The 576,716-nt window shown below is 44.8% G+C and overlaps 1 protein-coding gene across 3 annotated transcripts; it reads left to right on the top strand.

Annotated features, from left to right (window-relative positions):
- Positions 1–130,472: 130,472 nt before the first annotated feature.
- On the top strand, positions 130,473–560,665 carry RPGR (retinitis pigmentosa GTPase regulator). Of its 3 annotated transcripts, XM_078658264.1 has the most exons (19): positions 130,473–130,711; positions 198,881–199,006; positions 204,341–204,433; positions 228,176–228,238; positions 230,657–230,815; positions 254,186–254,335; positions 259,470–259,628; positions 271,998–272,153; positions 296,201–296,325; positions 320,062–320,247; positions 334,342–334,525; positions 362,475–362,584; positions 372,262–372,327; positions 403,242–403,409; positions 434,201–434,362; positions 482,175–482,441; positions 501,095–501,131; positions 512,159–512,268; positions 559,994–560,486. In XM_078658264.1, the coding sequence occupies exons 1-19, from the start codon at positions 130,678–130,680 to the stop codon at positions 560,234–560,236; spliced, it is 2,598 nt and encodes an 865-aa protein (XP_078514390.1). In that variant the 5' UTR covers positions 130,473–130,677; the 3' UTR covers positions 560,237–560,486. The 3 variants fall into 3 exon arrangements, with proteins under 3 accessions (XP_078514390.1, XP_078514391.1, XP_078514393.1); XM_078658265.1 differs by lacking the exon at positions 403,242–403,409 and having other exon boundaries at positions 559,994–560,665; XM_078658267.1 differs by lacking the exons at positions 403,242–403,409; positions 434,201–434,362 and having other exon boundaries at positions 559,994–560,665.
- Positions 560,666–576,716: the final 16,051 nt, after the last annotated feature.

Below are 576,716 nucleotides of genomic sequence, written 5' to 3'. Positions count from 1 at the left end.
CTGATCAGTCTGCAAATGTAAAGGGTGCTTGGAAGTCGGTTTTGACTTTAATTGATGGAATCATTTTAAGCTTCTTGATGAGAAGGATTTATTGATTTTGAGTGGTATAGCAAGGGAGTTGCCTGCTGAGCTGTGAAGTATGTGCTTTTAAAGGACAGTTGTAAAAAAGAATTGCTTTTGGATGACACATTGGGGGATATTCTCAAGAACGTGCGATAAGCATCGTCAACCTAGGCTAATGCAGGCAGACGCTTGAGAGTAAGCTGCTGCTGCGTGCAGCAATTCAATTTAGGAGCCTCAGAGCATTTTTTATCCTTGATTGCACTGACTGTTTTAAAATGCTTGGTCTAATTTTAATGCAATTGTGCTTCAGAACCTATACTTTCCGCCGCATTTCTTCTCTTACCTACTGTGTTGCCCTCCCCGGTCCATCCGTTTTGGTATTGGCCGCCATCTTGGAGTGGTGTGGTGGTGGTGTGTTCAGGGGCTACTACCGGCGAGCGCTCTAGTGCGCAGGTGCTACTGAGGGACAGTTATTTAAGGCGAGTCGCCCTGGAGCTCGCCCTGACAAGGTAGCGCTACGCTACGCTGCTTGTGCGCTTGGCACTTCTTATTGCTGAAAGCTGTTTTAAAATTCCTGTTTGCTATTTGTGTTTACTTTTGGGTTATTATCCCCTGCTTTTATCTTGCCCCCTTACCTGCACTATAATAGTAATTTCACCGCCGCTTGTGCGGGTCCGGTTCTGGGGTGGGGATCGTTTTGGTATTGGACGCCATCTTGGAGTGGTGTGGTGGTGGTGTGTTCAGGGGCTACTACCGGCGAGCGCTCTAGTGCGCAGGTGCTACTGAGGGACAGTTATTTAAGGCGAGTCGCCCTGGAGCTCGCCCTGACAAGGTAGCGCTACGCTACGCTGCTTGTGCGCTTGGCGCTTCTTATTGCTGAAAGCTGTTTTAAAATCCCTGTTTGCTATTTGTGTTTACTTTTGGGTTATTATCCCCTGCTTTTATCTTGCCCCCTTACCTGCACTATAATAGTAATTTCACCGCCGCTTGTGCGGGTCCGGTCCTGGGGTGGGGATCGTTTTGGTATTGGCCGCCATCTTGGAGTGGTGTGGTGGTGGTGTGTTCAGGGGCTACTACCGGCGAGCGCTCTAGTGCGCAGGTGCTACTGAGGGACAGTTATTTAAGGCGAGTCGCCCTGGAGCTCGCCCTGACAAGGTAGCGCTACGCTACGCTGCTTGTGCGCTTGGCGCTTCTTATTGCTGAAAGCTGTTTTAAAATCCCTGTTTGCTATTTGTGTTTACTTTTGGGTTATTATCCCCTGCTTTTATCTTGCCCACTTACCTTCACTATAATAGTAATTTCACCGCCGCTAGTGCGGGTCCGGTTCTGGGGTGGGGATCGTTTTGGTATTGGCCACCATCTTGGAGTGGTGTGGTGGTGGTGTGCTCAAGGGCTACTACCGGCGAGCGCTCTAGTGCGCAGGTGCTACTGAGGGACAGTTATTTAAAGCTCACCGCCTAGCGTAGCGGGATCGCGTAGCGGGCGAGCCTTCGCGTGGCCGGAGTCGTGCCAGAGTCCTGCCCGTCTGCGCCCGTCCGCGCTAAGGCCGTGCGGGGCGCTGCGGGTAAGTGGACTGCGGCAGGCGATACATCTGACGTGCGCCGCGATGCTCACATACTCCAGAGAGAGTTTGTGCGCTATCGGACAGGCCATTCATCGGTGCAGGTTCTCTCCTGTTCATCCTCTTTGTGGCCCGTTTCAGTGCCCTTGTAACGGATGGGTGCTTGACCGTCCGGGGTTCATCCCCCGGAGGAGTATACCAGCTGCCCCCCTTGTCAAGGGTTTGCCACCTTTTTTGCGGGTCCTGAATTTGAATGTCAGATCGTTATCGAAGCACTATCAAGACATCTATGATCTCATTGAGGATGAAGCTCCTGATGTTTTTGCCATTACAGAGACCTGGCTGCAGGATGCGGATGCAGCTATTATTAATCTAGCTTGCCCCCCTGGTTATTCAATGTACACCTTAAATCGGTCATCGAGAGGTGGAGGTATAGCCCTAATAGTCAGGTCCTGTTTTGCCTGCGTATGGAGTAGCCTTAACATCGCCGGTTGCGAAAGCGCCTCGTTTAAAATCTCGGTCAGCCCCCAGTTTACGTTCTCTGGGATGATTGTATATCGACCACCGGGTAGTGATGTGGTGTTCAGAAACTCATTCCCCGATGCTGTCAGCACATTAGCTATGGGCTGTGCTAATTATTCCATCCTGGGTGATCTGAACCTACATTTTGATACTCCAACTAACCCGATGATACGCAGCATCCTGGCTGACCTAGAGGCTCTCCAGCTCACCCAGCAGGTATCTCAGCCCACTCATGTAGGGGGTCATATTCTGGACCCCTGTTTTACCAATCTGGCTGAGACAAAGGTTATTTCCATCTCTCCGCTTGGGTGGACAGATCACTTTTTGGTGACCATCCACTGCCTTTTACCTGTGATCCCCTCCATTCCCTCGGTCAAAAGGGTATCCAGGAGACACTGGAATCAACTTAGTTTGGATGATCTCCATCGTCTCCTAGCGGTAGAGCCCCTGGGCCCACTGAATGATGTGGAAGCAGGCTATGACCAATTTTGCTCTTGGATCTCTAGGGCCTTGGACTCTCTGATTCCCATCGTTTCGAGTAAAATCAGTACCAGAGAGTCGAGCCCTTGGTACGACGGTGCCTTGCGTGCCTTGAAAGGGAATCTGTAGACGGATGGAGAGAGCATGGCGGAGGACTTATGAGGCTGATTTGAAAGCCGCATATGTTGCCTCCATCAGGATCTATCACCGGGCTATTTGTAAGGCCCGTGCGGCATTTTATGCTGCGGAATTTCGTAACAGCTTAAATCCGTCAAAGACTATATTCAAGGCCGTGAAAGATCTTTTGGCGAAGCGGATTCCCTCTGTAGATTCGGGGTCTATCTCCCACTGTGAGTCTCTGGCCTCTTACTTTTTGGGAAAGTTCCAGCTTATCTATCGGACATTCCCCAGCACAGGGACTGACCTGGGAGTCTCAGATGGGGCTTTATGACACCTTACCCTGCATTCTTTCCCTCCCCTACTCCCGGAGGGTTTGACAAACTTGCGTCGAAGGTCAAATCTGGCTCTCCGTTGGATCCAGTAAGATCTGCTCTTTTTAGAGATCAGGCCTTCTTGGGACGCTCGGTTGTGTGCTCTTTAGTCAACCTCTCACTGGAGTCAGGTGTGGTTCCAACGAAATGGAAGCAGGCGGTGGTTTCCCCAATTCTTAAGAAGCCCACCCTGGACCCCTCGAAGCCCGAAAGTTACCGCCCGATCTCTTTGTTACCCTGGCCGGCGAAGATAATGGAGGCTCATGTTAATCTGGCCCTGTCGGAACATCTTGTCCGGTCTAATGCCCTTGACCCCACACAGAATGGCTTCCGTGCTGGGCACAGCACGGAAACCGCCCTTCTCGTGATGGTAGAGCATCTGCGAGCGGTGCTGGATGCTGGTAAGACGGCGGCGCTGATATTATTAGACCTCAGCGCCGCCTTTGACACGGTGTCCCACAGCATCCTGTTGCACCGGCTCGCGGAGATTGGTGTCGGGGGCCAGGCTCTGCAGTGGTTCCGCTCCTTTCTTGATGGTCGTTCCTTCTGTGTGGCCACCCCTCCCTTCAAGTCCAATTTTCAGCCGCTGGCCATGGGGGTTCCGCAGGGATCCTCGCTGAGTCCCACGTTATTCAACCTATACGTGAGACCGCTGGCTGAAGTCGTTAGGCAGTGGGGCCTAACCCTGGTCTCATATGCCGACGACACTCAGCTGGCGGTTACTCTCAGCGGGGACGCGGAATATGATGCCCCCAAGTTTCAGAACGGACTGAAGGCGGTGGCTACCTGGTTGACAGGGAACTGTCTCCAGCTTAATGCCACCAAGACTGAGGTGATGATCATCGGAAAGCGAGTGGAATTATGGGGCGATCAATGGTGGCCGGCTGAGTTGGGACCTACTCCAACCCCTGTATTGGAATTGAAAAACCTGGGAGTTTGGCTGGATGCCGGTCTTACTTTTGTCGGCCACACTAAGAAAACAGCAGCATGTTGTTTCGGACTTCTTAGGGGTTTAAGACCTGCCCTTAAATTTTTTGATGCCCCAACCAGGCAGCTGGTTATACAGGCTACTGTCATCTCGCGCCTGGATTATGCCAGCTCTCTCCTGGTAGGGGCTAACCTGGCAGAAATTACCCGTTTACAACGGGTACAAAATGCTGCGGCCAGAGCAATTGTAGGCCTGCCCAGATTTTGCCCTGTGTCAAGCGTCCTCCACTCCTTGCACTGGCTTCCAGTGAGGAAGCGAATTTATTTTAAAATCCTGTGTCTGGCCTTTAAAATTTTGAAAGGCATAGGCCCTCAAATCATGTTTAGCTTCCTGTCTTTTTATGTACCTACACGTACTCTTCGTTCTCAAGGTCAGGGTCTTGCTGTAGTCCCCAGATTCAGGCTCTGTCGGGCGGGCGGACGCTCTTTTAGTGTTAAAGCTGCAACCCTCTGGAATTCCCTCCCGGTTGAAATCCGCCTGTTGGAGTGATGAAGCAAAGCTTCGCATATTTTGCGGCTTGCCGAAGTCAAGAACCTCGTTTATGTGTAATAAGGTAACAAAAGCGTATGTTTTACTAACATTTGTTTTGTTTAGGCAAAGTTCCCGAAGCTTGCCTATGTGTATTTCTAATGAATTTAATCCGTGTCCTTTAATATGGCCGCCGCTTGTATTTTAGTTACTGCGCATGCTTCAGCCACACTCACGTGTCCTGACGCGTCTGCAGAAGTGGAGGGAAAGTTATGCGCATGCGTAATTCATAGCTGTGCTTATCATGTGGTACTGCTCGTGCCACTGCTCTTGTGATTGTGTCAATGTAGCTAACATTTAATGCAATAATTTTATTTCTTGATGATGAGTTAAAAAGTACAAACCCTATGATGTATTTTCATTATGACATTATTATGTATTAACTTGTTTTCGCTTACTTTTCATGTACCGCGGGGAATGGGGGTCCAAACTGATTGGGAGCCATATTGACGGTCTCTTCTGCGCATGACCAGGGAGCATTGAAAGGTGGCCACTTTGGACAGTGGAACTCAGCCAGCTGGCAGCCACAGTCAAGATGCGCCTGGGAAAGCCACCTCTGCGCTCCGAGAACGGCGAATGTTGCTCCTCATGTGTTACAATGTTAATTTCCTGCACAGTTCTCATGAGAACCCCAAACCTGCTAGGCGGTACCCAAATATGCTAATGAAGGCTTAAAATCTTGTATTGTGATTGGTGTGTTACCCAAATCCTACCTTAGGACCAATCGAAATTGAGGGATTCTGACACTTTGCAACATTGGGGGGTGGTACACTGTCCCCAAACTGTATATCTACCCTGGGTTCACCTAGTGAACCGTCCGACTTGTCTGGTTTAGCTGACCTGTCACTGACCCAACGCACTCAATAGGTGACTGAAGATACAGAGCGCTGCGAAGCACTCTGTCCGAATTTGACCATAGACTAAGGTTCTACTGAGCCTTAAAGTGCTGGCAAGCACTTAGCTGGGAGTTCGCTGACCCAATCGGGGTCTTGATCGATAGCTGCAGAGCGGGTGGAGCGCAGGCGTTGCTTCCGAACTGTGGGTTCCGGTCCTGTCCTGAAGAGGGTCCTGTCCTGAGGGTTTGCTGTCCTGTCCTGAGGGTCCTGTCCTGATTCCTATTCCGAGGGTATCCTGTCCTATCCTGGGTGTCCATTCTGCACCTGCTGTCCTTTGAGGGGTATCCTTCCTTGAGGGTTTCCTGTCCTTAACTGACCCGTGGCCAGGGTTTGGTTTCCACACCTTTCTAGGTAAATATTGCTCTGAAAACTCTTAAATTCTTGCACCTTCTGAATTTCTAACTTTTGCTTTAATAAAGTTCAACATTGCACATGTGATATTTTCCATGCCTTTCTGCAACTATTGAAAGTCATTTATATTTTTCCATAAGTTTATTCCTATGTCTTCTCATTTGTTAGAAATTATATTTTGCATAGCCGTGTGTCATTTCCTGATATGGTCTAGAACTTCATTGCCTAGATTGTTCAAAGGCCCATTCACCTTAAGTGAAGCGTGTTATTCATTATAAACTCTCCTATAGTCACCCACACTTAGGCTATCCCTGTTTAGATAATACTGACTTGCATAGTATCTTTTCTCGTTACATTTTATTAGTACTTTGATGATTACTCTGTCATTATTTCTTTATGCCTATGTGATTTACGTTATCTTGATTATTGATTGCCTTGTTTTATTGTACCTCATGCAAGAAAATAATGAACTTTAGATAAACATTTTAAAACTTCCAGTTGTCCGTGGTCATTTAAACAGTATTTGAATGTTATTGGTTGGGTTTGTATTTTGCTGCCTTTCTTTTACAGCTAGCTCCCTGATTCATTGTGGTCATTAGGCACCCGCATCGGTGGATGGTAAGTCGGGTGCACCGAAAATTGGTAGCAGGGAACACACACACACCAACTTGGTAGAGCTCGTGAAGTCACCTGATCGATGTATATGGTGATTTGAAAAGTATATGGGCCCTGAAGCCGGAAACGGCGAAACTATTGGTCAGGTGGCCTCGCGCGCTCTATCAGTTTTCTGGTAGCAGAGGATGGTTAGGGACTAGTTGAGAGTAAGGCAGGGATTAGTTGGACTAGTTAAGTCGGAAGCTGCTATTATATTAATGCTGCTATAAGAGCGGCTGTTCTGAGGGAACTGATCACTCTCTTGTGAATACGCTGCTGAAATTCATGAATTACTGTATTGCCATTATTCTTGTTCTTATATTGTTATATGTACTAATCCATGCAATTGTCAATCGTTTAGTTGTATGTTGTCCGAACTCCCCGGGGAATTGAAAGGGCAAGTGGTGAATAGAATCCATTGTCCTGAGGTCACAGGTTCGAGGAAAGTTAGGTGCAGGTTAGGATAACCGGGAAGCACTAACTAGGGTTTTCTGAATACATGTGTGAATAAATGACAGTAACGGGGTTCATTGGCAAAATTCCCATAGTGGCGTAACCTAGTAAGGGTCACATCGGAAGAGTAGCAGGTTCCTCGGAGCTAGCGTGAAAGCAGAGGGGTCCGCTGAGAAACCTTAAACTCGGAATATATCCCGGAAAGAAGTGGATGAGTTTAGGGGAATAACAGGTTCACCGATGCTAGAGTGAAGGGTAGGCGGAAGAGATCTGCCCGCAGCGAGTGAAAAGTAAATGGAAGTAGTTTACTTGCAGTAAAACAATTCTTTCTCTGTCTAGACACTTGAGCACTGTGGCGAATGTGTATTTGTTGTAAAATAACCAAGCACTGAGCACTTTAAAAGAAAGAAAGTTTCCGTTACCTAGTGGAGGGAGGGAGTCAGTCGCGAAGCGCCTCTGACGTCATTCTGTGCCGCGCTGGGATTGGTAAAAGCAGCGGGCGGGTAGCGGAGCTGGAATTGTAAAGGAGGGGTGAGCGCCGGAGCGTGGGAACTGTCTCACGAAGGGGCCGCGCACCCATTGGCGGAGCTTATTTAGTGTCGCGCACCCATTGGTTGCACGAATTTCTGAAGCGCGTTCTGATTGGAGGTAGTTTGTAAACAAAATTTAGCGCAGAAGTCGTATGTGGCACTCGCAGACTACAGGAACTCGACCTGATCCAAGGCACCTAGGGTTTGAAAGGGATCAGTGGAAAACTAATAGATACGATATTATGTACGGAACCAAGAGAAAATTGTCCCTTGTAAGTAAGGTGAAAAATTATTTTAAAACGGACAAACCGATTAAATCTAGGGAAGGTGTTCTTGTCCCACCACCTAATACTCCTGCCTCATTCATGATGTTTGACCAAGGGTACAATACCTGTGTGTGGTTGGAGAATTGGGTAAAGTACACAAAAGATGACGGAGTATTGGCTTTTCCGTTAGATGGTACTTTCAATGGTAGGATCTTATTTAATTTAAGAACCCGAATGAATGAACTGCATCCCAGACCGAGACTAACGCAGTATGAGGCATTAGAGGAATGGGAGATTGAGGCTTTTGAAAGAGAAAGACCCCGAATGGACAAGGGTTTGACCAAGTGGTACCCCAGGCAGAAACAGGAATCCAGGGATAAAAGGATGAAACAGTGGAGGCAGAGCATGATTGTTGAGGGTCTGTTTCCCATGATGCCGGCATGTCATAACATTGGAGCGGGTGAGAAAAGTACTGAAAAATGTAAGCATTGGGGGGCCCTGGGGGATTCAGATGATGAACTAATAGATGACATCTGTACCAGAAGTCCGCCACCCTACAATGAGGGAACCCGACCTTCCAGTGTAGGAGATGTTCCCCGACGCCACTTCCTAAAGGAAGAAGACAGGTCCCTGGGACTGGGAGGGGGTGGTCAAGTATTGCCCTATCCTGAAAAACCCGAACCGACGGAAACAAGGGATATATATCCCAAAGTGCCCGCGAGCCAGGAAGAAAAATATTCACGTACGAAAATCTTTTTTCCCAGACCCTTGTATGAAAGCGAAGAGAAACCATCGAATTCAGGACTGCCTTTTGTTCAACCTCCATATGGGGAAGAGCGCAGGTCCTTTAATACTGGAACTTTATTCCCGAAACCTAATTATGGGGGAGGACCAAGTGAAACGCATCCTACTGCCCCGAATTTTACTCCTCCGTTGACCCCACAGATATTACATGACACAACTTTAAGAAGGGTACTAGTGGAAAAGGAGCAAGAGGCTCTAGCTAGACAAAGGACAGAAATAATTCAGAAAATTTCCCAGTTAAATACCAGTCCTGAGGCATTGACTATTCCAGTAACTATTGGACCGGTGGTCCCGTTATACGGAAATGGTCAGGGAAATCCGATTACTCCAGTTATGACCCCAGTCATGGCAACCCCGAGACAGGAACCGATCATCATAGATGATCAGTCCAGTGAGTGCGAGTCTGAAGTTGCGTTCTTGGAATTACCAAACAAACAGACTGGAAAGGGAATACAGCAGAGGCATAACCCTTTTAATACAAAAGAAATTAAATTAGAGACAGCAACAGGTACTAGGAATGTCTCTCTGGTAACTCCGGATGAAATTGAGAGTTGGAGTCGTGAATTAGAGAAACAGACTCCGCAAACAAAACCTTTAGACCTCTACAAGCTGAGGGTCGAAATAGAAGAATTAATGGCAGGAAATGTGGGGTTGGATCGATTGAATACCTACTCTGAAGAAGAATTGTCATTCATATGTAAAAGCTTTACAAGGAACACCAGAGTGCTCCACGAAAAACTGACCGAAACAGCAGTTAGTATGGGGGTAGATATCTCAAAATCCAAGCCCTTACAGAAACCGTACAGAGCAGACTTCTCAGACAAAGATATAGAACACCTGAATGTGGCAGGGAAGAAGTTGCAGATTAAAGAATTAATGGGGGTACTGCAGAAATGGGGAGATGTGGAAAGATGGAGAAGCAGGTGGGCGAAAAAGAGGGAAGAGGTTCGCTCCCGACAAGTGACTCCTGAGTTTGCTTTAAGAGAGGTAGAAAAACCTGAGCAGTTATGCCCCATGCGCGAAGTTCCAGGAGGGAAATATGTGCATGTGCCCTGGTCTAGGCAGGATATTGTGTCCTTCACGAACGATTTTCCAAAATTACGAGAGAAACCAGTTGACTGGTACAGGCAGGTGGAAAGGTTCGTGAAGGTACAGAAATGTCTGTGGAAAGACCTGGATGGGTTTTTCGACATTGTGGTTCCAGTAGATTTATGGACCCAGTGTAAAATAAACATAGACTGGCCGAGTGAGGAGTACCCAAGAAATAAAGAAACAGGGGAGCCATCAAAGGATGTCATGCGAAAATATGAGCAGGTAATTCAGCACTTGAAAGAAAAGGTGCCCGCAAAGGAAACTGATTGGACAAAAATAGATAGAACAACACAGGAAAGGGACGAGACAGTGCACTCCTTCTATGAGAGGTTATTGCAGGTATTTAAAACATACAGTGGTATTGATAACATCGACCTGAAGGATATGACGCACTTTATTTACAGGTTTGTAAATGGTTTAAGACCTGAAATTTGTCAGTGGATAAAAGATAATAAAATCTGTTGGCATACTAAGAAAATGGATGAGGTCCTGCGGTACGCTAAGTACTGCGAGGATGAGATGGCAGAAAAGAAAAAGGCCCTCAAGGAAAAGGTGATGTGGGCTCAGGTGAAGCTCGCAGAACAGCAGGAAAAACAATTGAGTAACATGGTTAAAAATGCTGAGAACAAAGGTCCTGGGGGAGGGGGTGGAGGAAAGCCCCGGCCCAAATTTAGCAGGGAAGAGGCTATGAAAAAATTTCCCTGCCATCAGTGCGGCGAAATTGGACACTGGCGAAACGAGTGTCCCCAATTAGTAGATATTAATGAAAAAACTCCTGATTTAACTCCACAGACGCAGAAAGAAAGACCAAGAAAGACTCAACCCCAGGTAAAAACAGTTCAGGTGCCTCGAGCACCCAAGCAGGTATACAGGGGAAGACAGGCAGAAGATGAAGAGATAGAGGTTTGGGAAAGCGGGGAGAACAGAAATACAGCAACTTCGCAGTATCTGCTGAATGATACCTTCCTTTGTAATGATCAGGACTGACGGGGCCTGAGAGGGGAGGACGAGGAGTGCGTACTTGGCGCTTCCTTGCCGGTAGACCAGTCTGGACCATATATTGAAGGAAAGGTTGACGGAAATGATGTCACCTTTCTGTTGGACACTGGCGCTACCCGTTCTACTGTAAGAACAGTGGACGTTCCAAACCTACCCCTCTCGGGAGAAAATATCCAAGTAGTGGGTGTATGTAATCAATTGATTAGTACTCCTGTTACCGAACCAATGGAGATTTCAATTGGAAATTTTAAACAGATGCATAGATTTGTCGTCTGTGACACCAGTCCAGTGAATCTACTGGGTCGTGATTTGCTGTGCAAAATGAACTGTACCATCTTTTGCACACCAAAAGGTGTTGAAATACAGACCCCAGATGAAGATGGCATTTATAAATTATTGTTGCTTAGACCTGACTCAGAAATTAAAAGATTGACCCTGCAGGACTTGCCCCAAGAACTCCAGGAAGCCGTAAAGCCAGAGGTGTGGGATTTCACTGGAAAAGATGTGGGGTTGATGAAGGATGTGGACCCCATACAGATAGCCATCAAGGACAATGCAGTATATCCTAACACTAGGCCCTACCGAATGAATGCTGAAGTGAAAGCAGGTGTCACTCTGGAAATACAAAAATTATTAGAAGGAGACATCATACAGGAAGTGATGAGCAGCCCATGTAACTCACCGATTATGGGCATCAAAAAGCCTAGTGGCAAGTATAGGGTAGTGCAGGACCTGAGAAAGGTTAACAAAATTGTAGTTCCTTGCTGCCCTATTGTCCCGAACCCTGCAGTGATATTGTACCAGATTCCTTGGGATGCTGAATGGTTCACTGTGATTGATTTATGTCATGCATTTTTTTCGATACCCCTGCACCCCGACAGCAAATTTCTTTTCTCATTTGCCTTCGAAGGTCACGTGTATTGTTGGAACCGGGTCCCTCAAGGGTATACAGAGAGCCCCTCTATCTTTAATCAGATCTTGAAAAAATGTCTAGAGACTTTGATCTTACCTGGGAACTCTGTGTTAGTGCAGTACATAGACGACCTTCTACTGGCGTCTAAAAGTCACAGGGACTGTGTAGTTGACACCATTGCCCTCCTAAATCATCTGTGTGAGAAAGGGCATAAAGTGGCCCCTGACAAACTACAGTTCTGTGCGAAATCAGTAAAATATCTAGGACACCAGATAGAAAAGGGTGTCAGAAAAGTCACATCAGAAAGAGTGAGAATAATTCAAAAGATGCAGTTGCCCCGTACTCAAAAAGATGTCAGAATGTTCCTGGGGGTATTAGGGTACTGCAGACAGTGGATTCTGGGATTTGCAGCCTTAGCCAGGCCCTTGATAAAAATGACCACAAGAGGAATGCCAGATGTTGTAGAGTGGGACGATGAAAGTCTAATGGCTTTCACAAGACTGAAAAACTGTCTGTGTACGGCCCCTGCGTTGGGAATGCCAGATTATTCCAAAGAGTTTGCCCTATTCTGTGACACTCGCGATAATTGCGCATTGTCAGTCCTGACTCAAGAACATGGCACGACCAGAAGGCCTGTGGCCTATTTCTCTGCCACTTTGGACCCAGTAGCTGCTGGGTTACCAGGCTGTCTGAAAGCAGTAGCTGCTACCTGTGCAAGTTTGGAACAGAGTGAGTCCATTGTCATGGGACATCCTGTGACCGTGTATGTTTCACATGGAGTGGTAATTCTATTGACCAGAACTAAAACACAGTATCTCACCCCTAGTCGGCTGACTAAATACGAGAGGATTCTTGTGGGTGCAGCAAATGTAAGCATTGTTAGGTGCGGTATTCTGAACCCTGCCACCTTACTCCCCGACCCCTTGGAAATAGAAGGTGGGGATGATGATGAACATGATTGTATTGACCTGACAGAGTTCAGTACTAAACCACGCCCAGACATAAAAGAAACGCCATTGCCTGAACATGATAAAGAACTATTTGTGGATGGTTCCTGTCTAAGACATGAACTAGGAGGCTTGAGTGCTGCTTATGCAGTAGTGTCTTTCACAAAAATTGAAGAAGCAGGTTACCTATATAACATCAAGTCTGCACAAGTAGCCGAATTGATAGCCATGATAAAGGCTTGCAAAATTGGGAAGGACTTACGCATAACAGTGTATACTGACAGTCAGTACTGTTATGGAGTTGTGCATGACTTTGGCCAATTATGGCTACAGAGGGAATTCATGACTTCCTCAGGTACTCCCATTCGGAATGCGAAGGTTGTTCATGACCTTTTAGAGGCCATCCAGTTGCCCAAAGAACTGGCAGTGGTAAAATGTGCTGCTCATCAAAGGAGCATGGACAAAGTATCACTGGGAAACGATTATGCTGATCGAGTGGCCCAATGGTGTGCCAAAGATCGGTATATTGTAAATCCAAAACGAGGGGGGCCAGGAACCAGCTGCCAGCTTCAGGTGTTTGAAGAAGTGCCTACGTGGGATGAAGTGAGAGAGTGGCAGGAATCGGCTCCCTGGCAAGAAAGAGAGAAATGGAAGGAGGATGGGTGTAGACCGAGACGTGTGGATGGTGTGATTTTGGGCCCAACTGGTATGCCTGTGTTACCCCGACACTTGCTTGGCACAATGGCAAGATTAATACATGAAGGATCACACATTGGTAGGGATGCCATGATTCTGGTATTTCAACAGACTTGGTACAGTAAAAAGTTCAGGAAGGTAGCAGAGTCCCTCTGCCAGAGGTGCCTGTCATGTCAACAGATGAACCCAGGCAAGAGGACAATGGTTGAACTGAGCAGGATTGGGAGATCAGGGGGTCCCTTTGTAAGGATACAGATTGATTTCATCACCATGCCCCGTTGTGAAGGGAAACGATATGTCCTTGTCATTGTTTGCGTATTTTCAAAATGGGTAGAAGCTTACCCTACTCCTCAAAGTGACGCACTGACAGTAGCGAAGTGTTTACTAAAAGAACTGATACCTAGATTCGGAATACCATACATTATTGAATCAGATAAGGGTGGACATTTCCAGAATGACATACTGGCTGAACTCTGTAAGGCCTTTGGAATAAGGCAGAAACTGCACTGTGCATACCACCCAGAGGCTTCTGGAATAGTGGAACAAGTAAATGGAACTATCAAAAACAGACTAGCAAAGCTGACAGATGCTACTGGCATGACCTGGGTGAAGGCCCTGCCCCTGGTCCTGATGGGACTGAGAAGTGTTCCTGACCGCAAGACAGGCCTAAGTCCCCATGAAATCATTATGGGAAGAGTGATGAGACAAGCATGGGTGCCAGGAAGCAAACTGTTGAGTATTACTGATGATTTGGTGCTTGAATACTGCAGAAGATTGGGTGACCAAGTGCGTTCTATCTCTCGCCAGATTGGAGACGACGGCATCCTCAATCCAACGACTCCTCTCCACAGCTTGGTTCCAGGAGATTGGGTCAAAATAAAGAAGCACACTCGATCGAGCTGTCTGGCACCAAGGTGGGGAAAGAAACGCCAAGTAATCCTGGTGACAACCACTGCAGTGAAGGTCGCAGGTGTTCCCCAGTGGATCCACGCTGGACACACCCAGAAGGTATTGCCAGACAAAGGATTTGAAGAAGAAGGGCAACCAGCAGAGGACCCTGAAGGAGCCAGACCAGAAGCAACTGACAACGAGCAGCCCAGCACCAGTCAGGTTACAGGAACAGCAGACGTTGGCCCAGGAGTAGTTGACTACGAACTGCCAAGAAACCAGCCTGTGGAAGAGGTCCCGGAAACTGAGCCAGGAGTAGCTGAAGACGAGCTGCCAAGCATATGGCCAGAAGAATGGATACCGATGATTGATCTGACCGAAGATCCTATCAGAACAAGAGAACGACTTAGTGAAGGGAGAGAGTGGACTAGTCAGGAAAAGCAAGGCACAGGCGAAGAACCTCAGCCGCTTGAGATTCACATTAAAACTGAGGAAGGAGAAGGTCAGACAGGGACAGAGCAGGTATTCGATACACCACCGCTAACACCTGATGCAGATAAGGGAGAGACTAGAAATAGAGTGATAGTTCGAGCAGAAGAAAATCAAGAGATCGAAGTGCTTGAACAGGATCAGAGAGGGTTAAAAGAACGGGTTCAGGAAACAGAAACAGAAACAGAGACAATCGAAAGCCAAAAACAAAATATTCCTGAACAAGGCCAGATTAGCAACCAGGCAGAAGAATTTGATGCTAGCCCTGGAACTAGTCAGATAAGGGAAGTAGGAGAAGAAAGTGGAGAAGAATTACCACAAGATAAAGAGAACAAGAGAATAAGAAAAGAAAGTGAAGTCCAAGTACCGACTAAGAGACTAAAGAAAAGAAACAACCTTGAGCCTAGGTTTGTAAAAAGATTGAGACTAAGGATAAAGACAGTGGAAGAAAAACGTGCAGAAGCAAGAAGAAGTGCTCGGATAGCAGAGCAAGAAGAAGACTCTTCCAAAAGAAGGAGTGAGCGAATAAAAAGACAAAACAAAAAGTACAAGTCTCCTGAATGGACACTGGTTTTGGAGGAGCTTGAAGATCTTGATATAACTGACGTGAGCGACGGAGAGCCCGTCCCTGAGTACTCAGCTGAAGAAGAAGACGAACCACCGTGAATTTGCACAAAGTAAGCTAGTTGTGTAAAAAAAAAAAAGCCAAAAAGAGGGGTGAGAACACTCCTTCTGAGCCAAAATGTCTGATTCAACGGTGAATGGTAGACCTAGTTGCAGCCGTTTTAAGACGTGTTGCAAGGTGTGTATATGTAGTGTAGTAGTACTGATAGTTATCTGGATAGGATTAACAATTTTCATTCCCTTTGCTGTAAGTAAAGATACTAACATTGTCCCTACTGAAGTTGTAAATACTGACAATGAGGAGCTAACAACACAGAGTGTAGCACGACATGAAAGAGCTTTGAGACAAACAAAACAGAACTTAGAAGCATCAGATGAGGGAGGACTACATTATCATGGAGTTAAGAACAAGACACACTTAAACGTTTTCGCAAACTTATTAATACACTATGTAGAGACTATGGAAATTGAAGATTGCTATGTCTGCATGAAGCTACCTACTTCTGTGGCTGAAGGCGTGACATACCATCACCTGCCATTGACATATGGAATCTCCTGTAGCATTTTAGCCAGTTTATTTTACAAAAGGGGACCGTTACAGTATTATTATTCTAACAATGACGTGATCTTTTCTGAACTTCCTATACGTGGGAATTTGAATCCTGTACATACCAAAACTGACACCATAAGATATATGGGAGACTACTTTCTGACTATAGGTAACATTGACATAGCAGACGCACACAGAGATAACTTGACTTGTTCTTTGCGTGAGCAGGAAAAAATGTTCCTGAACATGGCAGAGAAAAGGAGAATTAAAATTCAAAAGAAGGCTAATGACGAAAGTCAGAAAAGGCCAAAGTGGGCAGAGAACATGGAAGGCACCTCATCTGGTGGAGCGGGTCCTGCTCTGTTGCTGGATTTTGAAAAGAAAGGCAAGCTATGTCTTCACCGCGAGAAGACTAGCTATTATAATAATGTTTTCATTGGTTCCAGTGAATGCGAACATAATTACAAGGTAATTGGAGGTTGGGGTTTCAAAAATGGGTCAGAGCCTGTGTTTCCTGGAATTTATTATATTTGTGGGGACAAGGCTTATTTCAAATTGCCGGATCACTGGTATGGAAGCTGCTACTTTGGCATTGTCTTCCCGAAAATATACCATGTGAATGGAAAAGCTGGAAGCAATGAAGATACTAATGGCTTAGTGCGTAGTAAAAGAGAAAGTATAGGTGAAATTATGGGTAGTATTTTCAGTGCACTGATACCTGGAGTGGGAGTGGTTCTGAACACTCACAGAATTTGCAAATTGTCTACTATAGTAGATGTGCTGTCTACTGAAACAGCTCATGGATTTCTGCTGGTCAATACCGAAATGGTTGCGATCAGATCAATGGTTTTACAGAATCGACTTGCTCTTGACACCTTATTAGCGAAAGAGGGCGGAGTCTGCCGGATGTTGAAGGCGCAACATTGTTGCACTTATATTCCGGATAAAAGTGTACAGATCAAAAGATATGTGAAAAACATTACTAATTTGGCAAAGGAACTCAAACCACTCGAGGTTGATAGTGCCTGGAAGAGACTGGTAGATGGTCTCTCAAATGTAGGTCATTGGCTTGCTAGCATAGGTAAAAGCTTATTATTCAAAATTCTGATGCCAATTGGTATTATAGGTCTTATTATACTTTCCATTTTCATATGCTGTAAATGCCGCAAGCGCACCAAAAAGCACGAGGTAAATGCAAGAGGAGTGAAAAGAAGTGTGGATGAGATTGAATTAGAAGAAGTGAATGATCAGATATACAAAAAGGTGAAGACTTCTCACCCTGCTAAAACTGAGAGAGAAAAGTTAGAACGGTTGCTGGAAGAAATAGAACTTTATAAGGTATGAAAGAAAGTTGGCATCTGGTTCCATTATAATTTGTGATGATAGTAAATATCATCAAAGAGGGGATTGATGAAGCAAAGCTTCGCATATTTTGCGGCTTGCCGAAGTCAAGAACCTCGTTTATGTGTAATAAGGTAACAAAAGCGTATGTTTTACTAACATTTGTTTTGTTTAGGCAAAGTTCCCGAAGCTTGCCTATGTGTATTTCTAATGAATTTAATCCGTGTCCTTTAATATGGCCGCCGCTTGTATTTTAGTTACTGCGCATGCGTCAGCCACACTCACGTGTCCTGACGCGTCTGCAGAAGTGGAGGGAAAGTTATGCGCATGCGTAATTCATAGCTGTGCTTATCATGTGGTACTGCTCGTGCCACTGCTCTTGTGATTGTGTCAATGTAGCTAACATTTAATGCAATAATTTTATTTCTTGATGATGAGTTAAAAAGTACAAACCCTATGATGTATTTTCATTATGACATTATTATGTATTAACTTGTTTTCGCTTACTTTTCATGTACCGCGGGGAATGGGGGTCCAAACTGATTGGGAGCCATATTGACGGTCTCTTCTGCGCATGACCAGGGAGCATTGAAAGGTGGCCACTTTGGACAGTGGAACTCAGCCAGCTGGCAGCCACAGTCAAGATGCGCCTGGGAAAGCCACCTCTGCGCTCCGAGAACGGCGAATGTTGCTCCTCATGTGTTACAATGTTAATTTCCTGCACAGTTCTCATGAGAACCCCAAACCTGCTAGGCGGTACCCAAATATGCTAATGAAGGCTTAAAATCTTGTATTGTGATTGGTGTGTTACCCAAATCCTACCTTAGGACCAATCGAAATTGAGGGATTCTGACACTTTGCAACATTGGGGGGTGGTACACTGTCCCCAAACTGTATATCTACCCTGGGTTCACCTAGTGAACCGTCCGACTTGTCTGGTTTAGCTGACCTGTCACTGACCCAACGCACTCAATAGGTGACTGAAGATACAGAGCGCTGCGAAGCACTCTGTCCGAATTTGACCATAGACTAAGGTTCTACTGAGCCTTAAAGTGCTGGCAAGCACTTAGCTGGGAGTTCGCTGACCCAATCGGGGTCTTGATCGATAGCTGCAGAGCGGGTGGAGCGCAGGCGTTGCTTCCGAACTGTGGGTTCCGGTCCTGTCCTGAAGAGGGTCCTGTCCTGAGGGTTTGCTGTCCTGTCCTGAGGGTCCTGTCCTGATTCCTATTCCGAGGGTATCCTGTCCTATCCTGGGTGTCCATTCTGCACCTGCTGTCCTTTGAGGGGTATCCTTCCTTGAGGGTTTCCTGTCCTTAACTGACCCGTGGCCAGGGTTTGGTTTCCACACCTTTCTAGGTAAATATTGCTCTGAAAACTCTTAAATTCTTGCACCTTCTGAATTTCTAACTTTTGCTTTAATAAAGTTCAACATTGCACATGTGATATTTTCCATGCCTTTCTGCAACTATTGAAAGTCATTTATATTTTTCCATAAGTTTATTCCTATGTCTTCTCATTTGTTAGAAATTATATTTTGCATAGCCGTGTGTCATTTCCTGATATGGTCTAGAACTTCATTGCCTAGATTGTTCAAAGGCCCATTCACCTTAAGTGAAGCGTGTTATTCATTATAAACTCTCCTATAGTCACCCACACTTAGGCTATCCCTGTTTAGATAATACTGACTTGCATAGTATCTTTTCTCGTTACATTTTATTAGTACTTTGATGATTACTCTGTCATTATTTCTTTATGCCTATGTGATTTACGTTATCTTGATTATTGATTGCCTTGTTTTATTGTACCTCATGCAAGAAAATAATGAACTTTAGATAAACATTTTAAAACTTCCAGTTGTCCGTGGTCATTTAAACAGTATTTGAATGTTATTGGTTGGGTTTGTATTTTGCTGCCTTTCTTTTACAGCTAGCTCCCTGATTCATTGTGGTCATTAGGCACCCGCATCGGTGGATGGTAAGTCGGGTGCACCGAAAATTGGTAGCAGGGAACACACACACACCAACTTGGTAGAGCTCGTGAAGTCACCTGATCGATGTATATGGTGATTTGAAAAGTATATGGGCCCTGAAGCCGGAAACGGCGAAACTATTGGTCAGGTGGCCTCGCGCGCTCTATCAGGAGGACCTTATGCTTTTCCGGAAATCTATTAAGACTTTCTTGTTTTAAAATGTTCTCCAGTGGTCTTAATGTTTAGTTTCTGTTATGTTGTGTCCTACCTTGTCACTGCGCCAGGACGCTCCTTCGCTGGAGCAGCTGTGCGCATAATAAAAATCAATAACATAACATAACATAACATAACATGGGATTCTCCTGATTGTGTGGAGGGAGTTAGGCAACTTCCGGTATGTTGGAGGTTGGCGGTCTAGGCACCAGCCACCCCCATAAAACCGGATGCAGAGCAGAATGTGCAGTAGGCGCTCCGATGGTGCGCCAAAGGCAAGCCCGTCTGCGCCTGTTCGCGCCCTTCCGTCGCCAGGCGCCAGGCCTCCTGCCAGTTTCATGCCGAACCGAGTTCCATGCTCTAAGTTAACCTACTCTGGCAGGGAACTATTGAATTTAAGGGGGAACTTACACCCTTGGTGCGATTCTCACCCCCCATGACTGGGTGTAGAGACTCAGATCTCTGGAAGGCCCTTTTCATCTAAATTGTGTAGGTACCAGAGAATAGGGTCTGACCAAGAGCTGATGAATGCTGGTGGCTCTCCTTTATTCGGTCAACCCCACAATGCAATGGAAGCCACGCCCTCTCATAAATATATAGGACAGCATACAGGGCCAGCACAAACCGATTTCATCCAGGATTGGAAAGGTTTCCTTGGCAATGTTAGATCCCTACCAAAACACGCGACAGAGATATGGGACTTGCTTACCTCGGAGAAACCAGACTTGGGCTTTTTGAAAGAAACATAGCTGAAGCCTAGCTCCACCCCTTCAATTACGATAGCACTCCCAGAGGGCTATAGGATTCAAAGAGTAGATAGACAGTCTAAAGTGGGTGGCGGGATAGCCATAGTCTACAATGATAATGCTAAAGTCACCATATTGGAGCAAAGATGTAATGAAAAGATGGAAATTCTAGTCTTCTGGATAGATCTGCTCCTTCATTATAGCTGGAAGGGTGCTTTAGTTTATCGACCCCGGGTCCCCTGACCAATTTTGCCCTTCAACTTGTAGAATTGATTGCACCTTATGTCATCTCTACCAAGAATTTTTTACTATTAGGAGATTTTAATGTACACAGTGAGTGCCTGGACAATGCAGAGACGGTGTCTCTTCTAGCTGACCTCGCCTCAATAGACTTAACTAAAATCTATGATGATCCTATGCATGAAGCTGGGCATACACTGAACATTATTTTCTCTAAATCGTTCCACATTATATGTAAAGCCCCACGGCCACTTAGTTGGTCAGACCATGCACTCATTGAATTACAAGTCCAGGGTCCTAGGAGACTGATGACACCTAGCTTAGGCCCCAAGCACAGCTATAGACAATGGCATAAAGTTACCCCCGACGCTTTCTCAGACGTCTTTCCATCGCCATGGGACATTGAACATGAGAATGTCAAGGAGGGTCTAGCCTGCTTTAATGATTTGGCTAGATCTACTATTGATCAGATTGCCCCTTTAAAAAGTCTACCTAGTAAGCTTAAACAAGTTCAGGCCGCTTGGTTCACACCCAAGCTCCGAAGTGAAAAACGCATCTGCAATAACCTGGAGTGGCGATGGCAACGCACCCATCATAGAGATGATAAGGAGAAATATAGGATATCTCTATCTCTGTTCCATAAAAATATAAAAATGGCACGGAAATCTTTCATCGCTCAACAGCTTGACCAGGCAGGGAATGTCCCCAAAACTTTATTCTAGATACTGAAATCTTTTACTAACCCCAAGGCTTGTGATCTGGAAGAAACTCCATCTCAGGCCCTCTGTGATACTATTGCAGAACATTTTATACAGAAAATTAATCTTATCTACAACAAAATCACCATGGCAGACAGTTCACAGTCGGTCAACATGACTTACAACTTCTCTCCCTGCCCGAAGGGGCAATTGCTGGAGAACCCCACCGACTCGTGAGGAAGTTGAAGCCTTATTATGCACTGTGAAGTCAGGATCTCCTCTCGATGTCATACCAGCTAAAATCTCCTCCTCCTAGGATAAACAACTTTCAATTCCCATCTGCTCCCTGCTTAACCTTTCATTGAAGGAGGGTCATCTTCCACTTGAGTGGAAGGCGGCACAAGTCATTTCAATTCATAAAAATACAAAGGCCTCTATGGAAGACCTTTCGAACTTACGCCCAGTTTCCCTTCTACCTCTTCTGAGCAAACGTCCAGAAAAGCTTATTAACAAACACCTGTCAGACCATGTCGAATCTTCAGGCAGCCTTGACTCATCGCAGTCAGGTTTAGACTCATGCATAGCACGGAGACAGCCCTGGTGGCTGTCACGGATAACATCAGGCTAGCATTAGATAGGGGTCAATCCACTCTCCTGGTGCTTTTAGATCTCTCAGCCGCATTTGACACGGTCGACCACCAGATCCTGTTCAGGAGACTGGAGGAATCTGGAATTGGGGGAATGGTTTTTCGATGGATGACACAAGCTTCCCATCCAACCGCTCTCAGACAGTCATCCTGGGACCTTTTTGATCTAAACTAGGGAACTGGCCAAGGGAGTGCCCCAGGGCTCATATTTGAGCCCGACGCTGTTTAATATCTATGTTGCTCCCTTGGCCGATCTCCTGAGGACTTATGGGTTTACACCAATATCATACGCGGATGACACCCAGCTTACCTTCTCATTGAACAAAACCACCCTCTCTGCTCAGTCTACTTTCTCCTCCGGCATGTTAGCAATTTCCCAATGGATGAGTAATCATTTTTTACAACTAAGCGCTGTAAAGACCGAAATTATGCTCTTCAAAGAGGCTGTAATGCTGCGGTCACCAGAATTGTGCCCGGAGAGCTGGGTAGCTCCCCCGCGCCCAAGACAGTAGTAAAAAATGTAGGGCTTTGCATCGAGCAGGCCTTGAGCATGAAAGAACACGTAACCCAAAGTGTCGCATCTTGCCATCATGTGCTTAGTCTACTGAGATGAATATTACCTTTCCTTCCAGACTCCACACGTAAAACTCTTATTCAGGCTCTGGTATTGTGCAGACTGGACTACTGTAATGCCTTGCTGGTTTAAGCTAACGATTCATCACTAGACCATCTACAGGTAGTCCAGAATACTGCGGCACGACTGGTGCTAAATGCCTCTTACAGAACGGCCTCCCTTCCGCTTCTTCAACAGCTCCATTGGCAACCAGTGCGGAAAAGTATAAGGTTTAAGGTTTGCTGCATCGTTCATAAGCCGGTATATGGTAACGGTCCAGTTTACCTCACGGAGAAATGTACTAACTACACTCCTTCTAGGAATCTCCGCTCTGGCTCCAAACACTGCTGGTGGTTCCTCTGGTCAAGAAGACAAGGACTCACTGGAAAGTTTTTTGCATCTTGCTCCCCGCTATTGGAATCAGCTGCCCACCTCGCTGAGGCAATGCCCGGACCACGGTCAGTTCAGAAAGTCTCTGAAAACTGCTCTGTCACAGCCACGCCAGCTTTCTCTTGTATGTCTGCAAGCGCAGAGATACCCCTTCGGGGGTGATTCAGGCGCTATACAAACCCAATAAATAAAATAAAAAAATGCAACTTTACATAATGCCGTCTATCGAGGGAAACTAAAGCTGTGTTAACGGCGTATCCTCAACACGCCGGCAACAGGCGATAGTTTCCTGATAACGTGTCAAATGTCCGCATTAAAATTACCGGGACGCCGATAAAAAAGGAAACCCGAATGTGAAAAAAGTTGCGATGGGCCCAACAGCGATTAAAATATCAGCGATAAGCAGCGCCAGGCTTGCTATTCCCACGTCAGGCGGGAAAGTTCACCATAAATGCTGCAAAAAAAAAGAAATAAAAACAAAACCCAAACAACTGAGAAGTAGCATGGAGGAAGCTGGAGCAACTACACAGGCCAACCAGACCCCACAAACCCCCCAGAAGACCATACAGGGACCTCAGGGAAGGACAAGAGCAAGGAGAAGAAGAAGAGGAACCTGCGATTCAGTCCGCACGAAAACGAGAACCTGATGACGGAGGTAATAGAACACCAACAACAACTGTTCATCAGCTCCACTCTGTCACTGACAACTAAAAATGCAATATGGCAGTCTATTTTGGCCAAGGTGAATGCAGTTGGAGTGAAGTGCCAAGAAGCGCTGGAATGATGTGAAGCGCAAAACCAAGCTGAAACTCACAAACAACCGGAAAGCAGCAATGCAGACTGGAGGTGGGAGTCCAGCTCCACAGCAGGAGCTGGATGAGACGGAGGAAATGGTGTACACAGTTATCAGGTGGGAGACGGTGGCAGGAGTTGGGGGACCGGACACTGCTCAACATGACCTGACCCAACAGCAACAGGGTAAGTAACGACCAGGGTCTGGGGGGACGGGGGAGATGGGCACAATGGCACACATGCACAATTAAGTATAGCATAGTGCACACACACAATGACTCTGGACCATTTCTCTGATCTCCTTGGCATACTGCAGCACACATAGAAACTGCAAGTAGGCCCAGAGGGGGGCCTTCCCACACATCACTAATCTCACAACAAACCCATGTACATATGCTGAACCCAGCAAAGCTGCGGGTCCATGAGCCACACTGACAATGCAAGTGACACTGCATGATGATTAGCATGGCTGCAGTCCAATTATCATGACATGGTGCACGCCACGAAACTGAGGTGGCTGAGTGTGGACCACATCCGTAAAGGAACAGGTCACACTCTGACACATCCACGTGCACAAACAACCCCTGATGTAATCCCCCTTACGTCCATGTTGCTCATGTTGTAGGACTTGAGTCACAGGGGGCATCTCTGTATCAGGGTGGTTCATATTTGACCCCAGATGACACCCGAAATTTCATATCTGATCCCAAATGGCACCTTGTTGTCTTTTTTTGAACACCAATGACAGCCTTCATGTCATGTTTTTGTACACATGTGATACACTGATGAGTGGGATTAGGTACTACATTTAACACCCTGAAATGGCATTTCGAATACGTGACACCCTAAACAGCCTCTCTGCACAGAGGCGACATCCCCACCATCTATTTGCTATTTGTGAGATTGTTAGAACTTAATATTGCACTTACACTTGTCAGAGTGATGTGCTAATGCAGAGGACTGACAGGCACACAAGGAATGTGTGTTGCAATGAATTTACTAGCACATGCTGTTCATGTGGTCATTTTGTACTGTTCCATGATTGCTAAGGACAGTCACAATGTGACGTGCTCATGTGAAGAAATTGTTAATGATTGTGTTCCTTCGGGCTATTCCTGCTGCAGCTGCAGTGGGGATGGTCCACCTGCCTCATCTTCCTCGTCATCATCTGGTGCATCTGGCACTTGGATCCATGGGGCATTGGTGCGTACACATATGTTGTGCAATACACAACATGCAATGATCATATTGCACACTATTTCTGGGCTGTACAGGAGTCTTCCACCTGTGTTGTCCAGACACCTGAAACGTGATTTTAACACGCCAAATGTGCGCTCAACAAAGCCCCTGGTGCGTTTGTGAGCCCCATTGTACTGCCTTTGGCCGGGGTGTTCAGGGCTCGGAGGCATGTCATCATCCACGGGCAGAGTGCATATCCTTGATCACCTGTGAAATTAGTGTAAATTGGTGGTTCTGCATGCTGTGTTGGCAGACTCACAAGTTGTGTGGCGTATGATTTGTGCGACTTTGGGATTCATGTTTGCCATTTATTGCTGCTGGCAAATGTGCGGTATCAATGTGTATTACGAAGCCTCACAGCTGCTCCTCCCTCCCCGAGCCTATTTACTTGTGTGCGCTGCGCAGTTGCATCACTTGCACTACTATGGTGCACCATTGTCATGCCTGTCTGCGCATGTCCGCAAGTCTGACAACAACACTGTAATGTGGGCCATTGATGGTGTGCGGCCACATTTGTGTATGCCTATGGTAAGGATAGGGCGGACACAGATGTAGAGTTCAGGCCCCGAGCAGTCTTGCGCTCTTTAATTTATCCATTCGGGCGAGCCCGCCCTCCAGGTGCATGCTACATTGCAGCATTGTCGATTAAGGGCCGGGTGGCACTGACACTACAGCAGAGACACACGCCATAGTCACTTTTGTGGCCAGCCCGGAACTGAACCACGCCCTGAGCCCAGAACTGAACCACGCCCAGAGCCGAACCACGCCCAGAGCCCAGAACTGAACCACCCCCAGAGCCCCAGGCTATTTATTCACACTCCTACACTGGACTGGAGTATGCCGGCCCAGCCCACTACGCTTACGCTTACAGGAGGGCGACATAGCTACATGTTCAAGGTCTTCCTCACTGCCTGAGGTAACATGGTTGCGTCCACAACACTACAAACACTAGCAGTATATGGCCACATGGACATGTCTGTGCTCTGCATACTCAAGACTGTCCAGCACATCACCACCGCACTTGGCATTGTGTACATTCTTATTCATGGGTCACTTGCCTCCTTCGCACATTCTTGGTTCCCATCTCTCCCCACATTCTGCTATTGTGTGTCAGGAGGGGCTATGCCTTTGTGGATGATTTGTCAACATGTCTGTTCCCTGTTACCACAGTTACTTGTGTTGTCATGACTGGTAGGTGGGCATGTTGTTTGGCATGTTGTATGTGATTTTGTTACGTGTGCATTCCCACAGTTGTGAGTTGTACGATTGTGGAGTTGAGGTGTGTGGTGTGTTCCATTGATACTTACCAATGAGCAGTCCATTTCCATAGGTGCCATCCAGGCAGCGCTGGTTAATGATGGACTGTTGGAAGATGTAGGAATCATGTACACTGCCTGGGAAGTTGGCTACGACATTGGTGAACAGTTGCCGGTGGTCCACTATTGCCTGCACATTGATGGAATGCGTGTGCTATCTGTTGCGGAAATTATTTGCAGTGTTGGCAGAGGGCACAAGTAAAACACATGCAGTCAATTGCCCCCAACACGTGCGGGAAGCCAGCTATGGTGTAGAAGCCTTGCTTGGTCTTCAGCTGTTCCTGCGCTGCGTGGGGAAGTGAAGGTGCTGGGGTATCAAGCTGATGATGGCATCCAAGACAGATGTGAGGAACTTTGATAGGGCTGGCTGTAAGACTCCTCCGACTCTAGCAGTTGTTGGTTGGAAGGTACCAGAGGCCAACAAGTGCAGCACAGCCAGCAGCTTTGTCTGCGGAGGGATGTTGGTTGTCCGCTGTGTTGGTACTGTCAGCCTGTGAGCAATGTGGGTCAGGATGTGGAGATTGGTTTTCCGTTTGAGCCTGTAGTGGGCAATGACATCCTCTGGCGTTAAGTCTCTGAGGCTGGGGCATTTTCAGAAGGGCCACGGTCTTGTTCTGCGCTGCTTCAGTGGTAGTCCAGGGGGGTGGTGCTGGGGGTAAGGGTAGTCCTGGGTGTGGTGGCGGTGGATGTTGTGGCCCTCTTGGGTCTCCGAGCTTCATGATCAATAGCTCCATGGCATCTGTTGGTCTTCAGATGTGGCTCTGGGCTGGGCTCCCTTTCTACTGCAGGTTTTCGTCCTACTTAAGACCAGAAAAAAGCAGGTCTTAAGTTCCTGCTGCTAACGTGCCTTATCACCTGTTTTTGACCCACATCGCCAATCTGGCTGGTCGTTGACAATATATATGCGGTGTTATCGTGAGTTTTTGGACGGGAATGCCTACTCTGCATATGATTATCGTTAGTTGTCACTGTCAGTCCTGGCGATGTTTTTAGCGGCAGCCATCACAGGTAAACTAGCGATGTCGGCTGTTAGCACATGTTTGTGAATAGGGTGATAAATCTATTGCCACTTTTGTGGCAGAAAAGTGCCGCTAAATTGGCGATGTGTCCTTGAGAATATGCCCCATTGTATTCTTTTTGAGAGGTATTGTAAGGGAGCAACGAGTTAAGCTGTGAAGTGTGTGCTTTTCAAAAACAGCACCACATACATTCTGGGTATTACTAAAGTCTACAAATTGGAAGCACTTTTTTTTTAATCTTAAACCTTTTTGCAAATTATGCAGTAGCCTATTTTGTACTTTGTGTAATGCAATTTTAAAATAATGACTTACATTTTCACAGTGCTTTATGTCACAAATTGGGACCTCGTAGCATTAAATATACACAAGTCACAATTGTCCACTGCACCAACCAGGATTCAATTCTGTGGTTCTCTGGGGGCAGTGTATTAACTGATAGAGGTTCCAAAATGTACAATAGTGCATTTTCCACTGAATAACATAATCTGCATTTCATTTTCACTTGAGCTCTAGGTTATTTTATGTGTAGTTATCTGAAGGTAAAAGATTGAAAAAAGTTACTGAATATTAGCTTTTTAGCCATGCCTTTGACACCTCCACATGCTCACTCACCGGACTCCATTGCATGCAGCATCACAATTCCTATAGATTTTGCTTTTTAATGCACTTCAACCACTCATAAAAACTCATATAACAATAATTATAAAATAAGATTTACTCTGAGGTTCTTATTCTTTTGAGTTCCCTAATTTCCATACCACAGAAACGATGTGGAGACAAAGAAAACCCTGACACTGAAGACAGTGCTTGAATAATGCTCAGCAACAAATGAAGATACAGTGCAATCAGAGGCAAGGGGATGTCTTGGCATCTGGTGAATGGTACTTTTAATGTAAAGGATAACAGCAGTGCATGTGGTGAAATGATTCAGGGTGCAAGCTCAAGCATAAGGCACTGAACACAATGATTTCAAACGGTATCCCGCCAAAGGAACCAAGGATTTCTATCGAAAATTTGTAAAGGGGAGCACCCCTATGTGAAGAGTCCCAGTAGAACAAGTTATGAGGTGGATATCAAAGCAACGTAATAGTAATGATCCATATGTAGTATAGACTTTCTGGCATTTTTGATAAATCTTGCTGTCTTCCCACCTCTCATTGCAAATTCTCTTTGTCTGACAAATCGAATAACCACATTGAGTGAAGTTTCTAAAAATGCCTTTTGACATTCCTCTTATACCCAGGAGTGGCTGGCATGCCTGGGCATAAAGGGTGGTTCCCTACGAAGCATGGGAGCACATTTTACGCCTGGCAGGGAGAGTTTTATTTGTGCCGACAATTATGAAGAGTGGTGGTTCGTTTCTGTCTCAGCTATCTTCATAATCTGCAGTCTTCTTATTTGGAGCAGCCCTCTTGATACAATTTCAGACTTCGTGCTTCTTGACCCAGCCAAAAATGATTGCTGATCATTGGCGTTGCATGGCATTTAGGGTGACTAGCTGTGAGGGATCTAATTCATCTGGAGACCATGGTCTGGCTGAAAATGCCAACCGCAAGGGCTGCGCAGACCCTTTGCGGCAGTAAAAAGTACCCAAAGCTGCCTGACATTCAGGGTGGGAAGTCAACAGTTTCACTGCAAACTGGCCTCCCTAGACACCCTCGCCAAGCCTCACTCTCACAGCGACAGAAGCTTTGCACTAGCTGCCCTGAAGAGATTTAATGGAAATCAGTGAGAGACTGTATCATGGGTTAGAGCTGGACTCGAGTATTGTTGACCACAGGCCACGGAGCTGGAGGGCTAGCTCCAGGCCTCAACAGAGTGGAGCCCACCAAAACACGGTCATCTGGTACTGACTCTCCTGCTCAGACTTACACTGCTTTCTTGGCTGCTTTCATGCTGCTGGCTCCCTCCTCTGTCCAAGTCTGAGTGAGCCCCACCCAAGGAGAGAGACCCCTGGGTCATATTCACCTAAAAGCGTCTCAGAGTCTTCTGTCCCAGTAAATTACTGTGATACTTGACTTCAGCGTGTCGGTGCCTGTTTCTTTGTGGGAGTACAGAATGTGTGTGTGTGTGTGTGTGAGTGTGTGTCAACAGCGAGGACTGCAGTTATATTTCAAAGATGCCCCTCCCCAACGAGCCACCGAGCATTATGGTGTTTGTAGTACTACAAAATAAAATAAAACCCCATTGGCATTCATGTCACCAACCTGCTCCCTGCCAATACCTGTAGCCTTCATCATGAAAACCACAAGTCCCGGTACCACACACTCATGGTCCACGGTCGTGAATCTGCCGCCGCGGAAGTGCCGATCTGTGTACCACGCACGTGGTACCTAGGAGTTGTGGTTTTTCTGATGAAGGCTACAGGTATTGACAGGGAGCAGGTTGGAGACATGAATGCCAACCCACTGTGGTAATAATTTGTGTATGAGACTGTGAGCAACATCGAGATACACTGGGGTTTTATTTTATTTTGCAGCACTACAAACACCACAAAGTTTGGAGGCTCGTTGGGGAGGGGCATCTTTGAAATATAAACATGTGACTACAGTCCTCGCTGTTTACTCTTTGCATAGCCTGTGAACAAGCGCTTGGAAGCCCGAAAGGCGTCCGGCTGTCATTCATAAGGTATCCTGTTGCTGCTATGCTCGCTGCACCTTCATTAAAGGAATTTGAATCCACCTGACCTGAGTGGCTTTTCCGTATGGGGCACCCCTTTGTACTGTTGAATGGAGATATATATATATATATATATATATATATATATATATATATATATATATATATATTCACTGAAAAAACCATAGGTTATAGACCATATATAGTTAGGAATTAGCATTTACAAAACCTTATTTTACTCACACAAAACCATTGAAATTCGCATATATAGTTAGTTGCACTAACTATATATCGCGCACCCGCAATCCACTGCTGATCATGTCACATATTACATCATTCATGACATGGTCAGTGACATCACTGATGACATCACTGATGACATCTCAAATGACATCACTGATGACATCCCTGATGACATCTCAAATGACACCACTGATGACATCACTGATGACATCTCAAATGACATCACTGATGACATCACTGATGACATCTCAAATGACATCACTGATGACATCACTGATGACATCTCAAATGACATCACTGATGACATCACTGATGACATCTCAAATGAGAATATCGAGACAGAATAGAAGGTGCACTCTAAGAAAAGTCAGTATCAGGAATTGTTTTTTTGTGTAAATTCTTCTTTATTTAGAAATTCTTTCAAACATCATAGGCACAGCCAACGCGTTTCGTTCCACTCTTTGCCTTTTGGAACTTCGTCAGGGCTGTAATAATTGCAAACATATATACACATGAATATTCAATCGACATAACCAACAAAACATAAAAAGTTTTACCAAAAATACATTATACAAATACATTGCACATTCAAAAAACCCAAAAAGATACGGACTAAAATAATACACCATATTTAAAAACCACCGAGGGTGGTAATAATGTCTCTAGTACAAACAGGGCAAGTGGCTGCCATAGTTGCATTGATATTGTTATTAAAAACATCATGTATGTTAGAGGACTGCAATGACTTACAGCAATTGAATTATTGTTAAGAGGAATCATATAAACTAGAGGACAACTCAGAAAAATGTCATATTGACCAAAGATAAATAACATTTTACTGGATATACTTTAGGCAGGTCTATTGTTTTAAGGCCGCAAATTTACTAGTGCATTTTAAATACCTAATTACAAACATTTACAACACTTGAAATATCATTTGAAACATCCTATACCCAAGAGAGCAGCTCTGAGTAGTGTCCTATTTACATTAGGTAGTGCGAACAACATGAATACGCAGAAGAGATAAGTTAGTATGAGAATTCAATCCTAATCATGGGTTACCCCCTATTCTGCATAAACAGGCTTGCGCACCAAAAAAGTGATAGAACATTCGGTCCTTGGCCCTAAAATATGGCCTTAAACAAAGAAAGTGACGTGTTATCCTAATAAGACCCTCTTACCTAAACGTGAATTTAAAATACAAAGTTGGGGAAACCCTAAACCAAAAGACAGTTAAAAGGAGATATGCATAGGTATATATAATCCTAAACAACACCCGCCAAACTGTAAAGGCTCAGAAAGTAAGTTGTGCTTACCGATAAATAATAAACTTGAGACTCCGAAGAGAGAAAGATTCAAAGTATGATACAATTCAGCATAGTAATCTGTACAGGCCGGACGTGCGTTCTAAATCAAGAAGAGCAAAAGTGTATAATAGTATTTACATACAAATATAAATCAATTGATGGCCCATAAGGGTAAGGACCATGACCTAAAATATCTGGCTTCAATATAGCAATACATGTTGATGACCATCTTTTACAATCATATTGTCAGAGCAACCATCCATAATAAGAACCTGGGAAAGAAAAGAGCTATATGAAGACTCTTATGCTATTTTTATAATAATTAATTAATGATCCGAGGCAGAGAGCCGTATTATATCTATGCAGTCCAGTATTAATGTACCTCAATATTAGGGGTAGCGTATATCAGCCTGCAGATCCTGGAGTAGTCTTGTGTCTCACGTGGAGAGATTAAAAACCTACAGGAGTCACAAACGAGTCAAATCAGTATATACATGATGAAAGCGCATAACTTGAGAAACGTGATAAAAGTGGAAATTTGAATCACCAGAAAAGACGTATTACCACTCTTAGTTTTAAAGAAACTACTAAAACAGGCTTATACTATAAAAAGTACAAATCTCATAACGAGAAGCTACTGAGTTGGGACGTGGCGGATTATTATTGTGGTCCGTAATAGAAGGTCTCATAACCTAGACAAACATGAAGTAACTTAAGGAGTTCAATAATGCGAATAAATATAAATTGCAACCGTACCAGTTTCAAAATTGGACCAGCCTCTATTCGTATTTCAAACGTCGAGGTTCCCCGGAATATAATCCCAGCCCAAGTGCCTGAGATCAGTGTAGGAAACGTAAAGTACAAAGTGCCGAACCTAAGATAACAAATTAAAAAGCCCAGTTATAATGCATAATTCTAATATCAATACGTTCCAACGAATTCCCTCCTATGCCCCTGTCTGTAGGACATACCTGTGATAGGGTATCGACTGTCAGACCCTCGGCGTGCGCGGCGTTCAGCAAGAAAACCGTGTATGCCGTTCTGATTATAAAGGGCTGTAATGATTAAACACACCTGTGCGCTTGGTGACAAGCGCCCTCAGCACGTGACAAGGTCCTGTTCGGACTCTGCCGGTGAGAAGCGCCATCTTAGAGTGGTAGTTTCGACATAGGATTACTGCCAGAGCGAAAAAGTTATTGAACACACCTGTGTGCCTGGTGAGAAGCGCCCTCAGCACGTGACAAGGTCCTGTTCGGACTCAGCCGGCGGGAAGCGCCATCTTAGAGTGGTAGTTTCGACATAGGATAACTGCCAGAGCGAAAAAGTTATTTTGGGAATAAGGGTATGGTACACTAAAGGATTTACAGAACGCACTAATGCTAGAATTTTATAAGACCTCCAACAAGACAAAAACCGTCCGAAAAATCTCATCAGTTGTGATTTTGGTATAGTAAATTTTAAAAGCGTATTTAGAAGAAAAAAAAATATATATCTATATATTTTTTTTTAATTGAGAATGGATAAGAGAGGCATCATCGTATTTTTTAGAAAAATCTATGAACATAATACAATCCATTTTGACTGCAAGAATTCGAAGGGAAGGTATACCTGAACCCGCCGGATAGTATGCCATAGGACTAAAAGATCTTTTTATTGTTATTTTATTATTGAGGCCATTTCACATCTGTAGAAAGGAGACCCTGTTGACTCCTCCATAGTAAAAGCAATGATATCATAAGACAACACATGAATAAAAACAATCTCAAATGACATCACTGATGACATCACTGATGACATAACTGATGACATCTCAAATGACATCACTGATGACATCACTGATGACATCTCATTTGACATTACTGATCACATCACTGATGACATCATTCATGTGATAATACGATGAACCTCTTCAGACTCTAATATAACCTTAGATACACTCAGTGTAAACAGACACTCACAGACTGTCACTCATCCATGGAGTTACTCACACACCTAGTCAGTCATGCAAAGAATCAATCACACCTCCATTTCCTCAACTATACAGTTATACACACCTTACTTATTCAAACATATACTAACACATATTTACTCTCTTATACAATCCCTGATACAAGTTCACAATGATCCATACAGCCACTCACACATTCACTGGCTCTTATGCACAGTTATTTATATATGTCAACTCTCACATGTACTGTGTTTTACATATGTACTTCCTTTGACATGTAGCACTGAGATATCCATTCACTCACCAATACACTCATGCACACAGTCAACCGCCCATACAGCTGTTTCCACTTGCACTTTTGAACCCATATATCTAGTGAATCAACTGCTCACACATCTATGCACAGAGTCATACACCTCCCAGCCACCCACACACACACTCAGTCTCCCATACAAATACTTGGGCAACCAATCAATAACCCATATAGTTACTCATATAGCTACTGATCAACACATGCAGCAGTTTACAGAACAACAGACATAATGATGCACAAATTAAGACAGTTTAGTCACTAACCCATGCACTCAGTGAGACACATTTAATCACTCACTCATACAGTCAGTCATGCACCTACTAAATACTTCATCCAGACACTTATACATCCACTCATTCTTCAATATGTAAGACATATTTTAACTTTACAGAAACATACAGTCACTGGATGTTGTCATCAGTGATGTCATCAGTGATGTCATTTGAGATGTCATCAGTGATGTCATCAGTGATGTCACTGACCATGTCATGAATGATGTAATATGTGGCATGATCAGCAGTGGATTGCGGGTGCGCGATATATAGTTAGTGCAACTGACTATATATGCGAATTTCAATGGTTTTGTGTGAGTAAAATAAGGTTTTGTAAATGCTAATTCCTAACTATATATGGTCTATAACCTATGGTTTTTTCAGTGAATTTTCAAGGTTTTGTAAATGCTAATTCCTAACTATATATGGTCTATAACCTATAGTTTGTTCAGTGAATTTCAATGGTTTTTTAATAGCAAATATCAAAAGCTGTAAAATGTATTCTTCTTTTAAAGGAAAAATATATTTTATATGTATTTAATATAATTTTTTTATGTTTATAAATTTTTTGAGGGAACGAATTTATCAACTATCATGCTGAAGAAGAGTGTGGGGAAAAAAAAAACAAAGAGGAGGACTAAGAGGAAAGAACAATCAGTTCAAAAATACAATTGCTTTAAAGCATGAAGTGCTTTTCCACACATTTACATTTAAATAACCCATATTAGAACATACAAAATATCTACAGAGGAGACGGTGTACATTGAATTTTAGACTCTTCATTGGTACCTACATGTTGGTACTTACATCACCCACACAACACAACAGCTCTATTCAGAGCTACCCTACCTCAAAGCACTCTAAAATATTATTTTAATATTTCCCTTGGTTTTCCCCTTGTTACGCTTTCCGGAACGCTACCCGGTGCGCGGACCGGGCGCTAACTGTGCGAAAATTTGAAAAAAAAAGGTTGTTTTTTTTACATATATGGGCCTCCTCAGCCACCCTCAGAAAACCTAGGGGGTCAGGATATGTCTCTCGTACCCCCTTATACCCATTCCCAACATTGTTTATCCTCCATCTTGTGACTAAATTCGTCCAAAACACAAGATGGCGGACTCCCGTTACGCTACCGGTGAGCTACCCGGTTCGCGTACCGGGTAGCGCTTCCACCGCGAAAAATCAAAAAAAAATATATTTTATTTTTTTGCCCCGCGGGGCCCTTTAATAGCCCCCACATCAATCCTAGGGGGTCAGGTGGGGTCTACCATGCCCCCTTTCATTCATTTCCCCCTTAGTTTATTTCCACCTCTTGTCTCTCGATCCTACCGAGAGACAAGATGGCGGCCGCTCCGGACTGTTTAGAATGTTGACAGTCACCGGAGAGCCAATCCGCTTCTCCTCGCGAAGTTCCGTTACGCGTCTGGTACGCGAACCGGGGCGCTAACCGGGACGCTGTCACAGATATATATATTTTTTGAACGTTAATTTCTCAAAATCCACTGGAGCACATATCTTGAGACCTAGCAAAGTCACATCGGGCAAACAGTCTCTACAATTTTGCCAAGTTTCATAGAAATCCATTCAGCCGTTCGAGCTAAAAGTGAGTCCAACCGGCCTATGGAAAACTCAATGTTAAAAACACGTTTTGGGACCCCCCTTTTTTCTCGGCCCCCGCTTGACGAAACCCCCCAAACTTTCAGGGGACGCTCAGAAACAAAATGTGCCATTTTCCTGAAAATTTCAGCCAATTCCGTCCATCAACGCAAAAGTTATTCAACATAGAATTTTCAGAAATCCCTATTCAAAAAAATCCTAACTATATATACCTACTGGCGACTGCCAGTAGGTAATATATATATATATATATATATATCCAACCATTCTCCCATCAGGAAAACACGTAAACGACACGCCAGGAGCTGCTGTGCTCGAAAATTTATTTGGCAGCAAAACAAACAACGCGTTTCACCTCACGGCTTGTTCACATTTGTTGTGAACTCCAAACCATAGTCCTTTTACATTCTCAAATAATAATCATGAAAATAGGACTTTTTTGTGCATACCTATAAGTGAAAGTACAGCGGACATCTTGGAACAGGAAATACCATCATGTTATGCCAGTTATGATCGTGACTTAAGATTTAAAAAAATGCATAATTGCCATAATTCGTAGTATTTTGCATGTTATTGCTTGACAATCCGCTATGATAGGTTCAACTAAAATAGTTTATAATTAACCAAAATATTCTCACAGCCAACGACATTATTAAATTCATATCTGTCCATGTTGTTATAAGGTGGTTATCTCAGTTCATCATGTGGTTAAATAAGAATATATGAGCCCGCAGTTTCGCCCCAGTGGGCGTGAAAACTTGTGTTAGATGGGCAACATAATATCCCTTACTCCATATGCATGACATGATAAATAATGACATTGAATTTATATTAAGCCCAAGTGGGCATGTACACATATATATCACATTATAGTTAAATTTGATGACTATATATTTATCGTGTCATTTTGAATTTCAAACGTAGTAACCTATAACTTGTTCTCGGCTGCTTGCATCATGCGGTTGGTTTATTGTCATATTAGGTTTAAATTAAATCATAAAAGTCTCTTCTGTGCCACACATAAATTTCTTGAACTGGCATTTCAATGTATAATTGTTCCAAATGTCCAAAGTTGTCGAAATAAGTTCTGTGAAATTAAAAAAACATATACAAAGGTTTAAAAAGATGACTCTAAGCTAAACAGCTACTTCTTTTTCAGTTTTTCAACAGTGTCCAATATACAAGCTGATTACATTTTCTCCATTTTTATTTCTCCAAATGAACAGAAAGCTCCTCATGGTTATTCAAACCCTGAGGGAATGTAGTTTCAAAATCAATAATATACTTAGATTCCATTTTGCGAAGGCATGTTGTTCTATCACCCCCACGTATTCCCAGGTCCACTTTGTCCAGTACCACCATTCTTAACAAGTTTTCATCTTGAAAATGATAATTGAAAAAGTGTCTGGCCACTGGATATTGTATATTGTGGTTCTTAATAGCTCTAAGGTGTTGTAACACTCTTTCTTTGGCTTTTAGGGTGGTACTTCCTATGTACCATTTGTCGCATGGGCAAATGAGTAAATATACACAGTACATGGTATTGCATGTTACAGTTTTCTGTATAGAGAACACTCTCCCCGTACCTGGTATCGTCACCTCTTTACAGTTAATACTGTTTCGGCAGGCTTTACACGATCTACAGCACCTAAAGCCCGGTATGTCATTGGGTGTGTTAGTGCTGGTCACGGAGTTGGGGCTGAGTTCGTCTCTTAAAGATTTGCTCCTTCTAAACGTAACTTGTGGGTTATGGTTTAGATGTGGTTTTAGATGTTGGTAAGTTAGCAACACGTGCCAATGTCTATTAAGAATCTTCTTCAGTGCCATGGTTTGACCTGAGAATGTGGTAATGAATCTAATGTTGGATTCAGTGTTGTTGACTCTGTTGGTATCTAAAAGTTCTTTCCTCTCTTTTGTATCTACTCTCTTCACGGCTCCCTGTATGGTTTTGTTGTTATACCCTCGTTCTTTGAAGCGTTTGATCATTGTTACTTGTTCATTCTCAAACGCTTCCTTGGTACTGCAATTACGTTTGGCACGTAACAGTTCCCCATAGGGGATACTGTCAATGAGGTTTCTGGGATGTGCACTCCTTGCATTCAATAAACTGTTGCCGGCTGTGATTTTCCTATAGAGACTAGTCGTCATCACCGTCCCTATAATTTCAACATTTATGTCTAAAAATTCAATTTTCGATCTGTGTATATGTTCAGTAAATTTAAGATTCATTTCATTTGTGTTCAGCTGGCACACGAATCTTCTTACTGATTCCTCTGAGCCGTTCCAGATCAAAAAGATATCGTCGATATACCTCAGCCACAGGACAACTTGGTTGTTAAATTCGGCGATCTCACTGGACACCTGCTCCTCCCACCAACCCATGAAGAGGTTGGCATAACTGGGGGCAAAGCAGGTGCCCATTGCCGTGCCCTGTGACTGCCGGTATACCAACTCATCAAAAATGAAGAAGTTGTGATGTAAACAAAATTCAATTAGCTCTAGCAACATATTTGAATGCTCCAAAAACGCAATGGATCTGGATTTCAAAAAAATGTCCAACCGCTTGTAGGCCTAGATTGTGTTTGATGCACGTATACAAGCTATTTACATCTAGGGTAACCAAGATGTAAGTTGGTTCCCAAACAATACCTTCTATACTTTTCAGAAAGTGTGTAGTATCTTTCAGATACGTGGGTAAAGCCACTACAAAAGGTCGTAAGTAATAGTCAATGTATTGGGAGGTTTTTTCAAGAAGTGAACCTATCGACGACACAATAGGTCTCCCTGGTGGATCAGTGGCATTTTTATGCACTTTCGGGAGTAGATATAGAATAGGAGTTCTGGGAAATGCCAGTTCAAGAAAATTATGTGTGGCACAGAAGAGACTTTTATGATTTAATTTAAACCTAATATGACAATAAACCAACCGCATGATGCAAGCAGCCGAGAACAAGTTATAGGTTACTACGTTTGAAATTCAAAATGACACGTCCGAACTGAATTACATGGACATTTTTTGTTCCAGCACTTAAAAACAGGAACAATACCTTGGGGACTCCAAGTGAAAAACGTACCGGTGGTCTTCACAGACGACCCAGTTTACAAAAAAGGTTTCAGTTTCATAGCCACAAAATGCAGTCGGGACCTTATGGTCCACACTGTTGAAACAGCTCAAAGAATTTGTGCAAAAGAAAAGGAGGAAATAGACGCTTTGACCAAGGCCATCAATGACAATCATAATAGCCAGGAAGCAAAAGACCTATTAGAAAAAATAGAAAAAGACCTTCAAACTTTCAAAGATAATACAATCAACTACAGAATTAACAAATTTGAGAAAGACCTGAAATCTTTTAATATAGAGGCAGTATACCCCTATCTAAGGGAAGATTATTACACCCAACAAGAATCCCGCCGTGCCCTGTCTCAGTATCAGGGAAGATCCAAAAATCGCTTTTTGACATTTTCAGAAAGCTCATCCTCTGAGACCTCGGGGGAATCAGATCCAAGAGAAGGAACATCCAAACGCCAAAATTCTTTTTTAGAGAAAGGCGAAGGGAGAGGCACAGTCAGGTTCAAACCCCCACCACAAACATGGGATATGAAAACCCGCAACAAAAACTATTACAAACAATAGAAGAATCATCTATTATTAACCTCTCACCAAGAGTATTAACCACTCATGAACGATCAGTCTTGGAACTCGGGATTAAATTTGTACCCAGTGTAAATACAGATATAGTCAACTTGAAAATAGAGGCACAAGACCTTTTCAGAAAGGTAAGATTAAAGGCTTTCTTTCATGATAGAGAAAACAATCGAACTCCAGAACCTTCCAATCTATCGAATAAGTCGTCTTTTACCCCCACATCCCAAATGGTACCCAAACAAGTTTTGGCATTCGAACAGGTCGTTCTGTCATCACTCACTCAGTTGGGCAAACAGAAGAATTACCTCAGACGAAATATCACAAGAGAACAGCAGTCAGCCATTAAACAACTCAGCACTGACACAACTATAGTGGTCAAGCCAGCCGACAAGGGGGGAGCCTTAGTGTTGTGGCAAAAAGAAAAATACATTGATGAGGCAAACAGTCAGATTGGTAACACAGAATGGTACAGGAAGCTAACAGAGGATCCCACCTTTACAATCCAAAATGAAATTCAAACCAAATTGAAACAGGGATTAGATGATGGAATTTTGGGTCCTAAAGAATTCGACTTTTTGAATAAGCGAAATCCTCGAACTCCGGTAATTTACTTTTTACCTAAAGTTCACAAAAACCTACTACATCCACCCGGAAGACCGATAGTCTCTGGGTGTGATTCGATTCTGGAACCGCTGGCCAAATATGTCGACGTATTCCTAAAACCATTCATGTGTGAAGTGAAATCGTATATAAAAGACACGACTGATTTCATCACAAAAATAGAAACCACACCGTTTGATGATACGAAAGAGTTGATGGTCACATTTGACGTCAACTCCTTATACACACAAATCCCCCAAGAGGAGGGATTAGAAGCCATAGAATTTTATCTAGAAACACGGCCCAGACCCCATAGAGTCCCAACTAAATTCATCATAGAACTGGCAAGCTTGGCACTCAAACGCAACTACTTCAGATTTATGGACACTTTTTACATGCAAGTGAAGGGCACCGCCATGGGGTGTCCTTATGCCCCAGAAATGGCGGTGCTCTTCATGTCATTGTATGAAGAACGTTTTATCTACCAACAAAACCCATATAGCATACACATCGACAGATGGTATCGCTATATTGACGACATCTGGTGTCAGTGGAGAGGAACTGAGGGACAACTAAAAGAATTTTATGAATGGCTGAACAACAGACACCCTGACATAAAATTCAGCATGACCAGCAGCAATACTCGCTTAACCTTTTTGGATGTAGAAGTGTTTCAAGAAGATGGTAAGCTAGTCACCACCCTACATCGTAAACAAACTGACAAAAACACAATTCTACACTACCAAAGCTTCCACCCGAAAAGTTTGAAATCTAACCTACCCTACAGCCAACTGTTACGAATTAGACGTAATTGTTAGAGGAAAGATGACTACGCAACACACGCAGAAATACTGTGTGACCAATTGTCCAAACGAGGATATCCGAGAAAAATGTTGAAACATGCCACTAAACGTGCATGGTTCACGCCCAGAGAAGTGTTGCTAACAAAAAACGAAAAAAAAACACTGGAACAATTAGTTTGTGTCACCACGTATGGCCCACTCACTAATAAATTCAAAGCTATTGTATTAAAAAACTGGCATCTGTTGTCTAACTTAGACATACCTTTTCCAAAGCCTTTGTTTGCCCTAAAAAAGAATAAAAACATCGGACAACAAATAATCCGAGCGGACTTGGGCATCCTGCAACCGAAAAGAGATTTACCCACATTGTGGAAATTAGACCCGGTTAAAGGACACCATAAATGTGGTAATTGTATTTCATGTACAAACACCATTGAAGGCTCCACCTTTGAACATCACAGCAACAGATGGACCCATGTGGAATTCACGAACTGCAAGAGTAAAAATGTAGTTTATGTAATTATTTGTCCATGCGACAAACTCTACATTGGAAAAACTATGCAACAAGTCTCACAAAGATTGGCTCAACATAGATCTAGGATAAAACAAAAAGTTCTCAATGCGCCAATGGTACAACATTGCATTGACCTCGGTCACACAGAAAAAGAATTGAAGTGGTCAGTGTTATCTAAAATCAAAGTCCCTACAAGAGGGGGTAATGTAGAAGAACTGCTATCAAAAAGGGAAGCATATTTAATTTTGAAATATGACTGCGTGAGTGCTGGACTGAATGAACATACTGAATGCCAGAATCAGTAACTGGGTCGTAGGCAGTACAGACCACCGCAAAATAATCATGACGTACGTTCCGGACTACAAGTCCCACAATCATCAAGTCACATGTTTAAGCTCTAAATTCCCGCGAGACTTGAGCATTCACTCACTCGAGGAACTTGGAAGAGGATAGCGGCGTCTCGCAATGACTCTACAGGTAAATGATCTCATGCGCTTCAATTAGATATCGTTTTTAAAACATCGGGGTACCCCAAATCCTAAAACTTTTGTTCCGTTGATTATTTGCAGCATTAACGGCTCCCTCGGAACAAACAAGAAAACGAGTAACGCCCCGTCTAGCAGAGGCTTGGCGTCTGGCATATCCAGAAACAGAGTGCAAGTAGGTGTTTACTTTAATAAAAACCTCAAAACACAAAGGACGTTTAGATACATGTCCCACTAAAACGCAACGCCATTTACACTTTTCAGCGCCGAGAATAATCAAAAGTCAAGAGGTGGCGTCCCAGGCGCTGACAAGCCAGGCGCTCCGCGCCTAACTGAACATCAAGAAGTAAGTGCTGATAAAATCAGTTGCCTGTAGAGTACTGTGAAGCTTTCGCTTTTCGCTTTCCGTTCAAAATTAAAAATACACGTTTGTCGACATTTCAGCCTTGGCGACAGTCAACTACATATACTGAAATCCACAACTTAGTTGAAAACGCCTTGCCTGGAAATCACGTGAGTGAAGCTCCTATGATTGTTAATAAACAGCGTCACAAAATATCAGTAGGAGACAGTCATTATATTACTGCTTTTATTGCAGAATACAAGGAGTCCTCCAAGAGATTGAACACACGAATTGTCAAATTGAGCAACAAGGTAATAACAATGGATGCTCAATCAAGCTAGTGACAACATAAGTAAGGGTCCCAAGTCTAATATGCCCTCTACTTATATTTACATAGGTACCCAGCCCCGAAGCCCTGAGGAAGAGCCTGAACAAATAGAGAGACAGGCTCAGAAACGCGTCGGCTTACAGGCTTCTCATTCGTCCTAAATTCGAATGTCTTTTGGTTGCGCATATGGCTTTGTTGTTTATATAACCAAACATAATTGAATGCGTATTGTAATACTTGCCTTTGCGCCATCAGGCCAAAATATAGAAAAATAATTGCATCCTAGTGGCCTGATATAGAAATAGTGGACAGGGTACTTCCACACAAAAAAGTAATTTATTTGTTGAATATTTTCTGTTTGAAATTGTTACAAATGTTTCATTTTTTCTGTTACTTATAGTAATGTATGTTTGTAGTCACTTGTAAATATATGTGTCTGTGTGTAGGACAGTGAGTAAATCTTCGGACTGTCAGAATTACAAAAATTGATGCAATTTTCCTTCTTCATCTATTTAAAATAAAAACGCATATCTAAGGATTAAATACCTTAGTGTATGCCTCTGCTCTAAATAAAAAAGATAGCAGAATAAAAATCTGTGACCGGGTCCTCTTCTTTTTCCTTATTGAATATTGTCCTACCCGGCCACATTATCGGACATAACCCCCCGTATAAAAGAGAGAAAAACGATAAATATATAGTCATCAAATTTAACTATAATGTGATATATATGTGTACATGCCCACTTGGGCTTAATATAAATTCAATGTCATTATTTATCATGTCATGCATATGGAGTAAGGGATATTATGTTGCCCATCTAACACAAGTTTTCACGCCCACTGGGGCGAAACTGCGGGCTCATATATTCTTATTTAACCACATGATGAACTGAGATAACCACCTTATAACAACATGGACAGATATGAATTTAATAATGTCGTTGGCTGTGAGAATATTTTGATTAATTATAAACTATTTTAGTTGAACCTATCATAGCGGATTGTCAAGCAATAACATGCAAAATACTACGAATTATGGCAATTATGCAATTTTATAAATCTTAAGTCACGATCATAACTGGCATAACATGATGGTATTTCCTGTTCCAAGATGTCCGCTGTACTTTCACTTATAGGTGATAGAGCAAGCATCGCATCGCGACTTGCTCGAGTCAAGAACCTCGCCCGTGTGTAATCAATTAATAAATTGTACGTCTTACTAATCTTTTATTTTCATATTCGAACAAGGTAGAGGAAGCTTGCATACGTGTATTTCTAATACAACTAATAAATGTCTTTAAAATGGCCGCCGCTTAGTAGATGGCTTCTGCGCATGCGTCAGTCACACTCACGTGTCCTGACGTAGTTATAAATTTGGAGGGAAAGGGTGCGCATGCGTAATACACAGCTTTCGTGAATAACGTGGTAATGCTCTTGTGAGTGTGTATATGTTGCTAACATTTAAACTGCATAGTATATTTTTATAATGATAAGTTTGATGTACAAGACCAATGATGTGTTTACATACATTTATTTCTATGTATTAATTTGTTCTCGCTTACTTTTCATGTACCGCGGGAAATGGGGGTCTGACTGAGCCGGGAACCATCCTGAAGGTCCCTTCTGCGCAGGTCATAAAGCCTGGGGAAGTTCAGCCTCGAACAGTGGAACTCAGCCAGCTGGCAGAGATGGGCAAGATGCTCCTGAGAAAATGACCTGTGACCCAGCAGGACGGAGTCATGTGTGCCCATATTGAAACAAATGTTAACAATTCATTGTATTCCACTGGACTTTCTCATGAGAACCCCAATCTCGCTAGGCGGTACCTAGAAATGCAAAGTAGGCCTCCAAATAGTCTACTCTGATTGGTGTGTTACCCAAAGCCTACCTTAGGACCAATCCAAATTGAGGGATTCTGACACTTTGCAACATTGGGGGGTGGTACACCGTCCCAGAACAGTATAACTACCCTGGGTTTACCTAGGGAAATTGTCCGACTTGTCTGGTTTAGCTGACCTGTCACTGACCCAACGCACTCAATAGGTGACTAAAGATACAGAGTACTGCGGAGCACTCTGTCCGAAATTGACCATAGACTAAGGTTTTACTAAACCTTAAAGTGCTGGCGGAGCACTTTGCTGGGAGTTCGCTGACCCAATCGGGGTCTTGATCGATAGCTGCAGAGAGGGTGGAGCGCAGGCGTTGCTTCCGAACTGCGGGTGCTGGTCCTGTCCTGAGGGTCCTGTCCAAGAGGTCCTGTCCTGATTCCTAAATCTGAGGGTTTCCTGTCCTGTCCTGGGTGTCCATTCTGCACCTGCTGTCCTTTGAGGGGTATCCTTCCTTGAGGGTTTCCTGTCCTTAACTGACCCGTGGCCAGGGTTTGGTTTTCACACCAGTCTAGGTAAATATCACTCTGAATCTTGCACCTTCCTGAATTTCTGTCTTTTGCTTTAATAAAGACATACCTTTGCATATGTTAATTTTCCATGCTTTTCCGCAACCATTGAATCATAAAGTCATTTGCATTTTATTTCAACGTGTTCCTATGTTGCCTTACCTGTTAGAAATTATATTTTGCATTGCAGTTTGTCATTTCCTGATATGGTCTAGAACCTCCCTACTTAAATTGTCTAAAGCACTTTTGCCTTAAAGCATAGCGTGTCACTCTCTACAGACTCTCCTATAGTTGTATAAATGTCCCGAACTCCTGTCTCATTCCCTTGAAATAATTCTAGAATACTAGTTCTAATCAAAGCCTATCCCCTCTTTTAGTGATTCATCTTAAACGTTCTAATTCCTGAATCCTTCAATTTTAAGTGTGTCCGGATTCCATTAGTCTATAAATGGTTGCACTGACTTATTTCCTATTCAGCTATGTACTTTCTGTTATTCTGATTATTGATTGCTTAATTACTGTGAATTTGATTATTTCTGAAATTTACTAAATTAGATAAAGACTTTAAAACTTCCAGTTGTCCGTGGTCATTTTACATAGGTATTGAATAGTATTTTGGTTGGGTTTGTATTTTGCTGCCTTTCCTTTTACAGCTAGCTCCCTGATCCATGGTGGTCATAGGTACCCGTGTCGGTGGATGGTAAGTCGGGTACGCTGAAGAATAACGAAGGGAACTCACAAATATCTGATAGCAGAGCGTGAGGTCATCTGATCAATGTATATGGTGATTTGAAATATATGGGCCCGAAGCCAGAAGTGGCGAAATTATTGGTCGGGTGACCCGCGCGCTCTATCATAGGTATGCACAAAAAAGTCCTATTTTCATGATTATTATTTGAGAATGTAAAAGGACTATGGTTTGGAGTTCACAACAAACGTGAACAAGCCGTGAGGTGAAACGCGTTGTTTGTTTTGCTGCCAAATAAATTTTTGAGCACAGCAACTCCTGGCGTGTCGTTTACGTGTCCCTGATGGGAGAATGGTTGGATGGTTATATTGGGCTTCCGGGACCCTGAAAACGACCCACTCGCGAGCAGGTACTGGCTTTCACCGGGAATCCGTGTTGTGATATATATATATATATATATATATATATATATATATATGTATATATATATCTATAAACTGACAACCATTCCCGGCTGCTCCTAGTCTCTCGTCACGGCGAGCCTGTGCGGGTGCCGGCCACCCTTGATATGTAGAAAACCTTCTTCCTCCCGTTACGAAGAAATTCACAGGCTACTAGGGAGCTGCTGATTTCGTGTCAATAAAATCACTTAAGCATCATGAGTAGCCTGTGAATTTCTTCGTAACGGGAGGAAGAAGGTTTTCTTCATATATATATATATATATATGTATGTATATATATATATATATATATATATATATATATATATATATATATATATATATATATATATATAAAACATTTCTATGGCAAAATGAAACCCCTCATTTTATTCCTTTTCAAATTAAATGTATTAAGTGTTACCACTTTATTCCAATCAAGATGACTTCAGGTGTGCCATACTTTTGTCATAAGTAAGACTGTTAGCGTTCTAGTTGTTCTTTAGAACACTCTGGGACATTCTGTCATTGGGCTATAGTTGGGCTACATCTGGCTGATATTTGGGCTACATTTGGGCTCTTTTGTCTCTGGTGGCCATCGTGGGAGACTGCATATCAGAATTGTTTTAATGAAATATAAGAGGATTTGAGAAGTCACTCAAAATGTGCCCTAATTTTTCTTTCTTCAGCACTAATCATAATTTCCATGGCAAAATGAACCCCCTCATTTTGTTCCTTTGCAAATTAAATGTTTTAAGTGTTAACACTTTATTCCAATCAAGATGACTTCAGGTGTGCCATACTTTTGTCATAAGTAAGACTGTTAGCGCTCTAGTTGTTCTTTAGAACACTCTGGGACATTCTGTCACTGGGCTATAGTTGGGCTACATCTGGCTGATATTTGGGCTACATTTGTTTTTTTTGTCTCTGGTGGCCATCTTTGGGCTACATTGGGCTACATTGGGCTACATTGGGCTACATTTGGGGTCTAACATATATATAGCCCAATATATATTTTTCAAAGTTAATTTTCGTAAAAACCACTGGAGCATATATCTTGAGACATAGCAAAGGCACATCGGGCTACCAGTCCCTACAATTTTGCCAAGTTTTGTGGAAATCCATTCAGCCGTTCGAGCTAAAAGTGAGTCCAACCGCCCTATGGAAAACTCAATGTTAAAAACACGTTTTGGGACCCCCCTTTTTTCTCGGCCCCCGCTTGACGAAACCCCCCCAAACTTTCAGGCGACGCTCAGAAACAAAATGTGCCATTTTCCTGAAAATTCCAGCCAATTCCGTCCATCAACGCCAAAGTTATTCAACATAGAATGTTCAGAAATCCCTATTCAAAAAAATCCTAACTATATATACCTACTGGCGACCGCCAGTAGGTAATATATATATATACACACAATCCTCCCTTGGCAGAGAGAAAAATTGGGACGAACTCTCGTACTTCCAAATCTTTTGCTATTTTTATTTACTTTTAAAGCCTTCAGATAGCATTATGCAGATAAGACAAACACTGATCGGCATTTCCCGGACACAGAGAACCGAAGGAAGGAAGGAATATATATATATATATATATATATATGCTCCAAGTTTTCTCCTCTTTTCCGAAGAATATATAAATGGTGGTGAAACATCGTGAACAAGGGAGCTTGACTCCCGTAACGCGTTGATGTTAAACTTGTCATCTAAATAAACTGAGTACGCTTTCCTACCTTGGAGTGCCGGATGATTTCCTGTTGTTTTGCCATGGGTAATCTCATATTCAATATATATATATATATATATATATATATTCACTGAAAAAACCATAGGTTATAGACCATATATAGTTAGGAATTAGCATTTACAAAACCTTATTTTACTCACACAAAACCATTGAAATTCGCATATATAGTTAGTTGCACTAACTATATATCGCGCACCCGTAATCCACTGCTGATCATGTCACATATTACATCATTCATGACATGGTCAGTGACATCACTGATGACATCACTGATGACATCTCAAATGACATCACTGATGACATCACTGATGACATCTCAAATGACATCACGGATGACATCACTGATGACATCTCAAATGACATCACTGATGACATCACTGATGACATCACTGGTGACATCACTGATGACATCTCAAATGACATCACTGATGACATCACTGATGGCATCTCAAATGACATCACTGATGACATCACTGATGACATCTCATTTGACATTACTGATCACATCACTGATGACATCATTCATGTGATAATATGATGAACCTCTTCAGACTCTAATATAACCTTAGATACACTCAGTGTAAACAGACACTCACAGACTGTCAGTCATCCATGGAGTTACTCACACACCTAGTCAGTCATGCAAAGAATCAATCACACCTCCATTTCCTCAACTATACAGTTATACACACCTTACTTATTCAAACATATACTAACACATATTTACTCTCTTATACAATCCCTGATTCAAGTTCACAATGATCCATACAGCCACTCACACATTCACTGGCTCTTATGCACAGTTATTTATATATGTCAACTCTCACATGTACTGTGTTTTACATATGTACTTACTTTGACATGTAGCACTGAGATATCCATTCACTCACCAATACACTAATGCACACAGTCAACCGCCCATACAGCTGTTTCCACATGCACTTTTGAACCCATACATCTAGTGAATCAACTGCTCACACATCTATGCACAGAGTCATACAACTTCCAGCCACCCACACACACACTCAGTCTCCCATACAAATACTTGGGCAACCAATCAATAACCCATATATTTACTCATATAGCTACTGATCAACACATGCAGCAGTTTACAGAACAACAGACATAATGATGCACAAATTAAGACAGTTTAGTCACTAACCCATGCACTCAGTGAGACACATTTAATCACTCACTCATACAGTCAGTCATGCACCTACTATATCCTTCATCCAGACACTTATACATCCACTCATTCTTCAATATGTAAGACATATTTTAACTTTACAGAAACATACAGTCACTGGATGTTGTCATCAGTGATGTCATCAGTGATGTCATTTGAGATGTCATCAGTGATGTCATCAGTGATGTCACTGACCATGTCATGAATGATGTAATATGTGACATGATCAGCAGTGGATTACGGGTGCGCGATATATAGTTAGTGCAACTAACTATATATGCGAATTTCAATGGTTTTGTGTGAGTAAAATAAGGTTTTGTAAATGCTAATTCCTAACTACATATGGTCTTTAACCTATGGTTTTTTCAGTGAATTTTCAAGGTTTTGTAAATGCTAATTCCTAACTATATATGGTCTATAACCTATGGTTTTTTCAGTGAATTTCAATGGTTTTTTAATAGCAAATATCAAAAGCTGTAAAATGTATTCTTCTTTTAAAGGAAAAATATATTGTATATGTATTTAATATAATTTTTTTATGTATATACATTTTTTGAGGGAACAAATTTATCAACTATCATGCTGAAGAAGAGTGTGGGGAGAAAAAACCAAAGATGAGGACTAAGAGGAAAGAACAATCAGTTCAAAAATACAATTGCTTTAAAGCATGAAGTGCTTTTCCACACATTTACATTTAAATAACCCATATTAGAACATACAAAATATCTACAGAGGAGACGGTGTACATTGAATTTTAGACTCTTCATTGGTACCTACATGTGGTACTTACATCACCCACACAACACAACAGCTCTATACAGAGATACCCTACCTCAAAGCACTCTAAAATATTATTTTAATATTTTCCTTGGTTTTCCCCTTGTTACGCTTTCCGGAACGCTACCCGGTGCGCGGACCGGGCGCTAACCGTGCGAAAATTTGAAACAAAAAGTTTTTTTTTTTTACATATATGGGCCTCCTCAGCCACCCTCAGAAAACCTAGGGGGTCAGGATATGTCTCCCGTGCCCCCTTATACCCATTCCCAACATTGTTTATCCTCCATCTTGTGACTAAATTCGTCCAAAACACAAGATGGCGGACTCCCGTTACGCTACCGGTGAGCTACCCGGTTCGCGTACCGGGTAGTGCTTCCACCGCGAAAAATCGAAAAAAAATGTATTTTCTTTTTTTGCCCCGCGGGGCCCTTTAATAGCCCCCACATCAATCCTAGGGGGTCAGGAGGGGTCTACCTTGCCCCCTTTAATTCATTTCCCCCTTCGTTTATTTCCACCTCTTGTCTCTCGATCCTACAGAGAGACAAGATGGCGGCCGCTCCGGACTGTTTAGAATGTTGACAGTCACCGGAGAGCCAATCCGCTTCTCCTCGCGAAGTTCCGTTACGCGTCTGGTACGCGAACCGGGGCGCTAACCGGGACGCTGTCACAGATATATATATTTTTTTGAACGCTAATTTCTCAAAATCCACTGGAGCACATATCTTGAGACCTAGCAAAGGCACATCGGGCAAACAGTCTCTACAATTTTGCCAAGTTTCATAGAAATCCATTCAGCCGTTCTAGCTAAAAGTGAGTCCAACCGCCCTATGGAAAACTCAATGTTAAAAACACGTTTTGGGACCCCCCTTTTTTCTCGGCCCCCGCTTGACGAAACCCCCCCAAACTTTCAGGGGACGCTCAGAAACGAAATGTGCCATTTTCCTAAAAATTTCAGCCAATTCAGTCCATCAACGCCAAAGTTATTCAACATAGAATTTTCAGAAATCCCTATTCAAAAAAATCCTAACTATATATACCTACTGGCGACTGCCAGTAGGTAATATATATATATATGTATTTTTTTTTGATTAAGAAATTGAGTAAGTATGTCTTTTATGTCCTTACCTTAGACTCACAGGTGATGTCAATCATGTTATTACACGTGCACTTTAAAAGGGCTGTCCTCTCAAAGTAACGTTGTCATGTGAACAAGGCTCCGTTGAGCCGAAACGTCTTTGACTTTTCTCTGCAAATAAAATGAACAGCACCTAACTGGTCCGTGTCTGGATGGAGCTGGGTAGAGCATGGTTAATGCATTGTGATGTAGTGTTCTTTAAAGAAGTGAGTCTTCAACTCTTCCTAAATTGATGGATACGGGGATGATGTTCCAAATCCTGGGTGCACGGATGCAAAAGGCCTACTTTCTTATTTCTTTCATTTTTACACTTACACTTGCAATCTGCTGTCTGGTGGTGCCTTGGCTGTGCCAAGATTGGCCCAAGATGGTGAACTTGTCTGCAAGATAAACTGGTGTGCTGGTTGTGATACCTTTGTAAATGATGCAGCTGGTTTTGACGATGGTTCAGGCTAGCAAGGGGAGCCAATGGGGTTCCGTCAGGAAGCATGTAGGGTGATGCTAAGGGGGTGCCACTAGGGAGCACCAGTATCACATCTATGAGGCCATGCATTGGGGCATTGCCATCATTCAGATGCAAGGGTTGGAGGGCTTGAACTGCAGCTCTAAAGTGGATTTCTGGAAGAAATGGTTTTGCATTCTTTAGAAGAGTGAGCTTCTTCCCATTAGAGCATTAGGCCCAGCTGTCTGTAGCCAGGGCATAGCATGGGCACCTTGTGTCGCTCCAAGATCTACCCTGGCAAACAAAGTCTGAAAATTGCCTGGCATTGCTAGTTCACTTCTGGGGACAATATTTGATCTATCTGTTTGATAGGCCACAACCTCCTGTACTATGAGTTGCCACACTTTCAGTCTTGTTTGTCGAGATTCTTTGCTTGAGCACCCAGTTGTGATCTTGGGACCCAACTGCTTGTAACCACATCATGCCTGCGGATTCCCCCATTTGTCTTCTCTGCATACTCTAACAAGCATTAACTATATCTACATGTATCTTATGCATTCATTGAGGTCACTTTTCTTCATTGTTTAACTGACTCATTAGATCATTTATTAAGACTCTTCTCAATTGCACCTGGAAATGACTGACAGCTCTTGCCATAAACTGCTCACTAGCAAAGGAAAGAGATCAAGATGGGGTGAAAGTGGGAAGACTCTAGATGAAGGGGTATGATAGCTGAATATCATCTCTAAAATATTGTTTTACAAGAGCATTGTGGTGAAAAGGTCATGTCTGCAAGCAGTTTGTTGGACATAATATCAAAGATAAGTATTTTTGTTGTAAATAATATTGCTCTTATAAACTAAAATATTGAAATATTTTATATAGTTTACATTTATATTACAATTTGATGTTTTATTATAATATTTGATTTAATATTTTTACATAGTTTACAGTCACTCGTACTTTTTATATTTTGATAATCAAATTTTTGTGTTGTTTGTTGTTTGGGATTTTTTAGTAGGTGGTGTCTTTATCTAAATGTTTATAGTGTATATTGTTTTGTTGATACCATTTTTGAATTTTTTTAATAATTATTAAACAAAATTTAGTTAAGTTTGAAAATTTATTTTAGTTTATTTAAGATATTTAGAATGTAGTCTTTCAATTTATTTGTCAGGCTGTGGATTTTATTGAGAAACTTGGTGGGTGGTGTTTTAAAATTAAATAACTGATTTGCTTATTCATTTTTAATATGTGTAGATCATAAATTGGTTAAAAACTTAATTTATTATAAAATAATTTAGAAATTAGGCAATAAATGCTATTCACCAAAAGGGGCTGGTTTATAGGTTAGTGGATGGGTTTCTCGGTCACAAATGTGACGTATATATCCTGGCTGCCTTATTACAAGTGTATAATATCCTGTGTCACTTTTCATAGGGCAGACGTCATATCCATAAAGTTTCTGACGAAGAACCCATCTAGCACTATATATCAGTCCCAAAGTTGGATTGCAATTAAAATGCTAATTGGTCTGCATATTTCAAAAATAGATTTAGAATGGTATGTACTTGTAGGATTGGAGTTAGAATGTTAAATATGTCACCTTGAAGTATATGTCCTTTCACCAATTTGTATGGGATTGGAGTTAGATTATAAAAAATAAGCCCCCTCAATAGATGCACTGGTTCCAAAAATGTGTGGTATTTGAGTTAGAATAGAAATCTTGAACCTCCCACCCCTCAATATACTTAAATTCTTCTATGTTTGTGGGATGTGAGTTTGAATTGTAAATCTTACACATCCCATTATGTGTACTTTCCCAGTATTGTGGAATTATATTTAGAATGGTAAATGCCTCCATTGTGTATACTCTTTTACCAAAGTTATTGGTATTGAAGTTGGAATGGTAAATATAACACAACACAGTATTTGCTATTTCTCCAGTGTTTCTGGTATAGAAGTTAAAATATTAAACCTGATATCTATCTGTAGATGCACTTTTCCTAATGTCTGTGGGACTAAAGTTACATGAATAAATCTAATCCTTCCTAACATAGGTGATTTTTCAAATTTTGGAGGAATTGGGAATAATAATTCTGCCCTCCTGACGTTCATGCATTTTCAATTACACTTGGGGTTTGAAGGTAGAATAGTAAATTTGACCTTCACCAGTATATGTACTTTACCAATGTTTATTGGATTAGAGTCAGAAGACGAGGTTAAGAAAAGCATACATAAAGGAGGTTTTCATCTGGATATTTCATCTATGTCTCCTTTTTTGGATTTTTTGAAAGAAAATGTGCTTGATATGTAAGTCTAATTTTTTTTTTTTTACTTTTTTCATTTTGTATTTCTTTTTGTATTCTGATTTGTCAGGTTTTTAAGGGAATCAATGGAACATTTCAATGTGACTATATGGTGTATGCATGCATATTTGCTTACAGAGCCCAATACAATATTTGGCAAATATTTCAAGATTCCAAAACACAATAAAGTAAGGCGGCTTGTCAATACCTTACAAATCACCTTTTCCCAATTTGGGTTTGCAGAGAACCTGATTCAGATGGGGATGTAAAAGAAAGATCAATCTGTCAGAAGAGGAGGCCTAACCCACGTAATGCGGCATGCTTTATCATAGGCAACCTCTTCCCACTCTGGAAGGATATTACCACCAGGGCAGACTCCACTTCCTGGTGGACCCAATGGAGGGAGTTCTTAGATAAGGTGTTCAGATCATACTAAAAGTACCTAGAGGTAATCAGGTTATCACCTTAAATAGTGGTAGCCTCTGGTGCATCTAAAAATAACTATGTGATGGAGTAAGAGTGCAAAAGCTGAAACTATTGTCCTTGTACCAACATGTTTCTACCCAAATATAATCACCTAAAATGGTCAAGCGCATTCTTCAGGGCTGTGGCTCCCTATGAAACATTACCTAACAAATATTAAAAACCATGCGCAGATATGACCAGAGTGATTCCTCCCTGATTTCGCTGCTAATTCACCAACAATAAGGGGATACCCATCATTCGGTCTGGGGAGGTACGATGTCTTCTGTAGTCACACAGTCATCAAGAGGCCCATCATATGGCAATATCTAAAAGACATCTTCGCCCCACCCGCAAGTACCTAGGGAGTACGTCTGGTGGTGAGAAACTCCCCCTCTCCATTTTGTGATTAGAAATATTTCATGATTCCCTACGAAATACATATATCATCAGAATAAACAACATACCCCAAACCACTCTGCAATGGACTATGAAGCATGGAGAACCAAATTATGATGAAAGGTTATCTAAATGATGCACAAAATATACAAATTGTGCCACACATTCTCTGTCAGTATCATTTGTATCCATTTGAAACAGAAACAAGATTTGGGGGAAATCTCCAAATTGTGTGGCAAAATATGTGGCAAATACAGTATAGCCACAATGATTTGTTAAATGCTGCTGCCAAAGAACCTTTTAAAACCTCTAGCCATCACAATTGCCTATTATTTTATTAACAAGTTAATGAAGAAAGTTAAACAAGGCCTAAACATTCTAATTCCAGTCAATGTCCATTCATATCTGCACTTTGAAGTAAATGTATTTGTCAAGCTAACTGTCCCAACATAAATGATATATAAAAACTAGATGATGATAAAAGCTGTAAAAGCTATAAAGTTACCTTGTGGTTCTGGAGACATTTACAAACCAAATAGCCTTCAGACTTGTGGTTTATTATGACACTAGAACCCCTTGATGTAAACATTGGGGCATGTGTAGTCTCTCTCTATCTATCCAGCTGTATATGTATTTAGGGTCTTGCCTTATGGATCGCAGTGTAGATGCATATATCTGTTTGGATATGCTTCAGCTTCGGAAGTATGACGATTTCTTTATGTTATTTCTATGTACACCAAAAATACATAAAGGGGTGTTTCAATATTTATTGAACCATTGCGATTCTTGTTCAGAATGTATGTGCTGCAATGATTAAGAGACAGAAGCAAATACAAATGATCAGCAATATGAGAACAGTGTAAAGGATGAAATATTCCACCATTCTGCTAACAGTGTGTATATATACTGGCATATAAGTAATGTGTATTGTATACTCCTACTATGTGCTCCCTAACCTAGTAACCTAGAGCGGGTATTCTGCCAAGAACCCCTTACTGGATGATCTAAATCCCCATTACCTGAAGGTAAGTGTATGCAGGTCCCCGTTTTGGTCACAAGTTGGATATAAGAAAAACTACGACTTCAGTAGGGTCTAAGGGAATATTTAAAGACCTGGCGTAGATATACTCCCCAGTAACAAGCTAGATACACTACAACAGTATCCACAGGTCTATACAGACAGACAGACAGACCTAAGAATCGCAACCATTAACCTATATAACTCTAGCAGGCTACAGAAGAAAAAATCCTTTAAAAGGACAGATTCCCGTCACTCACCAATGGTGACATGCTTCATCATCTGGGTCTCCTCCTAGTGTCACACTAGTGGCACTAAGGGCTACAACCCTTTCAAAAGGAAAGAGGAGCTCGCAGATAATTTTTTTAAAGCTATACAGATTGTAGCGATAAAACACGCTGTATTTGGACCTACAGATGTGAGTAATCGACTTGTGCGGGAGTGCAAAGTTCAGTGCAAAGATGCTGTGAAAATGTGAGTTCAAATTGACCGCTGAGAGAAAAATATCTCTCAGTGATCAAACCTAAAAACAGTGCAAGTGATAGTTTTCAACAAACGACTGTCTGTGTGTAACTTTATAGGTTTTACAGCTTTTATAGCTACAATCTGTATAGCTTAAAAAAAACATCCGCAAGCCAAGGTGTACAAGGATATTGTAACACAGAGGCAAACAGATTCCCTCATTAGCATGGGGCCATGCCTTCATGCAAATGAGGGAATGCACTCTTGAGATAGAGCTGGTGCAACATGTGTGCGAGCGCTATCTGTATTACAGAAGGTGCCGCACAAGTGTCCACAGCCCTTCAGTAATATCAAACTGCCCCGGGGCGCATTTGCACCCACAGGAACTTCTGTAATAAAGGCCCTTGTGGTTCTACTATTTCTTCTCCAGTTTTCTGCATCTCACCCAAATAGAGACCTTGAACTCCCCTTCAATCCTTGTCACATGACAGTATCCATATACACATTTTCTTGCATTTTTACATTGAGCCTCATCACGTTACAAACAATCCATCAATGGTATGATTACACCAGGTTGTACCTCAAGGAGTCTTCCGCGCATGATGTCTGCTGCCTCACAACTGGCTTCTGTTCATCTGTTCTTTGATGTATTCAATACACCTCAAATTCAACCAGACTGAATGGGATCTATTCTCATCCACAGAGAAATCATTAAACACAAATTCAGTCTGGGCCTTTGGACATGAACCTTGAAACCTAACATGTCATTAACAAAGTCCCAACATCAGAAACACATCTTGTGGTTTCAGGTGGTCTAAGAAAATCATGCTATCTCTTTAAAGCCTATCTGAAAATCCAGAGAAGGAAAAAAGAAATGATTCCACCTAAACATACACACATATCTCCTCTACTTCAGGAAGAAACTAAAACATGCCCATTCTATCAATACTGGAAACTCTCATTAGCTGCCATGGTTGCGGTCAATTGATTCCCCATATGACATGTAATGAGTACAGCAAACACATTAACAGAGATCCACCCATAATTACTGATCCCCAAATAAATTAAATATAAGTGCTGTCACTATGAAATAACCATGTAAATAATGAGTCCCATAACAAATGTATTAGGCTGAATAATAGATTTGTAGATACAATGACTAGAGACTAACCTAGGGAATTATCTGTTTGTCTCTAATTGTATCTCGCTTATCCCATATCTCTGTAAGCCCCTTGTTCTGTACAGCACTCTGATGCTCACTAGCCATGTTTACTCTAAAACAGTACTTTAAAATAAATACAATACAATAAATAGATGATTATTATGCGAGCTAAGAAAAAATGGTTCAGAATTCTTAAAGTTTCATAGCTTTATAGCATGAAGATAAATTAAATATGACCCAAGTGAATTTGTAACTAGTTAGCAAACCTAACTTTGCCCTAGCTTTATATCCTGTTTACAGCCTACATGGTAAGAGACATTTTGGAAGATCTTGAATATCTTGCTTATGTGAAAACTCATAATCAGGCCCATTGATGACAGATTTGCGTTCTACCCACTCTAAATGAGGCAGACGGACCTTCAGTTTGAGGTAGAGGGTACTCTTTCGCTGTTGCAATGGAGTACCCTCTCCATCAAATTCAAAATCAGGCCTAGATCTTCAGCTACATGTGATTAATTTTAGTTGGCAACAGATTTACATGATATATCTATCTCCAATGCTATTGCTATATTTTGCAATCCTATGCTATAGTTTCGTATTATTTGTTTTTCTTATCCAGCACAACGGTATCCCTTTTCTTTCTTGGTATTAATCTTATATTTAAGTGTAATGTAATTTATTCCCATGGTCTTCTTCAAGAGTAACACGTTGTAGTTTCTTTTTACATTTCGAGCTCTACATATGACTTATATTTTTTGTTACCATCAGTTTCAGCAAAAAGATTAATTCATTATACTTCATTCTGTGCTGATTTTTCTTGTATGATTGCTATAAAACAGTAATAAAACATTTTAACGCCCAGAAACAGCAACTGAAGGCAAAACTTTCTTCACTAAAATCCCACCAGTTGGCTAGCTCAAATGAACGACTTATTTCGGATCGCTTTGCTGTAAAATAAGCACATGCAGACGATATAATACAATATTCACCATGTCTGGTTTACACATATTTGGCCATTTATTTAATTTCAATACATGTTTTCCTTTATGCCAATCTTAAAAAAGTGTTATAAGAAGTAAATGTCAGGATTGTTAGAATTAAAACCCAGCAACACTATCCAATGTATTATACAAAGAAAATATTGGGAGCAGAGAATTTGAAGTCAATAATGTAATCTCTTGAGACCTTCTGCCGACCTTAATTAATCAACTGAACTCCAACATTATATTCCTTTGAGATCTTAGCTTCTACTTTTCGAAAGTCTATAATTGTCTTTAGATGAATCATGAAATGGGCTACAGGTTCCCAATGATACAATATTGGGCTTCTGTGGGCATTTACATAAAAAGTCCCCATCGTTTATCATGTCACCAGGCTTAAATATTCAGTCACATATTATGTAATGTCACCTCATACTCAGACCCATATATGAAACATAATATTACATTAATGAATTAAGTAAAAATAGCAAAGTAACGAAGTTGTAACTAAGAACAAATGTTGCAAATATTGCAGCCCTATACATCTAGGATCGAGATTGATAAATTACAAGGATTCACTTACGCTAACAGATTCCTCCTATAGGTCAGACACTTCAACAGGCATACCACGTCTAAAAACTTAGCAGCAAAATGCTGTAAAACCATGCACACCAACTAATTTTATAACGGCTGTGCACGCCTAACCAAAAACTATTTAGAAGTATAGCACCCAGTTACAAAATGTAAAACCGAGGGAAAATCCATTTTGTGATAGGGAGTGAGAAAAGAACAAAAATGAATTGTTGGTGCAAGCACATGATCAATGGTGAACTCCAACAGAAAGTTGGACAGAGTATTACTTTCTGAACAGGGGAAAGATAAGATGGAAAAAATAGGTTTTAGCCTATAGGAAAGGCAGTCTAGTAGGTAAAAAGACAAAAATAGGTTTTAGCATGCAAGAAAGGCAGTCTAGTAGGCAAGAATACAATCATATCCACAATTTGGGAGGAGTATCACTCCCTCACCCCATGCAATAGGCAGCTTGGTGTATCATTCCACCTCCTACACTCACATATCTAATTATTTATCTCTTACGTGGACTTCATATCAAAGCATTCCTTATCTATGTTTTGTTACTGCAATTGACATTATTCAATGTTTTGTCAGGACTCATGTGTGAGTCATTCCTGCCACCATGTGTACTATCACCACCATTACCATGACAATTACCACCCTGTGTAACACCACAATGAGTATCACAACCACCGTTACTACCATTACAAAGATCATTAAAACCACTTCCATAATGACCACCCCCATTACCTCCATAAAAGCAATAGTTTTTGCCAGCGTTTGCTTTACTGCATGAAAGCCAGGCCGATTGCCTTTGGCAGTGCTTGCTTTTTTTGCTTTTTCTCTGCTATTGATTCTGTGCGTTGAAAATGTTCCTGCCTGTCCATCAATCTTGTGAAATTTAATGTAAAAAAGCGCCAAGAGGAATATTCTATATGTTAATCTATTTACGTGGTGATGCTCTGGGTGGAGGGGGTTATTTGATGTTCTGTTGTGTCTCAAAACTTGACACATAGATGATTCTTAGAATGTATTGTGAGCGTTTTGGCTACTGAATTGGATGTTGCTTGTGTACAACTGCAAACTGAGAAAACAAAATATAAACCGAAGACCTACCGAAAATGCCGAGCAATAGTCCTGTTGCTGCTTAAAGATGCTACAGCCACAAGGGTCTTCAAAGAAAACATCTTCACGTTCAAAAGTAATGGTGTATAAGAGTGGTAGTTTGATGAACAGCATTAAATGATGAATTCTGGCAAACGAGAGATGGTTATATACTGCAGTGTGCCCCAGGGCAAGTTATTGCATGAATAAACAGTACTTGATAAAAGTTAGCCATCTGATGACATTGGCGGCTGGGACTTTACCTTTGGCATCAAACAAACCAAACAAGCTAATCCAAAAATTGAACTGGAACACTTTTCAGTCTGTGCTTTGCACAATACTCATCATGTGTTTCACTACAAGGACCCTGAGCTCTGTCGTTTTGTGCTTGTGCAATCATGACCTCTTAACTGGCAGTTCGCTTGGGGTTATGTGATGCAAGGCCTGCTGTACCTGATGCTGCAGTGAATGAGACACATATAATACGTTAATGCACTGTTTGCTACCTCATGAATTTTGTTTGCTCACAATTGTCACTTTTACCTCATGTAACTTATCGTCTGCTTTTGTAATTTGTTCACTTGTAATTTCCTGTTCCTATTGTGAAGCGCTCTGACGCCTTCGGGTAAAGTCCGCGCTATATAAAAACACATAAATAAATAAATAAATAAATAAATAAATACTAAAAAGTAATAAAGATGAGATAAAAGCCCTTTTCAGCACGGAAGTTGTGTTCTTGTTGTGCTTTACGGGGCTGTTCCTAGAGATGACTATGTTTAAAGCATGAGAGGGTCAGTTATGTTAGAAAACAAATATTCATTTGTTTATGCGCAAAGAAAAATATTCGTCCTTTCATTGATGTGTAATAGTACTTATCCCCAAAAAAAAAAATGGCGCGATTCACCTTTTCGGTGACATGGTCTTCCATGAAGTTCATTATTAGTCCTTTTCCCCTATTTTTCTCGATAACTTACTTTGCTAAATAATCTCTCCTCAAAAATTCAATCAATAATTGAATGATGGGCAACATTCAGACTTCTGGTTGCCCACGTTTCATGGGTGCGTATAAAGGAAACTCAGCAACCTGAAATATCTCTGCCAATGGCAATAAAGAGATCATACCAACATAAATCTCATGGTCCCGATTCACAAAGGTAAAGTTAGACCAAAAGTCTAGCTTTACTACTTTTCGGTTTTCACAAAGCGAAGTTACTACTAGTAAAGTTGGACTTTTGGTCTAAGTTTACCCTTGTGAATACCAAAAAGTAGTAAAGTTAGACTTTTGATCTAAGTTTACCTTTGTGAAAACATAAAAGTAGTAAACCTACACAAAAGCTTAAGTTTACATATGTGAATCAGGTCCAAGTTATTCCCCCCACACAGCTTCTATCACGTGTACTCAGTCAGAAGCTTATGAGTCAATTTTGACAGTCTCATGCATCTGTTTTCTTTCATGCTCGCCAATTCGATGGTTGCCTGCCTCAACTTTCTCATCATCCACAAGATACAACCCCGCCGCAAATGTAAACTCTTCCAAAACAGTGATCGATGACATTATGATAAACAGCCTTGATCAATGCAACAGAAGGAACCTTGACAGTCTCATGAAACAATTACTTCTCCCAAATCAGAAAGTCCTTTACTATATTGTATGCACTCTCCTCTGCCTCCTCTGAGCCCCGAGAACTACTAAGAACAGCCAGGCTAGATTATAGAACACAACCAAACCCTCTTTAAATTTCAATGTGTCATTTTTAAATTCAAAGAAAAGCAAAACATGAAGCGGAATACTTGATGTGATCCCAACCACTGGTAATTTGGCACTTTTTGCCCACCATACCACTATAGATAGATACCAGCCATATGCAAATCAACCCTAGTCATCCTCCAGTAGGAACAGTCTAGCATGACCTACCAGGCTAGGTCCCCTCCAAATGTCTACATAAGCATAGTCCAATGTTTTTCATCTGGTTTGATATTGGATCATAGGACTATAATAGTCTACATTACCCGTAAGGTTTTGTTTTTACTCTTCCCTTCATCTCCACGAATAAAGGGATACCTAGGAGAAGGTGAGGGATTTTTTTTCTCTAGTTAAGCCCCCAGGTCACCCTTCTAATAAGTGCTCCCTGAAATACGGTCAAGCCCACCCTGACTTTTAGGAGTCAGGGTGAACCTGATGATGAAGCATAACACTACTAGAGTGTGTGAGGGTTATATATAACAAGCATTTGCAATGCAATAGGTCTCGCATTAGGAAAGTTTGAGCTATTGGTCTTGTAAATTACAATTTTTTTTATTTAAGTGTTGTTTTTGAAAATAGCTAAATTAATAGCTTTGTAATTTACAATGCCAATAGTTATAACTTTCGCAAATGTGACACCTATAGCATTTGTAATGCAACATGTTTTGTATTTACGTGACTTAGATGTATTGATATTACAAATAACAATGCATTTTAATTTTTTTAAATAATTAATACTTAAATAAAAGTGATTGTTATTTATAATGGCAATAGCTTAAACTTTTGTAAATAACTTTTGTGAAGATTATGTTCAGTGTATTTTATTGTGACGAAAATCCAAGAACAGAAGTGAAATATTAACATCTTTTTGTGACATTTGTAATAAAACTTGAAACATTGAGAGAACATATTTGAACCAGTGATGCTGTGGTGGTGCTGAGTGATGCTGTGGTTGCGCTGAGTGATGCTGTGGTTGCACTGAGTGATGTTGTGGTTACACTGAGTGATGCTGTGGTTACGCTGAGTGATGCTGTGGTTGCGCTGAGTGATGCTGTGGTTGTGCAGAGTGATGCTGTGGTTGCGCTGAGTGATGCTGTGGTGGTGCTAAGTGGTGCTGTGGTGGTGCTGAGTGGTGCTGTGGTGGTGCTGAGTGGTGCTGTGGTGGTGCTGAGTGGTGCTGTGGTGGTGCTGAGTGATGCTGTGGTGGTGCTGAGTGGTGCTGTGGTGGTGCTGAGTGGTGCTGTGGTGCTGCTGTGGTGGTGCTGAGTGGTGCTGTGGTGGTGCTGAGCGGTGCTGTGGTGGTGCTGAGTGGTGCTGTGGTGGTGCTGAGTGATAATGTGGTGGTGCTGAGTGATAATGTGGTGGTGCTGAGTGATAATGTGGTGGTGCTGTGGTGGTGCTGAATGATGCTGTGGTGGTGCAGAGTGGTGCTGTCGTGGTGCTGAGTGATAATGTGGTGGTGCTGAGTGATAATGTGGTGGTGTTGAGTGGTGCTGCTGAGTGATGTTGTGGTGGTGCTGTGGTGGTGCTGGGTGGTGCTGTGGTGGTGCTGAGTGATAATGTGGTGGTGCTGAGTGATGCTGAGGTAGCGCTGAGTGATGATGTGGTGATGCAGAGGGCAGAAAGGTACAAAAAACGAGTGTAACAGAGGGCAGAAGGGCAGAAAAACAAGGGAAAAACGAGTCTAACAGAGGACAGAAGGGCACAACAAGAAGAGGCGTCAGGGAAGCAAAGATGAAGCAAAGATGAAGCATGCGGAAAGCAGACAAGAAGGAGAGTGAGGACGCTGAAGCAGTCCTGGTGAGAAGGGATGTGGGGCGGGGAGGGCAGTGGGGAAAGTGAGATGGGGAGGTTGTGTTGTGTTTAATTCCCATGCGCCGGATGAATAAACACCATCAGCAGATGCTCGGTGATGCGCACAGAGCCCCATCCCCACAGGGGAGGAGGCGGGAAACCTGCTGCACTCGCCCATCAGCAGTGGCGGAGTGAGGGACAGGTGAGAAAAGGCAGAACAAAGACGAGAACTGTAAAGACACTGGTCTAGAACCACCCAAATAGTGCCCTAGTCTGAACCCTCACAACGCGAGCAAGCCCAGCTTCGGCAATGCACTGTGGTACTCGTGGCTACCTCTGAACCCGTTTCACCCAAGGCTCCTTCTCTGTTCAGACTCAGTGAGGACTGGCCAGGTAAGGAGCCCCGTCTGAAATGGCCGCCTTTAATAGCAAGGCTATAGGACAGCACGTTGTTGCACGCTATCTCCAGTACTCATGGCAGTACTCCCTTACTAAAAGAATGGAAACGCGCAGTGCGACACCTCCCCGAAAAGAGGATTACACGATAACCACTCCCTCTCCGAAGATGTGTGAGGTTGTTCTCTTTCCTCCCGACTCCGCAAGTCTTGCTCTTTTCCCCGAGTAAAAGCGCAAGCGCCTGTCTCTTTAAGAGGATGCAGGAGCTTGTGCCGCGCGCTTCCTCTCCTGTGCCTGTGGGAGAAGCACGGGAGAGAGGGGATGAGAGAAGAGCATCGGGCTGAGGGGGGAACGGAATGAGGGAAGGGTTGGGGGAGGCGGCGAAGGACACTGAGCTAGAGAAAATGAATGAGGAGAGGAGTTGAGTGAGGGAATAGAGTGAAAGGGGGAGAGGCGTGCGAGAAGAAAACAAGGCATCTGGAGAAAAGAATTACAGGGGGAAAGGAGGAAACGGAGGGTTGCAGGAAGAAAAGTAAAAATTGAGAGAAAAGGGGAATGTGTAAGACAAAGGGCAGATAGTGGTGAGAAGATATGGGTCTGGAAGAGAGTGGATGTAGCGAGAGAGAGGGATTGCGTTGGGGGGCTGGAACAGAAATGGATTTAGAAAGAGTAGAAGACGGGGGAGATTGGGAAAGCTGGAAATGGTGAACTTGGAAAAGTGGAGGGGAGAGAGGGTAAATGGGCACTAATGTGAGGACATGCACAGAAGGAACGAGAGAGAATAAAGCAAGGAGTGTAAACATAGAAATAAGTAAGGGGAGTGAAAGACAGAGGCAGAATGATATCCAATATATATCTAGATATGCCTGATATGAGAAGGATGGATATGTGCACAGAATGAACCAGAAGTGAAGGCAGGCGAGGGCTAACGGAAGGCAGATAAAACGCATGTGTTAAATATGGAAAGATGAGAAATCTCGAAAGTGTGGGTGAGGGAGAAGAGCGCCGAAAAGACAAACGAGAGGGTCGACGGAAGGGGGAAGAATGAACACGAAAATTAGTCAGAAAGGGAGCGATTGAAAGACTTAAAGAGGAGAGGGGAAGTAAAGAAGAGATAACGAGGGAGAGAGGAGGTAGACGGAGAGAGTGGCAGGATGAAAGGCAAAACCGGGGAGTAAAACTTGGAACGAAATAGCTAAAGAAGAAGGGTGGGATGAAACACAGCCAGAAGCAAAAAGAAAAAGGGTAAAACAGGGGCGCCGGGAAACAAGGTGGAGGAAGAGAAACAAGGGATTGAGACAGAAGGGAAGCAGCGGACAAGTGGCATACATGATCCGTCAGGGGCGATGCAGATGGTAAAGAAATGGAGGGCAGAGGAGATTAAAAAGAGGAAAGATATAGGAGAAAGCGAGGAGAAAAATGAAATAAAATTAGAGCGTGATTGTGGGCCTGATAAATGAAGGAGGAAGAAACAGTAAAGGAGAGCATACGTTACGTTGCAGGTACTGCTTAATAAATGTGCGTGTGAGGCGCTGAACCGCCGGTCATTAAAATGTGTGCGTAAGAGGCACTATGAAGAACAGCACAGGACAGTTAGCAAGTTCATTTACAAAATACTGAAAGAGGGAAACGGGCACATACTAAAAAGCAGAGACGAACAGACAGGTATGACTAATAGACGGACAAAGGTGCGGAAATGTTAACAATGGGATAAGACGGGTTGGAGATGAAAGGCAAGAACAAACAAGCTCTTGATTGCTGTGGGGAGGGGGGGGAGAAATGCGAGACACAGCCTGGCGGCTGTGAAAAGTGTGAAGCAGGGGGCGGGGGAGCGGATCCCTTTGAAGTGAAGCTCTCGGAGGCAGGCGGCTCGGGGAGCAAATGGTAAGCGTGTGCACGAGCACATGCACTCGACGTAATCCGCCTGGTGGTTTCAGAGCTTGTTTTGCCCTCAATACTCTCGTCCTATTATCGCTTGCGCGATCATTAAGACGAGACCTAAAAAGTATTGTTTTTCTTCCCGCACTAGTTTTGCGTAGCTAGCATACTTACATGGGGTAACCTACCCATCTATCCGGTGTCTTCTGTTTTGGAAAAAATCACCCCCATGACCCCTGGTGGGATTCCTGTTGGTTAAACGGATTCTTTTGGGAGGACGTATTCCTCTATATCTCCTTCACATACAAAGGGCTCTCTCAACCCTCTTGATCCATCAAGGTCTCCTTTGTTTGGATCTTATGTTGAAAACCTTCATCTGACTAACCCATCTGAAGTGTCATTTCTAGGGAAGCATACCATTTCCAAATTTTATCCATCACCTGTTCATGGTACTAAATAAGTTAATGGGGTTGGGACATCCCCACGCATTGCATTTCATTCAGCGCTTCACTGCTGTTGCTGATCCAACTGCTGGTCCCAAATGCTCACTGAAGTTCCAAGGATAAATGTCTGAGCTCAGTCTTATGTGTAAAGAGTGTTTTATTTTCTTCCAGGGCAATAGTGGCCTTTGACTGTTTCAGCTCCAAAGCTGCTTTCTTCCCTTTAATGGCTATCTGAGCTAACTGTAACTTTTAGGCCTGTTCAACCAGTCTTTCCTCCTTGCTCAAACAGCACACATCCAGTTCTGGAGTCGGCAACTGTCCAGCTGACACACTGCTACCTATGTGGGATAGAGTTGACGATGGGGCTTTATCTTGCCTAAATACTGGATCTGTTCCCTCAATTCTTTTACTGTTGCAGGTGCTGCATATTCTCTCTGTTTCAAATGGGGCGATCTGTGGTTGATAGGCTTCCTTCCAGGCTCTCAGTGCCATTTCAAAGTCCTTTTTATCGCACTTGCTGCTAGCCCTAATTAATCAGTCAATCAGGATTTATACAGTTCAGCTAATCATCTGATATGGCATCTAGGCGATTGCAGGTCCCGGAGACGTATTCGAACAGCCATGTCTTGAGGGCCATTTGGAATTTTGGAAGTGAGGTGATGGTCTGGAGTTGTGGGTAGAGGCTGTTCCAGGTCTTTGCTGCGATTTTGTGGAAGAAGGTGCATCCTACGCTTCTGCTTAGGCAGATGTGGGGAGTATGGGCAGGTGAGAGTGAGACAGAGTGTAGTCTTCTCGACGGTTGGTGGATGTTCAGGCGGTGGTTAATGTAGGTGGTTCCCTGGTTTTGGAGAGCCTTGTTTGCGTGGGTCAGCAGCTTGAATTGGCATCTCTTCTATACTGGAAGCCAGTGATGTGATGTGGGTTCATTGTGGCAGGCCGAGGATGATTCTGGCTGTGGTGTTCTGTATGGTCTGAAGTCTCTGTGAGATGTCTGGGGCGATTCCTATGTAGAGGGCATTGCTGCAGTTCAGTTGACTGGTGATGAGGGACTATGTCACAATGTGTCTCGTGTGTAGGGGTAGCCACTTGAAGATTTTACATAGCATGCACAGAGAAAAAAAAAGCAGGTAGAGGAGATGGCATTGATATGTGATTTCATGGTGAGCTTTTTGTCAAGGATGATTTTGAGGTTTTTGGCATTGTCAGAGGGAGTGGGTGCAGGTCCTAGGTCTAATGGCCTTTAGGAGTCGTTCCACGTGTTACTGCTTTTGCAGAAGATCAGTTCTTCCATCTTGTCTGTGTTCAGCTGCAGGCAGTTGTTCTCAATCCAGTCGGTGATGCTTGTCATGCATCTGTTGACGTTGGTTCTGGTGGTCGGGGTCGTCAGTGAGTGAGAGGTTGAGTTGGGTGTTGTCTGCGTAGGAAAATATTTTGAGATTGTGGCATCTGACAATGTTAGCCAGAGGGGTCATATATGCGTTGAAAAGCCTGGAGCTGAGGGATAAGCCCTCGGGGACACCGCAGGTAATCTCCTTGGGTTCAGAGGTGAAAAGTGGGAGGTGGATCCTCTGGGCTCCACAGGTCAGTATTTTTTTATTGATAATTAATTAATATATTGTTTATTATGTAAAAAAAAAATCTGATATATGTAATTTCGTGCAAATTAATATTTTTTATATTGAGAGTTTAAAAAAAATAGGATTATTAAAATATGTAATGTATTTGAAGTAAAGAACTTTCCCTACTGTTGCACAGACTAGAGTGGTAATAGTAAATGTAACCCTTTTGAAGACCAACACTTTCACTACTGTAGCAGAGACTTTAGTGGGAATAGTATATATTACCCCTCTGAACTCCAACACTTTCCCTAATGCAGCACAGGCTGTGGTGGGAATAGTAAATTTAAAGCCTTTGAAGTCCAGCACTTGCCTACTATTACATAGACTGTAATGGCAATAGTAAATATTTCCTCCTCTGAATTCCAATGCTTTACCTATTGTTGCACACACAGGAGTGGGAATGGTCAAATTCACCTCTTTGCAGTCCAACACTTTTCCTACTGGGGCATAGACTGGAGTGAGAATAGTAAATGTAACCTCTCCAAATTCCAATATTTTACCTACTGTTGTACAGACAGCAGTGGGAATACAAAATATAGCCCTTTCAAAGTTCAACACTTTCCCTACTGTAGAAGAGACTGGGTTGAGAATAGAAAATCTTACTGCTAACACAAAAAGGGGGGAGAGGGTCCAAGGGAGATGATTTATAGACCTGAGAGGAGAGTATTCCCTAATACAATACAATTATACCACAAAGCCTCCTCAGGTCTCCAAAAGCACGCAATATTGTATAACAAAAATGAAGGATTAGAGGATTATAGTCTCACTAAATCTCCAAACAGGGGGGGATCCCTTTAGGACGAAAACCCTCACCCACCATAGGTGGCATACTTCATCATATGGGTTTCTCCTCCCAGTGGGAAACCTAGTCCCACTGAGGGCTACAACCCACCTCACTGTGAGGTAGGAGCTTTGGGATGTTTTGTTTGAGTAATAGAAACCTATTCCGGATGCTAAAGTCCCATATGTGAATCTCAGGTGTGGTGAAGGCACAGCGCAACAGAAGTTAATGCGTGAATGTGCAGTGGTGAGATTAAAACTACCTAGTGGGAGCAAAAAACTTTTTATTCGCTTGCTCACACTGGTAGGGTTAAAAAGCAGTGCAATTAGCCGTATTGATTTAAAGCTGCTATATATCATAAACGGTCAACATGTTTCAGCTTGAGTGATCTTAACTAAGGGGGTCATTAGGATGGCGGGCGGACTTTGTCCGCCCGCCATCCTGACGTGAAGAGGGACCGCCCGCCATAAGGGCGGGGGTCCCTTGGGGGCAATTAGGATGCACCCGCCACAGTGGCGGTCGCACCTCGCCACAATGCTAAAAATGCATGTTGCGTATTCCAATGCACAATGTGACAGGCACCGCACGGTGCCTGCCATGTTGTCTATTGAAATACAGGGGGGTACCATAGGTACCCCCTATGGGCACCCCCCCAGAGTCCCTGGGGGCCTACAACGGGCTCCCGCAAGAAAATCAAAGGGCTGCGACGTGTGTGTAGAAGACTTTAGGGTTGCTCCACCGGTGATATTTCCGCCCCGGCGGGGCTCTTGACCAGAAAAGATTGAATCATGGGTAGTGAAGAGTCAGTATCTAAAGTAAGATGGTAGAAATGAGGTAAGTGTGTGGTTCTCCAAAAAGCTCAAGGCGACTCAGGTAAATGTCGCACTCGTGTGGCGAAGAACAGTATAATAAAGCCCGGGAGTAGTTACAGAAAACCATACACCGGAGGGGGTCACTCGCAGTCAGGTATTGATAGAGCGGAGCCGTAAGCCGCAATCATGTCTCCCGGGTCGACGTATTCCAAAGTTCTGGACCGCATGCCTTTCCGTGGCGGAAAGCCACGTTTCTGCCCCATAGTAATATGGCTGGCGGTGTCTAACAGACACCGCCACCATATTAAACTCTTTTCCGCCCATCCGACTTGTTGACTGGGCGTAAAAGCGGCAGACGGTCTTTCCGTTCGCCGCGGTCCCCCCTTCCACAATAATATGATGGGAGAAATGGGTGGCGGGCAGGGACGGATCTCGGGCAGATCGCCCCAGATCCTTATAGGTCTCTAAGTATCCAGGCTTTCTTCAATACCAGACTAAGAAGAAAGCTGCTGCTCCTGATCAAAGTGACAAAAATAAAGAGAAAATACACAACCAGTAATCCTTTGTATTGTTGATTGGTATTACTGGAGCTATCTGTATGGGTGAGACAAAAACAGAGAACCGCAACAGTTTAAACTATAATCCAACATTATCAATGTAATACATATTGCCCTAGGCGGAATAGCAACATGTCCATCCGCGGCAGACGTTCATACATTTATGGAGAAATTCACATACCCAAGGTTATTGGATAAGTGGCCACATGTCTACTTGGCAACAGGTTAGGGAAAAGGGGCCCAGCACTATCTGAAAGAAAGAAGATCTTGTGTCACTCACTAGAAACTTCAAATGTGGGCACCGATCTATAAGCACGTGTGTTGATGTACATCAGACAATTACAAACAACAGTGTGAAGGAACCTGGCGTGGGAACAGTAAATCTACCCGTCCGAAGTCCATCACTTTCCTACTGTTGTATAGTAATCATAATAATAATCTTTATTCAGCATAAAAATATGACTATAAAAGAGGCAATTTAAAATACACAAACATCAAGTCTCAGCAATGTCTGTAAAGCCCCCAAATGTACAGGATGAGACAACACGAAATCCGTACGGTATTATAGGCCCCGTAGGAGTCTTAGATTCATAACACTTCCAGCAACCCTTTCTTTAATTAGGTCAAAATAGTAATCAATAAAGTCCTGATTTAACATTTAAATAACATAAAAGAACTACACATAGTCCTAAAAGGTAACCCACAGTTCCAGACATTTATAGCAACATACCACAGTGCAAAATTTGCAATAATACTTGTGACCCTTAATCACCTATTATATAGCCCTGGGTGAAGTATCTACGCTACGCTCGCATAGTTTGCGAAGTTTGCGCTTCTTCGCACTATGTGAATTGCATGTGGCACAGTGCAAACACGCGCAGTGGTCATTTTTTGCTTGCTCGCGGTCCTCAACATCAAGTTGGCGACCGTGAGTGAGCAAAATTACATCCCGGCAAGACTTTTTACTCGTTCGCGATCAGCAACATCAAGTTGGCGATTGCGAGTGTGGAAAATAAACCTCCCGGCGAGATTCTCAACGAGAGGAGATCAGGTTTCTCATTGCGAGTGGTCACGTATGCTCGCTATCGCTGACAATGAGAAACTACCAGTCCGTGTTGAGAAAGCTGCTGCTCGAGTAGATATCTACTCAAGCTGGGAAACGACCGCTTGCACTGTGCAAGATGCGGTTTGCACTGATTGCACAGTGCGGACAAGGAACTGGCACTGTGCAATCAGTGCGAACAGCATTTTGCACAGTGCACTACGCAGTTCATGTAGCTACGAGTAGCTACGAGTAGCTCGCGTAGTGTGAAGTGCACTTCGCGTAGCTACGCGTAGCGCTACTACGTGAACTATGCCCAGGGTTACTCTTAAAGTTCTTATCCTTAAAGCCAATCTTGAAAAATTAGAACCACAAAAAGTGTAAAAATATCAGATGAGAGTTGTAAAAACAGTAAGGCGACACGTGCCTGCCTGAATCTAAGCTTATTTAAAAGCCCCTTGAGGAACACTTGTCGAGGATACGAATAATGTGAGCAAAAAAGGACAAAATGTATAGCATCCTGTGGAGACCTATTGTTGCAGTCACAATATACAATTATATATATATATATATATATATATATATATATATATATATATATATATATATATATATATATATATATATATATATATATATATATGAACAACAAAATCCAGCTCCCACAGAAACTATGGCAGAAGGCACAGACTCGAGGTGTTAAAATACAGCATTCATTTATTCAGTCAGGTTGCCCTCAATCCCAGAGGCAAAGAGATACGCGTTTCGGCTTTCAAGAAGCCTTCATCAATCAATATATATATATATATTCACTGAAAAAACCATAGGTTTGACACACGTTATAGTTAGGAATTAGCATTTAAAAAACCTTAGAAATTCACTGAAAAAACCATAGGTTTTACACCAGTTACTAAGATTAAGGGTAAGGGAGAGAGAGGGAAAGAGTGGCAGAGAGGGAGAGCAAGGGACTGAGAGGGAGTGAGGCAGTTAGAGTGAATGAGACAGAGGGAGAATGGGAGACAAACATAGAGGAAAAAAAGAGAGGGAGGGAGTGAATGAAGAGGAGTAACTGAGATAGAGTGAGGGAGTGACGAAAGAGGAGTGAAGGTAAGGGAGTGAGGGAAGAGAAGTGAGGGAAAAATACTGAGGAAGAGTGAAAGGGAGTAACAGTGAGAGAAAGGGTTTGAAGGTGACGAAAGGGAAATGACAGAAAAGGAAGGAGATTGAAAGAGTGGAAAAAGGACTGAGAGATAAAGTAGGAGTGAAGGAAACAGAAGGGGAAAGAGAGGAAGGGTGAGTGAGAGAGAGAGAGAGAGGGAGAGAGTCAGAGAGAAAGAGAGGGAGAATGAGTGACTGACAGGGAGTGAAGCGGTTAGAGTGAGTGAGACAGAGGGAGAGAGGGAGAGAGAAATGGAGTGAAGGCGAATGAGGGACTAAAGGAATAGGAGTTAGCAAAGGGAATGAGGAAAGGGGAATAAGGGAAAGGTATTGACGGATGGAGTGAGTGAAAGAGACTGAGGGGGAGTGAGGGAATGGGAGCAGGAGAAAGGGAATGGGACTGATGCTTTGTTACTAAAATGAGTGTAACACATATGTTTTTCTAGATCGCGTTGAGCACCTACTGACAAGGAGGATGAGTAAATAATCAATCAATCAATCAATCAATCAAGGCATTTGTATAGCGCGCTACTCACCCGGAGGGTCTCAAGGCGCTTGGGGGGGGCGGGTTCCGCTACTGCTCGAACAGCCAGGTCTTGAGTTGCTTCCTGAAGGAGAGGTGGTCTTGGGTCAGGCGGAGGTGGATGGGGAGGGAGTTCCACGTCTTGGCCGCCAGGTAGGAGAAGGATCTTCCTCCCGTTTTGGCTCTTCGGATGCGGGGAACGGAGGCGAGGACGTGGCTGGTCGATCGTAGCTGGCGGGTTGGAGTGTAGAAGGTCAGGCGGTCGTTGAGGTATCTGGGGCCTTGGTTGTGGAGAGATTTGTGTGCGTGGGTGAGGAGTCGGAACGTGATTCTCTTGCTGATGGGGAGCCAGTGCAGGTCTCTCAGGTGTCCGGAGATGTGGCCGTGTCGGGGGATGTCCAGGATGAGTCGTGCTGAGGCGTTCTGAATGCGCTGGAGTCTTTTCTGAAGTTTGGCTGTGGTTCCGGCGTAGAGGGAGTTCCCGCAGTCCAGTCGGCTGGTGACGAGCGCATGGGTGACCATCTTCCTGGTTTCGGTGGGGATCCACCAAAAGATCTTCCGTAGCATGCGTAGGATGTTGAAGCAAGACGAGGAGACGGCGTTGACTTGTCTGGTCATCGAGAGGGAGGAGTCCAGGATGAAGCCCAGGTTGCGTACGTGGTCCTTTGGTTTGGGTGCGCTGCCCAGGGCAGGGGGCCACCAGGAGTCGTCCCAGGCGGAGGGTGATGATCCCAGGATGAGGACTTCCGTCTTATCTGAGTTCAGTTTCAGGCGGCTGTTCATCATCCACTCGGCTACGTCTTTCATCCCTTCGTGTAGGTTTGTTCTGGCGGTTGCTGGGTCGTTGGTGAGGGAGAGGATCAGCTGGGTGTTGTCGGCGTAGGAGATGATGTTGAGGTTGTGTTGGCGTGCGATGGCCGCGAGGGGGCTCATGTAGATGTTGAACAGCGTGGGGCTGAGCGATGATCCTTGTGGTACGCCGCAGATGACTTCGGTGGCCTCTGATCTGAACAGGGGGAGGCGGACTCTCTGGGTTTTTCTGGCGAAGAAGGAGATGATCCACTCCAGTGCCTTCTCCTGGATTCTGATGTTGCTGAGGCGCTGCACTAGAGTGCGATGGCAGACCGTGTCGAACGCCGCGGAGAGGTCCAGGAGGATGAGTGCCGCTGTTTCCCCGTTGTCGAGTAGGGCCCGGATGTCGTCTGTGGCTGCGATGAGGGCGGTCTCGGTGCTGTGGTTGGCTCTGAAACCAGACTGTGAGTGGTCGAGGGATCCATTCATCTCGAGGAAGGCGGCCAGCTGTCTGTTGACGGTCTTCTCGATGACTTTGGCAGGAAACGGAAGGAGCGAGATGGGGCGGTAGTTTTTTAGGTCGGTGGGGTCCGCTGATGGTTTCTTCAGTAGAGCACTGAGTTCGGCGTGCTTCCAGCTCTCTGGGAAGGTGGCGGTGTCGAAGGAGGTGTTGATGTCTCGGAGATGGGGTGCGATGATGGAGTCGGCCTTGTTGAAGACGTGGTGAGGGCAGGGGTCGGTTGGTGATCCGGCGTGGATGGAGTTCATTGTGCGGATGGTGTCTTCGGTGTTGATCGGGGTCCAGGCGCGGAGGGTGGTGGTGGGGGGCGTTGGTGTGGTCGTGGGGTGCGTCGGCTGTGTGCTGAAACTGTTGTGTATATCTGCGATCTTGCTGTGGAAGAACGAGGCGAGCGAGTTGCAGAGGTCTTGCGATGGGGTGATGTCGTTGTTTCCGGCTCTAGGGTTCGAGAGCTCTTTGACGATGTTGAAGAGTTCCTTGCTGCTGTGGGCGTTGTTGTCTAGTCGTTCCTTGAATGCTGTTTTCTTGGTGGTGTGGATCAGCTGGTGGTGTTTTCGAGTGGCGAGCTTGAGGGTGGTCATGTTGTCTGGTGTCGGGTCTCTGCGCCAGGCTTTCTCGAGGGCTCGGCAGTTCTTCTTAGAGCTCTTGAGTTCGTCGGTGAACCAGGATGCTTTCTTGTTGCCGGATCTGATGGGGGGGTCTTCAGTGGAGCGAGGTCGTCTGCGCAGTTGCTGATCCACCTTGTGAGGTTGATGGCGGCTTGGTTGGGGTTCGCTGAGCTGGCGGGAGGGTTCTGGCTTAGGGATGTGGCGAGCTGGTCGGCTGTGATCTTGTTCCAGCTTCTGCGGGGAACCTGTTGCGGGTGGTGGTGGAGCGTGGTCCTTCTGAAGCTGAAGTGGACGCAACTGTGGTCTGTCCAGTGGAGTTCGGTGGCGTGGCTGAAGGAGATGTGCTTGCTGGAGGAGAAGACGGGGTCAAGCGTGTGGCTGGCGGAGTGGGTGGTCACCAGTTGCTTGAGTCCGAGGTTGGCCAGGTTGTCCAGCAGGGTGGTGGTGTTGCGGTCGTTGTTATTCTCCAGGTGGAAGTTGAGGTCCCCTAGGAGGATGTAGTCAGCGGAGGGGAGGGCGTGCGGGCTGATGAAGCGGCAATGTCTTCTCTGAATAGTGTGCGTGGTCCCGGGGTCTGTAGATGAGGGTACCTCTGAGGGTGGTCTTGGGGTCGGTGTGTATCTGGAAGTGCAGGTGTTCGGCGGCAGCGAAGGTGTCGTCGGAGCTGGTCGTGATACGGATGGTGTTCTTGTGGACGATGGCGATGCCTCCTCCGGTCTGGTTGACGCGGTCTCTCCGGATGATTTTGTATCCCTCTGGGATGGCGATGGCGATGTCGGGCGCTGAGGAGGTGTTCATCCAGGTTTCCGTGAGGAAGGCGACGTCTGGGGATGTGGAGTCGAGGAGGTTCCAGAGTTCGACGGCGTGTCTGTGGACGGAGCGGGTGTTGAGCAGGATGCACTTCAGGTGGTTGCTGCTGGTGTTTGGCTTGGCGGGTGCGGTGCATGTCCGGATGCAGGAGAACTTGCAGGATTGGCAGGTGAAGGGTTCGTGGGTGCATCCTGGGGTGGCTTGGTGGCAGCCGGGGGTCCGTCCGGTGTTGAGTGAGTTGAGGGTGGCTGCGTCATAGGTCCGGCGGGTGGGCTGGCATCTGCGGGTGCCAGGGGTTCTGGCGCTGGGCGTGGTCCAGGCGCAGATGGGCGCAGACGGGCTTACCTTTGGCGCGCCTTCGGCGCACAATCGGCACGCCCGCTGCGCGTACGCATGCCCTCTGCCATAAATGGAGAGTGGGGGGGGGGCGGGGCGAGGGAGGAGCAGCTGGGAGGCGGGAGCGGGGTGGCGAGTGGGGGGGAGCGTGCGGAGATGCTGGAGGGAGCGGGGGTGGGGCCACGGGGGAGCAGCGGCAGGGAGCGGGGTGGGGCAGGGAACAGCGATGGACAATGGTACAAACTTACAGGGCAAACACGAGCAAACGAAAAAACGGCAGCAAAATCAAACAGCTGACAACGGTAAATACAAGCAGGCACAGGGACAGTCAGGGACAGGGGCCAAACCAAGATAGGGGCAGTCTTGACTCGGCAGCGGCAGCGGGAGGAGATCGGGCACACTCGGGGTGGCCACGCGGCAGGAGGAGCGACCGGGCTGACCAGGTCCAATAACTGTAGGTACAGGTTGTATCGTCCCTACTCTTGTATTCTTTTTCACTGATTTGTCACACATATTATTGTTTTCAAACACATACAACAGTAGCAACTTTTTTAGAGCAGTGGCCCTGATGAAAGCCAAGGGACGTGTTGCCCGGTAGGCAGAAACATGTTGGCCCTAATTGCGACAGTCATTTGTTCCATGCTGTCGTTTGCGCTGTTCCTATCTTTTAATTAGGGGATGTGCCTGGTTTCTATTAAAGTATTTGTTCAGACATATCACCCTATCTTAGACTCACCACTTTCTTGTATGTTGCACTGTATTTTCACCATTCTCTACTGATCATCAGACTAACAATTGAAAGTACATTGTGGACCGCATCCAGTACTTACTACGACTGTGTGGCATATGGTCTAGATGATCTAAGGACCTGCCAGGTCACAGTGTGGACGACCAAATGATAGGACTGATCATTTGGTTTGTTTGATGGTTATCCACAAAATATACATGTACTGGATTTGGTTTGACCAGTTTTCCAATTGATTACTAGATATCACTACTCCCTTTTTCTCCTCTTTCTCTTTATTGTTACAGGGTGACTGCAGCACCAACTGACATAGAGATAGACCTGTCAGTTTCGCCAGCGATTTGCTTGGCCTAAAGACCTCCTAGGTTCTTGTGTGTTATTCAATTCGGATGGAGTGAGTGAAAGAGACTGAGGGGGAGTGAGGGAATGGGAGCAGGAGAAAGGGAATGGGACTGATGCACAGAGAGGAGAACATGAAGTGGGGGAAGAGGACTCAGATTGAGTGAAGGGCAGTGACAGTGAGAGAAGGTATATAAGGGTAAGGGAAGGGGAGTGATGGAAAAAGAAGCATATTAAGAGAAAGGAAAAAGAAGTAAGTGAAAGAGAAGGATTTATGAAAAGAGAGAGGAAAGAAAATGAAGAGTGGTGGAGAGAGAGGGAGACAGTGAAAGAGACAAACAGAGGGAGAGTGAGGAAGTGTGAAGGAGTAAATCAGTTATAGTGACTGAGACAGAGGAAGTGACTTAGAGACAGATGGAGAAAAGGGGAGTGAGGGAGAGAATAAAGGAAGGGGAGTGAGCAAAAGGGAGTGAGGGAGTGAGAGAAGTGGAGTGAGTGAAGGTGAGTGAGGGATGATGTGAAGGAAAGAGAGTAAGGGGGAGTGAGAAGAGACTGAGGGATAGAGCAAGACAAAGGTAGTGATGGAGGAAGATAGGAAAGAGAAGTTAGGGACAGAGAGGGGAAAGAGGTAGTTGGATAACGTGAGTGAGGGTGAAGAAATAGTACAGATAGTGAGAGAAGGACTGTAAAGGTGAATGAAGTGGAATAATGAGAATGAGGAAAGGTGAGTAAGATGAGTAAAGGAAGGGTAGTAAGAGAGAGATTAAAGAATGGGAAAGAGGAGTAAGAGAGTGATGAAAAAGTATTTTTTGTTTGTTATACTTACCTTATAAATAATGACAAGTTAATAGTACATTTTTTTAATAAATATAGTATCTGTGGAAGACAAGAAAAAAGTTGAGTTATAATATATATTTCATAATACAAAAGGAAGTAGGAGTGAAGGAAACCGAAAGGGAAAGAAAGGAAGGGTGAGAGAGTGAGAGAGAAAAAGAGGGAGAGCGAGCAACTGACAGGGAGTGAAATGAAATGAAATGAAATGAAAATGCGTTTTATAAAGCGCGAAATAGTTGCCCGGAGGCGTCCAAGCGCTGACATTGCATAAATTGTAAGCAGTAAGACCAGTTAGCACAGAGAGAAAAGAAATTATTTATTGAACAAAAAAGTTTTCAAATGTTTTCTGAATGAAGTCAGGTCTGGATTAGACCTTAATTGTAGGGGTAGGCCGTTCCACAGCTTTGCTGCGTTCAGAGTAAAAGAACGGCCACCCGACCTAGCCCTGTTGACTTTGGGCACCGTGGCTAGGTACGCAGTAGCCGAGCGTAACTGTCTACTTGGGAGGTATGGGGTGATTAGGGGGCGATTGATCAACGGGCCTGTTGCCCAGAATGACTGGTGGGCAATACAGAGGGATTTGAAGGCAATCCTATCTCTAACGGGAAGCCAGTATAATCTTGCTAATCCAGGTTTAGCGGAGGACCTGCGGGGGATTTGAAGTAGGGTCCGGGCTGCACAGTTTTGGATCACCTGTAACTTCCGTAATGTGAAGTCAGGGGCTCCCAAATACAGTGCATTTCCAAAGTCTAGCCTAGAGTGGATCAATCCCTGTATAACAATTTGCCTAGCTTGAAAAGGTAGCAGGGGGAGAATTTTCCTCAGCATTCTGATAATACCAAAACAGGTGGCAGACAGCTTAACATCCTGATGGTCTAATGTTAAGGCCCTATCAAGCCAAATGCCCAAGCTCTTGATGGCATCCTTTGGTGCTGGAGGGGGACCCAGACAGGCCGGCCAGATGGAACTCAGCGAGGATGGGGCCGAACGTCCCAACATCATAACCTCTGTCTTGTCCCCATTAAGTTTGAGGCAAGACAGGGTCATTCAGCTGTTCACTTTGCTCAGACATCCGGCCAGATCGACTATGGCCGTAGGGTCCTCAGCCTGCGTCAATGAGACCACCAACTGAGTATCGTCCGCGTAGGTGACGATCTTAATACCATATGGGCGGACGATACCTGCCAGTGGCCTCATGTAGACGTTAAACAACGTCGGACTGAGCGAGGAGCCCTGCGGGACTCCACAGCCCAGTGGTCTGCTGGTAGAGATGGTGTTACCCTCAAAAACCTGGAATGTTCTATTGGATAGAAATGACCTAATCCATTTCAGCGCTCCTCCTTGGATCCCGATATCATGAAGACGCTGCAGTAAGATCTCATGGTTTACAGTGTCAAAAGCGGCACTTAGATCGAGGAGGATGACTGCCACCGATCCTCCCCGATCTAAGATGCCTCTTGCTTCTTCCAGAACTGATAACAAAGCCGATTCTGTCCCATGTTTGGGGCGAAAACCGGTTTGTGAAGGATCAAGCAATTGATGGTTTTCCAGGAAATTGGTTAAAAGGTTGTTAATATGTTTTTCCAATATCTTGCTGATCCAGGGGAGCAAGGAGATAGGACGGTAGTTGTTAAAATTATTCACGTCCATGTTGGGTTTCTTCGCGAGTGCCCTCACCCTTGCCTGTTTCCATGCTGGTGGAACCGTGTTGGTGGAGATAGAAGCATTTAGAACCATCAACATGACCGGGCTGATGATGTGGTTGACTGCCTTTAGGGCACTCGGAGGAGCAGGGTCCCCGGGGGAACCCGATTTGAACTGCGCCATTAATATGGTCAGGCGGTCCAGATGTAACATTGAAAACTCATCCAACACAGGTGGCAAATTATCTATTGTATCCTGCTTAGAATGCTCCCGGATTTCACCTGAAGCATTTGAGAGATTGATTGGGAAAGATGAGTAAATGAGATCCACTTTGTTGTAGAAGAAATCAGCTAACCCGTTACATCGGACTTGTAAGTCGTCGCTATTTATAGGGGACTGGGGAAATTGAGTGAGGCATTTTACTATCTGGTAAATCTCCTTAGAACTGGAGCTGGCTTCAGAGATCTTTTGTGAATAATAGTGAGTCTGTGCTTTCTTTATTTCTGTTTTGTAATCCCTAATAGATTTTCTATACAAAATTTAGTCTGGGTTAGTGTAGCTCAGTGTAGCTCAGGCGCCATTTCCTTTCAAGCCTTTTACATGTGGAAAACTCTACGTCGGTAAAACGGAACGAAAAATTAAGACAAGGTTGATAGAACACAAGTCGAACATTCGATTAAAAAGTAGCAAATCTTCTGTAGCTATGCATTTCCAAGAACTGAAACACAACATTTCCCAACTGAGATTCATCGTATTAGAAATGATTATGAAAGTTGAAGGCAGAGACAATACCAAATATCTCTTACAGCGCGAAAATACCTGGATTCAAAGACTGTCGACCCAGAAGCCATCTGGGCTCAATGAAAGAATCGAACTCTCTTGCTATTTATGAATATGAAGAATGTTATGAATTCACAATTGGAGCATTAACGTGATACCTGTGTACCCCCACGTTAATATAGTTGATATATGTTGTTTACTTTTATTATGATTTTTCGTTGTACTCTTTTTTTGCAATTTATCATTTACCTTTGCACCAAATCACATGTACCTGTATTGAGACATTGCGTCTCACCGGCAACCCTACTAACACACCACCTAACACTGCCCCACATAGGCTTTCGTCACTGTTTATGATCACGTGATCGCCACAATCGCACATGACCCAATGATTAAACCGAGCAACAAACACTCCCGTTTGGACCGGTGAGGAAGCGCGGAACCCGTACGGCCAACCGACACTTACTAAGAGGTTAGTTTCCTGACATACCGGCAGCCTCAATGCGCGACAAGCCTCCTGAATGTTACTTTCCAAGCTATGCGCATTTTTCGTTCATACAAACATCTTTTGGGTCCACAGATTTCACGACCAGTCAGAAACGCGGCACACGTAAGCACGATTACAAACACCCTTTCACTTCTTGCACAGGTTGTGGATTCTTCTAAGGTGTACCCATAACGCCACACATTTCCAATTACCAACCCCCCCCTCCACGTTTAGACCCCCCATCACGAAGACCCTATCGACCCACCCCAGCACTCACCGTAATTTTCTTTCATTTTTTTGTAGTATCCTTTCCCTGATGAAGAGGCGGATATGCCTCGAAATGCATTGGATGTCAATAAAGGACAGTGCCAAAATGTTAAATATGCAATGAATATTTGAAAACTGTCGTGAAAATGAACAATTAACCATGAAAAGAATAACTAATTAAAAAACTGCTGAATAAAAGCATACTTGAACGTGAAGAAATTGTTTTGGAACCTCTTTCATAGGAGAGGAACATGTGTGTGCGCCATAGGATGGGATCAGTGACCCGCTGAACTCACGCTTCTATACTGGCCAGGGCGTGAGGGCGGGAGGGGCTTAGCACTAGTCTGCTATCCCTCACCTTGCTCCTCACCCAAGATGGCGGGACCCTAAACAGCGCTGACTCGGCTGCAAGGGGGCGGTCCTGGCAGGCCTCACAAATGTAAATGTAGTATACTTGTAAAGCGCACAGCTGCCCCAGCAACGGGGCGTCCCGGCGCTGTATAACTCTGGGGAACCCGTCCTGGCTTTCCCTGTGGGATGGTCCCTTGCTGGGAGTCCCCAAGGTGGAGCCAGGCATCCCCGGAATTGGTGGGGCCGTTGTGGAGATTAGGCAAGCTAATGCCCAGAGTTGCCGAGTGGAACCCCTGATTAGAGTAAGCACCGAAGCGAGAATTATCGAGTCCGCTGACCAAGGTCCACAACCCTGCCGCGTCGGGAATTGAACCCTGGTCCCAGGCTGACTTCTGCTCTCAGGCCTGCCGCCTCTAACCAGTGAGCCACACTACTCCACAAGTAAAGTGGGCGATTCTAAAACTGCAACCAAGGGGAAAACGCGCTATCCCTAACGATAGCGGTTGTGGAAGTGGTTAGACTGAGTGAGACAGAGGGAGAGAGGGAGAGAGAAATGGAGTGAAGGGGAGTGAGAGACTAAAGGAATGAGAGTTACCAAAAGGGAATGAGAAAAGGGGAATAAGGGAAGGGTATTGACGGATGGAGTGAGCGAAAGAGAGTGAGGGGGAGTGAGGGAATGGGAGCAGGAGAAAGGGAATGGGAGTGATGCAGAGAGAGGAGAACATGAAGTGGGTGAAGAGGACTGAGATTGAGTGAAGGGCAGTGACAGTGAGGGAAGGGATATAAGGATGAGGGAAGGGGAGTGTTGGAAAAAGAAGCATATTAATAGAAAGGAAAAAGAAGTAAGTGAGAGAGAAGGATTTATAGAAAGAGAGAGGAAACAAAAGGAAGACTGGTGGAGAGAGAGGGAGACAGTGAGAGAGACAAACAGAGGGAGAGTGAGGGACTGTGAGGGAGTAAGTCAGTTATAGTGACTGAGACAGAGGAAGAGACTTAGAGACGGATGGAGGAAAGGAGAGTGAGGGAGGGAATAAAGGAAGGGGAGTGAGTGAAAAGGAGTAAGGGAGTGAGAGAAGTGGAGTGACTGAAAGTGAGTGAGGGATGGTGTGAAGGAAAGAGAGTGAGGGGGGAGAGAGAAAAGAGTGAGGGATAAAGCAAAAGAAGGGTAGTGATGGAGGAAGAAAGAAAAGAGAAGTGAGGGTCACAGAGAGGAAGGAGGGAGCAGGAGAAGGTAAGTGAGGGTAAGGGAAAGGGTACTGCTGGTGAGAGAAGGAGTGTAAAGGTGAATTAAGGGGAGTAAAGAGAGTGAGGGAAGGAGAGTAACATGAGCAAAGGAAGTGGAGTAAGAAACAAAGTGAAGAAAGTGAAAAAGGTTAAGAGATGTAAGAGAGTGATGAGAAAAAAAAATGTTGTTTCTCATACTCACCTTATAAGTAATGAAAACTTAATAATCTATTTTTAATAAATATAGTATCTGTGGAAGAGAAGAAAAAATTTAGTTATAATATATATTTCACAATACAAAATAATATGTACAATATGTTTTGTATTTTATTTTGCTGTTCATTTTGCTGTTGCTGAATATTCTGTGAAAATTGATTTAAACCAGAACATATGTCTAAAACATTTCGAATATCAGGAATACTTTCTATTTTAGTTTTATCACTACTACATTTCTCAAACACAGAATTCAACAAACAACAAAATCTTTTGTCCCGATTTTCAACAATTTGTTGTAGTAAAGTTTCAAGAAAAAAACAACATTAACCACTACATTAGCATAGCAGTTGACACCAGAACTGTTTTCAAACTGAAAACCAACAACCTCTTCAATAGAATCCTTTTTCTTTTTGCTTACTATCAATGGTTCATCTAGTTTTTTCCTTTTCTCTGCAACCTCGCTACAATTTTTCTCATATCTTCCTTTTCGACTTACCACAGGCTTTTCAAATACTGGATATTGAGGTAAATTGGGAGCATGTTCTCTTCTTAACCTATTATACTCTCTTACACAATTTACATCTGCACTAATCTTTGTGTCATCAAAATCAATCAGGTATAATCCAGATAAAGTTCTGACTGGAGATAAAGCAACATATGCCATACCCTCTTTAAACACAGTACTTCCAATATTCACCAAAGCACTATCTACACTTAAACCTTGAGATTTATGAATAGTTACTGCATATGCCAAACAAACAGGAAACTGTTTTCGGTGGACATATAAATCTTTTACAAGCAAAAATCGAGCTGAACAACGACTCAATTGTTGTACTTCTTCAATTTCATCAAATTTGATTTTCAAAAATTCAATGTCATCTTTATTTGGGTAATTCACAAAATCAACAACATTACCCATTGCTCCATTTACTAAACCTCTTTCCACATGTAAATTACGTCGTAAAATTATCCGACAATTTATACATGCATATAGACCAGCAGTTTTAGATATTGATTTTTCTAAAGAATCCAATTTTGACTTCAACTTTTCTGACAAATTAATAGTAGCTCCATAATGCTCTATTCTATCAATAGCTTCAAGTTTTATAATTTCTTGATTTTCTAACTTTTGCATTTTTTCATTGAATATTGAACATTCTTGCAGAGTTGGCATCAAGCATATTATTGATTTTTTTCTGCAATTTTTCTATATATATTCTCTGGGAGAATATTTTCGTATGGAAACAAATTTGTAAGTAATCGTGCCTGTAAAGCTTCTTTGCCGTGTTCACTCACTTTTCCAATTCTTATATCTTCAAGAATACTTTTATAATCAGCGTCCTTTGCATGTCGCATATTTGTAATGAGTTCTGAATATTCGAAATATGACCAAATATTAACATTTCCAATGCTTCCCATGCACTTTCTGGTGTCTTCATGTGTAACTGTTTTACATACTGGCTGTCCTTTCACAGGAGTTAGTTGTAGTAGATCTCCAAAAACTATGAAGTTTTTGCCTCCAAATAACACATCATACTCTGTTTTAAGGATTTGTTGCATTCTTAAATGCACAAAGGCAAGCATTAAATTTGATACCATGCTTACCTCATCAATAATGAGAAATTTCAATTTTTTTCAAGACTCTAGAAACTTCACAACAAGCTTCTCCAGATAGCTTGTGGTATTCTAATTTATATTCATGCTCTACTGGCAGCATCAATAAACGCTATAAAGTAATCCCTTTAATGTTATGTGCTGCCAAACTAGTTGGAGCAGTAACAACACAAGAGAGTGACGACTCAGTTCTTTTCTGTAGATAGGTTGCAATTGCTTTAATTAGAAAACTTTTTCCAGTTCCTGCTTCTCCACTCACGTATAGTCGGACAGGTTTAATGACGTACATGAGCACTTTTTTTCTCGTGATATAAACCATGCTCAATCTGTTCTGTCACTTGATCGTATATTTGTTTTTGCTCAAAATTTAGTTGTTTTTACAATTCTTCTAAGTTTATTATATCCTCTTGAGCTTGTTGTATTGCTATTTCCACCTCATCCATGGCAGTTGCTGCTTCATTTTGAATAATTGGTTTGCCTAGTGGATCCTGACTCAACGAAGGAGAACTTTGACTGTCTTGAGAACTGTCTCTAGCAATCTCTGCTGCAATTGTAGCTTCTTGCTGTATTTCGTCGTTCAACATTTTCAGATAATTAGTAAAAGCAGGACATTCTATAGTATTTTTAGTTGCGTTGAATGAATCTTCATAACTGTCAACATCTCCAAGTAGTTCCAGTTCTGTTCGCTATGGCTTAAAGAGTTGCAAAAGACCTAAATAGTAAAATTCCCTTTTGTCAGCAGTTTCGCAACTCAGTTTTCGGTGATTAATCAAGTGTCCTTTTCTTTGTTTCACTAAACTTCCTTCAGATCCAATCACAGCATATACTCCTTTATTGATATCTTCTGTAATATTCTTCTTAAAAGTATAGCTTTGCAGTACTTCATAGAGACAAACATTCTCAAGATGATTACTTCTATTTGGATAGTATGTATCCAACATATTTGTCTTCAAAATATCTGTACTGTCTGGTTCTCTCTCTGCTAAATACTCAATTTCTTGTACAGATTTCAAAACTCGGTTTTGTGTGCTTGCAAGACCTAAACTCACCCAAATGACTGTTCTAGATTTGGAGTATAGACTTGCAGATGATAAATGATCTGAACATTCATATGCTCCGATTTCTCGATGAGACAGCATCTTCAAAGTGTAGCTGTACAATTTCTTACTTAGGCTCTTTTCATGAGAAATTTCTTCCCACATTTCCTTTAGTTCCGTCTTTTCAGATTTAGTAATGTAAGACGTTACATATCGAGCCACAGCAATCAAGTTGTCTGTAACATATTGAATATCCATGGTAGCATTCCACATGGACAAAATGACTGGGTTATAGTCATTTATGTATTTTGACTCTTCATTTCTTTTTAAGTTGTAGGTATTTTTCGGTGATTTTCTTGTGACAGTATGTCGCAAAGATGACATAAAATTGTTCACTCTTCCTTTTGATAATGCTGGACGTGGAAATGCAAATCGACATTTTGTGTAGAACTTATCCTTAGATTTGTACTTTCGACGACAGTATTTTCCACAACGATGGGTTTGAAACCATAAAACTTGATGTCCTAAATTCTTTTCTACTGCACTTCTGGGTACAGCACATGTAGAATATTGTTCAATAAAACTCATCACTGTGTCATCTGAATTTGTTCCAAATTTGGGGGCATCTTTGATCCATAGAAGCATATGTATGTGAGGAGCACCTCTTGCTTGATACTTTCTCCAAAAGAAATCCAGAACCTCTCCAAGAGGAGGATTCTTTTTGTTTGTGATAAAAGACATCATAGCTTCAAATCTATCATTGAAATACCTGCATACATTAACTGGATCCAACGAGCACAGTTCTCCAGGTGTCTTGTATTCTATATTTTCTATGTTAGCATTTGCCTCTCGAAGAAATTGAAGTGAATCTTCCCAAGCATACTCTGCACAGCTTAGAGTAAGGAACCTTGTAGGAGTTCCTAAGTTTCTTAGCATACATTTCAATTCCCCATGACGACGGTACCATTACTCATTAGTACCACGCTGACATGCCATGAGATTAATTAGCTGAGATTCCAAAACAGTATTTTCTGTTGGACTTTATCCATAAAGTACTTTGCCGAAATATTTTGCAAATGTACTCCACTTTTTAGTATATGGTTCACTGCATAAGAAAGTTCAGACAATTCACTCTCAAACAGAAGATTAAACAAATATGGAATACATTGGCGAAACCCTGGATCTTCTGCATATAATCTTGATGTCCGGTATTCAGATGCAGGAATCTGCACAGGTCGTTCATCATATCGTCCACCTTTGGCTGTTGGAAATAACTGAGGGAAGCAACGAGCTTCCAAGCTTTCTTCCCATACACTAATGGGACTTCCTTTCACTGCTTTCATTTGAAATAGCTCATATCTTTTATGGTGATAAATTGCCGAATAAAGATATTACAACAATAGCTCAATAGTATTTCCCATCACTTCTTTAGAGTGAAGTGGATGCACACTATAATGTTCATAAATTTCTTCAGTTCTGGGCACATCCACTTTTTCAATTTGTGCAGTTGGCAAATCACTCTCCTCTTCTACAGTTGTTTCCTCTTCTCCTACATACACATTTTTATAGTATTGATTATTTTTTATCAAATACAATGTCGCCTTTTGCACTTTCCTAACATCCACTAATTCTTGCCAGATTTTCTTACTCTTCGTAGGAACGCCATTAACTAGAATAACTAGAGGTTCCTCTTCCACATTTTCTACACCAATTGTTTCAATATTTTTCTTCAATTTTAGAGGCAAATATACAACTCTTCCCTTTAATCCTCTCTGTAAATTTGAAGGAGGCAATTTCCCTGTCTTAGGCTCCATGCGAACATTAGCCTGAAATGGATGCACACATTGAACGAGAATAGACTCATAAGTATTTAAATCCATCAGTTCAGAAGGAATATTTACCAACTCAAGATTATTATGAACAGCTCTAGCAGGCATCTTATTCTCATTTAATTTATTATAACAATATTTACAAATACGTTGATCAGAACCCAAATCAAAACAATTCTCTACCAACAAATAAGTTGAAAATTCTTTCCACTCATTATTATTCTCCTTTTCACTTTTTAAATATAGAACAACTAACCTGGTCTGATTTTTATAATGAATTTGTCTACAACAAATACAAGAAAAGTTTGGCTTTTCATCTGAAATTACCTTAAACCTTGTAATTTTGTGCTCAAAATTTTCTGTACTAAAATTCTGTACATTTTCTTCCACATTTCCTTCTATTAATGTATCTGTTTCTGCACTTTCTTCTTCAGGACCAAAGTAACTAACCTCAATTTCTTCACAAATGTTGATCACATCTAACACAGATCCATGCAAAAGAGCACTGTTCAACTTTTTTAACATTAGTGCTGGACTTTTTGCATAATACAACCTTCTCACTAATTTCGTCACTTCAGTATGATGCACTGCTAACATCCTAAAATGGTGAAAAACACTCTGACATACTTTTTTAGAAAATATAAACAACAAAGAAACCTAGGGGTCTACTTATGAGGATATCAAGGAGCCTCAATCTGTAGTCGATGGTGTCTATTATGATGCATCAATGATCGAAAGCTGATCCAATTTCCAAAAATAGGAAATCAATTCAATACACATAGCCACAAGTGGTTGTATGAAACCCACAAAGTGTTCCTAGGATTCCCATCAAAGTCTTGTGATGATCAATTTTATCATTTGGTCATTCAAAAAGGGTAATATGTCTCTTGATCATTGAGACCATTGTTTTACCCTAAACCGGAGCTGGGTGTGTATCCACAATCACACTCTGACCATATGGAATTGATATGATAGGTTCATGTGCAGTGCAAAAATTATAATAGTGGTGAGTTAAAATGGGATAGAGGGCAAACAGACATATTTTATTGAAGACTTGACCCTTTCCTAGGTAAAAACAAGAACAGTGCAAAGAAGCAGTGTTAAACAAATAACTGCGAGAGGGCCAACATGTTTCAGCCTTAGTGGGGAAAAGACCCAAGGCTTTCTTCAGGGCCTCTGTTCTAAATCGTTGCTACTGCAAAGTGATCAAACCAATAAGTGTAGTGAATAAAAATAAAGTGAGTAACTTGTACTCCTACAAAGGAAGTATTCAAAAGGATACAGTAAATCAATTACAAATCCTCCATGTCAGGTGGTATATCTGTACATCTGAAATAACAAACACCACAACATGGACATAGTGTTAGAGTTGCGTCCCACTACCTCTCCCTACATAGTGGAGTAAGTAAAGATTGTAACACTCACCCAGCATGACCGGGGAATAGACCTCACCTCACCTGGACCGTGCTCAGGAAAAATGAGGCCCCGCTTTGTAAAGGTAAGGAAACACATGCTTAACACAAGGGGGTGAAAAAACGTATTCCACTCTCCCTCGCATCCTCGAGTGCACTCTACCAGTTTTCCAAACACTTTGCAATTCCTCTCTACACATACCTCTCAAAACTCCAGAAGTTCGCCCCTCCTGGGTAGCCTCTCTATCGCTACTCTCATACTTACAAGGCCATTCCTAGAAATGTGAGCCCTACTTAGCTCCCAAATGGCACTATACTGCTGAAGATTTTCAGAAACTTAAAATACCAAATTACTTGTGGCACCCCATATCATACCTGTCCGTCGTTGCCTCTGACAAGTCCCAAGTCAGGGGGAGGCAACGACCGGTTCAGGCTAGGGTGTACTCATAGGTCACATAGTAATGTCTGCGTTCAATCAAACGGAAGCAATACGATTCAAATTGAAAAACGTGCCACCAGTCAAACGTTTGTGTTCAGCCTCCCCTCACATGCCAGCCTATAGAGAAGCGCATTGTGGTATAACTACAAAGTTGGTAAAACAAAACGGAGGCTTACCCTCGCTCATTTCTCACTGCATCGAAAGAACAATGCAGTCAAACACGAGCGTGCAGTCTCCCGATGTCTTAGAGAACTACATGATGACATCACTATCAGAGTTATTGTAGTCCGGAAATATGCTCTTCTCACGCTATGTCCGTGAACATCAGGCTTGAGCGCGTAGTCTCGCGATCTTTCTAAAAGAACTACATGATGACATCACAAATCCACGAACTGTAGTTAAAAGTACACATGGTTTCTATCCACTAGGCAAAGAACACCCCTCTGTGACTGTGTCGGCAAAAACTGCAGCAAAGCTTGACTTTAACTGATCGATGGTCAGCATACAAATATGCAAATCATGAGCCAGTGATCATGCATGGTAATCAAAGTGCAAGAGCTTAGAAACACAAGGAAAACAAACCATAATGAAAGTGAAGCTACTGGTACCACATGCTCTGTAAAAACGAATAATAAGATGATGTAATCAATGTGCTTGACCTGTGTTTAGAAAAGGGTTTACATCCCATATTGTTCAAAACAACTTGGTCCAGTGGACCTTGGGCACTTTTGTAGGGAGCTGTTCCTCTCCATACCTCTCTTAATCCTATGCTTAGTGTACTGTTCACAAGGTGGTATAGCAAGGAATTATAAATCTATATGGTGCCGACGAAAAGACTTGTCGGTCTTACTTATTACCATAGTAAACCTCCACTCACAGCATATGGGAAGAAAGTACTTGCTCCTGAATATGCACCCTTTAACTGGATCTTTAAGTATATGGGTCTAAAGGGTGGTCCAGGGTATTTCGTCATTTAAACCTTGGCTTTCTGTACGTAATTTGTATATCCACCTCTGTTCTTTCATGAACAAATATTTTGACGCATCGCCAATATGAGAGGGGATATATGGCTTCTCAAGAACCGTCCAACTAAAGTCTGATTCCCTGTGATTATGTTCCAGAAAGTGTTTAGTCAATTTTGAAAAGCTTTTTTTGCACCTGAAGGCACTCTTGTGCTCTAGCATACGTGTGCGAACCTTGCGAGTCGTCATCCCTATGTATCTCTCATTACAGGGACAGGTTAGCTGGTAGATAACATGGGTGCAATTGCAGTTAGAGAATTGTTTGAGTACCCAAGGACGATTTGTCCCGATGTCAATTTGGGTGGTTCTTCGAATCTGAGAACAGACTGAACATCCACCACACGGGTGGTGACCCTGTACTGCTGGTAAGTCCCAGAGGGTGCCGCTGCCAACTTTCAGTGTCTCTTTAGGACGAGTATGCACTAAACAGTCCCGTAGGTTTTTTGAACGTTTAAAAGCGAACAGTGGTAACTCAATCTTATCATTACCACAGTTCAGTACCCGCCAATGTCGTTTGACAATTTTTTGGATACAGTAAGATTTGCTGTTGAAAGTGCTGACAAAGGTCAAACGGGTTAAGGGTGGCTTCTCTTGCGGGAGCTCTAAGAGTGCCTCACGGTTGATGTTGCTTGCTCGTTTGAGTGAGCGTTTAATCAACTTCTTGGGGTAATGTCTCGTTTGGAGTTGACTTGAAAGATTAGTCGCATGTTTGATGAAGGTCTCTGGTGTGGAACAGTTCCTCCGGACCCGGAGGAACTGTCCATACGGCAGATTGTCGCGAAGCGACTTGGGATGCTGGCTCTCATATAGCAGGAGTGAATTCCTAGCCATAGGCTTACGGAATAATTCACTCTGTAGTCCATTAGAAGAGGCATATATGGAGAGATCCAAGAAAGCAATTCTCTCTTTACTGATCTCTACTGTGAACCACAGGAACCTATTGCGAGTGTTGAGCCAATCATAAAATTGTGTAATCGACTCCTTCTCACCCCGCCACACCACAAGGATATCATCAATATAGCGTTTCCACCATATTATTGATGAACAGTAAGGGTTGCTGGCTGTCAGTATTTGCTCTTGTTCAAAAACATGAACATAGAGATTCGCCAGGCTCGGCGCAAAAATGCTGCCCATACTCGTGCCCGAGATTTGGAGGTTCATTGTCTCTTCATGCCTGAAATAGTTCTCCTTCATGGCAATTTTAGCTAGGGCCATGATGAATGGTACAGGAGTAATTGAGTCAAGATCAGTCTCCCCCAGGATGGATCGGATGGTATCTAAAGTCTCATCCTGGGGGATAGAGGTGTATAAAGACTCGACATCCAATGACACCAGGTAATCTGTTTCCTGATTGAATTCTATCTCAGGAATCACTCGTAGGACATCTTTAGTATCCTTCAAGTAGGTGGGCATGGTTTGCACTATGGGTCTTATAAAATGATCAACAAACTCAAAGAGGGGCTCCAAAACTGAACCCTGGCCCGAAATTATAGGCCTCCCTGGTGGTGGTCTCTGAGCTTTGTGCACCTTCGGCAAGGTGTAGAAGTAGGGTACAATCGGATGTTGTGCCTGCAAGAATTCTGATTCCAGAGGTGTAATCCACCCTTCCATAAGTGCTTCTTCTACTAGTACCTTGATCTCATTCATCAGCCATCGAGTGGGATCTACTGATAAGGGTAAATAAGCAGTCCTTACGTCCAGCTGGCGTAGACACTCATTCCTGTAGGTCTCCATATCCTGTAATGCAATGGACCCTCCCTTATCAGCAGGCTTAATAATTATTGTGGGATCCTGTGATAAAGTCTGGAGTGCTTGACTTTCCTGCTTAGAAAGGTTGCTGTAGCTTTTCTTTCGTGAGCCCCAGATTTGTTCAATCTCATCTTTAACTGCCCTCTCGAAAGTGGCTACCTGTGAAGGTACTGTGTGAATGGGTGGTAAGAAATTGGATTTTGTCCTAAGGCTTGTATTCTTATCCACCAGGTCATCAGTCAAGATTTCTTTGTCTTTGAAGAAATAGTGCAACCTTAGTTTCCGAAAAAACTGAGCCAGTTCAAGTTGCATCTGAAATGGGTCCCCATTATCAGTGGTGACAAAGCCTAGGCCTTTGTTTAACACTATTTATTCCATTGGTGATAGTACTCTCTTGCTTAAATTAACAACCAGACTAGGTTCCGGGGGTGCTATGTCCTTAAATATCCCTCAGACCCTCTCTCTACTGTTTTGTATATTATACTTTTTTAGAAAGACAAGCCAAAGAATGATCTTGGAAACCGTTTTTTCTCTCACTCTGCAGTGGTCTAATTCTTGCAACATCTTAATCTTCTGTTTAACAATTTTCTTAGTATACTTACGTAAAAAATTGCGAAAAAAATCAATTCAATCCTGTCGTACACTACAAATACTACTACAATTCCAAGTGTACACTGGAGCCTCAGGACGTCAAATGTCAAATGTCAAATTCTCTTATATAGCGCACTTATCACCAAGGAGGTCTCAAGGCGCTCTGCGGAGAAAAGGCAATGATCTACCAGAGTGAGGAATAAACGGTGGCCCTTATTTAGGAAAAAGCCACGCTTTCAATCCTCTCCTAAATTCTAGGTGATTGGATAAAGACAGAAGACGGGTGGGTAGCTTATTCCATAGCCGTGGAGCCACGTATGAAAAAGACCTGCAACCATGCCTTGACGTCCGTGCTCTGGGCTGGGACAGCAGGAACTTAGAGCTGGAGCGGAGATCTCTAGCCGGGATATACCAGGCCAGTTTTTCTTTTAGATATGAAGGACCAACACCGTGGAGAAGTTTATGAGTTAAACTCAGGATTTTAAATTGACATCTTTGGCGCACAGGAAGCCAGTGCAATTTCCTCAGAGTTGGTTTAGAGGCAGATCTTGGAGGCAGGCCCAACACTAGTCTTGCTGCCGCGTTCTGAATAGTTTGTAATTTTGTCAGCAGATTCTCGTTAATGGAGGCAAACATGGCATTTCCATAATCAAGCCTGCTGACAATCAGACCCTGAACCAGCGGCTTTCTGGCTTCAGTTTGGAGCCATTTAAAGATGTTACGCAGTTGTCGCAAGATCCCAAAGCACGTCCCGGCGACCTGATGTACATGGGCCTTCATAGAGAGATCCCCATCAAGCGTGATCCCCAGATCTCTTACAGTCTCTTTAGGCTGGGGGCAAGGCCCTAGTTCTTGAGGCCACCAGTCTTGGGACCAAAAGGTCTTAGCCTTACCGAAAAGAAGGATCTCAGTCTTACTGCAGTTAAGTTGGAGCATGTTCTCACTCATCCAACTTTGGATGTGAATCATGCATCGTTTGAAATTTAAACAGGTATCCTGAGGATTAGATTTACAGGTAATAAGTACCTGAGAATCATCTGCATAAGACACAGTAGAGAATCCGTAAGATTTTATGATATGGGCCAGAGGACGGAGATAAAGATTAAACAACAAGGGACTTAGGATGGATCCCTGCGGGACCCCTATGGATAGCGGAATAGTGGGAGATGCATGCGAGTTCATCCTGACATAGGCACTGCGATCCCTGAGGTAGTCTGCGAACCAAGCCAAGGCATTACCTCTGACACCAACCTCCCACAGACGATGTTTCAAAATACTGTGGGAGATGGTGTCAAAGGCGGCAGAGAGATCTAATAAAACCAAAATGGCTGATTCGCTCCTATCCAAGGAGAGTCGGATGTTGTCCACTACTTCTATTACTGCGGTTTCCGTGCCGTGAGCGGCACGGAATCCAGACTGTGACGGGTCAAGAAGGGCATGGGTTTCAACATAAGAGGACACACGTTTGTTTACCAGATATTCGATAACTTTCCCAAAGAAAGGTAATAACGAGATCGGTCTATAGTTGGAGAAAACAGAGGGGTCACTCTTTGGTTTTTTAAGGATTGGTCTGACTTGCGCCACCTTCCAATTACTAGGAAAGGAAGCACTCTCAAAGGAAGCATTAAAAATGCTAGTCAGATCATCAGCCAGCAAAGGGAATAAATCGCTGCACTTACGAGGAAGCAAAGGATCATTTGGAGAGCCTGATTTAATTTTTTTTAGTGCTAGTAACACTTCTTCGGGATTGGTAGGCTCCAATTGTATCATGGAAGGGCAATCCAAATTGTCATGGGCGAGCTCAAAATTAAGGATGGTCTCCTCATTTGCGGGCATAATTTGTGGGGCAGAAGGAAATGAGGAGTATATTGACTGGATCTTACTATGAAAGTAGGAAGCCAGTGAGCTGACCCATTCTGGCTGGCGGTCAAATTTAGATTGTTCAACCTGCGGGGTTGTGAACTCCCTGACAATATTATACATTTCTTTACTGGATTGAGAGGCCTTATGTATTCTTTGCGTGATGTAGAGAGATTTTGCCACCTTTATATGTTTCATATATCCAGAATGGATTAGTTTATACTTCAGGCGGTCTTGGGACGTTCTGGACTTTCGCCACAGCCTCTCCGCCAGTCTACAGTCAGTTTTCTCACGTCTCAAACTCTCCGTGAACCAGGGAGAGGCCATTCTTTTCAAGTTTACCTTCCTTTCCGTGATGATATCGTCAAGCGTGTTTCTGATAGATAGCTCGAATTGCGTGGCCATTGTTCCGACATCATTAAGATCGTTAATCAGAGGCTTAAAGAAAGTCTTAAACGCCTCCGGAGTTAATTTGTGCCAAGGTCGAATGAGCGTCGATTCTTTATGGTCGGAGATCTGTGGCCTAGAAGGAGTGGGAAAGGTAAAATTTACTAGGAAATGATCCGTCCAGATCATCTGTAAAGGGGGAACACAATGTAGGTCAGGCATGTTAGTAAAAACTAAATCCAAACAATGGCCGGCACGATGAGTGGGACCTTGAACCCGCTGAGTTAGTCCCAGGGTTTCTAATGTTGAAATTAAGTGACAGGAATCTCCATTAAGTGGAAGCTCGGCATGATAATTAAAATCACCTAATAAAATGAAATTATCTGTGGCCAGCACGTGAGAAGCTAAAATATCCATCAGGTTATTGGCAAATTCAGACTTGCCTCCCGGAGGTCTGTACACCAGAGCTGCTCTACCTAACGCCTTCATGTTATATTTTATGTTAATTATTAGTATTTCCAGCGAGTCGCTGGAAAGCGAGTCGAGGCATGTGATCTCTACTGGGGCCTTTGCGGCTAGTGCAAGGCCACCCCCTTGTTTGCCCACTCTATCAAGCCTGATCAGATGATATTCACTGGGAAAGGCCGTGGCAAAATCAGGAGAAGCCTGATTATGGAGCCACGTTTCAGTGAAGAAACAAATGTCTGGCTTATGGTTGTCTAATAAACACCAAAGTTCTAAGGCGTGTTTAGGGATAGATCTTGTATTAAGGCAAAGGGCAGTGAGCAAACTAGAATTCATTTTCACACTGTTCTTGCCTAAGTCCTGTGCACTCTTGTCCTTAATTCCTTCCAGATCCTTACGCAACGAAGTAGACACAATCGGTGCAAGAGAATCATATCCGAGGAGGGAGTCAATGGCACGGGCTTCCTGTGGATCTAAACAAAAATTTTGATTTAAAGAGAGCAGTTCTAGGCGATTGTAGCGGATCATGGTGGTACACACGACCCCTCAAGTGCCAGACAAAGACCCAGTATAAATCGGCCAGGGGTTAGGGCGTAGGGCGACGTCCTGGCGCGGACGGGCGCAGACGGGCTTGCCTTTAGCGCTCGTCCGCGCTGTGAGGAGGTTAAAATAGGGAGTGGGCGGGCAGCTTTGATGACCCTGCTAATGCGCCAGGTGCTTCCTGTCCCTCCGCTCAATCGGCACAAGCCGTGGCGGAATGGGGACTAGCACCAGGAGGTCCGCAGGTAAGAAATTTAGTGCTCAATACACCACAAAATGTTTAAAAACACGAGCATGCACAGATTTAATAACGTGGTAGTAATCACCGCATACAATGTTAAAAAATGCGTGTTAAGCAGTTAGATGGCCTTGCAATTGTTCCAGCCCTGATCCCTCGGTACACACGCTGCTTCCACACACAGCAAAATTGCCAGTTTCGCTGCGCGCGTCCGCGCTGTGAGGAGGTTAAAATAGGGAGTGGGCGGGCAGCTCTGATGACGCTGCTAATGCGCCAGGTGCTTCCTGTCCCTCTGCTCAATCGGCACAAGCCGTGGCGGAACGGGGACTAGCACCAGGAGGTCCTCAGGTAAGAAATTTAGTGCTCAATACACCACAAAATGTTTAAAAACACGAGCGTGCACAGATTTAATAACGTGGTAGTAATCACCGCATACAATGTTAAAAAATGCGTGTTAAGCAGTTAGATGGCCTTGCAATTGTTCCAGCCCTGATCCCTCAGTACACACGCTGCTTCCACACACAGCAAAATTGCCAGTTTCGCTGCGCCCGTCCGCGCTGTGAGGAGGTTAAAATAGGGAGTGGGCGGGCAGCTCTGATGACGCTGCTAATGCGCCAGGTGCTTCCTGTCCCTCCGCTCAATCAGCACAAGCCGTGGCGGAACGGGGACTAGCGCCAGGAGGTCCGCAGGTAAGAAATTTAGTGCTCAATACACCACAAAATGTTTAAAAACACGAGCGTGCACAGATTTAATAACGCGGTAGTAATCACCGCCTACAATGTTAAAAAATACGCGTTAAGCAGTTAGATGGCCTTGCAATTGTTCCATCCCTGATCCCTCGGTACACACGCTGCTTCCACACACAGCAAAATTGCCAGTTTCACTGCGCGCGTCCGCGCTGTGAGGAGGTTAAAATAGGGAGTGGGCGGGCAGCTCTGATGACGCTGCTAATGCGCCAGGTGCTTCCTGTCCCTCCGCTCAATCGGCACAAGCCGTGGCGGAACGGGGACTAGCACCAGGAGGTCCTCAGGTAAGAAATTTAGTGCTCAATACACCACAAAATGTTTAAAAACACGAGCGTGCACAGATTTAATAACGTGGTAGTAATCACCGCATACAATGTTAAAAAATGCGTGTTAAGCAGTTAGATGGCCTTGCAATTGTTCCAGCCCTGATCCCTCAGTACACACGCTGCTTCCACACACAGCAAAATTGCCAGTTTCGCTGCGCCCGTCCGCGCTGTGAGGAGGTTAAAATAGGGAGTGGGCGGGCAGCTCTGATGACGCTGCTAATGCGCCAGGTGCTTCCTGTCCCTCCGCTCAATCAGCACAAGCCGTGGCGGAACGGGGACTAGCGCCAGGAGGTCCGCAGGTAAGAAATTTAGTGCTCAATACACCACAAAATGTTTAAAAACACGAGCGTGCACAGATTTAATAACGCGGTAGTAATCACCGCCTACAATGTTAAAAAATACGCGTTAAGCAGTTAGATGGCCTTGGAATTGTTCCATCCCTGATCCCTCGGTACACACGCTGCTTCCACACACAGCAAAATTGCCAGTTTCACTGCGCGCGTCCGCGCTGTGAGGAGGTTAAAATAGGGAGTGGGCGGGCAGCTCTGATGACACTGCTAATGCGCCAGGTGCTTCCTGTCCCTCCGCTCAATCGGCACAAGCCGTGGCGGAACGGGGACTAGCACCAGGAGGTCCGCAGGTAAGAAATTTAGTGCTCAATACACCACAAAATGTTTAAAAACACGAGCGTGCACAGATTTAATAACGCGGTAGTAATCACCGCATACAATGTTAAAAAATGCGCGTTAAGCAGTTAGATGGCCTTGCAATTGTTCCAGCCCTGATCCCTCGGTACACACGCTGCTTCCACACACAGCAAAATTGCCAGTTTCGACGTCACCGTTTTCTTTTTCAATCGGTCTACCATTCTTAACCTCATAAGCTCGACCACTGGTGTCAACTGCATGCAACAAATCATTACTCTGAAAGTAACTCTCTTCATGGCTCACAACTTGAACTATGTTTCCATTCTCCAGAAAAAACATTACAAAAATTAGCTCTATTAATTAGTCTTTTCCACTTACTTTCGACCTTCATAACATTGATTGGCTTATCTAGTGTTCGAATCCTACTGATTACTAAAACAAACAGTTTTTTTTTATTCAAAAGCTTTGTCCACAATTGTCTGTATATGTTGTCTTTTTCTTATAAAAAGCTGTTTTTCTTTTACAATTCTTTAAATTTTAAAATAAATTTACAACAACTCTGTTATGAAACATTCGCTTCCGAATCTCAACAAACTGATTTTTTCATCTATTACTATAAAGACTATGTTTCCCACATATTTTTCCATCATTTTTCGTTTTGTTCTGGTTTTTCTTTGTAGTTACAGATATATTTTTGTTTCCTGATTTTTTTCTGATTGTCCACAGTTTTTTAAATTGTGTTATTTTCCTTATAAAATCCTTTGTTGACCACCAGGAGCTTTCTTTGTTTTTTCCAGACATTGCTCTTTAGATAAATCTTGTACTTCTTTTTTATTGGAAATGTAAGCCTGTTTATATCTTTTTCTTCTCTCACTTTTAGACGGCATATTGTTTTTTCTTTCTGTAGATAATTAAAATCTGTTGTGAAGAAAAAAAACATATTTAATTATTTTTTTACAATTGTAGACCACTACTAGCATACTACATAGCAATTAGAAGTACTATATTTTGTTAAGTCTGGTTCACTCCATAAGTAATTTTAAGGCACAGCAGTAGAGTTCGGGCAGTGTAGGAGATCATGTAAGGAGTGCTGTTTCAGGGTTTAGGACAGTGCAGTGGTGTTTGAACATTATAGGGGCATTTACTGAAAATTATGTTTCAGGGTTTACAGCAGTGCAGTAGTGTTGAACGAGTTTAGCAGATTTTGCTAGGGATGGTATTTCAGGGTTTAGGACAGTGCAGTGGTGTTCAGGCACTGTAGAGGTTCAAGGTGGGACTGATAATTCTGAGTTTAGAACAATGCCTGAACACCACTGCACGGCCCTAAACCCTGAAACAGCACTACCTGCAAGAATCCCTTTCACTGTAGTAACAATTTTACTGAATTTTAAGGGATACTGTCATGTGTCTAAGATCACACTGTGAGTTAGTATTCATTTCAGATAATTGTGGCAGAATAATTTTCTTACTTGATGTGTTTAAAAATATGGGAACACATGTACTTATGCAGTGAGTCAGACTTTAGGACATGTGGTGCTATAAAAATCTATGCAGCATGTGTGTCAGGCCTCTTAATTCCCAAATAGTCTCCATGTTGTGTAATAGAGATCCTGTGTGTGCTGTAGAAAGGCCATAGCAACTCTCTCTGTAGCATGTAGTAATCATTTCAGTGTATTTTCATTTATATATTCTCAGTCCGACCTTGACCCCTTATACTGCCTGAACAGCACTGCACTGTCCTAAACCCTAATACACCATCCTTATCAAAAGCTGCTAAACTCTTTCGACACTACTGCACTGTCCTAAAATCTGAAACAGCACTCCCAGCAAGACTCTCTTTCACTGTAGTAATCATTTTACTGAATTGCAAGGCATACTGTCATGTGTCTAAGATCAAAGTGTGAGTTAGAATTCATTTCAGAAAAATGTGGCAGAATAATTTACTTAGTTGATGTGTTTAAATATATGGGAATACATGTACTCATGGAATGAGTCAGGCCTTAGGACAATTAGTGCTACAAAGTCCAAAGCAGCATGTGTGCCAGGCCTCTGAATACCGAAATAGTCTCCATGCTGTGTAATAAAAATCCGGGTGTGCTGCTGAAATTGCATAGCAACTGTCTCTGTTGCATGTAGTAATCATTTCAGTGAATTCTCATTTCTATATTCTCAGTCTCACCTTGACCCTCTACACTGCCTGAACACCACTGCACTGTCCTAAACCCTGAAACAGCACTCCCAGCAAGACTCTCTTTCACTGTAGTAATCATTTTACTAAATTGCAAAGCATACTGTCATGTGTCTAAGATCACAGTCTCATTTTTTACCACAGTGCATACAAACAGACATTCTCCTGAATATCTCTGTACAATAGGAAATCAACAATCACAGAGACTTTGCTAAAAGTCAAACAATATACACCTGGAAATAAAAACTATGCTGTAAGACTCAGTTTATACCACAATAACTTGGCTACTAGCTCAAAGATTACAATTGTACAAGAAGGCTCTCTCAAATAATTTTTAATTTTTAATCATACATTTATTCTTGTGACATTTCATATTGTAATAGAACATCTAGCATGATGTTATCAGGAATTTCAGTAACATCTTCATCAACTTCTGAACTTGACACATTAAACTCAATATCATCCAATGTTTCAATTAATTCATTATCTAAACTTTCATCCCAAAAATCACAGGTTATATCTCCTGCACCAATAGGTTGTTCTTCATTGCTGCTGTCCACAAAAGGTACATTTAAGTCCTCTATCTGAGTGTTAGAAATTTCAAAAGTGACTTCAATGTTCTTCTGATTTTGATCCATAATAAATTTTATTATGTTGCTGTACCTAGCAGAAAAATATAAACACTTCATTTTATTATTTTTACTAATAGATAATGCAAAACCAGTTTTATCAATGTGAGTACATGTATTCCCATATTTTTAAAAACATCAACTAAGCAAATTATTCTGCCACATTTTTCAGAAATGAATTCTGACTCACACTGTGATCTTAGACACATGACCCCCATTCACCCCTCAGTGAAAACATCTCACCCAAAAAGTTTGAACCCTCCCCCTACAAGTATTTCAATGGTTCATTACGCAAATTTCCTAATACAATTTAGTACTCCCTATACTCCCTATACACCATCTATGACTGCAGGAACTCCTTGGCCTTAATCTCTGAGGAGAAATAGAATACTTTGCCATCCTGGATTACTTTCAACTGGGCAGGATTAATCAGATATGCCTGCATACCCTTGTCTTGAAAAGGTTTTATCATTTGTCGCAACCTCCAACGCCTCTCAACAGTAATGTGACAAAAATCCGGGCGGACAAAGAAGGTATAATCATCTACTGTTTTTTTTTTATCAGGCCTTGCCCTCTCAAAGATTGCTTGTCTGAGGTTGAAATTACCCAGAAAAATTAATATCGCCCTAGGTTTATCTCCTTCTTTGGCCTTTTTGTAGATATTAGATGGAGTGCGATGCGCTCTCTGAATTTCCCTATCAAAATCCCAATCTTTTAGTTCTACGAAGGCGGATGAAAACAATTTTACAATGAAACCTTTCATGTCTGTCCCCTCGACCCCCTCGGGAATTCCCAGGACACGTAGATTATTTTGCCTCGATCTGTTCTCCAACGACTCCAGTTTCCATTGAATGTCCGTAATATTTTTTGCCTGACTGTCAACTTTATCAACTGCTTCTGCGGCATCCGCTTCTGTGGATACCACTCTCTCTTCCAAGTTGGTCACTCGTTCCCCCAAGTTCACACAGGCCTTAGTAAGTTTCCTCACCACCCCTTGCATCTTTCTAACCGCCGCCTGTGATCTCCGACTTTCTTGCCGTGTCTCCTCCCTATGGGCCAATATTTCCTGATGAATGATCTCCAAGAGTGACATTTGTGCTGAGTCTCCTTCTGGGCTATCTGCTGAGGCATTTAGTTGTATTACATCTTTTCTTTGATTAGAACCTTTAGCTTTCCCCACCATTTTTACTGCTGTGTTGGGAGGACTGTTTTCCTCGAGTTCCAAATCGCTTCCAGTCTCTATGTCACTGGTTTCCTGTCCCGAACTTTCTTCACCGACCTCCGACCATTCCCCACCTTCAGATACTGAGAAAAATGCCTCACTCAATGCCTCTTTTTTGCTGCAGCTACTCCCCCCAGTATTATCCTCCAAAATTTTTTCTAAGCCAGGTTGACTTGAATCACCTTCCCCCAGCTGAGCTGAGGCTAAGGAAAAAAATATAAGAAGGCGAGGGGTCTAGAAAAAGCATAAAATGTTTGAAGCGGAATTCTTCTCCTCACACAGCTGCAACCATCACGTGCACAGACCCAAGGTCTGAGCGCCTCTAGTCAAGCGGGGGGGGAGAGGGGAGGCCCTGAATTGGAGCCTCGGAGGGGGAGGGTGAGAGTGCAGAGGGAGGAGTGGGTGGGGGTGGGGAGGGAAGGGGGGGTGAAAATAAAGAAAAAATTTGAGATGGAAAGGAATAATTTTCAGGTTGATAACAGGTATTTGGACATGAATTTTTGGGAGAAAGGTAAACTTGTAAAAAATGTCAGACATTAGAATATGTAGTATAAATGCTGGAGGGCTAAATGACTGGAAGAAACGGCAGAGAATGAGTCATCTGGTGAGATCAAACAATATTGACATAGTTTGTGTTCAGGAAACTCATATACCCTGGAATAATAGGAAGGTCTTAGAACTGTATGGGTTCACCTTGATCGGGTGCTCCACCCAAACAGCAATGACAAGAGGAGTGGCTATATTAGCTAAAAATTATCTGGGCGGTGCTAAACGTATAAAAACGGATGGATCGGGTAGATGGATTTTAGCAGAAATGAGTATGGGGTTTACATTATGTGTAATATATGGACCGAATGAGGATGATCCTACAGTGTTTGATAAATTAGAGGAGGAATTGGCTAATTGGTCAACCCCAATGATAGTGTGTGGAGACATGGATATCTCTGGGGATTGGCAATTGGGGATTACCTTTACAGGCCGCAAACGTAAGGTCAATACAGCAATTAGCTCCATGTTACAATCCCATGGCTTGTTGGATGTTTGGGGAGAAAAGATGCCAGGTGATCGGGGTTATACGTATTTCTCTCATCCAGCGCAAAAGTATTCTAAGCTAGATTATTTTTTTATCACACAAGAGGAGATAGGCAAGGTAAATATTCAGAAATTACCGAGAGTAATTTCTGACCACAACCCGTTGATACTGGATTATAAAAGTCCCAGGGTGGTTAGGAAAATATCTAGATGGACTTTTGAGAGAAAGTTACTAAATGATGAAAGATTCTTAAAACATATGAAAAGATGGACAAAGGAATTCTTTGATTGCAACAGATACAGTGCCTCCAGGAATGGGGTTTGGGAGTCGTTCAAAGCCGCATTAAGGGGGGAGACGATTAGTTGTTCATCGAGAATCAGGAAAGAGGATAAAAGTAAGATAGATAAACTTACAGCAGATTTGGCAGTGAAAGAGAGATACCACGTTGATGAGATAATAACTGGCAAGGATAGCAGTGAGACCTTAAGAAATATGGTTAGGATTAAGGGGGACCTTTTAAAACTAATTACCCAAAAGGAGATGTGTGAATATCAGACTCAAAGAGCTAGGCGTTATGAGACAGGGGAGCAAGCTGGGAGAGCACTGGCATTGCGCATAAGACAGGATATGAATAGAAAGAAAATTGGTAAGATGAAATTTAACGGGAGAGAGTATAATGACCCAAAATCCATAGTACAAGTGTTTCAAGACTTTTACCAAAAGCTATATGACCAGGAGCCAGGGAGGGTGTCCCATAGACAAGACCAATTTCCCATAACACCTAGGGTTGGGGAGGCGGATAGAGATCGATTGGAAGCGAGCATAACAAGCGAGGAGATAATGAATGCTTTAAGTGAACTGGCATCGGGCAAAGCAGCTGGCCCAGATGGAATTCCAATCGAGGTCTATAGGGCTCTGGGTGAAGAAATTCTGCCAGTTTTTGTGGATCTTTTTAACGGAGTTATATGCTCAGGAACTATCCCTGATACGTGGAAGCAGACTAACATTGTGGTATTTCACAAAAAAGGGAAGCCAGAGGATAATCCCGGGTCATATAGACCAATTTCATTGATAAACACAGACGCAAAATTATATTCAAAAGTGTGGGCTAAGAGACTAGGAGGGATTATAGGTCATCTAGTGTCACCCTGGCAGCATGGGTTCGTCCCAGGGCGAGGTACCACCGAACACACAGCCAGGGCTATTACATTATTCGATGCTGTTACGGCTGCCGGGGGTGATATGGCTATGATTTTATTGGATGCCGAGAAGGCGTTCGATCGGGTTGTATGGAATTGTATGGAATTATATGTGGGAGGTGTTGGAGAAAAGGGGTTTTGGGGAAAACTGTAGGAGAGGTATTAGGGCTATGTATGCGAATCCGGTGGCTAGAGTCACCACCATGGGGCTCCAATCAGAGGAGATATCGATTAAAAGGGGCACACGTCAGGGCTGTCCGTGCTCACCTATTTTGTTTGCCTTATACATAGACCCTCTGATTAGGAAAATTGTGGCGACGGAGAGAATTTCCCCTGTGATATCTCATGGTTATGCTACTAAGATCTTAGCATATGCAGATGATCTAGCAATAGTTACAAATAAACCAGATATTGCAATACAAGAATTAAATAATTTGGCTCAGCACTTTGGTATATATTCAGGATACAAACTTAATACCGATAAAACAATAATAATTTGTACAAAGAACATTCTGAAAAAAGATCAAAGATATGTTGATGCGGCAATTTATTTAGGAATTAAAATCAATGCTGATGTGGGTAAAATAACCCAGGAAAACTATCTGCCAGTACTAGTGGAGATTGAGAAAGAACTTTAAAGGATCGATGTTTTACATCTCTCCCTGATCGGACGAGTTAATGTGATCAAGATGACAATGTTTCCAAAATTGCTGTATTTATTCCGTGCTATTCCACTGTTAATAGATGAATCCCTGATGAAAAAAATGGAGGCAGTGTTTTCAAAATTTCTCTGGCAGTATGGGAAAGTTAGAAGGTCATTGGCTAAATTGTCATTACCATTAGAGAGAGGAGGGCTAGCAGCTCCTAATCTAAGGTTATATCATTGGGTATGTCTATTGCTACATATGAAACATCTACTATGTGTTAAATTATCTGATGACTCCCCTAGGGTTCCTACAATATACGAATTGGTAGTCGGTGAAAAAGCCAATGGAATTCTAACCCGGGAAGTGAGGGCTCAATTTTTTAAGAGAAGCAAAAGTAATGTCATGTTAAGTGTATGGGGGGTCTGGAACTTAATTTTGAAATTTCTTAAAATTCCTAAAATTAATGGAATTATTGACCTGTGGGAGTCAACTCCATTCATACATTTGGGTCAGAACAGAAATAGTGCTCTCTGGAAAAGGTTGGGTATTCTGCATTTGGGGGATGTTATGAATAAGGAAGGGATGTTGGGATTTGAGACTCTACAACAAAGATTTGGCATCTCAGCGAATCACTGGATGCTGTACAACCAGGTAGAACAATCGGTGAAATCTATAAGACCCAGGATCTCTATTCAGGAGGTCAATCCGATTGTTCAATACGTAAAGAATGGGGGTAGGAAGATTAAAATAGGTTATGGTTTTCTGCTACAGGCCATGGAAGATGATGTTGTACAGGTGGAAAATGCTTGGGCTATTAAAATCGGGGACCCAAATGTAGATGTGGATTATGCATTGGCAATGAATAAGAAAATTTTAAGAGCAACTAATTTAAAAGCTCAACATTATAAGATGATTTTTAACCTATACTACACACCGGCGAAACTATATCAATGGGGAAAAAGGGAGACGGACAGATGTCCAAGGTGTGATCAAGGCCCAGCAGATTTAATACATATGTTTTACTCTTGTCCAAATTTAAAACCGATCATAACTGAAATGGAGAAGTTTTTATCGGGGCTGCTAGAAGGTCAAATTCTTCTATCCCCAACGACGGTTTTAATTGGCAGGGATGAAAATCTTAATATTACTCAGGATGCCGAAGCCTTTGTATTCGTGTGTGTTGCGGTTTTAAGAATTTTAATAGCGGCTGCCTGGAAAGACCCAATAGCACCTTCATTCCAGATATGGCTAACCAGATTGTTAGGGATTCATAATATCGAGGATTGTCTATATAACTTTAAGGGGTTAAAGAAGAAAGACTTTGGGAAAAAAATTTGGGCACCCCTTAGTAATTGGAGGGAAGCAAGAGGATGAAATGGACTATATGTGAATTTAATAATAAGAAGCTTGTGTGCGGCTAAATGTTGATCTTTTTAATCCTCTTTGTATTGTGACATTTCTTCTAAGTGTTTTACCCAATTTTTTAATCTACACCTGTTTTTGATTTTCTTGTTGTATTCTAATCCATCTCATTAATAAATAAAATAAAAAAATAAAAAGTGATCTTAGACACATGACAGTATGCCTTGCAATTCCGTAAAATGATTACTACAGTTAAAGAGAGTCTTGCTGGGAGTGCTGTTTCAGATTTTAGGACAGTGCAGTGGGGTTGTATGACGTTACAACACATACTTTTACAACGCACACCTTTACAACGCATTTTTTTACAACGCAACTTCCATTACAACTCATTTCATTACAACGCATACCATTACAACGAATTTAAAAAAAATACCTTTACAACGCATTCCATTACAATGCATACTACCTTTACAACGCATACCATTACAACGCATAACATTACATTGCATGTATGGTAAGTATTGGATAGTGTAGGAGTAAAAATTACTATTCTAACTCCAGGGGGTGCAACAGTAGGGTAAGTGTTGGATAATGTTGGGGTAAAAATTAATATTCTAACTCCAGGGGGTGCAACAGTAGGGTAAGTGTTGGATGGTAATGGTATGCGTTCTAATGGTATGCGTTGTAATGACTGCGTTGTAATGACATGCATTGTAATGGTATGCATTGTAGTGTCATGCTTTGTTAATGTTTCAGTTGTAATGGCATGCTATGTAATAGATGTTGCATTGTAAAAGTTTCATTGTAATGGTAGTGCGTTGTAAAAATTGTGTTGTAAAGGTTGTTTCCCGTGCAGTGGTGTTCAGGCAGTATAGGGACTCAAGATGGGACTGAGAATGTACAAATGAGAATTCACTGAAATGATTTCTACATGCTACAGAGAGATTTGGTATGCAATTTCTACAGCACACCCAGGATCTTTATTACACAGCACGAAGACTATTTAGGAATTCAGAGGCCTGGCACAAATGCTGCTTTGGACTTTATAGCACTAACTGTCCTAAGGACTGAGTCACTCCATGACTACATGTATTCCCATAATTTAAAAACACATCAACTAAGCAAATTATTCTGCCACATTTTTCTGAAATGAATTCTGACTCACACTGTGATCTTAGACACATGAGAGTATGCCTTGCAATACCGTAAAATGATTACTATAGTGAAAGAGAGTCTTGCTGGGAGTGCTATTTCAGAGTTGTAATGGATGTTGCGTTGTAAAAAACTGCATTGTAAAGGTGTGCGTTTTAAAAGTATGCGCTGTAACGTCATACAACCCCACTGCACTGTCCTAAAATGTGAAACAGCACTCTCAGCAAGACTCTCTTTCACTGTAGTAATCATTTTACGGAATTGCAAGGTATACGGTCATGTGTCTAATATCACAGTGTGAATTAGAGTTCATTTCAGAAAAATGTGGCAAAAAAATTTGCTTAGATGATGTGTTTTAAAATATGGCAAAACATGTAGTCATGGAGTGTGTCAGGCCTTAGGACATTTAGTGCTAGAAAGTTCAAAGCAGCCTGTATGCCAGGCCTCTGAATTCCAAAATAGTCTCCATGCTGTGTAATAATGATCCTGGGTGTGCTGTAGAAATTGCATACCAACTTTTTCAGTAGCATGTAGAAATTATTTCAGTGAATTCTCATTTCTACATTCTCAGTCCCACCTTGAGCCCCTATACTGCCTGAACACCACTGCAGGGGAAATAACCTTTACAATGCAACTTTTACAATGCACTACCATTACAACGAAACTTTTACAACGCAACATCCATTACATAGCATGTCATTGCAACGCAACCATTACAACGCATGACAGTACAACACATATCATTACAATGCATGTCATTATAACGCAGTCATTACAACGCATACCATTATAATGCATACCATTACGATCCAACACTTACCCTACTGTTGTACCCCCTGGAGTTAGAATATTAATTTTTACCCCTACACTATCCAACACTTACCCTACTGTTGCACCCCCTGGAGTTAGAATAGTAATTTTTACCCCTACACTATGCAATACTTACCATACATGCAATGTAATGTTATGCGTTGTAATGGTATGCATTGTAATGGTAGTATGCGTTTTAATAGAATGCGTTCTAAAGGTAATTTTTAAAAATTCATTGTAATGGTATGCGTTGCAATGAAATGAGTTGTAATGGATGTTGCGGTGTAAAAAATGCGTTGTAAAGGTGTGTGTTGTAAAAGTATGCGTTGTAACGTCACACAACCCCACTGCACTGTCGTAAAATCTGAAACAGCACTCCCAGCAAGACTCTGTTTCACTGTAGTAATCATTATACGGTATTGCAAGGCATACTGTCATGTGTCTAAGATCACAGTGTGAGTCAGAATTCATTTCTGAAAAATGTGACAGAATAATTTGCTTAGTTGATGTGTTTAAAAATATGGGAATACATGTAGTCATGGAGTGAGTCAGTCCTTAGGACAGTTAGTGCTAGAAAGTCCAAAGCAGCATGTGTGCATTACAACTCATTTTATTACAACGCATACCATTACAACGAATTTAAAAAAAAATACCATTACAACGCATTCCATTACAACGCATACTACCTTTACAACGCATACCATTACAACGCATAACATTACATTGCATGTATGGTAAGTATTACATAGTGTAGGGGTAAAAATTACTATTCTAACTCCAGGGGGTACAACAGTAGGGTAAGTGTTGGATCGTAATGGTATGCATTATAATGGTATGTGTTGTAATGACTGCGTTGTAATGACATGCATTGTAATGGTATGCATTGTAGTGTCATGCGTTGTAATGGTTGCATTGTAATGGCATGCTATATAATGGATGTTGCGTGGTAAAAGTTTCTTTGCAATGGTAGTGTGTTGTAAAAGTTGCGTTGTAAAGGTTATTTCCCGCGCAGTGAGTGGTGTTCAGGCAGTATAGGGGCTCAAGGTGGGACTAAGAATGTAGAAATGAGAATTCACTGAAATAATTTCTACATGCTACTGAAAAAGTTGGTGTGCAATTTCTACAGCACACCGAGGATCTTTATTACACAGCATGGAGACTATTTGGGAATTCAGAGGCCTGGCACACATGTTGCTTTGGACTTTAGAGCACTAACTGTCATAAGGAATGACTCACTCCAAGACTACATCTTTTGCCATATTTTAAAACACATCAACAAAGCAAATTATTCTGCCACATTTTTCTGAAATGAATTCTCACTCACACTGTGATCTTAGACACATGACAGTATGCCTTGCAATTCAGCAAAATGATTACTACAGTGAAAGAAAGTCTAGCTATGAGTGCTGTTTAACATTTTTGGACCGTGCAGTGGTGTACAGGCAATGCAAGGGCTCAAGGTGGGACTAAGAATGTAGAAATGAGAATTCACTGAAATAATTTCTACATGCTACTGAAAAAGTTGGTATGCAATTTCTGCAGCACACCCAGGATCTTTATTACACAGCATGGAGACTATTTGGGAATTCAGAGGCCTGACACACATGCTGCTTTGGACTTTATAGCACTAACTGTCATAAGGAATGACTCACTCCAAGACTACATATTTTGCCATATTCTAAAACACATCAACTAAGCAAATTATTATATCATTTTTAACAACAGCACTGTACTGCAAAAAAATATCTCCTCAAACACATCAACATACCAAATGCTCCTTTCACAATATTTTTCCCAAAGCAGACAAATCCAAAATTAGACTCTGTTGAAATAAACTCCTGCTTCCACATTAAAATACATTTTTCAATTTAACTTAAACTGCACAACATAGATCCCCTTACAAATTAACAACTCTCCTTTAAAAATGCTTTTGTAGTTTTAGAACAGTGTCAATCACAAAGCAGATTTTCTTAAGCGGAATCTCTGAATAGTGCACCAGTCACAGCAAGCACAAAATGGCATAGCTTCCCTCTTATTTTACACTCTAATCTTGAAGATAACCAATCAAATATCTTCCCACACAAATTCAAAACCAAACTAACATTTGAATTGGTTCTACATTGAAACACTTTCAATCTCACATACAATTCAACCTTCCCCCACTGCTCTCTCTGCCTGTTACCATGGTAATACTCCATAGACACCTAACTGAACACACAGGTGAAAAGTTAATCTGCAAAACAAACCTGCAAGGGTGTTTGACTTTTCAAAACAGCAGCGAATCCTGTGCAATGTTCCTTTCAATCACTTTCTCTCAACCATTAGCATTTCTCCTTAAAAAAACAGTAGCATGCCACCCTAGTTTTTAATGTTGAATTTACAGAAACCACCAATCATTTATTCTTTTTCAAGTGCACTGAATCTCATCCACATTTTTTTCTAAACTACTACTTTTCAAACAGCCATTTCATTTCCAGAGCCCATCTGAGTACAACCAGATCTCCCTTCAAGATGCTTAGAGTGTGGATTGTAGAACACAGCTATATTTTCTGGAGTGAAAGGTATGCAGCAAATAGATGCTTTTTCAACCTTGACTTACCAAATGTGGATATTATGTGGATTGGCCAGAGAGGATTGAGATGTCACCAATTGATGTCATTGGCAAAATCCTTTTTGCATCTCCCACACACTGACCTCATAATTGTGCACTGTGGTGGCAATGACCTAGGCACTTTGACTGGGGTAGGTCTGGAAATGCTTTTAAAGGACACCTTTGGGCAATTGATGTCACGTTTTCCACAAACTGCCTTTGTATACTCTAATATATGCCAAAGGCAAAAATGGAACTGGTCCAACCAATATTGTCCACAGATTGAGAAAGCAAGGAAACATGTGAATAAGTCTGTTTCTGCTTTCGTCAGAGACTATGGTATGGGTTCTATATACCACAACAACTTGCGTTACAACATGTAAGGCATTTATAGAGGAGACTGTGTACATTTCACAGATGAGGGAAACAGAGTCTTCCTCTTGAATTTTAGACTCTGCATCGGTACTTACTTGTAGGTACAAAAAACACTCAATGAACACAACGGCTCTTTTTAGAGCCAACCAACTTCTAAACACTCAAACTTGTTATTTAACTGTATTTTGGGGGGGGGGTTTCTGACGTGCACGCAACGTGCGCGCACCTCGCAAATTTTTGCCTCGAGGGTGCGTGCAACGTGCGTGCACCTTGTTTTTTTTTTTTTTTAAACAAACTTTTTTTTACCTTCGGGGTCCTTCAGGGACCCCCTGAGAAGGCCTAGGGGGTCAGGGAGTCTCTACCCTGCCCCCTTTTCAGGTTCTCCACTTTTGATTTTGACTCTCTTCTGCCTCAAGGGTGCGTGCAACGTGCGCGCACCTTGCGATTTATTATTTTTATTTTTTAATGTTTTTTTAGGCCTTCGGGGTCCTTCAGGGACCCCCTGAGAAGACCTAGGGGGCCAGGGAGTCTCTACACTGCCCCCTTTTCACGTTCTCCACTTTTGTTTTTCACTCACTTTTGCCTCTGGGTGTGTGCAACGTGCGCGCACACCGCGATTTTTTAAAAAAAACATTTTTTTAAATGTTTGGGCCTTCGGGGTCCTTCAGGGACCCCTGAGAAGACCTAGGGGGTCAGGGAGTCTCTACTCTACCCCCTTTTCACGTTCTCCACTTTTGTTTTTCACACACTTTTGCCTCGGGGTGCGTGCAATGTGCGCGTACCCCGCAATTTTTCCACTTTTGTTTTCCGCTCTCTTTTGTCTCTGACACAAAATGGCGGCCAACACTTCCAGATTTTGACTGATTGCAATGTTGACAAACGTCTAAAAGCAAATCAGAATTCCGCTCGCGCACACCTGATTTGCGCACCGTGCTTATAGATATATATATTTTTTCTTTTGATTTTCGCAGGAACTACTGGATCGATTTACACCATTTGAGCAAAAGCATGATCTGCGATTCAGACTCTACCATTTTGCCAAATTTCTTGTAATTCCGTTCAGCCGTTCGGGCTGTAGCCGTGTCTAATCGTCCTATGGAAAATAACATGGGGAAAACACGTTTTGGGGCCCCCGTTTTTTCTCAGCCCTCACTTGACAAATCCCCCCAAAAATTTCAGGGAAGGAGCGGGCCATCTTCTTTGAGAAATTCGCGAAGATTCATCAACCGGCGCCAAAGTTATACCCAATAGAATGTTGCGGATTTCCTATGGAAACTAGGTCCTAACTATAACTACCTACTGGCGATCGCCAGTAGGTAATATATATATATATATATATATATAGCCCACCGTACTTCCCCACTCAGGAAGAATTCTCACGGACACCTCGCATGGGTTTGCAGGTAATTTATTCACACAACAGACTGCACAGCAACGCGTGTCGACTTTCGTCTTCGTCACGTGTACAGGGCTGCCGGTGCCCTGATCACGGACCGCCCTGTGGGACGGCCTCTTTCAAGACCGGAGTCGTTGTTGCATATATATATATATATATATATATATATATTACGTACACAGTTCTCCGGTTGCTCCCGGCGTCTACCTCAGCTGCGATCCTGCGCGGGTGCCGGTCACCCAGCGTAATTGCTTACAAAGTTTCCCCTCTTCGGAAGAAAACAACGCAGGATACTTCTGGATGCTTGAAAGGGGTTTATTAAGGCAAAAGTGGCAACTGCCTACCGACGCGTTTCGCCAGTTACGGCTTGGTCACCGTGACCAAGCCGTAACTGGCGAAACGCGTCGGTAGGCACTTGCCACTTTTGCCTTAATAAACACCTTTCAAGCATCCAGAAGTATCCTGCGTTGTTTTCTTCCGAAGAGGGGAAACTTTGTAAGCAAATATATGTATATATATGTATTATAAATATTATATATAGATTATAAATATTATATATATGTTTATATATATATATATACACAAAACATATATATGTGTGTGTTTGTCTGTTCTAATAATTATATATTTACATATATATAGCATATATTAGTGTAATTTATTTAATTTACATTACATTCATTTTATATGCTAAAATATTTAACATTTACTACTTTAAACTATTTATATTAAACCATTTATATATTTGTATATTTTTTGACAATAGTAGTGTCAACATTATTTATTTTACATTATTTTTGAACTTACCATAAGTATAGGGAGAAGCGTGGCTCAGTGGTTAGAGGCGGCAGACCCGGAAGCTGAGATCGACCGTGGACCAGGATTCGATTCCCCGCCTCGGCGGGTCTCGGGCTCAAAATTCCACGGACTCGACAATTCTCGCTCCGGTGCCTACTCGAATCACGGGGTCACACTCTGCAACTCTGGGCAATATCTTGCTTAATCTCCACTACGGCCCCTCGCGGCGGGATGCCTGGCTTTCACCTTGTGGACACCCTGCCGGGGTTTCTCACAGGGGAATACCAGGACGGGTTCCCTAAGCAAGCGCCAGGATGCCCTTTGGGTGACAGGTTTGCGCTATATAAGTACACCTACATAGGGCCACGATATCTTGGTAAATGATATTTTTGACATAGTAATTGTGTCAAACGATATTGACTACATCAATATGGCTTCAGTGATGCAAAAGTGGAGACAGGGGAAGCCCCTAACATGTACCTCGTTCAATTGGGAATGGAGAAGAAATGGAGTCCTAACTTTACTGCTCCTAAACTGAGAAAAATCCTAACTTTAAGACTTTCGGTATTCACAGAAGGCGTTTAGGAGTCCTAATTTTAGGAGTCCTAACTTTACTACTCCTAAACTGAGAAAAATCCAAATTTTAAGACTTTCGGTATTCACAGAAGGCATTTAGGAATCCTAAAGTTAGGACTCCTAACTTCTGTGAATATCAAAATGCAGCCTGTGTAGGGCGTGCCACCGGGCGGTGATGTGGAGCGGGGGAGGGGCAGGGTGGGGGATTGTAATATGTGGGAAACTGACAATTTCAGGTAAGTAACGAAAAGAAACGAATTTCGTTGCGCACGCTGCATCGCCAAATGCGATGCAGAGCGCACAAAAAAATCATTTTTTCCCCATTACTTACCTGAAATCGTCCGTTTCCTGCATTTTACACCCCCCCACCCTGCCCCTCCCCCGCCCCACGTCACCACCCGGTGGCACGGCCTACACGGGCCGTGGCTGCCGAAATGAGTAAGTGCCTTCTGTGAATACCAAAATGAGTAAGTGCCTTCTGTGAATACCAAAATGGTAGTAAGTTTAGGATTTTGTCTTAAGTTGGTTCTGTGAATCGGGCCCTGGGAATGTACTTGATGGATCATCGTCTAGGGAGATTTGGGATCTGTAACTTCTGGAAACTCTTATCACCAATAATTCCTATAGTGAACTTGACTTCTAGTGGGTTATAATTCACTACTCAGTCTAGGTTTTTGATATACATGTGATGGAGCAAGGTTTCATATGTAAAGAAACTTGCTTGAACTCAACCCTCTCGAAATAATATATAACAAATTAATCAACATGTTTTGTAAGTACTAATAATTGAACCACACTACATTTCTTGTATCTAGGGGAAGCTTATCTATGTGCTTTATTAACAAGTAATCCGATTGTCTTAATATGGCTGCCAAAAATGCTGGAACTCTTCTGCGCATGCGTCTACTGCATCTACGTAGTATGACGTTCTTTGCTTTTTGTGGGAATTCTTTGCAGCTGCGCAATAGGGCCCAAAATTGCCGCTTTGAAACTCACATGCCAATGCATATGCTTTTGCTTGAACTAAACTTTGCGTGTTTTGCTAATCTGCTGATGCAATAGTTAAAATAAAATAATGGGGCTAGAGTAGAAATACATGGTATACAGTGCATTCATTTATTTTTGTATTCTAATGTGTTTTTCTTAGACTTTATTAATAGCTCGTATTTGGGCCTGAAGAGTGTCTGCATTCTCCATCTTGAATTTGCTGTGCGTGCGCACATGAACTTTGAGATCCTTGAATTCATGGCATTGAAAGCCTGCCAAGTCCTATCTTACTAGCGATGCGCCTGGGAACCTCACCTCATGACCCGGGGAAAGGAAGGGAAGTGAATGAAATGTTATACATTGTATATGAAACTAAATGAAATAATGCTGGGTGGAATAAAAGCTTGGGAAAGTAAATTATGGGCGGGAACATAGATTAATTAAAATTAAGGAAAATGACTTCATACTAGTGTGGGATGATGACCTCTCCCCATCTTACTGACCAATCAAATGAAGGGAATACACACATTTGCATCATTGGGGGTGGTACATGTCCTGGAAATGGTATAACTAAGGTAGGCTTAGTCAGTTAGATTGTCTGACTTGTCACAGACCTGTCACTGACCCAACGTATGCTGAATAAGAATCGTGAATGGTATCGAGAGCAGAGGGCTGGTCGAGCACTCTGACAGAAGAATCGGGAGTTTGCTGAAGGAAAAGAATCAATCTATCCAGAAGGGGTCAGAGAGTAGCATCAGAAAGGGGTGTGACGCTGGTGTTGCACTTAGAAGAGGTCACCTGTCCTGTACTGCAGCTGTCCTGACCTGTTGGCTCCTGTCTAGTCGGGAGCCCTTTCTTTCCAGCTCTTGGCCACAGGTTGGTCATCGCACCATTCTAGGTAAATAGAACTCTGTGTGGTATGTCTTTGTACCGTTTTCCATGCACCAATGTCTAGAAAAATTACTAATTCTCTAACGGTTCTTATTTTGATCATTATTTTTCTCAATGAGAAGTTGGTGACAAATGTATGTTGGTTTTTTGACTCACAAAACTTTGCATAGATAAAGAGTTTAAAATGTCCCAGAGTCTGTGGTTATTCCATGATAATTTAAAATTGTTACCCTATACCTATTATTCTAACTACTAGATCCTTGGACCTGAGAGATTAGAAATAAAGTGACAAGGAATTGGTAAATTATGGTGTACAGGTATCCATTATAAAATCCTGATCGGCAAGAAATAGGTTACCAGTTTAAAGTGTGTATGTTTATGGGCCCAGGTGAGTATGGTGTTAGAAATTATCCTAAACTGGTAATCACGCACCATCACATGACATGTATCAGCTGCATGTAGTGACAGAATTTGTATCTATATAGATGGAATTCCTGCTGTAGATCTAAAAAGGTCCTAAAAAGCATGTGGGACATCACAGTTGTCAACACTAATGTCCTAATATTGTCAGAATCAACAAAATCTTTGAGTGATGAAACCTCTGAAAATGTCTAAACACCAACAAGGTAGCCAGGGGTGCACACACAGAAGGGTTGCTCACATAAAAAGGAAATAGTGAAGACTTAAGTAGCCCAGAGTCCACAGCTGTGTTCTATAGGCAGGATCAAAATGGGAGCCATAGGGCCACACATTTGTGACATACATTTGTGGCTGCAGTTAGGGCTGTAAATGGAAATATAGACGTACCGGCACTCACTCTTCAGAGTACCTGTTTCCTCCTGAGAAGTGCTGGTTACTCTCCCATTAAATGTTTTGCAGTAGTGCTGAGAAGTTCAGGTACTCTCCATCTCCAAATAAAGAAGTGCAGATACTGAGTACCGGATAGTACCTGCCCATTGGTCGGCATCCTGCATCAGATATAGTTTTACAGCATTTGGCCATGGAGTCCCTTGAGGTCTGCCTCGGTAACAAACTCCAAAGCATTGCTGTTCACAAATAGAAACAAGAATGATGACTGTTCTATGTATTGTTTTAGAGACGTTTTTATAAGGGACACTATTATGGGTAGCGCCCTTCTCTCCATATGGAAGGCCGTCCCAAGGTCCAATGGACAAGGTCACGCCAATGGTAATCAAGCTAGGGGTACAGATTGCTAGTCCAGCAGCTTGAATGCTTATACAAAAACGCCAGTCTTACTCTTATCATGAACCAGAAAGATCACTTTGGACCACTTAACACATATACATGAATTTTCCCTGAAGTGGTTCAACAAGCCCACTGCACCTGGACTTGAGACCAGACCCAAGGCTGATGCAGATGCAGAAAGAGATCATCTGCGCACAGTAAGGTTTGTTCTTCCACACCGGGTGGCCCGCCAAATCCCTCAATCAGCGCTTCGGGCCTAAGCCACTCGGTGAGTGATTCAATGGCCAGCACAGTAGCAGGGGTGATAGACAGCAGCCTTGTCTAGTCCCCTGTCTAATTGGGAACGGGTCAAACAGCACACTTTTTACCTAAATTCTGGCCACAGGTATCACCTATACCAAGCTGTTGTATTTCAGATATAGAGGAGCAACACAAAACTTGGGTAAGAGGACAGATAAGAAGTCCCAGGTAACTGAGTCAAATCTTTCTCAAAATCAAAAAGCAGGACCTCTAAGGCTCTAAAGGACCTGGACAACAGTACCCAAGTGCAAGGCACAGTAGCGTTGCAAGAACGCCATGGGTCTTGGTGCACGCAAGGGAAATGGTTCCGTTGGCAGTGGGTGCAATAGTAAAATACAGCAGTTTGCAGGGTTCAATGGGCCCTGGTGCCACTGCACTTACTGAACAAATGATAGGATCAGTGGTCGAAGTGGGAAAACAAAAGTAGGGGAACTGTGGGTGGAGAATCAGGGGGTGGGAATAACCGAAGATTGAATCAGTGGGCGGAGTCAGGGGTGTGGCTAGAAATAGCAAAACATACCAATTTTTAGTACGTTTAGCATTTCACTGACCAGTTACAGCTTATAACATTATTTAATTAAAAGAATGGATATGTTTATTTGAGGTTTAATTCAGGAAAAAGCAAACACGCATAGGGAATACAGGTTTATGTAAAGCATGTGAAATATAAGCAGGAACAACATGTTACCTTAATGCTTTTACTCTCATTGTTCAGAAATCCATGATTATTTTTTGTCTCAAACATTGAGGTCTTGAATACAGGGCTCCTTATGTACACATGTGTTAAGCAAGGCTCAGAAGAGAAAGGGACTCTTCATGAGAATCTAGACTCAAGGAAACCCACAAAGGCTCCTTCATATTCATGTCAGTCAGCTAGCTGCTCAATCATAATATAGCAAAAAGAACAACTGGTGGACAGAATCCAGAACAATGTCATACATTCACCCCAGTACAGAGATCTGGGCCTAAATCCATTGTTTCTTTGCTCACCATGCCATTCCAGTTTGGACCCAGCCATATGCAAATCAGTCTTGATCCTGCACCCAATGAGAACAGTCCAGCCCGAACTGCCAGGCCAGGTCCTCCCTGGACCGGAATCAAGCATCCTAGGACCGGTTTCGGGCTTTCAGCCCTCATCAACCAGGATAGCTTGATTCCAGTGGCATGGAGAGCACGGGACTATTGTCTGAGCATACCTGTCCCACTCGGGGTGACAAATGCAAAAAGAACAATTGATGGACAGAAGGCAGAACAATGTCATACATTCACCCCAGTTCAGAGATCTGGGCTTAAATCCATCGTTTTTTGCTCACCATGCCATTCCAGTTTGGACCGAGCCCAATGCAAATCAGTCTTGATCCTGCACCCAATGTGAACAGTCCAGCCCGAACTGCCGGGCCATATGTATTTAAGTGTCCTTTCATTCGGGAAGTGAACGCAAAGCAGTCCCCACTGAACTATGCACATAACATATTGCTCTTTGATATGCATGGTACATGTTCTTTACAGCAGGCATATTACCACTCTGCACTACCTTAGATGAGTAAAACAGCCACTAGACAAAACATGCTCCCATCTCTCTCCAGCAGGTACATTGATCACCAAAGTTATCTTGGCACTTGTATTGTTGACCGCAACCTGCTGAATATACAAAGAACTTTGCAGTGTTTTTAAAACTCCTGCACTTGTACAAAACCGGTCCTCCCAAACTAAACTGGCCTCCTACCCTTCCAGTCGCCCTGGGAAACGCCTGCTCCTGCCCTTTCACTGCTCCAGTCAAGTCAGTACTCCTGCTCATGCTCGATCAACACTCCTGTTTCGTCAATTCCCCTGCCCCCTCCCTTCTCCTGGCCCCTCCCTTCTCCTGGCACGTCACTTCTCCTGGCCCGTCACTTCTCCTGGCCCGTCACTTCTCCTGCCCTGTTCCCTTCTCCTGCCCTGTTCACCGCTCCTGCCCTGTTTAACGCTCCTGCCCTGTTCACCGCTCCTGCCCTGTTCACCGCTCCTGCCCTGTTCACTGCTCCTGCCCTGTTCACCGCTCCTGCCCTGTTCACCGCTCCTGCCCTGTTCACCGCTCCTGCCCTGTTCACCGCTCCTGCCCTGTTCACCGCTCCTGCCCTGTTCACCGCTCCTGTCATGTTCCCTGCTCCTGCCCCTTCACCGCTCCTGTCATGTTCCCTGCTCCTGCCCCTTCACCGCTCCGGTCCTTTCACCGCTCCTGTCCTTTCACCGCTCCTGTCCTTTCACCGCTCCTGTCGTTTCACCGCTCACGCCCGGTTACTGCTCTAGCTCATGCCCCGTCACTTCTCCTGCCCTGTCACTTCTCCTGCCCCGTCACCTCTCCTGCCCCGTCACCTCTCCTGCCCCGTCACCTCTCCTCCCCGTCACCTCTCCTTCCCGTCACCTCTCCTGCCCGTCACCTCTCCTGCCCGTCACCTCTCCTGCCCGTCATGTCTCCTGCCTGTCATGTCACCTGCCCGTCACTTCTTGTGCCCGGTCACCTCTCCTGCCCTGTTGACTCTCCTTCCACGTCTCCTCTCCTGCCCTGTCTCCTCTCCTGCCCTGTCGCCTCTCCTGCCCCATCACTGCTCCTGCCCCGTCACTGCTCCTGCCCTGTCACTTCTCCTGCCCCGTGACCTCTCCTGCCCCGTCACCTCTCCTGCCCAGTCACCTCTCCTCCCCGTCACCTCTCCTTCCCGTCACCTCTCCTGCCCGTCACCTCTCCTGCCCGTCACCTCTCCTGCCCGTCATGTCTCCTGCCTGTCATGTCACCTGCCCGTCACTTCTTGTGCCCGGTCACCTCTCCTGCCCTGTTGACTCTCCTTCCACGTCTCCTCTCCTGCCCTGTCGCCTCTCCTGCCCCATCACTGCTCCTGCCCTGTCACTGCTCCTGCCCGTTCACTGCTCCTGCCCCGTTCACTGCTCCTGCCCCTTTCACTGCTCCTGCCCCGTTCACTGCTCCTGCCCCGTTCACCGCTTCTGTCCTTTCACCGCTCCTGCCCCGTTCACCGCTTCTGTCCTTTCACCGCTCCTGTCCTTTCACCTCTCACGCCCCGTTACTGCTCTAGCTCATGCCCCGTCACCTCTCCTGCCCCGTCACCTCCTCTGCCCCGTCACCTCCCCTGCCCCGTCACCTCCCCTGCCCCGTCACCTCCCCTGCCCCGTCACCTCTCCTGCCCCGTTCACTGCTCCTGCCCCGTTCACTGCTCCTGCCCCGTTCCCTGCTCCTGCCCCGTTCCCTGTTCCTGCCCTGTATCCTGCTCCTGCCCCGTTCCGTATCCTGCTCCTGCCCCGTTCCCTGCTCCTGCCCCGTTCCCTGCTCCTGCCCCGTTCACTGCTCCTGTCCTGTTCCCTGCTCCTGTCCTGTTCCCTGCTCCTGTCCTGTTCCCTGAAATGAAATGAAATGAAATGAAAAGGGGTTTTATAAAGCGCAAATCTACCCGAAGGCCTCGTAGCGCTAAAGTTGCTTACTTCTGGGGAGACTTACTGAATTATGTGGAAAAAAGAAAAGTTTTAAGGGATTTACGGAATTTTAACAGATTGGGCTCATTACGGAGGTCAGGAGGTAAGGAGTTCCAGGTAGTGGCAGCATTGAGGGAGAAGGAGCGTCCGCCCCACCTGGCTCGTTTAATTTTCCGCGCTGTTGCCAGAAAAGCTGTGCTTGACCGCAAAGATCTATGGGGGTGGTAGGGAGTGGCTAAGGCGCAGATCATGGCGGGAGCATTTTTCCTCATGGCCTTATGCATGATGCACATTGCTTTGAACTTAACTCTGGCTTGAATGGGCAGCCAGTGTAAGTTTCTCAGAGCCATGGTGCCTGAGTGGCTACGGGAAAGGCCCAGCAGCAGACGCGCGGCAGCGTTCTGGGTGACCTGTAGTGTTTTAAGTGTGCTACTCGGAGCACCCAGATAGAGGGCGTTCCCGTAGTCCAGGCGAGACAGGATAATGGCCTGGACCAGTATCCTGCGAGCCTGGAAGGGGAGGAGAGGCAGGACTTTCCGCAGCATGCGCATCAGTCCGAAGCAGGTGGCGGAAAGTGTGGTGGCTTGATGAGAAAAAGTAAGGGTGTTATCTAGCCACATGCCCAAGCTTTTAATTTGCTTTTTTGGTTCAGGGGGAGAACCCATGCAAGGTGGCCAAGGTAGGATGGGGCTGGGGTGGGCTCAGTTTCCCAGAAACATAAGTTCTGTTTTATCCCCATTTAATTTAAGATGGGAGGAAGCCATCCAGTTTGTGACCGCTATCAGACAGCTACTTAAGTTCGAAAGAGTGTGGTCTGGCTGATTCAAAGCTAGCACCAGCTGAGTGTCGTCAGCGTAAGTCACAATGTCAAAGCCAAATGGACGGACGATTTCTGCCAGAGGTTGCATGTAAACATTAAAAAGCGTTGGGCTCAGGGAGGAGCCCTGAGGCACGCCTTGGTTGAGAGGCCAGGTTTTTGAGTGGACTTCACCCTCTACCACCTGGAATGTGCGATTTTCCAGGAAGGATTGAAGCCATAGAATGGCGTTGCCCGTTACTCCAAGGAGTTTTAGGCGGGAGAGGAGGATGTTGCTATTCACGGTATCAAAGGCGGCACTTAAGTCTAGCAGCATTATTGCTGTGGTGCCGCCTTGATCCATGTGCCTGCGTGCTAATTCAGTCACCGTCAGAAGTGCCGCTTCTGTCCCCAGTTTAGGACGGAACCCTGCCTGTGAGTCGTGAAGCAGATGGTTAGTTTCCAAGTAAGACATCAGGCTGGTGTTAATATGTCTCTCAAGCAGTTTAGCCACCCAAGGGAGAAGTGAAATAGGGCGGTAATTAGTCATATTGCTAGGGTCAAGATTAGTTTTTTTTAACAAGGCTTTGACTTGCGCGCATTTCCAAGTACCTGGGACTCTTCCTGAGCTGATTGACTTATTTACAATGTTTAAAATTGCTGGTCTGATGGTGTCAGCAATTTTCATAAGCTGTCGTGGGGGGGCAGGGTCTAGTGGAGAGCCTGATGTGACTTTCAGCATGAGGGAGTCAAGCAATTCTTCATTTAATAATGGAAATTCAGCCAGTGAACTATCAGTAGAAGAAGAAGAAGCTGTGTCATTGACCACTGACTGGTGGCTGGCCTGAACAAAAGAAGAAGAGATATTTAGTATTTTTTGATAAAAATACTCAGCTTGGGCGTCACAGCGAGTTTGGGCTTCGAGAGGATTTTGCAGGGAAGAGGGGGTATTGATTAGGGTTTTTACTATCTGAAATAGTTCTTTTGAGGAGTTGGCGGAGTTAGTAATTTTTTCCTCGTAGAACCGAGCTTGTACCAGTGTGGTCTTAGTTTTGTATTTCTTAATGGCCTCTCGGTAGCTGGTTTTGTCTTCTTCCTTGAGAGTATATCTCCACGTTCTTTCGAATTTCCTGCATGCGCGCTTTAACTCTTTTAGCTCAGGGGTATACCAAGGAGACTTTTTAAACTTGGTTTTCTCCTTGATAGTTTTTTGAGGGGCGGCTATATCTAAGGTGGCCTGTAACCAGTTGATATAGTGAGTGTAGAGAGTGTCTACATCACCCTCGGTCAGGCGGGGGGTAGAGGATAATAAACTCACCCATAGGTCAGAGGGCAACTTCGACCAGTCCCTACCTTTAAGTGTGGCTCGGACGGGCGCCAAGCAAAGGCTGGGTATCAGCCAGAGGAGAGGGACCAAAAAATGGTCGGTCCAAGGCAGGGGGATAGGGTGGCCAGTAATAAGTCTCTGGTCGTTGCTAAGAACTGCGTCCAGTAGATGGCCTTTGATGTGAGTAGGTTCAAAGCCCTTCTGAACGATTTGGAGGGCTGCCAGACCGCTCAGAAAGGTGCTGGCTAGGGGGTCCGAGGGATTGTCCAGGTGAATATTCATATCACCCAGAACAGTAAAATGAGGTGCAGAAACAGCTAAGTCAGCGATCATGGAAGGAAGCTGGTTCACAAAATTGCCCATTTGGCCTGGAGGGCGATAGATAAGTAGGCCAGAGAAGGTTAGTGTGGGGGAGAGGTCAAGAGCAAAGGACATACTTTCACAAGATGGAATAGTCGCAGGACTGGTTCTGCATTGATAGCAGTTTTTGAAAAGTATGCCTAGTCCTCCTCCTCTGCCCTCTGCCCTGTCAACCCTTTGTAGTCCATATCCCTTAAGTAATATGGCGGAAATATCTGGGTTAACCTCATCTTTAAGCCAAGTTTCGGTAAGAAAAATAGCATCCGGGTTAGTTTCCTCAAGAAGAATTGACATTCTGCTCCTGTCCTGTTCTCTGCTCCTGTCCTGTTCACTGCTCCTGCCCCGTTCACCGCTTCTGTCCTTTCACCGCTCCTGGTCCTTTCACCGCTCCTGGTCCTTTCACCGCTCCTGTCCTTTCACCGCTCCTGTCCTTTCACCGCTCACGCCCAGTTACTCCTCTAGCTCATGCCCCGTCACCTCCCCTGCCCCGTCACCTCCCCTGCCCCGTCACCTCCCCTGCCCCGTCACCTCTCCTGCCCCGTCACCTCTCGTGCCCGTCACCTCGCCTGCCCCGTCACCTCTCCTCCCCGTCACCTCTCCTCCCCGTCACCTCTCCTGCCCGTCACCTCTCCTGCCCGTCACCTCTCCTGCCCGTCATGTCTCCTGCCTGTCATGTCACCTGCCCGTCACTTCTTGTGCCCGGTCACCTCTCCTGCCCTGTTGCCTCTCCTTCCACGTCTCCTCTCCTGCCCTGTCTCCTCTCCTGCCCTGTCGCCTCTCCTGCCCCATCACTGCTCCTGCCCCGTCACTGCTCCTGCCCGTTCACTGCTCCTGCCCCGTTCACTGCTCCTGCCCCGTTCACTGCTCCTGCCCCGTTCACCGCTTCTGTCCTTTCACCGCTCCTGCCCCGTTCACCGCTTCTGTCCTTTCACCGCTCCTGTCCTTTCACCGCTCACGCCCCGTTACTGCTCTAGCTCATGCCCCGTCACCTCTCCTGCCCCGTCACCTCCCCTGCCCCGTCACCTCCTCTGCCCCGTCACCTCCCCTGCCCCGTCACCTCCCCTGCCCCGTCACCTCCCCTGCCCCGTCACCTCTCCTGCCCCGTCACTGCTCCTGCCCCGTTCACTGCTCCTGCCCCGTTCCCTGCTCCTGCCCCGTTCCCTGCTCCTGCCCCGTTCCGTGTTCCTGCCCTGTTTCCTGCTCCTGCCCCATTCCCTGCTCTTGTCCTGTTCCCTGCTCCTGTCCTGTTCCCTGCTCCTGTCCTGTTCCCTGCTCCTGTCCTGTTCTCTGCTCCTGTCCTGTTCACTGCTCCTGCCCCGTTCACCGCTTCTGTCCTTTCACCGCTCCTGGTCCTTTCACCGCTCCTGGTCCTTTCACAGCTCCTGTCCTTCACCGCTCCTGTCGTTTCACCGCTCACGCCCGGTTACTCCTCTAGCTCATGCCCCGTCACCTCCCCTGCCCCGTCACCTCCCCTGCCCCGTCACCTCCCCTGCCCCGTTACCTCTCCTGCCCCGTCACCTCTCGTGCCCGTCACCTCCCCTGCCCCGTCACCTCCCATGCCCCGTCACCTCGTCACCTCTCCTGCCCTGTCAATTCTCCTGCCCCGACACCTCTCCAGCCCTAGTACCTCTCCTTTCCTGTCACCTCTTCTGTCTGGTCACTGTGGTCACTGCTCCTGCCCAGGTCACTTCACTCCGTGTACAACATTGACAAAGGTGTCACGTTCCCCACAGTACTCTGCTTGGGGAAAGCTCCTCTCTAATCACCAACTCCGATCTCAGGGGCACTTGATAGAGGGCGGGCGCATTGTCATTCTAAAGGGGCTAATCTGCCTCAATCTGCCTCAATCGGAATGACAATGGCCTGCCCTCGGTCTGTGAGAGCTCAGGGGGGGCGGGGGCTGCTGCAGCCTATGGAGTACAACAGAGAAGTGCGAGCAGCCCCTGGAAGCGGAAAGAACAAAGTTATCCTTTTAAAGTTGGACTATTCTTGCCGTCCCGGTGTGATGACCAGGGCAGAGATGCCGGACATTAGGACCCTGTGGGTCACAGGGCGGTGACCAGGTTACCGGACACCACTTCCTGTGGGTGGACAGGAAAGGGGCATTAGGCTGCAGGACGAGGACGAGGACAGATGTGTGATGGCAGACTGAGAAGCAACTGTAATAAAGAAGTATCTGTTCCCCTACCACATTGTGTCCAGAGTGATTACTGATCGTCGGGGATCTGACAACTGGCGACGAGGCGGATCGAGTCCCTGCGTGCAGAAACACAGAAGTCGCGATTTTAAAGCCAGGAGCCAACCCTGGATCGCGTTGCAGCCAGGAAGAAGAGGGAAGAGTGAAGCGCCGTCCAGCATTCAGAGGCGACGTGGGAGCCCACCCCAACCGCCGCAAAAGGAACGAGCAAGACAACTGGTAAGCGCCAAGCGCTAGCGCGAAGAGCGCGCGAAGTTTAAAGGAGCCCAGAGCCAGCGCGAGAGTCTCGGCGGCCATATTGGGGCCAGGCGCAGGAGCCAATAAAAACGAAGACTGAGGGCGGCGGCCATTTTGAAGTCAGGCGGTGCCCGGATTGGCCCAGAAGTCTCGCGAGAGTCTCGGCGGCCATCTTAAAGTCAGGCGCGAGAGCCAATAAGAAAGCAGGAAAGTTTGGGCGGCCATTTTAAAGGCAGGAAAAATCGAAAATCAGAAGAGGAGGCGCAGAACACAAAGGAATGAAGGAATAAACACAGACAAGCGCCGAATACAAAGAAAAGAAGGAATAAACACAGACAAAGGCAAGAACAAAGGGAACAAACAGGAGTAAAGTGAAAAAAAAAAAAAAAAAAAAAAAGAAAGAAAGACTGTCTGGAGTAGAAAGTAATAAGAAAAGGAAACAATAACAAGGGGGACAAAGTATCACCCCACAAAGAAGAATAATAAGGAAGGAACGTACGAGATATCCAGAAATAAATAAGTGTCCAAAAGAGTAAAAATGCCAGACACGAAATCGCAGAGTCAGAGTGCACTATTCCGCAGACCAGTGCCTTTCGTTGTATCGGAACCACAGGTGGGCATCCGGTGGGAAAAGTGGATCACAAAATTCGAACGATACCTGAAGGCGACTGATGTCGTAAATGAGAAGAAGCTGGATCTACTGCTAAACTTCGTGGGGGATGAGGTGGAAGACCTCCTAATAACACTCCCTCAAAGTGAATTAGAAACCTATGACCAGTTGAAAACGTGTCTAACGGCTAAGTTTGACCCGCAAAGAAATGTTGATTTCGAGAGATATTCGTTCCACATGGCATACCAGCAGCAAGAAGAGTCAATGGATGATTTCGCAACGAGGCTACGAAAGCTGGTAGCATATTGTGAATTTGAAAAGTATGACAATGAACAGGCACTTCGTCTCAAAATGATAGAAGGCTGCCGAGACACGGAGTTTCGCACCAGATTACTGAAAGAACCGATCACCTTGGAGAAAATACTTGACCTAGCGAGAGCAGAAGCAAGAGCGACTGTACAAGCGAAACAGATGGATCGAAAGGGCGAACAGATACATCGAATTACAGATACAGGCAAAAAAGGGAACTGGAAAGGAGGACACAAGGAACAGGCGCCGAAGAAACGAAGTTCCCAATGCTATAGATGCGGCCTGGAATTTCCCCACCGAGGACCATGCCCAGCATTTGGTCAAACATGCAGAAAATGTAACAGAAGCAACCACTTTGCCACCATGTGCCAAGGTGGCCAATTCAAAAGCGACCGTGGCAGACCAGGAAAACCAAGACAATCAACAACAAAACATGTAAGACACATGGACGCGACGGAGAGGAGCTCGTCGGGAGGATCAGGAGGATCAGAAGAAGAGGAGGAAGAGATAACAAGCAAAGCAGAACGCCTATATCTCATGACCACGGATGAAGGGCATGGAGAAGAACATATCAGGCTAATAGACAGGAAGTCAATAAAGAAGACAGATTGGGTAACCATTGATGTAGGGCCACACCAAACAAAGTTTGTACTAGACAGCGGAGCTACGTGCAACATCATGTGTGCCTCTGAATATGACAAGATGAAGAAGAAGCCGCCGCTACAACCATCAAGTGTAAGAGTGTTCACATGGGGCGCACAACATCCTGTAACAAACATGGGAAAGTTCATGGACACCATGACACACGACGGCAAAACCGTCGTAGAAGAAATACACGTGTTACGAGGAGACATTCCAGCACCATGCCTACTAAGCAACGTAACAGCAAAAATAATGGGACTACTGAAAATGATGTATCACATGTCGGACAAAGAGAGCATACTACAAGAGTTCCCGAAGCTGACAGACGGCCTAGGAAAACTTGAAGGAAAGCAAATAACACTACACATAAACGAGGCTGTCAGGCCAGTTGCACAGCATCACCGAAGGGTGCCAATACATTTACAACCCCAAGTAGAGGAGGAAATAAAGGTGCTACTGGCCCAAGACATCATCGAGCCGGCGGAAGGACCAACGCCATGGGTGTCCCCAATAGTGGCTGTACCAAAGAAAGACACTACACAGATAAGAATCTGTGTGGACATGAGAATACCGAATACAGCCATCGAGAGAGAAAGGCACCCAGGGCCACATCTGGATGACATGATAAGCTGCCTGACAGGGATGAGAAAATTTTCAAAACTAGACCTGTGCAAGGGATATCACCAACTGGAACTAGATGAGCAATCACGATACATAACGACCTTCTCAACGCACCTTGGACTGTTTCGGTACAAAAGACTGAGTTTTGGAATATCCTCAGCAGCAGAGATATTCCAAGAAACAATCAGGCAGATAATAAGACCGATAACGAACAGTCTAAACTACAGCGACGACATCCTGATTTTTGGAAAGTCGGAGGGGGAGCATGACACGGCACTGAGGGCAGTATGTTCACGGCTGGTAGAGGTGGGCCTGACAGTAAACGAGAAGAAATGCGAGCTGGGGAGAGATGAACTGGTGTTTTTTGGACACATATTTTCACGAAAAGGAATGAGGCCTGACAAGAGTAAAATCGACACGCTCGAAAAAGCGAGTGAACCTAAAGATGTTGCTGATGTGCGCTCGTTCCTTGGCCTTGCCAGCTACTGCGCGAGGTACATAAAGGACTTTGCAACGGTGAGCGCACCATTGAGAGAACTGACAAAACAAGGGCAGCCATTTGAATGGACCACAAAGTGCACAAAAGCGTTTGAAGAGATAAGAGCGTCAGTGACAGCAGTTGACCACTTAGCATATTTTGACCCGAACCTATGCACGGAACTAACAGTTGACGCCAGCCCAGTTGGTTTGGGTGCAATACTAGCACAACACAAACCAGGAAAAGAGTCACCTCGACAAGTAGTAGCATACGGAAGCAAAAGCTTGTCAGATGTTGAGAGAGCCTACTCTCAACCAGAGAAAGAGAGCCTGGCAGTGGTATGGGCATGTGAGCACTACCACATGTTCATATATGGAAAACCGTTCACAATAGTGACAGACCACCAAGCGCTAGTGACCATCTATGGCAACCCAAAAGCGAAAATACCGCCGAGAATAGAAAGGTGGGGAATAAGGTTGATGGACTACAACTTTAAGATAATACACAAGCCAGGAAAAGATCAAAATCCAGCAGACTATATGTCGCGACACCCGCTCCCGCACAGGAGCAATAGCACCACAATGGCAGAAGAATACCTCAACTTCATAGTGAAACAAAGCACCCCAGCGTCAATAACAAGTGAAGAACTGGAACTGGAGACAAAAAGAGATCCGACAATGAAGACAATAGGAACAATAGTGAGGCTACAAAGATGGAGACATATTAATAACAACACCATCACAGAAGAAGGAGTTGATAAAGAAGAACTATTGGCGTTCAAAAAGATAGGCGAAGAATTGTCGGAGACAGAGAACGGAGTGCTGATGAGAGGTTCAAGAGTTGTAATACCACTTCGTCTAAGAAAAAGAACAGTCAAAATAGCGCACGAGTCACACAGAGGAATAGTAGCGACAAAGAAGATGCTGAGAGAAAGAGTGTGGTTCCCAGGACTAGACAGCATGGTAGAAGAAGAAGTGGCGCAGTGCTACACCTGTCAAATAACGGGACCATCCAACAAGCCGGTACCGCTGAGGATGTCGGAATTACCATTGGCAGTATGGACTGAATTAGCGGCAGACTTCTATGGGCCACTAGAGACTGCAAGATACCTGCTAGTAGTCATTGACGAGTTTTCAAGATTCCCGGTAGTAAGGGAAGTGGCATCGACATCAGCAAATGCCACCTTACCAGTGCTGGATGACATATTTGCTGCCTGGGGCTCACCACAAACACTGAAAACAGACAATGGCCCTCCATTTTCAGGAGAAGAATTCCGCAGGTTCATGGAATACCTGGGGATCAAACACAGGAAAATAACACCGCTGTGGCCCCAAGCCAACGGAATGGCAGAAAGATTCATGGGGACCATCAAAAGGGCCATCCAAAGAGCAAAAGTGACACAGATCTCCATTGGACAAGCGCTATGTCAGGTGCTACGAGACTATAGAAACACCCCCCACAGCACCACGGGCAAATGCCCAGCAGAACTGGTGCTAGGAAGAACAAGCAAGACGAGGCTACCACAGAGAGAAGTAACAGCAGACTCCAACAGACAAGAAATCGCAAAGAGAGACAGCAAAGAAAAAAAGAAAATGAAGGAATACGCTGACAAAAAGAGACATGCAGCGGAGCACCAACTAAAAGAAGGGGACATAGTAATAGTGAAGCAAACCCAGCACAGAAAATCAGACAGCCCTTTTTCAAAAGAGCCACTGGTAATAACTGGAGTAAAAGGGTCAATGGTGACCGCAGCGTCAGACAATCGGACTGTAACAAGAAACAGTTCGCATTTCAAGGAGCTAAAAATGGAAAAAGAAGAAAGAGTAATAACAACGGCGGAAGTGGAAGAAAGAGAACAAGGAACGAACGGTGAAGTGACAACACACAAAGAAGAAGGTGGAGGACCAGAGCAGAGCGGAGAACAAAGACCAAGAAGAGAGTGCAAAAAGACAAAGAGACTATTAGAAGAAATGTAGAGAGTCTCTCTATATATCTCTCTCTCTCTCTCTCTCTCTATCTCTCTCTATCTCTATATGTATATCTCTCTCTCTCTCTCTCTCTCTCTCTCTCTCTCTCTCTCTTTCTATATCTATATCTCTCTCCCGAACTGCAGCACAGTCAGTTGCAGTGTGGATAAGGATTTGTACATGGGGAAAAGCATTTGTTGTAACAAAGGGGGAGATGTGATGACCAGGGCAGAGATGCCGGACATTAGGACCCTGTGGGTCACAGGGCGGTGACCAGGTTACCGGACACCACTTCCTGTGGGTGGACAGGAAAGGGGCATTAGGCTGCAGGACGAGGACGAGGACAGATGTGTGATGGCAGACTGAGAAGCAACTGTAATAAAGAAGTATCTGTTCCCCTACCACATTGTGTCCAGAGTGATTACTGATCGTCGGGGATCTGACACCCGGGACGCTTTTTTTAAAGCAAGAAGTAGGGGAACGGACTGAACAATATTTTAGAAGTAGGGGCACGCCGTGCCCTTCCGTCCCCGCCCACTTCTATCACTGGATAGGATCGACTCTGAAAGGCTAATGGAGGTACCTGGTTATGTGATAAGTACATGGCGTCGGCATGCTCTGATGGGCATGGGCTAAAGTTCCTATGACGCAAGTGAGGCAATTTGCAGGTTTTCCATGTATTGGCTTTAAATAAACAACCTAAGGCGTTCTAGCATTTGAAATTTCAGCTCACAACAGTTGCGCCCTAGACCAAGCTACCAAAATAAGGTTTGTAAAAGGTTGGCATGGGAATGAAACCGTGATGTCTTCATTGGCATGCAGTCACAGGTAATTTGGATTGCTGCCTTCCAGCTGGTCTTCACAGGACACAATGTTTCAGCTCCTTTTCTTTATGTTGCACATCATTGTTGCAATGTTCATTAGTCAAATTGTCATTTTATGGGAAACCACGTTTTTGATGCACGCCTTCTAAGACGGAGTGAATGCTCGCTCATGAATGTTTGAATCCTGAGTGCCGAGGGGGGCCGGGCCGCTCCTGCTGCTTCGCGAACGGATTGTGGGATGACGGAGCAGTTCACGGCTCCCGCCACTAGATGTCACCGCCGCACCTCTACGTACTCCTTAGCAACCGGACGCTCGGTACGCTGTCTCCGGCGCGGTTACGGTGTCTCTATGGCTCAGACCCACCTCCGTTGCTATAGGCAGGACCATTTGTTTACTTCCGGGGCTCTGTGATTTCATACATTCCCCGCGTTAAGAAAATACATAATATGTCGATTAATGTGGACGCCGTGATGACGATCGTAGAGAGAAACGGCAAGTCGCGTTAATACGGGTCGACCCCGTTATCACCCCCCCAATTGTCACGCTTGTCATACAGTCGCGACACCATGTCCGCAGAAGAGAGCGAGGATGAGATTCCCGGTGAGTATCTACCGCTTCCGGGCCTGTCACCGCTGCTGGGTTTTCTCTCCCCCTCCTACAGTCCTATGTATCCCTCCGCACCTGCCCCCAACCGTCAGTCTTCTTCTGTCCACCCAGGGAGGGTGCTAGAGGCATCAGTACAGCCCACCTAATTTGCCGAAGCACCATATCCCTGCCTTTTTTGGTGTCAGAGCCTCTCTTCATAGTTGTGCTTTTGCTCGGCATTGACAGACATGTTTTCATCTATTGACATGTTTGGGACTATGTTCTCTGTATGTCCTCTGTGTTTGTCAGGATCGTTTCATAAACACAATGGGCAGAGTGAAACTGAATGTTCTAGATTCGTGAATGTGGTTTAAAATGGTCCTGGGCGAGATAGTGTTGACTTAATTGCCAAGCTCTCCCAATTGCTCATTCCCAACCGTGATGTGTCTGAGTGTCTCTGCAGGTGGAAAACCCAATATATCTTCTTCAATTACGTATTTCTTGGAGTTTTGGAACCAAAGTGGGGAAACACGAGCTTACTGTATGTTAGTGGCACTTTGAATCTCCCCTCAAAGGCTTCTGTTTTAATCTAAATGTGTTTCTATGAGTAGGTTCTTAAGGACAGTGCCCTGAAGGATATACCCCCTTCTTTGACTCCCATGAGACCAGTGGCGTAGCTAGAGCTTCTGGCGCGCGGGGCTATCCCTCAGATTGCTGCCCATGGCCGATAGCGAGGAAGGACCGTGGGGCTGCGGAAAAAAGGACGTATTTGCTCTGGAGCCCCCAATGAAGTCAACCGTGTAGCTTGGCTTTTTCGCGCCAAAAACCTCTAGCTTGTTATTGATATATAGAAGTTCATTTCACACAAGGCCTAGTGACTTCGAGAAATCGCACACTGCTTTTGTGTTCTGACATTCTTGGCATGCGTTACGTCATAACGTTTGACATACTCCATTAATCCATCCCATTATCATGTATTTTTAACTTTATTCCTCATCACCACATTCAGTACCTTCCAGCCTGGGTTGTGACCCCAAGCTATATGCGTGCCCATCCATTGCTGGTGCTTTCCAGCCATTTTAAGATCTTCTTATAGTTTCTCGTTGTTCAAATGGGTGTAATTTATAATATTTATATGTTTCCCTCATCTTCATTGCTTGATTTTGTTCGCGTGGAAGTGTCACTCATAATTGTTGAAATGTCACTCATAATTACACTGAAATTTTAAAAATGTCACAAAAAGCAATCTGAAACCTTGGCAGCTGTGCATAATAATGCTATTTATTTCAAAAAGACATATTGAGCAGTTTAATAAAAAACAATTAGTTGATTACAGCACTGCGCCACCAGCTGTTATTAACCTGAGGCTGAAAGTAAATTGCATGTCTAGTCTAACTAATTACATTACAATACAATGAGGCATGAGGGGGGGGGGACAAGCCTCAGGAGAAGAGGCTGACTGAGGTACACATTGCCTGGATATATATGCTGTATTATTTAAAAAAGACACTTCGAGACACTGAGCAGTAATAATTCTAAAGTTAAAGGTAGGATCCATCCCCAGCCAGACTCCCTCTTTGCATCTGGCTGTATCCCTAGCGAGGAATACCCCCACAATCATGTTCTATGCTACCTCCAACTCCTGACTGTGCACCAGTGAATGCAGCCTGTACCTGTGCGGGGAGCCCGACCACTGCTGTCCTCAATGTTCGGCCTCAGGGGAGCCTTAATGAATGTACCGCTTGCTGCAGCAGTACTAGAATAGAAACTTTGTGCGCTCTCCTAAAATTAAATTAATTTGACTGTGATATTGTGACTGGCAACTATGTAATCACTGGTCCCTCGTTTATGGAATTATTGCTGTTGTATGACATGTTTGAGATGATGGCTACACTGTTTGAATCGGTTTATGGTTCAGTGTTTTTATTGTACTAAATGATCTAATCAAATAAATACATTCTTAAAGCGTTGAGACCCTCACAAGTGAGTAGACTCGCTATACAAACCCCTGATGGATTGATTGATTAAAACCAAATGTTAATCCACGGACATAAAAATCTAATTTATATTTCAATACTACTGGCAGAGCACTTTCATTACAAAGGTGCAAATCAGAATCAGTTCCCTCCACAGAGGGTGGAGGGAAAATGAAGAAAGTAAGACAAAAGGAATGTGTTTATGCTGCGCATAATGGAAATACTATCAAGTTTAATAAAATATGAGTCCAATGTATGGTTGGTTAGCTGCACAGGAAGGAAGGGTGGTGAGGACGGAGCCCCATCTACAGAGGAGAGTTTGTGCAGGACGAGGTCCAGATTAACACAAAGGGGAATGGACTTTAGAGAAGGTTTGGTTGCAACGAAAATGTATTTCTATCTTTATGAGGGATATAGGAATTTTAGTTTTTCAGCAGTATTGTGTTGTTTAGGCTAGTAAAATAATGGTCAAACATGGATTCTTATGAATTATCGAAATGAGAGGACTGTGCTGTGCATAGTGAAATATCTTACTGGCACTTTCTAATGGTTTTAATTATATTGATCCAAAACTGTGAATTTGTGTGAAGAATAATGTGATATATCAATCAAGAATGTGTGACTTATTCTGTTTGTAGTTTTGTATTTCTATGACCTGCTGCGAAAATGTGCCCGATATAAAAATATAACTGAAGACAAATAAGTTGACATGCTGCTCAGGCCAGCCCCACTCTTTGGATGCTGTGTGTGCCCTTGGGACGTCTCGGCTGACCGATGCTTTGTCCCGCGGGCGCTCATTATTGTAGGCTTTGAGGTCCTGTTTGGGACTCATTCATCTGTGGCTGTCATCGGGAACTCCATCCTACAGCCGAACAATAGACTCATTCTTCCTTATCTAGTTCCTGCAATGCATTGCACCCACTACTCCACCCACAGGTAACCTTGGTGGAAGCTGTCGGAGACTAAAACAGGGTGGCTTGAGGAACTTTACTAAAACCAAAAATAAAATAAAACAGAAGTGCTCAAAATCCCCAGGGGCTTTTAACCCCTTCCCTGCTGCCGTTGGTCGTTGGACGTCGCACGCTCTACCTCCTTGGTGCTGCGCACGTCCAATGGCCAACTCGGCCCCGCCCAGCCTTTAGAACGCCCGCACCAGGCGTTAAACATCGCATTAACATATATTGCTATAATACACCATTATTTTGTTTAATAATATATTTGTATTGGGACTCAAAAGAAACTAATTCAGCTGGTTCCTATGTGAAGGGACATTGGGGGGTGAACACATCTGAATGACGCTCCATGCTTGGGGCCCCTGGAGGGTGGCACGGGGGTGAGACCTCTCTTGCCTCCCCTGCTGGACACTGCCTGGACTGGGGGCCAGTGGTAAGGCGGGTCTCCCACTGAACTAACTGGACCCCCCAACTATGGCTGGACATTATTCCTGAGCTCTCAGCTCCTCACAGAGCTGTACCGCCACTCTCACTCATGGGGGGGAGGGGAGACAGGGCAGAGAGAGGCCCCCTCCCGACGTAGGGGGCCCCAACTGATGCCTGGCTACCTCGGGACCTTATCGGGGACTCCCTCGCAATGGGAGAGGTCATGGCAGCACCATCATCCGAGACACTGGACTTGGGACTTAGTGTGATGGAGGACACCAGAGTGGTAAATAAAGTGGGCGCAGTTGTGATTGAACTGGGGCTTCTCTGGAGGGATCAGTGCAAACTCTCTGAGTGAAGATCACAGAGAGAGACATTCACGGGCTCCAGCCCAAGGCTCCTCAGACAGATCACTGACGTCAGCTGAGACTTTCAACCGGGGACTATTCCTTCCGAAATCTAGGCCACAAAAACCCCCAGACAAGCAGTTGCAGACAGCTCACACAGCTGTTATTGCAGAGCACGGCCAGTGTTCTCTCTTGAGGCGATGCCTCACACCCCTGAGGTTCCTCTCCAGTCCTTTCCTATAGTGTCAGAGGCAACTGGCGGGATGCCCCAGATGCATGGGAGGAAGGTGGCAGAGCCATGTGGGGACCCATTTCAGGATAAAGCCATGTATTCTCTTTTATTTTATTTATTTTTATTTAAAGAGTTTTATATAGCGCTGGCTAGACCCGGAGGTATCAGAGCGCTTTACATGAGAATCAACAATGTAACATAAACAGTTCAACAATTACACAATAAATCCCCAAAAATAGGCAATACAATTAGGAGAGGAGAGAAAGGAGAGAGAAAAGTAGTGGAGGGGGCAGGAGAGGTGAGAAAGGGAGGAAAAGGGAAGAGACAATACAGAGAGATGGATAGAAGTCTGTCTAAAGACCGACTGGGTAGGTGAAGACCAAGGAGGGAATCCACGGCCCATCTCACCTATAGCTAAACCAGGTAGCTCCATCGGGCATCAGACAAAAAAGTTCAGTCTCAGTACATTGAGAGAGGGGAGAAGGAGAGACATAAATAGAGGGAGGATGTGGGAGGAGACAACAGAAAGGACGAAAGGAAGTGAAACAATGTGGTTTAACAGTATAACAGAAAAAGATCAACAATTAAACAATACATCAAACAATCAGCAATACAGTAGGAGAGGAGAGAAAGGAGAGAGAAAAGAAGTGGGGGGTAGGTGAGGTGAGACCGTGAGGGTAAGGGAAGAGACAACCGTAGAGACGAGAGGAAGTCTGTCTAAAGACCGACTGGGTAGGTGACGACCAAGGAGGGAATCCACGGTCCATCTCCCCTGTAGATAAACCATGTAGCTCCATCGGGCATCAGACAAAGAAGTTCGGTCTCGGGTGTCTGAGGAAGAGGTTCGCAGAAAAACAGGATGGGAAGGAGATATGGCAGAAAGACTAAGGAAAGTCTGCCCAAAGACCGGCTGGGTAGGTGACGGTCGATGGGGAAGTCCCAAAACCCATCTCCTCTATAGCCATCAGGTAGCTTCACCGGGCTTTGGCCAAATAGCTAGGTCTCAATGGGACACATTTAAATAACATGGGGGGCAAAATAAATGGAGCATAGAGTGGAGGGAACAGGGCGGGTGAGAAAGGGAGGATAGGGGAGGAGACAACAAGGAGAGACGAAAAAAAATCTGTCTAAAGGCCGACTGGGTAGGTGACGACCAAGGAGGCAATCCACGGCCCATCTCCCCTATAGCTCAACCAGGTAGCTCCATCGGGCATCAGACAAAATAGTTCAGTCTCAATAAATTGAGAGAGGAGAGAAGTAGAGATATAAATAGAGGGAGGAAGCGGGAAGAGACGACAAGAGAGACGAAAGGAAGTCTGGCTAAAGACCGACTGGGTAGGTGACGTCCAAGGAGGGAATCCCCGACCTGACTCCCCTATAGCTAAACCAGGTAGCTCCATCGGGCATCAGACAAAAAAGCTAGCTCTCAAATGACGCGGGAAATTCACAGGTAAACAGGGAGGGGCCTAGGGCAAGGACAGGTCCGGGTAAAGGTTAGTAGCAGGAAAGAGGAGAGGAGTAGAGCAGGGAGGGGTAGGGGGTAGGTAGTTCGGTAAAGGTTCGGATGGATCTGCTACGAGACATTAAAAAAGCAGGTCCGTTTCTTCACATGCGCCACAATGGAGTTCTCCGTGCAGTGCCGCTGAGCGGGGTCCGGTGCAGATACTTCCAGGCTCCTCTTCTCCTCGGGCCGGTTCGGAATTTGAGGCAGGGGAGAGAGCTGGGGGGAGTACCTGCAGATCGTTAGCTGTGTCCCTGCTTCAGTGAACATCCGGCGGGTGGCCCAGCCATCTCCTAGAGTTGGAGATCCCCGGCGGCCATCCCTTGCAGTTAGTGAGCTCCAGTATGTTCCTCGTTTTCGCCGGTGATCATCTGCCTGTTCTCCGGTTACTCATTGGATTTATTCGCCTGCTTGCCCGATGTGCCCTCTCGAGGTTTGTCCCCTGACCCGGGTCCAGGGTCTGCGCGTTGGAGGCTGTTTGGCGGCGGGCATAGGGAAGACTTCCCAGCTGTACGTTCAGGGATCGACATCGAGTCTAGTCCCCGCGCTGCTGCCCGAGGCTGGCAGCTTGGCAGGCAGCCGCAGCAGTGGTCACACGGGGGCCATCGTGCGAGACGACGATGGTCGGGTACCAGAGATCGAGAGGTTATTATGGTCACCTGTCCTTTTAATTCTGCGCAGTCTTCAACCTTCTGCCTTGAGCCACTCTAAGAAGATGCATAAATGTCGTCCCGAAGCATACATAGCAGTTGGGTCCACATCATTACAGCCTCAGCTGCCCCCTCGCTGGGTTAACAAACTGTATTGCAGTGGCGCTCCCTGTAAAAGAGGCTCAGTGCTTATTCTGTTAATGTTTCAGCAACTTATCAGGAGAGATTGTATTTTCATCAGAGTTCTGTTCTCCGGGATCGCGCTGGTATTATGTCCCGACCGTCGCCATTTTAGAGTCAGGCAGGCATTGTAACTATCGGGGCAGAGCAGCAACTTGCAAAACAGCAGGCAAGGCGCTCACCTCCCGGTCTTGCTTGAGGGCGATTCGCTTCTTGTATCTCTGATCAGAGCAGCCTCAGGGGGTCCGTACACGATCGGCGCATCTCATCCTTGCACAGCGCCAGGCAGACTCATGATCGGCATGCGGCGCCATTTTAGGATGACCGCATCAGCTCACGCGCGGTGGAAAGGCTCCAAGATTTCTCGATGGAGAGCGGTTTTAACCCCTCGGGATGGCAAACGTTAGGTGCAGCGCAGCATGCGGAATCAGGATCTGCGTTCCCCTCGGCGATTGAGACGGTAAATCGCCTGGATGTTTAAAATTCGCCTCTTTGCTCTGCGGAGCGACTGATGGACGTGCTCTCCCCCGCACAGCGCCTCTAGTCATGACCTCTTGCCTGGCCTACCACAGGGACCGTTTTAGCACACGGCCCTTAGCTGCAGAGCTGCAGCCCCCACAGTGAATTGCACACACGGTGAACTACACGCACACACAGTGAATTACACGCACACACGGTGCCACCCACCCACTACTGCAGGTCTGTTTGGCATTGGAACAGGTCGGATCTTCTAGTGGCAGTGGCTGGTTAACTTACAGTGTTCGTTCGTTCTTCTTCCCCCAGGCTGAGGCAGCGTGACTCTACCATTGACGATGAGCCCTCAACCTCTCACCACGGTCTCTTGAGTGCATGACGCAGCACTCTCCTTCCTTCACCCAGTGGCATTGTGTCGGCCGGACTGGCCCGGGCTCTCTGGATGTTCGGAAATAGTAGGGCAAGTTGGCTGTACCGCAAATCTCCCTGCACTCTCCAGACTCGAGAGCGTGTGGTTGTGCCGCACGTCACTGCTGCACTTTCAGCGCAGGGGCTGGCCAACAATGATTTCCAGAGCCATCATTGGTAGCGCTTTCACGCACTGCAAGATTAATGGCTCTGGGACCCACGTATGCGCCGGCCACGCAGCACTGACGGCCCATGACGGCGGCCTTTATAATTTATTTGGGGACACTGTGTCAGTGTCCGCAAATAAATTATGAAGGCTGCTGCCATGGGCCATCAGTGCTGCGTGGCCACTGCCCCGAAAATGGTGCCGCCTGGACCGGCTGTCTTACGATGGCAAGCCTGACAAGCACAGTTTACAGTTCTTCAACCTGGGCTGTCTTAGACAGCCAGGTGGGTGGACAGCACAGGCTCCAAGTGCCAGTATGAGCGCTAAGCAAGCCGCTCCAGTCATTCCTGGCTCTGCTTTAATAATGGTTAACAGCATGAAAGCAGTGTCGGATTGGATACGGGAGTTGGCTCTGGGGATGTCACCTGGGCAATGCTAGTGCCACTGATACAAAACCAAGGGTTGACCCATGAGGACAGTGCATCATAGCGCTGCACGGAGGGAATGCACCCAAGTGAAGACAGGCATCACCTCCTCAAGCCAGAGAATGACTTGGTGATCCACAGTTAAGGCTTTTTCTGTTGTTGTCAGCCTTGGGACGTGTAACACCAGAGATTTTTGGGTTTTAAAACATTTTGTAGCGTTCAGAAGCATTGTGCGTGCTGAAAGGGAGGCTGCCTCAGTAGCAGCCTGGGTGTTTCTGTACAGCCTGTTGCTTACCCTACCTCTTTGAAATGTCTCCAGCCACCACTGGAGGGTATCTCTTTAATTAAAAAACATTTTCTATGTTGACTTTGATTTGCAGATTGCTTTTTGTATAGGCAATGGGAAATAGGATATTTGAGGTATCGTTACATGCATTCTGAAGCCTTATCTTATAATGGAGCTCTCTTTGATTTGGGTTAGAAGGCTATACTCATGCAAAATAAGTGTGGCTAATTATCTTTAGAGCAGATTCAGTACGGGATAGTCACAGTATGGAGCCATGGATATCCCTCAGTCCATAGTGAAAATCCAGTATAAAGGTGTTGAATTTGGTTCCAAATGGATGCATCAGTGTATCTTCACATTTTGTTGACAGAAAATTACGTTGCAATGTCACCTCTAGTGGAAAGTAAGTAGCCTTCCTGATATCACATTTCTTTAAGCACATGCATTTTAGGCGCACAATCATCCCTTGCACAATATCAGCAGGAATATGAAAATAATTTTAATAACACCAAACCACTTTAAGGTGCAAAATCCCCATAACGGCAGCAGTAACGGGTGTGTGGAAACAATTTCACGAGCACGAATGTGCCTCTTTTGCAGTAGCTAGATCCTTTCCTTCATTGTTCATGTACTGGAATATGAAGACACCTAGACTTTTACACCCATTAGGCAATAGGTTGATTAAAACTGAAATAGTCCTTTAGCCTTTTCCAAAACTTGGCTGACATTTTCTGGAGCCAAGGATAGTTCCTTGCTGGCATATATATTTTATGTTGATCACTTCAGCTCTGGCAGACAACTCAAGTTGTCTGCAGCTAGACCTAAAAAGAAAGTACACTTTAGGTTGTATTTGAAGGATATATATTAGGACAACATTGGTGTGTTCTGTTATATTCATTATATACCACTTGATGAGCACCTACAGAAGCTGCAAGTTTACACATTTTAGAAATTGTGCTCTGCATTTTTGACATGACTCCTTACATCTGCAAAAACACAGTAGGGTAGAAAGAGCCTCCTGAATACCTGCTCCTGAAGAAGGTCACTGAACCGTCTGGGAAGTTAGCAGAACATGTTGACCGATATATGGAGGAATATTAGCAGTGATCATAATGTAAATCACTTGACTAAATATAATTTTTGATTAAATAATAACAATATGTTTATAAACCACTTGCTACTATCCTTTGACTCAAAAGTTACCAAAGATCAGAGCATTATTTTGTGGGTTACGTTAGTCGGCGAAGAGACAAATACATCTGAGCACCGTGGAGGAATCCAGTCGGGTTTCGTGCAACGCTGATCACCTCACATCTAAATATAGACAACGGGAAGGTCCACGTGCACGCGGCTTGGTTCACTTCGGGAGCACAGTCGCTAAGTGCTAACCCTGACAGTCCGGAACGGCGAGTGTCGTCATTAAGGAGACGCATCTGTACTCATAGATTTACAGGATGTTGAGTCATAAGGGATAGCATGAGGGAAAATTTGTATCCTGAAACCTTTTTCAAATCAAATGAGTTCGGAAAATAGAGCAATTGTCTATCACATAGGCTTGTGTCAAAATACATTAGAACTGTAAATAATGGATGTGAAATTGGTTTACATGATAAGTCCCCAACGAACAACAATTAACAATTATTTAAAATGTTGTTAAAAATGTGGTCATCCCATTGGTCGGAGTCGTCCTTTTCATGCAGTCACATCTTGTATTAGTTGAATAGCAAATTAATAGTGAGAAATAATGTTATACTAACATAGCAATGATAAACATGATGAGATTCAATCATTGTGAAGGCAGGACATCTGCCTGGCTGTCTCATCTAGTTCATTCAACCCATTGTGGACAGTGTCCAAGGAGTGCATCCACTTACATTCATGCACATTAAGGATTGCATTTATATCTCCCCCCCCCCCCCTGGAGCCCAGTGAGACCTTCTCAAGATCTAACCATTTAAGACTCACTGGTAGATGGTTGAGTGTTTGGAAATGTTCTCCTAGTGGGGCACCTGGGACATTGCATCTCACCCTACTGCAGAATTGCAAATACGCGCCTTAACTTTCTAGCGTGTCTGTCTAAAGTACATTAGATTGCACGCACAGATAATGGCGTAAATCACATCCGTGGTATTGGAGTTTGTGTGGGTTTTTAATTCAGTGGTACGTTTGTAATGAAATTGTCTGATCTCAATGGTGATGTTACAAGCCTTTAGGCAGCTGCATTTGTAGTGACCTACAATCTCTGGTAAATGCCATAATGCATAGATAGAAGTTGGTGTGGTGGTCTCCAGAAGGGAAAGGACTACATGATATCTAATACTCTTGTCTTTTTAAAAGAGTGCATGGGGGGTCCCTAAGTTCAAGATCATCTGAGATCAACTTCCAATGTTTTTTCACAACCTGTCTCATGTCATTACTACTAGTACAGTAAGTGGTAACACATATCATTTTATTCATGTGGTCAGCCGTATGTGGTTTGGGTGTCAATAATTTTTGCCTTGGATTAAACCAAGCCCTCTTCCGTGCTCGTTGAAAAAAGTTTTTTAGGGTAGCCCCTCTCGAATAGCCAAAGAAGCAATCCTTCAGATTCTTCAAAATAGTTATACTTATGCGAGCAATCCCTCCATAGTCTAAGAAATTGCCCAAATGCAAATTATCTCTCAGGCCTCTTGGATTATGACTGCTATATCTTAACAAAGTGTTTTTTTCTGTACTTTTTCTGAACGGTGGTACGGAGGAGATTGTTTTCCACCTTGATGGAGATGTGCCAAAAATCTACTGTTTTGGGATTAGAATGTATGGTAAACTGGTTATCTGTGGACTTATCATTTAGCCATGTGTGGAAGGTCCTAAGTTCCGTGTCATTGCCCATCCAGATGAGCAGGACATCATCTATATAGCGTTTCCTGAGCGTTATATGATGGATATACGGGTTAGCCTTGTTGTAAATGACGGAATTCTAAAAATCATTCATATACAGGAAGGCTAAATCTGATGCGAAGCTTGTGCCCATATCGACACCCTTAGTTTGCAGAAAATAGTCTCCCTGGAAGAATTTTTTTTTCCATCATGCCAATCTCCAGTAGTCTAATGATAAAATCCGTAGGGACTTGGACCGGTTAAGATCTTTTGTTTAGTGCAGTCCTGAGGACTTCCAATGCGGGAAGCTGTTGGATACTCGTATACAAGGATACAGTGTCAAGTCAAGTCAAGTCAAGTTGTAGTGTAGTTCCTATTATCCCAATAGGCTCTGCGCATTGGAATAATACCTTCAATAGTATAGGCCTAGACCAGATGTTAACTAGGTCTACTACTGTCGATATTAGACTTAAAGTTTTGGGTTTGCCAGCTAGCTCAGAGTTCACTAGAAACTTTCTCGAATGTTCAGGAAGGAATTAACTTCCCTGATTAGACAAGAAGGGATTTAGTTTCTGACAACCATAGAACATGACAACTTTGCTCTCCCCTAATCAAGAGTGTATCTCGAGAGTCGTGTGAACAAAAGGCAATTTATTTTACTCAGTCAGTACGTGCATTCTTAGTCTCATCAGATTGTAGAGAAAAGGAAGAGACGGGCGTGTTCAATAAAAGATGTTATTTATTGATCAGTCTCTTTTCTCGTACAAGAGGAATGGATCGATATTATTGCAATACTTATCGTTAAGTAAAGTGCATACATTAAAAGCAGAAGTATAAAATAATACTGTAAAAACATTGATATGGTTTCTAAGCCATATGAAGGTTTAAAATGAATAAAATATATTACATACACATATACATTTGACTAAACGTACTCAACTGGTGTTTCTAGATACGCCTACCCCGTGTACCTGACCTGAGCCTAATACGTGGGCGGGAATAGAAAGTTACAGTTTAAGTTAAGTTTGTTTTTGCCAAGTGACTGACTAAAGAATTCTCTGTGAGGGGTTATTCAGTTCTGTACCTGGAAGTTAGGATGAATGAGGGATGGTATCTCTCTCTCTCTGCTCTCGATATTCCAGGCTGCCTGCGAGGGCTACCCGGAAACGCCAGTGCTGGATTTCTCGGCAGGAGAAAGCAGTGCGCCTCGTTCTCAGCGCGTCAGGAAGGCGGGGCTGTGCCAGCGGGGTCTGCTCTGCTCTGGGCTTCGGCAAGTATGGCTGCTCCGTCTCGTCACCACCGCGTGTGTTTGCATAGGGCAATATCGGTAATATTTATACCTTTAAGGTGCCGAGATTGACGTAAGGATGGACATAGATACGTCAATAAGGATGTCATACGACCAGGTCGTTAGCACATTCTTTTGCTGAAGTTCTTGGTGAAATCAAAACAATGGTCCCAGGTTGTCATAGGTTTGATTTGTTATGAGAACTCCGTATGCCTTATCAGGGGCTGGAGGAATATCGCTTGTCTAATTAGATCGCAAGCGTTATGACCTAATCAGATAACACGTTCCTGTGCCGTAGTGTGGCTTCGTCAGATAACGGTATCTGCATCATGGGGGTTTGCTGCCTCATGGGCTGACTGCTAGTTAACTTGTTGGTTTGTTAACCAGAATAGGGTCAGGAATAGGGGGATCGATTCAGAACCTATAGGAATACATCACACCCACTCCACGCTAACTATGGTCATATTTACTAATCTATGCATAGTAAAACATAGTACAATATATTTATAGAGTATTGTGTATACCTTACCACCCCAAAATACATATATGCATTTTGAAATTTTCAAATATCCGGAAGAAAGGCAGTCATATGTATAGTATGCACTCAAGCTGTAGAATAATGCTAAAGTAATAACGCATTTGTATACATTAATGCTATTTGGTATATGAGATTTACACATGAAATGGCTCTTAATACAGAAAAAAAGTTCGAGACCACTTCATCACAGAATATAATACAATGAACATACCAGCGGGCAGCTAATGTCTATAAGCTGTCTAAAAATAGAAATCTTAGTTCTCTAGGAATAGTCTCTTACTTTAAGCAGAAGATAAGTGACCCGAAAAATTGTAAAAAATAATTTGGGGCTGCTGAAAAAATTGCTGTCCGTGAACTGGAGGGAAAGCTGTTCATGTGACTTTGTTATTAAAGTTGAAGGCCAAATTCAGGGAACGCCGTGTACGAGTTTGTTCAAAAGTCCCTATTTCTGTTCTGGTGAGAACATGATATCATTTAGGCTTTCGAAAAAGTTGTCAACAGCTTCCTGGGAGAGTTCCATTAACTCGGAAATAGGTGTAACCATGCATTCATGTGCATGATTGTCTCCATTGACATTCTGATTTGGATTGCTGACAGAAGGTTGTACCTGATCGATGCTGCTTTCATCTTGTACTTCACTACCCCTTAATCGTAGTGGTGAAGCTTCCACGAATGCCGTCATCAGGATTGGTAGCCTTTGAGGGCAGCACAAAGCATGAGCCTTGATCGGACTCAACAATGTTTCTGCATCCATTGGCGCATCCGATTGTAGCGTCAGACAGGTGTCTAACACGCATTCTTCTCCGCATAGCAGGTAAAACACATCGTTGCCACATAGGTCGAAAGGATAGAAACCAAGTCATGTTCAGGTCTCTAAGCCGGGATAGTCCCAGGATTCTTGATATCCGGTCCCGGTATCCAATGGCTAGGATTGTTTCTTCCCTTGTCGCAGGTGTTTTGTCTGTGACATGGTTTGCCATAACGAAAAATAAGGACTAGGAATAGGATCCCTGCAATCAGTCCTAAAATGAGGGGGAGTCCGCCAAAAATCGAATGGACGAAATCTGGAAAAATACCCAGTATGGCTTTGAATGGTGTTAATGCCATCGAAAATACTGTCTTAAATACTTTTGAGACTCCACTGGTATCAGAAATATTTAAGATTTCATTCAGGATTTCTGCGAAATGTATGGGGGAATTAGTTGATAACAATGAATGTATCTCTGCAGTCGTCCTTGCGACTTGTAGATCATATGTTTCTTTTGATGACGTGAGCCTGGTCGGCGTCTGAAGAAGCAGTGTTTTCATTCTGCTTAAAGTATCTATTCGAATAGAAGTAATTTTCAAGTTGGGCCATGCCCTTGCCTCCCTGTCTGGAAAGGAGCTGGGGAACAATGAGTGTCCACAGCACTTGACCTTCGCAGTCGTAGTTACGAGATAAGGAGTCCCGGGCATAAGACTACAACATCTTTGATCTACAATTAGAATGTAACTCCCATTATAGAGTCTTTGAAAGAATGGTTCTATCTCTGTTGCAGGTGCGCCTTGCTGGTGACATGAAAGGTTATTTGAGTTCCCTTCACAGGCTCCGTGCAAACTAATTCCGTTACACAGAAGTGTACCGCTTAGTGACATTGCACAATTATTGCCACTAAGAAACGCTTTCTGTCCTTTATTACTGACACATGCATGTGAATAGGGCAGGTCCCATGTTGTTTTAATGTACCCCTTTCCCAATTTTTCGTACATGCCAGCCTGTATATATTTTTGGCAGTATTGAAACCTGAAGGTTGAAATTGGAATATTTATTATCCCATGTATTATCCATTCACTGACAGGTCGTTCTGACATTGTCATTGGTAATCTCTCAAGTTTCTCAATGCTCAGGATTGTATAATCAGCTCCCTTTTGGGCCATACTGATTTGTCTATCAGTAAGGTTAAAGATATAGAATAGTGACGTTGTGTTGATTAAACGCCAAGGCACATAGCCTGAACGCAGATTTTGTAACGTCCAGCCAAGCTGTACAATAGAACGCAATTGGGACTGACCGTGTTGTAATAACAGTAAGTCTTGCGATAATATGTCGATTGCTGAAGACACAATGCTGTCCAAAGAAAAAATTCTGGAGGACAGAGTCATTAACCCATTGTCCACTACAGAAAGTGATTTTTCCAAATTAATACGGCCAATTTCCCGTATTCTCTCTGCTGTTTCAATTTGAGTAACCTTCCAGGCCTCATTGTATGCTGCATATACAGAGGCTGCTATGAAACGCTTTTGACGCTGTTTGCGTGGTCCCATAGTGAAATCACGCAAGTCAGCACCATCAGTAAGTAAAGTTAGGTGTTGCTTAATTTCTGCCAGTGTGGAAGTTTGTAGCCATTGAAGGCATAATTTGCCCACACTGTAGGTGGTTATTATCCCTGGGTGATGTCTTTGAGGATATCTAGGGTCTGGCCTGGTCATTTTGAACCCCTGTGTTTTGTTCAGGAATCTGTCTTGACAGTTATTAGTATCTGTGGGCCAGATCAACCACTGTTTCCAATCTGGATGTGTTCTGTTTTGGTTTAATACATAATTTACGTCTATCTCTTCTTCTGTAGAACTATTGCTGTTCATTGTTGGTTTTGGAATAGACGGTTTATTTAAGTGTTTGATTTTGGCTAGGCCAAGACAGGTGGTTTGTTGAACAGTGTCATTTAAAAATATAATTTGTTCTGGGATCATGCAGGCTCTAAACAAAGATTCTATACCCTGTACTTGCCATTCTTTTGTACCCCAAACACTTTTCAATTCAACATTTTTGTCCCAATAATCAAAACCAAAAGTATTCATTTGTTCAAAGAATGAGTCTGAATATATCAATTTCGTGTTGGTTATCATGGTCTTCATCCCTGTCTTATTTGACAATTTGAAATAAAATGTTTCAGCATTACTTAAGTTAAAACCTGAAAAATATGAATATTTGTCGTAAACGGTTCTTGAGCTTCCTTTTGGAGGGGTTGCACAATGTTCCCATTGATTATAATTTAAAACATTTCTAGGTTGTGCAGATCTATGTAGAAAATGATTACCATAGTGGTTATAACAGTATATACTATCATAATTTGTAGAACCCTGCAAATAATCATGTTTGGTAAATTTAGCAGACATTACTAAGTCAGACATCATATTATTAATGCTTTCGAAATCCCAATCATCAGCAAATGAGCTTGGTTTTACAAAGTCACTCAATGAGATCTTAATTTGGTGTGGATATTTCAGGATTTCGACCGGACCATAAATTTCATAGTCAGTGTTATCCCATGCTACCCCACCCGGTATAGGATTGGCTGCGAAGTTGGCTGAAGAAAGTTCTCTTTTCTCGACGTGTGAAGATGTGTGTGGTTTGAGGATCAAGTTGATTTTCTGACTTGCTGTGTCCATTTTAGCATATTTTCCCTCAATGAAGCGTCCCAAAGTTAGTACCATGATGAGCCAAAGTATGAGGATAAATGCACCAAAACCCACCCAAAATTCAAGCCATGGAGAAACCAGATATGTTTCTTTCAGTTGTTTCAAAAGTTCTTTAGCTTTATCTTTAAAGGTATTTGATGATGGCTGTGTCTTTGATTCACTGAAGCCTTCAGAGGAATCATCGAAGTTTATGAAGTAGCCGGATGCAGTTCTGTCAATTGTTCCAATTGGTTCAGGATCACTGTTTCTTGCATTTGCACTTGGTACTTCATTATAGATTGGTGTGTCTCTGCTAAATGTTTTTATTTGGGTTTTCAGAGGTCTAAGTTCCATTGCATTGTTGCATAGTCCTTGTTGTTCTTTTGTAGGCGTTTCGAATGTAATAAGCCTCTTAGTTAGGACCTCTGTACTGGTAGCAAACCTTGGTGTTCTGCTACTTATTGGGAGTCCACTTGGCCTACTATTTGTTATCGGCCACATGATTGTGGTTTTACCAGGTCGATAGATACAACTCGGTTCTCCTTTTTACCAGCAAGCGGCGGTAGTACAACTGATCTTGTCCCGTTGACAGACAAGACAGGAACTGTTTTTCTATAAGAAGGCCCAAATTCCTTCTTTACCGCGATCTTTTCTCTGACCAGATCCCCGACTTTTGGAATCCAGACAGGTCTTGCTGGGACAGGTGGTGGTTCTTCAGTGGTTGTTGGCTGTTGTTTCAACTTTATGTTGCTCAGGTCTTTTCTTGTTTTGTTTAAGTCCTGCAAAATAGCCAAACGGTTGTTGATATCAAAGCTTTTTTCTTTCACCACTGAAGTCTGACTATCAAGGTCAGAGATCAACATCCTAGTTCCAAATAATAATTCGTACGGACTGAAGCCCTTCAGAGAATTTCTTGGCAAATTATTTAGACTACGTTGGACACTTATTAGATGTTTGACCCACCCAGCTCCCGAACCTAATACCTTTGCCGTTATAGATTGCTTTATGTCACGGTTTTTTCTTTCAACAATTCCGTTCCCCTCAGGGTGAAATGGACAAGAGTACCGCAATGTCACGCCCATGCTGACCATGGCCTCCTTATAAGCTCTAGAGCTAAAAGCAGGACCGTGGTCCGAATGCAGCATGCCAATCGCGTATGTGCCGATAAAGACTCTCAAATCTTTTATAACAGTTCTGGCGTCAGCCGTTCGCTGGGGCCACATCCATATGAATCTCGTACATGAGTCCACTGCTACCAAGATATATTTATAGTTACCATCCCTTTGTAAGGGACCACAGTGATCTAGGGAAACACAAGCTAATGGTTTATCCGAGATTAGAAGGGGCGTCTGTGCTGGACGTCTCACCGTTGATACTTTCATTTTTTGACATATTTCACATTCTAAAACATAGTTCCTTGTTTGTCTTCTCATTTGTGGCCACCAGTATCTCTGTTTTAATAATGATACTGTGGCTGAGACGCCAGCATGTATAGAAGCAAGCCCTTCGTGTGCCGCTATTATTAGTCCTAACCTATGTTCCATGTTTGGAATTGCCCTATCCCCCACTCCAGGGATTCGAGCAAAAGGAACATTGTTTGCATCAGTTATGTATGAGTATTTTACTGGAAAGCCTTTCGGGAGTGTTTCTATCGAATCCTTTTCTGAAGCGCTGACAGCTTGTAATATTTCGCTGTCTATTTTTGTTTTTGACCGGGTGATGGCAGCTACGGAAGCCGTTTGCACAGCTGCCTTCGCGGCCTCATCAGCCAATGAATTCCCTGCAACGTGAACGCCATCACGTTGATGACTCAGCGTATGTATCACGTGAGTCTTTGGTAGTTCTTTTTGTAAAAGAACTACTTGTTCCCAGAGCATTTTATGCTTGATTGTGCCACCTTTCGCATCCTTGAAACCATTCTGAAGCCAGATCTGCAGGTATTCATTGTAAGACTGAACGCAATAATACGAATCGCACACTATGAGTGTGGGGAATTCTCGATCGGTATTTTCAAGCGCCATCTTGAACGCCAGTAGTTCAGCTCGCTGAGCTGTACAATCTCCTAGAGATTGTGTTTTAGTGATTGCTGGTTTAAATTTTCCTTCGTGCCAGCGACCTTTAACGATCGCACACGCAGCACTGTAAGCTTGCTTACCCCTCACTGCGGGTTGTGCCGATCCGTCTGTATATATTATACAGCCGTAGTGTTCTAGAGGCACAATTTCGGTCGGCTGAGGACATTCAAATTCATATTGGAGAAATTCTTGTGTTTTTAAGTAAGGATCAAATTCGTACGCCACGTCTGTTGCAGCAAGAGAATTAGCCCATTGTATCCATCTCGGATGGAGAGCTTTAGCATTTGGAATGCTTGCTTTTGTTACAGCCTCTAGGGCTGGTATCGGTGTCACGATTATTATTCGTTTACCTTGTGCCAGGGCTCGTTCTTTTGCTATAGCTGTCTGTGTTGCGGTAAGAATTTTTTCCGTTGGGCTAAATTTCATTTCAGCCTTAGTGTACAAGTGTGATTTGAATGCAATTGGTACCTTTTCTCCCTCATTAGAGGTCAGGTATGTGAATCCGCATCTCCCTGGGATGACTCGGATCACAAGATTGCGTGTGTTATCACGTGTTTCTAATTTTGTTTTAATTAGCATGTCTGTTTGTAAGGATCTCAATATTTCTGTGTGTATTTGAGTCCAATTAGATCTTTTAAAATCTGGTTTTATTAGATCATAACGGGGTTTGACCCTTTCTGCGTAATTTGCAATATATGTTCTTCCGAAATTTAGGAAGCCTAGAATTGACTGTAGGTTTTTTAGTGTTCTAGGTGCTTGGAGTACGGCACATTTTTCTAGAAAATTGTCAGCCAGGCTTTTGCCTTCACTTGATAATTCATATCCTAAGAACAGGACTGTCAGATGGGCAATTCTGGATTTTTTAAAGTTGAATTTGTAACCCTCTGCTGCGAACCCAAGTATTATGGTGTTCACTCTCTTCAAGTGAGTCTCCAAGTCATCATCTGTTAAGTATATGTCGTCGACATATGATAATGCTTCGTCGTCATATATTTGTAGTAATTCTGTTACTCTCGCTGAGAATACTCCCGGGCTGTTCTTGTACCCCTGGGCTAACCGACAGAATTGTTTTTGAGTGCCATTTATTGAGAACGCAGACAAATATCTGCTCTCTGGTGCTATGTTTTGACAAAAGAATCCATTAGAGGTGTCTAAGGTTGTTTTGTATTTTTTGCGCACTATGTTATTCATTAGTGCAGCACTATGTGAGTTTTGCACTGCAAAAGTTTTGCAACATGAGTTAAGGTGTCGGTAATCCAAAACTAGACGGTATGAATTGTCTGGTTTGGAGACCGGAAACAAAGGGTTGTTCATTTGTGAGGTGCAAGTTTCAATCACCCCCTGGTATTCTAGCTGATCTAAAATTTCTTTTACCTGTTTTTTTGCTTCTTGCTTAAATGGGTACTGCCTTTGTGCAGTAGGTTGTGATTTTAACTGGATTTTGTGAGGAGGAGAGTCCTCATCCCATCCCACGTGATTTTTATATAAAGCAGGAGCTAGAGCTACTGCCCACTTTCTAGCAAGTGTGTATTTTTTATGAATTGGGATGTGGTTTGAGAAGGCAGGCATAATTACTTCTTCGCCATGAGGGCACTCCCTGACAAATTCCGGTGGCCAGTCTTTTTCAGCTAGAAGGATGTCATAGCCCTTGGAGAGATTATCCCAAAATAGTCCCCTTATTTTTCTAGTCTTATCTCCCTCTATACGTAATGTTATTTCGTATATTTTGTGAGGTTTGCTAACTCTGGTGTCTGCAGTTTCCACTTGAAGATATTCATTCGTGTCCACTGTCTCCAGATGATTCATAAGGACTTTGCGAGCTATGCTCACTTCTGCTGCGCTGTCTAGCATTGTCTGAGCCCATTCTCCGTTTTTCAGTTGTGTCCTCAGTATTCTCGGCATTGTTAACTACCTTGATACTGGCTACCTTCTTTTTTGGAAATTGTAATTTCTTTTTTAGCTGAGCAGGTTCCTTGTCTTTGGACTTGGCGTGCTCTTCTCTTTGTTCTGATCGTCCTCTTCTTTCCGATTTCTGCGAGGAAGTCTGAAAAGATTGAGAGGGACGTGTATCAATGTCTTTATCTATCAGGCTTTTTTATATTATCCCTATTTCTAAGGTTATATCTTTTCCCAGAGGGGTCACTCTGGGGTGACCTGTGTCTTTGGTTCGGAGATTTTTCTCTTCGCCTTGGAGACCTGCCTCTGGACTGGAATTTCTTTTCTTTAGGATTGGATTGTTTGTTTCCATCCCAGCTCTTTTTCTGTGATGTTGAATTATTATAAAAAAATATTTTTTCAGGACTTTCAATCAGTTGTGGTTTTACTGGTATTCCACCTAAACTATCTCTACCTAGTTCCTCATAGGATTTTTCTATGATTCTGGCAATTTCAGCTGGTTGGTCTGCTATATCTGTCTCCTTTAACCTCTGGCGGATCGCCACGTTTGCTGCTTCTCCATTTATGTTGGCTAATAATATAGCTGAGACCTGCTTGAAGTCTTTTAGTAATTTCATACCAAGAGTTAAAGCGGGTTCTGGACCATATTCGTCTTGAATTTGTTTTAGCACATCTGGTATTACCGAAATGGATGGAACACCGTGCGTTTTTGTGTAAATGGAAGCAAAGACTGTACCCCAAGTGTCACAGTCCTCAATGTGTGGTGCGATTCCCATTGGAAGACAGATAGTCAGAATCCTGTGTTTTTCTAACGGGGTGGTGTCAGGAAACACCGCCTCTATTTAGGTTATTTTCTGTGCCAACCAGAATGGTATTTGTTCCCGTTTAGCTGGTACTTTACCTAGGCAGGATTGTATGTTCTGTGGTGTAATTTTATTTGTGTTCCCCTGGTGAGGGGTCAGCTGTGGAATTTTAATTGCTGGCTGAATTGTAGAAGTCCGCATCACATACTGGACTAATTGTCTATGTATTTTTATTAATTGTTTTAGCTGTGTTAAAAGGTTTGCTGCAGACATCCTGTCGATGTCTGGATGTGGTGTGTATCCGGCTAGGACCGGCCACGTTGCTCCTGGTCTACCTAAGGGACCGAGCCTGGTGATGTGATTATTATGTTTTAGGGCGCCATCAAATAAGAGCAGGTGCTCTTGAAATTTGAGTGGTACTTCCACCTCCTCGAAAGGAGTGTACGTTTCAGGAGGTTCCTCTATTTTGTAATAGTGGAAGTACTTTGTTACAGCATTTGCTGCAGGAAAATTTATCCATGAATAGTATACCTCTGTCTGCCGATATTCGTGTGCCTCAATTACGAATATGACTGTACCACCTCTAGGTGTCAGTCCATTTTCTATAAGTTTTAAAGTTATAGATTTCCTTTTAATGACCGGGATGAGTATTATATCCGGGTCTGCGTCTTGCAGTGCAGTATCAGCTGCTGCGAGTTCAGTTGCTAATCTAACTGCCTCTCTTTCATCATCACTGTCTACCATTTTACCGACAGGATGGTTACTTTGTTTGTTTGCAGATCAGGTTTCTTATGGAAACAAAGATTAGATGTACAATATTTTGGAACGGTTTATCCTTCAACGTTGACTAAACCAAGTACCATACATAGGAGTTTCCTCCTGCGATGTTTGGCGGATATTACCTTTCACCCACTCCAGACGTCTTTGGAGTATTATAGGAAAAAGGGGTCTGAGTGAGAAAGCACGACTGAGTTACTTTAAATGTCTTACGTTAGGAGATGGCCGCGCTTTAGCTCGGCTCCGTTCGCCCGCCTGTGTTTTTCACATTTATCCTGCATTTATCCTGCCCCGGGAAGCCCTCCTTGCTGTGTGGTACTACTACGACGCACTGCAGGCACTTACCACTTGTTCCGGTTGTCCTGGCTGCTGTGGGTCCGGTGCAGTGTCCCCGATCGTTCCCGGGACTCGAGAGCGGACTGGCCTGGTTCTTCGTCCCGGCTCCTGGGCCGGATGCAGCCTGCGGGCTTGCCCTTCGGGGTGCGCTGGAGGTGATTGGAGGGCCGCTGTTCGTGTGAGCCGGAGGTTCCTGGCTGAGAGACTCCTGTGTGGCAGCAGCCTTGGATGGTGACGCTGCCCTTCATTATTGGGGTTCCTCGTGTGTTCGGCTTCCTCCCCCTTTGTTCTCCGGTCCGGCCATTTTGCTCTTTGCCGCCCGGACTCTGAGAACGGGACTGGCGACATTGGAGGGCCGGCGAATCCCCTTCTTCTGGTGGCCCCCCTTCCTGTCCGGGGTGTTCTTCTGCCTGTCGGCGGGACTTCGTCTGCTTTAATGCCGCCCCGGCGGAGGTTGTTGGCCGCGCGGCCTGTTCGGGCTCTCAAAATGGCGACCAGCCCCATTTGTTTGGGCCGGGCCCAGACGAGCACTGGGGGCCCGCCACAAGGCCCGGGTGTCGGATACTGTGAATGTTTTCCTGCACTTAAGGGGATCCTGACCATCCTGCTATCCTGGCGGCTATCGGTAGCCGCGCCACTCCTGGCTCTCGAGACGGCTCCTCACTACGGGCCTCCCGGGCCCCCGCGACCGGATGAGGCATTGATATCGCGGGGTGTGGCTGGTACTCTCCTGGCGGACTCGGCCCCGGCTCCCACCCCGGAGGCGCGCAACCTGATGGCGCCTTCTCCTCCTGTGCTGCCCCCTCTGCCCTTGGCCCGGGAGCCGGATTTTGTTTTGCCGGACTTTCATGATTCTCCTGGTCCCTCTCAATCACCACTGCCCGATGACGTCTCCTGTACCGGCCCGGATGGGTCGGCTTTTATGGATATATCCTTTGAACTGTGCCTGCATCGTTTGCTACATTCTGTGACTTTCCTGGATCTTCCATGCTCTTCTTCCTGTGACTTTTTTGGACTGCCGTTGGACTTTCCTGCTGCCTGCCTTCTGTTCTTTCTGGCAGGGTCCTCGTTGGATCGGACCCTTACTGCTTTGGATAAAAAGGGTCAGGGCTGATGAAAACTGGCTCCTATATGCGGTGGTTCATGAACGGTTTGGATGATCTCTGTGTCCTGATATGGTTCTGTGTAACTGGTTAGTGCTCCTGGCCTTTGGCCTGATACTCTTTGGCTTCCCGAGGACTTGGACCCTTAACCCGGGCGGGTGGATGGGTGCATTTACTCCTGTCTATGGCCCTCCCCCGTGTGTATGTTTGTATGTCTTTATTCCCTTCTTTCCTTCCCTCCCTTTCCCCCCCCCCCCTTTTTTTGTCTTTTAATTCCAACTTTTCTTGCTCCACTACATTTCGGGTTCAATTTAGGGCGACAGGCACGCTGCGGGGGGGTAGGCCGTAGTCTTCTGCAGGGGTGCAGGGTGGGCTTAGGGGTGGGTGGGGGGGGTCTGTTTGTGTCGGGGGGTCTTTTTCCCCCCTTATTTTCCCTTTTTGTTCTATGGCTCTTGTGTATTCACTTTTTCGGGACTCTGTCACCTTGTATCTCCCCCGGGGGTATTCTGTCCTTCTTCCGGTGTGTGGCTGATTGTGGTTTGCTGCCTATTCTGGTATTATGTTGCTATTACATCGCATGCCGGTTTTATTGTCCTGTTTTTCCCCCTGAGGGTGCATGGTCTGGCGGGTGTTCCTTCTGTTGTCTTTTTTCCCTCTTTCCCTTCCTCCTTTATGGAGGTGCCCTTTTTCCGTTGGGGTGCGTATTGCATAGTCTTTGTGATGGGGCTTTTTGATCACGTCTTCTTTGTTCGGGTGGGGGCGGAGGTGAGTGTGCGCGATTGATTGTTGCCACTGTCGCTATTTGATGGTCTGATTCTGTTTTTGTCCTTTGCTCGATTTGATTTTATGGCTTCATTTTCTTACGTTGTGTTTATAAAATGGCGGCTTGCCGCGGTCCCTCCCTTGTATTCTCGTATACGGCCCGTTATTCTTTTGGTCCCCTCCCCGTGCTAGAAAACTTAACCTTTATTATCCTGCTCTTGCTGAACGCTCGATGGTTTTTCTTGTTTCACCAGTGCTCCTGATATTATATCCTGTGCAGATCTTCTTTTTGTATGCTGGTTATTTGACCATTCTGTTTCTGGCCAGCCCGTGGGGTTGTAGGCCAGTATTTGTGAGCTTTCATTGTCAATAAAGGTTTTCAAAAAAAAAAAAAAAAAAAAAAAAAAAATGTCTTACGTTAGTTTTATCACCCTTTCCAAACGCGTTGGGCGCCATGTAGTGTAGTTCCTATTATCCCAATAGGCTCTGCGCATTGGAATAATACCTTCAATAGTATAGGCCTAGACCAGACGTTAACTAGGTCTACTACTGTCGATATTAGACTTAAAGTTTTGGGTTTGCCAGCTAGCTCAGAGTTCACTAGAAATTTTCTCGAATGTTCAGGAAGGAATTAACTTCCCTGATTAGACAAGAAGGGATTTAGTTTCTGACAACCATAGAACATGACAACTTTGCTCTCCCCTAATCAAGAGTGTATCTCGAGAGTCGTGTGAACAAAAGGCAATTTATTTTACTCAGTCAGTACGTGCATTCTTAGTCTCATCAGATTGTAGAGAAAAGGAAGAGACGGGCGTGTTCAATAAAAGATGTTATTTATTGATCAGTCTCTTTTCTCGTACAAGAGAAATGGATCGATATTATTGCAATACTTATCGTTAAGTAAAGTGCATACATTAAAAGCAGAAGTATAAAATAATACTGTAAAAACATTAATATGGTTTCTAAGCCATATGAAGGTTTAAAATGAATAAAATATATTACATACACATATACATTTGACTAAACGTACTCAACTGGTGTTTCTAGATACGCCTACCCCGTGTACCTGACCTGAGCCTAATACGTGGGCGGGAATAGAAAGTTACAGTTTAAGTTAAGTTTGTTTTTGCCAAGTGACTGACTAAAGAATTCTCTGTGAGGGGTTATTCAGTTCTCTACCTGGAAGTTAGGATGAATGAGGGATGGTATCTCTCTCTCTGCTCTCGATATTCCAGGCTGCCTGCGAGGGCTACCCGGAAACGCCGGTGCTGGATTTCTCGGCAGGAGAAAGCAGCGCGTCTCGTTCTCAGCGCGTCAGGAAGGCGGGGCTGTGCCAGCGGGGTCTGCTCTGCTCTGGGCTTCGGCAAGTATGGCTGCTCCGTCTCGTCACCACCGCGTGTGTTTGCATAGGGCAATATCGGTAATATTTATACCTTTAAGGTGCCGAGATTGACGTAAGGATGGACATAGATACGTCAATAAGGATGTCATACGACCAGGTCGTTAGCACATTCTTTTGCTGAAGTTCTTGGTGAAATCAAAACAATGGCCGCAGGGGTTTTTCCCAGGTTGTCATAGGTTTGATTTGTTATGAGAACTCCGTATGCCTTATCAGGGGCTGGAGGAATATCGCTTGTCTAATTAGATCGCAAGCGTTATGACCTAATCAGATAACACGTTCCTGTGCCGTAGTGTGGCTTCGTCAGATAACGGTATCTGCATCATGGGGGTTTGCTGCCTCATGGGCTGACTGCTAGTTAACTTGTTGGTTTGTTAACCAGAATAGGGTCAGGAATAGGGGGATCGATTCAGAACCTATAGGAATACATCACAAAGTCAGGATTTATATAGCGCACTACATACCCATAGGGTCTCAAGGCGCTTAAGGAAGGGGGGGAGGTTTACTTATCGAATATCCAGGTTTTAAGTTGTTTTCTGAAGGCTAGGTGGTTTTGAGTAAGGCGGAGGTGGATGGGAAGGGAATTCCAGGTTTTGGCCGCTAAGTAGGAGAAGGATCTTCCTCCCATGGTGGCCTTGTGGATGCGCGGAACAGCGGCGAGGGCTTGGTTGGACGAACGCAGCTGGCGGGTGGGGGTGTAAAAGGAAAGGCGCGTGTTGAGACAATCAGGTCCAAGTTCGTATAGGGCTTTGTGTGCGTGGGTGAGGAGACGGAACGTTATTCTCTTGTTGACGGGAAGCCAGTGAAGGTCTTTCAGGTGAACGGAAATGTGGTCTGTGCGGGGGATGTCTAGTATGAGTCTGGCTGAAGCATTTTGGATGCGTTGGAGTTTTTTCTGCAGTTTTGCGGTGGAACCGGCGTAAAGGGTGTTTCCGTAGTCCAGACTGCTTGTAACCAGTGCGTGGGTGACCGTTTTTCTTGTTTCGTTGGGGATCCAGCGAAATGTTTTTTTGAGCATGCGTAGGATGTTGAAGCATGAAGATGAGACGGCGTTGACTTGTCTGGTCATCGAGAGTGAGGAGTCCAGGATGATGCCCAGGTTTCGTGCGTGGTCCGTCGGTATGGGGGCTTTTCCTAGGGCCGTTGGCCACCAAGAGTCGTCCCAGGCGGAGGGGGATGAACCTAAGATGAGGACTTCCGTTTTGTCCGAGTTCAGTTTCAGACGGCTTTGCTTCATCCACTTGGCTACTTCTTTCATCCCTTCATGTAGGTTGCTTTTGGCGGTGGTTGGGTCTTTGGTGAGTGAGAGGATCAGCTGGGTGTCATCAGCATAGGAGATGATGTTGAGGTTGTGTTGACGTGCGATGGTTGCGAGGGGGCTCATGTAGACGTTGAAGAGGGTGGGGCTGAGTGATGATCCTTGCGGGACGCCGCAGATGACTTCGGTGGCCTCTGACTTAAAAGGGGGGAGGCTGACTCTCTGAGTTCTTCCAGCGAGGAACAAAATGATCCAGTCCAATGCTTTTCCTTGAATTCCGATGTTTCTGAGGCGTTGTATCAGGGTGCTATGGCAGACTGTGTCGAAGGCTGCGGAGAGGTCAAGGAGGATGAGGGCGACTGTGTCTCCGTTGTCCAGTAGTGTTCGAATGTCGTCTGTTGCTGCGATGAGGGCGGTCTCGGTGCTGTGTTTGGCTCGGAAGCCAGACTGTGAGGAGTGGAGTGAATTGTTGGTTTCGAGGAAGGCGGCGAGCTGATTGTTGATGGCTTTCTCAATGACTTTGGCAGGGAATGGGAGGAGCGAGATGGGGCGGTAGTTTTTGAGTTCGGTGGGGTCAGCTGTGGGTTTCTTCAGAAGGGCGCTGAGTTCGGCGTGTTTCCATCTTTCTGGGAATGTGCCGGAGTTGAGGGAGCAGTTGATGACGTCTCGGAGATGGGGTGCGATAATGGGGTCTGCTTTGTTGAAGATGTGATGGGGGCATGGGTCTGTAGGGGATCCTGAATGGATGGAGTTCATTAGGCGAATGGTGTCTTCTGTGGTGATTGGGTTCCAGTCGAGAAGGATATTCGGAGGAGGTACAGGTTCGGAGGTGAGAGGGGTGGTCTGGTTTACGGGTTGGTAGTCAAAGCTGTTATGAATGTCGGCGATTTTGTCATGGAAGAATGAGGCGAGGGAGTCGCAGAGGACTTGAGAGGGGGTGATGTCGTTGTAGCTGGCGGTAGGGTTGGTGAATTCTTTGATGATGTTGAAAAGTTCCTTGCTGTTGTGGGCGTTGTTATCTAGTCGGTCTTTGAGAGCTGATTTTTTGGTTGTCCGGATTAGTTGGTGGTGGGTGGCGTTTTTGAAGGCAGCTTGGGTGATAGTGTTTGGGTCTTTTTTCCAAGTTTTCTCAAGGGAGCAACAGAGCTTCTTGGATTTCTTAAGGTCATCGTTGAACCAGGGGGCGTTCTTGCTTCCTTGCTTGATTTGATGTTTTTTCAAGGGTGCAAGTTTGTCGGCGGTTTGGGTTAACCATTGTGTGAGGTTGATGGCGGCTTGGTTAGGGTTCGACGAATAGGCAGGGAGTTTCTGAAGAAGTGATGTGGAGATCTGGTCGATGGTGATTTTGTTCCAATTTCTTCGCAGAGTTGGTTGAGGGTGGTTGTGGGTCGTGGTCTTATTGTACATGAAGTGGATGCAACTGTGGTCCGTCCAGTGGAGGGTAGTGGTGTGAGTGAAGGAGATATGCTTGCTGGAGGTGAATATAGGGTCGAGTGTGTGTCCTGCGTAGTGGGTGGGGGTGTTAACAAGTTGTTTGAGTCCGAGATTGTTGAGATTGTCCAGGAGGGTGGTGGTGTTCCTGTCGTTGCTTTTTTCCAGATGGAAATTGAGGTCTCCCAGTAGAATGTATTCTTCCGAGGGGAGGGTGTGTGGCGTGATGAAGTCAGTGATGTCTTCTCTGAATTGTGTACGGGGTCCTGGGGGTCTGTAGAGAAGGGTGCCTCTGAGTGTGGTCTTGGGGTCGGTGTGGATCTGGAAGTGGAGGTGTTCGGCGATAGCGAGGTTGTCTTCTGAGCTGGTTGAGACGCGGATGGTGTTTTATGTACGATGGCAATGCCTCCTCCTGTCTGATTGGTGCGATCCTTACGGATGATCTTGTAGCCGTCCGGGATGGCTATGGCGATGTCTGGAGCTGAAGAGGCATTCATCCAGGTTTCTGTTAGGAAGGCGATGTCCGGGGAAATGGTGTCGAGTAGGTTCCAAAGGTCGATGGCGTGTTTGTGAACCGAGCGGGTGTTGAGAAGGATGCAGGTAAGGTGGTTGGTGTTGGGTCTCTGTTTGGTGTTTGTGCATTTGGTGTGGGTCTTGATGCAGGTGAATTTACAGGAGTGGCAGGTGAAGGGTCCATGGGTGTGTCCCGGTGCGGCTTGGGCACAGTTAGGGAGTCGGCCGGGGTTAAGTGCTAGGAGGGTGGAGGCGTCGTATGTAATGCGGGGGGAGTGGGTGATGCGGGGACCAGGGGGTCTGGCACTGGGCGCGGTCCAGGCGCGGACGGGCGTAGACGGGCTTACCTTTGGCGCACCTTCGGCGCGGCCGCAGCGCGTGGACGCTGCGCGTTGGGACATCTGTCTTAAATGGAGAGTGGAGGGGGGCGGAGCGTGGGAGGGTCGGCTGGGAGGCAGGAGCGGGGAGGAGACACGGGCCACAAGTAAACACCACAACCAAATGGCCGAAATCGAAACCGGGCCACAGCCGGAGTGCGAACAGAGGTACAGTAGCACATAAAACACAAAAACACTTTTAGGCTGTTTTAAAAATCGCCGCAATGCAAGGCCAATGATCAATAATAAAAATGAAATCCTAACGATACCAGGCGCTATGTGCAATTCAGGCGCTGTATCAGGGCAGGCAGCGCTGTATCGGGGCAGGCAGCGCTGTATCAGGGCAGGCAGCGCTGTATCAGGGCAGGCAGGTGATGAGGTCAGCAAGGATCAAGGCGTTGGTAGGTTAGGCAGAGAGCGAGGGGAGCGACCGCAATGGAGCAAGTCCAGACGGTCACAAAGAGAAAGAGGACGGGTGAGATTACTCTACCAGTGGGTGGGAGGGTCGGCTGGGAGGCGGGAGCGGGGAGGAGACACGGGCCACAAGTAAACACCACAACCAAATGGCCGAAATCGAAACCGGGGCACATCCGGAGTGCGAGCAGAGGTACAGTAGCACATAAAACACAAAAACACTTTTAGGCTGTTTTAAAAATCTCCGCAATGCAAGGCCAATGATCAATAATAAAAATGAAATCCTAACGATACCAGGCGCTATGTGCAATTCAGGCGCTGTATCAGGGCAGGCAGGGCTGTATCGGGGCAGGCAGCGCTGTATCAGGGCAGGCAGGTGATGAGGTCAGCAAGGATCAAGGCGTTGGTAGGTTAGGCAGAGAGCGAGGGGAGCGACCGCAATGGAGCAAGTCCAGACGGTCACCAATGTGTCCAATGTTACTAGGATATGGCGTGTGGGGTTGAAGGGCAGAATTTCCACCAGCTTGATAGTCTCCACTGGGAAAGAGTGCTCTTTTAAAGGGAGCAGAAGTAGAGGGGAGTCACATCGAAATTCTCTCTCCACAAGAAATGACAGAGCCAAGGAGAAGGGTGAATGTTCTCTCAGTAGCAATCCCAGGAGATGAGCAGAGTTTAGATGCACCACTTTCGTCTTTTCATCCTGTATGAACCACAAAAAAGCTGTAGGCAGGGGCAGTGTTCTGAAAGAAAAAGAAGTGTCCTGGACTGTTTCTTCTCTATTCCTCAGACAAGAGGTGTTGAATGTAAGAGGGGGACATGGGGTAAGCAAAAGGGTAATGGTTTGAGAAAAGAATACAGAAGTGAGTCTTGGACGTTTCAAAAGACCGTTCTGACCTATGCCTTTTCTATTTCTCTGAAGGAAGACAATTCTCTCAAGCCTAATTGGAAGTAAGGAAGTGAGGTCCTAGAGAACTGATGATGAACTATAGAGTCCCTTAAGGTTATATGCACAGACTATACTAGGAGGACTGTGATGTAATAATTCTTGATTTTCCATTAGAACATGTATCTATATAATAAAATACCATTAACCTTCAAGTTGGTTATCCAGTTCCCACAATGTCAATATGAATCGCTGGTCCACGTTGAATGTCTACTATGAAAAGCATGAAACATTCCTGTTCCTGGGCTAATTCAGAAAGGTGAACAAGCTATACGATGATATGGTAGACAGGGTTACCCATGTGGAGGAGAGAACCAGAAGATTAGAGGATGAGGTCCATACGTGGCAGGCATTTAAAGAAACGCAAGAGACGCTGGCAGAGGATTTTCAGTGGAAGCTTGAAGATTTCGAGAATCGGCAGAGAAGGAAAACATCAGATTACTGGGATTGGCAGAAGGGGTCGAGGGAGAGGAGGTTATGGCTTTTGTAATAGCCCTGTTGAAGGGGGCTTTCCCTGATATGGCCTCATGGAACTGGGAGACTGAGGTGCAGCGAGCACATCGATTCCCTCTGACTCAAAGGAAAGGATGTGCAGTGACTCAAGGCGACAGGCCCAGGGCGATCCTAGTGTACGTCGGCAATTATCTCCTCAGGTAGGCAATTATGGATAAACCAAGGCCAGATGCCAGATGATCATTTGAGGGTAGAACATTCTTCACCAGCCCAGATTTAGGCCATGCCACATTCAAAAGAAGGTGGAAGTTAACACAGTTGATTGCTCCTTTTCAGGGACTGGGATGTGAAGGCTTTCTACTGTACCAAAATACAAAAATATAGGGGGGTCAATATGGGTTGGTTTAATGACCATAGAGCCTCACAACCCTAGACAATCCGTAAATACAAAAAGGAGGCACATAGTCAAAAAGCAGTGTGTGTTGTTGTGAATTCAAATTATGTGGAAATGAAATTGAAATTACACCAGGCTGAAAAATTCCCATCAGCCCACCAACATGGCGGAAGCGTCGTCATGTGGGATACGGACGGTATATTCCAAGTCTCACCCAACCCATCAATCGATGGTGCAGAGACCGGAAAACCGTAATGACCTTCTAGCCACAGTGTATTTCAGAGTGGTGCTGATGAATGTGCAGTGCTCAATGAAAAAAAGGGTGTAAAAGAAAATGTTAAAAACAACTACTAGAAAAGAAAATATATTTATTAGGCACTGCTCTAGTGTTGTGATTAAGAACATGCGCTTTGTAGTCTGAAAGTATAACTACAGTGTGGCGCAATGCAGTGTGGTCAACATGTTTCAGCTGTTAAAGACATTCTCCAGCTTTCGTCAGGACCAGTGATGACAAAGATGCAACTGCAAGAATATGGAACGGCAATTCAAGTGAAAAAAGTAATCCTACCAGAAATCTGGAGCCGCAATATTAACCGGAAGAAACTCTTCCGGTTAATATTGGGGCTCCAAATTTCTGGTAGGATTACTTTTTTCACTTGAATTGCCTAATAAATATATTTTCTGTTCTAGTAGTTGTTTTTAACATTTACACCCTTTTTTTCATTGAGCACTGCACATTCATCAGCACCACTCTGAAATACACTGTGGCTAGAAGGTGCACCATCGATTGATGGGTTGGGTGAGACTTGGAATATACCGTTCGTATCCCACATGACAACGCTTCCGCCATGTTGGTGGGCTGATGGGAATTTTTCAGCCTGGTGTAATTTCAATTTCATTTCCACATAATTTGAATTCACAACTACACACACTGCTTTTTGACTATGTGCCTCCTTTTTGTATTTACGGCTTTCTACTGTATCCAGCCCGGCTCAAAGTAATAGCCAACTCGGCTACAGGCTCAAGCTGCCGCACATAGGTCATCGCTGACTTTTTTTCGCATAAGGGGGAGGTGGGTGGTTTGGAGGGAGTGTCCTGTGCGCTGGGGGGGCACTTGGGAGGTGGGGGGGGGCAGGGTATAGCACAGCACGATATCTGAGATTTTTGGGGAGACACGAGGTGTAATGAGGCAATAAAAAACTAAGAAAGAGGAAATTTAGAAATGAAGGCAGGAAAACCAAGAATACAATTTAAGGACAAACTATGTGAAGAGAGGATTGATGTGCACTAATGAGAAAACGAATCGCCTCAGTTAATGTGTGTGTTATGAATGATCAGGTTAAAAGACAACGGGTTTGGGGGGCGTGGCTAGCAGCTGAACATGGCGGTAGCATAGCCGTGAGGCTCAGAGAGTGAGGCGGCTTCCCCACAGAAATCCGCATACTAATCCGTCTACTGGCAACCTCTGAACGGAGGAACCTGGGTCCAGGACCGGGCGAGTAACACCCGACGGAACTCCGGTCAAAATCGGGTGCCGGGGCGTGAAGCTGCGCACTCCATCAGCGGTGGGCCTACATCGAGACTGAAACACCGGGCTCTGGTGTCTGTAGGGGCCAAACGGAAGTGAGGGCAAGTCGGCAGAGAGTGACCGGAAGTTCGCGCTACCTGAACCCCCCCCCCCCCCAGGCAAGTCGGCCGATTCACAACCGGAGCCCTCCCCTGCCTCCCCCGAATGCCTTCTGACTCCTTACGGGACTTGAGTGGGGCGAGGATAGTGGAGGAGTGACGTCGGCGCAGAAAGATAAGTGTCCCCGGCAGTGCACCACAGTAACGGGGGGAGAAAAACAAAATTCCTGACCCGGGGGACACCGTGCACGGTACTTCACTGACCGGGTCCCCGGGAGAGGCGGAAATGATAGAAGGCGGTCAACGCTGCTCCCGCCCCCTCAGACACCCATTTCGCGCCGCCGCGGAAGCGCAACGCGGCAGCCTTGGGCGGCGGAGCTCTGACCTTGTGCGCACCGAGGAAGGAAGAGGCGCGGCAGGAGGCAGCAACAGTGAGGGCTCATGGCAAAGGGGCACACCCGAATATAACAGAGCTGGGGTCGCCCAGACACGGTAGGAGGGCCCGCAGACACACCCGACGGTAGGGGAGGTTCAGTACTGAAACATCACGCAGACAAGAAATGTGTTGATAACACTGTCTAAAGAAGTGGCCCTGGTCAACTCGGGAAGGGCGAAAGGCAGCAGCCAGAGGAACTGGAAGGCAGAGGGGACAAGCTTGGCTGCTCCGGACGCCGGAAGTGGACAAGTTTCCCAGCGTGGAGGGGGCAGGTTGGAAACGCCACTGCGACACGGCCTGAACTCAACGAGTGCTGAGGCTCCCCTGAGAAACGTACCGTAGGTGCAGCAAACGACAGGCACACCTGGAAGAACCATGGCAGGCAGAGGCACGTGAGGCAGCACATCGCAGTCCAAGTTGGAAAAATACGCCTTTGACAAACAGGCCCATTCACAATCGGAGCCTCACACATCCACGGGGAAGACACCAGAGAGCGACGGAAAAAGGAAAGCAACGATTGAAGACGTGATGAAGGCGTTGGCACAGGTACAGGCAACGGTGGGGTCCACAGCCACAGAAGTCTCTCTACTGAGGGCAGACTTTCAAAAAATGGGCGAAAGAGTGAAACAGGTCGAGGTGGTCACCAAATCCCTAGTGGAGGACGTGTCGGACTTACAAATAGCGATGGAGCGTGTGGCAGCGGAGAATAAGACACTAAAAGAAAAGCTGGATGATCAGGAAGGCGCTCCAGGTGAAACAATGTAAGAATTATTGCGGTTCCGGAATCGGCGGGCACCAGAGCCATGGACTTGTATGTGGAAGACCTGATCAGGACACAACTCAAACCAAAGGGACTATCGCAATTTTTCTCCGTAGAAAGAGCGCACAGAGTTCCAGGGGGAAATCCTAAGCCTGGAGCTCCCCCTAGACCAATACTGGCGAGACTCTTTAACTTTCGCGACCGCGATGCAATCCTGCAGGCGGCAAGGGTGGCCACACCAATACAGGTTCAAAACTCCAAACTTGCCTTCTTCCCAGACTATACTGCCGAGGTGTCGCGCTGGAGGAGAACCTTCCTTGAAATCAAGAAGGAGCTGAGAGCCAAAGAACTACCGTACTCAATACTGTTTCCAGCACGGCTGAGGGTGGTAGCGGACAGTAAGGTTTGGTTTTTTGACACACCAGAGTCGGCCCGTGACTGGCTGGAAGGATGGCGACAAGTAGGATTGCCCCGCCGTTCTCACAGGGCAAACCAGAACCAACGTGGAGACAGCCAACCGCGATCACAGGCCTCGGGCAGGGATGGATCGACACACTCACGTACACCGGACAACCCTAATGCACTGGACGAAGTGGAATAACAGACTCCCGGCACCATGCTAGATGAACACCAAAGAGACTTTCTAGGTGGGACCTGGCTTGGACACTGACCCGGGTGAGACCGGAGAGGGCAGGGGAACCGTCTGCTCCGGGGGACACTTCACCCCAGCAAGCAAGTAACTGTTCATGGGTTGGGTAAAGCACTCTGCTGAGTTGGGGGGGCGGGCAGTTCTAGGTCCGTCAAGCACGGAGGCAGGGAGGAGGGAGGCGTGGGGGGTTTGTTTAAATTTCAAACACAAATCACAAGTTGAAACAGGACACACATTTACTCACGTTAAGACAGGTGAGGTGGGGGAGATATTAGTTTTGGTTGTTAGAAATCCACAAGTGGGGTCACGATGTATCATTAGGCATTTGCACTGCTTAAGTGACAGAGAGAGACGGCACGCCTGGGCCGCAAGGCGCAGTGGGCACACAAACAAGTACACGACTAGCTATGGCCGATTGCCCAGTACGTAGTCCGGAGGGTGGCGAGCCTAGGTCACAGGGGGCACCCCTCCGCCTGCTGACATGGAATGTGAGAGGGCTGGGAGATAAGGTCAAGCATGGGCTGGTCCTTACTGCGCTGAAGAGGCAGGGGCCGGTCCTAGCACTCCTCCAGGAGACACACTTACTGGAAGGAGCATCCAAGGCTCTTGACAGGAGAGGATACAAAATGATAGTGCATTCAGAATTTACTTCTGGCTCCCGAGGGACTGGCATTTTAATCAAGAAGTCCTCACAATTCATACCGTTGAGCACAAAGATTGATGGACAGGGATGCTTTGCGGCCTTACAGGGACAATGGGAGGGGCGACTCCTCAACGTGGTATCGGTGTACATCCCCCCGGCACTTCAATCAGTCATGCTACCGGCACTGGGTGACTTCCTCCTGACCCTTCCAGAGGGGGATGTTATACTAGGGGGGGGACTTCAATGCCACAGTAGACACCCTAACTGACTGACTGACTGACTGAAGTATTTATAAAGCGCTCGAATGCCGTGGCGTCTTGGCGCTGCAGTGACGAAGGGAGCAGTGAGAGCAGATCTTTAATGTGATGAAAAAGCCAGGTCTTCAGCGCCTTTCTGAAGCAGAGCATGGATTTTTGTGAGCGCATCGCAGGGGGCAGAGAGTTCCATAGTCTGGAGGCTTGGTGCGAAAAGGACCTGCCACCCCATCGCATTCTTTTTATTCTTGGCTGACATATCAGATCAAGACTGGCTGACCTTAACGTACGTGAAGGCAGATACCGGGGGAGGAGTGTGGACAAGTCTTGTGGTCCCGCGCCATACAAGGATTTATGGACTAAACAGAGGGCCTTGAACCGTATTCTTGATCTGATTGGAAGCCAGTGAAGTTCCTTGATGGCTTTGGACGTTGGATGACGGTAGGGTAGATTTACCAGGACCCTAGCTGCGGCATTCTGGATTGCCTGCAGTTTGTTCAGTTGTTTTTCTCCTGTGCCCAGATAGAGTGAGTTGCAATAGTCCACTCGGGACATTACTAATGCACTCAGTACCGTTCTTTTTAGTGTAGGAGGGATGTAGGGTAAAACTTTCCTAAGAACCTTGAGGGTGTAGAAGCAGGTGGAGGTAACCTGGTTAATCTGAGCTTTACAGGAAAGATCTTTATCTACCAGGAAGCCAAGATTTCTTACCTTGTCTGCAGGACTAGGGCAGATGCCTGCCTCCGAAGGCCACCAAAGGTCGCTCCAGACAGATGATTTCTGACCGAATTCGATGATCTCGTTTTTGTCCGTGTTCAATTTTAAGAAGTTACAGCTCATCCAGTTTTTTACACCGAGAAGGCATTTCTTAAAACACTCTGCCGTAGCTTCAATGGACTGGGATACTGACACTATTATTTGAGTGTCATCTGCGTAAGACACTAAATGCAGGCCATGAGATTGGATTAGGGCAGCTAAGGGGGTCACATATAAATTAAACAGGGTGGGTGACAGCGCCGAACCCTGAGGGACCCCACCAGGGAGGGAGAACTCATCTGATTGTAAGCCTTCCCAGTGTACTTGTTGGATTCGAGAATCCAGGAAGGATGTTAGAAGAGTTAGGGCAGTATCAGTAAAGCCTAGAGTTTTTAGTCTGTTTAATAGAATCGAGTGGTTCACGGTGTCGAACGCCGCTGTGAGATCTAGTAGAATCAGGGCCGTTCTACCACCCTCGTCCATTTTCCTTCGAATGTTTTCGGTTGCCATAATAAGGGCAGATTCTGTTGAATGAAGGGGGCGAAAGCCATGCTGAGAGGAGTCTAGGAGCTTGTTGTGGTCAACATATCGCATCATTTCTTGATTTAGGGCTTTTTCCAAAATCTTAGCTGGCAAGGGCAAGCAGGATATTGGCCGGTAATGTTTGAGTACCGTAGGGTCTAAAGACTCCTTCTTAAGGATTGGTCGAATGCAGGCTTTTTTCCAGCTGCTGGGGAAAACCCCTGACGTGATAATATTATTTATCAGGGGGGTCAGGACGGCTGCCACCGTCTGTGGGATCATGTGTAATATGCGTGGCGGACATGGATCTAATGGGGACCCTGATTTCATCTGTAGAATAAGGTCTGTGACCTGTATCTCCTCTAATAAGGGAAAGCAGGAGTAGCTGGGCCCGGTTCGGGAAATAGTATCGTTGTTATCGTTGGGCGTAGTTGATGCAGAGGAGCTAAGGTCATTATAGACTGTCTGGACTTTTTGCTGGAAAAAGGTTGCAATGTTGGTAACGAGGTTCTGGTCCGGGCTGAAAATACTATCGCGGGGGCTCTTGGTCAACTGGGCGACAGTTTTGAATAGTTCTTTTGTAGTGCTAGTGGCTGCCTTGATTTTATTAGTAAAATATGTTGATTTGGCCTGAACTATTGCTGTCTTATATTCCTGCTGGGCTGTGTTATATGCTATTTTGTTTGGAGCACTGTAATCCGAACGCCACAACCGCTCAAGTCGTCGACATTTCATTTTTACGTGCTTCACGAACTGACAGGTTCCCAGCGAAGACCCCGACTGGAGGTCCCTCCCGCTTCCAGCGTTTCCTGACCGCTATGGGTCTAGTTGATATATGGCGCCATGCGCACCCTCAAGAGAGACAATACACCTTCCACGCCACTGTCCACGACAGCTTATCGAGGATCGACTATTTCCTGGCACTGGGAGATGGCATACAATATGTAGACACCATAGACATTCAACCTAGAGGCATATCGGACCACTCCCCGGTCATTTTGACAATCTCCACCCAGGAGAAATCACGTAGACAAATTTATCCCATACAGGCTGCATACCTTAAAGTCCCCAAGGTCAGGAAAGCACTCAAGCTGGCGACGACACATTACTTTGCGGAAAATGTCGTGTCGGTGCAATCCTCAGCGACTCTGTGGGAGGCATACAAGGCGGTGTTAAGGGGACAGGCCATAACTTTGATCACAGGCTATAAAAGGGAAAAAGCACTTGCACTGGCCGAGCTAGAGTTAGCACTGCGAGATGCGACAGTAACACATGAGGCACACCCCACACCAGACACATCTCATGCCCTACACCTCCGACAACACCTGTACACAGAACATTTACGACACCAGGTTAGGGGGCAATTAACTGAAACAAAGCACAGGATTTATGACATAGGAGACAAGGCGGGTAGGATGTTGGCCTGGCTGGATAAAAAAGGGGGGAGCTCCAGAGGTAGCCAACGAGTGAGAGACAGGAGAGGGGTAGTTCACACGAGCCCTGAACAGATAGTGGAGGCGCTTGCAGAACACTTCGAGGGTGTCTACACATCAGATAGGGAAGTGTCCGTTGACATGACCAGGGCTGCACTAGAACCTATCCAAACTCCGAAGCTGCAGCAGAAGGCTTCAGCAGAATTGGAAGCTGACTTAACTACGGAGGAAATACAAATAGCCATATGAGCAATAAAGCCTGGTAAGGCACCTGAACCAAACGGCATCCCGATAGAGTGGTACCAGGCCACATCGCAGAGGCTCAGTGAGCACCTACTTGCCATGTACAAAGACTGCCTGGCGAAGGGCGAACTCCCACTAGACCAAAGAGTAGCAACTATCGTCGCGATCCCCAAACCTGGGAAAACGCCGGAAGATTGTACCTCCTACCGCCCCATATCACTGCTTAATGCAGAAGTAAAAATTCTGGCCAAGCTCCTGGCTACCCGACTGGTGGCGCACCTACCTGACCTTATCCATCCCGATCAGTCCGGGTTTATGCCACACAGAAACACGGCACTGAATTTACGCAGGGTGCACGGAGTGTTGGCAAGGGCGGATTCGATCCCTGAACCGGCGGTTATATTGGCACTTGATGCAAAGATGGCTTTCGATCTGGTGGAGTGGAATTACCTGTTCGAGGTCCTGGCACATTTGGGTTTTGGACCCAAGTTCATTGCGTGGGTCAGACTACTTTACGCGAAACCGGTAGCGCAAGTGGTAGCGAATGGTCACATTTCGCAAATATTCCCTTTGGGGAGAGGCACCCGTCAAGGTTGCCCCCTGTCGCCATTGCTTTTTGCAATCGCCTTAGAGCCATTAGCGAACCTGATACGGTCGACCCCACTGCTGAAGGGGATTTCCTGGGCAGAGGGGTGGGAAGACCGCCTCTCTCTGTACGCTGACGATATGCTGGTGTACCTAACAGACCCGGAACATAGTGTTCCAGCACTCCTGTCCCTTTGTGATGAGCACGGGAAAGTCTCGGGATACACGCTGAATTGGACTAAATCGGAACTGTATGTTCTGAAGGGCCCACTCCCGGCATTGAACGTAGACTGCCCCTTAAGGGCGCCCGGCTCATCCTTTAAATATTTGGGCAACAATGTCACCATGGATCCAATGGAATTTACGCAGAAAAATTTGACGCCACCCATGGAACGGCTTAAGCAGGACGTTAAATTTTGGGCAGGGCTGCCCCTAACGATGCTGGGTAAAGCAGCACTTTATAAAATGATGTAACTGCCCCGTTTTTTATACATTCTGGAAAATACGCCGTACCCGGTGGCACCAGGATACTTTAGGAAAGTATCGGCGTTGGTGGCGTGTCTTTTATGGAGTAACCGCCCGGCACGCATTGCACAGGCTAAAATGCACAGGGGATGGTATGACGGGGGGATTGCGTTGCCTGATCTGAAATTGTATTACTGGGCAGCGCAGTTAAAACCCATAAACCAATGGATTCATGCTCCCCAGGATGGAAAAAAAAAAAGACAACGGGTTTCAGCAATTCTGAGAACAATGCGGTTGGATTTCTTATGTCAGCAAGAGATGCACATAGAGGGCACAATGGGGAGTTTAAGGAGCAGCTGGGGTTTCATTTGATCGCGAAAACTAAACAGGGGGCTACAACCAGAGGAGTTGCCATACTCTCTAGATGGAGCGATATCACAGTCAAGAGAAAGATGGAAGACCAGTGGGGCAGATGGGTTTTGGTGGAGTGTATGATAAATGGTGAGACGTTTACTCTGTGTTCGGTGTATTGATCTACCGAGGACGACCCTGACATCTTTGAATTTTTAGACTCAGAGTTAGCCTCCTGGCCTACACCAGTTATCATCAGTGGAGATTTTAATATAAATGGGATGGGGGGGTTATGGGCGGAGACTGGGGACCGATATATGGGTCAAAAGAAAATGACTTTACGAGCAATCTCTAACCTGGCCCAGAATAACTCCCTTACAGATGTGTGGCACAATTAAAGCCCAACGACCTTGGTAGCACCTACTACTCGGCTCCCCATAAGGTGCTTGCTAGGTTTGATTACTTTTTTGCATCTATCTTTCACTGCACAAGAGATGTTTGCTGCCCTGAGTAGCCTGGCAAAGCCACTGGGCCCGATCAGATTCCCCTAGAATTTTATAAAGCTTTTAGGGAGGCAATCGGATCTGACTTAGTTGAAACACTGCAGCAGGCCCAGATGGGTACCTCTGTTCCAGGCTCGTGGACAGGGGCAGACATAGTAATTTTTCTGAAAAAAGGGAAACCACCTAGAGAACCAGGGTCTTATGGGCCAATTACCCTAATGAATTGCAATGCAATTTTTTTTCTAAAACCATGGCAACCAGGCTTAACAAGGTTATTGGTAAGATGGTTAACTCCAGTCAGCACGGCTTCATCCCAGGGAGAGGAACAATGCAGCATGTCAGCAGGGTTGTCACTCTCTTCGATGCCGCTGAAGTCTCAGGAGAACCCATGGCGGTCATGTTGATCGACACAGAAAAGACATTTGACCGGGTCTACTGGGACTATCTCTGGGCAGCTATGAAGTGGACAGGCATTGGGGGGGGATTTGTTAAAGCAGTTCAGGCTTTGTATAAAGATCCTACAGCCCGACTCGTAGTTAATGGAGGATATACGTCACCTCTGAAAATCAAGCGCGGTACACATCAGGGGTTTCCATGCTCACCATTGCTCTTCGTGATTTATATCGATCCCTTAATTCGGAGGTTGGAGGCAAATGGTGGAATTCCACCTATAAAGTTTATGGTTTAGAATATAAAACGTTGCGTACGTAGACAACATCGCTCTTGTGACTCCATCTCCTGAAAATGCCCTAACTGCGGTAGAGTCGGAAGCTCAAGCCTTTGGCCACGTTTTCGGATACGCGCTAAATGGGTCCAAGACTCAGATAGTCAAGAATACGGGGGCTGTGTGCAATGATATACGTGTTGTGGACTCTCTATTTAGGGATCAACATTTCAGCAGACTTGGGTAAAACTGTAGATAGAAACATTGAGCCAATAATATCTAAAGCTAAAAAAAAAGATCTCCACAGAACCCACAATCTACACCTATCGCTAGTAGGGCGCTTCAAAGTGGTGAAAATGATCCTCTTTCCCAAAATGTTGTACCTCTTTAGGGCGATCCCACTCGAATTTGAGAGAAAATGGTTTACAGCACTGGAGCATATAGTTAACAGGTTCATTTGGGCACATGGGAAAACTAGGATGGCATTATGTTGTATGTCTTTACCAAGGGCAGGGGGAGTATGGGCTGTTCCTGATTTCAGAATGTATTACTGGGCGGCAGCCTTTCAATATATGAGTGGATTGATTGGTGGAGACGTGACAGATCAGCAGGTTAAGATTGGATCAGTCTATATGTATTCTATTTTGATTGGCGAATTGCTTTCTAAAGTATACATACCCAGCTACTTAAAGAACCACGTTTAAAAGCCTGATGGCTGCATATAAGGTTTGGACAGCATTTCGCCATGGTCTTGAGAATCTGAATGGTTACACTCAGTTATTTAGGAATCCAACTCTTCCTGTGGAAATTTTTGCAGACACAATAATGGCAGAATGGGGAAGGTGTGGAATCCTGAAAGTGGGCGATCTAATGGGGCTGCAAGGAATTTGGCAGTTTTTAGACATACAGAATAGATACGGTAGTAACAAAAGGAAGTTTTTGAAATATCTAAAAATTCAGAGCTTTCTCGGCGGAAAAAAAGGGGGGGGCCCTGTGGATTCGATAAAAATAGAACTATGGACGTTATCATGAGAGGGGAAGATTGTACTATACGGAGGATCAATGCTGAGCTTTCTGTATTGAAAAACGCTATCTTGAAAAATACGAAACGAAATGGGTAGATAAACTTGGTGCAGATCAAGATTGTTTTCGAGATCCACTAGAACTAGGTCAAACCGTTTTTTGCTCTGCAGGGCTTCAAGCTCAACAGTATAAAATGATCTACTCCTTGTATTACACACCTGCAAGGATAGCGCAATGGGGGGGAGGGACGGGCACTAGATGCCCTCGATGCGATAGTACCAACGCTGAAATAATACATATGTTTCCGTCATACCCCCAGCTGCAGGCCCTGCGGAATGCGATAGCATAATTTTTTGACAGACCTCTAGAAATTAAAATTTGCCTCACTCCATCTATAATAATGTTAGGGATAAATAGTGAAGACAAGCAAGATCCACCACAATACTTCCTTTTTATGGCTATGGCGGTATTGCGTATCTGCATTGCCTCAGCGTGGTTGGACAAAGCAGCTCCAACCTTCCGACAATGGCTAGCTAGACTGTTGTCCACTTATAATCTCGAGAAGGGGATTTATGAGAGGTAGGGGAAAAGGGGGAGATTGCTTGGCAAACGTATATGGGGACCCAAAAGTTTCCTCTGCTTTCAGCATCTGACGAGTTTTGTTCCAAGAAATACAAGAAATGAACAGATTCTTTTTTCAGAGAAATTGTGAATTTGTATTACAATTTTCTTCCACTACTTTTGTACTCTCCCATGGATTGCCCATGAGATTTTGCCTTTTATTGGCCGTCCTCTTATGTCTTTCAGGCCTTCTCCACATCTACTTAATCACTGCTGCAAACCACTCTTGCAATTCCTGCAGATTTTATTCCTCCATGACCACAAATGTCAGGAGTATTCCTGCCTAAAAGACACTCACCTTAAAGACTGGGAAGAGGATTACTTCATACTTTAGGAATGCTAATGATCTTACTGTGCCGTTTATCAGAGAACACTTCTCCTTATAAATCGACAAATATCGTCTTATTGTGATCATAAGCTACCATGCTAAGACTCTCTTCTGTATGTTTGTTTTGTCATACATGTTGTATGTCCAGTTATGCTTGGTGAGGGAATCCCCCTCGCACCCATGTAGCACCTTAGAGAGTGCTTCACACTTTTCAATCAATACACTCACTTAAGTATAAGATTGCACCATCACTTATTTAATGGTCCTGAGGAAAGCCAGTTTTAAATTCAAAGGCCTGACTAAAACATATAGACCACACCTGGATGCAGGAGGCCCTAATATATACTCCTACCACATCCACCAGCCCTTTTAAACGCTAACAGATGCCCAGTTATTGAAGTTGAATTAACCCTCAGGGTACTGGGACCACTGTATAGCTTTTTAACTATCACTATTCACATCACCACACTGCACACTCAGTTACATACCTGCTCCGCTGTATTCAGGCGTAGAAGCACACCCGGGACACATTCGGTGTCACTGGGTGGGCCCGATGATGAAGCCTGCCACCAACTAGGTTGGTGGGTGAGGGCTTCATGAAAAAACCTAATGGTTTGCACGTCGTCATACAACTCTGAGTCCTGTTAAAATTTCACAATAGGCTAGTCTTTTTTGATTACATATAATTATCTTATTGTAACATTGATTTTCGGTGCGATTGATCTATCACCCATTATCTTGTAGAAAATCCATACGCTTAGTTCAGTGGCTTACCTATCGGCAACGTAATCTTCCTAGCATTTACAATGTAGAACTTATTTCAATTGGTTCAGTGATCCTTTCAAAGAACACAGGCTGTATACAAGATTCAACTTTTTTCATGTATGTCAGCACATTGGCTTGAGGTGACTAGTATCATGTCTTCCATCATTGTCCCTTCCTTAAAGTGTATCAGTTGTATTGGTTTATTGTCAATTTTTAGTTGTGAAGTAGTTATGGGTGCACTCACTTTGTTACTTCGGTTTGCTTCTGCGGTGCGAGTTGGTATTGGGCTGTGGGTGATCAGAAAGTTCCCCTCTTTATTTTCTTTGAATTTTCGGTCTGGCATTAGCCAAGACCTTTTCATTTTTCTAAAATTGTATGTATAAAATACTTACTATTAGGGGGTTTTAACCAATTCTCTCATTCTTTGGTTTATTATTGTGTCATTCACATTTTTCTTCTACCCACTGCAACGTACATCATGGGGAAAAGGCTACCATAGCCATGTGTGCTTTTTTGAGACCAAAATCAATATTTTTCCTTTTAGTCACTTTGTTTTTTTACTTTAGATTGACAAGTGCCCAGCAGCTTCCCCCAACAATAACATTTTGCAGAAACCATTACAAAACAAAAATAAACATTAGCAAAGTCAAAAGACCGGTAGCCAATGCCAAAGCTTTTTCGATTTCAATATGATCAATCCAGGTTCCCAACCTACAGTGGGGTGTCCTTTGTGCCAGACTTGACCATAATACATATCTGATTCAAATAATTCTGCTAGATAAGTGGGTTCTGTAAAACGTGTTTTTTGACACTGCAAGCTGTCTTCTCTGCCCTTAGGGCTAAAGTCGTGATGTTGAATTCTGAAAATAGCTTAACCCTTTTCTACATAAGGAAACTAGGTGTAATTCTTAACATGCACCTCTTTTGGCTGCATGTGTAGTTTTGGGAAATGGGCGTGTCTTCCTTCTAGTTGCCCACAGTGCTGGGGCTCTAAATTCGCGATTAGAGAGTCCTCACATGAATGGAACCTGAGAATGGCTGAATATATATGCCTTGATGTATATGGTGTGAAATAATATACCTTTTTTCAACTGATCTTCGCCAGACATGCTACAATGTCGCCAAAGGATGAGCTTCAGCCCAGTGTCATTTGGAGACTGGCTAGTGTTGAGATTTCTTGAAGCAGTAAACAATAGTCCATGGTCCAAAGTGATTTTTGTGGCCCCAGACTGGCCTTCTGGTGTGGTTCTGGGCCATCGTGCATCTCCTTCATAAGCAGGGCCGGACTGGGAACCATAACCGGCCCTGGCAAAGTGCTCGGCCGGCCCACCCCTCCCCACTTGTTTGTGACCAAGATCCTATAAACTAATCTAATCTGTACATATTTGAATGTATACTAGAGCGCCTAGCAAAGTTGGGCAACCTGCAAAACCTGTGGGGCAAACCGAAATTGGGTGAATAATCTATTTCCCCTACTATCGATCTCAAATATAGAGTAGTTGAGAAGTTTGAAAGAAAAAGTAAAAAATAACAATGTCAGAATACTTAGAAAAAAACATATTGTTAAGTTTGCCATTTTAAGCAATCACAAAATGAATAAATAAGAATACGATAATTGGGCTAAATTGTAGACCATGTTATGCATACTGCAAAGAATTCTGGTGGTGTGTTGAAAATTGGTTCTGGAGCAAAGAAATATTCTTCATGTTGGGATACGATTGTTGCCTGCATCATTTATAGTTGTGCCCCCGCCCCTGCGTTCCCAACTATAAATATATGATATCCTGATTTTTGGATTTTTTGCCACAGCCTCATGCTAACCTAATGTGTCCGTGAAGGCCTAGACCTAATTTTCAAATGAGTCTAGTCCTAAACTTGTCCTGTACCTAGATTATTGCACGAAGGGAGCTCTCGGCAGTGACAGAGGACTACTGCCCCTGTCACAGAATCGCATGTATAACTCTGTGTCCTTTGTAGCATGCCTGGGCCTCTTTTTTAGGTCGCGCCTGCGATGCAGGGGCGAAAGCCCCTGCTGTCGCAAAGCGATCTATTGCAATCATTTCAGTCCTTTTCCCGTTCAAGGACTAGGCAGAGACAACAGACTGTCACGCGCACGCAGCCGGCCGGAATCGGATCAGGTCACGCGCTCCGATCCCGGCCGGCTGTTCACAACACATGCACACGCAGGCACAGGCAGGCACAGGCAGGCACACACGCAGGCACAGGCAGGCACACACGCAGGCACAGGCAGGCACACACGCAGGCACAGGCAGGCACACACGCAGGAACAGGCAGGCACACACGCAGGCACAGGCAGGCACACACAACACACACACACACACACACACACACACAGACAGACGCACGCACACACATCCCCCTCCCCCCAACTCACCGGGCTCTTTTAGTGTGTTCCGTGTCTCTGTCTCTCGTCAGCCAGGGGGTCAGTCTCGATCCTCGATCTCCCTCCGCAGCGCTGGTCTTCACCCGGGCCCCCTCCTGGGACCCGGGACTTCAGATGCCGCAGTCCGCTTTGGCGCCGGGGCTCGGAGCGCGCATGCGCCGGCAGCCCCCGCCCTCTCACGCTCAGCCCGGGCTGCTTGCGTTTCGTAGGTGAGTGATGTCATCGCTTTGGCCATTATGTCTGAGTGTATTTTTCAAACTTATTCTAACATATATAATGTAACTCTTACGCACATTATATTTATTTGAGGATGAATCAGACTCAGATAAAGGGAACTAATATTATTTTAGCGTCTCCTGTAAGCCGACGGTAGGACGTACATTACTAATAGAAAGTGATGATGTACTTTATTACGGACTGAAAATTGCTCGTTGATCGACGAAATTAATAATTCATTATAATTTATACTATTGCATTAGATAATGCATAAGTAGGTACAAATACTATTGGGAGAACTGATTGCCTAGGTAATACGTTTCTTTCCTGTATTAGTGGGTTCTTTTTACCGTTTCAAGATGGCGCCTATTTTGTTTTCGACTTTATAAACAGCTTCTGTAATGGCGCACGGGGAGCACGCCATGTAATACAGTTAGAGACTGATACGGTGCAAACAGTTGATATTTTGCGATTAGCTCTTTATGGGATTTATTTATGCTCTACAACTAGTATCTATGACCGGTAGTTTATATTGATTTATTATTTTTTCAGGCTACGTAAACGGTACTATTGATTACGGACAATTTCCTGTGAGATTTTGAACACGGAATGGGGCTTATGGGGTTTGAATGTTAATGGATGTATTTAGGATATACACGTTATTCCTATTTTTGCATACAGGACTGACGGATAGGAGTTATTGGATCGATATTGAGTTTTCTTGTTGCTGACCTCGAATTATAGGTGAGCAATATAGGGTTGCTGTTGATAGTGGAGTATATTCGTTCTGGGGTGTATATTTACCCCCTGTTTCTATTTTCAGGTTACCTTTTGGAAATTAAATATTTATGATTTAGTCAATATTATGGAGTGAGGAATAACTGAAGGATTCGGGTGAGCATTATAGTAAGGGATATTGAGTCACCTATACTTTTTGAAGCCGAATTACTGGTGTCTTTTTAAGGGGTAGTGATACTTGATTATGAACTCAGGTGGGGTGTCACGTTGAGCCATATATTACTGATCAATGTCTAGTATCTTGTATTGACTTTGCTAGAAGGCTGATACGCTTTGATTTAATTTTTGATATACCTGCTTTGGTTATCATAAATATTTTTCAGTGTACAAGCCTAACGTCATATTGGCAAGTAGAATTTTGGGACTTCAAAATTAATAGTTTCAGAAGGTGAAATATAACTATATTTATTATATTTTATTCTTTGGTGAATTTGTGCACTGCGGTGGATCTCAGACCCTGGTGACTTGCTGTATTTTTCACTACTACCGTTATAACACTTTAGTGGTGTTGTTCTGCATTCCTTTACTTATTTCATACTCGAAACTATTGGACTAATGGAAGCTTGACTTTTTTAAGATGTTTTCACCGTTTTGTTAAAATTCTTTTGGAAGATGTATTATAATTAAATGTATGTTCTTTTGGAACTGCTGCCCTGATGAAGTCATTTGCACAGACTGGTGCATGACGAAACACGTGTTGGCTGCTTTGCTACGGATTGGATGTAGTGCACCTTTGACTTTGTTGACACTTGATTTGAAATAAATGACCATCTTGGACAAGATTTATTGGAAGATTCTTACTTTTGGACAACACCAAGCATGGACTAATTAAGCGAGATTCTTACTTTAAAAACTTTTTTACTTGTACTGACCTTGTTTATTCACCAGCTGTACCTGAGTCTTAAAATATGTCTATTATTGAATGAATACTTATATCATTTACCTTATTTGTTGCTCAGGGAGGAAAGTCCTTTTGCATGGGATTCATTACCTGTGAGTAACTGTGGAAGTGCCGGCTGTGATTTTAGCATCTATATTGCGAGGGGATTGAGTTACACAGGTACAAAAGCCACCCCGTATGCCACCGGAGAGGGGTTACTCTCCCTCCATTCAGAAGGTGCTCCGGCCTTTCTGCGACTCATTTAACATGCAGAGCCCCCACCCCCAGCATCCCTAGAAAGTGGACGCTGAGATGCTCAGGTTATGGCTAGCACCAGGGCTAGCTTCATTCTTCACAGGCCTCTCTATCTATTCAGAGTGCCCAGCTGCTTCTCTGATGTTCAACATGTCACTTAGTCAACATACAGTGCCCAGCATCCCCTGCAGCTGCCCTCTGCTGCCCAGCTCTCCCCGCAACCACTGCCCTGTGTAGAACTTTACTGCTGCAAGCATTGGGGGGAGCTATTCATCAGCCAAAAGGAGCACCCGCCCTTGAGCTTCCACCATCTCTGCTAGCACTCCTCCACCTCCCACACCCTGCTCAGCCAGCATCAAATGATTAATAAGATCTTTATATTAGAATGTGGATCACTGATTTGAGGCCACCAAAGGGTAAATATAAACAGAGTAATAGATCCATGGAGCTGCAGTAGTGTAGCTTCAACTCCTGTCTCACTGCCCAGCTTCCTGCACAGAGTGAGTGCCACTGTACAGCCTCTAAGCTCTCCAGTATCCCTGCTCGTTACAGTGCTGCAGACAGCGGAACTTCCTTGCATATAGTGAGGAATAATGGGTGAAGGTGCAAATCTTAACATGCACTAACACACACAGAGGAATTAAGTAGCATGAAAGCTCATCCTTGGGTGTGTGTGGCTGTTCACCAGTGACATGTGAAGTAACAGTAGATGTTGTAGCAAGCAGGATTGTATGCTGCATGGATAAACACTTATAAGGTCCCAAAGGCGAGACCTATTGGCTATGCCAATGCTTGTTTACCCATGTCATGGTATTGGAAGCATGCTTGTCCACACAAGTAAAAAATGTTTCACAACAATAAAATTGCAATCCTAGCGCCTAGACTGAGCAGTGAAGAAGTGAGTTTTTTTATGCAAGAAGTGTGTTATACTCTGCATGAGTGTACAAGTGAACCAAAACTGAAAAAAACCTGTATATTCCATTTTGGAAACCCCTCTACAATTCATGAGCACAAGCTTGCTTTCCAGACACTGGAAGTGTATTGTTGACATTCCTGAGACTGGAAGGAGGGAACCCCAACACTGAAGTGGAGAAGTTGGAGACCGGCGTTCCTGTAGATATTCAATGAACTGCCATTTGGTGGATGGTAGCGGTGAAGGGTGGACTACTGTTCTGTTAGGTAGAGAAGGGCCTTTTAGATGGGAGCGAGCCTTTTTGTCTCTCTTCCAGTTCACTGTCCAATGTGTTCATAGTGGGATGCAGACTGCTCAGACCTCTTTGTGCCTCTGTTGTGGGTGCATCAGCCTGGATACAGCCCTGCTGTAAAGATATCACTCAAGATAAAGGCTGAATCAGGAAGACAGCCTCAGAAGAACACGTGAATAGAGGACGGACCTAAACCATTCTGACAGAAAATCACAGAGTGCCCAGAGGACTACCAGGCAACCAGGGCTGGTTTCTGCTTAACCCCTTTTCCGCTGCCGTGATTTCGCGGCAGTGCGGCACTTCTGCAAAATGGGCGGGGCCGCGTCGACCGTTGGCCGACGGCAGCACTAGCGAGGTAGTGCTCCCGTCAGCCAATGGCCGACGGGAGCACGCAAGGGGTTAAATGCCAGCTTCCTAGAGCTAAGAGTACATTACATGAAGTCTGATCTGGATGAAGAACTGTCTGTCTTGTCCTGGAAACCTGAGGAGCCCTGCCTGAGTCACAGAGAAGGATTGAGTCGACCCTACAGGAATTGCTGACTGCTGGAGTGGACAGAAGTGGTTAACTCTGGCACTATTGTCCAACTGCCAGAGACTTCCAACTAGCATGACTGGTGCTCTAGCCTGGGATTCGGACACGCAGTAAATTGAAGGAACTGCAACACTTCTGACGCGTGCCTTGGCGAGTCCCACCACCATCCCTACCATCATAGTTGTCGCACTTGCCTGAGTTTTGCATGACTGGAGAAGGGATGGATGTGTCCTACAGCACTTGCTGTGTGGCACTGACACTACTGACGCGTTCCCAAGTGGTCTCTGCTGCCAAAAGAAAAACATTTCAATGAATCCATGGTGCCCATCCCAGGATACCATGTGCCTGCCTGCGTGGCTGTTCTGACAGTAACCCTGAGTTTGCCAAGTAGTTCATACTGCTTTGAAGACAAAGCTGCAGCCTTAAGTCTCTGTGCTGAAGCATTGATTGGCTGCCATAGGGCTGAAGTCCTGAGCACCTAATCAGCCTTAACCGCCCTTGACCCAAAGTGCCTCAAAGCCAAAAAAGTCAGTGGCCACTATATTTTGGAATTTTCAGAGTGGCCTGTGCCAACCCAGACCGAGTGGCTCTACTGTGCGACTCTAGTGCAGCCCAGCACAACTCCAGTGAATACATACTGAGAGCATAAGCCCTGCAGTTGCCACCCCTGCCTGGAGAAGGGGTAAGAGACGATTTGACTGCTGAAACTGTAGAGACAGTATGGTACCAGAGCGAAAGTGCTGCTGCTGCATTAGCTACCATGCCACAGGACTCTAGATTACCTAAAGAGGGGTGGGTAGATTGCGAGGGGTCTAATCTGCTAGCATATTGGACTTGCACCCATGCATCAGGCATCTGATAACGTTTGTGTTGTATTTAGTGTTGTACCTTATAGTGGAATAAAGATAAGCACTGGACTGAACAATCCTATTATTGTGCTGTTTGATCTTCGCTTGAGTGTTGATCCTAGAGTCAAGCGCTGAAATGCTACTATTTGACTCAGTTTCTTAGCACTATAGTAGAATAGACCCTGGGACAGTAGAGGCAAATGACACCAGCACCCACAATTATGCCCCTTTGCCCCATGGCCCCTAAAGTGGGATTGCACACCAGATCTGTGTGTGTTACATGGGCATTATCAATAGGAGGTTGCAGAAGTGAAGTGCTTAGCGCTATGATTTGGGGGCCTTAGTAATAACTGGTGATTTGGATTGTTTAAGGGGAGTGGTGGAAGGTTGTCCTATCTCCGCTAGATAAAAATATTATTTGAGGGCTCAGAGACTTTAGGGTGCTGTTAGTCACATGGAGTACTTGTTATCCCACTAATATTATTCTGCATTTTTTTTAGAGCCGTAGCTTTCGAATATCCGATCTGTCTGCGGTTAGGGGGCCACTGTAAGTGGCCTTGGGATCTTGTTTAAAAAGGAAAGATGTTTTTATTTCAACAAATTAGTAAACTATACAAAATTATTTTTTTCTCCATTTTAGCTATTTAGAATTTGTTTCTCAATTTTAAAATCCTGATGGCCAGCATGTAATTTGAAAGTTTATTCATTCACATATATACATTCAAATATATTGCCTTTCTCACTTTTGCATTCTTAATTTTTCCCCTAGCTCCAATCAAATGCCATCTGACTAGCTTCTTGCATTTGTGTCCTCGTGATGCTGGATTTCATCATGGTCTTATCACGTGGCTTCATGAAACCTAAAGTTGACTCCATTTTATGCAGCCTCATTGAGTGGCATAACATTTTCAGAATACCTAAGTGAACAGCAAGTCCTGTGAGCTTGTGATTTGTGCGATGTTTCTACAGGAGGCTCCTTCATCCCATAAACCTTCATTTAAAGTAGACTTTTGATAATATTTTCCCTTTTCACCCATATGCCACCTCAGCTGAGGGGGGTGTTGCTGGACATTGACATGAAGCACATTCACACAGATTATTCGGGGCAAAAACGGATTTACTACCTCTTCTTAAATATGACTGTACAGATGCAAACTTACCCACACTTAAAATCATCTTTACCTCCTGCATCTCCCATTATTCTGTCCTGCAAGGTTAATCTGTTCCATTGATTTCCAAGCAAGCTCCAGGAGGGTTGTGTGAAATCCTTGGCTTTCTCAGGCATGTGTACCAGTCACACACATACTGACAGTACTAAGCTCCGTATGGTCTCTCTGACTGATGCACAGTTAGCCAAGATGCGTTAAGGAGTCTTTCATTTAATTCTCTGACTGCTCAGTCCTGCTTTTGCTCCTCCCTTTATTTCTCTAAAAGGAACACCCTGTGTTCATAGATCGGGAATAGGAGCCACCAAGGATGTTATTGTATCGTTGTGTAACAGGTGATTTCACAACTTCTTTTATAGTCTATTTTTCCAATCACCTATCTGCACTTCCCATCAGGAAAAAACTGCCTCATGTACTATACTGTTTTGTGGTAGCAAAACCTGGATGCACAAAATCACGGGCATTGCTACAACAAAACAGAGAGTTGCAGTGTATTTTATGAGCCTTTTGACTTGTTCTGAGACACAGAGCACAGGAGGTGTGAAAGATGCACCCTCTCCGCTTTGCGCTGCACAATGAAATGTATCAGTGGCGTGTGACCACAGTTGCAGTCGCAAACCATTTAAATAGTTAACAGCGTCCTAGATAGGGAGGTAACTGATTGGCAAAAGCGAAGGTGTCCACCTCAGGCAGCTTCTTTCCCTTTATGAATCGTGTTGGTGGCCTTGGCAAGCAGTAGCCCTCAGGATAGGCAAAAAACATCTTGCTAAGTCTTTCTGCTAGACCATTATTCACACTTTTGAAGTGGATTGTCCTCTAGGAGCAAAGGAACCTGACAATTTCTGTAGGCTTTTGATTCCTGGGGCATCTCCAAAAATCAAAAGACCTGTCAGTTGCAGGCTTTGACTACACGAGCTACTCGTGTGCACCATGCAGTTGTGAAGCTATAGGTGAATCAAAACGCCTGTCATAGGGAACCATTGCCGACAGAGACAGAGTATTTATAAACATTTTAGGAGCTAACTTAGCCCAAAACCAGGACTAAAAACTGAAGTTGATGATCTTATATGAGAAGTAGGAGGAAATTATGCATTTCCTGCCTCACAATGTGTAGATTAATTCTAGCAGTCTACTGAATGATTTCTCCTTTGAGACGGGTGGTCTGTCCCTCCTTGAGAAGTGGTTGGAAAGTTGTAGAAATAATAGCTGATCTGATCTAAAATATAACTCTTTCTGCTGTAACAAAGGCTGAAATTTGCCTCTTTAGTCCGCTGCTTTCATGCAGCGTCTGTTGTCAGCAGTTGTCATTCGCTAAGTATGCCAGAAACCTGAGTTTATTCCTGGATTATGACCTACATCTGAAATCTCTCAACTATCTCAAGATAAAACGAGGTTGTTCAGCTACCAAAGCTCTGGTGCATACTCCCTCTTGGTATTTTTGCTACCGTTCAGGACATGAAGAATCAGATTCAGGGATGAATTCTGATCACTCTTCAAATGGGTGAGTGCACAATTAATCAATAAGGCAGTACGTATAGCGCTGCTAATCACCCGAGAGGGTATCCAGGCGCTGTGCTGCGGTCTTAGTCGAAGAGCCAGGTCTTGAGTCCATTCGTGAAGTGGGTCAGCGAAGGTGAAGTACGGAGGTAGAGGGAAAGGGTGTTCCAGAACTTGGCGAAGAGGTGAGAGAAGGAGCGTCCTCTGGTGCAGGAGTGGGGGATGCATGATATCTGAGCAAGGGCGAGTTGTTCGGAGTGTTGCAGGGTTTCTGTACTCACACAGAACTGTGCACAGAGGAGTGGAACCTCGGCAAATTAGGGTGTCCCAAAACTTACCTTAGCAACCAACTCACCCCTTACCGAGCTAGCTACAGTGTCTCATTGGACATATCAAACACCCAATGTTTAGACAAACCAGAACATGAACTTACAGTACCTCAGGGTACGTGGGACTCATGAACACTCTTTCGTTATATTATCATTACAAACCAGAACATGGAGTAAAGAAGACACATGTGCATTTGAAATGTTTATTTACTAATGCCGTCTTCTCAGGCGCAGTATCTTTGATAATACAAGTATACTTATTATCAGTAGCAAAATTATCAGCATAGTTACTAAGACATAAAAAGCGAATGGTGACAGCATGTTAACATGCTGTAATGAATAAGAGTTAACAACACTTATATCTCACCCTCCCTAACACATATATTATATTATTATCTAAGAAGGTCTCTTTGGGTTGTTTTAGGGCGGGCCCATACCTTAGTGTCCTAGCATGAAGGAATCACATCAGCATACACCAGCTCTCTCTGCATGTGCACCGCATCAAGTGTGTTAACAATTCTCGTGCAAAGCAATATCAATCCCGCCTCAAGCCCAAGTTGGCAAAGGCTGCACTTGTGTTATGACTATGAAGGCGTGGAGATCAGACCTCATAACAATTCCATATCGTGTTGCTCCTGAAACTTCAGCACTCTCCGTGCAGACATGTTTTATTAAACAAAGCAGATATCAGAGCAATAACATATTATTCTCACATTCACCACGCCAAACTACTAGGTTGAAAGCTAAGTCAACAAATGAGGGTCGTGTGCAGAAGTTGCAAGAAAGGAAAAATGGCGTTTAAATCTCAAACGTACCTATGCTAACTTAACACGATATAGGGATATATAGGAGTTATACAACACCCCCCCATGATCCGAGAACGGACTAAATAAGGTAACAGAAGTGCCATCACATGAGAGCAGAATCCATTTATAAACGAGCATGAATAAAGATTCAAATATAAAAATTAATGCTAAAAAAAATAGCCCACAAATATACTGTGGCTCAAGCCAATAGGCAAGCAAAAAATAAAATGTCTTGACCAAAAGTCAATAAAATCAAGGAAATGCTATCAATCAGCATGTCAATTTGAGGCAGTGTCTATGATAAGACCGTATATGAAAAGTAAGCTGCAACAGCCTCCAGGAGGAAGTCACTGTCCTCATCAGAAAACAGTTCAGCCATCCAATTTAAAAGATGAAAGGAACATACGTGATCTTCCAGCACCGGATCCTCTATAACCATCAGAGGACAGCTCGGTGGGTTCTCAAGAAAACTTAGTTCCAAGAAATTCTGCGCTGCCGACAACACATCCCAGGGACCCATTAGTCCATGTGCCACCGCCAAGGCCATAACCCTTTCGTCAGAACAAACCAACTCGTGAGCAATGATAGGACTCATCAGTTGATCAAAATCGACGTCAGAAGATGCTGGTCCGCAGAGACACAAATCAATGGCCCAAAGGAAATCACAGGTCAGACAGCGAAATACAGGCTGGACACAGGTGAAATAGGAGAACCGAAAAGATAATCCAAACGCCGTGCTTAGAGTCGCTAACGGCAGTGTGCCATAGTAATCAAGCATGCGGTTGCGAAACCGCGTCAGTAGTAGCCGTGCGTGGTCTTGCACAGGAAGGGCATCCATATTTAAAAAGGCAGAAAACCACCAATGCGCCAGCCGCTAATGCAAGCAAAAACGGGAACCCTCCAAATAAGGATGAACAAATAGAATGGAAGAATGCAGGGATGACTCCAAATATCTTCTCAAAGGAAGTCACGAGACCACCGCTAACAACTTTAAAAAAATGTGCTAGGCCCGTTGTGGAGGATGCGTTAAAGATAGAACGGACCATGGCTCCGAAATGCAAGGGCAAATCAGTGTTTAAAAGAGCCTGAACCTCCGTGCGGGTGTTAGCAATGTGAAGCACGAAAGTTTCACGGGCCGAGCTCAAGGCCACCTCTTTCTGGGACAATAGAGCTCTTATTCTAGCCATGCCGCTGAATTCTGCTCCCAAGGTCGGTATCTGTGGCCAAATGGAAGACTCCCTATGTTCACGTGTGGGAGGATAAAGAACATTTCTGCAGCAAATAACTCGCTCACTAACCGTTACTATGAAAGCTATACCTTTAATCAAACCACAGCAGTTTTCATTATTGAGCATTAAATAACTACCATTCTCTAACAATTTAAACGTGGGGATGATAGCAGGAACTGGCGTGCCCTGTAAAACGCAAGCCATATTCGGTCTGTCCCTGTTACATGAACCGTGTAACTGTATGTGTCTACACATTAAAGAATGATCTGGCGTCTCAGTACACTCATCCCCTGTTAGATAAACCTCTTGTTCATCCTTGAAACATCTGTATGTGTATGGGAGTGACCAGACCTCATGAAGAAAACCGCTACCTAAGGGTTCAAAACGACCTATTGGCACATATTTCATACAATTTGAAAACTTATATAAAGCAAACGGCAGCGTTATTAAACCGTGGATAAGCCACGTAGCAGCAGTGGTCTCTGCCACAGAAAAAGGTAAAGATTCCAATCTTTCAATATGGAGCATAGAAAAGGAAGCATCACGCATTGAAAGCAAGCGTTGTTTGTCTGTCAAATTAAACGGTGCAAATAAAGAGGAAACGTTCATGTATCCCCAGGGAACTTTACCCATTTTTAGAGTCTGTAGTGTCCATGCAAACTGCATGATTGAACGTAATTGATTTTGACCATGGTATAATACAGACACTTCATCATGCACAATATCAACAACAGACGACACAATATTATCTAATGTGTAAATTCTAGAGGAAAGCACGTTAATGCTATTGTCAACCACTGCAAGCACTTTCTCAAGATTTGCCTGATCAATAGCCCTAAGGCGTGAAGCAGCCTCAATCTGTGAGAGTTTCCAAATTTCATTGTAAACACCATATAACCACCTTTTAGACCTGCCACTAGCTGGGCCCTTAATGAAATCATTCAAATCCACGTCTGCATTCAGTTTGGAAAGGTGATACTTAACCGCAGGTAAAGTTGAATGTTTCAGCCAAGCTTGACACAACTTGCCAACTGAGTAAGAGGTGACAGTATGACTCAAATCAAAACGGGGATCAGATCTAACAGTCTTAAAACCGTCAGTTATATTTAAAAATCTCTTTTGGCAAGAATCAGCACCACGGTGCCAAAGCAGCCAACCCTTGGGATTCATACTGGAAATGTTAAAGGAGGAATTCAGAAGCAGAGCCTGTATATCTCTAATGGACAAGTTAGTAAAATTACTCCAATTCTCATATTCCTCCAACTCCGGGAAAGACGGAGTGTTTAACCTTTTAGATGTAGCCAATCCAAAGCACGTGGTCTGGGAAATGGTTTCATTTAAAAACCACATATGATTTGGGATGAGACATGCACGGTGCAAAGCCTCAGTGCCTTGTACCTGCCAGGCCCTTGAGCCCCAAACTGATTTAAGGTCTATGGTATCCTTCCATAACTCATACCCTCCAGTAACTAATTGATCCAGGAAGGCCTTTGAATATAACAATTTTGTACTTGTAAGTCGAACCTTGGACAGTGGCTGTTTTTGAAATTTAAAATAAAAGGACTCGGGATTGGACTGATTAAAGTCAGTGAAATAAGTATACTTTTTAAGAAACGTTTCTGAACCCCCTTGTGTTGGTGCTGGGCAATGTTCCCACTGAGTAAAATTAACCGCATCCCTTCGGGAAGATGTCTTGTGTAAGAAGTGATTGCCATAATGTTGGTAACAGAACAATTCACCATAATTAGCAGATTCTAAATACAAATCCTCAGCATCAAAAGCAGCATAATATTTCAAATCAGAAAACAAACTTTCCACAGCATTAACATCCCAATCATCAGAACGAATGTTTTGTTTCACCACATCCCCCATATTAACTCTTAGTACATTAGGGACATTAACGACTTCCGTTGGACCATGTATCTGAAAACGAACTGCATCCAACGCGATTCCATCCAGAACAGGCCACGCTGTGATGTTAACCAAAGTCAAGTCTCTTTTTAATCTGTGTGTAGAATGTGAAGAGGAAAGTGGGGCCAAAGTTCCATTCAAATGAGTAATGCAAGTTCTCTCCTCGACATAGTGTCCATTCATAATGCGAAAAAAATAAAACACAAAACCAATTGACATAAAAAGGTAAACTGAAAAAAGGACCAGCCAAATGTATATCCAAGGAGGTATCAAAAAATGTTTTTTAAACAGGCTAGCATATACTGCAATTTTAGAGGGTTTTTTCGAGGCAAGGGAAGCAGAGTCAAACGAAAATCTGGATTCCGTGGCTAAACGAGCTTGCATGTCAGGCATGGACAAATCAGTGGGGTATGTATAGTCTGTCTCATCAAGGTTAGTTCCTGGTAAATTATTCAATAATGGACTGGAAACAGCAGGTAATTCGATGGCCACCTCAGGTTCATTATTAGAAGCAGTGGGCATAATTGAATTTCTCACAATGGAAGGACAGGAAACAGCCGGTGTCATGCTAAGAAGAATCGGCCACTCTGTGTATCTTGACATTGTCAATAGAAATAAACCTGTTTTCCTTACGACCTGGAAGCGGTGGTAAAATGACTGTTCTTGTGCCCTTCACTCCAAGCACTGGGACCGGAGCTCGATAGGAGGGACCAAACTCTTTCTTGTTGTCGATCTTCTCTCGAACCAGTTCTCCAACTTGGGGTAGCCAGCCAACTACCGGGATCTGCAACGCATCATCCGATGTGGAGGGCAAATGTTCCTTTGCAAGAGTGTCTCTCGTCTTTTGTAGATTCTGTAAAACATTGCAATGTTCATCTGCGTCAAAGGAAGTGGCGCGAACCACCGAGTCTAGACCGTCAAGGTCAGGGACGAACATCTTGATGCCAAAGAGCATTTCGTATGGGGTCCGCCCACCCAGAGACCTTCTAGGGAGATTATTAAGAGCACGCTGCACGCCATAGAGGTGAGCCAGCCAGTTTCTGCCAGTGCCTATAACTCGGGCTGTCAAAGATTGCTTTAAATCACGGTTCATTCGTTCAACTACACTATTACCCTCGGGTCTGTAGGGTGACGAAAACTTGACTTGGACCCCCATCGAAGTCATGGCATCCTTATACGCCTTAGAGGCGAAAGCCGGACCCTGATCCGAATGGAAGGTACCACAGGCAAAAATCCCTATAAAGATACGCAAATCTCTGATGACAGTCCGGGAATCAGCGCTGCGATGTGGCCATACCCACACAAAGCGTGTGCATGAGTCAACTGCTACTAAGATGTATTTATACGCAGTATCAGATGAAAATGGACCGCAGTGATCTAAATAAACACAGCCTAGTGGTTTATTAGAAATGTACAACTGAGTCTGAGGCGGACGCGTAGCAGTTGAAGGTTTAATCTGCTGGCATATGTCACACAGAAGGACATAATCACGCGTCTGTTTGTACAGTCCCCGCCACCAGAAACGTAATTGTAATTGAGTTACAGTGGCCGAGACGCCCGCATGCGCAGACGCCACACCTTCATGAGCCGCTGTAATCAAGCCTGCTCTGCGATCCGAGTTGGGAATCAGCCGTTCCCCAACATCAGGAATTGTCACAAAAGGAACCTTATCGGGACTTAAGTGGTATTTATACTTCGAAGGGAATCCCGGAGGATGTTTACCTCCCTTCTCAGAGGCAGCAATCGCTGCCAAGATGTCGCTATCAATCTTGGTTTTAGACCTAGTAACTGCTGCAACTAAGTATGTAGATACTGCTGATTTCGCCGCTTCATCAGCAAGCGAGTTGCCAACAGCGTGTACTCCCACGCGCTGATGACCGAGAGTATGAATCACATAAACGAGTGGCAACATAGCCTTAAGCTCTGCCACTCGAACCCAGATCATTTTATGTTTTATTGTGCTACCCTTGGAATCATGAAAATCATTTTGAATCCAAAAGAACAAGTTTTCATTGTAAGACTGGACACAGTAGTAAGAATCAATTACAATTAGAGTAGTAACACTTGGATCTGCGTACTCCAAAGCTAGTAAGAGAGCACGAAGCTCTGCCAATTGTGCGGTGCAATCGCCCAAGGGCAACGTGTGTACCTCCCTGGAAATGAACTCATCATTCAACATAGCACCGACCACAATGGCGCATGCGGAAACGTAGGCATGTTTAGAGCCATGCGCAACCTGCGCCGACCCATCAGTGTAAATGATGCAATGGAAGTCCTCCAAAGGTCGCATCGCCAGAGGAGCAGGATGAACGAATTCATACTGCAAGTACTCCTGCGACCGTAAGGAAGCGTCAAAAATAAACATGACATCTGCGGATGACAATGACGCAGTCCACTGTATCCACCGAGGGTGCAAAGCCTTTGAATTTGGTACACTGGCTTTCGTGACTGCCTCTAAATGAGGACAGGGTGTTACCACTAGCATGCGCTTCCCCTGCGACAGAGCTCGTTCCTTTAGAATAGCCATCTGTACAGCAGTTAAAACCTTTTCTATGGTGGGAAACCGCATCTCAGCCGAGGTGTACAAGTGTGACTTGTAAGCAATAGGTACCGTGTCACCTTCATTAAAAGTGAGGTACGTGAAACCCACCGTCCCAGGAATTATTCTTATGACCAGGTTGGTGTGGTTATCACGAGTCAGTAAATATTTAGAAGCGAGCAGATCAGCCTGCAAGGATTGCAAAATGGCTGAATGCTCAGGCAGCCAGCATGATTTTGAGAAAGTTGGTTGTATCAAAGCATACAAAGGCTTGATACGCTGGGCATATTCCGGAATGTAAGTTCTGCCGAAATTCAAAAAGCCCAGTAAGGATTGTAATTTTTTCAGAGTTGTTGGTGCGCGCAATTGTGCGCACTTCTCTAAGAAGTGAGGAGCCAAACCTCTACCTTCATTGTTGAGCTCGTAGCCCAAAAACAACACTGTGTGTTCAGCAATGTGCGATTTTGCAAAGTTGAATTTGTAACCCATGTCTGCGAAGTTGCAAACAAGAGAATTCACACGACACAGATGCTCCCAAATATCGTCGTCTGTGAGATATATGTCATCCACATACGAAAAAGCATCAGGGTCGAGTGCCTCCAGAATAGAGACAATTCGAGCGGTAAATACACCAGGACTATTCTTGTAGCCCATTGGAAGACGCCGGAATTGCTTTTGGACTCCAGCGCTTGTAAAACTGGTCCATTGGGAGCTAAAGCTGTCCAATCTGTGGGCATAAAAACCATTGGATATGTCAAGCGTTGTCTTGAAACGCTTACGCACGAGACTATCCACTAGGGCAGAGCCGTGGGTATTCTGTACTGCACAGTTACGGCAATGCGAGTTCAAATGCCGGTAATCCAAAACCAAACGATATGATCCGTCAGGTTTATTCACAGTAAAAAGGGGATTATTCATCGGTGACACACACGTTCCAATAACTCCCTGATATTCCAATTGTTCAAGGATTTCCGCGACGGAAGATTTTGCTTCACGCCGAATGGGATATTGAGGTTGAGGCTGCGGCTGAGACCGCAACGGAATTTCGTGGCAAGGCGACAATTTATCCCAACCACATTGGTTACGGTACAGAGCCGGCGCGAGAGCCCGAGCCCACTCTTCTGCAAAATGCTGCGCATGCTCTTTCGAGACAGTGTTCGCGAAACTGGGTAGGATTACCTCCTATCCTCGCGGCGCCGCGAGCACAAAAGGTGGGGGCCAGTCAGCCTCCGAAAGTAAAATATCATATGTAGAAGACAGATTCTCCCAAAATACACCTTTAACGGTACGCTGTATGTCACCTTCAATTAACAGGACAATTTCATATAGTCTTTCAGGGGGAGCAAGTCTCGTATCCGCTGTTTCTATCACAACGTAGACTTCAGTCGCTGTCACCCTCAGTAGTGGACGCAGCGCCTCTCTGACTATGGTTATCTCCGCCGCGCTGTCCAGCAAGGTCAGAGCCCACGTCAGATTCCGAAGCCGCGTTCTCACTATCTGTGGCATATCGATGCGCTGTTAAGGCTGCGACTTTCTTTTTCGCAAACTGCGGACGCCTAGGCGTAGAATCCTCCTGCTTCACTGCGCCGTCCGTCTGGCGGGACTGACCACGTCCTTGTTGGCCACCACGTCCACGTCCACCCCCTCCTCCTCCACCGGTTTTCGGGGCCGATGTGTCCTGAAAGGAACGAGGAGAGCGTTGATCAGAACCCTGAAAACGATCAGGTGATTTAATCATCGCGCGGTCGCGCAAATCATAAACTTTTTCGGGTGGCGCAGGAGCTTGTATTGCAGGAAAAGTACCCTGAGTCTGCGTTGTCTGCTTCCCCTGTGTCTGTTTTTTAGGCCAATTTTGTTTCTTGGACTTGGGCTGGGCATCTGTCACTGCAGATTGTCCCTGTGGTTGTTTGTTTTTTCTCCTTCACTGGAAAATATTTCAGACCTCTACTTGTGCGGCCAATCGTTTTATAAGCGGCCACCACAATCTTTGCTAACTGGCGAGGTTTGTCGGCATCGGGCAGAGCAGCCAAAGCATTCGACACCTGAAAGTTAACTGCATCTCCTTTAACATTGGAGAGAATGAGATCACTTACAATCTCAAAAGAACCACACAGGCGCATACCCAATTCAACCGCTGCCTCTGGACCGTGATCATTCTGAACACGTCTAACGATTTCAGGCAGGGCAGTCATAGACGGGGTGCCGAAGCACCTTGTATAAACTGCCGCAAATGTTTTTCCCCAGCTGTCACAGTCAGCAAGTTCAGGAGTAATATCCTTCGGTAGAGTAATCGTCAACATTCTATGTTTATCAGCAGGAGTAGAATTCGGAAAAACCGCCTCCAGTTGATCAAACTTCTCTGCTAGCCAGAATGGGAAGTCATCGTTGTCAACAGGACGCGCACCAAAAACCGAATTTACCATCACTGGATTGAGACGCATTCCGCCTCGTTCCATGGGAGCGGCCGCACCCCCCTGGGGACCACCAGGAAGATGTCGACCGATGTATTGCACTAAAGCACGAATCACGGAAATGGAAACTACATGTAGCCTGCGAATTTCTGCCAGGGTACAAGCCCCGTGATTCGGGTGCGGGGTAAAGCCACCCAACGCAGGCCAATTAGTACCTGGAATTGAGAGTGGACCTAACCTCGCAGGGGACAAAGAGTGGGGGAGGGCGCCATCAAACCAAACTCGATGCTGCCAATGATCAATAGGTATTTCCAAAGCCCTGTATGGCGTATATTCAGCCGGGACATCCGAGGCGGTGTAGGAGTGGAACAAACCAGAATTAGCGTCCACAGCCGGAAACGTAACCCAAGAGTAAAACAACTCGTAAGGAAACGCCGGATCTGCACTTACCACGAAAATCACAGCCATCCCATCTACTGGGACCTGGTATGTCTGAAGATGGTTGCGTACCGCTACGCGACTATGCTGCGCAATAGCCACCGCTGCCGCCATTACAGAATTGGAAACAAGAAAACACAAAGAATACTTTGTAGCACAACTGGGTAGTAATTCAAAGAAACCGTTTGAGTAAGAATCAAGCTTGAATAAAGACCTATTTCAAAAAATAGGTAGGTTTCACCAACACCCCGTTTTCCGGAAACGGATGTGAAGGGGTTAAGGCATGAATGATAAACTACTCGAGTGTCATGATATAAGACCACCGAAACCGTTGGGCGCCATGTTGCAGGGTTTCTGTACTCACACAGAACTGTGCACAGAGGAGTGGAACCTCGGCAAATTAGGGTGTCCCAAAACTTACCTTAGCAACCAACTCACCCCTTACCGAGCTAGCTACAGTGTCTCATTGGACATATCAAACACCCAATGTTTAGACAAACCAGAACATGAACTTACAGTACCTCAGGGTACGTGGGACTCATGAACACTCTTTCGTTATATTATCATTACAAACCAGAGTAAAGAAGACACATGTGCATTTGAAATGTTTATTTACTAATGCCGTCTTCTCAGGCGCAGTATCTTTGATAATACAAGTATACTTATTATCAGTAGCAAAATTATCAGCATAGTTACTAAGACATAAAAAGCGAATGGTGACAGCATGTTAACATGCTGTAATGAATAAGAGTTAACAACACTTATATCTCACCCTCCCTAACACATATATTATATTATTATCTAAGAAGGTCTCTTTGGGTTGTTTTAGGGCGGGCCCATACCTTAGTGTCCTAGCATGAAGGAATCACATCAGCATACACCAGCTCTCTCTGCATGTGCACCGCATCAAGTGTGTTAACAATTCTCGTGCAAAGCAATATCAATCCCGCCTCAAGCCCAAGTTGGCAAAGGCTGCACTTGTGTTATGACTATGAAGGCGTGGAGATCAGACCTCATAACAATTCCATATCGTGTTGCTCCTGAAACTTCAGCACTCTCCGTGCAGACATGTTTTATTAAACAAAGCAGATATCAGAGCAATAACATATTATTCTCACATTCACCACGCCAAACTACTAGGTTGAAAGCTAAGTCAACAAATGAGGGTCGTGTGCAGAAGTTGCAAGAAAGGAAAAATGGCGTTTAAATCTCAAACGTACCTATGCTAACTTAACACGATATAGGGATATATAGGAGTTATACAACAGGAGCAGCCATTCCTGGGAGGTAGGTAGGAATTCAGGCAGAGGGTCATGTAGGCAGGCCCTCGGTCGTGGAGAGCTTTGTAGGCACGGGTCAGGAGCTTGAATTGGCATCTTTTCAGGATAGGCAGCCAGTGGATGTTTTTCAGGTGCTGGGTGATGTGGGTCCTCTTAGGCAGATTGAGAATCAGTCTGGCTGTTGCGTTCTGGATCATCTAGAGTCTTCTCATGAGTTCACTGGGTTGCCGTAGTCCCGCCAGCTGGTGATAAGGGCTTGTGTCAACATTTTCCTGGTGCCGATGGAGAGCCACTTGTAGGCTTTGCAGAGCATGTGGAGAGTGGTGTGGAAGCAAGCCGAGGAAATAGCGCTGACCTGACGTTTCATGGAGAGTTCGCTGTCCAGGATGTTACCCGGGTTGCAGGTGTGGTTTTACGAAGTGGGGGGTGGGTCCGAGTTCAGATTGCCACCAGGAGTCGTTCCAGAGGGAGGTGTGTCTGCCAAAGTTCAGTACTTCCGTTTTGTCCGTGTTGAGTTTCAGGAGTTGTTCTTCATCCAGACTGAGACGTTCTTCATACAGTTGTGGAAGTAGGTTTTAGTCATGGTAGGGTCCGCTGAGAGCAAGAGGACGAGCTGGGTGTCATCTGTGTAGGAGACAATGTTGATGTCGTTGGTTATGACGATGTCAGTGAATGGTGTCAAGTAGATGTTGAAGAGGGTTGGATTGAGGGATGAGCCTTGAGAGACGCCACAGATTGTGCTCTTGAGTTGAGAGGTGAAGGGAGGTACACTGATTCTCTGGGTGCGCCCTGTGAGATAGAAATGCATCCATTTGAGCGCGTCGGTTATGATTCTGATTTGGCACTGTTGGGCGATGAGTATGTGGTGGGAGACTGGCTCGAAGGCTGCAGAGAGGTCATGCAGGATCAGGGAGGCTGATTATCCTCTGTCTAGTAGGGTGAGGATTTCCTCTGTTGCAGCGATCAGGGCTCTCTCGGTGCTGTGATTTACTCTGAATCCTGATTGGGAAGGGTCCTGCAAGTTGTTTCTCTCCAGGTGTTAGGTGAGTTGGAGGTTGATGGCCTTCTCCAGGAATTTGGCGGAATATGGGAGCAGTTAGATGGGATAGTAGTTCTATAGCTCGATTGGGCCTGCAGAGGGTTTCTTCAGAAGGTGTCTGACCTCTGCATGTTTCCAGGCATCGGGAAAGGTGGCTGTGGTGGTGGTGAGCTGGAGGCTGATATTGTTTCTTCCAAGGTTGAAAAGACAGTGGGTGGATAGTATACATTAGAGTATTTGTGTTGGGTGTGCTGAGCTGTTCCCATGTGGTGATTGGGTGGTCGGCAGCAGTTGTTGATGGGATGCTGAGGAGGTCGGTGGGTTGGAGATTGAAGTTTCTGTAGATGGTAGCTATCTTGTTGTGGAAGTTGCCGGCGAGGGTGTCGCAGAGCTCCTGTAAGGATGGGATTGAGTTTTTGGTGGCTGACGGGCAGGTAAACTCCCTGACGATTAGAAGAGTTTCTTGGTTTGGTTGGCGCTGGTCTCGATCTGGTGTGACAGACCTTTGTTTTTGCAGCTTTGAGCTGTCGGTGGTAGTTGTTGAGAGCCGACTTGAAGATGAAGTTCCAGAATTTACCAGCTGACTCATTGGGTAGATCAGTGCATTCTGGCCTGTTAGTTGGGAGCAACTCGATTGGTGCTGCGTGACCTTGTTCCATCTACAGGAGGGGGTGATGTGGTGGTTGGGTGTGGTGAGGGGAGATCCTGCGACAGTGAAGTGTACGAAGGAGTGGTCCGACCAGGTGAGTCCTGGGAGTGGCTGTACCTGATTCTGTTACTGGATGTGAAGATGGGGTCCAGCATGTGCTCTGCTTTGTGCTTGGGTCTGTGACCAGCTCCTTGAGGCCGATGTTATCCAATCATTCCAGGAGTTCAGTGGAGTTAGTGTCTGTGTGGTCGTCCAGGTGGAAGTTGAGGTCTCCCAGAAATACAAAGTGTTCAAATTCGATGACGAGTGGGATGATGAATTCAGCGATGGCCTTGCGGAGACAGGTAAGTGATCCTGAGGTCTATAGGCAAGGATACCTTTGATGGTGGTGTCATCGGTTCGGAGCAGGAAGTTCATATGTTCCATGATCGGTGTGATGGTGTCGTCGTCGTCGTCGGTGGTGGTGCAAACGATTGATCCTTTGTGTACGATGATGACGCGGCCTCTGTGTCTGTTGATGCGGTCGCTGTGTTTCATCTAGTATACGCTGGATGTTGCAGTGGCGATGTCTTGGGTGGATGCAGGGGTGAGCCAGCTTACTGTGATTACAACAATTGTAATTCTAATTGCTAGACAATTACGTTTGAATTATGCAACGAAATTTAATGTGAGAAAGACATGATAAAAAAAGGCAAAACATTCAGATTTCTGTCGAATTAATACAAAATATGCCTCCTTCTGGGTAAGTAACTCTGAATAGAAGGTATTAACCACATCTTTTAAACACCTCACCATCAAATATCAGTATTTACTGAGATGCTTCACCTAACTCCACTCTAGTCAGAATCGGACCCTCCAACTGAAAACTGGACTATGCCAAGGCCCAGTACACTGGCCTTCTAGGCTACCGACAGAACCTCATTCAGAAAGTTTAGATTTCTGCTGGGAGACCAACAGAACCTCATTCAGAAAGTTCAGAGTTCTGCTGGGAGACCAACAGAACCTCATTCAGAAAGTTCAGAGTTCTGCTGGGAGACCAACAGAACCTCATTCAGAAAGTTCAAAGTTCTACTGGGAGACTAAGTGCTGCCTTCAGAAAGATTGAACTTCTTTCCTCTGTATTGAGAAGCCTCTACTGGTCTCTGATTGGCTCACCCTGCCTCACTCTGATGCCGCTGACTGTACTATCCCTATATAAAGCACAATTCAACTAGAGTCAACTCTTGTATCGCTGCTTCCCACTGTGTAGAGCTTGAGGGGTGCTTTGATGTTTGAATTTACAAGCTCTGGTCTCTGCTTCTGCTCCTCTACAGAGCTCGTACCTCCAGAAACTTCATCAGGACACTTTTATTCCTGTTCTCCAAAAAAGCCTGTGCTTTCATCTAAGCTGCTGATCTTCAGCTAGAAGAGCAGTCCTATGTGATCTATGCGTGGTAGGCTACATACATGAATAAAGATAACTTTCCAGGTTTCGTATATCCCTTCCTTTATCACTCCGTACTTTCAAGTGTGAAGTGTAAAGATTTTGTTGTACCATTTGCAGGATAGAAAGAAAATTGTCTAGAAAAACGCTTTTTGGCATAATTTCACGTTTGAAAAAAAAGTTTAAGCAACAAAGGTGGAAATCTTTAGGATTGTATGATGTAGAAAACAAAGCACGTGTCTCTCTTTGATGGAAAATGCGTGCATAAAGGTGGAATCCTAAACATGAACTTATGCAAGGGGTAAGCCACTTGAATTAGTGTGCGAGCAGATTTACACTTTGGTGATCTCCATACTCCAATGAAACCTTTTACTCAAACATTTGCTTGTTATTTACTTACTAAAAGCCGATCTGTTACTTGTTGCTAGCGTTTGTATGTTCATGTTGTTGCATTATAGTGCTATCTTGCCAACAGATATACCATAAATAGCCAAGTTAAACGTTTTAGCAATACTTTATGAAAAACATGTTTGAAAGCCACCACACCAGTATAAACGAATTGTAACTACATGTTTATGTTTCTATAGCTAACGGGGTTCTTTACTTTTATTTTTTTTAAAGATTCAGGTGCTGTTTTCACGTTCGGCAAAAGCAAGTTTGCAGAAAATATTCCGAGCAAGTTTTGGTTGAAGAATGACAAACCTGTTCATATTGTTTGCGGCGACGAGCACACAGCTGTTGTAACAGGTTAGTTTTCCGTTGTCCTATCAAGATTTTGATATTGTCAGTACGGTTACAAAAAGAAAGTCCCTTTCCTTTAACAATATCACGTATTCCTGAGTCGACTGTAACATCCCAATGATTTACTAGGGTTTGCAAATCAGCATTAGAATAGGCAAGTGTCCTGAAGACACGGATTGAACCAAGGGTGCTGAAGGAGGGGCAATGTACAAATTAACCATACTCAGCCTCCACTAGAAAAGCTTTTGTCCCCTAATGCCCCTTGCTGAGAACACCATGAGTAATACCCATATACATAATAGTGGTTGCAAAAAGAAAAGCAAGACCCATACCTTAAAGTAAACAAGCATCTGCATACCCATATTATAACTTTGTATGAACATCACCCTTCTCTCGTCTTCATTATCTTAGATTTGACATCTGCAGCAGTTCTATAAATATACTTATTCTTTCACACATTACTGCCTATAAGAACGTCACATACATCTTATGCCCTTGCATAGACGATGGTCTGGTTGAAGAGTGGTTTCCAGATCAGTTTCTGCTGAACCTTTTGTCTAGGGTGCAGCACATAGGGTACATCAAGCTGCAGAAATCCCATTTGATTGCCTTCCAAATATTGCCGATCATATTGGCAGTATTTGACTCTTTTTTTTTTCTTTTCCAATGAGCATTCTGGAACTTAATCATATGAACCAAGAGTTTTTGCACATGTTTAGTAACATCAACATGGTGGTCTCAGAGCCTGTTTGTTCTCATGGCCAAAGTGTTCATGGCTCCCTCCGGCAGAAGTGCAAACGAAAATTGTTCAGCTTCATCTGGCTCTAAGCTTGAGTCTTGTCAAAAAGATTGTACTTTCCAGTCATTTGTTGGAGAGTCCCCAGTGGGGGCGATAGAGGGAAAATCTTCATCTTATTTTCTCTCCGTTCAAGGCTATGGTGGTAATAACTACTACAGCTGGAAAGCACATGGCCCCGGCCATCACACTCCTGTTATCCAGAAGTTCATGACTGTGCGCTTCATGTCACCAAGGGATCAAGGATGTTTTCTTAGGCCCTCTGTTCATTGTTCCACTGCTCTGCAGAAATTTATTTTAAGTTCTGACACATACTTTTGCCACATAATCTGTATTTAGATTTGTAAAAAGCACATAAAGGAAAGGATTATTCTCTACAAATCAAAATGTGTCCCCTTGGCAACTTATGGAACTGCCATTTTTGTTACAGGGGGCCGATATTGCAGCACTTCTGCAAAACCGGCCCCTGAAACAAAAACGGGCCCACTGGTCCAAAACCGGCCCTCGCATCCTTCTGGTCCTTCAGGAAAACGCCTGGTGCCTGCTAAGACCAGTCCGGCCCTGATTCTACCTGTCAGTAGTTACCGATTCTGTACACAGACATCTGTTGCCACGTTTTCCACTTAATACAATCCATTTTAAGGCAACGTTTCCGATAGTGGATGAATGGTCACGTGCTCTTTCACTTGCCAATGTGATAAAACTTCCATGCAAACTACCTTGTACTATGTATTGTTGTGTACATTTTATAAAGCGGCACGAGATCGCATACAAAAAGTGGGGAGGCGGGGGCGGAGCATGGGAGAGGGAGCAGGAGAGGGACTATAATATTAATAAACAAGCCTTTGGGACCTTATAAGTGTTTAGCCATGCAACAGTTGATGTTGTTGCACCAAGGATATTGTGCTGGATAACTAAACACTTATAAGCTCCCAAAAACGAGTTCTATTGGCTATTTTTATTTCTTGCTATTTTGCAGTAAATGCATGTTATACTTTATAGGCTATCCCGAGTGGTGTTACCACAAGTAACTGGATAAGTGCAGAGATGCAGAGCATCACCAAAGTAGGGCAGTAGGCCTCCCCACCTGTGGCTCATTTAAAATTGGTCTCATCGCACTATAGATTAGAATTGCCACCGCTGCTCTATATTTTAAATCCTAGAAAGGGACAGTATTATATTGGCAGTATATGAGGACGTAATTGGTCGAGCCCTCCAGGTCACAGGAAAAGTTTAGGACATCCTCATGACCAGGCCTAAACCCCTGCTCACATGCTAGATTAGTATGATGCAGGGCCAAAAATCAAAAGTCAGGACACTAGATACATGTAGTCAAGCATTCAGGGCTGTGCAAGTCACCTATACACCGTGCATGGGTTTCTGGCATTCCAACCTTATTTTCCAACGCTGTCCTTCCATTGCAAATGTTCTAAAATAAATTCATTACATTGTTACCCTTGAAGCCGCTAACGTTTACAACTACCTGGACTGCGGATCGAATTGCATCATTTAAAAGAAAACCCCCAAATATTACACAGAAAACCCCCAAATGTTGCACAAAAAGTAGACCAAAGCAGGGCATTAAACACACCTGTATTGAGATACAAGAAAATCCAATCCAATCCACAACCAAGCGCAAGAAAAAGATCCAATATTGATCCGATTAAATATCTGCTAAGATCAGAAGTCCTTAAACTGCTGGAAAGTCATGCAGAACAAAGAATATTAGTATACAAATTATATATGCATTTCTTGGAGACTGAGCAAGTGTACAGTCAACAAGGATCAGGATCATTTAAAAGCTTACCAAAACGGTACTCAAACTCGAGCCACTGCCAGGTAGGTGGACCTAAGTCACTTGACAATTGGCAAAAAATCTCCGATCGGTATGGCAATGATAATGGCAGATCAATTTGGCCAGTATCTTATATAAGAAATAAATCATGAGCGAATAAATTATATAAGGCACACAAGGGCCTAAAAGCCGATCAGAATGTTACTAATGAGTAAAAATTAGAATCTGCAAACAGTTTGACCCTCCCCAGTAGAAGCACTTCCGTACAAACACACCTGTAGTAATAACCCAATCCCTCCAGAGTGAAAACGCGAAGCAATCTTTAATCGCAGTAATAAATAGGGAGAACAGAAAAAGACAAGTGTTGTAATTGCAAAAGAAAAACATATTAATGCCAAGTAAGATAATCTATTCAAGCAAGCACAGGAAAAACAGCCATTGGCTTTATATTCACAAATTATACAGCTGCCCCCCCCCCCCGCCCCCCCAAATCCGAAATTAATAAACCACAACAGTCCAGTTAAGACCCACACAAAATTGGCAGTTGTTTCATTGAAGTACCAGAACCGGGTGAGCAGCCCCAAATGATAATTCGTAACATTGCACTGAAAAAAAGCAAGTTGCAACAACTCATACTTTGGCAGTTGGTTTATTGACGTGCCAGAACCGGGTGAACAGCTCCATATGATAATTCGTAACATTACACTGGAAAAAAGCAAGTTGCAACAACTCATACCTGTAGCCGATTCATCAGAGCGTAACTCCCACACGACGACTGAAAATCACTCAACATTTTAAATATGTAATGTTTGTTTAAAATGAATCATTTTATCGACATATGCACTGAATAAAAGATTTTTTTTTATTTGATTTGATTTACTTTTGCTATGGTTTACATGGAAAACACATTAGAGAGGAAGAGACATTTTTTTTCTGACAAACTCGGTCTTTCACCTGATTAACCTTCGCCAACTCTTTTCCCCCAGGGAGTGCTAATGGGAATTACTTTTTCATAATGTTGTTTTGAAATATAAATATCTACCTAGCTCTGTCTCTTTCTCCTTGCCTATATCGAATGAAGAAATTAGATCGATTTGATGTCATGATTGTCAGGTGGCAGTTTAGCAGATGTGTGCAGTCCGATCTGATGACACTTTACATTGTGGAGTAGTGTGGCTCACTGGTTAGAGGCGGCAGACCCGGGAGCGGAAGTCGGCCCGGGACCAGGGTTCAATTCCCGACGCGGCAGGGTCGTGGACTTGGGTCAGCGGACTCGATAATTCTCGCTTCGGTGCTTACTCTAATCAGGGGTTCCACTCGGCAACTCTGGGCATTAGCTTGCCTAATCTCCACAATGGCCTCATCAACTCCGGGGATGCCCGGCTCCACCTTGGGGACTCCCAGCAGGGACCATCCCACAGGGAAAGCCAGGACGGGTTCCCCAGAGTTATACAGCGCCAGGAAACCAACGGACGGGTAGCAGTGCGCTTTACAAGCTCAAATACATACAAATACATACTGCTTTAGAACCATTCACTCAGGGTCCTCCATGTATCTGTTAAACTCTCAGACACACATCCAGGGGCCGTATTACAGATGGTGCCCGGGGGCATAATGGGCGTTTGTGGCCCGCTTTGCGCTCCCGGGGCAATTTGGTATTATAGAGGGGGGACGCAGACGCTTGTGCATCCCCTTCTATAATACCGATAGCGCTGGTGCACTTATAGCGCTGGTGCACTTATAGCAGAGCGGTTTCCCTCATTTGCATAGGGGCTTGCCCTATGCAAATGGGGGTTTCCTTTGAATCTGCGCCCAGGCCATATTACAGACGCAGGCACAGAGTCAAGGTAGCCCTCAGGAGGCGCACTGGCAGTGTGCCATTTAAAAGGTGTGCCACCAGACATCCCCATGCAGGCAGGTGCATTCACTGACTGCACTCACCTGCAAGGGTATCTCTAAACCCCTTTGAAAGTGAAGGCGGGTGCTGCCTGCACTGTGAAAACACGGAGCACCTGTGCTGTGTTTTTTTTCACATGAATGCGCTGCCCTTGGGGCAACGCAAGTTTGCGGCTGCCGAGGGGGCAGTGCATAAAACGTAATGAGGTGTATTATCACTGTTTGCGCCCAGAGCACCTTTTGAAAGGTGCTCCGTGCGCAAACAGGGATAATGTGTAATACGGCCCCAGATCCACTCTGAAGTGTGAGGATATTTTAGTAGAGGGTCAATCATGAAAACATTACAGAAGTTAAGTAACTGATTCTTTAAGTTAGTACTCCAAAAATTAACTAGAGCGTGGAACTTCCACTGATAAGGGTTTCCAAATGTTATTGAATTCAAATCTCCATGATGAGTCCGCTTGGTGTTTACTCCTATTCTTTTTGCATACTAACATTTGTCTTCCAAACATAGTGACCCAATATAATATTAGGTATATAACCGTGCAATTAACTTTATTTTACAAATCTTTGCCTGTAATTGTTATTTTTCTAGACCTCACCCCCAACGTGGAACTTAAGAAAATTATTGCTTGTTTAATATCAAGTTCTAGTTCGCTCCTCTAAAGAACGTCGAGGTGCATTATTACATTGTGTAAGATTTATATTATCTGCGTTTTTGACAAGTAATAAGGTGTCTGATTGCCTATGTCAGTCGGTATGAGCTCAAAAAAGTGAAAATTGCCATAAATAATACAGCCATGTCTTTCATCAACAATTACGTTTCCAAATGACTTATTGACATCTTTTCCAGGCAATGGGAAACTATACACGTTTGGCAGCAACAACTGGGGCCAATTGGGATTAAAATCTGGGAATACGATAACAAAACCAACCTGTGTAAAAGGTTTGTATCTTCTTCTTAGTTGTATTTCTCATCAACATCTGTGACTTCTGTGACATTTTGGTAGTGCATTAACTTTTTTTTAAATTATGTTGATGCAATATATGTATATTGTACATGTCAGGAATATTTTGTTGAGAAAACTTGCAAGTTTGCATGAAGAAAATTAATGGTATTATCAGTGAGGACTCTTCCGCTAAGGTGGGGGAGCGTCGCCCCACTGCCTTTAGTAGGGCAAAGAAAGAAAAATAAAATGTTAACATCACGATGTTGTTATCATTTTATTTTTCCTGCTGAAGTAGATTTTGGGGCGGGCGGGGCAGTGCTTGGCTGTCAACGCAGCCAGCAGGGGAGGAGAAAGTATGTGCACTTAATTGGGCATCATGGTTTGGCCGTCTTCCTTGGGCTGGCCAAACCATCATGCGCACTTAGCATTCTCTCCACTAGGCTGTAATGCACAGCATGGTGGGGAACATGCACAGGCTCTCATTGTCTGTCTGAGCACCGAACCACGGCGCGCAGACCAATCACAACTCTGCATTGCAGCGTTGTGATTGACAAAGAAGCCTGTTTGTGCTTCCTTCTTTGCCAGACCAAGCGGACGAGAGACGATGACGTAGTCGGCAGCATTAGAAGGTAAGTGCTATTTTTTTTTAAACCCCCTCACCCCCTTGACACCCTCGTTCAGAACAGCCACGACTGTAAAATCTAAAGAAACTAAACATAACTAGTAAAGTAACAGCAAAGTTACAAACACATTATTCAATACTTATGTGACTATTGTGCTAAGAATGGGAGGTTACTTAGATTTTAGTGAAATATATAGTATGGGGCATATTGAAATGATCATTAAACTCAAGTCTATATTGCATCGGGTCGATTTTTTCCAGTAAGCAAATCCGTGTCTGTTATTTGAATTTTGTGAGCTACAGCACATACTGCTTTCACAAAAGGACACACAGAAATCCAGGAACAGGCCCAATTCACCAAGCTTTGTTCTGCACTTAAGCAACCGCGGTGAGCAAAATACAATTTCAGAATGTAAAACAAGATGGAATGTTCTGTTTGCAAACTATACTCTAAAATGTGGAACTTTTGGCATTGTGAAAGGTACCACATTCACAAGTTTAGCATTAGGGGTTGACCTGGGGGAACTTTTGGAGGAGCCATCCTGCAAAAGTAAATGAAAAACTACAAACATGTACGCTTGTGTGTATTGAGTGCACCCCTGATGTGCAGGTAAATGCAGGCTGATCTGGGGACTTGAGATTAAGTGGAAACAAACTATTTTTAGTTTTTTTGGAGGCTAGGGTATACCACTCTGAATATCATTTTCTAGATGGAAACCCAAGTACGTTTGTGGGTGTCCCAAAGTCTCAAGAAACATTTTGGAAAAAAATCTATTGGCAGTAATTGGAAGAATTGCCAGTGGTGGCTCCTTCGCTATGGCAGAAGAGCATCGTCCCACTCCCCTGCCAGCCTCAAAACTTGAAAAATAAAACAATAATAAATGAAGTTTATTATCATTTTATTTTCAAGATTCTGAGGGAATGGTCAAGTCTTAAGGGCTGGGCCATCGCGAGGGCAGTGGCAGAGGGAGTGGTTGCACTGTTGTCAATGCGCATGTCAGTTTGTCCGGCTGTCTCATGCTGGCTAAATCGATATGCGCACTGAGCTGCCTCCAGACAGCAAAGCACAAGCTCCCAGGCTCCTTGAAAGCGCAAATGCCCAGGGCTCAGGCCAATCCTGACACTGCTTTCAAACATGAGACACGGAAAAGAGTGTTGGGCAGCATGCGGAAGGTAAGTTCTTTTTATTTAAATATTTTATGTACCCCCACCTCTCTGTCATCCCACCCAAACTCCCCACTCCACCCGCACACCAGTCGCTACCGAGAATTTTAGTAGTAAAAATAGTTATTGTCTCTTTTCTTTATTATTTGACAAATCTTTCATTGCCCTGTGAACTGTACATGCTGTTGCGACACTTATGGGCACATTATGATGTCGGTGGGACCGCCACCGACAGGTCCTCGGTGGTGGTTCCCACCATCAAATAGCCCTTCGGGCCAAGTGCTACATTATAATGCAGGTGGTCGGACCCTAGACTGTCGGGGGACAGACCACTGTCTCTAACAGGATCTACTGATCCAGACAGGGTGGCAGTGGGAATCGTGATCCTGATTTGAGGTGGTGCCTGATCAGGCACTGCTGTCGTGATCACAATGTCTCTTTCCGACTGCCTGTTCATGGCGGTCTCAACGCCATGGAAAGGCAGCCGGAAACGGACTTAGTGGGCGCCAACAGGGCCCCAGTTCCCCTTGGGCCACTGCTAAGTGGCCAGGAGGTACTTGTCTTGCCCCCCCAAGCATCCATGCACATTGTGCCTGGCACACGGATGTTTGAAAACTTGCCTTTTTCTACTGCAGCTTGTGCTGCAGCTCTATTACGGCCGCAACACAAGCCGCAATAAAAAAAGGCAGTTTCTTACCGCCTACACGGTGGTAAGATCAAAATGTGGCGGGTGGGACCACCAATTCCTTGTCGGGCAGCCTCCTTCCCTTATTGTAATGAGCCCCCTAGTTAGGAAATCTTAGCTGTTTAAGGTGCTATCCGCTAAAATAAAACTCCCAGCAGAGGGTGATAGTCTAGGCACACCTGATTTCAAAGTTTGTTACCTACAAATGCACGGACATTAGGGCCCTTGGAAGCCCTGAGGGCATTCACTGTTGCAGAAGCAGTCTTGAAACTAACCCAAACACAAGAGGCACAGCTGAATAAGCTGCACTTCCCTCATACTCTTCAAGGATTGCCCCCTCTGGTGCAAGGGCAGTGGGTTGGTTCAAGGGGAGTTTATAGATCGCACAGCAAGTTATATTGCACATTCCAGCAATACAAATACTAGGTATTGCCACATAGAAAACAATTTTAAAAAAAAGAATTGGTACAATGGTAAGATGCAGGTTTTAGGATGCTGGGGCATATATTCCAATTCAATTCAAAAAGTACAATCACAAAACAAAGCGATAGATTTAAAATTTGCAACAATAACAATAAAAGAAAATGCACGTCAAGTTAATTTATCAGAGGAAAGTGCAAAAAGCAAGGGTTTGTTCGTGGCAGTCCTAGAGTGCTCCATACTCGGGAAGTGCAAATATGCTTAATAAATAAATAAATTACCTAAAAACATTTACTTTACAAACATAGTAAAAAATGATGACCTATACTCTATCGTTCTTCAGACGTAGTACCTGGGAATCAAGGTTCTCTACACTGGGGTCTAGGGCCAACGACAATCTTGAGTTATTCTATTATGAGACAAGGCTTAATTTAAAACTAAAATACTTAAGTATTATAAATGTTATCCAACTCCTGATGGAATGATTCACATCCGGCATGGAAAGAGGCCCAATAACTCCTCACTCACGCTTTCAGGTGTGTCCGGCACGTGCACCACATAGAAAGTAGGAACCCTGCGACGGAGTACCCTATTGGGATACTAGTATCATACTTCAGTATCCTGAGAGCCTCAGAACAACATCTAGTACCTAGGTTCCTACAAATCTGGACCAACCATTGTTTCCTTGCCTTTTGGTAGGCGGGACAAATAACTAAAACATGCAGAATAGTCTCTTCGGAACAGTCACACACAGGGCAATTTGCACTTTGCATATCCCCCCATTTATAAGTAAAACATCAAAGAAGAGAGTCTCGTATCTAAACTGGAGGTATTGCTTCTTGGCCACTGCCGGTTTAATTTCATCTAAAATCGGTTCAAAGCTGAGCCTATCTTTAATTTCTAGAAAAGCTGTAGTTAATCTGCCAGTTCGGGGGCAACTATGAAGTTGAGATAGTTTGTACTTGTCGTAGTATGCCTTCAATAATTTCCTGGGGTGGCTGGGACAGGCGGTATTCGGATGATCCCAAAGCTCATCCAATCCAAGACGAACCAGCCACTGTTTGATATGGGCAAACCACGGGAGTCTAACAGCCCCTCGCAGGTTCAATATTTCCCTTAATTACTCTCTATATGATAAATGTTCGGGGGTATCCCAGAGGCGACGCCAGTAGAGTAAAGGTTTCAAAGCTATTATATCCGCAATTGCCAAAACACCCAGATCTAGACGTAAAGGAATGAGCGGAGTGCTCCTTGGGAGATTTGCTAGCTGTCTAAGGAAACTGTTCTCTACCTGGGTGAGATTCTCTTGATTTACATGTCCCCAAAGTTCTGCGCCATATAGTGCCCCACCCCGTGCTTGTACTTTATAAATTTCAATGGCCGGACTCAATAATTTCTGACTAGATTTGCAAAGGACCTTCATGATGCCTCCTGAGGATTGTGTTAATTTAAGAGTTGATTTTTTAACTTGAGCCCCCCCCACTCCATTTTTTTCTGATATTGTTACCCCTAGGTAGTCGAATGAGATAATTCTTTCTAGGGGTTTACCAGATAATATAAGGTTAGATCTTGTACTTTTAGGGCAGTTGAATTTGGTTTTCTGCAGATTGATTTCCAGACCTCTTTGCCTACAGAAAAATTTAAATTTATCGAGAACTCTCTGGATCCCCAGAGGGGATTTTGACACCAACAAGGTATCGTCCGCGAACATCATTGTGGATATCGGGCGGGAGGCTAGTTTAGGGGCATCTAAATCTTTTACTGTTGCTAAATAATCTATTAAACTATTGATATAAATACTAAACAAGGTGAGGGCTAGCACACAGCCTTGGCGTACTCCGTGCTTGATTGGGATTGGTGCGGTGAGATTCCCATTCTTGCCGTACCTAATTTGCGCAAAGTTTTCCTCATGTAGCAGCTTAATAAGGTGAATTATATGTGGGGGGGGGCCCCATATCATAGAGGACTGACCAAAGTTTATCCCTAGGGACCAAATCGAAGGCTGATCGGAGGTCAACGAATATTAAATAGAGGCTGCCACCCTCCAAAGACACGGTCTTCCAGTATAGCATCTGGAGCCTAAGAATTTGGTCGATAGTGGACAATTTTCCCCTAAACCCAGCCTGAAGGGAGGTGAGTATATTCTGTTCCTCCATCCAGGATTGGAGTCTAAGGAGCACTACACATGCAAAAACCTTTTGTGAGATCTCAATCAAGCTGACTGGTCTGTAGTTATATGGCAGGAGTGGGGACCCTTTTTTATAAATCGGGAATATTTCGGCTCCAGCCCAACTCCGGGCAATCTTCATACCCTGTAATATCGCATTAAAAAGAACCCAAAAATATGGCGCCCATACAGAGGGTTCATTGCGAAAGAGGGCCCCTGGAATTTTATCTAGGCCCGGGGCTTTCCCGGGTGCGATTTTTGCAAAAGCTCCCTTGATTTCATTTAGGCTTATGGTTGCATTGCATGGGACATCAGTGTCTACTTTGGAATCTCTTAGGTCAAGGGAATAATCAACCCCTGTTGGTCAGCCATCATCTTGGCCACTACATCTTCTATAGAGTAGAGGGATTGGAAGTGTTCGCTCCAAACTTCCTCTCCCAGATCAGGGTCTGCCGGCGATCTAGGACCAGAGATATCCACATTGACTACTCTCCAGAATGACTTCATATCCCTTGCTCCCAATGCACATTTCAGATCCTCCCACCTTTCAGTTTCCCATCTTTTCTTTGCTTCTACAGTTGCCTTTTTATATATCGTCCTTGCTAGTTTAATTAACGGACGATCATTTGCCTTGATGGATAATACCAGAGCTCTTTTCATTTTACGGCAATGATCATTATACCACGGATGGGGGGGCTTCTTTCTTGTTCTATTTGTTTTTTTTGGATAGAAGAAATCTAATGTTGCCTCTTCTAATTTGGCGTGGTTCTTCTTCACCATCTCCAGATCTATGCCATCCCCCATTTGATTTAGTGAGAGGAAAGCTGTTTGGAGCACTGGAACCAAAACTTCATAAAGGGAGCTCATTTTGGCTTGGGATTGACTAAGGTCCGACCATCTTGCTCGTCGCCTGCAATTAGAGAAAGTCAACCTATGATCTATGGGGTTTTCCGTAGCATTGTCACTCCCTTGATTAAAGCCTTTTAATTCCAACGCCAGCGCATGGTGATCACTATCATGACGTTGAATAACCCTACGATCTAAGACCCTCTCCCAGATTTAGAGTCAATTAAATATAATCAAGTAGTGATCCCCGTGCGTTTCAATAGAAAGTGTAGCTATTGGAGGTTTCAGAAGTGGTTCTGCCGTTACAGGCTCTGAAGGAATATTTTAATGTAAGGCAATTCATTTGCATCACCAAAGGTGACCATATTTTTACTGGTGGGCAACTAGTCTCTGGAATTATCCAGAAATTGTCCTCCTCAAATAGTCCCTCCTTGAGTAAACCCTCAAGTGGCTCAAATTGACAATTAAAATCCCCACCCAAGATCAGCATATGTTTAACAGTAATGGTGCCTAGAAAGTTAGATAATTCCTCCAGCTATTGTGACTCTTTGGCTAAAACTGTGGGTCTTGAATATACATTAATGAGGGCTATAGACATCCCTAGCGGGAAATGTAATAAAACACATAGTATGTCTTTTGACCCTGTGTTTATCTGTTCGGCCCGGCATCCTAAATGAACACCCACCCACGTAGTAAGGCCACCAGATGGTCTCCCCCTACCTTTAAAGGTTGCAGGGATACTAAAGGTGGCAAAGCCCAACCTAGAGATCACCCCTCTAGCCCAAGTTTCTTGGAACATGCAGATGTCAAATTGATTGGTGAAGGACCCCAAGTGGGGTCCTCCACCTTGTTGTTCAAACCTGCCACATTCCAAGATATAGTTCTTATTATTGAGGGATTAGTAGATTTCAGTGGTAGGGACTCTACAACGGGTGAAAGTGTTATTGCTTTTATTGACCCACAGTCAGCCTTGGGACTAGGCCCTGGTGATAATATAGTTGTAATATTAGCATTCGTTGCTGGGTCGCCCTCATTATGGGTACAAGCAGGGGAGCCGCTCATGCTCCTTCTGCTTTGGTCCCCTCTGGGTATGAGACAGGACCCTACTGTTCCCACCTCAACATCAGTTTCTAGTTGTGCTGGGTCAGTTCTTGTTATGGTGGTAGATGACTTTTCCCTCAATCCACTCCATCTAGGCAACTATATCTGTTTGCGATGGGTATGGTATAGATAGACTTTCCCTGCCAATGCTGATCTAGGTATGGTGAAGCAAAAGTCTTGTAATCGTTTCTCCTTCGCTGTTCCCCTTGGCAAAAGTCATAAAAACGGGTATTGGGGGGAGGTGGGGGGGTAGAAATACTCTAGTGGAAGGGCCTGGATACTACTTGGTGATTTTCCTTCTTCACTAGATAAAATACTCTTGGTCATCTTAGGATTTCTAAAATTAATTATTATGCAATCCCCGAATATGTCCTTCTGACATCTGCCAAGCCAACCTACCCTGCGTGTGGTTAAAATGTCCTCCACGTTCTTATATCTGAAATGTCTATTATTTACCAACCAGTGGACACATTTATTCTTTAGGTCCTGATTGGCTCAAATTGCTCCTTCCTGAGTTCGGGAACACCTGCAAGAATGAGGACATATGGGGTCAATGCAGGGGGGAGGTTAATAACTTTTGGGGGGGGTGAGCAATTGGTAATATCTATTGTTTTAGGAGCACAGCCTCCCACCTGTCTAGAGTATACTTCTGAGTGCACTACGGGCAAGATCAGTGGAGGTAAACTTATGGGTTGATTTAAGGTGACCGGGGAGGGGGGGGTGGCTTAGCCATGCAGTCGGTATTAGCCTCCTTTGCAAGTGATACCCCCCTTGCATTTGAGGGTACTGTTTGGACACTAGATTTAGAGTAAACACTATCTGGTGCATGGTTTAAGGTGATTCTGGATTGTGTCCCATTCTCAACATTGGCGAGGCATGAGTTATACCTCTCTGTATCCAATCATTGAATAGCGCAGTCAACCCCTCGACCTTCTCTTGAAGGAACTGGAGTTTGTCCTTTACAATATCCCTCATTTGGCACTGTAGGTCCACTATCAGTTTTGTGACCCAAACTGGCTGTTCACTTACAGTTTCCACGTTCGCCCCTTGCTGGTTCCCCACCCCTATTTTCCCCTTGTCTACCAAGTGACCCTGGACCTTCTTCCTCCTTACAACTGGATTCGCCTTTGTTTTAGGTTTACTATTTCTGAACTTGTGGAGTGACCCTGGATTCTCTTTGGATGATAACTTCGTTTGTTAGTAATTGGTCGCTGGATGGCTCAGACAATGAGGCCCCTAAAATGTGTGATGTTACAGGATCCGGTGAGAGAATTTCTAAATTGGGGGTCATGGACAAACGTCTCTCAGTCCGTTCAATTTCAGATGTCACGGCACCCAGTGCCTTTTCTAGCATCCTATCACTGGGGGTAAGTTTTAATGTTGGTTTAAGCGGAGCCTGTTTCTTCTCTACACAAGCTCTTCTCCCCATTCTGGCTTGTTCTTCTAAAATTTAAGAAGTATACAAAAACACACCACTCAACTAGCAGGGGGTGCACAACTCTATCAGTGCTTTAGGGCCGAGCCATGATAAAAACTTTGGTTATGAAAATCCACATAGGCAAACAGTTCTTGGTGCACTTAAGTCCTTCTGTTGTGACCGTAGAGTTCTGGCTATGCACTGGGCTAACAATAATCCGATGAGAGTCCGGTTATAACCACACTAACTAAACCTACCAATATTTATGTTAACAGTACCGTGGTTTCAGCACCACGTAGTTGGAAGTAAGAGAGATGGCCCAGCCCGGCCTCTTCCGGCCTCTGACGGGCGCGGACAGTACCGCCCTTGGCCCGGGCTTTGCCGCGGGAGGGCCTGGCCGGCTTTAAAGATCTCCGGCGCCCTCCTCTGATGCGTGCAGAATGCGCCTCACGCAACCCCCTGGGAGTTCTAGGCACGAGGCTGCGGGTGCGGCTGAGCACTGGCCGTTCCCCTCACGGCGGTGGCACCACGAGCGAAGGACAGGGACTCCTGAATAAGAGCAGGTAGCTGACAGCATTGGCCGTTTCCCTCACGGCTGTGAATCCTCGCGTCCACTATATTTCTTGTTTTTTCCTGAAGCCTGAAGTTTATTCCACTAGGGCCACCTAGCCACATTTCAGATATTAGTTGAACAATAGTAACTCCTATGGGGGAATTCCTCCTCGATAAGAGATTGACTAAAATACATCAAATACAAAGGGGCCGTCAAAGACAAAAAGAATCATATTCATGGAGATGACAGGAAGTCGACCAGCTGTCTCAGGGAATCCAGGCCCATACAGGAAAACCCATGACAGAACAAGAGAAAAATAGGACACTGAGTAGGGGAGAGCATTTCATGACAATGAATGGGAGAGATCCTTAGCTTACTTTCATGAAGTTTCCAGCAGTATAAGCTCAAATTGTATTGAATTTATTTTCGTACATACATACTATCTAACTTCAAGCGATATCAATGGGATATTTACTGGGCCAACTTTTAAATGCGTCAGGTGGCATGAGTTTCAAGCTGGGTTCTAACACATGCTCTGTGATTGTCCTGTGATAACTGTATATTGGGTTGGAGTATCTAATTTAAAACTATAACTCATGACCTATGAAGTTCAGAGAGATGTACACTTTCACTTTACAATCTTTTGAGAAAATCACTGAGCAGAACTTAAATGTATAGATTTATGCATGCTCCTGGCTACAAGAGCTGTTCCAGAGGCATGGACTGCCTCGAAAACTGCCTTGTTCATTGCTTCATTTGTAAAAGAAAGAGTACCGGTGCCTGAAGCTCTGTTCGGAAGCCTGTGGCCGCTGCTATTAAATGTTATGAAATGTTGGTGCCTCAAATACAAAGGCTGCATAGGCTTGAATCCACCTCCTGTCTCTTGAATCCACTTGCAGGTACTCCCTGTGCCTTATTCCTACTCTTGCAGTCTCCTGCTTTCTCCCTTTGTAGCAATGTTACCGTTTTTTTTCTTCCTCTATCTTCCCACTTTATTTGCCCCTCTCTTGCTCGCTGTATATGTCTGTTGCGGAAAAATACGTGCAGGTCCCCACAAATAAGTGCTGGTGGTCCCCAACATCAGCCACTCACTCAAATTAAGCATTGCCCTAGTTGATAACGTGGCAGAAAACAGTCAAGTACTGTGCTTTGCGGATAGAAAGTTAGAGGGCTAAAAAAAAAAAAAAAAAAAAGTTTCCATTGCTCGAAAGTGTGATGCATTGGTTCTAGCTAATGTGAATAACTATAACTATGTCACTGCAAATCACTAAGTTTAAAAAAAAGTTTAAGTAATACTGCATATCAATTCAATTTAATAAATCTTTAATCAATCTTACAAAAAGATCATAAGAGCTCATAATAATATTATACAATAATATAAATACAAAAGTTCAATATCACGATATACTTTTCTCAGTGCAACAATATACTGGTGTCGGCGCAATACAATAAGTAAGAGTGCTACATATCATTAAGTGGGTTCAAATGTTAGGTTACACTGGGTTATTCCTTCTTTTACATAAGTTCCAAATGTCCCATACAGGATTGTACCTCCTCACTGCCCGAACTTCCTGTATGACAATGACTGACTGACCTCCCACCAAGATTTCATATGGATTTTACTGCTCATGTTTTCTCGATCCAGTTGGTCTTCTAAACTTATAGCAGATCTCTTCAGCTACCATAATTGTTTGTAATGAATAGAAATGTTTTTTGCACTTATCAATTGTTATCAGGGTTATCGGTGGAGCCTTCCTATGAAAATTGGTAATGACAATGCTAATTTAAAGCTTTTACATAATTGATACTGTGATTGTAGGTGTAAAGGATGGGAGAGAGGAAAAAAGAAACAAAAAAAAGTGTGTCTCTATGTTCCATGTAACTTAAAAAGCAATCATGGGGCCTAGAGCAAGGGTAGGACAGCCGCTAGGTGCACTGCCTCCCTGCCATCAGAGCAATGAGGTGCTCTGCCTTCCCCGCCAGTACAAGCCCTGATCTTCAGGGGTCTTTCACCTCGGGATCACTCAAACCTGAGGCATCTAACTGCTTCTGGTAAGTAGTTTGAAAAACACTGAACCAGACGTCCAGTAGTGCTAAAATTACCCAATTTTCATTCCTTTGATCCTGATGAAGTGCCTCCAGATTCGTTAGGGGCTAATTTGGCATGAAACACGTCGACCCTATGCACCACACTAGCCCTTTAGGAACATTATATCCAGTTGGGGCAGTTTACTTTTAACTAGGTTAGTGCCCCCCTGGGAATAAATACATTTAGTTAGGACGGCCCTAGCCCTTTTTTTAACTCACTCACTCACCGCACTACCAAGCCCACCCACTGCACTCACCCTACAGCTTCATCCAAAAAGATCTCCGCAAAAGAACCCCTTCGCGGGAGCCCGTCAGGCATTGCAGCGCCAGCCCGACGAGGAGCAAGACCCAATGATGAAGCATGACATCCTTCAGGGTGTGTGTGGGCACTTTTTTGAAAATACTTTTCTTCCTAACCCTTAGGAACTGCACAGCCCTTGTATTAAAGCAATAACATGATTTTAGAACAGTAATTTTGCTAGCTGTGCCATATGTTTAGGCCGCATTTCACACCGGTGTACTGTTATAACGATATGCTATATAACAACAAATTACTGTGCCTGGGAAATCATAAATTAAGGAAGTTTGTGCTATTAAATGTTTCCCATCTGAAAACAGTACGATCAGTGAGTTATTTATCAGAATACTCTACAAGAAGCAATGTCGCCCTTTGGAGTATTTACCAAGGACCACCCCATCATTCCTCTGTTTTTTTAAGTTCTGCAGTTTGCAGTGTTCTGAAAAAACTAGTGCCTTACTATAAAATTCCTCTCATACTCTCCTTGATATTATGTGTCATTTGGAAGTGACGGTCTGAACGCAGTGCCAAGAGCATGTGAATCCTGCAGTGTGGCAGCACACTATTGTGCTCTAAGGGATATTGCAGTAGAGCAGTGTGCAAAGAATTCTCCCTGGGTGATTAAAAAAAAGTCCTGTTGTTCTTGTGGGCTTGTGTAAGGTAGATAGAGCCATATTTGGTGAAGTCACTCCCTCTTGTCCACCAATCACATTGTCGTTAATCATATGAAACCCTAAGGCGACATGCTTTCCTTCACTGATTGTATGGTTCCAGATTAATCAGAAACACAGTTGAACACATCTGAAAGTAGAGGTTCTTTCGGGCCCACCTTCCAGGTCACCCCACTTCGACCTTTTGAGAATTGCGAGGAGTACTATAGGCAGTAGTAGGCATAAAATAAAGGTACTTGGCAGGTGTGCCTTGCATCCAAGATGCACCAATTTTATATTTTCAATCTGCTCTTAGGCTAGTTGATGAAGTTGATGAGCATTGACCAAGTAGTTGTTTCCATCAACTGCTCCTGTTTTAGGAACTACTTTTTCTTTCATCTCTCCACACGAGTGCTCGTGTAGTCACTTGCTCGGTCTACTCCTACCCACCCATCCCTGTTGCTTCTTTCCCTCTGCAGATCGTTCTGTAATGTGTGTCTTTCTGTATCCCGTTCCTCAACCACCGCCCTTGCTCGTGTTTCTTTATCCCCACCCGCCTCGCGCCAATTCTGGACAGGAAACCAAAGACTAATTTAGTTTCTTGTTTTAAATGCTGCAGATACTCGTAATTTAAAGGACATCACTGCAGATAAACTGCTGCTGCCAGGGTCTAGCAGGAGGAATTGAATAACTTTATTTCTGCCCCTCGTGCCGATGCACTTTTAAATGAAATGATACTGCCAGAGAGAAGAGCTGCCTTTAATCACAATGCTCCCCTCCTCCCAGCACAGCCTGCATTGAAACTTCAAAGCAGTTATAAATACAACTGCCCAAAGCAGGAGTCATCTCAAGACTCCAGCGCAGCAAGGGAGGCATCAATAGCTGCTCAATGCCATTTGTACAGTTTTAGCCAATGTCGGGGGGTGAGAGGACAGAAAAGAGAAACAACATTGTCTCACCTCCCATTAAGGCTGCTACATCAGCACTGCCTGCAGCAATCTAAGCCCCACAGAGATCACTGAATAATATAGCCAACTGGTGCAGACTGTGCCCTACACTGAGCTGGCCTGTGAAGATTACAAGCATTCAACTCCACATAATTCAACAAAACGCCCCACAATTAAGTGCCACAGAATTCCACAACGCATTCATCCACACTGCATAATTCCACTACACACAATACATTTCAACATCTCATAATTCCATGCCACACAATTCATCTGCACATTATTCCACTCCATGCCACATAATTGCAATCCAACAAAGTCTACTCCACATCTTTGCACTCCGGTCCAGGCCACATAATTCCACTTCACATAATACTATCCATGCAACCTGATTCCACTCCACTCCAAACCCCATAATTTTGCTCCATGAAACACAATTCCATACCACACAACATAATTACACTCCACATACCTCTCAACACCACATAATTTAACTTCACTTAATTACACTCCACACTACATAATGACATTTCACATAAATCCCCTCCACGCCACATAGCAGCTCTCCACATAAGTACACTCAACACCATTCCACGTAATTTCACTCAACATAATATCACTCAACGCCACACAATTCCATACTACAGAATTTAACTCCACACAATTAACCTCACATCAGAGAAGTGCATGACCAACACATACCCAATTGGCCTGCCTCTTTTCCTCCCTACCCTATAACTGAGTAAGAACTTCCCGCTCTTCTCAGCAAGGTAAAATCAGAGTCCCTGTTTGACCCTGCACCCTGCATACACTGTCAAAAGGAACTTCAGCCTCCTTCTCCATTATATTGGAACTCCCTAATGTGTCCCTATTCACTGTAATAGTGCCATCTAAGTGGAAACATGTGGTCAAACCCTTTCTAAAAAAAATAATAATCTCGACCCAACATATCCAGAGATCTATAGGCCAATCTTCCTGCTCCCAATCATAGGCAAGGTGCTAGAGAAACAGGTCAACCAAACACCATCTGCATTCCTTGAAGAAAATCATCTGCTGCACACTTCCAAGATGGTATGCCATACACAGCACAGTGCTGCTGATCCAGGGAGGAGCTCTCATCCTCCTGGACCTAAGTGCAGTGTTTAACATGGTTGACCATGAGACACTTGCATACAGAAGCTGTAATGAAAAAGATCCACTTCTTTATTGGCTCACCTCTTTTTTGAAGGGCAGATCTTCCCAAATTTGTGAGAATTCATACTACTCTGATGTCCTTCCCTTGAAGTGTGGGGTCCTGCAGGCTTCGGCCCTCAGCCCCACACATTTGAACCTGTACGTGCTCCAATTGGCAGACATTGTTCAGGAGTTTGGACTGTCAATAGTATCATGTGCTGACGACACACTATTGGATGTCTCCCTCACCCTTGGAAAAGGCTCACAGTCCAATTAGCTGACTCCCTGCTTGGGAACGGTATCCAAGTGGATGGCAAACTGCTGCTTTATACTGAACAGGGAAAAAACTGAGCTGATGATTCTGGGGAACAGACCTAACCCCGACAACCTATAGACTGGCTAGAATGTTTGGACAATCCACCCATCCCCTTCATACCAAACCATTGGGATGTGGCTGGACAAGCCCTTTCCATGGATACACTGGCCAAAAAATGCACGTTACTGTCTTGTTTTGGCACCCTCCCAACGCTCCTTAAAATTCTAAACATTATCCCGAGTGTGTCCATAAGAATTGTGGTCCAAACCCTTGTTTTCTCTTGGTTGGACTACGGGAACTTGCTGTACATAGGCTCCCCCAATAACGTCACTAAAAGGCTCCAAGTAGTCCAAAATGCGACTGCAAGGATCCTATACAAGGTCCAAATTTTGCCTCAGCAAATAGTGCTCTTGCTTCTCTGCACTTGCTCCCCATTGAGGCAAGGATAACATTTAAAACGCTCTGCCTGGCACAAAGAGGGCTTAATGCCAAGGAAACCACTATGATAATAGCACTCTGGACCCCCTACTTCCCGTAGGGATTTAAGATCCTCTACGGATTGCTTCTTGAAGATAGCTAGAATTCACAAGGCCAGATGGGGTGGTAGGTCTTTTTAAAATCTCATCCCCAAACTTTGGTACATGCTCCCCATAGATTTAAGATGCCTAAACAATGAATCACCATTCTGAAAAAAGTCTAAAAGCATGCCTATATACAAATTAATAGCCCCCTTGCGTTAGTTCACTTGTCCTGAAGCAACAGTATGTCTTAGCCAGCGCTGGGAATCCTACGGTTAGCTTTGCGCTTTAGAAATCCACTATAGCTTAGAAATACACTTAGCAATTCCATTCCACACCACATAATTGCACATCAGGCCACAGAATTTCACTCCACAACGCATAATTCCACTACATACATACAATCCACTCCACAGAATTCCACATCATGCCACATATTTCAACACCACGCCACATGATTCTACTCCACTACATGCCACTCCATGACACACAATACTACTCCAGATAATTACACTAATCGACACACAATCCCACTCCACATACTTCCACTACATTCAGTACCACATAACTATTATCCACATACTTCCACTGCACACCGTGCTACATAATTCCACTACACATAACTCCACTCAACGCCACACAATTCCACAAACATTTCCACAAAACCCACATAATTTCACTCCAAATTGTTAATCCATAAAATATAATTCAACATCATGCCACATAATTCAACTCCACTACATGCCGCTCCATGCCACACAATGCCTCTCTACGTAAATCCAAACCATGCAACATAATTACATTCCACATAAATCCACTCCGCACCATGCCGCATAATAACATACACATATTTCAACTCTACACCACATACATCCACTCCACTCCAGAACACACGACTAAGAGACATTGACATTGACTATACCAATAGTCTAGAATTGCCAAGACCTATTGGCTTTGCCAATATTTGTTTTACGTTTTGTTCTTCTCTGCTTTTTGTGTGATGCCCTCATTGGAATCCACAGGGCCAGAACAACCACTCTGATACCAGGGGAAATACAATCCAATGTAAAGGTATGGTGTTGTATCAGTGGGCGACACAAGGTTTTTGACTACTAAAGATGTATTGGTTGGTAAGGTAGTCATTCCCTTGAATAGGAAAAGAAAGAACAAAATGGTTTTTCAAAATTTAATTTAGGGAACGTAAACACTGCAGTTACTTGCCCTGATACTTGACTTCAGATGACAATAATTAAAGAATATATTTTTGACCAGTGGAATTCGGTCTCTTCACTTGTTTGCATCAACCACAGGCTAGCTTGGAATAAAAGCATTGAAAATATTAAGTTGTAGGTCAGCGTTTGTTGATTAAATCAATTTGAGATTCTGTTTTCTAGATAATTATTGGCAACATACATAAGTGTTATTGCAGCAACACATATATGATATATAGTATGTGCAATGATGTGTATATCTGTGTGCATTTACAGAAATGGAATGTCGCTGGTATTTAATATATTTAATTTTTACTTTATGTATTCTATGCCCCCTGATTGGTTGTAGGTGCTTTTATCATGCATGCACAGCAATTTTATAATTCTATGATAGTAGTGTTACAATCAATATATTCTTTATCTTATTGATAGTTAATTACTTGAGTAGTGTGTGTACAAGAGTAATCACAAATTATAATGACACCCCCATACCACGAGCAGATATTGTCTTTGATAAGTCAGGCCATTAAAATAAACAATCCAATGCACAGTAGTCATACAATCTGTCACTGAAATGCAACACTGCCCCAGTCATGAACCCTCAAATTGTCCCATACGTGAGCAGTTAGACCTCTGTCATTTTGTATTGCATGTTTAATCAAAGAACATCTATCCATAATCCTTAACCATTCCTGGAGGAATGGGCAGAAGTTGCTCTCCAACATTTAGTAATATCCCAATAAGGGTATGCTCCCCTCAAGCATAAACCTGTTTTTCCATAGTTTTCCAAGTGTGCTATTTTCGGAGGAAGAATAATATGGCAGCCCAGAAATGTCGACAATTCGTGTGAGATAGCTAAGTAGTATTGTTGGATACTTGCACACCCCATGCAATATCTAGGGAATCACAAGTTTACATCTGTATTCTAAGGCAGTTTGGAGAGGCATGCCTGCCCATCGTTCAAAGGTATTCAGGCCAGTTATAAAATAAATGCAAATATGTAACTTGAATCAAGTATAAAATAGCTGATATGGCTAGCTTAAAGGATGCCCTTTGAGGTTCCCGCCAGTAATCACTAGCTAAAAGACTGAGGTCCTTCTGTTGAGATCTGAAACTCAATATTGATTTGGAGCATTCATGACCAGGGTAATGTTAAAGCTATGAAATGCCCTTAGTTTCTAACCTGTGTGTGGTCAGTTTAGCTTCAAAAGCGTTACATTTGGGAAGAGAATTCAGATCTGATGTGCGTGTCTGAAAAGCATGGAATAGCTTAAAATATTTGTAGAGCTAGGATGTATTCAGTGGGTACTCCTCATTTAATGAGTGGAAGAATTTAACACGATCCCATGTAACATACCCCAATTTGATGATACCAATGCAATCCCACTTTTGAAAGCCAGAGTCAGACATGCTGGGTCCCCCATGCAACTGTTGATAGAGGTGTCTTCTGGATCAGTTTACAGCTCATCCTATTTATCACAAACCCACGTTCCAACAATCCAGCACTTCGTTTCTGTCAAGAGGGAAAAAAGTAGGCATATGACTGCCATCTAACATGGCAATACAGTCCGTATACTGAGGGTTCGTACCCTTTAGCCAGCAAGGTTTACCTATATTCTTTTCCTACTTCTCACCTGGGCGAGAGACAGCTAGCTAGGAGGGTGTTCTCTTCTGCCTTTGAATGCTTGTGGTCTTAGAATGCTGTTTGCTTGTTCACGAGATTCACTCATGCCTTCAGGGATATAGTGAGAAAGGACTTACCCGTCCTCCCTGAAGGGTTCCCACATACTTCTGCAAAGACAGTTCATGGCAGACAAGATATGGAAAAGTACCTTTTTCAGACTCACTTGAACTCTACAATCTGTGTGGGCCTTACAAAGAGCATTAGTGTAGTGTTTGCTCCAGAGGGTTCATTCTAGAAACGTGCAGACATACCTTATGGATATGCCTTTTAATAACTCCTGACTGTGTAGACAAAGCAGGTTGAGCTATGCAGCAGTTCATGGATAGCCATGCTATGGCCTGATCCTTGGGCTTACTATTCCCAGCCCACAAGTTCAAGCATCTATACAAGAAGCTCAGAAGTTACTCCCGGGAATTATCTTGTTGTCAGAGGCAGCCACCGTGGCTTGTTCTGCAGCTTGTGGCTTTAGGGGGTGTGGTGAAGGTCGCTGAGAGCAGGGCCACCACCAAAGCCAGCCCTCATATCTTTCTCTTCTCCTGCCACTTACGTTACCAAGCCACTCCGATTCCTTGTAGGAGTCACCTGTGGCCATAGGAAGCAGAATGTATATTTTACCTGCCCAACTTGCATGATGTTACCTCGAACCAGTGGGTCTTGCAGGTTATTTGTCATAGTTTGCCTTTCAGTCACTCCAACCCCCCAGCTATAATTGTCCTTGTGACATTGTCAGAACATTCCTCCATACTTGCCAAACGGGTTCAATCATTTCTGGCCAAAGAAGCAATATAGAGATGGAGCCCCCAAGAGCAAGAGATGAACTAGAAAGATGGGGGACTCGTGCCGATTTCAGCCTTCAGTTTTGATCTCCTGCTGTGGAGGAAAAATTCAGGATGTTCACTATACTCCAGGTTCTCTCCCCCTTACATGTTGGAGACTGGATTGAGTATTTGGACTTACAAGATGCATGCATGGAGAGAACGGAAAGCAAGGCACTTACTCTTGCTTTCCGTTCTCTCCACGGAAATTGCCCAAATTATCTGAAACTACGTTTATGCAGCTACAAACAAAATAGGCCCCTTAGATCTAACGCCTTGACCCTTCTGAGCGTCCCTAGGTTCAAGAAAGCACGCATTGGAGATAGATCCTTTGGGACTGTGGCCTCAAAGCTCTGGAATGAGCTGCCCAACTTTCAGCGGAAGTTTAAATCTGAGCCAATTTTTAGGAAACCCTTGAAAACGTGGCTTTTTAGCCTAGATTCTTAGTGACGGGACCACACCTGCAGGTCTAGCGGTTGCACCCATGTTTCTTTCTTAGCGCCGGGACACCTCTGCCTGGGGTAACTGTTCGCGCTCTTATACATTTTGTTCTTCTTCTTCTTATTATTATTATTATTACTATTACCCATCCTGCAGACCCACTAGCATTTTCTCTTCTTTGTAGTGTGGAAGGTACTTTTCCACTTTGCTGTCCAGCCCTTGGGCCTAATCTCGATACCGGTGGTATTTGTGAGGGTGGTGGCTGTGGTTGTGGTCAATCTTCTCAATTTCCAGTGCATGTCTATCCAGCGACTGACAGTTGAAGGCAGGCTCACCACAGTGAGTTGTCTTCCACCTGCAGATATCCATCCCACTATTTTCTTCGCTAGGTTTCTCCATCAACAAGCTGAAACCCCAAATTCAGACAGTGCAAAAGATTCTTCTTATAAGGGCTGTTCTTGACGTGTTTTTTAAAGCTTGTTCAACCATTCCATGAGTCGGGGATTTTCTGAGTATCATTCCAGAGATTCTGGGCTCAGTCCTGTTCCCACCAGGATGGTTCTGAGCCTTCTAGGTTTCCTAGCCTTGTGTACTCTGCTGGTGCCTCAGACCCCTTGGCACAAATGGGCTCTACAGTGGAACCACCACCTTCAAATATGCAACGGAGCTGTCTTTCGTTCAACATCTGTGAGTCGGGTGAAGATGGCCTGGAACTTTCTGTAAGGGATAAAGGATATCAACTTGACTTACTTCAAACCATTTTCTCTATCCCATCCATAGCTCACGGTGTTGATGGATGCGTTTACTGTGGGCTGGGGAGACCACCTGCATGGCCTCCAATGGAGCAGTGGCGAGGTGCCATCCAGCTGGCATTCAAGTTATTTCTGACTTCCCTAGTGGGCACATTTGTGCAAGTTCTAATAGATAACACTTACGTCAAGTGGAACTGCAACAAGCAGAGTGGTGTGGGATCACGTGCTGTGCCAGGAGGCGCAGAGCCTGTTTTTCTCGCTGGATCTTTAGGGGATTTCCATGATTTGTAACCGTACAGTGCAATGCCTAAACTTCAGGGGGACAAGCTCAGCAGATATCATCTAGCTGACTACTAGTGACATCTACCCTCAGCAGTAGTGCAAAGTGTATTTGCCTAGTGGGGCATGCCGTAGGTAGATCTTTTTACTACTATTGAGAACGCTCATTGTAAAGTCTTTTACGCTACATTTTTGATCTCGGGGTTCCCAGGCATATGTGTTCCAACTTCCATAGGACTCTACTCTGATTTTCGCCTTTCTGCCTGGGTCACTGCTTCCCAGAGTTCTGAAAAAGGTCAGGAGGCACTGATCTTGCTCATACTGATTGCACAAGAAGTGCCTGGGATGCATCTCGTGGTCCAAGGTTCTGAGTGTGTGCTCCTAACATCAGGGTGGGGTCCTATACCTAAACTTCAACAACCTCTCCATGTATTAAGAATGAGTAGAAGCGGCTGAGTGCATTCAGTCTGCCTGCAACAGCGATGTGTATGATTTTGGCCCATCACTGCTCAACCGCAAAGCCAATCTACTCTGGCTGCTGGGCAATCCTGGTGCAAGGACTGTCAGGTTGATTTGCTTTAGATTACACTTTCTCATGCTCTCTTGCTTCCTCTGTCTTTGGCCAAGCAAGGCTTTGCTGTGGGCCCTGTTAAATGTTATTTGTGTGCCATTTCATCCTTTCTGTGCTTGCCTGATTAGCCCTCTCTGTTTAAATCACCAGTTGTGATGTGTGTTTCAACTGGACGTATGCACTAGTTTAATCTTGGCTGCAGTGGGGCCATAACTTTGTCATAGCTACACCTGTGAAATTCTACCCCCCCATTATTATTTTCCTTGAGACTTTGTCAGAACATGCCTCCGTCCTTGCCAAACCGGTTCCGTCATTTCTGGCCAAAGAAGCAGTAGAGAGAGAGAGTGCCCAAGTGGAAAACTAGAAAGATGGGGGTCTCATGAAGATTATAGGCCTATAGTTTTTATGCGGAAGGAAAAATCCAGGATGCTCCTGCTACCCCAGGTTCTCTCCACCTTAGATCTTGGGGACTGGATTGTGTGTTCTTATATTCTTGATGTGCTTGACTTTTGAGCCAATACACAGCTGTCCTTCAAGGACAACATATTGCTGGTTTCTCTCTGAGATGGCATGGTGGGCAAAACAATGATGAATTGGATTGGGGCTTAGAGTATTTGCCAGTGGCTGAGGTTAATTCAAGCGATCCATCAATCACTTTTATTTTTAATTTTTATAAGTGTGATGCCCTAAGTGTGATGGGTAAGTTTGTTCACAATGCCATATGAATCAAGCTGCTTCCTGCTGACTATGCACAAATAGGCCCAAACCGTTCTCAACTAATGTCAGCGTGCAGGGGAGGGGCCTATGTTTAGCTCTGCAACATCCCTTCCGGATGCTGCACAAGGTTGCATCAGGGTTCCACAGAGTCCAGCTATCGGCTCGTGCTAGCAATTGCAAAAGTGTTTCTGGATCCAGTCTGGCACCTCTGGCGGAATGCAGAAGATGAGGAATTTTCAGTGAGATGGAGTATTGAGCAGAGAGACCATCGTCGAAGGTAAGTAACTTGTTTGAAAATCCCTCACTTCTTCCCTACAGGAACCAGACATCTTCATTTGGTCAACTGTTTCTTATTGTATCTATGAAGCACGTTGTTGCAGTTGTGGCCGGACCTGCACTATAGATTCTCTTTAGCAAATAAATAAAAATAATAAAACCATGAATAGTTAGAAAGTCATCTGTTTTTTAAAACAGGTTAATGGCTTTGGTGTTATTTTCCCTCTAGGTATCATAATATAGGCCCCAGTAATCTCAATACCCTTCACTAATATTCTCTCCCTACATTACACTTGTCATGGTTTACAGAGACTGACCTTTTACCTAGATATTACACTGCATTCAGAAAGCAGGTTTTCCCTAGTTTGAAATCTCATACATTATGCATGAGGATTTTTGGAAGCACAGCAAGACTACCATCTCCTGTATAAAATCTATGTACAAAGTTCATGCCCAACGTCATCCTTAGGCCGACACAGTAATACAGCAAGGTAGGACCCCTGGGGAGACCTAAGGGTATATATGCATCACAGGGAGGAAGATGTGGTCTGACAGCTAGATTGCCGACTTTGGTGCTGGAAATCAAGGTTCGAGCCTCGGGGTTGCGTCCACATCCTGTGATTCTGGGCAAATCACTTAATCGCCCCATGCCTGAATGTGTCCTTGTGTAACGTAACCGTGCTTATGTAAAGCACTCCAATACCTTCGGGTCGAGCTCAGGCTATATAAATCTGCATTAAGATAAGATGGAGGAGACCAATACTTCTCGGCCAACACATTGACCAGAGACCCTGAGGCTCCTGCATGCAGACACTCCAGCTCGCAGTGGTCTAACATCCCTCGTGGGTTGTCCAACTCGAGACCAGGACAGGGTCCCACAGTATCTCTCTTCAGGTATTGGGGTTGACTAAATCCTAGATGGATTCTTGGCTTAACACCTACATACATGCTAGGTACACTCAGGTACATCTAGTTAGGGGGGCATCATAGGAGTACCCATCTTTTATCATGTATTTTATATATTCATATGTATGCATGACTGTATTAAGTTGGTAGAGCTATACCATCCATTTACCTTTATTGTACTGCTAATCATTTATATATTATACTGTCTAACCGGTGTTGCAGCTCATCTATTCTACACTAGAATGCCACTGTTCAATATATTCTAATTGAAAATGCCCAGCCTGTTTATTCTGTGTATTTCTCTGAGACAGACTAAGTAAGCACGAGTGACTGAGCGAAAGGTAGTATATTATTTCCACAGTCCTAAGGGATCAGGGTTGTCATGTTCGTTGGTTGCCAAGAACTATTCTCTCCTTGGTAAGAGGAGATTCTAGTGGCACTGTGAGCTGGTTGGTACAAGAAGGCCAACATACCCTGTTGGGGGTGATCAGAGTTCGTCTGAAACCAATCCTACAGTGTATGTTGTCTAAACGCTCAGATCCTGTATACTTTTCATAGGAACTACATGACAGTGGAAGATGGAAGTAATTCATTAGCCTCACCTTGTATCTGAGAGAAAAATAATAAAATCGGGCAATGGTAGAGCAAGGCCCTCGCCAAGATGAGTTTCTGTAACGGATCCGTACTGCGCCCCCAGCTCTTTTTTGGATAATCAAGTTTAGCGCCCCCTACTCTTACTCCGGTTTTAGGCATAATGCTATTGATTCTTCCACTATATCAAAACTAATTTCTGCAGTTTGAACTCTAAACACATGGGAAGTGTGTGGCATAGCAGACACAGAGGAAGCATTGTGTTCTCTAATTGGTTTATAGGCTGTTCAAATGCTTAATTGGAAAAACTGGCTGCATGTGTGAAAGAGTAATGTATTTTTCCTTAAGGCTGCTTCATAAAACTGGTCTTATAAATGTTAATTTGGCTTTGGACGAGAAGAGGGGTTACATAAATTAAATATTTGTAACTAATTCTTGTTTGTAAAAAATTGCTCAGGCCATTGTTAATATTTATTGCGAATTCAGAAAGACAAGTGTTTTCAAATATTTTTTTTTTCTTTAATTCACAGCACTAAAATCTGAGAAGGTGAAACTTGCTGCTTGTGGGAGGAACCACACTTTAGTTTACACAGGTAGGTAATTCATTTCCCTGCTACATAGGGTTACAAAAGGATTCCATATTATTAAGAGTTCAAACCTTCTGCACTGTACTTTTTTTTTTAACATCCTAAGACTTTCTAAGAGTTGTAAGTTTGGTTTATATCAATTGAACCAGTGGTTTGTATAAAGGAAAGCCTAGGACCTGCACAAATTGTTTATATAGCACTGGAAATCCAATCTGCAACATTGTGAATACATCTGAGTGGTGGGTGGCAAACTACATGGAGACAGCTAATCATAGAGGGTTAATGCCTGGTGCTACCTCTTCACACATTTCTACCAGTCTCCATTTTCTCCTGTTCTCTTTGTCAGCTCAATTTTCTTTGATTGTAGGTAAGTGCATCCACTCTGTGGTTCCAACTTATATTCATGATGTAAACTTCCAGCTGCTTCCCTGTGTCTTTTATTTGTTTCAGGCCCTCTGAGCATGCTATCTTCTACATATTGCTCATCCACACTCCTGGCACACAAAATGTGACTTGCCTTCATTGTGGAGATTCACTTTTCATCCATCTTTGCAATATTTAGATGGTTTCATAGTGATCACATAATAATTTTAGCTATTCCCTACTTCTCTCTTTGTCTGTGAATAGTCTTTTACTTAAATTGTAATCCTGGTTTAATTCAAATTTAGTGATGACTAAATAAGCTTCTCTATAAATGTAATAAAATAAATAAATTGTCCCTCCTACTGTATGGTTGTTGATCCTTTCCCCACCTTGTGTGCAGTTTGATTTGTAGCACGCTACCTATTATCTGGCTGTGTACTCACTTGAAACAGCATTTTTATAAGCGGGTGAAAAATTAACCATTATCTAATTATCTGGAAAGCAGTGTTGTTCGTTACAGGGCTGTGTTGAGTTTTACTTGTATTTTCATGTGCTATACAAAATGTTTCCTTGCCAACTCAAATTTGTACCATAAATCCAGTTCACGCTGGCATTTGTCCTTAAAATATTGAGGAGTTAACATTAGAATCTGAGGAATAACATTACTCCCCTCTGACTATTACCTGGAGTCAGAAGTCAGTAGGTGGTATGACTTTTTGTTCAGATATTGGTCGAGGTCTTAAGAGGGGTTTATTAAGAGCACTTATTATACGGATGCACCACTAGTGGGATTGCCGCCCTTCAATAAACTTCATTAAGAAGCCATAGTAGAAATGGAAAGAGCGTGGATGCCTTGAGATGGGAACACGCATGTTGATAATGATTACTTGGTATTCAAGAATCCCCAAATCTGAATTGGTGTGCAAAGGGGACAGTTCCTGGTGCACACGAGTTTGATAAGTGCGGCTTGACTGTCATAGTAATCGGTCCCTGATTGGCCACCTGAAATTACAGTCCATGGTGTCCTTCCAATCCTGACTCGAAGAACTAGATCAGTGTGTACCCTTAATAGGGCTTTATGGGAATACAAGCCTAAGCCACCACTTCTAATTATGTACCAGTGGGATTCATACTTTGAAACATCTTTGCCTCAGACACATTGGTCTGAAGTTGAGTGGTTGGCGAATTAACTATTTACAGGAACACAGGTCCTCTTGAGAGGTGATGCCAAACGTTTCTTCTCTTTGTTTGCTTGCATCCTAGTCTCTTCTGTCACTTCCTAATATATGGCTGTAGTATGTGCCTGCGCTGCTGTGTTTGTTTTCATAAAAAGATGTACGTTTAAAAAGAAAGGGCGTTCTAAACATTGATACTTATGAATCACATGGTTAACAATCTGAAGCTTTTAATTAGACACTGTCCAGAAAATGGAGAATGTTCACATCCAAGGGAATGTACACGTTAGTAGTACCCTGTACATAAGGTAATGGATATTTTACATTTAGGGATATTTTTAGTTCTTTTGTAACAGTGGGAAACTTCCATTTGTTATTGGAGTGAAAACAGATAAAGCCTTTTGTTTTTGGCTACACAAAAGTAAGTGTAAAGCTCATTCACTACAATGCATTAAACAGCTAATGGATCAACCTGTTAGTAGATAATCTCAGTTTACCACAAAAGTGTTTAGCTATACCTTGAACCCCAAATGACTGAAAAGAAACTGCTACTTTCGCTCCAAGCACACTGTGCTATGGGTACCTTTCGACCCAAGCATTGCTTAAAAATCATATACTTTTCTTTGGGTTCAGGAATTTTACTATGTTCATGATCAGATTCCTGACCCCAGTTAACCCATGAATAGTTGAGATTTGGCCACATTTTCACAGGTAAGCCCTGATGCATTTGTACACTTAGATGAATTCTGGACAAATTCGCTCATGCCTAATGTTTGGTCTTTGCTTTACGTGCTTAATGACTATAAAACATTGAGCATATCTTGAAAGGGGTGTGCTAAACTTTAGTGCTGTTCCAATTTACATGTTAAATGTTTTCTGGTTGCAGATGGTGGAAGTGTGTATGCTGCTGGAGGAAACAGTGAGGGCCAGTTGGGTCTTGGACATACAGAGGAAACCACCGGTTTTCAGGAGGTTACATTTTTTACCAATCAGTATAAGATAAAACAACTGTCCGCTGGATCAAACACATCTGCAGCACTTACAGGTAAAAGAGACGTTGTTAAGAATTTAAATGTAAATATATGATAAACCGGCATCTAAAAAGGTGTGGTGTGGCTGTCATCCAAATGTACACTCTGAAGTATATAGCAATTCTGTTCAAATCTCCACTTTCGAGTGTCTTAAAAAATTGGCAATCTATTTTGCCCCCCCAACACCACTTGCCTACATTTTCTGTATCATCGACTGAACCTAAAATTCAATGTCATGGAACACCTAGCAGAATGTATCACACTAAATCAAACACTAGCCCTTATAAACATATATTAGGTGACATAAATATATACATGAGAAATATCAAGTCCTACCCTACTGTAACTTAGGCAAACTCCTTTGATTTGACTGAAGCATTTTACTAATCTATTCTGCAGGCCGACACATTACAAAGGGCTTTTCTTTGACCTAACTGAAGTGCCTCCTTTGTTAATCTAGTGTCTTCTTCCCACCGAATTAGACTGGTCTGCCCACAACCCTATACCAGTAATCATCCCAATCACCTACCGTAGTTATAATTCTCATAACTGATAGAGACATTCTTAAATTAGAGCCTGTATCAAAAGCTGTTGAACTGGGCTTTGCATGGTGTGTCACAGTGACAAATACAGTATGAACGGGATTTACAACGTGCACTCTTTGATTATTGCAATAGAGGTTATCCATTGTGAAATCTAACAAACGCAGTATATAGGGGTTTTACATAATGCTTTTTGACAAATAAAATGGAAAGGGGTTTTCCATGGTAAACTACTTCAAACATCATAGGAAGGGCCTTTACATTGTTTAACTTTGAGAGATCTTTTTACACAGATTTCTTGTTCGGGAGGTGCTAGAGAGCTCTGGTTTTCATTCTGTACGTTTATAATTTTATATTCAATATTCAGATGTGTGTGGAGTTATACACTTTTTTCTTTTAAAAGTGAAAGGGCTGGCTGAAAATTGATTTGGTATTGTGTCTTGCGTTTTTAACCTACAAAACTTCTCTAAGTAAGCCTTGAACTACTCTGCTTCACTGACCTGATCCTCAAGTCTTGTTGCTAGACACTATTAGACAGTTAGTTACATTAACTAGACTTGAATCTCAAAGCCATTTCCACCGCTAAATTGAATTTCTTTAAATGTGTGAGTTGTGAAGAGCTAAATATTCTAAATGCATTTTGGAATTGTTCATTAAGAGTGCTGAAGAGGAACCAATATTATTGAAACTCAATTTCTTTAAAAAAATTGAGACATTTAAAGAGTAAATAATGTTTCAAAAAACATTGGAAAAAATCTGCTAGTTTCTTCCCTCAACAAGAAGCCTACCATTAGTGGAGATGGTAGGATGGTATCGCCAGGCCCTCAAAACTCAAGGAGTGGTAGCGTATATATCAGGCTCTCATTCCAAATATGCTTCTTGGATGGATGTTCAAAGTACTACGGAGAAATAGACACGGTAGTAAATGCCTGCATAAGTCACACAATTCCTTCTCCCTGCATCATGGGAGGGTTTGAAGGAAAAATGTGTGGAATTTTAATTCGTGAACTGAACATCATCTGCGCCATCTTGGCCATTCCTCAGACTCACGTATGGACATACACGACAGCCATTTTAGGTACCATGGTCTCCCTGTTCACGATTGATCATCAGCGCACTTCCCTGACCCTGCAAGCATCCCCCATGCACCCTGGCTGCCCCCGCTCTCACATGCACAAGTCATGAACCCCCCTTCCGCATGACTCTGTCTCTGGGAATCACACCCCGCGCCTGACCAACACCTCCTTTCCTTCCATGAATACCCCTCTTTTGATAAACCCTTCCTCTACGCTCGATTGTCCACACCGATCCTTCCTTTCATGAATATCTCTCCTTTGATGACCCCTTCCTCTGAGCCCGATTGTCTGCACGGACCGCTGGTCATCCCTTAGCCTGAGGATACAGTTTATTGCCCACTACTGTATGCACTCGCCCCTCTTCAAAGGAGCTACTATTGATCATGACCTCCCCACCCCCTGAGATTCGATCAGGCGCGCACATTCCAAAGGAATCGGCGGAACACTCAGCTGCGTGATAGCCCCCTCCTATTGTATGGGGGGTGAGGACCTCTACTGTAGCCACGTGTTGGAATGAGCCGGAACTGGGGGGTACCGGGGATGTCTTTTTCCATTACTTCACAATGTCTTTATTGTAATAAAGAGCGGTCACATGTCGTAAACCAGTGTATAAAAGGCCAGGCCTCAGAGAGGCTGTTAGAGAGCACCTCGAGACGATACCTTGTTGTCCGATCTGATGTGTTCTGCTCCGTCGGAATAAACTTGTTTCCTGTCTTCCTGTCTCCAGCGCCTGCCTCTTTATTTGATAAACTTCGTATGGTATTAGAGGCGTTTAACGCCGGGCAAAATTACTTAAGAAACATCGACTAAAATCGCCTGACCATTTTTCTGATTTTCCTCAATTGGCGTCCCAAGCGTGGGGCCCATCAGCGACACGTGGATCCAGTGGGAGAGGTCCCGACGACAGAGTGAACGACTGCAACGATCGGGAGAGCTCCTGTCCGATAGACCCTCGTCTGACAGCCGATCATCCGAACTTCGCTGGTTCCGAACAGACCTCTCCCGAGTGATCTACGGTCCTGACTGGGAACCATCAGGAGTGCCGCGGTAGCAACAGAGAGTAGAGGACGATCGGGCGCTGGAGGCGGAAGACGAGAAACTGTCCATGCGGTCCGGGTAAGGTCGTGACACACGACGAATTCCGAATTGATTAATTGTTTGATTGTTTGAAATACTAGTATTTGCTTTGTCGCTCTTTGAGATATTCGCTGCCTGCAAACGGGGAGGAATAGGAATATTCTATCTCCCTTTGCGGATAGTGAAGGGTAGGTAACGCGGACTTTTGTCCCCCATTGTAATCTGCCGTACCTATTTTTCTCCCCACTGATTGATTGTCCGAACATAGATTGTTTGGAGTATAGTTCTTTTGAGGTTCTCTGCTTGCAAATAACGTAGAATAGCAATATTCTGTCTAGTCTTTGCAAATAGTGAAAGATAGGTAGTGCGGACCTTTGTCCCCCGTTGTAATCTGTCATGCCTGTCTTCTCCCCACTGATTGGTAGTTGGTACAACCCGGACCGCTTATTAGAGATGAACCATCCAGCTCCATTGGAAGGCACCCCTAATAAGGACATGTTCACTAAGCAAGGACTAGTCGCTATAGCTTATAGTAAGTTATGGCATAAATATACAAAAAAGAACCCCGAAAGTCAGTGGCCACTGATAGGTTCCTTTGATGATCATAAAATAAAAACGTTAGAAGCAGCTGTTAGAACAAATAAGGCAACGCCCACCATGCTCGATAGTATCGGCATGTGGCGCAAAGAAGCAGAGCAACGAAGGAAAAGAGAAGAAGCAAAAATAGGGAAAGAGTTACGAAAGGCAGCCCACCTGGCCGCTAAGGAACTAGATGAAGAAATAAGAAGGAGAGAGGAAGTTAGACAAACGCAAGAATCAGGGTTGGCAGGCCAATGCCCTGTTAGGACCCCCTCTACGCTCTACCCGGAGATGCCCTCCAAACAACGGGCAGACGACGAGTTACTGCTAGGTCCTCCGATTATCTACCTGCCCCCTCCTTATGCCCCCTGCCAGCCTCTAGCACAGCACCTACCAGTTCTGAGTGCGGGCGAGGGTGACCCTAGCGCTAGTGCCCCGGCCCTTACGGCCTTCGCACCGGCCACATTGGTAACAACATCAGATGAACTCGAGACTAGCAAGCAGCCAACAGCCAGACCAAATAGGTTGAGCAAAGACGAGCGGGATGGGATTGACAAGATAGCAAAGACACTGGTAGAACGGAAGGAGAGCGAAGAATATACGATGGATATGCACAATTCACATGCCGGTAGCCACAGACGGCATTTCATTTTACGGTTCAGCTACCACACCCTGAACGCATATGAGGATAGGTATCAAAATAAGGGTCCTGCTAAGCTGACGGCTCTATATAGAAAGGTCGATGTTGGAGATGGGACTGAGCGCGATGTGACGGACCTCTTCATGCAAACGCTTGAAGTCTTCCGCCACCTCACGGAACAGAAACCAGAGGTTAAGATCACAGTCCCTGAAACGGCTGAGTCCCCATTAGAAGTAGCCAACACTATGATGCCTATCAGAGAAGCCGCCCCCTACTGGGTTCCCCCAAGAGGTCAGGGAACAAACGACGATATCAACCACGCAGATGCAAAAGGGAGGGTTGTGTACAATTGGGTTTACCAACCATGGGATCGACAAGATATTTTAACCTTTAGGCAAACCCTGCCTGATTTAAGGAAGAACCCGACAGCATTTTACACCGAATTAGGCACAGCCTTGGGTTCAACGATAATGACTCTAGCAGACATTGATTTGTTTTTCGGGTTATGTCTGCCGGCTGACGTGTGGAAGCAAATCCGGAAAGCCGATCACACAGATCTGTTCGGACATACCTGGAATCAACTCAGTGAGCTAGATAGACGACGAGAGCCCGGAAGGAAACCGATAAAAGACATACTGGAACTTCCGGACAAAATAGTTCAGAAGCTAAAAACCTTGATCCCAGAGAAAAAGGTAGATTGGTCAATAGTCACGGCTTGCCGTCAGAAACCCCAGGAAGACGTATCAGAATACTTCTCCCGATTTGAAACGGTTTTCTCCGACTACAGTGGCCAAGACATGACCACCGCAACCGGACAACACCTATTTGTGCAAAACTACGTAAAGGGTCTGTCACGAGAGGTTTCCCAAAAGTTACAAACGAGCGAGAGTAGTTGGGGGGCCTCCAAACCCGCCGCTATCCTCCAAATGGCCCAGTACTACGAACACCAAAAGGATGAGAATGATAGGGCAATCGAGAGAAAGAAGAAAGATTTGAAAGAAAGGGTAATGATAGCCCAGATACAAGGGGTGGCAGTCGGGAAAGAACTACACAGGGGGAGCTACCAATCAATCGCCCCTAGAAATCCACCCCCAAAGGACCGCACACCCACTCCCTACTCTGGACGTAGGGACATAGAAGATAATCAGTGTGCATTTTGCAAAGGATTCGGGCATTGGAAGTCTCAATGTCCGGTTCTTCTGGAACTAATTAAAAATAAAGAAACAAGGGACATGATGAATGGCCCCAGGACTAGAGGGCAGGGGCGGGGGTACACAAACGACACCAACAGCGACAGACCAGGAAGATCGAACACATTTGACCGTCCCCGACAGAACCAGTACCAACTATCTGACAGTGAGAACACTCCCGACTTCGCATAGGACTGCCAGGGGCAAGGGAGGGATCCAGTCGAGCTCTGTGTTGACCAGCAAGGTCCTTACTTCACCGCTAAGGTCCTGGGTACAAAGTCTCCATTCTTGGTAGACTCTGGAGCGACACATAGTGTATTATCAAAGCGACTGATTCCAAGGGCACCCTTGTCTGGCTCACACATTACATCGATAGGTTTCGATGGAACGCCCTCCACTAATCCCCTGTCTGTACCTATCTCCTTTGACCTAGGAAATAACCCCACTGACACAACATTTCTGCTCTCCTCCAACTCCCCTGACGCCATTATGGGTATTGATTTACTAAAACATTTCCGAGCTACTATTAGGTGTTCCCCAGATGGAGTCCGAGTCATCCTGTACGACAACCCGAGCATGTCCAGATCCCGCCCGCACGACATATGTACTCTATAACTGATGCTGACCCATCCTTGCTCGACACCCTACCCCTGTACCTATGGGCCAGAAACGACTCGGATGTAGGATGAATGATGATCGACCCTGTGCACATAACTGTTCGACCAGACGCAATACTCCCGAAACTCCCACAGTACCGGATATCGCCCGAAGGCGAGAAGGCATTGGTAGCGATTATTCAGTCCCTGGTAGATGCAGGAGTGGTAGAGGAAGTGGTTAGTAATGTCTGCAACAGCCCTATCCTACCCATTGTTAAGAAGCAAGGTGAGGGAGATGAGAAAGCGTACCGCTTCATCATCGACCTGCGAGAAGTCAACAAAGTGGTGGTGCCACAGTACCCCGTAGTCTCAGACATCACCACCATTCTGACCCTCATCCCGTCCACTGCCACCACCTTCACCGTTATTGATCTCAAGAATGCATTTTTCTCTATCCCCGTCCATCCAGACAGCCGTTATCTCTTCGGCTTCACCTTAAAAAACCGTTCGTACCGATTTTGTAGACCTCCCCAGGGCTACACTGAAAGTCCCAGCATTTACAGCCAGGCCCTCAAAAGACAGCTGGACGCCGTCCAGCTACCAGATGGAGTGGTGTTGATCCAATATGTCGATGATATCCTTTTGGCGGCCGACACCACTCCACTTGCAATCACGGCCACTATCCAACTCTTGCACTTTCTTGCGGAGAATGGCCACAAGGTCTCCAAAAAGAAACTGCAGTTCTGCCAGCCTCAAGTGACATACCTAGGCCATCTCCTGTCCAAAGAAGGGAGGAAACTTACGCCCGACCGAATCCAAACCATCCTAGACACCCCCATCCCAAAAACACAGAAGCAAGTCCGTTCATTGGTGGGCCTTACCTCTTTTTTGCCGACAATGGTTACCAAATTTCAGTCTCATTATAAAGCCCCTACTTTCCCTGTTGGCCAAAGATGTTCCCTTCCCACTTCCTTGGACCCCCGAATGCCAAGCGTCCTTTAAGGAGTTGCGGGATGCCCTTTGCTCGGCACCCGTCCTAGGAACACCAGATTACTCCAAGCCCTTCTCCCTCTTCACTCACGAAAGGGAGGGATGCGCATTGTCTGTTCTAACTCAGCTCATCGGCTCCAAACAACGCCCTTGTGCCTACTTCTCTGCCACTCTTGACCCAGTCGCCAGAGCTTTACCTGCCTGCCTTCGAGCAGTAGCCGCCGCTGCTGTCTCTATCCGTCAGAGTGAGGGAATTGTACTTTCGAACTCTCTCACGGTGTTAGTACCCCACGCAGTTGACACCCTTTTGAACCAGACCAAGACTCAACACCTGACTAGTGCACGACTGACGGGGTACGAATTGACTCTACTTGCACCCCACATCACTCTGAAGAGATGCACAACTTTGAATCCTGCTACACTGTTGCCCTTGCCTGAAAATGACCCCGATGTGCCCCCTATACACGACTGTGTGACCCTCACGGACGAACAGACCAGGAGTAGAATTGACCTCCGAGACTTTGCTTTTACAGACCCTGATGGAGAACTATGGGTAGACGGCTCTTGTATCAAACTCCCAGACGGCACCACTTCGGCTGCCTATGCGGTGACGACAGCCCAAACAGTAGTTGAAACAGCCCGCATCACGCAACGATCCGCACAGGCGGCAGAGCTAATTGCCCTCACACGAGCATGTATCATAGCAGCAGGAACCACGGCGAACATTTACACGGACAGCCAGTATGCCTTCGGGGTGGTTCATCATTTTGGGCTCTTGTGGAGGGAAAGGGGATTCCTGACGTCCCACGGCACGCCCATCCTTCACGGAGATCTAGTCTCGGCCCTGATTGAAGCAGTTCTCCTCCCCAAACGATTAGCAGTGATCAAATGCCAGGCACACAAGAAGGTGACGGACTTAGTTGGACAGGGAAACGCACTGGCCGACATCACTGCCCGAACCACAGCTGAGAATAGGACGACGACACGCATATATGTGACCAGGTCGCAAGCAGAAAAATGGACTGACGCTAGGGAAACGATTAGGGACATCCAGTCGGCCAGCACACACTCACGAACTGACTGAGTGGGCACGGGTGGGTCTAAAGGACGATGAAGGCTGCTGGCGGACAAAAGACACAAACAAATGGTTGCTGCCTGACTCATACTTGATTCCCATACTGACTATGGCACACTCCCCTGCACACATAGGTTCTGCCCCCATGATTGAACTCATTTCCAAAGTCTGGCACAACAACAAAATCCCCGACTCAGCCAAACGCCTGGTCCAGCAGTGCCTTATCTGCCTACAACACAACCCCGGGAAAGGAACTGTGGTACCCCGGGGAGGGTTTGGGATCCCGACCACCCCTTTGAGGTCCTCCAGATGGATTACATCCAGCTGGAGAGATGCCAAGGCTTGAAGTACGTATTAGTCATTGTATGCGCCTTCAGCAAATGGGTGGAAGCCTATCCAACCCGTGATAACACTGCCATGACTACTGCCAAAGTACTACTGAAAGAGTTTTTCCCTCGCTACGGCCTTTGTCGAATTTTATGGAGCGACAATGGCCCCCACTTCATAGCTGAAGTTATCCAACTAATCTTGAAGGGGCTGGGGGTAAGGCAGAGGTTTCATGCGGTCTTCCACCCCCAATCCGCTGGCCTAGTTGAGCGACACAATGCTACATTGAAACTGAAACTGTCAAAAATAGTGGCCACCACAGGACTTAAGTGGCCAGATGCCCTCCCACTGGCATTGCTATCGATGCGCTCCACTCCCACTAAGCACCACTTGACCCCCTACGAAGTTGTGTTTGGGCGGCCTATGAACCTCTGGACTGCCCCCAAACCGACCTCCATTCACGACGTCCCCGACGTCCTGCTGTCAGATTATTTATACAAATTAACTAAAACGTTGTCTGTCATTCATCAACCGGTGCAGCAGGCCATCCCCGATGCTTCCAGGGGTCCCGGTCACGATATCCAACCGGGAGATTATGTTTTAGTCCGGAATTTTCAACGGGCAAAGAGTCTGGAACCCCGGTGGACGGGCCCCTGGCAAGTACTGATCACCACTCGGACGGCTCTTCGAGTAGAGGGGAAAAGGCACTGGCTGTACGCACACCACTGCAAGAAGGTCTCCTCGACCCTGGCCACGACAGAAAACGTCGACACCCAAGAAGAGCTCCTGAACAAAGACCGGCCATCACTGAACTGCTATCCTGATACCGAGGCACTTGAACTTGCAAAATTCTCTGATCCCACTGTGCCATCCCGGGAAGGGTATTTCCTGCGTCAAAAAGGAGGGAGCTTCGGCTAAGTAGACCACGGACTAAGTTAAAATCTCAGAACGGTGGCCTAAAACAACCAAGGGTTACCCGGAGAGAAGCTAAACAAAGTCTGTGGTTCTGCCCACTACCGAGCACCTTGAAGATGATGGAAGCGCCAGATAAGAAGATGATGGAAGCGCCAGATAAGAAGATGATAGAAGCAACCGGAAATACCCACTACAGGAACCCAAAGACTGACAATTTGCACAAACCAAAGACAATCGCCTTCTTCATTCTCTTCCTCCTTTGCCTACTCCTCATGACTTCCTTCTGGATCTTGGAGGAAAGCACACCCGCTCATCAGATATTGCCGACCACTGCACAGCCAACCACCATGAAAGAGCATCACCTGATCTCCCTTTCGCCTCAGCTCCGAGAAAGGCGTAAGGAGTTCTGGAACAATTGCTTCGTGCAATTATTGCACCAGCACAACCTTGCTGCAAATGCCACGAACTGCTGGGTCTGCGGGTTGCTCCCGCATGCCACTGGACACTCCATCCCCTTCATCCCTTCTCCTTTCTCAGTCCACGGCTCCTGCCTCGCCGGTTGATCCTCTTGCAGGAAAGCCACAAGGACAACGCCGCTTCTGGTCAAACAGTGTCACACTTCTACTATGGGTTCTGGCTGAACAAAACAGGAAGGACGTCTGCCCCCTTTTGTCCTGTGACCTCAGGTTCCGCCTTCCATATGAACATCCCTGCCAAAGAACGAGTTGAAATGCAAGTGCTCCACAATCCAGCTAGACCCACCTTCTCCTACCTACGGAAGCGAACGGCTGCCACTCTGACTGTGGCCCTGTCTGTTATCAATGTCACAGGTCTCGTGTGCCTCGAAGGCCAGGGAACACAGCTGGTGGGCCACAGTTCCTGCCACATCACCAGAACATTGGTCTCAGTTGATCCCCCCTCCTTTGTTGCTTCTCCGAATATGTACTTTGTTTGTGGCATCAAAGCTTACACTTGGCTCCCGAAAGGTTGGAGGGGTACGTGCTACATCACCTTCATTCTTCCCCCACGTATGTGGCCCCAGCCTACCATCACCGGCAAAAGCGCGCCGGAGACATTGGACAAGCCGACTCCACCGGAGCACAGTTCCTGGATGCGGTGAAGGGACTTGTTCCTCTGTGGGGCCCAATGGCAAATAGCCGCGCTATCCGACACCTGACTCAGGCAGTAGAAACAACCATTAACATCACGGCTGGCATCCTCGCTAACAACACGGCTGAGCTTCAGGCAGTCCGCCTGGTGGCTCTTCAAAACCGCCTTGTTCTGGATGTGGTTCTGGCCGACCGTGGAGGAGCATGCCGCATCATCGGCTCCAGCTGTTGCACCTACGTGCCAGATAACTCGCCTTCAGTCTACAAAGCAATCGAACACCTCCACAGACTATCCTCAGAGGTTCACCAGGAGCAAGAAGGATGGTCGCTTGGAAGCTGGTTTTGGGACACTTTGAAGGACTGGGGATGGAGGTTGTTTACATTTATACTGATACCAGTCGTGGTACTGTGTGGGTGTTGCTTAGGTATTCAATGTTTGCCACCTTTGTGTTCACTCATTTCTAACTGTATGTGCCCTAAGACTTTGGACTTTAGAACTGAGCACATGAGTCCCCTATATGAGATAGAAATACGTGGTCTTATGGGGATAGATCCGAATTGACAAGCTGGCGAGACATGTTAAAAGGGAGGACTGTGGAATTTTAATTCGTGAACTGAACATCATCTGCGCCATCTTGCCCATTCCTCAGACTCACGTATGGACATACACGACAGCCATTTTAGGTACCATGGTCTCCCTGTTCACGATTGATCATCAGCGCACTTCCCTGACCCTGCAAGCATCCCCCATGCACCCTGGCTGCCCCCGCTCTCACATGCACAAGTCATGAACCCCCCTTCCGCATGACTCTGTCTCTGGGAATCACACCCCGCGCCTGACCAACACCTCCTTTCCTTCCATGAATACCCCTCTTTTGATAAACCCTTCCTCTACGCTCGATTGTCCACACCGATCCTTCCTTTCATGAATATCTCTCCTTTGATGACCCCTTCCTCTGAGCCCGATTGTCTGCACGGACCGCTGGTCATCCCTTAGCCTGAGGATACAGTTTATTGCCCACTACTGTATGCACTCGCCCCTCTTCAAAGGAGCTACTATTGATCATGACCTCCCCACCCCCTGAGATTCGATCAGGCGCACACATTCCAAAGGAATCGGCGGAACACTCAGCTGCGTGATAGCCCCCTCCTATTGTATGGGGGGTGAGGACCTCTACTGTAGCCACGTGTTGGAATGAGCCGGAACTGGGGGGTACCGGGGATGTCTTTTTCCATTACTTCACAATGTCTTTATTGTAATAAAGAGCGGTCACATGTCGTAAACCAGTGTATAAAAGGCCAGGCCTCAGAGAGGCTGTTAGAGAGCACCTCGAGACGATACCTTGTTGTCCGATCTGATGTGTTCTGCTCCGTCGGAATAAACTTGTTTCCTGTCTTCCTGTCTCCAGCGCCTGCCTCTTTATTTGATAAACTTCGTATGGTATTAGAGGCGTTTAACGCCGGGCAAAATTACTTAAGAAACATCGACTAAAATCGCCTGACCATTTTTCTGATTTTCCTCAAATGTGGCAGCCTTTTCCCTTGATGATGTGAGTAGATATCAATCAAAAGGCTTATTTTAAGCTTATGCTTTTCAGAGGGGTAACCAATCTGATTTATTTGACCATGTTTCTTCACCTGTTTAATATGGGATGTAGAATGCACTTTTATCTGGCCTTAATCATATGAGCTACTCAAAAGGGCTGAATGGGTTTTCTGCTTTTGCTCAGGCTAATAATGCACCTGAATTATAAGGGAAATTCATGTGACTGCTATCAGTGGCAAAATAAATATGAGATATAGTAAGTATTTTATTCTGTAACAGGTATATGAGTAGATACCACTTGAAATGTTCATTTAGTATTCCCGCATTTAGTGGTGGTAACGCATCTGAACTATTCCGCCTTAACTATTGAATGGGGGAATATGGGATTTACTGAATATATTTATCCTGCAGTGTCTGACTATAGGGAGATGTTCCCCTTCAATCCCTGGGTTAATAAACTACCTAAAATACGCAGGGTCAACTTTCTTGAACGGGCTGCATGTTTTCTCCTCCACATGTTTTTTCCACATTTGTGTGCAGTGCCTCATTCTTTGAGGTTATTCAAATAAATGTGCTTATACAAATAACTATGTATTTCTTTGTTTTATCTACATAAAATCCCATAGGAAAGTTTCAAGAGTTTAATTTTGTTTGTCTTTGTCCACAAACATGACTGACTTATAGGGACATGACCTAATGTAGGGATGAAAAGTCCTGATGAAGGCCGCTGACCAATGTTGGGCACTAGAAACAAGCTGACAACATATCGACTAAATAATAAATGAGGATAGTGGGTTACAAAACTAACCCCTTACCATCCCATAGAGTTTTTTTATTTTAACCTTGTCAGGGCAGCCAAGAATAAATGTACTGTGTGTCTTTTGGCTTGGGCAGTTTTAGCTATTAGCATTCTTTAAACATTCTAATTTCAAGTTATAATATCCAGAGCGCCATCTGGGTAACTGAGCCCATGCAAACTGAAGAATGTGTCTAGGATGTGGGAAAAGCTTGATAATGTAGCATGTACAAGATGTGGGTGAGGGCTTCTTTTCCTAAAAAGAGAGATCTCCTTTCTATCATTGTAGTAGAGAATCCAATGCTACATGGTGCTCACTATACCAGTTGTGGGATGTATGTTTTATAAAGGAGGAAGGAACTGTGAACGTTGTGACCCCCCTCTCCCAGCTGTTGGGTTGTAGTACATATCAGACTTCATGTTACTTTTTATTGGTAAACAAACAATATTTAGTAAGTGTGGATATTTTAGTTCCCCCTCTGCTTAAGATTGCTATCGCAAACTACTTGGAGAAGGAAAACATCTATAATTACGTAGCAGGCCAGATTACATTGTATTGTATTGTATTGTATTTTTTTGGTATAGCGCTTACTACCCATGACAAGGCGTCAAATCGCTTCTTCATCGAATAGCACACTACTCTGTAACCCATAAAGGATTATTGCTGAATTTGTATAGTGAAATATGAAAGTAATTTGAGTTGTGGATACGTTAGTGAGTTATTTGGATTGAGAAGGATAGTGGAGGAATAGAAGAGAAAAAACGTTTTTCATTTATATAGCATTTGCTACCCCTGATGCAGTGTTAAAGCGCTTTTTTGGTGAGTAGCACACTACTCTGGAACCCATAAAGGATTAGTGTTGAATTAGTATAGTGAAATATGAAAGTAACTTAGAGTGGTGGATATGTTTTTTATTTGGATTTTAGAAGGATAGTAAAGGGATAGGAGAGGGGAAAAGGTTTGCATTTAGATAGCGCTTGCTACCCCTGATGCGGTGCTAATGCTCTTTTTCGGTGAGTTGCACACTACTCTGGTACCTATAAAGGATTAGTGGTGAATTAATATAGTGAAAAATGAAAGTAATTTGTGTTGTGCATATTTTAGTCAGTTATTGGATTGAGAAGGATAGTGGAGGGATAGAAGAGGGAAAAAAGGTTTGTATTTATATAGCGTTTGGTACCCCTGATAAGGTCTTAAAGCGCTTTTTCGGCTTGTAACAAACTTTTAATTACCCTATGGGGTCTTCTTTTAGACTTCTTTGCTCAAGAAGCTAGAGATCTAACATGCCTCAGGATACGTTGAGTTTACCAAATCCTCTCAATTGAAGGATTCAACTCCTATACGGGCGATAATATAAAATTGATGCGGTTTTGATGGTTTCGGTATGATTGGTAGAAGGTCATGGTATTGGATGGAATATCTTGATGTTGAAGCACATTAAATGTTGCGGTAATGTTGAGAGATTATGGGTTGATGGTTATTTGCCTTTGAAATATGCACAAAAAAATTTATCGAACCACAAATATATGCTTTTTTTCTGTTTACTGACATCAGCCCAATACTATTGGCCCGTATTTAACTTTTATGGGCAAAAAACAATTTTTTTCTGTTTGGAAAAAAAACCGGTTTCATTAGTAAAGGTTAAAAAATGAATAGTAAAATAAAACAAGCATGAACAGATGAAACACGTGTGACTTGTATGCTGAATATATGCCTCAAATATACCCGTTTGGCCACAGTTTCACCGTGAGAAAGGTATAATATGACGTTCATGGCACAGTGTGTAACCATCCACGATATGTGAGCGCCCTGTATAGGTGATGGATCACCTATGTAATACACTACTAAATCCGCCTGTAGCAAGACACTAAAAATGAATAAATGGTAATGTGTACTTTAACACAAAAATACTTGGACCTGGGTGACATTAACAACTTCTCAGCTTTCTCTCTTGTAGTTTATTTTGACTTCAGATCTACATGATGAAATTATTGCACCTAGGTATCAAATCCCTCTCTATCTCTTTCAGCTTACCTGATCTATTAACTTATTTATCGGTTGTAAGACGTATAGTAGATAAACAGCAGTTTTGCACACAGGTCCAGTCTTTATAATCACTTCACACTGATTGCATGGTACCCACGAAAGAGGATTGTTTGTTTGTCGCTTTCAATAGGAGAGCCACATATACCGGTGTATCTGAGAATATTAACCAGCAAATGAAGCTGAAATCCTTTTCTCTTACTGTAGTCAACAGTCATTTCCACTAGATGTCACTGTAGTTGCATTTGTAGCATTCTTATTATGAGCCACTTTTTTCCTAATCTGCCGCAACAGATGTCTTGCTTGCTTCTTTATTTGAGTTACGGTTTATAGAATGGGCGTTGATTAGCACATACTGTCACGTGCTCAGTTTTACTCAGTTTTTCACAACATGAGAATTGTCACGGATATAGAAGCAGCTCACTCTATTATGCCGCCTTTATTCTCGGCAGTATGCTCTCACTCCTTAGCTGGTTGGTGCACCAGGGCCTGGCAGGCCTTTCATGCCATGGGCAATTTCCCCGTTGGGCTGGGGCACTCAGAGGCTGTTTTGGGGGAAGGGGAGTAGCAGGCACAGGGAGGCTTAGAGAGAGAGGCAGTGAGGGAAAAGGTAGCGAGGAAGGGACGATGGATGGATGGATGGATAGATGGATGGGTGGATGGAACGAACGAACTGACTAACAAATGGGGAGAAACAGAGATAGAGAAATTGATAAAGAAGTAATTAGGGGAAAAGTACTATTTAGAGTGCAATGGGGCAGAATAGAGACTTGGGGAGAGTGGAGAGATACAGAGGAGAGTGATAAAGGTTGAAGGGATACAGGGAACAATGGAGAGAATAGAGTGACTGATGTGGGAACAGGGAGGTGCAGAATATAGAACATGGAAGAATCGAGAGAGGCAAGTAAGGGGAAAAGGGGAGAGTGGGGAGATACAGGGAGAAATTAAAAGCTACGGGAGAGAGATGAAGTATGTAGAGAAATTAGGTGTGAAGTGAAGAGATGGAAAAAAGCTGAGAAAACCCAACTAAAAAGAGGATGGATTGGTAAGAGGGGACAAAGTGCAGAGATGCACAAGGAAAAGCGAAGTGGGTGTGAAAGGAAAGTAACATGACGCAGAAGAAGAGAGAGCTGTGAAGACAAGAGATCCACAATGAATGATGTAGTGATACGAGGAGACTGAAATAATGTAAATAAGTGCCCAGTGATCCAGGAGAAAGAGGAGAGAGGGTAAGGTGCAAAGTAACACATTACAGGGGAGAGTGAGGGAAAGTAAGGCAAAGTGAAGAAAAGGGATGGGCAACGAAAGGGACTAGAGTGATGCAGGGCAAAAAAAATGCAGATGGGGACTACATACGGTACAGAATGAAAACGCCTGTTGGAAGGAGAGAGGGGGGAAGGGAAAATATAGATGAATAGAGAGGAAGAGTGAAATAGGACGAGAGTGCATGTGTATAAGAATACGTGTAGGGATAAGGGAAGAATATGGAAGAGTAGGGGGAAGTGAAGAGGTACATGGGGCAGGAGGATAGTGAAAGGGACAAGAGACATGCAAGAGCATGGGGAGAGAAGGAAAGTAGGAGGTACAGTAGAAAATGCAATGATCTAAGGAGAATGGATATACTAATGGAAAGGTGGGCAGATATAAGCGGAAAGTGGAAGGTAGCCTGACACAGAGGAAAAAAGATGGAGGGGTTGGGGATATTCTGGTAATGACACAGGGATAGATGGGAGTGAGTATAGCTGTCATTAGTGCAGCTGAATCAGTGCTACCAGGGTCCAGGGCTTTGAAGCGGGCTCACTGCTCCTTGGTTGTGGCTAGTTGTTACTACCTAATCAGTTGGAGTGGGAGTCCGTTGTTCATACTTGCATTGGAGCCCAAGCACCCTTGAATAAATGAATGAAAATATGTGTATATAGCGCACCTCCACTCCTAGGAGTAGCCCGGTCCTAAAATGCTAACAGAAGTTGCAGACAGTTATACAGCAGGCCACCATCCCCGTTATTTTAGCTATTCCCAATGGGTTGAAAATTGTGACCTACCTCTTGAATATTAACAAGGCAGATCTAGTTGCGACCCCCTGTGGATCGCAAACAGTATAAAACACACTGTAGTACAGTGATACTCAAAGTACGGCCCGGGGGGCGCATGTGGCCCTCCTGACCTTTACATGCTGCCTCCTGAGCAGCAGCAGCACTGGGCTGCTATTTACTTAACTCAGCACTAACATAAAACATTTTTTAGAAATATACAGCAAGCACTTATTACAAGTTTAATTAAAGTTAAACAAAAGGAAGTAACTAGACCCTTAACTTTAGGAACAACTTAATTTTTAAAGACAGCAAACATGTAAAAATACTGTATTCTTTTCAAAATCCAAAAAGTGTATTTCATTGACTTGTAGAACAATTTCACCTTAGTAAATCAAATTATAGAAGTGCCTGCAGAAGTATTTTTTTAAAGTGTTGTTTTTCGAACATGAGTTTAGAAACGTTTAATGTTTTCCATCCACCCACCCACACCACCCCCCACCCCCAACCTGACAACAATGCCATTAGTGATTACATCGAAGCACAGCAGATGGTTTTGTACTGCGTGCATCCTGAAGTCATGTATTTCAGGGTCCTCTTATATGGGACAATGAAGAAAAAGGAGGGAAATTGAACAATTGCCCAGGGTCACACAATTTGGTCAAGCGGAGAAGCCGGGATTCATCCCAAGTTTTCTGGTTTCACATTGCGCAATTGAGTTCAGTCAGTAGATATACATGCTTTGCTTCCCCTATACCCACTTTACACCCCCTCCCCCTCTGGCATCATTGCGGTCCTCGGTTCACCAGAGACCAAACTTTGCGGTACCTGTGAAAATGTTTGTGAGTACCCATGCTGTAGTACATAGCTGTTTGTGATTACCTAATAGCAGATCGAAAAAGGTAGCTATTAGGTCATTGCAAACGCAAACTTATGTACATCTGGCCCTAGATGTAGTACCCTGAATTTATTCCCCACTCCCACAGCTGCTGCATTCCTTAGTTCCCAGAAGCTTGCCTAAGGAACAATCTTTCGTGTGAACAGGGACAAAGCGAGGCACTGCGTTTACCATGGCTAGTACTCCCTGTCAGTGGGGGATCCTCCGCTAAAGCGGAGGAGCGTCGCCATACTTCCAGGAGTAGCAAAGAAAGAAAAAAAGAAAATGATAATAATGGAATTTTATTAGCATTTCATTTTTTCCTCCCGCTGCGGCAGTGCGTGAGGGGGCGGGGCAGAGCTGCAGCAGAGGAGTGGTAGAACACTCCTGTGTGCAGTGACTGTTTGGTCAGCCCTCTCGGGCCGCCCAAAACAGTCATGCGCACTCCCCTGTTCTCCATGCATTACAGCCTGCATGGAGAACATGCCCACCACTACAACCCCTGGCTGAGCGCCATATCATGGCGCTCCGACCAATCACAATGCTCCATTGGAGCGTTGTGATTGGCTTAAGGGTGGGAGCCTGGCTGCCTGCTTCCTGTTCCAACCTGGAGTCAGACACAGGCGAGCAGGAGAGAAGACTCAGGACCCGAAGGCGGCAAGCTATGTTTTATTTTATAATTGTTTTTTTAAAGCAGCCCGTGACCCTCCTCCCATTACCCCACGCCCGCGAGCCGTGCCAGCCACCCCAGCCACCCCTGCTTCCTGTGCTCACTATTGGCATTAAAAATTGGTCCTTGAAACAGGTTTTTACCTCTGTTCCTCACTTGACAGAAAGAAAAAAAATAACTAACGTGTACCAGCAGTGCACTGGTTAATGAGTTAGGAAACGCATCTGGCAAATGTGTATCTTATTATAGAACAACTCCGGGCAAATTTACGACATCTGCGAAAAATGCATCTTTTTATCTATAGCCAGGCTTCTGTTGTGTTTATTTTCACAGCTCCTGCGCTTCCTCTCATTTGCTCCTTGAAGAAGGAGCAGCTGCTGGGCTGTGTTGTGTTGTGGCATGTCTGCACAGTGTAGCGTGCCGACATTTCTGCCACGTACCTTACTCTGCTCATGAGCTTTTATTCAATGGTCTACCACGAACGTCATAGTCCCTAATGCAAGAAAGTAAAGTGATCTCCCCTCACCTAGGGGCTTATTTACAAACCCCTTGCACTGCTGGTGCGTCACTTTTTTTGATGCACTGACGGCGCAATGGGCTTGCCCATATTTACAAGGCCACATAAAGTCACACACAGCTTTGTAAATATGGGTCCTTTTCAAGCATTACTCTGCATGAAAGAAGCGTTCCATGGGGGTTCCCACGCAACATCCATGGAACTTGACGCATTCCCAGATTTACAAGTTTTTGTAAAAGTGGGGATGGGTCAGAATCCTACGCCTCCAAAGGGGAGGCGTAGGATGACACAAGGAGGAGAAATACTTTTATTTCTTCCTAGTTTTTTTCCCTCTTTCTATACGTGCTGCATTTTGCAGCACGTATAGAAAGAGGAAAATGCCATTCATTCTTGTTTTTGTGCAGGAAGGTGTCCCTTGCTGCAGAAAAACAATCATCTCTGCAGCGCCGACACCCTTGCAAAATGACACCGGGCACCCTTGCAAGATGACGCAAGTGTGCCTGCACTGGTGCATGGACGCCAACTGTGCGCAAGCGCAGGGGAAAACACAGGGATGTGTCATATTGTTGTTAATACGACGCATCCCTGAGCTTCTAAAATGACGCAGCATGGCGCAGCTAAATGGCTTACTGCACAGTGCTGCATCATTTTCTCGTAGGTGAAGTCCCTAGGTTGGTATTGAAAAACATCCATAGTTTGAGTGACACCACTGTGCGGTGGTACCACTGCACCTATGCACCATTGAACATTTCTCGTCTTCTCCAGCTCTCCCCTTTCGACTAGCCTGCTTCCTAGAGCTCTCTAAACATTGCATACCCCATACAAGTGAGTCTTTTTGTCCCGTCTCTGCCTCCGTTCCAATTTAAAGAGGACTCTTTCACTGAGCACAGAGGGATTCAGACTCAGAGTGGGCTTACTGGGGCACAGTATAACTGTAGTGCAAGTTCTGTGGGTTGCGGTGTTGTTATGGCTTGCAGCTCGAGTGCAGTGGGAATCCAGTTGCATTAGCATGTAGTGCAGTAGAGCCGGCTTGGTGCTGTGCGTACAGTGGAGTGCCCTGTGAGTGCAAATGCTTGAGTACTGTGGAGTCCCTAAATGCAGCAGGGACTGGTGATCAGTAAGTGCCAAATGTGTAGATTAGAGTTCCTAGGGGTTCAGTTGGCATGGTAAGCGCACTGTGGTCAGTGGGGGTGCAGTAAGGTGCACCGCTGTGAATACTGTGGGATCCCATACGAGTTCGGTGGAGTTCGGTGGAGTGCACAGAGTGCAATATAAATCATTTAGGAGTTTGCTCCATGTTCTGACGTAGCAGTGAAATGTCCCCTGTATCTACTGTGTAAGTATCCCAGATGTAGCACCGACTTCCATAGAAGTTAGCTTCCAACTGATTTACCTCTGAAACTTTTAAAATGATTTGCAAGCATTCTTGATTTCCTTAAGTTTTCATTTCATTTACCAAGTGAACAGGAGAGACGTATGCGAGTAAAGACTCCAAGGAGTTCTTAGACTTCTTAAACCTAAAATGTACCACGTAAAGTGTTTATTACTAATGCCCAAAAAAAACTTTTGCTTGCTGATATCAGCTTTTCTTTGCTAAGTCAGAATCAACCTCTGTGAATTTGTCCAACCCAGAATTGTACTTCAGATATGAAGCCTTTCCCTTAGTTACTTAGTTAACTTCGTGCGAAAAAGTCCTACATAAGGTTGTTAGTTCACCTCCCTCATAGAGACGACCCCCGCCCACATTTTCTCAACCACTGAAACTGTAGATGAAGCTAACCATGGCATTTACGTGTGTTATGACGCCATGAAAGGATCATTCTTCCCACTTGTTTAGCCGTGCAGGGTTTACTTATGTTTCTTCTCCTCACTGGTGAGTGTGATGAGAATCCAGCATAGGCAAACTACTTCTTCCAGCTTTGTTACTTATAATTTGAATGATGAACAAAGAGGGTTTTCCAGGAAAACCTGGTGGTAACATTGTTTATTTCGCTGTGTGGGCATATTGTCTATAGTCTTGGTAAAGATGTCCAAGACTCAACCTGGAAAATGTAGTTTTAGGTCTCACCTACAGAAAGCTTTACCTTTCCGTTGGCAAACAGAGCTGTTATATCCACTATAGAGTAAGGGCCTGATTTAGAGTTTGGCGGATGGGATATGTCACGGATAGCCCTTCCACTGTATCAAAATAGCATTATATCCTGCAAAACTTGTAATATAGCAGACTAGGTGGCTGTCACATTTGTGATGGAGTGTCCATCCACCAAACTCTAAATCAGGCACTTAGAGTACGCTTTGTGTACACTCCTTGCTCATGATGTGATGGATTTCGTCTCCATCTCAGTTCTCTTCTACAGATTCTTTGCCATTCCTCCCTGTTTTTGTGTATGTGTCCCTCCAAGGGGCATTTTGGTTTCAACGTGTTTGGACAGGATGAAATGTATTCGTCTAATTTTGATGTCCAAGCCTTGCATTGTAATGCACAAGGGACTGTTTTCTCTGCTTCTGTGTTTCTTTATACTCCCCCTCCTCTCCTTTGAGACGACTCCTCCCTTCATAAATGATTAAGTCCCTAAGGCTTGTTTTCCCCCCACATCCCCTTCACCTTGTCACCGTCAACTGCAGTAGTGTTGTAGGGCAACCATCTTTAAATGGTTTAAAATTGATTTCAAGATTGCCGTCCTTTGGTGTCTTTGTACAGAATCTATATTAGATTACTTTTTCTTCTGTTTTTAGAAAAAATACTTGTCGAAAAACAATTACAAGATTGCCACGCACAGCATACATCTTGAAATGGTTTTACCTTTGTTTTAAGAAAAAATATTCAGTTTTCTAAGCAAATCACTGCTCTAGCCATCTTTGACTCTTGTTTCTTAAAACAAATGAAAAACCATTCCAAGAGAGTTGTCACCCACATTTACACATGCAGAGCAGCCATCTGAGGGGCATGGGGAGACATAAGCAATTTCAAAGCCAGTTGGTGTCATGGGTGGGACCTATTGAGTTTGCCAATAGGAACATAATTTAATCCATAACTTTGTGCTTTTTTATGTATTTTCTATCACACTGTAATCACAAAGTCACCCTATCTGCCCTTTCGTCCATTGTTTTCATTTACATTTTCTTTCAACTTGCAAACTCTTACTGACACTTAGGGGCCTATAACGAGCCCGGTGGTTCCTGGACCGCCAGATGTGTGGTGGCACGGCGGTAGCGGTTTTGCGACTGCCCCATTACGATCCTAGTGGTCGTGCCGACCTGAGACTGCCGACTCCACCAGGGAACCGATGTTCCCTGGCCGTGGTACGGTGGTTCAGAAGCACCTTTATGCTTGGCGGGTCCTCAACGGTCCCGCCAATCATATTACGACTGTCATCACTGCCACTGTTTTTATGGAGGTCTTTCCAAAGAAAGGGGGCACTACAGGGCCCCCTTGTGCATCAGGACTTGTGGATTCACACATAGGTATACAACATGTGCCCTCCTGTGTTCATGCACAGAGGTTCCACCATGGCATGGACTTTTCAGTCCATGCAGTGCTGGAACTTCCTTTGAAGTTCCCATTGTGACGCTTATTTTATAGGCACCGCTGTGGGATCGCCAAAGGAAAAGCCCTCCAATTACTTAAAAAGTCATAATAGGGCGGTCGGTCTCCACACGGGTTTAGCGGTGCAGCGGTCCCGCCGCCGCAGCATCCAACTCGTAATAGGGCCCTAAGTGTGCCATATGGATCGTACAAGTTCACAGATATAAGGAATGGACAGTTTAAACACATTATTGTATAAAGATGGACAGCAGTGGACGCTGCTGCCTTGTTTAACTAATTCTCCTGCATTCGTCTCTGATGCACATATATATATATTCACTGAAGAAAACAAATGTTAAAGTAGAGCTACGTATGTAAGGTAGTAAGATTTTGAATAATGTTTAAAATAACATAGAAATTCACTGAAAAAGCACTAACATTGAAAAAACATAAAAGCAGGGAAATTTCCCAGCTATACGCAACTGACATTTGTATAACTTGTTGCATTTAAGACCTGTTGATGAACCGTATACTGAAGTTTTTGGGTAATTTGTGTTTGCTGCCGTTTCAAAAACTAAGAAGTAATAAAATATTTTTGCAAGAGTATAATTTAATTCTCCAGAAAATGTGCAATACAACGAAATAAGTTTCTTAAAAACGAGTGCATTTGGTTTTTATGTCTTTGTGGGAAATGTGGTCAGAGGAAATGTGTCTCATTGATGAGTGCCAGAGACTGTGCATCAATAAGTAGTTGCAGCTTCTCAAGTCGAAATGATGTGAGCTATTGTTATGTGTTCTGGAGTGTTCATTAAGGGAACAGGAGCACTACATTTATGTCAAACAATTACTGGTTTCCTGGGATTTGAATTAAGATCTGTCTTGTGATCAGGAATGTAAAATGTTTCTTTGACACTTGCAAGTATGCCGTTTTTGGAATAAGATGCATATGGATATCGCCAAATCGACCGCAGGCTACCATTATTTTCCTCCCTATTTATTAATTTCTTCCCCGTTTAGTCTTTAATCAATTTAATTTTCTGAGATGTTTGCTGAATTTCTATGATTTATAACTGTGAGAGATCACAACTATACAGCGCTCCGAAGGCATGGAATCTGCAGCAGGCTGGTTCTGTTGGGAGGATATAAAAGGGAAGCTTAGCAAATGCTGAAGTCCTTGCATGATACCATTATTATAAAGAGCCTCAAATTTTAGGCTGAACAGCACAGGATCTTACCTACAAACCTCTTGTATTTTTTTTCAGTGGATGGTAAACTTTTTATGTGGGGCGACAATTCGGAAGGCCAGATTGGTCAAGCGAATGAAGCTAATGCCAGTGCACCTCGTCAAGTAGATGTGAAAAAGCCAATTTCTTGGGTCTCTTGCGGCTATTACCACTCCGCCTTGGTGACAAGTAAGAAAATAAATGCTAGCATATGATTTGTTATTTTGTTGTCATTGTTTCTTCGTAAACAATACACTAAATATGTCCTTCCAAGAAAGTTTTCCACTTGCTAAGTTTAGTTGTATGTGTGTGTGTTGCTGACACACTCTTGCTTCTAGACAAGTATATATGAACTTCTGTATGTTAGATACAAAACGTTTGATTGCAAACTTCCAAGGTACTCCAGCAATGGCACTTCTTTGTGGCTGTTTTGTTACATTGGCGAAAAATAATTAGGAAGCGTTGGAGTGTTGAGTATATATTTAGAGCACATACTTTTTATTGGCATTTTCATGATACTTGCAGCAAATGTAAATCAGCAGCCTGCACCTGACGACTCAATATCTATGATTCAAATTCAATAAGTTGCAAACTTGAAAGGCAGGACTCGGATTAGAAGTGATATCCCAAGGTTTTGGGGAGTGCAGCAAAACAGTCTTTTTTGCTGCACTCCCCAAAACCTTGGGATATCACTTCTAATTTCACCTTTCAACCAATAATCTCATTGTGGCCTGTTTGGCCATAATTACGTCTAGAAAAACCTAAATTCTCTCAAAGAAGCTCAAGAGGGCAAGTTAATGTTTTGGAGCGTATGTAAAACATCCCCTTCTGCTGTTAATTTCAGACATTTTTTCAGATTTTTGTCATAATGAAATGTGATAAAACGCTCTCACTTGACAGGTCTCAACCATTGGCATTTTTCCGAGTCTATCTGGCATAATTTTTTTTCCGAGTCTCTCCATCAATTCTCTTTGCGCTTATTGGGACCCGGCCTGGAACACCCGTTTGCTTGTTCTGGCCTCCATTATTTGTCTAACCCCCTCCAAACAAAAATGTGTACAGCCCCCATGACCTATAAACTGTACTATTCATTCCCACTTAATCCTGAATTTTAAGCATTAACATATTTTGACTTGCCCATAAAAATCTGATAACTGCCTATTTAAGCCATAACATTTTAGGGATTAATGGCAGTTGAAGTGCTCCTTTCAAACCGTAGTGCATCTACTGTACAACCTCCCTTCACCCATATAAGGTTATAACCCGACGCACGCAGTTTCTTAATATGTGGAGCCGCCCTTACCGTGGAATTAACATTGAATATGTACCTCAGCTCAGTCAGAAACCTACATTGTGCAGGAGGCTAAAGTCTTTGAAAGATGTGAAACGTTAACACTGGTACTAAGAGCACTCGTCGGGTTAGTTAATTGCTTTATTCATGGCCTCGCAGTCTGCTATCTCTGGACCCCCTCCTTATCTGGCTTGGGGCACCTGGGTTCAGAGTTGTAAAGGACTTGCAGTTCACTTATGTACCTTGACAATGTGCCTTGACAATATCACAGCCACCAAGAAATCAGTCTCCCATAAAAGAAATGTTAATCACGAATGCTCAATGGCTCAAAGGTTTATACATTAGCTGAGCCAGATCTAGCACCTACAAACAACTCGTTATGAGGGAGTGACTGAGCTTGAAACTTTTGTCTCCACTCCTGTTTCTGAAGAATTTTTTTTTTTTTTAATGCAGAAGGGTTTTCAATAGCATCTGCAAATGGAAGCGTTCCGCATGTGGTTCATGGTATTTCCCCAAAGGAGAGTGTTTTTCATCAGGGTACAGTAAAATCTCTAATACCACAGGCTCAATCTCACAGCATCACAAATATTTTAATGAGGTGTCATGCCATGCTAGTGTTGTGTACCTGTACTGGTTGAATGAGTTTTATGGATGCATGCAAAGAGATTTTCTTGGATCGTTGTGTTATTCAATTTTTCATACAATATTTATGCATCTATTTTTGCAAGTAAACAAATGTGTAAGCCTTTGTGAAGACATATTTCATAGACTCAGAAGATTGTTGGGTGATGGGTTTGACTAATGTCTTCTTTATGAGAATACCAGTTATTTCTCCGTCCCCTCCCAACCCTCTTGTAAATACTGTTTGACAGGGTCCCAGAAGTTCTGGAAACTCATTTACCAGCCCCGTCACTATTAATGTGCCATTTGTAATGAGGACCTAAGTCTCTAATTTTGGGGGAGTGTCCATCTGCATATCGGCGAGAGGTAGTCGTCCCAACTGGATTGGAGTGGGGTATGGGGTTCTTGCATGGCAGCACAGTGGTCAGTGTTAAGGTCCCATCCCCAACCTTCTTGAACGCTACACCCTCTTATTATCAGCCTCAATGCACCTTCCCTCTTTTTTTAAATTTCTACAGGAAATCTCTTACTCCCCACTACTATCCCAGTATTAACTGTCCTCATGCCTTCCATGTCACAGATGGAAGCTGTCCCCTTTATCATCCTACGTGTATCCAGCAAAAAGTTTCAATGACCAACCTTCATGCAAACTCCAACTTTTCAGTAATGGCTATGTGAATGCTCAGTCCTTAGTTGTATCTAATATCTACAGCTGACGCTCATGGGATTTCTCCACTTCTTTACTGTAACCATCCAATCAAGTGTCAATGACTGTGTTCCCTACTCACCTGGTATCAATCATTTTCTTACTAGCTTTAAATAAATATATTTATTGCGTTAAAATAATTAGCATGACCTGCATATAAGAATAGTTCTTAGATTATTGTCAACCTAATAGTGTATACTCGGCCCAGTGGTGATGCTAAGTTATACTTGTTGCAAGAATAAGACCCAAATTTGCTGAGTATGGCAAGATGAAGATTGGAAGAGAAAGTGACTATGGTCACACAGAGAAAGTTGGGTGCTGTAGCACATTGTGGACATTAAGGAATCATTTTTATGTTTCTTTTAGTTTTTCATCAGATATTTCAAATGATTATGTACAGCAGAATGGCTGGCTCTGAAGAAGCAACACAAAAAGATGATGGACGGAATGCTGAACATTGTCAAACATTCACCCCCAGCCACAGATCTGAGTTAAATCCATTGTTTTTTATTCACCATGCCACCACAGTTTGGGCCCTGCCATATGCAAATCAGTCTTGCCCCTGCTCCCCATGGGAACAGTCCCGCCTGAACTGCCAGGCCTGGTCCTCCCTGGTCGGAAAGCAAGTATCCTGGGCGGTTTCTGGGGTATCACACCTCATCACCCAGGCTAGCTTGAATCTAGTAACATAGCGAGCACCGGACCCACGTCTTGGCATACTCTTTCCACTTAGGGCGACTATAGCAACACAAAAAGATGATGGTCGTAATGCTGAATATTGTCAAACATTCACCTCCAATCACAGATTAGGGTTAAATCCATAGTTTATTTGCTCACCATGCCACACACTAGCTTGAATCTAGTGGCATAGCGAGCACCGGACCCACGTCTTGGCATACTCTTTCCACTTAGTGCGACTATAGCAACACAAAAAGATGATGGTCGGAATGCTGAATATTGTCAAACATTCACCTCCAATCACAGATTAGGGTTAAATCCATAGTTTTTTTGCTCACCATGCCACCCCAGTTGGGACCCAGAAATCAAGGGAATAGTCAGTGGTGGCTCCTCCGCTAAGGCGGAGGAGCGTCGCGGAAAATAAAAATAAAATGATAATAACAAGAAGTTATTATCATATTATTTTCCTTCACGCGTCTAGGCGGGGCTGGCTCGCCACAGAGGCAGCAGAAGTGGTTTACACTCCCTCCCTACATGCGCATGACGCTTTGACCGGCCCTGTAGGCACGGCCAAACAATCATGCGTAGTTGGCATGCTCTCCATTAGGCTGTGTTGCATGTGTTGCACAGCCCTGTGGAGAACATGCCCAGCCTTCTCAGGCAGTGCCTGAGTGGCCAAACAGGCTGTTGCGACCAATCACAACTCTGCTTCTGCATGGGCCTGATTGTCTGGCAGAGTCGGAAGCCTGGGTGCTTCCGGCAGATGCTGCAGGCAGCAGCCAGGAAGTAGACAGAAAAACAGAGGAGAGGTGTGCGGCGGCAAAGCAGGTACGTTTATTTTAATTTTTTTTCATCCCCCCCACCTGCCTCACCACCCCCGTTCAGAGGCAGCTGCCACTGGAAACAGTTCAACCCGAACTGCCAGGCCAGATCATCGCTCGTCTGGAAAACAAGCATCCTGGGACTGGTTTTGGGGTATCACCCCTCATTTGCCAGGCTAGCTTGAATCCAGCCGCATAGCAAGCACCAGAACCCCGTCTGGTCATACCCTTTACACTTAGAGCGCATATAGCAACACAATAAGATGATGGGCGAAATGCCAAACAGTGTCAACCATTCACCCCCAATCTGAGATCTGGGTTAAATCCATTGTTTTTTTCGCTCACCATGCCACCCCAGTTTGGACCAAGCCATATGCAAATCAGCCTTGACCCTGCTCCCCATGGGAACAGTCCAGCCCAAACTGCCAGGCCAGGTCCTCCCTGGACAACAAGCATCCTGGGTGGTTTCGGGGTATCACCACTCACAGCCAGGCTGTCTTTAATCTAGTGGCATAGCAAGTAAATGAGCCACGTTTGAGAATACCTTTCCCACTTGGGGCAACTATAGCAACACGTAAAGATGATGGAGAAAGAACAGTGATTTTCAAAAGGTGTGTGGCCTAATCAACAGTTTTTAGTGTACCCAATCATAACTTTGATGCAAAAAAATGGCCATGGCACAAAAAAGCTGCATGCATAAATACAAAATCCTGATTAAAAATCAGGGGTAGTAGAATACTGTTGTGCAACTCCTGTGACACTTACCGTTGTGTTTCCACTGCTTGAATGGGGAATGAGAGCTCTCATATGGTGGCTTACTGGAAGGGATTTCTACACGGGGATAGACATTTTCCTGGTATGTGCAAAGGTCATTTGTGTCACATTAATGCATGCAGAATTTTAATCTTGGAGGAAAAGCTACACTTGCAATTGGGTATGCACTGTAATACCACAGGAAATCTTTGAATAGTATAGATGATTGGTTATACACTTCGGATTCTTTGTAAGGGCCTGAATAATTTCAAAATCTGCTCCAGATTTAGGAGTGACTCGATGAGCATTAGGTAGGACCTTTCAAGCAGGCCATTTCACATAGTGACCAACTGTTATTCTTCTACATACGTAGAAAATAGGAGCTATATTCAAGTTAATGTTTAGAGAAATGTTTAACAATGAAGATTCATTTCTTGTGTTTATATTTTACAGAGGATGGGGAACTCTACACATTTGGGGAGCCTGAAAATGGGAAGTTGGGCCTGTCCTCAAAGCAACTTACAAACAATAAGGTGCCACAAGTAGTCCCTGGAATTTCAGGAAAGGTCATTATGGTTGCCTGTGGTGGTGGGCACACAGTGGCATTGACAGGTATGCAGATTTTATTTAGTGCCATTTTAATGCTGGACTTCATTCTAGCACACTTGGAGTGTGTAATTTCTTTGCACAATTGGCCCCAATACTATATAACGACTTGGTTGGAAATATGTGCTATAACTCTTCATCACCTTTTAGAGCACTCTGTATCCAGTCTATCAATTAACTCAGCCCCCTGAACAGTAGGCTATCAATAGCTTTTCATGGATTATTGGATTTTCTTTTATGTGACCCTTTCTAAAGGCCAATTATTGTTAATAGTGTTATACATATGCATATCCTTTTTACCATCTCTCTGGCTGGCTTTTATCATTCCACTGCTTACTTTTAGGGAACTACTGTGGCCTAACAGATGATCCCTTGGGTAATTATGATATTAATTACCCCAGGGAAACCCGACATAGAACACTACCTAGTAAGAGCCTTACCCCCTGATGACACCTCAGTATATCACAAGTTAATTGAAAGGGTAACAATGTACTACAAGGCAGATATGCGTATGACGCAGTAGAAGAACAATTTCCTTCTACAGATGCTCTCTAAAACTGAGTGTTGGGTGCAGTTCCTTCCTTTGTTAAAGGGCATGTTAACGTGTGAACCTGAGAATTTTAAAGAACCTGTCAGAGTGAGAGTTGTTAACTCAGGGTAGAGAAGAAAGTCAAACCTTCTCCTAATAACCCAGTCTATATTAAGGGAGAGATCACACCTGATTTTTATAGTCCGCCACACAGCCCGCAAGCACGCTTCTGTACAAGGCAGTGGTGATCCTCCTACTTCAGGCAAGGAGAGTAAAAAGAATGATGCAGCTGGTAAAAGGGTGGCTGTTGGTGCAGTAACTCCTTGGAGAAGAGCTAACTCTATGGTGATCCTTTCACTCTATGACAGGGCACAATGGAATGAGATGCAAGGGCTGCTTAAGATTCTTCCAGAGGAGTGTAGCAAGACTGGGAATTAGTTAGTAGAGGATCACAAGGTGATATCTAAAGCCAACATCTGTTGTTCTACAGACACTGCACCTAGGGGCATCAACACAAGTGTGTTGTTTAGAAGGCAGGCCAGACTCTGTATGTCGGGCTAGAGCCTTAGGTTCAACAGGATCTCCTAAAACTTTCATTTCATGGGAAGAACCTTTTCAGGCCGCAGGTTAATGAGATGCTTGAAAAGACTATAAGAGATATAGAGACAGCTAAATCAATGAGAGCCCTTCAAGTAACAACATTCAGTGGCTCTTTTTGAAAACACCAGTCCAAACGGGACCAAAGACAAACCCCCCAAGCCAAGCATACACTTACCATAGGCATCAGCAGTCCATTCACCAGCAAGCTGGAAGCGGTTGCAGGTGGGGTTCCTACCGAGGTAACCATAGTGGCAGGGGTAAAGGTAGCTCCAGTAAAAGGATTGATCCCCATTAAGCACTGACTTGTCATCCCCCCGATCACATATGTCAAGGGAAAGTTATGCGATTTCGTAATTCGTTGAAAGGGGATAATGTCGAAGTGGGTCTTAGCCATCATCCAACATGTCTACTACGAAGAACTGCACGCACCTTCTCCCACTATCCCACCTCATTCTCACACTCTCAGCACATAACATCTGTTGCTTTTGAAGTGGAGGTGTGTGGTATGCTCTACTAAGTATTATGTGGTAAGTTGTTATGTACTGCAAAACAATTAGAGAGAAAGGGCTACAGCAGAAACGCTCTTATACCCCGAGCTATCCAATATTCCAGAACAACAAAAGAGCGTCAAGAATTTCATTTAAAACACTACTCCACCAAAAGGTCCACCAAAAACACAGTCTTGTCAGGAGGAAAAAGGGGGGTAAAGAAAAGGCACAGTAGGGAGAAATGAGATCTGAGGTGAGAAAAATAACCCTCAAATACCAAACATGTAGGTTTTTATTCTCGTCATTGGGTTCTTAAGTATGAAAATGAAAAAGGGCCAGCCATTAGGCCCTCGAGAGAAAGTGCGAATTTAAAAGGAAGTATAGCAGTTCCTAATATCAATTTTAATAAGTGGAGAAGTGTGGCTCACTGGTTAGAGGAGGCAGACCCTGATGCAGAGGTCAGACCCGGGACCAGGGTTCAATTCCCGACGCGGCAGGGTCTTGAGCTCAAAATGTCCACGGACTCGATAATTCTCGCCTCGGTGCCTACTCGAATCATGGGTTCACACTCTGCAACTCTGAGCAATAGCTTGCTTAATCTCCACTATGGCCCCACTGCGATGGGATGCCTGGTCTTCACCTGGGGATGCCCAGTAGGGGTTATCTCGCAGGGAAAGCCAGGATGGGTTCCCAAAGCAAGCGCTAAGAGACCTGTCGGTGATTTGGCGCTATATAAACCGAAATTAACATAACATAACATAAGGGGATAGCCTACTTCCATTAACCGATTCAGCGCTGCGCAAATTTTCGCGCTGTGCTGAACGTTCTAATGAGCCAATGGGCTCATGACGGAACAGTTCCATCATGAGCACAGGCCAACCGACGCTCATGACGGAACCGTTCCGTCATGAGCATGGAAGGGGTTAAAAACAAGTGAAAATTCGAACATGATAAGGAAATAGCAATGAAAAACCAAATGTCCTTTACAAAAGAAATATAAGTGTGGTCAACATGTTTCTGCTTAAATCAAGAATCATTCACTTAAGCATTCGTCAGGACCAGTGAAAATTAAGAAAAAAGTGTGGACAGACAAGCACAGGCACACACTCTAACGTTTGTCCATTCCTTGCTGTCCTGCAAACCAAGGCCTATTACAAGCCGACCACCAAGAATAACGTACTTCATTTTGCGAGTTTTCACCCTCGCCCCCTTCGTGAAAATCTACCTTTTGGGCAATATCTCCGTATACGGAGAAATTGCAGTAACCTCCGTGATTTTAAGAAACAATCAGGGGACTTGACAGCAAAATTGCAGAAACGTGGCTATCCTAAGAAGACGCTAAACAAGAGTTTTAAGAGGGCAAAAAACCAAAACCGAGAGGCCCTCCTCAAGACCTATCCCAAGAATCAAGCGGAGAATCCCCCATTGACCTGCGTAACTACTTATAGTAGCATTTCAAATGCAGTCAGCCACTGTATCACAAAACATTGGAAAATTCTGACAAGTAACCAACATGATTGGTAAAAGCCCCTTTTCTCATATAAAAGAGAACGTAGCTAACGCGACGCCCTAGTACATACTAGGCCAAGAGAGCAAGCGTCTAGCATCGAGAACAATGTACTGTCAGCTTGGGGCCTCCCACCAGTCACGGGACATTTTCCGTGTGGCGATTGCGCTGTATGTCATTTGACTACTAGTTCAAAAACTTTGGCTTTGGAAGCAGGGAAACTTTGGGAGCAAAGAGGCCCTATAAACTGCAACTCCAATAACGTAGTTTATCTGATAGTCTGCCCATGTGGACTTAAATACGTGGGCATGACATCAAGAAAAATTAAACTGCGGATTGGAGAACGCCGGAGTAATATCCGGTGTCGGAAGCACACGACAAAACTGACTAGACATTTCCTGGAAGCCAACCATACCCCGAACGACATAAAATGTACGATCATTGAACAGCTGAAAAATGGTTCCGAATCACAACTGTATGAAAAGGAACAAAGGTGGATATACCGTTTGTCCACGCATAATTCGGGTCTTAACGATGCGATACCCTGGAGTTCTATTCTTAAAAAAAGGTGAACCACTCATGACTACGGGCTTTTTATACAAATCAGATATCGAGAATTATAAAGGGAATAGGACATAGATAGCACCAGGTTTAATGACGCTGGATATAAGATTTATGTCTATAATCAATGTTTTGAGTATCTGCCCTTCCCTTTGACATATTAATCTCATAGATAAAGAACACTTTGTAACTACGCAAAAAAGGTGATTCATTTTTAGATGCACCATGGTCAGAGTCAAAATAACAGGTTTCCACCTAAATAAGGTGCAAATATGCTGCTTAGGTGGACACTTACCGAGGACTATTATGTGTGTACAGCCACTTTGTTCATTGCTTGTGAGTTTTAATAAAGTTACTTGATATCTCTAGGTCAGACTGCCGTGTAGAGCAATGCTCCTTTAAGCCCCGTGAAAGTCCCGATCATGTGACCACAGCATCTGAAGTTACAAAACGTCAGTTAGTCAGGCATCCAGTCACCGTTCGGGGCATGGATGTGTACTTCGTAGGTCACGAGAGGGGAGCCGCCCGATAAACAGTGAGTACGGCCATGGATGTATGCTTACAGCGTCACGGCTACGCCTTGCTGTTTTTTTCCTAATTGACATGGCGTCTGGGCGTAAATACCAGGGAACTGACGCCAGTTAGGCTCTCTTTTTTTCTCGCTCCTCTATTTGTAAACACACGCTTTGAAGGGGTAACGTTAGCAAGAGCTGTTACTCAGAATTCCCCTTACTCCTTTGTAGTTGTGATCGGGCGTGAAGATTACCCCCGCCATGCACCCAGGATGCTTTATTACGAAGCCTGAGAAGTAAGTGGTGCATAATAAAACGTTTTTCATGTACTAATCACATTAGGATTCATAGCTAAATTATCAACAATACATATTAGAAACGGTCTTTCTCTTGCTCTTTTTTCTGAATGATGGCGATTATGGCAGCCGGCACATTTACAGTGTTGTTTTTTAACTGATTCATTTACACTGCCACGGAACGCGTGTGTTCAGTGTAATTCCTTCGGCCAAATAGGTGGGAGTGACTGTAACATGTCTAAAGGTGGAGGGCACTGTTTTGGGTTTTATACATTCATATATTGGTGTGGAATTGCTAAACTTGGAAGTAATTCCTGGTTCACCATAGAGAATTAGTTGGTGGGCCTACAAACACGGTATCAGCAAATGAGTTTTTGTGAATGGGGGATGTTTGGATTTGTGTTTGGGAATACGTAAGTATGGTCCTTAATGAAGGAGGAAAATGTTGAATTGTAAATGAGTACTTAGCCAATCATTTACTAATAACATGAGTAGATTCCTAATGTACCCGTGTTACACTTTACTCGGGCCAAATTGTTATTGAAAACCTGTTCTTCTCTTCACAGATACAGGTGCACTAATAGCAACTAAGGAAACTCATGGAAGAAGAACCGTGAGTGGGTGAACCACCCTTTTAGGACAGCAAGGAATGGACACACGTTAGAGTGTGTGCCTGTGCTTGTCTGTCTACACTTTTTTCTTAATTTTCACTGGTCCTGACGAATGCTTGAGTGAATGATTCTCGATTTAAGTAGAAACATGTTGACCACACTTATATTTCTTTTGTAAAGGACATTTGGTTTTTCATTGCTATTTCCTTATGTCCGAATTTTCACTTGTTTTTAACCCCTTCCATGCTCATGACGGAACGGTTCCGTCATGAGCGTCGGTTGGCCTGTGCTCATGACAGAACCGTTCCGTCATGAGCCCGTTGGCTCATTAGAACGTTCAGCACAGCGCGAAAATTCACGCCGCGCTGAAGCGGTTAATGGAAGTAGGCTATCCCCTTATTAAAATTGATATTAGGAACTGCTATACTTCCTTTTAAATTCGCACTTTCTCTCGAGGACCTAATGGCTGGCCGTTTCTCATTTTCATACTTAAGAACCCAATGATGAGAATAAACACCTACTTGTTTGGTGTTTGAGGGTTCTTTTTCTCACCTCAGATCTCATTTCTCCCTACTGTGCCTTTTCTTTACCCCCCTTTTTCCTCCTGACAAGACTGTGTTTTTGGGGGACCTTTTGGTGGAGTAGTGTTTTAAATGAAATTCTTGACGCTCTTTTGTTGTTCTGGAAAAATAAGTTATGTGACATGGTATAGAATGTTAAGTAATGCACCAGATAAGAACGTTATGCTTTGATTCAAGGGAGTTGCAACTGAGAAGCATTGTAGCTCTGACCACTGATTGATGGGGTCTGATGTACCGGACATTTCGATCTTAATTAGAGAGACAATGAATATTCAACTGGTGTGGCGATATATCCTTTTCACAAGGGGCTCACCCTCCTGCAGAAGGCGCCATAGAGAAAGTGTCTCTGCAAAACAAGGAAGTGCAATGCCTCCCTCTACTTTCTAATTCACAAAACAGGTGGATCCATCAGAGCTATCCTGCACCTGAGGCCACTCAATCGTTACACCTTATCAGATCATTTTTGCATGATAACTCTATAGGATATTATCCCCTCCTCCAACAAGGAGATTTCATGACAGTACTGGATCTCAAGGATGCCCACATGTACATACACCCATCCTGCACATTGACTTAATTTTCTTTTTGTGATTAGTAGTTATTAATACCAATTCAAAGATCTTCCTTTTGGAGTCACCACAGTTCCAAGGGTGATCACAAAGTGCCTAGGAGTGGTGGCTGTGCATTTGTGAAGGTTGGGCATTCATGTCTTTCCCTACCTCAGCGATTGGCTGATTAAGTGTCACACCAAGCTGCAATGTCTTGCTCACACTCAAACAGCGGTGTCCTTGCTCCACAGCCTACGGTTCACCATAAAAGTTGCTTAGTCCCATCTACAGTCTCTCTAGATACAACCCTTCATGGATGTCACTATGGGGAGGCCTAGCCCATTCAGTAGAGAGTCACAGCTTTCCATCATTTGACACCTCTTTTTTAGTCCAACATCGTCTTCTAGGGTTGATGGTGCCTTGCATCGCCATTGTCCTGTATGTAAGACTCCATATCAACCCCTGCTACATTGTCTTGCGTATTGGTGAGCTCAAGCATGAGGATCACTGCTAAGGTTCAGCTTTGGTTCAGACCAAGGCCTGCCACTCTCTGCAGTGGTGGAACAGCAACAGTTTGTTGCAGAGCAGGCCTTTTACATACCCAGTACTGCAGGTGTCCATCACCGTAGATGTCTCTCCATGAAAGTGAGGTGCACACCTTAACAAACCAACTGACCGGGAGATGTGACCATTTCAACAGTAGTGTCAGCCTATAGCGATTAGTCATCCACTTGGCACTGAAAGCCTTCTTGAAACTCATCTCTCACAGTGTGGTCCCGATCAGGACAGACAACATGACCTCCTTGTACTATTTACAGAAACGTGTAGAAATATACTTTGGTCGGCTATGTCAGTTCCCTATTGAGATGTGGCTTTGGGCAGCCCATCACAATGTTCACTCCGTGTCTGGGCATCTCATTGGAATCAACAGTAACTTTACGTATCTGCTCGAAAGGATGCTTCAATAGATACACAAGTGGGAAATAAATACCTAAATCCTATAGTGATACTTCCAACTCTGGGCCACTGAACATATAGATCTGTTTGCTACCCTAGAAAATGCAAAATGCCAACCCTTCACCTCCAGGTTTTCACACCCACAAGCCGTGAGCAATGCACTATGAATGTGTTGGTCAAGTATATTTTCCTACACTTTTCCACCTCTGCCAATGCTTCCATATGTGGTGGAAAAGCTCAGGCAAACATCACTAACATTCATTCTGGTAGCACCATCTTGGGACAGGCAGCCATGGTAGTCTACTCTCCTAGAGATGTCCCTGCATCCTCACAAGAACCTCCTGGCCATATCAGACCTCCTCATGCAGTGGCAGAGGCGAGTGAGACATTCAGATCCCAGACCAATCAATTTTGTGATTTTGCTCCAGATTCTAGGATTCTCATACTTCCTCATAAATGTATGTCCATTTTAAAGGAGGTCAAACGACCAACAATGCGGGCATGTTATGCAGCAAAATGGAAAAGGTGTGTCCCCCCCAATGTGTTTCAGTGAACCTAGATTCTTTAGAACTGTCAGTGCAGTACATTATGGCCTTCCCTTTGCCTACCCTTTGTATTTGCAGAATGTAGGCCTCACCTACACCTCATTTGTTTGCATTTAGCTTCTATTGCAGCCTACATGCAGAATAGGGAGCACCAGTCCCTTTTTTCGAATTCCAGGTATTAAGGCTTTCTTGGAGTTTCTCAAAAGGGTAATTCCCCCAAGATTCTCTCCAGCTCCTGTGTGAAACCTAACTGTAGTCGATACTAGACTCATGAGACTGCCTTTTGAACCTATACATTCATGTCCCCATCAATTCCTTCTTAGAGGGTGGAATTTCTTGTGGTTATTACCTCTCATAGAAGAGTTTGTGACCTGCAAGTGCTAACTTTCCAAGTCCCTTTCAGTCGGGTACACAAGGATAGGGTAGGTTTTGAGAACCAACTGTATGTTTCTTCCTAAGGTGGAGTCACCTTTTTACCTTTCTCAAACCATAGAGCTCCCAGATTTCTTTCTGCACCCAGAATCCGTTGCGAATAGAACACTTCACATATTGGATATTAAAAGTGCGTTTTGATTTACATAGATCGAACCATAGTTTATCATAATTCAAATCACCTATATGTCGCTTTTCAAGGCCCTAAAAGACAGTCTAAATGTAAAGCATTATTATCTAGGTAAATACATTCAACTTTATTGAAGCAAAACAGGTTCTACCTGCTGCACCTAGGGCACACTCCACCCTTAAGAAGGGAGCAGCAATGCCTTTTTTGTGAAACATTCCTTTATTTGATATTTGTAAAGCAGCCACTTGGTCATCTCCACATACTTTCGTTAAGCACTACTGTGTGGATATTTTAGCTAGTCAACAAGCCATAGTGGGTATGATGGGATTGAGAACCTTATTTCAAGCAACTGAATCATCCACACGCTAGCTACCGCTTTAGGAGGGTACTGCTTTACAGTCTATGCTAAGCTTGTGTATCTACAGCAAGATATGCTATGAACGCAAAATGTTACTTACCCAGCTAGCATCTGTTCGTAGCATGTAGTGCTGTAGATTCACATGTGCCTGCACTCGTGTTTGTTGCAGATCTCTTCTTTTTCTATTTCTTAATACACATGGTAGCTCACACACTTTAGCATGACATTCCATACATAATATAACCCGATGTGTGAAAATAGTCTAATATGGAGTCGATGCCCATGCGCAATGCACAACAAGAGGAGTCGCATCACATACTATGACTCGACAGACTTCTTCGATCAGAAACAGCTTGCAAACATCCGAGTCTACTACTAGATAGCAAGAGTATGCTACGCATGTAAATCTACTTGTTACTTATTTCCAGTGAACACCAGGACAGAAAAGCATTTTAAAATAATACTTGTGGCTCCTTTCTAATGCAGCTGCTTTACATTCCAACTGTAATATTGGTTCCAAGACATTTTTCAAGGCAGAACATTAGTTGTTTCTCCCCAACCCATATATTTGCTTAGTTACATATTCGATTTGAGATATTTTAAGATGAAACATCACTTCATCTAATATTCATTACATTGCAACAACAAAAAAAGACCACATCCTTACAGGACATATTGCAAGTATAAATAATTGTATGAGCCCATTTTCTATACCTTCGTGGAAAACACCCCGATTCCGCAAATGCTTGCTGAAGACCCTGCCCCAGCACCACTTTGTCCAAGCTGTCTTGTAATGTTGATCGTACCAGGCACACAAGACTGATTGAAGATTGCATACTCTAACAGAGAGGCTTGGGTTATCTACTAAGACCAGTGTTAGCTTGTTTCACCATCTGACCTGAACGGTTACCTTGGGGATCATAATAAAGGGCAGGAGCTATCATCTAGGTGTCTGTACCCATAAAATGGAAGATGGTATCTGTACAAGTATCACTTTCAGATGCTGAGTCGGAGAAGTCATTGTGGCATTGTTTGTTATTCCTCGTCAGACCCTTGGCAATTGAGTACCACCTGTTCTTTAGGGAATTTTCCCAGAGTTTATCATAGGACTCTATCATCACTACTGGGTGAAGTTCCACATCATTTCTCCAGAAAATATACTTTGTCCCTGTACATATGTCACCTCTACTTGGAAAACCTGGAGCTTCTGTACCCTTCTGACTTACTAACTGAATATGTTGTGGACCATGGCCTCATTCCTTCTTTTTCTAAACAAATAGCAGTCAAGTAGATATTTATGTGATGAAGTCACCATTTAAACTTCCAAGTACCTTTGATCTGCATTAACCCCAAATACATGTGTTACGGTCTTTAGTAATACATATTGGGCCAGATGTACGAAAGGAAATTGCATTTCTTAACAGACCGAATCGCACTTTCTGACTGTTAAGAAATGCAATACTGCCTTTCAATACGTACAAAGGCATACACGCGGTCGTAAAATGCTATTTCTAATCAGTAGAAGTCTCATTTTGTGATTCCTTAAATGGGAACTCGCAAATAAGGATTTCCTATTCGCTATTTCCTGAGCACATGCACAAAGCCTTTCCTAAATGCGAAATGGTCAATTAGGAAATGCTATTACCATCAACTCCAAGTCGATGGTAACCATGTGAAATTTAGAAAATGCACCCAGAATGCATTTTTTAAAGTACCGTGTAGCACATACATGCCCCTAGGGCATATGTGGGCTTTACATGTGCACCACCTTTTTGGGTGGTGTACCAAGGGGAGCATTAAGCCCATAGGCACCCTTGGTTTTGCATTTCCTAATTTGCGATTTCTTATTAGGTGATCGCTATTTAGCAAATACAAAATCATTCATACCTATGGGCCTTTAGGCACAAAGGAACAAATGGTTTAAGCATTTCCTAAATGGCGATCTACTAATAGCGATTCCTACTCTGTAGGAATCGCTATTATGAAATCTTTATTTTTGTACATTCCAGTTTGCATTTCCTAAATAGCGATTTCGAAGGATTCGTTATTTAGGAAATACAAACTAGAAGTTTCGTACATCTGGCCCATTATGCACCAATATTTTCTCAATACAACACTAATGTCAGGGCAGAGTATGGATTGGGCGTATCTTTAAAATTGGTTTAATATTATTTCTGAACAGAATATTATACTTTGAAGAGGCAAATAAAAGCTGCAAGAGGATCTCAATCCCATCCAATAAACAATCACAGTTACATTCTTCCTTAGTCACCTGTTCTTCGCTTTAACATTTGAAAACTCCTAATCTTAAAATCTCTTCATGACAGCTGAAGCATATCTGATCTGAAGGTGCACCAGATCAACTACATCTTGAACTATATAGGGTTAGGTGATGTTGAAAGTATGCCTCTGCCCTAGTTGTAGTGTGCTATTTTAGTCTTTGAGGTGCTTCCGATGTCTTTGATTTGCTCATAGATCTTTGACAATCATCATTTCCTTTCTCTGTTGAGCTCAAAAGGAGTCTAGAGCTTCAAATCTTCCACCTAGTGTGGAAGGAGCAGTAAATTGTGGTGATTCTTAAAACGTATTTTGGAGCAAATACCTATTAATTTCAAATTCTTACTTAAACATGTTTGAAATCAATGCCCTTGCCTCAAATAAAGAGTTGATTTCCACCTCTTTGACCAATCAGCTATGTATCAAGTCACATCTCTGGAAGTGCGGGTGGAATGAATTGTGTATTCTAATGAGAATGTATCAACATGTTTAGTGCCAGTGTTGGTACTGGATTTCTGACAGACAAATGTAGTATCTCATTATGAAGACTGATCTCCTGAATAGTTTAACATGTTCCACGATTAAAAATACATTTCTAATTAATACTATTAGGGTATTATCTCTTCATCTAAAATGTGAAACTGTCACACATGCTTCTGCACCCCCAGCATTATCAAAGGCATCCCATATTCTACCCTCATTCCTGAACAGACCAGTGGACTATTCTAGCCAACCACATTCAGTAAAGCAGATTTCACTAGCTGTCATGAATGAAAGTATGTGTTTATATTAAGGACATGGGAAATGATGGTGGTTATTGACTAAACGCTAGTACTGAGAGCAGGAAACTGTTAAGTAGAACTTTTGCTTGTAAAACTTCACACTGCTGCGTCTCATAAGCCTAAGGCAAAGTTTGTAACATAACTATAAATCCCATGTCAAACATAGTACCAATAGGGTCACAACATTCAACTTATCATCGTCGGTCCTTTGCAGACCCACCTCTTCCTTTGCTCCTGATGGCAGAATATAAGTGTCTTGCTTGGTGTACAAAGTTTCTTCTATATGGAATTGCCCAGGTTAAGAGAGCACAGCTTATCCTCAAGGCACCAACTTGAATAAATGTTTTAGATAGAGGTCTCTAACCACATATAAAACATATTGCTTTTTTGCCAAAAGGTTGTGACCTTGGATACAAAACATCTCTAGGAATGATAATTTTTACACATTATTTTCTACTTCCAGCTAATTTTGATGTTATGGACAAAAGCATACAGCCTTACTTCTATCCACGGCCTTTGGCTATTGTAATGTTGCTTATTTTTCAAGTCAATTAAAAACTTACATTGGTTATAGTTTAGGTGATGTTCTACGTCACAATTTCATCGGTGCTGTTTTATACTCCATCTCATATGTACTTTCTTTTTACCTTTCTGTTTCTAGAGAATGATGTATGCACTTTTGGCCTTGGTCAGTATGGGCAGCTAGGACATGGCACATTTATATTTGAAACTTCTGAACCAAAGACTGTTGATGCCCTGAAGAAGCTTAAAGTGTGTTCCATTGCCTGTGGTGAAAACCATACAGCTGTAGTAACAGGTAGGTGCACAGATGTATTTGAAACCTATATAATACTTTTTATTTATCCTCCATCTTTGTTTTACAAGTTATTAATGTATTTGCTTTTGTGTTTTTGAGGGGAAGGTGAACAAATCATTTCTTTTGTCTAATAAGACAGCAGACTTCATGTTGCAAAGTTTACTGCAGGTGCCTTTTCCTAAAGTTAGCATAGTGTGAAACATAACCTACTATTGTTGCCAGAGACTGGTTGTAGAACTACTAAATGACCTTGTGTTCCACAACCGTTCTATAGCTTGAAGAGTCAGGGATGGTATTCATACACAGTAGAAGAAACAAAGTATAATCTCCCTCTTTTAGGATAAGAAAGTCATCGACCTTCAGACAATGGAGGATAATGAGAAATCCTCATATTGAGAAATCCTCAGGATTTCCCCTGGCGCGCTATTTCTCATTATATCTGCTTAGTAAAAAAATGTTTTTACCACAACATCATTTGTTTTGTGGCCAATTCACAAAAATGAGGTAAGCCGGTGCAAGCAAAATGTTAAATTTATATGAAGCAATGCATTACTTTAAAGTGCTGTGAGTTAGAAATAGAAGTTTGGATGTTACCAATGTTTTTACTGGAAGCCAATACATTTCCTTGAGACATGTTTTCAAGTGCATAAGCTTAGGAATATTCTTACCAATACAATCTGTACAAAATATTTTAAGGCACAACACAAAGTAACAAAACGCCTACATACACGGCCGTACAATAGTCCAAATTGGCTTCAGTTGCCCTAGCTCTTGTGGGTCAGGTGAGCATAGCCAGGTGGGCTTCTGTCAGAAACATTTTAATCCATTTAAACATCCTAATATTATATGAAGTGGAATCCCTACGATGCTGATCTTTGAAAGCACTGATAAATTTGTATCTAGGCAGTCTCCAGGTTCTTTAAATGTGGTCCTTCGGAAATTAAGGGAATAATTCAGAAACTGTTAAATTACTACAGCAGTATTGAGCATACACTTTGCTAGCTTTGTCATTGTTCAGACTTAGCCAAGTTAACTTGCATTCATTCATCTTTGATGTTGGCAGTGTCCTTAGTTTCCCTTCCACAGGACGTCATAGTCGGTCGCCAAGTTAGAGAGCAGAGCCCGGAACTCCCCATCCTGTGGTTCCCTGTTGGGGTGAGAGTTGAGGTCCGCTGGCAATGCTGTCGCACCCATTCCCTGGTGTTTGAATGAGCTCACTGCACCCCTCCTATATCGCACTAAGGTTTACATAGGAAAGCAACGTGTTGGTTGCGGATATCTCCCCTTTATTTCTGCTACACTTGTGCTGCCTGCTGACTGCATCCCTCTTCAGGGCTTGTAGGTAACAAACACCCGCTATGTGGCTGCTCGCCCTCCCCTGCTCTATTGTGTTTCTGTGTCAGAGCTGCCCTTTTGCCGCGGTTTGCATTATGTTTATTTTACAGCAGGGGATGTGAAATGTAATCGGCTGCGGGTAGTGTCCTCGGGTTTACGGCAATTTCATGGGCACTGTGTTAGCCATCCGTGTTTGAGCATCTCGTTTAATTTTAATTCTGTGCTAGGCCAATGAGAATTTCGCTTAAATTCACTTCCATATACTAGGGAATATAAAAAAATATGACCAGCACTAAAATGCAAGATAATGTTTTGCTTTAGGTCTTGTGAAAATGTCACTTTTGTGCCGGTGGCCTGTTTGTTCTATCGTCGTTATAGCACTATTGGGTCGTTTGGTGCTAAGGTCATTTTGCGTTGGTAAGTTGGGGTAAATATATGTGGTTGTTTTTGGTTTTATTTTTGTTTTTCCACCTACAAATGTGTGAAAAACTGCTCTACACCAGTGGCGACTGCTCCCGATGCAAATAGGTAGGACGGCAAGGGGTGAGGACATAAATACATTTAAAACAATATATATAAATAATGATATATATGACTTGCCTGACGCTGTGCCCGCTCCATCTTTCTCCTCTCCCGGTCCTTGACTGGCACACACTGGAATGGTATTCCCAGCATAAGAGCAGCGTTGGGGTTGGTCTGAGTGGCCTGGTTTGCCACTCAGACAGTGCCTGGAAGCCTGTGGCTTTTCTCCACCCGGATGTACAACATGAGAAATGGTGGAGAAATGCTAAGTGCGCATGTCGGTTTGGCCGGCCTAAAATAGCCGGCCAAACCGCCAAGTGCACTTAGTAGTGCCCACAACTCATCCTCTTGAAGCTCAGGAGGATGGCCCAACCCCGCCCTGCAACTCGGCTACCCTTCAGAGGCACCTGTGAAAAAGAAAATTATATTAGAATTATTTTATTATGATTTTCTTTTTCACTATTGCCTCTGATGGGTAGCAGCAGTGGTGCGACAATCCTCTGCCTTAGCAGAGGAGATGCCCTTGCCCTACACAGTTGTAAATGTATGTAAAAACTAAAATATACATGCAGAAAAACTTTATCTGCTGTAGCGGGAATTCTGTTCTCCTACAGAACTGTGCATAGAGATTTGGATCCTCGGCGAATTAGGGTGGCCCAAAACTCACCTCAGTTCCCAAAATCCCCTTACCAGGCTAGCTACAGTGTCTCATTGGTCATAACAAACTCCCAATGTTTAGACAAACCAGAACATGAACTTACGATACCTCAGGTCACGTGGAACACATGAGCACTCTTTCGTTATACAATCATTTCAAACCAGAACGTGGAGTAAATGAGGACACGTGCACATTTGAAATATTTATTTACTAATGCCGTTTTCTCAAACGCAGTATCTTAGATAATACAAGGAAACATATTATCAGAAGCAAAGTTATCAGCATAGTTACTAGTCCATAAAAAGCAAATGGTGACAGCATACTAAAATGCTGTAATGAATAAGGGTTAACAACACCTAATTCTCACCCTCCCTAACTAGCATATTATATTAATATCTAAGAAGGTCTCTTTGGGTTTTAGCAGGGCGGCCCCATACCTCAAGATCCTAGTATGAAGAGATCACATCAGCTTCCACCAGCTCTCTCTGCATGCGAACCGCATCCAGTGTGTATGTGTACTCTAAGCAAAGCAATATAAAACGCGCCTAAAGCCAGAATTTGGCAGGAGCTGCACTTATGTTATGTCTATGAAGGTGCGGAGATCAGACCTCACAACAATTCTGTGTCGAGTTATCCTTGAAGCTTCAGCACTCTCTGTACAGAAATAGTTTACTAAGCAAAGCTGATATCGGAGCAATAACATATTATTCTCATGTAAATCACAACACACTTGTAGGTTGAAAGCTAAATCAACAATTAAGTGTCGTGTGCAGAAGCAGCAAAAGGAAAAATGGCGTTTAAACATTTAATAAGCTCATGCTAACTTAACGCAGTATATAGATAAGCAGTAACTATATGACACTGCAGCTGTTCTAACACAATTCTGATGTAGAAATGTTAAACATTAACAGTGCTTCACATTGGAGTACATTAATAGTAATTCAAATAACTCACAAACTATTATGAAATTAAATGAAAATAGGATTTCTAGAGCGCGACTATTACCCAGGTATATCTAGCCGCTAAGCCGACTCAATGAAATGTAGATGACGGCAGCATAAAAATAGGAACTACTTGTTAAATAATAAAATTACGCTTTTTATTTATTTGTGACACGTATTCATTGGGTGCCTGTTTATTGTTTGCATAGCAACATGAGTCATTGAGCATGCATTTCTGTGGAGTCTGGCAATATTAGCTTGAGTTTTTCGGTGGCACAGCAGACTTAGAATCCATCTCTGTACATAGCGCTGCCCCTTAAAGCTACAATATAAACTATTATAAATTTGGGGGTTAAGACTGAATGCACATTAAAAGAGAGCAAATAGACTAATGATATTGCAGGGCTAGCCTAAAATGCAGTTGTTGATAGCTGTTATGTAATCGTAAGCAGTTTTGCCACTCAAGACAGCATTGGGCTGAAGAGCAAAGGCAAGGAGCAATAGCTGTTCAATGCCGTCTACGTACAGAGTGAGAACATGCAGAGCTTACCATGTTTGTGGTGCCAATAATGGATGATTTTAACCTATGTCCCTGATTTTATCTTCTAATGATTCTGGGTCTGGTGGCTCAGTGGGATTAGCCCAGAAGATAAAATCATCCACTACAGAGATCTGGGTTTGATCTCCTGGTTACAAGCCTCCGCATCAGCGCACCACCACCTCAGCATCCGCACCAGCACAGCACCACCTCATCATCAGCAATGCTTCATCTCAGCATTAGCACAACACCATGTCCTCATCAGTGCCCCACCACCAGTGCAGCACCTACTCTGCATCAGCGCAGCCCCACCTCAGCACCAGAGCAACCCCACCACAGCATCAATTCAGCACCAACTCAGCACCATCTGAGCACCAGCTGCACACCACCTGCACACCACCTCAGCATCACCTCAGCACCAATCTGCACCACTTCAGTATCACTCAGCATCACCTGAGCATCAGAGCAGCACCACCTCAACACCAGTGCAGCACAAGATCAGCACAGCACCACATCAGCACAGCACCACCTCTGCATTAGTGCACAAGCACCAGCGCAGTCCCACCTCAGCACCAGCACCTCAGCAAAAATTCAGCACCAACACAGCACCACTTCAGCATCAGCACACCATCACTTCAGCACAGCACCAACTCAGCATCACTCAGCACCCCCTGACTGTCAGCTCAGCACCGCCTTAGCACCAGTGCTGCACCACCATCTCAGCATGGCGGACCACCAAAGCGTCACTCAGCACCACCTCAGCACCACCTCCGCACCAGCACCACCACCTCCGCATAATTCAGCACCACCTTAGCATCATTTAGCATCACCTGAGCATCACCTCTGCACCAGCACACCCCCACCTCAGCATCGCTCGCACCACTTCAATCTACCCTCGGAATCTGACATCTGTTGATTCTCCACGTGTCCGTCCGCTGCTTGTGTTGTAATTCAGGTACTATTTCCCAACCTCCACCCTCCCTTTGTTTATGTCCTCGCCCCCTAACAAAAAAAACTGTAACAAAGAAGCTTTAGAACAGGTAGGGAGAAATTGCCAGAATTGAAAGGGCAAAAAAACGAGAAGACATTTTTTGAGTACATTCCTTTTTTCCAATCGGGCCCTTCAGTTCTACGTAATGTATTCTTGGTTATATATAAGGTAAAAAAAAAATGCTTAAAACTTTTTAATTCTACCTTTTCAACATGCTGCACGGCAGGCACAATGCTCTACAACATAGCTTAAAGACATTGGCAAAGTCAATAGCTCTGGCTAAACACTCATAAGGGCCCAAAAGGCAAGACCTATTGCCTATGCCTATTCTTGTTCTCTTTACAGTGGGCGGGGAAACTAAGGGTCCGTCGGGCACGGCTGGTGCACAACTGCTATAGTTATAAGAGCATGCATATTATCGGCCAGCAGAGCTGCCAAGCAACTGCTCAGGGGCGTAACACAGGCCCCCGCATGCTCCGCGGTGCGAGGGAGCCTCTAGCTACAAGGGGCCCCCTTGGCACTGCAGTCTGGCAAGAGAGCTCTTGATTGAGCCCGGAGGGGGCCCCTCTAAGAACCGTGCAGGGAGGCCCCCTCACTTTTCGTTACGCCAGTGCAACTGCTATTTGAAGCGTTAACGTGAAGTTTAGGCAAGATAATACTAGCTGTTAGTACAGAATCCACTTTACTTCCAGCTGGCCCTTTTGCGTGCGCATCGAGCTCCAACACCACTTCTACTGCGCTAATTTCCTCTTTGATAGCCCCAAGAGCTTAAGTGAAAACTGTAATGATGCTTGAACCATTTTGGGGTCGTTTGACATCACCATGGGTAGAAGTGGACTTGCACCATATTGACAAAATCCAGAACACACAGCTAAGAGAGAAGGCCTGGTCGGTTCCTACTCTGCGGCGGATGGGCCCAGTCTTTGCCTGGAAAAACCAGTGCGTTAAATAGCGCTCACAGTGCTAAATAGCCCCGCTTCCAGCAAGGCTAACGAAAGAGATGAATCTTAATGGTGGGTTAGGTAGTGCCCAAGTCCTTAGTTGTGTCCCGCACAGCGGGAAAACCACAGTAACAGCTGCTGCTAGACCCGGGTGGTGGGGCAGGGTAAGGAGACCAAAAAAAGTATAATAAAAACACTTAACTGTGACAGCTGGCCAGCGGCCTGGCCGGTGCCGTCCTCTTCTTCCTGACTCCGGTCCGCAGCAGGATGCTAGAAGCAGCAAGCAGCAAGAAAGCACCCGGCTCACAGCCTCCCGATAGCCAATCACAACGCTGTGATTGGTCTGAGCGCCGTGCATCTTGCATTGAGAAGATGCAAAGTGCGCATGAATATTTGGCCAACCCAAGAGCACTGGCTAAACAGTCATGTTCACTTAGGAATGAGCAAACCACTCCTTCCCTGCTTTTCTGTCGTCTAAGCAGCCCTGCCCCAAATGCTAAGCTGCAGCAGAAAGAAATATTAAATGATAATAACGCAAGTTATTATAATTTTATGTTTCCTTACTTCACTGCTGTGAAGCAGTGGGGTGACGCTTCTCCGCTTTAGCGGAGGAGCCGCCACTGGAAAACCAGCGTGTTAAATATCGCTGACAGTGCTGCTCAAAGCCCCTACTCCAGCAGGGCAGATGACAGAGATGAGTCCTGATGGATTGTGGGCTTGGCAGTGCCCAACTCTTCACTCGCATCAATTGCTTTTTTATTGGCACAGATCTTTTCTTCGCAGAGTTCAATGTTACCTTGATTGCATCAGTAGAAATGTCCTTAATCCACCTATGGAATTGCTCCGCCTGTAGGATAGCAGAAGGGAACATTTGAAGATTCCTTCAGCTTCTCCTGATGCATTTATTCCATGGTTATTCACAAATTGTTGTAGACTGTCTCTTTTTTCATAGTTCTCGCCATTTCCATATCTCTAAAATAGCTAAAGCTGTTCAGTTTTTCCAGATTCGTAATATTGTTGGGTTTTTATTTAACACTTGGTTTCCCCATACCATAGTCTTGGACTTGGCGTACCTTACATGGATGCAGTTGGATTTAGACTAACAAGTCTTGTTTGTGAACTTGCCCTTATTACAGAATCATCGTCATACAATAGGTCTGGAATGTCCCCTCGATGTATAGAAGAAACAGTACTGGAGCTAGTTTACATCACTATTTCACACCCCTGCATCATACACTCGTGTAGGTCGAATTTTAGCAGCACCTGACCCAGGAGGCCGAATTTTATTTGAGCCAGAGTGCCCATGTCTAATTATTTTTATATGGAGGCCATCTTATGTTTATTCCCTAGGTGTTTTGTCAGCTTTTTCCACAATCTGGATGTTGACATTAAACCCAAAGTGGAAGGTAAAATAAGGAATGCTATTAATAGGTGCCCATCCTTTTTTCGGTGTAATTTGTGATTAAAATACTTGGTAAAAGGGGCTGATAGGCCTGAGTGAGGTATTGGCTTGGGATCTGTCACTTGATCCTAAGATACTGTTATTACACAGCACAGATAGTATCGGGGGGAATAGATACAAGCAGCACTTATTGTTCTTGGCGGTTACCATTGCTAAGAGGGATATTGCTCAGCAGTGGAAGAGTGAGTCTCCTCCGAAGATTAGTCGATGGAAAAAGGTCATAGATGAATGTATGAATGCAGAGATATCGGTGTTTCAGGCCAGGGGATGCCTCCAGAAACGTGAAAATATGGTTGCGATGGGCAGATTACCGAGCCATAGAATTACCTCCCCTTATCACCTCGGATCCATGATACGCTATGACCCTGTACTGGGATTGGCCCTACTACGAATGCGAGGGTTATGTGAGACCTTCGGACTACATATTCAATTGTCTATTTATAACTGGGTGGGACTTGTGATGATCTGCGCAAGTTTATTATTGTTATTCATAGTTGATTTACAGATACAACGATCCGTACTATGCAGTGTTGCAAATATGTATCAATATGTACCCTCCGGGTCTCATCCCGGAATGTATCATGTAAAATCAATAAAATCTGTTGTTAAAAAAAAAAGGGGGGGGCTGATAGGGCCTGGCCCAAATTATTCTTCACATTATTTAAATATCACCTCAGGTCTTAACCAGTTGCACAGATTGTTGTGTAGCATTTTAGAAATACAAATTAAAATGTAACAATTCGGCTAGTAGGAAAATAGGATTTTACCTCCTGAACTGTCCCTTAATATATAGGGGAATCCTAACTGTGTTCATTCCCAAATGAATGAATTGTAACGTTGGTACTGCATAACCTGAAACTTTCCAGTGACATTGGTCCCCTCCAGGGCATGTAGATGTTGAGGATATTTTGGGAATAAGCCTTGAGCCAGGAGCCTTGTTATTTTCAAGCCCTTCTGTTATTTGAGCGAATCTTGCTATTGTGTGCATGTTCAGGATGCCTTCCATCTCGTCTTTCATCCCATGTTAATTTACATCAAAGGACATCAAAGGCCTGATGAACATGCAATTGCTCTGTAATCTGTGTTCCAGTCTTGTGATGATATTTCGCATTCCGTTTCCTCTACAGCCTGATTGAAGCTCGCTGACACTGCCAGTTAGAGCCTTTTTTTCCTGCCACGGTTCCCTGTTCTCTCTATTTGTGCTTCTACTACTCAGCCTTCTTAGTATTTAAGAAGTGGTCACAGACATTTTTTTTTTACTTTAACTTCTCTTTCGGGGCATGGTTTTTCATCTGGTAATTTAGTTAATTCCTGATCGGTACACAACCCCCATTGAATAGGGACACATTTCTGGGGGTGTGGGGGGTTTATACGATCACAGTTGGGGATCCTTTTGCCAGCCTTAGATTTCCATTGATTACACTCTTCGGCTAGTGTTTCAAAGTATGCAAGACATTTCTTTCAGGTCAGGTGATTCCTACCTCTCTTTCAGAGTACAAGATTTTATTTCTTGATATGGTTTCCTCCTAATTTTGAAACTATGTATTGACATTTCCTGTGTCTACACATTTTTCCTTTTCACGTTACTCCTGTTTTGAATTTTTAGACCCACTTCATTAAATTTGGGGAACTCAAATTGATTATTTCTTCCAGTGCTGAGTGCAACACAGATGGATGGTGATTTCCCCAAAATTGGGCATTATCTATTTATTTACTGGTTCAAAGATGTAATCCAGAAGAGGCTGGTTTTCTCTTCCTAAACGTCTGATGATTTCTCAGTTTGGTATATCCACTGTTTAAATTGATGGAAACAGAACCTGTGTTTGCATACAAAGCTCACCGGAATACTTATTTATTGTCCCATCATGTGAAATATACTTAAGAACGAATGCTCCGAGGGCTCTTTAGGTTACAAAAAAATGAGTCATTAAGCTTTCTTCTCTGGACCGTTAGCCTGTGAAACATATAAATCTCACTCCTCACAGTAGTTAATAGATCTTTCCTGGCAAACTCCTACGTTGTACCGAGTTTCTCAATGCCTGCCAGTAAGTCAACAGAGGTATTATTGTGAGATTGCCTGCTGATTTTAAAGATACCACTTTACGGAAGAGTTGCATCAGTCATTGGATATTGAGTATGTCTCTGTCTATGGATGCTGCAGCTGACTTGGAAGCGCCCAGACGTCTGTGATATGTGATTCTTTATGAATGGAACATCCATCATATGAAAGTGGCTTATTCCCTTGATCACAGAGGAACATATTTTTTTTTATCTTGATTGATGAACTGTTTTTGAACTGTATAAAATATTTTCCTTGCAGGAATTTAAGGAAATCTATTTCACATGTTAATGCTTCGAAGCCTGTGATGTTCCATGAGTCAATTTACCTATCTCCAGTAACTCCAGTATTTCAGCCCAAATCAACATGCCTGCTCAGGTCATGGACTTACTGTACTGCTTTCTGCCATGCCGGACCTAGCTGTTGCAATCAACTTTAATTTCCACATTGTGCTGAATGTGCATCTGTCTATTAGATAGTTTACCTGTTTATACTAATTCCAACCCAAATTTATCAATGCTTCTGTGATAATTTTGTCCCTCAGAAAGTTGCCTCTTACTTTGGAGACCATGGCTGGCACTTTAACAGACATTTGGTTTGCACTCCAACCTGGTTGTCTCCAGTGAACACTTCACTCATGTGGGCAAATTCCTTTGTTGGTCTTCCTAGCTGGTCATTTGCTGCCTCATTGCAACAAAGGGTTTGCCCCGGAGTGTGTCATGGAACGTGCCAGTACTTGGCCTTCTTGATTCCACAGTTCTTTGTAGTTTCTCAGGTGACTCGGTCTGTTTCCTCTGTTTATCCTCTTTGTTCTTTAATTCTTAATTTCTGGGTATGTACGTAGGCTGTGGTCCCAACCTATTCTGAGTATCTTCATCTGTGTTTGTGATTTAGATCCTTTGTATTTCTCATTGATGGCTGATCTGTTTAGTGCCATGTTCTGGGGTGTCTCAAAAGATTTGCGGGGGGTCACTAGTCTACACAGCAGAACAATGTTTACCCAGACTACCTAAGGGGGTTGGGTCATATATGCATTAGTAATACAAAATTAACCAAGAGAATAGCTATGAGCTATAAAGGGTTTCCTTTTAACACAATTAACACATTATTTTATGATTTACAGTGTGTTAAAAGCAAAACCTTTATGGATCATAGCTGTTCCCTTGGGGGTTATTTGTGTTGCTAATGTGTATCATAAGTCAACCATTTTCCCTTTAATTTATTTGAGCCCCTCTCAGGCACTCACGTGCGCCTGCCTTTGGTGGCCTTTTTATTTTCCACCCATATTCAGTCACAATAACATTTCTGGAGGACATAGGCATTTATGGTGATACTTTGGCAATATATTTTAAAAGAGACCTTCCCATACCTACCAAAAGCACTCCGTGTCTGTGCCCCATTGATTCACTTTCATTCTTTCAACCAGCATGGACCTAACTATCAGGTCTGGTCACTCCCTCTACTTAGCCAATCATAAATATTCTTCATAGACCCACTAGAGTTACTTAAAGTTGGGCCACTTATAATGATAAATGAGGCTGGAGTCGTGAATTTTCTTCTAAGACCCTCATTAGAAGTGGCCCCTTAATTGGACCGAAAATCCCATCCCCTTTAATTTACTTCAATCAGCCTGTAACCGCTAAGAAATCGAGAATTACCTGAGGAATTGGATTTACTGCATCTGATTCACTCAATTTTTCTTCTTTCAAGCAAACTTTTTTTTGCCAGCCCATGCAATCTAGCCTTGTGTGTCTGTCGTGGCTAGATAAACCAAAGGGGATGATGGACGGAGTGTTGAACATTGCAAGCACTCACCCCTAGTCAACTGATCTGGGTTTAATCCATCATCATCCTTTAACTCACTCCGCCACCCCAGTTCAGACATGGCCATATGAAAATCAGTCTGACCGTGTGCCCAATGGGAACAGTCTAGCCTGAACTGCCAGACCATGTCTTCCCAGGACTGTAAACAAGCATCCTGGGACCGGTTTCTGGCTAATCAGCCATCATCAGCCAAGCTACCTTGAATCCAGTGGCAAAGTGAGCAAGGGACCCACGTCTGGGCATACCCTGCCAACTTAGGGCAACAAAGCAAAACCAAAGGGGTCTCAGATCAGTTGACTGGGGGTGAGTGCTTGCAATGTTCAACACTCCGTCCATCATCCCCTTTGGTTTCGATAAGTTCGCTTTAAGTTGGCAGGGTATGCCAAGACGTGGGTCCCTTGCTCACCACACTTTGCCACTGGATTCAAGATAGCCTGGCTGATAAGGGTTATGAACCCGAAACCGGTCCCAGGATGCTTGTTTCTGGTCCAGGGAAGACGTGGCTTGGCAGTTCGGGCTGGACTGTTCCCATGTCAGACTGATTTGCACATGGCCATGTCTGAAATGGGGTGGCGGAGTGAGCTAAAGAATGATGATGGATAAACCCAGATCAGCTGACTGGGGGTAAGTGCTTGCAATGTTCAAGACTCCGTCCATAATCCCCTTTGGTTATGCTCTGTCGTGGCTAGATTATATGACTATTTGCATTCAGTTCAATTTTTTAAAGACCTCAGTGTCCTCCTTGATGCGATTGTCTACCGTCTGGATTCAATCAACTGACTGTAAACAGACTATAGGAGCGTCAAGACCATATGCTCAGTTCCTTGATTGATTTTTCATTGTTATGAGTGTGGTAATGCTTGGCACATTCCTGACGTATTCTTCCTGATATCAGTGACAGTGTGCTTTGCAAATGCCCATAAATGAAATAAATACTCTATACCTTATGGTATCCTTTCAGAGCCAGATCTATTGAAATTTCTTAAACTACTAAATAATTGGCTTTTCACCATGAAGCTCATCTCTTTTAAATGATTCAGCTCTTCAGTCCCGCAATTACAGCGCCAACAGACTCTACTTGCCATGGATAGTGCACTTTACAAGTACCCATTGTAAAAAAAAACACACTCATGTGGTTTTTCAAATTTGTCCATAGCACTATTGCCCACTGACTGTATTTTACGTTTCTAGTGATGTCTTCAGTTGCGCCTATTTCTCTTATCTATGTCTCTTCTGTTGTTTCTCTCATCTTTTGTTACATTTTTTCTTTCCTTTTTTTAAACGCTGAAACTGTTTTTATTCTTTTAAAACTCTCAGTATCTTGCCTAGTTTACCTTTCTTTTTCCCATTAGGTCCTTGCAGTGGGATACAGAGAATTTGCCCTTTCCCCTCCTTCCTAAAGGCATTGTTGGTTATCCTTATTTTATGTGTATGTTTTCCCTGTGACCACTTATTGGGCTGTGTTTGTTCTTTTTGTAATATTTGTGCCAATTTTATTACCGTAATATCCATTTTGGTCGTACCCTTTTTACTAGCTCCGTTCGACCTAGCATCTCTACTACATCTGTTTTATTTTCATTTGGTTTTTCATCCTCTTTCCTTTCATTATCCCCATCCTGTTCTGTTATTTGACATATATGAGTTTGTATGGTCTTCTATACTGTTCTGATATTTCGAAAATGTTCTAAAAGTCAGCCAGCAGAATTAATTACTGCTGGTGCCCGATTGTCGTCTGAGTGTGTGTGGTCCAAGCCTGCACTGCAGGATTACTGTGCTTCTTGTGTGGTACTTTCTTCCTGCTTCTCACTGTTTTCCTTATGGGATGCCAGCCGAGCTTTTATCCGTTTCCATTTAAATGTACCTTATATTCTGGATCTTTGTTACCGTTGGCCCTGGGAGTTTGACTGGAACTTCTATTTACAGCAAAAGCTATGTCAGCGTGTTTTCGTTCCTGTACAGATCACATTATTTGTATCATTAGATGGATCTATAATCTCTTTTCTAACTGATGATCAGATCATTCAAGTTTCTTTAAACATGGTAGGAGAAAATGCATATGTGTGTATAATGAAGAAACATTGCGGTCATATTTATAAAAACCTCACTTTTTTAGAACAAAATATGAAGTTCGTTTCTTGGTCCATGTTGCTCCATTGAACAGAAATAATGACCTTTCTTCAATATATATGTTTCAGTTTTGGCCTCTGAGTGCCCAGCTAGCTTAATCAAACAATAGTGAATCCAATATTTGATATGGAATATGTTCCAGTTGTATGGCTTTCACCCAAATGTATTCACCTTAACAGAATCTGGACGCAGAAGTGGCCTGCACCCTTAATGTAAGATTTTTGGATCCCCAAGCAAAGCGTTGTTTACCCCATCCCATCCCCCTGCTTGTAGGTTTAATCTGGGTTCAACCTGATGACGGTGTCCTAAGTGGGCATCTAATTTTGCCTCGGCCTAGAAATCGCCCTCCAGTCTGCCCCCAGACGGTCATTATGATGGGGATCTTTCAGCAGTTAATCCAGTGTAGACATTACTATATTGTACTAGTTGCAACAGAGAGAATGCCATTTCTCTTTTATTTCTCTTAGTTTTCTTTTGTTTTAAGAGGAATTTTACCTGGAAAGATTAAAAAATACTTGCAAACGGTCTAGGAATTCTGAGTTTGAACATTATGGGAACCCCTTGACCAAATAAAGTGCAAACTGTAGAGACAGTGCAGCACTCTTGGTAAATAATCCTCTATGAGTGTGCCCTCACCCAGTTAGCTCATCATAGTCAACTTCCCATGAAGCTACCAACGTTCTTGCGGTCCACAAACCTGCTTCTTTATAACGTTTTGTAATGCTAGCATTCACTTGGAGATATACCCTAAAACAGCTTTCAGAAGAGTGCTTTCATTTGCCACCATTCCCTGTGCCATTGAAGCAGTTGGGTTACACCTTATGCTATAAGTAAAATAATGTTTACTGTGTCGAAGTTCACTTATGTAGTGCTAAACCTAATGATAGGAAAGGACAACTAATCGCTTCTAGAAGATCAGATTCATGTAGTTGATCAATATATATATATATATATATATATCCATACTAATATAATAAAGAGAGAGCCCAAACCTTTGAGGTGGGTAATCTCAGGAACCACAGCACCAATCACAACACCCAATACAGCGTTGGAAAGGGCAGTTGCAGCAGAAGGACATAGGCTATGCAGACACCCACTATATACATTTAAAAGGTAAAAGAACCGTGCCAGCAAAGTAGTCCCTTGTGGGCGTGTCTGCGTTGTGCTGTGGGCGTGTTCTGGGGGCGTGACAAACGTTGGGGGCGTGTGGTACTTTCCGCCCTTCATGCCATGTCTCATATCGTGTGCTAATCCCACCCTGCTCCCTTTAAATACCCCTGCACCCCATAATCCTAACTCATCCTTACTCCTTAAAATACCCCAACACCCTTCAACACTAACCCATCTTAACCCTATAAATATACCCTGTACCCCAAAACCCAAACCTATCCCTAAACCCTTAATCATAACCCACCCTTACTCCTTAAAATACCCCAACACCCTTAAACACTAACCCATCTTAACCCTATAAATATACCCTGTATCCCAAAACCCAAACCTATCCCTAAACCCTAAAAATACCCTATACCCCAAAACCCAAACCTAGCTCTGAACCCTAAAAATACCCCTGTACCCCAAAACCCAAACCTAGCCCTGCCCCATTCTAACCAACCCCCCCAGCAACGAAAAATAAAAATGATCATAACGTTGTTATGATCATTTTATTTTTCCCTTCTTCACTGCTAGGTCTGATTGGTTTACAGGGGAAACCCTTGGCAGATGCTATTGGTCTGATCTGTTTATTGTGAAAAGTTGTAACAAAAGCAATATGCCTGTATTATTTATTGTGATAAGCATATGATAAAAAAAAACTAGGCCAGTCTGTACACACATATTTTGTTACATGTAATCTTACAGATTACCATTCAACGCCAATGTTGGATATTGTTTTGCCTATGGTATCTTATTACATATTTATAAGTGCATGCCTATTTACTCAGTGGTTACCTTGTGATAAAACTTATGCTCCCACAGTAGACCACTGTTGATCATGATGAAAAGTCAATGATAAATGCTACATGCCTGGTTGAGTAACTGGAAAAGGTTATGTCAGAGGCCTTCTATATGTTCTATTTATAACATAAAATATATGACAAAGGCAGTAAGGTTGATTTATTTATAGCGCAAAAAACAATGTTATAGGCAAGAGGCCCGTCAGGTGGCTTTTTATTACAATTTGTTAATTCCTGTATACAAGAATTTTGTTACATGGCTTCTGACAGATTACTGTAGTAGGCAAGGGTTTTCTTGTTTGTCACTCCACTCATGAGCCCTGCTGATAGAAGATTTGAATTTGAGAACCCTTGCTAGGCCTCTTAGGAGGGGCAGTATATTGTTTTGCCAGCTGTTATTATATACATGTTTTAATTCTATGAGTAGCATGTACAATTGTATGAACTTTTTATATACAGTCTGACAACTTTAGCTGTCTGAAAGGCTACTGTAATAAAAAAAAATCATAAATATTAATGCGTGCATATATAGAAACAGGGACTTCGAGTCAACCATTGGTCTGTTTGACTGTGAATCACGCAGTATTTCTGCCCATAACAACATATAGCATGGTGCGTTGTGTCAGCCCACTTTAGCCATTAGAGTTGTTTCCCTCTAAGTGACAGCATTTTGCCTGATCACATGGGCACACCCACCTGAAATTAAGTTTGCTTCAGTACCCAAGCTTGTGTGGCAGTCACTTTAGTTTTGTATTGTCTCCTTCTAAAGGTTGATTTATTTTCTGTTTTTAAAATGAGTTTATTTATTTTTTTTACATTTTGGAGCACCAACCTCCCTTGTCAATGCTACTGGGTCGCTGGTTAACTGCTCATTGCGTCTTCAATCCACTGTGTCCCAGTGTGGCTACTGCTTCCGACCACATAGCCATTTTCAAGGCTGTTGTTCATGGTGTATCATTGTTTTACCATTCTAAGTTTGAGCAAACATTTAGAACAATTGCAGTACTTATTCCCTATACACAATACAATACCAAGGTGGACGCTCCACTATGTTTAATTTTTTACTTTTTCTTAATTGCAAGCACTTGCCTGCCATCTTTATACAGAGGCTTTTTTCTCTATCTTCTTTTATTCCTTTATGTACCTTGCCTATGCTTGTTGAGTTCATTTATTTATTGTTGAGTATGAGGGAGTGGATAATGTGTGAATTAGTCAACAGGTGGATGAATAAATGTATGAGTGTAAAGATGAGTGGCAGAGTGCATGTATGGTGAGGTATTAATTACTTAAATTAGTAATTGAAGAGACGCTTTCGTTATAAGCCTGGCCCATTGCCATTTCCAATGCTTGTTCTCTCTGGGTTTGGTACAAAACGAAAATAACAGATGACCATTCGAGGTACTAAAGTAAGAAAAGAGACGAACAGCATTTGGTCGCAGTATAGTGTTCACTGAACCTCGATCACAGCGGTGCTTTGAGTAAACTGAAATGCATTTTCCACTCTCGAATAACAGAAATGTTGGTATTATAAAAACGTGGAATTGATTAATTCGGATTGAGGACTCTTAATTATATTTTCAGACGCTGGCAGTTCTTTTCTACTCGCTGAACTGTGTACACATTGTACTCCAGAGTTTGCCTTAATTGAACTTTAGAACATTCATTTGCGGAGGCGATGGTGTTGAAATGAAACATGGTGCTAGCTGGATGAAAAAATATTAGTATTTTACTTTCTTTTAGTTCTGCTCTAGTATATCGCTCTCATATCCTGTTAGAGGAATTTGCTATCTTGCATTTGTGGGCTGGCAATGCATAAAAAGCTATACGTAATATTACGTCAACATCTTTTCCAAATAGTGAAGTAGTCAATATAAAGCACTAATAGACTATTTTGGCTTGAAAATATAAAGATTCTTTGTTTTGTGCAATTACATGGCGCTTTTACCTAACTGGGGCAACTAACAAAGAGCTAGCTGTTTTGTAGCGAGAACTCCCAGTGATGATAAGTGTTTGACGCCACCTTAATTGAAGCGGTCTGTTATGATGTATTGTCAGAAAACAAATCACACTTTCTCGGGCAATATGATTAGTCAGTCGGAGGATAGATTTTTCCCTTGCTAGCTATACATTGCAAACTCCAAGTGTTCTTGCTCCGATTGCCAAAAAGAGTTGTCGGTCACAGTTTGGGACTCTGCCACATTTTCTTAATGCACACATTATTGCAGACTATGCCACCAGTCCTTAATAAACAGACAGTTTGAGGCACGCGAAACTGTCTGGAACTTAAGTACAACAGATGTCTACTCTGTGTCGAAAGGCAGGTTTATAATGCTCTACTAGCCTATAACATTAAAGGACTGGTTCCTTTAAAGTAGTCTGGACCACCTTAAATTGTTAATAATTAAGCAGGTGATACCTCACCTACATCTCATTAAATTTATTTTAGCAAAACGAACACGCTATTTTGTCTTTCAAGCACTATTTTAAACACAAAGGAACATTATGACACAGTACAGTGTGAACATTTCCGGGAACAGAACAATTTGCATTTAAGTGAACATTGACTGTATAGTTGCTTCAATAATAGGAGCGCCAGGTGCCAAGTTTTGCGATATCAGAGAATGATATCTGAGCATCAGGTAACAAAGATCAGGCTATGTATGGGTCAAAGTAATCCTCAATCCACAGGACTGCCAATGTATGAAAGGCCGTCTGTCATGGGTGGTCCCTCCCACCTCTCCTGACAGATGTTCACTGACTTGTGTATCTAGATCAGGGGGTCTCCAACCTTTTCTATAGTGAGACCTACTTCTGATCAGTGCAAATCATTGTGAGCTACTGAAGGCCAAGCCACTCGCACAATGTTACCAGACACCCCAATGTCCATTTTCATTAAGCCTAATGTCATTAGATCCAAAGACTATGGTGTGAACACAAATCTTTGTTATTAGATCCAAAGACTATGGTGTGAACAAAATACTTTGACTAGGGATACAATGACAGGTCTGCTATGTGTGTCAGAGAGAGCTTGGTCGGAGGGGATGTGTGCTTATGAATGGGATCTATGTGTATGAGCGAATGAGAGCCTCTGTTGTGTGTACTTGTGGCACATGACACACTATTCACCGTATGTGGAACAGTTAAATATATAACACAAACATACAACCATTTTTCAATGGGAGAAATTTAAAGTGCAGAAACATTTTCTGCAAAAAAGTTCATAATATGGAACATTCTGCACTTTGAATTTCTGCCACTTAAAAATATGGCTGTATTTTGCAGTTCTATATATGACTCTGTGTCTACCAGCCACTAGGAGCAAGATGCCTACTCTGTGTAAGTGCAAAACTTTGAAATGGGAAAACATTAAACTGAAAACTTAACTTCATGTTTATATTGATTCCATACAAGTCATAATTTCATTTTTCACCCATTTCAAAGTGTCATATTTACAAACGGCAGGCGTTTTTCACCCAGTGGCCTGTAGACACATTTTAATATTTAAAACATAAAAATACAGTCATTTGTTTACATTTAAAGTGAAGAAATAGGCTTAATAAAATATTAAGACCTAATTTACTTAATTGAAAGTGGAGGAATATGTTGACTCAATGTTTCATAGAAACATTTCTATCCACATTAAATTTCTCTCATTTGAAAAAAATGACAGTGTCTTTCAGTTGTAAATATGGCACAGTGTCTACTGGCTACTGGGAGCAAGAGCCCTGCTGTTTATAAATGCTAAATTTTGAAATGGGATAAAATTCAAATGAAGAGTTAAATTAGTCATTACATTAACTTTTAAATGACATTTTTTCGAAACTAAAAGCATTTAGAAACCTCATGTTGTTCACATGCTCCAATACTGAGTTGATAAGGACTGTCATTTAAAATTTAAATACCTCAGTGCTTCAGTTCTTCACCTTTGTGCCTGGGACCTAAATCTGACCCCAGCACTGCTTATTATCAGGCCCTGCTATCTGCAGCCTGAAAATAAAAATTTAAAATAAGCACAACCATCCCTTACCTTTAAAAGGACAATATAACCCTTAAAACTGAACTCAAGGCTGTGAGCTACTCAGAAGGTGTCTGTGAGTTACTGGTAGCTCGCAATTGATTAGTTGGAGACATCTGACCTAGAGGTTTATACTTCTCTCATAAAGGAAGTTAACTTCCTAGGTGGTACTACTAAAAGTAAGTCTTGCTTCATTTTAAGCCGGCCTTTTGTGAACCATACTTTATTCTGTTTGAAAACTGTTTGCATCTTTATTTAGTCCTTAAGAAAGTCATTCAACAACTCAAATAACCAGCCGTGAATCTTCATTTTTCAGAAATTTGAAGTCAAGATGACAGAGACGCATGAGACAAGGCTAAATATAAATATTAAAAGTACGTGCATTAGACATGAGCCCTGCGGAACACTGTACCTCAGCGGACAGATAACCAAAACAAAAGTATCCTTCTTCACTAGACAGATTCTGTTGTACAGAAATGATTAAAACCATTTCAAATTACAAAAACAGAAATAAAAGTATTCATCTTAACTAGACCACTTCTGTTGTACAGAGATTAATCAAACCATTTCAAATTACAAAAGCAGTGTTCGGTATAGAAAATAATTGATTTTCTGCTGTCACAATACAACATTCAGTTAATAACAACAAAAATGACAGGAAGGCCTGTATAACGGCAATTTCAATTCAATTTATTTATTTATTTTGTTTTGGAACTCCTACGGAGGTCCACAAAAACACACCAACAATTAAAAGGACAAACATTACATATGATAGATACAAAATTCCTACCTTATACATTGCTATAAAATTATATCAGACATACTGAGAAATGTGCAAATAATGCTATAATACATAAAACAATCACATAACCGACCGATAAAAATTCTTATATCAAACATACTAAGAAATGTGCAAATAGTGCTATGAATACATGAAACAATCAGATAGCCAACCAATTGGTATTAAATCGTAACCAGAGTACTACTGTTGGACAATGTTCTAATAAATAGGCAAACAAAATAAAAAAAAATTTGGAATATCTTAAAACAGACCATTTCATTGGGAGCGACAAGACCAAAGAACGTGCGTCCTGAGCAGAGTGAATATTAAATCTGATAAATACTTGTTTTAAAAACACTCGCCTGGCACTTTGCAGCTTCGAACATACAAATAGGACATGATTTAGGTCTTGGATTTGCAACTGGCACAATTCACAAATTCTCTTCTCTCTAGATGTTTTATCCCAGATGCCAGTAACGTCTCCTAAGGGCAACAGATAGTTTATTTCTGACGAATTATAGCAAGGGCTGTTGTGGTCACCTCAATAAAAGATGTTTGGTTGTCCACAGAAACTTCAACTCAAAAGATGAAGTTGTAGGACAATTTATTTGCACAGTAAAGAGTACATCACTACACTGTCATCGGCTTGCAGGTGCGGACGCAGGAACACACTATGGCTGAACCTGGAACCTGAACCATTATCACCGGACACAGAGATGTGACTTACTCAAAACACAAGCTGCAATTTGCATACAATTCATTACAAGGCAACACTGAGAAAATATAAATGAAGAATATAGAGAATAAAACATGGCTAAATATAATGAAAAACCACAATATGGCAGTTAAAATAAGCACATATTATTTGAATAGCTTTACACCACATTCTGGAAAGAGTAGCAGAAGCAGTGGTAGCAAATAGTAAAGTGAGGTGGTGCAGTGAAAAGTTCAACAAATAATGTATACAATATGAAAAAGTGATATATATTCACTGCAAAAAACAAAGGTTAAAGTAACCTTATAATTAGGTTCCAAATGAGATCGGAATTACTGCTAAAAAACCCAAACCACTGAAAGGCGCCAGTTATAGTTTAATCAGTTAACTATAAGTTGCTTCCCCTTCATGCACTGCGTGTAACCTCACATATTACCTTGGAGACAATGGTTCTCATTAGTAATTTGAACATTATTGTTCTTTAATTATAATTTGTGTTGTCATCAATGATGCCATTTAACATGTCATGAGGGATGTAATATTTGAGTTCATACGCAGTGCAGGATAGGGACGCCAGCTATAGTTAACTCTCTAAACTTAGTGCTTCTGCCATTGGTTGTCATTTTGTGCCAAGTGGTTGTCAAGTACTTTAATTTCAACTGGAGGACGACCGAAGTTATAATTGTGGGTAGGATTAATTTCAATTTTTATCTCTAATTTTTAGCCTGCCTCTTGGTTCCAATACAATCTTATGCTTGTTGTGTGCAACCTAGGTTGTACACATCATCAACATCTCATTTGATACCCTAGAAGACACTTCTTCCCACTCATGATGATTCCTATGTAAAGTCCTTCCTTAGTTGCCTATTGAACCTCTTAAAACGGTTGTCAAAGAAGTGGTCTACTTACGAATACATCTTGATAATGCTATGTACCTTGGTTATCGCACAATCTTGCCCACCACCTCCAATTTTCTCATAATGCTGCAACACAGCTCTTTGGAGGGTGAAATGCATTGCACCTACTTTTTGTAGTTTATTGGGTTGCCCCACCTTCCCACATGACAGCTCTAGTGTACTAAGCTTTAGATGGTTTTGTTGTCTTGAATTAGGAAGCGTAGAATTGGTAGCAATGTTTTTCTGGTTCCAAACTTTTGGCACTCCCTTTATTTCGTTTTTTATTCCCGCAAATGCATCCTGTTTTTTTTTCTTAATGTTAAAAACCTTGCTCTTCATGAACTCTGTTAGACCGGGCATCCTTGGCGTAGTTACCACTGACTTTTTTTCTCTACCTCCTGTATTTTTACAATTTGTTGGATTTCATTTCTGCTGGTTTAGATGCTTTGGACACTTTGCCGTTGCTGATCAGTGCCAAAGTGCAAGTGCTCCATATGTAAATTGTTATTGTGATTGGTTATCCGTGATTGGCATATTTGCTTTACCAGTAGGTCCCTAGTAAAGTTCACTAAGTGTGCCAGGGCTGGTAATTCAAATGCTACCAGTGGGCTTTCAGCACTGAGTGTGCAACACACATGAGTAGCCCTGAAAAGAGGTATCAGGCCTGCCACTGCAGTGCCTGGCGCAGTTTGCTAACTGACACTCTGACTTGGCCAGTGACCCACTTGCCAGGTCTTACCCTTCCCTTCTCTTACACATAGGACGCCCCTGCGGTAGGCCCAAGGTCCCCCCCTTGGCAAGGTGCAGTGTATATAAAAGGTAGGACATGTACTGGTGTGTGTACCATGTCCTGATCGTGAAATACTGTCAATTTTGTTTTTCACTATTGAAAGGCTATCTTGCCCTTAGGACAGAATGGGGAATGCTTTGTAATATGTTTAAATGCATATCTTCCCATAGGAGTGAGATAGAAAATTGGAGTTTGGTATCCCAGAGCTCAGAATCTGATAACACATCTTTTAGTAAAGATGGTTTTTAAATTCTGTGTTTGAAAATAGCACTTTTAGAAAGTGGCTGTTTTCTTCTTCAACCTTTCTGTGTGCCTCTGCCTGTTTGTGGATAGACTGTCTGGCTTGATAGTGAAAGGGGCTGGGGTGGCACCAGGAGTATGGGTGAGTCAGCACTAGGCTGAATAGACCTATCTGCATTTGGAGTGGTGGGAGGAGTAGCAACTGGGCCTGAATAAGGCTGTGCCTACCATCCACAATGCTGGCTCCACTTCCTGTGGTACGTCTGAAGACCCTGGCCCACATTCACAAAGGAAGAAGTTGTGCACAGGCAGAGTGCCCCCAGAACTGCTTTGAACTGGGTCCAGGACCCCTAACACATAGAGAACAAATACTTTTGGGGTATAAAAGTAAGAGCTGAAACCCCTGTAAGTTTAGACTACTTCGTGATCAAGAGGAATCTCTGCCAAAGAAGATCAGCTGGTCTTGCCTAATTTAGATAAACATATCTACATTTTTATAACAACCTGTGTGGTGTCCATTTGTGGTGTTTCACTGTGTTACTGTGGGTGTTGGTGCAAATACTTTACACATTGCCTTGGGGATAAGTCTGTCTGCTCGTGCCAAGCTATCATGGGGGTGAGCATGGGTTATCCACAGTGTGTTTCCCCCTTACCCTGACCAGAAGCATAAGTCCCTATTGGGTCAAAGGTACCTACCTCTGCCAACTGGAGCCCCATTTCTAACAAACTCTTTCAAATTTTACTGTCCACGTGTTATCTCCGTTTCAGTGAAACACCAGTTGTGTCACCAAAATGATGGACTCCCTGCAAAATTTGATGAGGGGCCCTTGAGTCTCCTATATCTCACAGAAATTCATGGGCCTTGGGCTGAAAGCCCCCCACCCCCCTGTGCAATATCAAATCCTTGGTGTCAGGAGGCATTGTGTAGGCATCACGTCACTTTACAAAAAAAGAACCTCCTTTTTTACTTCTAGTTGTTCCAGTCATTCAGCTACTGTCTTACAAACTTCACTCTAAATGGGTGCTGCCTAGTCTGTTTCTCTCTGTAGGAGGTTTTGGAACATTTTTGGCCTTTCTCCATTTCAAACTGGTGTTTGGTGAACCACCTTACCAACTATTGCGGCTTGGATAATATACATGTGCTCTTTGTTTTGAAAAATATGTCTTCAAAGTGCTTGTTTCTTCAAATTTGTTTAGGCTGTTTTCAAATTGACTTGTTCTATTTCGTATACTAAAACTTAACGGTTGCTTTTGTTCCAGATCGTGGTCTATTGTACACATTTGGAGATGGGCGACATGGCAAGCTGGGTTTGGGAGAGGAAAATTTCACTAATCAATTCACTCCTACCGTGTGTACCAATTTTGTGAAGTTCACAGTCATTTCGGTAAATAGTTTTTTTCTACATAGTTTTAAATATGGTTGCATGCAGTATTTGAAATAAGATAGCAGCTACACTTCACTTTTAACAACTTGACTATGCTCAGTATCCCTTGTCTCTGTAGCAAAGATAAAAATGTATAATTAGTGTGACATGATACTGGCCATACCCTATCAATGTCGCTTTGTTTCTTCCATTGGAAATATATTTACACCAGCTGTTTAAATACTGGATAAAGAGTGAAAAGACATTAATGATCGTTTCCACATCCACACCTGTTGAGAAAGCTTTTTCTAGACACATGCACAAAACAATTATAATGATTTGTTTGTGTGGATTACACATAATATACAAGAATAACCATGCGATGTCTATGTGCAAGTGAGTCTTACCTTTGTATAAATATACAAAACTCAAGCATGCTAATATTGGCTGACATTTGCCAAGTGGGCACACACAAGGCAGGGCCGGTTTGTTAAGCCAGAATAGCAACACCAATCAGTGTTACGCGAGTGTGACCTCCTATGCTTTAAACAATACAGTTCCCACACTTGTTAACCTTCCACATAATGGACCTTACTCAGGTAGTGCAGAAAATTTGACAAAAAAACGAATCTGTCCAGTTTTGAACTTATGGGTGTAGGAAAGGGCCCTCTGTGCAAAGAAATAATTTCGGCATAAGTAAAAGTAGTATTCGGTTAGAAACAAAATGCATGGTGCATACATTGCCCAGTCATAAGGTTAGGAAAGTACATTGATCAATGTTACCAATGCATATGAGTGGCATATCGATATGCATGAATAATACAGCATGCTTATCTTATATATAAACAGAATAATTTGCACACATACATTTACGCCTTAAATGGTTTTTTTCTTTTTCAAACTCATGTTGACTTTGTTAGCCTACGTTGCTGGACTCAGAATTCTATATCATTTCTGTATGACAGGAGACTGCTTGGTCCTTTTTGTGAGCTCATCTTTGAAACTGGCAATTTCATTTGGTGTTTTCCACTAAGACCACCAGCTCCTTGTCAGATTAGCTTTTGCACCTTCAGATTTGCCCTTGATGTGCAGGTTTTCAAATGTGAAGTAAGGGGACAAGATCTCATGTTGTGCCATACTAACTCTGTAGGGAATCACTTCTTTCTAGCAGTCCCCACCCCTAGCCTATGGGCCCATTGTATGTTTGTACTGGATAGTGGTAACTTTCCCATCCATGTTCCCTCTGATGTGGCTAGGTAGGACATTCATGTTTTCAGTCCTCGTTTTCTGGAGACTCATTTCTCCTCAATTTCTTTCCTGCTCTGATTTGAAATTGATTGCACTCTGTTCACTTCTCTCAAAAATAGATGTAAATTACCTTAAGACATCTTCATCCTCATCATTCGTGGGAGATTTAAGTTCTGCAACTAGCCTTTCCCAAGCTCTTGCCGCCTGTAGCGCCCTCTCATTTCCTATTCTTGTAGGCATCTGCAGACGAACTACGCGCTCACACTCGGCCCATTCCTGCATTATGCGCTTATACTGGCACGTTCCCACTTTGAATGTGTTTGCTGCCAGAACTGTGTATTGGCAGCCCATTGACGTTTTAGTTCAGTGAGGCCCTCTCCCCAGTGTTTTCGCACGGCAGTAGTAAGGGCTATGTACAGCAAAAAGTCTCCCCCAGGCAGGTGAGTTGCCCCTACTATGATGCCCTTGTGCAACTCTGAGTTCTAGAGTCTCCAAAGAAACCCCTCCCCTTTGAGGCAAGCTATTCTTCAATGTATATTCTTCTAGTGTCCTTTCTTGGTGGGCAACAGAGCAGAAGTTAACGTTAATAAAATAGTTGGCATTAAGGATCTCCTCAATTATAGATACTTTTAGGTAACCGAGCTTCATTAGGCATTGTGGGAGTTTAGATCTACTGTTGCCTTCTCAATCACCATTAACTTTCGAATCTTACTGTGGCCCCTTGTTCTGGGTACTAATGGCGCATGCTAGAGCACTGCAGTTGTAGGACTACTTACTAACTGAAAGGTTGGTATGTTTAATCCTATAGTGCACTGGCATTTTCCCTTTTCTTGTGAACGGAAAAGTGGTATTGGGATAATGTAATTCCACTAAGGGGAATATTCTCACAAATGATGGTGATGGGGGATGTGGTATATATACAGCCATGGAGAGGGGGGGTATGAAGGGTAGTTAGATGTAAAACTTTATAATGCAACCCGCGTCCCTCGAGCAGACGCTGGTAAATGGGCAAAGCTGCCAAAGTGTCCATCTCCCTCATTTTTTTTATCCCTTTTCCTTTACTCTACTGCTGCCTTCTAGTTGCTTGCTTCAATTTTCCTTGGTTTTCAGAAAAAAAGGGTGAAAAGTAATGAAAAGGGGAGAAGTTTAAAGGATAATTTTAGGCTACGTTTAGGAGTTAGGGTTGGGGTTAGAGAAAGGTAGGGTGTGAAGGATAATGTATGGCGTACAGGGTATGGTACTGGTTTAGATTGGGTAAGGATAGCGCTAGAGTAACGGATTAGATTTGGGTTAGGGTAATTTTAAGAGTTGGGATCTAGGTTAGGATTAGAGTCAGGCAATGTCTAAGGTATTATTTATTTATTTTTTATTTATTTTTTTGGGGTTCAAACTGCTTTATTGGAGGAAACAGAGTATGGTACACAGCTCGATCCGCCTACAACCCGGAGGCTGGCAGCAAAAATTATGAACAGTACACAGCCCAGAAGCCGGCATCCCGGGGGCCCGGCGGCGTATAGGAAAACATACAGGACGCTGGTTCTGCAGCCCGGGGCGTAGGACAAGCAAGGATGAGCAGCAGTTGAACAGGGTGTTGTAGTCGAGAGATGAAATCCCTCTCCTTTTTTTTGTTTTTTGTTGTCAAACAGGAAACAAAACTTCCCAACTTAGGTAACAACTATGATGCTGTATAAGACTGTGTGAAAGTTCCAATGAAGGGTGGTGTAGCAAGGCGGGTCAGGCAGGCCGCAGCCCATGGGGGAGCTAATGTCCAGGATTGCAACCCAGTGAGGCAGAGGTCTGCAAAGGTGCATCCCATAGAAGCATGGATTATGACGGGGTGTCACTCAGCAGTAGTGTGAGGCGTGCTGTGGATGCAGAAAAAATAGGATATGCATGCCCAATCACGAGGGGGGTGTGGGTCAGGCCAAGAGAGGGCGGCCCAGGTCACTCAGGACGCTGCAGGGGCATGAGAGCGCATGGGGATAAGGAAAGTCAGACGGTGCAGGAGGTATTAACGGGTTGCGATCCGGGAGGGACGACAGCGCGTTGAGGAGGGGGAGGCAGATCATCCGATCGTGCATCGTCATCCGAGCGCGTGAGCAGGTAGTGCGTCAGAGGTTCCCAAATATCCCTGGGCCTACAAGAAAGGGGTATCAATTCAGCAAAAGTGGTATGCTGGTCTTGGCAATAAGTCAAATCCGTAAGCCAGTCCTTAAATTTGGGCGCCCTTCCTCTGCCCCAGCGACAAGCAACACGTCTCTTGGCTAAGAGCAAGGCGGTGTCAACAAATTTCCTGCATCCTCTAGGCAAGTGCACTGTGTATCCGAGGATGGCGATCAAGGGGTCTGCGGGCACCGTCTCACCCACCATCTCCGCGATAGCCTCCACAACCAGCTGCCAGTAATGAGCAACCTGGGGACAGTCCCATGCCAGGTGTAGGAAATCAGCATGGTCGGCATGGCAGCGTTCACATCGGTCGCTGTCAGCTAACCCGAACCTATATTTCCGAGCCGGAGTATAGTACATCCGCTGAAGGAATTTGTAGTGAATAATTTTCAATCTGCTGCTAGCAGAGACGCGAGAGGTGAGCGTGCAACAGTATTTCCACTGCTCATCGGTAACATCGAAGGCAAGTTCAGCAGCCTATCGTAGCCGAGCATTGGAGACCGGTTCCGGAGCAGCGTTTCGGATTTGGCGGTAAAGACCAGAGACCAAGTGGGTCCCGTCTTGTGATCCCAACAGGAAATGCAGTGGCGCTAGGGTCTCAGGTTCATTGGGATAATCAGGTAAGATGTCCCGCATCCCCGCACGTAGCCGAATGTAGTAAAAGAGTTCAAGGGAGGTGTGGTCCTGTGCCTTAAAGAACAGTTCCTTAGTCTTGAAACTACTCTCATGGAACAGGTCGCCCCAGCAGGCGATGAGTAACCTATCACATAATTGACGGAAACCTCGTTCCGACAAGAGAGATAATTGCGGGTGATAAGTAAGCGGTAATTTGGGAGAGTAGGGCATCGGACACGACAGGTGTCTAGCGATGCGGCGCCACGCATCTAATGTGCAGGAAACTGAGGTATGCGCAGTGGTGATGGATGTCTCAGGACAGTGTAGCAGTCCGTTGAGTGGTATAGGGTGCACGATCCAGTCTTCCACCGCTATGTGCGGCATGAAAGGAGTTGGAGCCATCCAATGGTAGGCAAAGTGTGCCTGTGCACATTGGTAGTAAGTTTCAAAATTAGGGATGTCAAAACCTCCTCTATCGTAGGGAAGGGTCAGCGTCGACCATTTTAAGCGGGGGGATTTGCCGCCCCAGAAAAGCCTGCGCAGCTCCGCACGGAGCGTCCTGAAGAAAAAGGCGCCAGGGTAGTAGGGGATATTGAGGAAAAGATATAGGAAGCGGGGCAATATCACCATTTTTATGAGTGAGGCTCTTCCCGCCATGGAGAGTGGTAACGTGACCCACCTGTCCACTGAAGCCGTTAATTTGGTCATGGCCACTCCATAATTGGCACGCAGCGTCTCATCTTTATCGCGAGATATGCGGATCCCCAAATATCTAAGATCATCGCTACACCACTCCAGTGGGTAATCGAGAGGGAAGGCATGCACTGCATCCGTGAGGGGGAAAAACTGCGATTTTGCCCAATTGATGTGGACACCCGACACTCCTCCGAACAATATGAATTCTCGAAGCAGGGGATTGAGATGCGTCTCGGGATGTTTAACGTAGAGCGTGATATCATCAGCATAGAGGGATACATCTATTTGCCGCTGCAGGCAGTGCACTGCCCCCGCTCGGTGTAACTGCCGTAAACGACAGGCGAGTGGTTCGACCGCGATGGCAAATAGCAGGGGAGAGAGCGGGCATCCCTGACGGGTGCCTCTAGTGAGTGCAATTGGTTGTGACAGGCGGCCATTGATTAGCACCCTCGCCGTCGGGTCCGTATACAAAAGTCGAACCCAAGAGAGAAATAATTTGGGGAAACCCATGCTGGCTAAAACCGAAAACAGGTATGGCCACTCGATCGAGTCGAATGCCTTAGTGGCATCTAGGAACACGGCCGCGACAGGGGTGTCGGGGTGGACCGTGCGAAGCAGGGTAAAAAGGGTGCGAAGATTATGGGACGTAGACCTTCCTGCCACGAAGCCAGACTGATCAGGCAGGACAAGCCGGGTCATGAGCAGCGACAGCCGGGTAGCTAAGACTTTGGCTAGTATCTTAACATCGCAGTTTAGGAGGGATAGTGGACGGTACGAATCGCAGGTGGCAGGGTTTTTATCCGGTTTTAGAAGGGAGGTGATCGCCACTTCACGCATAGAGCAGGGAAGTATCCCGTCGGCTAGTGATTCCGTGAAGACCTCACTGAGCACCGGTGCCATTATGTCAACGTAGGTTTTGTAAAATTCGGCCGGTAAGCCATCGAGCCCCGGCGCCTTGCCATTCTGAAGGGACATGATGGCCTCACGGATCTCATCCAGCTCGAAGGGAGCCGCAAGAAACTCCCTGTCCCCATCGCTGAGCCAGCACAGCGCCACATCGTTAAGGTAGGCAGCATATGAAGTGTTTTCCTCTGCTGTAGAAGTATAAAGTGAAGAGTAGTGTGCTGTGAAGGTGGATAGTATCTCTGCCGGGTCCCTGACAGCCGTGCCGGTGTCATCAATAAGCTCCAGTATAGTGTTGTGCACCCGTGGTGGTCGTGTGATTGCAGCAAGCACTTTTCCGGGCCTATCTCCCTCACAATATCTCCGGGCCACCCAGTGTTTACCCCGGTATTTCGCCTCCCTGGCTGCCTCTTCTTCAAATTTTGACAGTGTCTCTCTAAAGGTGGCGTGTAAGTGTGGGTCAGAATCCGTGATCATGCGGTGTTCCAGAGTCCGCAGTTCGCGTTCCAGTGTAGAAATGGACTGCAGGATATCACGCAGCACCCCATGACTTTTAGAGATGCAGAAGCCCCTTATGGTGACCTTAAAAGCCTCCCAGATGTGCTCAACTGACTCTACCGAGCCCTTATTTCTAGGGAAGAAATCTGCTATCTCCTCCCCCAGCTCAGTGCAGAAGACATTGTCCAAGAGTATATCAGGACGCAGTCTCCACTGAGGTCGTGGATTGTCCCACCCGGGAATGCTGAATTGCATAGACACAGGGCTGTGATCGGAAAAGGTTCTAGGAAGGTGCTCTACTCTTAACAACTCTGCAGCAGCTTCTCTGTTAACTAGGAAGTAGTCAAGACGCGCCCATGTCCCAGTGTGAGAGGTAAAGTGTGTCCCTTCCCGCCCCTGGGAATGAAGATGTCTCCAGGCATCCAAGAGACCACCCTCCTCCATGATTCCCTCCAGCGTCTCCCTGGACCGGGGCTTGTAGGAGCTGACACCATCCGCCCTATCCATGGGGGGCACCAGTGCGAGGTTGAAATCACCACCCCATACAACATGTCTTGCCCCAACAGCTACAATCTTCCCCCACAATGTGGAAAAAAAGGCAGGAGTATCAACATTCGGTGCATACATAGATACAAATACATAGACATCGCGGCCAACCCTTCCCCACAGTAATGCATACCGCCCCTCCCTGTCCATTGCCTCTCCGAGATGAAGAAAAGGCACTCCGCGGGCAATGAGCACTGCAACCCCCCTGGCATAGGTCGAGTAAGAGGAAAAAACACGAGTACTAGCCCATTTCGTCGCAAAAGCGGCAGCGCCCTGAGCAGGCAGATGCGTCTCCTGCAACATAACAACTTGCACATGATGTCTGTTCAGATAGGCAATGATATTTCTGCATTTCTTAGCATTGTTCAGCCCCCTGACATTCCACGATAAGCACGTCAATCTAGCATTTGCATTCAATACCGCCATGGATACAGAAAGCCTATATGTGAAAGTGACCTAGCAGGCCTAATGACAGTGCCACAGCCGCCCCGCCCCCACCCAAAGAAACACCAGTTCAGCATATAAAAATACAGTCTGAGCAACAGAAGCCTCTTAAAATCCAACCTCCCCCCACCCACCCCAGCATCCCAAACATGCCAGTAGCCATGGATCCCACCCTCGCAATCCCGCCCCCACCCCCCTTTCAACCGCAACAGCAACTCCAAAAAACACAACCAAGTAATGGGGAGCACCCAGTAGGGGTAGAGCATAGAGTGCGCACTGCCACTACCTGGTCCTTAGCTGCAGTACTGTACCACCCTCGGTGGAGACTAAGGCCAAGGGAGTGGTCCTTGGCATACATTACCACTGGGGTGCAGTGTCCATGCAGGTCCATCGTTCTCACAGCACTCCAGCCACCAAAGTTCTATACGCTGTTGGAGGGCCATCCGTTGTGGCCGGCACCGTGCATTTACCATGCAAATATAGTTAATTATCTTGTTGTCCAGGGGGTAAATCAGCATTCTCCAGGTCCTCTGCAGGCACATTTCCGCCTCTGCGCGCTGTTCGAACCGATTTCAAAAAATCCTCGGCCTTCTGCGGGTTAGTAAAGAAACGCTGTTTACCCTGATGGGTAACTCGTAGTTTCGCCGGATAGAGGAGGGCGTAGTCAATTTGGGCTTCCCGCAGCTTTTTCTTTACGGGCAGAAACTTGCGCCGTTCGTCCTGGACCATCGGTGTGAAATCAGGATAGATTGAGAACGTAACCCCATTATACTGCAGTGATTTCTGAGTCCGGGCTGCCCTGAGGGCCGTGTCGCGATCACGATAGTTCAAAAGCCGTGCTATTATAGGCCTAGGAGGTAAGCCAGGCTGGGGCACTGGTGCCAGTGATCGGTGGGCCCTCTCCACTATAAACTGAGGAGAAAAAGCGTCCTCTCCTATGGACCCTTTAAGCAACTTTTCCACGTAGAGCTCCATTCTGCCCGTGGCCGTGGATTCCGGCACGTTCGTTATGCGCACGTTGTTGCGGCGGCTTCGTGCCTCCAAATCTTCGTTCTTTGCCGCTATGACACGTAGCAGGTTGTCCATCCTGGCCAATTGTGACGTATGGGTCGCGGTGGTGTCTGTATTGTCGGAGATCCGTTGCTCCGCAGCCGTAATGCGTTCCTCATGGCGGTCAACCTTGTGCACAAGGGCATCCAACCGGGCCGTGACCCCATCCACCTTCACCACGCCAGTGGCGAAACCCTGTCGCATCTCTTGGATCAGACTTGTAAGATCCGCCGCCGGGGCCGGGGGCGGGGGGGTGGATTGTGGAGAAGATGTGCTCGGCCCTGGGTTCATCTGCGTCGATTTAGCGCTCTTGCGCGCGTTGTCGAAGCTCAGTTTAGGCTGGCGATTCTCAGGTCGCCCCATGGCAACTCCCAGCGACGGACCACAAACCCGGACGGGCAGTAGCAGGGCAGTTCGATAGGAGTATAGGCCTTGTAAGGAGTGGGCAGTTGGGGGTGGGCAGGTGGACCCAAACGCAGCACGATCTGATAGAGCAGAGCAGGAGAGACGTCGCTGAGCCCCGCCGGTGTGCACCCCCCCAGGCCCCAGTGGAGCGCCCGTGAATGTCCGAGCAGAGATATGCAAGCCTCGTTGAGGTCACTAGCGGTGTTGGGCTAATGGAGAACAAGTCCCAGGCATTAGGGTCCACAGCAGCCCTAGGTCAACAGGATCCAGGTCAGCAGGATAGGCAGCGTCGGTCAGCAGCGAGATAGCGTGCCTCACGGGAAGCGCCACACAGGGGGGCAACACAGGGCCTCCACGCAGGGTAGAGATACAGCAAATCCTCAACCAGACAGGGCCATCTGGCGTGGAGACGGCGCAGGGGTCCGCAGGCAAGGAGCACGCTCCAGCGGTAAGTGCCAGCGCGGCGGGGCAGGCCCCAGTCCCTGCAGGTCCGCCAAGCCGCGCCGCACAAGCCAGCACCGTCAGTGAGGCGGGGAGCAGTCCGGGCAGGATGGAGCCTCGTCCGGCATGCGAAGAGCAGCCCCCCTCCTAGCACCAGCAGTGAGGGTCTAGCGGCGATCGGAGGAGGGGGGGGGGGGGGCGATCCAGCCCGAGGCAGGGCCCACAGTCGTCTCCTACCTGCGCGGCGACCGCCGCACTCCTTCACAGTAGGGTCGCAGGCTGTGGCGATGAAGAGCGGCCTGAAGCCTCGTGGCAATCCCCAGGGTCGCGTGGATATGGCAGCCGGACCGGCGCTTGCCTCAGTTCCAGTGGCAGAGTCGGCTAAGCTGCAGCTGCACGTATCTTCGGTTCTGGTGCACGCAGAGCCTCCAAATTTGGATCGGGTGTGGAGAACGATGCCAGGATACAGGATAAGAACTTTTGGGGTGAATCAGCACCCCGTGGCGCAGGATCAGTGGAGGATCTTGTACCAAGGGACGGGAGCTGCGTGTCTAGGCAGCCATTCCGTAAGCGCGCCCTCTAGCGCCCCCCATGTCTAAGGTATTATAGTTGGGTCTGAAGTAGGAGTTAGTATTAGGACTGAGATAAATGTTAAGATTTGGTTGTAGGCTTGAGTTACGTTAGGTTAGGGTGAAGTGAAGTGGAGTGGGTTATCGTTAGGATTAGAACGGAAGGTGTAAACAATAGTGTAAGATGAAGGTAAAAGATAAATGGCAGAGATAACATGAGGTATGGGAAAAGGTTAAGGAGAGAGTAGCAGAAATTAGAGTAAAAGTTAATGTCTATGTACAATTTGCAAATACAGTACTAAAAAGTCATCTTTTTTGAATTTTTCATAGATGTATATGGTAACAACAGCTTAGTACACCGGCTTTTTTGCACTCTACCCTTTGCACTCTGCTTTATTATACACATCCTTCTTCCTCAAGTACCACTCTTCTGTGTCCTCAGGCTACATGCAGAACATGATAAGTGCCCACTACTACCGCACAAGTCAGCATGCACACTTCATGTCACCAGCAATAAGTATCTTGGGTGTAAAAGAATAGGAATGGTTTCAAACAGCTATGGTGGCTATCAGCCTTCAATGGCTCTTTAGAGCAGACAGGAGAAGTGTAGCATATCCTAGTGGGGCCATGAAGCCAAATGGAAGGATATGCCACAGGTTGCAAATAGCAACATGCACTACGTTGAGCCCTTTCTACTTTTTTCCAACTAATCTGATGCGAATGATACCACTGTTTGATTCTTGTTCGTTGCAGTTTCCACATCCTGTTTACACAAATGTTGTATAGAAACACTTACAGGTTTCAAACTATTGCCTCGAGTGTCAAGTGATTTAACCCCTAAGCTGCTAATTATTTCCCCTTTAGAATATTAAGCCCTTTTTTGGCTATTTGGGGTTGTTTGCTCTTAGACTTCCACAACTTTATTTTCATGTAAGATATCCACAACAAATTTGCATCCTTTTTTTCCAGCATCCGGGAGACTCCAAAGGTACCTAGGGTACCTTTTTTTTGGAGGGCACTGTTAAAATAGCCAAAATATTGCAACATTTTGGGGTTTTGGAGGGAAATAGAAACAAAGTGCTCTGCAAAAAACGTGTCTGTTTTTTTCCTAAAAATGGCATCAACATAAAGTTTGCTGCGCTAAAATCACAATTTTTTCTGGCTTTAAGGAACATACAGAGCTGAGTGTAAAATTTCCTAGCCGTTAAGACGAAATGTTCAATTCTATTAAGGACACGAAGGCAAGAATTATGCTTTACTTTCTTCCTTTAGTATCACTCCAACAGCTTCAACATCAATAAACTACCTTTCCCATGAACTACCTGGAACGGAAATAGAAAAACAGCTTAAAGAATCATAAGGCAGCCCAATACCAGTCCTTGTCTCTCTCTTTGCTCTGTCTTTCTTCATGCTACAGTGGCCCCAGAATCCAGCCTCTGTATTCGATTTTCGAATTCTCCTGAACTAGAGCATGAAACGAGACAGTGCATTACCATCTGTGTTGAACAAAGACCTCACCAGAAATACTAAAGAAAACATTCAACATCAATTTCACAGTTTTTAATCATCCAGCATATTTTAATACACGGTGAAGGAGACAATCCCAATATTTATACCTTACGTAGATATTTAACCGCATGCGCGCTGCGGCTATGTTTGCGCTACGCGGCTTTTTTCCAAAAGCTGCATTACATGACGAGCTCAAATCGTCATCAGCGTGCGAGCGGCGCAACTGATGACGAGCTGAGCTCGTCATCAGCGCCGAAGGGGTTAAGAACCCCATAAAGAAATGTAAAGAACTCCCCACCTACATCCAGGGTAGGGACGGTTTCTCAAACCTTGGGTGGGAATAATCCTTGCCTCCGTGTCCTTAATTGAATGTAATATTTCTGTCTTGAAAGCTAGGACATTTTACATTCTATGTCAGTACCAGAGGCGAGGACTATGCCCTTCCAAAGCTTATCCACCTCTAAGGATGCCATTTTTCGGACTGGTTTCAAATAGATCCTCTTCAACATAATGTCTGAAGACCAGTCAGCCTCATTAATTATGTTTTCTAGCCTTGCCCCTAAAGAGAAGACTTTAGACGTCATGGCCTCTCTTACTTAGTGGGCCCCAAATTGTGACACATTAATGCCTGCTTCTTACATTGTCCACCGTACTCACCTAGGAATAGTAGGGGAGGATACAGCCTTGAAAAGTTTCTTAAGGGAACTCAGGAGTTCTCGTTCCCTGGGAGGCTGTAATATTTTTATATCCCGTAAGGTACGTACCACTTACAGTTTGGGGTATTTATCAAATGCTGGATATGAGACCAGTTTGGAATTGCATTTCTTCCATCTAGAGTTGTAGAAAGTAACTCCCTCTGGGTAAACTCTCCACCGGAGAAGTCCAGTGCATAGACATTGGAGACTCTGCAGCAGGAAACTAGACATAACTGCATTGCCATCTTAACAGAGAGTTCTGCGAGAGACAAGTACTGATTATTCTGCCATGAGAAGAATAGATTTCGAACTTTGTTAACATCCCATAATGTGGAGTGTCTAGGGTCTGGGGGAGGGGACAACCCAATATCCTGCATTAACTTACTCACCATTGTGTGTTCCCCTACTGGATAGCCGTGCAGGGGAATGTGTCCTGCGGAAATAGCGGACCTAAAGATGTTACATACTGGGTGCTAATTATACACTGATCTTTACATAACACATGCCTAGTTCTTCATGCAGGAGAAAATTCAGGCTTTTGGGTGAAAGCCCCGAGAGCCACCTACAAAAACAATTTTCTTCGACCTGCAGATTCTGGGTGGGTCCAGTCTCCGTTAGTTCTAGCACCTGTCTCTCTAGTGTGTCATCATAGGGTTACAGTTCAGTGAACAACTCTTTTGTTCATTTGACACAATCCTCCGGCCTTTTCTGGTTATCTCAGGGCAATCATATGTTGATTACTACTGTCAGTTTTGTCTTCAAGCACCTCTTTAGGGGTGAAAACGCCTTCAAGGATCTTCTCTACCTTTTCGAGGAACATAAGTTACAGTTCTCCATCAACATCTCTACGAGTCACCCCATGTTCATCTAATGGTGACTCACCAAGTGTGGCTGCAACTCTGGGGTGCCTGCTTGCTCTTTGGTTGGTCACTATCTGCCCACAACAACTTGAAATATCCTATACCCACTTGCTTGTCCAGCAATGTCAATGCACAGACTTTCCAATGGCAGTTGTCACAGTTGTACCCCTCTTCTTTTGGTGTTCAGCAGGTTCACCAGTTGCAGCACCCCCTCATCTCCCTTTTCTTGATGTAGGCGTCACAATTGAATTATTACCCTACATTAGTAGTCTTCTATGGTACAACTGGATTCTAATCACCATTCCAGACCCCAAGAGGCCTTGTTCCCTGCTGTACAGGGCCGAGCAAGTGTTACCTAGTTCTGCATCGAGTTTCTTCATCCTATTAGCGACTATGCAGCAGCAGCTTCCCAGGGTCAGAGTGCCCCATGTTCCTTAGTGGGGGTTCAGCCAGCATTATACTTTGCCACACCTTCCCATGTGCCTACTTGCGTGCATCATCCCATACTCGCCATGGTTGCCATTTCACAAAGACATACAGTTTTGAGGATCCAGCTACCAAGGCAGTTGTCTCTCTCCTGTGCTGACACAGTGGTATGCAACTCTCATTTGCAACCTGGCAATGGACGGTCGCTTCGACCTTCAGTGATCTGGCTCACTGTACATATCCTCCTTCTGCGTTGCCCCTCTGCTGTCACTGAGCTGGTGTGCTTAGCTGCATATCTTGTGCATAAGTCTGCTCCTCTGCGTGCCATGGCTGCCCACAAGGCGCTCCACTACATGGTCTGATCCAGCCCAAAGGTCGTCATCAGACATTGCGGATACACCGCGATATCACTTTTTGTCGACCCTGCTTGTGGTTTTAGCTCCATGTGCACTGCACTGAAATCAGTAATTCACCTCATGGCCTGCCACTTATTTCACCTTGTAGTGTGCTGCTTGGTAGTGTGGGTATCGATTGTGATCGATACCCAGAATCAGCAATTTGCAGTGCTGTTGCTCATTGGTATGGAGTCAGTTTGCATGCCGGTGTTTTTTCAAAGGTGAGTATTTGAGGAAGGATGCACCAGGGCAAGGCCTCTTGGTTCTTTGAGTCATGGAGCTTTTTCAATGTTAGATTTTAAAGGTATTAAGATGGTCTCAGACAGCTCAGAAGAAAGTGTCCTGCTCCATGAGCTGCTAGCCACCTCTCCTCCCATCTTCGTTAAACTCTACAACTTGGAGTCCTCAAGATTTAATCATTGTTACCCTCCTTTTCAGTGTTTACTTTGGCCCTTTCACTTGAGCTGATTTTCTCCTTACATTTTAACCGTAACAACTACGGATGATAGTAGGCAAACCATTTGAAAGTTGAAGATTCATCACATCTTCACTGCTGTGACACTTGACAATGCCTTTGAATGAATAGTGGAGCTCTCAGAAAATTCAATTTAAACAGATAATTGCATGCAACAAATGGATCAACTATCATCATTAAACATCTGGCCACAAGAACTCTGGCAAACATCATGCTGATCAGCAAAAATGAGAAATTAATGGAATCCATTCTCACTCTTATAATCAAGTAAACCGAATTTCTATACAAAGTTTCTACCTGAAGACACCTGCGCCGAGTTTACTCATACCTTAGCTTCCCTCAAAACGTTCAAACAACCATTGCTTTAGTGCTATCAAATTACAGTTTATTTACAATTCATCTGCATTTCAGCTTCATTCATGATGAAACACACAATGCTAGAGAAAATGTATATTTGAGAGGTCTACATAGGAGTACAACAGTTAGGCAGAATTGACACATTGGCAAGTATATTTTTGAGGCCAGGATCTGGGCGTTCCTGGATATGGCAAACCTCAAGAATAGGTGGGGAAAAAAACCTTTCGGAGCTTTGTGGATAGTCACATATGTTCCAACTATGGAAAGGCATGCTGATTTGCTGCCATTGGTCGGTGTCTTTCTAGGATGGCAATGGTTGGAGAACACTCAGTGTTTGGTGGGTGGGTAGGTAATTGGGTTTCTCTAAAACATTTTCCCATTTGCCAAAAATACGTCACATGTATCCAAGCACTTTCTGTCATAATAAAGCATGTACAATTTTCTACATAGTGGCAATAATGTAAATGTTATTCAATGGGGTATTTCAATAAATCTATGATTGTCATAGATTTAGTGGATCCTCTGTAATCCACTGAAATTTCAGAAAACTGCTCTGAACTTATAAGCAATGTACCAGACCAAATGTCCAAATTTTCAAGTTCAGGTTTTTAGACGTTGTAGGTCTGCTGTGGCTTTCTGATAGATACATCTGCCGTGTGGATTCCTCACCTTGTGAATATCCCCCTTGCGTCAGCAACGTTCGGAATTTTTCTTCGTAGCACGCCGGCGTGGACGTCGTCATAGGAGCACGGCATCGCACGCGACTCCGTCTGACGTCACCGACTCCTTATTAGACCCACGTCGGCGTGATGACGTCAGTTCCCTTTTTTCCGCGTCGTCGACGCTAACGGTTTCTGGGATCTTCTGCGATACTTAGTATATTCTCCTGTTTAATATTACTGTTTCATCTGTTGAGTGTTCCTTCTTCGTCGAAAATGTTGTCGAGGAAGACAGGGTTCAAACAGTGTGGGTCATGCGCTCGCATGATGTCAATCACCGATCCTCATGGTGATTGTTTATGGTGTCTTGGATCAGACCACGACGTTAAGAACGGTCGATCATGCTTCAAAATGAACCCTAAGGCTCTACGTGAACGTGAAGCTAAACTTCTTCTAGCGAAGGTGAAAGGAAGGGAAGCTGATAGATCTTCGAGATCGATGTCCAGACGCTCGAAGTCGAGACAGAAATCGCGATCGAAGTCGAGATCGAGGTCGGCTTCGAGGTCGAGATCCAGAGCGAAGTCGAGGTCCAGTCAAAGGTCAAGATCTGGATCCAAATCGGCTTCTGGCTCTTCGAAAAAGAAACATAAGAGAAGAAAACATAGCTCGAGACATCACTCTGGTAAAGATTCTTCGGATTCAAAGAAAAAGTCTCGAAGACATCATAAGGACTTTGTATCTCCTTCTCCTTTGCAATCTCTTCGAGGTTCCCCGACGCCGGAACAAGAGCCTGATCCGGAATCACACCATTCTTCGGATCATGAGGTAGAAGAAGAAGTTCCTCAGTCTCTGACTCCGGAAGTCCCTGTGAACCAGGATGAACCGATGTCGAAACAACCTCCTTCAGAACAACCAGCTGGTTCGTATCCTCCCTTTCCGGGACCAGGACAAGACCCCTCGCATTTTCTTAATGCGATGTTTGGAGTCTATAATAGAGCAATGTATCCTACTGGTGCACTAGTTGGTCCCGTGGGTCCATTGTCTTTCAATTTGGGCATTCCTCATTCTTACGCCCCGACTCCCTATATGCCGTTTATGCCGTTTATGCCGACGCCTTTTACACCTTGGCTCGGTACGGCTCCACCGAGATCATCGACTCCGCATACGGCTTCGCCGACTCCGGATCGACCTCGTGAGTCTAATCGAGGTACCACGCCGATTCTTTAGTCTCGTCCTCCTACTGCTCCGGCTCCTCGCTCGACGTCGGATCCGACTCCGTCGGAGTCGTTACCGGATCCATCGACTTCGATTCGTGTAGAATGGTCGAGGCGCAGAGCTCAACGCCTCTTGGAGGAAAAGGAGTTCGAAGATCCTGAAGTGGAGGAAGGTGAACTTCTGGATCGAGGAGACTGTTTTGAAGACCTTCATAGTGCCAGTGGACTAGAACTTTCTCCAGAATGGGGTTTGACATCAGTTTCTGATGCACCATCAAGGGATGTAACACCTTACTACACTGTGATCAGAAAGGCTGCGGATTTACTTAATCTGACATTACCTACTGTTGAATACAAACCTAATATTCTTACAGAGGTTTTACATTCACCCTCATCCATTATAGAGCCTACACTTCCATTTACTGAGGCTTTAAGTGAGCCAATAATGGAAATTTGGAAGAAACCTTTGACTGCTCCTGCGGTTTCAAGATCTGTGGCAAGACGTTAGAGTGGCGCCTGGTGACCCCGAGTTCCTCTCTTCTCATCCTTCTCCTGAGAGCTTGGTGGTACAAGCCGCTTGTTCTAACAGATCAGCAGGTTCATTTCCTCAGGTACCAGCAGACAAGGACTCTAAGAAATTGGACCACTCTGCTAAAAAGATTTTCTCATCAAGTAGCATGGCTCTAAAATCTACTAATGCTACTTGTCTATTAGGGAGATATGTACATGCTTTGATGGACTCTGTGAAGCAACTGTCATCTAAGCTTCCTGAGGATGATAGAAAAAACTTTAATGAAGTGGTCTCCGACACTCAAGCTGCAGCCCGCTTAGTCATTCAGAGTGGCATGGATACAGCAGACTCTGTTGCCAGAATTATGGGTTCTACTGTTGCCACTAGAAGGGCTGCATGGCTCAAATCTTCAGATTTTTCGGCGGACGTTCAATCCACTTTAATAGACTTACCTTTTGATGGGACAGGCCTATGTGGGAAGAAGGCGGATGTGGCTTTGGAGAGATTCAAAGATAGCCGAGCTACAGCAAGATCTTTGAGTCTTCAAGCTAGAGGTTCTACCACTAAGAAATTTAGAGGGTTTGGTAGATCCACTTTTCGTTCCTTTAAGCAAGGCCAACAATAACAAGAGCAACAGCAGAAACCTTTGTATAAATCTTACAGAGGCAAACAAAGGGGACATGCTCGTGGACGCCAAGCTTCCTCCTCCTCAACTTCCTCCTCTAATTCCCACCCCCCACCTACAACAGCAAAGCAGCCCTAGATCCACCATTCTGGATCATGCGGGTCCAGTAGGGGGTGGGCTTACTCATTTTCTACGGGATTGGGAATTGGTTACATCAGATCTTTAGGTTCTCAATCTCGTAGAAAATGGGTATGCACTTCCTTTCCAGGAGTTCCTTCCCAATTACCCTCCTTGCCAAGGTTATTGTTCGGAGGACCACCTGCTTCTCCTGCAGGAAGAAGTCCTGGCACTGTTCAGAAAGGGTGCGATAGAGGTGGTTCCGGAGCAGGAGAGGGGTCAGGGGTGCTACTCCCGGTATTTTCTGATCCCCTAGAAGGATGGCAGGCTTTGACCTATCCTGGACCTCAGGATTTTGAACCTCTATCTCAAACAAGAGAAGTTGAAAATGCTCACACTTGCACATGTTCTTCAAGCGCGGATGGAAGCAGACTAGATGGTGTCGATCGACTTGCAGGATGCGTATTTTCACATCCCCATTCTGAAGTCGCACAGAAAGTATCTCCGTTTCACGGTGGGATCGCAACACTACCAGTTTGCGGTCCTTCCTTTTGGACTTACTACTGCGCCTCGAGTTTTCACCAAGGTGATGGCAGTGGTGGCTGCTCATCTCAGGAGGTCGGGGATACCTGTATTCCCGTATCTGGACGACTGGCTGCTCAAAGCGGAGTCGCCGGAGAAGGTGCTCCATCATCTGCAAGAGACAGCTCATTTGTTGCACAGGTTGGGTTTTTCGATAAATGTACCCAAGTCTCACCTGGTACCCTCCCAGCGCAACCTGTTCATAGGTGCGGTACTGGACACTACTGTATGTCGTGCATTCCCTCCACCCCAAAGGATTCGCGACATACAGGAAATGATTCCTTTATTCTACAATGGAGCGGTTGTTCCGGTCCTGAAGGTCCTTCGTCTACTCGGTTTGATGGCTTCTTGCATTCTGTTGGTCAACCATGCACGCTAGCACATGAGGGCACTCCAGTGGTTCCTCCGCAGGCAGTGGTATCAGCACAACGGAGATCTCAGGGAGTCAGTGAGGATCTCCAGAGAAACTGCAGCGGATCTGTCTTGGTGGAGCGTGGAAGGCAATCTGTCTCAAGGAAAGCCTTTCCAACTACCTCCGTCGGTGGCCACGGTGATAACGGATGCATCCACTCTAGGGTGGGGTGCTCATCTGGGGGACCTGGAGGTCAAGGGTCTTTGGTCTCCAGAGGAAAGGTTGCTTCACATCAACCTTCTGGAATTGCGGGCCATACATTTAGCACTCAAGGCCTTCCTCCCTTCCCTTCGCGGTCAGTGGGTTCAGGTCCTGACGGACAACACGACCGCGATGTGGTATGTCAACAAGCAGGGAGGAGTAGGGTCCCAGTGTCTCTGCAGAGAGGCTCTGCGTCTCTGGTCCTGGGTTCAGGACCATCAGATTTGTCTGATGGCAAATCATCTGGCCGGAGTCCTGAACGTTCGTGCAGACAGTCTGTCGACAGTTCTCTGCCGACCACGAGTGGAGGCTTCACCCGGAGGTAGTTCGCGACATCTTTCAGATGTGGGGGACTCCTCGGGTGGACCTGTTTGCCACTCGCGAGAATGCTCACTGTCCGTCATTCTGCAGTCTCCAGTATCCGATGCAAGGAGCTTTGGGGGACGCGTTTCAGTTGAGTTGGAGAGGTCAACTCCTTTACGCGTTTCCTCCCATACCTTTGATTCCTCGGGTTCTGAGGAAGATTCGCCAGGACCGGGCCCAAGTCATATTGGTCGCCCCCGGATTGACCAAGAAGGGTGTGGTACACAGACCTTCTCCACCTCTCCTCTCACCCGCCGCTCTGTCTCCCTCACAGGGCAGACCTCCTCTCTCAGATGGAGGGGCAGGTTTTACACCCCCACCTCCAGACATTACACCTTCATGCCTGGAGATTGAACGGGGCAACTTGAATTCTTTTTCTCTCCCTCATGATGTGGTGGACGTCATTCTTTCTGCCAGGCGTGACTCCACTAAGTCCATCTATTCGTATAGGTGGTCTAAATTTGTTTCTTGGTGTAGGGAGAGAGATGTTGACCCTTTGAAGGCTCATTTGTCTGACATTTTGCAGTTTGCTCTTTCTCTGGCGCAGCAAGGATTTGCTGTTGCCACGGTCAAGGGGTACCTTTCAGCCTTATCGGCATTTCTCTGTTTGCCGGATCAGCCCTCTCTTTTTATGTCTCCAGTGGTTTTAAGATTTTTGAAGGGTCTCACTAATAAGTTCCCTCCTTCTCCGTTTGTTGTTCCTCATTGGGATTTGAATCTTGTGATAACCTATTTGATGGGTTCTTATTTCGAACCCTTGCACAAGTGTCCCATGAGGCTTCTTTCTTTTAAAACGGTCTTCTTGGTTGCAATTACCTCGGCAAGGAGGGTAAGTGAGCTTCAGGCTCTTAGTTCCAAGCCCCCATTATTGTCCATTCATGCTGAAAGAATGGTTCTCAGGACCAGGGCTGCTTTTCTGCCTAAGGTGGTAACTCCCTTCCATCTTGGACAATCCATTACCCTTCCTACTTTTTATCCTCCCCCTCACCCTTCCAAGGAGGAGGAGAGGCTTCATCGCTTGGACCCAAAGAGAGCATTCAGTTTCTATCTCGATAGAACTAAAGACTATCGTGTTGATGATCAACTCTTCGTGGGTTTTGCTGGCTGTAAGAAGGGCAGAGCGGTGCACAAGCGCACACTTTCCAGGTGGATAATCCTGTGCATCAAGATTTGCTACTCCCTGGCGGGTAAGGACCCTTCTGAGGGTATTAGAGCACATTCAACTAGAGCAAAGTCTGCACCATCTGTTTTGTCTAGAGTTGTACCTGTTGAGGACATTTGCAGAGCCGCGACTTGGGCCTCCCTCCACACTTTCGCGAAGCACTACTGCTTGGATACTGAGGTGAGGAGGGACGGCCACTTCGCGCGCTCTGTTCTCCAAGATTTCCTGGTATAGCAGGGTGGACACCCTCCTCCGGGAGTGGGAACTGCTGTGGGACTCTATTCACAAGGTGAGGAATCCACACGGCAGATGTATCTATCAGAAGAACAAGTTACTTACCTTCGGTAACGCTTTTTCTGGTAGATACAGTATCTGCCTGTGGATTCCTCACATGCCCATCCGCCTCCCCGTTGTCCACTCTGCTATACCTGGTTTTATGTATTTATATTTTCTGATTTTGATTATTTTGCTATGCACTTTGTGTGCGGTTTTGATTTGTATGTACTGTGTACACTGTATATATGTATATTTACTATCGCTGGTCCGTCCGGGTGCCTCGAAGGCACGGAAAAAAGGGCGGAACTGACGTCATCACGCCAACGTGGGTCTAATAAGGAGTCGGTGACGTCAGACGGAGTCGCGCGTGATGCCGTGCTCCTATGACGTTGTCCACGCCGGCGTGCTACGAAGAAAAATTCCGAACGTTGCTGACGCAAGGGGGATATTCACAAGGTGAGGAATCCACAGGCAGATACTGTATCTACCAGAAAAAGCGTTACCGAAGGTAAGTACCTTGTTCGTCTTGTCGGCTTTATGTAATAAAAGCAAACCATGAATAAAAATGTATATGTATAGATATAGAGAGAGAGGCATTGGCTAAACGTACGTCAATTGGACTGTTGACTGTCTTTCTCATTTTGCCTGTGCATGCCACAGCATTCAACATGAGGCAGTAGATCAGAGTGATGCCATAGTTGATGCCCATGTGTACATGCACATTCACCTAAAAAATGCCCTTTATTGTCAGGGCTGGTGGGACAATAGTTTACATTACCGATGCTCTTTTCTTTCTATTATTAGCCTTTTTTTATTTTGGTCCTTATTGTGAGTTTTCAACTATGTCTTCAGGTTAGAGTAATTGCAAGCCAATAGGCACCTTTTCTATGCACAAATATAAATCATATTTTCCTGTGACGTGCACTAAAACTAATAAAAAGGGTTTTTATACATTTTCTAATTATACTTTTCTAGTAGCATTGTCCTAAGTACACTTACCTGTTGGGTACTGTTCTATAAAATGAAAACTGGTTTTGCAAGCATATGGCTTGCACTTTTAGTAGGCATTATGTTTTTGGTGGGGGGGGTATGCTTGCAACAAAATAAGTATCATATCAAAAGAAGAGGGAGTGGGAAGTTTTTTGAGAGGGTCATCTTGCCTTCCTGAGACTAATCATAAATTCAGACAAATAAGAGACATACCTCGAAAGTACGTCAAGATTCCCATTTTTAGTTTTTTTTACTCCAAATGGGGAAGCATCCCTTTTTTTAACTTCAAACTCTCATCTACAAATCACTGGGTGGCATGCTTCATTCTCAAGTTCACATCTGGTCATCTATTATCCTCAGATATGCTCAATCCTTATCCTTTGACAGATGGGTGGGGGGAGGGGAGCTTTCGTTTATTTTAAGTGGGATCCAGTTTTGTATAATATTAACATAGTCTTCTGGTCCCCTAATACTACTTTTATTTACTTGGGCCCCTTGACTGGGTTAGAAACATACCGCAATGTGAGTGGAGAAAGATGTATCTCCCACATATAAATGGGTCAACATGTTTCGGCTGGATTCACAAGTGCTCCTAAGGGTCAACTGGCTTTTTTCAGGACCATGAAGGAACTGGGCTCTTTTGGAGACATACACCCTTTCGAGCCTATTTGCGGAAATCTGTAACAAAATGTATCCATTTAACCAACTTGCACTTGCCACCAGGCAGGACTTATTTACTTTGCCATAATTTATTTTCTTGTGACACTACAATAGCTACATCGTCGTTTCTGTGGAAATGGAAGCGCTGGGACTGGTGGATTTTTAAGGTTGGTGAGGTTACATGCCGAAGTTAATTGCCAGTGAGAAGGAGAAATTATTGTAACAGCTAAAATATTGCAGTTTAACAAGATTTGGTTTCAAATGGGTTGTGTGTTAATTCATTTACGGATTACTTTTATGACAAGCATTTTGCTTCATGTCAAATGAATGCACAATAATTAACTTTTTTATTGCGGATCAAAAAAAGATATGAAACGCAAAGAATACACTGCATTACTACCACATTAGAGATATCAAACTTCTTTAAAATGTGTTATTAAAGTGTCTATTTCTCAGACATGCATTTTTTTTTAACTCTTTTGCCAGCAGTATTGGAGGTTTGTCTGTTGGAACAATCTACCAAGAAACATATGGCCCTTTGTTAAGCTCACCATATGTCACCATCATTGTAAACCCACATGGTTGACATTTCCTTCTAAATCCAATTCCTCATTCTTCCTCACACTTTAAACCTTTTTTGATTTTCCACATTCCTCTAACCCATTAACGTGTCTCTGTAGCACATTCTCCTTCACAGCCTCTTATTTGAATGTTGATGGAGACGTTTAGTGATTATTAATTGGGATTATGGTTTTCATGGCTTAGGGTGATTGCCTCATTTTCCCTTACATGTGAGGGATGAGGATGTAGTAAGCATTTGCCCAAAAATACCTATGCTGTACCGTTCGAGGACGGCATATGTCGTGGGGGGGGGGGACATGTCACGCCGGGAGAGGGTTGCGCGGGGAGGTTCAATTTAATTAAAAAAAATGTAATCACCTTCGCCTCCAGTCCCTCTTCGTGTCTCCTCTCCTCTCCACACAGGAAGCAGACAGCTTTCCTCTCCTAAGCCAATCACAACGCTGCAATGGCAGATTTGTGATTGGCTGGGACGCCAACCCCCCAGGCGTTTATGGGGAGGCCATTTTCTCTTTGTAGGCTGCATGCAGCCTACATAGAGAAAATGCAGAGTGTGCATGGCTGGTTTGGTCGGCCCTGGGGCCGACCAAACAATCGGCGCCAACAACAGTGGGCTAAACACTCCTCCCCTGCCTGGAGTAGTACCACTCACCCCCAACCGAACCATGCCTTCTGCTTTCTTGCAGTGCGAAAAGCAGAAATATAAAATGGTATTCATAATACCATTTTTGGTTTCTGCTTCTCACACTGCGAGAAAGCAGTGGGGCGACACTCCTCTGCCCACTTGGAGGAGCCGCCCCTGTGCTGTACCTCTTCTATTTGGAATAAGATAATATACTCATTTATTGAGAATGGCTTCAACATGCTTATATGAAATTGTATCTGATAATTTGTGAGTTCCTGTACGTAACTGGAAGACCTCAGGCTAGATTCTTTGTCTGTTGTTCAGGATTACTACTTCTATTTGTTAATCCAGCATTATTAAACACATTTACTTTGCCAACCTTACCATTACGGAACAGTATTTCTCTTATGATTTATTTCTATGTTTGTATCTTCTCTTAAGTGAATGTAAATTGATAAACCGATCATTCTATTGTTCACATAGGTTTCCTGTGGTGGCTGTCACATGCTAGTCTTTGCCATTCCAAGGCTAAAGGGTTCTGAAGAAATTGTACTTGATGACTTGAAAGAAAATTGCTTGCCAGTTCCACACTCTGACTTGGGTGGTGATGCCTCACCAACACCCCAATTACAAAGAACTTTATCGGCCAGGCACAGACGTAGAGAAAGGGTATGTGTATTTGATTTATTTCAAGATGGTTTAAGAATTTTTATAAATGATAGTAACATGTACAACACGATGCAGAACTTTTTACTATGTCGGATATACTGTATTGGTTCTTACCTACGTTAACAATAAAAAGATTTAAAAAAAAAATATGATAGTAACATGTAAACTAAAATGTTAGTACCTCATCTATTCATTAATGACCAAGTAATATTTCAACATGTTTAAGCAGATATAAAAACACCTCCCGAGTCATTGACATTCCTGAACAAAATTATGACTTCACTAACCCTTTATCTAAGCCTCTCAAATAACCCTCCTGTTTCCCCTGGTCCTCCACATTTGTTATGCTGTATAATATATATTCCCAGGAGGTAGATTCTATTCTCTTGTAACCTCTATCCTCCCTCTTTTGTTATTTTTGATAATATATATTCCCTTCTACAACTTGTGCTTAAGACTTCATGTGTTTTATGTTTACCATGTAAACCTCGGCTGCAATCCCTTGTATTATAATTGTGGCTTCATTTACCATATGATATATATTTGTTTCATTGCTTGTTTTGCCTAGAAGTTGGACCCCTGGCATTTGTTAGTGTATCTGAAAGAAACAGGTTAGTATTAGATTCCTTACCTTAGAATATCCCCAGGCGTCAGACTGGATCCGGAAACTTTTGCATAGCAGTACCCTTGCGCGTCGGTAGGCATCGTCTGCGGCTCCGCGTCCGTCGTCGGCGTAGTTGGCGCCGGGATGACGTCGCCGGAGTACTTAGACGCCGCCCTCGCGCGCTGACGTCAGTTCCTATTTTTTTCCACACCAGCAAGCGCCGATCCAGGTACAGTGGTACCTTTAGTCACTTTTTGACTAAACTTTTCGATCTGTTTGATAATTTTTCGAAGTCGAACGACTCCGATGGTGCCGGTAGGGATGCCCGTGTTTAAGCCCTGCGTCGACTGCAACGGACTGATGTCGGTTACCGACCCCCATCGCCGGTGTCTTCATTGCCTGGGGCCCGACCACGATGACAAGTCGTGCCCCGACTGCCGGGCCTTGACGTCGAAGGCTAGGCGGGAGCGGTCCAACAAGCGCCTCGAGTTCCGGCAGTCGGCGTCGCACCGTTCGAGGTCCTGGTCCGGAAGGAGGTCGAGGGAACGGTCACGGGGCCGGAGTCATCATGGCTCGGAGGATCGACACCACTCCTCGAGCTCCAAGTCCTCAGGTAAGAGGCACAAGAAGTCGAAGAGGCGACATCGCTCTTCGGACTCCCCCCGACGCTCGCGCAACGCGGCCGGTGGTTCCGGTGACACCGCCCACACAGCGCAGGCATCGCTGCCTGCTCCATACCCGCCGGTCCCTGGGCAGAACGCGACGCCGGAGGAGATTGAAGCCTTCCTCATGGCCATGAGGTCGCTCACTCCTCCGTCTGGTTCCGCGGCGCCTTCGGGCCCAGCGCCTCGACTGGGAGCCCAAGCGGCCCGGGTGCTTCGGCCCCGGCGCCGTCGGGTGCTTCGGCCCCGGTGCCGTCGGCGACTTCGGTCCCGGCGCCGCAGGGCCCCACTGGATCCGGGTCCGGATCCAGGTCGTCGCCGGTCGACCTTACGACCTCGCTGGTGCTGGCTTCTAGGGTGTCACCCCGGCGCGGACCAGGGCCGACACAGTCCCCAGTCCCCCCCTCGGTCCGGTTCCGACGACGGGACATTTTTTGTTCTATGATCCAGCCCCATCATTTGACCCTGAGTACCAGGAGATGGGTGGCGAGGCGGATTGGGAGGGGTCTGAGGACCCTCTGGCACATGAGTGCCAGTCTTATCAGGACAGGGCAGGTGAGCTAGGGGAGGCCAGTGGCCTGGACACTGTGCCAGACACTGGTTTTGTCTCCCCTCCTACCGTGGCTACGGAGGAGGGGGCAGCCTATAATGTGGTGTTGACGCGGGCGGCCAAGGCCTTATCCCTTGAACTCCCCGTCGTGGCCGTGAGGACTAACCTCATCACTGAGGTCCTTAAACCACAAGCAAGCTCTTCGGAGCCTCTGTTGCCGTTTAATGATTCCTTGCCTGACTTTCTTCTGGGCACCTGGTCCAGGTCCACTACAGGTCCCCCTGTAGATAGGAATGTGGCCAGACACCACCGCCCGGCTCCGGGCGACCCTTGCTTCCTGTCCACCCACCCCACCCCGAGAGTCTGGTCATCCAGGCCTCCAACTCCCAGACCGCATTCCCGACGGCACCCCCCGATCGGGAATCTAAGAGGTACGAACAGTATGGCAAAAAGATGTTCTCCTCCCTGAGTTTGGGGTTGCGGTCAGTTAACACCGCGTGCCTCTTGGGCCGTTATACCCACTCTCTGTGGGACACGGTCACGGACGTGCTGCCACAATGTCCGGAGGAGGCCCGGACTAAACTCGCCCAAGCCCTTGCAAAGGGTCGAGGTGCGGCACGGTACTCCATCAGATGTGGGCTGGATACAACAGACTCGCTGGGTAGAGCGATGGCAACGACAGTGGCAATTCGCCGCCACGCCTGGCTGAGGTCCACCAACTTTTCAGCTGATATCCTAAACATCCTTATGGACATGCCGTTCGATGGCCGTCGCCTCTTTGGCAACAAGCCAGACAGTGCGCTTGAGAGCTTTAAGGACTCCAGAGCTACGGGCAAGTCCTTGGGCCTGTCGGCCCCTCACCAGCAATCTGCTGCCTTTCGCCCCTTTCGTGGCCAAGGAAGGGGGGGCCACACACGTCCTGCCCGCCACGGGCCGCAGACTAACATCCAGCGCAGTGGTGGACATTGTAACCGCTGTGGCGGTGCCCGGGGACAACGGCGCGGCCAGTCCACATCCACCCCCGCAGCATCTGCCTCAAAGCCCTCCTAGTCTGAGGTTTCAGGCCCATGAGATGCCAGTGGGGGGCAGGGTTTGCCATCACCTCCTCCACTGGCGGAACATCACATCGGACAGGTGGGTGCTGCAAATTGTCGGAAGGGGCTACTCCCTCCCCTTCGAGGCAACCCCTTCAGCCATGCCACCGCAGTACCACCGAGTGTCGGAGGATCACTTGAATCTTCTGCGAGAGGAAGTTACGGCCCTCTTGGCCAAGGGGGCCATCAAGCGCACTCCTGGGCCAGAAGTAGGGTGTGGTTGTTACTCCCACTACTTTATAGTTCCCAAGAAGGGCAAAGGGGGCCTATGCCCTATCTTAGACCTGCCGAATGTCAACGGCTTCCTTCGGAAGGAGAGGTTCAAGATGCTGACACTGGCTCAGGTCTTAGCTGCCCTGGACCCAGGATGGTAGCGTTGGACTTGCAGGACGCTTATTTCCACATCCCCGTCCTGCCGGCCCACCGGCGCTACCTGCGGTTCACGGTAGGCCACGAGCACTTTCAGTTTACCGTGCCCCCCTTCGGCCTTACCAGCGCCCCACGGGTGTTCACGAAAGTGATGGCGGTGGTCGCAGCTCATCTGCGCAGGTTAGGGGTTTTAGTCTTCCCCTACCTCTATGACTGGTTTTTGAAGGCGGGCTCGCACCAGACAGTCGTCAGCCACCTCCAGACTACGGCCAACCTTCTGCACCTGCTGGGGTTCTCCATCAATGTGCCGAAGTCGCACCTGTATCCCTCTCAGAAGCTCCTCTTCATCGGAGCGGTTCTAGACTCGGCGCAGTTTCGGGATTATCCTCCCGAACAGCGGGTTCGGGATATTCAGGCGGCTCTGATTCTGATCTTTCAGCCTTTATCCCTGGTCGCAGTCAGGTTGATGCTGCGGCTTCTGGGGCTGATGGCCTCCTGCATCCTTCTGGTGCATCACGCCTGGTGGCGGATGCGGGCTCTGTAGTGAGACCTGAAGTTTCCGTGGGCCCAGCATCAGGGCAACTTGTCCGACCATGTCTTGATCTCGGAGGGCACTGCAAGACAGTTGCAGTGGTGGCTCACGGACCGCGATTGGGTCAGCGGCAGATCCCTCTCCCTACCCCAACCAGAGCACGTAGTTGTGACGGACGCGTCCCTCCACGACTTGGGAGGCCACTTGGGAGAGGTGGAAATCTGAGGCCTCTGGTCTTCTGCGGAGTCCCAGCTCCATATCAACCTTCTGGAGCTGCGGGCGATCCGACTTGCACTGAAGGCATTCCTCCCCTCTGTCCAGGGGAGTTTAGTGCAGGTGTTCACGGACAACACCACTGCCATGTGGTACTGCAACAAACAGGGCGGGGTGGGGTCGTGGACCCTATGCCAGGAGGCTCTGCGCCTCTGGCAGTGGCTGGAACATCAGGGCGTGACCCTGGTGGTTCAACACCTGCCAGGTTCCCTGAACGCCAGGGCGGACAAACTCCGCCGTCGGTGCATGATGGATCACGAATGGCGTCTGAACTCGGACGTGGCGCAAGGCCTCTTTCAGCAGTGGGGAGAGCCTTGGTTAGATCTATTCGCCACAGAAGAGAACGCGCAATGTCATCAGTTCAGCGCATTGGAATTTCCATGGTGGCACTCGCTCAGAGACGCTTTCGTAGCGAGTGGAGCTGCGGTCTGTTGTACGCCTTTCGGCCTGTACCACTTCTGCCCAGAGTGCTGAAGAAGATCAGGCGCGACCGGGCCCAAGTCATCCTTGTGGCTCCGGACTGGGCACGGAGGTTCTGTTATCTTGAGCTACTCCGCATGTCTGTCGATCCCCCGATTCGTCTGCCCCTTCAGGAGGACCTTCTGTCGCAGCAGCAGGGGACAGTCCTCCACCTGAACCTGTCCAGTCTCCACTTACATGCGTGGAGATTGAGCGGCGGCAGTTGAGGCCATTTGACTTGCCTCCTGAAGTCTGTAATGTCATTCTGGGAGCCAGGCGTCCCTCCACGAAATTGGTATACGCCTGCAGGTGGAACAAATTTGGTGCACAGCAAAGGCTGTGGATCTCCTTTCTGCCCCTCTTTCAGAGGTTCTCCCCTTTCTTCTTTCTCTTGCCCAGCAGGGCTCTGCTCTGGGCACTCTGAAGGGCTACCTCTCGGCCATTTCCGCCTTCTTAAGGCTACCTGATCAGCCCTCTTTGTTCAAGTCCCCGGTTGTAAATAGGTTTTTGAAGGGCATCACTCATATGTTTCCTCCAGTTCCTTTCGTGATGCCTCAGTGGGACTTGAACCTCGTTCTAACTTTTCTGATGTGCGCTCTCTTTGAGCCGCTTCATAACTGTCCTCTTCATCTCCTTACTCTGAAGACCGCTTTCCTGGTTGCCATCACCTTTGCCAGGAGAGTGAGTGAGCTCCAGGCCCGTTCTTCTAAGCCTCCTTTCCTTTCAGTCCATCCGGACAAAGTTGTGTTGCGGATGCGACCCTCTTTCCTGCCCAAGGTAGTCACAGCCTTCCACATCGGGCAGTCCATCACCTTGCCCACCTTCTTTCTGCCTCCGCATCCCTCGAAAGAGGAAGAGAGGCTCCACCGTCTGGACCCAAAACGTGCGCTCTCATTTTACTTGTATCCTACACGCCAGTTCCGGATGGATGACCAACTCTTTGTTGGTTACGTGGGCACTTAGAAGGGACGGGCGGTGCACAAACGAACCATTTCTCGATGGGTCGTCTTGTGCATCAAGGCTTGTTACTCTTTGGCTCGAAAGGAGCCTCCTGTGGGGCTTCGTGCCCATTCCACACTGGCCACGGCGGCTACTACTGCCCTGGGCCAGGGAGTACCCTTGCAGGACATCTGTCAGGCAGCTACGTGGGCCTCGCTGCACACGTTCGCAAGACACTACTGCCTGGACAGCCAAGTCCGGAGAGATGGCTTTTTCGGCCGTTCCGTTCTCCAGGACTTTCTGGTGTGATCATTGGTTCGCACACCCACCACCGGGGTTGGTATTGCTGGGGTATCTATTCTAAGGTAAGGAATCTAATACTAACCTGTTTCTTTCAGATGCACAAGTTTCCTACCTTCGGTAACGATATATCTTTAAGAAACAGTAGTTAGTATTAGATTCCTTACCGCCCCACCCATCCTCCCCGTTCTGCGAACCGATATCTAGGGTTAAGAACATCCCTTTCAGGGCCCTAGTTTTTATGGCACCAAGGTTGGTTTTTATCATGGCTTTGCGTTTTCTGGCGCGGAAAAGCTGTGTATAAGAACTGACGTCAGCGCGCGAGGGCGGCGTCTAAGTACTCCGGCGACGTCATCCCGGCGCCAACGAAGCCGACGGCGGACGCGGAGCTGCAGACGACGCCTACCGACACGCAAGGGTACTGCTACGTAAAAGTTTCCGGATCCAGTCTGACGCCTGGGGATATTCTAAGGTAAGGAATCTAATACTAACTACTGTTTCTTACAGATATATCGTTACCGAAGCTAAGTAACTTGTGCTTTGCAAATAAAGCAATACAATACAAAAAAGGAATATTGGATTTACAACATTTGGCTTTAGGCGGGAACACCTACACTTTCACTGGTAGACACTTCTTACCTTGAACAATCACCCCCAAATTCAGTGCAACCGATGTCTTTGAGTATTTGTCAAACAATGTGTATTTTGTTCACTTTCCAGCTGAAAAATATTTAGGCAAGCAGACTTTTTTTCCAGCTAGGACTTTTTCTGGCATAAGTGAACAACAGTTACCCTCCTTACCTTAGGGTCTCTATAAATCACCTTACCATTCAGAAAGTGAATGTGTCCTTTTTCCTGGCTTTTCAGGTATGTTATGTTATGTTATCATTATTTATAAAGCGTGGCAATTACCCAAAGGTGTCCTGGCGCTAAACCACTAATTCTCTGAGATCAGGTCAGGCTATCTGGGATTAGTGAGTAAAAAACAGGTTTTAAGGCCTCTCCGGAAGGTGAGTAGGTCTGTGGCATTTCTCAAAAAGGGGGCAGCTCATTCCAGGCTTGTGTGTGTGTACCATTGCATTTTCTGTTTTAGAAAATCAGGTCCTATCCTGTGTAGTGCCTTAAACACCGTACTCCGAGTTTTAAAAAGTACTTGATTCTTGACTGGCAGCCAGTGAAGTTTTTTAAAATCCTTAGAAATAGATGCGTATTTGGGCGTTCCTGTAAACAGCCTCGCGGCTGCTTTCTGTAGCATCTGCAATTTATTTGCTAAGCGTTCCTGAATATTTAAATACAGGCTATTCCAGTAGTCGAGTCTGGACAGAACGAGGGCTGTGACTACTGTTCGCTGACAAGATATAGGCAGAAAGGGTAGTATTTTCTTAATTATTTTAATAAAAAAATGGATGGAAGAAGCCACAGCATTGATTTGGTCCCCAAAATTGAGTTTCTCGTCGATAATGACTCCTAAGTTCTTCACTTTCCTTACAGGAACAGGAGGTGACCCCATGTCTTTAGGCCACCATCTAGGGGTCAACAAGAACAAGATGATCTCAGTCTTCTACGGATTCATTGTTAGGCAATTCTGTGACATCCATTTTCCAATTGCTGCCATGCAGTCATGGAACCTGTCTTCAATTCCTAATGTCTGGCCAGGCCGCAAAGCTACCACAATTTGCGTATCGTCAGCGTTTGAAGTCAAGCTGAAGCCAAATGATCTGATCAGGGTAGCTAGTGAAATAACATAAACATTAAAAAGAGTGGGACTAAGGGAGGACCCCTGGGGTACCCACACTGCAGTGAGAAGGGTTTATAATTAAAATTACCCAATGCCACCGTCTGAGATCTGTCTGACAGAAAAGATCTAAGAAGGTCATGGGCTTTACCCTGGATACCCCACTCAGCCAAACGGTCCATCAGAACCTCATGATGGACCAACTGAGTTGGGCCCAGAGCATTTGTCCCAATTAGAAACAAACTGAGCTGTAAATTCATATTTTTCTCGACTAATTTTGCTGGTAACGGAAGGCGAGATATGGGTTGGAAGTTGTTTGGCTCCTTTGGGTCCAGGTTGGGCTTTTTCAGTAGTAGCAATATCAAGGCCGATTTCCAGGGGCTAGGGAAGAGTGCGACTTCAAACATTGTATTAAACAATGGAGTGAGGACTAAAGCCGCAGGCACATGAGCCTGTTTAATTATTGAGACTGGGCAGGGATCATAGGGGGAAGCTGATCGGGCGGAGAGAAGAAGCTTTTCAGTGTCTGTTGTGGACAAATCCTTGAATTTATTAAAAATCATCAGGGAATCAGTAATTGGTTGCCTTCCCTCTGACCGCATCCTGCTTTCCTCAGAATTAGGATGACTGAAGTTTAAGAAGATAGCTTCTACTTTGTTCAGAAGGAACTTAGCAATGTTGTCGCAAAGTTTCTGACTTGCTTCGACTTTTGTCATGGTGGGGGAAGCCATACTTGAGACAGTTTCAAAAATCTCTTTCGTAGAGTTGTTTGCCAGCTTAATTTGTTTTGTGTAGAAGTTTTTCTTTGCTTCATATAAGAGTTGTTTGTAGATAGATAGACTTTGTCTATATTTCTGTTTCTCCTCTTCCAAATAATTTTTTCTCCAGATTCGCTCAAGAAGCTTACAGGAAAGGTTTTGTCTCCTCAGTTCTTCCAAATACCAGGGGGCTGTGGGATTAGTTCTTCTCGGGCGTATCATTCTAATTGGAGCTAGTATATTACAGGCCTACTCTACCCAAGCTGTGTAATAAGTGGCTGCTTCTTCTGGGTCTGAAGGTAACTGACCGATAGAGGCCATAAGTACTGCCTGCAAGTCTATGCTTTTAATAGTGTTCCAGGATCTTAGGGCCTTTCTCTACCATGAGACGGGCATCAAGGAAAATGTCAAATTGAACTCCCAAATGATCCGTCCAAGTCAAAGGCAATATGTCCGTAAACTGTAGGTTGGGATTATTTGAAAAATAAACATCTAGAGTGTGTCCTGCCAAGTGCGTGGGGCTCGTCACCTGTTGGATCAGGTCAGCACTCCTCATCAGGTCTGTGAGGGCTACTTTGTCACAGTCCTCCAATAATTCTAAATGGTAGCTGAAATCCCCTAGGATAGTGATGGAGCCTGAACCCATCCCATCTACCAGCAGATTCCCAATGGAAGATGCGTCTGGGTCCTGGAGGTCTATATACCAGGATGCCCTTAAACGTGTGGTGATTTGATAATTGGAAGGCGAAGGCGAGTGCCTCACAGGCCAAGTTAGAGGCTATATGAAAGGTAGCTTTAATCGAAGCATTGTATATTATAGGCAGCCCCCCCCCCCCTTTTTAGAGGCCTACTGAGAAGGTGACAAAGGTAGCCTGGCTTTTACAATGTCAGGACCAGAGCTATCATCTGTCCATGTGTCTGATATAAAGGCGATTTGAATATTCTTCCCTTCTATGAGCGAGGCACATTCTACACTGTGCTTTACCAATGACCTGGCATTCAATAGAAGACATTTAAACACTGTATTATTATCAGTAGCCTTTGATTTCACAACTCCAGCCTTAATATGTTTATTTGGCAGGTAGGTGAGCCTAGGTAGTGTGATGTTACAATTGGGGCATGTGACCAAGCAAAGCCCTAAGACTTGAGTCAAACGCGAGACACAATGGATGGGGATCAGTTTGGATTCCGCCCAGGCCATGGGACAGAAACTGCATTAGCAACCATGCTGGACACTCTGCGAATGCGAGCCGACAATGGCAACTCCTCCTTACTCGTGCTGTTGGATATGTCGGCCGCATTTGACATGGTTAGCCACGCAGTTCTGCTAAATAGACTGGAGAAATTGGGCGTGAAAGGTAAGGCTCTGAAATGGCTACAATCTTATCTGTCCGGTAGACAACAGATAGTGACCATGACTCCGTTTGCCTCCCCCAAGTCCCCGGTCCACTATGGAGTACCACAAGGCTCGTCGATCAGCCCTATCCTTTTTAATATATACTTGCAGCCTTTGATCCCTATTATAAAATCTTATGGGATTGAATTGATTAATTACGCTGATGACACCCAATTGGTGTTCTCTTTGGAAGGGAAACATGCGGTGCCCATGGACAGATTTCAGGATTGCATGGGTCGGGCCTCCGGTTGGCTTAAAGCAAATTCCCTTCAATTTAATGAGGGGGAAACGACGGAGGTAGTCTACTGCTCGACGGTCAAACTGAATCGAGAGATAGCGTGCGACCTTAGGCTTTCGCCGGGGGCCGACCCCTGCGTCCCAGTAAAGACCGTGCGGAATCTGGGAGTACTGTTTGAGGAAAACCTTCAAATGGTGTCGCAAACTAACAAAACAATTTGTGTCTGTTTTGGTCTGCTAAAAGCACTCCGGCAGATTCTCCCTCTCCTGCCCGATGACACTAGACCCTTGGTGGTAAGGAGCATAATCTTGGCTAGACTGGATTACTGTAACTCCCTTTACTTGGGCGCCCCTTTATACATCTTGCAGGGGCTGCAGAGAGTCCAGTCGATAGCGGCCAAGTTGGCGCTTAACAGACCACGTAGCTCCTCTACCACAATGGCCTTGAGAGACCTTAATTGGTTGCCTGTACGGGACAGAGTCACTTTTAAATCTCTGTGCATAGTTTACAGAGCGTTACATAGTACGGGTCCTCTACCAATGCAGGAAAGATTCACATGGTACAAGCCCACTAGGTCTCTTCGCTCTTCTAGTCTAAGTCTGGCAACTACCACCAGATTTAAGAGATCCAGGATGGGAGGCAGAGCTTTCAGCATAGTAGCGTCTCGCCTATGGAACGAGTTGCCCCAGAACATCAGGCAAGCCAACTCCTTGATAGGCTTCAGAAAGAGCCTAAAGACATGGCTATTCGCCAAAGTCTGAGACCCCGGCGGCCATCATCTAGTCTTTTAATCTGCGGTTTCCATCTGATAATGTTTTTTCTCAAGAGCGCCAGGATTACCCGTAGGGTGGCAGTCGCGCTATACAAGAGTAAAATACAATACAATACAATACAATACAAACATCCTGGTCTCTTACCAACTGGTCTCAATTTCATGAGTTGGGACCTTGTATATCCCCGGAAGTCCGAGCCTTCTGTATTACAACGGGCAGGGGTGCTGGCGCTGAGCGCGGATGGTGCGCGGACGGGTGCAGACGGGCTTGCCTTTGGCGTGCCAGCAGCGCGGTCGCACCATCATCCCAATTTATAGTTTGTATAAGCTGGTCTGCTGACCTAGATTTCCCCCAAGATGGTGTCCCGGCTCCACACGAGTCTCGGGAGAGGCCAGAATCGTCCGTCCCCCAACAATCACCCCCTCAGCGTTCCCCTGGCAAATATCAGCGCGAGTGGAGGCAAGTCAGTAACATACAAAATGGATGTATGACTAAACAACTACTGGCTGAACCACGACTTCCTAAGCCACGAAAGTTAAACAACGAACAATGTTTAACCACTACTTATTCAACCACAACTTCCTAAACTACGAATATATTTTAAATTGCCCATTACTAGTTGACGCCAGTATGTTCTCTTAAATAAACATGTTTAAACCCATCAGTGTGTACAATCAAGTTGAGTGAGATGAAAGTCTTATCTTCTTAATCACCTAACAAGTAACGAACACAAACACTTTAAGCTGTGCCCCTATGCACAAGCACAATCAATGACATTAGACTCGTAATGCGTTATTAAATTAAGCATGCGCTTGTTTTAAAAACAAAAAAAAGTAATATTAGTTTAATATTTTGTAATTCGGTTTGATTACTTTAAAAAACGTATTTTCCTATTTAAAGTAATACTTTTAAATACATGATGAACAAGAATTAAATTACTTCCAAAACCATTACCCATTTCATACCAACAACCTGTGTCTTGAAGTAAAAATGTTTTAATCAAATTAAATAGAAATGTAATACCACGAATATTAGAAAACAAAACACCAGAATTGTTTTTTAACGTTTGCAAATTCATTGATACAAATGAATGACCTTAACTGTAAAATTCCATAGAATTCCCACATCGTACAATCAAGCAGGATAAAAGCAGACTACTTCCCAACACTCTTTGTAGTCCGCCAGCCAGGGTGCAAACTAGACGTAATGGCTGACCTTTGCAGTTCACGTCGCCCCCCAGCATGATTTAAGAAATGCTGTTCAAAATGTATGGAGGCCGAAAATTATTGATGTGCCACATATTAATGTGACGCCTTAGCACTTTCACTACAGTGCAGTTCGGAAGGGTGAGGGGGCGGAGATGAGTGACGTAACACTCCAACACTGCCTAATCAAAGTGAAGATGAGGGATATGGAGGCGGAGAGAAGTGACGTGCCACACATACTTCCTGGAAACAAACAAGACGTAATTCTGTCATGGACTCCGTAATATGTGATTCCACGTTGTTCCCAAAAGTCGTGGTTCAGGCCCTCGAGGTTCTGGACTTCGTGTAATGAGATTCTTCGTTGTTAACACACCGTTGTTCAGGTAAGTCGTAGTTCGCACTTCGTTGTTTAGGATGTTTCCCATACAAAATAACCATAGTGATTTAAAACTAGTGAATTGTTTTTAAAAAACAGCGCAGCGCCAGACAAGCTCAGTGCACAATAAAATTAGCAGCAGGAATATCAGCTAAATGAATTCAGCAACAAAGTAGAGAGAGCTCAACAGCAAAGTAAAAAGACTCCCGGCTCAAGCCTCAGGAGTAGTGGGTCTGCGCGGTCGCGCCATCATCCCAATTTATAGTTTGTATAAGCTGGTGTGCTGACCTAGATTTCCCCCAAGATGGCGTCCTGGCTCCACACAAGTCTTGGGAGAGGCCAGATTCGTCCGCCCGCCAACAATCAGCCCCTTGGTGTTTCCCGTTCCCCTGGCAAATATCAGCACGAGTGGAGGCAGGTCAGTAACATACAAAATAAAAATAGTGATTTAAAACTAGTGCATTGTTTTTAAAAAACGCTGCAGCGCTAGACAAGCTCCGTGCACAATAAAGTTAGCAGCAGGTATAACAGCTAAAAGAATTCAGCAACAAAGTAAAGAGAATTCAGCAGCAAAGTAAAAAGACTCCCGGCTCAAGCCTCAGGAGTAGTGGGTCTGGAAACCATACAGGATCAAATTTTGCCTTTTACATAGAAAGGAGCCAGATGCCTTGTGAGACGTTGAATGGCATGCACACCGCCTTCAGGTGAAAGAAAACACTTTCATCTTTTCCATATAGCTAGCAGAAAGAAGCAAGGACATGTGATATTCGAAATTATGAATAGAATCAATGTTCATTAGTTTTACTATTTAAAAAAACAAAAAAACTACCGCTTTGGGCGTTGATTTTTGAAAAATGTACAACCTTGTAAAAGTTTGATAGCCAGTTGTCATGTTTGGCAGAACCATCAGTCAACTTCTACAATAGTGACAGGAACCTGTCAGTATTAAGAGATGTCTGCAGAACCTACAGAAGTCTCTAAATTTGGGGACGGGATTTCCGTCAGGGTGTCTGAATTATTTACCCCACCGCATTGATGGACATTGCTATGTACTTCAAATTCCAAATCAGGCCACTAATCAAGTTGAAATTGATTTCAACACTAAACGTGTAGTGAAATCAGTGATGAACCAATGTGAATTCTGGTGATTCCAGTAGTGACTGACACAAGAAAAAGGAAAAAGAGCTGCCTTGTTAGAGGGTCCCGGACAGGCAAACTCTGTGAAAACGTCTTGGAGGATTCTAGCCTAGTACGAATTAGAAATTTACTTTGTGTACTGAAGTTTAGTAGCCAATACATCTGCTTTGGTTGCCTTCTAGTTCTAGGTCTGTTTCCAAAAAGACAAGCTATCATCAACAATTCACGTTTTATAAGCTGGTCTAACATAACTTTAAAAAATAGCTTTAAACTGTTGTCCTCATAATGAAAAAACTTTACCTCAAAACAACCAGATGCATTGGATAGCTTTGTCTTGGAATGTTGGCCAGTCATAAGCCTGCTATTGTCTCAGGATGCATTCATTGGCCCCATTTGCTCTGCCAAGTCAGTGTGCATTATAATTGCCCAGCCACAAGTGATGGCAACATTGTGAGGCCCATACATGGGCATAGCTTCAATCATACTAATAATGAGACAGAATAGGCAAGCTTGTTCTATCGAAGATAAAAGTAGCCAATGAAATAGATATATATTATAGTATTTTGCGACAACAGTGGATTAGGTTTTTCCAAGAACTCCCAGCCTGGTGTAGTGAATGAGTACCCTTGTTTCTTAGGATGAAAGGAATGTCTGAATAGATCTGTAGTCGTTTTCTCTTTGTACTCCCTTTTAGGAAATGCCAACTGAACAGGACTCTCTATTGACAAGAACACTACCTGCAATGGGAGCAAATATCCTAAACTCTTCTATGCCAATCGCAAGCAAGACCATCCCACCCAGGTTACCCAGCATGAATCTCGATTCAGCAAAAGCTAATGCAAGCCATATCCTGGAACCAAAGAGTGCCCCTAAAACAGGTAACAATTTGATTCAGGTTGGATGATATACAGACATAATATTTCTACTCTATTTTACTCGCCTGTTTCTCAACTTCCCTGTAGGTACAACCTTCTATTTCATTGTACAGGAAAGTCCCCTCACTTAGCTGATAACATAAAACTTCACTTTAACACACATCTAGATGTCCTATTGATCAATGAAGAATGGCAAAGCAAAGCTGAAGTTACTCATCTCTTTCTTCACTCGCATGATCTTTTTTTTAAACCACTTCAGTGCGAAAAACGTTGTCTTTTGGGGGTTCAGGAGTCACTAAGCTTGCTTCAGGACTCACCTAAGCGTTCATACATTTATGCCACAATAGGTATGGTAACCACATTTGTGTCCTTTTTTTCATTTGTTGGGGATTTTAAAGCTATCCAGAATTCGTCTCTTCCCTTGGAGGGTACTGAGAACATAGCAAAAACGTTATTTTTTAAATATGAAAGTGTTGTGAAAGTAGGTGTGTGTTTTTCCTAAAAATGGCATCAATAAAAGGTTTGGTGCTTTCCGTGATAGTTTAAAAAATAATGTTTTTTCACACTGTTTTTGCAATTTTATAATTTGTTCATGTTTTCTGTTTTTGTGGTCGCTACCTGTTTTCAGTTTATAGGGGAAAAAGTTGTGAAACTAATGGTAAACTTGGAGAGCTATACATTTCTGAAACTTAGGCAAAATTCGGAATTCAGCAAGGGTCCATTTGTGTAGATAATGATTTTCTCAAAGAGATAATAATAGAGAAGTAGGTTACAATATTTTTAACATGAGTTTCTTTTGCACTGAGACTGATTTGTAAAATTAATAAACCATTACATTCATTAGGCTCTTTCGGCTGCAGAGATATCTTTTGTTTGTTCATTTCCATTAACATGCGATATTCTGAGCCATCGACTGGACTGTGGCATATAACTGTTTTTCATTGGGATTCAACCATGTTTACAATCCTGGGCTAAAATCTAATCAATAAAAACGGCTAGGAAGAACATATGTGCATTTTTTCAATGTGCCCAAATATTTGAGTTTACGAATCCGTAATATTCGTACCATTCTGAATTTGGTTTTATCCATTTTATCAGGTGAATTTGACAGAGTTTTACAAAGTGTGTTCTTTTGCGCACACAAGATTGCCTTTGGAACCAAACGTGTAGAAATAATCGATAGATAGTAAAGAATGTCCTACTATTCTTCAATCCTACGCTTCCCATGATAAAAACAATATCCTACTTCAATAGGTGGATTACCACCTATTATAGGTAAGGCACCAAACGCAACATGAAAGCATCAAGAATTTACCTTTGAATTTCATCATTCTGGTAATGTGGGTTGCTTCAGTATTTGGTTCCTGTGGTTGATCTGTATCTACAGAAACCTACCAACCCCAAACATTTCTTTTTTTCATTTCAAAATTATTTTATTCGTTTTAAAAGAAAGAAGTTACAGCAGGTAAGTGGTAATTAATACGTGAATAAATAAATATTAAATAAATAATAAAAGGGAACAAAGAATACAAAATAATTTTGCCTCTTATTGTCACATGAGTCACTAAGTAATGTTACATATAGTACAGTTTACATGGTAGTTTATTGTGAGTTTGTCATTGTAGAATACAGTTGCTATCTTGCCATATTGTCATGATAGAACACCCCTTATAGTGAAGTTAATAATGTAGACTATAGTAAATTTGATATATGGTTAACAATAATCGAACCGTCAAAACAATATGCAGTATAATGCACCATACCATATAGTTTGCAATGTAGGCTATGGTGTAGTCGGCTGTGTATTTAACAGCCTTTAAGATTGAAGAGGGTCGATTGGGTTTCTCACAGACTAGTTGGGAGAGAGTGTAGATTGAGGAGGGCAGTTGCAGAATGTGCATATTTATGGTGGTTTGCTGGTGGCGAAGTAATTATCCAAGGTTTCGCATATGGGTTTAGATTGTGTCTTTCAGGGTGAAGGTTGGAACGAGATATTGTCTGCCCCTCTGATGTGTGATATCAATTTAATCCAGGCTTCAAACAATGCCTAGTGTGCTTTTCCAGTTAGAGATAATTATTTTAGTCGCTGATGTTAGTAAGAGGTCTAATAGGGCGTGGTCAATAGGGCACTTGAGGCAGAGATTGAAAGAAATGAGAAAATGTTATCCCAGAAGAGGGTGCCTGGTTTGCAGTGAAGGATGAGGTGAGCAAGGTTACCTTTGTCCTCATTGGAGTTCCAGCAGGTGGGGTTTTCTAAATGTTTTAGGGAGTGCAGGTGAGATGGAGTCCAGTAGGCTTTGTGTACTCGCCAGTATTTCGTTTGGGATAGTACTGCAGAGATTTTTTGTGAGGTGACTGATTTCCATATGTTGTTCCAGTTGGCAAAGGATAGCGGTGACATTCCAGATCCAATTTGGTGAGGGAAAAAGATGCGTTTATCCATTCATGATTGTCAATGTAAGGTTTTGACTTTGTATTTTTTTTTATATTCTCTTTATTAGCATTTTGATCAATTACAAAGCTTATTAACAAAACAACAAGCCAGTTATTTGTCACAACTGTCATGAGTCATGGTGCAAACACGTGTCACATAATAGTACAAGAATTCAACATGTGGTCATGTCATCCCAGCAATAAAGGTACACGCAGTTAGACAGCTGTTCAGGCTCGAGGGGTTCGCAGTGGCAGTATAGTTGTACACAATTTCAGTAGCGAAAACACCTTTGGGGGGGTTGTTACAACAGCATGCAATCATATATATATATCCATCCCACTTTCTCTGTCTTACATCAGGGTTGTAACAATAACAAATTATTCCGCCACTTTTAATTATCCCATACCAATTTTCGCATTTCTGGCCTCATCTTCATTTTGTTGCCTCTGCACCCATTGTATGAACGGCTCCCAGATGTCACGAGGTCGGGAAGTTGGTGGCATGAGCTCCCAAAATGTTGCCAACTGTGTGTGCCCATAAGTGACATCTGCAAGCCAGCCCTTTATTGATGGCCCTCGCCGTCTGCCCCAGAGTATTGCTACCTGTCTTTTAGCGAAAAGGGAGAGTAGCGCATGCAGTTTTCTTGACCTGGGCGGAGTATCCTTATCATAACCAAAAATACCCAGTTCAGGGGATGGGGTGTCCGACCGCCCTACAATCTGGTTCACTGAGGTAAAGATCTTAGACCAATAGTCCTCGAGCACAGGGCAGGACCATGCTATGTGTAAAAACGATGCGGGGGAGTACCCGCATCTCCAACATCTGTCCTCCTCCCTCAGTCCCATTCTGAATAGGCTGATCGGTGTCCTATAAAATCTGTGTAAGTATTTGAAATGTATTAAACGTAATCTATAATTAGGTGAGAGTTCCGTGAGTTGCCTGCACCAAAAGTCCCATTGCTCTTCGGTTTGTGAAGAAGGAAGATCATCATTCCAATGTTGAAGGGATTTAGGATTGACTACCGTAGCTGTGTTTTGCATTTGCCAATTTAATCTAGTGACCAATCTCCGAGGGGACGGGGAGCTTACCAAATTTTCTAGAGCTGGGAATGTCGGGGGGGCGACGGGAAATCTCTGCTGAGCGCTCGGCAAACCGTCTTCAGTCTGTGGTATAAAAACAGCGCAGAGAATGGCACAGACTGTCCCTCATCGGTCCCCGGTGGGGGCATAAACTCGTTATTGGGGAACAGATCAGCAAATGTTGTATGTAGGTGTAGCTTCTGCTCCAGGGGTTTGCCAATCCCACCTTCAATACATGGTAGCAATGGGTTTTGTGCCAGTGATATCGAAGGGGCATAAAACAGCGGGACTCCCGCCCTTTTGCGCAACTCCTCCCACACCCAACGCAATGTCTCACATTCTACGTCCCCCCTAGGGCGTCGGACCTTCACTCAAATGGCCACCTTCAGCGGGACCGGCGCAACTGCATCTTGTGCAACCGCAACATGGGATTGAAAAGGGGTCGGGTGAACCCAGAAATGCAAAAATTGGGCTTGAGCGCAGAGCGCATAGAGGTGCATGTCTGGGGCCCCTATTTCAGAGTTAATGTCAGTATGTCCCAGGATGCCCTTGCCTGTCCGCCAGCCCATGCCAACGTGACAAGGAGCGATTTTAGAATGGCGAAAAAGTGTGATGTAAGCGGGATCGGAATGTTGGCAAATAAATACAGGAACTTGGCTAATATGACCATTTTTGCCAAAGCAATCATCCCAGTAAGCGACAGAGGTAGCCGTATCCACAGCTTTACCTTCTCCTCCAACCACGTGACAGCTCTCCCATAGTTCAAATTCCAAATTTCTTGAAGATCCCTACTGATCCATATACCCAGGTACTTAACCTCCTCTGCCTCCCATTTTAGGGGATATTCAGAAGATACCTGCGGGGTGCTGTCTGTCAGGGGAAAAATTACCGTCTTTGACCAATTGATGGAAACCCCGGCCAGGCCTCCAAATCGAATAAATTCGCGCAACACTGGGTCTAGAATTTCCTCCGCGTCAATGAGGTAAAGGGTCACGTCGTCTGCGTATAACGATATCAAAAGGCCCCTGGAACTGAACCCTATGCCCCGCGCCATGTGGTGTTGTCGGATTCTAGCCGCAAGTGGCTCCATTGCTATTGCAAAAAGCAGCGGGGAAAGGGGGCATCCCTGCCTCGTACCTCGCGAGATAGGGAAGGGGTTTGAGACCAAGCCGTTTACACGTATCTGGGCGCTGGGTGCAGTATACAACAGGCAAATCCTGCTAATGAGAAGCGGACTAAAGCTCATTCATCCCATTATGGCAAACAAGTACGGCCATTCGAGGGTGTCGAAGGCCTTCGTGGCGTCCAGAAACACCACTGCGGCATGTACATCTGGGGGTAGGTAATGTAAGGTGGAGAGTAGTGTGCGCAGGTTATGAGATGTCGATCGTCCGGGAATAAACCCCGATTGGTCAGGGAGCACTATCAGGTGTAACATTGGCTGTACCCGGTTAGCTATTAATTTGGCCAGTATCTTAACGTCTACATTTATCAACGAGAGGGGTCTATCACATCTGCTGGTTTACCAGGCTGTAACAATGTAACAATCATTGATCCCCTCATAGTTGCAGGCAGTTTTCCCTCCACTAGTGCCTCTTCATAAACCGCCAGAAGTCTAGGTGCCAGTTCCTCAACATACGCCTTATAGAAGGCTGTGGTTAAGCCATCTGGGCCAGGGGCTTTATCGAGGGGCAGACTTTTAATGACTTGGGCGACATCTTCAGTGGTTATCGGGCGATCCATATACTCCCTGTGGTTGTTGTTAAACCAAACTAGCTCTATGGAGTCCATAAAGGCCTCCATTTCCTCTGGACAGGCTCCCTGGCTGGCAGTGTAGAGATTGGAATAGAAACCCGCGAAGGCATTCAATATTTCCCCTTGGCCTCTAATCACAGTTCCCAACGTGGCATTTATCTCATGTATGTAGGTGGTGGATCTGGGCGGTCTAATCATGCCTGTCAGTGTGCGACCTGGTCTCTCCCCTTCCCCGTATCTCCTGGCCTCCGCATATTTACCCAGGAATTTCACCTCACGTCGTGCCTCTTCAGCATAGTTTAACAGCTTTGCCTTTAGCAGACCGACTGTTTCTTGATCTTCTGTTTTGTAATATTGAGTCTCTAGTTTTTTTATATCCTTTTCTAGGGATTCTAATGTACCTCTTATAGCCTTCAGCACCCCGCCTGACAAGCTATGCATTGGCATGTAATAACTACTTTAAAGGCCTCCCAGAGGGAGCTCTCGGTGTCTACCGACCCCACATTTAGCTCGAAATATTCGGTGATATCTTTCCTGATCTCTTGCTTAAAGGCCTCATCAAGTAGGGCATGTGGTGGGAGGCGCCACGAGAACGTGCGTCTGGGCAGGCTCGGTATCAACAATTTCAACAGGCATGGGGCATGATCTGATAGAGAACATGGCATGTGTTCAACGCCAACAGTCCAGGTAGCCACATCTCGGGATACTAACCAATAATCTAAATGGGACCATGCACTATGATGATCAGAAATACAAGTACCCTCCCGCAATGCACTATGCCTACTTCGCCATATGTCAATCAGCCCTCCGTCGTCTATTATCGCCTTCAGAGCCATGCCAGCCGGGTGCAGAGTCCGAGCAGTTCCCAGTCTGTCTAGTTCATCATCTAGGATGCCGTTAAAGTCTCCCCCCATAGATTCGTGCTACAGCCAGTTGCCCTAATTTTCGACCAGATGGTATAAAAGAAGTCAGGGGAATCAGTATTCGGGCCGTATACAACCACAATTATTATGGACATACCACATAAGAGCCCCTGTACCAAGACATATCTCTCCTCCGGATCTCCTTGTATCAGCCCCTCTTTCCAGTCCAGCCCTCGTTTAAACAAAACAGCTACCCCGCGTGCATAATTGGAGTATATGGCCGAGTAGCTATGACCCCACCTACCATGCCTAAGTCTTTGGGACGGCGTGGTATTCAAGTGTGTTTCCTGCAGTAAGCAGATATCAATATTGTGACAAGATAGATAAGTGTGGACCAACCTTGTTTTTCTGCCATCATTGAGTCCCCGAACATTCTAAGTAAGACAATTTAGAGTGTTATCGGAATTGTGTGCGTCAATTCAACACGATCAAACGAAAATCAAAACGACATGACGCATTACCTCTAAAATTGACATATGCTATGCACCAAGGTTCAGTTGTACTCGCATTAAACATCAAAACATCCCCTCCCCGCTGCCCACCACACACTCCAACCCCCCAATTAGGTTGTAGATTACCCTCCCCGAAATCTGAGAACAAACAAATACTCATCAAAAAAGGGAAACTTCCCATGGGGGCCTAACGGTGCCAGAAAACTACCTTGCATTGTACAAGGTGGCCGGGAAATCTGCGGATGCCCCAATTCGCCCATGGTCACATCAGTTCAAAATAATAAGAGTCAGCGTGGCATGGGGCACCTGGCCCTGTGTGTTCAGGTAGATTAGGGGCCAGTGACCTTTTTTTTTAATCTAATAGCAGAGCAAGGACAATGTACAATATATACGATACCCATATCAGTCATTTTCGCTTAGGTGACCTCCTGCCGCCTCCGTCTCTGCTCGGTGTCCCTTGTTTTTCTTCCCTCCTACATGTTTGGCGAATTTCAGTGCTGATTTCGCATCCGTAAAGAAATGGGCCGTGCCTTCAAACGAGAACTTCAATTTGGCTGGATAAAGCAGAGAATATGGGATCTGCGCCTGCAAAAGGATACGTTTAGCAGGGAGGAATTGTCATCTCGCCGCCTGCACCGCCGGAGTAATGTCTGGGTAGAACGAGATGTTGTTTCCTTTATGAGTGATTTGTCCCTTCTCCCTAGCCATCCTCGGAACCAAGTCTCTATCTTGGTAATTTAATAGCTTTGCAATTATAGGCCCGGGCGGCGCTCCAACGGGGGGCTTCTGCCCCAGCGATCTATGCGCTCTTTCCACCACAAAGAACACAGAGAGGTGTGGGTCAAATAGCTCATGCAACAGGTCGGCGATATAGGTCTCCATTTTAGATATAGCGGTTGTCTCCGGAATTCCGGTGATGCGTAGATTATTGTGTCGCGATCAGGCCTCCAAGTCATCGTTCTTGGCTCTGATGACCCCTAGTAGTTTGTCCATGTGCAGAAGCTGTTCCTTGGTCTCTACCTGAAATTCATGGAACTCAATGTGGCGGTTTTCAAGAGCGTCAAGCCGAGTCTCGTGAGTAGACACCTGCGATTTGACGGAGTCCAGCTGCGAAGTCAAACTGTCCAGTTTAGTATCAGTGTTTCGGAGACTGGAGCGCATCTCCAGCATGAGTGTTCTTAGATCTTCACCCTTGTCTTCCGCAGCGGAGTCTTGTCGACCCTCCGCCTGTGTCTCTGACTCTGAGTCCACGTGCCTGGCGGAGCGTTTATGCTCAAAGGTCAGTTTCGGCTGCTTGGCATCTTGTTTACCCATAGCCTCTAGTGTGGTGGAGAAGCAGCAGTGGGAGGCAGTCTATGCACCTCCGACGAAGGCTCGCAAGGGCACCACAGCGAGTCAACTTCCACTTCCTTAAGTCACAAATACACCTCTGCGTACAATTTTACGTTCTGTGATGTATATAGTTTAGAGCCTACCGGAGCTAGAGTGGGCCTCACGCGTGCATGTTTGCTGTCTGGTGTCGCACACGCAGATAGACAGGACCCTACCAGGTTTGCAACAGCAGTAATAGAATGCAGGCCACCTCGCAGGCAACAGCAACTTCTGGCGAAGCAGGTTCTTGATTCTGGCACAGCCAAGCCCAGTTTCCCACAAGTGCCGCGCCGTACCAGGTTTTAAATAGGCGGGCAATCACTTGAGAGTTATACGTCTGTATGGGGCAGCCTCGGCTAGAGTGTTGGCTTGCATGCCCCCTGGTCCCAGCCCGCCACCACGTGCCCAGCGGACAAATAAAGAGTACCCCAGCACAGCTAAGGCCGTCCACTTCACGCCCCCAATTTACCATTTGGGCACTCAGGAGAGTTCTGGCCAGGCAATCCCTCCGATGCAGCAGCACTCCGGGGCTAAAGCGGAGGATGTCACAAAATGGTGTCAATGAGCTCACCTTGCAGTTTAACCGTGGGCGCCTTTAGATTTACACTGCCATCAGGGGTATGTGCGCGCCCCTCACATCCATCGCAGCTTCGTGAGCCAATCTCGCTCTGCAGGTACTCACTTCGCAGTGTCCTGGTGTGATGTCACTGCCCACAATGAACCCGCGGCAGGCGCTGCCGGCAGTGTGCCACAAAATGGCGCCGTCGGGGCTATCTCGCCGGAGTGCCTGTATGTCTCCGTGTGCGCCGATATACCATTCAGGGTGGACATGCTATTGCTGGCCGCCTCAGCCCGTTTTCGCAATCGCGCCACAACGGACCCGCATCGGCTTCTCTAGCTTGGCGATTCTCACTCCCGGTCTGCGATGATCCAGCCGGCAGCGTCTCCTCGGTGCCCAAACAGTTTGGGTCCGCCAGCGCGTGGTCACCACCCTCTGCACACTCCTTTCTGATGCCTGGTAGGGTCCTCGCAGTTGTCCACGTCCCCTCCGCGGTACGTCTAACTGCGACCAAAGGGCCTCAGGATCCTGGGCGGCTGCGAGCTCGATTACTGCTCACCCTGCCCGCCGGCCATTGCAATGCCCTGCGGCTATCCAGTGCACACTTTGTCGCACCTATATCTCAGCTCCACAGTGCACAGGGGGCCCCGAACTTTCACACGCATCTGCCCCTCACCATCCGCCGTCCCTGTAATTAGTCTGGGCAATACGAGGTCAATACGGAGTGCAGGATTTTAACACCTTCACTGCTAAGGCAATTCCCCCCCTGTGCTGAAATGTACATGATCCCATTGTTCATGACAAGGTCAGCTCGTCATTAGCACAGCTCCAGTGTGCCTCATGACGAGCTGAGCTCGTCATGAGCATGGAAGGGGTTAAACAGGATTATATCCTGGCCGGCGGAGCACACTCAAGGAGCGGTCATTCCGCTGTGCAGCAGGCCACGCCCCCTCAAGGTTTTGCCTTTGTATTTGATTTTCAGGTTAGTTCATTGAGAGGCTAGGGTAGAGAGTTTTAACCATGATGGTAGTTTTTCATTGATGCTCAATGGGCATTTTTTGTGTTTTGAAATATATATTTAGAGTTGGAGAGGTATTTGTGATTGGCTGTAAGTAGAGTTAGTGGGTCTATGTTATTTATTATCGCCTTTTCTACCTCCAGCCAGACAGGGTTGTAATTATCTGGTGGCTGAATCCAGTATGAGCCTTGTTTGGCTAAAAAGGCAGTTTGGTAGTGTCGAAAATTGGCCAATGTGATGCCTCCTAATGTATTGTGTATTCTAAGTTTTTTCAGTGCTATTCTTGTTTTTTTGTCTTACCATTTGAATGTTGAGATCAGTTTGTGTATGTTTTTGGAGTAAGTCGTTTGATAGGAGTAAAGAAACATGCTTATTAGGTAATAAACTAATGGTGTGATCATCATTTTTATAGTCTGTATTCTGCCCCACCAAGGTATGAATTTAGGTAACCAGTTGTCCAGGAGGGTTTTTGTTTTTTGAAGGATGACTTTTTTGTTATGTTTGATAGTATCTATCAGGTCCGATCCAAATTCTATCCCGAGATATTTTATGTAGTGGTTCTACCAAGTAATGCCCAAATTACCTAAAAGGTCTTTTGTGCTACGGAGGTTAAGGGGTTTAACTTCGGATTTGTCAGTGTTTAATTTGTAATTCGAAAGTTCTGAGTATTGTTCCATGAAGCTCATAAGTGTTTGGATAGATGAGCCTGGGTTTTCTGTGACTATTAAAATATTGTCTACATAAGCGGCACGTTTGACACATTTGCCCTTACAATCAATTCCAGGAATGTTAGGGTTGTTCTTTTTGTCAAGGAGTAGGGGTTCCCGTGCTAGTAGGAAGAAGGATATGGAGAGTGGGCAACCTGTTCTTGTACCCTTTTGCAATTTGAGTGGAAGCGATAGGGAGCCATTGATAAAGATACGAATGGTTGGATTTTTGTAGCGGGCCATGATCATCCTTATACATTCTTCTTCTAGGTTGAAGGCTTCTAGGCATTGTTTAAAAACAGTCCATAATACTCTATCAAATGCTTTCTTGGTGTCTAGGCTTATTGCGACTGAGACCAAGGTGGAAGTTTTCGCGTTATCAAGGACGTGGCATAAGAGGCGAGTTTTATCATATTACATGTGTTTTTTTAGAAGGCGACTTGGCAGTTACTTATCAACTGCAGGAGAAAGGTGTTGAGGCAATTGGCTAAAATCTTTGCGTAGATTTTGCAGTCTAAATTTATCAAAGATATCGGTCTGTGGTTTTTGGGAAGTGTCAAGTCTTTTCCATCTCTTGGAATTACGACAATATGGGCATTGTACCTGAAACAGTACCTGACTCGGCGATATAGTTAAATATTGATAGCATGGTTGGTTGGAGTAAGTTGGTGAAAGTGTTATGAAATTTGACTGTGTAGCTGTTAGCCCGTAAGCTTTGTTTTCTTTAAGTGTGCAAATTGCTTTGGAGATTTCAGCAATAATGATGGATTTGTAGGGGACACCTTATCTTCTTCAGATAAGTGAGGTACTGGAATTCATTTAAGTAGTTCTTGCATTGGGTAGGGTCGATAGTTTGGTCATTTTGGTATAGCATTTCTTAAAACTGTTTGAAGGTGTCTAGGATTTTGTGTGGGTTATGTTTTTAGTATCCTTGACTGCTGTGATCTCTTTTTGGTTTTGCTTATGTTTGAGGTAGGAGTCCAGCATTTGTCCTGCTTTGTTAGCTTCACATAGTTTGAGGCTTTTAAATGTATTTATCCAAACACCGACTCTTTAACTCAGGGTTTTGGTATAGTCCTATTTTTTCTGTGTAAGAAGATAGAGGGTGTCTTTATTGAGGGTTGTAGTACGCTCCCTTTCAAGTTGCATTATTTCTAGTTCTAAGTTTGCCATTATTTGCTTTGTTGATTTTTGTTTTGATATCTATGAGAATACCTCTGAGGGTTGTTTAAGGAAATCCCACAGTGTTTGTATGTCTGTTCCTGGGAGGTCATTGAGTTAGTTCGTTATTGCCTCTTAAATTCTTCTCGCGTCCTCTGGGATGGATAAGACGTCGTTGTTCAAGTGCTATATTTTGGTAGGGGATTTTGTGTTGGTTCCTGCTAGGAGTGTGTCAATGTAAGAATGATCAGAGATTCGTTTCGGGGAGATGTTTGTTTGGTCAATCAGGTGTGTGTAGGAGCCAGAGATATGTATATAGTCTATTTTTGTGTAAGAGTTTTGTGGTGCCAACTAGAATGTGTATTCTCTGGAATCAGGGTGCTGCAAGTGCCAGGTGTCTTTAAGGTAATATTTGGAGCATACTACAACAAACAGAGGGGGGAGGGTCATAGTGAAAATTTATAGACCTGCCCTAGTTCATATCCCCAAATACAACATATGAACAACAAAGAGAACCGGGGGTCTAAAAGCCACAAATATGGCGAGCTAACCTTAACTTCACATTAGTAAGTTAGTACCAAAGTTACCTGGGAAAGCCTAATTGAAAGAACCCTTACATGAAAACAAACCGCTACAGTGAAAAATAACACGATCCAGACCACTAGCTCTGGATTGCCATCAAATGGACATTGTGATCAGTCAAGATATGGTAAGTCCCTTGATCATCGAAACCTAATACCATTCATTCACTTATGGACTGGATCATGTCCAGAAACACTCTTGAACTACCATCGAATAACTAGATCATTAATGGCTAGAGTAATGGTGAAAAGCAGTGCAAAAAAAATATGTAAGTGTAGTGAGTTAAAATAGAGTAATGTGTCCAGAAAGACATAGAAGTTTAATTGAGATATGGGCACATCCCCTGATTAAAAACAGAACAGTGCAATCGACAGTGAAAACAAATAACTGCCAGTAAAAAGGGCCAACATGTTTCCGCCTAATGGGTCAATGATCCCACGGCTTTCGTCAGGGCCTCTGCTATCAATATATTGCTACTGCTTCAAAGCGTGAAGTTGAAAAAAAACCTGACCATGAAAACAATTCATTAGAGGTTGGAATAAATACAACTTGAGAAAGTACTACTCCTCCATGTCAGTGGATGCAGAAGACATCTGCAACAGATATAAGTGGAAATGGAATTAACACAATACACTATAAACATGTTCCTATCATTCACAGTTCCTTCAAAGCAAAACATTTTTGAATAAAATTCATCCTTGTAAATTCTCACCCAGCTGTACAGGGGACTGGACCTCACCTCACCTGGACCGTGCTCCGGTTATCGAGGCCCCGCTCTGTGAAAAAAGAAGGTAGACACATAGGGAAATGTAGAGCTACTGTTAAGCAGTCTCTAGTATTTCTATAAACCCACTGGTCATATGCTCATCTTAATGCACTAAGGGTTAAAATAGGGAGCCACTGTCTGGTACCTTGTTCCACAACACAGACAACAAAGCACCACTTATTTAATAAAATGACTAGATAAGAGAGGTACCTCAATGCGAAATATACTCCTCTAGTTATTGTTGGAAATCAAAAAATAACCATACATTCTGTACACAGATTCCCAAATAGCCAATACCCTCATAGATTTAACTGTAAGGGCTCAGTTTTCTTGTTAATCAATATTAGTTCAGATTGCCACACAGCCTAGTATGACATCTCTGGCTGCTGCTTGTATATCAAAACGTTATCAAAAGCATGTATTAATAGTGGTAGTCTGATACAAAACTGTTAACCCACAGTCTACAGCTCAAATCAAAGTTCTCTTATGGGAAACAAGAGCCGTCTTACCTACCTGTCGTTGCCTCAAGACTTTCCTGAGTCTTGGGGGAGGCAAATGACGGCGTTTCAGGCACGTTTAAAAAGGAAACTTAGTCCGAGGGACTATTTTCTCTGTCACTCTCGTGAAATATCATAAACCGAATTTATCAAGTATTTGATAATACAGTTAACAGTTTCGCTATTGAAAGGCTATCTGTCCCATTGGATAGAATGTGAATTTATTTATAACATCTTATAAGTATAACTTCCCATTGGGGCAAGATAGAAAGTTGGAGTTTAGTATGCCTGAATTCAGACTATAAAAATGCATCTTTTAGTAAAGATGATTTTTATATTGTGTATTTCACAATACCATGTTTAGAAAGTAGGTAATTTCTTGCTTAGCCATCCTGAGTGCCTCTGCTGGTTTGTGGATTGGCTGTCTGGTTTTGGAGTGACAGGGGCAGCAGAAAGCCACTTCCCGCCTGGCTAGAGGAGCTGACTCCGGAATATACATACCAAGTCTGAGATTAGATGAAAGCCTAAAAGCTTAATTATCTTGGCAGGACAAATATCAATAGGAGAGCCTGAGGCATTTGCTATTTGAATCAGGTTGATCCCTTCGTTATCAGATACCGGATTAAAAGAAAAGAATTATAATGCTTGTGAAAATATTTGCTACAAAGACCTGGAAGTTTAAACTACACTGAGATTGCCCTCAGTATCCGCTTCAATGTCAGATCTTATTTTGGCAATTTTGTCTATAAAGTGGGTAGCAAGTTTATTACTCTAAGTCTGGGGAGCATCAATTAGTTAAGTAAGTAGAGGCACAGGGTCATGATCACAAACAATTGCTTGGCTTAATTGGGTGTATGGGGAATAATATTCACATTTTGCTGTGCAAATACTTTACTATATTTGGGTAGCACCTGCAGGTATAAGGATTTAGGAGCTGGATCATATTTAGATCTCTCATGTCTTAATGTGCGCCAAGATTTCGGTATTAGTTAAGCTGTAAAACACGGTTTCCTTCTATGTTTAGAACTGTTAGAGTGCTTACATTTTCTTTACAGGAAGAACTAAATCTAAACAATCTGTCAATTTATTACTCAAAGTATTTAGAAGATCATTAATGTCCTTGGTAGGGTTAGAATGAGATTCTAATGGGGCCAGCGAGGATATCATTGGTACTAATATTTACCCAGAACTGTTTCCGATCTCTGTAGGAAGTCAATTTTTGGGTAAATTTAATACGAGATTGTCTAGTAATGTTGATAGAAAAAACATTCTTTCGAAGCTAAATGAAAATATTCTTTCGTGGAACAGAGCAAATCTGGGAAACAAAAGCTAGTATTTAGCAAGTGATTATATCCATACTAATATTATAAAGAGAGAGCCCAAACCTTTGAGGCGGGTAATCTCAGTAACCACAGCACCAATCACAACACCCAATACAGCGTTGGAAAGGGCAGTTGCAGCAGAAGGACATAGGCTATGCAGACGGCCACCATATACATTTTTTTTTAAAATTGTTTTTATTAACTTTTCAAGAAACCGTGGTGTTCATCACAATCATACAGTGCAAGACATACAATTGCACCGTAGGACACCATATACATTTAAAAGGTAAAAGAACCGTGCCAGCAAAGTAGTCCCTTGTGGGCGTGTCTGCGTTGTGCTGTGGGCGTGGGCTGGGGGCGTGACTAACGCTGGGGGCGTGTGGTACGGCCATCACATCGTGGGTTGTGGGCGAGTGCAGGGGGCGTGACAAATGCTGGGGGCGTGACAAACGCTGGGGGCGTTTGTCCGCCCTTCATGCCATGTGAGTCGTACATACAAGCGCCAATTACGTTGCTGCACAGCATCAAGGGGCAAGCTGGGGGCGGGAGAAACGCTGGGGGCATGTGTCCGGCCTTCATGCCATGTGAACGCAATTGCGCCGCATCAAGGGGCACGCTGGGGGCGTGTGCTACGTTCCGCCCTTCATGCCATGTGGGTCATACATTAATCAGAAGATCGTCTGCTGTGGCCGTGTGCTGGGGGCATGACAAACGCGTTCAGCTGGAGGCCTGGTAAGTAACATTACTGCAGCCTCTCCTGCGCGCTGTTACTGAACTCTCTCATTCAACGAAATTAGACGCGCCTGCTACCATCAACCAGGGCTCTAGCCGGGCTCAGGCGGCGGATCAGTACACTAATTACACGCGCCTGATAACATCAACCAGGGCTGCAGCTGGGCCTCAAGCGGGGAAACACGCGCCTGCTAACATCAAACAGGCCTGCATCTGGGCCTCAAGCGGGGGAACACGCAAATTAGCGTGTCTGGGGGGACAATTACTGCAGCCTCTCCTACTCGCTGTCACTGAACTCTCTCAGTAAACGGATTTACCCGCGGCTGATAACTCTCATTCAACGACATTACATGTGCCTGCTAACATCAACCAGGGCTGTAGCCGGGCTCAGGCGGCGGATCACTACACCAATTACACGCGCCTGCTAACATCAACCAGGGCTGCAGCTGGCCCTTCTCCGTCCCTATTCTAAAGAAACAAAAAATGTTGTCTACCATGAGATTTTAAAATAAATTGCCCTTGCCAAATACACACATTACACACATTCTATTTCATACCCGGACAACGTCGGGACGGGCTGCTAGTATATATATATACGAGTGCGGAGTGAGGTATTGAACCTCCAATAGGACGCTGTGTGGCTACGTGGCTGTCCCTGCACATCACCTCTCCTACCTGTTCGGTTTCGACAGTCCGAGGGGACCAAGGGTGGCTCCTTGTGTTGACGGTGTACTGCCAGGCTTTCCGACCACCCCGACCTGCAAAGAGGCATTAGAACCGGCATTACCGGTTCCCACACCACCAGCCTGGCGTCGCAAACACAATGGATGCTGGGAGTTGGAGTTTGCATACTTCAGCGCAACACTCCGACAGGTGAACTGTATTGACTGTGCGAGGAGCCTAATGTCGAAAGCATACATACCATGCAAGCAGGACTGTGGGATTCATTTGATCAGGAACTCCAGGTGAAAGGCGCTGAAGAAGGCTTATCCTGCCGAAAGGCATCCGCTGAATCCATTACTGTACGCCTGATAAATAAAGAGCAACCCCCTCTGGCCTCCGCTACATTTCTTTTGGGAGAAGTAGGTCTTTTGTGTGTATGTGTGTATATATATATATATATATATATATATATATATATATATATATCAATCACTCACTCTAAGGCAAAAAAGCCTTTCACCAAAGTATCCAGTAACAAAGAGTCGACCCATAAGTGCTGGTGCAAGGTGATTTAATTACGTGAAGCCAGCGCTGCCGCCATGATGCGTTTCGCCTCCAGGGAGGCTTGATCACATGACAAGCTACACAAAAGTGAGCAGGGCATTTAAAGTGACAGTGCGATATTGTGTGCCATAGACATGGAAAAAATACTATACAATATACCGCTGCATTCGTGCAATTCATCGAGAGTGCCAATAAGAACACATAATTATTACTCGATGAAATTTACACAATCAATAAAATCATATATACAGATTTCATAGAAAAAAGAGCATATCTACAGGGCACCAAATGGTAGAGAACAACACAAGAAAATATATATACATGATAATTAATTCTATCTATGTACATTATGAACACCAGCTCATTGTTGTGTGTTGTGCCCAAATTTTCTGAAACTAAAAAATGCTCACACGTTAATCAGCAGCATTGATCCAAAGCGTCATGACACAAAGATCTGAATAGAGCCCAAGTGGGCGAGTCACAATATTTTGCCAACAAACAGGAAAAGTGCTTAAAGTGATGGTGCAAATTTTAGCAATAAAGTGCAAATAGTTTAGCAAAAAATTCAAAATGTTCGATTCAATACCATCAATACAAAAAACGAATAGCATAATCATTTTCGTTTAAAAAAGAATGAATTCATCAATATATACAAATCGGAAACAGCATAAGGGGAACAATAATTGACTACTATATCCGGACAGGTCTTATGGGCATACCAATTAATCCTATAGACAGGTATAGAGATCTTCCCTGTCATTAAGGCCATTGGGATTTTTGGTATTAAGCTCCAAAATGTATCTAGTCTCTAGGAGACGGAGTTTGGCCTCACGGTCACCTCCCCTCCTTGACGGCTCGACACAATCGATTAGAAAAAATTGGAGTTTGTCAGGAATGCCCAGATGTTTATCCTGAAAGTGCCTGGCAACCGGATAGTTGTGATCATGCCCAGTTATTGCACGTATTTGCTGGAGTATCCGTTTGTGGGCGGGCAGTTTAGTACTACCCACATATTGAAGCCCACACGGACACTCCAGCACATAAATGGCATAATCAGTTTTGCAATTGAGCCACTTAGAGATAGCAATAGGATGTTCATGAAAAGGACTTTTAAAATGGGTCCTATTAATGCCATAGCGGCAGGCTTTGCATTGGGGCATACCTTGAAGCCTTTCTTTAGAGCTGCCCAAGTTGTAGAAGTCTTGGGCTCCAAAGTATTGCTGACCAGAGCCTTGGACATAGAGGGGGATCTTCTGAAGGTTAATACTGGCTTGGTGTCAATTTTGTGACCAATTATAGGGTCACTAAGAACCAGATTCCAGTTGTTATTCATGATTTTACGGAGAGCCCCATGTTGACGATTAAATGTCAAGATAAGTCGTGGGGAACTAATTTGCCCATCCCCTTCCAAGGAAATCTCCAAATTGGTGTTATTGGTTTTGGGAATCAGTGCCTCCTGTCTGCTTACTAAATTTGAATGTCTGATCGCTTTCATGATATTTTCAGTGGAGTAACCCCTCGCCAGGAAACTTATTTTACATGCCTCTTGTGCAGCCGCACATTCGGCATCCGTGCTACAAATTCTCCTGATTCGGAGCATCTCCCCGAAAGGAATGCTCCGAATTAGGTGAGCCGGATGTTGACTATTGGAGTGCAGAATAGTGTTTTCCGCACTCGGCTTCCTGTAGAGTCTCGTGTTGAGGGTAGAATCCTTCACAAATACCTCAACATCCAAAAAGCAAATGGAATCAGAACTCAAATTTGTAGTAAAATTAAGATTGACAGTATTCAAATTAATTAAATCAACAAAAGCCCTGGCACTATCATGGCTGCCCCTCCAAATTACAAAAACATCGTCAATGTAGCGCAAATATAAAACAATGTTATTAGAAATAAAGTCATGATGTTGGCTGACTAGGACCTGCTCCTCCCATAGCCCAACGTGCAAGCACGCGTAGCTAGGTGAGAAGCAGGCCCCCATCGCCACACCTCTGACCTGATGATAAATTGCACCATTGAAAATAAAGAAGTTCTGTTCGAGGCACATTTTAGTCATCTCTACTAGCATCTTGTTATGTACCGTTGGTTGGGGTAAGTCTTTGTTGAGATAATAATCCAAGGCCTTGAGTCCATTACCATGTCGGATCGAAGTATATAGGGATGCAACATCCAAAGTCATAAGTACCATGTTATCTTCCCAAGCGAATTGTTCAATCTTGCTTAAAAAGTCAAAAGAATCCCTAACATAGGATTTGAGATTCTTGACATGGCTCTGTAAAAAGAAGTCTATGTATTTTGAAACATGTTCCAAAGAACTGTCTATAGCCGAAATGATGGGACGGCCAGGTGGTATGTCACTGTCTTTATGGATCTTGAGGAGCAAGATGAAAGAGGGGATAACTGGATAATCCTTTTTGAGGTATTTAAACTCTTCATGTGTTAATAGCCCTGCACTTCTCCATATTTGGAGCTTTTGATGTTGTTCAACCCAGGTGTTCTTGACAATCTGGATATTGCTTCTGCGGTAACATGATACATCATTGAGTTGTAATTCCGCTTGTTGGAGATACATGTCTTTAGGCCAAAGGACCACATTTCCGCCCTTATCGGCCTGTTTCACAATGATGTTGTGGTCTTGTTTAAGTTTCATGACTAGTTGTTTATAGCATCGATTTTGTTTAGAAATTTGAAACTTCTTTTTGTTGGTTGTGGTATATAGATGTTTTATATCCCGAATAACACTCTCCTGGAATGTATCCAAATTGTCGTGGACCATGATTGGTTGAAAGGTTGATTTGGGCTTAAAAGGTGTAGTCCGTTGTCCAGTTTGGTCTAATGGAACCTCCCTCAAAATCCCTGAAGAAGGATGGTTTTGTAGGTCCCAAAGAGTATTGAAGGTAACCTGACTTTGACTGCTGGCAAAAGTGGGACTGGATGATATATCAGATGGATTGATTCTCTTGGGGTGCTGTTCAAAAAACTTTTTAAGTTTAAGTTTTCGAGTGAATCTATATACATCCATGCGCGTATCAGCATAATTCATGTTGCAAGGAGGGCAATATGATAGTCCTAAATTAAGTGCATCAACCAGGGCTGCAGCTGGCCCATCTCCGTCCCTATTCTAAAGAAACAAAAAATGTTGTCTACCGCGAGATTTTAAAATAAATTGCCCTTGCCAAATACACACATTACACACATTCTATTTCATACCCGGACAACGTTGGGACGGGCTGCTAGTATATATATATATGAGTGCGGAGCGAGGTATTGAACCTCCACCAGGACGCTGTGTGGCTACGTGGCTGTCCCTGCACATCACCTCTCCTACCTGTTCGGTTTCGACAGTCCGAGGGGACCAAGGGTGGCTCCTTGTGTTGACGGTGTACTGCCAGGCTTTCCGACCACCCCGACCTGCAAAGAGGCATTAGAACCGGCATTACCGGTTCCCACACCACCAGCCTGGCGGCGCAAACACAATGGATGCTGGGAGCTGGAGTTTGCATACTTCAGCGCAACACTCCGACAGGTGAACTGTATTGACTGTGGGAGGAGCCTAATGTCGAAAGCATATATACCATGCAAGCAGGACTGTGGGATTCATTTGATCAGGAACTCCAGGTGAAAGGCGCTGAAGAAGGCTTATCCTGCCGAAAGGCATCCGCCGAATCCATTCCTGTACGCCTGATAAATAAAGAGCATCCCCTGCAACCCCCTCTGGCCTCCGCTACATTTCTTTTGGGAGAAGTAGGTCTTTTGGATATATATATACACTGAGGAAGCCGTTTCTCGGCGAAACGCGTCTGTCTTTCCATGGGGTAGTGGGTCTGCTATTAAATCCATTTGAAACATCAACAGTTTGGAGTGCCGTCTGCTTTCTTCGACTAACAGTGAGCGTGTGTTGATATATATATATATATTATTCACAAAAAGCTCCACGCTTAAGGCAGCACTCCACAAAGGTAAGTTTCACAAAACCTTTTATTTCAAAAAGCGGCATGATTGCACAGCTGTCTCTTTCCTTCCCAATGCGTTTCAGTGCTAACAAGCATCTTAATCATGGGGCGGTATGTGGCAAGACCTGGATCGGACCTCTGCATTCAGTCCCTTTAATGGCGTTTGTTCTCCAGTAAACAATACGCCAGGAGTAGAAGTCCCAATAATCCCATTTCAGTATGGCCAGTGTTTCGCCAGAACTTGAGCCGATTTTCTGCATTCTTTTACATCCCTTCAGTGGGTCTCTGTGCTGCTCACCCGCTTCGTTTCTCTGACACCCTCGTGCTGTAAGGGCTGACGTGCATTCCCCAGCCCTTCAGAACACAGTCCAGTTCAGTGGCGGTGCTAGCCTCCTACGTCTTGCCACATGCCGCCCCATGATTAAGATGCTTGTTAGCACTGAAACGCGTTGGGAAGGAAAGAGACAGCTGTGCAATCATGCCGCTTTTTGAAATAAAAGGTTTTGTGAAACTTACCTTCGTGGAGTGCTGCCTTAAGCGTGGAGCTTTTTGTGAATATATATATATATATATATTGGCCCAAGAGCTTTCAAGGAAGCACACGACAGCAAGTGAAAACCGAAGGTTTATTTCAACAAAAAACCAGCATCTGCTTTCCAAAAAATTCATAGCGCCTGATGCATTTCAAGGCTCCTGCCTTTTCTTCACATATGGTAATTAACAAATGAGCATGCGTCAAAGAAGCGCGTTTCAACTAAATGCAGGAGAACGCCTCTGATGAAGTGGTAATTGGACCACAGAAACGCGTCAGGCGAACGTAACTACCCGGATGATGGCGAAAGATGTTAAATGACCTTCGAGGTAACGCACTGTTGAGTGCACCCTGGAAAGCTGAGGCCATTGAAATGAAAAATTTAGACACGGGGGCCTTCCCGTGCAGGATGCACCGGCTCAAAGATCGAGCGGCCAAGGCAGAGGAACTTCTCCATTCTGTCAGCACAGCGCGTTGTATATCAAATGACTCGCCTTCACGAATCGGATCCTACAAAGGATAAAAACATTATCTCCAAGATCTGCTTTAGTTGAACAAACAATGTAGCGCAAAGGACTACAAAGACCAGCATGCTATGTGGATCAATCAAAAATCATGTCAGTCCCACATATGGTAATTAACAAATGAGCATGCGTCAAAGAAGCGCGTTTCAACTAAATGCAGGAGAACGCCTCTGATGAAGTGGTAATTGGACCACAGAAACGCGTCAGGCGAACGTAACTACCCGGATGATGGCGAAAGATGTTAAATGACCTTCGAGGTAACGCACTGTTGAGTGCACCCTGGAAAGCTGAGGCCATTGAAATGAAAAATTTAGACACGGGGGCCTTCCCGTGCAGGATGCACCGGCTCAAAGATCGAGCGGCCAAGGCAGAGGAACTTCTCCATTCTGTCAGCACAGCGCGTTGTATATCAAATGACTCGCCTTCACGAATCGGATCCTACAAAGGATAAAAACATTATCTCCAAGATCTGCTTTAGTTGAACAAACAATGTAGCGCAAAGGACTACAAAGACCAGCATGCTATGTGGATCAATCAAAAATCATGTCAGTCCCACATATGGTAATTAACAAATGAGCATGCGTCAAAGAAGCGCGTTTCAACTAAATGCAGGAGAACGCCTCTGATGAAGTGGTAATTGGACCACAGAAACGCGTCAGGCGAACGTAACTACCCGGATGATGGCGAAAGATGTTAAATGACCTTCGAGGTAACGCACTGTTGAGTGCACCCTGGAAAGCTGAGGCCATTGAAATGAAAAATTTAGACACGGGGGCCTTCCCGTGCAGGATGCACCGGCTCAAAGATCGAGCGGCCAAGGCAGAGGAACTTCTCCATTCTGTCAGCACAGCGCGTTGTATATCAAATGACTCGCCTTCACGAATCGGATCCTACAAAGGATAAAAACATTATCTCCAAGATCTGCTTTAGTTGAACAAACAATGTAGCGCAAAGGACTACAAAGACCAGCATGCTATGTGGATCAATCAAAAATCATGTCAGTCCCACATATGGTAATTAACAAATGAGCATGCGTCAAAGAAGCGCGTTTCAACTAAATGCAGGAGAACGCCTCTGATGAAGTGGTAATTGGACCACAGAAACGCGTCAGGCGAACGTAACTACCCGGATGATGGCGAAAGATGTTAAATGACCTTCGAGGTAACGCACTGTTGAGTGCACCCTGGAAAGCTGAGGCCATTGAAATGAAAAATTTAGACACGGGGGCCTTCCCGTGCAGGATGCACCGGCTCAAAGATCGAGCGGCCAAGGCAGAGGAACTTCTCCATTCTGTCAGCACAGCGCGTTGTATATCAAATGACTCGCCTTCACGAATCGGATCCTACAAAGGATAAAAACATTATCTCCAAGATCTGCTTTAGTTGAACAAACAATGTAGCGCAAAGGACTACAAAGACCAGCATGCTATGTGGATCAATCAAAAATCATGTCAGTCCCACATATGGTAATTAACAAATGAGCATGCGTCAAAGAAGCGCGTTTCAACTAAATGCAGGAGAACGCCTCTGATGAAGTGGTAATTGGACCACAGAAACGCGTCAGGCGAACGTAACTACCCGGATGATGGCGAAAGATGTTAAATGACCTTCGCGGTAACGCACTGTTGAGTGCACCCTGGAAAGCTGAGGCCATTGAAATGAAAAATTTAGACACGGGGGCCTTCCCGTGCAGGATGCACCGGCTCAAAGATCGAGCGGCCAAGGCAGAGGAACTTCTCCATTCTGTCAGCACAGCGCGTTGTATATCAAATGACTCGCCTTCACGAATCGGATCCTACAAAGGATAAAAACATTATCTCCAAGATCTGCTTTAGTTGAACAAACAATGTAGCGCAAAGGACTACAAAGACCAGCATGCTATGTGGATCAATCAAAAATCATGTCAGTCCCACATATGGTAATTAACAAATGAGCATGCGTCAAAGAAGCGCGTTTCAACTAAATGCAGGAGAACGCCTCTGATGAAGTGGTAATTGGACCACAGAAACGCGTCAGGCGAACGTAACTACCCGGATGATGGCGAAAGATGTTAAATGACCTTCGAGGTAACGCACTGTTGAGTGCACCCTGGAAAGCTGAGGCCATTGAAATGAAAAATTTAGACACGGGGGCCTTCCCGTGCAGGATGCACCGGCTCAAAGATCGAGCGGCCAAGGCAGAGGAACTTCTCCATTCTGTCAGCACAGCGCGTTGTATATCAAATGACTCGCCTTCACGAATCGGATCCTACAAAGGATAAAAACATTATCTCCAAGATCTGCTTTAGTTGAACAAACAATGTAGCGCAAAGGACTACAAAGACCAGCATGCTATGTGGATCAATCAAAAATCATGTCAGTCCCACATATGGTAATTAACAAATGAGCATGCGTCAAAGAAGCGCGTTTCAACTAAATGCAGGAGAACGCCTCTGATGAAGTGGTAATTGGACCACAGAAACGCGTCAGGCGAACGTAACTACCCGGATGATGGCGAAAGATGTTAAATGACCTTCGAGGTAACGCACTGTTGAGTGCACCCTGGAAAGCTGAGGCCATTGAAATGAAAAAAAAAAATATATATATATATATATATATATATATATATATATATAATCCAATAAATCCCTCACCAACTCTTGATGATGTTCAAGCCAAAGATTAAAATCACCTAACGCTAAACAAAATTTCAGATATTGTTACATAACATTTCTGTATTACCAGCATTCGTTTCATACTGCGTCATCTGGCAAAAATGCTACATAGGCAGAGTTTTTCGAGGGCTTCTAGTTTAAAACTTATTAGCAGATTCAAATTCAATTTGAACTCCCAAATGGTACACATTTTGAGTGTATTTGGTTTAGAAACTTCTTTTTCCATAAACCACTGCTTGTTATGGGTAGCCTATGTCCTTGGAGCCCAATGTTATTTATTTTAATACAGTCACCTGAGTCAGTCTTACAGTGATCAAAATTCAAAGGGCCCAGTCGGCAGACAAAGTGCTTGAAAGCTCCAATAACAGGCAGACATGTCCGGCCTTGCTTAATTTCTATACAATATAGAGGCCTTTGATACTGGATCTTTTTGATTTCTATATGACTCCACCTTAATTAGCTAAATGGAACAGGAGCAGAGTTCCAAGGGTTTCAGGTGTAGAAATCCATATGTGGAACTTGCAGAATTGCTAAACCACCCCAAATATTCAGACATACAACTCACCTAGCGTGGTCCATGCTTCATTATATACATTTCTTTCATAACAATTAAAAAACTGTTTTCATCTTTTGACAACAATATAACGATTTCTCAAGATGTCTCAACATTTCAAGATCCGTTTCTTGCCTATCATAAGATATCGAATCAACCTACCTTGGTTTCCTAGAAAGAGGTTTAAAAGAAGATGGAATAAAGTGAATACAACCAACAACTAGTTCAGTAATATGCGCAACTACAGTCCAGACTTTTTTAATCTCTTCTCTGGACCATATCATTTGACCCAAGGAGTCATGTTCAATGTTGAAAATCCAACAAAGATCAGAGGTAGTTAAAATTCTATTTCCATATTCTTGGAGGGTAAACCGCAGACTAATTTCTGTTGAATAAATGTAAGATTCACATCAACTTTGGTTCTGATTATTATCTTTACAAATTGTTAACAGGCATGAAAATAGGAAATCACTCAAGGCGTGAAATCTTTTCAAGATCTGCTTTAACTGATGGTGACCTGTGTTCATCTTGTGAAAGCAAAAACATTCTGGGCCTGATGTACAAACCCCATTATTTTCCAACTCAGAGTTTACCGCTGCAGAAGACCTTTTTTTATGCACTAACCCCATTTGGCGAGTCGGAAAAGTCTTTCCAACATACAGAATGAGTTTTGCGATCCATTCAGAATCGAAATTCAAGGACAGTTGCATCCCCTCTGAATTGCGAATCGCAGTATTATGTGTCAGTGGTTTGCACACACAATAGCCATTTCAATCAGTTGATCAGTTACTGACACCTGGAAGGAAGTGGTAACTGATTCCGTTTTGTGAATTTTGCCGACAGTGTCGGCACCGGCAGGGGAGTGGGCAGAGGTCCATGGGACCTGCTCCCTCTGATATTTTACCTTACTGCGAACGTAAAGTGTTTTGAAGTAGAATCCTGTTCCTTTCAGGAACACGCGCTGCATTAAGGAAACAAAATGTTTCCCATTTGTGAATGCAAACACAGGTATGGTGTTCTGCTCTTTCTTTGTTGTCATCTCACTGTTAGAAGCCAATCACAAATAGCGACCTGCCTAATTAATATTCATTAGGCTGGTAGTTCTGCGAGCCATTGCGACTGGGGATTTTGTGATGCAACCTATCAGTACATAGGTTGCATCGCAAAACTAGAGGCGGGTCTCAAAAAGTTGGTGTGCAATTTGTTACGTTTTTTTGCAACCAGGCCCTTACTTGCAAAGGTAAACCAGTTGTTCTTAACGAAGTGGCAGGAAGGAGGTTCAGGGACCGAGTTTTCAGAGAGCATTGCTGTTGGCTGAGATAACATCTTTGCAGTGATTCATAACATATTTAAATTTCACAAATTATATCGAGAAGATGTAGCCCTAATGCCACACATCTTTAATCTCTCCATTTTATCATATCTTCTCTCCATTTTATCATATCTCAGAGCCGGACTGTGGGATCCAAAAGCAGCTCTGTCAAAAATGCTTCTCCCTTCCTCGTCTCTCTCTTTTTATCCATTCCTTCTCTCTCTCTCGCTCTCTCTCTCCTTCTCTTTGATCTTTTTCTTTCCACCTTCCTCTATTCCAGGCTCTCTTTTTTTCTCTCTTTGAAGACCCCCGAGCCTGCTGAGGTTAACCCCCCAGGGTGCTTTTGAAAGTGACAGAGGCACCAGCATCAGCCCTATGCTTGCAAAACCAGCCTCAAAAGGCTCCATCCCACCAGGGGAACGTCCAATGGCATAAAAGACTAGTCCGGCCCTGTACATCGCGGACCTATTTAATGTAAAGTTGAGTTAGACACAGGTGGCTACTGTCGTTATTGTATTTTGAATTTCTACAATTGATTCTTGCAGGTTCTGCTTTATTTGTTCTGGCACTTTTTTGATATTTGTTTAACAGTGAAGCACTTAAATATATTTCTTGGGTTATCTAGTTGGCCTTCTATTAGAAAAGTGTTCTGGGGTAGTTTGTGTGTTCCGAACCCTGTCGCCCTCTATCCGGCGGTTTGGAATACCGTCAAATGTCGGTAATGTCATTCTCAAACCATGAATTAGAGATAACATTATGTCGCCTGTTAGAATAACACATCTGTTGAGAAGGTCACTGTTGACCTGTGCTTTTTCAAAATGTGTTTGTTTGGTCAGAAATCAAAACCTTACAATAATCCAATAGGTGGGGGCACTCGGGACATTTGTCATATATGTTCCCAAAGTTTTCCATTTCTACATTGCCATATGCTCTAACTGGAGCCCTTTCTCCCTTATTTTATTGATTCTAACGAGTTTAGCCCTTCCTCACTCTGCAGCGGGCCAGTACCTTTCAAAGTCTTCCCCCTCCTACTTCCCATGTATCTACAATTCCTTAACTTATTTTCACAGCGTTATGAAATGTTAGGCTTTCATATGTGTCTGAATGCGCTCCATAAACTATGGGGTGTGGAGGGCATTGTTTGGGGTTGCACATAGCAATGCTTACTTACATGTAGGTACTGGCAGTATCCTGCACAGTTGCAGATTGTTCATAAATGCTGTGTCATTATTGAAAACTTCAATTAAAACTAAACAAATTACAAACAAAAATGTTCTTCATAAACACCTGTTCTTATATGCGACTGGATATTTGCTCATTACCATGGTAAGAATGTGGATAATATGCCTTTTTTATTTTCCATTGTATAGTATAGCTGTGCTTGTTAGGTGAGTATGCCTCTTGTTTTAAGGCATTTGCAATTGGAATGAACTACTCGAAAGTTGCAATCTTAGTCCCTGCTACGAGGTACAGATTAGGACTAAATACACGGGCAGGTTACATCTAGGAACGATTTCATATTTCACCTTTTGTTAGATTTGTAGGCTCTTCTTTCCTCCAACCACTAGTAAGCTGGAAGCTTGTCTTCTGCACATGCCTTTATTTTATCATGCACAATTCATGCAAATGCTTTTTATTGTAGGTTTCTGCCTTCGATGGTTTCACTACCAAATGTGGACTTGCAATATAAATACCATAATACCATAGGCATAGGACTGCACCACCCTCAAAATGTGCTACAATATCTTCAGCAGTTATAAGGCTATGTTTCTCAGTTTGTTACTGGTTCAGTTTTTTATCTATGGTGGTTGGTGTCACTTAACAAGTGATTCTTTATTTAGATGTGAAAAAGAAGATGATTGATCAAGTGAAAGAGATCTCTATGGAGGATGATTCGGACAATGAAAGCCAACATGGAGGCCTGGGAGACACCATCGACCCTTTAAACATGGTAATGCATTGAGGTTATTTATTTTTTTGCAATTGAGAGAACAATTAAAGTACTAGCAGAAAATAGAATGGGCGAAAGAAAAGATAGCAGGAAGTGTACCCAGTTATTTTAGTCTACCTGTAAATTAAGCTCAAAATGTTATGATGTGTTATTTACTACTTCGAAGTGCAGGTGCCAGAAGGCATAGGACCTTCAGTAGGGTTTGGGGAAACCTGAAAAGTAATAGAAAAGAACAGTCTGAGAGAAGGGGTACTCACTCGCATAAAAACATCAAGTAATCAAATCACAGTATCATCTCTGCAAAGGTCACTAAAAATCACCAACTAACATAATTGCTGTTAGTGAAGGGTATGAGTTTACCTTAGCGGAAACATAATATCATGGACAAGATAATAGGGTATGAATGACTTACTTATAGTAATTAATTACTAGCCTTTCAGACCGAAAGGATCTCTAATAAAGTGTGACATGGCTATTCTATGGAGTAAATTAAACTGTACAGCTTTTCGCACAATAAGGCCCTGATTAAAAGTTGAGCAGAGCAGAATTACCACATATAATTCCACTCCGCCTGGTTACAAGTTAGCCATCATTGCCATCGCTTCCAGGATCCTACTAGATCCCTTAATTTCTTAGGCTGTCCCAATGCCACCTAGTCCTGATGAGACCGTGTTATTAGCAGAAAGGGTTGAAATGTCATTGACACAGTAACAATAATCAAACTATAAGAGGCCTGATTTGGATAACAGGCATAGGCATACTAGGCCTATGGACTAAATATTATTTAGGGTTGTTTATTATAAACACACAGTCTGAGCTTTTCATGATTTTTTTGTATATGTTGTGTTTTTTGGCTGTGCTAACTTGGGACACATTGCACTTTAACACTTGTATATTTTAAAAATTGATGAACTATAACCTTTTGGTGGTAAGGAGTAATGGTCACATGATTTACTTCGTACATTAATTGTGAACTGTAATATATGCCAACAAAATATATATATATATATTTTTCTGTTTAATACATTTTTTATTGAACATTTTTGAAGATAGAACAGAGTACATGCCATAAAATAGAAATATATGAACAAGAATAGGGAGATACAATCAGGCATAATATTATATGATTAAATACAGCAAAAAGGGAGATGCAGAGGAAGGGGAGGATAAGATAAAAGGAGAGAAAGGAAGAAGGAAAGAAAAGAAAGAAAGAAGAGAAAGGAGAAGAGAGGAAGAAGAGAGAAGAGGAAAAGGTAGATAAGACTTAGTGAGATAGAGTAGTGGAGGAAAGATAGGAAGCAAAGGGGAGCCATAGAAGATCAGATTTTATTTTTTGAGAAATGGAGGAAGAGGATACAGTAGCAATTCTATGTTCATCACAAATAAAGTTCCACCACATGGATAAAGATATTTTAGAATTATCTTTCCATGACGATAGAATAACCTTAATGGCTAGAGCAATAAAAAGGTCAAACAATTTAGATTCAGATGAAGTTATATCAATATCAGGCGAAAGGGAACCTAGAAAAACATGCATAAAAGATAAAGCATTGTTAAACTTAAAAATTGACATGCAAACCGCCCAAACTGAATTCCAAAAGGAAGAAACCGTAGCACATTCATATAGCAAATGGAGTAACGTTCCTGGAGCATTAGAACAAGACCAACATAGGGGAGAGGAATTAGGAGAAAATTTACAAATGCTAACAGGAGTAATAACCGCTCTACAATATACAAAATAGAGAGATTGAGTCACACGGGCAGCTGCAGAAACTTTAAATAACTTTGCCCAAATTTTCTCCCACAAATTAATAGAAAAAGAGACAGATAAATCATTTTCCCACGTAAGTTCAACATTAGATTTAGAACTCGTTTGAGCATTAGATAGCAAAATGTTATAAATAAGAGCAGCCTTAGTGTGAGTAGAGAACAAAGGATATAAAGGAGATGGAGGGGTTACAACGGGAAACTCAGTTGGAAGTGTGAAAGTAGCAAAATAGGATTGAATAGCAGTCACAATAATATTGTATTCGCCAAAAAGAGCATCAGGAAGTTGGTAACTTAGTTGCAAATCTTGGAAGGGAACAATATTGAAATTGTGGAGGAATTGATATACAAATGATATATTCTTCTCCTTCCAATATTTGTAGTAAAAAGATTTACTCTTATATTTGAGAAATGTATTGTACCAAATAATAGAAGATAAAAAACATTGCAAGGGGTTTACATCCTGAGAAAAGGTATTAGAAATAAGAGTTTGTGAATATTTCAAAATGGGGTATTGAGATATAAAGGAACAGTTGGACATAAAAGCAACCTGTTTAAAAGGAAAATCCTTCAAAAGGAAACGTTCAAAAAGAACCCATTTGGGGACTGGTGTGGTTTGAAAATCATATGCTAATGAAAACGATTGTTTAAGTAAAAAAGCTGAATGGTAGGCTTTAAAAAGAGGAAATCGAACACCTCCTTCAGTTTTAGGACGAGTAAGTTTAAGCAAGGCAATACGAGGGTGTTTATTATTCCAGAGGAATTTTGTACATATAGAATTTATGCGGGAGAAATATACATTAGGGATTTTGATGGGAAGCATGGAGACTGTATACAACACATGGGGAGTAATCATCATTTTAATAGCGTCTAGTCTGCCCCACCAGGAAAGAAAAAGCAGGGACCACAGGAGGAGAAGAGCTTGCAGTTTCTGGATCAAATTATTAAAGGTATATTTGAGAGTATCCGTAAGGGAAGATGAAAACCAAATACCCAGATATTTAATTTTGGAGGGACACCAAGTAAATTCAATATCACTAAACATGTATTGGGAGCAATCAGAATTCAAGGGCAGAACTTCAGTTTTGGATAAGTTGAGCTTATAGCCAGAGATAGAGGAGTAAAGTTGGACTTTATTCATGAAATGAGGCAATGAATCAACAGGGTTGGACATGTAAACTAAAATATCACCAGAATATGCAGAAAGTTTTGTGTGAACAGAGGAGAATTTAAAGCCAGTAATCATGTCATTATTGCGGATGTGCTCTAGAAAAGGTTCAAGGCATAGAATAAATAATAAGGGAGAAAAGGGGCAACCTTGCCTTGTACCACGGGATAATGAAAAGTATTTGGAAAACTGATTATTGACAAAAATACTGGCACCGGGGCAGGAGTATAGTAATTTTATATAAGAAATAAAAGAGGGCCCAAAACCAAACCATTGGAGGGTCTGAAACATAAATTGCCAATTGATTCGATCAAATGCCTTTTCCGCATCTAAAGAGAGAGCGGCAAGGGGGTCTTTATATTTCTTAGTAAGGGAGATAATGTTAGCAAACATACGTGCATTGTCCGAAGCAAGCCTACCCTTTACAAAGCCAACTTGATCTGTTTTAATCAAAAGGGGGATGATATTATCAAGGCGGGAGGCGAGGATCTTGGCAAAAATTTTACAATCATAGTTGATCAGGGAAATAGGACGGAAGTTTTTACAGTGAAAGTGGTCCTTATCAGGCTTGGGGATAATAACAATTAACGCGTTCATAAAGGACCCTGAGGCCTTGACTTGAGCAATAAAGGAATTGAAGAGTTGTAAATGTTTAGGGGCAAAAATCGAGGAGAAAGTAGAATAAAATTCGATAGGGAGGCCATCAGGACCAGGGGCTTTAGATCTTTTCAAAGCATGAATGGCAGAGATTACTTCCGGAAGAGTAATATCTTTTTCTAAGGAAGCAAATTCATCAGGAAGATTTGGAGGGGGAGGAAGGCCTGAAAAAAAAGAGTCACGGTTTTGGGCAGAGGAGAAAGTGTCATCTGTGTAAAGGGATCGATAATAGTCATGAAAAACATCAGCAATGTCTTCATCAGATGACGCCAATTTGTTAGTGGATTCATTAAGAAAAGGACCAATGGTTTTACGTCCGGATTTAATTTTCAGATAATTAGCCAACATCTTGCCTGCTTTGTTTTGACCCCCGTGGTACTTAGATTTGATTTTAAGTAGAATGTTACAAGCTTCAACAGTGGCCAATTTATTAAGTTCTGTTTTCGCAGCAATGAGGGCGGTGAGGGCAGCGGGGTCTTTAGAGGTAAAATAAGTGTGTTCTAGTTGTTTGATATTGAGTAATTGAGCCTCATATTTAGCTTTAGCAACTCTTTTCTTCTTAGAAACAAAAGATAAAACAAAGGCACGCAAAGCAGCTTTGAAAGCATCCCATGTGTTGGGAATGGAAGTATCCAAGGGAACATTAAAAGTGAAGAATTCAGTAATTAAGGTAGTAACATTTTTGACAAAAAGTGGGTCAGATAAAAGGAATGTATTAAGTTTCCAACGGCTAAATTTCAAGGAGGTAAGAGAAAAATCAAGTGTGGCAAAAACAGGGGCGTGATCCGATATAAAAATGGAGCTGATTTCTGAATAGAAGGGAGCAAGGATTTACTGACCAAAATATAATCTATTCTAGATCCGGTGTGATGCATGTTGGAAAAAAAAGTGTATTCAAAGGAATCAGGGTTACACGTTTTCCATACATCAAAAAATGGACGACAGGCAACGGCCGATTGGAAAGCTTTGTGAGTTTTGTCAGGTTGGAATTTACACTTGGATAGTCTGTCAGAGTAAGGATCTAACCACTGGTTGAAATCCCCGGCCACAACAATGTTAGGACAGTCAGTAGAAGATAGGAGAATTTTGATATCCGACCAAAATTTGGGATCAGGGCGAACAGGACCATAAATATTCAATAGGACTAACGTCTTGTTCTGGATTACAATCTTTGCCATTACCCATCGTCCATCATCATCATGTTCAGTAGAAATAATTTGAACAGACAAAGCTTTATGGAATAATATAGCGACACCACCTTTCTTATTAGAGGCAGGTGAATAAACAACTTGCCCCACCCAATGTCGTTTTAATTTTAACGATTCCACCTCAGTACAATGAGGCTCTTGTAGAAATGCAATCTGAGATTGAAGTTTAGACAAATGGGACAATACCTTTTGACGTTTAACAGGGTTTCCAAGACCACGGACGTTCCACGAGACGCGGTTACACATGATGAAGGAATGGAGGCATGGAAAACAAATGAAGGGTAGACACTGCAGACAGGGGACTACAAAATAAAACATAGCAATCAGAAATATTAAAAAAGGGCAAATCCACATAAGGAATTACAGAGTTATGACACATGAACTTCAACAAAAGCATCAATATCAATAAAGAAGAAAAAAAAGACGAGAATGACCAAGAAGAGCAAATAAAGAAAGAAAGAAAGAAAGAGAGAAAGAGAGGAAAAGAGCATGGAGAAAGTAGGAAAGTATAGAGGAAGAAACAGATCAGGGCAACAAAGCCAGATCTGTAAAAGGACGAAAAAACAATGAAGATGGAGCATGGTGACAAACGGCAAGGCAGAGCACAGGCATTGTAAAACGAGAAAAAGCAATATAACATATACACAAAATAGGAAAGAGCAACTCATGAAAGAATGAGCCAGAATAATAAGTTATAAAACGACAGAAGACAGCAAAGAACATAATTAAAAGGAATGAAAGGTTAACGATATATTAGGAAGAGATCTAAGAATAGACTAGGAAGAAGAAACATAAGAAAGAGATAGAAGGAAAACACTTAAACGGTCGTATCCATTCCTGTGGAGGGAAAATTTTGTAAGAAGAACTTCAGCTTTACAGGATCATCAAAAGTACGAGATCAGCCATCGTGAGTGATCTTGCAGAGGCAAGGATGAAGGATGCCATATTGAAGATGAAGGTGTCTCATTTGAGGTCGTAAGTCCAGGAACTCTTTGCGTCGGGCATTCGTTGCATTAGAGACATCTTGAGAGATGAAGATGTTATAACCCGACCATGTAAGGCGACGTTTAAGCTTTGCAGCTTTAAGGACAGACATAAGTTTGGTGGATTCCAGAAAGAGCATGATGATGCCTCTGGGTCTAGCAGAGTTAGTAGCAGATCGACCCAATCGGTGTGCTCTTTGAATGTTTAGAGGAGTAGAAGAGGGTGGCAGACTTAGGAGCTCTGGTAGAAATTTTTGTAGGAAGACAACCATGTTAGGCCCCTCAACGTTCTCTGGCAGACCATAAAGGCGTAGGTTATTTCTACGATTTCTATTTTCAAGGTCCTCTCTGTGTAATTTTAGTTTGTGAATTTCCTGCTAAAGCAATGGTATTTTAGTAGCGACATCCTGAAGAGAACTGACGCGCTGTTCTAGGTCCAGAACCTTACTCTCCATAGTGATCCATCTCTCCTCCATCTGCTTCAATTTCTCATTAGTTGAAGACATAAATGGTTGAAGACCCCGAACTTCATCCAGAATGCAGTCTAAAACTGGGTTTAGTGAAGCATGGATTGGTGAAGGAGGATAATTTTTCAGTCTCTTGGGCTTGGTGCCAGTAACAGACGCACGAGCTGAATGAGAGTCATTAGCCATGATAAATGGTTATATACCTACACCCAAACCAGAGAGTAAGGTGAAGCAAGACAGAGGAATCCAAAAAGTAGTAATAGTCAATAGAGAGGTCCTCTCTGTGTAATTTTAGTTTGTGAATTTCCTGCTAAAGCAATGGTATTTTAGTAGAGACATCCTGAAGAGAACTGACGCGCTGTTCTAGGTCCAGAACCTTACTCTCCATAGTGATCCATCTCTCCTCCATCTGCTTCAATTTCTCATTAGTTGAAGACATAAACGGTTGAAGACCCCGAACTTCATCCAGAATGCAGTCTAAAACTGGGTTTGGTGAAGCATGGATTGGTGAAGGAGGATCATTTTTCCGTCTCTTGGGCTTGGTGCCAGTAACAGACGCACAAGCTGAATGAGAGTCATTAGCCATGATAAATGGTTATATAAATACACTCAAACCAGAGAGTAAGGTAAAGCAAGACAGAGGAATCCAAAAAGTAGTAATAGTCAATAGAGAGGGAAATATGCGCTCAGCGGTTGAAAAAAGAGGCAGCCGCACACATTCCCAGTCCGAGAGAAGCAGGCACCAGAAGTGAGGAGGACAGAAATAATCCGGTACAGACCTTCAGTTGTGGAGGAGAGGCAACAGGAGAAACAGCATATTATGAGGCAGTAACAACGAGCACGGCCAACTGGCAGTAACGTAAGAGTAAGCAGGGGGCATCAAAATAGAGGTAGAGGAGTCCATGTAGAGTGTGGCTGTAAGCCGGGGGTGTAGCAAGAAAAAGGCGCAAAAACCATAGACCTCAATGGGAATAGCAATACAGGCGCACCTTCCAGGAAAAGAACAGCATGAAAGGCGAGTTGAGTCTCAATAACATAGCGCGGTTAGAAGGGCACAGAACATCGTGAGGAGCAACACATTCTGGCAGCAGGAATTGAGCAGCGAGTAACGGGCTTACCGTCAGGTGCAGCAGCCTAAAATGGCGCCGCTCGCACCCGAGCTGAGGAAAGCGCGTCACGGGCACGAACTAGCTCTCCAGCAGGAAAATGGACGATGAAAAAGCTGTCCCTCGGCTCACCGCATGTTCCGGTTGCGGATGCTGTCGGTTTAGGAGCAAAATGCGGTGGAGAAACGGCAGTAAATTGAAGTATAGCTCCGCCGGTTCGCGGAGCTCACGCCGGGTCCGCCATCTTGCCGCGGCGTCCCAAAATATAATTTTTAACATAATTATACCACTGAGATCTACTCTTTTTCATAATAGTTGCATACCCAGGTTCCCATGGGTCTAAGGTTTGCTCTTGTTAATAAGCTATCCCAAATCAATATGGTCTACTGATCTGACCTCACACTGTCAGTGAGAGTATATTTTCTCAGTGGATCTAAACGTTTGCAGTCTTTATGTTACACTCATTAAGGTGCCTCATTTTTGTGCATTTATAGTCATTAGCAGAGGTGAGTGGCAAGATATTCCTTTTGGCAAATACTCACTCTTAGAACCCCTGAGGTCTCTAGCATATGGAGGAAGAACTAGTAAATTAATGAGAAAGGCTTCCGTGTGTCCGAAAAAAACGAAAAGTGTCTTTGTATACATTTGCATTTCCATTGCAGTGATGGAGCACCGGAAGTCTTTGCAGTGGCAGAGAGTCGTGGAGAACCCTAATTTGACTGCAATAACTCTATTATAAATTATTTTTTCTCCGAATTTGTGACCTGATCAGACACTTCTTAATACTACAGGCTAGAGGGACTGTAGATACTGAGGAGTGGAATAAGGAGTTGTTGTTTTTGACATCTAAAATGTGCATTGGTACAGCGATGTTTTGCTTTTGAACCTGTTCTTCTATTCTTCTGCCAACTCCCTCAGAGCTGAGATTTTTGAAATACCTGTCATATTGTATGATGGGTACTTCACACTCGTGATCTTAATGCTTTCTGGTGAGTTTACAGTGACTGCTGAATGTCCTTTACGTTTGTGATTCTTTAATAGAATATTTAAACCACAAAACAAATAAAAGCATTAAAATCTATTGGATAGTGCTAACATATAAAGTTTTGAAAGTTCTTTTCAGTCAAAAGCAGCCAACAGTGTTTCAGGATACGTTAATGAATGATGGGTTACTGCGAGAATATGTTTCCATAAAAGAGCAGTGTCCGTTTTTCAGCGTTTAAAGGCTGCCACATATCTACCTGTGTTGTCCTTGGATTTCATAATGTTTCCTTTAAGATAGGTTTACAAAATGTGTTTATGGTCACGTCTTCAGTAGAGGTGAATTTTTCGCTTATGGATAGTTGTGTGAAAAATTCAATACATTGGACCATTATAGTCTACAGATGGGATTCCAAACGTTTTCCTCCTTTTTTACAAATTACCTTTTCTAAAAAATGTCATTTACATTTTCCTATATATATATTAAAAGTGATGTGGGCTCTCATGCATGGGTGGATCTAGTCAATCCTTAGGACTAATGAAGATTCCTTTGTAAAAGAATTAGTTACTTTTCCCTATTGCCTATATATCTCACCTAGGCCCTGGTATATCTCCATTAACACAATATCCATATCCTGAGTACATGTGTTTTGGGGGTTCTCATGAAGCTGCATCTAGTTCTTTGTGTGCTGTGAAAGGGAGGCTAAATTTATGGCAGCCTCTATATAGAAGTTAAAATCGCAGTCTGAAGGAAGGATGCCTTTTTCCATCTCCAATAATAGAAAAAGCTCAAGAAGCAGCACCAAAAGTCATCTTCACAACATGGTAAGAAGAGGATGAAAACCAAGGAAGAGGTTTCTAGTACTTCTCAATTGATACCTGTTTTGGGACCTCTTTCAAAAGCGTCCTCTCCTTAATGCTAGCTCACCTTTTGAGCATGTTCAATATGTTTCACTATTTTTGTATTTGGAAGGAGGTAAAATCAATGTCCTCAATTTCTTAAATTTTAAACATTGAACTGTGTTTGATGATTACTTTTTTAAAATGTCTTAAAATTGATATTAGGCAATGTTATATATGGTTTCACAATCCGCTTTTTCCTTTTTTCCTCCTGCGAAATGTTCAGTGATCTAGACAGACAAAAATCTGTTTGCGTAACTCTGTGTTATGCAAGCAGAAAAAATGGACAAATGGATTTGTCCTGTCTTTCTGTTTTGGACCTGTACACTATTTTTTTTTGTGACACAGCACTCCTCCTTATTAATATCGGATGTATTTCGTTTGGGAACGATGAGTGGGCGTATTTTAATTCGTTCAATTTCTATGCTTATCTGTTTCAGACTCATATGATGAGCTTAAATGCTGCCAAACAGTCCTTAGAATTGTCACCAGTTGCAAAGCGAAAGGTAAGAGGCTTGTTTGGGTTTGTCCGAAGGTCCATGTAAAGTCAGTTCCAACTGCTTTTCTGTTGTCAGGATAACTGTTATTTTTGTCCTACAAGTTTGTTATTGGGATTAATTGCTTGACTTTTTTCAGAAGTTTACAAAGCCTCTGGTTTTAAAATAAATATATTTTCTTGTACTTCATCTTTGTAACGGTAATGCTGGGTCCAGTAGGTTTTTATGCAGCTGCAGGTTTCAGCCACTGAGACTATTGTGTTGCTTTAGCTCATGCGGCTGTACACGGTACTTGGATGCGGCCACTACAAAGACCACATAGGAGTTTCCACATTTACATTCACCTAGAGGGTTGTACTGTGAGTTGTATGGAATGCACAGCTATGAAAGCAAGACCAGAGTACAAACTGGAGGAAGGATGTCATACTTGGCTTCTTCTTGACATGCCTTAACTACACCATGCATTTCAGGAAAGAAGCGTGGAGAGTCTTATAATCTGCTCTTTTGAAGATGATAGTGTATCTAAGGAAATGTATTGGAGATTCCTTATCTAAGATGGAATATGAAGTTTTTCTTATGCTATCAGTTCCATTTTAAATCATATGTAAGGCGGTATCTACAAATGATAGATGCAACTCAAGACATTTATTCCCTCTATTATTATCCCATTAATCGCCAATTTGCTCTGATTTTTGTCCCTGATTTGTTTATACTTTGAAGCACAGGGAAGGTTGGTGCCTTGTTAGTCAGTTCTACGTACGTTTTCATCTGCAATCAAAAGCTGCACAATTGCTAAAGAGGTTTTTAGCTTTTTTGGTTGTTTTTCTCCTATTTGGGGCAGTCTAGAAGAAAATGCTTGACACCCTTCACTTATATTATTAAGTGAAGTGTGGCACTATGGCTAATGGGAGAAGTCTCCCTTTCCCAGGCACTCATGAAAGCAATTCAGCAGACCTTCTCAGAGTGTAGGCGCCAATAACTCCTTATGTTTGGCCATAATTTGAATTCTTTCCAAGACCTAGTTCTAGTGTTACAACAATTATGCTTGGAAAATTCAGTGTTAGAGCCGACCTTGATATTGTGGTCTGACTTTTTTTTTCCCAGCTAACACACTAATCTGGCATTTGTGTGAGGACTTTGGGTTGTCCATGGTGTAATGCAGTGGTAATACCAAGGCCCAAAAACACTTGGAGGAGTGCACGATGCATACCCTCTTTTCTCAACATGGGACTGTTGGCAATCTACTGGGTTGTTGACATGAAACATTGGTGACAGCGTACATATTTTTATGAATTACCAGTCCTGACCAGGCTTTTCTTCACCCACAGCCTTGTGCTGACATTTAACATGCATGTTCAGTGCATGTGTGTATATTGTGTATGTGCGGCACATTCATGACAATGAGACTGTGTGAAATGTGAGTATGTGTGCTGGGACTAGTGCCATGCGTTTTTTATGGCGCCTGATTTTGCATGGCACAAAATGGAGGAGGGATAAAACATTCTTTGAGAGCTCGAGTTGGTTTGCTTTTATTGCTGTGGTTGGAGGGTAGAACATCAGGCACCAAAGTGAGGAGGATAGAGACAGGGCCTCCCTTAGAAATTACGTGGTGACCTTTTAGCAAGGGCTTGCTGATTAGATTTTCCTGAACATTTCTATTTACAGCATGGTAAGGGAAAAAGGGTGAGTCAGCCGATTCTGTTTTTAAAGGTGGGGGAATTTCTACGCAATGCCGCCCTTTTGTTTATCCCTTGTTGCTACTTCAGGAAAGCTGATATCAGTTAGGTGTGAGTCTTCAGTCTAACCGGTGTCCATGTTTTGGATACTTCTGCTTTGAACCAGAATCGTCACTACCTGTTGTGATAGCCATCACCTTGCACAAACCTGTGTCTGCATATCAGCCAGAAAATGACATTTACATTTAAAAGGGATACACCCAAACCGGGTCCAGGATGAATGAGTATTAAAGTGGGACCCAAAACATCCCACTTTGTTCCATTTTAAAGTTCTTCTTGGCACAGGAAGGGAATTGGGCTGGAAGAGCTGCTGTTAGACCAGGCATGATGTTTGTATGACTGCCACTCCTTCAGAGGTGAGGCAACATCAACTGAAGTCTGCACAACTTGCTGGGGTAGCTGTTAGTCTGCCTAACTCCTAGAGGTCTGTCTGCCTGCTCAGAGTGCTAAAGAGAGTACCTGGCCCTGCAGTAAGAGAGACTGTCTGTGTTTCCAGTGCGTAGAGCACCCAGAAAAAACCGGGATCAATCTGTGTCATGTGGGTCATAAGGTCTCCCAGATGGTGGTTCTTGTAATGAACTGGATATGGAAACTTTGAGCAAGGCAGTACCCTACTGTATGGCTCCTCTGCATCCTGAATGACTGGTGCTACTGCTGTTCGGTGCAATCTTTAAGGGTCTGCAAACTGATAGATCTGCTCCATCCTTGAGGCCACTACTGCCAATGATGGGCATCTGCCAATGTGGCCCAGAGGCCACAGCTGCCAACGTTGAGTGCCCATCAGACTGACCCAGGCCACAATTGCTGAAGACAAGCATTCAAAAGTCTGTCTTGCCACATAGATGCCTACAGTGGTCCAAGAGAGAAGAGCAGCATTGCAATGCACGAGAAGACTCCAAATGTGGAAGCTGACACACACCCTCCAGAGCCAGTCAAGCTGTCTCTCCATTGAGCAGGTAACTTAAGGTTCAGCCTTCAAAGACTGAAAGACTGTAACAAGGACGTACAAGGATTAGCCTGCAGTAGGAATTTGTCCTTTTTGGTGATACTCCTTAGGCTAAGAACCGTTTGAACTGGCCTACAAGTCTCTGATATGTCAACAACTCAGCACCAGTGCTTAATATTCCAACTGAGCTTAATACTGCCTAAACTTGACTTGAGGTCACTACAGACAGTGGGGGATACCCAAAATTAGGGAGGAAAGGGTGTAGTGCTTTGTTTAGAACAGATCAGTAAGATCATTTATCCTTGAAATCCTACTACTATCTAAATGTTTGGTATTCCCTTATGCTGTGATTTTTAACCCCTCCCATGCGCCCGCAATTTTGCGGAAGTGCGGCACTTCCGCAAAACGGGCGGGGCCGCGTCGGCCATTGGCCGACAGCAGCACCAGCGAGGTAGCGTTGCCGTCGGCCAATAGCCGACGGCAGCATGGAAGGGGTTAAAGTACTTTCTTTTACTAAAAAGATTAGCACTGGCCAATGATTTATTGTGGCTTTTGTTTGACTGTCTGAGTTCTGAGTATCTGCCTCGATACTCCCCACTCCCCCATAACAGAATTTCCCTGGGAAACCTATGACTCCTCTCCCTGGTTAGCCTTACAATCAAGTGAGTAAAGGCTGTACCTGGCCCAGTTTGCAGATCTACAGTATGAGGGACACCAGGACACCAGTGACAAACGACTCCAACCATCATGGATGTGACCAAGTAGCTCCTTTCTGCCTTGTGTAATTTGCTATTTATAAAAAAGTATATATATTAAATATGAAGCATACATTTGTGAAATTATATATTAATATATATTTTGTCAAAGACCACTTGGCGGTTAAAACTGGTAACCTGGTTGCAATGTGGTCGCAATAAACAACTCAAAATAGCTAACCTGGGCGTGCTGGAGTCTGTTTTAATGCCAAGCAGGCCGTTGAAGATATATATATATATATATATATATAACACAAAGTTTGCCTGCAAAAGGAAGGAGCCCACAAGCAAGGTGAAATCACAGCTTTTTAATCCTGTTGGGAGCAGCAGTGAAATGGATGCAAATTTCCAGCAACAAGCATCAAAGTCCAGCCTGACGCGTTTCGTAGCCTTACTTCATCAGAGGCATGGGCTTGTACTCGGAGGCAAGCATTTTTATCAGGCAGCAACATACTTCCCGCCTTAGTGGGCGTTGCCAATCAGATGGCCTTGTGGTCTTGGTAGTCACCGGTCTTACTCGAGTGAGTAGCCTGCCCCCAAGCACCTAAATAATGTCACAATAAAACCCGAGTGGGGTGTGCTGTTATGCTTCTCAATTCAAAGCTGTCCATAGTCTGCCAACAAGTGCCCCATTGCTTCCATACCGTGACATTTTTAGGCGTCTCCATGGGGGCCAGCAAGCCCCAGGGCCTCCCTCCGCGGCTCAGGCTCACCGCTCAAACATAAACACGAAGTTTGCCTGCAAAAGGAAGGAGCCCACAAGCAAGGTGAAATCACGGCTTTTTAATCCTGTTGGGAGCAGCAGTGAAATGGATGCAAATTTCCAGCAACAAGCATCAAAGTCCAGCCTGACGCATTTCGTAGCCTTACTTCATCAGAGGCATGGGCTTGTACTCGGAGGCAAGCATTTTTATCAGGCAGCAACATACTTCCCGCCTTAGTGGGCGTTGCCAATCAGATTGCCTTGTGGTCTTGGTAGTCACCTGTCTTACTCGAGTGAGTAGCCTGCCCTCAAGCACCTAAATAATGTCACAATAAAACCCGAGTGGGGTGTGCTGTTATGCTTCTCAATTCAAAGCTGTCCATAGTCTGCCAACAAGTGCCCCATTGCTTCCATACCGGTGGCGTTTTTAGGCATCTCCATGGGGGGCCAGCAAGCCCCAGGGCCTCACTCCGCGGCTCAGGCTCACCGCTCAAACATAAACACGAAGTTTGCCTGCAAAAGGAAGGAGCCCACAAGCAAGGTGAAATCACGGCTTTTTAATCCTGTTGGGAGCAGCAGTGAAATGGATGCAAATTTCCAGCAACAAGCATCAAAGTCCAGCCTGACGCGTTTCGTAGCCTTACTTCATCAGAGGCATGGGCTTGTACTCGGAGGCAAGCATTTTTATCAGGCAGCAACATACTTCCCGCCTTAGTGGGCGTTGCCAATCAGATGGCCTTGTGGTCTTGGTAGTCACCGGTCTTACTCGAGTGAGTAGCCTGCCCCCAAGCACCTAAATAATGTCACAATAAAACCCGAGTGGGGTGTGCTGCTATGCTTCTCAATTCAAAGCTGTCCATAGTCTGCCAACAAGTGCCCCATTGCTTCCATACCGGTGACATTTTTAGGCATCTCCATGGGGGCCAGCAAGCCCCAGGGCCTCCCTCGGCGGCTCAGGCTCACCGCCCAAACATAAACACGAAGTTTGCCTGCAAAAGGAAGGAGCCCACAAGCAAGGTGAAATCACGGCTTTTTAATCCTGTTGGGAGCAGCAGTGAAATGGATGCAAATTTCCAGCAACAAGCATCAAAGTCCAGCCTGACGCGTTTCGTAGCCTTACTTCATCAGAGGCATGGGCTTGTACTCGGAGGCAAGCATTTTTATCAGGCAGCAACATACTTCCCGCCTTAGTGGGCGTTGCCAATCAGATGGCCTTGTGGTCTTGATAGTCACCTGTCTTACTCGAGTGAGTAGCCTGCCCCCAAGCACCTAAATAATGTCACAATAAAACCCGAGTGGGGTGTGCTGTTATGCTTCTCAATTCAAAGCTGTCCATAGTCTGTCAACAAGTGCCCCATTGCTTCCATACCGGTGGCGTTTTTAGGCGTCTCCATGGGGGGCCAGCAAGCCCCAGGGCCTCCCTCCGCGGCTCAGGCTCACCGCTCAAACATAAACACGAAGTTTGCCTGCAAAAGGAAGGAGCCCACAAGCAAGGTGAAATCACGGCTTTTTAATCCTGTTGGGAGCAGCAGTGAAATGGATGCAAATTTCCAGCAACAAGCATCAAAGTCCAGCCTGACGCGTTTCGTAGCCTTACTTCATCAGAGGCATGGGCTTGTACTCGGAGGCAAGCATTTTATCAGGCTCCTTCCTTTTGCAGGCAAACTTCGTGTTTATGTTTGAGCGGTGAGCCTGAGCCGCGGAGGGAGGCCCTGGGGCTTGCTGGCCCCCATGGAGACGCCTAAAAATGTCACCGGTATGGAAGCAATGGGGCACTTGTTGGCAGACTATGGACAGCTTTGAATTGAGAAGCATAACAGCACACCCCACTCGGGTTTTATTGTGACATTATTTAGGTGCTTGGGGGCAGGCTACTCACTCGAGTAAGACAGGTGACTACCAAGACCAACAGGATTAAAAAGCCGTGATTTCACCTTGCTTGTGGGCTCCTTCCTTTTGCAGGCAAACTTCGTGTTTATGTTTGAGCGGTGAGCCTGAGCCGCGGAGGGAGGCCCTGGGGCTTGCTGGCCCCCCATGGAGACGCCTAAAAACGCCACCAGTATGGAAGCAATGGGGCACTTGTTGGCAGACTATGGACAGCTTTGAATTGAGAAGCATAACAGCACACCCCACTCGGGTTTTATTGTGACATTATTTAGGTGCTTGGGGGCAGGCTATTCACTCGAGTAAGACAGGTGACTACCAAGACCACAAGGCCATCTGATTGGCAACGCCCACTAAGGCGGGAAGTATGTTGCTGCCTGATAAAAATGCTTGCCTCTGAGTACAAGCCCATGCCTCTGATGAAGTAAGGCTACGAAACGCGTCAGGCTGGACTTTGATGCTTGTTGCTGGAAATTTGCATCCATTTCACTGCTGCTCCCAACAGGATTAAAAAGCAGTGATTTCACCTTGCTTGTGGGCTCCTTCCTTTTGCAGGCAAACTTCGTGTTTATGTTTGAGCGGTGAGCCTGAGCCACGGAGGGAGGCCCTGGGGCTTGCTGGCCCCCCATGGAGACGCCTAAAAACGCCACCGGTATGGAAGCAATGGGGCACTTGTTGGAAGACTATGGACAGCTTTGAATTGAGAAGCATAACAGCACACCCCACTCGGGTTTTATTGTGACATTATTTAGGTGCTTGGGGGCAGGCTACTCACTCGAGTAAGACCGGTGACTACCAAGACCACAAGGCCATCTGATTGGCAACGCCCACTAAGGCGGGAAGTATGTTGCTGCCTGATAAAAATGCTTGCCTCCGAGTACAAGCCCATGCCTCTGATGAAGTAAAGCTACGAAACGCGTCAGGCTGGACTTTGATGCTTGTTGCTGGAAATTTGCATCCATTTCACTGCTGCTCCCAACAGGATTAAAAAGCCGTGATTTCACCTTGCTTGTGGGCTCCTACCTTTTGCAGGCAAACTTCGTGTTTATGTTTGAGCGGTGAGCCTGAGCCGCGGAGGGAGGCCCTGGGGCTTGCTGGCCCCCCATGGAGACGCCTAAAAACGCCACCGGTATGGAAGCAATGGGGCACTTGTTGGCAGACTATGGACAGCTTTGAATTGAGAAGCATAACAGCACACCCCACTCGGGTTTTATTGTGACATTATTTAGGTGCTTGGGGGCAGGCTACTCACTCGAGTAAGACAGGTGACTACCAAGACCACAAGGCCATCTGATTGGCAACGCCCACTAAGGCGGGAAGTATGTTGCTGCCTGATAAAAATGCTTGCCTCCGAGTACAAGCCCATGCCTCTGATGAAGTAAGGCTACGAAACGCGTCAGGCTGGACTTTGATGCTTGTTGCTGGAAATTTGCATCCATTTCACTGCTGCTGCCAACAGGATTAAAAAGCCGTGATTTCACCTTGCTTGTGGGCTCCTTCCTTTTGCAGGCAAACTTCGTGTTTATGTTTGAGCGGTGAGCCTGAGCCGCGGAGGGAGGCCCTGGGGCTTGCTGGCCCCCCATGGAGACGCCTAAAAACGCCACCGGTATGGAAGCAATGGGGCACTTGTTGGCAGACTATGGACAGCTTTGAATTGAGAAGCATAACAGCACACCCCACTCGGGTTTTATTGTGACATTATTTAGGTGCTTGGGGGCAGGCTACTCACTCGAGTAAGACAGGTGACTACCAAGACCACAAGGCCATCTGATTGGCTACGCCCACTAAGGCGGGAAGTATGTTGCTGCCTGATAAAAATGCTTGCCTCCGAGTACAAGCCCATGCCTCTGATGAAGTAAGGCTACGAAACGCGTCAGGCTGGACTTTGATGCTTGTTGCTGGAAATTTGCATCCATTTCACTGCTGCTCCCAACAGGATTAAAAAGCAGTGATTTCACCTTGCTTGTGGGCTCCTTCCTTTTGCAGGAAAACTTCGTGTTATATATATATATATATATATATATATATATATATATATATATATATATATATATATATAATCACAATTGTATGCTTCATATTTAAAACACATTTCACCAGTATCTGAAGTAACTTTTTTTCTGTATTGGTATACCTCCACAAAAACAATATGTTATTTAGTTGCATTACAAAGTAGCTTCCAAAAGATGTACAGAACTGTAATACAATGAGAAACTCAATTGACACAGTCATTGACCTTGTCTTCCAGACACTGAAAACCAGTGGCGTCATGAAACGTAGCGTAAGTGTGGGTGGTGTTGCAGGCCTTTATTTATGAGCCTTTTCTGTCTGCATCTCTGCAGACAAAAGCTCTTAAAAATATGGGACACTAATAACAGAGGTCAAGCAAGGAAAGTTAATTACAACAAAGAAATGAAGAGGAAAAGAGAAGGAAAGAAAGAGAGAGCTGGAAGGAAGAGTGAAATGAAGGGCATATGAAAATAAGGAAGAAACTGACGAGAAGGAAGGGTGAAAAGGATGAAAGAATGGAAGCAAGGGTGAATGGACTGATGGACCTAAGGATAAAACAATATTTGCATGAGAGACAAAGAAAGTGACTGGAATAATAAAAGTCTGGATGAATGGTCGCCTGGATGGAGATGTGGAGGGAGGGCTTGCTAGATTGATAAAAGGAAGGTAAATTGGTGGATGAATGAAGAAGAATGAATGGATGGGTAAAAAGAGTTATGAATGTTTGGAAGTGTGAGCGTAAGGTATATGGATGGAAAAATTATAATGAAAGGGTGGACGGATGGAATGGTATGGTGACAGATGGATGAAAGTATGAAAAGATGGGTGGATGGATGTATACTTGAAAGGCCTAAAGATGAACGGAAGCGGTTAGTATAGGACCTCTTCTAGAGTCGGTAAGTCTTACCCGCTTCGCTCACCCAATGGCATTCAAGGTATAGATCAAAGTGGAGGGTATTTTAGTTTTCTGGCTACTCCCTTGCTGAAAACTGTACTGTCCTACTGGAATACCTGCTTCCGGTTGCTTGATCTGCTTCACTGTCGTGTTTTGTGTTTACATCCTTTGTCATTTTACATTCTCATTGTTTATTTTGCTTATTTCTTCTCTAAGTTCGACACCTGTGTTTTTTTTCTCTTCTGCTTTGAAATTTTGTATTATGTGCCTTCATTTCACTTATTTTTAATTCTTTCCTTTCTTTTTCATTCTGTGCTTCTCATGCGGAATAGAAGAACCATATAAATTTGAAAATGAAATCTGATGGTAAGGGTGGGCATACCAAAACGTCCCAGAACAACAAGCAAGCATGTGTGAAGTCAGGAAGAGGTGCTTTCGAAAGGCAGACTGGAATGTCTGATCGGCCAGAGCATAGTTCTGGCTCAGGCCATAAACAATCCAGTAGCACCAGTTCGGATTCCTCTATGGATAAATCCGAGGCAGTAAAACACTATATGAAAAGCAGATTAGAAAAGGCAGCTGCTGCCGGCAGATTACAATTCGCTGCTAGCCAAGCAAGCATAGACCACGAAAGATATCAAAAGAAAGAGGAGCAAGGTACTTTTCATTCTAGAACCGTTCATCATGATAAAAGTAGCCGTGTTCAAGGCTCTGGGCAAACATTGTATTCAGGGAAGGAGAAATCGGGTAGAAATGAACAATTAGAACCTAAACGTGTGGTCCCTAGCCCTGAAATTTTACCAAAGGTTAAAAAAGCGGTAAAGGAGAACCTTAAGTCTGTACCAGACCAAAATAATAAAGATATGAGCATATCTGAGAAATCGAACACAAATGGAACTTTATGTGTCAAAAGCAGTCAAGACCAGAAAGGTAGTCACCTAAGTAAAAGGGACAGGTTCATGAAGCAACCTGCAATAATTACTTTGTCCTCTTCTTCAAGTGAGGAATTAAAGAGTGGTTCCTCAGAATATGTTCCGAGAACCAAATATCGCAAAGAAGCCACAGCAGTGAGAAAAGGACATCAAAGCAAACATGAAAACAAGTCCTCAAATAAAAGAATAAAAAGGAGAGAACTTGGAGACAATTGCGATGAAAGTGAAATTGAATCTGTAGAAATGAAGAATACTGGTCATGGTGGCAGAAAGAGTAAAGGAGAAGCATGTATAGGTGAAAGTGAAGACAAATCAGAGAGCGACGAAGGCAGTGAGGATGAGCATGTAACTGGAAATAAAGAGAAAAATGCTGATGTTGAGGGGCACGACACAAAGGATGAAGAAGAGGTTGAGACAGAGGATGAAGAGAGGGAGCATGAGGAAGACGATGCAGTAGAGAGTGAAGCAAAAGAAGAACAAGATGAGGATGAAGGGGAGAATAACACAGATGAAGGAAAAGAGAATCAAGACAAAGTACTTGAGTATGGAAAAGGAGCTGAAAAGGGTACAGATGAGAACAGTGAAGAAGATGAAGGAGGCAAGGATAAAGACATGGAAGATGATGCAACAGATGATATGGCTGGTGAAGAGGGCGAGGATGCTGAAGATGGGGAGGAGGAAGAAGAAGATGAGGGTGAAGACAACAAAGGTGATGAAGAGGAAGAAGAGGATGACGAGGAGGGTGCAGAAGAAGATGAAGAGGAAGATGTAGAAGAGGACGGTGCAGAAGAGGACGAACAGGAGGGTGCAGAAGAGGACGAAGAGGAGGGTGCAGAAGAGAACGAAGAGGAGGGTGCAGAAGAGGACGAAGAGGAGGGTGCAGAAGAGGACGAAGAAGAGGATGAAGAGGAGGGTGAGGGTGAAGAAGAGGATGAGGGTGAAGAAGAGCATGAAGATGAGGGCGAAGAAGAGGGCGAAGATGAGGGCGAAGATGAGGACGAAGATGAGGGCGAAGATGAGGGAGAAGATGAGGGAGAAGATGAGGGAGAAGATGAGGGCGAAGATGAGGGCGAAGAAGAGGACGAAGATGAGGGTGAAGAAGAGGATGAAGAAGAGGGCGAAGAAGAGGGCGAAGAGGAGGGTGAAGAGGAGGATGAAGAAGAGGATGAAGAGGAGGATGAAGAAGAGGGCGAAGAGGAGGATGACGATGAAGAGGCTGAAAATGGAGAGGATGAGGAAGAAGAGGACGGTACTGAAACTGAAGCAAGTGCAGATGATAAAAGTGAAAGAGGGAAAAAATCATCAAAAAATGAAAACAAGGGGACGCAACAGAAAAAGCCCAGTGAAGCCGAAAGGAACAAAGAAAATATGCAAAGATCTAAGCAGAAAATGCATTCCAAACAGCATGTGATACACGAAGTGCAGAAGTCAGAGCAGTTTTGGAATAACGTGCTACCACACTACCTTACCTTAAAGTGATAGAGTTATTTCTCCATGTCGATCTCCTTCCACGACACTATTACCTAGTGGTTGATTTCCAAGATCTCCGACGTTATCAATGCAGCCAGATCTACTACACTTTAAAAACTGCAGCCACTGTTCATCCAGAGTGACCACTGCCATGTTCAGCCAAAGCAAACTGCTTGTTTGTTTAACATTTTCCTAACCTAAGTACCTACAGGCGATTTCATTGTCTATCGCTGACGAAAAGAGTTAATGTCCTTCAAGGTGTGTTCTTACGTGACTGCAGTGAGCATAAAAAATACATATTTCATGTACTAACTAAACAACAGAGCGAGTGATAGTGTATGTTGCCCCAAAGCAATGGTGGTTTAAGTTGTCTAACTTTTAACCAGATGAAAATGTACTAGACAGAAATGTAAACGTTTTCCTCAGAATGTAGTACTACCTCAATGAATGCAACTGGATATTTTGTCAGAAATCGGCAAGATTGTACTAATGCAACGTATTATATATGATGTACAATCTATGTGAAGGCTCCTGTACAGCTTCTTATCATGCTTGTGGTGCTGTTGCCTTGGAGACCCACAACTTGTTCAAAATAAGTGCCTTTGTCTTCTGGGATAGGAGATGGGCTACATTTCAAAGCCAACTTTCAGAAGCTTTCCTGAGCCTTGGTGGTTTTGCCAGGATTGTCCTCCCATTGATATAAATCCTGATAAAATCAAATTATGTTTAGGAAGGTTGAAAATAGAGCTGTGAAAGGAAATCAGCAATATCAGAGATTAGTTTTATATCACCATATAGATACCAGTAATATTGCTCTGCATATATATCTACTACCAGCATATCAATGCATACGTATATAGGTAAAGACTTGCTATTTTTTTCTTTATTACATTTTAAAATGATAATGCAATGTATGTTCTGGATACATTATTTAATAACACTCTATAACGGGTGTTAAAGGGCCTTCTGTTAAAAAGGGAATGAGTGGTCCGTTTGATTCTGGACCTCGAATTAGCCCATATTTAAAAAAATCACCCCCTCAAACTTGCTGAATAACGCATTCAATGCCAGAAACATTATTCCCTGTGGCATAGAGATAAGAACCAGAAACGCTATCTTAACCGCTGCCACCACACCGATCAGAGATAACAACATTGTGGCCCAAATAATCAAACGACTTATGAATACCTTCTACTTATGTTCATTGAAATATAGTCTTTGACATTGTCTGCTCTTTGGACCTCTAACTATTTTGGCGCCTTTTCCTGCAATCGCATTTATTAGCACTGGAGGTGCACCTTTGTCAGCCCAAGGTAAACACTTGGACCAGTTCATTATAAGGCCAGACATTTGTCAGAACTCCTCCGGCAAAAGCAAGAGCCTTGGGGGTGACCTTACAGGTTCCACTAGGTAAACCAACGATTTGTTGGCTTAGAGTTACTAGTTCAGATACACCCTCTACGCGTACAGCGCACTCATGCATTTCCTGTCTCAATGTTCCTGTGCCAGTTCACATAAAAGTAGGATTAAGAGACAGCCCTGTCTTGTGCCGCTGTCAAGCTCCAGTTCTCTGCTGCCTTACCGTTGGTCTTTACCCTTGCCATCAGTTGCAAGTATATTAGTTTAATGCAGCCACTGAATTGCAGACCGAAATGTACTACTCAAACACCTCAAACAAACAAAGGGTCCCATACAACAGATTCAAAGCGTTATCTATGTTAAGTAACTCCACTACATACTACAACTTGTCTGTCTCAGGAAAGTGCTGCACTTATGTTAGTTTATGTACTTGACTGTTGTAGTCTTAACTGGGATGAACCCTTTTTGAAAATCAAAAAAAATAAAAAATACTGGGATGAACCCTGACGGATCTCCTTGCACCCACGCTCACCAGTCTCCTCGCAGATGGTTAGCTGATAATTTTAATACCCATGTTAATCAGATAGGAACCCATAAGGCTTGTGTTCTTCTGGGTCCTGACTTTGTGTCAACACCAGTGCTATAATTGATTAGTGCATGGTGAATAGAGTTCCCCTCTCCAGTACTTTCACCCAAACTTCTAGTAATATATCCAGTAATAAATCCGAGGCAGCCGTCTAACACTTAGCCAGAAGGGATTTGATCCTTGAGTGTTAACTCTTTGGATTGTCTCTAATGCAAATTGCCAGTTCATCCCTCAAAAGTTCTGCCTCCTTTTCCTCCTTCATCTTATCTGATAATATAGGAAACCCGGCTTAATGTATATAGTGGGGTCTGGTGTAGCAGGACCAGTGGCTGCCCATGGCCATATATAAGAGCTTGGAGGGGGGGTGCTGGCAATGACGCAGGTAAGAGTGGGGGGGAAGAACATCACCCCCCACCAGCTTGCTTCACCACTGGACTTAGGGCCTGTGTCACTCCCTGATGCGTGCCATAAAGTGTATGCAAGTAACTGCGGACTACCCCTTTGATAGTTTTTTGTGTGAACTGCAACAGGCTCATGCCTGCACTATCAGAACTGGAACCCTTCGTTTTTCCCTGGGCAGATGCCACGCAGCATCCTACCAAATCTAATGCTTCCCCCATGCACATGTTGCCTGTAGTTCACAAAGGTGAATGTGCCCAATATATGAGGGTATTGTGACCTCATGGTCTCTAGACCCTCTCACCCATTCTGTTTCGCCTATCTCTGCTTCTTTGCCTTCTCTGTCTTTTTTTCTTTTTAGCTGAATAGGTTCTGCTCAAACACACCTCCCTTATCACCACTTTCATTTCATCCCATTCATTTGCCCTCATGACTGTGCAACTACAGTTATTCTCAAGGTATGCTGCAGATTGTTCATGGATCTCTTTCTGAAATTCTGTTCCTTGTAGTGACTCTGCCTTCTGTATCCACAACGGAGTGTACAACCTACTCTCACTCTGTACATATTTCACCTGTAGTGGTGAATGGTCTGACTATATCCTCCCAAAAAACCCTACCTCTTTGCAGTTCTAATGCATATCCTTGTTCGGAAAGAGGCGGTCTAGCCTAATATAGGACCTGTCTGGTGGAGGAAGTCGGGGAGGTAGAAGAAGTGTCTCTGTTACTTGGATGTTGCTTCCTCTACACATCTATAATTTCCAGCTGGTCAATCACTCACAGGAGCAGGACCCTCAGTCTGTACTTTGCTCCCACCCTTAGAGAATGTCTGTTTATGTCCCACACAAAACACAGTTAAAATCACCACCTCTGATCATGGGTTCCCACAGCCACAGGACCTCTGTACTGGTCAGTCTGAGGAAGTAAGGCATATACACCACATTTGGACTGTGCATATTCAGGAGGCATATTTTCCTTCTATGTAGTGTGCATACAGCCCCGCCTATCAGCCTTGGGGGTCTTGTACTGGAGACTGCACACTAAGTGGCGCATCTGGACTCGATCATATCTCCATCCCTCTCGAAATGGAGGTATATGACCTTGAAAGTCGTGACCCTTCCTGCTTTTATAGTAGACAACCATTCTCCACTGTATCAAGGTGCATCTCCTGCAAGAAATCTATACTAATTCACCCCCGGAATGAGTGAACCCTATAACGTTTAGTGCATTTATCAGGCTCTGTACTTATCAATATTTTGAAGGGTCAAGGAGCCAAAAGGTCTGTCTTTATGGACAGCCACCATGTGATCGTCGATAGCCCCTGCTGTGTCGATTAGGGAGCTCAGTAGAGGCACTGCGAGTAACTCTGCTGACCGCAGCCTCCCTTCGAGACGGCGAGTGTTCTACCAGATCTCCAATGAATAACGTGTTGTTTTTGGTGATGTGAAGAAGTCCGTCCTCCAGTTCGCGGTGACCCTCAACTTGGCAGCATACATTATTATAAATTTGAGGTCTAGTTCCACTGCCTGAAGGCTTCCTCAATTGCTGCGCTAAGTGCGTGTGTAATCCATGTAATAGCTCGTCCTTGGTACTGGGCTTTGTTTTCGCTGCCTGAGAACTGCAATATCACATCTCTATTATTAACATTAAAGACGCAGACCTCAGCATCGGGGCGAGCGTTCTGTGTGCCCTCTCGATAGTGAACAATTTTAAAAGTCCTTTCAGCTGAAGGGTGGCCATAAAGCCCACGATGTGCAAGTTGTTGCGTTTTGACCTCTCATTGGCACCTTTTAGTCTTTCGGATAAGGTTTGGGCTTCCTCCTGAAATGTAATGACGGGCGTCTGCTCTGGGGTATCCATTGAGCTTGGGACCTTTCGTTCCTGAGGTCAGTACATATCGGATTCATTTCAAGGGACACTGTGTCAATTTTTTGTTCAAGTGCAGCTCGTGGTCCTTAGGGATAGGCTCTCTACTTCTACTTGCATTGGCCTCCTCCATGGCCTGTCCTGTGGAGATTTTCTGCTGTAATCGATAATGCAGGATATTGTTAGTGTCAGGGTGCTTGTGCTGCCTGTCTTTTACTGTTGTGCAGCACTGGAGTGCCCAGGGTTGTCCCCCAAGAGGCCACAATTACCTCCACCGTAGCTTCTGTGCATCACACCAGGCCGAGTGGACCCCTCCTTATTGGAAGATGATAGTATGCAGTTGATGTAAGAAAAAGTCGATATTAAAAAAAAAAAAATTGTATGTGTGCAATCACAATTTGGAATCTGGTCATCTACAACAAAAAATTGCCAGCGCCCAATCACAAAGATCTAGCCATTGATTCCTCTTAAAATTCAGAATTAAGCCAGGAATCGGCCTGGTTTACTCCTTTAATTCAAGGGTAAGCCTGGAGTACTACAAGACTAAGTCACACCTGCTCAAATGAAAATCTTTATGAATAGGACCCGCCATGTTTTGGAATTGAGTGGATTGCATGCTCTAGAATAATTTTATTGTTAATCAGTATTGTTTTGCATCAGTGTTACATGCGATCTGACATAATGGCAAAACCTGTATTTTTAAAACAATGTTGGGCTTTAGTTTGTATGTTTTGCAGATGCATTCAGCAACTCGAAGGTCACTAATCTAATTTCCAGTGAAACTATTAAGTGTGTTGGACAATAGGCAAAGTTGTGAATGTCTCCAGTATTTTTGTACAGCATCCATGCCATTACCGTACACATCTCCAGTGTTATTTTGTTCATTATTCATGATCTACCTGCTTCTTTATCTTATTTCATACTTGTGTTGTGGTTTATTTTTCCGAAGATCCGATGTTCTAGTCACACCATGAATATTTATTTACAACAAAAGTGTTTTATTTTATTTTGTGTGTGCATTTTATTTATTTTCTGTGATCAGTCAATGTGATTAATAAATGTATGTTTCAGTATACAAATTAAGATCAGTCTGACATTTGATGTCTCAATGATTTATTAGCTATTCTTTTTGTATGATTTCTTTGACTTTTGTATTAAATCACCATGGTTACCAAGTGTGTTTCTTCAACCAGGATTAGGCGAGGTATTATCTTTTGATTTTACTATGTATTATATAGAGGCAATATAGGCACAAGTCATTTTGAGCCAGTTAAATCATCACTGGTGCTGCATGGGCAATCACCGACATTCATTTGCACGTTTATATGTCTTATTTTGCCGGTAAGTTTTGATGACATGAGGGTTCTAGCCATAGAGATGGTAGCAATGCAAGATTCTTCCATGAAAACAGTGTAATCAAATCAGGGTATAACTTTGGTACCAAACAGTTGAACCAGCCAACCACACAATTGCTTATAAACATACAATAAATGCGAGATTATAATTATTTTTCCTATAAACTAGGTACTAATAAAGGTCGTACACCAGCAACAGTACGTGAAACTGCAACTTCCAGTACTTTGGGGGAAGGCGATGGTGGGTTTTAGGGGCAAATGAATGCTATGTAGTGAGGCCTTATGGCAATGATGTTGCTGGTTATTGGGATGGGGTGGAGAGTGGACCACTTTATTTTATTTTCCTCCCCACTAAACACATATGGATTGTTAGGATTTTTCTGTGATCCTTGTCGCAGGGACAACCTAGCTTATCATAGATGTGATTGCTTGTTTTCCCCACTAAGCAGGTCAGCGATCGAACTTGGGCCTTACAAGTCTTCTTGTGTGTCAGCTTCATGGAGTCAGTTCCTAAGTCAAAGGACTTAATATGGCACTTACGTGAAGGTACAGTAAAACACCATTATGACAGCTGCAATAAAGATTGGGCTTTTCAGCCACAAAGTTATTTATTTAAAAATTCACACACACACACAATTCGACATCTCTACACACTGTCCTCAGATATAAGTGATACCCATGTGCACATGAGCCGTATTGTTCATCAGCGCAAACTGATTGCAATCCCACACCGTTTGTAAACAAAGAGAAAATAATATTTACTTTATAAGCACTGTACACTGTTGTTAATCGTTGACAAACATTAGAAATCTTGCAAAAATACACAATTGGTATGACCTCTAAAATAAGAAACACATGCCCTTTAACTGCAAAATCAAGTGTGTCAGTGTTAACAATTTAGGGGCAGAGAATATAGTCCTATCTCACTGCTTAGGGTCAGTGACCGCTGGTACTTTTATAAAGGGGACCTTTTGTGACCATAGCTGTTCGAGCAACTACAGGGTACTTGCTCCACAATCAAGAAGGGCAGATTACGATACGAATGGGGCCAGCTGTCTGTCTGGCCCAGAGGACAATTATTGTGGGAGCAGACATGCCCAAGGACACAATCTTGAACCACGTCGAGATAGCGCATGAACTAGCTAGGTGTTTGACTTCTGCACTGCAAGACAAGTGCAGATAAACCCCGAGTGTGTCTCAGGACACTGTTCTCAAACCTACCAATATAGGCTCAAAATGGACCCATGCTCACACCATGGTGGCTTGTGGGTTAAGGGAAAGCACAAGTGGGGGCCCTCCCATCCAGATGAACAAAGGCTCAAAGCAAAGGGTAGTATTGACTGTGAGGGTGCTCACCACTCCACCTATGTTCACATACATATGTAATTTTCTCGAGCAGCCCTCCTCTGATCCTCTTGTTACTCCACTGTCTTTATCCCTGGAGACCTTGGGATGGTTGGTGGCTTCCAAACAAAGTCAGCAAAAAGAAAGGACACCTTGAATCTCAGAAGGGCATTTGGCTTACACAATGCCTTAAGACAATGTGCATCATGCCGTTCTATGTTAAAGAAGCACCACACAACATCAAAGTAGGTGAGCAGGTCAGAGTTTGTGTAGAGCCTTGACAAGCCGATAGGTAGCTGAAGCTAATATTTCCAGTCTTTGGCAGTTGGAAAGCAGCCTGTTACGAATCAGTGTCAACCTAATGTTGGAAGTTTGAAATCCCAATCAACAGAATGGTTGCCAAGCTTTCCTCCACACTGAGGCTTCGGGGACAGACAGTTTTTGCCTCGCACCAAGAATTCAATCATGGATTGCTTTCAATGTCTCACTAGTGAAGTTCAATCTCCAGGCGCCTGCTCTGGTAAAATCGTGTAGTTTCATCAGGTGTAGTACCTTGCGACAAAGCAAGCAGTGAGGAAGAAGTGGTGAATAATGTTGACCTTATTTAAAAAACGGATGTTTACCATCCTCTTATGGTCGCTGCTCTTAAACCAGATGAAGGGAAAATGTTTACGATACATCTTCCCTCCACGTGTGTTCCGATGATAACCGTCATGATTGTAAAACCAATACTCTCCATTCAATTAAAAAAACAAAATATGAAGAGGCCCTTTTTCCCTGATCACTGGACTCAATTTCCACGGGGAGACCAATAGGCAACATCTATGTTTACAGCTACATCAACCCAAAAATAAATAAATTGCCAGCAGCTGCAACCTGGGCAAAAGCTTTGTGATGGACCACGCTCTTGAGACCATCTTGGTCTCCTCCCAATGTTTGGATACATCAAAGGAGCGCCGTGGAGCACCGGATTGTCGGTTTGAAGTGTTGCTTGGAATTGGTGAGCAGTCGAGCTGTTCCAAAATAGGGAACCTAGGTGGCCACCTCAAGGACAGAGGGGAAAGTGTTAGAAATGGTTGTGACTTTGTTCTTACATGTGCAAATAATGGTTACCTGTAAATATTATTCTTTCTCTAATTCCCAACACGAAAGAAAGAAGAGCAGTATCTCACTTCAGGCAAAATAACAAAGTTAGTATTTTGCCTAAGTCTAGTGTTCGAAGACCTTTCTTCAAAAAGTAGTCTCATTTTTTTCTGAGCTGTGGAGACTTGCTCTTAGTATGTGTATGGGTAACATAGGCAAATATGTTAATTGCTAATTAATCAGGAGTAGCTACTTTGAGGAGAATTATACTTTTTATGTGGTCTGCTTTTAGAACGTGGCACTTGAGAAGTTTGTGTCAAATTATTTTAAAACTATGGTGCAATAAATTGTACCTAAAAAAATAAAGTTTAAAGTGCACAGTACGTTTTATACAGAAATGGCAAATTTTTACCTCTAGTCTATTATCTAGCTAAACAGGTAAGGCAACTTCGTGGGGTTGAGCAGTCTGTACAGATACATAGAGGGGCCAGGGCTCATTAACAGCGATAGAGTCAAAAATATAAGGAGATTGGAAAGATAGAAGAGAGCCGCAGTTTAAAAAAATATATCCGCACCACAGTGGAATCAGGTCGTATGTAAAATATCACAGTGAATTGTCAAAAGTAGATAGCACGCACATTAATTAATTTACGAAATTCTATCAGAAGGTATAATTTGGATACAGTTAAAACCACCTAAGGCCCTCATTATGAGTGGCCTTTTAATTCCGTTAGGGCCAGTAGCAATGTGTTTTCCCGAATCTATTGGTTTTCAGACAGATTCTTATTTAGCAGCCGAATTCTCTGTGTGAAGGGATCCCACATGTAATGGGCTGGATTTTCTCCACCCCTGGAGTTTCGATACCCTCAATATTGGTATCTCGAGACAATTAGTAATACGGCCTTCAGTGTATTATGTTATATTGCCAGGCCCAGCTGGCACAGGTAAGAGTGGTGAGGCGTGGGAGAGTCAACGGACGACAGGATAAGTAAAATTAAATAAAAAAATTACTAAAACCACTTACCTTGCCCTCACCACATTGCCGAGTCGGCGATGCGGTGAGCGCAAAATAAGTGTTTTTTTTCTTCATTTTACCTATCCCGTCGTCTGTAGACAGCCCCCACCCCTTTGTTTCCCCCACCCTGCCCCACAGCTCTTACCTGTGCCGGCCAGGCCTGTATATTACTATGATATGAGGTTTTTGCATAGTGCAATATTCCCCAGTTACTTGGACTTTTTGTGATTTTAATGTACATGAATTGCCAGTAGAATGACAAGGCAGTCATTGTACCAGTGGTGGGCATCATCGTGTCATGAATGCCCACAAACTGGCAATAAGGTACAAAATTATGCCTGAACCAGCATCATACGAAGGGTAAGTAGTGGGACCATGTATGACCAGACTGTGCCATGAATTACAACTATTATGCTACTTCAGGCACTTCGGTTGGCGAACACATCATGCCTTGATTAGACAGTTTATGCCAGGTATTACCACCATTATTCAAGCACCAGCATAATACCGTGGATAGATACAACACATATTCATATGGTCGTGTACACAGCGGCAGCAGTAAGGATTGGTTGCCCCAAATGCAGACTACGCTGTTGTGATTTCGGATTGTGGTCACCTCTTCCCTCATGTTTGCCTGAAAGTTTGGGAGGTGGTGGAATGTCAGTTGCACACTGGTGCTTCCGCTCAGATGCCAAAACATCTTCAACACTCCTGCGTTTTGTAGTTTTTAATAATTTACTGTGCTCAAGTCTTCCATAGACTTGCCATTGAGACAGGTCTTGGTGGTCTTTTGCAAGATGTAACAGGATTTGATGGCATGACACGGAGGCTAACATTATGCAAATCTTAATTGCGCAGCTCACAGCAGCAACAACTGAAGGGATCTAGAACTTCAAAAATTCCAGCATAGTATATAAGCCTCACGTTGTCTTCTCCCTTCTTTGTTGCTGCTGCTCACAAGATAAGTACTCTATTTTCTCCCCCCCACCCACACACTAATATTGGTATACTGTGTATTTTTCCATTGTTACTTATCGCTTTTTCTTACTGTGGGGGCTCCTTTTTCATCATCCAGGGCTCTCTCTCTAACATCTGTTTCCTGAGGTGTTTATATTTAGAGGCTTTTCGCCCCGTCAGCACTATTAACATGTGATTAACTGAAGAGGAGACTTCCCGTCTCCGCTTCGTAACATTTGCACTATTTGTGCCCTTTTCCGCTGCATAATTTAACAGCAGAGTTGGACGGAAGCTTCTTTGCCTCCATCCAACTCACTTTTCGACGCTTTCTTCGGCTCCTTAAGGCCAAAGAAAGCACTCCTCACACGGGATCAGCATCTTTTGAAAGACGCTGATCCCGTGCTGAGAGGCGCATTGCTCCAACGTTGTTAAGCTTCCATGGCAATGCTACGGCGTGAGCTGAAGCTCAGGAGACGCCGCGCTGGGTTGCCATAGCAACTGGGGGATGAACAAGTCCACCCTGAGCCTAGCAAGAGATCGACTCGTGTTCCTTCTTTCAATAAATTAGAAAATAAATGGTGACTCACCGTTCACAAATGGCAACGCACTGTGTCACCTTCTGTTTCCAATGCTGGTTAACCCTCCAAGTCACTGGTTACCGGCTTGACTGCCTACTCTTCACCGAATCAAAAATAATGTAAAAAATGGAGAAAGGTCAACAGGTCACACGGACCACGGAAATAAAGCAACGGCTCTCACAATAACCTCTGAACAGCCTCAATTCAAGGAAAGTCCCTTAGTAACTCCTGCAACCATTTTGTGTAACCAGATTAAGTTACTATAACTGTAAAAGCAGCCATTTTATGTATCTAAGCAATCTTACCTGTGTTGACAGTTGGAACCTCACTAACTCTTAGGACATCTGCCCTTACTTCAGCAGTTTACTGTCTCTGACCTTATTATTAATTATGTCATCTGAACCCTCAACTGACACCATGGAAGATAAATTGGAGGGACTATTAGTTAAGCCCTAAGTTGGGTAATGGGGTCACTTGATGACACCATTAGCAAAAAACTGGAAGCCCTATCAAAAATGGGGTGTTCAACCTCAGGACCTCGCGAGGAGGTCACAGAGTCTGATAAAGGCTAAAATATAGAGACCAACAACCGATAACCCTCCCAAAGGTGCCAAAGAAGCAAAGAGCTCCAACTCTAGGACTATGGGTTCACGCTTTGGGCACAATAGATGGGCAAGAGAAAGGCCCGCTACCAGCCATCCCTATCGACAGCAACGATGGCCAGGAGGATGATATCCACCTCTCCTACTCCTCTGACTTTGATTCTGAGAGAGAACACGAGATAAGAAATGTGGACACATCTGGTGAGGCATCAAGGGCCTCAGGGTCAAAAATGGGAATTGTAGACCCCTTTGGAGAATACATGTTTGATCCCCTGCTCATCAAACACCCCCCCTCCCCGAGTGGGTCCCTTTCCAACATATAGGCGAACACCTTTCCTTTTGGCTCCGTAAGGAAATTCCAAAGGATGTAAATTCTCGTCTCAGATCTGAATGCCCTCGACCTTTCCTCCCTGACAAGGTGGCCTCAACCCCAGACCTAGACAACAAAGTAGTGGCTTTCATCGCCAAGAGCGGAAGACACCCAGGAAAAGGTCTTGACAAGGGTCTAAAGTCTTACCAAGACAGGATCTTGGATATTACGGGCCCATTAACAAAGATGTTTGAATTAGCTGAAAGAGTCTACCTTGAGAACACCTCCATAGGTCCAAGAGAGCTGCGCCATTGGGCACAGCAGGCTATTTGCCTACTCTGCAACGCTAACACTGCACTATCAAATGAGAGGAGAAAGAATGTCCTTTTAAAAATTGATCCTAAGCTAGTGGAATTAGCTAACAAAGAAGGGGAGCATCCTCTCAAGGCCTTCTCTTTGGAGAGAAATTTATCAAAGAAATGGCAAAGTATGTGGGAGTGTTTAGCTCCATTCAGAAATCTCAGAAAGATATAAAGAGAGTTTTCCACTATAGGGTTTTTGGAAGGGCCGGTAGAACACGGGGTCGGTTTCCCGGCCGTAGCCAGATCTCGACAAGTCCCTACATGGGACGAGGAGGATTTACAGGTCACTCAACCTTCTACCCTCAGAAGTAAAGATTCTGTGCCAGAGGCTTCAGGGGTAAACGGAGACAAAGAGGCTTTTAAGCAGGTAAGACTTATGAAAGATCCTTCAGATAGCCCTATAAAGGTGGGAGGTGGGAGGAAGGCTAGCCCAATTTTGTGGGAACTGGAACCTGGTGAGCCAAGATCTTTGGTTTCTAGATACAGTCAAAGGATACAAGATAGAGTTCATAGACTTACCAATACAAAAGAGATTACACAGAGAGATATTGTTCCCACAACAGGATTCAACCCTAGACAAAAGACAAAAGAGGTAGAAGACCTATACGCAAAAGGGGCAATTCGAGAGGGAAAGGCCATAGGTTTGGTCAGCAATGTGTTTCTAGTAGAAAAGAAAGACAAAGGGATGAGACCTGTTATAAATCTAACAGATCTGAACAACTGGGTGGGTTACCGTCATTTGAAAACGGAGGGAATTCACCTTCTTAGGGATGTACTGAGGAAAGGAGATTGGGTAACTTGTCTAGATCTGAAAGAGGCATATCTGACTGTCCCTATCTTGTCTCCACATCAGAAACTCCTCCAGTTCATGTGGGAGGGCAAACTCTTTCAGTTTTGCAACCTCCCCTTCGGCCTTTCCTCAGCCATCTAGTGTTTCACCAAGGTACTATGCCCAGTAGCCAGCTGGTTAAGAACCAAAGGAATAAGATTGATTCTATATCTGGACGACATTCTAATAATGGCTCAATCCAAAGAAGTAGCATCACAGCACACGGACCTCAAAATAAAATTCTTAGAACATCTAGTATTTGTTATAAACACCCAAAAATCATCCACCACTCCAAGCCAGGTCACTCAGTTCCTGGGTCTTACGATACATACAGTTCAAGCAGAATTGAAATTACCTGGGGAAAAGCTAAGGAAACTTCGCAAGGAATTAAGGACAATACTAAGGAAACAGGGATTCCCGTTAAGAACATTAGCAAGGGTGCTAGGCCTCTTGTCCTCAACGATCCAAGCCATATATCCGGGCCCCTCTGTACTGCCGGGCCCTTCAGAGACTCAAAGCCAAAGCTTTGAGATTGAATCAGTCCTATTCACTGATAGTTTTTCTGGACTCGGACTCGAGGAAATAGATACTCTGGTGTCTGAGGAATGCAGAGGCGTGGAACAGCAGAGCCATTTTTGGGAAAGAACCAGAGAAAATAATAGAATCAAACATGAACTTAGAGGGATGGGGTGCCACATGTGGCGACTCATCGAAAGGGGGACAATGGACAGAACAGGAGAAGGAGTTAAATATCAATTGCCTAGAACTACTGGCAGGCTGCTTTGCAATCTGCAGCTTTAACAAGGGCTTAATAAAGTGTTCAGTCATGCTTCGCTTGGACTATGTATCTACGGTCAGATACATGAACAAGATGGGGGGGGGGTTCCTCACTCCAAGGGACTATCAGTCCTAGCCAGGAACTTTTGGGCTTATTGCCACAACAAAGGCATCTCCGTGATTGCCGAACATATCCAGGGTTTGAAAAACGGGGTCGCAGACTGGTTCTCCAGGAATTTCAGAGATTCTAGCTATTGGAAACTAGACAGGAAAATCTTTTTGACCATTCAGTCGATTTGGGGACCCTTTCGAATAGATCTCTTTGCAGACACGGTGAACAGTCAACGACCCACATTTTTCAGCTGGAGGCCGGAACCTCAGGACTTGGGGGTGGATTAGTTACTTCAGAATTGGCGAGGACTAACAGCCTATGCCTTCCCTCCTTTTGCCATACTCCCACGACTTCTATTTCAAGTTCGCAGACACAGGGTGGTAACAGTAATAACGCCCCTGTGAATGTCCAAGGCATGGTTTTCAATCCTGATGGAAATGAGTATAGACCTACCTATCCTTTAACCTACTTTCGAGGAAGTAATCACATGTCCTCAGCGAGAATGTCACCCCCTCGTACATCAGTACCCTCCTGTCATTAATGGCCTGGAGGATTTCAGGAGAGAGTGGCAGCTGCCAGGACCTTCGGAGAACGCTTTCAGACTCCTATCAGAGTCATGGGCACCTGGCACAAAGAAAGCATATAGATTGACTTGGCAAAAATGAGTTTGTTGGTGCCTTCGACGGAACTACAATCCTGTTTCGTCTGATCTAGTACAAGTAATCAACTACCTATCTGACATTTGTGCATCGGATCTAGCCTATTGGACAGTGAATGTCTACAGATCGGCCATTGCAGCAGGCCACTGCTTGGTAGCCGGACCTCTGTAGGTCAAAACTTATTAACTAAAAAATGAATGAGAAGTATGCATGTTTTAAAGCCACCATCAGCCAAATTTACTGCCCTATGGGATATGAGGGATGTCCTCAGGGTAATTACAGACTGGGGTGCGAACTCTACACTTTCATCACTGTTTTACTGTGCCTAGTTTCCTTCGGACGAATGTCAGATGTAAAAGACTTAGATATCACCAGTAGTGCATACCAACCAGAAGGGGGCTATTTTTTCTTAAAGAGATAAACTAAGGTGATGTCAACCTCAGTTTTCTATCCTTTTTTCCACAGAATGAAAGATTGTGTGTAGTGAAGTGCCTGTTGGAGTATGAAAGAAGAACCATAAGATTAAGAGGGAATGCTGAACAACTGCTAATATCCCATAGGACTCCCCATAGAGCAGCTTCCTTCCCCACCTTAGCAAGATGGTTAAAGGACGTTCTGAAAGAAGCAGGAATCAATATTTCCATTTTTGGTGCACACTCTCTTAGACCGGTCTCAGATTCAAAAGCTTTTATTCTAGATGGTGACCTTCAAGACATCCTTAGAGCTGCGGACTGGTCCAATGAATGCATCTTCAAAAGTTGTTATTTTAAACTGGTTACAAAAGCCATTGATGATGTGTTGAACACACTTTAAACTTGCATAATGTTAGCCTCCGTGTCATGCAAAAATGTAGAGTTTCCACAGCCTGGTGTGCAGAAAATCTGGATTTTCTTAAAGACACGGAAGTCTAAGATTATCCCTCCACTAAGTACCCACCCTGGGCAAACAACTAAAGTGGATTTATTTTGTCTTACAGATGAGATATTTCAACGAAGTAATGGATGACTACATTAAAGTTTCAAAAAAGGAATGTTAAAGTTATCTTGTTTGCTGCACAAAGAAGGGAGAAGACTACGAGTGCACGGCTTATATACTATGCTGGAATGATTTGAAGTTCTAGATCTCTTCAACTGTTGCTGCTGTGAGTGGCACAATAAAGGAGATTTGCATAATCTTAGCCTCTGTGTCTTTAATAAAATCCCGATTTTCTGCCCACCAGGCTGTGAAAAATCTAAATTATCCAAGTTAATCTCAGGTAGTCAAGTATGAAGGAGTAGGTTTGTAGCATCGAGACAATTCTTTCTCCATTCATTTCAGGGCTCTTTCTATTATCGCTATCCTCACTGGAAATGCAGCATTACCTAAACCCTTTTTAGAATCTCTTAATTTGTATTCCCTTTAAGCCTCTCCTCGTTGCAAGCACATCATATTGAGTTAATCATTTCTCAATATCTTGATTGGTCTTCCAAAGGTGGAAGTTTGTTTACCAACACAATTTTAACACTGGTGTAGATACTCTTCACGACATAAAACTTTAGAGATGCTCTTGGTCGTTTCTAGCCCATTATACATTTTATTCCTTCAAGCTCAGAAAGAAAAAGGCTCTGTCACACGTCACTAGTCGTCAGAGAGATCTTTACTGGTGCAATGTCATGCTTAAGACTTTTTGACATTTTAGCTTTAAGGAGTCAAGAAACCTTTTCAGCATTAATGTAATTAATTCAGTAATGTGGACGCATCCTTTTGCCTTGCCGGAGTCAGTTTATATGTTTTAAGTGGTTCATTTTCACTAGTTTTGTTCTGCTCCTTAGTGACAGAAGATCTACGTTGTGTAACAGTAAAGAGTACGGAGGGATCAATCAATTTTTTATTTTGATTCAAGGCACCATCAATTACCCTGACATTTACAATATTTTGTACATCTAAATATGTATGATTCTATTGGAACCACGTGTCGTGTAACGAGACTGAGTACAAAAAATCAAATACTCATACATTGAACGTAATATATACAAGGCATGAACAAATACATAATAATCACATATATAATACAAGACATATACACAGTATATACAACATTTACAAAGACCCTGGTTATAACTTAAACTAATGTACACTCCTTATTCTGAGTAATACACTCTGAGGTAGTCCTCCATGCGCCTGAGGTATCACACCTGTTGTCTCATTTGCTTATAGGCGCCACTACTATAAAACCAAATTTAAAATAATAGGACTCCTCCTATATTTGTCGATGCAGTCGCGTTTCAGCCACCAATTTCTTTCGGCCTCCTCAGGACAAGGGTATTGACATATCTGAGCAATATCCTCTCTTTTAATCTCACAACCAGTCTTATACTTCAAGGGTACACGATATCCATTTCACATGGATCCATAGATAAATTAGAATACTGCAATTCCAACTTTAAAGGCCGCTCAAGGTAGACACCCAAAGCCTCCCTGTCTGTCGGTGAGCGATCCTTCACCTCGCAGCCTGTATCATGGGTCCCCGCCAACACTTAAACCATACAATCCTCACTCTTCCCGCCATGCTATCGATTGTCAGAAGGACAAAATGTACCGTCATTATAGCAATGGTTTATTAGAATTTTTCCAAATTTACCCACGTTCCGACACATTACTAAACATGTGATCCAGACATGAAATTGTTGCGTTCTGCGAGCATGAAAAATAAAAATACCCCTATTTAAGAAACATTATATGCATGTCTAAACAGAATTTATTTTCAGTACCATTGGTAGCTGAACTCTTAGCTCCTGACTTGAAAGATTGCTGCCAGTTAGCTCAGCATGTTTTATGGTTACACGTTTACAGGTATTCATGCCATTTCAGGTCTAAATTCTGCATCCATTCCTTATGGGTTTTGGGAACGGATGAGCTATTCTCTTTAATGTTTATGAATATACAGAGGATGTTATACTGGTGACGGAAATATTACTTACTAAGACTTGTTCTCTAGCATGTTTCTCTTTGTTAAATTCAGCATTCATTCATGTTCTCTGGTAAAAAAAGTCAGTGGACTAGAAGCAGAGTTATTTGTTTCTCAGTCCTATATTCTTCAGTAGACATACAAAATGGACCCAGGTAATGACTGCTGCAGTCTGGGACTACCGTACTCTTTAACAGCCGTAATGTGACAGTGCAGTTTTTCTGCACATGAGGGAGTGTGCCTCTGTAGGGAGTTTCCTTCATTTTCATGTTTTAAAAGCTTGATTAATACAAATGTTTTTGCAGCAAAACCATGTCATTTTCTAATCCAGTTGTAGATTCTCTAGAGAATTGTTAACCTTGGTATGTTTTTCTTAATGTACAGATAAAAGAATGACAATTTGCTTTATAGAGGCGTTCTATGACTGAAGAGATCTAAAGTGCTATACATATTGACTGGTTATTTTTTCTTAACACATGATAGAGTGAAATGTGCGTTTTGTGTCACGTTAGGGTAGATTTATCCACTTCAAGACATTATGAAAATTAGAGGGATTTAAGATGTGTATAATAAAATGTAAAACTATAGAATGTTAGGCATTTGATTTCTGACTTCATTTGACCGTATTTCACTTTGTTAAACAGTATCCCGGGGTCTACAAGGTGGTAGAAATGGCAGACCCTGAGCAGGTCTAAGGAGCATGTTCAAAAAGAGATTTCAAATGAGCCATTGGAAGCCAACTGGAAAATGCCTTCAAAGTGTCTGAAGCACCGAACACAAGGAAAATGGCTATGTGAATTTTTATTGGAGGTAGTTCATCCAATGCCAATGTAGATGAATTTACACTGGTACTTCAGGCGAGTGCTGAACGATATCCACTCCTTGTGGTTGACCTATTGTGCATTTAGTGGACATTTGAAAAATTCTGGCTTTGTGGAAGGAGCTACTTTTATAGAAAATATTGCTAAAGCCGTTAGCGACTGTTATAGAGAACTTAGAAACCTTTGTTGAATTAAAAAAGTAACAGTGATGATAAGGCCATGGGCAGTGTTCAGAGTGTATGAAAGGAACCTGGTTGACAGCTAGACAGTTTAAGCAGAATGGCATGCAAAGCTTGGCTAATGTTGATACTTGGCCTAATCCACATTTGCATCTGCACATGTAGGATAGGCCTGTAATGGAATATTTTGGGATCTGATGTGGAAGCAGGTTCGATAAATGAGACAAGTGGTTTTCTTGTTATGGAACCAAAGTGTGAATAATGGGCCTTTGTTTATGTTTTGATATCTGTGTTCATAATTGATATCACTAGCTTAAAAGTAGCACATTTCAAAGAAACGAGGGTTTCATTAGTAAGAAAAAATGTCAGGTATATTTCATTTTGGGGAAACCAAAGGTGGTTACAAGAAACATTGGGCAAACCCTGGTTTAAAGGTACACCAAGGATATACACATCTTAGTTTACCAAGCCTCTACGACAATAATGGAAGGAAACAGGAAAAGGGCTCCCAAAATATTGTAGGAGCTGGAAAGTGCCAAATGAATGCATTAGTGTCCACAAGAATGTCTGATGGTAGCACATTTGGAAAAGCCCTAGCTATATTTGTGGTATGAGCCGTCACTAAATAAGTAAGGGTCCAGATGTACAAAGGAGGATGTGTTGTTCTGTGACCATTCTCCTTATTTGTGCCGGAGTAATTGATCCAAAACTACTTAAAGTGACATTACACAGTGAGTCACATGTGTGCCATCACAGTTATTTTCAAGAGGTGAAGCTTGTTAATGCACCATGCATGACACACTTGCGAATGCATGGATGTAGTCATCCTTGAGACAATGGACATAGGTTCCTCTACTTACATTTGCATTGCACCTGTTCTCACATCCCTGGGATTTAATGGGAATGGTTATACGGAGCACATGGTAAGGTAGGTGACCATGGAGTTGGACTTCGCGTCAAAGACTATCACTTGCTGCCTTAACACACTAAGAGCAGCTTCAGATAACGTTGAAACTGATTGCATGAGCTTGCACTAACCATTGTTGCTTTTGTAGTACATCTATGTTTCCATCATCATATGTGGCACATGGTCAATCTTTATTAGAACGAAATAGCTCACTAGATAACAAAGCATGTTTTGATCTATACGAAATAAAGCCTTATTCTTGCTTTGCATAAGTATAATTCCATAGTACATCTGGCCCGTAGTTTCTAGCCACATCCAGTCTATATTGAAATACGTAACTCAGATTCTTCATATTTGCAGTAATTATTTGTTTCTTTGATTAGAAACCGACCAATATGAAAAAGTAATTAAGTGATATTTCTTAAATGTTTGTTAACAAATGTTATAATTATATTTTAATGATATTGATTGATGCAGTTCATATTTTTGTATAAGGGTAAGTTCCTCAGAACCAAACCTACTTAAATAATTTTGAATTGATTTGACAGAGTTCACAGTTGATTATGGCAGATAGCATGCCCCAGCCGCAGCCCCAGGAGCACCAGCTAGAGATAGAGTTGCAGGATCCTGACATCCAGGTAGAGGGGAATAGCAGTAGTCTTGCATCAGAGTACCAGAAGGCAAACACAATGGAGGAGACTGAAAAAAATGTTCAGGTATGCCTTGCCTGGAGTCATGTTAGGAGCCCAGTTCCTAATGCTTGTTCGGCAGTTCAGCTTTTATTAAATATATGATTTTGTTATAAGATAACAAGGATTGCTTCAAAATGTCTCCTCGCCCTCCTGGCCTAGAAAAATTATGGGTTTTACGATTTGTTGATCCCTAGATGACCCAACGTCCCAAAAGATTTTGAGATGCTTTTCACTCATTTGAATAGTTTAACTTTATAATTTGTTTGAGCGTATAGTATTCTCCCAAAATATTCTTCAGGGGAATTGATGAAGACAAACTTGGGAATGTATTCACAACGTTAGCAGGACAAGCAGATTTGTCGAGAAGCTTCTGTGAGTTAAATACATCTTTCTGTCTTATTTGAAACCTTTTTTAATTCTGCCACAGGAAGAGCAGTTATCTATAAGCAAACACGCTGGGAAAATATCAGGTATTGCTTTACATTGCTTGCACTGACATTAATGGATGTTAGTGCAATTTCGCAATGACCGTTGGGCACAACATTATTTGAAAATTATTTTCCAATGGTCCCTTGGTGTAATGTTATTGCACGTCTGACATGCAAGAAACCTTCAGTTAGTTGTCTGACTTTTAAAGCAATCTAAGAGAACTGTAGCATTTGGAGAATGGTATTTCATTCTCTGTAGTCTTGTTGTATACAGAGCCTGGCCTTAGCGAGGAGGTCAGAAATGGATTAAAATGACAAGGAGGAGGAGTTAGAGATTAAAAGAGATAAACATTAACACAGCTATACTGGATTCTAGAAAGACACCAGAAGCAATACATCAAGAAGACAAGATAAGTGTTGCAAGAAATTATTTGAATGTCATTTGGATGTCATTAAAGCTCAATTTCTGGTCGCTGACGCCAATTTCCAAAAGACAGTGTAGGAGCATGATTCTGTACTATGTTAAATGCACTGGATACATAGTAAGCAGGATGAGAGTTCTGATTTCAGCTAATCATAGGTAGTGATGAGGGATGATTTATTCCTGTGAAGGTGGTCGAAGCCTGCCTGGCAGTGAGCAGGAGGTTTTAATGTGAAACACAAACTTGTCACTTATCTGTAATTTTACGCACAATAGATATTGATTATAGGTTTCATCAGCAGAGGATTAGCAGCAGAAACCTTGATGTCGAAACGCACCAGTTGGGAAGGGTTTATTGAGAATTTTTCTAGTGCAGATAGTAGCTAATATATGGCAGAGTGGAGAGCAGTGAGCGCCGTGAGGCTAAGCCTGCCGGCTATTTTATTGCGTTTTCTAGTAAAGTGTAAATAATTATTGTGCTTTTAAAATTTGTACTAAATTGCTGCTAGTTACTTACCGGGCAGTTTGGTTTTCGTTGTCCCCCGGTCCGTCATGGCTTGCTGTGCCGCTTGAACAGAGGGGACGCGACTCCTTCCCCTGCATTTCCCTCACTTCCTGCCGCTGTTTCTGACGTGTATATAGTCAGATGGGGTCCCATTCGCGCAGTGGAGAGCAGTGAGCGCCGTAAGGCTAAGCCTGCCAGCTATTTTATCGCGTTTTCTAGTAAAGTGTAAATGATTATTGTGCTTTTGAAATTTGTACTAAATTGCTGCTAATTACTTACCGGGCAGTTTGGTGTTCGTTGTCCCCCAGTCCGTCACGGGTTGCTGTGACGCTTGAATGGAGGGGACGAGACTCCATCCTCCCCCCCCCCCCCCACATTTCCCTCACTTCCTGCCACCCTTTCTGACGTGTATATAGTCAGATGGGGACCAGGCTGCTCAGCATACGCGCGCAGCGGGCGCGCTAAAGACAAGCCCGTCTGCGCCCGTCCACCGCCATACAGGTCCAGGGGCCAGAAATTGTGTCCTTTTGTTTAGATATTCAGCTATGGAGTTGAAGGTGCTGCATGGAAATCATGATGTTGCTGACCATATTTTAAATCAGTTTAAATGAGTCAGTATTTTTAAACATAGAGCTACCTTCCCTGAAATGTTACCCAACTCTATCCACACCCCACCCACCACACTGCATGCCCTTAATACTCACAACAGTCAGGAAAAAATTGGATTTTCAGTCTTTTACCTGAATACACGGTCCATGGTGAAGCATCAACTTGAGATTTTCTAACTCTTACAGTCGGAAAAGCCTGATCTACTTCTTACGGAAACATGGCTCACTGAAGAGTCCACTCCTGATATCTTGGCCGCTGTGCCAGATAACTATAACATCCTGCAAGCCAACCACCCCCCAGGGAAGGTAGGCGGTGGAGTTGCAGCTATTATCCTTAAGGACCATCAGTTTAAGACATTAGAGATTAAGGGTTTGCCCTCTGTCGACAGTTTAGTTTTTAAACTGGAATCTCCCCAGTCATCTTTCACGTGTGCTCTTTTATACAGACCCCCTTGCTACATGCCTACCTTACCCCTGGCCTTGGGTGAAAAGATTTCTCATTTGGCCATTATTAAAGCTCGACTTCTCATCAGTGGTGATTTAAATATTGGCCTCAAGATGATCTGGAGGGTGCCAGCTCTATTGAGCCGACAGATCTTCTGTCCGGAATGAATTGCACCCAACACGTGCATGAATCCACTCATATCAAGGGACACACTTTAGACCTGGTCTGGACTGCTAATTTGATGATTCCGACCCCTTTGATTTTGCGTGTACCTGGTTGGATCACCACCTCATTTTTCTTACTCTCCATGATGTTTACCCCACTAAAATCCCACTGACAAAAAACTGTAAGTCTAGAAATTGGAGAAGTACTAATATTGACCATCTCTGCTCTCTCTTAACCACTATGACCCCGTCAGTCTCCAAGTTGACTCGCACACAGGCTGTAAACCTTAAGTTATGGCTTGAGTCCGCATGTGATCACTTTGCCCCTTTTAAGCTCACAAAAACTATTAGACCTCATGACACACAGCGATGGTTTTCTGCTGATCTCAAGACAAAAAATCTGGCACTCAGACAAGCAGAACGCAGATGGAGACTTAACTATCAGATAGCTGATAGGAAATTTTTTACCAATCTGCTGAAAGAATATAAAAACTATATTCTTCAAACTAAAATTGATTATTTCTCTAATAAAGTCTTAAATTCAGCTAGTAAAACTAAAGAAATCTTCTCAATAGTCAATGACCTTTCTAAACCTGACGGAATTGTACCGAAACCAATCCCTTCACAACTTCTCTGTTATTCTCTCAATTCGTATTTCATGAAAAAAATCACTGCCATTAAGGCTAGTATTCCGACCTCTGCTACTCCTGTTAACGCTCTTAATATCTGTGGTTTCTCGCCTCAGCTGACTCTGATTCCCACTATTCCTCTGGAGACCTTTCTGGGTTTACTTAAGAGAGTTGGCTCTGGCTCTCCAATGGATTGTTGTCCTCCTCATGTCCTCCAGGAAGTCTTTTCCAAATGCCCAGACCCTCCACTCTCTCTTCTCAATAAATCACTTGAGTCGGGCATAGTTCCTGACCTCTTTAAAAGTGCGGAAATCATTCCCATTTTGAAAAAGCATGGTGCGGACCCTTCTATTCTTGGTAATTACCGCCCTATCTCATTACTACCTTACCTTGATAAGGTTTTAGAGGCATATGTCTCAACTCAACTAAGTACCTTTATTGAACAGTCTCATGTCTTGGACCCCCATCAGGCCGGATTCCGACCCTTTCACTCCACAGAATCTCTCATTCTGACAGTTATGGACGACCTCAGAGGGGGCGCAGTTAGTGGACTCACCCAGGCCCTGGTTCTCCTGGATCTGTCGGCAGCTTTTGACACGGTTGATCATAACATCCTGATTGACCGTGTCAGCAATGCCGGGATCCAGGGCCTGGCCCTAAAGTGGCTCTCCTCTTTCCTTAGTAACTGTTTTCAATCGATACGTCTTGCTAACTTCTCCTCAAAGAAAATGGAACTATCTTGTGGAGTACACCAGGGCTCCTCCCTTTCCACACTTCTTTTTAATTTGTACCTACTTCCTCTAATTTCCTTTCTTGGGGAAAGGAAAGTCGTGACATATACCTATGCGGATGACCTCCATTTAGTTTTTTACATTAATCTCCATCCTTCTTCTGTGTCTCATTTTCAAGGCACCATGACTTTTATAAGCGAGTGGATGAATGAAAATCAACTGAAGCTCAACCCTGATAAAACTGAGCTGATCCTCACAGGTGGACCTGCTAACCCATGGAACTCGAACTTTTGGCCATCTACCTTAGGCAACCCTCCCCTCCCGGCTAGCTCAGCCCAGAGTTTGGGCATAGTGGTAAGCAATGATCTATCAATGAAAGCTCAGATCAGCTCGGTGGTTTCTGCTGGGTATTTTCACCTACGCAGAATTTAGAAGATTAACAGATTTCTGTCTCAGGAAGCTCTGACCTTAGTGATCCTGGCCTTGAGCATCTCCCAACTGGACTATTCTAACTCTCTCTATTTAGACATCCCAACTTAACAACTTATACGCCTTCAGCTAGTCCAGAATCAGGCTGCCAGATTGATCTTCCATCAACCTAAATGGCACCGTATACGGCCCCTGATGAAAAGCCTTCACTGGCTCCCTGTGGCCATGTGTGGCCTTTTCAAGATGGGATGTACGATTTTTAAAGCTCTCTATGGTACGAGTCCAGCTTTTATCTCATCCAAGATCTTACGCTATGTCCCCACTCATAATTTACGATCTTCCCACTTGAATCTGCTAGTTACCGCCATCTCTAAACGCAAGAAACATGGAGGTTCTCAATTTGCAGTTCTAGGCCCTCAGTTTTGGAACTCGCTCCCGATTGAGCTAAGGACGATCTCCTCCTATGCACCTCCATCAGGCATATGATAACTAGGTCTCATCCCTGTATTGCTGCTTCACGTCTCCCTCAGCGCCAAGAAGCTGTTGATGAACGAGCGCTTGATAAGTTCTTTTTAACATAACAAAGATAACCTTAAAAATGACTGTAAGGCAGGGATCACCTGGAGATTAGTATTTTTGCAACCAGGTAGACAATCAATCAGTTTATAAGATTTAATTTCCAAATGGTCAGCAAATGTGCCACACATCAGCTTAGAAGGGGCAACCTTTTTGAAGTAAGATGACAGAATAGGGCATGCAAAAACCATATTGAGGATATTCCCTCATGAGTAGGGTGTAGAATGAAGATAGTTTAGTAGTTGAGTCTTTAGCTTTCCAAATGGCATTGCAGACATTGCTGTTAGTTTATGGGATCACATGCTTTCCAGAGTCTAACTTCTGGTCTAAAGTAAAATAAGCGTTTTCGTTAACCATTTGCAAGTTCTATCTTGCCAAGATGTGACAACATCAAAACCAAGAATTATATTGTTGAGAACCTTTGAGAGTCCTTAGTCAAGTATGTAGATAGTAGTTAACTGGAGAACACACTTGTTTTTAGGTGGAATCGAGTCTTCTACTTTGTCTGTACAGGTATGAAAAACCAAATGTCAAAAAGCAGTGAGAAAAAGTGTTCTCAGTGCAGTTTGGTAAGCTATGGGCAAACGGTTGCACTTGTCCTACTCGATCTGAGTGCGGCCTTCGACAACATCTCACATGACAGACTGCTCACCAGACTGAGTGAGGATGGTGTCGGAGGGGCAGCGCTGGACTGGATTGAATCCTATTTGTGCAACCGGACGTTTCAGATCTCGTCTTCACAGGCCCAGTCAGACACCTTTTGTTCGCCCCATGGCGTGCCTCAGGGCTCAATTTTGAGTCCGTTATTTTTTAATCTGTATCTCCGCCCTCTCGCCGATCTAGCGGAGCGAGTTGGTCTAGAACTAATGACCTATGCGGACGATTCGCAGATTATTTTTTCTCTTACTAATTCGGATCCTTCATCCCCTTCTGCGCTGAAACTAGGTCTTCATGAAGTCTTCAGCTGGATGTCAACGAACCAGCTGAAGCTCAATGGGGAGAAGACTGAGATCCTTCTCTTAGGTAAAAACAGAGACCTTTGGCAGGATACTCACTGGCCGCCATCCCTGGGCGCTTTCCCTATTCCAGCTACCCAGGTCAGAAACTTAGGGGTGCACATCGATGACACACTATCGATGAAACAACAGGTCAACAAAGTGGCTGGTACTTGCTTCACTATCCTCAAATGGCTGCGGAAGATTATCTGGATGTTGCCTGCTGATACCCAGAAGACCGTGGTCAATGCCCTCATTACATCTCGGCTTGACTACGGTAACATCCTTTACCTGGGTTCCAACTTAGCCGTGATCAGACGGCTTCAGCTTGTCCAGAACTCCGCAGCCAGGTTGCTGTGTAAAATCCCCAGGACAGCGAGGATTTCTAAGTACCTTAAGGACCTGCATTGGCTCAGGGTGGAGAACCGGGTTCGGTTCAAAGCCCTGAACTATATGTTCAAAATAAAGGCAGGAACCGCACCAAAGTATTTGGAAAAATTAGTCAGGCCCTACTTTCCTGCACGTAATCTCCGCTCTCTAAATGCAGCAAACTTTGCGGTACCCAGATTTAAACTGGCCAGAGTGGGAGGGAGATCCTTTTCCTATCTGGGACCAGTCCTCTGGAACTCCCTTCCCCCAGCTATACGAAAGGAGGAAAACTTTGCCAGCTTTAAGAAAAGCATTAAAACCTGGCTTTTCAATAAATAATTTGGTCTCTGGCCGTCTTGTTTTCTGTGCTGTTTGGTTCTTAGTCCTGGCGCCGGGAAACCCTTTGTGGGTATCTGCGCACATTACAAATGCAAAAAATAAATAAATCAATAAATATTCAGAAATCAGTCATTCAATCAATCAATCAATCAAGACATTTATAGAGCGCACTACTCACCCGTAGGGTCTCAAGGCGCTAGGAGGGGGGGGGGGGGTGCCGTTACTGCTCGAACAGCCAGGTCTTGAGCTTCTTCCTGAAGGAGAGGTGGTCTTGGGTCAGGCGCAGGTCGGTCGGGAGGGAGTTCCAGGTCTTGGCGGCCAGGTAGGAGAAGGACCTTCCTCCTGTTGTCGCTCTTCAGATGCGGGGGACGGCGGCGAGGGCGTGGCTGGTTGATCTGAGGTTGCGCTTGGGAGCGTAGAAGTTGATTCGGTTGTTGAGGTAGATCGGGCCTTGGTCGTGTAGTGCTTTGTGTGCGTGGGTGAGGAGACGGAAGGTGATTCTTTTGTTGACGGGGAGCCAGTGCAGGTCTCTCAGATGTCCGGAGATGTGGCTGTTTCGTGGGATGTCGAGGATGAGTCTGGCTGAGGCGTACTGGATCCGCTGGAGTCTCTTCTGGAGCTTGGCGGTGGTTCCGGCGTAGAGGGCGTTGCCGTAGTCCAGTCGGCTGGTGACGAGGGCCTGGGTGACAGTCTTCCTGGTCTCGGTGGGGATCCACCAGAAGATCTTCCGTAGCATGCGCAGGATGTTGAAGCATGACGAGGAGATGGCGTTGACTTGTCTGGTCATGGAGAGGGAGGAGTCCAGGATGAAGCCCAGGTTGCGAGCGTGGTCCGTCGGTTTGGGTGCGGTGCCCAGGGCGGGGGGCCACCAGGAGTCGTCCCAGGCGGAGGGCGAGGAGCCCAGGATGAGGACCTCCGTCTTGTCTGAGTTCAGTTTCAGGCGGCTGGTCGTCATCCACTCTGCTACATCTCTCATCCCTTCGTGCAGGTTGGCTCTGGCGGCGGCGGGGTCGTTGGTCAGGGAGAGGATCAGCTGGGTGTCGTCGGCGTAGGAGATTATGTTGAGGTTGTGTTGGCGTGCGATGGCCGCGAGGGGGCTCATGTAGACGTTGAAGAGGGTAGGACTCAACGAGGATCCTTGAGGGACGCCGCAGATGACTTCGGTGGCCTCTGACTTGTGCGGTGGTAGGCGGACTCTCTGTGTTCTTCCGTTGAGGAAGGAGGTGATCCATTCCAGTGCCTTCTCCTGGATTCCGATGTTGCCGAGGCGTTGCACTAGGGTGCGGTGGCAGACCGTGTCGAATGCCGCAGAGAGGTCGAGGAGGATGAGGGCCGCTGTTTCTCCGTTGTCCATCAGGGTTCGGATGTCATCGGTGGCGGCGATGAGGGCGGTCTCGGTGCTGTGGTTGGCTCGGAAGCCAGACTGTGAGGGGTCGAGGGATCCATTCGTCTCGAGGAAGGCGGCCAGCTGTTTGTTGACGGTCTTTTCGATGACTTTGGCCGGGAACGGGAGGAGTGAGATGGGACGGTAATTCTTGAGTTCGGTGGGGTCCGCTGTAGGTTTCTTGAGTAGAGCGCTGAGTTCGGCGTGCTTCCAGCTCTCAGGGAAGGTGGCGGTGTCGAAGGAGGTGTTGATAATGTCCCGCAGGTGGGGTGCGATGACAACGTCGGCCTTGTTGAAGACGTGGTGAGGGCAGGGGTCGGTCGGCGATCCGGAGTGGACGGAGTTCATTGTGCGGACGGTGTCTTCGGTGCTGATAGGAGTCCAGGCGCGGAGGGTGGCGGTGGGTGGCGTTGCTGTGGCGTGCGTCGGTTGGATGCTGAAGCTGTTGTGTATGTCCGCGATCTTGTTGTGGAAGTAGGAGGCGAGGGAGTTGCAGAGGTCTTGTGATGGGGTGATGTCGTTGTTTCCGGCGTTGGGGTTGGAGAGCTCTTTCACGATGTTGAAGAGTTCCTTGCAGTTGTGTGCGTTGTTGTCCAGCCGGTCCTTGTATGCCTTTTTCTTGGTGGCGCGGATCAGTTGGTGGTGTTCCCGGGTGGCGAGCTTGAGGGTGGTCATGTTGTCCAAAGTTGGTTCCCTTCTCCATACTTTCTCGAGGGCTCGGCAGTTCTTCTTGGAGCTCTTGAGTTCGTCGGTGAACCATGGGGCTTTTCTGCTGCCGGGTCTGCTGGGCGGGGTCCTCAGAGGGGCGAGTTCGTCCGCGCAGTTGCTGATCCACTTTGTGAGGTTGTCGGCGGCCTGGCTTGGGTTCGCTGAGCCGGCCGGAGGGTGCTGGCTCAGGGAGGCGGTGAGCTGGTCAGCTGTGATCTTGTTCCAGCTTCTTCGGGCAACCTGTTGCTGGTGGTGGTGGGTCGTCGTTCTTTTGAAGGTGAAGTGGACGCAGCTGTGGTCCGTCCAGTGGAGTCCTGTTGCGTGGGTGAAGGCGATGTCTTTGCTGGATGAGAAGACGGCGTCGAGTGTGTGTCCGGCGAGGTGGGTGGGGGTGGCCACCAGCTGCTTGAGTCCGAGGTTGGCGAGGTGTCAAGCAGGGTGGTGGTGTAACGGTCGCTGCTGTTCTCCAGGTGGAAGTTGAGGTCCCCCAGGTGGATGTAGTCGGCGGAGGGGAGGGCATGCGGGCTGATGAAGTCGGCGATGTCCTCGCTGAATCGTGTGCGTGGTCCCGGGGGTCGGTAGATGTGAGTGCCTCTGAAGGTGGTCTTTGGGTCGGTGTGGATCTGGAAGTGCAGGTGTTCGGCGGTGGTTAGGGTGTCGTCGGTGTTGGTCGTGACGCGGATGGTGTCCCTGTGGATGATGGCGATGCCTCCTCCCATCTGGTTGGCGGTGCGGTCCCTCCGGGTGATCTTGTAGCCCTCTGGGACGGCGATGGCGATGTCGGGTGCTGAGGAGGCGTTCATCCAGGTCTCCGTGAGGAAGGCGATGTCCGGGGCTGTGGTGTCGAGGAGGTTCCAGAGTTCGACGGCGTGTCTGTGGACGGGGCGGGTGTTGAGCAGGATGCACTTGAGGTGGTTGCTGTTGGTGTTCGGCTTGGCGGGTGCTGGTGCAGGCTGGGTCCGGATGCAGGTGAATTGCAGGCGCGGCAGCTGAAGGGTCCGTGGGTGTGCTTCGGGGAGGCTCGGTGGCATCCCGGGATGGTGCCGGTGTTGAGTGCGATGAGTTCGGCGGTGTTGTAGGTTCGTCGGGTCGGCTTCCGTCGGTGGGGGCCAGGGGTCCTGGCCTTGGGCGCGGTCCAGGCGCGGACGGGTGCAGACTGGCTTACCTTTGGCGCGCCTTCGGCGCACAATCGGCGCGCACGCTGCGCGTGACCGCTGCGCGTTCGCACGGTCGCCATATATGGCGAAGTGCGCGGGGGCGGAGCAGCTGGGAGGCGGGAGCGGGGAGGGTACAGAAGGAAGAAAGGGGCGGGGTTTAGCGGCGGTGGCGGGAAGCGGGGAGGGGGGACGAAGGGCAGCAGGACAACAGGCAAAACAGGAAGGAAATTACAAGAACTAAGATAAAAAACAGGCAATATAGAAAGACAAAACAATACCAAAAACAGCAAAAACAGCAGGGGCAAGTCAGGCGATCACGGACCACGCTGCTCGACGGCAGGGGGCGTGGTCACGCGGCGGCAGCGAGACAGACCGGCAAGGGGGCACACGCAGCAGCTGGTGGCCGTGCGGCGCGGGGGTGTCCTAGAACTAGGTCACACTCACCTGCGTCGCACGGTCGCCATATATGGCCAAGTGCGCGGGGGGGCGGAGCAGCTGGGAGGCGGGAGCGGGGAGGGTACAGAAAGAAGATTCAGAATGTTCAAGCTGCTTGTGTCTCCTGGCACTTTTACTGCACAGAAGTAACAAAGATGGAGTTTTTACAGCCTAGAATTGCTAAATCATTTTCTAGGCTTGGTCTTGCAGCAGACGTATTGTACCAGTTTAGACTTAGAGTGTGCTTTTGGGTCTCCCCCTTGCTCATGATTGGATGACTTTCTCGTCCATCTCAATTCTCTTCTGATCTTATGATTGTTTCTCCAAATTTGTGCTTTTGTCCCAACCAGTGGCATAACAAAGGCCCCCATGGTGCGGGGGGCCTGAGCACCAGGGGACCCCCTCCGCACAGTACCCTGGCGTGATAGCCCCTGACTGAGTCCAGAGGAGGGGCCCCTCGATGTAGTTTGCAGGGGGGCCCCTGCGAGTTTCATTACGATAGTGGTTCCAAGGAGCATTTCATTCACACAATTTTTTGATACAATGACTCCTTACAGTTCTAAAATCATGACTTTGCATCATAGTGTCTGAGGGACTATTTGGTCTTCCTCTCACTATTTATTCTCCCTGCTTCCCAGCCTTTCCTGCTTTGTAATCTTTATTTGAGAATTAGCTCTCTCCAAGTTGTGACGGCCATCTGTACATGATTTCTTTTTCAAATCTTTATTAACATGAAGGCATATGTTATACATACATTATCTTGCATAAGTTGTATTTTTGCAGGTTGTACAGGCATGCATTTGTAGAGCAGTAGTATTATTTTGCATAGTTAAATATGTTCAGCGCAGGCTCAGAAAGCACATGGATGATCGACATCAATTGACCTGTGTACATTGTCTTGAGGCCAGTGTCAGTGCCTCACTCTCCATAAGTTGTAACTACATAGCCCTCAATCCACAAGCGGTACTCATCTTAATAGATATAGAAATAAAAGAAAATAGAAAACCTAACTCTTGTCATCACATTCCCATCGTTGTGCACACATCCAGAACCAATCATCAGTCACTTTGCTTGTAGTCTATGTTGTTTGCAACCGTACCATAGGAATACAGCATGTTTTGGTACAGGCAATTCAGCAACTAAGCCACCAGCGCTTCAATCGTCCTCCCCCTCTGAATCTATGTCATCGTCTTCCGGCAGTGGTTCACAGATGTCCCCTCTATAGATGTTCCATGGCATCCAGACCTTGTTCAATTTACGGGGGCAGGCCCTGAGTACATACACCGCCCTCTCTGTCACCATAAGCATGTCCATGTTTTTGGTCCATCTAGCCGATGTAGGCATTTCCATAGCACCCCACTTCTGCGCAATGTCCCGTTTGGCCACTGTCATGGCCAGTGTAGCCCAGAGCAGGCCATACCTGTCCAGGTCACTAGGGTCCCAGATGTTCAACAAGCATGTACGGGGTTCGGGCACAACAGAGATCTTAAGGACCTGGGAGACAGTGCGCATAATCTGCCGCCAGAACTCCTGTATCTTTGGGCAGTCCCACAGCGTATGAAACAACGTCCCCTCCTCCCCGCAGCCTCGAAGACAGAAGGGGTGTGGTGCTCTATGTATCCTGTGGAGAAGTGTCCTTGTGTAATAAATGCGGTGCAGGATTTTGAGTTGCACCAATCTGAATTTTGCCGAAATGCCTATTTCTTTCGGTGACGCAAGCGCTTCATTCCATTCTAACTCCTCTGTCTGACCTATCTCTTCTACCCATTTCTCCTTAAGTTTCAGTGTGGGGTCTTCCAGATTATTAACCAGCGTTTTGTATGTGAGAGAAGTGGCACTCTGTGACATGAAGTCTGTCAATAGTCTATCCTCTAATGGCGAGGACTCTGGTACTTCAGTGTCGGCAGGTATTGCTCGCAGCAGGGCGTGACGTATCTGCATGTATCTGAATGTCTCATTGGGGTTGAGATTGTATTGTTGTCGGAGTTGTGAGAATGCAATCACTGTGCCCTTATCCCACAAGTCCCCCACCGTGGAGATCCCTATGCGGTCCCATTGAGTGAATCCCTTGCATGTTCTGAGGTTTCCTAATGATTTTGTGTCCCATAGCGGTGTCATTTTGGTGAGTTTTCCTTTCCAGCCCAGTTTCGCATGTGCCATGTGCCACAGGGTAGCCGTGTGTTGTGTCGGACCTATCAGGTTTTTAACCTGTGACGTGTTGTACAGAACGGAAGTGTATGAAGGGGTCCCAGACAAGAAATACAAAGAATATATAAAATCAACTGGATTTACACACAATTAGATAAGATCAAACACACAAAGTAACGGTTGACAGTGTTTTTATTTTCACTGAACCCACAAAACCATATAGTGGTTATATATTCACTAGTATTTATACACAAATGTCAAATGCGCCCACACAAGGGAGGGGAAAGGGGTGCAAGGGGAGGGGAAGTGCTTCAGTTAGTTAACATCACTAATCAGAAAAATCATTAAGCACAAGTCCACAAATGAAACCATCATTGTCATTGATCTATGAATCGGAGATCAAGAGAAAATACATGTTTTGCAAAAACATTCCACATAACAGAGACTCCTGTAATGATTCTTATTATCAATCTTGGGGTGAGGAGTTCGTTTAAGTAGAAAACGGTCTACGTTTCGACCCAGGGGTGTAGGATGATAGATCCTTACTCGCGGGTCTTCATCAGGACGTGAGGGGGGTGTGGTGGAGGAAGAGGTGGGGCCGAGTCCTAAATATAATAGTAAAGAAATGCGCAATTACTGTTACGGTCTCAAAAGAGTCCCGAAGTACATAGATTAAAAAGGCCAGAAGGCCAATCAACAAGATACTAAGCGTAGGAGGGAAGTTAAGAGTTAAAAGTTAAAAAAGGAGGGTAGATGAACTGAGGGCAGAACAGAAAATGATTACCTGGCACGCAGGTAGACAGGGTCGAATGGCCTGAAGGGCGTGTTATGTCTCCAGATGCTGTCCAGTCCGAATTTATAATAGCGGTGTCTGAAAATATGGAGACAGTTCGGTACATTGCCGCCAAACACATAGGGGCACCCGTTACAAAGCAAAAAAGGTTGGAGCAAAAAGCGTCAAGCGCCTACCTTGTATTGAATGGCTCACCCGTTCTAGGAGGTACGGCGGGTGAGGTCCTTCAATTACCCAAGAGTAATGTTGGAATTAACCAGGCGCTCGTCTACAAAACATTAAATGAAGAAATTGTGTCAAGAAACCAGAGCGCTGTATATGCAGGCACGACTAGCCTCGCATTGTCAAAGGACTGTGACTCACCCAAACAGGATGATGAATTTCTATCAGCAAGGAGCAGGCACAGCGTGTCTCCTTTCGGGCGGCGGAGGACTCCGTGGTTTAAGCGTCCCCAGCATAGATCAAGGCATCTACAGGGATGAATTATGAAGGAATTGTAAGGCGATTGGGGCTCGAAACAGTAAAATTAATAATAGCGGTGTCTGAAATAACGGTACAGTCTCACCAAACACATAGAGGCACACGTTATAAAGTGAAACGTGGAGCAATGGCGTCAGGCGCCTACCTTGTATTTACATCAAATGGAGAATGTTGTCAAAAAACGGAGCGCTGCATATGCAGGCTACAGCTAAACTCGCATTGTCAAAAGGTTATGACTCACCCAACAGGATAGTGAATTGCTATCAGCGAGGAGCAGACTCAGCGTGTCTCCTTTTTTGGCGGCGGAGGCCTCCGTGGTCTAATCGTCCCCAGAATAGATCAGGTACATTTTAGAAACCATCTACAGGGATGAATTACGAAGGAATTGTAAGGAGGCGATTTGGGCTCTAATAGGTAAAAAATAACAAACGCGGCTCCTATGCAGGGACTCACCCGAAATGGGTCAGAGCGGAGCCATCGTCAGCGCGTGTCTGCCTGGAACCAGGAAGTGTTTCCATGGTTACCAGGATCAATTTTATAGACTCCCAAAAGAAAGACTCGTTGCTGAGTAACATAATAGCAGAACTTGGAGGAAAGACTGATACACACGGATACTTAAGGGGTTTCATAAATCATAAGATGACAGAGTTGCTTAAACCAGTCTGCATGGTGACACAATCATAGGGGCCACAGATAACAAAAATGGAAAAAGAAATGAAAAATGGTGTTCAATAAAAGAACAAAAATCAGAGAAGCGCGGACCTGCCGCACAGGGCGGTCTAGCACTCACTTTCCCAAAAGACATTATAAATCATGAAACAATCCGAGAAGTATGAAAGGTCATATAAACACTTGTGAAAATACCTCATTCAGGAAAAGGGCCATACGTATGTCATGAATGGACTCCAAATGCGCGGACCAAACCCCCATGGTAGTCAAGGCGCAAAAATGGGTCAAAGGATTATTTACATCAATAAAATCAAATGCACGTTAACCCCGTATAGTCATGATTATACAAAATTGGTACTTCGTAGGCGCGGACCAACCATGCAAGGTAGTCAAACGCCTATGGGTCATACTTAGTTGGCAAACCACATGCATGATACTATTGGTGTGTACTGCAGATGCTGAAACAGCGTGGACCCACCAAAAAGGGTAGTCAGAAACAGAAAAGGATCAAAAGGTAAGTGAGTGTGAGCATATTAGTACGTATTAAGAACCGTGGGGCCAGGACCAAAATCACAAGGTGGCCATTTGGGCAAAACTGCTTTCCGATTCATTCAAACCATTGGACACTGAGTCAAAGAGACGAATCCATTTAATCTCCCTAACATTGAGGGCGGGTTCAATGCTGCCACCCCTAGGGCCCAGTCGGACCTGTTCCAGAATAGTCCACTTTAGGCTTTCAGGGAGGTGATTGTGTGTGTTACAGTGTTCAACCAATGGGGCTCCTGCAACCTTACATCTCACGCGGCTGCAGTGCTGCAAGAAACGTACCTTCGCACGTTGCTGTGTCTGACCCACATATATCTGGTCACAGGGGCATATTATGCAGTACACCACATTGGTGGAGTTACAATTGGTATGTGACTTGAGGGGAACTTGATGTTGTTTATGGATGAAAATCTTCGTCTGAATAGTCGAGGGGCAAGCTTTGCAGGACCCACATCGATAATGTCCCACAATCGGAGGAAGGTTCCACATGGTGGTGATCGACGGTTCTGCTGGACTTGATAGGAAGGAGCGCACCACATGGTCTCTAATATTCCTTGCTTTTTTGAAAGCGTGGAGGGGCGGGCACTTCGTATTCAGGTCTTCGGATATAAGATTCCAGTATTTGTTGATAGTTTGTTTTATCTTGTTGCTTTTTGTGGAAAAAGTTGTAACACAGATCATACGATCCTCATTCTTATTCTGTTTATCTCCTGGTTCAAGTAAAGTCTCCCTTGGGTTGAACCATGCTCTCTTCATGGCTTTCTTTACCAACCGCCTGGGGTATCCACGTTCCCGTAGTCTGCCCATTAGGATTGAGGATTGATCCATGTAATCCTCCTTTTTGCTACAGTTGCGGCGAATCCGCAAAAATTGGCCGAAGGGGAGGTTGTCACGGAGGCCCCTGGGATGGTGGCTGGAATACAGAAGGAGGGAGTTCCTCTCCGTGGGTTTCCTGAACAAGTTGGTCTGAAGGGTCTCATTCTCCACAAAAATCGTTAGGTCCAGGAAATCGATGGATTTTTTATCAAATTTAGTCGTGAATTTGATATCTGGTGATCTATCATTGAGCCAGTTGAAGAAGTTGGTGATATCGTCCTCGGTACCAGACCAGACACAGACAACGTCATCTATGTACCTCATCCAAAGGTGTATCTGAGATCTAAAAGGATTAGCGTTGGTGAGTACAAAAGTATCTTCATACATAGCCATAAAGATTATGGCCAGGTCGGGAGCAAAATGTACCTGATCTATTCTGGGGACGATTAGACCACGGAGGCCTCCGCCGCCAAAAAAGGAGACACGCTGAGTCTGCTCCTCGCTGATAGCAATTCACTATCCTGTTGGGTGAGTCATAACCTTTTGACAATGCGAGTTTAGCTGTAGCCTGCATATGCAGCGCTCCGTTTTTTGACAACATTCTCCATTTGATGTAAATACAAGGTAGGCGCCTGACGCCATTGCTCCACGTTTCACTTTATAACGTGTGCCTCTATGTGTTTGGTGAGACTGTACCGTTATTTCAGACACCGCTATTATTAATTTTACTGTTTCGAGCCCCAATCGCCTTACAATTCCTTCATAATTCATCCCTGTAGATGCCTTGATCTATGCTGGGGACGCTTAAACCACGGAGTCCTCCGCCGCCCGAAAGGAGACACGCTGTGCCTGCTCCTTGCTGATAGAAATTCATCATCCTGTTTGGGTGAGTCACAGTCCTTTGACAATGCGAGGCTAGTCGTGCCTGCATATACAGCGCTCTGGTTTCTTGACACAATTTCTTCATTTAATGTTTTGTAGACGAGCGCCTGGTTAATTCCAACATTACTCTTGGGTAATTGAAGGACCTCACCCGCCGTACCTCCTAGAACGGGTGAGCCATTCAATACAAGGTAGGCGCTTGACGCTTTTTGCTCCAACCTTTTTTGCTTTGTAACGGGTGCCCCTATGTGTTTGGCGGCAATGTACCGAACTGTCTCCATATTTTCAGACACCGCTATTATAAATTCGGACTGGACAGCATCTGGAGACATAACACGCCCTTCAGGCCATTCGACCCTGTCTACCTGCGTGCCAGGTAATCATTTTCTGTTCTGCCCTCAGTTCATCTACCCTCCTTTTTTAACTTTTAACTCTTAACTTCCCTCCTACGCTTAGTATCTTGTTGATTGGCCTTCTGGCCTTTTTAATCTATGTACTTCGGGACTCTTTTGAGACCGTAACAGTAATTGCGCATTTCTTTACTATTATATTTAGGACTCGGCCCCACCTCTTCCTCCACCACACCCCCCTCACGTCCTGATGAAGACCCGCGAGTAAGGATCTATCATCCTACACCCCTGGGTCGAAACGTAGACCGTTTTCTACTTAAACGAACTCCTCACCCCAAGATTGATAATAAGAATCATTACAGGAGTCTCTGTTATGTGGAATGTTTTTGCAAAACATGTATTTTCTCTTGATCTCCGATTCATAGATCAATGACAATGATGGTTTCATTTGTGGACTTGTGCTTAATGATTTTTCTGATTAGTGATGTTAACTAACTGAAGCACTTCCCCTCCCCTTGCACCCCTTTCCCCTCCCTTGTGTGGGCGCATTTGACATTTGTGTATAAATACTAGTGAATATATAACCACTATATGGTTTTGTGGGTTCAGTGAAAATAAAAACACTGTCAACCGTTACTTTGTGTGTTTGATCTTATCTAATTGTGTGTAAATCCAGTTGATTTTATATATTCTTTGTATTTCTTGTCTGGGACCCCTTCATACACTTCAATTTATTACCCAGGTCCCACTGACTATATGGGTCGAACCCCTCTATTTACAATGTACAGAACGGAAAGCATGCCGTCTGTACCCAGCTGAGACCAGTCCGCCTTGTAGGCTGGATCCTCACGCGGGGCGTGGATCCATTGATTAATAATTTTTTGTTGGGCCGCCCAGTAATAGAGTTGAACGTTCGGCAGGGCAATTCCTCCCTCGTACCAACTTTTGACCAATTTATCATGCGCTATACGCGCCGGGCCGTTGTTCCAAAGTAGGCTGGTAACTAATGCTGCAATACGTTGGAAATATCGCGGTGTCACTATATACGGGGTATTTTCCAACACATAGAGGAATCTGGGGAGGGCCATCGTTTTATATAAGGCAGCCCGTCCAAGAAGGGTCAGTGGCAGGGTCGCCCAGTGTGATTTATTTTTTTATTTTTTACTGTTTTTAGTTATATAACATCAGTCAGTACATTGGTAGCTGAACCTTGCAAACAGTAAGTTTTACATTAATACATCAAATAATCACTGTCGGGGAAACAGTGATATGCGGGTACAATCTAAAAACCACTCCTCTCTCCCCCACCCTATTTCGGTAGCAAGCCCCTCCTAGTGACATAGTCTGAGGGTATTGGGAAGTCCAATTTCTACATTCTAATCTTGCGTGTGTGGATGTGTTCTACTAATCCCCGCCTCTTCTGTTTCCAGGTCATAGTAACTCAGCCAGGGAGTCCAAATCTTGGTGAACTTTTTAGGGCATCCTCTGGCCATGTACATCACCTTCTCATCCCCCATGTATGGATCCATGCTGAGTCTCCATTCCGCCAATGTAGGCAAGTCCGCGGCTCCCCAGTATCGGGCATCTTTACATGATTTTTAATTGTTCCCAGATGGGAGCTTGTGCTTGCCCATTGCATAGTGGCTTTATTGAAATGCTTTGTCTTACACTTCATGGAAAACAATTCCAAGATGGCCACATCACATACTCTCACATGCATTCTTTTTTTTTTTTTTTTTACAGATTTTATAATTCAAGTTGCACATATAATGCAGGGCTCTGCACCCCAAAGACCGCTGCACAAATCAACCATAAATTGATAATGACTTTGACTTTTACATGTTATAACCTAATACATAGTAACAAATTCCCCCCAACCCCCCCCCCCCCCAGATCGCGCCAATTCCACATAAAGCATTCAACCACATAATATCACAACAGGAGATGCTAGTCCCTCCGATCCTTCCCACGACCTGCCCCTAAAGTCCAATAGGGTGCGTGTGGATTATTCCGGCAAGCGTACCTCTACCTCCGGTGGCGGATCTAATAATAAACACCAGTAATCTGCCCACCGCTTCCATATTTTATAGTGTTTGCGTGGACACCCCCCAGCAATGAAAATGGGTTGTTCTAACCCCATGCAAAATTCAAGCCATTTCTTCCATGCGGCCATCGATGGGGCCCTAGAGGCCTTTCAAGCCCTGGCGATCTATCCCTCTTTGCCAGTGTAAAGCCCAGTTGTAAGAGGTGTTGTTTATAGATGTTGCCCCCCACTTCCTCCATAACGTGCAATAGGGCCAATCGCGGCATGCGGAGGAGCTCCCATCCCAGAACCTCCGAGAGGCAGGAATATACCCCACTCCAAAAGCGACCCAGAGACGGACAGCTCCAGACCACATGAATAAATGTGCCCTCCTCCCAATCACAGCGAAGGTACACGGAGGAGGGGGATCAGACCCGCCTTCCAGAGACGCACGCTGGTGAAGTAGACCCTATGTAGGTACTTGAACTGTAGCAACCGAAGGCGCATCGCTATCGCCACCCCGCGCGGGGCTGCAAAGGCCTCAGTCCAAACCTCCTCCTCCAATGCGCCCACATCTTCCTCCCAAGCACTCCGAAGCCTCTGTAGCTTGGGGAGCAGTGAGTGACCAGAGATTGGTAGATTTGAGAGATTTTACGGTCAGTGAGTTCACCCATGAAGACCTTCGCCTCTATGGAGCTAAATTCCGGTAGCGACTCCAGGCCCTCTAAGCTAGAGGATAAGGCGTGCCTAAATTGCAGGTAGCTGTACAACTGGGATCGCGGCATCGAATATTCCTTCTGAAGGTCCTGAAAGGATTTAAGCATCTGGCCCCTCATGACATCTCCAAGAACTGAGATGCCTATCGCATCCCATCCCTGGAAGCCCTGTAAGGCCGCTAGCTGAGGTAGACGCCAGTTTTCCCAGAGGGGGGGTCTCACGGGTCAAGGTGATCCACCACCCCATATGGCGCAGAGCCTGCCTCCAAATCAGAAATACCACCTGCATGACCGATGGCAGCGACCCCCGCAGCGGCGCTGAATATAATATCGTATGCAGGGAATGGATTTCCATAATCTGCCGCTCAACTTATGCCGGGTCTCCCCTGTCACCATACCACCACTCATTAAGGACCAGTAAGTGTGAAGCTTGATAGTACGAGAGGACATCCGAGGACGCAAGCCCCCCACAGTAGGTGGACAGAAAACATGTGCGCAAGGCCACCCTCACCTTTCCCTCCTCCCACAGGAAATGCCCCAGCGATGCGTTCACTTGCTGTGACCAGGGAGCGGGCTGCTCTCCTTGGGGCAACTCGCGCCACTTCCGAAACCCCCTCCAGGTATGATCCCCTCTTTTTCATCCAGCAGCCCGTGTTATGGAATGGGGCGGCGCCTTGGGACACATCCAGCTCTCAGGACGAGGAGGGACGCTGCTTCTTTAACTGGACTGAGGACGATCCAGGCCACGCCCCCTGGTCAGCTGGGATCCCGGAAATAAAAACCAAGCCCGCGGAAGAGACGTTGTGTTCATCACCCGGAGGTGTCGTGGAGTCGAACAGGGAGGACGGAGACGTACTGAGCAGCAGTAGCAGACCCGGTGACGAGAGCGAGGCGGAAGAAAGAGCGGAGGAGGCAGCGAGCCCAGCTGTTGCAGAGCCAGGAGGCCAACGACACGGCGCTTCGCCCAGTCACACTTCAAGGGAAGTGTGGCTAACCCAGGTACGGGACCGTATCGTGGGCTGGGCGGGTAGAAGAGGTTTTAAACCTCCGTAGTGCACTCGCCTTCGATAACCTATCACTGAATCCCTTCCCTACACCACAACCCGACACTTCGTTATTTAGCTTTGTGCACGAGTGCAGTCCTCACCCCCTTCCCCTGAGCCAACTCTGTAACCCAGAGCCTTTGCCTGAGTCTGTGTTCTCTTCTCTTTTCCTCGAGCCCCGAGACCGACTAGCAAGACGGACGCGACTATAGCACCCAGAAGTCCACGGGAGAGAGGAAAACCCGCGGGTGACTGCAGGAAGGAGAAGAGCTCCCCATTCCGACGAGTCACAGAAACTCCACTGCCCTAATACAGGAACCTTCCACAGCGCAAGCGACTGTTAAAAACAATAAAGCCTGCTTTACCAGCACCCCCCGAGTACTTGTTTCCCTTGATCCCGCCACACTTGCCTAAACCATCGGGGTGAGATCTGGTATGGATGATTCTGCAATTGGTAGCGGAGCCAAGGAAGCGCCACCATCTTAAAAATCGCCGATCTGCCGTGTAGGGACAGAGGCTTGCGGGACCATGACTTATGATCCTCCCGGGTGCGTTCCCACACCAGGACCAGATTGCGCTCCCACAAAACTGTCGGTATATCAGAAAGTAAAACGCCCAGGTATTTCAACCCCCCCAGCGCCAACTGGACCGAGAACGCCCACGCTTAAACTCCTGTCCGACTTCCCAGAGCCCACAGCGTAGACTTACGCGGGTTCATATAGAGTCCTGAGTTTTCCCCAAAGATTTGCAGGATGCGCCTCAGCCGCGGCACCGTCCTGTTTATAGCTGTGAAAAAAAGGACATTGTCCGCATATAATGCATTCCGTTTAGATAGGCCCGGTGCCCACTCAAATCCCCGGATCTGAGCATCAATGTGCACCCAGGCCGCCAGCGGCTCCATAGCGAGCGCAAATAAATATGGGGACAGGTGGCAGCCCTGCCGCGTACCCCGCCGAATAGAGAAGGGCTTAGAGAGCGCACCCGCACCGACGCCGTCAGGTCTGTGTATAGTAGCATTAGGTAGGACAGAAAGTGCGGGCCGAATTTGAGCCTCCGCAGCAAGGCAATAGAGAGTACAATAGGTACACCCAGCTCAGGGAGTCGAACGCCCTGTCCATATCGGCCAACAATAGCGCAGATGGCTCCCCCAGTCGCCTGCTGGACGCCACCGCCACATGTGCCCGCCTGATATTGTGCCTGGTCGCCCTCTGAGGCATAAACCCAGCCTGGTCGGGGTGCACCAGAGTGGAAATGTGGGGCAGTAGCCGGTTGGCCAACGCCTTGGCCAAAACCTTCACCTCCACATTCAAGAGGGAGATGGGACAGTACGACGCATGCTGCTCCGGAGGTCTGCCTGGTTTAAGGAATACCACCACCTCCGCGTGCCTCCAGTCCAGGGGCAGCGAGCCGCGCTCCAGCGCCTCTTCCACCACCGGCCTAAAATGCTGGGCCAGCTGTATAAAAAATGTTTCACTGGGGAATCCATTTGGTCCTGGAGCTTTCCCTGGGTTTAGTTCCCCCAGTGCAGTGCCCAACTCCTCATCAGTCAGTGGCTGCTAAAGTCGGTCCCATACCTCATCCTACACGGCCTTGGGCCGTAAGTCATTGATGAATTTTTCAATGACGGCACCTGCAAGGCATTCCTTTGGAGCGTAGAGTTCCGCATAGTACACAGCAAAGCTTTCTGCAATAGCCGGGAGTTCGTTAAGCGGTGCCCCCGCCGGGCCCAGGACTCACAGTGGGGCCTGGGAATGAAAGGTAACCTGGCATAGTCATTGCAGCATCTTGCTGGATTTGTCCCCCCATTGATACACCCTACTACGCGTCGCCAGCCATGCTTGGCGGGCTTCATCCATTAAAAGGGCTGCATAATTTTGTTGTGCCAGTATTCGTTCTCACATGCATTCTTAAGCATGGCGGGCATCTTGAAATACTTTTTCGTAAAGCTTTTAGAAAGTGTTCTAAGATGCATGGCAGTCAACCTGGCTGCAATTTTTGGACCTAGTGTTGGTGGACATCTAGAGAACCCTATCAACCACAGCTATTTTTGAAAACTAGACCCTTAGTGGGTAAATTGAGAGTCTTTAGATTGAGTGAATACCACAGAAGTTTGTCCTAGAGTGTTCTCTCAATGTCAAGCTTAAAAAAAACACATTTTTCTCATATTTGCTGGAAAAAAATAAAAGTTGCAGACTGCGGCACATATATTACCATCATACGTTCCCACACTACTCTCTATTGTACTATGCTACAGGACAAGCCAGAACCTCAACACTGCTGTTGTATGTGGTTGTAAGTGGCAAAACGTCACATAATTTTAGCTGCAGGTTGACATTAGTCTCATAAAAAAGTAACAGAAACACAACAGAAAAATCTTCAATTCTTCCTATCTGGATGACTACGTGTAGTGATTAGCACTGCAAGATCATGCAGCGTAGCAGAGAGCATGCTTTTGAAGAAGAAGGAAACGGAATTCGTTACCCCGTTTGACGAATCGTCACAAAAGGTTCCAAATAAAGTGTGCCAGTGATTCTCGTTGTGCAAGGAAAGAATCTGGGTGAACCGTCAAGATGGGGCCAAGAAGAGGGGGGGGTGAAAAACGGTGTTTTTCCTGTGTTAATTCCCATAGGAATTTTAGAAACTACTACAGCCCGAACCGCTGAACAGAATTACACCAAATTTGACAGAAGAGTAGCGGTTGGTCCAGAAAGTGACCTGTTTGTAAATTGGTGTTAATCCCTTCAGTAGTTTGGGAGATTGTGGGGAAGGGGTTCGGGCGGACCGGAATAACAGTCGAGGAGGCCGGATGAAGTGTGCAATGTTTTACAGTTTTTATTGTTTGGGACAAACAGGGTATGAGGTGCCAGGAGGAAAGGTCGGTAGGTTGGGTTGCAGTCTTCAGGGAGTGTTGTCGTCGGAAGGAGTTTCCGGTAGGATGCGGGAGTTCAGGTCCGGTGTTGTCCTGGTGTCCCTCGGAGGTATGAAAAAGAGAGAGAAAACAGGGGCCGTTAGTCCCGGAGCTTTGGACGGTCAGAGCTCTGCCACCGACACCAGGGATGTGTATGACCAGAAGACATACAGTGAGGGTAGGACGGATGGGAGGGTCGTGAGGGAGAGAATCAGATAAGGGGGAGGAGAAAAGGGTGATCCTGTGAGGACGGGCGAAAGGGGTTCTTTTTACAATGTGAGGCGGTGTAATTACAGGTGCTTTCACTACAACGCTATATACACTATAAACAGAGGGGACACGGAGACGCTGTACTCACGTGGCCCGCCGTAACTCTCCTGTGAGTTACGGCCGCTCTCCAGCCACCTCCTGAGGACTCCACCAGTCTTCGGACCAGACGTCGTCGTCCTCGTCCTCTCCACGGTCTTCTCCTTTCCTCCGCTCTCGGTCTCTGGTTCTTCGCTTGCGTCCTCCTGCCACGGGTCTGCTGCTCTGAACGGCTTCTCTTCCTGTTCGCCGTCTTTTCTGTCTTCCAGTGAGGAACTTCCGGTGTCACGGGGAACTGCTTCCGGTCCTGCGCACTCCGTCACGGGTTCCTGCAGAGGGAGAGAGAGAGAAGGAGTCCGGGATGACCGGGAAGCGCCATGGCTGGGTTCGTGACCTAAGGATGTGGGAATGCCACGCCGCCCTACCGAGGTAAGGGCCATCTCCTTTCTACAGAGATATTGTAGAAAAACCAAATCTGTATATCTAGGGACGTGACGACTCCAAGAACACTCCCGATCTTGTGCTGAGATCTGATTGACTGCCAGCACTTCAACCAGGAAGTGATGGCAGCCATTTTAGGACTAGGTCAAAGTCTCCATTGGAAGAGTGTTTTTTGTTTCTCTAATTGCTTTGGACCATTTGATGAATCTTTACAAAACTTTCCCAAAAAACTACTCATCTCCTTCCTCGAAGGTTTTGGGGTGATCTGTCAAAAGGGGCAGAGAAAAAAGGGCGTTCCAAAATGCTTGTTTTCCCATGCAATTTCCTGAGGGAAATTTAGACAGCACTACAGCCAAAACTGCTGAACAGAATTACACCAAATTTGGCAGAACGCTAGATCTTTACCCATAAAGTGTGATTTGGTAGACCTCAATAAAGACATTTTTGAGAAATTAAGGCTACAAATGTATAGATAAGTAGACAGTTCGTTTTGCAAGGGCCATCCCAGACTGTGAATCAATAAATAAAGCATAAATAAAGCATTCTGATTGGCCGAGACTCTGTAACTGTGTCCTGAAAATAAAAACTAATACATATAGAAGGGGGCAGAGTAAAGGTAACGTAACCCACCTGGGCCATGTGGGAGGGGGAGGAGGGTCACTGACTGTGCATTGAGTCAACTCCCTCCAGAGACCTAAGCACCATTAAGTGGGCAAGCCCCTAATATGCACCTTCTGTGCTCAGTATGCAGACTGTCCATAGAGCCCACTTCCTCCAGATGTGCAAGCGCTAATAGGTAGCCAACCACTACTAATACACACAGTCAGTGCTGAGTACGTAGACTGTGCATATAGCCCATTCCTTCAAGAGACCTAAGCTCCTTTCGGTGGGAAAGCCCCTACTATGCTCTGTGTGCACAATGTGTATAGCCCCACTCCGGCCAGACATGCAAGTGCTTTTAGGTGGGCAAACCCCTACTATACAAAGTCAGTGATTAGTGCGCAGACTATGCGTAGAGCCCATCCCCTCCACAGATTCAAGCCCACTGGCTGGGTAAGCCCCAAAATGCACAGTCAGCGCTCATTGTGCAGACTGTGGGTAGAGCCCACTCCCTCCAGAGACCCTAGCCCCACTAAGTGGGCAAACCCCTACTCTGCACAGTCCAGTCAGTGCTCAGTGCACAGTCTGTGCATAGAGCTCACTCCCTCCACACACACAACCCCCATTAGTTAGGCAAGCCAGTACTCTGCATAATGAGCGCTCACTGTGCAAGTTGTGTGTATAGCTAATTTCCTCCATCAATTCAAGCCCCGGTAGGTGGACAAGCCCCTACTATGCACAGTCAGCACTCAGTGCACTGTCCGTGTGTAGAGCCAACTCTCTCCAGAGACCTAAGCCCCATTAAGTGGGCAATCTTCTGTGCTCTCTGTGCCGCTCTTCATGGAGAGCCCACGCCATCCAGACACCCAAGGCCAGTTAGGAGGGTGTGCCACTACTAAGCAGAGGCTGTGCTCTCTGTGCAGGTCTTCACAGAGAACTCACTCCCTCCATATATTCAAGCTTCCTTACGTGACTAAGGGCCAGCTGCATGCAGTTAGGTATGTTAGTAATAGTTTACTTTACGTAAAAAAAAACTAGAAAGTCAGTAAAAATACCAGATGGTAAAGTGACATTATAGCTAGGGGTGATACTATTCTGATACTTTATATTTTTTTTTAAACTAGAAAATGTCTGCAACAAAGATTAAAGTGAAGGTATAGTTAGGTCTTATAATAATATTTTACTTTACATTAAAAAAGTTGAATTTCACTGACAACAACAAAGGTTAAAGTTAGGTTATATTTAGGTGAAAATGTCATTTAAAAATATATAATTTTAAACTGAACATACACTGAAATTCACCAGTTATTGTTTACTGATCTAACTTTAACTATAACGTGCACTCCCGCCATGCACTGCTTAAAAGATATCACATATTATATCACACACAAAATGTTCAATTACATCATTGATTGGTGACATCACTGGTGCCTTTTCTCTTGTTTTGGCGGTCTTGGGAAGAGGATGGTAGGACTGCCCGGTACAAAGAAAGCACCTCCATAAAATTAACTTATGGGGAAAGCCAGTATTTGAGAGAGAGCCATCCAAACATGTTCATCAGAAAAAACATCCCTAGTGTCTAGTGAGCATAAAGGGTTTCCCCAGCAGCGGGCGCTAAAATGGGCTAATTGTGCGCTGTGTAAGGCAATGTAGAGGACGTTTTAGGCTATCCTGAGCACTCTAGTAGTTAAAAGGTTGTAAAAACTCTATTTTAAAACATTAATGTGTTCTACTGCCTCTTTTCCAATCGTGTTATTGACTCCTACCATCCTCCCTGGTGGTCTTGGCTGCCGTATTCCATTTCCACCCTTGTAACTCTACCTCAAGTTGATACTGATTTCAAAGACAAAACGTATATTTGATCAGCAAGAAATCTGGGCGGCACATTGAGCCAGAGGGAATAACCAGAATACCAGACAGATGGGGCAATTGCAAGGTCACAAACTTGGGTGTTTCTGGAGGATCAAGGGCCTCAAACAACCATAGCAGCACAAATAGAGTTGGACAATGAGTTGCAAGAACTGGCACTACAGGGACAGCCCATGAAGCACATGGGACTGCAACTGGAGGGGAAACAACATATACAACGTGGGCGGCACCACACGTTCCGTTACCCCCGCAAGCGTTACCATGCTTGCCTTTACCACGCACATGCCTTAACCAAGCATATGCGTGGTAATGGCATTCAGCGCTCTAGATTCAGAGCGGATGGGCGGGAAGAATTGGGACAGGAAGGATCCGGACGCGGCTTGGTAAGTAGGACTGTGGCTGGGTTTTAGGGCTCATGTAGTTTTTAGGGCTGGGATTCAGTTTTAGGGCTCAGGATGGGGGGCTGGAGTTGGGCTAGTTTTTAAGGCTGGCGGCCAGGTTTTAGGGCTCAGGGCAGGGGGAAGGGTGAAGGGGCAGTTTTTAGGGCTGCGGACGGTTTTAGGACTATGGGTGGGAGGGGCTGGGGTCAGGGTAGTTTTTAAGGCTGGGGTCAGGTTTTTAGGGCTCAGGGCAGGGTGGCTGTGGGTGATCTTTACCATTCATGCCTTTGCAACGAAATTCATTGTAAAGGGATGCATGTTAAAAACGGATCCGTTGTAAGGACCGCGTTGTTAATGCATGAAATAAAATTGCAGGCGTGGTTCCGTTATACAACCCAAAAGGAGCCGAAAGATGCCAGTCAGTGGTTGGAACTTAGCATGTCTTATCTGATCCAGGCCACAGCAACAGCTGAGGTTGAACAAGATTTGGTGCAAGCTACCTAGCTTCAGGACCAAAATGAAAGCATGTGGATGCATATAAGGGTGCTTCCATGCTTAATTTGAGCTGGTGGGGGCCACCGGCAATTATATGGGGGAACTGACACTTATTTTTGCCCATCAGACATTTAGTGAGTACACCAAAGGGAAACACGCACAAAACAGAAAGAGAAAGACCATAACTTAGGGAGAAAGCAGTGACCTGCAAGATTGTGGTAAAGGGGCAGGGAGTGTCTGGAAGTGGATAAAGGGACATGAGGTGGATATAGGACTGCTCAGCCTTGGTATTCGGCCTGTGGACCTTTAATTGCACAGGCCGTGGCTTCAAATCAGATTAGGCACCAGCACTCATTCTTTTAAGCACTGGGGCACATGCAGTACGGGGAACATCCTTAACAACAACTCCGTCACAACGAGTTCCGCAGTCACGCAAGCCGTACAACGACTTGCACGAACAGTGTCTTAGCCTGAACCACGTATGTGCATGGTTCAGGCTAAGGCGGTCTAGTGTTCGGGATGGGCAGTCCCGAGGAGCGTCGGAGGAACAGGAATGGTAAGAGGGGTTCGGGTTGGGGAGGAGAAGGTTGTATGTTAGTTTTTAGGGGGTGGGAGGGATTTGTGTTACTTTTTAGGGGTGGGGAGGTCATGATCGTTTTTTGGGGGTGGGAGGGGTTTGTGTAGTTTTAAAATGGTGGGGTGTGTGTTCGTTTTTTGAGGTTGGGAGTTTGTGATCCTTTTTTGGGGTGGGAGGGGTCGGAGTTAGATTTTAGGGGGTGGGAGATTAGTGTTAGTTAATAGGAGGTTGGGGGGGTTTGTGTAAGTTTTTTGGGGGTGGGAGGTGGGGGAACGGGGTTGATTTTAGGGAGTTGGAGGGGTTCAGAATAGATTTTAAGGGGTGGTTTGCCATGCATTCCTTTATCATGAAAATTTGTGGTAAAAGAATGCGTGGTAAAATAAATTGTTGTTGAGACGCGGTCATAGTACAGACCGTGTGATTAAGGGAGTCATTGTTGGGGAACTCGTTGCTCCAACATACAACCTGCAGGACAGCTCTGGTTCCACGGGAGCTGTTTACCACCATAGTGCATTCAATCTCAGGAATAGTTCATCATTTTTCATGTCTTGTAATTAGCTTACAATTCACCAAAATTCCTAAAATCAGTGCAGCACCACCAATAATCTGTAACCAAAAGTCACAGAAACATTGTTTACAGGCCCTTATTTACGGGGAACATCCTTTACAACGCAACTTTTACAACAAAGTGCCTTTACGGCGCAACCATTACAACGCAACTTTTACAACGACTTGCGCTGGGGGGCGCTCTAGGATAGGGAATAGTTTCCAACACCTTCCCTACTATCCACGGAGACTGGAGTTGGAATAGTAAATTGTATTATTTACTATCCAGCGCCCCCCAACGCAAGTCGTTGTAATGACTTGCGTTGTAAAACTTGCGTCGTAAAGGCATGCGTTGTAATAGCATGCGTTGTAACGTCATACATCCCTTATTTACAGCTGTCAAAAAGTAGTCATATCATTGCTATTCTCCGTTTGGCCAGTATTAGGAAACACAAATGTATTCACAGCACACCAGTGCGCCTAATTTGAAACTTCATTTTACTCAGATGGGAAAACATGGAGGTACCAAATGTCCTGACAAAATGCAAAACATTAATTCTCTTTGGAATAATTCCTCTGTGGTACAGAAGATACTGTCTGTTACACATCAAATTTCAAAGTTTTGAATGAAGAAATAGCAATTATTATCCAAGGTGAAGGGGACAACATTGAGAGCCTTCCGACCAGAGGCGTAGCGTGGGTTGCCAGCACCTAGTGCGGACTGTTAGCACTTCCTGAGTCCCTTCCACCCGTCCAGTATTGAGACCCTTACCCCCAAGCACATCTATTAGATTTTAAGAAAATGTTAACATATTGCGCCCCTAAGAATTTGGTGCATGGAGCAACCGCCCCTGTAACCCCGCCCATTCTACGCCACTGCTTTGAACTCCTCTCTGATCTGTAACTAGCTAGCAACACGGTCTCTTTTAGATAATAAGCATTGTCATCTAGGGGCGAGGGTGCTCCTATAGTGAGTTACGTGCAGCACACCCTAGTGGTGTTCATGAGGTGAGGCTTGCAAATGTATCTTTCTGTGCATAATACTGAATGGATGGATAGAGGACTACAGTGCACCTAGCATCACAATCCCTGGCCTTTAATTGATTACTGACTACAATACCACATAGGGGCACTTAGGTGGCAATTAGACAGCCAGATATGGTGTATGGAAAGGTGACCTGTGATGTTATGTTAATGGATACTTGATATAGCACAATGACTCACCCCGAAGGGGTATCGCTGCACTGAAGCAGCAGACAAATAGAGAAGCAGCCATTAATACCACTAGTTTTTAAGATTTTTTGTTTAAACCTCAGAACTCCGTGCTACCCTAACGAACGAACAAGTAATGTTCCATTGGTACTTGGCCAGATAAGAAAAAGCTCGTCCACCAAACCTAGATATACGAATATGCTGAGGACAAAGAAGAAGTTGATTCCTTGATCTAAGATTTCTTCTATAAAGATAGGGAACCAGTTTGTCCTGTATATATTTGGGTCCATTGCCTGACAGAGCTTTATGCGTCAGGCAGAGAAGACCTGCACCATTGAAGCTGCGAGCAACTTGAGGCTAAATGGGAGCCGTAAACATGGCCAGGGAGTAGCCATTGTTACCTTATCGCGTCACTTGCAATTCTGGCACATATCATTAATAGGGAGCCAGAACTCACTAATTGCCAGTGTTTTTACATAAGGCCCTTGTTACCTAGATAAACCTTGTCAAACGAAGTATATTTGTTTTTACATGGAGCAGTATGAAAAAGGTGAAACAAATTTAATTAAGCAAATACGTTTTTGTAAATGTACTTTTATATCCTGGATTTAGATTGATGCATTTACTAAATTTGCATAATGCAAAGGTCTTCTAGGCCCAATACACTGAAAATTGTTGGTTTCATTTGACAGAGTTCAGAGTTGACAATGGCGGATAGCACGTCCCAGCAGGAACCCCAGGAGCAGCCTGTAGTAGTAGAGGTGCTGAATGCTGACAACCAGGTAGAGAGTGACGTAGGTAGCCTTGCATCAGAAAGCACTGACGTTGTGATGAAGACTGGTAAAACTATACAGGTATTTCTCACTCTGATGTCCTCCGGGGAATTGGGGTTTCTCTTATTAACCTTTGCTGTAAGGTTCATTCACAACAAAATAAACGGTTTTATCATAGGATATTTCCGATTTATGCAAATAAGACTACGCCCCATTTAGTCCTACACAGATAGCATGTTGTGGAGAAGTGTGGCTCAATGGTTAGAGCGGCAGACCCTGATGCAGAGGTCTGGCCCGGGACCAGGGTTCGATTCCCGCCTCGGCGGGTCTTGGGCTCAATTTCCCCGGACTTGATATTTCTCGCCTCGGTGCCTAGTCTAATCATGGGTCCCACTCTGTGACTCTGGGCAATAGCTTGCTTAATCTCCACAACGGCCCCAGCAGCGCTGTGGATGCCTGGCTTCACCTTGGGGGTGCCCAGGAGTGGACATTTCACAGGAAAGCCAGGATGGGTTCCGCAGCGGTATGAATACAGCGCTACGAGGCCTCCGGGTAGAAGTGCGCTATATAAAATACAAACATTTACATTTACATTAACTCCGCTGAAAACCCATTGGTGGCAAAGTGGCCTGATCTCACTGTAATTATGCAAGGGAAAGCATATGCAATATTTGAAGGTTGTTACTTGTTAATCTCTAGGTATTTCAATGTCCAGAATGATATTCAGATTCCTTTCTCTCATGGGAACTGTTTCGTTTTATTTCTCAATATATTGATTTATATTAAAGTTTGTTTATAAACTATACAGTAATCAGCATTATACAGTCATATATCTTAGATGCCTAATACAAGTTAGTTTTTCCATGTAATCATGAAATTTGTAAAACAGATTCACCTTCTTTCAGAGATTAAAATATTTTCAATCTGCCAGAAACTGCTAAATTCATCAGATTAAGCATTAGACGAACTATAGACTCTACATTCTTTTTTTTAAAGAGATTATACGGCCTAATCCCTAAAACTATGTTAATTTTACAGGATAAGATATGACTTAATGTCTCCTTGCATTCATGTTTGAACATGTAGCTTTGGGAAGCATTAGCAGGGCAGTTCTAAACGTTAAAATGAGATTTGGATTCATGAATTATTAGCTGTGTAATTAATCTCATGCATGGCTCCCATGGTGTCCTAATGGGATGTTCTGTTGACCAAAATTGCAGCTAAGGGCCAGATATAGAGTTTGGCCAGGGTGCTCAATCACGTTTGTGATGGTGCACACTGTCCATGAAACTCTCAGTCTGTCACCCTATTTAGAGTTGGGCCACGCGTCTGCTTTCCATTGGTGGTGACCCTATTGGCGAAAGTCTTACTCTGATGTCCTGACTGAGTGCATCTCTCGTCCTTTTTCTCTGTCTGTCTTCTCCAGACAAAATCTGTTGGTGAAGAAAACAAAAATAATGACCCCACCTAGGAAAAAGCTCCTGGGGTGTGGGAGTCATTAGTTATATGTTTTTAAAAAGGAGTTTATCTACGAAAAACAAAAATGGCCCCCCTCCAAACTTTTGGTACCTTCAGATCAACCGGTATGACACATTTTCCTCAGAAGGAACAGAGATCACTGCTCGTCAGAGGTGATCTGCAAATGTGGCAGTCCGCTCTGTTTGGGTAGTGAATGTGATGTCCTGCGCCACCCTGACAGAGAGAATAAATACTGCCATACCTTAAATCGGGCCCCAGCTTTCTATTTCTATATTGTAACACTTTGCCCCTCCAGTACTTACTTCAGTTACTCCAGTGCTTACTTCAGTTACTCCAGTGCTTAATTTGAGCCGGTGGTTTCCGGTGTTCGGCGCCAAAATGTATTTCTCTGTCCTGGCACTTATGACAGTCTTCAACATGGTGGCGCTGTCTGCCTAAATTAGGGATGAGCACAACTATAGCTGTTTATTAATTCAATATACATTAACAGTAATTAATACCTGCCATCCCATCCATTCTTATAGGTTCGGGGGACTGACATAGTGTGAATTGTCACACATGTAAGCGTGTGATGGTCAGTGGTTGTGTTGGCACTACCACCGGCAGTGCTGGGGCAATGGTGGTGCAAGCTGCAGTTTACCCCTGACGAGAGACTGTGCACTTTTTTTTTTAAAACAAATTAAGCACTGAGTTCCTCCATATGGGTGACCATTGCTCTTTGTTTCTGGTATCAACCTCAACAAGTACATACTGTAGCATCCCTGCTGTCCATATAACTTGCACGACTACAGCCAGCACGTATTTCATCCCATACAAACTGGGAGTAGATCAAGGCTGCACGACAAATATTATCTAACATAATTGATCTCGAAATTATCATTAAATTGCATAAGAGCTTTACGGTCATAGACACAACTTATTTCGTTTGTAAAGCAGAAGTCGCATTTTCAATGTATGGTATAAAAAGACTCAGTAGATGCCATTCTTTGATGTCTGGGTGCGAAAAGGATACAAAGTAAGTGGACAGATTTGTAGTTCCATTAAAAAAAATGGTTGAGAAAATAAGACCACATGATAAAGTAATAAGACTGAGTATTAACCAATTTGTCATTGATGCTGCATCACCAATATTTAATGATGTCGTAGCTTATTGAAGCGCTGGATTCGAGGCATGACAATTCGAAGTATGCTTCATAGGGATTAGTAAAAGTAGAACAAAAATGTCAGTTGGTAAACTCAAGAGGACTAAATGAAACACTTTTAGTAAGTAAGAAAAGCTTACCAAATTAGAATTGAGTACACTTTTGTTCACAAGTTAATCACAGGTGTAGGCAATGGCAGCTGGTGAATTAGAAAGTTGTGGGGTGAAAATAAAAGTCTTTGATTTTGACTGAGCAAGACGGCAAAGAAAGTGAGCTAAATTGCTAGGCCACATAATAGGTGCACTTTACAGCAAAATTCCTTTTTAGGTCTCGGCTATAAAGCGCTGAAAGCGCGTTCTCGCCAGAGAACTATTGTCGGCGTCTCAGCAGTCTGAGAACACCGAAGTGAGACAAGACCTGGCCGCGCGCAGCGTTTCCCCATAGGATAACGTGCGCGCGGCCAGGTCTTTTCTCCACAGTGCTAATGCAGCCCGGATCGCGACACGCGCCTGCTGGAATCCAGGGGGAGTCTGCATACCAGCGCGCGGCGCGTGAGCTTGTTTTTGTAGTTTTTATATTTCTCTCTTTCGACTCTCTGCTCACTCTTCTACAACAGGAGAGAGCATACCTTTATTTTGCTAACATTTCATTTGCCGCTAATGTGCCTCAGATCACAGGGCGCGTCATGTTCCACTTCCAGGTATGGATATTTATTTTTCTGAACGTGGGGACCGAGGAGCAGTGCAGTCTATTTAAATCTTCACCCGGGGTTTAACCGTATGTATGTCCGTGTTAGGGGGGATGGGTGAGGGGGGTCTCTCTGTGGCAGAGTCACTATATGTGTTTAGACACTCGGGCGCCTTTTATCTGCGGAAAAGAGATGATTGCATGTAATTGATGGCAACGGGTGCGCAGCCTTTATCCGAAGGCACATCATGGCATCTTTGATCCCGGCCGCTGCCCCGCCGAGAGCTGTAAACCGTTTTTGTTTTTAATTGCACGTTGCTGATATGGGAAATTAATAACTCGGGACGTGTTTGTTTAATTCCAGTATCTCTTGTCATGAAGGGTCTTCTTTGGAGGACGGGTTTCTGATAAGGGCAGTAATTACCCCAGGTGAAGGCCGTGTGAGGGTGTGGGCGGCAGATGGGGCGTGCTGAGTGCAGAGTGGTGAGTGCAGAGTGGTGAGTGCAGAGTAGTGAGTGCAGAGTAGTGAGTGCAGAGCAGTGAGTGCAGAGCAGTGAGTGCAGAGCAGTGAGTGCAGAGCAGTGAGTGCAGAGCAGTGAGTGCAGAGCAGTGAGTAGTGAGTGCAGAGTAGTGAGTGCAGAGTAGTGAGTGCAGAGTAGTGAGTGCAGAGTAGTGAGTAGTGAGTGCAGAGTAGTGAGTGCAGAGTAGTGAGTGCAGAGTAGTGAGTGCAGAGTAGTGAGTAGTGAGTGCAGAGTAGTGAGTAGTGAGTGCAGAATAGTGAGTAGTGAGTGCAGAGTAGTGAGTGCAGAGTAGTGAGTAGTGAGTGCAGACTAGTGGGTGCAGAGTAGTGAGTAGTGAGTGTAGTGAGTGCAGAGTAGTGAGTGCAGAGTAGTGAGTGCAGAGTAGTGAGTGCAGAGTAGTGAGTAGTGAGTGCAGAGTAGTGAGTAGTGAGTGCAGAGTAGTGAGTAGTGAGTGCAGAGTAGTGAGTAGTGAGTGCAGAGTAGTGAGTGCAGAGTAGTGAGTGCAGAGTAGTGAGTAGTGAGTGCAGAGTAGTGAGTAGTGAGTGCAGAGTAGTGAGTAGTGAGTAGTGAGTGCAGAGTAGTGAGTAGTGAGTGCAGAGTAGTGAGTAGTGAGTGCAGAGTAGTGAGTGCAGAGTAGTGAGTGCAGAGTAGTGAGTGCAGAGTAGTGAGTGCAGAGTAGTGAGTGCAGAGTAGTGAGTAGCAGAGTAGTGAGTACAGAGTAGTGAGTAGTGAGTGCAGAGTAGTGAGTGTAGTGAGTGCAGAGTAGTGAGTAGTGAGTGCAGAGTAGTGAGTAGTGAGTGCCGAGTAGTGAGTAGTGAGTGCAGAGTAGTGAGTAGCAGAGTAGTGAGTAGCAGAGTAGTGAGTGCAGAGTAGTGAGTGCAGAGTAGTGAGTAGTGAGTGTAGTGAGTGCAGAGTAGTGAGTGCAGAGTAGTGAGTAGTGAGTAGTAGTGAGTGCAGAGTAGTGAGTGCAGAGTAGTGAGTGCAGAGTAGTGAGTGCAGAGTAGTGAGTGCAGAGTAGTGAGTCCAGAGTAGTGAGTGCAGAGTAGTGAGTAGTGAGTAGCAGAGTAGTGAGTAGCAGAGTAGTGAGTGCAGAGTAGTGAGTAGTGAGTGCAGAGTAGTGAGTAGTGAGTGCAGAGTAGTGAGTGCTGAGTAGTGAGTAGTGAGTGCAGAGTAGTGAGTAGTGAGTAGTGAGTAGCAGAGTAGTGAGTAGCAGAGTAGTGAGTGAAGAGTAGTGAGTAGTGAGTGCAGAGTAGTGAGTAGTGAGTGTAGTGAGTGCAGAGTAGTGAGTTGCAGAGTAGTGAGTAGTGAGTAGTAGTGAGTAGTGAGTGCAAAGTAGTGAGTGCAGAGTAGTGAGTGCAGAGTAGTGAGTAGTGAGTAGCAGAGTAGTGAGTAGCAGAGTAGTGAGTGCAGAGTAGTGAGTAGTGCGTGCAGAGTAGTGAGTGTAGTGAGTGCAGAGTAGTGAGTAGTGAGTGCAGAGTAGTGAGTAGTAGTGAGTAGTGAGTGCAGAGTAGTGAGTGCAGAGTAGTGAGTAGTGAGTGCAGAGCAGTGAGTGCAGAGTAGTGAGTGCAGAGTAGTGAGTAGTGAGTGCGTAGTGAGTGCAGAGTAGTGAGTGCAGAGTAGTGAGTGCAGAGTAGTGAGTAGTGAGTGCAGAGTAGTGAGTGCAGAGTAGTGAGTGCAGAGTAGTGAGTGCAGAGTAGTGAGTGCAGAGTAGTGAGTAGTGAGTGCAGAGTAGTGAGTAGTAAGTGTAGAGTAGTGAGTAGGAGTGAGTAGTGAGTAGTAGTGAGTAGTAGTGAGTGCAGAGTAGTGAGTAGTGAGTGCAGAGTAGTGAGTAGTGAGTGCAGAGTAGTGAGTGCAGAGTAGTGAGTGCAGAGTAGTGAGTGTAGTGAGTGCAGAGTAGTGAGTAGTGAGTGCAGAGTAGTGAGTGCAGAGTAGTGAGTAGTGAGTGCAGACTAGTTAGTAGTGAGTGCAGACTAGTTAGTAGTGAGTGCAGACTAGTTAGTAGTGAGTGCAGACCAGTTAGTAGTGAGTGCAGAGTAGTGAGTAGTGAGTGCAGAGTAGTGAGTGCAGAGTAGTGAGTAGTGAGTAGTGAGTGCAGAGTAGTGAGTAGTGAGTGCAGAGTAGTGAGCAGTGAGTGCAGAGTAGTGAGTAGTGAGTGTAGTGAGTGCAGAGTAGTGAGTAGTGAGTGCAGAGTAGTGAGTAGTAGTGAATAGTGAGTAGTAGTGAGTAGGGAGTGCAGAGTAGGGAGTGCAGAGTAGGGAGTGCAGAGTAGGGAGTGCAGAGTAGTGAGTGCAGAGTAGTGAGTGCAGAGTAGTGAGTGCAGAGTAGTGAGTGCAGAGTAGTGAGTGCAGAGTAGTGAGTGCAGAGTAGTGAGTGCAGAGTAGTGAGTAGTGAGTGTAGTGAGTGCAGAGTAGTGAGTGCAGAGTAGTGAGTGCAGAGTAGTGAGTGCAGAGTAGTGAGTAGTGAGTGTAGTGAGTGCAGAGTAGTGAGTGCAGAGTAGTGAGTAGTAGTGAGTAGTGAGTGCAGAGTAGTGAGTAGTAGTGAGTGCAGAGTAGTGAGTAGTAGTGAGTATTGAGTGCAGAGTAGTGAGTATTGAGTGCAGAGTAGTGAGTGCAGAGTAGTGAGTAGTGAGTGTAGTGAGTGCAGAGTAGTGAGTGCAGAGTAGTGAGTGCAGAGTAGTGAGTAGTGAGTGTAGTGAGTGCAGAGTAGTGAGTGCAGAGTAGTGAGTGCAGAGTAGTGAGTGCAGAGTAGTGAGTAGTGAGTGCAGAGTAGTGAGTAGTGAGTGCAGACTAGTTAGTAGTGAGTGCAGACTAGTTATTAGTGAGTGCAAACTAGTTAGTAGTGAGTGCAGACTAGTTAGTAGTGAGTGCAGACCAGTTAGTAGTGAGTGCAGAGTAGTGAGTGCAGAGTAGTGAGTAGTGAGTGCAGAGTAGTGAGTGCAGAGTAGTGAGTGCAGAGTAGTGAGTGCAGAGTAGTGAGTAGTGAGTGCAGAGTTAGTGTGCAGAGTGAGTGTGCAGAGCGCAGAATGCGAGTGCAGAGTGTGAAGTGTGTGTAGGATGAGCAGTGTGTGAGCGTGCAGGGTTTACAGTCTGTGAGCGTGTAGGGTGAGCAGTGTATGAGCGTGTAGGGTGAGCAGTGTGTGAGCGTGCAGGGTTAACAGTGTGAGCGTGCAGGGTGAACATTGTGTGAGCGTGCAGGGTGAACACTGTGTGAGCGTGCAGGGTGAACAGTATGTGAGTGTGCAAGGTGAACAGTTTGTGAGTGTGCAGGGTGAACAATTCCAATCCAAACCACATAATTTCATTACACACCACATGCATACACTCCATAACACATGGCTAAAAGACATTGCCATTTACAATGCCATTAGCTCTAACTCGAATAAATCCGAGACCTGTTGCATTTCCAATGCTTGTTAGTTCACTAATCGCTTTGTCGTCGGTGTAGGGAAGGGAATGTATGTTTCTAAAATGGAGGCAGTGTGGCCTAGTCCTAGAGTCTAAAGCTACCGACCAATCAACATATGGAAGCAGTTTCGAATCTCCCTGTACCAAAAAAACAGAACGCTGTTTGTATCTTTTGTGAAGCGCTCTTATGTCCTTGGGCAAGGTTTGCTCTATGTAAAACTGCCCACAATAATATGTCAATTCTGGCTGTCTCCGGGGCTCTAATCTCATCCTCCAACCAAGAATTAAGGACAAAGCATTAACATTTGATCTCACAAAGGGAGACAAGGCAAAGAGAATGTACCAAATCAGTGGGGTGCAGGACAAATAGTTCAGCGGGTTGTAAGAGAGCAGTAAACCAAATACCACTAAGAATAAGAGCCTTTTTCTGGAAGAACGTTCGTTTAAATTGTACTAAAAAGTGTTGTTTTTCAAGCACAACGCTACTGAATATAATGGACTGTTTTTCAACTGGAGTTTTACACTTATTCTCCAGAGAAAACTCCCACCCAAATGTATATAAAATACAATTTACATTTAGAAGATAAGTATTCTAACGGCGAGAATGTGGGTCATTCTAGAAAATATGTTTCATTCATGATCTTTAGGATCTTTCTGAAATACAGGCTTAATAGAAGAGCTGCTTTATTTGTACATTTTGGGGAAGAACACTGACGTGTTAATAGTTGTACATAAAAGCATTTCTTTGCCGCAGAACCCTCATCCCCAGTGTATAATCTGCAGCATGCCCTCACTTTCCACAATGTAAACCTGAATAGTCCGTCAAACCTGACAGTGTACGGGTGGACAGACCCTCACATGATCCTATAGGGTCACCAGGGCCTGAACCTTGACCAGCCTCAGTGTATCCAGTGACAGATATGTCCCCTACCACACGGCTGTCTGGGACAACATCCGTAAAATTCCCTCAAACAGAGCTGTCACCTCCACTGGTGTAATCAGCACATCCTCGCATCACAAAGCATAATTAGTGGATAGAACTATTCCTCTACAAGCGAAATAAATTAAAGAACGTAAAAGTAATACATAAAATGAAGAAAACAGTCAAAAAGGGAAAGGACATGATGGTGGTTTCCTACGATACTGACCAATCCTAAGTTTTTTTGATCTGGCGCTGCGTTGGTCTTGCAGCATTCTGAAGCTATAGAAGGTAACATTTTCAGTGCATTTCAGTGGCGGGTATTTTGTCGACCTTGGAAGGATGCATTCCATTGACGCCCCTCTCAGGATTGAGACATGTAACCATTTATACACAGTTCAGCAGCAAACCCTCATCTCGTTGACTTATCTCAACATTTAAAGTGATACAGTGTCATTTTGGGTGAAGCCCTGTTTCCAGGGAAGGACCCTGGCAGGTACTGTGCTCTCCTTACCTTCCCTCAGAGCATTGTCCATCTGTTGTTTCCCGTTTCAAGTTTCACCCACAGTCTCCTCCGTAATCCAGCACACTATGGCCCCCTTACACTCCAGCCACTACCTGTCCAGATCGGAGGACTTGGTATTGGCAATGGTCCTGTCCCACCACGAACCTCAAGATACTTCGATGCTTTCTGGGGAGTGGTATATTCAAGTATGCGTCTTGAAAGTTGTTGCAACAAAGCCAATCACCCTGGAACTTTTCTTGCTGAATCTACTTGATAGCTGTTTTGAGGTTGAGAATGGAACTCAACGGGGATGTGCATGTCCAGCAGTACGGCAGCAAAAGCAGTGCCACAGAGGAAATGGCTGGTGCGCTGATAGGCACCGACACATTCCACAAGGTGGCTTAAGGAGCAGAAGGTAAGAAGCTCCTGAGTAGGCACCAAAGCATCTGACCACCATACAACATAAAGTATTCCAACATTTTAACTGTATCCTTGCTCCAACAACAAAAAAAGCAAATTTTCACATTCACTACTGTCTGCCAGTCACCCCACCCTCCTCTAAGTCTCTTGAACATTCACTCTTCTTCTGCTCATCACTGACTCCTCCTCTGCACCACCACTCGGTATTCCACATGCTTAAAACCACTGCACCTCTTTAGAAAGACTATCTGATAGAGGTATCCAGCCCCAGATTCCTAACCTTTCAATTTCTTTAGGTGTCAGACTGGATCCGTTACAATTTCCATGAACAGTACCCCTGCGCGCCAGCAGGTGGTGCCGGTCGGCTCCATGTGGCAACTTCTGCGCCGGAAATGACGTCCCCATCACATATATAGGCACCTTCTCGGCGCGCTTACGTCACTTCTTTAATCTCTGTGCCATCCAGGGCTGATCGGAGAGAAGAGCTAACTCTTTGTCAGTTTTTTACATGATTTTTGCGACTTTTGTTGTTCCTTTTTGAGGTTTCCTCTTGATGTGTCGAGCAAGACGAAAGAGCATAGGCACTCGAGGCCTGGTTCGTCGTAACCTGCGTTTGCACTCATTCTGTCCTCCCCCTCAATTTTCCAGGAGCTGGAGCGACCGCTGCTCAAATCAAAGAGTTATATGGGGCCATGCGCCTCATTTTTGAGTGGCCCGACTCCTCCTGTGCGCCTTAGATTGGAGCATTACTCTGTTCCATGGTCTAACCTAAAAAGGCAAGGAAGTAATATGGCTGGTAATGTGCTGGCTGCTCTGACCCTGGCTCTGAGGGTCCTCCATGGATCCGAACCAGCACTGGTCATGCCACTACGACCTGCGCTGGCTCTGACGTGGATGCTACCGGTGCTGCCGGCACCCACCAGTGGCGCCAGCCCAATTCTGATCCCTGATAACATGGAGCTGCATCAACCGATGCTGATTGCGGCGCCGACAGGACCCCCGCATCCTAGGTTGGAGCCTGGGCCCTATTCTGAAGGATTAAACCTGGAGGAGCAATCGAAGGGGGGTCACTGGACCCTTTAGAATTCCAGTATGAGCAGCATATGGACTGGTGTGAGGAACTGGGTGATGCCAGCGGACTGGACACGTCTCCAGATACCGGCTGAGGTCCTCAACCTCAGTTTGTCCTCGTGGCAGTCAAGACTAGTATCTTGACGGAGTTGTTGCAACTGGGAGTATCCTTCTCTGAACTCCTAGTTCCATTCAACTAAGCCCTCTCCTACGTCCTTCTAGGGACCTGTTCCCAACCCAGTACATGAGCCTCTATGAATAAGACCATTGCCCGCCGCCTTACTCCAGGGGACACAGTTTTGCTCACCCAACACCCTACTCCAGGGAGTTTGGTGGCCCAAGCCACTACTTGCCATACCGCGTTCCCTGCGGCTCCCCCGGACAGGGAATCCAAGAGGTTGGACAGGTTGGCAAAGAACATTTTTTCTTTTGCCAGCCTTGCATTGTGGTCAGTAAACTGCATGCTTATTGGGCTGATATTCCCACACGCTGTGGGGAACAGTTGCGCAGGTGCTGCCACAGGTCCTGGAGGAGGCCTGGACCATTCTCTCTCAAGTAGTTACTGACGGGAAAGATGCAGTGAAGTTCACTATACGCTGTGGCTTGGATACAACTAACTCACTGGGGAGAGTAGACTCTTCGGGCAATCTGCAGAATCCACCTGTCGGACAGGCTACTCCCTCCCCTTAGTGACTGCCCCTCCCTCCATGGCTCTATGTTACGATCGGCTGACAGAGGTTCACCTGTCACTCCTCTGGGAGGAAGTTATGGCTCTATTGGCCAAGGAAGACATAGAGAGGGTTCCAGTGCCAGAAGTAAGGTGTGGGTGCTATTCCCGTTACTTTCTGGGCCTGAAAAAGTACAAGGGCCTCGTCCTCTCCTAGATCTGCAAGCTCTCAACTACTTCCTCAAAAAGGAGAAATTCAGGATGCTCACATTGTCTCAGGCCGTGTTTGCCCTGGACCCAGGAGAATGGATGGTAGCATTAGACTTGCAGGATGCCTAAATTCACTTCCCTTTCCTGCCTGCTCATCAGCGTTACCTGCGGTTTACGGTTGGCCACGAAAATTTTCATTTCACTGTGCACCTTTTTGGCCTTACCAGCACCCCTTGGGTGTTCACTCAGGTGATGGAGGTGGCCTCAGCTTAACTGCGCAGATCAGGGGTACCAGCGTGCCCCTATCTAGGCGATTGACTGCTGAAGGCAGACTTGCCCCAGGTTGTTGTCTCCCACCTCCAGACTATGGCGGACCTCCTGCATTTGCTGTAGTTCACTATCAACATGCCCAAGTCACACCTGACTCCCACACAAACGCTCCCTTTCATCGGAACTGTTGTGGACACAAGGCACTTTCTGGCTTATCCTTCCGAACGGTGAGTTCAGGACAGTGGCGGCTGGTGACATTTGAAAGTGGTGAGGCGCAAAAATGATTGTCGTAATGCACTGCGGCAAGCGAGCCCGAACAACCTACATGGGGTGGGGGGTTCTCCCCGATACAATTTTGAAAAAAGAGTGGACAAATGGTGCATTTTCAAGCAAATTTGAGGAAGCAGGAAGGTTAATAAAGCAATACGATTGAATGATTTATCATTTAAGAAATTGCCAATTTTTTTAATTTGGACAATCTTTGCGTATGCTGATGTAAATGTGCCCAGCTGTTTACATAGGTGTGTCTGGGAATTCAAACACAAGCAACCCGGAGAAGAAAAGGCGGGAGGATTGAACGAGCCACAGGTACCCCTGGAACAAATGATGGCACACATCCTGATGCTCAGTGAAATATCTTGATTACCCCTCTTATGAAAGCTATAGTCACAGGTTTGAATTCCACTGAATGTAAGCCACTCACTGTGTAGCAATAGAAAAAGAAGTGTATTTTCAGTAGCAGAAACCGTTTACCCTCACAACAGTTCACCAACCTTGGGTGAATCCATAATGTATTTTTAAATACACATAAATCCACAAAGAGTTAATCCAATAGCAATGTACAGTAAATACGTATTTTCCACTTTCAAAAGAATATTCGAACTCGACCAGTTAAAAAGTGAGAGGGTTTGTTGTTTGTGTTAGGACTTGACCATATTCAACCTTGAGTGCGGGGACAGTCTGTGTCACAAAAACAGGAAAACACAAAAGTGATCCAGAATGCATGGTGGGCACTTAACAAGTTTACACAGGCAAAACCTTTAATAAATCAGCCCAGCGAAAGCAAAGACACAAGATGATAACTCACAGACAGCCCCACCGCAGCAGAGTGAGGCATTCACTCACAAGAAGAATAGGACCTCCCATCCCTCTGACAGCATCAGCAAGCTGGATAAAGACCTGGCAGCACGCTTCCCGTGTCCTCAACTGGCACTGCCTTAGCACTTTTTCAAATAGGCATTATGACAATTGATACTGATGAGGTGATTCCAAAATAAGGTAATCTGCTTAGAGCGCATCATATAATTAACAATTTAAAAACAAACAGGTAACCTTCACTCCCACAAACTACTTAGCAAATGTACACTGTGTTACAGATTGCATACAACTAAGACGATGATGCCGGTGTATATATTTACAGACATATACTGTTTCCCATAGAAAGCTTGGATCAGCACCCTTAAAGAAACAAAGCTAAGGTGTGGCCAAATGTCTAGCAAACAACCCACATTTTCCATGCACATATACACGTTTCCAAATAAAACCGGGATGCTTCAAATTTATATGTGGTGCCTTTTGCTTGCATCCACTCTGGTGTGATTGCATGTTGAGTTTCTGTGCATGAACTATCATTTTTCCCTTATGTATTCCATGTGCACTTCCTTAAAGATCACGCAAGCCATCGTTTTCTATTTATTTCAAAGATACTCAATTCTTAATGCTGTTTGTTAATTTGCACAATCGGAAGGCAGGCATCGTTTTAGTTGGGAACAGAACGAGCACCTGCATAAAACTAAAACTGACCCAAAAATGTCACAGGTTCCCCGTTATCACAATACTTTAAGGACGGGACGTAGGTAGCAACCATCTTCTAAAACGTATTTTGACAGAATATTGCATGTGCACAGTTTTTTGGAATATGTATTAAGTATTATGTAAACGTCACAAAGCTGACGCGTTTTTCTGCAGGGCAATGCTGGTAAAATGCTGCTTGCATTACTGAGTGAAATTACATGTCTCCCTAAATGCAGAATAATGAAACAGCTAAGTTTAATGAAGTGCTGTTTAGTCTCAATGGACAGCTGTGGCTAGGATTTCAATTCTACGAGGCCTTGAAATGCTACTGTAAGGCGAAGTGCGGTACTAAAGGAAATGGACGAGACGAAGCTTGAAACCACTGCTAATAAAACACGCCAGTCTTAGTTGCGGTACATCTATGTGCGCATTAATTTCTAACAGATTTTACAATGCACCTCGATGCCCCCGCGTGTAATCACATCAGACCAACGTTGGCTGCATGTGTAGTTTACGCTGGAGAATTTAAAAGCACTTTGTGGATGACCGTGATCTGCGTTCTATTTCCCTCACCCTGCTGCTATATAGGGCTCTCGTCAGGTAGAGGCACGTGGGGCCAGCCTGCAAAGCAAAGGCGGCAGCTGTGGCCAGAACTTGAAGAAAAGTTCTCCGGTCTTCTTAACTTAAGGTTTATAATAGCGGGAACGCACGCAACGGTTCAAGAGCTAGCCTACCGTGCCTACACACACAAGGGAAGTCACGGCTCGCAATACTCGCGGGGGAGGGAAGTGGGGGGTCACGCGGGGGTGGAGGCCGAAGGGGAAGTTTAAAATTAAAAAATAATGAAAGAAAACGTACAGGTCCGCGCCACCTCTGCCACCTCTGCTCGACTGCTCCTGGGCCGGGGTCCCGCTGCCTCAACAAACAGGAACAGCTGCAACGTCACTGGCAATCCTTCTACGTGGCAGGGCCAGGATTGGCTTGAGGGCAGGGATACTCCTGCCCATTAGGAGACCGGGGGCTGCGGCATGAAGCAACCCTCGGTCTCCTAAGGGGAAGGGTAGGGCGCATGCTCTGGCTGATCGTAAATATGATCAGCTCAACAAAGAACATGCGCAGAAGTAATGCAGTGACGTGACTATTTAGTGCCGTGCCTGATGTCACTCAAACGCCCTGAGAAAAGGAGAGCTGGCGCAGCCCCCACCCACCCCCTTCAGCATGACGTCCCTCGTTCTACTTGTCCGACGCTAATTCCAATCAAAGGAATCCTGATTGGAATTAGCGTCGGAGAAGTAGAACAAACAATTTGAATGGGGCCCATGGCTTTAGTGGGGCAGCGCCCCTAATGGACGCACCGCCACTGGTTCAGGATATTCAGGCTATGATACCAATCTTTCAGCCTCTATCCTGGATTTCGGTGAGACTGACTCTAAGACTTCTGGGCCTCAAGGCCGCCTCCATCCTGCTAGTGACACATGCCAGATGGCATATGGCAGGCTCTTCAGTGGGACATGAAGTTCAAGTGGGTGCAGCATCAGGGGAATCTCTCCGACATGGTCCAGATCTGGGAAAGAACTTCAGAAGACCTGCCGTGGTGGATAATAGACCGCGATTGGGTCAGAGGCCGACCCCTTTCCTTTTTCCCAGCTAGATCTCACAGTAGTGAAAGATACGTCACTTCTGGGATGGACTCTGATTTCCACTTCTCTCTGCGGAATCCGGACTTCACATCAACCTGTTGGAGCTCCGAGTGATCCATTGGCATTGAAAGCATTTCTACCCTCCATCCAAGGAAGGCTGGTACTCATGTTCACCGACCACACCACCGCAATGTGGTACTGCATCAAACAGGCTGAGGTGGGGTTGCAGACTCTTTTTCAAGATGCCCTGCGACTCTGGACACGGCTTGAACAGCAGGGTATTTCCCTGGTGGTTCAACACCTGCCAGCTTCTTTGAACGCCAGGGTGGACAAACTGAGCTGATGATGCTTAGCAGATCACAAATGGCATCTCCACCCGAACGTGGCAAAAGGTCTCTTTCAACAGTGGAGAAAGCCTTGGTTAGATCTGTTTGCCTCTGCAGAGAGCGCACAATGTCAGCAGTTTTGCGCGCTAGAGTTTCCAAGGCGGCTCTCTCTCTGAGACATTTTTTGTCTCGAGTGGAGCTCAGGCCTCCTGTATGCCTTTCTGCCCATACCACTTCTGCCCAGAGACACAGGCGAGGCAGAAGACTTGAAGAATAGTGAGACCAGGCGCAGTACGATACTTCCTTGATGCAGTCTTGGTTCCTAAGAAAGTCAACATTTTAAGAAGGTCGAAGAGTGTCTTGTTTCCAGAGGTTAATCTTGTTCCACGACGAATTGAAGGACTCACCCATGGGGGTATCTTAAATACCCAAGGAAAGGGTTGGAACAACTCTGGGATCTCTCCCAGAGGAGGGGCTGGATAGCCCCTCCTCTGGTTCCCTGTTCTTTGCCAGTTTCCCGCCAGAACGGGAACCAAGAGTTCCTGAAATGGCTCAAACTGGTGTATGCAAGGAGGGTACCAAATGGGCCATGCAATGCAGTCTGGTGGTGCTGGAAAGCACCCCCACCCCAGCACAACACAATAAGTCCTGTCTGGGAGGTGGTCACACCTACCTATGACACGAAACCTATTGTTCTAGCTTCACCTGCTCGAGCTCAGCAGTACCTAGTCTCTTCTTACCCCTCTGTTCATCCTGCCAGTCATTTGCATGAACTCAGATAGCCCTACTAAAGATGACAGCTAACTTCTACTAATTCATTTACCAAAAAGAAATTGTAGTAACTGCACAGAATGGTTACCCTGCGAGCACAAGACTAAATCTAATAACTGATAACCCACTGGGTTTTAACCACTTACCATGCAGAGTAGCATACTACTTGCACTTTGCCAGATATTTACCCAGGACTCGTTAGACATGTCACTTCTCAGTTTCGAGGTCCAGACCTTTCTGTAAATTGTTTTGGAGGTGACCATTCCGACTCCAGTGCTCTATGTAGACGAGAAGCTACCTTATCAGCCAAATTCTTTGAAAATATAATCTCAACTTTAGTAAGATTCCACCCCTCTTCCCTCTGCAGTCCTTACTGAGCCCAATGCAATAACTGATTGAGATGAAAAGTATTGCTGTCTGGAAAAGATGTAAGTCCTCTTTAAATAACAATTTAAAATTCCATCAACAATGAGGTCACCCAGGTGTGAGTGGGACTCATGAGTCCACTCTGTTAAAGTCCTGCTGGTGTTCCTTGGCAGAAAGTCTCATTCCCCTATGATGGAGACATTGTAGATAGGAAGTTTGTCGCTTTGAACAGTATGACCCCAATAGAAGAGGTTAATTTTAAATGATTCTAAAATATTCCCAAGTAGTCCATGGTGTTTGCCATCCAAAGAAGATTCCCTAAAGAGATGTGAGAGTGCTTCTGTTCAGGAGACAGTCAGGTGTTTTGCGTTGGTTCCCACTCCCACTCCCATGTTGGTTTCATTTCAGCTGCTGCTACATACCTTCAGTATTAATGAAACCCACACGCCCTTCATAAATCGATCTGAAAAAGACTGGATTAACCACTTGACAGTGTTATTGATGCTGATGAATGTATGCTAAGCTTTCTTATGAATGCCTTTTGAGAAACTGAGTAGTGAAGTCTGGACTACAAACAACATACTGGGTATAATATACATTTTTACGCAGTACATTTTATGGGTCGTCGATATTTCTAACCTCCTCTATCAGTATATCTTTGTATAAAGTCTTTTGCAAGTTGAGTATGTTTGCTCTATAAAAGTCCGTAGTATTTGCTTACAGGTGTACACCAAGATGACAAATTTTGTTTTTGCACATTTAGGGCCAAATGTACTACTCTTTCATTTAGCGCCTCGTAATTTGCGACACATTGCGCGTCGCAATTTGCGAGGCGCGAAATGAAATGTATAACAGTGTGTTTACACTGTTTTGCGATTCCCAATGGAGTCGCAAATTGTGAGGCTCATTAATATTAATGAGCCTCTCCCAATTTGCAAGCCCATTGCGAATGCCAGCCCTCCCAGGGATGGTGGACTGCTGGGCTCAGCAGATCACCATGTCTGGGACTGCTTTTTAATAAAGCAGCTTTTCGTTTTTTAAATGCAGCCCGTTTTCCATAAAGGAAAATGGTATGCATAAAAAAAAAATGGAAAATTTTCATTTCATTTTTAAAGGGCAGGGCCTGCCCTTAAAAAATTACTTTGCATGTATTTGCAAATGGGAAGGGGTCCCCCGGGGACCCCTTCCCAGTTGCAAATGCATTCCCACCTACTTAAAGTAGGTGGTAATTGCGAGTGTTTTGCGACCATTAGTCGCAAAACCTATTTAGCAAGTGGCAAAAAAAATTGTGACTCGCTAAATAGTCAATGCACATGGCCCAATATGTTTCTGCATAGACAAACGGGTTTGCAAACCCGTTTGCCTATACAAAAACGGGTCATACATCTGGCCCTTGGTTGTTAGTTGGACCATTAGATAGTTTCATCCCTCAAAATGTTTTTATCATTGATACAAACGCATGATACCTCTTGAAATCATTTCAGCACGTGTGCAAGTCCCAGAAGGGAATGAATTGGCTTTTTCAAGAAGCACAGAATCTGTTCAGCAAACAGGGTGCTTTTATTATACCCACTTATCATTTGAGCGGACCTGGATAATATATAAATGGCAACCTTGCTGGATGCCTTTAAGAGTTCTAAGGGATATGTTTAACTTGGCATTCACCTTAATTCTCGTGAAGGGGTTGGACAAGTTTATGGACGCCACCATGTTCGGGCCCAGACCTAGCTTTTGGCACGCTTTTCAGAGGAGATTCTAATCTACTCTGTTAAATGCAGTTCGGATATTCATTTATTTATTTATTTATTTATAAAGTTTTATAAAGCGCAAACTTGATCCCGAAGGATATCAGAGCGCTTTACAATTTGAGGCAATTAAATAACTTCCCACCGTAAATATCTTTATGGATTCCATTTAGCGACGAATCTATAGCATGCAGAATAATAAATAGTGCCATGATAGAGTGTATATTCACAGGTTGTGTAGACTTCAAACTTTTTTTGTGGATGAAATTCTACTCATTTTGGGCTTCCTGGAGCAGTCACTTCCAGTGATGGTTGGTTGAACTGCTAAAATAGTTTCAAAGTGTGTTGAGAGTTCTAGTAATCAATTGGAAAAACGAGACCTTGAACACTTACTGAGTCTCACAGAGAAACCCAAAAAGGTAATAGGTGAAATGCTTGATTTCATCCCTGCCACTGGTAATTACTCTGGGGAGTGTTCCAGTCCATATTTGTTTATGATTATTTTTTTCACATTTCTTTATTCTGGTTTGGAACAGAAGAGAAGCAAACAAAAGGTATACCAAACAGTACAATGTAGTGGCAGCCTGCCGAGAAGATTGCACACATGGGCACGCATATATAAATGGGAGGCAGCATCACAGCAGTGTGAGGGCCAGAATCGTCCGATGTTTAGGCAGGCGAACTGGGTACAAGAGTAGGATGAAGGGGGGAGCCCTCAAGAACCCGGGGGAGAAAGGGGCAGGTACAAAAGGAGAGGAGGAAAGTAAGATAGCGAGAGAAGAAGGGAGAGGACAAGTGTAGTTGAGTGAGTGATGGAAGAAGGAGGAAGAATGGGTACGTTCAGAAAGGGTTGAGGGGAAACCGGAGGGAGGTAGAGGGGGCTCAAATAGACGGCCTAGAGAGGAGGCCCAGTGGCAGACCCGTGATGGCAGCAGTGGTCCAAGAAACAGCCCGTGGGGGCAGCACCCATGCCTGGGGAACCGCAAAAGCCCAACAGAACCATCGTTCAGCCAGCGCTGCTCGCTTAACACCGTCCTGCAGGTGCCCAGGTTCGGACAAAGGTCTCCGCTTTGTCCTGTAGGTTATAAAGGACTAGCTAGCTCATACTAGCAGGATGGTACATGGGCGAGAGCCACTCCTCATGCTTGGGTCGAAGCGCCAATGCCGGAGAACACGGTTCTTCTCCATTGCAAGCAACATATGGAGCAGCCGGAAAAATGTCTGCTGGGCTTCCGTGGCTCCACCACCTAGAGCCTCCGTTCCTCCCAATCCTCCGCCTCGTACTCCACCTGAAGGTGAGTCTGCCATTTGGTGCACAGGCTGTCAAGCATAAGCAAAGAATACAGATGACAAGTCAGTAGGCTGTAAAAACTGTACATCCCCCGTCAACCCCAAGCATCCCCACACTTTAAGGTAGGAAACCACTGGGGAGGGCGGAAGGGACAAGGGCTAGGGGCCTGGCAGTGGGTGAGACAATGAAACAGTTGGAGGTTCAGCCAGTAGTGATGAGGTGGCAGGGTGAACTCCTCACGGTGTGCTTCAAAGATTGAGGGCCCCCTGGGCGAGCGCATGATGGAGGATGAGGATCCTAGCAGCGTGCCACATGCCCCTATCAAGGACTTCGCCACAGATGCAAAGACCAGTATCACACCAAAAGGGCACATGGTCGTGAAGGTGAGCGTCCACCGAGAAGAGGTGGTGGGCTCACAACCAGGATTCAGCCATCGACTGGCGCATTGAATTCTTTGTGCTAGGGGCGGGGGCATCATGCCAATAGGGTACATCTCCCAAGGGCACCCCAGGATGGTGCATTCAGTTGTCATCCACAATGGGAGGGTCCTGGGTCTGGAGGAGCATATAGGCAAGCTGTGTTAAGTGCAGGGCCAAGACATAATGCTCAACTGAGGGTAGGCCCAGCCCGCCGCATGAGCGGTGGGCTAGGAGTCTGCTACTGGCCAACCTGGGGCGAGACAACCCCCAGATGAAGGACCTTATAACTCTATCCACCAACTGTAGGAGTGGGAGTGGCACAAGCAAGGGGTTTATACCTAGAACATAGGTGAATCGCGGCAGGTTCACCATCCAGGGTCACCATCCTGACCGCCCGAGTCCTACCCCCCCCAGCGAGAGACCGAGGTGAAACCCCTTATTGTAGTCCAATCTCGTGCGTGCCAACAGCGGGTCAAGGGTGTCTGCCACCATATGATCTAGACCATGGTTGATGCAGATTGCCAGCTATCTGAAGCGAGAAGGCATCTACTGAAAGGGATAGGTAGACACCGTTGCTCGAGTGGTAACTTGCTAAATTGTTAGGGCCTCGCTCTTGCCACAGTTGATCAAAGAGCGCCGCAAAGTCAGAGATTATGTTCAGTTGAGCCGAGATCCAATGGGTGAGATTTGAAAGACTGAGCTGAATGCCTTCCACGTAGAGGTAAAGGATCGATGCTCCCCGGGGGTAGGGATGCCTGTTTTCTGCAGGAATGGCAGAGGGAAGAAGCCAAGGGCTCCATGTCAAGGAAGAAGAGAAGAGGCAAAGACGGGCAGCCCTGCAGAGTCCAACTGAGGACTGGGAAGGGTTCAGAGTGAAAACCCCGCGATTGACCTAGCAGTGGGGTAGTCAGAAAGCCACCGTACCTTAGCTATGAAGTCCTCACTGAGGCGTCGCAAAGAGGTAACCCCACTCAATCCTGTCACAGGTGACAGGTGGGTCTCCTAGAAGAGGGCCACATCAACTCACTTGGATTGGAGGTATGCTAGTACTTTCTTGCACTTGAGAAAATGGGTGAGGCCATTCACATTCTAGGAGATAGCTTGCAGGGGGTTGTAGAGGCAGATTGCAGTAGCTCCATTGAGGAGTGGTAGCGCTAAGGTGGGGGTGAGGAGGATGGGAAGAGGGGAAAAAGTGAGGGTAAGTAGCTTAGGGGAAAGGAGGGAAAAAAGAGTAAACAGGAACCCAGAAGGGAGAAGGGGACAGGAGAAGGGAGGCAGAAAAGCAGAGAGGGGAAAGAGGGGGAACCCCAGGGAGAGTGAAGGTAGGGGAAAGAATAGCCCTACTATTGAGAGGGGGTGAGGAGAGGGGCAGGAGGAGCAGAAGGGCCAGAGAGGAAGTCCCAAGCCAAGGGCAGGTCTAGGGAGTGCAAGTGAAGGGAAAGGGACCAAAGACAGATCGCCAAGGAACCTACGTCCAGCGCCTCGGTAAAGACCACAAACCTGGAGCACTGCAAATGCTCAGGAGTCCCCAAGTTAGAGGGAGGATACAGCAAGGGCAGCAGAGGAGCCACAGAAGTATAGGGAGGGGAGGCCTGGGTAAAGGCAACCGGAGCAAGGGAGGGGGGATTGAAAGCGAGGGCACCAGATGGACATGGGTAGGTTCCCAAGCCCCCAGACAATAGCCAGGATCCACAGCAGCATCCCCTGGGAAAATTCAAGGACCAGCCAGGCTGCAGGGTTGGAGAGCTGACGGGGAGGATGAGAGAAGGACACAGCAGCAATGCAGGCAGCTTTGGGGTACAGGAACCAAGGAGCAGCAAAACACAGTCAGCATGCAAGGTAGGAAAGCAACAGTACACCACTGAATGCAGTAAACTGGCTTGAAATACAACAAGAAACGCACGTTTGGTAGGGCAGGAATCTAGCTACACACTGCATCAGCAACAATCAATAATGCACAGCGAAGGGCACCAAAGACAAACATCAAAATAGCATTACAGGAGACAGTCACTTAAGCAATATTGCAATACTCATTTGTCCACTGGAAGGGCACAGAGGCACAATCAGGCACTGCCCAGAGTAGCACCTCGGTCAAACCGGGTTTCTGCGAGAAGCTAGTCTTGTCTTACTCTCAGTCCTGTGTAAGATCTGCCACCATCTGGATCGCCTTGTCCTTGCCACTCTGGGACCTGGTCAAGCGGTCCTGAAATCTTTCCTAATGGCTACCCCTACGGGGATTCCGGTCCACAGCTCTCAAGGGGAGGATGTCCGCTGGCTGAGCCACCGTGTATGACTATGTAGGGGCCATGTACATTCCCCGTTTCAGGAGGCTCTCCAGGAAAGATCACAATTCCCCAGGTTCAAGGAAGCCTTTGGACCTGCTTTCCATCGTGAGAGACATGTGCGCTGGTTCGAAAAGGCTGAATGTGATGTCCAGCTTGCTCAGCTGGGGCCGGAGTGGAAGAAAGGCCTTCCTCTTGTCATTGGATTCCCAGGAAAAGTCAGCCATAATTCCAACCTCGTGGCCCTCTAAGTCTTATAGACAGTGTGCACTGGCCGCAGTCAGGATTTGCCGAACTTGCTCATGGCAGAGGAAGCAAACGATGAGGGTCCCCGTTCTCCCCATCGTTGATACGCGCTGCGGCCAATTCGGTAGGCCTGCTGTTTCTCCGGAGGGGGTTAGAAGGCAAGAACTACGAGATTGGGATGGGGTACCTGACGAAGCTACAGGTGTCAAACCCGTCCACGCTTTCTGGGAAGTCAAAAAAGCAGAGTTTGTCCCTGTGGCTCCAGTCCTCAAGGTCAGTGAGTTTGTTATGGAGATAAAATTGTTCCGGGTCCTGGTCTGGGATGTAGTTGAGCCTCTCTACTATGGTCGATAGGTGGTGTGCCACCATTTTCACCCTGTCATTAAAACCGGTAATATGGCCTGGATAGACCCCGATTTCGCAGTTAGTTCTAACATTTTGGTATCCATGCCCTCCAGGCGGCGACCCGCCGCAATGATTTCCTGAAGGATACTGTCCATCGTCGAGTCTGGAGAGGGGTGGCTGAAACAGGGAGAGCAGCTGCGGTTCAGGACTGCGGAACAATCTGCCTGAAAAGCAGCTGATGGCTCGACCTACCGGAAGACATCCCCGGTTCTGTGGACGAGAAGACGGTACATGGCCCCTTTGTGAGTCTGGCAAGGGCCCCAGCAGCTGGCTAGGCAATCCGCCCTGGGGCGAGGAGAAGCAGGCACTGAATACCAAGGGTTGAGAGGTAAGGGAGACTAGGGAAGGGCTGTGGCACAACCCCTCTCAAGTCCTAGACAAGCCCCTGCCAAACAGGATGAGAGGCTCCAGCCACACGTCATCTGCAGCTGCAGAGGGTAAGGCCCTAGACTGTCCCCATGTCCTTGGATGCCCCGTTGAATGGGCCATGTGCATGGCCCTAGGGCTAGTCCCAGCTCCTTTCTGGGGAGGCAAGTAAGGGGGAGGTGACTACTGAGCCCGTGCTGAGTCTCTGACGGCCAGAGAATAAGAATGTAGGTAGAGCAGCTGAGGTCAATGGGACCCAAAGGGGGGTCTAGGCAGTCGTGAACCAGGGAGGTCTGATGCAGCTGGTGGGAGGGCATCAGGCCCCTCTCAGAGGCCTAGCACTCAGCGCTCACTGGGCCCGACAGGTCCCAAGTCCAAACTGGCCCCACTAGAACTGTGTGGGACAAGGGGCACTGGCCACTCCCGTTTGGACACCTGAAGAAGGGCTACCTCTTCATGTACAGTCTGGTCCAGTTCCTAGGTTTTTCCTGGGTCTTTGGGAACATGACCACCAGACTTTTCATTCTGGGGCAAGGCAAGTAATGGCAAAATTGTTTTCTCTTTTCCTTGTTCACCTGTGGTGTAATATGCAGCATGTGGTTATGTTTCATATTTGACTATACTAACTTACCACTAATCCTTTATGGGTTGCAGAGTAGTGTGCTACTTGCCAAAAAAACTATTCAAAACCCCTCAGGAGTACCAAGCACTATATAAATGCAAACCTTTTTTCCCCTCTTCTATCCCTCCGCTATCCTTCTCCATCCAAATAATTGACTAATATCTACCATTCAAATTACTTTCATATTTCACTATACTAATTCAACACTAATCCTTTATGGGTTCCGGAGTAGCTTTCTACTCGCCTAAAAAGCGCTTTGACGCCTCGTCAGGGGTAGTAAGCGCTATATGAATGCAATTACAATACAATACAATACAAAAGTCGCAAGGAGCCCCACTGGACAACTGCCTGAAAGATCACCGGGAAGTGCCAGCACCACTCTGCGGCCTCCACTGCAATGGCCTCGGCCAGGCCAGCCCACGCCACAGTCGAAATCTAAGGGATGAGGCAAAAGTTGGAGAAAATGGCAGTGAGTGGAGAGGTAGGGAGGGCAGGCCCTTAATCCACAATGCTCAATGATGGGCTTGCGGGCCGCTCTTGGCCCCGCGATCCTCTCTGAATTGACCGTGCCCTCCCTTGAGCCAGGACAGGCCCTCCATGAAACTTCGCCGCCTCCCGCTAGGCACATGTCCTGTCAAGCAGCACAGATTGCTGAGCAATCGGGGCCCTGAGGCACAGAGGCCAGATAGTCTGCCCCTCTATTGGTTTAAAGCCTTTAATAATCCCACTGCATCCCCCAACGCCTCCTGAAGCAGTGGAGCACCTCACCCAGGCAGCCATCAACATCGGCGGCCAGACTCCGCCCCCATTTTTCTGATTCTTGTCTTAGATACAACTAATTGATGCGATCAAAATTAACATCAATCAATCTTCATCATCATCCATCTTGGACCGAGTTTTGCATTTATTTTAAGCTCAAGATTGGGTAAGACTTATTTGACAAATTGCAACAATGAAGTCCTCATTATAAATCTGTCGGAGCAGTATTCTGGGAAAGGGTGGGAGGATACCATCTCAGCCGTTTCTGAGTCACACAGTATTACTGTTTCAACAATTTCCGGGTGTAAAAATACTGACCCTAGGTGTAAATGTGTACCTGGTAAAACCACAGGAGTTCAGAGGCATTCAAAAGGCACAACCCAACCCCCACCGGTTCTTTCCTGCATCATGGAGAAAGCTAAAATGCGCAGGCGCAACCCGCCTCCCCCACTGACCCTTTCCTAAAGCATGGAGGGAGCACACAGCACTTCCGCCAGCAGCCCTAGAATCTGCTCTACTCCCAACACCGTATCAGCTCCTGGCTTGTACATAGCAACCTATTGTTGCCCTCCTCTCACCTTTACTACCTGCTCAGGTGGCCAATGTAAGTGAAGAAGTCCCCAGAATTGAGAAGAACCTGCGGTTTTGGATCCACAAATTCCCGGTGAAGCAGGTTATTCCCCATTCAGGGGCAACATTTCAGAATGGCCAGAGTTAAGGGTGGAGATAAAGGTCAAAATTGATAGTTCTGCAACACATGTCAACCCCTAACTCCTGTTATCTGCGGACAGTTTATAATGCGGTCCATAATGTCCTAACATATTTGGAAGACAAAGTGAGCTATATTATCAATTGGGCTCTAACAGTTACATAAAACGCTGGGGGGGGGTCTCCTTGTCCCAGACTTTGTTGTATTACAAGGCAGCACACTTGCTGTGAGGATGTGGGTTGGGTCCTAAAGTCAGAGGGAAGCCTGAGCTCCTACATTAGCTCCTCACTGAGGATGACACAAACCATGTTAAGCAAGAGAGCAATTAGATGCGGGTTAACACCCTTCACTTGACTTAATACTCCAATTGTTTTCCAGATTCTTTTTATTGAGATATTTCACCAGTACAAAATGACATGGGAGTATGATGTCAACATAACATATTGATCAGGATTGACATAAGGCAATGAAAGCACAACAATCTGAGGGGAGTCCGTTGCGGAACACAGAATGGGCACAAGATGAGGATGAGGGTGGTGCAGATCACCATTAGAAGTGGAAGAGCGAGAGCTGACTGTGTGGTGTGAGCCAAGCGTGTGAAGGAGGCTGATGTCCCATCGTGTTTATATGTACAGGTATCTCTGAAACAGTAAACTTGGGGAGTGGGACATAATCTGGCAACACTACTCCCGGTCAAGTATTGCTTCAGAGGTGGAGGCAAGACAGATGGAAGGACACCCAAGGCGGTGTCAGAGCAGGAAGTATGACCCATGTCAAAGGCGGATGGAGGCTGGCATTGGGCATTTTACGGGGGGCGTTGAGGGAGGCTCAGGTAGCTTTTGCGTGGGCAGCTAATATGCTTGGTGTGTCAATCACGGGGTGGGTCAAGGGGGGAAAGGGGAATGAGCGAGGGAGAGGTCAAATGTCCTCACTACTTGGGAGGGTGATAGGGCTATCTGCTACCCGCATCTCCTCATGGAACTGCGTAAGCACATTATCTCATGGGGCGTTTTCGGAGGCTGCGGGCCTCCACATAATGCAGGTTTGTGCACTACACGTCTCCCCACAGGAGAAGGGCACTCTGCCATTTAATCAATCGTGGTGGCTGTGAAGCTCTCCAATGTAGGGTAAGAACCCGCTTGGTAAGTAGTACTGCCAAATGTGCAAATAAGCCCGAACTATGTATTGTGGTTCTCTCTTATAGACCCTATGGTCTGATTTTAGACCGCCTACCTATATGCAGCAAGTACGGGGCACTCCCATAGCATATGTCGGAGGTCCGGGCATCCGAGTAGCATCTGGGGCATGCAGTTCTCCAATACACTTAATGAGTAATGTTTGCCTGGCTAGACTGCCAACCCCTTGTCATAAGTGGAGGTAGGATAGCTGTAGGGAAAGTAAGCACATTTTAGCTGTAGATGAGAAGGCATGAGTAAGTCATTTTCCCAATGCAAGTGGGATAGATAGATGAAGGAGGAATGATTACATTGGAAATTAGCTGGTGGATGGACGCAGCAAGGGAGTAAACTGATTAGAAGGAGTTTCTGAATGATTCTTTGGCCACAGGTGTGGGCACAAAAGGAGGTATTTCGAATATAGACTGAAAGTTGGCAACATGGATGCCCAAACAGCAATGATCGCACATGGAACTTACGTTTGAGGGAGGAGATCCTTGACCTGCAATGGGGTTCTCATTGGAGAAATGTGTCCGTGAGCTTCACATGTGTATAGAAATTAGGAATTAATCACAATATATATGTGACTTGCAATATTCTCCGACCAAACCACATCGCATGTTTCCTTCAGCGTGTCCCAATTGTTGAAGGGTATGTGGGATGCCAGGAAATAATATGTACATTTGGTGGCAATGTCCTAGACTAAATACAAATGGGAAAGAGATCCTCAGCGCCATGCAAGTTATTTTACAATATCCCATCTTTACCCTCCTGACTGAGGTTTGGAAATTGGGACTCAGATCTCCCTTTAGCGAGTGCTACTGAAACACAATAAGCTTTTAATTGGCCGGTATTATATGCAGCAAAAATGGCTATGTGTGCTCTAATTTGAAAACAATATTCCCTCCCTTCCTACAGCAGTGACTCGGTGGCATTGGCCCCTTTTGTCTATGCAACAATTAACATTTAACTGGAATAGGATGGAATCCAAGGTCAATTCTGTCTTGAACCTCATGCTGCAAGATGTCTGACAGTCTCCTGCGCGTGCATGCCAGTTCAGACGGTTCGTTGTGCTTGTTTTCCTGAATCTGAAAACAAGGAAGCTTTGATACTCTACAGATAAGCACTGGTGGGATGTGCGTGGGGGAGGGTGGAGATGGGAATCCTATTGATAACATGGTTAACATTTCTATTAAATTGGTGGAAAAATTATCTGACTATAGGATGGATAAACTATTCATTTTAGTGGTGGAATGGTGGGGTCGTTGATTGGAGGGACGTTTAAACTGAAGTATGTGAATAGATGATCTTGAACATTCTCTGTATTAAAACTTTAGTAAAAACTGCCTTGAAATAAAAAAGATGCAGATAAGGAGTCGGACACCTACGAGTTAGGCCTTACATGTGAGCATGCGACTTTTGGGATAATGTCTGGTTTCCCTATACGGTCAAGATGGAGTAGTTTTTATTTTGTTTCAGCATCCTGTAAGAATTCAGGTTCTTCAGACTGAAAACCATGGACTGAACTATCTTAAAAAACTGCTATAAAAATCAAAAAGTGAGAGCTCTCAACATCCAAAGAAACTAGAATGAACGAATTCAACATACACATAGACTTTTTGCCATACTTGGTTGAAACTTAGTGGACCGTCCTACATCTAGTCTAACATTGTTGATGATTACACATTTCCCTCATCTACTGAATCCAGCTTTGAAATGCTGCTGGGTTGGAGTCCTTCTCCCTTATTACAATAATCAGTTTTAGAACCATCATGCAAATAAACAAAACAAACCTATACCGAACATGAGAAGATTATTGAAGAGCACTAATGAGCAATCTAAAGAGCGTGACAAGCATTCAAACACCTTGCCAGTTTAGTGCATGAGACAAACATATGTGTCCATTCCAGATAGTGACTGCCATAATGTTCATCAATGTTTGCCCCATGCTTATTGTCTCGATCTTTGATTTTTGGAGGGGTATAACATACAAATCAATCACGTTCTTTTAGTGTTGTGTGTTGCGTTCTGTATTTTAGAAATTCACATTACAGTGAAAAGCATACACATTGAGTTAGTCATAAATAAAATTGTTAGAGGGACTGGTAGCCACTGATTCCACTTCTTAACCTATTAAACTTGAGCAAGAGCACGAGAATCAGGCAAGTATCTACATATCCATCTGGAGACCTTTATAGAGAGTGCCCCAGGGGGCGCTACGTCCATATGCACCAGCTCTGTGCGCCCCCAGGACACTTTGGTTTTAAAGAAGGGGCCACATCTGAAACACAGATAGCGCTGGTTCACATGTAGTGCCAGCAGTATCTCAAGAGGGCGTTCCCTCGTTTGCATCGGGACGTGGCTCACGCCGTATTATGGAAGCTGATGCAGAGGTAGACGTGCCTTCCGGTGGCACCCTGAAAGTATACTACAACAAGCATTTACAATGCAACGGTTTCGCCTTTTCAAAAGTTAGAGCTATTGGCATTGTAAATGAAAACATTTTTATTTATGTGTTGGTTTTGAAAACAGATAAATAAATGGCATTGTCATTTACATCGCCAATAGCTCAATCTCTCGCAAATGTGAGACCTATTTTACCCTACTGGACGAGCTCAGCAGACAGCAATTACTACCACACACCCAGAGCCACAGACACCCAGAGCCACACACACACACAGCCAGCCACACACACCCGAGGACTCGGACGTGTCGAGGGTCACACACTCCAGCTGCCTTTTGTCTCCGGCCAAAAATATTTACAACAAGGGGTGGTGATGGACAGAGTCTCTGAATTAAGCAGAATACTCTCACCCAGTCAAGAGATCAGGGCTAGATCCAACACCGTTTTTTAGCTCATTGCACCATCCCAGTTTCAGAACCTGGCTGTATGCAAATTAGTCTGTCCCTGGCCCAGTGCATCATGGGAACAGGGCAGACCAGACTACAAAAGCCAATTCTTACACTGGGAAGGAAACAAGCTTCCGGGGACCGGTTTCTGGCATTTCAGCCGTCTTCGGCCCGGCTTGCTTGAATCCTGATGGTGCAATGAGCAAGGGACTCACATCTGAGTATACCCTTCCACGCTTAGGGTGGACAAAAATATTTACAACAAGGGGTGGTGATGGACAGAGTCTCTGAATTAAGCAGAATACTCTCACCCAGTCAAGAGATCAGGGCTAGATCCAACACCGTTTTTTAGCTCATTGCACCATCCCAGTTTCAGAACCTGGCTGTATGCAAATTAGTCTGTCCCTGGCCCAGTGCATCATGGGAACAGGGCAGACCAGACTACAAAAGCCAATTCTTACACTGGGAAGGAAACAAGCTTCCGGGGACCGGTTTCTGGCATTTCAGCCGTCTTCGGCCCGGCTTGCTTGAATCCTGATGGTGCAATGAGCAAGGGACTCACATCTGAGTATACCCTTCCACGGCCAGCGTGTGTCCGTGGGGGCGGGGCCATCGTGTTATCTAACTGACTTGGTCTTATAAAACAATTACCATTTAGAAACACGTAATGGGACGTAATACAAGGGAATAAAAAATTGGAATAAAAAAATATATATATATATAAAAAAAATAGAATAATCTTTATTCTGCAGAGCACACTTGCAAACAAGCAATGGAAATGCAATAGGTCTCGCAATAGAAAAGTTTGAGCTTTTGATATGGAAAATGTTGTTTTTTGTTGTGCAAAATATAAAAGTATTAATTACGTTTTTACAAATGGCAATAGTTATAAAATTATCACATGTTACATGTATAGCATTAGTAAAGGTACAATATATAGTTTTCCCCTGTTTTACATGTATTGACCTGACAAATAAAAATGTTTTAACATGAACAGAAGTGATAACCTTTAAGATATTGTTCTGACATTTGTAATAAAGTTTGAAACATTGCTAGAAAATAATTGAGCCAGTTGTTGTTGAATTGTTGCACAGATTGATGGTGTTGTGGCGCTGAGTGATGTTGTTTTGGCTACAAGGAATGCTGTGGCATTTAGTGATGCTGTTGTTGCGCATAGTGATGTGTGGTGCCCCTGAGTGACGCAGTGGTGGTGCTGAGTGATGCTATGTTGATGCAATATATAGAGTGAGTGCGATAGATAGATAGAGGGAGGATGTTAGATAGAGGGTGGACGGTAGAGGGAGAGCAATAGAGGGAGGGAGATAGAGGGAGGGCAATAGAGGGAGGGTGATAGAGTGATGTAGGGCGTTAGAGTGATGTTGGGCGATAGAGTGTTTGAGGGTGAAAGAGTGAGGGAGGGCGATAGAGTGACTGAGGATGGTAGAGTGATGGAGGGCGGCAGAGAGTGCACAAGAGGCGGGGTGGAGGTTAAAGTAGACGGCTGGGGAGGGGGAGATACGGGGAGGTCTGGGTTGGTGTAAAAGGAGGGATCCGGGAAAATGCTACTGAAGAAAACCAGTGGACGAGGTAAATGGAAAAGGAGCGGCTAGTGAGGGAGAGCAGTGGGAGGAAAGAGTACAACATGGGAGAGGATCGTGAGAAAGGGGGGTTGCATAGAAGGAGGCTAGCGAGGAGGGGGGTGAGCGCTGGGGAAAGGAGGAGGCTGATAGAGAGGACATTGGGGGGGCAGAGGCTCGTGACAGAGCATGGGGAAGGAGAGGAGGCATTTCAAGCAGCTCTAGTGAGAGGGCGGGGGTAGCGGGCACTGAGGAGGCAGGTGAGGGAGAGCTCACGAGGGCAGAGGACGACGCACGCAGAGGCTGGCGAGAGAAGAAAGGGGCACACAAGGAGGCTCTGGGGATCAGCGCACAAGAGGGGGCTGGCGAATGGGGGCACGGGAGTGGGTGGCGTGGAAGAGCAACGTGAAAGGGTGCAAACGAGGTGGCACTGAGGGACAGCAAGCCGTTTAAGGTACAGGAGTGAGCTTGCGAGGGCAGAGAGGAGAGCACGCGAGGTGGCTGATGTGAAAGAGAAGCAGGGAGGGGGTGGAGAGGAGGCTCTGAGGCAGAGCAGGCAACTAAAGCTACAGGAGGAGTGAGGTAGTGAGGGACTGCCACAGCGTGAGAGTGCAGAAGAGGAGCCGCGAGGGGCTAGTGTTGAAGAGCAGCAGTAGAGGGGGTGGAGAGCAGGCCCAGAGGGCGAGCAGGAAATCAAAGCTAAAGGAGTGAGCTAGTGAGGGACTGCCACAGCACGAGAGTGCAGAAGAGGAGCAGCGGGGTGCTGGTGTGGAAGAGCAGCAGTGGAGGGGGTGGGGAGCAGGCACTGAGGGTGAACAGGAAACCAAGGCTAAAGGAGTGAGCTAGTGAGGAGAGCACGTGAGGTGGCTGATGTGAAAGAGAAGCAGAAGGGGGTGTAGAGGAGGCTCTGAGGCAGAGCAGGCAACTAAAGCTACAGGAGGAGTGAGGTAGTGAGGGACTGCCACAGCGTGAGAATGCAGAAGAGGAGCAGCGTGGGGATAGTGTTGAAGAGCAGATGTAGAGGTGGTGGAGAGCAGGCACCGAGGGCGAGCAGGAAACCAAAGCTAAAGGAGTGAGCTAGTGAGGGACTGCCACAGCGCGAGGGTGCAGAAGAGGAGCAGCGGGGTGCTGGTGTGGAAGAGCAGCAGTGGAGGGGGTGGAGAGCAGGCACTGAGGGTGAGCAGGAAACCAAAGCTAAAGGAGGGAGCTAGTGAGGGACTACCACAGTGCGAGAGTGCAGAAAAGGAGCCGCGAGGGGCTAGTGTGAAAGAGGAACAGGGGAGGGGGTGGAAAGCAGGCACGGAGGGGGAGCAGGAAACCAAAGCTACAGGAGGAGTGAGGTGGCGAGGGACGGCCACAGTGCGAGAGTGCAGAAGAGGAGCCGCGAGGGGCTAGTGTGGAAGAGCAGCAGTGGAGGGGGTGGAGAGGAGGCTCTGAGGGAGAGCAGGAAACCAATGAACACCTGGAATACAGTGAAGGGGGTGAAGGTGAGGGCGTGTTTAGGTGGGCGGGGTTAGCGAATAGATGGTTCTACCATGAGGAACGTGACGGAGGCAAAAGGGGGGGGCAAATGAGACAGCAGGTGGAGGGCGGGTGGTCCTAACGAAGTTTGTGAGGGAGAGCGGTTTGAGGCGAGAGATAAAGAGGAGTAGTGACATGGTCTGGGCAGGGGGGCAGCTAGGGGTAGCCACAAAGGGGAGAGTGCACAAGAGGCGGGGGTGGAGGTTAAAGTAGACGGCTGGGGAGGGGGAGATACGGGGAGGTCTGGGTTGGTGCAAAAGGAGGGATCCGGGAAAATGCTACTGAAGAAAACCAGTGGACGAGGTAAATGGAAAAGGAGCGGCTAGTGAGGGAGAGCAGTGGGAGGAAAGAGTACAACATGGGAGAGGATGGTGAGAAAGGGGGGGTTGCATAGAAGGAGGCTAGCGAGGAGGGGGTGAGCGCTGGGGAAAGGAGGAGGCTGGTAGAGAGGACACTGGGGGGGCAGAGGCTCGTGACAGAGCATGGGGAAGGAGAGGAGGCATTTCAAGCAGCTCGAGTGAGAGGGCGGGGGTAGCGTTATTAAAGACAAGCCCGGAGTTGTGTTTAAAGTTTTTAAAAAACGAGACACGGCCTACCGGCCGTGAAAGCCCGGAGTTGGATTTAAAGTAAAAAAAAAACGAGACACGGCCTACCGGCCGTGAAAGTGATAGTACGGCTGGCAGGCCGTGAATAATTAGGGCAGGAGAAATCCTTTGAAGAGCTGCTGGCGGCACCAAGCTGGGGAACAGATGGCTGGCGATTTGATGCTGTGCACGCGCATTTTAACTCATTGCGCTTGCGCATTGATCTAAAAGCGCACGTGCACTGCATCAAATCGCCACTTTGGTTAAACTCTGGATAAGCCCCTATATCTCTGCAGTGGATTTCTTTGGAAGAGGTGAGACCATGGCATGTTTCCATGCTTTAGGGACTTCAGCCTCTCTCAGAGAACTGTTCAGAAGCTCTAAAATGAGCGTGAGGGAAGGAGTGTCAAGTGAAGGAAGGATTTGGGGGGGGAAGGGGTCAAGGGGAGAGCCAGACTTGATAGTTGTTATAATTTCGTGTAATGAAAGCAGGTTAAGGGGGACCCAGTTGGTTAGAAGCTGGGGGTGAGTAGCTAAGACGGGGTTACTAATAACTTTTCCTAGTTTGGACAAACTTTCCGGGGAGTTCTGGACTGATGGAAAAATAGAGATATAGGGGCTTATCCAGTTGGCTTAGAAGTTTTCTCTCTGAGAGAACTTTTCAAGTATTTTCTGCCACATCCTCTTCTCAACCCCATAATCAACCTTATGGGGTTCCCCAGGGCTCGATACTCAGCCCTTTATTATTTAATTTATACATCAGTCCCCTTGCCCGCTTAGCCGAACAATCTGGGTTGACAATCTACTCATATGCTGACGACACCCAGATTGTTTATTCACTCTCGGCAAATGCACATTCCAACCCATCTTCCCTCCATTTGGGCCTTACCAACATTGCCAATTGGATGTTTGAGAATAAGCTAAAACTCAATGAAGGAAAGACGGAACTACTGTTGTTTGGAAAACAAACCTCCTTGTGGGGCCCACAACATTGGCCCTCTCAGATGGGGCCAACACCCACCCCCTCTAACACTGCTCGCAACCTGGGCATAATATTTGATGAAAACCTATCCATGAAACAACAAACGGTTAGAGTGGCAGCCACGTGTTTTACCATACTCAAGTGGCTAAGGAAAATCAGGTGGATGCTCCCCCAGAATACACTAAAAACTGTAGTCCAAGCTCTAATTACATCTAGGCTGGACTACGGCAACATCCTATACCTGGGAGTATGCAAGGATGTTACCAAGAAACTCCAAACAGTGCAAAATGAAGCTGTGAGACTGATATGCATGCTACCAAAAAGATCCTCTACGTCATCTGATCTCCGGAGTCTCCATTGGCTTCGGATTGAACAACGAGCAAAATTTAAAGCTCTATGTTTCATGCATAGAATTAAGGCTGGTAAGGCCCCTGCATATCTGAGCTCCTTGGTTACACAATACGTCCCTACTAGAACTCTACGCTCCTCGACTCAACATAAGTTCCAGGTACCCAGGATCAATCGAGTTAGACAGGGAGGTCGCTCTTTTTCCTATCTGGCCCCCTCGTTATGGAATTCCCTTCCATTTCAACTCCGCACAAATGAATGCTATTTGCAATTCCGTAAGAACCTGAAAACATGGTTGTTTAACCAATAACTAAACTTCATCTGCTCAATTTTCTCTTTCCCCTTGTTACCTGTTTCAGTGTCTTTCTTAGCGCCGGGAAACCTTAGGGTAGCTGTAGCGCTCTATAAAAATAAATATAATAATAATAATAATAATATCTCTCGCCAGCTCGAATGCGCAAGTGCATCGGCAGGCGAGACCTAAAAAAACTAGGGCTGTCTCGGATGCTAATGCCTGCAGTGGTTGTCGTCAAGACTGGCACTAAGCGACCAGGGCCAGCGGCTGGATGGTTAAGCTGACCTTAGAAACCCAACAATGGGCAACAGCTTGCTTGAAGAGCTTGAAGGCAGTTGAAGGCCATGGGCAATGGGGAACTGTGTTTGAGGTGAAGCAGGCAAAAAGGCACACTACTGCACAGATGGGCAACACGCATAGGCTTCAAAGGGCTTCAGAACGTCTTGTTTATCAACCAGGGCTCAGTCAGAGACACACACACACACACACACACACACACACACACACACACACACACACACACACACACCTTGAGCTGCTGTGGGCTGGCATCTCGTCCCAGCTGCACTGGAGTATTTTACAGGTTTTCAAATGACCATTTACTTGATAACAAGGCTTTGTTGTTTTTTCATCCGTTCCTAGAGCCCCTGCATCTCCACTCTGCCTATTCTTTAAAGTTGCAAATTACTTTTGCTACCACAGTGTGAGAATGCATTACCTAAAAAATAACCTTAAGCTTTGTTCTTTTGCAGTTTTATAAAGCTGAAACTGCACCCCAAGGTATTGCGGCACTTTTCATGAGCATCAGTTATATTATACAAGGACACATTGCTGGAAGTATTAGCCCCCTCCCCGAACTTTGACTCTACATTGCTGGAAGTATTAACCCCCCCTTCAAATGTGGCTTGAGTTGTTCCCCTTCTAGTGTATACTATATGGAGTGCCCCAAAAAGCAGATGCACTTGGGGGCAATGGGTAGGAATATATTCACAGCCTTAGGCTGTGCAATGGAGTTGACCCCAGCTGATCGTCCAGGGATATGGGGGGCGAGAGGGGAGCAGGCTCTCGATCGATACTCCCTACTCCTTTGTAACACTACCCTGACGGTGGCAAAAGGGGGTGTGATTCACAAAGACCATGGAAATTCAACATAGATTGGAGCATATGCTATGAAAAATGTATATGAGGCACGTGCCTGCCACACAAAGTAAGAGCAGGAGCTTGTAAACACGCTGAGGAAGATGTTCCATGAGGGGGGGGGGGGGTTTAAGGCCTAGCACAACCTAGAGTCAGAGTACACAACGGAATGCCCGTGATATCACACGGTGGGAGCCCGCATGAGGAGGATTGTGCATATAATTTCTGCAGCTTCTGGGCCGGTTCCCCAGTCAACTGAGCTTGTTGTATTGTTTTTTCCATACTTCGTTTGTTTTTTCTCTTATTGTGGCGGAAAAGTGGTCGCTTTCCAAATGTGTTTAAAAATCAATAAAGAGAGTCAAAAAAAGAGAGATAGTAGCACATTTAAAACAATCAACAATGACACATGACTGCAGTAAAAGCCACAGCCTATAAGCTTTTTGGAAAAACTATAAAAATTAAATAACGTTTTCAATGTAACAATATTTAGTTTTCAAACAACTGAAAAAAGTAGTCCATAAAAGGGATACAATATTCCCTGAAACTATCAAATAGACAGTTACACTGATGTAAAACTGTGCTTTCTCTCCCGCCATTATAAACCTCAATTTGGTTTCACTAGGAGATGCCAAAACGTCCCTACTCAAAATCAGAATATGTTTTGGGAGTGATCAAAGCTACATCGTAGGGGGCTGAGAATAAATACGAACACCAGATTATGCTATATCCCAATATATGGAGAGAATTGTGCTCTGTTCTCAATTAATACTCGATTTTTTTTAACAAATCACACTTTCTCCTAGCAATAAAAAAAATCCTTGTTTCAAAGCATTTCCAACTCCCTCCCTACCCAGAACTAGCACAACAAATGTCTTTGTGGTATTCAAACATCGTGACTTGACTCAGGCCATGACATTCGTTATTAAAAGAAAGGGGGGGGGTTAGAAATGGCAATGCAAACGAATATCACATGTACTGACGTCACAACTAATTCAAACGCCCTCCCAACTTTATTGGAAATTTTTCCAGCTGTGCGAGCGTCCCCCTGCAGACATGGTCAATTCACCCAAACATCTTTCCAATGTCAACGAAATTAGCTTTAGTAAATGTCAGGTGAACATTGCATGAAAAATATTCTATGGTTAAGACTTTGAATAAAATTTGTATAAAACACGATTGTAGCTTTAGAAGAAATAATACACACTATCAAAGTGTGATGATGTTTTATTTCACTTCAGCCTATGTACAACAAACCTCGAGTTCTCTTGCGCTACACATAAATTCTCACAAATCAATAATCTGGGTGCCTGAAGAAACCTGTTCATCCAGTTATGGCTGTAACGCAGTAAATGAAAATGTAAATTGTGGCTAAGGTGACCACCTGTCTCATACTTACATAAACAGTCTACGAACCCCAGGCAAATGTCCGAATTCTGTTCCGTTCTAAAATTATTTTTTAACGGATGTCATTTCCCGCAATGTAGCACTTCCTAGTTCCATAAGAACCAATACAGCCGCTGAACGTTTTCTGGGACTCGCCTGGCTCTGGGAGGAACAACTAACGTGTAAAGTGACATCGGATTGGAACACTCCCGGTACGTCAGCCAATCATATCGCGCGCACAGAATTCCAAGATGCTGATTGGTTGTGGATCTCCGCACGTGCTTTTGTCTACTCTGAGCCGTTCTTTTACAGTGTACTGTTGCTCAATTTGGAGAGCACGAATCTGACAATGGACGTAATTGATTGTTTTTTAATGCGATAAACTGTCACGTATTTGAGAGCAGAATAGATGTCAGTCATAAATAAACTGAAACCCTGGGAATGTCACAGCTCGACAGCCCACAGAGACCTCAGAAATCTACAGCCACTGATCACCCACATAAAAGCTAAATGACGCTCTCGTTGCGAACATAATATCTCTGAACAGGGAACGCAATGAAAACTACAATGGACATTAAGGTATCTCGCCAATCGTGAACCTAGATAGAGTGTGCCAGATTATACAAACAAGTCAGGTCCCGGGCCGGCAGCCAATCACAGTGCGGCCCGGGGAATGACGTCACGGGGGTGTCCCGGCCAGCAGATTCGGGGGCGTGTTTTTCGTGCTCTCCCCTTCCCATTGGCTGGAAGGTAAAATTCCAGCAAATGGGAAGAGGAGAGGGCGGGACTTAAAAAAACACACGGAAACGCCCCCGAATCGCGTTTTCACGGGGAAAACGTGATTGACAGCCAATCTCTTCCAATGGCTAGCCTCCATTTATGGAGCTAGCCAATGGAAGACAGAGGCGGGACCAAAGCCCCATATGTAGGACATAAGATTTCGCCCTGGGCGGGGCACTGCTTACGCAGTGCCACGGCCAGGGCGAAACCTAAAAAGGTGGTACTCTTTAAGTGCACCTCCTGAAGGCAGCCCCAAACATCCCCTTGAAGGTGGTGCAGTCACGCACTGCACCCGACTGCAAGGAGATCTCTTTCACCTCTTAAAATTGTAGGTGGGTTTGCCACTTGCACACTGAAACATTGTGCTGCTGTGAAGCGGCAATAGTGGCTACTCCCTATTACACTTTAACGAGCTGCCCCCAGGGCAGCATGAGTTCGCGGCTGCCCTAGGGGCAGCGCATTCACTGTAATAGGGCGCACTTTTCCTGTTTGTGCAAGCACACCTATTTAAAGGTAAACTGCAGCGCAAATTGGGAAGTGCATCAGAGGCGCAACTAGAGCCAACTAAAAATTTCGGGGCAAATTCTTTCAGCGATAGTTAGAGTGGAGATGCGGGGTCTCTAAGAAGGGGTGAAAAAACAATAAAGCCTCGTTAGCAAGTCAATGGTCTTTTAAACCCTTCCAGGCTGATGACGAGCTCAGCTCGTCATGAGCGTTACCTGCCGTGCGCTCATGACGAGCTGAGCTCGTCATGAACCGCAGGTTTTTTAAAACCACCACGCTCAACTGGAAAAGCCGCCGCAGCGATGCGGTTAAAGACCTGTGAAGTACTCGGGTGTAGCTGTGTGTGTGCTCGGGAAGCTGTCTCAGCCTGGGCTGCCACATGCGATGGGGTGGGCTGAAGCCCTTTCAGCCCAATGGGCGTTGCGTGCCTCATTTGCGTAATGGCATGCAAAATTGTTATTGACAAAACGGTTGGTATACTCCATTCTCCCCTACATTAAAGAATGGGGGAAACTGAACATGTAAAATTCTCCCAAGGGATGAGATATTGGTTCTGTAGCCCAAAAAGCTTTTAAAAGATCGTTGATGATACAGTTGTGAGACTGCATTCAGTGAACTATTTCTCTACCCATAACACTACCAAACTTAAAAAAGGTGAGAGAATCGATGTATTTCCCCAAAGTGTCTAACTCCCACGCTCTTAGAATTCCCAGCTATGGTTGGCAACGTTTTTCCAGAGACTTGTAAAGGACCTGTTTATGATAACCAACCAGAACTGACAGTTTAGGCTTATAAAATGGTTGTTGAGGGTCAAATAACCACCCTGTGCCATAGTGTAGCATTGGCACAAACCTTATTCATTTAAATAATTTGCTGAGCCAGGGTGGCCAAAATGGAAAACCAAAAATATGGTAGGAGCTTAGTTATAAACGTAAATCTACAGATGTAGATTTACTACAAGTAATTTACAAGTAATTTACACTTGTAAGTAACTTTGCTACTTGTGACTATTCACCATTTTCAAATGTGCAATTACCCAAGAGTTAGACTTACATGTGCCCCACCCCCTGAAGTAGGGGGTGGAGTCAGTAAAAACTTAAAGTAAGACCCTAATGTTACTACTAGTAAAGACTTCATGGCTGTATTTGATGTTCCGGAGACTTCCCAGAGACCTCTGCACTCGGGAAGATATCTCTTTATCGTAAAGTACAGGGAGAAGTTTAAAATTTTTGAAACGTTTGAAATAAAATAAAAGAAACACGTTTATGCTAAATATAAATGTCAATTGTATATATTTATTTTAAATATAAAATAATATGAAAAGTTACATTACCAACTTAATTTGAAAAGAAAAATGTAATTGTTTTGAACATTTTAAAATAAAATTCTTTTTCTGAAGTTTCATTTGAAAGAAATACCTACTAAAGTAATAAAATATATATTTTCTTATGTATTTGTTATTATTAAATGTGGTGTATATAATTAATTGAAAGTATTTTAATTTGTAATAAATATTAATGTTAAATTATTTTTTATTTATAAGTTATGAAAATATTTTAAATAATTGTTTTAATTATAGTTAAATGTTTGACCAATATTAATTTATATTTTCAAATAGTTTAAATTATTAATGTATTTTAACCATATTTCCTATGGATTTTATTCTAAGTCCATACCTCCATTTTTGCTATGGGAGGATGTGGCAGTACCAGTGGTTTGCCATGTGTGGCGCTCAATTTACCACCGCTTTGAGCTGGAGTACATTTACAAAAGTTTTGGGTCCTTTTTGACTGTGGTTACTTGGGAAGGGCAATTTGTGAATATGAATTTGCTTCCCTTTTTGCGGGGCGGTGCATATCCCTCCCTAAACCACCTCCCTACTCCTCCCTTAGCCCTGCCCCTTTAATAGTAAGTATTCTCCATTATCCAGCCCCTCCTCTCGACCCTCCCTCATTTACTACGAAAATGTGTACTATTGTATGGGGGAGAATTCTGCACAGAAACGATAGGAGAGGCAGAGGCATAGACTTCTGCATGTAGGTTTGTGAGCAGCATTTTGTAGTATGTTAGTAGTACTAGTGTAGTACAACTAACATACTACAAAATGCCTGAATGGGCCTGCAGTGTTCAGCCACCTTGGATTAGGAGTAAATATCGGTGCCACATAGCACTACGAGTTCTCCTATGTTTCATATAAATGTCAATGTGACAGAGTTAAGCCATATAAATAAATGGCTAGATGCATAAAGGAGCAATCCTCTGGAGAGATATGGGAATTTGATATTAAGTTAAGTATTGTGACATTAATTGAATGTGTCTGCCCTAATACCGAAGGATTGAAGATGCTCCCAAAGTATTAAAACTTCGGTACTTTTTGTCTTTAAAGAATAATTTTTTCTCTTTAAAAAACCGTTACACTTTTTTAGTCAGATTAATATATAAGCATGGTGTCTGCTTTACACATATAGGAACCATTAAGTTGTGTGCCTCACAAGAAGATATCATGGTTTATAATGTATTAAGTTTATCTGCCACCGCCTTATTGTCTAGAACTAGCATCGCTGTAATAGGTAAAGAGGGTACTGATAAGGATGTCATCTGTGTTGCGAAACTCCTAGTGTGATAGCGGTGTGTGTATTTTTTTTAACAAGTATATCTGGTTTTAACATAAAAAAAAGGATGTCATCTAAATGAACTAAATAATTGACCTTGGATCCAGTAAGTGATGTTTGACACGTTAGTGATGAAAGCTGGCTAAATGGCTCCATAGTTCGCACATATATCAAGAGAATAAGTATCCCTAAAAATGTCCCTCACACAATACAGGAAGGTTTATTAATTATTACATAGTAATGCTTGGTACTGTTGAAATAATACTACATTCAATTGGAGAATTTGGATAGGGATGACCATCTTCAAATGCATTGTCTAAATCAATGCTCACACTGCCCTGTAAAATGCTTTTTCTGCATGTAATAATACCAGTGCTAGTGGGATGCCCTTGACCTTAAACCTGTTTAACAGAGTCACTGCCTTGTTTGTGTGACTAATTGTTTCCCAGTCTGGCAGAAATGTGTGCTGGTTGAGGAGAAAAACGTACTAGTGACTTAATTCAGCTAGGTGGCATAAATACTACTGTATAATTTGACATTTTTTGCAAAATGCTAGGAAACTGTCAAAGGTTCACAAGACCAGATCTTAGAAAATAAAACATCGAGGAGTCATGGTACACTGACCTATCTGATATCGTTCATATATGGGGATGCATCCACTTCTACGACCTTAGATTTAGGGTTTTGTCAATATTATGTGGTTCTGTTACTGTTAGTAGTGTGATTAAATACAGCCATGTGATCCTCATTTAAAAATAGAAAAGTAATTCAAGTAATTCTTCCATCATGTACCACTATCTGGGTGCTCTCCAATGCATATTAAGCTTAGTAGAACTGAAATTATTCTTTACCAATTGTTAATTTATCATTTCCTTCAAAGATCTCCCAACTTTTCGAGCTACTAGTGGGGGAATAATTTTTTCCCCCAAATTCATGAACCCATTGTTTATGATGTGGCTAGTTTGGCTCATGTGTAACTCAATTAAATAATATCGGTTTCAATCAGGCTTTCACTCTTCCTGTTTACACTGGCATGTATAAATTCTGAACCTGCGATGGTTGTGTGAATCCTATGTTAAACTATGTTCTATTCTTGATTTTTATCAGAGCACAATAAATATATAATGCCTTGAATATAAGATTTCATACCATGACAAATTACAACTAGTGCTGCAGTACCTGCTTCGCTGAGAGAGAGCTGTTGATCGAATCGGGAAACGGCCACTACAACGCGGCCGGTTCAACGAAAAGCTTAACCACGCATGCATTACAACGCATGCGTGGTTACAACGAAAACCTTTACCACGCATACGTTTACTACGAGGTACGTAGTAAAGGCATGTGTGGTAAAGGGTACAATTAAAAAATGGGGGGTGGGGAGGGGGAGGTCCCCCCCTCAAAAAAAAAACACTAACCTTAATTAGAGAAGTGCAGGGAATAGGGTGACCAACCGTCCGTAAATTTCACGGACAGTCCGTAATTTTGTCCGTTGTCCGTGAAGGATTCTTTAACGGACGCCATTTGTCCGTCATTTTAACAGGGCACCGGTTGCCCCACCCTAAAGCCGGCACAGCTTGCACCCACCTCCCTTCTTCACTCCGATGCTGCACCAAAGCTCAGATATCCAGCAGCATTGCAGAGGCACAGCGGGATGGCAACCCTCACACCTCCAGCCCTTGATGACCTGTTAAGAGGTGCTTGAAGGTGACTGAGAGGGAGGGCTGCAGGTTCAGGAGCAGCGACAACTATTCACATGCAAACACCCCTGAATGTGTCATGTCTCTGCTATTTAGAGGGGGGCTCACACATTCCAATTCTACCCAGGGCCCCAAACATCCGAGACTCGGCCAGATTACACCCCTGATTACACCGAGGCAGCACGTGGTTCTCTTCACAGAGCGTAATTACTGTCACTAAATTGTAAGCAAACCTCGGTTCTTCAAACATGCAGTCTATAATGTAAGAAAATAAAGAAATGGCACACTGATTAACAAAGTATGGAGGACAATCAGTTCAATCAGTTCTCTTAGAGCAGTGGTTCCCAAACTTTTGACTCCTGAGGACCCCCATTGAGTCACCACTGGAAGCCGTAATTCGAAAAAAATGCACACATGTGCACACAAAACAAATACTCAAAGTACTAAGGATTTTTGGGGCCAGATGTACGACCATTTCATTTAGCGCCTCGCAATTGGCGACACATTGTGAGTGGCGAATTGCGAGGTGCTAAATGAAATATACAACAGTGTGTTTAACACTGTTTGGGATTCCCAATGGGGTCGCAAATTGCGAGGTTCATTAATATTAATGAGCCTTTCGCAATTTGCGAGCCCATTGGGAATGCCAGCCCCCCTAGTGATGGTGGCCTGCTGGGCTCTGCAGGCCACCATGTCTCGGACTGCTTTTAAATAAAGCAGTTTAAAAAAAAATGCAGCCTGTTTACCATGCATTTAAAAAAAAAAAAAGAAAATGAAACGTTTTAGTTTCATTTCCTAAGGGCAGGCAGAGGTCCCTGTGACCACTGCCTGCCCTTAAAAAATAATTTAGCATGCATTTGCAAAGGGGAAGGGGTCCCCTGGGGACCCCTTCTCATTTGCGAATGCATTACCATCTACTTGAAGTAGGTGGTAAGTGTGACTGTTTTGCGACCGCAAAACATTTGTACATGGTTTTGTGACTCACTATTTGGAAGGGAATGCCCCTTCCAAATTGCAAGTTGCAAAACCTATTTAGAGAGTCGCAAACAAATTGAGACTCGCGAAATAGGCTATGTACATGGCCCAAAATGTTTTTGCATGCGCAAACAGGTTCGCGAACCCGTTCGCGCATATAAAAACAGATCGTACATCTGGCCCGTAGTATTTTATATTGAAGTAATAGCCCCTCTGTCACATGTATTTCATTTGTTTTATAGCATCTCTCATACCATTGTAGGATGTCAGAGCACTTTACATTACACACATATAGAGACATTGAATCATACATGTAAATCAGTTTGTATATAAAATGTTTAAAGAGTACTTGGTCTGGAAAAGCACAAACTCAGGATTCAGAACATAACACAGTGGCTAGCATTGACTTTAACATTAAAAATGTATTTCCATCCAAATATATCTTTTTAGCAGCATCAGGATAATGAATAACTGGGACAAAATATAAGTTATTAACTGGTACCATGCAGTTTGCAAGCAGCTCTTTGATGACAGTTTATAGGTCCCTCTGCTAGATTACGATTGTCACTTATGAAGTGCACAGTAACAAAAGAATCTCGGTGACAAAAACAGTAACCACTAACCTAGGCACATAAAATACTGCTTTTTAAGATGCATGTTACACGTTCTTTGCAGTAGGCACATTAACCCTCTGTGCTACATTAGTTAAATCAAAGCTGCCACTGAACAAAACTCTCCTCGCTCTCCAGCAGGTACATTAATCACTGGCATTCTCTTGACACATTTATTGTTGCTGGAAAGCTGCTAAATATACAAGAAACGTTTCTGTGCTTTTAAAACTGTTGCCTCCCCTGGGAATGTGTCACGGACCCCTGGGGGTCCACCGACCACAGTTTGGGAAACACTGTCTTAGAGTATCTCCTGTAAGTACTGTACATCACAGTGGGGGATGGCATTTTGGACAGAGAGCCTGTCTTCTCGTTGTCATGTGCAGGAGGGGGCGAGGAGCCCAAGATGATACTAGAATACTGCATGCCCACCCCTGTGCCCACCCTGGTGGATCGTGTTCCCTCTCCTGTGATGGCTCCTGTCCCCTATGTGGTGGCTCCAGTCCACCCCCCGCCTGTGATGGCTCCTGTCCCCCCATGTTGTGGCTCCAGTCCACCCCCGCCTGTGATGGCTCTTGTCCCCCCATGTTGTGGCTCCAGTCCACCCCCGCCTGTGATGGCTCTTGTCCCCCCATGTTGTGGCTCCTGTCCACCCCCGCCTGTGATGGCTCCTGTCCCCCCATATGGTGGCTCCAGTCCACCCCCCGCCTGTGATGGCTTCTGTCCCCCCCATGTTGTGGCTCCAGTCCACCCCCACCTGTGATGGCTCTTGTCCCCCCCCCCTGTGGTGTATACTGTCTCCGCCCTGGGTGGCTTCTGTCCCAGTCCTGGAACGGCCCCTGCAGCGAGGGTGAAGTTCTTGATGGGCCTCTTCTCAAAAGGGCTCAGCTCAAAATTAATATGGAAAGGTGGGTGAGTAAGTAAGTGAAGGGATGGGGGAATGGCTGGATGAATTAGTGAAAGGATGAATGGATGAATGAAAGATTGAATAAATGGATAATGAGAGAGGATGGATGGATTGATGAGTGAGGGGAAGGATGGAGAGAAAATGTAAATAGCTGGATGTATGGGTGGAAGGGTAGTTCGATGATGGATGAGCGGAAAGATGGATGAGGGGAAGGATGATGGATGGGATGGATGGATGGGTGAGGGGAAGGATGGATGATGTATGAAAGGAAGGATGGATGAGGGGAAAGATGGATGGATTAGGGGATGGATGAATGGATGAGGGCAAGGAAGGATGGATGGATGAGGGGAAGGATGGATGGATGACGGGATGGATGGATGGATGGATGGATGAGGGGATGGATGGAGGGGAAGGATGGATGGATGGGTGGGTGGGTGGGTGAAAGGATGGATGGATGGATGGATGATGAGGGGAAAGATGGATGGATGATGAGGGGAAGGATGGATGGATGATGAGGGGAAGGATGGATGGATGGATGGATGATGAGGGGGTGGGTGAAAGGATGGATGATGAGGGGAAGGGTAGATGGATGGATGATGAGGGGGTGAGTGAAAGGATGGATGGATGGATGACGAGGGAATGGATGGATGATGAGGGGGTGGGTGAAAGGATGGATGGATGATGAGGGGAAGGATGGATGGATGATGAGGGGAAGGATGGATGGATGATGAGGGGGTGGGTAGAAGGATGGATGGATGGATGATGAGGGAAAAGGATGGATGGATGATGAGGGAAAAGGATGGATGGATGATGAGGAGAAGGATGGATGGATGATGAGGGGGTGGGTAGAAGGATGGATGGATGGATGATGAGGGAAAAGGATGGATGGATGATGAGGGGAAGGATGGATGGATGATAAGGGGAAGGATGGATGGATGATGAGGGGGTGGGTAGAAGGATGGATGGATGATGAGGGAAAATGATGGATGGATGATGAGGGAAAAGGATGGATGGATGATGAGGGGAAGGATGGATGGATGATGAGGGGAAGGATGGATGGATGATGAGGGGGTGGGTAGAAGGATGGATGGATCGATGGATGATGAGGGAAAAGGATGGATGGATGGATGATGAGGGAAAAGGATGGATGGATGATGAGGGGAAGGATGGATGGATGATGAGGGGAAGAATGGATGGATGATGAGGGGGTGGGTAGAAGGATGGATGGATGGATTATGAGGGAAAAGGATGGATGGATGATGAGGGGAAGGATGGATGGATGATGAGGGGAAGGACGGATGGATGGATGGATGGATAGATGGATGATGGGTGGGTGAAAGGATGGATGGATGGAGAGTGGGTGGGTGGATGGATGGATGATGAGTGGGTGGATGAAAGGATGGATGGATGGATGAGTGGGTGGGTGAAAGGATGGATCAGTGGATTGGATGAAAGGATGGATGAGTGGGTGGGTGGATGGTGGGTGGGTGGATGGTTGGGTGGATAATGGGTGGGTAGGTGGATGAGTGAAATGATGGATGGATTGATGGATTGATAAGTGCAAGGGTGAATGAATGGACGTATGAGTGAAAGGGTGGATGTAAGGATGGATGAGTGAGTGAAAGGGAGGGTAGATGGACAAAAGGATGAATAGATGTGTGAAGGAGTGAAATGATAGATGATGAGTGATAGGGTCAATGGATGGATTCATGAGTGGATGAGTAGATGGATGGATGGATGGGTTGGTGGATGGATGGAAGGAAGGATGGCTAAGTGAAAGGGTCGATGGAGAGAGAAAGGGAGGATGGATGGATGACTAAAAGAGTGGATGGGTGGAAGGATTTGTAAGTGAAAGGATGGCTGGATTGGTGAAAGGGTAAATGGCTGAATGGATGAGTGAATGGATGGATGGGATGAAGAGTGGATGGATAAGTGTACAGATGGATAGGGTGAAAGGGATGGATGGATGGATAATGGAGGATGAGTGAAAGGATGGATGAGGGGATGGATAAAGGGATGGATGAGTGAAATGATAGATGGAAGGATACATGATGGATAGGTTTGCAAATGGTTGAATATGTTTGGAAATGGCTGGGCTTACTTATATACTATTGCGCGACGTCTGATGTGTCTGTAAAACGTACCTGTTGTCCTGAAATTTTGTCCTGAATTTTGACCTCCAGTCCTGAATTTGTGTCCTGAATTTTGACCCTTTGTCCTGAATTTTTACACTCACCGTCCTGAATTTGCACCAATGCCAGTTGGTCACCCTAGCAGGGAATCGGCATCGTAGAGGAAGGAAACTGACGTTTTTTTTTTTATTACGTAGCACGTCATCACGGAAAAAACGTGGAGAAGGTTATGCGTGAAAATAGTATTCCGTTGTAACGCATGCGTGGTAAAGGCATGCGTTACAACGGAGTTTGTTGTAATAACATATAACCGATCGAATCAGCTTGCATGTCCTAGTAATGCTGAATTCAGCTGGTTTTAATGTTTTTTTTGTATAATGCAGAATACTTGTCAAGACAAAGACTTAATGCTTAAGTTATCTGGTGTAACATTAAATATGTTGATATACAGTATAGATGGTATTTTTATTTGGACATAACACACTCTACATCACTACATTTTGGCTAGGGTGGATATTATTTCTTAAGTCAAAATGATGTATATTGTGAAAAAACTGCATTAGTGTACATCCTACAGACCCAAAATCAACGTATAACCTCATCCCTAGGTGAAGGAAAACCCCTTCAATAACCAAGATGTGACCTTTTTAATTTACTGGATTGTATAGTGTACTAGACGATGGCAAGTGAGAAACATAGAAATCATAAGACTAATAAAAAAAGTTTATTACAGAGCAACTTTATGGGGACATGTCGTTAACTCTACTCTCTTTGATTGGGTCCGTCACAGGAGCAGAACCTCAAAGATGAAGACACAGAAGAGGATGAGGAGGAAGAAGAGGAGGAAGAGGATACGCATGATGTTGAGGAGGATGAAGAGGAGGTGGAGGATGAGGGAGAGGAGGATGACGATGAGGAAGAAGATGTGGAGGATGAAGAAGAGGAAGATAAAAAGGCCGAAACTGTTGATAGAACTAAGAGTAAAGAGCAGGATCACTTTATCAAGCCAGACAGCGGTGACCAAAGCCACGACAACAGTGTACCAATACTTGGGAAGGTAAGTTACACTTAGGAAGGGAGCTCACTATACTTATGCACTAACAGAGACCTTTAAGGCCAGTTACTGGGAGTCATTGGAGGTATTGGAGATCAAGAGAGATATGAACTGGCCAATTCAGGGCAAACAGTACATGAGCTACATAGTTTTGGACTCTGGAGTTTCGTGAGAGGAAGACTTGTATAGGGCTGCTGCAGTAGATGAGGAGGGACATCACTACGACGTGTATAATACACTCTCTGACTTGACACTGCAGCTGTTTGCTTGACCTATTGTTTCCAATATACAGAGAACAGGCTTTGGGTCTGCATCCTTCATCTACTGGCTCATTTAGGTCACCCCTTTAAGCCACTGCTCTGTAACTTTGCCAATCATATCTCGGATTAACCAACTGGAGTATAACTCTCTCACCTGATGCTTTTGGTTTTCTCATTCCACGTTCTTCAATCAATCAGAGGTTTGTAAAGCGCGACTACTCCCCCATGAGGGTCTCAAGGCATGGGGGGCTACAGATCAGTCTTCTTGGAATTTGTTCCATTGCAATGCGTGAGGACTATTTCATTTATGTATACATGTACTGATATTTATATAGCGCAAACCTAGCTAGAAAGCAACAGAGCACTCTACATTACTTGGAGGAATGTTAATCGATCTACAAGAGTGTGTACATCAAGTGGGGATTACACATATAGAATTCACATATTACATTCCAGTAAATGTTTCTTAGGGACAGAGAGATTAAGCCCAGTTTTCCCAGAATCACTCAATATCTGATAGAGACTTCTAGCTGCAGATTCCTTACCTTTGAATTTCCCAGGTGTCATGCTGGATCGGTAAACCTTTGCTGGGCAATACCCCTATCAATCAATCAAGGCATTTATATAGCGCGCTACTCACCCATAGGGTCTCAAGGCGCTTGGGGGGGGGGGTCCGCTACTGCTCGAACAGCCAGGTCTTGAGCTGCTTCCTGAAGGCGAGGTGGTCCTGGGTGAGGCGAAGGTGGGTGGGGAGGGAGTTCCATGTCTTGGAGGCCAGGTAGGAGAAGGACCTTCCTCCTATGGTGGCTCTTCGGATGCGGGGGACGGCGGCGAGGGCGTGGTTGGTCGATCGAAGTTGGCGGGTGGGAGTGTAGAAGTTGAGTCGGTTGTTGAGGTATCCTGGGCCTTGGTTGTGCAGGGCCTTCTGTGCGTGGGTGAGGAGTCGGAACGTGATTCTCTTGTTGATCGGGAGCCAGTGCAGGTCTCTCAGGTGTCCGGAGATGTGGCTGTGTCGGGGGATGTCCAGGATGAGTCTTGCTGAGGCGTTCTGGATCCGCTGGAGTCTCTTCTGGAGTTTGGCAGTGGTTCCGGCGTAGAGGGAGTTGCCGTAGTCCAGTCGGCTGGTGACGAGGGCCTGGGTGACCGTCTTCCTAGTCTCGGTGGGGATCCCCTTGCACACACTGTCACGTAGTTCCATTCGGCTCCGCGTGACATCGGCGGCAGCATCGGTTATGACGTTGCAATGCCTATATAGGCGCCACCCTGGTGCGCAGACGTCAGTTATTTTCTTACCGCGCCGGTTAAGCGCAGATCCAGGAAGAGATACCCCAATGTCACGTTTAGACAGGCCTTTTCTTGACTTTTTGTCGAATTCAGAATTTTTTCTAACTTTGTGCATGATGATGTCTTTGAGGAAGACCGGGTTCAAGCCGTGTAGTGCCTGCCACTGCATGATGTCAGTTATCGACCCCCACCTCATCTGTCTCTGCTGTCTCAAGAGCAACCATGATTCAAAGTTGTTCTTGGACTGTCGGTCTATGGCTCCTAAGTCCTTGCGGGAGCAGACTATGAAGCTCCTTGCGGCCCGACAGTCAACACCGTACACCGAGACCCCTCTGACGTCCTGATCCCGATCAAGGAAAAGCAGGTCCCGGAGCCCAAAGCCCTCTTCGTCTCGCTCGAGGTCTTCGGGACACTCGGGAAAGAGGTAAAAGAAGAAGTCATCCAAGCGGACTTCATCTTCGCCTTGGCTGTCGTCCATTGACAAAAGAGGTAAGGAGCACGGACGCTCTAGGCACGGTTCTGCATAGCTAGAGCCGGCTTCGCTCCTCCCTCCCTTTCTGGGGATAAAGGCCATTTGCTACTTATTTGAGGGGGACAACCCCTCTGGTGAGCCCTCTGGCCCGCGGCTTCGGAAGGGGTCCCATTGGGTCAACGCAGTTGGCTCCGGCCAAGGCGCCGGTGGGGCCTCTGGGGTCCCATCCCGGATCCAAGTCGACGCTGGTTGTGCCATTGCGACCTCCTCCAGCATCGGACCCGAAGTCGGTGCCTTCGGTGCCGCCGGTCCCCACTGATGGCGCCAGCCCCATCATTATCCCCGATGACACGGAGTCAAAATGACATCACTCAATGCCTATTCCGGCGCCAATTAAACCCAGGGTTTCTATGTTGTCACCTGAACACTTTGAGGATATGGTAGGCTCGGGAGAGGTATTTTAGGGGTCTATCAACCCTTTGGAACACCAGGATGACTCTGCAGAGCAGTTGGACTGGTATGGGGAACTTGGAGAAGCCAGTGGGCTGGACACTCCTTCAGATACTGTCATGCTCTCACCGCCATTGGTGGCTACGGAGGTCGAGGGATCCTATGCCATGATGGTTAAAAGGGCAGCTGAGGTCCTCGGACTAAAGCTGCCTTCCGTGCATGTCAGGACTAATTTCCTGACTGAAGTGCTTCAGCCTGGGGCTTCTACCTTTAAACCCCTTTTGCCCTTTAATGAATCACTAACTGATGTCCTTCTAGGCAGGTAGTCCAAGCCTAGCACAGGGGCTCCCGTTAATAGGACAATTGTACGCTGCCATCGTCCAGCTCCGGATGACCCAAAGTTCTGCAGCCAACGCCCCACCGTCGAAAGTTTGGTTGTGTAGGTCTCCACATCCCAGGGCACGTTCCCTTTCGCCCCCATTCAGATAGGGAATACAAGAGGCTGGATTCATTTGATGATAAGATGTTTTCTTCCTCCAGTCTGGCATTGCAGGCAGTGAATACTGCATGCTTATTGGGCCATTTCTCCCACTCCCTTAGGGAGATGGTTGCTCAAGTGCTGCAACAAGTCCTGTAGGCGGCCTGGGATGTGCTCTCTCAAGCAGTTAAGGACAGGAGAGATGCAGCAAAATTCACCATAAGGTGTGGTCTTGATACGACAGATTAGCTGGGCAGATCGATTTCCACAACAGTGGCCTTTAGGTGCCATGCCTGGCTTAGGATAACTGGCTTCTCGGGGGATGTCCAGGAAAATTTGATGGACATGCCTTTTGATGGAACCTGTCTTTTTGGGGAAAAGACAGATTTGGCCCTAGTGAGGTTCAAGGGCTCTCTAGTTACAGCCAGATCCTTGGGCCTCTCTTCTACCCCTCATGGGCAGTCTACTTTTTGCCCCTTTCGTGGCAACGGAAGGGGTTTCCAGCAGTTTCAGCCCTATCACAGCCACCCTCATGCGTAGGCTTCCCAAGCTGTGCGGAGACGTGGTTCATTCCCGCCTACGAATGGAAGCCAGAAGTCGTGGGCCACCCTGCCCTCGGCAGCCACAGCCTCCAACACTCCTAGTCTGACTCTGCAAGACCGCACCACTCCAGTTGGCGGTAGAATCCATCATCATCTCATTCACTGGAGGTCCATCACATCGGCAAAGTGGGTATTGCAGATCATTCAGGAGGTCTATTCTCTGACTTTCCTTTGTTTTCCTCCTCCCATTCTGCCAAGTCAGGAACGGCTGACGGAGGATAATTTGAAATTGCTCCAGGAGGAAGTTACAGCTCTCTTTGCCAAGTGAGCTATAGAGAGAGTCCTGGTTTCAGAAGTAGGCAGTGGCTGTTATTCTAACTACTTTCTGATTCCGAAGAACAAAGGGTTGCGGCCCATTTTAGATCTTCGGACCGTCAATCTCTACCTCAAGAAGGAGAAGTTCATGATGCTTACTCTAGCTCAGGTCTTGTCTGCCATAGACCAAGATGCGTATTTTCACATTCCCATCGTACGGGACCACAAGCAAAGTAGGCCGTAAGCACTTTCAGTTTACTGTGCTCCCCCTTGGCCTTACCAGTGCCCCTCAGGTATTTACCAAGGGGATGGCGGTGGTCGTAGCTCATCTGCACAGGTTAGTGGCCTCAGTCTTCCCCTATCTCGACGACTGACTGTTGAATGTGTCCTCGCCCCAGGCTGTTGTCTTCCAACTTCAGACTACGACGGACCTCCTGCATTCACTGGAGTTCTCTATAAATGTGCCGAAGTCACACCTGACTCCTTTCAAGATGCTCCCTTTCCTCTGAGCTGTTCTGGACACAGTGCAGTTTCAGACCTATCCTCCCAAGCAGTGAGCCCAGGATATTCAGGTTATGATTCTGATGTTTCAGCCTCTATCCTGGATTTCGGAGAGACTGACTCAGATTCTGTTGGACCGCATGGCCTCCTGCATTCTGTTGGTAAAGCATGCCAGGTGGCAGTGGGACCTGAAGTTCCAGTGGGCACAGCATCGAGGAAATCTCACCAACATGGTCCAGATCTCGGAAGGAACTGCGAGAGATCTGCAGTGGTGCTTGACGAACCACGATTTGGTCAATGGCAGACCCCTCTCCCTTCCCCCAACCAGATCTCACATTCGTGACAGATGCATCACTTTTGGGATGGGGGGGGGCCATCTGGGAGAGGTAGACATCAGGGGACACTGGTCTCTTAAGGAGTTGAGGCTCCACATCAATTTGTTGGAACTTCAAGCGATTCCATTAGCATTGAAAGCATTTCTTTCCTGTGTCAACGGGAAGTTAGTGCAGGTGTTCTTGGACAACACCACCGCCATTTGGTACTGCAACAAGCTGGGCAGGGTAGGTTAGTGGAGCCTTTGCCGAGAGGCCCTGTATCTCTGGACATGGCTGGAACAGCAGAGCATAACCCTGGTGGTTCAACACCTGGCAGGTTCTCTGAGCCCCAGGGCGGACAAACTCAGCGGTCGATGCCTAGTGGATTACGAACTGTGTCTCCAGTTGGAGATGGTGCAAGTCTCTTTCAGCAGTGGGGAGAACCTTGGTTAGATTTGTTCGCTCTTAAGAGAACACATAGTGTCAGCAGTATTGCGCACTGGAGTTTCCAGGGCAGCTATCATTCGGTGATGCCTTTCGTCGTGAGTGGAACTAGGGCCGGACTGGGAACCAAAACCGCCCTGGCAAAGAGCTTGGCTGGTCCCCGTGGGAGTTGAGGGTGTGGTCGAGCTGTTTGCCAGGGCCGATTTCGGCAGATTTTGTTACCGGGCTGATTTTGCAGCTATGCTGCAATAACGGCTCTGTAACAAAAATGGCCCCCAGGGGCCCAAAATCGGCCCCCACCCTGGTGGCCACCGTGGAAACCCCCGGTGCCCGTTACAAGCAGTCTGGCCCTGAGTGGAACTCAGGCCTGCTGTACGCCTTTCTGCCCATACCACTCCTGCCCAGGGTTCTGAAGAAGATCAGGATCGACTGGGCCCAGGTTATCCTTGTGGCTCCAGACTGGGCAAGGAGACTCTGGTATCCAGAGCTTCTGAAGATGAGCATCGATTCTCCGATCAGGCTGACCCTTCAGGAGGATCTTCTGTCGCAGCAGCAGGGGAGGGTTCTCCATCTGAACCTTTCAACTCTGTGCCTCCATGCATGGAGATTGAGCAGCGGCCGTTGATTGCTTTTGACCTACCACCCGAAGATGTAACGTTATTTTGATGGCCAGGCGGCCCTCCACTAAGACGGTATATGCCTGCCGCTGGCAGAAATTTGTATTATACTGTACAGAAAGGTCTATTGACCATCTTTCTGCTTCTCTTTCCATCGTTCTATTCATTCTAACACTTGCCCAACTGGGCTCTGCTTTGGGAACTCTCAAGGGTTATCTCTCTGCTCTTTCTGCCTTTTTGCAGTTGCCAGACCAGCCCTCTCTCTTTATCTCTCCCATTGTACATAGGTTTCTAAAAGGGCTGGTTCTCTTGTTTCCACCCACGCCCTTTGTTATGCCACGATGGGACCTTAATTTGGTTCTCACTTATCTTATGTGTGCTCCCTTTGAGACTTTGCACAACTGCACCCTCCGGTTGCTTACCATCAAGACAGCCTTTTTAGTGGCGATTACATTTCCCCGGAGGGTGAGTGAGTTGCAGGCAATATCTTGCATGCCAACCTACATGATGTCTTTTCCAGACAAAGTGTTGCTTCGCACCCGCGCTTCATTGTTGCCATAGGTTGTGGCCCCATTACTTCTGGGTCAATCCCTCACGCTGCCCACCTTCTTTGCTTCCCCGCATCCCTCTAAGAAAGAGGAGTGTCTCCACCACCTGCACCCAAAAAGAGCATTGTCGTTCTACCTTGACCTCACAAAAGAGTACCTGGTGGACGACCAACTATTTGTGGGGTATGTGGGATTAAGAAGGGGCTGGCAGTTCAGAAAAGGACATCTCTCGCTGGGTCATTCTCTGCCTTAAGATCTGCTATGCCCTGGCTAAGAAGCAGCCTCCTGAGGGATTAAGGGCCCATTCCACCAGGGGGAAGGCTGCGACTATGTTCTTGGCTCTGGGTGTCCCAGTCCTTGGCATCTGCTGAGCTGCAACGTGGGCATACTTGCACACGTTTGCCAAGCACTACTGCCTGGACATTCTGATGGATACTTCTGCCTGTGGATTCCTCACCCTATGAATACCCCCCTGTGCCAGCATTCCACAGATTTTAATTCCTAGCTCTCCCACGTCGATGAGGACGTCACAATAGGTAGGCTCCGCTCACGACACCGTATGACATCATCGGAGCCACAAAAGGACCTCATTGGCATGCTGACGTCAGTTCCCTTTTTTCCACGCCGTCGACGCTTAATGGTTTTTCTCGGGGCTCTCCATTTTCTTCAAAGAAAACTTTGTATCTCTTGTTGGTTTCTGATGGGTACTTCCAGGAAGACCGGTTTTAAACCCTGCAGAGGATGTGGCGAGCATATGTCAATCACGGACCCGCATGAAGATTGCCTCTGGTGCTTATCTTCGGATCATGACGTTGAGGAATGTCGAAGCTGCAGGAAAATGAATCCGAGGGTCATTAAGGAGCGTGAAGCTAAGCTTTTCATGGCTAAAGCCAAAAAGGAGAAGAGGGGTCGAAAGAGGGCGAAGTCTTCATCTTCCCACACGTCAAAGTCGAATAAGCATAAGAAGTCTAAAAGGAGACATGGCTCTTGGCACCATTCTTCGAAGCCAGGACTTTGAGGTCGCCGACTCCGGTTGAGGGACCTCGAAGAAAGGACTTCGTTTCGCCATCTCCTTCTCCTCGGGTGACGCCGGTTCCATCTCTGGCTCCGGGGTCTCTGGCTTCGGAAGGCTCTTCGCAGCATGATGACTCACCGTCTCTAGCGAGGTCTCCGGCGCCTAGGGAGTCGTCTCCAGGTCGGGTGGCTTCACCTGTGCGGGCGCCGTCCCCGGCTCCGCAGCCTCCGTCTCGACCTCAGGTGATTCCACTTCAGGAAGGTACGGATCCATATCCTGCTTTTCCTGCTCCTGGGTCAGATTCTTCTCATTTTCTTAATGCGATGTTTGGCATGTTTGCCAGGGTCTCTGCTCCATCCGGTGCGCCTTCGGGCCCCGTGGGTCCTTTGGCTGTTAACCTGGGTGTTCCTCAATTCTATCCTCAGGCACCCTTTATGCCATTCTTGCCGTCGACTCCGGCTTGGCATTTCCCGGCACTGAGGTCCTCCACTCCGGCTCCTCGGACTCCTTCGGCTGCTGAGTCGGCGCCTCCTCAAGTTCGATCGACGTCGAGGTTCGAAGCTGAGGCTCCTCCGTCGACGTTGCTGTTGTCTTCACCGGCTCCGAAGTTGCCTGAGAAGAATCGGGCTAATTTCTTGGAAGTCCTTACTGATTCGCAGGCTGCGACACGTCAGGTGATACAATCGGGCCTTGATACTGCGGACTCTGTGGCTCGTGTGATGGGGTCATCTGTGGCTGCAAGGAGACAGGCATTGCTTTGGTCGTCTGGTTTCTCATCTGATGTTCAAGCGACTTTGCTGGATTTGGTTCAAAGGTGGACTCAGCCTTAGAGCGTTTTAAGGACAGCAGGGCTACTGCAAGGTCTCTGGGCCTCCAGATGCAGTCCAGAGGATATGGCTACAAGCGGTATCGTGGATTTGGGAGATCTGCTCCTTTCGTGGCCGCCAGGAATCTCAACAGAGCCAGCAACAGAAGAATCCCTTTTACAAGTTGTACAGAGGGAAGAATAAAAGAGGCCTCAGGGGTGCAGCTTGACAACAATCCTCCTCCTCTTCCTCTACTTCCCCTCCCGCCACCATTGGTATATCAGGGAAGCAGTTCTAGATCCCCCATCTTAGAACATGTTGGTTCGGTTGAAGGTCAGGTGTCCCACTTTCTACAAGAGTGGAGACTGAGCACGGCCGATCATTGTGTCTTGAATTCTGTAGAGAATGGGTTCGCCCTTCCCTTTTTGGAGTTTCCTCCTCCTTACCCTCCTCGCCAGGGTTGGTGATCAGAGGACCACTTACTGCTTTTACAGCAGGATGTTCTTACCTTGCTACAGAAAGGTGTGATAGAGGTGATTCTGGAGCAGGAAAGGTGTCAGGGTTGCTACTCACGTTATTTTCTGATTCCCAAAAAGGACGGTCGCTTAAAACCAATCTTGGACCTCAGGGTTTTGAACCTTTACCTCAGACAGGAGAACTTCAAAATGTTGACCTTGGCTCAGGTTCTTCTTGCTCTGCAACAGGAAGACTGGATGGTGTCCATTGATCTGCAGGATGTGTATTTTCATCTTCCCATCCTGAAGTCGCCTCGGAAGTATCTCCGGTTCAAGGTAGGGTCGCAACATTCTCAGTTTGCGGTTCTTCCATTCGGTCTTACTTCCGCACCTCCAGTCTTTACAAAGGTGATGGCGGTGGTAGCGGCTCATCTCAAAAGGTCAGGGGTTCCTGTTTTCCCCTACCTGTACAACTGGCTATTGAAAGCGGAGTCTCCAGAGTTGGTTTCGCACCACTTGCAGGTAACAGCTCATCTGTTGTTCAGATTGGGTTTCTCGATAAAAGTACCCAAATCTCACCTGGTGCTATCTCAGCACGGCCTGTCTTTAGGGGCAATACTAGACACTTCTGTGTGTCGAACTTACTCTCCTCCGCAGAGGATTCTCGACATTCAAGAAATGATTCCTTTATTTCACGATGGAGCGGTTGTTCCAGTCCTGTAGATTCTTCGCCTGCTTGGTCTGTTCGCTTTCTGCATTCTGTTGGTCAACCATGCATGCTAGCACGTGAGGGCACTCGAGTGGTGCCTCCGCAGGCAGTGATATCAGCACAACGGAGATGTCGGAGAGAGGATCAGAATCTCCAGAGAAGCTGCAGCGGAGCTGACTTGGTGGTGTGTGCAGGGCAACCTGTCTCAAGGAAAGCCCTTTCAGTCTCCTCCGCCGGTGTCCACAGTGATCACGGATGCCTCCACTCTAGGGTGGGGTGCTCATCTGGGGGATCTGGAGGTCAAAGGTCTTTGGTCTCCAGAAGAAAGGTTGCTTCATATCAACCTGTTGGAAATGTGGGCGATATGTTTAGCACTAAAGGCTTTACTTCCTTCCCTTCGCGGTCAGTCGGTTCAGGTCCTGACAGACAACACTACCGCGATGTGGTACATCAATAAACCGGGAGGTGTAGGGTCGTATCGTCTCTGTCAAGAGGCTCTGTGACTCTGGTCCTGGGCTCAGGGCCATCAGATTTGTGTGTTTGCAAATCATCTGGTCGGTGTGCTGAATGTTCGTGCGGACAGTCTTAGTCGGCGTTACTCAGCCGATCACGAGTGGCGGCTTCATCCGGAGGTGATCCATCGCATCTTTCAGATGTGGGAGTCTCGTCGGTTGGACCTTTTGGCCACTCAGGAGAACGTGCACTGTCCGTTCTGCAGTCTCCAGTATCCAATGCAGGGAGAGTTGGGGAATGCGTTTCAGATAGATTGATGCTCACAACTCCTTTACGTGTTTCCTCCCATACCCTTAATGCCTCGTGTTCTGAGGAAGATTCGCCAAGACCGGGCCTAAGTTATATTGATTGCCCCAGATTGGCCAAGAAGGGTGTGGTACACAGATCTACTTCACCTATCATTGCACCCTCCGCTCCATCTCCCTCTCAGGGCAGACCTCCTCTCACAGTCTCAGGGGCAGGTTCTACACCCCCACCTCAAGAGCTTGCACCTTCATGCCTGGAGATTGAGCGGGCAACCTGACTTCTTTCTCTCTCCCTCCGGATATAGTGGATGTTATTTTATCATCTAGGCGACAGTCCACTAAGTCTGTTTACTCTTCCAGATGGTCCAGGTTTGTTAAGTGGTGCGGAGAAAGAGACATTGACCCTTTGAAGGCCCTTTTGTCTAATATTCTGGAGTTGTCACTTTCTTTGGCACAGCAAGGCTGTGCTGTAGCCACTGTTAAGGGCTATTTGTCGGCTTTGTTGGCCTTTCTATGTTTGCCGGACCAGCCGTCTTTATTTAAGTCCCCCATTGTCATGCGGTTCATTAGAGCCTTACAAATAAGTTCCCTCCCACACCTTTTATTATGCCTCAGTGGGATTTGAATCTTGTTCTTACCTTTTTAATGGGTTCTCCGTTTGAGCCTCTTCGTACATGCCCGTTGAAGCTTCATTCTTTTAAAACAGTTGTCTTGATTGCCATTACCTCGGCTAGGAGGGTAAGTGAGCTTCAGGCTCTTAGTTTGAAACCTCCTTCCCTGATCATTCATGTGGACAAGTTGGTTCTAAGGACCAGGGCTGCTTTCCTTCCCAAGGTGGTTTCCCCTTTTCATATGGGACAGTCCATTACTTTACCCACCTTCTATCCTCCCCCTCACCCTTCCAAGGAGGAGGAGAGACTGCATCGTTTGGACCGTAACAGAGCTGTCAGCTTTTATTTGGATCGGACAAGAGATCTGTGGCTGGACGATCAGCTCTTTGTGGGCTTCACTGGGAAGATGAAAGGCAAGGCTGTGCACAAGAGGACTCTTTCCAGGTGGAATATCTTGTGCATCAACATTTGCTACGCCCTTGCCAGGAAGGACCCTCTTGAAGCTATCAGAGCTCATTCCACCAGAGCTAAGTCTACTTCTTCTGCTTTGGCTTGAGGTGTTCATGTTCTTGATATCTGTAAAGCAGCAACTTGGGCCTCCCTCCAAACCTTTGCAAAGCATTACTGCTTGGACTCTGAGGTTAGGAGGGATGGCCATTTTTCTCGTTCTGTTTTGCAGGAATTTTTGGTCTAGTCAGGTGGACACCCTCCTCCAGGAGAGGTATGGCTTTGGGAGTCTATTCATAAGGTGAGGAATCCACAGGCAGACGTATCCATCAGAAGAACAAGTTACTTACCTTCGGTAACACTTTTTTCTGGTGGATACAGTATCTTCCTGTGTATTCCTCACTGTCCCACCCGCCTCCCCGTTGTCCACCTGTTTCTACCAAAAAATGATTTATTTTAATCATGTTTATATTTTAATAATGAGAAGTGCTTATTCTGTTGCTATTTCTCTATGCTTTTATTGATTATGCATTTGTGATTTTATATATTTGGTATGCTATGCACACATTTGAGAATGTGTCGGTCCGCACAGAAAAATGGGTGGAACTGACGCCAGCACGCCACCGAGGTCCTTTTGTGGCTCCGATGATGTCATACGGTGTCGTGAGCTAAGCCTACCTATTGTGACGTCCTTGTCGACGTGGGAGAGCTAGGAAAGAAATTCCGCAGAATGCTGGCACAGGGGGTATTGATAAGGTGAGGAATCCACAGGCAGATACAGTATCCAACGGAAAAAGCGTTACCCAAGGTAAGTAACTTGTTCGTCGGGTCCACAAAGACGGGCATTTTGCCTTTTCAGTCCTGCAGGACTTCCTAGTATAAGGTATTGGTCCGCAACCCACGACTGGATGATATGGCTTGGGTATCTAATTCAAAGGTAAGGAATCTGCGACTAGAAATCCCTATAAGATGAACAAGTCACTTACCTTCGGTAACTAATTATCTGGTAGATACTCTATCTAGCTGCAGATTCCTTACAGCCCCACCCATGCCTCCCCGCTTTGCGGACTAATGTTGTTGGGCTAGGGTTTCTCCCTTTTCTCAGGGCCCTAGTTTTGCACACAACTATGTCAGTTACTTCGTGACTCTGCGCTTCTGGCGTGGAAAAAACAAAAAGTACTGACATCCAAGTGCCTGGATGGCACCTATATAGGTACTGTAATGTCATAACCAACACTGCCGACGATATCATGCAAAGTCAAATGGAGCCACCGGATTGGGCGCGCAAGGGTTTTTGATCAGCAAAAGTTTACAGATCCAGCCGGACACCTGGGAAATTTAAAGGTAAGGCGTGTGCAGCTAGATAGAGTCTCCACCAGATAATGAATTACCGAAGGTAAGTAACTTGTTCGTTAAGTCATTCACAAGGCTGAGATTGCACCTCATTTTATCAGTGTTGATATCACGAAGCTCCATAGTGACTCTGTGTACATGGCTGCATCTTAGTTGGCTTCTATGGCAGTGTGGACTATGCAACAAAAAACGTGTAGGCAAACAATTAAAGAGCAGTTCCATGTATGAAATAAAGGTAGTTGTTAAGTACTAGTAGCTAGTAACACCAAATCTTAGGGTGTCTTCACCTGCTTCTTCCAGAACGTACAGGAGTTGCACTCGGAGCTCTGATAAGGACTGGCACCATGTTATGTTATGTTATGTTAGGTTAATCTATATTTGTATAGTGCGCGGCTACTCCCAGGAGTGTCCCGGCGCTAGAACAAAACGCAAAGACCACATAACATCAAACCATACGCAGCCGCGACACAGAACGTCACTGGAAAGTTTAAGAAAAATGTTTTGCAGGTTTCTGACATATGCTTGGGATTGAGGCAATGGATATTTTGTAATGTTGTTTATCTGGTGCATCAAACCCGAGTGCAAGATGTTGGTTTTGGCCATTGGTGTATGACAAATGTTGCCAGAGGTTCCAAACTCAGCTCAATAACATATGTAAGTTAGAGTTGTTTCACTCGACTCTGGGAATCCTTTTCTACATATGGTCTCAGAAGGACTAATACAGGTCCCTGGGGCGAAAGCAGCTCTCTGTGATTTTACTGATCCCCGTTTCATGAATGTTGAAGAAAGACCTTATTTAAAAGCATGATTGAGGAATTAATATTTTTGTAATTCATGTCCATTTTCCACAAACTGAGTATCTGGTTTGAGTACTATATGAATTTGTTGTCATTTGTAGAAAAGGGGTAAAACACTGGCATTGTAACATGGTTTATTTACTTCTTATGTAGAATTATGGCAAATACCTGTAATTGGCAATGTCTACTGCTGTATTTTAATTCTATGAACAGCCTCCTTTATGTCTTACCACTCAGACACCAACTCCTTTCCTCTTTGCAGAATTGACTCCTTGACTGGCTGAATGCTGCTTATGTCTGTTTGTATCCCTTTGATATATAGTAATTGTGAGCAGGGCGTATTTATTTCATGCACATATGTACATTAATCAATTAGACGAACTTCCCAGAGTTGCTTCCAGAGCAAAGGACAATTCAGATTCTTAAATATAACATGAGTTCTTACAACTACAACAATGGATGAAGAAAGACATCCAGCTAATTGAGAGTGCCAGCAAAAGGGGGAAGGGGGCTCCAGGGACTCAATATGTAACAAAAAGACGTGTGTAAGAAAACAAACAAACTGACTTTTTGCAGGTGAGACCTTAAAACACTTGTACCTGGCACAGAGACTAGAACTTAGACATTGCCTCGTTTAAACTGAAGAATAGCATAGGACAACAAGGCAAGATGCAGCGGCACTGCTATGCTCTGTCGACTATCCACATATATGTTTGCTGCAGGTTTTCAAGCACGATCTCCCAGCCCATCCCCTTTACATTCAACTAAGTAGTATAATTGTTAAATGCCTCAATGTAAAATCCAAAAGTTCACATACTTCAAATTCCTTTATACTTTGATTGGAGCTGGGTTAGACACGGACTATTTCTAATTTCAAGAAGGCTCAACATCCACACCAACAAAGAATGCAATGCAGATGAATTTTCAAAACTTGGGACAAGGTCATTTTCATAATCACAGATTCACAATGCTCTGCTATTGCCTTAACACCAGCCCCCCTGTCCGTAAGCCTTAATAGTGACACTCTATAAAAGGAAAGATTTTGTTTAATGCAGTCTTTGCAGTTCCACCTGTCTAATGGTATGTTTATCCTGTGGTCGGTAGCAGATAGTATATCTACCCAGAACGCTTGAGAACATCCTTTTCAGCTTTATTTAAACATGGGAATCACAAAGCAAACACATCTAAAGGACAGGCCTTGACACCATGGATTCTTCTGCCTACTCAGTGAGTGGCGCTGTGGTGCTATGAGAATGTCTGGGTACACTATTTAGGAGTAATGGGGGAATGTCCAAATAATGGACAGAGACGATGCTTTCAGAATTCGGACAACTCGCTGGTGTGGTCAAACAGATCATGGATATGGCCTATGCTCTAGATTTGGCTTCTTCACCATGCTAGTCCCATTCACAATTCCAAATGTTCTTAAAGAGACTTCAAAACTCCCTCCCTTTATCTCTGTATATTATTTACCTCTGGAACCTGAACCTAGTTTGGACAGTATTAATGGGTTCATCTTTTGATACACTATACTCATGTGCCAAGAGACATTTCTTAAGACCGTATTCCCCATCACTATTCCTTTAGAGGTGAGTTGTAAGCACTGTCTGCATGGATTATTGTAAAAGCCAGACCTGCTTTTCTCTCCACTGCGGCATCAGAATTTCATAATAACCCAGGGATATCTGTTGGACCTAGCTCTTTCTGCAGGGTCTCCCCCAGATTTTGCTGTCTATTACTTAACCTGTTTTTGTTGGCATGAGGACTATGTGCACTTTTTCCCTGTTAACCAGTGATAATGTGATTGTGCTCTCGCCCTAAAACATGGTAATATTGACCTACATCTGATTGGTACATTTTATTTACTTGTAAGTTCCTAATAAATGGTACAACATGTATCCAGAGACTGTAAATCAAATGCTGCTGGTGGTCTGCCGACCTCATTGTGCCGCCCACTAAAGTATCCTTTTATAACATCTCAGGTGTGCCACAGTAGCCTTTGGTGTAGTTTTAAACTGCCTTTTCCGCCTGCCACAATAAACCTTTTGCCAAGCCTAAACCTTTTTTTTAATACATATGTCACCCCCTAAAGTAGGCCTCAAAGGGTTTGAGGAAATGTGAATTATTTTTAAACAGTAGAACACGTGGATTTGGGTTTAAGTTTGACATGTTCTAACAGCTAAAAAACTCTTAACATCATTTTTCACTGGTGTAAGGCCTATCTCTTCAATTGCTCAATACTGGGTTACCTTATTACTTTTAATAAGTGCTGACTTTTGATGGGGAGCAGATAGGGATAGGGTGTTTACCCTCAAATGAGTTGTGATCCAAAATCCGCTTTAATGACAAAGTTATATTTTGAGTTACAATTCTGAAACCACCACTTAAAAATTGGTATTTTCTAGTCCTAATCATTTGTGCTTTCTGCCAGTGTCCTGGATCGCATGACTGTGAATGGCTCTGCTGCTAGTGTTTGTGTATTGTTTCCAGAAAGTGACACAAAGGGGACTGGGTGTAGGCAAGATGACCCATCCTGTCAGGATTGCTGGGAGCAGATCTGTGCCTTGTCTCACTTACACTTCAAAGGGCTTACCTCCAGCACACACAAATGAACCTGGCACTAGTCTTTTGTCACCCCAGACTTCTTGGAGCCTTGACAGGAGAATGGAAGAAATTTCTAGAACCAGTTGTGAGGTAGTATAGGGGATTTACCCCACTTCAATGGCTGGCACCTGGTATAGATATTGGACCTCCAGAGCCACTATTTAGTACACTCCTGGACCTGTGGGCATTATAGAGGAGCCTTCTCCCCCAGATGACTGCCCTGCTACTACCAGCGGATTGTTCTGCTGTTTGAAGACTGTCTGGCTCTATTAGGAGGAGGACTGGACCTGCTTCCTTCATCCCAGGCTAATCTGAGTGATGCCAAGGCTCAGTTGGCTGGCCTCCTGTTTGAACTACAGGGACACAGCAGCTCCAGAGGCTCCCCTGCAACTTCCCAGCTGACCTGCTGGAATGGACCTGCTACTGCACCTTCCTGAGCAGTGCTGGTCTCTGCTGGAATGAGTTCACGAACCTCAAGAGGTGCTGTCCCAGGTTCTGCACTCTTGGCTGGCATCAGTTCAGCTCCTCCCATGAATAAAGGTGGAAACCTGAGGTTTTTGGCTTTTCGTGAGCTGAAATGGGCATTTTCAGACCGAGACTCTGACGACTGCTGGTGAAGCTTTGTGCTGTTAGGGCCATATCTGTCTAAAACTTTGAAATGTAATGTCTCCAGACCTACTGATTGGATTTTTGTCGTTTTGGTATCATTATATTAATTAGAATGTCATCTATTTTCCTAAATTTGCGGTTTTCTTGTGTTGTGTTTTTACTTTATTACTCTTTGTGTGCTGCATAAATACTTTACACTTTTATATCTAAGTTAAGCCTGACTTCTTTGTGCCAAGCTAACAGAGGGGCACAGGTTAATTTAGTGGCTTTTGTGGTTCACCCCGACAAAGATTGTGATTGTTGCCTGAGTGGGGCTTCCACCCCCTCAACCAATAACCCAATTTCTTTCAGTATCATTGCCATCTTCCTGTACTCTTCAAAATCCATCTAAGATAGAGTAACACACTTCTACCTGATGGTTCTTAGGAGAACTTTAAGCTTTTGTTTGGGGAAATCCCAAATATTTTTTATGGATGGCCAACCTTTTAACAGTGTTGAATGAACAAAACTGAAAGAAGTGCATAAGCAGATAGTTTCTGCAAGATCACTCTCTGCATCAGCAAAATATTATGGACTCTCTAAAAAGGATGCCACAGAGGAAATCCTAGGACAATTAAAAAGAGGGTGGACTACTTCCTCAGCCCTAACTACAAGAGTTCCAGTGAGGGATCTTTATCAAATAGCTGCTTGGTGATCTCTCCACAACTTCATTAAGCGTATTGTTTTGATTCTGGTGTGTTTGGATAGTGCCTCACCACTGTGTGGTGTTTTAATTAACATCTGGAAAATTGAGCCCCGCCGCCATCTGGAGAATTCACCCCTGCCGCCTTGTATGATGCTGCTTTCAGAGTCATTCATATTTTAAAAAATCTATAGGAGTATCCATTACAAAAATAAGTTACTGACCTTCAATAACATTCTTTCTGATTGAAATGCAATCCTCCTGACCAGACCTCAATTTGGAGATTGAATCACACAGCCATGATAAATAATAAAAACGAATGAACCATACAGTCCTTACAATTTCAATACTGTACACTGCAGACAGACGTCAATACCACATACACGAAATATCCGGTTATTTGATACTAGTCTTCCAAGTTTTGAATACTTTTAAAAATAGAAATGCATATTATCCTTGTACATGTTTATTGAGATAATCTATTGTGGTGTCTCACAGTTTAATATAGAAGAATGAATGAGGAGGCATGATTGTATGATTGACATCTATATGCTGATTGGTATGGATAGTGTGTTTTAAAAGAAGTACAAAATATATATTGTATATGGATTGTGATGAATATGTTTATTCATTGTTTTCTAGTACAATAAACGCACGCCATTTGATTATATTCTTGGTCATTTTGGTCATATGCTAGGACACCCCTAATATAGTAGTGATTCATGCCAGTATAGTTGCCTAAGAACTTTTTAGTACAATTGATCTATTTGCCCCCGAGGTAGGAACTCCACTCCTCCCCAGGGAAACCCCAATTTATTTTCAGGCATACCTCATCACCCTACCTCATAATTCGACTGAGGACTGCTCATTATTCACTAATGATCATTCTCATTATGGTTTTTTTTTTCCGTACTACGTCTTCTTTCCGTCCTAGCCTATGGAATACAGACATTGCTGAAAAAAATTACAAATCCTCTCTGACAGTTCATGATGAGGAATTTGCTAGAAGATTATATATTTATCAGAAAGAAAGTTACCAAAAATAGATAAAGTATTCTCGATTGCATTTAAATGTTGTTTCGCTGGCTAAAGTGTGGAAACTTCTCATTTACTTTGCAGGGGAGACTTAAGGATTTTATTGGTCACCCTCATCACTACCCTGACCAGCACAATATGCCCTCGCGCATGCGCCTTGGCTAGTCCCCCCAGGCGGTTCTCTTCCAGGGTGACATCTGAGATGAATGCGAATGAACTTGATTAAGCTGTTTCTACATGCTTGGCACCACATTGCCTCTTTTTTTTAGCATGGAAAATATAAAAATAGAGCAAGTCTCGTTGGAAAGAAAGGACATGTTTCCATAAAATTGCAGGGGATAAGAATGATTTCAGAAAATAGAATGTAGGATTTTAGCTTTGCTTGAAGCAGAATGAAATAAAGTACAGAAAGTATTGTCTTTGGAAAGATTTGCATAGCTATGTAATTTTGGAGTATTGTAGAGAAGAAAGAAAAGGCTGCGGCCGTAATTATAGGGATATTATTTGATCTGTATACTCTGAATAACTTACATCTTTTTTTCATTTTCAGGAGAAAAAGATAACCAAGCCGAATGAGAGCCCGGAAGGTGTGTTTAGTCATGTTTACTTTTTATTCTTGTGGCATGCATTTAAAAGAGACGTTGCAGGCTAGTCATGGCAAATAACCAAAAAGTAAGGCCCTGTTTAGCATTTAATTTTCTAAAAATCTAAATTCTTGTAAAATCGAACATTGTCTTTGTTTCCGACAAACACCGCGAAGTATCCAGTGAATACATATTAGCGCCACATGTTTTCCTTTATTTGGGTTTTTAATGGTGCTCCTACTTGCAGTCTTACAGCCAGTACCCAGTGTTTGGAGATATTTAGGGTACAGTGGCATATAAATAAAGATGCGTTATGAAAGTGTATTTTAATATGGGTGCTGCAGTTATTTTTTATTTGTTCCAGCAGCACATTCCATTTCCAGTTAAGGTCCATTAATATTTGTCAACACAGGCTGGATAGCTCTCACAGTTTTCGCTTAGTTGCAATTTTTACCTACTCCTACTCTCCCACCTTCCCAACTGGTTTATAATTTCCTGGAGCAGAACGCAGGCCAGAAAAGGTTTCTCACAAAAATCCTGCCTTTTAAACTTTTAATCAGATTTTACTGTTTGGGCTGCACCATGTCCAGGCGCTGCCCTTAACATCAGTGTCCTTCACTGTTCTGCCTAGTCTCTCTTTCATCAGAAGGTTGGCAGGCCCAGGGTATAGACCTCTTCATGGTGCTTGCCGCTTTCTGCATGGTGTCTTTCTTTTGTGGACTCCTTTCTGAAATAGGCATCAACCGAAAGTCCTAGCTCTCTTCGATACGACCTTCAACTTAGTTGGGGGACCGAAAACTGCTCGTATGACTGTGCTCTAGAGCGATGAGCACACAGTGCCAGGAAAGCTGATGTACATTATGTGCACTCCCTCGCCCGGTCGGTACCCAACCTTTACACTTCTCATTTATTTTTGCCGATCGAAATGAACCTACTTCTCTTGCAGTCAATGACATCCGACGACGACCCCACCACCATTTATTCTTTCAGTTATTCTCAATCCATTCTATTTTTCCTCCATCTGAGGTTAATAATGTTGCAATGTTTGGGTTTTAAGCCATACGCATAGTGTAACCAGCCATTTGCAGCAGCTGAACACTCCCCAGCTTGGGGAACTATTGACTGTGAGACCTGCACCTGATCCTTCTATTTGAGAATGTGCCATGATGGTTGGTCTCCAATATGTCATCTACCAGTGAACAGATGTATCTGATAGGGTTGTAAAAAAAGAGGGGGGACCAGCAGCATTATTGGTCCAGCATACGAGCTCCTTAAATCTAAATACTAAACAAGAGTATACAGTTCTTTGTGAATATAGAGGGGCTGGAGTGTCTAGGAACAGTTTGTTGGGGGAGGGGTGCACTCCAATAGGAGTAAGGGCCCTCACACACCGAAATGGATGTCATACTTCATCTTTGGGCTAGCTCCTCCTCATCCGGCTCTGCAATGCCCAACGGGCACCCACATAGGGGGACCTTTTCTGGAGATCTTTTATACAACAGCTGTTTGATGAAGTGAGGATGGGTGGGCTGTTAGTGTAGAGTGGTAAAATAGATGCGAGAGCAATAAAGTGTACTAAAGTAGGCTAAGTGGTCCTCAAAGTCAGGAAGTTTTAATGAATGAGTTCACTTGCCAAGTTAGAATGGTGATTGCTATCAAAGGAGATAATGGTCCTAGATAGCTTATAGGGTTATTGGTCACACGGATACATTTATGAAAAGGTCGTTAATCTTCAAAAGATTGTTCTGTCCTGAAGATGGTCTTATAGATTTATTACAATAAAGACTGAAATATTGACACAGCTACCCATTTTCAATTTCACTGCTGTCCAAGAATTGCGATTGGAGTAAATCTAGGCCCTATGTATAGGCCAGTCTTTCTATATATTAGAGAAATTGGTTTGTACATTGTTGTCTAGTACTATGAGTTAAAAATATCAGATATCTGTCACCTAGGTGCTTCAAGAAGTATTTGTACCCTTAAAATCTATACAAAAGGCTGTAAATATAAAAATAAGAAACACAACCAGCTTTGTTGAGATTGTTTTCTTTGTGGAAAGTCAAAATATATCTATGATTATTAATTTATGAAGCTATAGTAGAGTATCTAGAATATTTATAATTGTACAATTTTTTATGAAGTAAAATCCTGATAACTTTCTAAAAGTGGTATTTTCAGAATTGTGACTGAAATCTGGCTTTACCATTAAAGGAGACTTTTAATTGCAATTCTTTAGACAACAAACTCCACCTTCCCACCTGCTCCCAATGAAAGTTATCACTTATTAAATGTAATATTGTAACCCAATGTAATCCTATGGGAAAGGTAGGCCTTGCAGTAGTGAAAAATGTATTTATGAGTTTTTCAATACCAGGATATGTAAAACTTAAAAGTACATGCCCCACATTTAAATGCACTTCACCATGCCCTCTGGTTTGTTCAAGGCCCACCCAAGGGGTGACTTATATGTACTAAAAAGGAAGCTGTGGGCCTTGCTAAAGGTTTGTTTGCCAGGTCGAAATGGCAGTTTAAAACTGCACACACCAACTGCAGTGGCAGACCTGAGACATGTTTAAAAGGCTACTAAAGTGGGTGGCACTATCAGTGCTGCAGGCCCACTAGTAGCATTTAATTTGCAGGCCCAGGGGTGTTGGTAGTACCATTATACTAGGGACTTAAAAATAAATGAAATGTGCCAATTGGATATAAGCCAGTTCCAACCCTGTTTAAAGGAGAGCGCACAAGCACTTTAGCAGTGGGTAGCAGTGGTTAGCAGTGGTATAGTTTGCAGAAGGCAGTGAAAACGAAGTCTGCAAAACAGGAGGCTGGAAATCAAAAAGTTGGAGGAGGGCTATGCCAAGGATGTCAGGTCCAACAGTACTCCACACACTGCATTGATAGTTGGAAGGATTTGGCTGTGTTCTTTTCCACTAATGTGGTTGTGTGTGGTGCAAAGTGCAGCATCTCTGCATGCGTGGCATAGCAATTTAATGCATGAAAAATTCACACATTTTATAATACCGCAATGCAGTGTTTACCTCAACTTTTATACCAGTTTCTGCTGTTTTATGTCTTAACCCTCTGCAAAATGTAAATACTGCTTTCTACCACAGATTAAGTTTTATACTTTTATTTTATATTAATTGTATTTTTATAGCTCAAGTTCTGCCACTGGGATTGCCTAAAACCACGTTCCGTTGCCTGCTTTGCACATGGTTCCGATATTTTTACCACAGAACAAATGTTCTGCGTATGTCCGTATACCTATTGCTCGGCACATGGAAATACGTGTTTGCAGTGGCATAGCTGGGGGGGAGGGGAGCGCTGGGGCGGGTGTTGCGGTCCGCCCCGGGCATCACGAGTTTTGTGGCGGCAAACACAGGGATCGTCACGGGCAGCCAGGGTGCTAGCAACGCCACTGTGTGTTTGGCATATTTTTTGCGACGATTGGTGTCGGGCTTGAGGGGTGCGGTAACTGTACTGTTGTTTAGTGCAATTTCCTGCAATTTTAGCTCTAGGCTCTAAAGAAGGCTTAAAAAGTCCACTAAAAACTTTTTTTTACATATAGCTTGAACTAATCATTCTAGGCGTTCACCTTATGTCTAATGTTTCTGATTACTGGAAGTCAAATAACACATACTTCCTCACAGAGAACTAGCTTGTCTCTATAAATATGTATCTCGCACAAGCAAAGAAAATAAGCCTGTATTTTATTACAGTACGCATTATAAGTAAAAATAAAAAATGCTAGTGTCTAAAGATGGCGTGCATATGTATGCACAAACATTGGCTGTCGCAAATATATTATCAAAACATGAAAGGGAAGCAGAAATGAAAGCCGAGATTGGCCTCAAAAACCTGCCATTTTTAAAGCACGTGTACAGGTGCAGAAACAAAATGCCTTCACTCAAAGGGAAGAGGGCCAAATAATGAAGTAAGCTGACTCATTGCCTTTATTGTATGCTGTGGTAGGCAGAAGCGCATTTTATGGTTTTTTTTTTTAAACATGAGGTTAAATAGCTAAAAAGTAAATGATTTTTGCCACACCCTTTCAACAGAAACTGAATTCTAATATTCTCTCATTTTACTCACTGGGCAACATTTACTTGCAAGGTTGGCGTAGCACTATAACTTACTTCAGAAGTCGATTTGTAATGAACTAATCGCTGTTAAAGTGTCCAACAATCCATCATTACTGTAAGAGTCTTTTCAAAAAGCACTGCCGCTGGGACATCCTCTTGCCTAATAAAGGAAACATGCTTTCACGGTGCTGCCAGGACATGTTTGAGGCAGGTTCATCTCCAGTGCTACCATTTTTTGCCTGCCTTTTCAGGCTTTAGCTCTTTCACAACATTTACAGTCAAGTCCAGGATTCGAGCACCTTCATGTGCTGTTTTACTTAACTATTCTTGACGAGGGAGAAATAACTCTAAATCACATAAAATCTGCTCAGTCGTGCAGTTATGTGACACTGAGCAATGTTTTTGGGTTGGTTTCTAAATACTAATTATGGCATAGCTGTAAAGCCAGTGCACAGGTCCATCATTTACACGTCCATCAAGTACTCTAAATTCAGGTGCAAAAATGGTGCATGCATCCAAGTGCTTTGTGGCCCAGAGTTAATAATGAAGGTAGAATACAATAGTTGTTGCAGCACTACTGAAGAGCATACCTTGGTTGCCAGGACTTTCAACTTAGCTTTTCTTTTTATGACCGCTACGTACTGTAATACAACTCACTCGACCCCCTTTCCCCACCACACCACCAACAGCTACACAGCAAGTCCTGTATATTCACTTGTGGGATCCGCTCTCAGTACTGTCAGATACTGAGTTCTATTTAAAAAACATGTTATGTTATTAAGAATTAGGTTAATCTAACAACGATTGTTTCCCAGGGTCATCGCTTTTATGATCAGATTTTACTTTGTGATTATCTGAGTCTTATGGGTCTTAAGGAATGGGGAGATACCGGGTAAGGTTATGAGAGTGAGAAGACTGGCTTGGTGTCATCGCCGTAGGAGACAATGTTGATGTTTTGGGTTTTGACAATGTCCCTGAGTTGTCTTGTAGATGTTGAAGAGAATTGGACTGAGGGATGAACCTTGAGGGACGCCACCGATCATGCGATTTATTTGAGAAGTGAAGGGAGGCAGACAGATTCTCTGGGTGCACCCTGTGAGAAAGGAAGCCATCCATTTAATTGTGTCATCTGTGATTCTGATCTAGTGCAGTTTATCGATGAGTGTATGGTGGGACACGGTGTCATAGGCTGCGGAGAGGTCAAGTAGAATCAGGGCAGCGGATTCTCCTCTGTCGAGTAGGTTGCAGATGTTGTTGATTGCGTCGATTAGTGCTGTCTTGGTGCTATGATTGGCTCTGATCCCTGATCAGGAAGGGTCCAGCAGGCTGTTTCTCTCCAGGTGTTAAGTAAATTTATATTTTATGCCCTTCTACAGGACTTTGGGGGGGGGGCGGGGGGGAACAGAACCAGAGAGATGAGACAGTAGTCCTGGAGCTCACTGGAGTCTGCAGAGGGTTTCAAGAAGAGCGGTCTGACCTCTGCTTGTTTCCAGGCAGCACTCTTGATCCAGGCATTGAATTTCTCTACAGCCTGTTTATTATTATTATTATTATTATTATTATTATTATTATTATTAGGAAGCTTATAAAGCGCTATGGTTACTCCAACCGGAGTGTCCCCAAGCTAGGACATAAGTGGACCCCAGCAACCCTCCCAAGCTGCCCACCATCGAACGCAGACATCCACACAAGATGGCACCTTACTATTTTAGCCCTCCCGGGGGGTGACGGAAGAGCCAGGTTTTCAATTTCTTGCGGAACAGAAACTCTGACTCAGATGACCTAAGATCCACTGGGAGCTCATGCCATGCCTTAGCTGCCAGGAAACCAAAGGATCTCCCACCGATCCGCGTCTTCCACACCCTGGGCACAGTCAATCTTGCCCTGTCCAATGATCTCAGATTATGAGCAGGCTGGTATAATGTCAGGAGAGATTGTAGAAAACATGTCCTCCTTTCCCCAAGGATCCTATGAATAAAGCATAAGGCCTTAAAGGTAACTCTGGCCCGGATAGGGAGCCAATGCAGTTCCTTCAAAGCTTCTTCCACCAAAGCCCTCCTTGGGACATTCGGGATAAGCTGGGCTGCGGCATTTTGGACCTTCTGCAAGATCTTAAGATTTTTTGCAGTCACCCCTAGATACAAGACATTGCAATAGTTAAGGCGAGACGTGACCAACGCCTGTACAATAGTTCTTTAAGCATCCAGGGGGAGCAGGTCCAAGATCTTACGTAGCATCTTCAGAATGCCAAAACAAGTCCCAGCCACAGTTGATATTTGCGAGGAGAATGAAAGATTTTCGTCGCACCACGCTCCCAAATTTTTCACCTTGGCTTTCAGCACTGGACTTGTTCCTAGTGCTTCTGGCCATCAATGCTGCAACCAGAGAGAGGGCTGTTTTCCAACCACCATCACCTCTGTCTTCCCTGCATTTAACTGGAGACAACCCAGTCTCATCTAGTCTATAAGCTCCACCAGGCAAGTTCTGAAATCGGCAGCCCTTCCAGGTTCCTTCTGTTCCAGGGTCACAACTAGCTGAGTGTCATCAGCATATGACACCAGCTGGAATTCATGTTTCAGAACAATATCTGCAAGCGGGCACATATAAATATTAAACAGGGTGGGGCTCAGAGCTGAACCCTGCGCCACCCCCTGGATTAGAGGACAATCTCTGGAGCTGAAAGGATGTTGCGAACCTGGAAGGATCTATTTTCCAGAAATTTCTTCAACCAAATCCACGTGACACCTCCGACCCCGACTTCCAGTAACCTCTCAAGAAGGAGGCCGTGGGACACCGAGTCAAACGCGGCACTTGGGTCGAGCGAAATCAGGGCCGTGGTCCTACCTTCATCAGCCGCAGCCCTCAACACTTCGGCTACCAACAGTAGAGCGGACTCCGTACTATGCATAGGCCTAAAGCCAGACTGGGTGGCATGAAGAACCCGCCTCTCTTCCAAAAACCTCGAGAGATGGCCATTCAGATGTTTCTCTGCAATTTTAGCTACATAGGGAAGTAGAGATATGGTTCTAAAATTTTCAGGAAGAGCGGGGTCCAATGAGGATTTCTTCAACTGAGGGACCACCATGGCATGTTTCCAGTTGCTGGGGACCTGCCCCGTGCCGAAGGACAGGTTCAGTAGTGAGGTAAGAACAGGAGCAATCATTTTCTTTCCTACTTGCAAACCTTTTGGAGGGGCTGGATCCAGAAGTGACCCAGATTTCACCACCTCCATCAGCCTGAGAACCTCGTCTTCCACCAAAGGACAGAGGGCAAACGTATCTTCGGTCCACAGAGTCTCCAAACCAGGGGCGGGGGCATGCCTCCTACTACTTTCTGGAAAGGTGTCATAAATCTTAGCAATGTTTGAGGTCTGTAGTGACGATGGGCTGGGTAATGCTGAGTATGTCAGTCCATTGGTGCTGAGTGACCTTGGTCCAGCTGCCGAAGGGGGCGCTGTGGCAGTTGGGGGTGGTCCAGCGATGGTGAGGTGTATGATAGAGTGGTCCGACCAGGTGAGTTCCATGGTGTGATTGTATGTAATTCTGTTGCTGGACATGAAGACGGGGTCCAACTTGTATCCTGCTATGTGTGTGGGGTCTGTGTCCAGCTGCTTGAGGCCGATGTTGTCCAATCGTTCCAGGAGGTTGGTGGAGTTTGGGTCTTTGGGGTCATCCAGATGAAAGTTGAGGTCTCCTAGGAATACAATGTGTTCAGATTCAATGGCGAGCTGGGTGATTAATTCAGCAAAGGCGTCACAGAGGCCGATTTGTTGTCCAGGAGGTATGTAGGTTTGGGTGCCTTTGATGGTGGTTTTGTCGTTGGTGTTGAGCTGTAAGTTCGTGTGTGCCATGATCGGCGTGGTCTTCTCATCATTGGTGGTGCAGGTGATTGGTTCTTTGTGTAGGATGGCAGTGCTGCACCTGTGTCTGTTTGTGCAGTCACTGTATTTTATCTTGTAGTCAATGGGAATTGCAGTGGCGATGTCCGGGGCAGAGGCAGGGTTAGCCAGGTCTCTGTGATCAAGGTCACATCGAGGGTGGAGATGATGTCCCTAACTTTGGCAGCATGTTTGCAGAGCAACCTGGCATTGAGCTTACTGTGTGACTAGAGTTTGGTTACCAGATGGTTGCATGTCACCAAGGAGGCAGTGCTTCAGTAGTGGACTTTCATTTAACAATTAAATGCATTCTAGGAGTTGTATTCATAGTTCTTTCTATCTGAGCTTATTGAACTAACACCGAAAAAAGGGAAATTGAAAATAAAAAGCATAGTAACCTAATGACTTACGGATAGCATGTTTTCAGTACTTGAACAGCACCAAAACCATACTGACCATCAGTGAAAATCATCACTTTCCGCTGTTCAGAAACACAGCAAGGGGCAGGGGAGTCGTTGCGTTGTCACGGCCGGAGGTGTGAGGAAGATGGGAGGAGAGGGGAGGGGGTTAATGGTGGTGCTACAAGTGACGCTGAGGTACTTTAAGGGCTGATTACAAGGTCTTTAAAGTAAACAGCCCTTGCTCTCAATCGGGTCCCATTAAATTAATGGGACCCGATTGAGAGCAAGTGCTGTTTGCATGACATGACGCCCGGCAGCTCCCTCCTGCTGCGCCCCTCGGAAAATTGGCGGTCCGTGTCCAGGGCTGGCTGGCCCCGGCATGCCTGGAGAGGCTGCCCGCGTGGTTCGCCGTTTGTGGCCGGTTTTGTATCGACGTGGTGCGTAAACCAGAGCCTCCAGCCAAGAACACAGAGGCTGTTTGTTCTCAGGGAGGATGCGTTTAAGTCTAATTAATTTCCGTCTGAACCCCGCATGGCTCCTGTTGCACAACACGCCGTGGACACTTGCTTTACTGGTTCCGTGGAGGAAGCTATTCAATTACCTTTTCCCCCTAAATGTTATTTTTTCATCTGTTATGCTCCCATTTGCTGTTATTACCAATGCCGTCACCCTTTTGTAGTTGTACATGTCACGCTGTTGCGCTGTATTCTTCGGTATTATCGTTGTGGGCGGTGCTGGGGCCACAGGCGGGTGGCCCGCTCCCTCTGCCTGACTGGAGGGACCACGCCGAGGTGTGTGTGTCTGGCTCGCCCCCGCAGCCCTGTCCTCCGCCGCCCCGTGTGCAGTCCCGTCCCCTGGCGGGGTCCCAGCTGCGAAGACACAAGCCAGACCCCCCAGGATATAGCGGCTTTTGTAAAAATGCCGTGCGATTTCTACAAAAGTGCCGATTTCGCGGGCACTTTTGTAAAAATCGCGGCATTTTTACAAAAGTGCCGATTTCGCAGCAAACCGCGAAATCGCGATATCCTGGAGGGTCTGAATATAGACAATGAGCCTTTTTATCGTGCCTTTTCATCCTCCTAACTGTCTCACATTGCCTGATGTTACAGATTTCAAATGTGGTTGTAGTTTGTTTAGCCTTAAGGTTGATGTGGAGCCGTGAATTTCAACCCCGTCAAATTTTGCCTTAAGAAAACAAGTTACGCAGGGCATGAGCCGGGATTCAGGAAATTTCAATCTGTGTGACATGAAGTAGAGACATCTTTGTGGTCCTTATTTGTCGGTGTGTCATATTTGGTTGTTTCCTAGCGTAGCACTGCTCAAACAGTGCAGGTAAACTTTGAGTGTTTCAATGTGTCTCCACACAGCACAATTGCACATGACGTTAAGTAAATATAGGCATTTAAGTCTAATAGCTGGGTTAGCTTCTCTGGGACCAGACCCCACCTTGCTTTCTGCTTGCATGTCTTCGCATCCTCCATGGACAAAGTGTACTCAGTGTCTGCTATGGTCAAGATCTGAACATAAACGTAAACCGTGCAACACAGCATAAAATACGAAAAGCTGTCTTCAAAATTAAACAAGCATTTGCAATGCAATAGGTCTCGCATTTACGCGAGTTTGAGCTATTGACATTGCAAATAATAATGCCTTTTATTTTTGTTTTTGTTTTAAAAACATCAATAAAAGGCATTGTTCTTTAGAATGCCAATAGCTGAAATGCTCGTAACTGCGAGACCTATTGCATTGCAAATGCGTGTTTACATTCTTTTCAGAGTTTGAGGGGACAATAATAAAAAATAAATCATGCTCTTTATAAAGACAGAAAATATTGCAGTTGAGATACCGTAAAACATGTTTTTTTTTTCTCCAGTATTGTTATTCTTTCCCTTTTTAAGCAATGCTTTACAAACGTTATGTGGCAGGGGAGCCCCAAATCTTGTGGCGGGGTACACTAAATTATGCAGCAAGAAAAGGCAAATTAAGCAGCATAATGCAGCACATTTCTTGGTAGTATTTCTTCATTATTTGTCATTTTTTCACATGGTAGAACTGTCTGGATAAAGATTTCACCTCGTCAATACCAATTCAACAAGCAAATACAGAAATAAGTAACTGAAAGATGACCAGTTAACCTTTGCGGAGAGCCTTCTACTGCGCTCGAACACATGTGGCCATATTTTAGTAACTTTGGATTCCGTTTGAGCTGGAAACTATATTTTTTGTTAAAATCTGCACTTTATGCAACAGATGATAAATTATGTGGCAATTGCAACAAATCCATAACTATGCAAAAAGGTAATGGGCACAGAATCGCATAATTCCAGGGCCCAGACTATAGCTATTTAGCTCCCAAATTATGGAATGCTTTGCCACCGTAGGTTTGTCAGGTCCAATTGGAGTGTCTTTTCAGGAAAAAAAATCAAACTTGATTCTTTAGCTCGGAATCTATCGGGGTTTAATAGCTACATGTAGGTCTGCGGATACCTGTACCTAGCGCTGGGACACCTCATTTGAGGTAGCCATGCGCTTGAAATTGTATTATTATTATTTGATTACTACACCGTTCAAGCCTGTGATTAGTACTACTAGTCGAAGACCTAAAATGTGATAGTAGTTATATCTGTAGACAATTAATGCCAATTGATTAAGATGCTTTTTTATGTTCAGTTCTTTCCACAGAAGAAACCACCAAAGCTCAACCCGTAGGAGATTCTCCAGAGGGAAATTCCGAGAAAAATGGTGCTAAAACCGGTGGAATACTTGAAAGAACAAAAAGGGTATTCAATTTTGTTTGTATTTCCAAAGCTAATGATTATAAAGATGACACTTTCGCAAATTAATTGTTGCAAAAATGTGATGTGAAACAGAGGGAGAAGGAGGTGTAAGAGACTAGGTCGTCCTCCAAACAGTATAGTACATAAGTGGGAAACCTAAGGTTTCCCACTTATGTACTATACTGTTTGGAGGACGACCTAGTCTCTTACACCTCCTTCTCCCTCTCTTTCATATCTGTTTCTAGCAGCGGTTTTGGCTGCGGGAGTTTGTTCCTATATCTCCAAATAGAGGGTCTGTACCCTTTATTCTTTGTGACCGTGCAACAGACAATTTCCATAAAACTGTACATAGTTTACGAGATATACTATGGCGGAAATCACAGGTTTATCCTTTTCAGAGGAGGAAGAAGACAGAATTATTGCTTCCATTTTACCACACACAGGGGCTCCCAACAGAGACAATAGTGATGCGACACAAATCTGGGATGAATTGACCGAACTGAAAAGAACTCAAATTAAGACTCTAATCCATGGGGTCATGATGGCCGAATACCTTAAGATCAGTGCAGCCCCAAGAGGTCTAATTGTAAGAAATGAACCGTTCATTTTCCAAAAAGACAGACAATTTAAAAAGGATTGGCCACTTATATCGTGGCACTGTACCAGGGATTGGTTGGTACTCATAGTGAAAACGGCAGCCCGTCTCTCGGAGACATTACTAGAGGAAATCCACTCGTTGGAGGTACGTCTCAAATCTTACCAGACCCCGAGCGAATTAAAAAAGAGACTAGATGAACTAAATAAGAGTATGACGGAGTTTGAAATCAGCCTAAAGGATACCAAGTATGTAAAACTATCCAAGGACCAAAAATCTTTCTCTCACGAAAACGTTTATCCCTATATAAAAGATGATTACAGAGTAAGCAACAGAAATCCGGGATATAATACGGATAGTAACGGTTCAGACTCAGGATCCGATAGTTCAGGATCCTCTTCAAATTATAATTACTCCACAAATAGGAGACCAAGAAGAGGAAGAGGGAATTTGGGAAGATATCGTGGCAACCAACCACAACCCCCCCCCCCCCCCATGGCACCAATATCAAGGGGCACAACCATTCGGTCCCTGTTATGGTCCCCCTCCACCAGGACCTTTTTATTATGGCCCGCCGATGTACCCTCAACAGCCTTTTCCAAACTGGGGCGGCAACAAAGGGAATCAAAACAACCAAGGTCGCCCTTTTTTAGGCAGGGGCCAAACCCGGCAAAGGGCAAAAAACTAAACAGGACAACAACTACAATGGGCACAACCTCTAGTGACCGAGGGCCGCCACACTCGCAGCAAGGGCCCTCCAGAGCCATCGACGAGCGAGCCTCAGATTTAGTAGTCAACCTATCCAATACAGAACTAACACCAATCCAAACACAAATCCTAAACAAAGGCTTAGGTTTCATTCCTACCCCGAATACAGACAAATTCAAATTATGTTGTGAGCTTAAGGAGTTTGTGAGAAAATTAAAACTCCAAGTCTTTTTCAAGGACAAGACAAACAATGACCAAACTGAATAAGACACTGGACTCAAGAAGAAATCGACTTTTGTCCCACCACCTGGCAACTTACCAGTGGAAAGTTTGGCTTTCGAGAAGGCCATCATGAAGGAAGTGAAAGAACTAGATCCACGCACAATAAAAGTGTTCCAAAATACGAGCAATCTGGAACTCCAGACAATACAAGAATTATCTAGTAATAACACCTTAACTATAAAGCCTGCTGATAAAGGAGGAGCCATTGTTCTACAGGATACCTCTGATTACAGAGAGGAATATCTACGACTTCTAGCAGACACAAGAAACTACGTCATCATTAGAGAAGACCCTACTGAACGACTCAGAATCTCTATCGGACACCTTATTGAAGAATCATTGGCGAATGACTGGGTGAGCAAAAAAGAGACTGATTTCCTGATAAACAACAAACCAGTCACTCCCTGTTTTTACACAATCCCCAAGATTCACAAACGCCTGACCAAACCACCGGGCAGACCTATAGTTTCAGGCATAGGATCTATTCTTGAGCCCCTTTCCAAATATGCTGATGCCTTCCTAAGACCGTTAGTACAAAAAACAGATACCTACTTACAAGACACCAAAGATGTCCTCTGTTTACTGAAAGAACAAACCTTTGACCCCACATCCAGCATTCTTATAAGTCTGGATGTGGAGAGTCTTTACACCAACCTCCCCCATAAAGAAACTTTGGAAATTTTGGAAGAAGTCCTCTTTGATTCAGAATGGGATTATAAGACACCAAGACATGTGGTACTGGAATGTTGCCGCCTGGCACTCACCGAGAATTTCTTCAGATTTGAAGACACACTGTACCGTCAACAGCACGGGACCAGTATGGGCAGCACCTTCGCGCCGAGCATAGCGGGTCTATATGTACATCATCTATAGAAAGCGAAGATCCTGTATGATGACAATCCCTATAGACACCACATCAAGTTATGGAAACGTTACATCGATGATGTGCTGGTAATTTGGGATGGCGATGAGAATGAGGCACTTGAATTTTTGACTGGCTAAACCATCAAGATAGTTTCTTGAAGTTTACCAACACTATGAGCAGATCACATCTGGTATTTCTTGATCTGAACATACTGGCGGATGAAGGGTCCCTTAAAACAACAACACACTTTAAGCCCACCGCGGGAAACTGTTTGCCTGACCTACGACAGCTTTCATCCGAGACACCTGAAGCAAAACCTCCCCTTTGGACAATTCCTAAGGCTTGGGAGAAACTGCACTGACAGACAGGACTACCTGCTACAAGCAGAAGACCTAAGCCAGAAATTAAAAGCAAGACAATATCCGAACAAACTAAGAGATGCAAAGAAGAGGGCAGGAAACAACCACAGAGATGCACTTTTGGAACCTAAAGTGAAACATCCAACTGAGAACACACGACCCATCTGCATCACAACATTCAATAAAATATCGGATAAGGTAACCAAAATAGTAAAAAAATCATTGGCCTATTGTCAACAGCGGCGATCTTAACATACCTATTCCAATGTTCAGCCATCGCCGAGGGATGAATTTGAGGGACCACTTGGTCCATACTCGTCCAAAAGCGACCGACACAATGAACAGACTACAACCTCTTCCCATGGGTCACTACCTATGTAACAACTGTAATGTGTGCCATTTGACAGCCAGTACCAAGACGGTCCTTTTCAACAATAATGTCACATGGCAACTGAGGCAGATGTCGAATTGCAACACCAGTGGAGTAGTATACTTAATCACTTGTAGTTGTAACTTGCATTACTTTGGAATGACTACCCGCAAAGTCAGCACCAGAATAGTTGAACATAGGAGTAACATCAGGTGCAAAAGAGCGACAACACGAATGACGAACCATTTTATCGAAATGAACCACACACCGAATGATATGAGGTGGGTAGTTCTGGAAGTTGTCAAAGCCAAGGAGAACCAAGAGAGGATACTCCATGAACGCGAACAAAGGTGGGTGTTCAAACTACATACGGATTCCCAGGGACTTAATGATGATATCCCTTGGGGTGCTTTTAGAAACTAAGCCATCTAGCTTTCTCAAAGTAAATCCCTATATCTGAACTAGTACACCCCTGATAGTAATTACATGATACTCTTAGCATACCAAAAATACCAGTCTGTGGTTAGAAAGACTCTATGGAAATCACCATTTGTTTGGAATGACCGACTACATCCCCTCAGGAACAACATTAGCATCCAATAAGCCCTGAAACTCTGTTCTGAGAAATAAACCTGTATTATAATGATCTGGGCATAACATCTAAAACCACATAAGCACTTTAACAACATTGCCTAACTAGTACTCTTCACAACAGAAGCCCCTTAGCGATTATTATAGTGGTCCCGCTATATTCTTTTACAGTGATGCCCACATACAATGCATATTAAGCCCACACAGTGGTTTTTCAGCATTATTAATTTTTGAACCAACATTTTTTTAATAATCGCCCCCTAGTCAACCAAGAGACGATTTAATGATTAGCATTACCAGGGGGTACATAAACTACCCCGCAATTCCGCTTTTTTCGAATTCCTAAAAACACTCGAAGAAATGTTTCAATATGCTTTATTGAACCGAGTAAAAGCATACTTCCAATATGGCCGCCCTCACCACCCGGTCTAGCGGTCCTATGGGAGAACCCGGAAGTCCGCCTAGTTTTTATTCCACACGAACGACTGGACAGGCAAGATGCGGTCGCAGGGAGGCTATTGCCAGGTTTGACTGAGCGTTTTCGCAACATAGGAAGTAAGTAAATGCGTTTTCAGCAATGGAGAACGCCGCGTTTTTTCGGACATTATTGAGGACTGAGCGTCCTGTTTCACGATCGACTAACTATCGATCTCAAAGTGTTTACTTTTCCTTTTTTCCACATTACCCAACAGCGGTGAGTCCCATAAGTGAAAACGACCCCCTGTGAGACCATGAAGTGTTAACATACACTTTAATAAGTAAATATTGATATCATCATTTCTATGTACCTACTATAAGTTTTATGTGTCTAATGTCCTGGTCACATTGAGTCCTGTCTTGTTTTTATGTGTGAATTCACAACACACTGCACTTTTCTTATTGAAGACACACTTGGCATGGCAGCCTGCACGCACCAATATGGTGCAACCATCAACCATAGCTCCGCATGTGTGCAGCATGAAGGTGTACTATGTGTCCCTTCCCATAAGGAGGGGTTGAATGCTACTAAATTTATGTTTTTTCTTACAGCACCACCAATTTGATACTGACGTATGTATTTCTAGTATGAATGCATGCTTGATTATTAAGTGTATTATACTTTATTTTGTGCACCCATCTGGGTAGTTAGGAGTGGCATATGCAGGGCTGGTCCCTGCATGGTCCTGAAGAAATGCTAGGGGTAGCATGAAACATGTTGACCTTTTAAGTTCACTGAATCAACCCTATTCAAGGTTGACTTACAGTGACACTAACCCCACTTTTAATATACCTGCCTAGGAGCAATAATAAAATTGTTGAGGCCCACTAAGCACGGTATTTTTAATTCACTCACATCCACTCCACCACATCTTTTTGCATTACACATAGTCTTTCACCCTTCAGTGCTCCTACGTAGTCGTGAGTCGCAGCACGCCCCTTTTCATAGAGAACTGGGATGGCCCCAATGATGAAGCATGTCACCGTGGGGCAACCCCGGTGAGTGAGGGGACACTAGAAATAATTTTTTCTTTCTATCAATGGTCAAACTGATCAATAAGGTCAGTCACCAACACCTGAGCTAGGTCCCGGGACCCTATCTTTAGGTTTCCCACTTATGCAAAAATGTGATGCCAGTAAATAGTATGCTATTCAGGAGCCTGAATTCAGCTGTGCCATCTTGCCTTTGTGTGAAGTTTATACAAGAAATGTGACGTGAAAACAATTGTCCAGACTTTCAAGAAGAAGCCTGAATGCGTTATATATAGTTTGGTGGATGCAGAATATCCACCAAGAAGTGGTGAATATCCCTTACTCCCTATTGAGGGCATAGCAACGTTGTTTATTCTAAATAGGATGGACAAGACATCAACCATCTTTGGAGACTGTCCCATATCCGTCAAGCTCTAAATAAGGCCCTATATATTTTGTAAAAACAGACGTTTTTTACTTGTGACCCTGAAACTCATGGTGTTCTTGGCACTGGGTACGAAAACAACAGATTTCTTTATTTTCAAATATGTATCTATATGGTGCCAGCACCTCTTAGTCAAAGAGCATAATACATTTAACCAGGAGCGTTCAGACTGTGTATTTTCATTTTTAGGTCTCGGCCTAGCGTACACTGCGCAGCAGTGTCGCGCAGCCGTGATTTTATGTTTACAGTATGGGGGCTTGAACCCGCCCCTCTTCTCCATTGGCTGGCTGCCTAAACGGAGGCCAGCCATTGGAGGAGAGGGGCGTCACTCAGTTCAAGACGGGATTCGGGGGGGGTGTTTTTGGTGTTCTTTCTCTTTTCTTTCTCTCCTCTTCCCATTGGCTGGAATTTTACATTACAGGCAATTGGAAGAGGAGAGAACGAAAACCACGCCGCGAATGCGAAAATGACGGTGCTTTCTCCGAGGCATTCCTGCCTTGCCTCGGAGAAAGATGGTGGTGTGCATGGCGTTGTCCGACCGAGAGGCTTGCGCAACAGACAGAGACTCCCCTCCCCCTCCGAGCCGGTATGTTTTCCACCCCGCCCCTCATTGTGCTCACTTTCCTGCCCCCCTCTTTGTGCCTCTGTTCCCTCGTGCTGCCCCCTCGTTGTGCTTAATTTCCGACCCCCCCTCGTTGTGCTTCTGTTCCCTCGTGCCGCCCCCTCGTTATGCAAATTCACCAGTTATTGCATGAAGTGCAGACTGCTCAAGTTGGAGTGGGCAGTAATTCCCTCTATGCAGTTCACACATTATCCCCTGAAATTCCGAGTTACGTGCGTGCCCTTGGATAGTGCAAACATAAAAGGAAGCACGTGCTGGGCTCTGAGGCGAAGCACCACAGCTGTCCATGGATGGGCCTGGTCTGCCTCCACAGAGCTCCGACGGAAGCCACACTGCCTCAGTCTCAAGCAGGCGTCTGTCATCTGCTGGAGGAGGGTGGCCTCCCTGGCTGCGCAGTCACTCAGCACAGCCGGCAGGCTGTGGGGGAGCTGGCAAGCTCGTCCGGCTGCCTTGTCCGCTCTAACCCGCAGCCATCCATTACCAGCGAAGCGGCTCTCAGCAGCCCTGCAGTGCTTGCCCCTGCGAGGCGATCGATCGAGGAAGACGGCGGAAATACAGCAGGGATTAGGGCCGCAGCTCTGCACCAATTAGAAGGAAGGGAAAATCATCACTTAGCGGCCGGCGGCGGCCAGCCCTGAAGTGCTTGTTTTCCATCTAGCGCCACTCATTCCTCACAAAACTTCTCTGCCTCCCCCACGACACACATCAGGTAAAGAGGCCTGGGCACGAGAGGCTTAACACCGCAATAGCAAACCACGAGCAACGCGCTGCACCGTTAAAAGGAACTGAATTGTGTGATCTTGTATTGGTTGATTGGCGCCTACGTGGTCATGGCAGGATGCAATACAAAAGACGCACGAATGTGAAATTAGGACAGTCCTTTAAAAACTGTGGGGCTTATTTACAAGCCCGTTGCGCAGCCGTTACTTCATTTTTCCCCCCTGTTAAAAGTGACGCGCCGGCGGCGCAACGGGCTTGTAAATAAGCCCCTGTGTACCGCATACATTTTACTTAACTGCCAAGTGGTCAATAACTTGTCTTGTGGTGACATCCAGTCTTGGGCGTTTGTCATCTAAATCCATTCCTAGCTTTCCATACAGCCTTATTTAGCGTTGTGGGACTAACAGGTTTCAGGTTTTCCTTTTAAATTACAGGCGTAGCCTGTGTGTCACAGCGTGGCAATTGCTATTGAGCTAAGATCAGGGTTGGCAGAGCGCCACCCTTGACACCGGCCAGTTTCTAGTTAACAATATCCATCAGACCTACACACAACGTGTCATCCTCTGGATTGGTGAAAGCTCATAGGCTCTTGTGCCCACTGACTGCAGGAGATGTAAACACCCACAAACAGGGCACACATTCTTTGTGACTTCTGGACACAGCGTGACAACTGTGCCGCATAATTGTTGCGCCGTGGTGCGACTGCACATCCTGCATTCTTGAAAGTTACGTCCTGTCCAGATCGATTCAATGTAAAGTCTGTGCTAATGAAGCCTTTCAAATCAAAGTGCACCTGCTGCATTCCTTAACGCCACATAATTAAAGCCGCTTTTAATGCAACGTAATTATAGCCGCCTTTTACTACCCAACGTGACACCCTTGCCTCTTGATGTTTCTAGGCTGAGTAGAGTGTGCAGTTTTTAAAAAATAAAAATATTTTGAATAAGTACTGCAAGTCACAAAGGGGGTCTACCAAATGTAATTAAAGAACCGGACAGCGGGAAGTATTCCTTTATTGATTTATGGAAGTGCAAAGTTACTTTCAATATCCTCTTTTACATATGGTAGATGTGCTTAACATACAGTCAGTCCATGCCCACCCACCTTGCAACATTTCATATAGGTTCAGTTCTGCAGAATACATATGAAATCCTACATTATAAATGAACAAACATTCAATTTATGTCTTGTGACAGTCATATATTGGAAGAATAGCAAATACATTAAATTTAAACTAATTTTAGCTTTAGCTTAAAAGTGCTCGTGTTGCACACAGAGAAAGAACTCAGTGCGTTTTTGCATCAAATCAGGATCTACATCATAATTGTTAAAAAAAATTACACATCTGCTATGCATAATTCACGTTTCCAATGTAGGCCACATGTATGTTTTTAGGTCTCGGCCTGCGTAGGCTGCGCTTCTGTGTGTGTGTGTGTGGGTGGCTCTGTGTGTGTGTGGGGGTGGCTCTGTGTGGGTGTGGGTGGCTCTGTGTGAATGACTGTGTGGGTGGCTCTGTATGTGTGTGTGGGTGGCTTTGTGTGGGTGGCTCTGTGTGGGTGCAAATATATATATATGCAATTGCAGCCTACTAAACACCAGAGCTGAATCATGCTGTAAAGAATTTCCACCATACATGAATATTATGCATTAGAAACATGAGAAACAACAATAAAGTTTGTTGTGGAACTGTTTTAATGCTCAGAAAGCAGTAGAAATTCTTATAAAACACTGAAAGCATAGAAAGCTCCCAGGCTGCATTGCAAACACTGTCTAAAAAGACTGAAAAGCTAACCTGTAGCTGCATGCAATAAACTGACACCGTGCCTTTAAGGCACTCCTGACCCCCAGCTTCCCATCATGCCTCAGGGGTGACAGGTAGGTCAGTTGTTCTTTCCGGCTCCTCCACTCATTTCTGATTTCTGTCAGAAATTCACTTAATTTTTACAACTTTTTTGGCTTACTTCGACGTTTTACATCTGGTCAAGTAAGAATCTGTCTTTTATTGACAGTTTTTTGGGCATTTTCTCCTCAAAATGCCTTCTCTTTTTGATACCTGCCCTTCGTGTAGAAAAAAGAAGGCCAAGACAGACAAACATGCAGTCTGTATACTTTGTCTGCCAGAAGAACATGATCCCAGAACCTGTCCTCCCTGCGAAACCCTGTCAGGAAGAACTCTGAAGGACAGGGAGAGGATTCGCATTTATGGCCTGGCTCATAGGTCATCCAGAGGAAGGTGTCCGGTAAAGAAGGGCTCCAAGAGGTCTAGAACACCTTCAAAGGACAAGACTTCATGCCCTTCAGCTTCAGCGTCAGGCTCGGCGCTGAGAAAAGATCTACCGGTGGGTCATCTATCTAAAAAACGACCGTCGGCGGTGGGCTCGCCGACGAGAATAGATTCAGGTACGTCGTCGACGTCGAGAATTCAAGACCCTCCGCCGCCATCAACCCGGCGACATTCGGCGTCGAGGAACAAGAGCCCTCCATCGACGTCAACCCGGCGACGTTCGGCGTCGAGGAACACCTCACCTCCGCCGTCGTCAACTAGGCGACGATCGGCGTCGAGAAGTGTGACACCTCTGCCGTCTTCAACCCGGCGACGATCGGCGTCGAGGAGCAGACCTCCGCCATCGTCGACACAACGTTCGGCATCGAGAGCAGGGTCACCTCCATCGTCGCAGATACAGTGATCGACGCCGAGAGCCCAGAGTCCTCCGCCGTCAACAACCAGGCGTCGATCGTTGTCGAGGATGAGATCTCCGTCGTCGTCTCGTCGGCGTTCGGTGTCGAGGGTGCAAAATACCCCTCCACCGTCGTCGCGTAGACCCTCGACGTCGAGATTGGCTGCTCCGCCATCGTCCCAGAGACGTTCGGCGTCGAGAGAGAGAAGTGTGCCGTCGACGGTCGCACATCGCCGTTCGATGTCGAGACATCCCCGATCTTCGCCGGCATTCGACGTCGAAAGACCGTTCGACGTCGAGGCGACAAGAATCACGGAAGCATGCAACATTGACGCTGAAAGACTCCCGACCGACGTCGAGACCTGCTTCAGAGAGAACCAGAGAATGATCTGTGATTCTGGTGACGGAGTCGGCGTCCCGCCACTCCTCGCATTCGTAAAGGCGAGCTTCCTCCAGATCAGCCTCTCCAGAGGCCAGAAACCCTGCAGAGCCTTCTCCTACTGAGGTGCGGTTGTCCCCGAGCTGGAATCTGCCATTACATCACTGGCGAGATTCAAGGGCTACAGGGGGATGCACTAGTACGCCAGTCCTATGCACAGGTCTCCTCTTCAAAGACTGGTTGGAGAAGCGGACAGACGCAGCCCTCCCAGGCACAGGGTCCAAGCTGAGAGATCACCTGTGAGGAGACCTACAAGAACTCGTTCCCCCAGAAGGGAGCATCGCTCGAGCAGATCAAGAGATAGAGGACGCAGTGCTCATCGCAGGAGTAGAAGAACACCGTCTACTTCTTCTTCCTCCTCTACCCACTCTTCAAAGAGGGATTACTCCCCCACGCGTTCGGATAGCCCTATCTCTAGGGTCTCACCGATTGATGACATTAACACGTACCATGATATCCTGCAGAGGGGGGCTCAGAAGCTCAACATTGCAATGTCTGTCCCCCAGGTCACCACGACAGTGATTTTTGAGACGCTTCACCAGAAGTCTGGGTCTCGTCCCTTGCTTCCATTGGTTCCAGGGATTGTGGAACCTGTCATGGACATATTCTTGTCTCCAGCGACCATTAAGCGACCATTAAGCGACCATTAAGGCGGTGCCGGCTCACATCCAAAAGAAATACAAGCCAGCTACCTCTGACCCGGTCTTTGTTAAGACTGATCCTCCTGCAGACTCGGTGATCGTGTTAAACAAACAAGGGTGCCAGACAGATTGATTTCACAATTTATGATACCAAACAGCAAGTTAATTCTGAAAGGTCATCTATTTTATTTTAGATTTTTATATTTTCTAAGAAACATATAGATACTTATAATATGTCATCAAATAAACAGTCGTCAGAAAGTGAAAATTGTATATACAGACAATCAAAATGTGCAAGAATATATATACAAGTGCTATACAAGTGGTCAAAAACATCAATCAATAACTGTACATTGACACACACAAACACCAAACGATATAAATTCTACCAAGACTTAAGCATTAAGAACCAGTCCTTTCTATTAAGTACAAGAAGACAAGCGGACCTCTAGTCACAGAGAGCAGCCTGCCTGTCTAACTGAGCCAAGGGTGGGGGGAAACCAAATTAAGGGGTTGCACAGCAAGGAATAATACTATATAGTTCTCAATGGTCCTTGCGGCACCCAAATTCTTTGTCCGAGGCTCAGAGTCAACGCGTTTCGAACCTCAACGCTAGTAGGGGTTCTCCTCAGGACACGGACTGGATGGAGCCAGAACTGTAAATAATGATTAAAAGCAAAAATAGGTGTAAATGTTGTATACTGTTGTGAAATAAACACTCAGACTCATGTCTATGATGGAAATTGAGTAATACCTTGAAATGACAGTCAATTGTCACTTATATATAGATGCACTATAGTCAGACCGGAATGTTCATCAAGCGGTTTTAGTTGATAGCTGATGTCCCTCTCAAATATCGTGGTTCTGAAACCAGATGGGAAGGAAAATTAAAAACCACGAAGTACACCCTATATGGGTCATTAGCGCTGGTGCGAGTGTGCGCATACCTGTTTTGGGGGCATTATTCCCGGTAATTGGCAAAGCGTGATCTTGAGCAGAGCTGGAGCGGGTCTGTGCTGGCGCTACCCTGCAGGGAAACAGATAGCAGTCTATTGTGTGACCCTATGTACCGAGGCTGTCGGTGATCGTAGCAGCAGCACGTAAGACACATGCAGTCACTGCTACCTCTTCAGTTCCTCCAGAAAAAGACAGAAGATCCCAGGACTCGTGGGGTCGCAAGGTCTGCAACTCTGCAGCTTCTACTCTGAAGGTCTCCAGTGCGGCTGCACTTTTAGGCAAATATGATAGAGCCTTATGGGATTCCATGGAGCGCTTCAAGTCCAAACTGCCAAAGGAAGATCGGAAAGTCTTTGAAGAGACACTGACGGAAGGCTGTCTGGTGGCTAACCAGATGATTAGCACGGCGGCAGACGGCGCAGTGCTTTCGGCTCATTCGTATGCGCATGGAATATGCGCCAGAAGGTCGTCTTGGTTGCGCTTGACAGGCCTCAAACCTGATGCACAACAACGCATCTTGAACCTTCCATTCTCTGGCTCCTCTCTCTTCGGCTCCCACACTGACGATGAGATGAGTAGAATGAAAACCGAACTGGACACTCTCAAAGCGGTCGGCTTGGAGAAGAAAAAGAAGTTCAAGCGCAGGTACAAGACCAACCAGCACAAGGGGGCTCAACAGAGGGTTCAACCCCCTCAGTGGTCCCAAAACAAGAATCAGGGCAAGTCCCAGTTTCAAGGAGGAAAATTTAACAGAGGTAGAGGTGGTCAGCAGCAGCAGTCCTCGACCACGACAAGAGGAGGAAAGTCATGAACAGTGGCTTCCTCCGCCTCAGTTGCCCACTCCAGTGGGAGGAAGTTTTTCTCAACATCTAGCAGAGTGGCCCAGCATCACAGGAGATCGCTGGGTGCTGAATATACTATGCAATGGATATGCGCTTCATTTCCATGCGCTTCCAAAGGACATTCCACCAAAGAAGTCTCGTCCTCATCAGTTAAAGCTGCTTCGAAAAGAGGTGAGAGCTTTTCTACAAAAGCAGGCTATAGAAGAGGTTCCGCCCTCTCAAAGAGGAAGAGGGGTTTACTCCAGATATTTTCTTGTCCCCAAAAGAGATCAGGAGGGCAAGTTTAGACCAATCCTCGACCTTCGACTTCTAAACAAAGTCATAATCAAGGAGAAGTTTTGCCTGTTGGCCCTTCACCAAATATGTCCACATCTGCAAGTAGGGGATTGGATGTGTTCGGTGGACCTCCAAGATGCGTACTTCCACATTTCCATCGCAAAACATCATCGGAAGTACCTACGGTTTGTGGTCGGCCACAAGCATTATCAGTACACGGTCCTGCCCTTTGGAATGAAGTCCGCTCCGCGAGTCTTCACCAAATGCATGGCAGTGGTGGCAGCTTTTCTTCACAGAAAAGGTCTCTTCGTCTATCCATACTTGGACGACTGGCTGCTGAAAGGTCCATCCCCACTGCAAGTGAGGCACGACTTCCAGTTCTGTCTGCAACAGCTGCACGGACTCGGGCTGCATGTCAACATGGAAAAGTCAGTGCAACAGCCCACCCAGTCCATCCACTAGCTTGGCTCCGTTCTGGCCGCAAGCGTGGGAAGAGCGTATCCTTCGGAGGAGAGACTGTCTTCAATGAGACAAAGGTGCAGGCTTATTCTCCAGATGCAGAATCCGACAGTCCGGCAGGTAGCATCCCTGCTAGGATCAATGGCGTCCTGCATCTTTCTTATTCCCAACGCCAGGCTGAGGATGCGTCCTTTGCAGCAGACTATGGAGGATCAGTGGGATCAGTCGACAGGTTGCTGGGAGGATCAGATCTCTCTCTCCCAGGCGGCGAGATCCTCCCTCTCATAGTGGACTCAGCAGCAGAATCTGATGGTGGGAGTCCCTTTTCACCAACCATTACCAGTGCAGTCGGGGGTGACAGACGCGTCTCTGCAAGGCTGGGGGGCACACATGGGGTGCCTTCAGATTCAGGGACTGTGGTCGGCAAAATAACAGACATACCACATCAACATGCTGAAACTACGAGCAGTCCATCTGGCTTTGAAAGCTTTCTTGTCTGCAATCGAGTCCGATTCAGTCCCGGTCCAGACAGACAACACAACGACCATGTTCTACCTGAACAAGCAGGGCGGAACTCGGTCGCGTCCTCTCTCCTTGGAGTCACAAGCGATCTGGCACTGGCTGCTCGCCCGGAACCTCTCGGTGGTGGCAGTGCACCTTCCAGGAGAGCTAAATGTCAAGGCAGACGCACTCAGCAGGCACTTCAAAGATCAGCCAGACTGGGTGCTACACGACGAGGTGGTGGCGGACCTTTTCCATCGTTGGGGTCGTCCGGAAATAGATCCTTTCGCGGACGACGAAAACACAAAATGCCACGCCCTCGTGTCCAGATTCCACCGTCCAGGGAATGCTCTTTTGATGGACTGGTCAGAGACATTTGCCTACGCCTTTCCTCCTCTGCCCCTGATCCCGAAGGTGGTGTCCTAGCTACTCAGATCCAGCATGACCATTATTCTGATAGCTCCAAACTGGCCACGGCAGTGGTGGTACCCGGACCTTCTACATCGGTCGGTACTTCCACACAGGAGACTACCTTGCAGGCCGGACCTGCTGACCAAGATGGGAGGGAGGATTCTTCATCCCAACCTTCCCTCACTGAACTTGACAGCATGACTCCTGAGGTACTGCAATATGGACATTTAAATCTGCCTCCTGATTATATGCATATTTTAAAAGAAGCGAAAAGACCCTACACAAGAACGTCATAAGCGTTTAAGTGGAAGAGGTTTTTTCTCTGGTGTAGAGAACATCACTTTGATCCTACGAAGGGGCAGGAGGAAGTCATTCTCCCTTACCTTCTGTATCTAGCAAGATCTGGTCTTAAGTATGCTTCTATCAGGGTGCATTTATCTGCCATTACGGCGTACAGGAAGTCGCCTAGCCAGTCCTCCTTTTTCCAGATGCAAGTGGTCAAGGATTTCTTACAGGGGTTAAAGAAAGTGTATCCCCCTGTTCGAAACCCTTCTCCTCCGTGGGAGTTGAACCTGGTGTTGTCAAAGTTGATGGGCCCTCCTTTTGAGCCAATCCACAGAGATTCCTTACAGCATTTGTCTTGGAAGGCTGCTTTTCTGGTAGCAATTACATCAGCACGCAGAGTAAGCGAGATCCAAGCACTGTGTACCAATGAGCCTTACACTGTTTTCCACCATAACAGAGTAGTCTTAAGGGCACATCCTTCTTTTCTCCCTAAGGTTGTGTCTGATTTTCACATCAATCAGTCCATTGCCCTACCATCTTTCTTCCCTGATCCAGCGACCCCAGCTGAGCGGTCGCTTCATTCCTTAGACCTCAAGAGGGTGATTAAGTTCTACTTTCAAAGTACCAAGCAAATAAGGAAGACAGATCAATTGTTTGTTAATTATGGCGCCATGAGAACGGGCTTCCCAGCCGCTAAGAGATCCATTTCGAGATGGATATTTTCATGCATTGCCTTAGCTTACCAGCTGGCGAAAAGGCCCTTACCTTTTCCTCCCAAGGCACATTCCACCAGGGGGTAAGCAGCCACTGTTGCTTTCTTGCATGACGTCCCTATGTCAGAAATGTGCAAGGCCGCAACCTGGAAATCAGTTCATACCTTTACGAGGCATTACTGTCTAGAGTCTGATTCCAGGGCTGATGCTCAAGTAGGACAAGCCTCCTTGAGGAATCTGTTTGGATAGGTTTTTTATTCTATCCTAGCCTGGTTTTTTCTGAGCTTACTGATCACGTTTCTGTGTTCTCCTTTGCCCGCAGGGAGATGAGGTGAGGCTCGCTATTCTATTCTAATGCTTATGACTATTGATGAGGATCCCCTGGAAGAGAAGGATTAGTTACTTACCTGTAATCCTAGTTCTCTTCCAGGGGTATCCTCATGAAAGTCATAAGCAACCCTCCCGCCTCCCTGGGCAAAGGACTATTTTAAGTTGGAGATATTGTTAACCTCTTAGTTTCATGGTTTTTCAGTCTCCGCAAAGAACAAATGACCTATCACCCCTGAGGCATGATGGGAAGCTGGGGGTCAGGAGTGCCTTAAAGGCACTGTGTCAGTTTATTGCATGCAGCTACAGGTTAGCTTTTCAGTCTTTTTAGACTGTGTGTTTGCAATGCAGCCTGGGAGCTTCCTATGCTTTCAGTGTTTTATAAGAATTTCTACTGCTTTCTGAGCATTAAAACAGTTCCAAAACAAACTTTATTGTTGTTTCTCATGTTTCTAATGCACACTATTCATGTATGGTGGAAATTCTTTACAGCATGATTCAGCTCTGGTGTTTAGTAGGCTGCAATTGCAGCCTCAGGGTAGGAGCCGACCAGGGCAAGCATCCAGCTTGCTAGTTTGACGGGCATATATCCGTCTGCTACTCCGCTATCGTGAGGTCGCCTGGTTGGCGAGGGGAGACCACTCGTCCGCCTTGATCCACACATGGGGCGCTAAGACTAAACAGGACTACCAGTCCCATCAGGCACTGTGACATTTGGACTGCCCATCAGGGGCGTGCCATGATCATTATCAGGGCTGGTACCTGCATTCCCATCATGAGTTCGCCAAATCCTCTGAAGAGAAGGCGGGAGCCTTCGAAACGCGTCAGGAATTCCACGGCGAAATGGGATTGAATCACTTTCTCTTGAGCTCCTCAGCTATTCAAGCACGCTCTGGCAAGAAAGGCGAGTTCAAGTTTCTCCCCGCGAGTGTGGCTGTGTCTTTACACGCGAGCGCACATATGTGGATGGAACCATCACCATCCTTTTACCGCACCCGCCAGAAGAGTGCAGCAGCGCCATGATGGAAACGAGCGAGCAGTGACCCTGCATACACGCTGAGCACCGCCAAGCAGCCTCAGGGTAGGAGCCGACCAGGGCAAGCATCCAGCTTGCTAGTTTGACGGGCATATATCCGTCTGCTACTCCGCTATCGTGAGGTCGCCTGGTTGGCGAGGGGAGACCACTCGTCCGCCTTGATCCACACATGGGGCGCCAAGACTAAACAGGACTACCAGTCCCATCAGGCACTGGGACATTTGGACTGCCCATCAGGGGCGTGCCATGATCATTATCAGGGCTAGTACCTGCATTCCCATCATCAGTTCGCCAAATCCTCTGAAGAGAAGGCGGGAGCCTTCGAAACGCGTCAGGAATTCCACGGCGAAATGGGATTGAATCACTTTCTCTTGAGCTTCTCAGCTATTCAAGCACGCTGTGGCAAGAAAGGCGAGTTCAAGTTTCTCCCCGCGAGTGTGGCTGTGTCTTTACACGCGAGCGCACATATGTGGATGGAACCATCACAATCTTTTTACCGCACCCGCCAGAAGAGTGTAGCAGCGCCATGATGGAAACGAGCGAGCAGTGACCCTGCATACACGCTGAGCACCGCCAAGCAGCCTCAGGGTAGGAGCCGACCAGGGCAAGCATCCAGCTTGCTAGTTTGACGGGCATATATCCGTCTGCTACTCCGCTATCGTGAGGTCGCCTGGTTGGCGAGGGGAGACCACTCGTCCGCCTTGATCCACACATGGGGCGCCAAGACTAAACAGGACTACCAGTCCCATCAGGCACTGGGACATTTGGACTGCCCATCAGGGGCGTGCCATGATCATTATCAGGGCTGGTACCTGCATTCCCATCATCAGTTCGCCAAATCCTCTGAAGAGAAGGCGGGAGCCTTCGAAACGCGTCAGGAATTCCACGGCGAAATGGGATTGAATCACTTTCTCTTGAGCTCCTCAGCTATTCAAGCACGCTGTGGCAAGAAAGGCGAGTTCAAGTTTCTCCCCGCGAGTGTGGCTGTGTCTTTACACGCGAGCGCACATATGTGGATGGAACCATCACCATCCTTTTACCGCACCCGCCAGAAGAGTGCAGCAGCGCCATGATGGAAACGAGCGAGCAGTGACCCTGCATACACGCTGAGCACCGCCAAGCAGCCTCAGGGTAGGAGCCGACCAGGGCAAGCATCCAGCTTGCTAGTTTGACGGGCATATATCCGTCTGCTACTCCGCTATCGTGAGGTCGCCTGCTTGGCGAGGGGAGACCACTCGTCCGCCTTGATCCACACATGGGGCGCCAAGACTAAACAGGACTACCAGTCCCATCAGGCACTGGGACATTTGGACTGCCCATCAGGGGCGTGCCATGATCATTATCAGGGCTGGTACCTCCATTCCCATCATCAGTTCGCCAAATGCTCTGAAGAGAAGGCGGGAGCCTTCGAAACGCGTCAGGAATTCCACGGCGAAATGGGATTGAATCACTTTCTCTTGAGCTCCTCAGCTATTCAAGCACGCTGTGGCAAGAAAGGCGAGTTCAAGTTTCTCCCCGCGAGTGTGGCTGTGTCTTTACACGCGAGCGCACATATGTGGATGGAACCATCACCATCCTTTTACCGCACCCGCCAGAAGAGTGCAGCAGCGCCATGATGGAAATGAGCGAGCAGTGACCCTGCATACACGCTGAGCACCGCCAAGCAGCCTCAGGGTAGGAGCCGACCAGGGCAAGCATCCAGCTTGCTAGTTTGACGGGCATATATCCGTCTGCTACTCCGCTATCGTGAGGTCGCCTGGTTGGCGAGGGGAGACCACTCGTCCGCCTTGATCCACACATGGGGCGCCAAGACTAAACAGGACTACCAGTCCCATCAGGCACTGGGACATTTGGACTGCCCATCAGGGGCGTGCCATGATCATTATCAGGGCTGGTACCTGCATTCCCATCATCAGTTCGCCAAATCCTCTGAAGAGAATGCGGGAGCCTTCGAAACGCGTCAGGAATTCCACGGCGAAATGGGATTGAATCACTTTCTCTTGAGCTCCTCAGCTATTCAAGCACGCTGTGGCAAGAAAGGCGAGTTCAAGTTTCTCCCCGCGAGTGTGGCTGTGTCTTTACACGCGAGCGCACATATGTGGATGGAACCATCACCATCCTTTTACCGCACCCGCCAGAAGAGTGCAGCAGCGCCATGATGGAAACGAGCGAGCAGTGACCCTGCATACACGCTGAGCACCGCCAAGCAGCCTCAGGGTAGGAGCCGACCAGGGCAAGCATCCAGCTTGCTAGTTTGACGGGCATATATCCGTCTGCTACTCCGCTATCGTGAGGTCGCCTGGTTGGCGAGGGGAGACCACTCGTCCGCCTTGATCCACACATGGGGCGCCAAGACTAAACAGGACTACCAGTCCCATCAGGCACTGGGACATTTGGACTGCCCATCAGGGGCGTGCCATGATCATTATCAGGGCTGGTACCTGCATTCCCATCATCAGTTCGCCAAATCCTCTGAAGAGAAGGCGGGAGCCTTCAAAACGCGTCAGGAATTCCACGGCGAAATGGGATTGAATCACTTTCTCTTGAGCTCCTCAGCTATTCAAGCACGCTGTGGCAAGAAAGGCGAGTTCAAGTTTCTCCCCGCGAGTGTGGCTGTGTCTTTACACGCGAGCGCACATATATATATATATATATATATATATATATATATATATATATATATATATATATATAGATATATATATAGATATATATCTATATATATATATATATATATATATATATATATAGATATATATAGATATATATTCGTATGTATTGGTGAATAAAAACCTTTGATTTGACCCACGAAGTCGGTGCCTGTTCTTCTGAAGCCTAAGTCAGGATTGGGAAAATATACATATATATATTTATGGGGCACATATAATATAGTGTTTCCGGGGTCCCTCGCATAGGCGGGAATATTCTAATGCTTATGACTTTGATGAGGATACCCCTGGAAGAGAACTAGGATTACAGGTAAGTAACTAATCCTTTTGGAAGTTGCCTGGATATTTTTGAGGGGTCCGAATAATTACTATTAGTAAAAAACAAATGCTTGGAAACACCCATGCTCCCTCCATGGAACGCCTGCCACACTGAAATTAATGCAGCACAAGCTGTTGCATTATATTTCTTTACAAAGTCCCACAAGTTAGCACAAATAGCCTCTTGCTTGGATTTATTCCATATAAGGACTTGCGTTGCCTTGTGACGACTTGCGTCACGCAAGGGCAAAGCAAGCCCTTAATAAATCTGAGCTCAGATTCCAAACTTCCACGTGTGCATTAACAACATATATAATTTGTGTAAGTTGTGCATTTAGGCTATGTGATTTATATACATGTTTAGCTCTTGTCTGGCACTTCTACTTGACACTGCAAAGTCATCCTATACCATGCCCAGGATAAAAAAAATGTGTGGCATTCAACATATTGAATTCCATTTTTCTCTTCAGGGAAAATGTTTTCCATGAAATGTTCTTGCCTTCTGCAGCACACAAAAGGTGGAATATTGGTGTATTTTCCAACACATTCTTCATCGTTCACACTAAGGTGTGCTACTCGATCTGAAGACTGGTGTATGAAAAGCATTACAGAAGTGTACGAGTAAACACTATCCTACAACTCCCTCTTTTGTTTTGCATTTCCCTGACACTCCTGCAGTACCCATAAGAGGACACCAACTTAAAAAGATATGGAATGTATACACAAATACGCCCCCCCCCCCTTTACGGGACACCTCCTTGTGTGCAGCTGTCAAAAGGCCAGCCTAAAGGGTACACAAACCAGACCAGAACCGCTGCTCGATTCCCAGTCTCTCCAAAACCCAAATGACAAACAAAACATTCAAGTCAAGTCAAGTCAAGTCAAGGAATTTATATAGCGCGCTACATACCCAGAGGGTCTCAAGGCGCTTGAAGAGAGGTGGGGAATTACTTGTCGAATATCCAGGTTTTAAGTTGCTTTCTGAATGCTAGGTGGTTCTGAGTGAGACGAAGATGAATGGGAAGTGAGTTCCAGGTTTTAGCCGCCAGGTAGGAGAAGGATCTTCCTCCCATGGTGGTTTTGTTGATGCGAGGTACAGCAGCAAGGGCTTGATTGGAAGAGCGCAGCTGGCGGGGGGGGAGTAGAAGGAAAGTCGTGTGTTGAGGCATTCGGGTCCAAGTTCGTAAAGTGCTTTGTGTGCGTGGGTTAGGAGGCGGAATGTAATCCTCTTATTGACGGGGAGCCAGTGGAGGTCTTTCAGGTGGCCAGAGATGTGGTCTTTACGCGGGATGTCTAGTATGATTCTGGCTGATGCGTTCTGGATGCGTTGGAGTTTTTTCTGAAGTTTTGCGGTGGTACCGGCGTATAGGGTGTTTCCGTAGTCCAGGCGGCTTGTAACCAGTGCGTGGGTGACCGTTTTTCTAGTTTCGGTGGGGATCCAGCGAAATGTTTTTTTGAGCATGCGAAGAATGTTGAAGCAAGACGAAGAAACGGCATTAACTTGTCTGGTCATCGAGAGTGAGGAGTCCAGGATGACGCCCAGGTTCCGTGCGTGGTCTGTCGGGATGGGTGCTTTTCCAAGGGCCTCTGGCCACCAAGAGTCGTCCCAGGCGGAGGGGGAGGTACCTAAGATAAGGACTTCAGTTTTGTCTGAATTCAGTTTCAGACGGCTGTGCTTCATCCAATCGGCTACTTCTTTCATTCCTTCATGTAGGTTGGTTTTGGCGGTGTTAGGGTCTTTGGTGAGTGAAAGGATCAGTTGAGTGTCATCAGCGTAGGAGATGATGTTGAGGTTGTGTTGGCGAGCGATGGCCGCGAGGGGGCTCATGTATACGTTGAAGAGGGTGGGGCTGAGTGAAGATCCTTGTGGTACGCCGCAAATGACTTCAGTGGCCTCTGATTTGAAGGGTGGGAGGCGGACTCTCTGAGTTCTTTCGGCAAGGAACGAGGTGATCCATTCCAGTGCTTTTCCTTGGATTCCGATGTTTCTGAGGCGTTGTAACAGGGTGCTATGACAGACTGTGTCGAAGGCTGCGGAGAGGTCGAGGAGGATGAGGGCGACTGTGTCTCCATTGTCCAGTAGAATTCGAATGTCGTCTGTTGCAGCGATGAGTGCGGTCTCAGTGCTGTGTTTGGCTCGGAAGCCGGATTGTGAGGAGTCGAGGGATTTGTTGGTTTCGAGGAAGACGGCGAGCTGGTTGTTGACCGCTTTCTCGATGACTTTGGCCGGGAATGGAAGGAGCGAGATGGGGCGGTAGTTTTTTAGTTCGGTGGGGTCAGCTGTGGGTTTTTTCAGAAGGGCGCTGAGTCCGGCGTGTTTCCAGCTTTCCGGGAAGGTGGCGGAGTTGAGGGAGCAGTTGATGACGTCTCGGAGGTGTGGTGCCATGATGGAGTCTGCTTTGTTGAAGATGTGGTGAGGGCATGGGTCTGTGGGGGATCCTGAGTGGATGGAGTTCATCAGGGGGATGGTGTCCTCAGTGGAGATTGTGTTCCAGTCATTAAGGATGTTCAAGGGGGGTGAAAGTACAGCAGAAGGTTGTGTGGGTTGGTTTCCGGGTTGGTTGTCAAAGCTGTTGTGGATGTCTGCTATTTTGTCGTGGAAGAACGAGGCTAGGGAGTCGCAAAGGGTTTGAGAGGGAGTGATGTCGTTGGAGTTGGCAGTGGGGTTGGTAAACTCTTTGACGATGTTGAATAACTCCTTGCTGTTGTGGGCGTTGTTGTCTAGTCGATCTTTGAATGTGGCTTTCTTTGCAGTCCGGATCAGTTGGTGGTGTATGCGGGTGGCGTTTTTGAAGGCGTCCCTGGTGCTGGTGTTTGGGTCTTTTTTCCATTCCTTTTCAAGGGAGCAACAGAGTTTCTTGGATTTCTTAAGATCATCGTTGAACCAGGAGGCGTTTTTGCTGCCTAGTTTGATTTGACGTTTCTTCAACGGTGCTAGGATGTCGGTGCTGTTGGTTAGCCATTGAGTGAGGTTAATGGCTGCTTGGTTGGGGTTCGAGGAGTGGGCGGGGGGGTTTTGAAGAAGCGATGAGGAGATCTGGTCGATGGTGATTTTGTTCCAGTTTCTTCGCAGAGTAGGTTGAGGATGGTTGTGGGTTGTGGTCTTTTTGTAGACAAAGTGAACGCAGCTGTGGTCCGTCCAATGGAGAACTGTGGTGTGACTGAAGGAGATATGTTTGCTGGAGGTGAAGATGGGGTCGAGAGTGTGACCTGCGTAGTGAGTGGGGGTATTAACAAGTTGTTTGAGTCCGAGGTTGGAGAGATTGTCCAGAAGGGTGGTGGCGTTGCTGTCGTTGCTCTTTTCCAGGTGAAAATTGAGGTCTCCCAATAGAATGTAGTCCTCGGAGGGGAGGGCGTGTGGGGTGATAAAGTCAGTGATGTCTTCACTGAATTGTGCTCGGGGTCCTGGTGGCCTGTAGAGGAGGGTACCTCTGAGTGTGGTATTGGGGTCAGTGTGGATCTGGAAGTGAAGGTGCTCGGCGCTAGCGAGGTTGACGTCTGAGCTGGTTGAGATGCGGATGGAATTCTTGTGGACGATAGCGATGCCTCCTCCTGTTTGGATGGTGCGGTCCTTACGGATGATCTTGTGGCCTTCCGGGATGGCAATGGTGATGTCTGGGGCTGAGGAGGCGTTCATCCATGTTTCAGTTAGGAAGGCGACGTCCGGGGAGATGGTGTCTAGAAGATTCCAAAGGTTGATGGCGTGTTTGTGTACCGAGCGGGTGTTGAGCAGGATGCATTTTAGGTAGTTGGTGTCAGAAATCTGTTTGGTGTTAGTGGATGAGGAGTTGGTCTTAGTGCCGTCATACTTGCAGGAGTTGCATGTGAAGGGTCCATGGGTGTGTCCAGGAGCGGCTTGGGCGCAGTTGGGGAGTCGGCCGGGATTTAGAGCTAAGAGGGTGGAGGCGTCGTATGTAATGCGGGTGGGGTGGGTGGTGCGGGGGCCAGGGGGTCTGGCGCTGGGCGCGGGTTTGGCGCGGACGGGCGCAGACGGGCTTACCTTTGGCGCACCTTCGGCGTGGCCGCAGCGCGTGGACGCTGCGCGTAGGCTCATCCGCTTACATGGAGAGTGGAGGGGGCGGAGCGTGGGAGGGTCAGCTGGGAGGCGGGATCTAGGTGCAGGGAGGGTCTGCAAGGGGTCACAACAAAATGGCTGAACAACAAGCAGTAAACAAATACTCCGACACCAAGAGCTTAATTTACGCACAGAATGTAAATTTTAAAGCAATTGCAGTGGCACTAAAGCGCACAGGTCACGAGCGCTGCACAAAGTCAGTTTCAATATTAGTGCCAGTAGTACGACACGAGCGTTGCCCACAATCAATTTCTATAATAGTGCCAGTAGTACGACACAAGCGCTGCCCACAAACAATATCAATAGTAGTGCCAGCAGTTCAGAAGGGCGCGCCGTTCTCGAGCGCTGCACAGAAAGCTTTTCAAAGAGAGAATCAGTAACGCATACGATACCACCGGGAGGGGGAGTTGAGGGGAGCGACCGTTTCTGCGAGGAGCAGGACGGTCAAATTGCTGAGAAACGGGGGCGGGGGGAGGGGGGGGGCGGAGGGGGGCAGAAAAATGGATGAGGGGGGAACAGGTGGGTCCATTGGAAGTCTCACATATGGCTCCAAACGCTGGAAGATTGAAGCAAGGAATGCATAATTAATAGTGAATGTATTTTCTAGGAATGCAGCACGAAGAACATGAATGATAAACTCACCCTCCAATGGACAGAAAGGGACTGTGGTGTGAGTAGGAGCTAGGAAGACTTCGAAGATGAAACCAGGTCTCTGCAGTAAACATAAATGGGAGGGAGTGGAGAGACCGCAAGCAACAGGACGCCCACAAATGTAGGGAATAGCAAAAACACCAAAGGTGCACAACGCAGTCATACGGGGCGAAGGGGGCGGTAATGTTATAAAAACCTTGAAAAAACACCGATCTGTAGCGTTGCCTGTCAAAGCGTCATTTTCCTTAAGGCCTTTTTATACAGGCTTTCCCTAACAAAACCTCGAAGTGAATCCATTACAGTAAGTCAAGATCGTGCAAGATGTAATAAAAGACAGTGTTCATGACAGGTCTAAGCTCATGATGTAATGACTGTCAGAGCCTGGCATGTTTTCTTTTCTTCATGCAATCAGCCTCTGAACTTAGAATGTTGTGCAATCGATCCTGTTTCTGGGTAACACCTACCGGGAAAAAAGAAGGTGTAAACATCCTTTATTAACTAAATCTGTACTCACAACAAGAAGCATTTATTCAACATAAATCTACAGCATAAAGAGTCCTATGATGTTCATTCCTGCAAAGATACTTATTCCCTAATAACCGCAGCAACTTTGATGGGAACATCATTGACTGCAGGCAGGTGGGACAATTCTTGCCTCCATGTGCTTAATAGAATTTAATTTAAACTTTCAGTTAAGAGAGCAATGCAATTTTCTATCCTAAATCGGGGCCAGTGGCAAAGATTATGCAGGTTTCAAGCTTGCTCATTACCAGAGCAGCCATTCCCAGTAGCAGCTTAAGGTAAATGTTTTTAAAGAAGCGTCTGCAGACTAATCCACTGCCTCTATGATGTTTTCTAGTCTGCTGTCAAAGGAAAAGACCTTTGCGCCTCCAGCAGAGTGAACCCCAAAACAGCAAGTACGTATACCGGCTTCCATCATCAACCACCAAACTCACCTGGCAATTGTTGGTGGGAGCCCCCCCAAGGGCTCCCTGATTTAAGTTAGGAGCTGATGCACTCCATGTCTAGCACATCTCCTCTACCATATTCTCATATGCTGTAAGATACCTAAGCACTCAAAGCATAGGACAATCTGGAAAGTCCGGGTAAGAAATAGTCCTGATTTTAGTGGTAAACGTGGTCATTTCCAGGGCAAACATCCTCCTGGACAAATCAAACACCCATACAAAACGTGATGCACCTTTTCAAAAATATGAGGCCCAGCAGTATTGCTAATTACATAGAAAGTGCATTCCTACTCTGAAACATGTTTGCGTCCAAGATGAAAAGAGGTCCAATAATGTCCAATACCAAATTCTCATCCCACAGATTCAAAACTCTAGGCTCTGGAGTCCTTGAGAGCCTAATTCCTTTCAAAGTTTACAAACCTGAGTGTTTTCACCACCAGTGAACCCCCTTAGAAGATGTCTAGCTGAAATAACTGAACAAAATGTATCAATAGACCTGAAAGTTAGCCTAGGCTCTGCTTTTTCTGTGAAAAAATGTACATTGTGAGCAAGTTCCAGCCTCACAGGATCCAGACATCGTGTTTACCAAATAGAGCACCGTCTCCAAGCAGAACTATGTTGTTTAGTCATACCATTCAAGTTCAAGTTCAAGTTCAAGAATTTATATAGCGCACTACTCACCCATAGGGTCTCAAGGCGCTTGGGGAGGGGGGTCATTATTTATCAAATATCCAGGTTTTAAGTTCTTTTCTGAAGGAGATGTGGTTCTGTGTAAGGCGGAGGTGAGTGGGGAGAGAGTTCCAGGTCTTGGCTGCCAGGTAGGAGAAGGATCTACCTCCCATAGTGGATCTTTGGATACGCGGAACTGCTGCGAGGCCTTGACTGGAGGATCTTAGTTGGCGGGTGGGTGTGTAGAAGGTTAGACGAGTATTGAGGCATTTGGGCCCTAGTTTGTAGAGGGCCTTGTGTGCGTGGGTGAGGAGACGGAATGTAATTCTTTTGTTGACGGGATGCCAGTGGAGGTCTTTCAGGTGTCCGGTAATGTGATCTTGGCGAGGGATGTTCAAAATGAGTATCGCTGATGCGTTTTGGATGCATTGGAGTTTTTTATGTAATTTGGCTGTCATTCCTGCGTAGAGGGTGTTTCCGTAGTCTAGTCGACTCGTAACCAGTGCGTGGGTGACAGTCTTTCTTGTCTCGGTGGGGATCCAGTGGAAGATTTTTTTGAGCATACGGAGTACGTTGAAGCAGGAGGATGATACGGCGTTGACTTGTCTGGTCATCGAGAGTGAGGAGTCGAGGATAAAGCCAAGGTTGCGTGCGTGGTCTGTCGGTATGGGTGCTGAGCCCAGATCCGAGGGCCACCGTGAGTCGTCCCAGGCAGAGGGGGATGATCCTAGGATGAGCACTTCCGTTTTGTCTGAGTTGAGTTTTAGGCGGCTGTGTTTCATCCATACGGCTACCTCTTTCATGCCTTCGTGAAGATTGGTTTTGGCGGTCTTGGGGTCTTTGGTGAGGGAGAGGATCAACTGTGTGTCGTCACCGTAGGAGATGATGTTAAGGTTGTGTTGACGCGCGATGGAGGCGAGTGGATTCATTCAAACAGGCTCATTGCTTAAAAGCTTATCCGTATCCAGAAGTCAGTTCCCGAATTTACCATCTGTCCTTGTTATCCTCCACCCCATCAGGCACAGATATACTTCCAGAACCAGCTGCTGCAGCTGGCCTCGACAGTGTGTTGTAATGTACAGAGATTGGGGTAGAAGTGTCATAGAATTACATACAAGTTCTAGAAAAACTGGGAACCAGACTTTAAGTCTCAAGATCAGTGTCACCAGGATCGCATATGCCACTCCTTCACTTGGGCTGGCACCTTTATGATCATGGCAAAGTGGCATTAGGGGAAAGGCATAATTGCCTATCCACTCCCAGCCTTGAATCACCAGAGACCCTGCCAACAAGCCATTGCATCTTCATTTCGTCAGCAGACCTCTTTTCTTCTGTAGAGATGTACCTACACTGGGTGCCCCAAACTTACCGTCTGGTATCCAGCTCTTTAATATGGGAAATTTGCTCCTAACTCCTCACACCCACTTCAAGATGTGCCGCCTTCAGCCTCTGAAGGGCCTGTAAGGGGAGAGAGCCTGAATTGAAGAGGACAATATGCTTTCCGGCTTTGCCAGCTTGTGAATCAAGATCTTATTCCTGCATAGGGATTTTCTCAGCTTCTTCCTGATTCTTGCCACCTTCTCCTGAGGAAGGCAGAGAATTGGCGAGGATGTGTCTAACACAATCTCCAGGAAGGTAATGGACCAGGTGGTCCCCGACTTAAATTTCTTCCCATTGATGATAAACCGAGACTCTGACATTGGTTCCCCACATTCACATATATGCCTTTATGCAATTCTGAATCTTGTTTATAAAGAGGGATGGAATTTAAATCGACTACAAACTTCAGACCGCTAGCCCTGAGAAACTCCACGACCAGCTGGGGGAGATTGATGGACTCCAGGGGGCCAATGATAGGCCAAAGGGAAGAGCCTTGAATTCAAACACCTGTCCCCAGCACTGAAACTGGAGGAAGCAACAGTGGATTGTAGAGATCCCCCAGCTCCGACTTATCAAAACTTTGTTTGGGATCCAGTTGTGAAACAGGCATGTGGTTGCCTAGCCTGTGTCTTTTGTCACTAAGGGCAGGTGGGACCCGGTTTCTCTTGATCAGCTTGCTTCCATGAATAACATTGAGCTTGACAAGAGTAGCCTTAAAGGTGTCCTATTCTACACAAGATCACTTGCAAATTATAAAGATAAACTCTGGTTGCTACTTAATGATAACAACGCAATGTGTGCATCTTACCTGAGACTAGGATGAATTAGGACTCTGTACCAAAGGGTATAGTACATGCCACATGGATAGAATTAATCACAAAGATGGTGGCATAACTGTGATTTTTAAAGAAAGTATAAAATGTAGGTATTGATAATTAATTTGAGATCAGTAACGTTCTAGATTAATCTGTTGACTGCAGGATAACGGTCTGAGATTCTTACTTAGTTTATCTTCTATCTTTTTACAGACTCACTGATGCACCTGTAATGTTTTTAGAAAATTCATCCTAAGTCACTTGCCTGCTAACTACCCGCAATGCTCATGTAATTATTTTAGGAGATTTTAACTTTTAGTATGACTCCCATGCTGGTAGCGCGAGACTGTATTCCCTTTATCTCCAGCATGGGCCTTACTCTGTTCACTTTCTAACTCATTGGGAAGAGCATGTAATCAATCTAATCTTCAGCTCTTTGGGTCTGGTTTAGTTTGTTTCTTCCTCCCATCCAGGGGGAACTGATAACTCATTTGGGCAATTCTTTTTTTTTTTTTCAAATTTCTTTATTCGGTACTTAAAAAGATACCATTAAAGAGCATGAAAATACATACAAACAATGTTATTAAAAAGCATTTTAAATAGCAATTTAAAATTTTTTGATTAAAAGGTAAGATTTGTAAGGGGAGAGCAATACATCGATCATAATTCATCATTAGGGGTCTCCTACTGTCTTTTGTTCATTTTATGAAGTGATGGTGTGGACACTTGTTTCCCTGGTATTCCTGAGTCTTATGACAACCTTAATGAAGCTTATAACACATAACAAAGTATATGGGTCTGGGGCTTTTTGTAAAAAAAGAAGGGCTACTTTCGCATGTTTCAGTCTTTGGTTTTTCAGAATCCTTACTAAAAACTTCCTTCTAAGCTCTGAGTAAAAAGGACATAATAAAACAAAGTGAAGGGTATCCTGTGGAGACCTAGTGTCGCAGCCGCAAGGTACCCTTCAGCTCTACAGTGCGTGTAAATCCTGCGGGAACGGCCAACAAATGATGAAGGAGATTTAGACGGAACCTGGTCATATAAAATCTTTCCTGCGCATTGTACATTGCCGCTAGGTATGGTTCCATTCTGTAATTTGTGGTTGTTAATAAGCCGTGGGTCACCACGGATATTTTCCTATTTTCAGAGTGGGCCCTTCTGGCTGTTACCCATGCACTAAATAGCTTTTTGGCCAGGGTTTTATTCTGGGCGGACATCAACTCCGGCTCAGAGAACAGGTTCTTACAGCCAATACATTCCATGGTGTCCTTTACGTATTTGAGCCATGGAATCTGCCCCCCTCTATCCCGGCTCAGGCAGTCCTTGATGATCTGTCTGCTAAGGCTGGCCTCGGGGTTTGTCCAAATCTTAATCCGTCCAGGATGGGTCGAACCATAATTTTGTCTTCGATATATGGCTCGCCCAGTTCCATATGTGTTATGTGAGAGGGGGTGCTGTGAGGAACCTTTAATAGTTTTAAAAAAAAATTGTTTTCCTCAGCTTGTATCTGGTGTACTTGGTTAGTTTTACAACCCCAGACTTCTGCTCCATATGACACCTTAGCACAGGAGACCGCCCTATACAGGTTCAGTATCTGTTCTGGTGACCATCTACCTAGCCTCCTTCCATAAGCCATTATGGCGCCCGTTGAGGCCACCAATTTAATTGCATGTTTTTCCGCCAGGTTTTTAAATTCCAGTTTCTCATCGAAGAGAACACCTAGGTAAGAGAAGGACTTGACTCTTCCTAACCTGTGAGAGCCTATGCTATGCGAAAAGGGCTTTTTTAAATTTAAGCCTGTGGACATGACAAAAGACTTGTCCAGATTTGCTGAGAGGTCCAATGAGTTCATAAAATTGACAAAACCATCGATTAACTTTTGCAAACCCAATGGAGTGCTGGCTAACAGCACCGCGTCGTCCGCGTACAAAAGCACGGGTACCGAACGCTGGCCAATCTTGGGGGAATCCACTCCCAGCTTTATGAGTTCTTGATCCAAATTGTTAATATATAAGGAAAATAAAAAAGGGGCTAAAATGCAGCCCTGCCGCACGCCACTTGTGCAGGGGAAAGGCTCGGTCTTCATTCCTTCTTTATTATAGCGAACTGCAGCTGTGGTCTCCCAGTGTAGTGCCTTCAATGTGTCCACTAGCCCATGATCCACCCCCAGGGCGGTCATCAGGGCCCATAGCTTCTGTCTTTTGACGCGATCAAAGGCCGCAGAGAGGTCCATAAACCCCATGTGAATAGTCCCCTTAGCGGCAACGGTGTATTTGGTGGTAAGGAGATACAGGTTTAGACACTGGTCAGTTGTGGATCTCCCTTCTCTGAACCCGTACTGTACATCTGTTAAAATATGATTGTCCTCTGCCCAGGTTTGTAGACGATTTAAAATCACTCGTCCCAGAACTTTAGCCGTGACGTCTATTAATGAGATAGGGCGGTAACATTAGGGGTCGTCCCGGCTGCCCTTTTTATGAATTGGAACGATAGTTGCCGAGGACCAAGAGCGGGGCAGTCCTGCCACTACTGCCTCGTTCAGGACTCTAGTGAGGATAGGTGCCCATAGGTCAGTGTTACTCAGGTAGAGGTCAGGGGGGATGCCATCAGGGCCTGGTGCTTTGGTTTTTGAGAGTCTTTGGATAGCTGATTTTATTTCACCCAGCGAGAATTCTAGACTTACGGATACTGCTGGTTTTGCACCTTCTTCTTGTGATGCTATCCCAGTGTGGTTATATAGATCACGATAGTGTTTGTACCATTGATCGGGTAGAATGGCATTCACTATATCTGGCCCCCTTGGATCTTTGAAACATGGGTCATTTATGACTCTCCAGAAAGCCGTCATAACGCCCCTTTCTGCTGCTTCCCTTAGATCCTCCCATGCTTGATTTTGTATGGTTTTTTTGCGCATTTTCAGGTTTTTTTTGTAATTTGATCTGCTCCCTGCTATTTTAGCCTTGTCCTTTGGTTTATCAGTGAGGCATTTCTTAAGGTCTTTCAATGCCTTGGTACAGGCGTGATCAAACCAGCGTGGGGTCAGGGGCCCTGTCGATCCTTTTCGGGGGGAGGATTTCAATAAGGTATCTACTAGTTGGGCGATTTCTTCAAAGGCCCTAACCACAGTTAATTCACCCATATTTTCATCCAGGCATACTTGTATTTGTTTTTGGCCCTTCGTTGCAAGGTTGAAGTAAAACATTTCTCCATTTGTCTTAGCCCACTTCAGCCTTCTTCCTTGAGCTTCATTTGGGCAATTCAAAAATGTTACCCCTGTCCACCTCTCCCACCCAAACAATGCAAGGATCCTTTTAGAGTTTCTTCTTATTGCTTCCGGCTCAAAATAGATGGTATTGAGTCTGCCATCAGCTTTAGAGACTATTGGGCTAGAAGCGCCATTTCATCTAAACCAGACATCACCTTCTTCTATTTTAATGAATGTTTGCTCTCTGTGTTTGATGAAATTTCTCCCCAGTCTAAGAGGGTTACTGGGAAAACAAGTTCCTTTCAGCCGTTGGTCTCTCCTGCCTTAAAAGCTGAAAATCTAAGCTTTAGTTTCGCCCAATCTCTCATTGGCAATCCCCCTCACCCCCTCCTCACTCCGTGCGCTGCATAGGATTAGCATGAAACAATATAAAGGGTGTTAATTTAGTTATGGCAGACCTACTCGCTTTGTGAAATGGTCAGAACACCAAAGTATAAAAAGGGTCAGGCTTATTGGCTTTATCAAGGGGTCAGTACATAAGCATTTATAAAGCAGCAGACAAATTGATTTTTATCACAAAGTCACCAATAACTATAATCAAATAAAAAAAATCTAAATTCACATAATGCAATGGTTAATAACAGTGATTGCCTCAAAATATTATCAGTGAAGCATTTAAAAAAATTAAGCAAGTTGAGTCTTTTTTTAAAACATTTTTAAGGCCACCAAATGCACCCATGTAAGCAACCACAAGAGGTCCCTGCATTCCAGCTAAAGAGCATATAGCTCCAGCTGGGGTTGCCTTCTTGGGGTCATGAATTCAATCACCCATGAAACTTTTTTTTTTTTAAGTTCTGGGGGGCTGCTGTGCTCTATGCAGCCCCCACAACACTTTAAAAAATCATTGATGGATAGCCATGCTCCCCCTTCTAAAAAAGATGTGCTGGGCCCTGGGAGAATGGGGGACTGAATTGGGCTGAGGGAGGGGGGCACCCACACACTCCCCTACCCCATATTGATATCTTATACATTTTGTTTCAGGCCCTGGCCCACCATATGGGTTATTCTTTTTTAATTGATGTTGCAGTTTTTACCACGACACTGCAGGATAACCCCAGGATTGAGTAACTTCCCCCTCTCTTTTTCATATATTTACTTATAACCCCGGTGGAGTTCCTCTAGGATGCTGGGGATAAGGAATAAGGGGCAGGGTATCCCTACCCTGCCCCCTTGAATTCTTTCTTTAAAAGTTTTCATGACAAGGAATCTAGTCCCCGAGCCCTATGATGTCTACCACACATTTCTTTTCATGTTGCGGCCAGCCAATCAGAATTATCGACCTGAAAAACACCCCTCAGCCAATCAGAAGACTTACATTTTTTAATTTCAGCCAAACCGTCCAGATATACGAACATTTTAAGTGTTCATTCCGCAAAAACTACCTAACGGAACTATACCAACTGACAAAAAGCACACTTTTGGGTAACGATCTTGTTTTTCTGCTAAGTTTGTTTTAAATCCGTTCAGCCATTTGGGCTGTAGCTCTTCTTGAAAATCCATATGGAAACTGCGTGGGGATATGGTGTTCCCGAGCTGCCCGAGTGTTTTTTTTATATTTGTAATGACGATCAGCGCACAAGGCACGCTGACATCATTACTCCTGAAAGTGAAAGTGAACGGAGATGAAGTGCTCATTTCACGTTCACTGAATCAGTGCTCAGGGGCATATCTCAGCAGAGGTACTGGAAAGAGGAGAATCTCCCCTTTCCAATGAAACCTCTGGCCAGTGTATCCCTGGTTGGGGATCACCACACAACAGCAATCCCCAAGCAGGGATAGAGCCACTAGCCACCAGGACAGCAGCAGCAGTAAGCATACCTTATAGCACCCTTGACCCACGCAATGACGCCGAAAGGAGAAATCTTGTGGAGCACAGAAACTCTGAGGGGATCTTCCACCCTCTACTGCCGACTCCCTGACTCGGACCCAGTAGACACACCAGAAATCCACAAAACCGGACCGACCCGAAGCAAGCATGCTTTTTCACCTACTACCAGAAATAGAAGATACCACTCAGACCTGGAAGACTCGGAAGAGGTTCAAGGGGTAAGCAAATATTTCTCATATCTTGGAATTCAGAAATGGGAAGAGATGCTTGCATCGTATGCGCATAGTAGTTCCTAGGTTCCCTCCCAGGCAGCTGGTCTACAAGATCCTGAAGTTAAACCAGGACAGCAAAATGCACAACAGATGTACATTTTATGGCTATCGCTCCTTAATACTGTACAGCCATTGTTTGAAGCGCTGCAATATCAATCAAACCAAATGAACATCCAGCTGTCATTGCTCAACACGCTGGCTGTCTTCATCACTGGCATCAGTGAAAAGCTTGGTAATCTAAATGCGCTCATCAAGCATGCCCAATCCGACACTCTGCTGAAGCAAGTAAACTGCTCTTGCACCCTAATAAACTGTCTTCACTTCCCACAATGCTCAGTGATTTACTTACAGACTTCAAAAAACCCATTAAGCCTTCACAAAGAGGGCAGCTCCAAACTTCAACAACCTCTACCTCAGAGACACATGATGCACAACAAAACAATAGGCCAAAACCTTTTGCTGATAGCGGCTCAAATCAAAACACCAGCAGACCTTCAAAAGGGACTCCGTAATTTCCTCCAACTGAGCAGGCAGCTGCCACAGAAAAGCCTTTTTCTATACTTGAGACTACTTTAGTACAAATTATGACACACAAAAGAAAGGCTCAACATAGATGGAAGCAAGGGAGGAAAAGCAGAAACAAAAATAATGCTGCATCAAACCAAGTGAGGGAGTACCCCATATTCAGAATAGTGTCTAGACGTACGGATACGGAATCTCTGGATCTGCCTCCCCAACCCCAAGATACACCAGGAACAGAAAATCAGCCCATAAACTAAGCAGGACAAAATGATCCTATCCACTGCATCCGGGAGGGTCAGCCCTGCTGCAAAACTGTGGAAACGGTTAAGACTAAGGGCTAAAGGGATGCAAAACTGAAGATAAAGCAAACATTCACCCATCAGGGCCAGGAGGGCAGTACTAAGGATGTGCTCAAAGCTCCACAGGAGGAGCCATCACTCTTGACAGTGCACCAATGATCAGTGCTCAGCAAGGCACCCCAGTTAGCAGTTCTGCCTTGGAGATAAGGGCCGTGTTAGACCTGGCACCATTGGCGTGGGTCTCCCTTCCATGTTTCACTGTTGTCTCCTCTGTTTTTGCTGGTATTACATGCTCTGGGTGCTGTGCCACTGCCATACAGTGCCACAGCGTGAATGCTCCCTGTGTAAATGTAACTGTGAATTGGTATACCCCTGATTGGCTTATTTGGGTTACCGGTTAGTCCCTAGTAGTGTGGCCTGTGTGTGCCCAGGGCTGGTAATTCAAATGATGTTGGTGGGCCTGCAGCGCTGATTTGCGCCACCCACAGAAGCAGCTTGTAAATGGTACCTCAGACCTGCCACTGCACTGTCTGTGTGCAGTCCACACTTCCCAGTCCCTGAACCTTCCCTTGGCATCATGTCAGTCACCCCTATGGTAGGTGCATTGTATGTGTAAGGTAGGACATGGCTTGATATATGTAGCATGTCCTGGTAGTGAATTATCCTCCATTTTGTTTTTTACTGCTGCAAGGCTACCTGTTCTCCATAGGCTAGAATGGGCAATGTGACTATTACATCTTATAGTCCTAACTGGCTCAGGGCACATGGTAGAAATTCGAATTTAGTATGCCTGAGCTCAGAATAATAAAATACATCTTTTAGCAAAGTTTGGTTTAAATATTCTGTGTTTGAAAATACCACTTTTAGAAAGTAGGCATTTTCTTGCCTAAGCCTTCCAGTGTGCTCTGCTGTTATGTGTATTGACTGTCTGGGTTTAGAGGGGCAAGGCAGGCTGAGTCAGACCTGTGTTGAATAGAGCGATCTCCATTGAGTACTGGGGAGGGGTAGCTTCTTGACCTGAATAGGGCTGTGCCTGGCAAGGTGAATGCTGGCTCCACCTCCTACTGTGCGTCTGATGGCAGACCCCCTCTTTCTGAAAGGAAGGATGCAGCCTGGTAAACAAAGTGCTCCAGACCTGAGCAGAACTGGTTCTGGCTGGGTTCAGTGACTAGAGACCTTTTAGAACAAAGACTTTGGGGGTATAAATATCTTGCCCAAACCCCTGATTTTTGTATTGCTCCTGGATGTCAAGAAGAACCTCTGTCCGTTTCACTAAAGGACTCTGCAGGAGAGGACTGTCCTTGTGCTTGTATGCTATTTCTTGGATTGGCCTGCAGTGGTTCCCCCTGGACTTGGGAGAAGAGGGAAAAGGACTTTTAAGAGAACTTTTATTTTTCTAAAGCAATCGACCAAGGGCTAGAAGAGAACTAGCCTCCTGATGAGGATTTCTATCTGCAGGTGAGGCCCCTGTGAGTCCAGGGCCTCTAGTTCTACTCCAGAGAAGAGAGTGCTGAAATTGTCGCTAACGCCGCTTGCGAGCCGCCGCAGCTGAAGAGCGTCAGAAAAATCACCGCGCTGCTGCCGCCGAGCACTCGCAAACCACTGATCATCGCATCGCACGCTTGCGGGCCACAAAGTGCTCGCTAACACCCAAAGATCATCGCATATTTGCGGGCTTTTCGAGTGCTCGCTAACCACGGATCATCGCATCAAGATCATCGCATCGCAGTGCTGGCGTGGTGCGTCCGCCATTTTCCTCGCATCACGACCGGAGCATCGCTCCCTCGCGGAGCGCCATTTTGTCTCATGGCCACAGGGTCGCACACGCAACAGGCTCAGTGCACCATCCTCCCTTGCGGCAAGGATTCAATGTATCGCTGGCCTAGCGTGAAGAAGTTTGTTGCTTTGTCCCGCAATCACCCGCAGACTGGCGCATCATCCTCCCTTGCGGCAAGGATTCAACGCATCGCCACCTCGTGTGAGGAAAATCATCGCTACAGCTCGTTTGCGACATTTTGTTGGTTTTGCTACACAATCCAGGTACTTTGTAAGTAAAAGGGTCGCAGAGCCCACTGCCTTGAACTGAACTCCAGTTTGCACACTTTGAACTCTTACAGCATTTCAAGGATAACCCTATTTTTCAGTATTGTGGCTTTTTTTATGTTATTGATCTTGTGTTAAGTCTATATATAAAGATACTTGTTTTTTATACCTACTTGTGTGGTGTCCCTTTGTAGTGTTCCTCACTGTGTTACTGAGTAGGATCATAAATGCGTTACACACTGCCTCAGAGATAAGCCTAGCTGCTCGTGCTACGTTACCACAGGGTTGAGCAGGGGTTATCAAAGTGTGTAGCCCCCTTACTCTGACTTATGAAGAAGGGTCCCTACTTAGACTGTGGCCAGCCATTGACAACTAGAGACCCCCATTTCTAACAGGCCGTCACAGCAGAGGGCAGGCCTGGCAATAAGCAGGAGCATCCCAGAACAATTACCACTTGTTCACCTCCCCAACAGCTGGCTTTGCTGTCCGAATTGTGACAGACTAATTCTGCCAGAGGACTGCAGATTAAACATACAACACCCTAGTGAAACTATACACGCCACACAGGTATTGGCGAACGGCCTTGAAGACACAAAAGTAATAACTCCCTCACCGAGTACAAATCTAAAGGCAACATTGACGTTCTAAATAGGAGAAATATACTACAGTTACTACCACTAATTCCAAATCTAGCTGACCTAAGGTCATCAGACCCCATCTCAAAAAAATGTGTTTCCACTGAAAATATTTCAGAGACCGAAATGACCAAGCCCACTTGGAGTACATCTGCAATCATGCTGACGGAATGGTTGACCTTTAAGAGATGGACAATGAAGCTGAGCCCCTACCACGAGCCAGGCTATCTTCAACCCCTGCTACTCCCAGACCAAACTAGAGCGGAAGTCCAGCCACACAAATCTACCTACTCTGTACCATCGAAGAGGGTCGTACCTAATGAACAACATAGGCCAAGTCAAAATATATCTGGGCCCTCCTCTCATAACCCGAGATGGATCTCACAGACAATAAATTGCGCTCCCCGGAGCTCATGACAAAATACAGATAACTGCCTCTAACAAGGACAGGCAAGGCTCCGATAACGTGAATGGCCTCACTAGTAAAACAAGATGCTCAGCGAATGTGTTTCATCCCTTTGTGCTATTGGAAATTGGATGTTAATTAAAAAGAACCTTATGTAAAAAAAGACACCACTATTTGCAGGTTGATTAAAACGATATTAAAGAAGTGGTATGAAAAAATAGAAATAATTGAGAAAATGATTACAGCAACGAGTGAATGAAATTTGGAATTTTCAATTTGAACAAGGATAAATTGTTGCTCTCCTACAAATGAGAGACTTTTAAAATCACAAAGCTTAGTATACAAGACTTTTCTTAGGAAAGAACCAAAGTTCCTATAGATATGGCAAATCCAACAACTTTCATCTGAAAATGTCTCCTGTTGTGATTGCAAAAAACACCAGTAAATATTACAGGCCTTTCCAATCCTGGCTGCTTTATTCCTCAACCCTCTACCAGAATCCCTTGGAAAAACTGTAAATCACCTGTACTTCCAAAAGGTCCCTAAAATACTCCACTATCCTCTGCATGCCTATTAATCACACTGACTTCATACGCAGCCTCATTACATGTAGAATGGATTTCTTTTGTGAAGTGGGTCATTTTGTTGACATACATTCTTGCACAGTTTAAAGGCCATTATTTCAGAGATATTGTGTACTTATTCTTAGGGACGATTGCACATGTTACTACTTTCCTTCTGCTTGTGTGGCTTTTGCTCAGAACTGCAAAGTTACTTCTATTCTAGGTGGGTTGCTCACTGAACTGACATTTTCTACAAGCTAGGCAAAGTACCCTCAGGGTTCATATCTTATCTCCTTGTCCAATTTAAAAGCAACACTAATCATTTTTAGGTCTCGTACTATTCCATTCCGCAAGGAATTAATAGGACGAGACTATTGGGGCTAAACTAAGAGCTAAACTAATCTCTGAAAAATGCGGATTTCCAGAAGTGCATGTGGTCTCGTGAACGCGCTTCTATCCGCCTGCCTCGCATCACCACATGAAAGCCACACACACTTCAAAGGCTCAGCTCCCCGCCCCCGCCAGCACTTCGCACTCTCCGACTTCCCCTCCCACCTCCCACGGCCACTCTTCCCATTCACGCGCTCGTTACCATTTGCTCCCGAGCCGCATTTCTCCTCCCCCCCCCCCTATCACAGCAATACCAAGAGCTTGTTGTTTACAGGAATCCTCTCTACAAACCAGCACATTTATTGCAGCCATAGCAAGTATCTTTAATTTCCAGGAGGTTCGTAATGTTCATGTTTTTAATCGTAATACTTGCTCTACTGAAAATACTGGACGGCAGAGAGAAAAAAAACTGGACTCCAGGAATTTTACAATTTCTAAAGCGGACTTCAAACTTAACGGAACAGTGGCAATTATAAGGTGCACTGCCCATTCGAATGTAGCGTTTTGTTACAGGGCAAGGCAGGAGTCTGAATTCTATTGTGTGTACTAGAATGTTGCATCTTTCATTTGCTGTTTTCAAGAGACTTGTATTGACATGTAAATACCAACATGTACATATAACACACTCACAAAATGACGTGTAATAATAGCCCCCAGTAGTCGTAGGCTTTGGTGCTGTGTTTTCCTACCAGGCCGCAGTCCTAACGCTCTGTTCCATGACGAGGTACGCTTTTAGTGAGAGCTAACATTTTAGAATTTTAGTATGCTGCTTTGCTGTACTCTATAATCTGATTTATTTTTGCTGATAGTTTATAGAAATCACCTATTGCAATGTAAATAGCAGTGGACCTTCACACAGACATCAACTGCTTGCGAAAAATCCACTGCAGCCTGGCTTCCTTTTCAGTATTCGCATATGTAAAATGTCGGCACCCAGATAGAACATTCTATAGAAATCTGATGCAAATTTGCGGAGCACATTTAATTATTTGTTTCTCAGTGGAACAACTGTTGCTGTGCACCCATTGGTAGAGGGGAGTTAGCATTCTCTGTCCTGGAAACCCCCTTACTCCTGCTCTTGGCTAAAGTACGTCTCTGGACTGGAGTATTGTTACAGTGATTGCCGGTTGGGAATCTACCTGCACGGCTCATGTAAATATGCACAATTGTATTAACGTGTGGGGTTCACCTTATTTCACTGGCATGAGTTTGCCTTAAAGGCCGACAAACGATGAAATAACTCTTATCTTGCAGGAAGAGGACACAATCATACTGCAGTGTTTTCAATGGTAAAATCCATCCAGTGATTCTGTGAATCGGGAGCTGGAATATGACCTTGCAAATGTGTATATTTTCATGCGTGTTTTGGCCTTTGGCGTTTAATTAACTTTTGAATCTGGCCCACGATTAGCGAGTGTTCTCTGTTAGATACAAATATGGTCTTGGTAATGGGTTTTTTGCTTTTTGTTCCACAAAAGGACAGTAATTCTTTTTTGGCAGTTAAACTGTAAGCCCTGAAGGCAGAAATGTACTTAGTTTATCTCCTTGGCCTCCCGCCACTGTCACACTTTAAAATCAACGTTCCTTGGGGGCCTGCTAAAGCAGCGGATGTGTTTGTGCTGGAACTGATAGCTTTGTGAACCGGCACACCTTGCCCCTCTCAGCCCCTTCAATGTCAGGCTATGTGCTCCCCTCTGCCCAATGCCTCGCTCCCATTTGCTCCCCGTCTCTCCGTGCTTACTGCTATGTGTCCCCCCCATAGCGCTGTTTTTGATGCTTCCGACTTCAAAGGCTAACGCTCCCCCCTCCCCCACCACAGCAATGCTGAGGGCTTATCTTGGGTCCCGTCCGCCACCAACCTCACCGTGCATTGCAGGGAATCGGATATGTGTGCATTGCAACTCTGTTCCCCTTGTTTTCCGATTGCATCCAAGATATTGTTTTCCCTTCAGCAAATTGTATTCCTAGTGTGAAAACTGGAATGCGCGGTCTTAGAAAAGAAAAGATATGCAAATATCAAAATATTACATATTTTATCTTAAATGCAGCTTTGGGTGCCTTTCTAGTCAGAAAATAAATATCCCAGCCCACTTGAAATACTCGTCTTATATTACCGAGTGCGGAATGCGAGTAAGGCTGTCACTCCTTTCATCCATCAATGCTTTCACCCTTTGATCTATTAATCTATTTGCCATTGCTTCATATTTCTAACAGCCCACCCGCTGCCACATCCAACCTTTTTCATTCCTCCGTCCATTCATCCATTCATATATATATATCCTCTCATTCACTGTTTCCCATCTGTCCATTCTTCTGTCGTTCCATCTATTCACCTTTTCACCCTTCCATCCAGCTTGCTTTCAACTACTGCCCCCTCACACACTGCCCACTCACACACTGCCCACTCACACACTGCCCACTCACACACTGCCCCCTCACACACTGCCACCTCACACCCCCCACACACAAACCCCCACACATACAAAGACACAACCACACACACACAACCCCCCACACACACAACCCCACACACATAACCACACACAACCCCACACACACACACAACCCCACACACACACACAACCCCACACACACACATAAACCCACACACACACATAAACCCACACACACACACAGCCCCACACACACACACAACCCCACACACCCACACAAAATCACTCACACACTGCCCACTCACACCCTACCCACTCACACACTACCCGCTCACACACTGCCCGCTCACACACTGCCCACTCACACACACAGACCACTCACACACAAAACCACACACAACACTGCCCACTCACACACTGCCCCCTCACACACTGCCCCCTCACACACACAACGCCCCCCACATACAACGCCCCCACACACAAACACACAACCACATACATGCAAAACCGCACACACACGCAAAACCCCACACACACACACAACCCCCCCACACACACAACCCCCCCACACACACAACCCCACACACACAACCCCCCACACACAACCCCACACAAAGAACCTCACACACACACAACCACACACACAACTACACACACACACACCAGGATAGCAAAACATAGCATAGCAAAATAAAACATAGCATAACAAAACATAGCATAGCATAACAAAGCATAGCATAGCATAGCAAAACATAGCATAGGAAAACAAACCATAGCATAATAAAACACAACAAAACATAGCATAACATAGCATAGCAAAACAAAGCATAGCATAATAAAACACAACAAACCCTAGCATAGCATAACAAAACATAGCATAGCATAACAAAACATAGCATAGCATAACAAAACACAGCATAGCATTACAAAACAAAGCATAGTATAGCAAAACATAGCGTAGCATAACAAAACAAAGCATAGGATAGCAAAACAAAGCATAGCATAACAAAACAAAACATAGCATAGCATAACAAAACACAACAAAACATAGCATAGCATAGCATAACAAAACATAGCATAACAAAACTAAGCATAGCATAACATAACAAAGCATAGCTAAAAAAACATAGCATAGTATAACAAAACATAGCGTAACAAAACACAACAAAACATAGCATAACGTAACAAAATATAGCATAACATAACAAAACAGCATGACATAACAAAACAAAGCATAGCATAACAAAACATAGCAACACACAACAAAACCTAGCATAGCATAACAACACAACAAAACATAGCAAAACACAATAAAACATAGCATAGCATAACAAAACAAAGCTTAGCATAGCATAACAAAACATAGCATAACAAAGCATAGCAAAGCATAGCATAACAAAACATAGCATAGCAAAACAAAGCATAGCATAATAAAACACAACAAAACATAGCATAGCATAACAAAACATAGCATAGGATAGCAAAACTAAACAAAGCATAGCATAACAAAACAAAGCATAGGATAGGAAAAAAAACATAGCATTAGCATAACAAAACATAGCATAACAAAACATAGCATAACATAACAAAACATAGCATAACAAAACACAACACATAGCATACCAAAACATAGCAAAACACAACAAAACATAGCATAGCTTAACAAAACACAACAAAACATAGCATAGCAAAACAAAACAAAACATATCATAGCATAGCAAATTATAGCATAGCATACACAATAAAACATAGCATAGCATAACAAAACATAGCATAGCAAAACAAATCATAGCATAATAAAACACAACACAACAAAACATAGCATAGCATAACAAAATGTAGCATAGCATTACATAGCATAGCAAAACATACCATAGCATAACAAAACACAGCATAGCATAGCATAACAAATCAAAGCATAGGATAGCAAAACATAGCATAGCATAACAAAACATAGCATACAGCATCACTCAACACCACCACAGCATCACTCAGGGGTACCACAACATCACTATGTGCTACCACAGCATTCACTGAACGCCACAGTATCAATCAATCAATCAATCAATCATGCCATTTGTATAGCGCACTACTCACCCGGGAGGGTCTCAAGGCGCTTGGGGGGAGGGGTATGCTACTGCTCGAAGAGCCAGGTCTTGAGTTGTTTCCTGAAGGCGAGATGGTCCTGGATCAGCCGAAGGTGGATGGGGAGGGAGTTCCAAGTCTTGGCAGCCAGGTAAGAGAAGGATCTTCCTCCGGCGGTGGCTCTTCGGATGAGTGGTACGGCTGCGAGGGCGAGGCTGGTGGACCGTAGCTGGCGGGTGGGCGTGTAGAAGGTCAGGCGGTCGTTGAGGTACTTGGGGCCCAGGTCGTGGAGAGACTTGTGTGCGTGGGTGAGGAGCCGGAACGTGATCCTCTTGTCGACGGGGAGCCAGTGCAGGTTCCTCAGGTGGCTGGAGATGTGGCTGCGTCGGGGGACATCCAGGATGAGTCGGGCGGAGGCGTTCTGGATGCGCGGGAGTCTTTTCTGTAGCTTGGCTGTGGTTCCGGCGTAGAGGGCGTTTCCGTAGTCCAGTCGGCTGGTGACGAGTGCCTGGGTGACAGTCTTCCTGGTCTCGGTCGGGATCCAGCGGAAGATCTTGCGAAGCATACGCAGGGTGTTGAAGCACGATGAGGAGACGGCGTTGACTTGTCTGGTCATCGAGAGGGAGGGGTCCAGGATGAAGCCCAGGTTGCGTGCGTGGTCGGTTGGCTTGGGTGCGGTGCCCAGGGCTGGGGGCCACCAGGAGTCGTCCCAGGCGGAGGGCGAAGATCCCAGGATGAGGACTTCCGTCTTGTCCGAGTTCAGTTTCAGGCGGCTGTCCTTCATCCACTCGGCGACGTCTTTCATCCCTTCGTGTAGGCAGGTTCTGGCGGTGTCGGGGTCTCTGGTGAGGGAGAGGATCAGCTGGGTGTCGTCGGCGTAAGAGATGATGTTGAGGTTGTGCTGGCGTGCGATGGCTGCGAGTGGTTTCATGTTGATGTTGAAGAGGGTGGGGCTGAGTGAAGATCCTTGCGGGACGCCGCAGATGACTTCGGTGGCCTCGGAGCGAAACGGGGGGAGGCGGACTCTTTGTGTTCTTCCGGCGAGGAACGAGATGATCCACTCCAGTGCCTTCTCTTGGATGCCGATGTTGCTGAGGCGCTGGACTAGGGTGCGGTGGCAGACCGTGTCGAACGCAGCGGAGAGGTCCAGGAGGATGAGGGCCACTGTTTCCCCCTTGTCGAGCAGGGTCCGGATGTCGTTGGTGGCTGCGATGAGGGCGGTCTCGGTGCTGTGGTTGGCTCTGAAGCCGGACTGCGAGGGGTCAAGGGATCCGTTCGTCTCGAGGAAGGCGGTCAGCTGTCTGTTGACGATCTTCTCGATGACTTTAGCAGGAAAAGGGAGGAGCGAGATGGGGCGGAAGTTTTTGAGATCGGTGGGGTCCGCTGTAGGTTTCTTCAGGAGGGCGCTGATCTCGGCGTGCTTCCAGCTCTCCGGGAAGGTGGCGAAGTTCCGGAGTTGGGGTGCGATGGTGGAGTCGGCCTTGTTGAAGACGTGGTGTGGGCAGGGGTCGGTCGGTGATCCGGAGTGGATGGTGTTCATCGTGCGGGCTGTGTCTTCGGTGGTCACCGTGGTCCAGGTGCGAAGGGTGGCGGTGGGGGGCGTTGGTTCGACGGTTGGGTGCGTGGGTGGGGCGCCGAAGCTGTTGTGGATGTCGGCGATCTTGCGGTGGAAGAACGAGGCGAGGGAGTCGCAGAGGTCTTGTGACGGAGTGATGTCGTTGGTGCCGGTGCTGGGGTTGGAGAACTCCTTGACGATAGTGAAGAGCTCTTTGCTGTCGTGGGCGTTGTTGTCCAGTCGTTCCTTCAGGGATTTCTTCTTGGTGGTGCGGATGAGCTGGTGGTGCTTGCGGGTAGCGTGTTTGAGGGCGGTCATGTTGTCGGTGGTCCGGTCGAGGAGCCAGGCTTTCTCGAGGGTGCGGCAGGTCTTCTTGGAGTCCTTGAGGTCGTCGGTGAACCAGGATGCCTTCTTGCTTCTGGGTCTGCTGGGAGGGTTTTTTAGTGGCGCGAGGTCGTCGGCGCAGGCGGTCAGCCACTGTGTGAAGTTGTGGGCTGCTTCGTTGGGGTCCGTTGTGTTGGCGGGTGGGCTCTGGCTGAGGGAGGTGGTGAGCTGGTCTGCGGTGATCTTGCTCCAATTCCTGTGAGGTACCTGTTGCGGGTGGTGGTGGTGGGTCGTGGATCTTTTGAAGCTGAAGTGGACGCAGCTGTGGTCGGTCCAGTGGAGTCCGGTGGCATGGCTGAAGGTGATGTACTTGCTGGAAGAGAAGACGGGATCAAGCGTGTGGCCGGCGTAGTGGGTGGGGGTGTTGACCAGTTGCTTGAGTCCGAGGTTGGCGAGGTTTTCCAGCAGGGAGGTGGTGTTGCGGTCCTTGTTGTTCTCCAGGTGGAAGTTGAGGTCTCGAGGAGGATGTAGTCAGTGGAGGGGAGGGCTTGCGGGCTGATGAAGTCTGTGATGTCTTCGCTGAATTGTGTGCGTGGTCCAGGGGGTCTGTAGACGAGGGTGCCTCTGAGGGTCGTCTTAGGGTCGGTGTGAATCTGGAAGTGGAGATGTTCGGCTGCGGCGAAGGAGTCGTTGGCGTCGGTCGTGATGCGGATGGTGTTCCTGTGGACGATGGTTGATGCGGTCCCTCCTGATGATCTTGTACCCGTCCGGGATGGCGATGGCGATGTCGGGTGCAGAGGAGGCGTTCATCCAGGTTTCCGTGAGGAAGGCGACGTCCGGTGATGTAGCGTCGAGGAGGTTCCAGAGTTCCACGGCGTGTCTGTGGACAGAGCGGGTGTTGATCAGGATGCACTTGAGGTGGTTGCTGCTGGTGTTTGTCTTGGCGGGTGCGGGGCAGGTTCGAAGGCAGGTGAACTTGCAGGTGCAGCAGGTGAAGGGTCCGTGGGTGCGTCTCGGGGTGGCTCGGTAGCAGGCGTGGGTCTGGCCGGCATTGAGTGCGTTGAGAGTGGCGGCGGCGTAGGTCAGTCGGGTCGTCTTGCCTCGGCGGGGAGGGCCAGGGGTCCTGGCGCTGGGCGCGGGCCAGGCGCGGACGGGCACAGACGGGCTTACCTTTGGCGCACCTTCGGCGCTCAATCGGCGCTCCCGCTGCGCGGTCGCTCTGGGGGCGTCATAAGTAAGGAGCCGGGAGGGAGGAGCAGCTGGGTGGCGGGAGCGGCAGCAGTGAGTGGGGCGACCAAGCCCTGTGGAGGGCTGAGCGGCCACCACAGCATCACTCAGCGCCACCACAGAATTCAATCTGTGCAACCATTCAACAACAACTGTTTCAAATATGTTCTCTCAATGTTTCAAGCTTTATTACAAATGTCACAAAAAGATGTTAATATTTCACTTCTGTTCTTGGATTTACATCACAATAAAATACACTGAACATAATCTTCACAAAAGTTATTTACAAAAGTTGAAGCTATTGCCATTATAAATTACAATAACTTTTATTTAAGTATTTATTATTAAAAAAATAAAATAAAAGCCATTGCTATTTGTAATATCAATACATGTAAGTCACGTAAATACAACACATATTGCATTACAAATGCTATAGGTGTCACATTTGCAAAAGTTATAACTATTGGAATTGTAAATGACAAAGCTATTAATCTAGCTATTTTCAAAACCAACACATAAATAAAAAATGTGTCATTTACAATACCAATAGCTCAAACTTTCCTAATGCGAGACCTATTGCATTGCAAATGCTTGTTAAATGCATACTGCTGTCGTCTAAAACTGCATAGCTGCTTTCTGAGCTTTTCTTCAAAATACATACTGGATTTTCTCATGGCGGTGCTTGTTTGAAACGCTTGAAGGTGTGGTAGGTCATCTCACATTGGTCAGTTTTCACAAGCAGGCTTGATCATAGTCCACCACAACCATTTCCCCCACTGCTGTTCATAATTTATGTGAAATGTGTTTTTGGTGGTATATATTTTCTCAGACTTCTCCCGACCTAGGAGGTTTTCCTGTTCTGTAGGGGCTTTTGATTTCACTACAATCCAGGCAACAATCTTCAAACCTTAGTTAGTCACTTAAATCAAGTATTAATAGCATTTGTCATCAGTCATGACCCCTTTATTCGGTTGATTAAAACCATGAAAGTACACTACAAAAATCCTCATTTGACAACAATAAAAGCACAAAGACAAAATTCATTTAAAATATTCCTAAACACCATAAAATATGAGAATAAAAACACCCCTTTCTTCTAAAATAGAAAAACGGTTATTGTGCCAATTCCTTTCAAAGTTAATATTATACACCCAGACCATCCAATTAAGCATTGGTCACCTGATAATTATAAAAAAGTTAAAATATTTCATATTTGAGGGCCCCGTTTTTTCTTTTCTCCAACCTCCGCAACTAATAAACTAGCAATGTTAAAAGTTTCCCATACATTGTTCAACATCTGTAAATATACTAAGGCAGGCCTTACCTGCACAAAACCCCTACTAGTAACCTTTGTTGAGAACTAGGATGTAATCACTACATCCAATGCCCTTGTTGATTCAGTTACCTATAACAGCCCATAAAAGCAGCATATTTTCCATTTGACTATTCGTTCCTTTTTCTGAGATAAGCAAGGAAGTTGTCTACCTATATCATTTGCGTTCACTGCTGCATAAATACTGCCTGTGACTTTGTGGAAGATTGTGTGTATGTATCCGGTTTTCTCCTATTTCAAAGTACTGTATGCCAATCTGACAAAACCCCAGATTATTGGGAATTTGGATCTCTGGCATTAAAGAGAATTGTAATTATTTAAATTGGTGTTCTTTTATAGTATTTACTGTGCTCAAGTTGTTACATATTGTCTTTGATTTCAAACTTTAATCTAATACTGTTTGATATGTTGTATGCAGTAATCCTGTTTCACACCATAAGCCTGTTTCACTTACTGGAAATGTTTCTTTTAGATGTCATTGTTTAAAAGAAAGTCATCTACCAGCCAGAAATCAATGCAGGAAAACAGTGAAGTCGTAACCCCAAACGAAAAAAGCAAAGGAAAGTCAAACAAGTTGCCTGGAATGGAGAGTACAGATGAAAGCCAAAGCAGCACAAAGGGCAGTCCAAAAGAAATTATGCAGTCAGAGCAGGACCTGCCACAAACTGGCCAAACTACCCTAGACAAAAAAGCAAAAACGTGTGCAATATTGTGAACACCTGAAATCGCAGTCTTCAAGCAAATGTTGCACTTTATTTTTGGAATTTTGACTTTTTAAAAGTTAATGTTTCATAATGAACATTTTGGTAAACTTCTGGTTTTAAACCCGTAAACAATAATATGAATATTTTATTTTTGTTTGCATTTTAGTGATTGCCTGCAACATATATGTTTATCAAAATCTATTATTGAGGTGTTGTGGCCTTAACAGTTCAGTGTTGTTATATAAAAAGAAAACTATATTTTTTTATGTGTGGGTTTGCATTCAGAGACTTTGTAGTTTCTACTCTATGATTTTATCATGTACTTGATCGTCTGTGTCAAAATATAAATTCTGGAGACTTGTAAAACTGTAAATAGTTTTCATTAACCCATTAATTTATGGTGGTGTTTGAAAAAATAAATCGGAAAGTATTTATCTGTACATGGCACTTTAAAGTTGTTAGAGTATTAGCAGACTATATGAAGGCATATTCGTCTTCCCTTTATGTCTCTAGCGGCAGATGATTGCTAATCCAGGTCTGTTCAATCATGAGGGAAGGTGTTCTAGACAAGCAGGATTTCCTATGTTGTCGGTCAAACTACATACTGTACATATCAAAGTCAGAACTGAGAAACAAAACCTGTGAGTAAGTGGCAGGGAGCATCACATGGCAAGAAAGTGTGTCAAACTCACTGCCAGTGAAAAAGCAGATGGCTTGCTTTGCCAGCAGATGTCATCAGTTAGGTTAATGCAGCATGGTCCAGGAGACATCAGCTGGTGAGAAGGTTGAGCAGCATGGCTAATGAAGTTCCGCACAAGGTCACCCAGCACGGTTCGAATGACCTGGGGACAAGCAAGCAAGTGCAAATATTCACCCAAAACAATTATGGCACAGTGCTAACAGATAATGAAACTCCAGATGGGGGAATTTGGAGAGAAGAAATGCCACAGAATGTAAAGAATTGTTTCCTGGAGCAGTTAAGAGAAGTGGTGAAACTGTAGTCAGTAGTCGGTGGAAGCCAACAGACTATTCTCCCAGATGTAGGGCATTCATAACAATGCCCCCCAAACGGCAATGGTTAAGATCCCAGGGACCGATTCGAGGGAAGGATTATGTTTTCAAGAGCAAAAATCTATTTTATATTTTGCTCTCAGCAGTTTGATTGTATTATAAATGTATATCAGAAGTACTTTCGTACTTTGATTTGCATGATTACCTCTGAAACCAATCCTCAAGGTAACACACATTTGCAGTCTTCAGAGGTAAGGATAGACCACTGAAATTGTGAATACAGACTGAGAAACAGCTGCCAGTAAGCAAAGGCCATTAGATTAAAGCTATGCTCATAAACTGGGGGCCAAATATTCCTCTAAAATAATTTAAAATACTCCAATAATAACTGTGTTAATTTTGACTCACATTTAACTTGAGTCCAAAATTTCTTTCTGAAAACTGCCATTAACCCCTTTAGAGCTTGTAAACAAACCTCCCCAGTGCTGCGCTGTCCATTATCCAGTGCTGAACTGGACGTCCAACGGTCGTGCGCAGCACTGGGGAGGTAGTGGCCGTGACGACCGTTGGCCGACGGCAGCAATTAAGGGGTTAACGTTTAATGTCAACATCAATTAACATTGCAGTTATTCATTCCTGCTTGTGCATTAAGCAGGAATTACTATACACAGGTGAAAATGTTGCTGGCTCAGGCTTACCTAATGTTCAGTGCAACAAATCATAAGACTTCTATTGGCGCTTTGTAGCTTACCTGATGTACTTCTTTGCCTCAGTGAAGATCACAGTGACTTCTATTTTTTGTGTTTATTTACTTGTATGACTTGGTGGGTATTTTGCTCATAATGGCAAGCATGTTTATTCCACATTTCTTCCTACCTATACCAAGGGACACAACAATTAAAGGGAGTGTTTGGTATCAAATGTTTTAGCTTATGTTGAGGTACTTTATTGACAAATTGGCTAGGAAGGCTTTTTAAAGCAAGTTAAATTAGGATGGAGCAGAGATCCTTGTATTTCAATTTTTTAGTAATGTCATCAAACAAGACTTTCCCCACTGGTCGTATAGACCTTTGATTGCCGACTTGAAGTGTAAGAAAGGAGCTAACATCCGTAGTACATTTCAAATGGCTTCACAGAAATGACAGAAAGGATGTTGTCCAAACGATAAGGGTGTTATTAACAAGTTTAATCAAGGTTACAAGTTAAACCAATTAGCAAAGGTGTAGCAAATATATTGTAAGAGCATACATGTTTAAGTGATCATGGAATCTGAATGTGTATATTATGATGTAAAATATAACTACATATAGCAGACAAAATATCAACCATACAGATTCCATAAAGGGGCTTTCTTATTCTATCTAAAGCATTGGAAGTAGCAAGGGGATTTCAAAGAGGAAGGTGTCGGCATCAGATGAACCAAGTTTAAGGTTCAGGGCATAAAAGTATGAGTGCTCGAGCATGAAACTCAACACTCAAGCAGGGGAAATCAGCAGAGTCGAAAAAAGTCTTCTCTTTTCGAACTGAAAGCGGTTCTGCTAAATTAATCTATGAAGATCCCTCCTACCATCACAGTCTCCATGTCTGATGCCAAGTTCTAATTAAGTTTCAACTACCTAGAAGTTCAATAAATTAACAATAAGCCTATTCTAGCTAATGAGCATGTTGAAATGACGCCTGCAGAGAGAAAAGTACACGAAACTTTCAAAACTTTTATAAATGTTTAAATATATGCAACTCGGGCCTGGTTACAAGTTAAACCAACTTTGAAATCAACTTAGCTTCCAAGTAACTATAGTTAGCATTAGTAGATGGCATTAATTACATTTACAAAACGTATCCATCGTCCTCTTTAATGACAATACATTGATTAGAATTCAGTTAGTTATGTGGGCGGCCCTCAATAAGCTAAATATAGCCACCTACTACATTTGGTTCATATAATGCACAAGATTTCATATTATTAAACACATGTTGAGTGTAATTTGCCTATAAATGTATGCACTAAATTATGAAGCTCCAATTATTACCAGCAGTGCCCAATGATGACAATCTAAACTTGGATACTTTATAGTACCCTGTGAAATGGTTAGAAACCACATATGGTCACAAAATGAGCATATTAATGGAATACTACATGTTCTACTCAAGAAAGCGTAATTGGGGGAAGAGCTATGAGGACTGTGTTGCTGCACTTAGGGCATTATTTGCTAATTATGAGTTTGAGACAATTACCTATGATCGGGGTCTTAAATATCAGACATGGTGGAAGCTACAGTACAAGAAATCAAGAATACTTATGTGCAATCTCTAATCTCAATCTCTCAGTCACCGATGCAATCGAACAGTCTAAAGGTACATAGCACAGTGATACAGTTGTGGAGGAATTCAGAGGCCCAAATGTAACTGGCAATGATGTGAATGTCATTAAGTCACCTTTGTGTTGCAAGGTGGGTGGCGGTGAGTGGCCAGATCTTGTTAGGGTAGTTTCGTTATTGAATGGATCTTTGAGAGTAGGAAGAGATTCAGTGTGAAATTTTAGCAGATTATCTATTTGTGAAGATGACAGGGAGTGCATTCTGACAGGTGCTAATGAGAAAGGCATAGATGGTGTGTTTCAGAAGGAGACTTGGCAGGTGACACGGAGGAGATTGTGTTTCATGATGTGCAATCTTAACTGGATGGGCACATTCCTCTCAGTGGAAATTCTAATTCATCTCAGAAGTCAGATTTTAAGGGCAGTGAGCTAAGACCTAGAGGAAGCTGCAACGTTCCAGGAGCTTGTTATGATATGAACTTTGTAATAATTCACATTGTTCTTTTGGCACTGTATTTGTGTTGACTATGTTGCAAATGTTTTCTGTAAAGTTCGTGAAGCATGTCATCATATGATTTTGCTGTATGTTCCTTTGTCCCTTTGGGAACATTGTTGCTTTTATATTCTTTTTGGGGAAAGCTCCTGATGGAATCTTGTTGTGGATCCTTAGTATGTATTAGCTTTTTGATGGTGTCGAATTTTGGGGTGATCTTTTGAACGTGACAGGTAGAGTTTGGCTGGAGCTATTGGTGGAGAGGCTGAACCTGTACTATTTGTTGCTCCTTTTTATTACCTTTATCTCTATTATAATAAATCAAACGTTACTGCCCTTCTCAGTGTCTTCTCAACACCGCCCATCTATTGCTCCATAGAGTAAAACTAAAAACAACAAGCATTGGCAAAGCCAATAGGTACTTAGGGATGCGAGAGTTATTGGCTTTGTCAATCTAAATGTCTTTTGGCCAAGAGCACACAAAGTTTCTGGTATGGTACAGAAGTGACTCTCTTCTAAATAACCCTGTCTGGACCTGAAAAAGGATGCCAAAACATGTATTTGGGGCATTGCAGCAGTAAGCAAAAGAGGGCGTAGTTCTATGTGAGCCACATGGAGGGGCCAGACTTTGTGCTCAGGATTGCTCAGCATACTGTGGCGTACTCAGGATAGTGTTAGTCTGGAAAAAGCCCCTAGCCTCCGCTGTTGTGTCCTATTATGTGTGTGTGTGTGTGCAGATACTCTCATGGTAAGGGATATGGTTGTTTCTTTGCATCTGTATCATCGCAGCTGTTGTTAATTCTTTAACGCTTGAACATTGTGGCACCATATACTGACTGCTTTTTGTGAAATGACGCACCACTTTTGCTATTTATACAAACTGCATCTCCTCCACCTAATGTGTAATTTGGACACACACTCTTTCTCCCCAGGTACCCTGATTAGAATAAAAGAAAATACAGCATTGCTACAAAACATCACCAAAGCCAATAGCTCTTATCGGGAAGGTCTAATGGCTTTGCTAATGCTTGATATGTATTTGTTGGGGGGAAAGAGATGGCTGAAAAGTTTATGGTACAACAATCCTTTCCCATGTACAGCTATTTAGGTTAGCGTAGGCTGGGTTCACTGATGCCACATTAAATATAATCAAAAATGTATATTTCCACTTCATGGTTTTAATTGACACCACCGACTCAAATTTTGCTCTCATTGTCTATGATGTTGCTTAGAGCTCCTGCATTTACGTTGATTCCCACTCAGTTACAATTTTATGTATTACCCTTGTTCAATGGCTTATCGAATTGTAGATTACCAATGATCCAACTTGGGCCTTGCAAGAAATGCTTGCTATCGTGAGGTAATTTAGTTATATATAATAACCCCAAGATTGCTTGCTGGAGCAAGCGGCAAAGGAATGGAACCTACTTCAGAAGGCCCAGTGCAAAGAGACAAAATGCTATGGGCCTTTTTTAGAGCCAAATAGTGGCATATGTCCTGTCCACCAAATTTAGAGTGCAATGGAGATCAATGTACTCTTGATAGATGGCACATCTGCCACTTTTTGGAAACTCTAACTAAGGACTTGAGTTATTTACATATTATATTAGCCTAAGTGTTTTCTGAATTAAGTTTAAGCATGTTGTTGGTCATCCACACTACTATGTTTGAAAGATAATTGCCTGTACATTCTGGCCAGTTAGGTGAATAATCAGAATCCTGTCCTGTCCTCTAAAATAGTTAAAACAAAATAAAGGCTAAAAAGATCTAATCTGAGTGCCCAGTGGTGCAATATAGACTTTAACTTTTTTGGGCTCCACGAGGAGACCTTTGGCAGCCCACAAATAAGAGGGTAGTGCTGATGTTTAAACGGTGGGAAAGTTAGTACTTTAGATTGCTCTTTAAGGAAAGACTAAATCTAGCCCAGCTAATCCAGATCGTGGAACTTAACTCCAGTAGTGGAAAGTCTAGAAATAAAAAGGTTTTGGTTAGTGGTATCAAAGGATGCCAACAGGACTAAAATGATCATTGCCATAGTACTCCAAGTACTACGAGGTTCCTGTATCATGCATGCTTCATCAACTGCTGCCTTTAGCACTGTCCTGGTACTATAAGCCGATTGAAACCAGACTGGGCACCATCAAATGCATTGGATGTTTGAAGGATACTAATAACCTGTGAATTTACTGCTTTCTCTAGACTGATGGCTAATGAAAGCAAATGACAGGTGGGCATATAGTTAGTGAGCACCATCGGGTATGCCTCAGGCATGTGTAAAAAGGGAATAACGTGTTCCTTAAAAGAGATATATACCATCACTGCACTAAAAGAAGAATTCAGAAATGTTTGCTAATAGCAACAATAACAACAGCTTTAGGCAACTATTTGGGAGGGCATGCTTCAGTTGGGAATCCTGTTTCAATTGTTATAATGCAGTCTTCCTTGATCAGATGGCGGAAAGTTTTAAGTGTCCCCAAGCAATACCTGAAAGAGGTTAGGAAGACTAGTTGAAGATGTCCTAGAAGACTGGTCAGCATGGCTACCGTTGACCTTTTCCTGATACAAATGAGAAAGACATATTTCGGTAGATGGAGTATTGGGAATTCTACCAAAAAAAGAGCCAGGTGGCTCTATAGAGTTCAAAGGTGGCTTCAGAAAATTCCTAGTCCCACAAATACAGGCCTGATAGTGCTTGCAGTGAGCATCGAAAACAGATTTTATAAATACTGCAATGTGGATTCTGTAAGTAACATTATAGAAGTCTGCCTCAGGGTTGTTTGAAATTACTCATGTAATTCCAACACCTTAAAGTCCCATAGATGGACCCAAATGATTGTCGTTGCATTTATATAGTGCTCACCCCTGATGGGACGTTGAAGGGCTTTATGGCAATTAACAGTTACTCCATACCCCAAAGTTAGTCGTTAATCCAGTGGTATTCCTTGTTGGTTATTGGTTTAGTGTTGTACCCCCAGAAAAATGAAGAATTTCTCCAAGGGGATTAAGTGGTGATGTTTTAGGATAATAGCAATTAGGTATAATTATTGGCATGAGTTAATCAAATGGATGAAAGAGGGGTGAGTAAATAGGCTGAAGAAAGTTAGATATTGTGAGATGGCAAGGAGAGATTAGAACACACTGAGTACTTGTGATTTAACAGAGCAGGATAAGTAGAAAAAGCTTTAGTATTGAAGGAATGGTTACTCAGAGAATTTGTGATTTGTAATGTGTGGTTTAGTGAAGTATAGTGGAGAATAAGGTGGCAGGCACTTGAAAGGGAAGGGCAAACACAGGCTCTAAGGGATGCCTAGGATTGAGTGTAAGGAGAATATAAATCAAACAGAAAGGTAGGAGAGGAAATAATCCCTTACTATTTCAGGTTATCTGCATGCAGTGTTTTTGGAATATTGAATGAGGAGTTAGGATGCAATCTGAGGATGTATACAGAGTAGAAAAGAAGGGTGAAAGTTGATTGCTTGTGGGCTGATGATATGAGGGGAAACATACTTTACAACAATGGCTTAACAGTGAATGCCTTTACAACAAAGGCGTTACAACAAAAATGTCTTAAACACAAATGTTTTTACAACAAATGTATTTACCACGAGTATGTCTTTACCATGGATGCCTTTACAACAAATTTCGTTGTAAATGTACGAATGGTAAAGGCATACTCGTAGTAAAGAATCTACATGTAAATATAAGTATTTTGGTAGGTATTACAGGTAATTTTTAAGGGCCTCATTACGATGCCGGTCAGACCAGCTTCTGAGGTCCTGTCAGAGGTGATCAGAGCAGCGCTGCAACGCCTGGAAGTGGTCGCTCCGACTGACGTGTTACGATGTACGCAAATACACGGATATCCAACCGCAGCATCCTTCCGAATGTGACAACAAATCCTGACCGCAGCTGCGCTGCAAAAGCCCTTTGGAGCAAATCTGAGAGCAGAACAGAGGTCAAACCACCCGACCAATTACAGTGTGCTGTTCTGATGAGGCAGCTGAGGCAGTCTAACAAACTCGTCTGAGCTGGTGGAAAGGGAGGCACATAAGGCTAAAACCCACCGCCACTCAGCTGTGCATGTCCAGTGATGGCATGGATCCTGCATTACAAATCCTGCGGCTCCTACTTGATCACAAGGAAAACCAACAACATTGTGGACACAATCGCCCGTAAGTGACATACTGATTCCTTCACGGAGATCCTATAGCAAATCAATGGGCCACCATCAGCAAAAGCCCATCCGAGTCTGCATGTTTGTGGGTGTTTGAGAAATATGTGTCCCAGTCATCAAGCTGGGGCAGACTTGCAAATACACGTGCACTTTCGACTTGACATGAGGGGGCCTCAGGACTTTCAGTGGGCCAGCTCCTGCTGGTGCCAAGCACCGGTAACACAAAAAAGAATGTGGTGAGACGTGTATCCATAGAGCTCTCCATTGTAGCCATCACCACCAGGATCCACAAAAACACAACTGACGTCAGCAGCAGTACCACCCTGCATTACCTGTGATGTCGCTCCAAAGAGTCTTGTTACAATACACTTACAGACTCATCATTTCAGAACATAAGCTGTTCCAAAGTCCCCAACTAAGATATAGTTGTTGTCCAATGATCCTATGCAACTCACAACCCATCACAAAGGCAATAGTTCTGGAATGGCGCAGGTGTGAGGTCAGTTGTATCGAATATCTGGTAGAAATGACAGAAGCTCCTAAATGCACATCAGGTGGCATACTAGAATAAGCACCAATGCCCAGTAAAGGTGTAATAGGGCACAGCCATGATTACATAAGGCACTGCCCTCTCTCCCCCCCCCCCGTTTAAATAAACCCACTGCAAGCCCTGGGTGGCCTGAGGTACTGAACAAAATAGTGAGTACTTTAAGTCATGTATCAGCCTTTGAAGTGTCCCGGGGTATGTCCTTTGTCAGTCCAGACAGGTCGCGAATGCAGATGCCAATAAGGTACCCAACGCACATTCCACACACTCAGGGTGCAACATTTTCCCATATTGGCAGCAGTATCAGCTTCCACTGCCATAGATGGAACAACAAACACACTCATAACAGTCCTTACCCACTGTTGGCAGGTCAGAACAGAAGCATCACCAAAGGTTCCTGGAAGTAAGCCAGAGTAGAGACTTCTACAACCAATGCAACTAACAAACATTGAGAAAAGGCAGTTGTCATTGTCACCTGTCGAAGCAAAGTAAGTTGTACTGTCAGATAACACGATGTAGATAGTTTGAAATTAAAATATTTTTTAATGGATTGCAAATTCCAAAATTACAGTCAAATCAAAGTATAAATCTAACTGTTACTGTTACATTACAAGAAATTGGAGCGGTTGTTCAATCTATGGCCAATGGTAAAGCATGTGGGAAAGACCGCATTAAGGCAAAATTAAAAAAAAATGTAGTGCAATTTTAAAACAGGCACTAGCTCTGTTAGCTAATAATATTCTACAAGGTGAAGAAATACCATCCTCCTTTCGAACTGCTGTGGTAGTCAGTTTTCTGAAAAAGAATAAGATAAGGAGGATTTCAATTCTTATAGACCTATCAGCCTTTTGAACATAGACTATGAAATCATAGCTCAGTTATTAGCATAGAGAATGAGCAGCTGCGTTGGGTCAATTATTCATAAAGATCAATGCTGATTTGTCGCAGGACGACAACTATCTTTAAATACTACTTTTTTACTTGAGACTCAGGACTATTTTACTTAAAATAGTTATGCTACTAGACCCCGAAAAGGCTTTTGCCCTTGTGTGCTAGAAAAGTCCGTTCTCTATATTGACTGAATTCGGATTTCCCTCGGAGCTGATTGCTTTAATTCCTAAATTCTATTAGGGGCTACGGCTCAAATAATCTCAAGTGCCAATAAGGTTGGCATTTGCAAAGTAGTTTGAGGGACGAGACAGGGCTGCCCGCTATCTCCTCTGTTTTTTCGTGCTTTGTGGAGCCCCTTGACATAGCCATTCGTTCAATCAGCAGTTTAACATCTCTAATGCCCGATGTGACAAACATCAAACTTTATGCTGATGATCTTGTCCAGTTTTTAAAACCTAACATTGTAGTCCAAATTCGAATATTTAATATATTTGAGGAATTTCAATATATGGAGGCTATTAAATAAACACATCTAAGACAGAGATACTGCTCTGTAATTGTACACCTGATACCTTGTCGGCAGAATTGACTCCACTGGTCAAAACTCAGCCTAAGAGGTACTTACTTAGGTGTGTATGTTATGGAGAATGTCAATGATCTCTATGCCTTAAATTATATCCCTCTTTATATTAAGATAAAAGATAAACTGATAAAATGGAAAGATCTTCCAATATCAATAATAGGCCCAGTAGCCATAATTCGTGTGAGGATTTTGTGTAAATTTCTCTTTTTAGCTATTCCAAATGCGGGTCAAATGATTTTTTTTAAAGAAGTTCAAAGCTTGTTTTCCACTTTTATTTGGGCAAATCAGGTTTCCAGGCTCACAATAGATGCACTCTTTAGACCGGTGGCAGAAGGGGGACCAGCTCTCCCTGACCTGAAAGAATACTGTTTTGCAAACTTTGCACATACCATATACAGAACAAACCGCTTTTTTGTGATTATATGATCCCCAATATAAATGGAGAAATTCTCCTCTCTGACACACAAATTGGTCAAGACGCTTCGCTAGATCCAGCGGTTATAGCTAATTGGAGAAGTCGGGGTTTTTGCAAAATTGGAGACTTTCTAATTGGGGACTGGAAAACTTGGGCTGAAATAGAGCCGTGCATTAAAAATAGCAAAATAATTTTACAATGGTCCTACGTCAGGGTTAGACACTTTTTGCAGGAACTTAACCTTATACATATTAATGGGGCCAGTGAGCTAGCAGGGCTATTAGATCCTAATAACCCTATATCGATCAGTGGTTGGGCCTCCCTCTTTCGAGCTCGAGCAGCAGGTAAATTATATCAGAAAACATAGAGAAAATTGGAAAGCCAGGAAGGGCTGCAGATCTCTACCATAGCATGGAGTCAGATAAATAAGTTCAATGGCTCCTTGCTGAAAGCAGCCAATTTAAGCAAATGTAATATTACTCTAAGTGGTTGCTTTATCAAACTCCAGATTTTCTGCATAAAATAAACCCTCAGATCTCTGCAAACTGTTTTCGCTGCAATATGGAGGGAGGAGGGAATTGGACACATTTCATCTGTGAGTGTCCGAAGCTAAATAGATTTTAGAGAAAGATTAATCAGTGCTGCCTTAATATGTTGAAAGTAACGCAGGTGCTAGATATCCAGTGGTACTAGTATACTCTCCAGATGCAACTTCACTGCAAAAAAAAGCATATATATATTTTGATGCTGGTAGCCCGGTCGCTGAATCTTCAAAGGTGGAGGTTGATTGATACCGCGACTTTTCAACAGCTACTCTGTAAACTAGATAGGATTAAGGAATGTGAAAGAAAATATGCTCTAAGGTCAGGCTCTTCTAGGAAGTTTAGGAGTTTATGGGAAAATACAAGTTAAGATACAGTAGGTGGTTGTTATGCTGCTGGGTAAGATATATAATATTCATAATTGTAGAATTATGCTGTATGAATTTTGTTCTTAAATGGTGTATTATACAAATTTTGCTGTTTTTATTGTATATGGTTTTTATATTTCTAATCATGTGGAAACGTATGATGCTGTAATAAGTTTTTACTGCATTAAGCATTGATAAACTATCCCTAAATAAAAATATTAAAAGAAAAAAGATGTAGTGGTATGTGGTAAGGAGGACTATTTGTCAGTGTGTTGTATAATATGCTAATCACAGAGGTACAGGTGACGTGTGGAAGTTAGCCTCTCATGTACATCAGCCACGCACCTGTGAGATACCCTCACGTCCATTCAAAGTACTCTTTTGGAGCACAAGAGTAACAGGATTCCAACCTACAAATACAAAGCAATACACACATCCACCACAACATAGAAGACAGATAGTCCGTGTATGTGTCAGTATGGGTAGCACAAACATCCCAGTTGAACATCTACAGACACTGTGCATCACCTGACTGAAGGCACTATAACAAACTCTGGCACCCAGTAAACATCAAAAAAGGTGGGTAGACAAAACATCCCACCCCCCACCCCCGGGGCCACAAAACATTGGACAAGGTTAGGCCCACCCATATTTTTAATTGGCTTATGTCATTATGCTTCGTAAATGCTGGCTTCTGATTCGTAAATAGGCTTGATAGTCCTTCCTTGATTCTGCCTGGTCTGCATTTGTTACCTCCCATAAAGACTGGACCTTTTACTTTGCTTGTTACATGGTCTGTGTTATGAGTCGGTGAGCACTATTTTGTTTATTGACTAATGGGGACAATGGCGGCTGCTTTTTGTATTTTCAGCGCGCTCACACAGGACAATGGCGGCCACGTTTCGTATGGACAACTATGCCGCTCTAACTTTAAAAGTGGCTGCCCCCTACTCCCACAGCATTCACGTACAATGGCAACGTTTTAAAAAAAAAAATTTTTAAGAAGAACGCGGTGCCTGCTTCAAGGAAACCGTGCTTTTTTTCAGCTTTTTATTTTTATTTTTATAAACTTGCATGCTATGCCCGGTGCCCGCTTTAGGGACACCGCGCTGTTTATATATTTGTTTTCTTTAATGTTGAGCTCAGTGCCCGCTTCAGGGACACTGCACTCTGTTTCATTTTTTTGTCTAACTTTAATGGTGAGCGTGGCGCTCGCTTTACGAGCACCCTGCTCTGCTATACAATAGGCTTCACTTTTGCCAAAGTTTAACCTATTGGTATTGTAAATGACAATGCCTTTTAATATTATATAAGGCATTGCCATTTACAATGCCAATAGCTCCGAATCTCGCAATTACAAGACTTATTGCATTGGAAATGCATGTTGGAACCTGTAAAGAGATACAATGAAAAACGTGGGCGGACGAACTGGACAAAGTGAATTTGAAAATAAAAATTCTGAAGAGAGGAGAAAAAAGTGTAGGATACATAATCACTACATCCACATAAGTGTCAGTGTCACTGACAGTGATTCACTTGTGATACACTTACTGCACAATTGATGAACATGTATCATTAAAATCTGCCAGACTTCACAAAAAGCACTGACTAATGGCCAGTGGTACTGGACCTATGGATGGATGCGGGTAGGATCCACTTGTACTCAGAATCAGTGTGGGATTTATTTAGAGGAAAAACCAGTCAACCTCGTTTTAGGAACAATTTGCACATGAGCAAATACAATGTGGGCCAGCGCACTTACTTTGTCAAAGGAATGGCCCCATCATCACCTACTTCGCTCCAATGTGTACTCCACATCTTAAAAGGATGAGGAACTGCTTTGGTTTTTAAGTGTAGTCCGGGTGGGGGGTCGCCATTGAGTCATAGGGTGCACAGGCAGAGAAAGGAGAAGAGTACTTATCGATGGAACAAGCGTAATGCAATCTTTTAGTGGAAATGTGTTCATTTGCCTTAGCAGGCCCCTATGCCAAAACCACGATGGGAGCATTGTAAGGAGCAAAAATGTGGGGCACTGTGAACTCTAAATCTTTAGTCACTCCTCAGAGTCCTTTTCTGTATCAACTGGAGGCCTTGGATCCTGGCATTCCTATATCTCCCTTTATGCTCGGTTTGCCACTAAATCCTGTTGTGACTTTTGTCTACGAAAAGGCTTCTCAACCTGTGTATTGCTTTTTCTATTTGTTTAATTGCAGTGTTTTCTATAGCACTTCTTTACCAGCAAGTATTAGTGCACTTTACAAAGAAATTTAACTAGATATGCCAGACATCCTTAACAAAATTAACTAAACTGTATGAGGTTTTCGATTAAATCCTGCTGCTAGTATATAGTTAGTCCACCTACAAGACGTCTGTGTCTCTCAGATCAGAAGGATATGGGGCAGCTGAAGCTAAAATTGCATGGCAGCTTGATGTTCTAGGATACATTTTCTTTGACACTAGCTTATTAGTACTATATGAAATGGGAGAATACAGCAGGTTGGGGCCACTAACCCAGAGATGTCTTTCCTAAAACTTAGAACACAATTAGTTTAAAAAGTATCCAGAGGAAAGGTATCCTCGAGGTTGAACCTATCTCTATATCTTGTTTCCATCAGAAATCTTGGCGAATAGGGTAGTTTATTGGTAAGGAAACAATGTCTGGTCATCTTGTGGGTGTGAAAGAGGAAGCCATGAGGTCATTTTACTCTTTTTTTATTTGTCCTTTTTACACTAACTTGCATAAATGCTGGTTAATTCCTGCTTTTCACAGTAAAGCAGCAAGCCTGTTTTATGCACCAAACACAAAAAAGTCTAATCCAATTTGATATGGCGCAATTTCTAAGGAAAATCAGGTGTTGCAGAAGGTCAAACTGATTTTTATAATGGTATCGTTTTAAAAAAAATTATTTTGTATGGCGTACTAGATTTTTAGCTGAATTTGTATTTTATTTTTATCTGTGTTAAATTGTCCAGATACGTGTATGTTTTAAAGCAATCTTCATGCATGGTGCAGTTAATTAATATATTTAAAATTATATAATATATATATATTTTATACACTAATCACTAACTGACAAACTATAAATGATAAAAACAAAAAGATACATGTATCAAATGTAACTTGACTCAAGTTACATTTTGATAAAACATAAATACGTTAGGACCCGGGCCGGGAAGGCAAAGACGGACCAGATGGGGGCCCGGGTTAAACGCCCTCCGGAGGCCGGAAGCCTCTCCCCTCCCCATTAGCAGGCCAGCTAGGCCATTGGGGGCCAGGATTGGCCCCAGGAAACAAAGCGAGCCTCCTCCCCCAAGCAAGGGGCGAGTAAGGTAGCGTGAGGGTGGATAAGAAGAGGCCAATGGCCCGAAGTAGGCATGTTCCTCCCCATCGCAGGATCCTAGAAGAGACCTGACATGGCTTCTCTGATTATACCTGGGCTCAAACTTTAGAAGTGTTTGAACACGTACAATCCCCTTATGTTGCCGCGCGCCCGCAGATCTATAGACTGGGGCCGAAGGAAATGGTAAGCAACAGTTCCAGGGTTGAGGATGCCCCCCATTTGACGCTGGTTAACCTACCATTGTGCATGTTTTAACGGTCTGCAGAAACTCTTCTCTAATCTTTGCCCATACTGAGAAATGTTCGAAAATCACTCCTGGCAAGGGCATACGTACACTATCCTCCAGAGTTTTGCATGAGCAGAGCTACACAGGCATATTTGCTCAGGCGAAACAGCAGTTCGCAAATAGTTTCCAGAAGTACGATTTCTGGTCCTGCTAAAAGATTGGTCTACAGGGTACCATCTAGCAAATGAGGTACACCTCACGGGGGCAGGAATAAACAGGTTTATGCTGAACATTGTGTGGGTACTGGAGCAAACAGGTTTCAAGAAGGACCAAAAAGGGAGTCAGGGGTAGGGGGGAGCTCCCTCCGATCGAGAAACTGTAGGTAGCGTGGCGGAACAAACACAAGGAAGCTGGTAGAAAGAGAAAATGACTAGCAGGTAGATGGAAGGCTCTCACAGTGTCCTTGGGGATGCCTCATGGCAGGGGCACTGAGGGAGTAGATGTGATGCTGACGCAGGACCCTTGTGATGCCTCATGGCAGGGAGAAGATGGCAAGGACTCAGCCTCAGGAAAGGTAGAGTAGATGCTCAAGTAAGGTCCTTGGGATGCCACACGGCAGGGACCCCTGGGAGAAGGGAGGGCCCACGAAAGGGTTAATCAATCAATCAATCAATCATGCCATTTGTATAGCGCACTACTCACCCGGGAGGGTCTCAAGGCGCTTGGGGGGAGGGGTATGCTACTGCTCGAACAGCCAGGTCTTGAGTTGTTTCCTGAAGGCGAGATGGTCCTGGGTCAGCCGAAGGTGGATGGGGAGGGAGTTCCAAGTCTTGGCAGCCAGGTAAGAGAAGGATCTTCCTCCGGCGGTGGCTCTTCGGATGCGTGGTACGGCTGCGAGGGCGAGGCTGGTGGACCGTAGCTGGCAGGTGGGCGTGTAGAAGGTCAGGCGGTCGTTGAGGTACTTGGGGCCCAGGTCGTGGAGAGACTTGTGTGCGTGGGTGAGGAGCCGGAACGTGATCCTCTTGTCGACGGGGAGCCAGTGCAGGTTCCTCAGGTGGCTGGAGATGTGGCTGCGTCGGGGGACATCCAGGATGAGTCGGGCGGAGGCGTTCTGGATGCGCTGGAGTCTTTTCTGTAGCTTGGCTGTGGTTCCGGCGTAGAGGGCGTTTCCGTAGTCCAGTCGGCTGGTGACGAGTGCCTGGGTGACAGTCTTCCTGGTCTCGGTCGGGATCCAGCGGAAGATCTTGCGAAGCATACGCAGGGTGTTGAAGCACGATGAGGAGACGGCGTTGACATGTCTGGTCATCGAGAGGGAGGGGTCCAGGATGAAGCCCAGGTTGCGTGCGTGGTCGGTTAGCTTGGGTGCGGTGCCCAGGGCTGGGGGCCACCAGGAGTCGTCCCAGGCGGAGGGCGAAGATCCCAGGATGAGGACTTTCGTCTTGTCCGAGTTCAGTTTCAGGCGGCTGTCCTTCATCCACTCGGCGACGTCTTTCATCCCTTCGTGTAGGCAGGTTCTGGCGGTGTCGGGGTCTCTGGTGAGGGAGAGGATCAGCTGGGTGTCGTCGGCGTAAGAGATGATGTTG

The sequence above is a fragment of the Lissotriton helveticus genome, chromosome 8 (genome assembly GCF_964261635.1).
Source record: "Lissotriton helveticus chromosome 8, aLisHel1.1, whole genome shotgun sequence".
Classification (NCBI taxonomy): Eukaryota; Metazoa; Chordata; class Amphibia; order Caudata; family Salamandridae; genus Lissotriton; species Lissotriton helveticus.
The sequence above is the reverse complement of the archived record's forward strand: the minus strand, read 5'-3'. Positions and strand labels throughout refer to the sequence as shown.

What these genes read in the sequence shown, in the direction of transcription:
- RPGR (XM_078658264.1), top strand. Translation starts at nt 130,678, where the DNA reads ATGTCCGCAGAAGAGAGCGAGGATGAGATTCCCG. An exon ending in CACATCTGCAGCACTTACAG is followed by an intron (nt 230,816 to 254,185) that starts GTAAAAGAGACG and finishes ATTTTTTTTCAG; the next exon opens with TGGATGGTAAACTTTTTATG. An exon ending in GCACACAGTGGCATTGACAG is followed by an intron (nt 259,629 to 271,997) that starts GTATGCAGATTT and finishes TTCTGTTTCTAG; the next exon opens with AGAATGATGTATGCACTTTT.